This window comes from Sinohyriopsis cumingii, chromosome 1 (genome assembly GCF_028554795.1).
Source record: "Sinohyriopsis cumingii isolate HCF-2022 chromosome 1, ASM2855479v2, whole genome shotgun sequence".
NCBI classification, from domain to species: Eukaryota; Metazoa; Mollusca; class Bivalvia; order Unionida; family Unionidae; genus Sinohyriopsis; species Sinohyriopsis cumingii.
This window is the reverse complement of record NC_142961.1, coordinates 115,515,626-116,092,341: the sequence shown is the minus strand read 5'-3', so window position 1 is coordinate 116,092,341 and position 576,716 is coordinate 115,515,626. Positions and strand designations below refer to the sequence as shown.

The following is a 576,716-nucleotide window of genomic DNA, read 5'->3' as shown; positions in this document are numbered from 1 at the left end:
ATGAAAGACAACCAAAGTAAATTTTTAACAAATAGATCTGAGGATGGACAGTTTTTTCATACGAAAATTATGTGGCTTGTTTTGGGAGTTTCATTACCTGACGAAGATTGGTAGCAATGCAATTACACCGTATGGTGCAAACATAATCAAACAAAGACTATATATATATATATATATATATATATATATATATATATATATATATATATATATATATATATATATATATATATATATATATATATATAAAACGCACTTTCATTTGATTTTGCCACGATAAATGCTTGTGAATACTTGCTAGTAAAAGTTTCACATTTTCTATGCTATTGAAATTATTTCCCGGAAACAATGTATTATTGCCAATAAATTTACTTCGTTTTCGCCCTGATCCAGTTGCCAAGCAGTTAGATGTTTTCTGTGTTTAGTTGCATTTTGTTCGTTTCACACCATCGTATAACAGTCTTAACATCATGTTATAAATTTATTCAAGGGAATTGATTGTGTCACTGATGACATGTAAGGCTGTGTAATTCTCAAAACAGATTGGTTTCATTAGTTTTTATATGAAGCTGTAAATCATTAATGAAAAGCAGAAAGAGGTTAGGGACAGCAGTGGATCCTTGAGGGACTCCAGTTGTCACGTATTGTAAGGATGTCATTGAAAGGCAGTAGTGCCTTCCTGTAGGTAAGAATCAAACCAACCATGCGAATTATCTAAGATTTTGTACCCCTATTGTTTTTTAAATCAATATTTCATGATCTACTGAATCAAATGCTTTATAAAAATATAAATAAATTGTTCCAATTATTTTTCCATCACCTATAAGTTCTAGCGATGTATGAATCAACTTTGTGAGGGCAGTTTTAAGCATGGATGCTTTGAACTATTTTCTACTTCAGCTTGAAAACTTGCATGTATGTATGTATGTATGTATGTATGTATGCATGCATGCATGCATGCATGCATGTATGTATGTATGTATGTATGTATGTATGTATGTATGTATGTATGTATGTATGTATGTATGTATGTATGTATGTATATATGTATGTATGTGTGTGTGTATGTATGTATTGTATGTATGTATGTATGTATGTATGCATGTATGTGTGTATGTATTGTATGTATGTATGCATTGTATGTGTGTTATGTATGTATGTATTGTATGTATGTATGTATGTATGCATGCATGCATGCATGCATGCATGTATGTATGTATGTATGTATATATGTATGTATGTGTGTGTGTATGTATGTATTGTATGTATGTATTGTATGTATGTATGTATGTATGTATGTATGTATGTATGTATGCATGTATGTGTGTATGTATTGTATGTATGTATGCATTGTATGTGTGTTATGTATGTATGTATTGTATGTATGTATGTATGCATGCATGCATGCATGCATGTATTGTATGTATGTATGTATGCATGCATGTATGTATGTATGTATGTATGTATGTATGTATGTATGTATGTATATGCTTTGATACAAAATACGGTTGTACAGTAAGTTTTGCAAGTTGAAAAGGAAAGTGTGCACTTCGGAAATTGACATCGCGACAAAAGACAACATATCGAGGCACGGAATGGCTGTGCTTTCTGTTTGACCGAGCAGTGTTTACCCGAAAATCAGAGAATTACGGAAAGTGAGGACTGAAAATATATGGTTTTTGTTTGATCCCTGTGATAATGATGATGATGAGAAGGACGACAAACACGAGGATAGTAATGATAACGATGTTCACGATGACGGCCATGCGGCGACTGCGACGACGATGACGGCAACGAGGATTGTTTGATCCGCATATAGATGAACATCATGTGATACATTGGTAATTGCGAATATTATTTATGAGCAGCATTCTTTCGCTCATTTCTGGGTTCGGGATCGGGATATAAGTGTTCATCATAAGCCGTGGGGTTGGTGTGTGAGTAGTATAGAATGTATTTAGAACGTTTAGTTTTCTTGTTAAAATCACTTAATTTGACTGTAGAGATGATGTCAAAAGAAACAAAAAGTAATTTGTCATAACTAGTCTATATTTAACCATTTTATTTCAAATCTGGTTATGTTATGTTATGTTATGTTATGTTATATTATGTTATGTTATGTTATGTTATGTTTTGTTATGTTATGTTATATTTTGTTATGTTACTATGATAAAATTTTATTGAAGTAAATGTGTATGTGGGTAAATGGATTTTTTATTCTTACTTGCTCGTGAGAAGGGGGGGGAGGGTATGGAAATATCCGCTGTGTGCAGAAATGAACTGTTTTGTAATGAAGCTGCCCATAGTAATTTTCTTTCTCTTCTCATCTATATTGCTGGGGGTAGAGTAATTTTGGGAGACTCAACATTCAGTAGACTGGGGGTACAGAACCAATGTGCTCGAAGGTAACTATCTGTGCGAATATCACTGATGGCCAGTATAAAATTTACCGTACTTACCCGACTCTGAAAAAGTATTCTTCATGTCCTTATGAAAAATGTGGTTAGAATAAATTCTGCTAGCATACTAGATAAGATGTACCATAAATCACAAGATACGTCCATCGATAATTTGACGTTACCAGTCAATACATTTGGATGTACACTCTTTTGGTCCTAGGAATCTGCATCTCAAATGGTGTAGACTCTAGTAATAACGTTCCACAGACGCTTGTAACAAGAATATTTTTTCAGAGTATGCTAGTGTTCAGATTTCAAATTTTTAAAAAAATCTATTGTTTATTTAGAGCGATGTCTTGACATTTCAGATGACAGTCAAGTCTAAAAATAGTAACCGAAGGTCACGTAGGCGTTAAGTAGGACGGAAGTGATATCTCTTAGATGTCATCGACTGCCATACTAGAACACATCTAATAAACTACCACAATATTACACGTGATGTTTTGCAACTAAAAAAAAATTAGAATATTAGAAAAATATTTTGAAACATTCATTATCTTTTTTAATAGCAGAAAATATGTTTGTCATTGTTTATGGTTTGATTTTTCGATTTCTTACTAATATTCTTTTTAAAGATGGGCGACATTCCTTAGAATATTCTTGAACCAGTTGCTACCTGGTACTTTACACAAGTTTATTGATGGCTACTTTTATTTGAAATGAACCTTGATAGCCATTTTTACCACAAACAAACAATGTGTGACGCAATCGCAATATCGAAACAGAGGAAAGTTAGAGATATTCATTGAATTTGGTTTCAATTTTTTTATCGATATATACAGGCCTGCAGATAATATTCTTGGGTATTAAAATAATACTTTGACACCTGGATTCGCATTAAAGGGAGAAAGATAACAAATTATTTATGTTTTAGCATTCAGTTTTGCTGAAATCAGTGTTTATTATCCTTTCACAGATTGGGAGTGCATCATAGTAATGTATCCTTTCACAGATTGGGAGTGCATCATAGTTATGTATCTTTTCACAGATTGGGAGTGCATCATAGTAATGTATCCTTTCACAGATTGGGAGTGCATCATAGTAATGTATCCTTTCACAGATTGGGAGTGCATCATAGTTATGTATCCTTCACAGATTGGGAGTGCATCATAGTAATGTATCCTTTCACAGATTGGGAGTGCATCATCGTAATGTATCCTTTCACAGATTGGGAGTGCATCATAGTTATGTATCCTTTCACAGACTGGGAGTGCATCATAGTTATGTAAGAAATAAGTTGTCGTGTGAATATAGGGATAAAACATAGATTGCTGTGTGCACACGTTTGCTGGAGCACAGTTGCAAAAGGAAATAATCTGAGCCCAAGCGTTTAAGATTTTATGTACCAATTTTGATCATTGTAACATGTATTTAGGCCATGAGACTTCAAATGAGCACAACAGAAACTCTACCTAGAAAATTTAACTGGTAAGAACACTTTGGCTACATTTTTGTAATAACAATTAGGGAAGAATATTTAATAAACTGATTGGAACAAGTAATTTAATAACAGTATTTAATTTTTTTTTAAAACTTCATCCAAGAAATGAATAAAAGATTCATACTGAGTTTTGAATCCACTCCTTGAATGTGTAGTTACAAAACAGGGGTTACTCACCCATGAGTGACCGCTCATTCGGACTATCTCGGAGATTTATGCGATATTAAAATATGCATCAGATGTAATTTACAGAAAAATCATACATTTTGTTCGCACAAATTTCTTCGCAAAAGAAACCGAAATCTAATCCGACCATCTCGGCTATTTCTACGATTGGTTAAGATTGTTTGATAGACTGAGAAGTTGCGAATGACAAACATTGTTTGATGCATTCACAACTTACAGGTTAATGCTTGTTTTCTTATTAGCAGAGGTATTCCGAATGGCAGCTATCGGCATAAATTTGAGGTACGATCTGTCCGATTGTCCTCTAGCAAATATTGTTACTTATGTGTACTTTGTAATTACAATAATGTACTCTAGTTACTCCCATCAAGTTTAATTACTTACAATGTTTAGCTTCTGCCGTACTCTTTTGATGTCAAATGACCCAATACATAATGCAATGACTCATACGGGCACATACACCTCACGTTTTTCGGCCACAGAATACCGTAATACATATGAATACAGAATGTAATCAGAAATGGCTAACAACAAAATCCTTCCTGAATCTAGGTTCCAATTTCAGAAGTAGAGGCATACACAGCGAAAGCAATTATTATTGGTGATTCTTAAGATGTTTTTGTCAAACGTTGGGCAGTACTCTGAAAGTTTGTCATTGAACTGACCCGTATGAAGTAGTTACATTTCCCATGAGAATGGATGAAGTCAAACGGGCACAAATTATGTCAAATGCAGGAAGTGCACCGTATGTGCAAGCAGTGCATTTACAAGTGATAAAGAAAAGTACTAGTTTACCAGAATCTGATATTTTTACCTGTCAAAATCACAAAGAATCTGGTTATATATATATATATATATATATATATATATATATATATATATATATATATATATATATATATATATATATATATATAGTTTAATTCATATTTATTTTAATTTTATTGTTTGTTTGTGAGCTTTAAAAAATTATTTTTATTGTACATGTATTGTTATTTTTCGAGTAAAATGATTGGTTTTCGTCAGGGCCATGTTTTGAGTACGTGATGCAAACATGATCATGTGACCCTCATACAGGCGCCCATTCTGCGCCTCAAAATTACTGTATAACCATTGTTCCAGATGTCAAAGTGTTCTTTTGTTGTGTCACTTTAGCGTTATTTTAATGTTTATTCGAATTATTTGGACTCAAAAGGATTGATTCTATTTCCTGGAAATATATGAGTGCTCATACAGAATTCTTGGACTAAGATATTTCATTAAATGTTATTTGGAAATTCAAACACCGGATTATTGTTTGTGAATAACACAGAACTGTAGATCTTACAACACCACACAGGATACAGCATACGTCACCGCCTTCCATCTTGGATTCTTCGTCGGCATGGAACTTGAATTCATTAGAACATTTCATTATTAGGACTTCTAAAATTTTATTCGTGCTTTTTCTTGATTTTTTTTTTTGGATTTGATTCTTAAAACCGTAATTTCAATTTTTTAAAAAATGTTTACAGTATTTTTCCAGGGGAAAGAAACTATTTGTTAAATTTTTCAAGACTTGTTGTTTTCACTCTTTCTTGTGTTACTGTTTATTCGAGCCTAAACACGTTATATATATATATATATATATATATATATATATATATATATATATATATATATATATATATATATATATATATATATATATATATATAGAGAGAGAGAGAGAGAGAGAGAGAGAGAGAGAGAGAGATTATATATATATATATATATATATATATATATATATATATATATATATATATATATATATATATATATATACATACATACATACATACATACATACATACATACATACATACATACATAGAGAGAGAGAACCAGTTAATAGAGGGGCGTTGCTGGTTCGATACCCACCGAGGACAGTCAGAGTCAGCTGCCTCGGTGTATCATTAGAAAAGGCTCTTAGCTCCCATTTCTTCGGCATGATATAATCAAGCAGTTTTTTTTTATGCAGTTAAAACCGCGGCAGTTGTTAAAGAAACAGCAAGACATAAATAATGGGAATCGTATAGTGAAATTAGTATATTTGCAAGCACGTGACACTTTGAGATATTCTAAATAACAACTACATTACATATTTACTAAATTGTAAGGTAAGTAATTCATTGACTGAATTTGATTAATATTAATACATGATAAAACACGATGTAATTATGTACTGATTCTCTTTTTTTCCTACACATGTCACACTTTTAATCTCAAGGAAAAGTAATGGCTGATGCTAAAATATTGCTTTCATAAAGGGCATAGGTCTGAATGTTGAAAATCGGTTAACAATTAAAAATCGACGATCGCTAATCAAAACCGGTCAGCCATCGATTTTAATAGGCTGTAGATGTTTTCTATAGTTTCATTAGTTTCATGCTATATGTCATTTCTGAATACCTTGATACGTTTATTGTGTCCCTGAATTGGCAGCATTACCACTGTCACTAGGTTACATTCTGGATATCTCATACTGGTCATCCTCGGAAAATAAGAGCATTTGTCCCAAACGGTGTTTAATTGATCTAATAAAAACGTTAGGCTGAGATGCAGTGAAGATGTTAAAATTAAAGTGTTAGATAAGAAAAAGAAAAAAACATTGCAAAGAAGAAAAACTTTTAATCTTTTATTCTCGATTATTTTGATTAATTGTCTTACCATTACTACTATTGGATGAAATGATTGAGTGATTGATGTTTAACGGCACATCATGACATGACAGATTATATCGTACCTTTGCAACTGGAGTATAGTGTCTTGCCCAGAGAAATCCCTATGCGGCCGACTAGGTCTGGTCTGGGCAGGATTCAAATACGCTCTATCCGGGAGCAAACCAATCACTGAGTCACAGCGCCAATACATTCTGCGGAAGGCACTTTTATGAGGGAAGTTCTCTTATCCTATCCTAAGAGAGAGACTGTCGATATTTGATGAATGATGCATATTGGTCTGTTCCTCAGGACTGGTTTGGTTTTGTGGGCTAAACACCATTTTTTGGCACCGGATATAATATAAATGGCGGCCAGTATAATTGGTGGAGGAGGAACCCGAGAAAACCCCAGGAAGAAGTACCGACCCACGGGAAGCTACTGGCGAGCTTTCTCGCATACCCACTTATGTCGAGTTCAGACTCAAACCCAGACTGACAGAGGTGAGATGATCTGTAAAGGCGAGCGTCTTAGACCACTCGACCCCACCCACCCACCCCCGGGGTTCCTGCTAAGGACTGATTGATACAGTTATTTCTGTCTCAACACAGGCAAAAAAGAGGGTCATGATGACGTACTTTTCACGCTTCATTAATTACGTTCGTTGATTACGTAGGCCGGAGGTCGCGGATTAGAATCCCAACCGAGTCATACCATAGAAATGGTACTAACAGCTGCCTCGCTATTCGCTCAGCATTATGAGGTTAAAGTTAGGACTGGTTGGCCTGGTATCAGAATAATGTGGCTGTGTGGGACATCATGTTACATGTCTGAAGCATGTTGCCCCAGTGCTAGACATCAATATAAACTGCCACACTGCAGATATCGTAGCGATATACGGAAAAACTGTTAAAGCTATTAAAAATCCAAATCACATATACACAAACACATTCAGTTGCATGTACAGTTGCATGTACAATCTTTGAAACGTGACAATACATACATACTGGTGGTTATTACACGCCAAAAGACAACGTAGGTCACCGTGACCTATTTTTCGCACACAGCGATTACTTCAGGTTTTTCATTTAGTTCTGTCGGATACATTCATGAAATGTGATGGGTGTATTCATCTTGAAGGATACTACTCACCTTGGTTAAAAGTAGGTCGCATGGACCTTTTCGCGATCAGCCACTTTGCAAGGGTTTTGTTTTATTGATACCACGTCGGAGTGAAGAGACACAGCTCTCTTCTGTTTTTTCCATCAAAATCTTCTTTTTCATTGCATATCTATTAAAAAGTAATGGTGCATATGTGGAAATTTTTTTTTAGTTAGTATCGGACCCAGATGATTGAAATTACAAATGGCGGTGGTAATTAAAACGAAAAGAAAAATGTCTCAAGATATACATGGAAGTTATCTAATTTTCTCATTATCTAACCATGGAGAATTGGTTCTCTGCACCTGTAGTATGACCTCAATTGAGATAAGCATTGCAAAAGAAAAGAAAAAAGGAAACAAAACAAGCAAACAGAAGTTACGTCATTTCTCGCTTCAGATCAAAGTCGTCTGTTGTAAAAACAGCACGCGCATTAGTACAGGCGTGATATAAATTGATCAAACACATACATAGGCTACACACGTCACGGCAGTCCATGTAAGACTGCTTCAAATTACCCCAACCCACCATTGTTCTTTTGATTTAAACACTTCGTTAGGATTTGCTAAAATTATCCTTGTTTATCTTGAATTGAGATTTGTATGATGTAGGCACTTTTTTGAGCACATTGGTATACTGTGAACTTTAACACCGGGATCTAGGACTATCTTACCAAAGCATGTTGTAAACTTGAACGTTCAGAGAAAGGGCTCTTGTCTTTGCTCTTAAGCTATGTTGTGGAAAAAGGAAAAAAGGCTCGCCACTGTCGTCCTAAAACATGGTTTCAGTCTTGCCTATAGACATGAATTCGTATTAGGTCTAATCGATGAAGGGCATCGGCAGAGCAGACATTTCAGTTATATTCACGCATCTGTCCAGGTTATGGTTTTCTTGACGTGGGTGAAATATACTTTGTAGGTACATACTGTAGAGTGTTACTTTTAAAATATTATATGTAGATCAAAATAAAATTGATCAACTCAAGATGTTGTACTGAAGATAAAGTATAGAATTATATCGTATTTAAGTGCCATTTTAGCTGTTATACACTTTTCCAACGGGGAGTGGAGGGCGTTCTTCCCTCATATATAAATAAGTCATTTGCAAGGAAAGTTTCGTAAATGTGCTGTACATCGACACATGTTGCAGCTGATATGAATCGAATATATATATATATATATATATATATATATATATATATATATATATATATATATATATATATATATATATATATATATATATATATATATCCAAATCAAAACATACATACATACATACATACATACATACAAATTGATAACGGCGCAAATTCAGAATGGTTTCACAACGTTTTCGGCTAAGTAAGAACTTCATCAGGGGTAAAGAAAACAATATCTACGAATAATTCTAGAATTCTACATGTTGGAATTACTAGGGGCAATGTACAACAAGAGATAAAACAATACATTGTTGTGCAGGAATAATAGACGACCAGGTTATTGTGTTAATCAAACACACACACACACACACACACACACACACACACACACACATGACAAAACGTAGGTGATATTATTGGTATAAGAATTGATGTTAGCCCTAGGAAGACGACTACTCCACAAGATGGTAGAACATTCATAATTCTCAGGGGAGTCCAACCTTCCACAATCAGATATACTGTTACATCCTCAGATTTTTCAAGTTCTAGGTCGAGAGAGATAAGAAGACTGGCAAAATGTTTAGCCTAGGATTTTGCTTAATCTATTTTAGGAATTTCCAGCTGACTATCTTTGTTTCTCCCTAGGGGTAGTTTTACGTTCTCAAGAAAAACTACTCCTGCGTTGTTGTTTTTTTCTTTTCCTAATGAGCCCACATGTTTGAGAAGATATTGAACACATTTCCTTAACAGTAAAGACATAGTATCTATATATTGGTTTTGAATACACATATAAACGCGTAACGAATAAAACATATAAAATATCAAAACGAATCTTTGTATCACCGGTTTGATATGATCATTTAAAAAATGAAATGATAAGTTCCTTAATCAAAATTTACTGGGATGTACTTTATTTGATAGAAAAATGAAACTCTGAACGTATTGCTTTCAAATAGCATTTTTTAGCATTTAATTATAAATAATATCATGATTGCTATTGTTCACACTTACGGAATACTGGAATTATTTTTAAATTATTCGTTCAAGTATGACCCCCGGTAGGCAAAAATCGTTTAAGGTATTCGACAAAGTTTTTTTAAATTTTCAACCAACACGCATTAACAGGATAGAGAAAACTGACCTGAAGCTTTCGTCCTCACCAAAGTTTCTGAGGTAGTTGTAATGGATTCAAAAGCTGGTATATTTTCACATGGCACTAAATGTTGTCTACGGGGATGAAATATAACGTAATGGAATGGGTTCACTTAACTCTTTTCCAAAGTGGGCCACCATTGCACAACTATAATACAAATGGAATTTATATGAATTTTATGAGATAATATATATACATTTACACAAGTAAGCGAACTTTTTCCTGAAGTTCTGCCTGGTAGATGAATCATTAACATGCACGCACGCACGCACGCACAAACATGTGTATAGAATGAGACAGAAGCATATGAAGACTGCAATTTAAAAGGGAACATGAACTGGCTATATCATCTGATTCGACTAGTCGCGACTTAATTTATGATAAATACTAACCATATGTAGGATGTAGCAAGAAGGACTCATCTGCGAACAATTTTCGTGCCTCTTTTCGTATTGATTTCCATTTAATTTCGTATGCGCTTCAGAAATAACAATGTTAGCTTTGGAGAATACCACAGCGCAGCGGAATTTATTGATATTGGCTGTTGGTGGGATTGACTTCCATTATGCTTGGAATTGGCACTGAATCCCAGGAGAGATTGCTCGCTGGTTGAACACTGTCCCATGGAAGGTATTACAGAATACCATAATAGACTGCGTGTATGATATATTTACTTGATCGAATGCAAAATTGAAGAAATAAGCAGCGTTACTTTACGCATAAACCACAGGGATGACCCAGTGTCTTAAAATATATTTCTTTGATTATTAATGTTTGACTGTTACATAGAAAACTTCAACCTCCACCTCACAAAATAAAAAATAAAAAACACATAAATGGCAAGGGATGACACAAACTCTCATGGTATTGGTTTGGTTTTTGTGTGAATACCAGTTTTCAGTTCATGATATGCTATATATATATATGGCAGCCAGTGTATTTGGTGGAGAAAGAACCCAGGAAGAACTAACGACCCATAGGAAGCCACTGGCACGCTTTCTTGCGTACCCACTTTGGCCTCGTCGAGACTCGAACCCATGTGAGATGTGAGTGATCTATAAAGACCAGCGCCTTCGACCACTCGGCAACCCGGAGCTCTCTGTTGTGAAGGGAGGCTTGGTACAAATTCTACATGGACTCAGAGGAATGGCAAGCGTCCACGTAGTGGGATTTTACTTTTCCGAGCAAATGATCATTATAATGGCTCGAATGTTGAACAAAATGTATAATCAAGGACCAGTCCACATACTATTATTTTCATATGTATGCTGACTGGAACCCATTCTAGCTTATAGGCACGAAGCTTATGCAGAGAATTCCTGCACCGCATTGCAGTGTTTCTGTTCTCAAAGTAATGTTTTTTTTCACTTAAAAGATTGTAGGAAGGTTTCTTATATTTTTGTTTAAAGAAATTATTAAAATAAACAATTATTTGAAGCGAATAATTTCTTTGATATGCATTTGAGCAAATATGTGCCATCATTTATCCCAGTCTTTAATAATATCGTTCTTATCATCATCATCATCATCTTCTTCTTCTTCTTCTTTTTGTTCTTCTTCTTCTTCTATATTTGCTTGCTTCTACATGTAGTTTGGATACAGAAATCGTTACTTCCATTAAAGTAAAGTTAAACGTACAGTAAAAGTAACGACTGATAATCTTGTACAACCGTCTCTCTATTTGTATTACAACTACAATACTACAAAAAGTTATTCCACCTTCGATATACAAGTTTATTACACCGATGTAGCGTCCATGTTCTTGCACGAAGAAGTCATTTTGCCCTTGCTTTTGTCTGTTAGCTTCCTTGCTTCTTAAATTCTTTAAACTTGATTATCTTTACTTTTAATTTAATTGGTCAGTGGGCCAACTTGTTGAAGAAGGATATCAATTATCCAGATTACAGCGGCGTTCTGCTGTATACCGTATCATTACGAAGAAAAGCGCCATGCCTCAGCGAATATTCCCAAATATTGTTTTAACATTAAAGCTTTTTCGGAAGTTGAATGTTTCTGTTACGTTTTATGTTCCCAAATAATTTTTATGAAAAGGAAAGTTTTATTTTGAAGTTTAATTTGTCTGATAATTTTGTCGTAATCATATCAATGCATTTTGTTTATAATAACCCATTTACTGTTCAAATGAATCGGTTATTGACCATTTTTGGCGTTCAAATTTGGCAGAAGCAGTCACAGAAGCACACCATCGGCCACTAAACAGATATATAACTGTTGCTTAAAGACGGCCAATGACCTATCAAATTTAGACCTTTATTGACAATTTCCTGTACACACCAAGACTTTTTGCAACATAATAGCACACGGTGCTATTAAACTGTTTGTCCCGAATCGATCTCTGGTAAACCAAGAGATCTTTTGTATGGTGGCCTGGGAATCGTTGTGTTGTCAATATTGGTTATTTGGATGCACCTATCCATTACTCTCTGTGCAAGCGTGGGTGTGCATGCATGCGTGTTCTTTAATGTTATCTGCATCTATCACTTTGGTTTAGAATGATAATGACACTTGCCAATGAGACAGTAAGTACATGAACCAGTATTTGGAGAGGCCTGAATATGCTAAAATTTATTAAATTAATCAATTCCACTACAACTACTAGGGTTAGAAATCTGGAAAATTATATTCGTTTAGCACTAATTTAACATAATAATATGATTATTCCTACTTAAGTTACATTTTTATTTCATTGTTAAGACATATATGATTATTCCTATTTAAGTTACATTTTTATTTCATTGTTAAGACATATATGATTATTCCTACTTAAGTTACATTTTTATTTCATTGTTAAGACATATATGATTATTCCTACTTAAGTTACATTTTTATTTCATTGTTAAGACATATATGATTATTCCTACTTAAGTTACATTTTTATTTCATTGTTAAGACATCCATTGCAGTGTCATAATTCATGTATGATGTGTATGTTATACTGTTAAGTATTGAATGTTGAATACTGCTTATATATTGATGAAACATTTTGCGTCTTCTCCCCCGAAGGAGATTGCACGGAAGGTCACGCATGTGATTCAACCAGCACATTCTGGAGAATTTCACGGGTCAGAAATAACTTGAAATCATATCATACACCTTGTATGCGTGAATGCAGGTATGGATGTTCATGTGTGTGTGTGTGTGTGTGTGTGTGTGTGTGTGTTCTATCACATTATCTCAGTGTGTGTGTGTATATATATATATATATATATATATATATATATATATATATATATATATATATATATATATATATATATATATATATATATAGAGAGAGAGAGAGAGAGAGAGAGAGAGAGAGAGAGAGAGAGAGAGTCTGCTTGGGAATGTGTGTACTGAATGTTTGTAAATTCAGCAGGGTTATTGTTTGTAATTATGTATTAAATGTGTCATGACCAAGGTTTGTAACAAATGTATGTGTATATACTTGCTGAATGGAAATCGCAAAATGCAAATAAAGTTCATTCTATCTTGCTTAGATAAGCGTTTCTCATCTGGGATATATGAATGTTTTCAGATTGTCTGTCTTAATTGTCTCTAAAGCATGAAATATCCATCCAGTCGACATGAATGCGTGACATTTCCGACATATGTTGCAGCAGGCTTTCTATAACCATTTATACTCTGTGTGTGCGTGTGCGTACACGTGCTTGTGCGTGCGTGCACACACACACACACATTAATATAGCTGGAGAACCGTTCTATGGAATTAGTTGAATATTCGTGAGATTCTTAATGGTGATGCAACGAAGAGATGTTGTTTTTCAACAATAACTTCTGGAGTATATTGCCATCATGAATACTAATAATTGCTACGTACATTGTATATTAACTTCAATAGCTTGAGTAGCACTGATCTCTTCGGCTTTTATCGCTATCCCTTTGGCAAGGCTGTGTAAGTGCTCCCCCCCCAAAAAAATAAAAAATAACATCATATAATACCACTGCATACAGCAGAGAAAGTAATGAACTTTAGCGAATGGTTAGCGAGAACACCTGGTGTTGACATCAATAGACCTAGATAAACAGGGAGCCCTGCGTTTTTTTTTTATTTTATATAGTGTTAAACATCACTTTGAAATATCGTCGATGCTTGTATTTTTTGTGTTTACATGTTGTTGTTCCCCTTCAGTTTATAGCATTATTTCCGGTGTACACATTGTGGAATAAACCACTAAAAGTCGGGGGTTGGTGGTGGAGGTGGGGTTGAATCTACTCTGATGTCAGTTGTAATGATTACCGTAATATTCTTCATAAATGATTTGTTTATGGTGTGAATAATTCGAGCGCTAATGTGCTTCATAAACTAACACAGAATCCGACTAAATAACTAGTATCAAACAAAGAACGTGTATGCATAATGTATTTTGTGGACCTTGTTGTAACCTTAATTCAATTGCACGACGTCTTAAATATTATGTATATTTGATTTAATTATAGCTGAATTATTTGTTTGTAAGTTTAAAAATCTTTTTTAAATTTCATTATATGTCTAAATAATGTAGTTCTGTTTGTTAGGAACTTAATACTTTTTGTTGGAAAATAGTTTGATCGTGACTGTTCGTTTTGTAAACACCAGGTGTTGACCTCGATCCTGATCTTGATTCAAAATTAGTAGCAACCACGTAAATAAGTTACGTATGACCCTTATTGGTTTCCGTCAGGGTCATGCTAAGCGTACGTGATATAAACACGATCACGTGACACCCCCTTTCGATTTCACAAATTGGGGATTTTCGAAACTGCGTTTTAGAATACGATGTAACCTTTGTTTTGGAGAAATATTCTCAGTTGTGCTTTTTCCTTTAAACTGGAAGGTGTTGTGTCGTTTGGAGTTATTTCAAATTACTTGGATTCAAAAGGATTAATTATTTTTTTCCTGTAAAATACGTGTGCTTATATGAAATTCCTGAACAAAGAGAGCTCTTATAAAAATTTATTTGGATTTCCAAAACCGGAGTGATATTTCTTGTTTCTACAAGGAACTGTAGACTTCAACACTACAGGTTACAGCATACGTCATCATCTTTCATCTTGGATTCTTCGTCGGGAACTTGAAATCATTAGAACATTTCATTATTAGGAGATCTACAATTTTATTCGTGGATTATTCTTGGATTATTTTTGAATTTGATTCTTAAAACCTTAATTTCATATTTTTTAAAAAAATTTTTACAGAACTTTTCCAGGGAAATAAATTACTATATTTTTCAAAGCTTGTTGTTTTCACTCTTTCCTGTGTTACTGTTTATTCGAGCCTAAACACGTAACATAAGATAAACGTGTCAGATAGCCTGTGAGTTTTAGAATGACAACCTTCCCATATTTACTTCATCACGTCAATAATGTGCAAATGCAGAGAAACAATGACCATCTAAGTACTAATTCATACAATATAAAGTCTTTACGCAAGCATGTTATACTTAATTTGTGTTTTATTACTGATATATTCCGTGGTTTCATGGTGGTCATGGTAAAATGTTTGGATAGAAGGACTCAGTTCATATGTCTTCTTTGTTTTCTCTCTTGGTGGTTAGATTTGTCCAAACATTTATAAAAGAAACAGACACTGACTTATTTTTCATTCACTGTCGGATACATTTCAGCGTAATTTCGCTAAGTCTTCAGAAAGCTAGCAAAAGGTCTACGTCATGTTTTTGCTGATCCACTAACGGGCAAAAAGTGTTTGAATGTAACCATAACTATTTTGTTGGATAGTTGGATACGGTGCTGGCACTGATACATTTTCATGATCTTGACATGTGAATCAAAAAGCCATTATGTAAAGAGTATGCTATTTTTTAAAACGGCTGGTATGCATGGCGTAATGAACTAGTGCCACTAAAATGACCAATGGCTAGCATGCATGATGTATTAGTTGACCAATACTTAGCATGCATGAAGTAACGAACTAGTGCCAGTAATATGACCAATGCCTGGCACACATGATTTCATGATCTTGTGCCAGTAAAGTGACCAATAAATTTTTTTTTAGTGAAGCTGAGTCGCAGATTTTAAAATGTCACCATTTCTACCTGGTCGATCGTGTTCACTTTTATATACTATTGATTCAACTTTTAGTTGATAGACTTCCGGTTGTCACACTTTGGCATATAATTGGATATTTTGCTTCGAATGAACAGATTCCAGTTTTACTTGTTGTTTTATTCTTGCAGGCGGTATTTCATTCGTTCTGTCTTTCTTACATCATAAGATATAACAATACATATAGAGTATGTGCTATTTTATTTACGTCTCCGTTTATAACTTTGCTAGATTTTAGTGATCATTGGTTGATTATGTAGGTTCGGTGTAGTGAAGATATTCCTCAGCCAGTTTCTAGAAGCAGACATCATAATGTTCAGAATTTACGAGACTTTATGACAGCACGTATTAGTTTCGCAAAATGGACCCTCACTAATTTCATAATACTGAAAATTCTGTGTATACTTTTAGTCATACGTGTTTGTAACTTTAGATAGGAGTAATTGTTTGTATTGCGTGTTACGGTTGTGTTTTTGTTGCATGGTGTGGAATACTAATATTCGGCTTGGAAAATCTTACTAAAGAGTCATTCAAATGTAAAACAAGAAAACGTTGGCATGTGCGAAATAATCAAAGTTTCATGATGTGTGGTCATTATGTATTAATACAGTATTTACGCGTTTGAGAACCTTTCAGTTGATAATGATTGTTTTCTTGAGGTCCTTGGAAACAGGAATGAAAAGACTTCAAGACAACCTCACACAGTTGTTTGATTCGCTCGGTACCGAGACCCTCTGGCGTGTAGCAGTATAAATCAGAACTCGTTGTTGGTGTTCCCTAAGGATTTGTATAGTACCTCACTAGAACCCGTCTGGTACTTTGTATAAAATTACAACTCGAAATTGCTTCGAGATACACGGCAACAAAGAGGAAATCGCCAGGCAATGGGAGGGTCAGTCACACACTATATTACGCCAGGGACAATCGAACCATTATGAAATCTCCATAGACTTATTGGCACAAGTTTGATTTGTGAAATTTCGGATACTACGCCTCTAGGTATTTATTAAATTATTGGCGGGAAATGCCTGAGGTGTGCCAATTGAATTGGCGACGACCTGAAGTCGGTGACGGTTATATCTGCTGATAAATTATTATTCCAGTACCATTTCTGCGGCCCTCGCGAAATACCAAATATTCGGATGATTGGGACAAGATGAAAGCTAACATATGGTTTTCAACTGAGTGTTTTATTTCTGTATAGTAGAAAGTTTGCAGCTTTATCAGATTTGGAATTCATTAATGAAAACTTGGCTCCGTGAAATTACAAAACCGTTTATGAGTAGCAATGTCCACCGCTCAGTCATGGATACAACTGGCTGATAAGGCGATAAATTTGATCTCTGAAAGAACTGTGCACTCTTAAAAGATACTGAATATATACCTTGCGAAAATTGGCGGCAAGCAAAAGTGACCTAAGTTAATTCGTCTCAAGTTGTAAAAAAAATACTTAAAGTTTGTACTTCGAATACTTTAAGTCTGGAATTCATTCACTCAAATCGATAGTGATAAAGATATTCCCCGAGTTCTGCGTATGATCATTCAAAAATATACACCACACAGAACATGCTTGTTAATACTAACAGAAATTTCATAAATACAGATAAAAGACACTATCAGGCAGGTTTGAGAATTTAATTCGTACTCTACGAAGATTCGAACCCGGGTCCTTTTGCAATACCGTTATGTGAATTCTAGTATTAACAAGCTTTGATGGCTTCTGTTTCAAAGAAGCTGCTAAACCAAAATGGATTGAAGGATTTAGAGGATATACTAAGAATAACCGCGAAGAAATGATGATCCTTGTAGTGAAAGGAAGCTTTTTTGAACGCTTTGCACCCCATCCCCCAGGAAAAACATGCAATATGCATATATTCTACAGATGTATTAACCAGATTCTCAGGTAAAACTTTTACCAGTTCTTCTTTAGCTCCCTTCGACGTAAAGCTAGAAAAAGCTGTGGATGTAACAGTTTATATGGCTGTTGTGAATTCAGAGTTCTACAAAAATGTTCCAGTCACTCCAAGTGCATATTTTCAGTATTGTACCAGCAAATTGTTACTTATTTTTGTGATAAGACATATATTGTATAGAATTCATGGCTGCTAGTCGTTAAATTGTTTTTAAATTCCAGGTAATCATTCCATTTCCTAAACATCAAAAGTATCTTAACGGAGTTCACTGGCCAAGTTTCTAGTCGATGACTTTAGTCTTGTATGTATGTATGTATATGCATGTTATTTGTGTCTTGTGATTTGTGCGTGCGTGCATAAATAAGGGCGCGTGTGTGTGTATGCGTGTGTGTGGAACATATTTAAAATATTCAAACGATACCACATATGTTACTGTGTTTGATGAATATATGTATTTGAAATAAATTTCATTTGGTTTCATGCTGATATATCGTTTCAAGAATTTAAGTCCATCCCTATTGTTAAATGTAATAATGCCAATAATATGTTTCAAACAAATGGTAATCTATCTGATAATTTTTTAAAAAGATCGTCAAGAACTTTACTTGTAATTGGTATCATGTAGTCAATGTGGTGCAGATGTGCTATCTAGCGGTAAGGCATACATACATGCATGCATCCATCCATCGATCCATCCATACACACATACGCACGCACGCATACACACACGCATACACACACGCATACATACATACATACATACATACATACACACACGCATACACACACATACATACATACATACTTACATACACACACACGCACACATATACATACATACATACATACATACATACATACATACAAAAATGGTACTAACAGCTGCCTCGCTGGGCGTTCAGCATTAAGAGGTTAGTGTTAGGACTGGTCTGCCAGGTGTGGGGATTTATGTGGCTAGGTGGGACATGATGCTACATGTCTGCGGCATGATGCCCCAGCGCTAGACATCACTATAAACTGCCACATTGGCGACATCGTAGCGATATGACTGAAAAATTGTTAAAGCTACGTTAAAAACATCTAAATCCAAACATACATGCATGCATACATGCACACACACAAACACACATTCACACACATACATGCATACATACATACATACATACATACATACATACATACATACATACAGACAGACAGAAAGATAGATAGACAAACAGGCAGGCAGACGCTCGGACATCGATCAGAAGATATACAATCTATGTGTATTCGTTTCTACAAGATGCCTGGAATACCTTGAGGAGTCAAATTTTATTTATGGTTCTTAACAAAGTTTTCAGTACAATCTGCTACTTCTTTGTATATATAAAAAATACACTCGTACTCTCTTATGTCTTAGAGATTAATGAAAAATACACCCGTACTCTCTTATGTCGTGGAGATAAATACAAAATACACTCGTACTCTCTTATGTCGTGGAGATAAATGCAAAATACACTCGTACTCTCTTATGCGTAGAGATTGTTCAGTAGTGCTAAATATACCTTAAATACGAATTTGTAAAAAAACCCAACAACTTACAACTCATCTTTTAATTAAGTTTGTATGCCTGCAGGTAACAGTTAATTACATATTCATCTGCACTATGGGGTCAGATAGATAATTAATCATGTAGCTGGAACAACTAATAATCACTTGAACAGTTTACTTGAACGCGCGTGGCTCCTAGGTCATTATTTAACATTCAGTACCTACTGATGTGCAGAGGCTGTGTAGGTAGGAACGCCGTTAAAACCTTATTTGTTGTTCTTCGTCTATCTTAGCGAGCATCGTATTACAGCATAAAACAATGATTGCTCTTCGTGTTAGTTCAAACGCAGAAGATAAAAACATTTTGTAGTTGAGGTTATTTAGCTGTATGTACTGCTATATTTAGGTAAGGCGGGGGCTATAGCAACTAGGCCAGTTCATGGACACCTTAGCAGACTGGGCACATTTCATCCTTATGACAATTTACTCGAGCCTTACAGTTTTTTAACAATCAAAATAGATACTGTATTTATCAACCATTTTTCTTCAAGTTCCGAGTACTCTAACAAGAAAAAAATGGTTATGACCCCCTATCGTCCGTAGCATTTTATTTGCACCTACCATCGGTTTGTGTTCCGACTGAAGTTTTACTAACTTGTGCACGGAAATGGTACGTTCTGACCAGCGTGCTCATTAAAAAGCGGATGGAACTAGTGTATATTAAAACAACAACAAAAACAAAACAACAATGATAGTTTAATACATAAACCGTCTTTTTAGCTAGTTCGCAAACGATACAGAAATACAATCACGTTCATAGTCAAGGATTCAAAAGTCACTACAACACTGAATATTGCAAGGTCACGTGTCCAGCATGTATCACATCTTTACATACCGTATATATTCGCACATAAAAGACGTCCAACTGCAAACGGCATATACCCTAAATTTATCTGCTTCTATCATAGTCTTATTTATGCTATTATAAAACTTATATATATGCGTGTATGCATGATTATATATATATATATATATATATATATATATATATATATATATATATATATATATATATATATATATATATATGCGTGTGTGTGTGTGTTTTAATAGTATAAAGAAGAGTATGATGGAAGCAGAAGTAAAAGAAAAAAAGCCAATTACGAAAAGGAAAGATAACTATTACATACTTTGCCCTTGGAAGTGTATACATATTCCATAAGGAACACAGTGATAAAATAAATCTGAATGACCTTAACATATGTGCATTAGTATAACTAATAAAAGGAGGCGAAGATGAAATGTAAGTATGTTTATTGAAGGACTCACACAAGCATTTTTTTTCAGGGGAGGAGCGGTGCGGGGAGCAAACATGTAATTGTCAGCCATTAAGTTTTACGGATGTAGGCCAAAACATATGCAAAGATAAAATTGGGGTGGGGTTACCCCCTCCTTGCCCCTATGTGTAGGCGCCCATGTGCTAATTATATTTTTTAGAAAAACAATGTTTCTTGAGAGTAGAGCATGTTTTCTGAACTTCTGTCTTTCTTTCTGACATTGGAATTTCACATTTGTAGCATATTTCATTACTACATGAGTTGAGGTTGCTTAATGTTTAAAAGTCATCGTTCGTATAAATAAATATAATAGAACCAGAACCAAACATTTCTTTCAATAATGAAAATACTATTTCAGTAGCAGTACTAGCAAAGAAACGTGTAAAAATGCGTTATGATACTAACTTGGCAAATTATAATTTTATTTATTTGATAACTTGAAATAAGAAATATGTTGGACAATCACGTGATCAAATATCTAAACCCACGAACAAAGATACATTTGACAAAAATAACTGTAGGAATCCGTCTTAATAGCATGTCTCTACACATTTTAACGATGGCTTCCATAATTTACAAGATTTTTCATCGAGTATTAATTGGAAAATGAAACGTATATGAAAAGAAACATATTGGATTCACTGTCTGGATTATATCTATCCAACACGTTTAAATTCTAAGATTATATAGGATTCTGACTGATACAAATATTTGGTCACTTCTGTTGTACTTGGCGTGATTCGGAAACATGCTCAATAACTGGTTTGGTGGTGTAAAGCACGATTTGAAACTATTTTTTGCCAACAGTGTTTCAATGTTTCTGTTATTTTTGCTTCTGAACGGTAATCTATTCAAAGCAGCTGTGTTTCTTTCCTAAAGTGTATTGGAATAATTATATGATAAAAGATTTAAAATGCATCCAATGTATATCAAATTGGGATCCAAACACTGCGCATTAATAAACATATAATTATTGTTTCAACAGTAGGCTATTCTATACTCTCTAGAGACTCTAGATCAGTGATAAATTTCCTCAGAGTAAACTTTAGCGACGTATGAAAATAACGAGAAAAATATTAAAAATCACAATTTTCTAAATGAATTGAAAAATGGTACACAATTTTTATTGAACTCTTTCTCTCTCTCTCTCTCTCTCTCTCTCTCTCTCTCTCTCTCTCTCTCTCTCTCAGCCAGCCGCAAGAAGATACGAAATCCCTGGCGAAAAGTGCATAGCGAATTTTCGCCTGTGTCATGGGACGATGTCTCTTGACCTATGAATGAAATGTAAAACTCACAAAATTCACAACCAAACTGACCAAGGAAAAGAAGAAACAGAGAAACTGAGGACAGAAACAACTATTGTATTATCAACAACAAAGTTAATAAAAGCATATTAATGACGTAGATCAACTGTAAATAGTTTTGAATGTTTAAACGTTTCAATTACCTCTTGTTGGTTCCTCATTTCGCTTAGTTTATATTTCCCATTCGTTTCAACATACTCACTGGTACGTGAATGGCGCGCGATCAGTGTTCTAGAGGCTAAAAGTGTTGTGTTTGTAGGGCGCAACTTTCTTTACTTAAACCATCTATCGTGTTTAAAGAATATTTGAGTTTATATTTAGCTGATCAACACGAATGAAACTATAAGCTCAAGAAAAAAGCAAGAAGTTAACAACTTGCAAAGAGGACTGTGAATAGACACAAAAGGTAAAGAACTACTTTCAAAGAGGACTGTGAATAGACACAAAAGGTAAAGAACTACTTTTTGTAGCGGACACACTGGGCAGGGATATGAAGAGTTATTTCACACCGTCAATACACAGTTACTTCTAGTCGACCTTAACTCCACTGGAAATCAAGTTTTTGTATGCGTATGTGAGATAAATAGAATATTTGTGTAGTATGTATGCTTTTTTCTTGATATACTGCTCGTTGCGTAAGTTTTTCATTAAATATATATAGAGTATCCTATAACAATGAAAACGCAATTTTATAAGTGTATTTCGTATTTACAGAAAACTGACAAAATTATTGTTCAGTTTAAAATTGTACAGTCCTCTCTATCTTCTTTGTTTTAAAATATTTATTGATTAAAATAATAAAATATAATTTCTTATCTTTTAAAAATAATTTTAAAGTCTAATAATTTTGCAATATTAAAAGCTTTGTATAGTTATTTTACACAGGGGAATATGTTATCGTTCATTCTAAAATGAAAGGTCTATAAAAAGGAAACCTTATATTCACCGTTTGGATACTTGATACACGAAAACCTCATATTTTTCTCAAGTCAACGCCAGGTCATAACTTAATGGAATCGGGCCAGAAAGACACAAAGATATCGGTTACTTTTGTCACGCTAGGCTCCCCATGACTCGAAATTCAACGTACAAAATAATTTTCATGGCTGTAAACTATATCTCTAAAACATCAATTACCTAACCTTTGTCTCGAAAATCGATTTTAACGAGTATATCGATACCTTTAACCTCTAAAATGCCAATCTGGTATTGTTTTCATTGTCCAATCAAGTGACACCAGAAATCGATAGGGATCCATCGAATGCGCAGGATTTTTATGTCAAATGCAGGTACTCATAAACATTTTCTTTTCCAGGTCGTTCGGGTGGATATTTTGGGGTCGTTTTCTTTCAGTTCGTTCATGGATACAACAGTTAGGTTTAACCGATTATTGAATGTGAACGCTCGGTTTTCGAAGTCTGCACTTCCTTTTGCAAGAACGTTTTCCTTGATACTTAGGTGTAGCACTGGCTTGAACTGCTGTTCTTTATTATTTAATTTCCTTATTTAAAATATTATATGAAGACTACGAACTTAAAAATGTAACCGCGTTTCTAGTTACTATGGATGTTGTTCTTTTAGCAAAGAGTTTTCGTTAAAGCGTTGAAAAAGCGCATCCATCTAAAAAAAATTATACTTGCAAGTATGGCAGGAAGTAAACTATAATTTTACTAGCACGGAAATTCAAACTCAGCAAATTAGATTCTCCTGTTAAATTATGGCATAAAGAAGACAATCAGTTGAAGATACGTTCCCTTGCTACATGCGGGTAACGCGGTTTGATAGTCGTATTTCGTTAAGCGGGTATATCAAATGTGCACAAAGATGGCGATCTCCAGAACTATAGTCGGCATATTTCTGACACAATTCACACTTTAATCATTTCTGGTGTTCAAGATGATCTTTAAAGCCCATCGAGTCGATAAATGATAATGTTTCAATAGTTATGTCCATTTTTAGGACGGGTGCGGAAAAGATTTTTTTGTCATGGTCTCAGTAGCGTATGTCATGACCAGTAGGATCCTACACTGCCTAGGTCCACATACACCAAACACCGATCCAGCAGCTAAGTCTGACCTGTGAATTGAACATAAACAAAAAACAAACAACAACAACAACAAAAACAAAAACAGCAGAAAGAATTTACAAATGATATCAAACTGAGAAAAAAAATCAGACATCTAAATCCAGGCCCGGCCCTAGGATGTGCGGGGCCCAAGGAAGTATGCGGGGCTCAACGAAGCAAGCGATGAGCGCGGGGTCCCAATCGAAAAAAAATTGCATTGCGATTTATCGCGGGGCTCAAGGCGGTTGCCTCGTTCGCCTTTCCCATAGGATTGGGCCTGTCTAAATTCTGTATTGCTCATTTAATCATAATTTTAAAATGTGTTTAACTACAATAAATATAAGAAAGTTATGTATATAATTTTCTTGTTATGTATATTTAATTTAATTGTTTGTTTCTTAATTACAAAAAAAAATTCATTACACGCCATTGCATTGTAACATTGTATGCTGGACTTGACTTTGTCCGAAACTGAGTTAATTTCTGCTAGACCTGATTCTTTTGTTTATTTCATTTTGTGTAACACAGCTAAAACATAACTAAATTATTCTCTCTGTTTATGGGCTTAATATCATGATCAATATTAATAGAAGAGGTAAATATATTTATTTGGGTCAAAGTTTTGGAGAATCCTAAGTGAATTATACATAATCTAGGTTATTGTTTTGCAAAACTCGGGATAATACTAGAAGGTTATTTTCCATTAGGTAATGGATTTGTTTATTAGAAAATGCTAATTGTGACCTGAGGTCAAGACTAATTAAGGCTTATTTTTCAAGCACATAGGATTGTATTAATAATACATTAGGGTCTGCAGCCCAAAACGATCCGTTCTAGACGTCGACCACCGCAATTTTCAGGCACTGTAATAGTTAATATTGATGACCGCACATATTAAATGTAAGCTACATCAATCCATTACATAGAAGGACGGGTTAGTAGAGTAATTTGATCGTAATTTATGTGACTTAATTCCACGAAGTTTTGGATAGGTTACATAAAGCAACATTGATTCCTCTAATGCGTCATATGCAACACTATCTCTTCAGATAAAATGGACCGCTCAAGTGGCCTAGTGGTTAAAGCGTCGGTCTTGGATGCGAGAGGTCGCGGGTTCGAACCCCGGCCGAATCATACCAAAGACTTACAAAAATGGTACTAACATCTGTCTCGCTAGGCGCTCAGCATTAGGAGAATAGTGTTCGGATCGGTTGGCCTGGTGTCAGGATACTATGACTGGGTGGGACATGATGCTACATGTCTGCGGCATGATGCCCCAGTGTTAGACATCACTGTAAAATACCAAACTGCAAACATCGTAGCCATATGACTGAATTTTTTTTATAAAAAGCTGCGTTAAAATTCAAATCACACACACACACACACACACACACACACACACACACACACACACACAATGCGTTGATGATGCTAGGTTCACAAAGTCCTTATGCTATCACAGTTCATTCAATGATACAAAACATCACTATCCTACATTCACGTCAAGAAGTGGACCATCCTTCCACTTCAGATGATTTCACGAAAAATTCAGATCAGCAAATCAATTGCAAATTTTATCTTTCAAATTTACTTAAATTTAGATTATACTTTTTAACCTTATTTCATATGTCAAAGTAGACTCTGTCGTCTGAAACCTCTTCTTTATGGGGGGAAATCAGTTTTCATCCCGTGAAAGGACAAGAACGATTGAACCTGAAGAACACGTGCAAGATGTACGTGGATTTGATCTTTCATAGGCCGTTTAATGTCTGAGCAGCAGATAACGGTAATATGCCCAACTTGTTTGTTAATGTTTTAGTGTTGCTTCTGTGTGTCCACACGCGGTATTTATATACCTAAGTAAATTTTAACTTTGTTTATAATTACCCTATAACTTGATGTAGACCAGCCACTCGTCTCCCACCACCCACCGACCCGCCCTCATGGTAATGATATAAAAATGTTAGTCCATTATGAGAGATGTCTGCCACAAAGGGGTTCTATGGCTACCTCTGAAAAAATATCTACTTTCTAATAAAATACGTATTTTCATTTGCGTTTGGTTCATTCCCCTTTCGTGTGTGTTCCGGCCTATTATTAACTCACCTGGCCATAGTGGTATGATCATTCGTCCGTTGTACGTCATCTACTCCCAGTTCGTATTTAATAGGTCTTTTAAAAACACGCTGATTACTTTGCACAATGATTTTACAGGGAGGATTCCTGCATCAATGTCTTTACAATTTCTTCAATTATTTGATGGCATCCAAAAATGGCCACCTTTACAACAGATAGAAGACAAAAGACTTAAGCGACTATTTTTCAAAAACCGCTCAAAAGAATTTGAACGAATTTTGATAGAAAGAAATCTAGCTTTAAAATCTTTTAATTGTTAGAACGATGCCAATACGCCATAAAATTTAGCTGTCGTTACTAAAACTATCTCTCTCCATACATACATACATACATACATACATACATACATACTCCTTATCCTCAAATCCTCTCAACATAATTTGAACATATATGACAGATCGGTTCCTAACATGTAGCCGTTCAGACATATACCAGCTGTAATGTTTACTTCTCAAATATGGTCGCCGTTACTAAACATAGACAGGACAGAACAGTTCAACAAATTTAACACCACCCCCAACCACGCCCCCACACCCAAAAAAAAAAAACAAACGATCAGCAGAACTTGACCAACTTTGACAGAAATAATTCTGGCATAAAGGTCACTCAGTATTGAACCAATGATACTGATGTGCCAGTATATATGGCTGAAGATGCAATAACAGCTAAGTCTTTTTAAAAAAATTGGCCTGATAACAAATCAACGTCAACAGCACTTGTATCATTTTCTAAAGACAGCATCGTCTTGACCAAGATGATCTGACCATCTGCTCTTGCATTTTTTTGTATTAGTTGTTTGACAAGTCAGTAAGCGACCTCAGTGATGAATCTTCAGCAGAGATGGCATTCGACTTTGTAAAAAGTGTGGTTTATATATAAATAAAATTAAATTTTTAAAAATTGCTTTGCATTGTAAGGATTTTTTTCTTTGCTTTGCGTTCGGGGCTAGCTTCGCGGTGCTACAAATAATCGCCGTGATTCTGAGAAGTTTTAGCTATCACCTGATCTTAATATTCCTAAGCAGATCCATTAAAATGCTGTAAAGTATGTCAATAAAAACCTCATGCAGCGAGATCTGCTAACTCTAGTACCAAAATCACTCAAAGTTCCAACTCTAGTACCAAAATCACTCAAAGTTCCAACTCTACTGCCAAAATCACTCAAAGTTCCAACTCTAGAACCAAAATCACTCAAAGTTCCAACTCTAGTACCAAAATCACTCAACGTTCCAACTCTAGTACCAAAATCACTCAAAGTTCCAACTCTAGTATCAAAATCACTCAAAGTTCCAACTCTAGTACCAAAATCACTCAACGTTCCAACTCTAGTGCCAAAATCACTCAAAGTTCCAACTCTAGTACCAAAATCACTTAAAGTTCCAACTGCAAAGAGCTCTTCGGCGCTACCAACAAGTTGATGTCATTTGGATCCAATTATAGTTTTGAAAACTAATGGTGTCTTCTCTCCAGTCGAACTTCCAGACCTGTCTGCAAATTTCTGGGTGATAAATAGAAAACATTTAGAGACCAAATTGACAACACAATATCAATAGCGCTTTATCCTATCGATTTAAAATAATATTACTGCTCTGTTTCTAACCTCCCATTCATGTAAAATATCGCCTGAATTAAACAGTCTTTTCGTTAACTTTAAGCCAACATACCGATCGTACTTACAAGGCTGGAACTGCCATTCTGGGAGTAGTTAATTACATTTAGTCTTTATTGGATGCTGGCAAGATTTCAGTTCTCCCCCTACTCGACAATCTGTAACATTTTAAGCAATATTCCATGATACTGTAATACTTCTTTGCCTCTTATATTTACGTCTCCATTTATGGTTTTGTTTGATTTTAGCGATCATTCATTGATTATGATGAAACAATAAAGCGAAAGCGGTCACAAATTTTAGGAGCTGTTGTTGATAAATTTTGAATATTGTTTTTATTTGTTTAATATTTATTGTTTATTGGGAATCGGCATTGGGATGATATTTCCCAACCCGAGTCATTAGTCATTTTCTAGGAGCAGACGTCATTATGTACAGAATTCATGAGCTTTATGAACATATGGATTAGTTGCGCAAAATGCCCCCCCCCCCGTTTTTTTTTTTTAACACGTGATTTTCTTTGGATATTTTTGAAATACCTGTTTAGTAATTTTGTATAGGAATAATTAATTCTTCCTATTATATTTTTGGGTCGCGTTTTGAGTTGCATGGTTTTGACGTACTAGTTTTCGGTTTATAAAATTGTGCTGGCGAATCATACATATATGAAACTTACGACAAAAAAGAAAAAACCCACACACACAAACGAACCTAAGAAGCAAAACAAAAAAAATACGAAGAAAAAAAAAACAAAGTGTAAAATTGTTAGAGTTTGTTGATGTGTGGTTATGAGGTGGTTAGAAAAAAAATATTGAAATATTTGCGCCTTTAAGAACTCTTTAGTTGACACCGACTGATGTCTCGAGGTTTCTGGAAATAGAGAAATATCATGGGCCTGAAGCCAGGCTCACTGAGGCATCGTGATTTGCTTGGTAGTAAGACCACCTTGTGTGCAACAATATATTACTTTACCGTCTTCAACGTGTATTTGGTATTCGTGATACGCCCTTACTATTGTGTTTTTTAACAAAAATCATACTTAGCCGGAAGTACATAAATTATTTCCGTAAATGAAAAGCATTCCATTCCAGTTGGTCTTTGTTTTGGCATTCCACGATCTGTTCTCCGACCTCTTCTCTTAATTCTGTTCACTCAACCCCATATTAAGGATAATAAATCCGTCATCCGGTATCTCACCAACTGTATATTGAGGACACCCAAAATGACAAATCTAGTCACTCGATTGAAGTTGCTGCCATCATTTGAGGCGCTGAGAAGTACATTTCTGATGTGAAGTCGTGGATAACATAACAAGCTCCAGATGAATGGCTATAAAACTGAAGCAATGCTGGTCACCTCACAAAGACTTCCTCCTTCGTTTTCATTGTCTCAATCAATAAGTATCAGTAACACCAACATTAAATTCAGACAATAACGTAGGTGTTCCTATTGACTTGACAAATAAGTCTCTTTCAATGCACCAACACGTCATGCAAAATTGCATGTCGGGATCTAAGACGCATCGGCTTTATTCGCAACTTTATTTATGTTCATGCCACTAAAACAAGTGAGTTCCTTAGTACTTTCTAAACTTTAATTCTCTTCTATCTGGTTCGTCTAAAAAAAACCTAATACATGTACAGAAACTTCAAAAAGTTTAAAACACCGCTTTTCGTTGTTTTCCAACAGTCCGAAATATCTATCTGAACTCATCGTTGTCTACATGGCTTTTAGAAACTTACGCTCTTTTAAAACCAGTATTCTGGCTATTGCACCGTTAAAACCAAGTCCTAACTGCAACGTTCTTTTGCATATCATCATCGTCGTCGTCACAGGGATAATTGCCACCATCATCATTATTACTGTTAGTCGTAATATCATTATTATTATTATTATTATTACTATTGTTATTGTTTTGGCATATGAAACTCACTATTACGATCTCTTATTTATCATTAAAACACGTCATTTCCTATTTTGACTGTTCGAATGAAATTTCGATAAGTTTGGTGATGACTATCCTTCTCATTATTTGCAAGCCCTAGTGTAGACCCTGACCTGCCAGCTTTTCTTTCTGTTGTATAACCTGATATACGTTGTTCGCAGTTGGATGAGCCAAAAATACGAATATATACGGTATCCATATTTTTGAAAATGTCACGTATACTTGTGAAGTGATATGTTATCCTTCGAAACCATCAAATACTACACGAAGTTTTCAGAAGCAGAATTAATCAGTTTTTGTTTCATGGATTTCGTCGTGGAATCCAGTCAGGCCCCTATTTTCCCCCGATTATGCCCTGATAGCCTCACCCAATCACCCCACTTACTACACACACACACACACACACACACACACACACACACACACACACACACACCCCCCATTTCTTGAATTGACCTCGCTGTAGTCTGTCCATTTCTGAAAGTGTACATGCAACCTGTTTCTACGGCTTTGTGGTGATTTTATGGGTGGAACGGGTGTCAGGAAGCTGGGAGTCTGATAGTCCACTCAACAATCGACCTATAAAAAGGTTGCTTTTCAGGTGTGTTTTAATTGAAATTTTCATTGTCAGGTTTACTTTGTTTCTCAGATATTTAATCAGAAGCTTGTATTGTATGTGTGAAATTAATTTATATCGTCATCAGACTATCTACTCTATTAGCCGTATCTTAGCTTTTTAGAGGTGTTTTGAGGGGTTGGGGTTGGGAGTTGGGACGTGACATTGAGTGACGTGCACCGTTCTTGGTCTTGCTATGCTGCATTTCGTTTATTATACTCTATAGATAAAACCTTTTTACGTCTGTACGTTGCTCACTGTTATTTCAATACTAGTATAACAGAATGTACTATATACACTAGTCTCTTTCACGTTATTTTCATTCACGGTTTCAGAGCCACCATCTTAGGACACGACACTATCGCCATGGTGGTCCTATAGTACATGCCGTTTGAAGTTTGCATATATTTAACACATTTGGCAAAAATATAATTTGATAATAAGTGCCAAGTACCTCATACAGTATTATTTATAACACCGGAGAAGGTGAACAATTAAAATTTAAATAGCTCCGAGCCCCAAGTCAGCAAAACCGACAATCTAGGTGTATAAATTGTTATGTATATCTTTATTTTCTGTAACTTCTGGTATATTATTTTATTTAATTTTCATAATTTTTATTAATGGTCATACACTGTAAAGAATATTTCTTTAATAAATTGTATGCGTAATTCGGCCATGTTAAAAACACAAATCACGTAGGATCTATGTATAGTTGTTTGCCTACATGTTGACAATTAGTAATATAAATGGTAATAATAAGACTTAAAAAGGGTCTTTGGCGAAGTTTCTCAATGACTGATGGGATAAGGTAGTTTCGAGAAGAATTGTATGGCTTTCCCATTGGTTGAGTGAGGTCATGTGAATTAATCGTGACGTAGTACGTCGCAAAGCAATAGTGTATGTTGTCATATGGGGTCCGTTTCGAAATACAGTCGCAATTTACAGTGTATATAAGGAGAAAGTTAAGCATTGTCTCATTCCGTATCCTGGAGTCATTCACATTTTTAGATTTCCTGATTTAAATCTGCAGACGTATTTTATGCTTTACTTAGATATTTTTAGAGAGGAAAACATATGTTTGGACTGTTCAGTGGTGATAGAAAGTGCTCATTATTTGGACAGTAATATTATTCTCTAACTGTTATAAATTATTCGAAAGAATTCTGGACAACACCATCTTGACAACGTCACGGTTCTTGGAAGACCAGTAAATGTCCGGTATTCAAATTAAACTGGACATTTCATTCATTTACGACTTTCAAAAACTTTTGTATGGACACATTTGGATTCACTTCATTATACTTAAATTCCTCTCACATTTGTCATTTATCACTCTGATAATTAAATTGTTTGTTGAGTTTTGCAAACTTGTTGGTTTTGCTTCTTTTCTGTTACTTAAGTTTGTGACTTTAGAGTCGTAACAAAATAATTGAAGGTTAAATGTATAACAATTTAATAAAATATATCAAATGTGTTCAACTATTTCATCAACAAATTTCTCAGCCACAATTTCTTTGAAACAAATACAGACAATGACCTATTCACAGTTGCCAATTACTATTTTATCATATGAATTTAAGGTCTTAAATGAGAGTGTTTCCCTTTAGTGTTGTTTCCGTTACTTATCTGTCTGCATCTTGTTTCTCTTTTGGTACTTCCGGTACCCTTGACTACGTGATCCCCTGACACTTCCGGATCCGTCCCTCCGACATTTCCGGTACTCTCTTCCTCGTTTCCTTCCGGCACTGCGCTTCCACACAAACTGCTGGCGTCGCAATATACCTCCCACGTGCACTCAACGTGTCTTCCTTCTCTCCAATCCTCAGGTATCACCTCTCACACCCACCTGGAAAGCTTCCTGTTGAATTAGAAGGTACGTATATTCTTGTCTCCTCGCTTTAATTTCATGAGAATTAACCACACTCTCACAAACCTTTCATCAGAAAAATGGCGAATAAATTATCCGGTCAACTCACGCACTCACATCTAAATATTCCATACACGCTTTGTTCTATAATAATTGTGCTATTACAATAAAAATAGTATCAACGACTTCTAATACATACATACACATCCCTTATTGTTAACTTCTCGATATATTAATTATCATCATCAACAACAATCATATGCATTTCCTACCCGACGAATTATAAAAGACATACAAATACCTAATTATATGTGCACAAGTCCAACAATGACTAACTCTGCATAATTCACAATCTGTGTATTTATATACCAATAAAGCTAGTACAAGATCTAACACGATTCATTAATAAATTCACTTACCTCTTGCTCTCGAGTTTCCGGTCAGTAAAAGCCCGAACTTGCTCCAAGCTGGTCGCGACATCAAAACAGATAAGTCTCTACCTGGTGGTATAATTCCTTTGAATACGGGTCGTTGAGTAATGGTTAACAACAGATAGTCAGTTTCTTTGTCCAGAATCGTGTCCATGGTCGTAATCTTACATAATACGTATTGACATTATCCCAGGTGCTTTAAACTATGAAGTAACTAAAAGAAAATGTGTGTATACATGAAGCATAAAGCATTTGCAAATTTTCCCACAATGTGACTCTGAGATAAAAATTTGACTAATATTGAAAGGCTCTTTTGCTCTCCAACACTGCTCGGGATTTAGGATTAAGCTATTGGTATATTTTTGAAGCAAGGAGACTGATGTTTTCAGCGGAAGCGTTAGTGTTGACTACACATCGAAGTATGACTGGTAGTTTAGAATGATTTCAAAGACTCATTAAAATGTGGGTAACCTAGTCTATCTGCCAGGCATTTCTTTTGTCGATTCGACACTGAAATGTCTGTAGAAAAATATACTTGACTTGACTGTGTAAAGCTGAAAGACCTTTGATTATATTCTCAGATGTCATAGTGGGATAATTACTCCTCAAAGGTTAAGGTTGTGTTTATTACCATCTTGTCCTGTATTAACTGAATTCCCCAAATAAGCTGCACAATTATATGAAAAAGTTTAAACAACAGTATTATTCATGGTTCACAGCTTTCCTATATGATGTCAAGTTAATTTTATGTCTACCGATTCAAAAGAAAACAGGAAACTTTTTAAAAAGAGAATTATAAGAAAATAGATATTAGTCTACTGACTTGTAATTAATAAATCACACACACACACTACATGTCACCAACAGAAAAGCATACATTCACACACAAGTCACCAGTATGCACCATATATGCACACAGAGGTTACAGGTCAACAACACACACAGATTTATGCACACGCAGAGATTACAAATCCCCAACGGACTCGGACTACAGGCCAACAACAACACATAAACTAGATTATAAGTCACACACACATACACACGCACATACACACAGAGTTAACATATCAATAATGCAATATAGACTGGATAAGCGTGGTTAAATAATAAACTGTTGGTGAATCTATGTTTGGTTTTCTGTTGTGCGTGCTGTATCGGACAACCCACCAACTGGAAGGATTACGTATCATTTCGATTTAAATGTTACTAAGATTTGAGGTTTTAGTAAAGATGGGTCGTTATTATTCATAAGTTATCTCCACGCTATTGAAAACACTCCAAGGATATTGATCATCAATATTTCCGTCCGTCCACATGCCTCTCCGATAACACATCTCACGAACCACCGAGTGGAAATTTCACGAAACGTTGTAGTCGTGTTTCCCCTATGGTAACTATTTGCGAGACGGGTGTTTGCTTCACGTCCGTACGGATCATTGGGAAGGTGTTAAAGACTAGTCGTGCGTAGGTATTAGGACTTCATAGTTTGGGGGTGGGGTGGGCGGAGGGTTATGTAACGTGGAGATTTACGCTGCCTAGCCACTTCCTTTGCTCAAATGTATTACTTTCTATTTGACGGCTTCCTCCTTCGGCTTTCGTCGTATCTTGCATTTATTTATGCTTCCTGTCCTTTATTTTTATAATTCTCTTTCCAAATACTGTCATGTGAATAACACTACATCGATACACGTTATTCTGCCTACGATTCATTGACGACATAGATTGCTTTATTTCTGTTCAATTATTCAACTGCGGATACAAATTGGTATTTCATGGCTTCTTCTCTAGAAGATTATTTTGGGAATTCAACAATCGCGTGTAGTTAAGTTTACTGAACGAAAACTGCTCCATTGTGGCTACTGTCTTGTACGAGCAGGACGTAATTGATCGGTTTCATAATGGTTCTAAATTGCACTATATAGCGTAAGTATTTAGTTTTCATAGACGTACTAAGTTATACTATATAACCTAACAACCGTCTGTCAGATTTACTTTCCCAGACGGGTTTTGCTGAACCCACTTCTCTGCCTTTCTTATTTTGATATTTTAATCTTGTTTGCGTGATTCCCACATTCGTCTGTATACTAGTCAGCTGAATCCCTAAAAGACACTTCATGCACTGTAGCTTTTTTAAAATAAAATAATTGTAAACCAGTCCCAAACAATCCGAAATGTATATTTTGTTTTCCTTTCCACCGAGTTTAAAGACTCCAGTACTTAAATGTCTACAGCAGCATCTTTCAATCAAATAGTCAGGCAGTCTACCGGTATCTGTGTTTTCTTACGAATGCTATTTATTTTCATTTTGTATTATTTATTTTCAGATATGCGTTCAATCCAAATGACTATTGCTAGGGCTTGTGCATACTTTATGTATGTTCAACTTGTGAAAATCGATTTTTAAAGCCATTTGCACTTTAATATTACTTACATGCCTGTTCCTAATTAAACATGAATTAGGAATGTAAATCCAGTTATAAAAAGTATATCGATAATATCAAATAGTCATACTTTTGTCTACTTTGCCATTTTCTGAACTCGTTTTATTTTATAAGGTTGATTTTCGTGTTGGTACAAAATAATCCAAAATTAAGAATTTGCTTTGTATGTGTACGTACTGACATGAGGATACAATCTGAGACAAAACGAAGATCAACTCGTCTGGAAGAAGGGCAGTATTACCACATCTAGTCTGGTATCCTAGACTACTCTACGACATTTAAAACATTTATTGACGTACTTAATTAAAAAGACTTGTAATACCAGGAAGAAACCTTTAGAGCAAAACAATTTAATTATCAATTTGTTTTACGGATTTGGCTGAGCTGGATATAAAAGTCTATTCCGACCAGACCAATATTAAAGTTAGTTGTTAGTTGTTGAACGCCATTTTCAGCACGTGATAGATTATACATGGCGGTCCATTTAATTAGTGGAAGAAGAACCCCAAACTTCACAAGTTATATATATATATATATATATATATATATATATATATATATATATATATATATATATATATATATATATATATATATATATATATATTTTAACTCTTCACTTCTATTTAGGCGCTATGGGATTGCAAACAACAATGAACATGTACTCACCTCCGAAACTGAAGAGCTTTACTACCTGCACAAAACTACGCACCTCCGAAATTAAAGTTTTGACAACGAAAGTGCTCTAATAAGCAATGGAAATTTTAAGTTTGAAAACCCCCCAGCTATTAACATACTTCTTTTAAAAGAATTAAACTTAGTTTAAAATTACTGCCAAGAGGTGTATGAGAATGACTTCAATAAGTCATGAAAATTAATAAAGTAATGCGGCCACATGTTTGTAACTAATTTGCTTTTCATAACATACAGACGTCACTTCGGGGTAGGTCGGCGTAGGGATAATATCCAAAGCTAGATAGTAAATTACCAGATAGCATAGTCGCTTATTTAACCAGGGAAGAACCACTGATCCGCTGTAAGTTTTCTCATATCGACATTGACTGAACTCGAGATTCGAACCCGCGCATACAAAGGTGAGATATTAGTGATCTGTAAAGGTGAGCGCCTTAGACCACTAGGTAATCCGGGGTCCCGCAGTATTAAGGAAAACAAATGATAGGACTTGGTAATGCGACATTTATATTTTGCCCCTGTCCGTGCTTGCAATCAATTATCGAACATCGGAAGTTTCCAATCGTTGTGGTTGCAAATGGGCTTATAGAAAACCGAGAGTCCCAATTGACGTGCTTGCAATGAGATATATAACATCTAGAGTCCTCCTCTTTGTGGTTACATTTGGTTATATGATATCGAGAGTCCTCCTCTCCATGCTTGCAGTGGGTTATATAACATCTAGAGTCCCCCTCTTTGTGCTTGTAGTGGACTATAGGATATTGAGAGTCCTCCTCTCCATGCTTGCAATGGGCTGTATAACACCTAGAGTTCCCTCTCCGTGTTTACAGTGGGCTATATGACATCGAGAGTCCGTTGAGAGTAGTTTTGTTCTACTTTGCTTTGCCATATATGTTTTGCCACCCCAAATCACACGTATTGCATGCAATGACACAAATCTCGGAAAGCTGCGATGTCTCAGGATTGGCGTAACTGGAATTATACACATCACCCGGAATTCATTTTGAATTACTGTATGTTTATGCGTGTTTAAATCACATCCAACTGTAAACTGCACTGAAACAACTCTGGATCTATGCAGCTGGTCGGGATAATAAAACAGCTTGATTGGCCAGATAATTATGCAATGGCAGATCAGGGTCTATGCTGCTTCGAGATGGAACGGAGTTATACGCGAGTATATGCTATACTAGTGACATAATTGTTCAGTCCTGTCAGTGGCGTCACTAGGAGAATGCAGTGGGTGCGGACCGCACCGGGTGACACTTTCAGAAGGGGTGACATCAAAATGACCGTCTATAAAATAAATTAATTTTTGTGCAAGAAGGAGGTCCATGGGGTGACACCATGAGTTACCGCACTGGGTGATACCATCCCTAGTGACGCCACTGAGTCCTGTCAACCCCTTTTTCTTGGCAGTAATGATTTTTTTAAAACCATCTGTAATTTTTCTTCATATCTTTTAGTTATTTCATTATAAATTGCACCAGTAACACCGAAACCAGTTCATACAGAAAAATAGATGAAAGAAAGAGACACTTGAGAATGCACACTTTCTGGCACTATAATCTGATTAAAATCAATCTCCACTTTTCTACGTAAAGATCTGACAACGACTGCTTGGGGCTCATGTTCTGGTGACCTTTGAATTAGCCAATTGAATTGCAGCTTTCAAAACTGAAAGTGAATCAAATCATTCAGTACACATTGATGCTCTTCAGCCAGACTGCTCAGTCACCCAAAACGTGAAGATACGAGAGGTCGTCTGAAAATTAAGGATTATGGTAATAACATACATAGATCACTAGAATATGACCCCAAAGCGGTCGCTATCAGATCTTATTTAGGACAGCGAAGATATGATTTTAATTTGATTGTTGGCATTGTAAACATTAAATCGAATGTACGTTGTACGGAAATATACGAAAGCATTAATGCTCGAAGAGTTCTCATTAAAAGAGACACAAAATGTTACAAATCTGAATGACAGTAGTGTCATAAATCTGACCACTGTCCATTAATTAACATCTTTATATCTATGTTTGTTTTGATACAAAGGCCATCAAGCATGACATGTTGCTGTTGCAACCCAGCTGTACAGAAGAAGACAAAACGTCATCGATGCGCACCGATATCTTCTGCATTACAACTCGTTACAAATACACGGTCTTAACATAATCAACTACCACGGATAAGAAATTGAAAGAATAGTTTCATCATTACATTTTCCAACATCATATACTCGGATTTTTTAATATTTTTTTTAAAATTTATTTATTATCATTCACGCAATGGCACGATGTCGATAGCTTCGTTACTATTCTGATACCTGATTCGTTCAGAAAAGTTCATCCTCTAGGTATCATTTCCTGTAACATGCCTTGCTGCGACGCATCCGGAAAGGAATTTAATGCTGGAATGATTGATGCGTGCATGGAAAGTTTGTCATTACTTCCTGTCAGACATATTGTTTCGTGCGTAAGTTCAGTTGATAACACGGAATAAACCGCTCTCGAAAAAGCAGGGTATAATGTATCAACGAGCAGCGTTAGATCTATCACTTACGGTTTAAAATCCGCTTTCATTCATGGCAATAAAATAATGAATAACATTTGTGAGACCACGTGTAGCTATTTGAATCTTATTGGGGAAAAAAAACCGAATAAACTCAGCCATTGGCAATTTGCATGGAAAAGGGCAAAACAAAGATCGTTTACTGTTTAAAAAGACAAATTCAGTCTGTGAAGTAAATTGAGCTTAACAAAATGGCAGCGAAAGTTAAACACTGTAAGTATAAGTTACTTATCGGTAAATACCGAGTGACTATTAACTTTGTCCCTTATGTCTGCAGATCAATAAAAGTTGATTAGTTAGCCATTTTTTAATTAACACGTATTGATTTTTTTAGAAGAAATTATACAGCTGGTCAATCAGATTGCGCCTGGTTTATTTCGATACAGGTATTAACTTCTGCTTATCGGGGATGTGCGTCGAGATTTATGTGAATTTTTCATGAAGTTATGTATAGATCCAGTGATAAAGTGCTGTTCTGATATTGATTCAAAGAAATTAGTTTTGTTTGTTGAAAGAAAGCATTTGCTTGCAAGGGTCAATTAAACTCTATTAGCAAATAGCATAAGAACAATAACTGTAAAATCTGAACAGTTGTCATCTTGTTATCATTGACAATTTCTTTCACAAGAAAGTGTATTCCGAGCCCCAAATGTCAATCCAAAAACAGGTGACTTCAGAGCCTATTGTGTTCGCAGTCCTGTATTTCGTAACAAGGATCGATAGAACTGTGATTTGCAGAGATTGTTTACTTAATTATTAATTTTTATGTCAGGTAATTATTATGAATCACCTCACACTCATAGTGTCTGATATAAAGGGTGAGAGTGGGTGGGTGTCCATACCACTGTTGTCTCCGACGTCAAAACGATTGTTAATAGAGAGAAAACAGCGGTCAAAATGTCGGCGATCAGAGATCAAATAATAAGTGTACGAATGAGCTGGCAAGAAGACAAATAAATAAAAAACGACCTCTGTAAGTCATACATTTCCATAAATTCTTGGTCATGAAATATGGACCGGTAAGCGCCGCTCGGGATTTTGGTCGTCGAAGTGCGAAATTTAGGTGACTCTGACGTCGCGCGTCGGCGAACTGACGCCAGAGAATATGATCAAAATATTGTGATTTTTAAAACTGACAAATTGTAAGAAATTGATATTTTGGCAAATGGGCTGGTTCCATTGAACGGATGATATTGAAGTCAGAGAGTCAGCGTTGCCCATTCCAAATGTCACGAGCTATAAATAGGCATTCCGATTAGACCTTGTTTGTCCAATGGCATCATAGGTCGGTATTTTAGGTTTGCTAGAAAAATATATAAGAAATGTATAATCGAAAGCTTCCCAAGTATGATTCCATTTGAACAGGGCTAGAGATGATAATGCGAAAAAAGCGTATTTTTTTTGTATTTGATTATTCGTCCTTAATCAGCAGTTAATTATTTCTGTGAAATTTCATTTTCGATCCTAGTGTAATCGTTTCTGCTTTCCGTCATCGTTTAAGGGATCGACCATTTCATATTCTTTAAGGGATCGACCATTTCATATTCTTTAAGGGATCGACCATTTTATATTCTGGGATTTTCTATTCAACCAGGAGAATTTTCTTTCACGCCTGTATATATATCAACTTATACACACACACACACACACACACACACATATATATATATATATATATATATATATATATATATATATATATATATATATATATATATATATATATATATATATATATATATATATATATATGCAAGAATATCTTCTAGGTATCTAAAGGCATGTTTTCTTTCCAACCAGGAAATTTATTTCAACTCAGGATAAAACAATCAGCTAATATAATAGACATAGGTTGTTTTTTTTATATATACAAATAAAAGCAAGATAAGTTTTTAAAGATATCTGGGGTCATGATTTTTTTTCTTGCAAAACATTCCCAGCCCCCCACCCAAATCCTCGCGATAATTAAATTATCGGTTTTTAAGGGTTGGTGGTTCTCTGATCCAATGGGAATAAATTTCAGTCTTTCGCCATTAAAGTTGTTATCGTTCCCTTGATTCCATCGCAGCAAAAATGTCATTAAAAATTTAGTTATCTTCGTTTATCAATTTATAAAAATGATATGTTAAACGCTTGATGAATGTATTCTTTAGCACAAAAAAGGAGAATAATAAGGTTCAAGTCTGCCAGCTTGATTCCGGTCTGCTTCACTGACTGTAAAACACAATATGTTCTTGGGCTAAACGTGTCGGGTCCAAGTCCAGCTCTCATCTTCGTCGCTCAGGAGTCAGCAAATGGTTTTTATGTCCTGTCTTCTAATATGAGACATCTCACGTCATACTAATGTGTAACACGAGCTAAGGCTTGCATGAATTATTAAATCATTGACCGGGAAAATTACGAGGATTTTCGTAAACGTTAATCACTTGTTTTAAATTGTCTATCAATCAAGGAAAAATCTAAATTTTTCGTATCTGTAAGCCTCTTTGTGGTTTTCTTTGTATTAATTTTACAAAAGTTGATCTGTATACTTCTCTCACAATTATTTTTGAAAAATAAGACAAATAATTTAAATTTCGTAATATCCGGATGTACACGCGTTTTCCACTAAACGGCGATCATACATTATTAAAATAAATGCGTTTCAGGGACTGCGTTCTAAATATGCGAAATCACCTGAAAAATTCACCCTTGTTGGTGGACAGGACTAAGAAAATTGAGTATTGGCCATACATTGAAATACTGATATTTATTTCTCTTGAAAGATGTACAGGTACCGATGGAGATAAATAATACGCTTTTTAAATTGGTCTGTTAGCTTATTGCTCTTACGCAAATACCATTTTCATGGACTTCCACCTACAAACCTACAAAAGATGCTTGCTGCTCTCTCTTGATACAATTAGCCTCATTTACTACTTAATATGGGTTTTTTTTTTGTACGAGAAAGTTCACTTATAGAGAATGTACGAACTTTGTTCTATATTTTAAGTTTTATTTTAATGAATTTGACTGATTTCTTTGCAGATGCGGCAGTTTCGTTGAAACTCAAGCTTTGCAGCTTTCTTCAAGATTTCTTCACATGTGTACATGAAAAGACACCGATACGAGGCAAATTTCAGCGCAAGACACGGAAAAATTGTTATTTCAGTCAAACTCTTTAATGAACATCGTTTCACTGTCAGACGCAAGAAATTCCGTACCTCCATGTAGTCAAAGTTTGTAGAGACAAATACATTCAAATAACTAAAAGTACCTCTTATGGTGGTTTTTAACCAAAAATAATTATTAATTTATAGCGTTCTTGTGTTGGCGGCAATGAATTTCGTCTTATGTCGTTTGCTTTTCAGCCGTGAGTATCGGTATGGGATTGGTCTAGTTCCACATTTGTCCCTTTAACTCTCGTTTAGAATCTATATTCAAGTCCTCCATGTATACTTTGAATTAAGCTGGCTTTAAAGTTTGTAATAGCCACATTTCTGATAAAAGAGTTGGATGCAGTGCATAACCTTTAGGATGAGCAAATCGGTCGGTCGATCGATCTCGATCGATCGAGAGAGAGAGAGAGATAGACTGTACAATATATTCATCTCTGCTAGAAATGTTTGAATTTTAACAAAATATCCAGAATTTAATCAGAAGGGTACCTGCTACCTCTTTAAAGCTTTTATGACTGGTTTGTTGATTAAATTCGCGCTTTTATTAGCATAAAAATGACAAATAAATACCAGCTCAGAATGCTGTCTGATCAAAGTTCAGATCTACTTGGTGTTATTAGCCTATGCTTTTAAAATATGTTACAGAAAAGAGTGAAAGGCAACAATCTTTGTAAAATTAAACAAATAATCTATTTCCATAGAATAAAAAGTGAAAATGAGAAAAAAAAAGAACTTAGGGTATTGCGAATTCAGTCTAAAATAGCCCAAAAATTACAGACACAAATCCTAGTAATTTAAAATCCTGAGTAAAATTCAGTAGAAGTCCAGAATAAATCCAAAAACTTAAGGCAATAATGCGTCTGTAGTAGCTTATAGAGTGTTGATGTGTCAACCGTCTTTTGAATCACAGTAACATAATTCTATGTTTTAATTCACTATAAATTCCAGTGAATGTCTCTATCCAAGAATTTTATCAGAGCACTTTTGTATTTCTAGGGAAAATAATAACTTTAATAATTTGAAGAAATAAATTTTCCAGCCTAAATATGAAATACTGGACACAAAATATAATACAACTTAAAAGTGCTAGGTCTTAAAGCACAATTGAAAAAATTATCTCAGTTACAAGATTACATAGTTAACAACTTGACTTCAGGTCACAATTAGCATCTTGTATTTAAAAAAATACCTAATGAAAAATAACCTTCTAGAATGATCCCAATGTTTACAAAATAAAAGCCAAAATCTGCACTATGTAAAATTCCCTTTGGAAATTCCAAAACCTAGACCTAGACCCAAATAAACATATTTACTTCTATTTATAATAATACTGACTTTAATCCCATGCATATAGACGCTTATTTAGCTTTGTATTAGTTGTTTACACAGAATAAAATTAAAAAAGTCAATTCGGGTCAAGCAGATATTAAGTCAATTTTGGACAAGGCCAAGCCCAACATACAATGTTACATTACAATAGCACGTAATGAAATTTAAAAAAAAACAAACATTTTTTTTAAAAACCTATCTAACAAACAATGTAAACTAAATATACAAAACATTAGAAAATGTTGATCCGGTCGGCATTGATAAAGCTTTATGTTCTGCCGACGTTTCGGGTATCGTTATTTTCATTAACATGGGAGATAAGCTGATGCGTTTCGTGTTAGAGACAAACCGTTAGAAACGATATGTTCCGGATGACGTTTTTCAGTTTCATAAATACGAAAGCTTTAATTTAATTGGTGACTTGAAAGGTCAACAAATTTGTGACTTCCTGTAAGTGTTTATCAGGTTTCCGTCATGTCGAAAATCTCGATTTTGATCAGACTGTTTTAGGATGTCATATTTAAGGATACATTTACTTTACTTTATTTTGTTTCATTCTATTGAAATTCTGCAGCATATTGTAACTTAGTTTGGCGGGCCGTCAACTGTGTTCTCATTAATTCTCTCTGTTTCTTCTCAAACCAAAACATGTGTCTTGAGAGAATATTCTTAATACTTCCAATCAAATTTTTATTCGATTCCGTCGGTTGAATTTAACTGAGTTAACAAAAGTAATATATGGCATTCTCGTACATAAACCACAAGCCTTACTGAAAAACCTGCCCTCACGAACGCCATGCTTACCCATAGAAAATAAGCACTGACTTAGAATATGATTATTTCAAGCCTTCTTTCAATTCATATACAATTTATCTGCGTTTTCTGTTTAATGCGAACTATTTTGTACGACACGAACTGTAAAGAGACATTACTAAATACGTTCAGGCCTATATTTTCAATTCCATATGGACATGTGAGGGAATGCATATGGTTACATTGATTTGTCATTTATAACAAGACTGCTTCAGATATAAATCTAATTTATCATTGCTATCCTGAATACGGTCTCTGGATTTAATCAAGCTAAAATGTAATTACTGATGAGGCAATGACTTACAAGCCTAATGTGTTTTATCCGTCCTACAAGATGTTTTATCTATGTCCAAATTTGAAACAATTTCCTCCATCCTTTGCTACTTTCCTTTAATTTACGTCCAATATTATTTTCCTTTACTAATCGCCCCCAAAAATATGTTTGTCAGTTATCACCTTAATGTTAAGTCTGATTCAGACTTATTTCATTCAGTAGAGAAGTTGACATCTTCCTGTAGATTATGGCACGACCAACCCTAATACAAGTAGATGAAGAGTACTCATCACGATAAAAACTTAAGTTATGTATAGACAGGTATTTGAGATTTGCAAGTACTCAGCAATTTTTAAGTTAGTTTCTATACCGTATCAAATCGAAGATATTATAATAAAGGCAATTTATTATAAAAGTCGCCATTATTTTGCTCAATGGTAGATGACATTATTTTTTTCTCGAAGAGGGTTTATACTATATTTTGTCTTAAATCCTGGCAAGTTCATATATATCAAAAAGAAAATCTCCAAGACAATGCCACGTTGACAACGAGAGGATTTAAACACTGAATTATACTTTATTCACTCTTTGTATTTTAATAATGTAGTCCTGTCCTTTAGATGTCTGATTTTGAATTGTAACTTAGGATGTAAACTAAAATGTAAAGTCAGTGACCGAACATCATTCATATTTGTTAAGACACATCGACCTTAAAAGTGTGACTTTACGCAACGTTTTGTTTAAAGTCTTTCGTCAATGATGTTAGAAGCCCGTTAGTTGTTAATAGTACCGGTTTAAAATGACCTATATATTTTTCTTGGCCTTCATGAAATATTTCATTTATGTTAAATCATCGTGATCTGAGATCAAACCCATCTCAATTTTAATGGATGCAGAACCAGCACAGAGGTCATCTGTAAATTGAAAAACGTTTCTTCTGACTCGATATTATGATTTTCATTAATATATTGCTATTCTTACAAACTAGATCAAGAGAACCATATATTTACTACCATGTTCTCAACCTTTTGTTCAAATTCCAGACTGCTTCTGTGTCTGTTAAATTAAATTAATTTCCCAAGTGTGGCTATACGGAAGCGATTACGCATTTAATTATCCGAACAAAAAAAGAAACAACAATAAAAAAAATCCCCCAAGAATTCGAAACTCCTGATTCCGTAGAGATTTGCTTTGCCCTGCATTTCCATGTCAGACAGTTCACATGACCCCAAACTATATTAAGTATTATTGACTAAATTGGCCTCAGAAAGATGAAAATCTTGTACATGGAATTCAAAATTTGTCCAAATTGATCAGTATTTGGTATGAATTAGCCTCCAGCCATAATAATGACAATACTTCGTACTGGTTGACATTTATTTTTTTATCTCTTTTTCATTTCAGCTGAGCATGCTTCATCTGTTTCATTCAACATATAACAAAAGTTAAAGGAAAATTTTAAAAAAAACATTGAGCTACAAACACTCATGATGAACAGGAATTTTCCATTTAAAAATCGATAATCGTAAATTGCTACACGGTACCTTTTTAAATCTTCGCTGTGCTGGCAACATAAGGCAAACAATTTGAAATCGTAACTGGTTTCGTGAGTAGAAATCGCAAAATCGATGCTTCTCTATCGATGAGAACTTAGATGACAGACTCTGTTAATAAACGTTCTGGAATCACAATAGATAAATAATTTCACAAAGAATTATCCTTGGACACAATTGGCCGCATATAAATTATAAATATACATTAATTTTAATACCCAGTTTTGTCTCAGAACAAAATGAGACGAAATATAACAGTGTTGGTATAATGTTTAATATATATATATATATATATATATATATATATATATATATATATATATATATATATATATATATATATATATATATATATATATATATATATATATATATATATATATATATATATATATATATATATATATATAACAATATTAAAGAATCCTTTGCTTGTTTATATTGGTGTTCAGCCCACTGTGTCTATGTCATATCTAAGTAACGAGCGCCGAATGCCTTTCTCAAGGATATACCAAGGCAACCTACCTGGTCAAGCCTAGGTGAATATCTAACCCTGATTACGAGTGCGATGCTCTACCATCGCGGTTCCCCAAGAAAAGATGAACTTGGAACTAGACAAAACAAAATCTGGCAACAATGGCGTCGAGGTACCAAAGAATTTTTCTTAGAACTTTTGTGAATAAATATGAGTGAAGTTCAGTTTAATAAGTATTTTTAAATACTAAACGTTAACATATTTTATTTATCTGCTGGCTCAGTGTATTATCGTAATTTTTCTTGTTGGAAACGCCATGTAGTGCTGGTAATTTAAAGTCATTTAATGCAGTCATTACACCAGATTAAAGTAGCTGCGGTAGCTAACATGTTTGCATGCCGGACTAACGACTGAAAGGATGTGGGTTCGAAACCTACTGTCAAATCAACCTGTGTTAGCTCCCATTATGTGTCCTTAGGCAAGGCACCTAACTCAGATTGCCTCGGCACTATATAATTTACATGTCTTGCTGTGCCGTAAAGCATCAACTCAACCAAAACATCTGATTCAGGTCATCAACTGACAGAAGGTGGCTCACTCCCATTCCCTCTCGAAAGATGACCTTGTCACATAAACAGGAAGATTATTCCTTAGATAACCACGGCTCTGATGAGTATGTCAGTTAGATTTTTCGTATTTAGATCATGGAGTCGGGACACTAATGAAATTTTGCAGTTATTATTAACTTAGAAAAGTGTTTTTCAATTCAGCTTGATCTTAATGTATGACTGTATTATTTTGTGGAAAACAGTATGCAATACTAAAGTAGCCGACAATTCTTCACATGAATGTCGAAACCTCCCGGGAAAGTAAAATGACATCTAACTAAAGGTTTGCCTTTCATTTACCTGAAAAGTATCGTGTATTTTTTTCTATATTGAAATCTTGAGTTTTATAATCAACAAACAATGGTTGACTTACAAAGATTTAAGCAATCCTCGGCCATTTCGCCATTGAGAACTATATTCTGAACTACTTTCGTTCACATGGGACAATATGACGGTGGAAAGAGAAAACTTCACAATCTGGACATTTTAAGCATTTACTGTCTAACATATGTGGTGCACTCCGCCAGAGGCGATTCACCAAACGCATCAAATCTATGTGTATTCATACAGCTACTTCTGATTTTTATTTCACGACCTGCCGGAAACGGGGCAGCGATATTCCGATCGAGATCCAAGGTGTACAATCGATAGTTTGGCTTCTGGTCTATATTTTCCAAATCATTCTAAACTATTAATCTAGCAAGGACACTCTCCAAAAACCAACCGAACGACAGCTAATTTGGGTTAAAGGCGTACCACTTCGATCATTTGACACGTATGTTGTGGCCGTTCGTCTTTTAACACAAACGAAAAGAAAATGAAACACAACCTGATGCAAAAATGAAATAAAACAAATGAAGCTGACATAGACGATTGCTTTAAAGGTAATAATAAGACAAAACACCTGACATGCTTCAGTATCATGAAAGAAAATAAGTTGCACCCCTACCCTCCCAAAATATGCCTGAATTGGGATTGAATTCTTCCCTGCATACTTAAACAAATATCATTTGAAGTGGAAAGCTTTAACAGAACTGAAGAAGATAGAATGAGTATGTATTGTACCGAAAATAAAACCCCTAAATAGTCAGAATATCGAAATATGAAATTGTTGTTTTCTTTTAAGTAAAAGGTCTACTTTTCTAACATCACTAAGACAAAATTAAAAAAACTGGCCAACAGGCGATCCAGTCGTTTACAAATGGAAGACTTACAGGTAGAATATATGTAGGGCCTTACGAACAAAAAGTACCTCTGTAAGACAAACTAGATGACATTCACAACCTTGAAAAGTTCTTAAAGACCAAGAATACGAACGGATAAATGTACATAATTCTTAAACTGAACTTGCTTTATTAATAATTTAACAGCTGGGAACCGGATGAAACATTGTGTCATTTAAATAAGCCAAGAAGCACAATAAATAGATGTATTTAGAACCATGGAATCTTTTGGTTTTATTCAAAGAAAACGGGATTTTAGAAGATAACAAATGCCAAATGAAAGGTGTATTGGAATATAACTGATGTATGATATCTGAAATATGTATACTATGTGAATTTGTGTTGATAACGAACTCGGCGGTAGAAAAGAACGTATTTCCAAAAATATCATACGTAACAAGCTAAATGATAGATATTAAGACATGATAATGCGACTTCAGTCTATAAAAGGTCTTTGCAGGGCAGTGTCATTGAGGAAGAGAAGACACTGAAATAACCGAGCTAGATTCTCACTATATCTTAAAAAGTAGATACAGTATCAAAAACTAAAAGCTATGATATGATACTCCTCAACAAAATAATCGGTAATGAAGATGAAATTTTCTATGCAATCATGGCATATTTTAACATGCAACTATGCACTCAACGGTGCATATTTCTTGACAAAATGGTTATCATGTATAATTTGAACACATCCACAAATGTTACGCGGAGAACGAGGTACCAGAACATTAATCACAGTTAGATTATATGGGACGTGAAATCCAGCAAACCTTTCACAGTACGTAAATACACAGAATTTAGGGATGAAATTGTTCCTATGCAACTGCAAACACAATGCAAAGCAGACCATGCTGCGTACACCACATTCCTCACAGAACTGATATTTGACATTTAGTAATTGGAATAAGTAAGCTTAAAAAATAAACGGTACAATTAGTATTTGACTCATATTATTGTTGGAAGAAATACATACCACAGGTGCAGTCAGTTGTAAAAGGTTGCAAACAGACGCAGAGATTTGAAAACTGAAATTAAGAATAATCACAGATGTAAATCTTATGTATTATCAACGGGATCAGGGTTGTATTACCAGGGAAGCAATGAGAATAACAGAGCGAGTATTCATCAATAAATTTCTGAACCAACATAGCAAATGCATTTTACGATATAAAAATTTAGTAGTCTGAAACTCAATTTCTTCTTCCTCACACGGAAACCAGTAAATAAGATTGATAACCATTCTTTAAAATAAAGCCACAAGACTCTTTGAACAAATAAATGCCACAGTGTGATATCAGACAGCGTCAGAATGATTTGAACTATGTAACGTTGATGGGAACACCTGGTTGTGGGATTTCGTCATGCATTTAGTAGATAAAAGCCGTTGTACATTGCGTTGAAAATACCTTGCTTCAATTTTTTCAATTTCCAGACGCCAAAATGCTATCTAAATATGAAATAATCCAAAAACAATTGACTCAAACAATGACGTTTGATCTGCATCAAATTGAAAACTTTATCATGATCGAATGTGAAACGTCATGGGGTTTGAATTTTACACAAGGTTACAGATGATAATAGGTACTATGGGGAAAGCAAATAACGATTCATCACAGTTTAAACAAAATAATTTATAACTTGGAAAATAAATCGTGGCAATTGGTACTTGAAAACTAAATATCCATACGACTACTTTAATGAACAAAACAGACGCAGACCCACCTATTAGATGAACTTCCTTCTTTCTGCATGATAGCACCGGACTGACAGAAGACGAAATAGCAACATCGAATCAAAGTATCAAGAAATGACGTATTTGAGGATTACAGAGCCTATTTTCACACCCTCAACAAACTGCGAAAGAGTTCTTACAGAAAATGAAACTAGGTGAACAAAGTTCTGAGCCTGTCGATAAGATTATGGCAAGCTTTCAAAGTGTACATTTTGTACACATTAATTATATTGCTATGACAGTTCTAAATTTTTGAGTTTTTCCTATCATGCACTACTACTACTACTACTGCCACTACTACTACTATTATTACTACTACTACTACTAATAATAATAATAATAATAATAATATTTTTTAACGAGGATAACACATTTGGTCATAATTGACCCATCTGCTTTGTGTTCCTCAATTTTTGTAGTTGGTTATGTTTTAAAAAAATACAAAATCATAATGTTATGTATATTCTATTTAATTATGTCTGATTTAATAAATATTTATTTCAATTTGATTATTTGTCAGTTATAATTTTGTTATTTTTCATTACATGATATTGTAATGTAAATTTATTCCCTAGAGATGATACATTTCTTTTAGAAAATAGTTTGACCTTGGCTGTTAGTTTATAAACATCAAGTGTTGATCTAAATCCTGACCTTGTTTCAGAATTTGTTGCAACCTTCGTAAGCAAGTTATATTTTATTTTAAAATGATTAGTTGTTTCCAAGGTCATGATTGGACTTTGTCTTTAAGACACAAACTTTCTTTTTTATTTTTCAAATTACTTGGTTTGGATTATTTCCAATTACATGGATTCAAAAAGATTAATTTTGTCATTTTTCTGGAAAATACGTGTGCTCATGCAGTATTGTGGAACAAGGACAGTTTTTTAAAAAAAATATTCAGCTATCAGAAACTGGAGTGATAATTCTTGTTTCTACAAGGAATTGTAGACTTCAACACTAAATATTGCATCATACGTCATAGTCTACCATCTTGGATTCTTCGTCCGGATTCAAACGTGAAATCAGTAAAACATTTTGTTATTAGGACTTCTAAAATTGTATTCTTGGATTATTTTTGGATTTGAATATATAAAACCGTAAGTTGATATTTTTTTCATTTTTACAGAAATTTTCATGGGAAATAAATTATTGCATATCTTTCAAAGCTTGTTGTTTTCACTCTTTCTTGTGTTAAAGTTTATTCGAGCCTAAACAAGTGACATAAGAATACAAAAAATCAGGTAACGTCGCACACTTATTCATACATAGTTAATATTAATGAATATGTGTGACTATACTGGGAAATATATACACGTATGAACAATATTGTATACACAGGTACATACCTATCAGCATAACCTGAACAATATTGTATACACAGGTACATACCTATCAGCATAACCTACGTCTCAAGTATAACATATGGAGGATCTCAAATGGGTAACGATTTAATACTGAATTTATGAAACTCGTTGAATAATGTCCAGCTTTTGCGAGCCTTGGCTCGCAAAAGCTGGACATTATTTAAGGAGTTTCATAAATTTAATACTAAATCGTTATCCATTTATGATTCTTTTTATCAAATAGTTTTATTTCAGTAAAAATTATTTAGATAGAGAGAAGAGCGAATAAATTCGTTCATTCTGACCGACGCTGTACTTTTCATGTGTTGTGCGTAAAAAATAGTCCAAAACAAAGTTGAAATAATAAAGGTATATGATACATTTGTGAGAATTAAAATCAAAGAATAAGCGTCCATTCAAAATACACAGAACATTTTACAAAAGAGAAAACATTTGTCAACACAAACTGTCAAATGCGTGTGATGTCACATTGTTTGATACGGTGTACAGTAACAGTTTGAGTTGGCCTACACAACACAGTGCCAGTGTTTACGTTGAAATTTCACTTCACAACTAAACATTACATTGTTGCGATATTTTTGAGAAAAGAAGATTACTGGATGTGGAAATACACATATTTACTGTAACGCATTTGTGAGCGAGTATTTGCGGTATTTGATTTAGAACATTAGGTTGTACAGAAGACATACACATATGTCTTTTTTAGTCGGACTTACATCACACATTTAGCGCGTAAATATGCTGTGTTTGGATAAAGTTCATTTAGCTGGGGAGACCGGTTTATGTCTGTATTCTTCTGTAAACAAAGGTGAGTTTATTTACTTCAGTAAGTTCACATTTAAACCAGGCTTGTAAATAGGGAAGATTCCATGCTATAGATATACCGCCCATTCACCACCACCAACCCACTTGTTATTGTTCTTGTCGTGTGGGTTTCTCCATTTTTTGTGTTATGATATGTTATACATGACATAAAAAAAACCACTGTGGGGGGGTAAATTGACAATATTAAAAAAGAGACCATTTTCCCCATTCCCTTTCGCGTGTCGAATAATAAAAAAACTGGCTGCCAAAAATATTAAATGAAAACAAAAAATTCCAGAAGGCGGGGTTTAAAAAGTTTTCCCACGATCGCAGCCAATTATTAAAGAGAATACTGCACAATAATTTCATGCGTTTATTTGGGCCAATCATAATCAGATAAACTGATATGTTCATATGTATAATATCAAAAATATGAAACTGCACACACTGTAAGCAAAGAGTACCGACTATGTGACAAATATCTAATAAGATCTGGACATATTATTTATGGACACAATGACAAAGTTTTCCATTTAAAAGCTTTAATATGTCAAGAAAGAATTTATTTAATGATATTTTAAACGAAGCAAGGGAATTTGAATTACGTATGCTCTGGGGTAAGGAATTCCATACAGTAGGTGCTGATATAGTGAATAAGCCTTTGTAATGGTTGGTTTTCGACCACGGAATCTGGAGATCGTTGTTAGTCTCCGATCGACGATTACACCCAGTATTTGAAGATCTTGGTTCAGTTGGGTCAGAGATATTATCTGGAGAACAATCGTCTAAATACTTGTATGTCATGCTTCCTTTAAATTGTATGGGTAACCATCGCAGACTTGAAAACAAAACATTAGAGGGAGTCGTAATAGTTAGTTTCAGTATTATTCGGGCTATCATTTTCTGGAATTCAACAATTCTGGAGTTTTCATAATTAGATCTGTTTCTTAATATGGTACAGCCGTAGTCTCTCAGTGGTAGTATAGTCCTGAAAAATAAAGTTCAAGTGACTGGGGGAGGTAGAAATCTCGACAGCAATTTTAACAGAGCTATTATTTTGACTACCACTGCACATAGGTGATCGATAAATGCATTCCATCTGATATGTTGATCACTGCAGTTACCAAGAAAAGCTCAAAAGCAATTGCATCCCCTCATAAAAAATTAAATAGTCAATACCTTACAATAGAAAAATTTGCTATGTATGAGTTGATTGTTGCATAAGTAGCAATTTAAAAACTGCAACTAAAGTGGGATAATTCACCATTCACTATAGTTGACACCCTGTAAAAGACCTTGTGCTAAAATTACAGTACTTGCTAAAAATTCAGGCAACATATTTAGCAGATAAAAGAGTAAACATAAAACAAACTTACTCAACAAATGAGAAAAATTCAATGGACCAAAGAAATTACGTAACATCCAAACAATTGCTCTCTTGAATATGATGATGTGCAGTCCTACAAAGGTATACGTGTACTTTGCACAGTAACATATTACGCTAGTAAAAAGAACCGAATAATTTACTTTTTTTCCAGCTAAATTTCGTCAAAAGTTGAATTTGCCTTAATATCTTTCACAACATCGCATTTGGACACCATGTGACATGTTTAAAACAAGCGATTTTATATCTATACATGTAATTTTATTTGTAATATTTAAAATTGTTTTTTGCCAATTACAACTTTGTAACAAAAATGATTTATTTTGCCATGAACAGGCTGTTAATTAATTAAATTCGTTACTTACAGACGAAAACAACCAAAGTATATGTACCGTGAAAATGTACCGTGGTATATACCACCGGAAAAACATTCCGCGGTAAACCGGTGTCCTGGAAATAACGCGCCTCTCTAGTCACTATATTTTCGGTAACAACACATTTGAACTGGGCTGTATGAACCATAAATTAAAACGTTACTACCAGAGATAACTAATGCACTAATTAATGATAATGAAATTATACAGTTTGTGTTATGTGGAAAACAAGTTTATAATGTATTTAGACTTCCAGATACTAACAGATCGTTGCCAACTCTAACCCTGTGCTTTACCGCTTTATTGGAGATTGGCCATTACATTTGCTAAAGTGTCCGAAAAAATAGAAAATGGTAATTAGGATTTCAAACTGGAAAACAATTGTAAGGGCCAAACTAAAATACCTATAGATTAATTACATATTCGATAAATTACAAATACATCAATGAAAAAATATCTCTTGTATATTGATTTGAGATCAGATTATGGTGGAATATATCTCTTGTAGATTGCTTTGAGATCACACTATGGTGGAATATATCTCTTGCAGATTGCTTTGAAATCAGACTATGGTGGAATATATCTCTTGTAGATTGCTTTGAGATCAGATTATGGTGGAATATAGCTCTTGTATATTGATTTGAGATCAGACTATGGTGGAATATATATTTTGTAGAGTGCTTTGAAATCAGACTTTGATGGAATATCTCTTGTATATTGATTTGATGTAAATGCAGGGCTCTGATGGAATATATATTGCTGTTTTGAATATCCAGAATATTTTATTGTATTGATTATGTCCAATACAAATTTACACTGCACGGTTACAAGTATTTGCCTTTCACGCAATGCTGCTTTTGGAAGAACAATACGTACTATATGTACATTTTCTATGATACTGATGTTTCCAGTCTAAGCATTCAGGCTTCACACCATTGGAAGTATTTTCGTTGTGACATATCAGTTTGTGTTTTGATAATTTTTCTGGTGTATAAACTAATTCAAGTCTTTTATAAAGATATATTCATGTCCTTACAGTCTGTTTATCTGTCATGGTAGTATGCTAACAAAATGTTTATTTCAGCATCTTTGTTGTAAAGATTAGCACATTTGGAAAAATAATAGAATCATATTTAAATATGATTAACACGTCAACTTGCCTATCTTTTCAATATCTTATAACCAGTTTCATGAAATATGGTGTAACTTTTTCATGAACATTTGCAGATATATAACAATTCATTTTCAAATTTCGCAATGTTATATCATTAACCGGATATCTATCAAACCAATGACGGTATATGATTAAACTTTACATACATGATCACTAAATGCATTTAACGCTGAGTCCAATCAAAGAAATAAATATTATAATACTTTTCCTTTACGTTAATGCAAATGTATCTGTTCCTAATCCATTCTGACGAACGTCTGTATGAAATTCTACAGAGCGGTTGATAACTATATATCTGCGGTGTTACATTTTTAACACTTTCGAACAGACATCTTGTTTCGTCTCTATTTTGCCCAAATTTGATTTGTTAAATGTCGAATAAACTTTAACTACATCAGCCATTTCACCTCAGTTAAATATAAATTTAGAAGCCTTCTTCCGGACTAAATAATTTGTACTTTACATTACTTCCTGAGTTGTATTTGTGCTCCGCACTGGCTCTGACAACCATGGTCGTTTTATAAGTGTCATCATTAAGTCTACTTTCACGAAACGAAATTCAAGAATGTTTTAAATGATCATAGTGTTTTAAATATTGCCTAATTCATTGAAAAATCATAAATCGTAATTGCTGACACTGTATAACACTTATTTTCAATAAAAATATCAATCATTTTCCTATGAGTCTGTTTCAATTATATATGTTCGCACATCTTTTCTATTTAACGGCATTAATAAGGTGTTATATTTTTAAAATAATTTTTTCGATATTGCAAGTTTCAATGTATTCATTTTGATTTATTTACCTGAAGATATTTTAATATTTATTTAACGTTTTTATATGCGTCTGTGTACGGTCATTCATGTTTAACATCTAACCTGTATCTCATTTTTTCTGCAAAATACCAATCTCGTTGTATACTACCCTGAGTATAATTGAATATGAAGTGCATAATTCATCATCAATCGGACGAGGTCACTAGTTTGCATTACATTCTTTATGGCCATATTCGTGTTCCATCAATAATGAATTTTTCTTATTACTTTCTTTCTATTTTCATTGCTCTCGTCATAGTGTTCATTGGACATAAGTCCCTCATGAGACCAACTTCTGACATGTAAAGACGTTTATTTGCGTGCACATGACATTGTTTGGCTCATTTTCACCAGCTACACTTATTCCCCTTTCATTTACCAAAGCATTACTAATTTATCATGCAATAACGCAACACAAACCCGGCTTTATCCTGAACTCCTACTCATTTCCTCCAGGGTTTATCGCGATCACATAGCAACTTTACCAAATGTGCATGTGCTTTATACTCACATGTTTTATTAAAAAGATCAATTCGATCGCTTAGTCTAATTGATATGTTTTATATTACACAGTAGACTTTCTAGATAACGAGGTGGTTCTAATTTATATTAAACACATGTTCATCTCTCGTAAGAGTCAAACGGGAAACATTTCAATAAATTATGAAGGTTTGCCTAGAAGACGAAATTTTAGGGGATGTTCGCTGTGTAACGCTCAAGAGAAAGGTGTGTCCATAATTGTCTTAATCTGACTGGTCTAATGATTTTCTAATCTGAGGTCTAATACCCTTTGGTCAAGTAATTGTTTTAATTTGTGAATAGTCCCTACTTTTCTAAATATCGAAATCCCCCAATTAGTGATGATGAATCCAGTTTTAATTTGTCCGTATCACTGATACAATCATAAGAGAGTTACTTGGAACCATACTCCTTGCCGTTGATGACTATGAGAACATTAGCTAGTAAAGACATTTGCGTAGTTCTACATTCTATAAACATAATTAGCAAATGTTATCAGGATGACTGACATCGAGTTAACATTCCGAATGTTTTTCAATGTTATGGACCAGCACACTCAAGTCTAGTGATATAAAAAAAACGTAAATTAATAAGCGCTCTCTGGGACATTCTCAAAATTGCTCGCAATATGTTGATACTGGCGCATATGAGGCATGCAACATCAAATAATATAGACCTTAATCTGCTGTTGCATAATGCGCTGGTAGATCAGGACCAGGGTCTATGTTGTTTTGTTTTACCGATTACTCCTAACAAACAACACAGACTCAGATCTGTTAGCGCATTTTGAGTCGGCAGATCTAGGTATCCAGTTAGTACTTGGGTCCGATTTATACGCGGATATATACAGTAGCATAAAATACGTTGCTTTTTTGCGGGTATATACAGTAGCATAAAATCTATTGCTTTTTTTGAAGACTTAATATTTTGCCATTCCATCAAGGATCACTTTTAAAATCGTATTTCGAACCAGAGTGTATGCATCCAAAACTATCATGTTTTTCTCCCAATTTGAAGATAAATATAATCTGTTTTATTTATTTTGATAGTTCTAGTTCTAGTTATACTTGTTTAATCTAAAACACTGCAATACATCATCTTGCTTATGCATGAACTTCTATTTTAGTATTGTCTGACATTATGGATAGTTTCATTTATTTTTTTACTTCTTACACGCATGTATATTTTTCTCCACGTGCAATTATATAAAATAATCACTGAATCTAAAGCTTGATAAATATGTTCAGAAAAGTTTTAAATATATTTAAATATTATAATTGAAAAGCAGAGAACTCATAACAGTATATTCCACATTATGTGTAAACGTTATTCCCTAGATAATGTTTCATCTGACATGCAAATTTTACGTGTCAAACAGTATTTTCTGAAAGCCTGCTTACTTTGACCAGTCTGACTCGCCTTCTTTGACGTTTCTGACATAATTGATTTATGAGGTTTTTATTATTTTGGTGGATTCATTTTACGTTCAGAAAAATACATTCAGTGTGGGGTGAGGTGGGGTGGGGTGGGGTGGGTGTTTTTTTTTTTTTTTTTTGGGGGGGGTGATTATTTAAGTCTCTTTTTTCATAAAGCAATTTCAAACAAACCTTACATCATACAACGGTACAAACAAATGTCATACAAAAGTAGTTTAGCTCAATACTATTTAAACATTTAATTAATTTTCTTTTAACATTGTTTTCGTTTGGTATTTATTTTTGTCACTTGCAGATAAGACTGCCAGTACTTTGTGAAAGCTGAAACATAAGCTTTTCATCCAGCGCAAATTCGTTTCTCTCACTCCACAGATGTTTACGAATTTTGGCATTTGCTGATCACGAGAGAGTGAAAGAGATAGAAAGAACAGGTGAAAGCAGATGGGATTTCGAACGTGTTTGTTTCATTTAGACCATTATTCGGCGATGATTGTGGACATTGTATTCTCGTTATTGACATATTTGTTGTCAATGACTAATACCTGAAGCACTCGCGATTGGGAACCAGTCTAAAAATGGGTAAACATCAAATATAGTCTATGTATACGACTTTGGCTGGCCTGGATTGGTAGATAATGAAAAGAAGATTTTAGTAAAATGAATCTTTTGATAGCGTATCCTGGTTGTAATTTTACAATTTAAAAAAAAGAAGAGATTACGTTTTAATGGTGGAATTTCAGTCTTTTGGCACACCTGAGTTTGGAAAACTCATTATTGAAATTATCACACGACCTTTTGGTACAGAATTGAAAGTACAAACATATGTATATCCAGATACTGATGGCGCTCATATGGTCGTCACTACACACAAGATGACATCTAGGATGTGTCCGTACCGATACACATACAGGTTTTATCATGAGCATTCAGAAATTTAAAGTTATTGACTTTTTAACATAATTGTGTTACCATAGGTTAGCTATTGGAACAGAATTAGAAATACATGAGTCCTGAAAATTCATGACTGGATCTAGAGAGTAATCAAGAGATGGTAACGTTTTTAAACCGTAATTTATACGCCGTGGTTGAATCACTATTTGATATGCAGATGTGTTGCTATATCAAATTGCATGATACCGTTTTACGAAATCTAGTTTTCTTCGGTTTCTTATAACCATTAATGTGTTAAAGGTACCGTTAAAACTAACAAAAACAGAAACATCAAAGTGTATGGACTGGGTTTTTGTAGGAAATTTATATCTGAAACTGAAAGATTAGAAACTCCATCCTAATGCTCACTTGCTGTCACGCAAATTTGTTCCATTCGTATTGTAATTATTCAGTAAGTATTGTAATTATTGTAATTATTCAGTAAGTATTGTAATTATTCAGTAAGTATTGTAATTATTCAGTAAGTGTTGTAATTATTCAGTAAGTATTGTAATTATTCAGTAAGTGTTGTAATTATTCAGTAAGTGTTGTAATTATTCAATAAGTATTGTAATTATTCAGTAAGTATTGTAATTATTCAGTAAGTGTTGTAATTATTCAGTAAGTATTGTAATTATTCAGTAAGTGTTGTAATTATTCAGTAAGTGTTGTAATTATTCAGTAAGTATTGTAATTATTCAGTAAGTGTTGTAATTATTCAGTAAGTGTTGTAATTATTCAGTAAGTGTTATTCAGTAAGTGTTGTAATTATTCAGCAAGTGTTGTAATTATTCAGTAAGTGTTGTAATTATTCAGTAAGTGTTGTAATTATTCAGCAAGTGTTGTAATTATTCAGTAAGTGTTGTAATTATTCGGCAAGTGTTGTAATTATTCAGTAAGTATTGTAATTACTCAGCAAGTGTTGTAATTATTCAGTAAGTATTGTAATTATTCAGTAAGTGTTGTAAGTATTCAGTAAGATTTGTAATTATTCAGTAAGTATTGTAATTATTCAGTAAGTAGATCAAAACATTGTCTTCATGAGCTGCATTCTGGAAACCGTTTATATATATATATATATATATATATATATATATATATATATATATATATATATATATATATATATATATATATATATATATATATATATATATATATATATATATACCTAAATGGATTGGTATAGTGTCACATCTAAGAACAAGCCCAGCAACAATTCCTCTAGAACAAAATAAATTCAAATCATTTTAATTTTGGAGAAGTCATGCTGCGTGAAGATCGAGATCAAAATATGCAATAAAATTACTTGAATTGTTCTATTAAAAAAAAAAGCTCGCATTATGTATGTTGAATTATAGATGGAATTATAATTAATCAACATCTGTTTGAAATCATTTATCAGTAAACTATGAGACTTGACTGATTATAGTGAAATACCCATGAGTGACTATTTGATTCCCAGAGCATCAGATCTAATTTTGTTTTAATAAAATAATAATAAAATAAACTGAAAAAGAAATAACAGAGGAAATCGTTGAAACACATACAAATCATATACCTGTTTATTTAAAGAGTTTGTTGCATTATTTAAATACATGGGTGACAAAATAGATATGAGGCACATACGGTTGTGGTATTTTTTTCTCTCTTCATTTTGACGTTATTGATAGATACAAGGAAATATTTATCGAGTAATTTTAATTAACTCATTATCGCTTCAGGCTTTGTCACGATCAAATCTTTACAAGATGAAATGTTTCCATTTCAAGAGTAAAATATTTCCTTCTGTTCAAAGTTAATCGAATAAGCTCTGTATTGTAGATTTAAAAGGCAACACCTGTTGACTGGAATTCTGTAGTTTTATTCTCTACAGCGTGGTTAACGGTTAAATTGCCACAGCGTTCGTATAAGTTCACCAAATTTTATAATAATTTAAGAGTGGGACACTTACCAATTTATCTATTAAAATACCACAAATTATGTATTTTGTCATATTTGACTGTTTTCCTTCGGAAAAGGAAACAAGATTTATCTTCATTGGATCGTTTCTTGTCTGGAATGACGCACTGTCGAGATAGAGTTAGTATCGTGTAAAAGGCGGTCGGGTTTGTCAGCGTTTTCCACTAATTTCTACATTTAGCATTTAATAACGTGGCTTTGGCAATCTTGCAAGTTAATTCAATTAACATGCTCTGCACATTAATTTTGGGTCACTTAATTTAGGTTCGTTAATAACTCTCAACATCACCAGATTTCTCATTTGTTTCCAGACATAACTGTTATTAGTGTGCTGAGAATTCAAATCGTTAACATTATTATTATTATTATTATTATTATTATTATTATTCGACGAATGAGCACAAATATAAATAAATCATGTAATTTCAGTCAATGCCAATTTGTTTGAGCAATGTGGATAAACTCCTTTAAAGAAGCTAATGTTTGAAGTCTACCTGTTGTTGGTTAAAGCAGCATCAACCGTTTTATGACACCTCCTGATTGTTCACATAAGTGCACAGCTTCAGCATATTTTAATAACTTTTCATCCTAAGGAAGAGAGAATGGGGAAGAAGAACAAAAAAAGTAATTAAACCTAAATTTACACAAACAAGTTAAATAAGACAGATTGTTTTTTTCTTAAATGGGAAAACAAAGTAGTTCCAGAATTGTATTGCCATAGTGGCGTCACTTTTGCGATATCACGTTCTCTCACACTGAGACATTTCATTATTGCATTATGATATATCGATTACAGATGACCGGAAAAATATAGACGTGGATGGATTTTATTACGTCAATTAACTCCAAGAAATTAGCATACAGTAAAACTTCCAAAAGTATAAAAGCTTCAGGACCAAACGTTTAGTTCTAGTTTTTCTTAAAGTCAGACAAGAGAATGTATTACATGTGAAGCTATTGAGTAAACTGGAATCTTACTGGGTTTTTGGGTATGCTGAGTTTTACATTGCAAGTATATATTTGTCTTTAAACAACGAACATATCATGATATTTGCATTGACATAAGCCCATTTAAACTCTAAGCACCTGATGGTAAAATGATTATCTCCTGAATCGGAACTTCTCTTTTATTAAGGGATACAATAAAATCGTTCCAAATGTGTTTTGTTAAGGATAATATAGGTGACCTACCGAAAAAGTTAATTATATTTGCTTGTTTGAAAATGTATGCCGAACAAGCAGAGGGAACATATTATTTTTCGGGAAACTAACATATGAAAGTTAAAAATTATTGATGTTCTGGTCCCCAATTGTTTATACTTGACTGTTTTTTCTAATGTAAAGGAACAATAAATACCAAAAGTTGTTAAGAAATGTTACTTTATTTAATTTCTTTTTAAACCGGTCATTGTCTCTTTGTCAATAAGAAAACACATATACAACGAGAAGAATTTTTCTTGTTCTTTTCTTACGCAGTCTTAATTATTCTTGCTTGGTTAAATTCTATTGTTTGGATTTTTCACCTCACTTTTTTACATCATTTGCGCCCGTCCTTTTATTATTCTGTTCTGTTTTGTGGTTCCACTATTCAATAATTTTACCTCTCTTTGTCGTGTGATTGACAATCTTTGCAATCACCATTTGTTTCTTTCAGAGAAATTGTTAAATTAACAATTGACTGCTCAGTTAATATTTATCTATAATGGATTTCCTGCTTGAAATAGTGTTCATGGCAAACAGCGATGAGTCGACACAAACTTTTGGTTCCTTTCCTCTATGATATTCCTCGTCCATTTTGATCTGTGTTCCACGATGAATACGAAGCTAATTAATATTTGATTGATTTTGAGACGTGCCGATGATTTATTCAATTAAAAATTTTAACATGGACTGTTAACCTTTATTGTAAACAGTCGACCGTCCATACATCTGAAACATACATAACGGTGTCTTTTCCTTAGATCTGATCAGGTCAACCACACAACTGCTATACCGGTTTATTTAACTCTTGCATTACACAACCAGTTTACAAAGGCTTATGTGTTTCAGTGCACGAGGAGTATGGGCAAGTGTTTGGTATGCTCTCGACTTTGCGCTGGTTGCTGTCTATATATTTCTTTATGGTCGTAAAGAGTTGAATCCTCTTCAATACATAACCAGACCGGATATTCTACACCTAAGGACAATCGCAAAGTTATCATATTCTTCACGCATTCTTGCGTATTTTATTTGTGACGATGGTTCCTGACAATTCAAGTTTTGAGAATCACATTTTAACTTGTCAATTCTCTTGTAACTTTATTAGTTTCCTTCATTACGGTGGCATGATCCAAGGAACACACACGCACACATGAGATATATGAAAATTTTGTTTGAGTCTTGTGGTTTATCAGTGATCTGGTTCTCATATACCCTGTGGGTCAGTTCATCAGAATTAATTATATATTGCTTCTGACAACCAGCCCAGCAATCACTCGTCTGGAAACAATGTTCTCGGTCCATAAGGATTTGAGATCTTAACATTATGCATCAATGAGGTTTCATCATGCTATATCCTTGCTAATCTGACCATTAAAATGACCTCCGACGACCATAGTAATTTATGGACAGTCTATGAGGGAATCTGCTATTAATTCAGCCGATGCCAAATAGCCGGGAGGAATGCTTGCATGCATGGATCCATGAATCTTGATTAAATTCTCTTTAGTATGTTTCTAAATTAAACTTCTTTACTCTTTTTATAAATACATCAGTGCAAACTAATGGAAAGCACAAATATTGTCTCCGATAGCATTTGCAGGGTTTGTTGACATGAGATTTTAATTTAGAATCAATCGTGCATTTTTTTAACAAGAATTCTTTGCTAGAATTCCACGAGTACTAAAATCTTCGTATTGCCAACAGATATAGTCACGATGTTGCTGTCCAGGACCAATGAAGATTCAACCATCACTAAAAATTTCATTAAAAAAACTGACTTTTCCTTTTGTTTTAAACTCGAAAACGTAGACTACGAATGTCCTCTAATTTGGGAAAAGTGACTGAAAAATTAAATCTGAAAATATTCTCGAACTCTTCTCCTAACTTCTACATTTTAAATGTTTTCGTTTTGATTGTTTTATTCATTAAATCACGTTGGGCTTTCCTGTGTCTTTGGGGTGATTTCCACGGTTAAATTCTTAAAAACCTTTTCTCGTTGGCTGTTAGTGAAGTCTGGAGAGTATCATGTATGTGCTTTGCATCTGCTCATACGAACTGGCAGGTTCAAACAAATAGAAAGAACCAAGTATTTTATGTAGGCGAATTTGATATTTTAAAATGCTCACCACGTATGTGTTTGTGAAATTGATTTGCAAATTACATCATTTATGAAATGCCATCATTTATAACACTAAAGGAATTGAAAAGTCAAACTTCGTCGACTCCAATCCGTAGTTTTATTTTCTCTTCCATTATTGAATTTCTGTTTTGTGCCGGCATAGTATATTGAGTTGATTGGAAGGTACACATTTAATGGTTATGAGTCCAAACAAATGCTTCCAGTATTATCTACTTGATTAATGTCATGTAAATGGATTTTGAGAATAAGTCAGCATCGATTCATCAGGAAAACAAACAAAAAAGGGCTTTTAAGGAGTATATGAGACTAATGGAATTACGATTGCCGGAGAAATCGCAAAGCGACTACTATCGCAAGTTAACTGATTCAGAAATGAATTTCAATGGCAAATAATGCCTTACATACATTTTTTATATGGGGAACTGTAATCCTATCTAATAAGAGACATTGTTTTAGTTTAAACCAAAACGATAAAATATCTTTCAATGTATAATTAAGGATTCAAGTTGGAATGTTTACCTTACGTTGAACGGGATATATAATATAAAACTGCCGTGCGGGGGGGGGGGGGGGGGGAGGGAGGAGGGAGGGGGTAGGGTGAGCGGGGCAAGTCACCGTGTTATGATTATCGTAGAAATCGCGCCCATTTCGATGCATTTTTAAGCGTGACAATACTCAGCAGGTGTCATTTTCTTCAATTCTTTGTACATAATTAGATCATTAACTCGTATACATAGATCCACAATTCATTTTCTCGAATTTATCATCGCTCATTTATTATCTAATCACACATTGATGGAAAGACTGGAGACTATCCCAGCTCTCTTCAGTGCTTTGACATGGATAAGAGTCATTATTTTCGTCGAGTAGTCACCTAAAAATCAACAAATTATCAGTGCATGAGTTAGTACTGGAATTTAACATTATTATAACACACAGTGCTGAAGACTGGTATCTAAAATTCAAATTTTATGAGGTTAATGCCATTAAATGATGATAGGATTAGTCTATGTCCTGTCAGATTTGCTAAGTCAGTTAATATTCCTTTCCATTTTATAACGCGGGAGAATAGAGGGCATTATGTGAGATCTTTAATAGTCTACAGAGGGCTACAGCTTGGAATCTTTTGAATATTTATTAGAAAGCAACGAAGAAGACCTGAAAATTGATCCTATTTTAAACAGCGAAGAAAAAATTAAATTAAGCACGAAGTAATTCTTTAGCATTATGAGTTATCGTAAGTAAGGTCAATGTGCTACTTTGTCTTTGTAATCATTTGACGACTTGCCGCAAAATATGGAATCCATGTATATAACTTTGACATAATTAAAATTGTTTGTAATCATTCCAATATTGTTTAAAGTGATATTTCAATCTAAATTCTAGCGCTACATCTCGCCAATTTAGACTGCGAAAGATTTGATAATTGACATATTTGATAGAGTAATCTTATAAAGTGGTGCTATAGCCTAAAACCCTATTTTGAACTTGACGACAACATAATTCTCCCCCCTCCGTAGCCACTTCAAGTTAGTCTAAACAACTACAAAAAAAAAACTTTGTTGTGGCAACAACGTCTATTTCATAATCGTTTACCAACACGAGGACATGCCATCGTCAAACAAAATAAGGTTTGATCTAGAAACACCCACTATATAATTCAACTGGTACATTTCACAAAAAATTGCTAGCAATTTTTATATCTGACATTTCACACCAAATTGCTAGAGATTTGTCGAGATATTTTTAACGTCTCGGCTTTTGCAATAATATAACTCTCATCATCATGACAGAACAAGTACAGATTTATTTTACCGCTGACTGACTGACTATTTGAATTTAGGACGCTTGCGCCTATCAAGCCATGTGCGTTCATTTTACCGCTGATTAGATAATCCGGTTTTAATATTTTGGATAAAGTTTCCATGAGTAACCATTATCTTATTTTTTAGTTCATCATCTACTGTAATTTTGTGTATTTGTTTTGCGATATTTTAAATTATAAAGATTGTCAGTAGTTTTAACGCGCTCTTTTGTGATCACAGAAAGTTTATCAAAATATTCTGAATAATCATTACAACAAGAGACAACTTTATCTTGTTCTATTTTTGAAGTACGTGCTATACGTTTCGCTGTTAAGGATAATCGTCATATGCTTACCCTGGAAGAGAATTATCTTCATCGTTAGCATAATATTTTCCACCGTAATATATTCCATTATATTTCATATTTCACACAAAATGTTTACTATCCTCATTTTTTTAAAATGAAATCACTGGCGATTTACTGTAATAACCAATCTAAAAAAAATCCATCCTGCAAAAAATCAACACTATCAGACATTTTATAACCTAAGGCAAATGTATTAATTCCATCAGAGCAGTATATTTTATCATCCAAATTGCAAAAAACAGATTTTATTATAACATCCGTCTAAATTTTATGACAATTTGATTTTATTGGCATCATTTCATCATGACCACTAAAACCGTCTAACGCCGACTTATAAAAATCCTATTACCTTACCAACCACATTTCTTTGTATTCCCTTAGCTCGTTTCTATACCTTATTATCTGATAATTTTAAGCAAAACATTTCACTACGTACTCCAATAAATTCCGTTTTAATTTTCATAGAAACTTGATCTTGAAACTTTCCTTTTACCTTTTTATTGTCATCGCAGCAGTATTCGCTATTTGTTGGATGATCTGAAAGATCAAACAGATCCCGGTGTTCATAAAATTCTTTGTAAATATCATCAAATTCTATCTTGTACATCAGCGAGTCGGTATCTGTAAATAACAACTCTGCATCAGGCCACTCGACTTTAACAAAACTGTAATGAAAGTCGTACATTAACGTCTTTGATGTCTCGAGTACTGCCATACCAACATATACTAGTTTATTCAACTTTAAGTTTGGCTTTCTCTTATGTATAGCGATAAGATTTTCACTAAAAATTATCATGCTAACAAAATTAGCAGATGCTACACGTTTATTACGACGATCTCAATATTTACTCTCTTTCTGAGATTTTCCATGGTCTTTCCGAAGACACTGTTGTTCATGAACTTAAAGAAGTTGGATTTTTCTTCTTCAAATTCTGTTGCTGCAGCTGCTCTTCGTCTAGTATTATAGTCGATATAATCTTTCTTCCAACGTGACTGATTAAACTTTAACAAACGATGAACTTTTCTTAGTATTAGACAATGATCATGTATAATGTAAAATATATTTTCGTTTGTCTATAAGATTTGGTACAACATATTTACCACTGGTGCTCGCACTAAATGAGCAATTACGGTGTTGCTCGGATAACAAACTGAAACCGATCAATATTGACTCGGGACAAAATGGATAGTTGTTATGTGCGTCATGTAATTTCACAGGAAAGTCGAGGTCAACTTCAACAAAATAACCAATATTATCAGGTACAGTTTTATCCGTTTCCTTGAAACACTGATCTGGACTTATCCAATGAAATCCACCATACGGCATTGGCTCAGCCATTCCATAACCGTAGGTTACTGGTATCAAAATTAATGATGAAAAACGACGGCAGTGTCTTGTCATAGTTGCTCACATACATGTTATTAGCTTCAGCATATTGTTTTGTTATAATGCTTATTCTTCCTCTGATTCCACGTTCTAGGAAACAAAACATGTTAGGATCTGTTGACAACTCCAGTTTTATTTTGCTGTGCTTGAGTAATGAGTCCCAAGAAAATCCCGGTGCTGAGTAATGCCATGCTAGGTTAAGTCCGTAGTTATCAGCGCTGACATCACTAGAATATATTTCAGAGCAACAAAACATCTGTGATTAGATACAGGTCATGATAATCACCAAAGGTTTTGCAGTCGAAATCATTCCAAATTTGCTGAGTGTAAGCATAGTCGTCATCGCTGACACTTTCAAAATTTAATCGAGAATAAAAGTTTCCTGGTCAGGTAAACTTGTTTCATTAAATCTATCCCATTCGTCATGATATTCATATGTAAAGATACCTTTTCTTGTAAGTAAATTTGCTTTGTCACCGAAATGATCGGTCAAATTATCAAACATTCCACATCCTTTCACGAGCTCATCAAACGATACCACCATAAACTGGAGACTATCAATAAATCTCAACTTGCCGAGTGTTACTGATATATATTTTTCTGTGTTATTTGGGATACACTCTATTTTATCGTTGTTATTGATTCTCGAACGTTTAATTATATCTTTGTTGCCGAATGCTTCTACGATAATATAAGAATCATATCCACGATAATTATGAGTAACAACAGGAACAAAATCTGCTACGGTATATTTAAGATTGCATTTGTCATAAGCTGGACCACCATACTTACCCTGTAATATGACAGTCATCTTTTACTCGATCTAGAATTGTAAACTCCTGTTCACAAATGTGACATATTTTTTCAGAAGCAAATTCTGTTTCTTGTTTTACAGTAAGTGGTCTCATTTTCATTGCCTTACAGAGCAACATGATGATGGCATCAACCTCGCTAATGAGATTTTTCAACGACCACAGAGCAGGATTGGAACCACGATAAAGTTTAACAGGTTTTGATAAACTTTTAAAAAACACAATAAACAACTATATACGCCACCCTACAAGGAACATGTTCTTGTACCTTCCTTGTCGACGATTATCAGGATTATTTTCTACTCCTCGCACAGGAAGTAGTACTATATTATAAACGGAACTTTCATCTTGTGTCTGTAATTCGCGAACTGGAATATATTCTCATCTTTACCTGGCATATATATTCGTTGTACGTTAGAACAATATTCTATGTGACGATCTAATACCAGCTGAGACTTGCAGCATGCAAGCATCTAACGTAGAAATGTTTCTTTTCGTTGTGATTGTTATAATGCATACCGACTAACTCGTTAAAGTTTTTGATCCACACGTACTGGTTTTTATAGAACAGCAAGCTTATTATTGTTTGTTTGGATCTTGCAGTATCTGATGTGGCTCTATCGATGATATACATTGGGTAAATCTTTTGTGTATCTTCATCGACTCCAAACACATTAATACCAGCTGACAAATGTAAAATGTTTTATTTCTCAAATTTTGGAATTTGATGCACAGAAACAATTCCTTAAAAGTTTAGATTGTTAGAATAACAAATGTAATTTGATACTCTGTCGGTTGTTGTTGTTGTTATAGGGCTTAACGCCATTTTTCAGCACAAGATAGGCTATACATGGCGGTCAGTATTAATGGTGGAGGAAGAACCCGATACTCTGTCGGTGTACTTATCTGCTGAGAATAACCTTGATAATAACGCTCATTGAAAACATTTGTTATCGTTATTCTTCACATTGATACAACGTTTTGAGTTTTTAATTTTAGTTGGCAGATCGACATATGAGCTATATCATGGATTATACTTTATAGTATAAAACAAAATTCCTATTATTGTATCGACTCTCCAACCCGATCAGGTTGTTGTATATTCATCAGTATTTTTCTTTATCTCCTGAAATATATCGGCTGACAATGACACAAAATTTGTTCCAATCAAAACTCTAAAAGATAGCGATGTAATGTAAGGATCGGCAGTTCTTCGAACTGTTGTTATTGTTGTTTCTAAAATTTTGGAATTTGATACTCAGAAACGGGAAATACAATTCGGGAAAAGTTTAGATTGTCAGAATGACAAATGTAATTCGATACTCTGTTAGTGTGCTTATCTGCTGGGAATAACGCTGATTATAACCAACATTGAAAACATTTGTTATCGTTATTCTTCACATTGATAAATTTTGAGTTTTTAATTTTAGTTGGCAGATCGACATATGAGCTATATTATGGATTATATTTTTATAGTATAAAACAAAATTGCTATTATTGTATCGAATCTCAAACCCGATCCACATGTTGTATATTCATCAGTCTTTTTCTTAATCTCCTGAAATTTATCATCTGACAAATTTGTTCCAGTCAAAACTCAACGAGATAGCGATGAATATACGGATCGGCAAGTTCTTCGAATTGTTGTTGTTGTTGATCGACTAGCCAATCTGATGATATACTCAACTTTGAAAAACGAACTTAAAATTGCACAATCATTTTTAGACCCTTGTTGCAAGCTCAGATTTTAGAGTTGGTTGAAGTAAATGAATAAGATTTGTAGATGAGAAATTTGTTAGTAAAAGTTGATTATGAAATCTCCAGCTGTTGTCAAATCCGGAAAATGCTGTTGCAACATTTGGGGCTGATATTTTGTCACGAACAAACTTCATTTTGCGATATCTGCAAGTTTCAACATCATATAATATTGTGTTTTATAATTCTCAAATAGTACGATACGAGATTTTTAATTAGAGAAACAAAATTGTTCATATTATAAGATGGCAAATTTATACCAACGACCTATCGTCGTTAATTGTCTTGCAAGGTGGCAGGAGATATTCACGTGCCATCCAAAATATAACTTGTTTGCTGGCAATGAATTTGGTGTTGTTATAAATCTCAAAACAAGACATGCGATCGGAATATTAGCATCGGAGGATTACAGGATAACAGTAAAAGAGGAAGATGATAATGAATATACTAAAATGTTCTTACACGACTTTATCTGGACATTGTTCAATGACGATATTCCTGCAGGAAGTTTATTATATCAATGATCAAGTCACCGACAACAATATTTCCAATTTGTCTTTGAAAGAGCAGTTTAAACCATATCCGATATACAGTTTGTATGGTATTAATAGAGGAGGAGTTGTCAGTAACATTAGAACAAAAAAAAAACTATTTGATATGTTGGTAATATGGGGTATTAACAAGTGTCAGTACGAGGTATACAAACTAATCAAACATCGTTTTATTTATCGAGCATTTCATGGGCCTATTCGTGTTGGTTTTGCCATTGATCATATAAACGGAATAAAGACTGACAGCAGATTAAAAAATCTTGACATTGTTACTTCTAAAGAAAATAATATGAGCGGACGAGGACGATTCAATTTCAAATAGATCTGTTATGGCAATTAACTCTACAACAAGAGAAGCAACATTATTTCCGTCAATGATATCAGCTGGAAAATATTTTAATAGTCACTCACAATCTATCAAAGTTGTTGCTGATGGAACCACAAAATCTGCCTTCCCAAAAAACGAGCGGTGATAAAATCTTCTTTCGATATTCACTTACCGTTTAGTATAGCGGCAACAACGCTGTTCGTCAAACAGCAATTGACATATTTGTTTAAGGTTTCCCTGTATTTCAACATGCGATCGACTTTTAAGTTGTTACGCAAAAATAGGATTATGTTTTTCTCATTCTTCTTTGAAGTATGCCATTGCATTAACATCGCCACGAAACATATTTCTTATAGCCTCTTCCAGTTGATATGTGTTCACAATATTAGCTCGAGTAACAAACCGTTACGTGTTGCTCAATTATTTAATTTAAGATTAGAGTGTTTTGTACACTCCATTGATTAAAAATCAATCTTTAGAATATCCCTAAGACTTTTTTGGTCAAGCAGCAATGAGTACATTTCATGACAGTGTCCCTGTCATATCTGACAAAGATCTTTTAATCTTTTTTCGAGTTCTGATACCTCGAAATATGTTAACAGCACCTCAAAAGCCGAATAAGGATCATATCCAACGATCAGATTAACATTTTTGAGATCCGTTTTATCATTGCTCATGAAAACTTCAAACAACAGGTTCATATTCAATATTTTAGCTCTGACAATGCTCCTCATTTCGTCTGGCATTTTGTATTACTCTTTATTGGACAAACGTTTTATTTATAGTGTCGCTGATAAAATATGATATGTTTCAACGATTGTCTGATCTCATGCACTAGCGTCTCCATCGCAAGTTTACCAGGTACACCAATGCCAAGTTTACACTTTGCTCCAAAGATACATTGAAGAAGCTTTTTTCAACTCGTTCTCGCCTATTATCCTGTTTCATCTCTCATAGTTCGTCAAGTATAACCCGATCGCAACCTAGTTTGTCGTCGACGTGATCGCGATAACAAATATCATGAAGCATCGGAATTGCATCAATTTGATTGTAAGGTTCTTGTCCCGGTAACTGATTGTCATTTTCATCGAGTTGCTGAACAAGTGGATTCCATGGTCCGGTATATTTATGTCCTGGCAATGTCAAACTTCCCTTTGTTTTTGGTAATTCGCCTATAATATTATGTATATCTCATCCTGATCAGATGACAGTTCTGTGATTGCAACGCTGGCAATAGGCAACTATCTTATTTTGTTCCAGGCACATATATTTGTTCATATCCTCGCAATTATATTTCATTTATTTTTAAAAATAACCTTATCGTCGGACATTATTGCCGGTGTGCTATCCCTCTGGATTTGCATTGCACAACCACCAGTGATTGTATCACCAATGATTGTCTCACCGGATTTATCTTGTTTAAGGAACATATTCTTTCTCTCACCACAGAAATAACAGATATTTGTCATCATTTTTCGTATTAACGGTTGTTTTTGCTGTTTCATTGCTGTTATTGATTTTTGGTTCTACATTTGAGATAGTAGGTTGTCATGTTATACTTGATGTCAGACAAAAGTATGTTAAGATCGTTTACGATCATTGCTGATACTTGGAAACGGGTCAAATTGCAGAATAAACTTTAAGAAGTCGTTGTGTTTAGATCCGCTATCGGATCAAGATATTTGTTTCATAAAAGGATATTGCTTTCTTTGTCGCTCCTGATACTGCACCTGACGCTGCAGGTAATTCTAAAGTTCCAAGCCCATGTAATATATTTTGCAATAGTGTTCCTGCTAAAGTAGCTATCGTTGTTCCTATTGATCCACCAAGTATCACTTTCGATCTGGCAAATGTTGTCATTTGTGCCACTGACAGATCGAATATGAAAGGCTTACCTTTTAACATTTTGTTTATATCTCGCGTTGTGTTAGAATTAATGTTGTTAATATTCCTAGAATTATATTTTTAGTGAAACCGCTTTCGTTTACATAACACTCGTGCAAGCTTTTTATTTGTCCATGTGACAGGTTAAGCTCACGCAAAAGCGTAGTATATGGTATCTGGAGCAAGAGAAACTACTCAGAACGTCCATGTTATTTCGATGTCAGCTGTTGAGCCAACAGTTCGTTCGCTGTGCTTACTAACATCAAAATGAAATATCTATTGAACTTGCAGAGGTGGGCACACTTTCCAGTCCAAGTGCCGCATACACAAATTTAAACCTTGTCGCGGGCCGCATAGTTCATTAAGTAAAATAATTAATATTTCTAAATAACATCATAATTGATTTTCAGTTGTTAATATCTTGTTAATATTTGAAAACTTAAACTTAAATTTCAAAAGAAGCACATTTGTTTGATAAACAGAGTAACATAATCAGAGTCAGTGCGAATGATGACTTGTTCCTAGGCCGCATGAAAGCCCTTGGCGGCCCGCATGCGGCCCGCAGGCCATAGTTTGCCCACACCTGTGTTAAAGAGATCGAAACTCTTCGACAGATATTTGAGATCCAGTATCAATGTCCTGATATTTCTGTATCGCCTCTATCAGATACATATAAGCTCGAGATACGTTTTTATTAGCGCTATTTGCGAAGCTGCATTCATTCGCTCGTTCAGGATATTGCTTTGAGTTTATTCTGACAAATATGCATCTTACGTCAACGTTATAAAAATCGAGTTGTTTTGTAGTTGAGTATTATGTTTATTTTGTCGCTGAAACACGATAAATATAAGACGTGGTAATTGCTCGCTCGGCGATGTTGTTATCTGCCATGTGTTGCCAGTTGTGTTCGGTACAGCTATTTGATGAACTTTGTTCTGTTCAAAATATATTTCCCTGCTGTACGCGGCTAACATTGTCTATTAGTTTTGAGAAGGATATGACAACCCGTGGAACCCATAACGCCAATCTTTAAATCACAAACGGCAATCAGCAATATCATCAGTTTTTATCAGAAAGTCGTTATTATCAGCTTTGTCAAGTATTAAAGTGTGTTTTATACCACGAAAAAGTTTATTGTAGTCGGTAAAATTAAAGAGGTTTAATCATCGCTGGTCAAATCATAAAAATTTCAAATTCATCAATGTACGGTTCATGTTCTGACATAGCATTTTCGTATTTGTCATGTTGATATTTATTTAATTTTTCTTTAGAAAATCTAAGTAGTCCCTGGTATATTCTGGTTTAAACTTGCTGATAGCTTTTTCAATATGTCTTACCCTTAAGTGAAACTTTTCAGATCAACTAGTCTTTACATCCTGGAACGTTCTTAAATTTTCTTCAAGTTCAGTGTGTTTCCTTGCGATAAACTTAGTTTGTTTTAAATACCATTATTTGATTCTTGTGTTATCTTTTGTACGTTTTCAAGTTCTGAAGCAGTTTTTGCAATAATGTCCTCAGCAATTTTCTATTGTCCTTCTTCAAGTGGTCATTGCATGCTTTTTTCTTTTAGTTTTTCTAGATCTTCTGGTGATACTTTATCAACACAGAGTTGTTTGCCAATTACAGGCTCGGTGATAGGCTTAACGAGTCTTTCAGTTTCTTCTGCGGTTTGTTGTTGTCCAGCACGTTCTTGCTCAACCTTTTTCTTAAACGCAGTTCTTGTAGCAACATATTTCTTTAGTAGATTTATCTGCGCTTTGTCAATTATTCTGAATAACACATTAATTGTATACTTCTTTACAATCCAAGAACCTGTCAGTTCCGCATCGAAACATGTGTTTGGTATCTCTGGCAAGTTTATTGAATAAGAAAAACTGTGATTCCCATGAGCGGCCTCATGATACAGCTCAACAAATTTGTCTCTGGAAACGTCACTGCATCGCTCTCGTGATATGTTTTTCACGTCAATGTTGTCAAGTCCGTTAAACAGTATAAAACAACCCGTATACCTTCTGACAAAACGACCAACATTATAAAACCCAGGGCAAGATAAATTGCATTACATCATCGGTTTCTCGACAATGAAAAATAAGATTTGATCTTGTCCATTTCAGCATTTCTCAACGGGATGTAATCAAACACAATAATCTTATGTTCGTCCGAGTCGAGCTCGGCAACAGGAGCAAGATCTTCGTGTGTCCTAATAACAAATATATATTCACCAACACCAAGTTCATTCTTTAGTTTTTCTTTGTACTCGTTCAGAAACTCATATTTGTCGAGCTGGGAATTGATCGAATAAATATACACCCGATCGTAGTTAAATATGTCGTTGAGTAGCAAGTTCATTAGCAAGTTTGTTTTGCCAGATCCAGTACGACCTACTATCAGGTAATGACAGTCTGGTAACTTAAAATCGTGTTTATGTTTTATTACTCAATCGGTATCAAAGTTTTTTATGCTCATCATATAACAATTACACACCATTTTGTCAGCAGCGATTACAATAACAAGAGCTACTGCACACAATTTGGAACGTTAATCAGTAGTTCACCTGCTGGAACAATATCAATCACAGCTACAGATGTTGATCTGACCAATTATCTTAACCGATCCGGTGACACAATGACCGGCAACCTTATCATGTCAGCACAACGAGTGCTAGATCTAGAAACAACATAACCACCAATCAACCCAGATAACTCACAAGCAGCAAGCTTTGCACAGCTTCATGTTGTCAGTAATGGTAAGTCATCATTGTCGGGTGGAAAGATGATTTGTAGCTTAAGTATGTCAGGCCAGCGAGTGGTAGACCTTAAGACAACATATCGACGTAGATGACTCACATGCAGTACGTTTTGCCCAAGTTAATGCTATCAGCAATAGTAAGTTGTCAATAACTGGTGAAAATATGACCGGAAATATTAATATAAGTATTAAAAAAATTGTAAATCTTTAGACCGAATACCCCCAACATAAACAATTTACAGGCGGTGGTAGATAATTCTAAGTTGTCATTATCTGGTGAGACGATGACTGGCGTGTTAGATATGGGTGGGACAATAATATTTAATACCTAATTTGATAATATAACTTTGACCAATAACGATTCTTTAACCGATGTATAGTTTGTCAAATCCGGCGATACGATGACTGGCGCGTTAGTTATGGGATAACATAAGATAACAACGTCATATAACGCAACTGCTGGATATGATATTACAAATAGATCTTATGTTGACCTGAGATCAGTTACTGCAACAAACAGCGTTATTGATGTATCAGGTCGTGCTGCTGATGCACTTTATGTTAAGCAAGCCGGTGGTACAATTACATGTATGTTAAACATGGGCTCGAATAAAATAGCAACGACTTATAATCCGGTTGCCCCATTTGATCTAACAAATACATTTTATGTTGACGCTGAAGTAGGTGCAGCATCAGCATGTGCAATTTACTTCTGCAGATGCCAATTATCTTAAAAATCCTTCGGTGCCGTAACAGGTGCGATCCATATGGTTGATAATAAGATAACTTCTACGTACGTGCCTGTATCGATGTCCGATGTTACCAATAAATAGTACGTGGTTAGTGTTACACAATCACAAACGATTGGTGGTATTACAAAATTGTGTCGTCATATCCCACATCTTGTTGATCCTGTTAATAATAGTAATGGTATTGTTGTAACAGCATCAAGTTATTATTCGGATAATAATCCAAGTTATGCGTTTGCGTTTAACAGCCCTATATCTAGTGGGTCAGAGCAGATCACTTACGGAGAAATATTAAACTTTTGGATTAAAATATATTGTCCTGTGGCTGTAGCAATATGGAAATTTCAATTACGAGGTCAAACAAATGATAATACCGGATTCATTTATGATTGGCATTAGAATGATCAAATGATAATGCATTATGGTATGGTATATGCATAGGGGATTGGGTGATTTTGTTACTACTACTTCTAAGCAATTTACACTTCATCCTGGATTTACCACAAACAAGTACTCGTATTTCCGGATTTATGTTTACAAACCTGTAGGTCCTTACCCCGGTTTGTCTATGTTGCAGATATATACATTCGATGACCTAGTATATGTTTGGCGTATTATCACCATGTAATTTTAATGTCAATATAATATATCATGTCTATTGATCCTTCATCGATCAGGGTTGCAAAAGAGTTTTATAATTTTATAATAAAACCCGAAAACGGAGATCGAAATAGCTGGAGTTGATCAGCTAGACATATAAAACGTGGAAGAGGCAATATCAATAAATATAATTGCTCGAATGAAAAAATTAACTTTACGTTCCCCCAGTTCAACTGAGAACAGCAACACTTTTGCTAGTGTTTCAGGAATGAGAGGCCCTCAACTGAAATACGTTATCAGAAACTTTGATATAATTAGTAAATACTGTCATGTAAGCGACTGCGAGGAAAGACGATTAAAAGTTGAAAAATATTTGATAAATGCACTGCTCGAGCAAAATAAAGAAAATGTTTTGACCATTGATAAATCTAACCTTGTAAAAACAAAATCCCACGGTGGTACGAAACCAGAGCAAGAGCGACTAAAGAAGATTCACGACGAGCTTGGCAAACTAGCTGAAACAAGGAAACACAAGTTTGTTTTTTTTTTTTAAATAATGTAAGCTCAAGGACTTATTTGCTATTTACAGTATCAGAAATTGAGTCCAGGACTGAGTAATTGATGATGTGGAACGAGATATATTTTATCAAAAGCTTGATGATATTACAAATGTAAAACAAAATATTATTGATGAAGATAATGAAACACATAATAGTTCTAAACAAATTGCATTAAAAGCTAGTAGCGAAATACAAAAATATCAGAGAGGTGATTGCTGGGTACCTAAACCTACCCTCCATAGATATAGGGCAAGCTGATATTTTCGGTCTTTTGAGTTTTGCAACAGTTTATGTAATCCTCAGGTAACATCTAGTACTAAAAATTTTAAACTGGGTCACTTATGTTGTTAGTTATATCGACGAAACAGAAGATATTTATCGTGATAGAGTTAATGATATAACTGAAATACCAACACATTTTAACCCTCCATTTTCATCAACAGTTTTACCAGATATCCGTTATGATGATATCTCATTTGAAGTGTATGATAGGTACAGAGAGTTTCTTCCCGATCCTGTCAATAAAGATTTAGTGCTCTGATTCATAAGTTTTCTGCTGAAAATGTTTTTACTACGGCGATTGAAATAATTACAGAAAACAGTTTCATAATGACGCGAAAACAAATAATAGACTTCAGTCATATTTCATCTGGTCTCCAAGACAACGATAGAGACGAGCAGATCAAATATTATAAATATTATCATTTTTAAAAAAAAAATTTATTGTATCAGACGCACCAGAAAAATATTACATCAGATCAATAAGCGCATTGAACTATGTTCCAGTATTACTAACAACAGCTGGAATTGCTACAGCCGACGGAACCGCAAACCCATTATTGTTTATTGTGTCGGGGATATGTATTATTTTATCAACAATAAATAAAAAGATTGAGCAAAAATATGAGAATAAAAATACTTCATGTAAAATAGCAGTAGCGACTTATAATAAAATTCTTAATCATCTCCGAGCTTATCTCAGAGGTGAAAAGTTTATAATGTAAGATCTGATACAGGAACTGCGAGTCAAAGACGTTTTGCTCCTAGATATGATACTGAACAGAGTTGCGAAATACGAAAAACAGTACTCAGTAAATTTTGTGTGAAATATAAATCACAGTACGAGCCACCATAATGTAAAAAAATGGATATCTCTGATCTTGCGTAATTATTATGTTTATTTTTCCAATGTGAGTAAACATACCCCCTAGTGAATTGCTAAGTGCGAAACGAAATTTTAGATATTGGCTGTCCTGCATGATTTTCAATTTTGCAATCGTTGAACCTCTAAGCGCAGGAGTTTGTAATAAAATACACCCCCTAAGTGAACCCCGAGGGCTTTGAGGTTCGCAGGTGCCAGGCGAGTTGCACCTGGATTTTTGTGTGTGATAATTTTAGAATTACCCGTACAAGTATATCACGCCTCTTCAATGCATCGTAGGGGTTCTCCCAGTTATGACAGCTTCTGTCGCTGAACGCATTACAATATGTCTATCGCATTTTTCTGGACTCGAACAAATGAAGTATTTTCCACTAGTCGATCTAACGTTTGTCATTACGCCGTAACCACATGGTTACTGAGCTCTTACAGATATACAGATGAAATTTAGATATATAAATGTACGAAGCAGAAACTAATCTCCTTGGAGTTTCTGTGTAAATCGATTTTTTTAAAAAATTTCATGAATAGCGCATTCATTTTAAGTTTGACCTGCAAGACAAAGCTAGTTGTTAATAGCGGGCTAAAATTTTGTGTGAATGTTAGGTATAGCAATTTTGTGTGAAATATCAGATATAAAAATTGCTAGCAATTTTGTGTGAAATAAATATATCACTAGTAAACGATTATGAAATAGATGCTGTTGCCTCAACAAAGTTCTTTTCGTAGTTGTTTAGACTAATTTGAGGGGCTATGGAGTGGGTGAGAATTATGTTGTCGTCAAGTTCAAGATAGGGTTTTGGGCCTGAACACCCCTTTTGTAAAACTACTGAAAATCCACGCTAATTTTAAATATTCCTAAATTATAGTAACCATGGAGACCGGCACGCAATTTACGTAATTAACGATTGCCCTAGTTAGCACAGATTAACTCAGTCTTATCGATACCAGAAATCAATAAAACTGAAATCTGAGAACCGAACTGCCCACTGCGACAGAACTCGCTTTTCCCGCACGCATTCAATAGTGTTCGGTTGAATGTCAACAAAGTTCCGCATAAAAATCAAAATAGTATACTAAACTCTTTTTGTAATAATGTTATATTGCACAAACTTCATTTAATACATTGAATGTTTCTGTACATCTGTGGTTACGAGTAGTGTAAAAAAAAAAACCAGTATTTCCTGAAGAAGATAAAAACCTTCTTGTTGTCACCAACCAAATACATTTTGACAGAAAACACCTTACCACCCTCAAATATTTTAAAAGAACATCACCAAACCACCCCCACCAAGCACAAAAACTCCTTCTACAGAACCCCACCCTCCGTCAAAAATATTCCCCGCCATAAAGCTCTAAAGTCCATAGCTCTAATATCTGTGCAATTTTTGGGCAGATAATCCAGCGAAGAACAGTATAACTATTGCCATTAATAACACACTAGCGGCCACTTATAGCTTATCTTCAAGAAAAGAAATTTATTGACCGACTGGGACGAAGTAATACCCATGACTGCGTGAACAAAGCATATATATTTTTAACGATGGTTCATTGGTATGGTTATAAGAATGCGTTTGATGATGTAGCGCATAATGGTTTGCAATACGAGAATTGATGAAAATTTAAATTCAATGCGGATTGTCTCATTTCCTGTCCGATCATGGTTTTTCAGTCATGTCTAATTCAGAAAACATAGGTACGATACTAGAGTTACAAATTTAGGCAGACTACACTTTTCGTAGGAAAATTAAATTCATATCATTTGGACATGATTAGTTTTTAAATCGTGCTGTAATGTGACGATTAAATTGAACAAGTCCGAATAATAATTCTGTTTCCTTTACTAACTAACCAAACCGATAGTGTACTGACTGCTGAGGTACAACGCTAAGATGACAGCACGGGTCCCAGATTCTCTGACTGTTCAATTAGAATATTAAATTAATATCCTTCATATCGAGTCAGAGAGAAACTGACTCACCATGTTGTGTATACTTGATTTAATTTATATCTGATTTAATTGTTTGTAAGTTTTAAAATCTTTTAATTTTTGAAGTTCATTATATATCAAAATAATGTAGTTTTCTTTACTAGGAACTCGATACTTTTTCAGAAAATAGTTTGACCTTGACTGATTCATGTGTAAACGCATAAAGATGACCTAGTTCCAGATCTTAATTTAAAATTAGTAACAGTCACGTGAACAATGTCCTTTTTTTTAATTTATTTTTATTCTGGTAATAGCAAGAATGAGATAGAGGCTTACTGAATACGTAACCGTAGGCTTGTAAATAGTTTTATTGAAGTAAACAACATTTTTATTTTATTCTTAGAGTCAAATGATTGGTTTTCGTCAGGGCCATGTTTTGAGTACGTGATGTAAACATGTTCATATGACCCTCATGCCTGCGCCTCAAAATTACTGTATAACTATTGTTTTAGATATATAATCTCAGTCTGGGCTTATAACACTTGGTGTCAGTGTGTTCTTTTGTTGCATCAGTTTCGGAGTTATTTTAATGTCAATTCGAATTTTTTGGATTTAAAAGATTTAATTCTTTTTTCCCCTGGAAATATATGTGTGCTCATACAGAATTCTTGAACGAAGACATTTCTTAAAAATTTTATTCGGATTTCCAAAACCAGAGTGTTATTTTTTGTGTTTCTAAAATGAACTGTAGACATCCACACAATACAGGATACAACATATGTCATCGCCTTCGACTTTGGATTCTTCATAGGGACTCGAGCTTAAATTCATTAAAACATTTCATTATTAGGATTTATACAATTTTATTCGTGGATTATTCTTGGATTATTTTTGGATTTGATTCTTAAAACCGTAAGTTCTTATTTTATAATTTTTACCGTATTTTTCCAGGGAAATAAATAATTTGTTACATTTTTCAAGGCTTGTTGTTTTCACTCTTTCTTGTGTTACTGTTTATTCAAGCCTAAACACGTAACATAAGAACCAGTTAATATATTGCTCAAGCTAATTATTAGTCAGTTTGTTTATTCAATCGACTGTATAACTGTCTCTTAAATGAAAATCGTATATAGAGGTCAATTTTAGCACGCTCATGATGCAATATTAAATTCGTTCAACCAAATTCTCGCGGTGCTAAGTGAAGGTTTCGAATTGTGAATGTCTTCGGTAAAACTCTCTCTCTCATCGTTACGCCAGAGTCTGGATGAACGAGATTTCATATCTTGAAGCATGCAGATCACCGCAAAAAATCCTTGAAACCTTGACTAGATTTTACATGAGTAAAACAAATTTTATTCTATCATCTAATTCCCGCACAACAATGCAAACGAAAGCTGAGTTAATTCTAAATCTCATGTCGATTTCAATTGAACAACGATCAAACATGAAATATGCCTTGACAGTCCTATCTTAATTAACCTTGACCCGTGTTAATCTTATCAACTTGCTAACCTTGACCCATACAATCAGAGGAATGGTTAATTATAACGCAAATATGATCTTTTCGTTCAGAAAATTCAAGAACATTTTTCCTTCGGAACTCTCAGTTCTTCCCTGAAACTTTGAGCCACTATTTGTCTTTCTTCTATGATTCGTTCAAATCTGTGCAAGAAGTGACTACATTTCGATTAGAAAACAATGGTTTTCTAACTGGAAATGGCAATCGTATTAAATATATATTTGTTTAAAAAAAGGAATAAAAAATATTTGCAAGAATAATTATGTATGGCTATGGACTTTACTTTTCATTGTATAATTCGATTCCAGTGTTTGGTAGATAAATATTCTTTTATGTTTCGTGTAGAGTTATTTTACTCTACGACGTTTTGCACAACATTTCTTTAACAAATCGAAATATCCATTTCGTCCATATTGTCGGCCCGGAGTAACGACATGAATCCGCCATTAAATGTAAACGTAAGCTTCAAGATAAATCTTTTTTCTTTCTATAAATCGGAAACGTTTAACTCGATTTGCACGCGACCATATTAGTTTTACCATAAACTTCAAAGTAAACGGATAAAAAAAACTCAGTGTTTCATAAAATTGTCAAACTTCCACTCAAAATTTGTTTTGATAATTTTTAAAAGAATATCCTTTTGATCCTAGTTTGAAGCTTTTGCGACTCATCTGTCATTTTCCACGAACTAATTTCCTTCATTTACGTTCAGTTCCGAATACAATGGACAGTATTTTGTCCGAGACACACTCAGAAAGACTGCAGTATTCACAAACGTTTCCCTGCTTCAAAAAGGGCGTGTTACACAAAAAAGTTCAGTTTGTATTTCGAGTTCAGGACATTGTGAAAATAACCACCGATATGCGGATTTGCCATGCACCTTTGCGATGGACCAACTCAAGACCTTCCGCATGGATCATTAAACGTAATTTGTAATCGAAGTTTTGTTTTTTTGGTGACCAGCCATAGATCTACTAATTTGAAGAATAACAATTCTAGTTCGTTAACATTATTAGCAAGCAGCACTGGATATGATTTTATGTACCCATCGCCTCAAAAGGTTTTATGCATACGAATAGAATATTATTGGTTTCCTAGATTTATATGTAACTCACATCAACGCTAGTGTTATACCGATGTTATGCGTGTTCACCAATCAAATCCATCAAGGGCGTCCTCGGAGAATTGAATCGTATCTATTCATAATTCTTTCATGATTGGGCAGATTTTGGTTGTTTTGACGTGGGAGGTTTTCTGACTCCGAAGCATGAAATTTTAGTGTCTCGTGATTACCTTTCACGCTGTATTTTAACTCTTGCCGATTCTAGGGCAGTTCATCGCCAGTGGCAGACATCAAAACGCCACGTACAATGTAGCATTCATATTTGGACGAATGTGGATTAGTTGGTGATTCTGTCGTCAGAGGGGCAGTTATACTATGCGATAATTTAAGCAAGGCAAGAATACCTTTGCCTCGTTTGCATTCAACACACCGGGTTTACAGCAATGTCACTTGGACATGCGATATACGACTTAAGGGTCGTCCATTAATTATGTCAACAAAATGGGGGGGGGAGGGGTTTGAAGAAGTTTGACAATTGTTGACATGGGGGAGGGGGGAGTTCAAGATAAATTGACGTCAACAATATTATTTTTTACAATAAATTTAATAAATCAAAAAATAGGAAATTAGTCGGTGTGTTGGTATAGCACACACTCGCTAGCCCGTCAACAGCCCACCAGTTTAATGCTAAACCGGTTGAGCTCTTGCTGTGGATGGTGGACCGGATGAAAATCCGAGGTATCAAAAAGTTAATGATGTGGCAATTCATCATTTTGTGAAGCAGAACCTCGATGCGTTGTTCGTTGCAACGCATGCGCCTGGTAGGAGTGCATTCAGTCGAGTAGAAAGGCGAACGGTTCCTTTGAGTCGAGAACTGTCAGGCCTAATTTTACCATATGAGCATTTTGGAAGCCACCTTGACTCACAAGGTCGAACAATTGATGAAGAATTGGAAAAATCAAATTTCAAATATGCTGGCGAAACATTGTTAGAAGTATGGACGCAAGTAACTATAGATAATTTTCCAACAGTGGCAGAGTATATTGTGCCTGAAGTGTCTGAGCTTAAGGCAGAAAATCTGCTAACTAGGGATCAAGATTGGTGCAAAAGCCATGTAAGAACAAGTCAATACTTTTCACATATTGTAAAATACCATGATGTAAATTGTTGCCAACCGATTCGAAGCTCGTACTTTGAGATTATCGCCGATAGATTCATTCCCCCACCAATTCCAGTCTGCCAAACTATTGAAGGCCTTAAAGCACCAGATGCATCTGAGAGCGACTTGCACAGAGTTCCATCTCTTTTCTTCAATCAGTCTTTGAAAGTTGATAACATGCTACCACGATCGGCAAAGGCATTCAAAATTATTCCATATGATCTATATTGTCCTTCCATTCAGTTGTCGTTGCTTGAACGGATCTGCAAAATATGTCACCTCTCTGTTGCTTCACAAGTCATGTTGAAGAAGCATGTTCAACAGCACCGACAACGCTATCTTGGGCCTAGGCAATTACCACATGCTCCTCAACGGCAAAGAATTCGGCCAATACGAGTGGCTGCCAAAAGACAGAGAGAGCTGCTGGCAATTATTGCTCATGGAGAGATGTTAAGCGCAGAATTGTTAGATGAAGATGATGTTGACTTGTCGAGTGTATCGATTCCACAAGAAATTAATGAATCAGCCACTATGACCATTATAACAATTGAGGAACATTTGGCTTCCCCATGGGAAGATGATAGAAGCTAGAATATAAACTCTCGATTTTTCATGAATTCAAAGTGTTATAGTCAATTTGAAATCTGTTAGACAAGTAAAAAAATGTATTAAAATTTATTTGTAGACTTTTTAATTTCCATAATTCTATTTTTAGCATACCAGCCGTATAAAATATTGTTAATTTGTGGGGGTGGGGGGTAAAATTTTATTAGGGGGGTCACTGAAAGTTTGACAGTTGTTGACGGGGGGGGGGGGGGTAAAAAATTGCCTAAAAATTGTTGACATAATTAATGGACGTCCCCTTAGCACTCTGCAACATCGTCGCTAAGTAAGCGTTTCTGTTATATGTCGATTTCCTATACTATTTTTAGATGCTATCCCTACACCGTCCAGCTGGGCGGACCCGTACGTGTGTTAAGAGTGGAACGAAATAGTTCTAAACATTTGTGATGACTTCCCAAGGTCGATCCAATATATGTCCTGACTGAAATTTGATCTATGTAAAATTATTCGCCAAAATGTTTCAACGTTTTTTTTTAAAAAACGAAAAATTGACCATTCTCGTTGGAGCAGTTTCGGAGGTGCGTAATATTTGCTAGTTGTCAAGCTCTTAAATTTCGGAGGTACAAAAATGTTAAATGTACTACGCAAATCCAAAAATGCCAACATGGAAGTGATAGGTTCTGAAAAACAATGGAACTTCAAATTATTAAAAATGACTCTTAAGTATTACAACCGACATGATGGTGATAAAGAACAACCCATTTAAGTTTCTTTAACATCAAAATGATTTACTTATTTGAAATAAATTAATGGATATAATAGTTTATTTTTTCTTTCTCCTTTTTCTAGAAATCAGAGTAATACTATTTTGTTCAAATTATGTGAGATCTAGATTTTTTTCTATAAAAGAAATTGTTATATGCCCCTCCCCTAATTAAATAGTCGGTCACTAACAATTATGAGTGCTTCGATTCATGCAAATGTTTATCGCAGTGCTCAGGTTTTTACGTTTAACTACAGGTTATGCTTTAAAGTAAAACGTTTACCTTCATACTCCGGCACACAGCAAGTCGTATATAAACCATGTGATTTCAGATTCCTACGTGTGTGTGTGTGTGTGTGTGTGTGTGTGTACTTTTATTTCAGTGCAGAAAGTCGACTAATGATATTTATCAGTAACCAAACTGATCTGTTTCCCCACACGACCTTTTACTTCGATCATAAATCACACATACGGGGAAAAAAACTGAATGACTTCTGTTGCCACTTGAGCGTTCTTTCACAACCGGCGAGATGAACTTTTTTTTTGCAACGCATCTGCATCGTAAATCGTGCTGCCGTTATAGCTCGCGTCTCGCATACAAAAAGTTCTACACTGATCGACAGGGTCTCATATTCAGATTCTGTATCCCGGTTTCAAGTGGAAAGTTTTAATTGTTATTTGTTATTATTAAAACTTTGTCATTCATGATTATTAAGGAAAATAAAATAAATTCTAGATCAAAGCTGAATTCGTATCATTGTGCAATGTATATCCATTACATAAATGGGACCTTGTGTATTATCACTACCTCGATTGTCTCAACAACCTTCATTTGAACGCTGATGTGTATGTAAATTCGATATAAATTTTGAATGTAAACATAACTTTTTATATTCTGTTTTAAGGCAAGAAAACGTTAAATGGGTATTTTGCCGTTATATAGTTAATTGTGAGCTTTGCCGTCATAAAGTTGTATCAGTATTTACGATACACTATTTTGACGTTGAACCCAATTATTTTTCTTTACGACTCTCAGAAAAATATTTTTTCATTATACATTCCATCATCGGCGTCAGAATGTTAATGTCAGACAATTGCCACAGCCTTGTGTCTGACGTGAAATTCTGAACTTGAGATGAGATTTTCCTACCCTTCACAGACGCATATGAAGGATTCACACCAATGAGGTCATGCCTTACACATATAAATGAAACTGGTTTAAAACAGCTCAGAACCCTGCCAGAACTGTAGAATTGTCAGATATTCACGATTTTTCAAGATTAGTGAAAACTGACTCAACTTCAAGTAAAATAATACCAATCTTAAAGCCCCTGTTTATTTCGTTTATTTATGTGACTTTTTAAATTATGTATGATAACTGGGACATCTGATCACTGTCGACAGAGGAGAAAGAGAGCGTAAAGAAGGACTTTTGACTCAGTTAAGTCTCCCAAAGGCAAGCGTTGTCATGGTTTTTATAAATGCTCGTGCATCAACGCAAGACGGAGATTAAAACCTAGAAAATAGAACAGGAAATAGAATTAGAAAATGTTTCTGCAGAGCATTCAATGGTCCTGAAAGCAAATGTACATGTACAAATATGATATGTTGTGCCTGCCATTATCCATCTGCAGTTCCATATGTCTTCGATAGGCATAGACCTAATCGTCTGCTATGATCCCAGAAATACTGATTCACCAAAAAAAATACCCTATACTCATTTTGAGATTTGTATTTGTTATTCAAAATTAGAAAATAGGATTAATGTTAATAAATTTATACTGTAAATATGTCCACGAAATATAGCTAAAGCTTTCCTTTCAGTTCATAACATCCATTTTTTTAAATGGCTTTCTATATTTTATGTCGCCCTGTTTTAGTGCAAACTTACTGCTTCTACATGGGTTAAATTACTATAGACGTAGAGCGAAAATAAATGTTCAAGACAAATATTGGATTTATAATTTCTATGACGTAGAGATCTCCAAGGTGTCCATTCATTTTTGTTGTTCATAAAATTATCTTTGCATGTCAGTCTAGCTCTTTAAAAATAATTTACCATTTTCGAATGGTTCACTTATTGTGTATAATGAAACTTCAGAACAGAGGCACCTTGCTGTGCGCCAAAAATAAGTATCAGAGATATAAAATACTCATGTCATCAGTATTTTATTCGCAGTTCGATGATAAAGTCTATGGGTGCCTAATCTGTTCTGTAGCTCAATTAAAAATCACAAACTTTGAAATAACTAAAAGTGAAGCACGTAAAGACAAAGTTTGTCAATACCAATAATCTGCACTTATTAAAAATATGCCTTGAAGAACTACTTTGGTCTTGTTTAAAACTTCTGTGTGGGGACTTAATATTCAACAATTTTATATTTCCTCTTTTACACGAAGCACAGAGAGCTGAGTAGAAGATTGTGAAATCATCACACAATTTTTCATCCTCCTCTGCCAACTTTTTGTCTCGTTTTTTTTTTATTTTATAATTCTTTGTTGCAAAATTCTCGCAGAAAATTTAGATACAGATAAGTGGATACTCGATCAAATAAACCTGTTTCGTCTAATTATATTGATTGCGACACCAGGTCGCCAGTCGAGAATCTACACGTCTAGGGGAAATAGTATTTGCACACCGGACGTATCCAGAATATTGTATTGTCGTAACTTGCTGTATTAAACAGATTTGATTATGCTGCGCTTAGTCTAGTGATTCTGCCTTTGTCAAAAGCTGATAATCATGTGTGGGCAGTCATAAGGGAATTGGTCATTGCCATTTTGAATCAAATATTGTTTGTGTCAAAAACTGTTCACTGCCAGCACTTGTTGGCCTCTAGATAGACATGTTTGGGGATGGAGGTGTAAGTAAGGTAGGAAGACAATGTCGTAAATCAAATTAATATCTTGCTAATATAAACCAGAAAACAGCACAAAAATAAACTCTTCCAGCATGTTGACAAGCATTTAAACTTAACTATAAATAATAGCGTATGGTTCAGAATGGATGACTGGTTGAAAGTTCAAAAATAAAGGAATAAAAAGTTCATTGTTCTCAAGGAGAGTGTGAATAATTGTGCCTTACTGTCTCAGAAAAGGCAGTCAGAAAAAATAGCAAATATCGATTTAAGTGAGACGAAGGTCATATATGGCAAGTATCAAGGGATTAATTATTGATTCAGCACTCTTCATTACTGGCTTTCTCATCTGTATTCATAACCTTTCAGGTCCATTAGGGTTACTGTTGTCACAATGATCAATCCCTGGATGAATAAGCAATTGTTTTCGACTTTAAAAAAATGTATTGTCTACAATACAATACAATACAATACAATACAATACAATGCAATGCAATGCAATGCAATGAAGTGCAGTGCAATACAATACAATACAATACGATACAAAACAATATAATACAGTAGATTACAATACAATACAATGCAATGCAGTACAGTGCAGTGCAGTGCAGTGCAATGCAATGCAATGCAATACAATACGATACGATACGATACAATACAGTAGAGTACAATACAACGCAATACGAGACAATACGATGCGATAGAAAACAATACAGTAGAGTACAATACAATACAGTAGAGTACAATACAATAAATACAATACATTACATTACATTACAATATAATATAATACAAAATAATACAATACAATACAATGCAATGCAATGCAATACAATACAATACAATACAATACAATACAATACAATACAATACAATATAATACAATAAAACATACTATTATCATAATTCCGCTCAGTGATATTGCTGCCCTACTTTTACCAACGACAAAAAAGATATACATATCACCTTACTGTGGCAAATAAGGTGTTACAGACACCATACTTAAATCGTTATTCCAACATTATTCACTTTACAATAACAGCTTTAAACACCAAACCTAATTTTATTCATAGTTTCTATATTACTGACAGAATTCTCGTTTTTTTATTTTAACAGTTATGTAACACAAAATACAAGCATACCAAAGCTATGATATTATATATATGATGATTATAAAGATTTGGTTTTACATACACTTAATCATTTTATCATTTTATAAAATATTAAGCATACAAGCGGGATTAACCTTACACAACAATATATTATTAATTCAATTTGAACATGATACATCTTAACAATTTAGACCACATTAAAAGCTCAAAAACTTTAAATAAAAAGGAATCTTTAAAAAGTGCATCTGTGTGTGATTTGGATTTTTAACGTACCTTTAACAACTTTTCAGTCATATCGCTACGATGTCTGCAGTGTGGCAGTTAATAGTGATGTCTAGCACTGGGGCATCATGCCGCAGACGTGTAGCATGATGTCCCACAAAGTCACATTATCATGACATCATGCCGACCAGTCTAACACAAACATCCTAATGCTGAGGGCATAGCGAGGCAGCAGTTTAGTACTATTTTTATAACTCTTTGGTATAACACGCCCAGGGTTCGAACCCACGATCTAACCACTAGACCACCGGAGTGGTTCTTTAAAAAGTTACATTATTCGCCTTGTATTATATTTATTGTCCAAATTAAGTTTTCTTTCATTTTTCATCATCATTTAAATTATAGACGTTTTCGCCCATACGGGCATGTACGTCTGAGTAATGTCCATAAGCTAACTATTTAATTGATCCCGGGGGAAGGAATTATAACATCATCCCCCAGGCATTACTGTGCATAAAAGGCACTATTTAATTGAGCCGTCAGGTCTTGGGTCAAGATGACCCGCTTCATAGACCTTAGCGACCTGAATGTAAGGCTGTACTCGAGTGGGGATAGACCCAGCACACACTCGAGTTAAAGGTAGTCTGCATTAGCTGCGCTAAGTGTCAACCAAGCAGTATGTGACGCCAGTAGCGATTGGTCGCCACTATGACGTCACATTGGGACACCTAGGTTTTTATTCGCATGTGGAGGGTTAAATAATTGTTCATGGAGAGAGGAAAAGTGCTTCTCCCTTCACGTATTTAATATGTACTATGCACGTTTATTAATCTAATGTCCGGCGTAGGCGAGAAGGAAGGTTTGGTCAGGGAGGAGCCTGCTCACTAGGAAGGCACCTTGGTTTATCCAGGGTATAATATTTTTTTCACTCCCTTGCCAAAAGGTTAATGATTTTTGGAGATATATTCTGTTCCGTTTTTGTTAAAGATAGTACCGCACCAGTGACCCATTAGTGATAGTCTGTAGGGTTATTTAAACCTTATCTATTGAGTATGATTTGGGTGGGGTGGATCTTGGTTTGGGCTCACCCTTTTGTGTATGGTTAATTAAACTTTCCTAGGCTTAATGGTGCGCCGCTTTGTGCAGCTGGGCCTGATGGTCCTTGGGGTTTGGATCACTCATTTATTCTTAAGTTTAGAGTCCTAACTAATTTCGCTACGTATTTGGTTGCCGCATTGTGTATCCGGGCCTAGTGGTCCTTGGGGTTTGGACCACTTTTAAGGTATTAATTTTGGGTTTATGGTAAGTTTTCCTATCTTGATATACTTTGCCCCCTTGTGCAGCTGGGCCTGATGGTCTTGGGCTTTATAGATCTACCTTATATATTCTAGTTTTTGGGGTCTTATCTAGGTATTCTAATTGTTTTAGTGCCTCGAGGAGAGGTTGTGCCTTAGTGCAGTTGTGTTTGTTGTACTACAGATGATCTGCGGTCACCTTGCGGTAGGAAACGTTGTTAGCGTCCTTAATTTCATGTTGTAGGATTTTGGTGCCCGAGAAAAATAATTAATTAATTTTATTTAAAGAAAGAAAAAATACAAGAAAAGAAACTATATTTTTATTTAGATTAAGGGTTATTGCAGTATATTTGTTTCTATGTGTGTGGGTTTAGGGTTATGCTAAGTACTTGCTAATCTATCTTTATGTTTGATTTATTTTCCTAGCTTTTTGGATGAAGCTATTAGTATGTTGTTATTTTATTTTTAGGCTAAGTCTATTTGATTAAGACAAATATCTTTGCATAATACTCGGGTCGCTAAGACATGTCAAAGACATCTGGTCTTATTTATTCCTAATTTTAAGTTTATTAGCCTGTCTACTAGTTATGGTAGGTTTGGACTTATTTTGTTTTGATTATTATCCTAGCATGTGGATAGAGTAATGTATGTGATGTTATTTTCAGACTAAATCTATTTTGATAAGACAGATATTTTTGCCGAATGCTCGGGTCGCTAAGGCATATCAAAGACATAGGGTCTTATTGTTCCTTACATTTTAGTTTGTTATCTTGTCCCCTAGTTGTAATTAATTGAATTGTATTTATTTATTGTTGAGCTGGTCACACACATTTGCTTAAATTCCCCCTTTTACCCAATGTCGGTGAGGAATTTTATAATATTTGTTTAAGTAATGCACTTATTTAAGTTTTGTTCCTTGAGGAAATCTGGATAGGTCCGTGGGGTCCCTTTTTATGTTGTTTAGTTCTAAACCAAGTTCTTTCGTTCCATACTTATGAGAGCTGTTAAAAACATGTTCTAAATCTTCTTGGAGTGGACAGTGTGGGCATTTTACATTTGAGTTTATGTTGATTGTAAAATATTTCCCAAAGCTGCTGGGTAATTTAGTTTTGCTATTAGTATCCTATTGATAAGTTTTTGATCCTGACTCCTAACGAGTTGTGGTGGGTTAGTATGTCTTGCGACCTTATTTAGTATGGAGTATAGCTTGCGTCCCTTTTTTGCTGCTATCCCATTGTTGTTGCCAGTTATTGTCGATTTTAATTCTGATGATGCTATACAATTCTTGGATGTTGTAGTATAATGCTATGGAGTAAGGTTCATGGAGATATTGATTAGCTACTTGGTCTGCTTTATCGTTACCTGCTAGTCCCATATGGGAGGGCACCCACATGAACTCTGATATATGTTTGTTTTAGCAGTTGTTTAATTAAGTGGGTGTTTTCCTTCAGGACGTTGCTTCTTGTGATAGAGTGGTTTGATTTAATCGAGTTAAGACTCCTTCAGTTTTTGAAATACGGACCATCAAGTATGTAATGAAATGCATCACCTAAATCATTTTCGTTGCATAATGTACAGTCTTTGTTGTTTTGAATATGTGACTATTTACCTGCTTCAACTGGTAAGTTGCTGAGGTTTTTAATTTAAACTAAATAATGCAAACGCTTTCGGGGGAAGGAAACAATATGTGCTTCCTTTGCTTTGTTACTTTTGTTTGCGTTGAAAATCTGAAGATAGTTGTACGCCCATGGTTATAGTTAATCTGTTCCTGTTGACGAATCATCAAAAAGATTGTTGATGCCAACTGTATTCAAATCCAAGTTCTTTGAAAATCGATTTTACGTATTCTGACCATCGGTAAGCATTCTAGTGTGTTTTGATAGAGGTCAGGATAATATTATAAACGATTTTCGCCCAATTTTCCTGTTTTTTCCCCTCAGTTAGTCTACATTAGCATTTGACGGCATTCATTTTCATTTTTAAGCGTAAGTGGTTGTCTTCCAGTTTCTCCATAAAGCGTATATAACGGAAAAATCATTTTCTCTTTTTACACTTTAAAACCCAAATTAGAAAATCTACATGAATTTTCTCAATGATTTCGCGATGTAAAAAGCTCCGAATTTTCTACCTACACAGTGCAATAATAACAATGGTACTATTAAACAGTTTTAGCTGGCAATTTACAGGTAAGTTAGGAGTCACTGAAACTGTTGTTGATGACTGAAGTAAAAAGCGTTGCTAAGCATCAAAGTAATTTTATAGATCGGGAACTGCGTGGTTGCTTTGAGTCTCCTTTTTATATATTGGTTTTGTTTCCACATTGTCCATACATTTGGAGTTATTCTTGTTTTCCATATTAAATTGAAAAATGAAACATATTTTCATACAAGCAGATTCAGTGCTTACATCGTTAAGTATTCTTCAGTCGAAGGACTACTCTGTGGCATACAATGTCCTAGACAGTTATTGTCGGGAACATAAGTAGAAGTCAGTAATCACACATATGTCTAAATATGTATCCAATTTAGTCTACTAATTAAATCTGGCCTATCATATGTCTTTTGTACAGGAACTTAATATTTTGCTCTCTTTAGTAACGCCAAATGATTGTCCTGCAAGATATTTTGAGTATGTTGCTTATATGGCTATATATATTGATTGACAAATTATTTTCTTCATTTTGTTCTGTATGAGATCTTTCTCCTAAAAAAAAATGCTTCTTGTTGACATTTGAAATGCCAGCTAAGTCGCATGAGGCCTTCCCTTACTTTTTCCGTGTTGGCTCTTCGTCCATCCTATGGGATGGAAGATTGTTCCTTGCTTCTGCGATAATCATCCACTCTTATGATATTAAAAATGGTGTTTTAAAAAATATTATCATATTTAATATTTTTTATTCAAAACTGTTTCTCTACACTGTTTACACTTGATGTGGGCTAAACATTAATTTTAAATGTATAATTGAAAATATGAAACCTGGTCTCTGACACGTAAATACTATTTTACAAAATTATCAAGTAGTTTCGTCTACCTCTTTCACCTGGTCTTTATTTGTTCATTGTTACTTTATTCTTTTATTCACATAAACAATCGGATATTGAAATGATATATCATTGGCCTGGCACTCAGACTGATTATTCAATTATTCAACAAAAGTAATCATTTACGTACCGATTCCAACAAATAGCCTGGCATCTTCTCGCCTCAAAAAATGGATTGGCACATATGGTTTCTGCAGATAGCTTATCTGATTCCGATTTATCGGTTGAGTTCTTTTCTTGTGTACCAGAAAGAAAGAAATAAAACTTTTTCGAACAATGGAACGATCCTAAACATTAAAATCATACACTGATAAACTTTGAGAAAGTCATATTTATTCTATATTCATTTGAAAGGCATCAACAAGATATGTATCAGTTAATAGAAATTATTCTCACTCATACGCCGTCATTAAGTTAGAGTGTTTCTTTTAATTTCTTTCTACAGCCCGTAGATACGACAAATAATATGACATAGAACAGAAACAGATTCTGAGTAGCTGCTTATCAACTTTTTTAGTGTTGTTGTTGATGTTGTGGGGTTTAACGCCATTTTTCAGCACACGATAGGTTATACTTGGCGGCCAATATCAATGGTAGAGGAAGAACCCGTGGAAAGCCCGGGAAGAACCACCGACCCATGAGAAGCTACTGGCAAGCTTTCTCACATACCCACATTGGCCGAATCCTAGACTCGAACCCACCCAGACAGAGGTGAGATGGCAGTGATCCGTAACGGAGAGCGCTTTAGACCACTCGGCCACTCGGGGCCCCTAACTTTTTTAGTTAAACGGCAGTATATTGTGCAAGTCTTAAAACATCACGGTAATTTTGGTGTTCCGGGGACAAAAATATGTACGATGAACACTTGGAGAATGTCGGAAGTATATGTTTTCCAACTAAAGGTTGTATGTAATAAATTTCATCCTTTCCTATGTTCTTCTTGATTATTATGCACCCAGTGATAAGAAAAACAACTGAATGCTGTATTTGTGTCTGTGGTACACGGTCCATGACTTAGACCAAACAGTTTTCTTGACCAACGAACCATATTTAATAACACAAGTATTGCTTCATAAAAACAAGGAATAAACTATTCATTTGGACAAAAACAGTGTGGTGTCGCGAAATCTTTAGGAATTTGAAAATGCCTACCGCATTGAGATAAAACGAATTCAGACACCGGACTAAAAACTAAAAGTATCAGTCCAATTAAATTTGAAGCCTATTACATCTGTATATAATCGCACATGAATTTAACCAACATTTCGTTTTCTTTCTATACTTCTGAATGAAACACAATTATATATATATATATATATATATATATATATATATATATATATATATATATATATATATATATATATATATATATATATATATATATATATATATACATTTATTTATTTATTTATTTAATTATATATAACTAAGATGGTGGATACTATGAACTTCATGTTCATTATATGAAAGAGCTGTTTCACTCTAGAATTTATTTTTCATCATAGAGTGTACAGTAATCAAACCATGGAATATAAATTATCCAAAACATATTGATATCTTGAACACATTGACCGTGGATTTAACAAACGACTTCCTCATATTAACGTACACGCTCGCATTTATGTTGTCCATGAGAAAGCAATCAGACCATGGCTTTTGATTAGAGTGAGATGATGATTTCTTTATGAGAGTCCAGATGTCAATTCATTCCGATCTATGCCCTAAACAAAACATAAATTATTCAGTTATTAGCCCCCATTTTGATAAAACTTACCACGTAGGCCTACTAGCCACAAAAGTTGCCGAAAGCTGTCACGTTAAAATGCATCGTTTGGTATTCATTATAATAAGAGAGAAACAAGTACAACAACATTCAGGTTTAAATTTAGTTAATGGTCCAATTTAGTACTCCATCAGAGTTTGAAACTACCGCACTGTCACTGATTATAGCTTTAATAGTGTTAGGTCAATTAAACCACGTGACCATCGAAACACGTGACCACGTAATTAAGAAAAGGTATGCATCCGGACTTGTCAATATTTTACCTTGAATCCTATGTACACAATAGACAAGTTCAGTCAGATTTAAATGAAAAATTCAAATAAAGCTATCAATTTAATCCCGTATGTTTTGTTAGTTATACTTTATTTAAACACTCTTTTTATTGCAATCAAAATGGATATTTCTTTTAGATCATTACAAAGTTCATCAATGTCCGATTCTGCTAGCCATTATACACGAAGAAGGAAATGACATTTCAGACTTTTGTTCGTAAAAAGAAAGTTGAGTTGAATAACTTGTAAATGTTCTTTAATTTTCTTGCATGTAGATTGATTTTATCTCAGAACTCTGAGGTGACGCTAGTCCTCGTTATTGGATATGATTTTGTATATACGGATATTTAATGTCAGTTTCTGATTACGTTAGTAGTACTTCATGTTAGACTGTCTCTCTCAAATCCATGCAGGAAATGTTGGTTTTAATGGGAAAATGGTGCATCCGGATTAAGGCGTAAAAAGAACATTGTACCCAACAATCTCTCTCTCTCTCTCTCTCTCTCTCTCTCTCTCTCTCTCTCGTTCTGCATTAATCAAGAGAACGGTTGATTATTATATGAGAATGGTGTACCCGACCCAATAGTATGGCTTCTTTTCCCTGTACTGTGCAAGCATAGTTACGGCTTTGGTGTTGGAGAGTAGTTTAAAAACAGATTGCATGACCTAAAACGAAAAACAAGAACCAACAATAGCAAAATTAACATAAGTTGTATTTCTTCTTACACATCCTTCCTCAGGTAGACATGGGTTTTTACATTGCATGAACAGACACAACTGACACTATAGTTTAGGAAGACATTTTTACAGCATTAAACGATTCAGTGACTTTGTAAAAAAAAATCGAAAGAATTCCCAATTGTTTTTCAAGAGCCATGAGACACCGAGCAATACGATGAACTGACCAGCAATGGCTGGTTTGTGGTTTTGTGGCTTTAACGTCATTTTTAGCACATGACAGGGCTATACATTGAGGGCAGTATATTTGGTGGAGGTAGAACCCGGGAATGACCACCAACCCACGAAAGCTACTAGCAAGCTTTCTAACATACCCCCGATTTTCGAGTCGAGACTCGACGCCATGCGAACAGAGGTGAGGTGTCAAAACACGAGCGCCTCAGACCACTCTGCCACACGGGGCCCTGTTTATCAAAGGTGCAGAGAAATAATTTGACAGTCTCATGAGCAACGTTTCGTCAAGGAAGTATTCGGCAGGTCGATTCATAGTCAACATTTTAGTAAGCATCTTCGAGTGAATGTTACATATGAATGATGAAAAGGAGCAATAAGGACCAGACATGGTTGATAAATGACAACAACTTGGGCTAATAAAGAAAACATAATGCGATTTAATGCATGAAACATTTCACATTTTAGATCACTTGAAACATTTTTAATTAACATTTGAAATGTGTTTGACAATAAATAAATATGTGGGAGGTCTTGCGTTCGAACCCAAGCCAAGTCAGTCATGCAAAGACATACAAATGGTACCAGCAGTTACCTAGCTTGGCACTCAGCATAAGAGGTTAATGCTAAAACTGGTCAGGATAATGTGACGAAGATGATGATACATATATGCGGCATGATGCCCCAGCTTTAGATATCACACATAAAATACAATACTGCAGACATCTTAGCGATTTGACTGGAAAAGCTACGTTCAAAATCCAACACACACACAAACACACACACACACACGCGCGCGTCTATTTACCACGTCATGATAATCTTTCGTTTCTGTAAACAAGCAACTAAACAAAAATATGCCTTCTGATGTCACTTTCTGGTCTAAAGTGAAATTAAGATCTGATCCTCCTTGGTTAAAACCTTCTGTTTTCCGAATGTGAAAGAAAATTAATATCTTTGCTATCAGTTCCGACAACCACTAGAGTAATAACTCATCTTAGAAAAGCAATTGGGAATTAGGAATGAGCAGAAAGACCTTTATCGCCAGATTTAATTTACAAAAAAGTTTTCATCATGCCATGTCCTAATTATTCCTAGCGACGAAACGGTCCCAGATTATGAAAATACTCTATTGAGAACCTGAGATCTATCATTTGCTTTGAGTTCGTTTCGATTAAATATAATTCCTTCCCTCGTCAGCCAATTTTCGTCACCTCTTTAAGTCTTGGCAATTTGTAGATTTCTGTGACCGTTGCCTTGATTTTTGTAGTCGAATCCTTTATTTACACAAACACGACCCAAAAATGCAGAAGATTTGATTGTGGGCAAGCATTTCATTTTGAAGATTAATCGTGCATTTTGATAATGCCATGATTGATTGAACTTCTAGGCATGCTCTCAACGTTAGAGATAACAAGTAAAGCTATTGGCTTAGAGATAACATGCAAAGCTACTGGCTTACAGATAACATGCAAAGCTATTGGCTTACAGATAACATGCAAAGCTATTGGATTACAGATAACATACAAAGCTATTGGATTACAGATAACATGCAAAGCTATTGGCTTAGAGATAACATGCAAAACTTTTGGCTTAGAGATAACATGCAAAGATGAATAGAGAAATGACAGACAGATGGGGCACTTAGCGCAATGGCGTAGAGTGGTAAGTGTCAATGATATTAACAGACTTAGAAGCAGTGGTTTCGGGTTTGAAGCCCAGTTTCAGGATTGTTAGGGTCGGTGGCTCTACGCAGCAAAAAAGATGCTTTCATGAGCCCAAAATTACCGTATTTATTTAAATTAATAATTAAATTAAAGCACTTCGAGTCAAATGTTCAGAAAGAACTGGAAAATATAGAAATCAATATTAAAACTAATACAGACTTCCTGCCTAAAATCAGCAAAATCGTACTTTGAGAAACCATTGGACGTTTTTATGCATAGATTAAAAGTAAGGCAAAAACACAGATCAAATCATATGCGTGCTTATTACAATTTGACCTGATGAAAAAGATCCGACTAAGTTTGATCGTGTGTACCGCATGTGTGTCTCTGACGAGGAAATCAGGAAATTGTCGAGTGTTCATATGCAACAAGTGACCATAATGTTAACGAGGTCGATAATGAAATAAGATTTCTATTTTTTAATGTTTGGATTACCAAAGAGGTCAGTATGTCCAGATTTTGTTCGTTTTGTTCACACGTTTGATTTATGCGTTTTGTCTGCAAGAAAATGGCTGCAAAAGATAATTTTATTTGTGCTTAGCTGTCTTTTTCTAATCTTCAAGACACGGTTTCTTTTAAATAATTCTCTAAATGTGCTTAATAGTCTATAATTAATACTATAATAATGAAATATCCGGACTGTAAATTGCGCTTACATAAATTTACGTAAAACTACAGATGTCATTATGGCTTATCCATTTCTAGGTCAATACAAATATTTTCCAGCATCCACATCAAGTTGAAATAAACTAGCTGAAACATAAGAAATTTAAAGGTTTAATTAATGTAGAAAGAGCCATGTAAAATTTTGCAAAAACAACGGTTTTTGTGTCTTGTTTGTTTGTCTTTTCTATGTTTTGTATTTGCCTTTGAAAAAGACTCATTAAAAAGAGTCGAAAACGCTCAAGCTTGGTTAGATACTAGTTTTGCACTATTCGTTGTCAGGTTATTGCATTTATCTTAATCAATCCCTGACAAACGTGATCCCTTGCTGGATCTAGTGCACTTGAAAGGACTGTTTTTGGCCATATGATTCGTATTACACACGCACGCACACACACACACACACATCATATGTTTGTGTTTTTAGCCTTCTAAAAGTTGAACTTATCGCATATTTACACAATGTTTTCCTTGTGAACCATTTTTAAATCGTATTTCACATACTATAAGAATAATATGAAAATGTTCCGTTCAGAGAATCACAGGATGCCCCCATTTAAACTGGAAGGGGGAAACATCTTACAGAAAATATAAATTATGTGTCTGACAATATGTGGTGATAAATTTCGCTATTTTTGAAGTATTGAAATGGTGCTAAACAAAACTAGCGAATTTACAGAACATATATTTAAATTATTCTAATTACCACGCAAACTCATTACAATTATGCTTATCACCTTTTGGTCCCATTTTGTAATGTATATTCAAAATGCCTCAAATATATCTCTTTTATATCCTTTAATTTCTGCCTTCTTGATCTTATACTTCCACCACTAATGACTTTATTTGCACTTAATCTCATAATTCTATTGTGAGACGTGAGTCGGGAATAAAATTCCGTTCTATTCCGTGCCATTGATTTCTGATGCTGGTCCGAATTCCAGATTGCTTCCCGGACTATTCAGCCAGATTAATGTCGTTGATATCAATTCTAAAAGCCAATCGAGCACCAGTTCATTAGGAAGAGATGCAGCACGAGATCATGAAGTCCGTACAATGTAGGCAGATCCGCATGAATCACGCCAAAGACTAATTAGTCGAGACAATGCTACATCTAAAAGAAAAGTTTAAATCACATATCGACCAGCACCAAGAATTTTGTATGAACTCATTATCGATCCCAGTTTGTTAGGATTAACTACAATATTTTTTATGTCAGTCGTATTCAGAATGCTGAAGAACCACTTCTATTTTTAAAAGCTAACTCTAAGGATTAAAACAAAATTGAAAATATCATGACTACTGAACCATATCGTGTATTGTTCGGAAAACATTTTTTACTTTTTTTCAAATTTAGAAATGTCAAAAAATCAATTTCTCTCCCTCAGAAACACTGGTATGTTTGGGCACGTCAAAAACTGACAAATTTCAACTGTAGAATCATCCAAACTTAAAGAAGATTCATGCGATAAGAAAAAATATATTGATTCTGTGACAAGAAGTAACACTTTTTTATGCATACATTTCGTGTGCATCATAACGATCGAAACATGTTTAGTTATGTCGCATACAGAGTTCATTATTGTATGTGTTTTGTACGTACTTTTCTACGCTTATTGTCTTTGAGAACTTCTGAGTTTCTGTTGAATGATTTAATAATGTTCGTGAAAAACATAACCACTGTTGGATTTTTTTCTTTTTTTTTCTTTTTCTTTCTCATCTGGATTAAACTTTAAAAGCTATTTCTTTAAATTGTTATATAGACACTTGAAACCATTCCTGCTCCATAGCTATAGATAGCAGCCTATTGATGCCAGTGGAGTCGTCACGGTCCATCTCAACAATATCATATTCGGAACATCCGCATCTCATCATACTCGGATGCCATTCGACTGAATGACCTACATAAAATCAAATTCAATTCAATGCCGGAGGTATATCTAACTGCGCTGCCAATGGATCGTAAGTACACAACATACTTTAGTTCTATTGAAAAACGCTCCTTTTGATGAAAATGTACAAGAATCATTCTTAAAAAGTAAAATATAAACTACTGACCGAGACTTGGACGTTTCATCCCTGATCAGCCATTAACTACATTTCTTGACAGACTCCTGAGTAACTTTCATGATTGAGACATCAATTAAAGTTCTTCATCGTGTCACGTGTCAGTAGCTCCCAACTTCGCATACGATCGACATCCTATTTCACATTACGATTAATGGAGTGAACCGAGGAAGTTCCGACTACTTCTATCCATTACCGCCAAACCGAATATGTCGATACGTTGTCTAAAAATACTTTCTTCCTTTTCAAAGTGATTCAGCGTGTGAGAAATATTCTGGATTGGAAGTAAATTAGTTGAAGGTTCGTGGTAAATTCGTTTAGGCACGTGTTCAAAAGACATCCAAAGAAAAGTCTGAAACGAGCCTAGTGACGGGAATTCTGAAGCAGAAATGCAATGTTCTCACTGAAGGTGACACATAATTATTAAGTTCTTCATGATACATAAACATTTAGCTCTATATGATAAATACGTATCTACATCTAGATACACACGTAGCCACAATACACGTGTTTAATCTCAAAGAGGTATTTTACCTTACAAAAATTGGGGAAATTATGATAGTCCGAATGTTTATCTGTCAGATGATACTCCGAATATTTATCCGTCAGACGATATTCCGAATGTTTATCCGTCAGACGATATTCCAAATGTTTATCCGTTAGTCTACCCTTTACTCTGTCTTCATTCTTTTAATTCACAAAACCATGTTGTTTACTATGCCATAAGGTAATTTTTCCTACTCACCCCCCCCCCCCCGCACACACAAGCATATCACCACCACTACTATCACCAATATGTGCCTAGGGATAGGGGGATGGGGTGGAGGGAGTTTAAAGGTAAGATTTATTCTTCATTTTTCATATCTATTTCTCAATATTTTTGACAAAACTATTAACATTTAGTTATGGGAGGAAAACGCAAACCAGTCGCAAAATTAAAAATGTATGTCAGGTAACGACACCCGTATCGAGGTCATTGTTTGATAGGATCGCCGAATAGTGATTTGGGAGGATGGGGGAAGATGTGGTAGGAGAGGGGGCATTAGGAGGTACAAAATTGTGTTTCAGTTAGACAATATTTTAAAAATAGGGGACCATTTGTGATGCCAATCCATCGACATTGCTTTACAAATTTTAGCCAGTTCATAACTCTCAGTTCTTTGTTTTTATGATGTTTTGGTTTTGAGAATATAAAAAGCAGGGCGTCTTTTATGAACCCATGGACTGATCTGTATTTGTCGATGATAACGTACTTTTCCATCCAATGAAAACCATTAGACTTCTGAGGCACATGAATTCGATGGCTTGACTGCTTCTTAGACCATGCATGAACAAGCTATGGGCGGGTGACAAAGCGTTTATTCATCTCGCAAACCAAAATTCAGTAAAGGATCACAAAGTCGGTGGAGAGTTACAAACATTCCACCATAATATCTCGAAAAGGTTATTCATTTAACAGATTAATTAATTTTTTAAGTAATAGCGTAGGGGACAAGCACCGAGAGATATCAAATGAGTTACTAATGAGCTGATGATATAATTGTTCCTTACGGTGAACCCATCCGTAGCAAGCCGATCATTGCCGATGTATCCCCATACAAATAGTTGGTCTTACTGTACAAGGTAGAGGATATTATTTTATGGCACTCTTAAGCACCAGCATTGTTTTAGAAATCTGTCCTAGCGTCAGAGATAATTTCCGTGCAAAACATGTACATGTACATCAATTCCACGATTTTGTCAACAAAGGAAAACGTGAGATGAGGGAGTAAAATTGGCTATTTCGACTAATATGAACATTTCTCCCAGTATGTAACCTTCTTTCTTTACTCAAATAATCTGTCACACTTAGGTTTTACATTACAAAGATATTACAATCAACCCCTGTTTTATCAAGCAAGTTTACCTTGCAAACCAAAAGATTTATTCATAAAATCGTATTATTATTCGTTTCGATTATTTTTCGTGACGTATCTGCGGCTAGCGTGTTTGTTTTTGGTTCGATGAGTTTGTATACTAGGGTCGATCTACCTAACTCTATCAATTAATACAACTTTAACCAACCAATTCCATTTCATTACAAACTGAGAAATAATCAAATACACTTTCATAATTCTGCATTTTAATAACTGTTCCTCTTGTGTATTTCAGGTACAGATAATCCCAAATTTCTGTCATGCAATTTAACAATTACATTTCTAAATGAGTTCAAACGGTTGCATTTTCTTTGAAGAATTTCCCTCATATCGATATTCCAATGGACTTACATCAAGCATTATTTACAACTTTCCCTCTCACGAAGCTATTGCACTAATTCATTCATAGGAACGTGTTTTATATTGCGATTTGAATCGTATGAGCAGTGATAACACCGTTTGTGTCAACTAGCACAAAAAAATCAAATTAAAACCGCCAAATGAAGTCATTAACTTCATCCCCCATCCTCCCCGATGACTCCTGTTGATCGTGACGAGTGATTACATTTTTGTTCAAGAGAGACAGTGATTTCAAAGTATACCGGAAATTGTCCTCTGATTAAATTGAACTTTGAAACAACACTAAATTAAATTGTGCAAGCAAAAATAGCGACATAACGGGCGGCAGAGACAAAAGTTTCTCTCTATTCACAACCAAGGACATTTCTTACCTTGATCTATTCTAAAAATTGACTGCACCGGTTGCTACTCATTCCGTCATGCCGAGTCCCTCCATAGTGGCACAGAGTAGTCACGTGAATCTATGTTTCAAATCGAGCCTGTATTTTTAACATAATCTCATTCCAAACTTTAAAACTATAACATCAGGAGAACTTGGCCACATGTTTATGTAATTTTAGAGGCTTACAGGCAAAAATCATTTTTTTAAACATTTTTTTTTAAAACTTTGCCATTGGGTGGAAGCAAAACGAGTCTTTACCTGCAAGATTGTTTTGTCTTGGGGACCCGGATTACCGAGTGATCTAAATTACTGCCGTCTCACCTCTGACCGCCTGGGTTCGAGTCTCTGGTTCGCCATTGTGGTTATGTGAGAAAGCTTGCCAGTAGCTTCCCGTCGGTCGCTGGTTCGTACCATGCGGTTCCCGGGTTCTTCTTCCACAAGTTATACTGTCCGCCATGTATAACCTATCTTGTGCTGAAAAATGGCATTAAACCCCAAGAGTAACATTTTATCATTTTTGACGTCTCCACTCTTACGCCAAGATACCATATTCAATATAAGTTCCACTATCTGTTGGAAACAAGCAAAACTTTATTGTAAAATAAGTGCAGTAATATATTCTAAAAATTAGATTCAGCGATTTTCATGTAATGATATTGCGATTCCTCAACGTTGAACGTACAGAGCGATGTTTAAGATAAAGAAATATATAGCCATGGTAATCTAAAATGAGTTTTTGAGTTTTAGTGTAACCGGATGTAAAAATGATTAAAACGATATTTTTGGTCCATAGCGATAACAAGAGTAGTATCATATATCTGCAGTTTGATTCATCTGAGTGCTTTTCTCTGTCAAAGAAATATAACACCACTTACATGATTTTTTAGAAGAGCAGTCTAAGATAGGCTCTTTACTTCAAGTCCCAAGAAAGGAATTTTTTCGCAATATAAGCATATATGCGATAACCTGAGAAAACGAAAGAATACCATTGGAGAACATATGTCCCTGGTGTCTTATTACGTCAATTGCTTCACGTCCTTAGAGCAAAGGAAGTTTGAAATGAGCTATGACGACGGAATTCAGAATGAGAAATCCGAAGCTGCAGAGAGATTACGTAAGAATGCATCTTCTCTTTTTAGCTATTTCAACGTTATGAGGACCGATATTTTTATTTGGAGTTCCCATCTCATAAAATGATTTAAAATCTACATTACACGTTCGGGTAGTAGAGAGTTGTATCAAGATAACTACTTGACCTTTATTCGCATATTCAGGGTGTAGTGAGCCGTGTCTATGTTGGCTACTTGATTTTCTCTGAAACCATCGGGCTATAGTAAGTTGTAACAAGATGGCTGACAATGTATCCATCAGAACAAAGGAATTACCAGTGAACCCGAAAAGCACATTAAAAAGAAAAATAGCAGTTTAAACACTGCTTCCAGTGTTAGTGTTATATCACACCCTAGACAATCAACAAAAATGAGGCGATTTTGGGTGAGAAATCATTAGTTAGGGAAGCGACACATACAAACCGAATATCACTTGACAATGCTGATCATTGATGAACCGCCATTACGGCCTGTTCGGCAGTCCTATGCTGATGATGCGGAAGGTCATGTGCCATCTGGTATCCTGGTGAAAAATCACGCGGGATCTTCCATGATGGCAACTCCTTGTATGTATGAAAATACAGGGTACAAAGGGGGGATCAGAGCAGTAGATTTGACATTTCGGATGGATGGTAACAGCATATGATGTTACAACAACTGGCAATAGCTATGAAAGAAATAGACCATGGTATGGCTACAATAAAAGCTAAATGTAGACTCGGAATAGGAGAGCTGAACATGTGAGACGAAACGTGTTCGCTGTAGCGGGCAGACGTGGTGTCAGATATTTTCTCCGATGAAGATGACGATGGCGCTATTACCGTGAAATCCGACGATGCAGAGAGCAATGACAGCGATTCTGGACAATGTTTTAAGAATGGTTTAGCACAGTTTTGTTGGTAGCCTTTGGTGACAGTTTTCTGCAGTGAGATGCTCACCATATAGGAGTTTAAAATGTGATGGCTTCTCTCTCACTCTGATGGATAATTCAAAATATCCACACACTCACACAAATGGTGTCCGACCCAGTCAGTATATTGTCTTTCTCTCATCTATTTTATGTTCTGTTGGGTTGACAATGCGCATGATTCCAAAGAATGCGAATGCCATTTTGGAATTACGTTGAAAGAGTATGATCGGAGAATTCATTAGTATTTGTGAATACGCCCTTATCAATGGGAAATTTGTGGCCTGTGAACCAGGTCTTAAATATAACTCCTTTATACGCAGAGAATTAGAAAAAGAAAAAGAAATGACTTCTGAAATAACATCAAGTAACGCAGGTTCTGGATAAATAAATACAAAATTGCATACATATTTGAAAATTAAAGCAGGGCTTCTAACAGGTCAGTTAATGTACAAGTCACTCACAAACCTTTATGTTCCACTAATGGTAGATAATTCAGTAGCAGTCATATTTTGACCAAAAACAATGGAAGTTAAAAAGATTCTAAATAACTTGTCTTCTGGTTTTGATGCAATGTAATATCTGGCCTTGCGTCGGACACATTTCAGGACTATGCAATGTTGACATCCACGGACGATAGCTTACTTTTGTTTCATATTTAACAGATCATGAGACCTTTTCTCCTTACCTAGGAAAGAAAACTGGGCAAAATTTTCCTCTTTTTTTTTTTGTCTGATGGAAAATGTGCTTCGCAATCAAGAACACGGATGGGGAAAGCGTTGCTCTTAGCAACGGTCTTGACGACTCGACGTTGGTTCGCAGTTTCACATTAATATGTGCTGAATCCAAAATTCTTCACAAAACAATACTGGCATTGCCCCAGGATGTCGACAGACGTCACCGATTGGACATGGGCTTAGGAGACTTCATATTTCAGGGACTCACTCCGCAGTTCAGTCATATCAAGCGACATTTCCGAAATATCGTCATTATCTCGTCATGAAGAGACTCCACAAATAAACAGTATATGACGAATTTGCAGAAGTGACTTATTTTTTTTATAGACAACAGTTGGATTACAGTACATGCAAATGTTGTTTTCAAGTTACTTATTAAACCATTCTATAAAGGATTGATATTTAGTAATTGAACAATGCTCATTCAGCTATGTCTTCTTTTGTGATTTATGACAATGGATTTCTAGTGGGTACACGCCCTCTTGTGAAACGTTTCATCGTATTAGTTGTTCATTCTAAGCCTATTCGTCTCCGGAGAGTTCATGTCTCTTAAAGGCTTGACTATCATAGCAGTAATGAGATGTCATTATTAACTGGACAATGATGTCAAACTCTACTTTGCATGTCTATTGGAGATGGTTGTTTTACTGATAACAATGTTAAGATTAGAATAAGGGATTTACTCACACTAATGTGATAAAGACCCACGGGCTAAATTAGCCGTTCTATTTATACCTACAAGACAAATTTCATCATAAAATCGAGTGGAAACTTTTACTAGAAAGTACTTTCCACTAATATCGAAATCAAGAACTTCACCTTCCGCAGAAAAACAGAAATTACTTAAAACATTCAATTTCGTCTGGGAATTACACACCCCATAGCCAATCAGGAATAAATGTATCTAACCGCCGAAAATTAACCCACACCTATCTAGGTCTGAGTAATACCTCATATTTCGGGCTTTCTTATAACTTTTTTCCCTGGAAAATCTAATTCTATCGACTAATTTCCAATGGCACGAATTGTCTCTGGGTTATCTCCACTTTGTCGCTTTTCCGCTACACATACCAAAATTAACCTTGCCTCGTCTATCCGTCTCTAAACGTTCTCCCAATTAAAAATCAATCATGCCCTAGCAGGAATATTAAACATATCGCAGGCTAGTGATTTACTGAAGGCCTAGCCCATTCGTCAATATCAATTATTACGTGTGACCTTGACCGCGATGAGATTCACCCAGTTATGTGTTGCAATAACATCTTATAAAATGCACATTGCTCCATAGACCACCTGCAAAACTTTAATGACTGGATATTTGTATTCTAGAGATTATTAGATGCTAATGCTATAAAAATATTCAGAATAAATCAACTATGCACATTGTCAGATTTGATATTGGGTTCTTTTCATTTTTATTTCAGATCCTAATAACTTCCGTGTCTTCGTTTCAGATACGCTATTTCATGATGAGATGAGAGAGAAAACACAGTATTTAAAATAAGTTGACATAAAAATGACCTTAAATAATATAATAGTATGTATATTTTACTTATTGATTACAGCATTTTTATATTGTTGCAAGAGGCACAACTTTTATTGGATATTTTCAAAACAATGTTAAGACTAGTGTATCTTTATTGCGAAAACTATATCTTCTTATTTAAAATGTGTTAAATGATTTTATAAAAAGTCCATACATATAGGCTCTTACTGAATTTTATTTTCCTTGGTTTAATAGCCCTTTACCCTTCAGCACATTCCTAGATCAAGGGAGGGGAATAAAAAGAAATATGGGACTTGCTTATCTTTGCTGTAAACTGAGTATCAAAATATGAAGATAACAGTCTTACATTTTGATATATACTGGGTTGGAGATAAAGTTTGAACAGAAAGAGTCCAAAATTATTAAGATATACTGTTTTTATTAACTTAAGAAAGAAGCCAAATTTCAATTGTAATGTATTCTAGAGATAGCGCAGCATATATCTTTGAATTCATCTGAAAATGAAAGACACTATTTGTTTTCATGAACCACGCATTCTTAGGAATAAAACAAGATCTAATTTTTTTCTTTCTTCTGGCAAACTATAAAGTCCTAGGGGAACCAACTATTGGGATCGGGGTTTTCTGTGGTTCCTCCTGTTGCGAAAATAACTCACTACGATCCTTCATTCAGTGTCGACTAATCTTTTGCCTCTGAAAAATGTATCTGTGTGCGTGTGTGTGATTTGGAGTTTTAACGTAGCTTTAAAAAAATTCAGTCATATCGCTACGATGTCTGTAATGTGGCAGTTTATAGTGATGTCTAGCACTGGGACATCATGCCGCAGACATGTAGCATGATGTCCCATCCAGTCACATTATCCTGACACCAGGCCGTCCAGTCCTAACACGAACCTCAATACTGAGCGCTAAGCGAGGCAGCGGTTAATACCTTTTTATGTTTTTGGTATGACCCGTCCGGGGTCCGAACCCGCGACTTCTCGCATCCGAGTCGGACGCTCTAACCACTAGGCTGTCGAAAATATCTAATCCTGAGGGTACCAGTGAATAATGGAATTGCAAAATTAAAGACTTACCCATAAGCTGGTATTTGATTTCAATTATATTACACCATTATTAATGAGGGGTTGCTGGCACAACCAGATGAGTTGTCCATACATTCAAGCAAACTCTGAATTTACCCCTCACCCAGGTGATATCTTGGCGCGACGTCTGCATTTTCACTGACCATTCACGTGACCAACGTCATCTCCTATAATCCCTTAGCCTCAACACTGCAACGTAATTACAACCAATCATAAATTTACAGTTAAGTCTCGTTTAAATTTACAATTTTACTAAAAGAAGCTTCAAATCTGCGGGTCAATGGATTTGATTGCAAACACATACGATAGTGCTGAGGGCATCGATACCTAACGATAAGAGAAGGATTGAATGACGGCAAAGAATGCCGTATACACCCAGATATTTATGTGCTCTCTACCTATACATTTTAAAATCTCTAATATAATTCCAGATTAACTAGGATTCCGGGATTATGACAGGCAATTAGGCGCGGATCCATGTCCTATTTGATGGGGGTCGTCCATTAATTATGTGAACAAAATGGGGGTAGGGAGTTTGAAGAAGTTTGACAATTGTTGACATGGGGGAGGGGGGAGTTCAAGATAAATTGACGTCAACAATGTTATTTTTTACAATAAATTTAATAAATCAAAAAAATAGGAAATTAGTCGGTGCGTTGGTATGGCACACACTCACTCGCCCGTCAACAGCCCACCAGTTTAATCCTAAACCGGTTGAGCTCTTGCCAAAGAAGTCATAGTCTTGCATCATCATATTTTGTTTTTATTCAATGTAGATTGTAGACTGTAGACAGATTTTTAAGGGAAGCTGTTACTAAATTCAAAGACTGCACTGAGCCATAGACATCTAAATAGTATAGCTATCCATGGACTTCTATTAAATAGCATCTATGTTATATAGATATATATATATGTGTGTGTGTATATATATATATATATATATATATATATATATATATATATATATATATATATATATATATATATATATATATATATATATATATATATATATATATATATACATACATATACATATATATATACATATATATATATACATATACATATATATATACATATACATATATACATATATATATATATATATATATATATATATATATATATATATATATATATATATATATATATATATATATATATACACACACACATATATATATATATATATATATATATATATATATATATATATATATATATATATATATATATATATATATATATATATATATATATATATATATATATATATATATATATATATATATATATATATATATATATTGAAGTCCATGAGCTATCCCTCCAAGGATGGATAACTGAGCCTAGGAAACTTGAGAGCTTGACTATTATACAGTCATCTTTAACATAATACATAAAATAAATTATGTAGCATACACAAGCATACAACTTCTTCAACCAGATGCAGTAACCTTAATACCTTACAAATATTGTACACTTTGATAACAGACTCTTGTTCATTTCAGGCAAATGCCCCCCCCCCCCCATTTGCATGTGCTGTAAAATTGCTGTAGCCTATATACGAAAGCTAGAATATAAACTCTCGATTTTTTCATGAATTCAAAGTGTTATAGTCAATTTGAAATCTGTTAAACAAGTAAAAAAATGTATTAAAATTTATTTGTAGACCTTTTAATTTCCATAATTCTATTTTTAGCATAAAAGCCAGCCGTATAAAATAATGTTAGTTTGGGGGGGGGTTTAAACTTTTATTAGGGGGGTCACTGAAAGTTTGACAGTTGTTGACAAGGGGGGGGGGAGGTAAAAAATTGCCTAAAAATTGTTGACATAATTAATGGACGTCCCCATGTATAGCTTTCAAGCCGCACGTTGATCCCTCAAGAAAGCACGTATATTACACCGCCATAATAACCTTTTTGTAAATTATGGATCTTTTCCAAGATCCTAGGATTAATATTTAAGCGTGATGATCAGTAAAACATCTTGGTATGTCCACAAAAGTAATCGCGTTTTTAACCAAGTTGTAGTAACAGCATAAAATGAACAATACCAAATCAGAATCTACAGGATATTTGAAAATATTCCTTAATTGTGTAATCTATATCGACAGTGATTAGATCATAAAAGAAAAAAACAAAAGAAAGCAGCATTATTGTATATAGAATCAAATTCAAATTTTACCTCAACATTTCTCCTATCACCTGGAGTATTTGAATTTCTGGAGTATTTGTATTTCTGGAGTATTGTATTTCTGGAGCATTTGTATTTCTGGAGCATTGTATTTCTGGAGTATTTGTATTTCTGGAGTATTGTGTTTCTGCAGTATTTGTATTTCTGGAGTATTTGTATTTCTGGAGTGTTGTATTTCTGGAGTATTTGTATTTCTGGAGTATTGTATTTCTGGAGTATTTGATTTCTGGAGTATTTGTATTTCTGGAGTATTTGTTTTTCTTATGAAAAGAACGGTAAGTGCACTAATGTATCAGACTTTGTCAATCGACAGTAATTTAAAAGTTTATATCAATCATCATTTATGTATCATTCTTTGTCAATCGATGAATATGTATCAGTCTTTGTCAATCGACATGTATGTATCGGTCTTTGTCACTCGACTGTTATGCATCAATCTTTGTCAACCGACAGTTATGTATCAGCCTTTTCGAATCAACAATTATATATCAAGATACGTGCATATTGGCTCTTTATAAATTAACTACTAGTCCGAACGGACTGTGAGGATACATTCCTAAAGTCAAAACTAACTGTGGAGGATACATTCCAAATAAATGTAAGTGACGTATATCACAATGCAATAACATGTAAGGTTGATAGTGACAAAATTAATAAAATACATAGATATGAGAAACAAAATAAATTAAATGTCTTCGACTATTAAAAAGATAAGTGTCTATAATGTTTGCATTCATCATTATACTTGCAAAAAAGCGGGGAAAACCCATTATTCCAGTGTTACTTTAGTCTATGTTGGACAACTTATAAAAAAAAGTCAAAAGTACACCAATTTGCTATTTAAATACCGGATATATTTTCTAAATTCAAACATCTTTATAATGGAAATGTCTTAATTACATAATATTCGAAGAATGTCATTACTTACAAGCTCAGGAAATGAACACATCGTTGTTCTTTTAAAAAATTAAATTATCTATATATCTAATCCGCAAAACTTAATACAATTAACATTTAAGTATAAAATACTATTCATTTCAAAAGAGCTAAAAAGAAAATTAATTTACAAATCACAAATTTCACCTGTCTACCACCAGCTGTTAGTCAGTTGATTTTTATTCCCGATTCCATTGGGATGCTAGCCACTCTTATCCCGGGCGATGTGTTGACCATTGCGTAATTCTCTCTGTTGTCGTGTTCATACTGTGTGACAAAGTGGAAACTTTGCTGCCCAGTGGTTTGGTTTGTAACAGTTTATTAATTTTCAATATCAAAGCAAATATATGTCATTTACAAAGTGGTAACAGTTTCAAAAAAACAATTTGGTTTTAAAGTAGATGCTAATGAGATTGCGTTTTGATCTCGATTCTGGCAAACCCTCAATCTTCTTATAACAACTTGTCCACGTATCAGTTTCTAATTCAACAGGGGTATATGTTTATAGCGCTACACTACTTACTCTCTTTGTATATTCTCTTCATATTTCGACATTTTTAAAGTCATTCAGTGCATTAATTGTAAGTGCAGATGCACCAAGACCAACTTACTCATATTAAGAACTAATATGGACGTAACAGCTCCAAAACTCGGCCTACGATATGTTACATTTTTTGAAAATAATTTCAATTCATTGAAATGGATGCATTTTTAGTACAAGTGACCTTTCTGGAAACGGCCGAATCACACGTGTTTGCTTGAACATCCTATGCAACAACCTAGAAGATTAACTCAATAAACATGTTAGTTTCTGTTTAGGCTTACATTTTGCTTGTAACATTATTCACTGTATAGCAAATCTTCAGGAAGAACAGTGAGACTATTTTCGTAAGAGGCTAATTGAAAAAAAAGTCCACTTTAATCCCATAGTAATATTTAGTGGCATCCTAATGTTTAGTGCAAGTTGAAAGTCAAATATTTAGAAAGATAATACAGTTTGTATTATTTTAAGATAAAAGTTCGAGATTTTTACAAACAGCAGGGCCTGGATGTCTACAACTTACTTCACGTTTATTCTGGACATAAACACGTTTTGTAGGCAAAGGATTCAAAATGTTTTCCTTTAATCTGTTCATCTGAATCTCTTAAACTCGGCCTGTCCTGTTGAATATCTTAATTTTGAGTCTGGAGCTAGAAAAAGAAGCCCATCATGCATCACAGCGCATGAATATTCCAATCCTTGTTCGTTTTCACGCCCACCTACCCCTTTTCCCCTTTCCTACTTATTGACATTGGAGTTTATCCGAACTATCTCCATCCACGTCTGAAAAAGTGAACACTATGGTGGCGCTATACAGTTTCGCATTTTGCATAGGGTTAGGATTTTAAAGAAAAAGAATGTCCCCGGCTTTCCTCACTGGTTATACTGGCTATTTAAAAAAGACCTTGTATATCTTAGGTATAATGCAAAGAACCTTTAATTCCCTTTATTTTGCTGTATGATTGATGGGTGTACTATGGGTTATAGAGTATACAGCTTGGCCTTACTTCAAATGTGCACCTTTCAAAAAAGTGCTAGCTCTACTTGGTCATTTTCACTTCCTGGACTTCAGAGGTAAATTGTATAAAAAAGAGCCGATAACTTTTTTTACATTTTATATATCTGGTAATTCATTCATTGCACTTTCAGAAGCTGGTATTGTCTAGTCTGGCAAAATTCATTTTCCCTATTTTAATAGCTGCTATATATAGTGTACTTTAGACTAATTCAGACTGATTTTTTAACACAAGGGAGCAGTCATTTTAGTTAGCAGTGTGCTTAAATCATGTAAAATTTCCAAAAGTACAATATCCAAAAGAAATATCATCCACATTACATTAATGTAGCATAGAGGTATGCAAACATTCTTTCCACTGTGCATGTTTTAAATGTGAACTACTTCACCTTACCTACGTCACTCTCTCAAAAGTACATATTATCTGGTGAGCGCCACCTATATAACGGTTAAATTGATAATTCTAACTGTTGTTGCCGAAAACGGGAATTGTTCGAGATCTTTTTTTTATGTAATCAACAAATGTATACCCTGTTTTCGTGCGTATTTTTTGTTGTTGTTTTTTCTTCTTCAATTTTTGCAAGTTTTAGTCTTGTTTGTTTTGGTAGATGTTGGGTGTCTTGTCAGTCCATGCTCTCTGGAAGCAGAAATAACGATAAAGACTCATTATCAGCAATATCTACAATCCAACGCGCCAAGGGATGCATGATATGGCGGATGTAGATAGAACATCCAGATGGAAAAACCATTGCTGCAGACGACAATTTTAATCTCAATCCAAGCTGATAATTACAGAGGAACATAGCAGGATGCCACCTCTATCCAAAATGGGGCTCATCTCTACTCAAGTCCTCACTCTTGGCTTCTACTGATAACTGGTCTTCCTTTACAGATCTCGTGACTATAATCGTACTGCCAACCTGCAAAAATACAACCATAATGTTCATAAAATGGTCATTTCCTGTTCCGCTCAAACAACATCCGTTTAGGTCGTCTGAGATATAAAGATTCCAATATATTAAGTTTTAAAAAAAAAACAAACAAAACGAGCATTAATTTTAAAGTAAGGAACGTTGTCCGAAATAACATTAAATAGAAACAAGGGTTCTGATTCGAAAAAAAAAATTGCATAGAAACAGGGGTTATTATATTTGCAAGAAACACTGTGTAGAAACTGGTGTTCTAATTTGCAAGAAACTTAGTGTAGAAACAGGCTTCTTAAATATGCTTTCAAAAAATTGTATAGAACCAGTGGTTCTTATATTTGTAAGAAAGCATGGTATAGAAAAAGTGGTTCTTATATTTACAATCAAAAGAATGTGTATCATATTGATTAGGAGATAATTTTTTGGGACGATCCCATTTTTGGGACGATCCCATCTGTCGTATTTATTTTCTGCATAGTTTGCAAGATTTACTGGTGCATTAGCTCAAACAGTTTAGGCTGGCATGTCTGCCGTCTTCTGGTAGCTAAGTTTTGTATCAGGACCATCACCGAATAAAGAGCAAATAATAACTTTAGCATACAATGGTAAACATTGCTGAATCTCTACAATCTTTTTTACGTTACCTACGTTGTAGATGTATGTACTTACCATCATGCACATTACATCACTTGGTGATTTCCTCCACTAACTATAGTGTATACGATATGAAGTGATAGTAACAGTCATCGTCAGCATTATCTACAATCACAGAATGAGGGTAATGGTCTGATATCAGAACATTCTATCATCCGATACGCAGAGGAGCGTGTTAGACATGGCACCTCCAGACAGAATGTCTTGATAGTGATGTGATTGCTGTCCGACTATATCCTCATCTCTAACGCATTTTCAATATTGGCAAAGTTTGTTCCTTTAGAATAGAATCCATCTACTGTAAGTATTTAACACCGGTCTCGTTCTGAATGTTCTGCATTTGACTGGTTTGGGAGAGCAATTGTCACGGTTTCTGCCCATACAGCCATCTTGGTAATTCTCAACTGGCTTATTCATTAAATCAGTTCCAGGGGAGAAAATTCATTTGAGTTATCTACTAGATTTGCACCACCAAACGCAGCTAGCGATTTTCTTTAGTAATATAAAGGATGCATATAATGCAAATAGATCCTATTCTCAGTTAGTGTGATTGATGAAACGAATTTAGCGGAGAAGAAGCAATATACATGTAGTTGGGAGTGAATACCGCATGTACTCGCTTTTAAGTAAAGTCTGCTGCCAATAACAGAGACACTGATATCCGGTGGCATAATGTACAGGCATATTAGCGTCCATATTTGTGTTCTATTGATTACTACGTACGAACTGCAACGACCAAGATCTGCCGTCGCATAGTGCGATGGCATATCTGGATCTGTGTAGGTTGCAGTTAGACTAGACTTATTAGCGAGTACGTACTGAAAGCAGCGGCTTGCAGATCAAATTATCAAATCTTTGCTTACATACAAACAAATAATAAAAACAAAGTCATAAACAATAAATTGAAGCTTTACTTTCTGGAAAGCAAATATCATTAATACTAATAATAACAGTTTCTGCCATGAACATCACAAGAATAAGCAATTGACACGATAATTCATGTAGTTAAGATGATAATTATTCATGCAAGTAATACTGAGAGCAGGGCCGACGGGGGGGGGGGGGGGGGCGCAACCGGGGATATATCCTCTGTTCCCGGTTCCCGGTTCCCAGGCCGATCAACACTTTTTATTTTTATAAAAGTATTTTTTTTTTGTTTGAACAAGAACTAGAAGAGGCCCAGATGTTTCTTACACCGGGCACGTGATCGCTCTCCACGACCATGTCGGAGAGAGCTAAGTCAGGAAAAGATTATTCGAACTACTTTTGTACGACTGCAAGTTTCCAAGTGCCTGTACAGACGATAGGGTACATTTAATGCAGGGGGGTTGATTCAGGCAAATCGCTGGTGACTGCGTGGCGCAAGCAAGTACTGCACATGATGTGGACGAGTAGTTTCTTTTAAATTTAAAACATAATTATGCAAACAAATATAATATAAATGACAACAATAAAACAGTGATAATGTTAATAAATTCGTTTTAATGTTTGATGCTAATTTGACTTTTAAAATAAGAGAGACCCTTTTCTAGATGATTTTTTTTTTACAAGCTGATTTTCTTTAATGGACATGATAGTGGCCTTTCTGCCAAACGTTTCCTCGTCTAAGAACTCTCCCTGAATGTGTAAATGACGTAGAAACAGTTGAATGATTTCTACCTCATATATCCAAGAATGACTTCGACGACGTGTGAAAATTTTCTGTATCTTAATAATAGCATGTATAGATCATCCTTAGATGACCTATAATAATATTTACACGAGGCAAACATTTTTAAGACAGCGCGTTTGGAAAATAAACTTTTGTTATCCTGTCTTTATCTGAAATCAGTGAAACAAAATAATGGAACCAGTCTGGCAACAAATACAGAACCAGTCTGGCAAGAAATACAGAACTGCAACAGCCTTTATTACATACCCGTTTAACTCTACATGGCTGATTTGGCATTCGATACAAATGGTTAACTGCGATTCCGTATTGCGCACCTAAAATTTCCCTATTGTACACCCAGCTTCGAACTAGTTTACAACTTGACATATCCAATGCTAGTCCAGTTATCAAGAATGATTTATTGCTATACGTTTTAAATTATTCACAAACGTAGAGTCACTTTAGCAATTTTAGGAAATCCAGTTATTCTGGGTCAATGTGACCGTTTTTGCTGCTGCAGATAATGGGGGAGTACCGTAACTAGAGACAGATGTTTATTGGCTACCTCCGAGAAATTATAGCTAGTTAAGGTTGACAACACTATTTTGGAAAGAATGTTTGACATTGAGTTCTCAGATGAAGCTGGTATGCAAAATTACACCAAACATGAGAGAGAGAGAGAGAGAGAGAGAGAGAGAGAGAGAGAGAACTCTGCCGCTGAAATGTTGCATTGGAAGTCTAACAAATCCAGACAAAATAAGAAAGACCCAGTGAGTCATGACAACATAAATATATAACAAAGGGACAGTAAGTACAGCTACAGCATTATGAACCTGAAATGAATTGCTGAATTCCTGGACAAACGACCTTAAACAAAAAGGTCGAAGAAACCGAAGAAGAAAACAACTTCTGAACCCGTTGATATCCTGCTGTGCAACATCAATGGTAACAGAGAATAGAAGTTCAACAATGCAAACCATCTAAATATGCAAAGTTAAACAAATCCATTACAGATTAATTTCAAACATAATATTACCTAGGAATCGAATCTCTTTAGTAAATCTAACGATAACACCGTCAACTATTTGCAACATAGAGGCGCAGGCCAGGATCTAGGACAAGGTGAACGGGGCAACCGCCTTGGGCCCCGTGCATTCAAGAAATCAACTCCGCAATGCAATAGTTTTACTTGGGTCCCCACTCATCGTTTGCTGCCTTGGGCCCTGCATGCTGCCTTGGGCCCCACACATCCTTGGGCCGGGCCGGTAGATGTGACGTATCATAGAGAGCAGCATCCGTTTCGACTGATGCAAATTTAGTAGACTTACATCTTGTGACACTGTTGCTGAGACATTTTTTTATCACTGGAACATTGTCAGATAAGTGTATAACAGCTTACATTTTAAATTCTTGCAACTTTTCAAGCAGAAAACACAACGCTATTGTTTAGAATGTAATTGGAAAAATTATCCCAATGAATATCAAAAGTCAGGTCCGCATGTTTGAAAATTACCGAATCTTCGATTTATCCAAACATATGCTTAAATTATCACCTTTGACTGAAATACATCAATAATTTTTTTTGTATTAAATGAAAACAGAAACAGAGAGTTTGAAAGTGCTGTAAATGACTCGGATTTCTGTACCTATTTGAATGTATTTCATTACTGTTAGTCTTTGAAATTTGCAATATTTATTTGCTTGAAGTAGAGTGTGTGAATTCGGTTAGTAGGATGTAAGCAAATGGGTCACTTACTGGTCCAAAACCTATGTTCCATTTGAAAAGTAAGGAAACATATCCACTGGCCTCTGACTGCAGCATAAAACCCATTTAAATGTCCCATGCAACAGTTTAACAAAAACTCAAAGCTAAAGAGTAAATAACCATATCTGCAATGCAGACAGACCCAATTGCACAGTATCTATCTATAGATCAAGTCATATATGTAGGCATTAAACACCAGCTATTTCATTAATTTCTGTCGTTTTTTAGAACTTGATCCAAAAAATATCTTTAATTGGCAAGTATTCACTTCGTTTAGGTTCTTATGCATCCACATTTCTTTGGAAGGTAGTTATTTAGACACCCCAAGAAGTGCATAAGGCAAGATCAGTGTTAAATACGTTGACAGTTTTAGACAAAATGAACCTAAATGTGTGCTCTGGTACAATCCGGATTGAATGTCGCGCGCTGTGAAAGCTACCAATATTGATAAACAAATTCTTACTAACCTCGATTGTGACGATTCCACTTGACGCGCTCTTACTTTGACCGAAGCATAGTACATGGCCACCATTGTAAAAAGGCCACGAAGATCGATAATTTTCGTCTGGAAGTTTCTTGATGACAGTTGATAGTGTTTAGGCTCTCATATACAGTAACAAAGAAAAAGCGAAAAGAACAAGCTTTGTAAAATTCAACAAAAACATTATTTCTCTAGAAAGACAAGGTAAAAATGTAAAAAAGAACTTATTGTTAAATAATCCAAGAATAATCCAAGATTTAAAAAATTAGAAGTCCTAGTAATAAAATGTTCAAAGGAATTTGATTTCGAGCCCCGACGAATATTCAATATGGACGGTGATGACGTATACCGTAGCCTGTATAAGACTGATGTGTCTACAGTTCTTTGTTCTACCACAGAATATAATATTCCGGAGTTTAGAATTTCCGAAGAAAATTTCAATAAACGTGTTTGTCCAATAATTCTGTATGAGCACTTAAATATTCTCTAGAGAAACGAATTAATCTTCGAGAATTAAAATAATTTGAAATAATTTGAAGAAAATTTAAAATACAACTCAAACTGGTCACAACAAGACGAACACATTGACATCAAGTGTTGAAAAGCCAAAACTGACTAAATTCTCTATAGACAAAGGTTATACATTAACTTGAGAGGCAAAACAGATTCCCAGGTCAGGATCAACCCTCCAGTAAAACCAGAATTTCTAGAATATCGTAGAAGCTATTTACGACTAAAGTCATGTAGTCCCAGTCAGCCTCGATTCCACCCTATAAATCACACGTTAAGAATAATAAAAATGTAGTTGATTACTCGAACTGTTAGTAATTTTTAATCAAGGTCAGGAACTAGGTCAGCATTAGGTTTTTACGACTAAACGGTCAGGTCAAACTAATTTCTGGAAATTATCAAATTCCAGTAAACAAAATTACATTACTTTAACATGAAACGAAATTTTAAAAAATTAAAACTTACAAACAGCCAATTAAATTAAATCAAATATAAATTGAATCAAATATACATAACACAGTTAAGGTGCAGAGCATTTAAAAATCATGATTGAATAGACTTTGGTTAAAGAAAAGTAGTGTTAAATTGTTAAAAGAATAATTTATATTTAACATGACCCCTATGACTTTTACTCTAGGCCTGGGTCTGATTATGTATCCAGGGTACTTTCAGAGGTTTGTACACTATCTTCATAAAACACCAATAAAAGTTCACATTAAAATTTTTAAAAGGATATATGTGGGATATGTAATACAAAACCAGATAAGTAACTTATTCCGAGTCGGGGTAGGAACGCATGTCTCGTCTTGACAAACTTTAAATTTTTAAGCCATGTCCAACTCGTTCTTTCAGCCCACTCGGAACAATACGCATATGTAGTTTTGTCTATATACCCGATATCTGTGCAAACCCAATACGTCTGTTACGCAAGTATGTAAATGCCGCTCTGATTCGATACATGAAAATGCACCTTTAATTGTGACGTCATAATATTTTCCCTCACGTCTTACGTCGAGGTTTAGAAAGACAAGGAAAAACCTAGCAACAGACAACAATATGGCAACGTTAAATTTTAATTTTAAAGAAAATAAATTGAATCACATTAATCAAGATTCAAATAATTGAGAAGAACAAAATCATTTTAAATAAATAATAGAGTGTGAACGTTATTCCTCCTTTAGAAGAAGAGTGCCCAGGGGAGTACATCTTTCTGGAATATATGCATACGGAATTTTTATACAAATCCGTGAGCCCTTTGGTGTCAGTAACTGGTATTTCACGGATTTGCGTAACCAAGTGGAATAATGATCAGGGACTTTAGTGGCTGTCAGTTATACATCTTAATCATTCTTCCATCCAATACTGCCAGAATGACCAGTCAGTGATTTTTCTTAATCATTATTCCATCCAATACCACCATGATCATCTGTCAGAAAGCTGATTTTTTTTTAAAAGTTAGACCACCCAATAAATTCAGTTCCAGTGAATTATTAATGTAATATCCTCTTCTATTTTCCATTTGAAAAATCACAACACACGAATAAAAACAAAATTACAGAGAGCATTAAATACATTTAAAGCTTTTTCACGGCTAAACAATGTTGCTTGTTTGAAAAAATTAGTACAATATTTAAAGTTGGATAAATATATTTTAAGATTTCAATTATTTATTATTATTTTTTTTTTGCAATATATAATACATACTTAGGCCATTCTATCCTGTTAGCTTTACGCACCTCATAACATTAATCCGACCCTGCTGACATGCAGGAGTCCGACAAACGAAATAAACTATTGGGAAAGTTCCTGTCGTCTTCTGGTCAGATTGCTGAAGCTGATGAAAAGAAGAATTTTGAAACTAGTTTATGATGAACAGGTCTTCTAACAAATCCAGTACAGAAGAGTGACGTTATCCAAACTGCCTGGGGATCACCAGTTTAATTCATATGTGCGGATATTATCAGCCTTGTAGTTATTAAGGATAGGTAAAAGAAGATTTAATTGCAAGAACGTCTAGACAGATCTCATTTGTATATACAACATATATGGTAAAAATTAAATATTCTTAAATTGAAATAATCGGGAAACACGTATTTGGTTTGAACCTATATATATATATATATATATATATATATATATATACATACATACATACATTTTCTTTTTCTCTTCTCCTTCTTTCTAGGTTAAGATGTGTTTTGCATTAAATATCAATACACGGTTCATTGAATTAATGGTACTAAACGACAATAACAGGAACCAATCAGCTCAACTAAAATAGACCCGTTACTGTACAAGCTGAGTGACGACTGCAAAATGAATGGAAGTTTAGCAGTTCCTACGCAGTGGTGTCAGAGAGGTAAATTTTCTGCGTTATTTTGGTTGGCCCCCACGCATATTATCTTTTGGAAAGAAACAAAAGAACTATCCTGAAAGATTTGTCTGGAGCTAATGCCAACTTCAACAAGAATACGTACAATGCAGTATATTGTTTTAAGCTGTCCCAGAACATGCTCGAGTGTTTTATACGGTACATACGGTAACGCGGAATTATATCTAAAGCTTTTTGTTGTTGTTGTTGTTGTTGTAGGGTTTGACGCCATTTTTCAGCACACGATAGGCTATACATGGCGGCCAGTATTAATAGTGGAGGAAGAATCCAGGAAATCCCCGGAAAGAACCACCGACCCTCGAGAAGCTACTGGCAAGCTTTCTCACATACCCACATTGGCCGAATCTGAGACTCGAACCTACGCAGACAGAGGTGAGATGGCAGTGATCCGTAACGAAGAGCTACTCTGGGCCCCTAAATTAACATGTAATAGTTCGTCAGTTCCAATAAACAATTCACTCAAGCTGCACTCTAGACGAAATTGTACAATCGTCCTTTATAACTTGTAGGATTCGCTGCTTATGTATTGTTCTCTCATTGATATTACTAAATAATTAATTACTCCTAATGCCGGTAGTTTTCTTTATTTTTTCTTTACATCTTTCTTCCTTTTGTTCCTCGCCTAACTCTTCCAAAGAAAGAGCAAATACTGCTTACACATCCATTCCGCAAGATTACTTTTGAGGTGAATATTCTTGCTCAAGAGACCCTAATCCACTTAATATTCAATATACCCAGCGTTACTACGGATGTTCGGAATACTTTGCTTCTACTATCGGACCAACTGTGACCGCATACATCGCAGCATCTCTGGCCTTTATCTGAAGGGAAAAGTGAGCGCTCTACAGATATTATGAATTTCTGATTGAGTGACAAGTGTATGCATTTGCAACATGCACAGTGGAGATAATGTTGGCATACCTCTATGTTACTTTCATGTACTGTGGCTGAAATTTCTTTGGATATTCTACTTGTTGAAAATGTACATGATCTAAGCACACAGTCAACCAAAATGACGGCTCCATATGCTCGAAAAATCAGCCTGAGTTAGTCAAAATGTCACTATCTTTAGTGGTTATTAAAATAAGGAAAATTGATTTTGCCAGTCTAGACAATACTAGCTACTGAAAGTGCAATGAATGAATGAACAAATATATAAAATGAAAGATTAAAACAGTTATCGACTTTTGTTCTTACAACTACCTTTGAAGAGAAAATGACCAAGCAGAGCCAGCAGTTTTTTTATTGGTCCACATCTGAACTAAGGCCATGCTTTATGCTCTAAAACCACGCTACACCAATCAAACACCAAGATAAAGGGAACTAAAAATTCTTTAAACAATAAATAAGAAATACAAAGTCTCTAACAAACAGTCAGTATAACCAGTGATGAAAATCTAAGAAATTCTTTTCTTAAAACAAAATTCTAAACCCTATGCAAAATAAGAAACTGTAGAGGCCACAAAACCCATTTAAATGCAGTACGATGCATTAATACCTTCAAATTTTACCTATTCGCCGAAGTCCGGCTATTCACTCACTAAACCACATTTGTAAAATATAGGATCTTCCCACAACCAACGCGTTAGTTAGCTGACACCAGTAGTTCTTGTATAGAGATAAGCGTATAGCAAGGACCTTGATACACATTATAACCAAACCGTCATTTTACCCTCACTTATCCATTAGGACAACTAGTGTGTTCCATTTTATACAACTGAATCTGCTTTTCATTGTTGAAAAAGTTTTTCTATCAGTATAAATTACTCTGTGATTTTGTTTTAAATGGGTGATGTCTTTGCAAGGTGCTGTTACGGGTCAGTACGATTCTGCAACCTTTACCTGGTGTTGAAACATTTCGTAAACGGGCAGTGTTCTTTCTAATCTATCATATATCGAAATAGCATGTACCTACCTACCTACCCATCAATCCTCTCTCTCTCTCTCTCTCTCTCTCTCTCTCTCTCTCTCTCTCTCTCTCTCTCACGAGCTAACTAAATATCATTAATTTTTCCAAATTAAAGCACAAAAAATAACTTTGCAAATATTGATTTAAATTTTAAAATGATAGATAATACAGGAATTTTTTCTGAAGGAGCTCATTTCAAAACCATCATTCAAAATCTTAAATATAATATCAGAAGAAAACATTAAAAATAAAACTTCAATAGTAATAAATTCGACCATTGATATATTTGTACTATTTTTACATCCCGTATACGAAAACATTTAAAATGAAATAAAAATGACAAAATCAGCAAGAATTGATTGTTGTTGTTGTTGTTGCCTTTTAGTAATAGAAAACTACTAATACTCCAACATATTTGCCTATCAGCGTTTAAAATCAAAATCAGACAATTGCAGAACCATAGTGTTATGAGTCTGTGGTCTTGAATTTAGTAAACGAAAAGAGAGAAACCAGTACGTTTTGTACAATTCAACATAATTTTTTCTATGAAATGCTAAGTGAAAATTTAAAAAGAACGTATACTATTGTGAATTAAATCCACAATAATCCTAAAAATTCTATCACAAGCAAATGCATGAAGTTCAACTTGAATTCCAGCGGTGTTCGAAATAAATTCCAATATTGAATGTGCTGATATGCCCGTAGTCTCGAATGTGCTAATGTGTCAATGACCTGGAATGTGGCGATGGTTAACAGTCTTTTGATATATCACAAAAATATAATTCAAAATGCTTTTGACTGAATTCACTATAATTCAAAATTAATGATTTTAGTACCAAAAATGTTAATGAGCTACTAGTATTTCCAGTGAAAACTTTTAATAAACAAATCAACAGTTATTAAAAACTTAACACAACAATAAGGCTGATTCTACTTCGTACGTTAGGTTATGAATGGGTATTTATTCAAGTAAACAACATTGATATAAAAAGCTATGACGCAATAATAGAGCCAGGATGTAGGTCAGTGTCCTTTTTAAAACATCCAAAGTAGTCAGCAAGTTAAGGAATTTGAAAATGAAAAACAGAATGTCTCAGACTCAGATTATTAATAAACATATTTACATCCAGTAATAATGAGTTTGAATATTTAGTCTAAAAATCATAAAGAAATGTTAGCTATTATTATGTTGCTTACAAAAGAAATGTCACTAGTCAGATATGCCATTATCTTGACTTCGGACAAAGGTCAGTTACAAAATGCAGATACAACATAATGCAATAAACGCATGGTATATGCCATGTGTATTTACGTTTCTGTTTATAGCCTTCATATATTTTAGTAACTAGTTGTTTGATCATGGGAAGTCTGTGTTGGAGAAATATTTCTCAGCCCATGTAATTTGCCGATTTCGAGCAAAAGACGACATAATGTACATTATTCACGAGATTTTACGACAGCATGGATTAGTTTCGTAAAATGGCATATGTGCTGAGTAGCTTGAGAAGTTGTCAGAGCAGGATAGAATGTTTATGGTTGGCATGGTCCAAAATGTACCTATCTTAATTTAGAGGTATTATTTGGCTGTGCCTTTCACTTTGAAATATTCATGACAGTGACTCATGTTGTACCACAGAATAATTGTGAAGGAGCCATGCCTTTATTTCGAGACGTCTTTTATTGTGGTTATGAAAGCAGTGTGGTGGAGGGGCATATGTAGGGTGAGAATCAATAGCGGTTCGAGACTGCGTCTTCATTGACTCGAGAATGGAATCGGAAGTACTAATGTTGCGATACGAAAAGCTTAGTGGTGAACTATGCGACTGTTGAGCAGGGAGAATCCATGCAAATTTGAAACAAGGAGAAGCAATGCAAATATAAAGTTATAGTTGCGTTATTTGTGGCTATTGGTTGATTAGAAGCAATATTGTAATCTCTGCGCGATATAGAATCGTCTAACTGACGAAGACTTTTGTCTTGAGGTCCTCGGAATTAGGGAAAAGCAATGGACTTCTAGTCAAACTCACGCAGGTGTGTCTGATACCTTCGGTAGAGAGACCCCTTACGTGTCACAAAATAAAGCAACAAACAACAAAAATTATATATACATAATAATAGTGAAAATTAAAAAAATAAAATTTTAGATAAAAAAATACATCGATCAGTCTCGAGAAATTCAAATTCGAGTGATGCCATTTTTACACTACTCGAGCGTATCTCGAACCTGCTATCAAGATTTTTACAAAATCTTTACAAAAATAGAAGACCAACTTGGTACAAGTGCATAATCGTATTGAAGATACATTTACTACCACAATGCAAGAACCAACTCTTATAGGTAAATAACAACACGAAAGTAGAAATTGAATCAGTGAATCAATAATCGATGTCACTTAGGTTCGAGGATATAATTTTTCAGCATAAGATAGTAACTGTGCCACATAACCAGCTGCCACATATTTTAGAATCGTGGAGCTCAGTCATAATATAAGTCAAATTTAATTTGGGTCGAAGAAGCAAATTCTTGCAGTCTTGACGGATATGACTAATTTGGGTCGAAGAAGCAAATTCTTGCAGTCTTGACGGATATGACTAGAGTTTTTAATTTCAGAATTCATTAGCGAGAACATTTTTTACTGTAATAAATAATTAATAGTTTTTCCTAACTATGAGTCGATACGAACGGAATAATATACCATATCTCCTTAATTATATGTCAGTATATATGAATCTTAATTAATGTTTGATAGGGTGTGGTTGTAATTGAGGCACCTTTGTGTAGGTTTGTAGCGCGTGCTTTCAAGATCGAAAGGCATGGGGTTTGGTTTTTGCCAGAGGTGATAATTTTCCCATATTTTGAGAACCACCTACCTTTTCTGGAGCGGTCACTACATAATAAACGCATATCAAGTATAAAAGAAATATATAAAAAGTATACGACAAATTTGCAAAGTGCGTGACACAGTCCAAATGCATACGCAATTCTATCACTTGGAAGTTGCGTATAAACATAAAGAGCCTGTTAACAGCTAATAATAAGACAAAGTGAATTGTGCGATTTACGTACAAGCGTCTCGTGAAACAGTCACTATGTACTACACAACACTAACACTAAGAAGCACTAGTCAAAGGAGAGCCAAGAAAATTCTTAATTTCAATCAAATCGTGCTAACGGTCAGAGGTTAAATTTTAAAGACATGCATAAACGTTACACACACTGAGAGACAGACAGATATATACAGACAGGTACACACACACACACACACACACACACACACACACACACACACACACATATATATATATATATATATATATATATATATATATATATATATATATATATATATATATATATATATTATTTCTTTTAGTTTTTTTACTGGAGAATTCTTGATAATACTAGGTAGAGTATGAATCACTTTAAAATTCACACTGCGATATTTGAAATAAATGCGTTAGTATGGTATCATTTTGATGTTTATACTTGCCATTTATTATTTCTTCAGATTTATGCCACACACGTTTATACTTTTACGGATATCTCTATCATATATTATTTTATAATACACTTTCCATTTATGTCATTTGGGTTAACCGTATTTTTTTAAAATTCTTTAATTCAGTTGCTAACCTGTACTGTAGGAAGACTACATGTATGTACTTTCTCCATTGATAAATCAAAGTTATTTCCAAGTTCATATCAAAAACTAATTATGTCAAAGTAGGCCAACGAAATAGCTGAATTTAGGTCACGTTAACATCAGATGCTCATAGGAGGACATCTGTATTCTAGAGATGTCATGCACGCCTAGTAGCAGCAGAGAGGGCGAACCCACCACTTTTTAGAAGCGTCCGTTTGCAAAAAATAGGATTTACCAAAAACCGCATAAAAACCAGGAAGAAAAAAAGGCAAACTCACCTACACGAGGAGAGTTCGCACCCTTTGCTGCTATTCTTTAATCCAAATATTTGAGCAAGTCCTTTACGATATCGTAATATGGGGTGGTATGAGAAAAGTCAGGTTTTCGTGGACTATCGAATTAAGAGGGCGAATCCACCTCAATGGCGCCGGGCAAATCATTCTATTCGGCTTACTTTAGGGAAGGGAGGTCCCATTTTGAAAAATAAAGGTTTCAAGAAAGAAGGCTCGCTTTTGGAAAATTAAAGCTTTCTACGAGGGCAAACCCACCTTCAGGAGAAGAGTTCGCACCCCTTGCTGCTATAATTTTCAGTCTCATCCAAATATTGTATCAAGGCCTATATGATATCGTGATCATGGGTCGTGTAAAATTATTGTTATAAGTCCGTGTGGGGTTGACTGTACTCGTGAAAAGAAGTTTTTTAATTTAATTATATCCATATCACCGCTACACCAGGTCTGGTGAATATTTTGTAACGTATTGTGTATCAACTCCATTAAATACATCTAAAATATTACTCTTGTCTCTGATCACGTTTGTTATTTGTGTTATTTCGATTACGATATCTATAGCACTTTATAACATTTTTGGATAAAAGAATAGCAGCAAAGGGTGCGAACTCTCCTCGTGGAGTTTAGTTTGCGGTTTTTTTCTCCTGGTTTTTATGCGGTTTTTGGTAAATCCTATATTTTGCAAAGGGGCGTTTCTAAAAAGTGGTAGGCTCGCCCTCTCTGCTGCTCTAGCTGCTAATTGGCTCAATAGCAAAAATATGTCAGATCATGACTGTTAAGATATTTCTAAATACAAAATCATTTAAATGCCTGGAATCTTTTCTAGTGATTTACAATTGTTGATTTGAATCGCATATAATGATTAATAATGAGATTAAAGTGCATTATTTCATTCGTCATTTTTATTCAGTCTTCTCCGAGTATTATGAGAGGAATCGTGCTTTATTTAAAATTAGTTCCTGAAATTGCAGAGTGGAAAACCAATTATTCTATAACAGATGGTACCTTGGTGGACATTTAACAATTTAGTTCTATTACGTAAAACATTCAAAGACATTTGTGAGATTCACTTTCAGTGGATTTACCTTGAAGTAACACTTTTGAATAATACCACTGTGTTTCGTCAGTGGTGCCTGCATATAAGTACGTGATAACTTTCATTCGGAATACCTTTGGATCGTTTCCGGATTACAGTGAAATAACTAGTGCATTTAGAAAATAGTATAGGAATTCTTTCACGTTGTTTGAATTTATATTTTTATGGGAAATAAATTTATATTTGGATAATTGAATGCTTGTTGGGTTTTACCTTGTATTTTTACAAAGTTTAAGCCCCTAGGAAGTAAGAATACCATCTATTTATTATTTCCTCAGATTTATGCCACACACGTTTTTACCGGTTATTTATTATTTCGCCAGATTTGTGCCGCATATGTTTATACCTGATATTTATTACTTCCTCGGATACTTTACTCCCTGATGCGTATTTTACCGTAACTTTGCTAAGTGCCATTAAGTTCAGGCCATTCCGTTTACGTCAGTCTTCAGGTTTATCTCTTTTTATTATTTTTTTCTTCGTTAAAACCGAATGATTTTGAGCAACATGACTGGATATCCTCGTACTCTAAATTTGTTAAAAGAGTCAGCTTCTTTCAGTGAATATTGAAGAAGAAAAAAATCTTTTCGTTTCAGAAAATGTTTCTGAACGACTGTAATTTGTGGATATATCTTCGGTTAGGTCGGTCTTAGGTTTACACTGTTTCATTTTTTTTTTTTTTTATTTCCTTCAACAAGTAGAATTTCTTTCCGGAGGTAAACACCCCTGTATAATTTCGAATTAAAATTAATTTAATTGTTTTCAATTCGCATACGCTAATGGCTATCTCATGCGTTTGCTCCTCTATTTCTTTTAAAGGTTTCAAAACATTTAGCGAATTTTTCATTTGATCAGTGGTGGATACGTTTAGTAGCGTAAACGTTTCCTAAGACCCTCGAGCAGAACCTTGAGCCGTAAGTAAACCCGAATGTGTTAGCGTTGGCAATGTTAAGCTGGTCACTGTAATACTTTATTACTTCTTCAGCTTTTTTAAATATTTCTGCTATCATTTCATCTCATCTCTTGTCAAACTTTTTTCATTATTTTACTCGTTTTGTTTGCGTACGTTTTATTCTCTACAAGAGTCAAAATTAAAAATATTCGATGCGAAACAATTTGACTTCGGATTACATGCTTCGTTGTTATTGATTTCAACACTAGCATCGGCTATCTTAAAAGTAACACAAGAATTTTGAAAATGACATTGTTAGGGGGACTCGTAGTTTTCCATGATATCAAAACCAGTATATCCCCTTTGTGTAAAATCTCACCCTTTTTAATGACACCAGGACTAATAAGGTTTATTTTCGTTGTTCTCTTTTCTTTTGTTTCTCTTTACTTTTAGTTCCATGAGCTTGAACAGCCAATTGTAATTTGAACACGTCAGTATTTTCATATTTAATATATTTGACCTTAACGTCAGATTGTGAAACCATTATACATGTTTGTAAAGGCATTAATCATTCCCTAAAGTATAAACCTGTATTTTTCCTATTGTCAGGTCAACATAGCCTTCATTGTCGATTATATCACATCATACAACTCCTTGTAAATAATTATTACTTTTAAGAAAAAAATGTCAGAAACGTATACATTGGTAGCTTCCATACAGATGTCATATTTGTTCATGGCCACGTTCAGTACGTTACATAAAATATTTTGATACGCAAGATCTTTTAACATATACTAGAGTATGTTTTTACTATTCAAATTCACTTCTTTTGTCAGCTTTCTCTCGTTTTTTAAAATATTTTAGCTGTAAATTTCATTATATGCTAACTAAGTTACAATGTAGCCGGTGGTATTCCCATAACACCGGAAGAAGAATGTAAATTACAAAACCAATCACGTCAATTATACGTTCTGCATAGTAGTTAGAGTGATTTAGAAACATTGATCGTACCAGAAGGTCAAACTTATAATAAAAACAATCTGATGTTCCATGGAGAACCAAAACAGCCAAACACATTCCATCAGGATTGGTTTACACCTCATATAAATCCAAAGGAGACATAAATTGAAGGCTTAAACTGATGCAGATGATTTTTAATTATTTCACGATGCTTTGCATAAGACTGCAAAACAAGTATGTGGAAAATAAAAACAGAAACTTAGTGCGGTGAACGGTAAATTATACGACCGCAAGGAATAGAATAGTTCTTTATGCAAGCACTAATATAGTATAGTTGAATTAGGAAATTATTGAACAAGGAGTCTCAATGACGTGAACCTTTGGTCAAAATATGCGGCTTTGAACTAAAGGTGTGTGTATGATCCATTATTTCTTATCAGACTGGCGTGATGGTGACCTCTCCATTACAAGGTAGAACCTACAAGTTTCTGTATTACCTCAAATACAAAGTTTGATCAAGAAACATATTTTGGGAACTTTATCCTGGAATAAAAGTTATTATGTAAACCAATCTGTATTTGAGTCACAATGACCTTGATATTTGACCCCCAAAAAATAAAGAGGTCTCTTCCATACTTAAAGTACACACCTGTATATAGATTGGTCAAGATAATTAAGTTATTAATCAAAAAAGGGAATATTCTTCTTCCAAATTGACCATGACCTCAATGGAGTTCTTTGTCACCAATCCTATAAATAACCGACAAACTTGGCGAAAGGTCATGGCTGATAACTTAAATTTGTGAGTGGAGAAAAAATGTCTTCTTCGGTCATAATGACTATGACTTTTGATCTTTTCATCCCAAAATTCAGACATTGTTCGCTACTTCAGATGTATGCCATCGACAGGTCAAGGTTCGTGATGCAAAACTAAAACCATTGTACTAAAAATAGTTTTATTTTTTTAGTCTTAAGTTTCAATTTCGAAATCAGAAAGATTGTATTTCTTGATCCATGTGCAATTTTGTTAATTCTAGTAGGTGGTATGGAACGTGAATAGTTGTGCGGAAATCATTTTTCCTTCTTTCAGTCACAGTGACCTTTGACCTTTCGACCCCATAATCGATATGATTCTTCCTTTCTCCAGGTGCAAGCCATCCTCATAGTATGGTGAATATAAAGTGGGGACAACTCAAGCCATAGTGCGGAAACGAAATTGGTAACAAGCAGACAGATGGAGAATATAACACGCTTCGCCTTATGATAGGCCATAAAGATACAAAGATGATGTGCTCACAAAGGAGAATGAAAGACATTTTCTCAACAAACATATGGAAATAAAATCAACAATGAGGTGAAAACAAATTTAAGACTGAAGGCAACGAATGATTCTACGATAGAGTTTTTTTTTAAGAAAGGTATTAACAACCAATGATTGAACGCATGCTGGAGAATTTGAAGAAAGGTACAAATTTCAAAGAAGCTCAGATGAAAATAAATTGTTGTAACTGTGAGAAAGATGTGGTGAGAGTACCTATGATTTATACGGTTGATAATGAGACTATGTGTGACTTACACAGTTCCATTACGTATTTGTGTTGAATTTACTCAGATCTTATAGCAATAGGAAGCATAACATAAGAAATATATTAGATTACGGATCTGTAAACGTTTTGAAAATGAAAAATAAGTTATCAACGCATTGAACGTTTATTTCTTTTGCTTTGTTTAAGCTTCTCTACAATCCATTTGTTTTATCTGTGACGAGATTATTTTCAGTGAAGATATTTTCCATTGCTTGTTTGTGCATGCTGTAAAATATGTCAACAAAAAGATTCATTTTCGCCTAAATCGTTAATTACAGAGTAATTTTGCACATGAACCACTCAAATAATTCAAATTGACCACTGTCAAAAGTTCATTTGATTTGATTAGTTTCTATTTTTTTTTTACATCATCTCGATTCCAACAGTGATCGATCGTAAACAAAAGTGATCAGTTACATTGATAACTTGCCAGTAATTCTAACCACTTGTCACATTTATAATGGTCGCATTCTCATCCTTGTGCAACCACTTCTGTTTTAAGTTTTGTTGATAAGAAACGTTTGAGAAGGTATGGTGATGTAGCCAAACAAATTATTTTGTTTTATATATTTCAGATTTCGTGGAAAATTAGTATTTCCTCAATTAGTAACTCAACAGAATACGCTTATATGCATTTCTTGTAAACATAGATGATTTAAGCTAAACATCTTTTATATTATTTACATGAAAGTCAGACAAAAATGAAGTATCTACATTTTCTCTTCTTCTATCAAAACGTCATAGGTTGCGTAAAGTACGTGTTCCAGGACAACTGTGGCACAAGGAAAGAAAATTTAGAATTAATAGACGTACTGAAACGTATCGCCAGTGTAGTGAATATGTATTCATATTCTAGTGTATCGTTAGACAGGTAGTAGAAATTATTCAATTTGACCGTTTCGAACTTAGACAATCAAAAGGATAATGTAAATCATGTCTACCATATGCACTATGAATATATACATTTAAATATGGATATCATGTAGCCCTTGTCAACAACCCTTGTTCTCTCAATCTTTGATTGAATTTGTTCGACTGTCGTTCTTCTATCCTTATTAAGCTCTGCGGTTTTGCTCTTCAGATCTTCAATTCTCTTGTTAAATTCTCGTTTTGTTCAGCCCAATCTGGATTCCATAACTTAAACGGGTAGTTAGTTATTGCATGTCCAAAGAATGCGCCATCTGCAGTCATGGCTTCGCTATTTTGTTGTATTTACTATTAACTGCTCAAGCTCAGTGTGTCACATGTTGTACAATTAAGGAAGTGAAACTGCTTTTATTATTCATATTTTCACTCGAACCTGCAATAGATAAATAGTCTGTTTTAATAGTGTTAACTTTATTTCTGTTTCCCTTAATTAGTTTGACTTTTAGTTTTAGTTAAATATTTCTTCCTCTGAATCTTTACCATGGTATAAACCTTGCTAATTAGCATGTTAAGCCAGCAATGTTTAAATTAAAACGAGTCAATACCTTGTCTGATTTTTTAAAGTTGTGTTGATTTAAATATTAAGATCTCTGTGTTTCTGTTAGAGCTAAGATTCCAGAGATCTTTTATCACTTTTCTCCATGTCTCTTTCTAAGGTTTCTATTGTTGCTGTTTATGGCCATGCTATATTGCTTGTAAATCATGTTCAATGCTTCTTGTTTCCCTCATTTACTCTTTCTGTTTGCAATGGTAAGATAGCATTTGACAATTATTGAATATTTATTCATACAGGCCTTAAGCATTTTTTTTAAAATTATGTTCTTGTATTGTGTGATTTTATGATCCCTCTCAGCGTCACTTTTTTCAGTGCTGACTTTACTGCCAACTTCTTCGTTCCCTGTTTTATATCTTTCACATTATTATCAAGCACACTTTTTCCGCCTTTTGAGTATCAATACATCTTTGAAGAAAGCTGCTAATATGTACATCGGCTAATTAATTAAGATCACAAAAATCTGCATCACGATTATTGTTCTGGATGAATTCACTGTTAATCATCGGATCTAGTGTTGGACATCGGCCATTCTTCGACGACTTTACCACTTTTCTTCTCTGCTTTTGTCTCACTGGTTTAATGATTAAAAGAACTCAGTGACATCACAATTTCTGTCATTTATCTAGCAATAAAGTCTGTCATCCAAAGCGCACGCCATGTTTGTATGCTTCGCTCAATGTGTAAATATATACTTTACATGTGCCCTGAATGTCTGTGACGTTTAACTTTTCATCCTTTATCCTGATATTCAATTCCTCAATTGCACTTCTCTATAATCTATAGTTGCTTGTATTAACCATGAATTGTGTGATACTAAGTTATCGCGAAAAACATCTTTTTCAGTCAAAGACTCTACCAAATTTGAATACTTTAGTTATGCTGAGAGAGTGCCGTTACCTTTGAACTAGTTCTCTGAGTTATTGATCTGAGGAAAATAAACCTTTTGGGATTCAAAAATCCTCAAACTGGATCCGATTCATTTGATACCTGTATAGTTCTCTCGTCATTGGATAATAACAATTTAGCATTATTGTTGGTAATATTAATGTATAATTATTACATATGATAATGATTTTAACTGTTTTGCTGGGTTTAAAACATTCAACGTCAGTATTTTAAAATTTGTCATCATATGAAATCATCCCCTCTTTGACTTTATTCAAGGACATCTCAAGGTTATAAAACCACCAGGTATAATAACAGCCTTTGTTTCATTATAATAAAAGATAATGTTTTGCGTTGATGGGAAATACTGTAGTATCAAGCGCCAACATTTATTCTTTGGAATTAAATGGATAATTTACCATTACTGTTGTCAAATGAATTATTGAGATATTTTCTTTCTCGGAGAGAGCCTCAGACTTTGCGTTTTGTTGTGTATTGTAATATCACTCGCCATGGGGGAAGAGGGCGAAACCAATAGGTCAGGGTTATGTGGGACGGAACACCAAGTGGAGGTCCAGGTGCAAAAATCCCAAATGACCTTGCATCGTAAACGTGACCAGGGCATACTTTTAACCTTTTTAACGTGCAGAAAACGTACTCATTAAAACTCGCTCCGGTTTACTCGGGTTAATTTGTTGTTTTCGGGGTGGGGGGGGGGTACTTAGCTTTGCTTACCCCTCCAAAATCACATCCCTCTCCCTGAGATGTGCCCCTGCAAGAGGCCAAAATAGAAAAGAGTAACAGAATTCAGGGACAAACAACAGAAACGTAACTTCATGCAATTTTATTTACAAGGGAAACATGAATAACTCGGTTAAAGTAAACATGAATGTAATTAGGTGAGTGAGATGAATAGATTGAGGTAAAAAGAAAATGGCCATTTATTCTTACTCTCGATTGTCTCTGAGTACAGCTATGACAAGATGTAATTGTTTTCATACAGAATTCCAAAGATAATCAAGTATATTTAAAGATTCATACTGGTCTGATCAAATTAGTTATGTAGTTTAAGCCGACGTAATTAACTGACAATCAACAATCAATAATTACTAAATGGGTGAAGAACTTAATCACCTACAGACATATGGGGGAACATGATCTATGTCGTAGAGCTGCCTTGATCCAATCCCCTTGACGCTTGTTCACATTTCTTTACTAAACAAATTTCATCTAGACGACCAATTATCACAATGAAATGCATATCCCCCGAAGGGTTCCAATAATTGGCGCTTTGCGGTTACAGCAATGAAGTTAGTTTGAAGTAGTCGTGTATTGGCACTAACTGAAATGAAGGTACTCACTATATGTGTCAGCCAATTTTTCCTGCTCTTATCGTTCGCTCACAAATATTTTCCCTTGAGACAAAGCATCCGGGCATTATGGAGTTTGCAACATCTAATAATAAAAGGGGGCTAACAAGCTTTGTCAATCGCTATACGAAAATGACCACTGACAAAGAGGACAATCTTATCATATGCGAGGATTTTATCGCCCATAACGTAAGATGGTGAGGAATAACGCAAAACCTAAGGGGAAAATGGACAACCGAATCCAGTCTAGTTATCTTTAACAATGGAGTAGGAACAAGATTAAACCCCATCAAAGGTGCACTCTCAGCAATCGACCTCACCATAGTCACTCCTAAATTAACCCAAATCTCATATTGGGGAGTTGATCAAGGCAGCACCCTTGGAGGCGATCACTTCCCTATCCTACACATCCTCAATATATGACACAAACATACTCAACTAACAACATACCAAGGTGGAGGTGTGACAAAGCCGATTGGGATAAATTTAAAATCGCCCTCTCTGCAATAACTCTAGCAGATCTTTATAATGATAACATCGATCAATACAATCTAAATGTAATGAATTCACTAACCGAGTCAGCTAAAATAAGTATACCCAGAACAGGAGGACAACAACTTAAACCCACTGTCCCGTGGTGGAACGAATAATGTAAAGTGGCTCAAAAAACTATTAAAAAGGGCCTTAATCGATTTAAACACACGGGGAACTCTAATGACTTTAGGATTTACAAAAATAGGGAAAACGAAATGAAAACATTAATCCAAAATGCAAAAGAAAAATACTGGCAAGCTCTCTGCTCTAACATAAACTTCAAAACCAACGTAAAACATGTATGGGACAAGATAAAAGCAATAAAGGGGAAAAGCAGGCAATCAACTCGTAAATTGACAGGAATTCTAACCAGCAAAGAAAAGGCAAACTGCTTAGCATCACACTTTGCAAGCATGAGTAGCAACTCCAACTATACCCAAAAATTCCAAGAGCACCGCCAAAATGTAGAACAAAAGTATCAGAACCTCTTTTCCGACCTAGGATCCAAACAGTCTTAATTAAAAGAAGACTTCACAATAGCGGAATGGATAGGTGCACTTGCTAAGAAAAAGGCAACCTCACCCGGAGAAGACCGACTTGGCTACGAAATATACAAACACATCCCGGAAAACATAACCGAAATCACACTAGATCTACTTAAAAATAGCTGGCGGAAGGACCAACTACCCAAAAGTTGGATAAACGCTATCGTCATTCCAATACCCAAACCTGGAAAAACCCCAGATGACATCAATGCATATAGACCCATATATCTAACTGATAACATATGCAAAATAATGGAAGCAATGATTAATGACAGACTAAAATACCATCTAGAAAGCAACAACTACTTTGCAGAAAAACAAAGCGGCTTTCGCAGCAAAAGATCCACCCTAGACCAATTGTTCAGACTCGAAGCAAGCATCAAGCTAGCATTTAATGCAAAATGTAAATGCAATAGACATCTAATCGCAGTATTTCTCGATCTAGAAGAAAAAAATATTCGATTTGGTCTGGACAAAAGGTCTTATTGCGAAACTTAATCTATACGAAATAATTGGCCGCATACATAACTGGATAGCAGACTTCCTAACAGATCGTAAGATATTGACAAAAGTAGGGGATCAATATTTAGATATATAGCGTGCTTAGCCCCAGTTTATTCACCATCATGGTAAACGACCTTGACACTATAATTACCGAAAATAAGGTAGATCTATCCCAATTTGTTGACGATAGTGGGATTTAGAAAGCAGGCAATCCAAACAGCAAAACAGTCATATGGCAAATACAAGATAGTCTTAACCAAATAGGTCGGTGGGCAGATAAATGGGGTTTAAAAATATCCAACACTAAAACAGAAGCCATTATGTTCTCGCCACACAATAGAAATACCACAGAATACCCTAAACTGCACATACAAGGAAAAATAATAAAATTTGTCAAAATAGTCAAATTCCTACGAATGTTCCTTGACGAAAACCTAACATGGAAACATCACTTTAAAGAGCTCACCCAAAAATGTAAAGCTGATTTAAGTCTAATACGAAACCTCAAGGGAACTACATGGGGGGGGGGGGGCAAATCAAGAAACGTTTTTAACAATATATAAAGCACTTATAAGAGCAAAAATAGATTACGAATGCCAAGTCTATGCACCAGCTTACCAAACATCACTTAGTAAACTAGACGCCATACAACATAAGGCACTAACCATTTGCACTGGAGCACTAAACTCAACCTCCCTTGAAGAGCTCCAAATACTGACAGAAGAACTACCAGTGCAACTAAGAAGAAACGAAGGCATATTAAAATATGCCGCAAGAGTTTCGATCCACAAAACAAGCCACCCCACCAGGAAAATTATCCAACAAGGTAATATCCCTTTCATTAAAAAAAAAACTGAAACCACAAACAACCGGTACAAAAGACAAATTCACGAACTAACTAAAGATTTTATCCTACCCACTCTACAAGCTGAACAATGCAGTTATCCCGACCCAACACCATAGACGGGAGGTAACCCTTATTGTAACACAATAACCCTTACTTATGGCAACAAACAAGACCAAATACATGATATGAGGACAAAAATATTAGCCGAGCTAGAAGAAAAATACATAGGGTACACCAAGATATACACCGATGGCTCAAAAATTACAAAACCGTAGAAAACTGCTGCGGCAATAGCAATCCCTGAAACCGACACAGAATTCGGAACTAGATTACCCGACACCTGTTCCATTTACACAGCCGAATTCTGGGCCATTATTGAAGGTCTAAAATAGATCCAACTAACAAACACTAGACAAGCAGTTATCATTATCGACTCCCTTAGCGTCATCAACTCGATTAAATCAAACCACTCTATCACAAGAAGCAACTTCCTGAAGGAAACCAACCACTTAAACAACTGCTAAATAACAAACATATAATAGAGTTCATGTGGATGCCCTCCCATATCGGACTAGCAGGTAACGATAAAGCAGACCAAGTAGCTAAACAATATCTCCATGAACCTGACTCCATAACATTATACTACAGCGTCCAAGAATTGTATAGCATTAGAATTAAAATCGACAATAAGAATAAACTACAATGGGATAGCAACAAAAAGGGACGCACGCTATACTACATACTAAATAAGGTGGCAACACATACCAACCCACCACAACTCGTTAGTAGTCAGGATCAAAAACTTATCAATAGGATGCTAATAGGCAAAATTAAATTGGCCATCAGCTTTGGGAAATATTTGACAATCAACATAAAGTCAAATGGCAAATACCCACACTGTCCACTCCAAGCAGATTTAGCATATGTTTTAAACACCTGTCATAAGAATGGAACCCAAAGAACATGGTTTAGGACTAAACAACATACAATAAGATCCCACCGACCTATTCAAATTTCCTCAAAGAACAAAGCTTAAATAAGGATGTTAGTTACAAAAATAGTATAAACTTCCTCATCAACATTGGGAAAAAGGGGGGGGGGGTTTAAACAAAAGTGTATGACCCTCTAAACAATAAAAAGATACCATTCAATTAATTACAACTAGGGGACATGCTAACAAACTAAATGTAAGGAACAACAAGACCAGATGTATTTGACATGTCTTAGCGACCCGAGTATTCGGCAAAGATATCGATCTTATTGAAATCGATTTAGCCTGAAAATAACATCACATAAATAACTATATCAACATGCTAGGATAATAATCAAAACAAAAGAAGTCCAAGCCTACCAAAACTAGTAGACATGCTAGCAAACTTAAAATTAGGGAATAAATAAGAACAGATGTCTTTGACAAGTCTTAGCGACCCGAATATTCGGCAAAGATATCTGTCTTATCCAAATCGATTTAGCCTGAAAATAAAATAACATCACATAAATAAAACAAAATAGGAATAATTATCATAACTAGTAGATAGGCTAATAAACTTAAAATTAGGGAATAAATAAGATCAGATGTCTTTGACCTGTCTTAGCAACCCGAGTATTCGGCAAAGATATGTCTTAATCAAATAGACTTAGCCTGAAAATAAAGTAACAATATACTAATAGCTTCATCCAAAAAACTAGGAAAATAAATCAAACATAAAGATAGATCAGCAAGTACTTAGCCCAACCCTAAACCCGCACATATTAGAACAAATAAACTGCAATAACCTTAAATCTAAATTTTTAAAAAAAATCTTTTCTTGTATTGTTTTCTTTCTTTAAAAAAATTAATTAATTATTTTTCTAGGGCACCACAATCCTACAACATGAAATTAAAGACACTAACGTCTTTTCCTACCGCAAGGTGACTGCAGATTATATGTAGTACAACAAACGCAGCTGCGCTACAGCACAGTCTCTCCTCGAGGCACTAAAAACAATTAGAACACCTAGATAAGACCCCAAAACTAGAATATATAAGGTGGTATAAAAGCCGAAGACCATCAGGCCCCGCTGCACAAGGCGGTAAAGTCTATCAACATAGGAAAACTTACTATAATCCAAACATTAATACATATAAGGTGGTCCAAACCCCAAGGACAATCAGGCCCGGCTGCACAATGCGGCAACCAAATACCAAGCGAAACTAGCTAGGACCCTAAACTGAAGTATCTATGAGGTGATCCAAAACCCCAAGGACCATCAGGCCCAGCTGCACAAAGTAGCGCACCATTAAACCTAGGAAAGTTTAAATAACCATGCACAAAAGGGTGAACCCAAACCAATAACCACCCCACCCAACTCAGACTCAATAGAAAAAGTTTAAATAACCCTACAAACTAACACTAAGCGGTCGCTGGTGCGGTACTATCTTTAAAAAAAAATAAACACGGCACTGAATATATCTCCAAAATTCCGACAATTCAATAACCTTTTGGCAAGGGAGTCAAAAAAGTTATACCCTGGATAAAAAATGTGTCTTCCTAGTGAGCAGGCTCCTCCATGACCGAACCTTTCTCCTCGCTACCGCCGGATATTAAATTAATAAACGTGCATATCACATATTAAATACATGAAGGGAGAGGCACTTTTTCCTCTCTTCATGAGCAATTAATTAACCCTCCACATGAGAATAAAAACCTAGGTGTCTTGATGTGACGTTATAGTGTCGACCAATCTCTAATGGCGTCACATACTGCTTGGTTGACACCTAGCAAGGCTAATGCACACTGAATTTCTACCTTTAACTCGAATGTGTGCTGGGTCTATCCCCACTCGAGTATAGCCTTACATTCAGGTCGCTAGGGTCTATGAAGCCAGCCATATTGACCCAAGATCTGACGGCTCAATTAAATAGTGCCATTTATGCACAGTAATGCCTGGGGAATGAGGCTGTAATTCCTTCCCCCGGGATCAATTAAATAGTCCGCTTATAGACATTAACCAGACGTACGTGCCCGTATGGGCGAAAACATTTATAATTTAAATAATGATGATTTGTCAGTGGTCTTTTCCTTTTGTTTGCTAGAGGTAGTAATATTTTCATCCATAAGAAGGTACTTGTTCAAAACACACGGTTTCGTCTTGCTACTGATACAAAAGGTCGATGTGAAAGGTAATGAATGGACGACTTTTGACTAGGGAAGATGGTTCCACATTAATATTATGTCATATATTCGTGGTATGTATGCATGGTATGCAATACCCACCAGCATCAAAATGATATGGGTTAATTCTCACCGTTTCAACAAAAAATAAAGATAGTTGGAATCCAAATCACAAATTCCATCGCACAAAGAAATATGCTTTAACCATCCTAAAACACGCGTCATGCAGAAGGAAAGATCACGTTTGTTTTAAGAGCGTTCCGACATTCCCAATACGAAGTTTTGGACGTAAGAAACCCAGGCTTACTTTAAAGCCAATTTCTGCTAAATTTGTTTTCCTTGCGAACCTCGACTGAATATATAAACCTCTCGTTTACATCATAACCCTGCGCTGCAAGTCAACCCTTCAGACATCTCAGGTTTTTCCTCGTTAACTTTGGTCGATCTTGATACGTAAAATCTATCAATACACATACGTTAAGAAACAGATAAACAATAGGGATGATCTTGACTGGATACATTTTATCTTGGCATGATGCTATCCACGTCTGTTCCTCGAAACAATTTTTGATGGTACTTCAATACGTGAATTTACGAAGGGATAATGTTGTTTTTTTTAAGTCACTTTTAGTTCAGTCTTTAAATACGTGATTTGGACGAAAATTGTTACCAATGAAAAATTGTCAGTCGTATAGTTTATAGCCAGACGAAACTTGATACTAACTGCTAGCGTATTACCGCTCTTAGAGTATTGGGATATAGGGATAGCTGATAAAAATTAAAATTAAATGACTTCCTCAGAGAAAATGAAGTTAATTTCATATATATATATATATATATATATATATATATATATATATATATATATATATATATATATATATATATATATATGCCAATGTTTTAATTTTTAGTTTTCTTTCTTGTATTTGTGTCTATAATTGTTCGTCTGTATGTGTGTGGACGTGTGTGTTGACACTGTGTGAAGAACTTGAATTTGTAGATAAAACTCTCACAGGTTACATTATTATTATTATTAGTAGTAGTAGTAGTAGTAGTAGTAGTAGTAGTTGAAACTAATCAGGCTACTGTTTGTTGCTGACAATATTGCACTGCAATGCTGTATTAAAATTGGTAATGGACAATGTGTAAGCAAATCCAAGTACAGAATAGACTTGATCGAAATTTCTGTTCAAATAATAGTAACTAAGACAAGTTAATCGTTAAGGAAAGCCAACAAAAGATAATAGAATTGCATTTCAAGCGTAAAATACTGGACATATGTACAGTCGAAACTACTAGCAAAACTTTAAGTGGGAAAAAGATTACATGTCCAAAACACGGCGAGCTTTCACGGAACTTTGTAAAAAAAAAAGTTGCAAAGTTTTCAAAGAAATTGTCGATACTAAGGGCACATTCCTAAACGATGTGTGTCACCACAGAAACACACGTAACTGAAAAAATAAAAATAAATAATAAAAATCTATTATCTGAAGATGTTCTAGGTAACATTTGTGCAAATCACATTATTTTTGTAATTCTGAATGTCGAGGGCGCACCAAGATAAGATTCCTCGTGAAACTCCCTCAGATAAAAATCACATTAATAATGCGGGAAAGTTTTAAACCCCTGCCTGTTTCTATATCTGCGGAGGTCGTTGTACGTGCAGCTACTTCGGTGAAAACTGGTCTTGCCAATCGTTTCTGCGCTAAATATTCGCCCACGTAATGAAGTCTAAAATTCGCCAATATTGGCTCAGCGCTTCAAATGTTTATATTTAATACTGAGTAAATATTTGGTTTTCTGGGGTTTGAGTATGTATTATCGTTAATTTGTTTCCCTCTGGTCGTCGGGGCACGGCTTCTCTAACTCACCAGCCTTGCGGGCCCTGAGTTAGTTTTTCGTATTTTAAAGGAATCACGAGCTTCCTTTGTCATAGGCAGATCGTGTTGACTGATTCGTTTTTAATAATGAATGAGTGAAATGTTACACGATCCTCGTCCAGACACTATTATGGTTTTATATGAGTTTATGTAGGAAATTTTAGAACTGTGTTAGACAACTTTGAGCATCGTTTTTCATTATAGAACGATAGATGTTGATGCTGAACAAGCTTTAAGATTAATTGGAAACAATTGACCCTTTTTAGTTCCAAGGCATCTTGTGATCAGAATGTTTTAAAATACTATCAAACTATGTTCTGACCATATGTTTCTAAGATGCATGCTAATCAAAAGTACTCAATGCCTAATTAAAGTTTTCTAAAGCCCGGAAAGATCTTGTTAATTTGCACATTTATATAACGTACGTTTGATTATATTTATAATTTATCCTGAGTATAGATATACCGAAACGGATAAAATTTCAAATTGGTGAATAAAACAATAAGGAGTATTTTATCTTTACTTAAAGGTAAAATAGAAAAAATTCCTAAAGCTTGTGACGCCAACAGCTCCATATTCTATTTTCCCTCTGATTTAACATATGACTTTATAAAGTAACATCTTCTCTGGGCTGAAAAGGTTTTCACTATTGTGCTTACGTTCGTAAGTGTAATGATGTTTTTATGGTAGCAGAGATTGTTTAATATCTTGCAGTATAGCAAAAAAACTGACGTTGATAATTATTTTTTGTCACTTTCAGCCATGTTTGTTCCGGTAGAGGATGAAGATTTCTCGTTTAACGATGCTGTCTGGAAGAAGAAATGGATGTAATGGCCAGTTATCAGTAATACCTAAAATCTTCCTACACGCCACGGGATGCACGGTGAACATGGGGCCTGAAGATGAAATATCCAGATGTAGAAAAAAAAAATGCTATAAGCATATGACTATTTCCGTTCTATCCATGCTGGATATTCAGCTGGAATCTGGCAGCATACCTTTTATAAGATACAACATAAATTATTTGTCTTATTTTACAGATTAAAATTTTTGGTCATATTTGTTCCTGCCTTGACCATTATTAATTATTAGTATGTTATGTGGTGTTTTCCTGTTCAGTGCTAATCCGCCTTTGTTGAACTCTCCAGGGGATGTAAACTGCTAAGCTTATAGCAGGAAGGAAATTCAAAATACGGTGCTTACAAAATAATCGGTAGCGCTTATGTTTGCAGTCGAAATCATACCGTTGTATCAGAGATCTAAGGCAATCCAGCTGTATCTGTCAATCATATTTGTTAATCGCAACACATAACTAAGTTGAAATTGACATCCTACTAAATTTGGTTTCCACGATGACCATCATCTTGTTTTGGGATGAGGATATGCAACATTATAAAATCTTACCACGCAAGAGCACTATATACATTGTCCATTTAATATTTATGTTTATTCAATCTTTCGTGTTACATAGGTGGATGGAATACCTCCACAACTATCGTAGATATAAAACTGAAGAAATGTTCCATTATCAGTAATATCCTAAACCAGACACGCTACGAGGTCGGTGCAGATAGAACATTCCGCCAGCGAAGTGATTGAAGCAGACGACTCTTATCGTCGTCATCTCTCATTGTGCGGTAGATTCCGTATGAGCTGATCATCAAGCTACGCTGATGCAACAAAGAAGTAATCTTAAACTTTCACCTGATTACTAATTTAAAAGAAATTTCATGTCACAAATTTCAAGACTTCATTCATCGCATTGCGTACCCATGAAATCATTTTGGTAATTAATTCCTGCTTCATCTTTTCCAATGGCAGCCGAGAAGTTTTCTTATGGGTTTAATGTTACCCTACCCCACCACAGATCTGCCACTAATCCTTATTGAATTAATTTATATATTATCCAGATGACAATTTATCCTGATATCAAGACCAGGACGATAGCTAAAAAGAAAGTTTTTTGGTGTTTGTAATCACGATCACGAAGCTTAGATCAAAACAGTAACATTTAAACAATAACTTTTTTTTTTGTTACTGTCTCGATGCCACAAAATTGATCTCTGATATTGTAAACGTTGGCCAGTTTGCACTTTTACTGAACATGTGATGATAAACAGTAACAGTTGCTTCGTTTTATGGGTTACGAAACAACAGTGCTGGTGCTTGTACGAGATCTTAAAATACAACAGGGTTTGACTGGAGTGACAATTAATATTTTGTCGTTTGTGTGCCTCCTTCCTGATAGCTTCTGTCAAAGTAAATCTTCTTTTATAGTGTGTCTCTGGAAGATGATACGAAAGCTGTTGCCAATATGTACATCCTGATACACTACAGACTAAATGCTAACCACTGTAAACTGATTATCAAGATGGCGAAGTGATAATTACAAGCGGAAATCATCATTTGTATCTATGCTAATGACTGTCATAGATTAGGGAAATAGACCTCATCATGAATTAAAGTTACTTATTTCAGAAATGTTCACCTCTGTAAAGAAAACTACCGACGGGTCCAAGAAGAAGTAAAGTGTACATAAGTTTTCTTAGGCGCAGTCAAGATGTGAAAAGCGATCATTACTCCATGTCTAGATCAACGCAACCGATTTCTGCATTTTTGCCTTGAGATTAATGTGGGTTTTTTTTAGTGGGGTTGGGTGGCGTGCGTGTGAGTTATGCCATGTCGATAAATACAATCTATATTTAACAAGACACCATTCGAATGAGATAGTTTAGGTTGTAAACATTCATTTCTTAAATTTTTCAAGAATGCCACGACAATTTTGCTATATGGATAATCACCTAAGCTGCCTTGAGAAGTGTTTTATCTCTGACTAATGTCTTTTGACAGATGTAAATGGTACTCACTCCTTTTTTACTAAAGTTATCGACAGATTTCATGCACGCGTTCTTAGTGTTAGTTATAGTGTAGCGAGCATGTTGTCAAGTTTTCTGATAGCATGGCACTGGTGCACAATTCAAATCTTTACATGAGTTAAAATCAGTCTTTAATGGAAGTAGACGGATCGTACTAAGAAAGTTTTGAGTCAATCATAAAAGCACGAGGACACGGGCCCTGGGCCGCACAAAATAACTATATTGTGCATATTCCGAACACCGTATTGTGGTTGGACCCGCGGACACAGTATTCAAGGAAGGAACGACAACAATCTGAACATTGCATCCTCTCAACGCGAGAAAGCTTGGGCCTAACACAAAGACCCGTGGCGTGCTTTTTAATGCCGTTGCTAACTTTATAGAACTCTATAACCACACTACAGTAGAAAATAGTTAGCTGATTCGGCTAAAAATTACACGAGCCTGGCCAATAACGTAAGAAAAAAGATTGGTCAAACGATACAAGTTTTCATTTGATAGCTGAAAGAATAACGTGAACAGCACTTACAAACTGCCAGCGTTAACAAACTCTGCAGTGTATCTCTATAACCTTGATTCTCACGGTGTTGGGATTCATTATGAACGTCACTGTGCTCGCTATCACAGGCGGAGTCGGTACAAAGACACCTCCAGTGTCGACGCATAAACCCGACTCGTGGCATCCCACAAACGCAAAAGAATGAATCAAACAACTCCTATCGCAACTTGCCAGCATGCATAAAACATTGGTAGAAAAAGCAGTGGCGTTGATCCTCGGAGTAAACGAAGCCATCGTGTCGTTCTTGCTACGTACTTCGGCTAATACCATCGGCTGGAGGGCCAGGAATCTGTTATGGTCGTCATCGCAATTGGGGTCGCGTTGGTTTCCATTCTACAGTCTTACGTTGGCAAATGGAGTCGGAGCGAATTCAAGGACAGTGTGCTGCTTCAACGGAGAGACCAGATGATTGAAAGATACACAGTGATATCGCATACTACTAGTGTCGTTTTATCGGCATCGTTTTCTTTTGCTTCTTGCAACGCCTACTCTTTCTGCATGGTGTTGGTTTGAGCCACTGTTGCGCTTGTCTCAGGCGGTCGAAACCCACCGCTTTATGTTTCGTAGGAACCAGCCGCTGTGCAGGTGCTGCAGGCACTCGTTTGGGCACGTATATGTGCATCCCTTGTCGCCTTAACGTCAACATTGGTTTCATTCATTGCAGCGGCGGAAGTGGCACCCATAAACTAGTTTCAGCCGTCATGTGTGCCGACATGTCGCTTCATGTCGTATCGAACCCGGTAACGACTGCCTCCGAAGGCGTAGTCATGTTTGCTTCTCGCGCATCAGAGCAGCTCTTAAACATAAACGTTGAGGTTGATTAACAGATATGGGATCTGCACTCTCTTCGCATCACTCTAGCTAAATTTATACAAGCGAAAGATAGGCCATATAAAACCATGGTGTAGCGACCAGAAGAAAAAGGTACTCGAATCACTGGTCTCCTGCAGATACAGAGATCCAAAATGGAACACTGGCGAACCTCGCAAAACAAGTTGACATCAGCAAGGAATACAAACCACTGGTGCAAGAATATATTTGCCAGCTTGGAATTGACACTTGCCGGTTCAGATTGTGGCTAACGCCTTTCGGATCTGTTAAACATTCATATAATGCGCCTTAAAGAGGAATTATTATTAATGACGATATTCCCAAAGCTCCAAGACCAACACAACTTTCGCCTGAAAAAGATCGACGAACTTCAAAACCTCTCTACAGGTAGAGGCGAAACAGCCGCATGTTCTATATAAAATGTTCAAACAGGAAGTAAGTGTAATATATTGGGTTGACGCCAAACTTACGGCTATTGGCACATGTGTGTGCGTGGGTCTGTGGGGTGCTTGCAGTATTATTATGACCAGGAAAACCTTATTTTTAATTTCTTCAGTTGTATCTGCCAACTGCTTGACCTCTTCCATCGCCCCCACCCCCATCTTACCCTTCCTGCAAAGTAGGCAATGCCTCTTCCAGTTTCTCCAGTAGTCAAATTTCTTAAAGGTGTATAATTTCTATAAATAATGAAAAACTAACTTTGTAAAAATAATATTTTGGGCTCCTGCCACCTATACAAGCAGACTAGCTCTGTCTCCACATACAGTCTGCGATGGGCGCGATGGATGCAACCTTACACACACTTGACTACTTCCTTTCTGCCGTATCATCTATGAAGTAAACTGCGTTCGAGAGGGCAGGTAAGAAACGACCCCTGACGCCAGAAGCCTGTGTGTACAAAACAGCAAGAAGGATCATCCGATATTACGCGTAGTTAATCATCCGGCTGACGTGATCGTGTGTAAGTTGTTGTTGTTGTTGTAGGGTTTAATGCCATTTTTCAGCACACGATAGGCTATACATGGCGGCCAGTATTAATGATGGAGGAAGAACCCGGAAAACCCGCGGAAAGAACCACCGACCCACGAGAAGCTACTGGCAAGCTTTCTCACATACCACATTGGCCGAATCCGAGACTCGAACCCACGCAGACAGAGGTGAGATGGCAGTGATCCGTAACGGAGAGCGCTTTAGACCACTCGGCCACTCGGGGCCCCGATCGTGTGTAAGATAACATAACTTTGTGCATGGATTTTGGACACAAAGTACCTTGCTTCAGATGGCTAGGACTTAAAGCTTGCATGAAATAGCCTTTTTCATCTACTTAAACAGTAGACCAACATGTAGTTCTCTGCCTTTTTTCCCCTAACATTAGATACCAACGGGGCTTGGCATTATTTGTGCTGAAGTTTTCAGCCTTTGGCTCTCGAGGACTATAGGTCCGGTCGCTTTCAGGTTAATAACAGATGGATACACACATTTTCAGTTCGGACAAGAATTAATACTGAAAAAGCGAGTATTTTGAAGACTTTAATGCCATGGGTTAATGTGTCAAAATAGAGGGGGTTTACGTACCATCCGCATACACAGGTCAGTCGAAATAAATGTATTAATTGAGAGCGAGCGGCTGAAAGTCAGTAAAGTCAGACAAAAGGTGGAGAACTACGTGTTGGTCTGCTTAAGCAGCTGAACACCATACATTTTTCTCAGACCCAATACATCGTCAAAGCAATCGCATCATGTTCTTCAATATTCTACCATGCAAAAGATTTCCCAACCGATTCTTCCAAAATCAAAAAATATCAATCCGACAATGTGTATGCAACTATAATCTTAGAAAGTTATGCTCCCGGAAGAAATCTGTTTTCAAATCATTTTCACTGTCCGACTCCAAGATAACAACTGATTTTCTTTTTCTCGAAGGTACATTGACCTCTCATCATACAATGTCCTGATTACGTCTGACCATAATCAGGCTACTAATCATTTCTTTCGACATACGAATCACGTGATATTACAATCACTTATAGAAGAAAAAAAATCAATTTCGTTGCCTTAGCTGCATCAGCATGGCTTTACATTTCCTTATGGACTTAATGTATTTTGTTGGTTCACCTTAAATGAGACTGTAAAAAACGTCCAATCAATTTGCCGGAATCTTGACAAGTTTTGTTCCAGGCTCCAGTTCTGTGGTGAAAGTCTTTGCCAGTAAATGTAATGACACTTCCAGAGTGTTGATTTATTTTAGTCTGCATTCAAAATTTTGTATAAGCTTTCATGAGAAGTCAAACACAATCATGCTTGTTTTATCAAGGATATATAATGGATACCACATTTCAACTAGACCAGAGGTATATAATCAATTGTTCACGTGGATCTAGTGTGAAATCAGAAGAAATCCGGCTCTTAAAATTGCTTCTTTTTTGTGGCTAGAGAACGTTAGCCACACAATAACCCTTTATATTAGGCTTTTGTTTTTGCAAATTAATCAAAGCAATGTAAAATGTGTCTTATTTTGTCTCGATTCTACGAATTCTAGAGCTGAGAAACTCTATAGCAGCTTAGCGAGACTTCGTGCCATATCTTCAGGGATAAAATATACGTAAGTGAGATTGCTGTTTTATGAGATAATGGGCCTCTTCGTCTAGTGTCGATATGCACGGTGTACTTAGTAAGGTTCATTACTTCGAAAATATTCTCCATCATTACTTTAAACTTTGACTTGTATACGGTTTATGTTGGGCTGGTTGTTGTTGTATTTTTTTGTGTGTGTGTTTATGTATATAACGACTTTACGCAGCTGTTAGTGTATTTCTGTCTGACATATTTGGACCAGTTGTTGACAGTAGGAGTTAGGCACTCCATATTCCAACTGTTCAAACGGTAACTGAATTTCTCTTCTAACCATTCTGATACCTCAACCAGTTTTTGACAAATTAACAAAGACAAGCCAGAACCAGTTTACGTTTGACAAATTCGCACCTAGTTTTAATTCTTTGGTGTTTTTACTGTGTAAAATTAGAGGATTAATAAAGGATATAAATTTCCTTAGAAATCCCCTGGGTTAAATGCCTAGAATTGTGTGCAACTTCTTTCGCTGCGTGTTTTGCTTGACTCGTATAAGGCTTTCAACGTTTGTGTCAAGTAAGCATGCATGCATGTATGTATGTATGTATGTAGTGTTTTACAGTATCTCACTGCAACCAAAGGCAAAGTTTGAAAAATGTGAAAATGAATTGCAGTAAATGTAGGAAGATGATCCCTTCGTAATAAATGTAAACTTTCAGTACAAGATAAATCAACTTCGCTAGCAAAGGTTCCGATAATCCTATCTACACCTTGACGGATTGAACAGCTATAATGGTGCTTTGTCCTAGCGACATCTATTGGATTTCATGTGTTGCCTCTCTTAGTATATAATGCCAATTAACCAATAGCGTGGTACATTTTACATTCGCCGAAAACGGTGTTTGCAATTGACCTAAAAAGGATATTTTGTAAGTTTAACATCGAAAGTATGACTATGTACCAGAGAGAAGCCATTACATGTGTATCTGAGGGAAAAGTATTTGTGCAAACACATACCGACACTGGAAAATTGCTTATTTAAAAGTCTAGTAAAGTTGTGTGCTCCCCTTGTCTCGATCACGTAGGAACAGTGTTCAAATCTGAACAACAAAATTTTGATTCGATGCGGTGGCTTTGAATTTCACAGACCCGAAGCTCAGAAATATCTGCTCTATATGCCAAGGTGTAGATAGGGTTATCGGAACCTTGGCTAGCGAAAATAAAGATAAATATACAATATATAATACATTAAAAATTACATGGCTTTTAAAGCGATGGTATAAAGCAATTCGATATTTTACAATACTGTTGGTTATCAAGTTATGATCCACTCATAGCGCATTAATACGCATATATAAATATTGTTTTAACAGTGGGTTCTCGCTTCTATAATATACAGATCAGTGATGAATCGTATGTAAGAAAAAAACGAGAATAAATGTTAATAATCCCCGTTCTCTAAATGAAGTATCCTTTAGTATCCTTTCTGCTCCGCTGGAACATTACATTTTAATTGCTACACTGTCACTCTGATTATCAGAGTTGTCTACCTCGTTCTAGGTTTGAATGACTGCTAGCAAGGGTTATGGTGGCGTCAAGACTCAGTTTAGTTTACATTTTTGCCATGTGATGTCGGCATAGGTAAAGAGAGCATTTTTGGCAGCTTTCTTCTCCTCTTAAGCTACCCTGGCGTAGGTTTTGCAGGCAGTGCTAAGTAGACATATGACTTCTAAAAAATTTCAGGCCTCGGGATACCTCACGCCTTTTTCCTGCTTCATGTGTTGGATGTCCTTCTATTTCTGCTTAGGGCAGTTACTCGAGTATGAGTACGGTTAACATATTTTAACATTCAAAATAGAGGACACTCGAGAGGGTGGGGGTGTCTGTATCATTATCTGTGCAGAGATGTAAGGGCCGACATGGAGGACTAGCCCGGGAATAAGAGCACCTATGGCAGCCCTAGGTGTGAGAAATGTTCTACCTGGCAATTTACACTAATTATCATGATTCCAAGGAAAATCCCTCTTCACGCCCCTTTCGAAATTGGTACACAAGATCAGAGTTGCAAAGTTGCAAAAGGCCTGGTGAGACCTGTGCCACACCAGTTATGTTGCATACACGTATATAATGCTTAAAAGTATATGCCCGTACTGGAAGAATATTTTGTTGCAAGCACCATTTTAACGGGGAGCCGCGGTGGCTCAGTGGTTAACGTGCCCGACTCGTGTCTGAAAGGGGGAGGGTTCGTAACCCTACCATCAAATCAGCTACCGTGTTGTGTCCCTGGGCAAGGCACTTCTCTTCAATTGTCTCGACAATAAATAACTAACTTGTGTTGATGTGCCGTAAAGCACCAAACCATTTGTAAATAGTTGGTAAATTTCTAAACCCACGTCATTAAAACCTCAAAAGAAGTTATTGAAAGCACGTGATCACAGTTATAGTGATGTTTTGTTTTGTTTGTTCTTGTTGTGTTCGTTGATGTATCTTCGCGTTTTGTTTTGGGGTTTTGGGAGAATTTGTTTTTTTTTTGGGGTGGGGTGGGGTGGAGGTGGAGGTTTTTATTTTGCATTTTCGTCAAAGAAATTTTCAGGCTTTATAATGAAATGAATTCATTTACCAACTAAATGAGTCAATTATTCATACCAGTTTTATACATCATTGAATCATAATTATGCATAATTATAGACAGGACACAATGCATAGTAATATACAGGACACAATGCATAGTAATAGACAGTACACAATGCATAATTATAGACAGGACACAATGCATAATTATAGACAGGACACAATGCATAGTAATAGACATGACACAATACATAGTAATAGACAGGACACAATGCATAGTAATAGACATGACACAGTGCATAGTAATAGACATGACACAATACATAGTAAAAGACAGGACACAATGCATAGTAATAGACAGGACACAATGTATAGTAATAGACAGGACACAATGCATAGTAATAGACATGACACAATACATAGTAATAGACAGGACACAATGTATAGTAATAGACAGGACACAATGAATAGTAATAGACAGTACACAATGCATAGTAAAAGACAGGACACAATGCATAATTATAGACAGGACACAATGCATAGTAATAGACAGTACACAATGCATAGTAAAAGACAGGACACAATGCATAATTATAGACAGGACACAATACATAGTAATAGACAGGACACAATGTATAGTAATAGACAGGACACAATGCATAGTAATAGACAGGACACAATGCATAGTTATAAAAAGGACAGAATGTATAGTTAAAGACAGGACAAAATGTCATTGGAAATTAGAAGAGAATAAAATTAGTCCACAGTACAATGTAAACATAACCAAAGAATATTAAGGACATGATTGTGAGGGTTGTTATGGTTGTGGTGGGGTGCAACCATTATTTTATTTAAACTATTATTGAAGTCCCACCCAGGCTCGATTAGGGTTGGAAGTTAAATTAGGGAAAGATAGATGAAAAGACCCGAGCCCCCAGTTAGCAATTCCGACGGTTAGATGGTTAAATATACAAAATAGTTGAAGTTCAATTAATAGAAATTTAATAACAATTCAATAATCAAATGATTCAGATTCCCAATTACACTCATTCCGCTCGACCCTTTAATAGCCTATTGCATCACTTGATTAGCAGTGTGAGAGCAATTTCCATCTGTCCTTGTATTCTCCTCATCTGTGGTATTATTCTCTCTCCTATTTCTCCAGATTCCTTCTCCTCTTTTTCCACGACTTTCTCCAAATTCCTTCTGCTCCTGCTCGACTTCTCCATACTCATTCTCCTTCACTTTTTCCTCCAGACTCCTTTTCCTCCTCCTCCACCTTCTCTCCATCGACTAGGGTTCCGTCGACTTCGACTGTTTTAGCTAGTCTCACTTCCGTCTCCAACTCTTGAAGACTTGGGACTCAATCGAACCCGAGGTTATGTGCCCCCTGAAAAGCTTCCTGTGAAAACACAAGGACGATACAATATTTTTTCTTAGCCATCTCATCTCACACTACACAGCCTATCATCAGATAACGGCTATTAAATTGCTTCGGTCAGGCATTCATTCACACCAAGATATCCATACATTATTGTATGGTAAAACAGACGGCATAATACAGCACGGTATCAATTACTTCTTATACACACATCAATAAATTATGTCACATTAAACATATTCCTAATCCTATTATACTAAACAATATCACAATAATCAGATGCATTTCTTTAAATTACAACTCATACAAAGTACACAAACATTCAAATATCCATGCTCTGATATATGCATAGCAGCTTATCTAACACACTTCAACCATTTTCCAAATTCACAAATCAAGTATGTGTAAATTCTAACATAACACATTAATAAATGCACCAGTTTACTACGAAGTAACCTATTAGTGAATTACAAAATTAACTGTGACCACAAGCTAACAATTTGTTTTAATCCCTACGTAAAACTCAAGCTCATTTCTCAAATACGCATGTAAATGAAACACTACAAAGGTAATTCTACATACTAAACGATGCCAGTAATTAAGTGTACATGCTACAAATAATTATAATTAAGATGCCGTAATATTCTGTCTGCTAAAGTCGAGGAATTAACTTTCTGACCCTTTCGAAGGTTTTTTTCTCCCTGAGAATATACCTTCAAGTTTTAACGCCAAATTACAAGTGGCTCTCTCAGAGTAACTCTATATTGCTCGGCAATCTTCCAAGGCGAGACTAAATGTTCGCTTGCTAGTTAGAAGGTATAATTCGCGTCGAATTGTAATCACGCCCTCTATTTCAATTTTTGATTGGACATCGCTGTGGACCGATCCAATCAACTTTAGCGGACAATGTCCACCTCGCTGTCTGCCAACGGGGTACGGATAAGAACAAGCCTCATTCACCCCGTGGGCTTCCCTATGATATTAGGACTGAGCTGTAACACATATGTGTGGTAACTACAAGCCTTTGTCAAATGATGTGGACGGTCGCCTTCGTCAACTCAAGTTTCCGGTGTTCTGGCTGGTTATGGTAACATTACGTAAGAGATTAACATTAGCATGCAGCAATCGTTAGACATCAAACACATGGCCGCAGGAATATTTCCAAGACAATAGATTATGGCTTATACATGTCTTTATAGCTAGGCTTAGCAAACGTGACAATGATATACATCTTTCCATTTGTCGCATGTTTTTATAATGAAAATCAGTTGCTGCAGTTTCAGAAGCTAATCGAAGATTATTCTCTATTACATACAGGGGCGTAGCTACCATATGCAAGTGTAAGCAAAGCATAGGAGGTCATGAATTATAGATTAGGCAGGTGCCCGTCGGTAAGCTTTGCATATTTGACCGAATCTCCTATATACGGTGATGATTACATGCGGAAGAAAGAAAAGTAACATTAATAATTTGTGCTTTACTTAGGAATGAAATTGTGATGAAAAAAAGTTCTACCGCCTTGTGTAAAACGATTCCATATTAACTCTTTTGCAAACTAGGTAACATTGTCTTCGGAAAGCGCAGTAGCAACCGCCCAAGTAACTGGGAAGTGGGTCATAGTCGGCGTTTCCACCCCTTTAAATGTGCTCCAAAAAAACCCCGCAACGATTCCTAGTTTATATTTTCTTCACAGATGGTTAAAAGTATGCCTTGCAAACGCCTAAAATGTAGGAGCTTCTAAGGGCTTCACCCCTTGGGTCCCCACCAGGGATTCCATCCAACAGATCCTTTGTTGAAATTCCTCGATCCGTTCGAGATTCGAGATATTTGCCTGAATGTATCGAAACAAATAATATACTGTTGCGATTCTCTGATGGAGTGAAATAATTCTGAAAATATTTTTTTAAAAGACCGATTCCAGAAAAGTTAAATTTTGCAGATTTTGGATCTTGAGCGCATAATTTACCAACGCCATTCATAGCTTCCACGTCGTTGTTATCCATAGTGATGGCGCTGTTACGTCAGCCGTTTCGATCATGGATTCCTTGATTAAGTAACTCTGTCGAAGAGGCAATGCATTTCTTGCACGTTATGCAAGGTTATTGCATGTACGTATATGAATTGGGTTTCACAGCATATCACCACAATCGTGGTTATTTAGTGTGCAGTGAAACTTAGTAAAGGTAAGAATTAATCTTTAGGGAAAGAAAACTTCTGAATAAAGAAGTGTACAGATGCATTTAAATGAACATGAAATGATAAATACAAAAAGACTCAATGTAATTAATAAGATCATTATAAAAAAGGATAGTCATTCATCGTAATGCTCGACCGAATTTTTAAAATTAAATGTTTAAAAGAAGATTGTCTATTATTTGCTGCATTATTCGCTTTGCTCATGAAACTTTCATCCAAAAAATAATTCCATGTTCAATTGCCTATTGTCCTTAGAATGAAACCATTGAAATGAATTGATTTTGTCCATAAAATATATCGTTATTAATAGCATGCTGCAGTGTTGAATAAACAAAACAAAAACTTAAGTTGCTCTTCAATGTGGAATGAATTTCTCCCTTCACCTGCCAGCAAAACCGTTAATGAATCCGAGGAAAACGAACATAATTTCTCAACAAGCTAGAAAAGATATATCACGTGACTGTCTTAGAAGTAACAAAATAAAAATATTTTGTTTTTCTAAACGATTGTAAAAAATATAGAATCAGTTTAATTTTGAGGTTTACATTTTCAGCAGTTTGCTAATTGAATGTGAATATTGAACAAACATGGTGAATTTAACACTAAATTTTGAGCAGGATAATATTTGTGCTCAGAAAGATGCGCTAAGGTTTTAGAATTTATTTATCATAACAATTTGTGAACAGTTCCTTGCAAAGGATTTTAAAGTGATAATTGGAACAGGACTCCCATTTATTTGATTTTACTTAAGTTTTCTCTTTTTTTGTTGTTGTTTGTTTTGTTTCATTTTGTTTCTTTGTTTTTGGATACATTTCGTTTTGTTGGGGTTAGGTATGGATGGGGAGGGGTGCGTACGACTAGAGCCTGCGTTTAATTACTAAAATGTTCAGTTTTCAATTGTATTGTGTAAATATACTTTCAATATAGTGTATGATGCAGTCATTATTTTTGAGTTTACTTCTCGCCAAAAAGAAAACAAATACTAACAAGGATAATTACAAATGTTGTTCTTGTTGTTGTTGTTGTTGTTGCTATAGGGTTTAAAGCCATTTTCAGCACATGATAGGCTATATATGACGGACAGTATAAAGGATGGAGGAAGAACCAGAGAAATCCCCAGAAAGAACTACCAACACACGAGAAGCTACTGGCAAGCTTTCTAACATACCCACATTGAAACAATAAATTTAAATTTCTTACAAACACAAGATTTTAGTATTATTCACAGTTTAGTACAATCGAGTTCTCGTAAAGTGTCCAGACTGACGTCACATTCTTCATATTTGCCTTCATGAGTTTGCTTCTGGCAAAACAAAAAGACATGAACCTAATGTAAAATGTCTACAGTGGAGGCGACAAAGAATATCCTCTTCTTTCACCTTACATTATAAATGTCGGTGACCTATTGGTCTAGAGTAACTCTCTAATTCCGATGACACTGCATTAGATCACATAGATATAAAGCTTTTTCCAAAGCCTTATTTGAAATCGAGTTCTGAGATCATCGTCAAAAGCGACATCAACGACAACAATTACAACATCAGCGACGATTTCAACATCAACCTAGCCCTTCCCTTGGCTATCAAAGACATGATGCCGCATACAAAAGATTTGCGCGAATTCCGGCACGTTAAAGGCAACTTGTTATGGCCATATTCAACATTTGATGTAAGAGAATCGATGACATAATTGATGAAAATTATTAAACATAAATACCATTCTTAATGTCTGAGCTGCCTCCCGCGAGGAAACTTGAAAATGCAAAGTAATATCAAATGGGATTCAAGTTCTGCAAATAATGCTGTAATTGATCAGTACGGTTTAAAGCTCAGTGGAAGAAACAATAATAGTTTTATATTGATTTGGGGGAAGGAAAATAAAAATATGCAATTTAGTACAAAGAACAACAAAATCAATCTGCAAAGAAGAGAAAGGACGGTAGATTAACTGCAAACCAGTTGTTCAGGTTGTGTAAATGCATCGTCAGAAACGAACAAGAAAAGACTAGTGGTTATATAAATCATATAAATTCGATTCATTAATTTTCTCATTGCTCAAGACCTTGCACCTGAAATTCAATGTTTGAAAGTGAGAAATATTGTTTTACATTGCTATTCCCATGAAATTTCTATACCGTATATATTCTATGTGTAGTTTATTATTTCTAAAATTAGTTTAATAATATTAATTACTATTGCGTTCTCAATGTATCCATCATCAACCTTCATCGTCGTTTGACAGAAATTTTGGTTTGAAGGTTGGCTAACGTTTTTCTCTCTGTTTTTGAATGACACATCCTTCGAGTGATTGATATCACATTTTCCCTGAAGAATCACATATAAAGTAAAAAAATGAAAAAACGCATCATTGATCTACTTCTAATGCTACGTCAGTTTATTTCAAAGCATTCTATGCTTTCATTTTCGTTCAAATTTTATATAATCGGCAATAGTCATGTATCTTAATAAAGGATGATTTGTACTTTGATTGCATTGTTATCAAACTCTTTCCATAGATTTACAGGAAATCACTATAGATCTATGGATAGCAAGCGGATCGCAGGTATGGTTGTTTTTTCCCCCGCAATATACGGAAGTTTTAAATCAAAGTTACGGGTATACGGACGAATAATCCATATGAGCAGACTATAATTTTCGAAGTTATATTGGCAATCGTATCAATTCTCATACATTTCAACAACCATCCCCACCCCCACCCCCAATAGTATAGGTAAGTCAGTTTGCTGCGTACTGGAAGCTGATTTAACAAAAAATGCTATACACATATCTTAGTATTATAATTTGTATGCAATATTAACGACTTCCATAATACCGTACTATAAATTCGGATAGTTTTGTTTACTTGGGCATAAACATAAGGGACCGCTCCGGTGGCCTTGTGGTTAGAGCTTCTGTCTCGGATGCGGGATGCTGCGTGTTCGATCCCCAGCCAAATCATATCAAAGACTTATAAAAATGATACAAGCAGGTGCCTTGCTTGGCGCTCAGCATTAAGAGGCTAGTGCTTGGACTGGTCGGCCCGGTTTCAGGATAACGTGACTGGGTGGGACATGATGCTACATGTCTGCGCATGATGCCCCAATGCAAGACATCACTATAAGCTGCCACACTTAGCGATATGACTGAATTTTTATATATATAGATATCCAAATCCAAATCCATGAAAATAAGGACTTTCTACAAAATATATGAGATCACTCGGTAGTGGTGTGCTGGACTTCCAATCATTGGTTTGTATCCAGCATATACTAGCTTGAATAAGCCGCTGTGTTGTCTCAGGGAAAGCCACTTTAAACAGACTATATCGAGACTAACTTGTCTTTCATGTGCTGATGTGTCTTTAAACACAAATTAGCTACATACATACATACATACATACATACATACATACATACATACATGCATGCATACATAAATACGTTCTTTGTCCCTTGAGTTGATATCACTAACTGGATTAGTTTCCCTGTGCCCGTGGGTGGCTGATCTGACTAATTTGTGCTCTGAACTTAATGTGGCACAGTGCACAACAGATGCGGCTTGGGGTTGCGTTTTTGACAGAGGAGATTCTGCGGTGCAATTTTTACTACTACCGCTTCTGCACTGTCTCTGTAATTCTTTATAGTTCCATTATTGATGAAACTTCGTAGCTGGAACAATTCTGTGTGAGATCTTTCCAAGACTCAGGGTCAGTGTTGATGTATTTCAAGAATGACTTCAGTGAGTCTTTTATGCTTTTCTCCCGACCTCTCTGATATCACATTCCTTCCCTACCTCACATACATACATACATACAGGAAAGGTGTCTGCACACGATGTACGAAACAGAATCTTTTGCATGTTGGAAAATCTATTTAATAAAGATGTCAAGAGCAACCAACGTGTCCCGGTTTTCACTACTAAAAAGAATACTTTTTGTGTTGTTTGCCATGATGTTTATGTTTGTGTCTGTCTTCTAGCACCTGTAATTTTAAAAACAGATACTGGCACGTTTAACTACAAGTTATATATATATATATATATATATATATATATATATATATATATATATATATATATATATATATATATATATATATATATATATATATATATATATATATATATATATATGTATATATATATATATATGAGTGTGTGTGTGTGTGTGTGTGTGTGTGTGTGTGTGTGTGTATGTGTAATGATGCCAAAAATAATCAAACAAATATGTCAGTGGCCCTCCGTTAATCTCCTTGACAGAATACATTAAACTGAGAATATAACATGTTTCTCTGATGTTTGGCTGATTCTTTTCTTGTGCACTGTGAAGATGTTGCTTTAAAAATGTGGAAAGAATGTATCCTCATTTGTGGGCTGAGTCAGTTATACTTTTGACTGCGACAAAATGAAGTTATAGTGTTGAGTCAACAGCGACCACCCAAAAATTAACAAACAAAATTATATCATCACAATTCACCAAGAGTTCTGTGCACTTGTCTGAAGAAATTTACCTTACTTCAATTTCCTTTACCATCATATATGGTCTTGCATTAACTACCCACAGACGCAGTTAAAGGACTCCGTCGTTTTCTCGGCCATAACCGCTAACGCCTCGCAGCTTTCTTGAAGGTAAAAGAAACCCCACGAGTTAAGGGGGAAAGAAATCAGGTAGCGTGTTTTATTAAAAGAAACAATATTTTCGCACGAGGAATTGAAATGGAAATGAGCCCTTATTTTAATAAGACAAAGAAACTTTGCTCTATTTGCTTACGCACACAGCGCGCCCAGTTGCATGATTGGTTCATCCTAAACTGCCATTTTGGTTATAAGCAGCGTTTTCTCGATCTTGTGCCTTTGATCCTATTTTTTTCACAGTAAAATGCAAAAGAGCGCAAGTTAACATCGGCAACACGTCGTAAGAGGCGCACAAAAATTGATGTCTATATCATATGCAATTATGCACTCTTTACCCCGGCTATTCGGCAAGAACTCAACTAAATTCATATTCTTTATGGGACATAACATGTTCACATTTCAAGCGACATATTCATACAGTCAGGACGCACGATCCTATCACTCGGGCGAAGCGGCAAGCTTCTCATTGGTCAAGATTATATATCGATTTGATTCAGCTCATAGCGAGAAAATCGTAAATATTTTTTTAAAGAAATGCCTTACATCAAATGTAGTTAGAGATCATTGGAAACAACTGAATTTAAATTAAAAACAATTATAAGTATCCCTTTCACTCAACACGTCCGTAATATGGTTATTTGTCTAGTTCACAGGGCCTCCTATCGTTGCTTACAATTTACCTGTCATACATGTACTATATAATAACTACAAGGGAAGACACTTCTCTCCGTTCTCGCGCAACCTATTGAAGAATAAACGCTGATATTTCAAGCTATATTTCGCGTAGCGTAACAAATTTGGTTCCGATGTTTAGCTCAGGCATTCGACTTTGTATGCGTATCCAGTTTGGCTTGCTATCGTACCTTTAAGGAATGCCAGACCATTTTCACGCGCTACTGCTTGATATGACCATGATCGCGCCCGCTTTATATGCAAGAACAACGCGCTGAATGGAAATATGCCTTCTCATTGGCCAACTGAAAATAAGTTATAAAAAATGCATGACTTTAGTTTCTTTTATCCAGTTTGGCTTGCTATCGTACCTTTAAGGAATGCCAGACATTTTCACGCGCTACTGCTTGATATGACCATGATCGCGCCGCTTTATATGCAAGAACAACGCGCTGAATGGAAATATGCCTTCTCATTGGCCAACTGAAAATAAGTTATAAAAAATGCATGACTTTAGTTTCTTTTAACCAATGATAGGACATTATTCCACTCAGCGGGATTTCTCTTGCATATTAAGCGGGCGCGATCATGGCCATGTTAAGCGATGTGTGGGAAAATGGTCTGGGATTCCTTACAGATATGATGGCAAGCCAAACTTTGGATACGCGTACAGAGTTGAATGCCTGAGCTAAACATCGGTACGAAATTTAGTACGCTGCGCGAAATGTAGCTTGAAATATCAGCGTTTATTCTTAAATAGGTCGCGCGAGAAAGGAGAGAAGTGTCCTCATTTGTATTTAGAATTACACATTCTTATTGCAATGCCTGAGATATAAGGGGAATTACAAATTATTTTAACAATGCCTAAGATATGCCGCGTCTATTGTTTACAAATAACAACGATAAGCAGCGAAACAAATCCGGATGAATTCTTTTACTTTACAAATCAGTCTTTGTGCAAAGAACGAAATTGTAGAGAGGAACCTAAGTCTATCAAAGTCGGGGAAACATTCAGATTCTCTGACTGATTGAAATATTGCCAAAACATTCTTGATTGATGGGTTGATGAAAGATACGTAAAAAGTTGCTCACGTTTTGAATTACTGAGCATAATTCATCGCCCCTTTCACAGTTCCTGAGCGTTTTACAGATGCTTCTGCTTTTGGCGTCTTCTTTGGAGGTCTATGAAGTTATCTAGGTCAATCGTAAACTAGGTCAATCGTAAACTAGGTCAATCGTAAAACCCTAATAGGGGCTTTGACTGTCATCGGATACCAGTCACAGAACTTAAAGTAAATGTTTTATATGATAACCGTACAGATACACAGAAGAACACCCCTATCATTCTAGTGCATCAAACGAAAAGAAAACACCCTGACAGAGCCGCAATGTTACTGAAATTTACTTGTATATGTACTGTATAAATTACTGCATCGAAAAAGAACATTATTATAAATGAACAATAATTTAACAGCAAAGAAAAGTACAAGCATGCAGTCACCACAGTAATTTAAAGAAATTTCATGTAAATGTTCATAAATGTTTGTATAAAGCATTCAAGTAATAAGAAAATAATCAGGGGCGCCCGCACAATATAGATTAGGACTAAGTCATTCAACGACACTGCAATTTTCATTGACACAGGCTGCCTTTTACTGTATCACGGCGATTTTTCCCTGAATAAACACACAGTCATCACTTTCACTTGTAAAACTTTCAGACACATCGTTAGAAACTAGCTTACTTCTCACACTTGCTGTCTACCTCCTTGACAGGTACAATTAATCAGCGTATGGCATGTACTTATTTATATATTGCCAATTTCCATACAAAAATTATGGTCCGTCTTAACTTGGAAACATATTCAGCACTAGTTAAATTGTTTGGACAAGTGTGCAACTGGGATGTCATTTCAACATTTTTTCAGGGGGAGGGACAAAACTTGATGGGGGGGGGGACTTGACGGGTTTGTTAATTTTCGTATATAGGCTATAGCAATTTTACAGCACATGCAAATTCGGGGGAGGGGGGGCAAATGCCCCCTCCCCCCCCCCCCCATTACGTCCCTGGTTTACAATTACTAGTTTCTCATTGTGCAGTGGCGTTGTTTCTGAATCCAAAATCTTTATGACAATTTTAATATACGTGTAATATGTTTCTCACTTTATTTCGTTTATTTATTTGTTGCTATACAGTCAATGTATCTTTGTAATGCTGTACAGTAAATATATCTTTGTACTGCTGTGTAGTAAATGTATGTGTTGCTATGCAGCAAAGGTATCCTTGTGTTGTATGCAGTAAATGCATCTTTGCACTGCTATGCTGTAAATGTATCTTTGTGTTGTTATGCAGTAAATGTATCTTTGTGTTGCTATGCAGTAAGTGCATCTTTGCACTGCTATGCAGTAAATGTATCTTTGTGTTGTTATGCAGTAAATGTATTTTGTGTTGCTGTACAGTATATGCATCTTTGCACTGCTATGCAGTAAATGTATCTTTGCACTGCTATGCAGCAAAGGTATCTTTGTGTTGATGCAGTAAATGCATCCTTGCACTGCTATACTGTAAATGTAACTTTGCATTGCTACGCAGTAAATGTAGCTTTATGTTGATATGCATTAAATGTCTCTTTGTGTTGCTATGCAGTGGTGTATCTTTTTGTTGCTATGCAGTAAATGTGTCTTTGTCTTGCTATGCAGTAAATGCATCTCTGCACTGATATGCAGTAAATGTATCTTTGCATTGCTATGAAGTAAATGTATCTTTTTGTTGTTATGCAGTAAATGTATCTTTGTGTTGCTATGCGGTAAATTCTTCTTTGCATTGCTATGCAGTAAATGTATCTTTGTACTGCTATACCGCAAATATATCTTTGTATTACTATATCGTAAACTATTTGTACACTTGGACCGACAGCGTTTTTATTTATATATTTATTTATTTTGCCTTCTTTCCATTTTGGCTTCTGCATATTTACTTATATCTTGGACTCTCTGAATACTGCAGCTAGGAAAATCTGCGGATAACTTTGGTTAAGAAATGCATCTCAAAAGTGCCTTGTTCGGGTTTGAATTTCTTCCTCACTAGAAGCTTGAACATTCGGTATATTACCGACATAACTTAACTTCGCAAACTAAATCTGTTATCTCACCACAACAAATGGGATCTTAACGTTTAATCACTCATTAATATCTTTTAGGTAATTAACCTAAGAGAGAATCAACTTATCAGTAATAGACTTTGCCCCCCCCCCCCCCGTTTTGATCCCCTGCTGCTTGTTTGCGTTTTCAATAAAATCTGTTAAATTCTTTTTACCTCATCTTAGACCTCATCAGCAAAGTCATCTGTAACAGTCATATTCAGCAAAGTCATCTGTAACAGTCATCTTCAGCATAGTCATCTTTAACATTCATCTTCAGCAAAGTCATCTGTAACAGTCATCTTCAGCATATTCATCTGTAACATTCATCATCAGCAAAGTCATCTGTAACAGTCATCTTCAACACTGCAGTCTTTAGCAGAACATTTGCCGCATCTTTTAAACTTGTCGTTCTAGGCATGATGTCATTATTGACACTCTTCATTTATTTTTCGCTCAGCACGTAAAAAGGACTCGTCGTCGTATCTAAGTGTTGTTGTTGTTGTTGTAGGGTTTAACGCTGTTTTTCATCACACGATAGGCTACAAGGCGGCCAGTATTAATGGTAGAGGAAGAACCCGAGAAAAACACGCAAAGAACCACCGACCCACAAGAAGCTACTGGCAAGCTTTCTCACATACCCACATTGGCTGAATTCGAGACTCGAACCCACGCAGGCAGAGGTGAGATGGCAGTGATCCGTAACGGAGAGCGCTTTAGACCACTCGGCCACTCGGGGCCCCCGTATCTAACTGTCATGTCAACTATGTTCGAAATTTATTGTGTGCACTCCAGGGAAGGAAATTAATAGCATTGCCTGATTTGCAACACTGGACCCTTTTTCCAAAGGAAAATCCGTTATGCATGCAATTAACACAGAGTAACTTTATTATACTTTCTCTTATGTATTCTCATTTGCGTGTACATTCATATATTTCGTAATTCTCCAATATGTCTCTTATCTTACACACTCGTTTGTTCGCTCATTTATTCGTATTCTTACTCTCACGCTTCTAGACTTTTTAATATGAACGTAAAATCAATTAAATCATTAATGCCAATCGAAGTTAAATTCAGACAATCTCTCTCTCTCTCTCTCTCCAAAATAAACAACTAATCGTGTACATTTTGCCAGTGATAATAGACAAAGAAGATTGTCTCATTTTGTTTCTATTCCACTAAATGAGAATGATTTTCAACACTAAAGATTTCTAGCAAAGAATGATACATTTTAATGAGGTATTTTAGATCGTTTAGACGGATATAAAATGACTTAACAAATTCATGTATGCACTGTTTAAAACTAGTAACATAACAATTTTGTGGCTCTTTATGAAGATTAACATTTTGTGTACAGTTTATAGTTACTTTCTTGAAAATCTCTTACCTCTAAGTATAAAATATCCTTTAAAATTTAATCAAATATTGGTATGATCACAACGTTACAGCTTCGATCTCTGATTTCTTTCTAGGTTCTTACACCTTTGTGTGTGTGTCTCTTATTTGACCGGGTAGCTGCAGTAGCATAATTGGTTGAGAGTCGGACTCTTAATCCAAGATTTTCTGGTTCAATCCCAGGAAGGACCAACTCGGGTCAGCTGCTTCAATGTGTCTTTATGAAAGGCACGTAGCTGTCGTTTCCTTGGAATGAACACAACAATGATGTCTTATAATGTCTTAAAAGTGTCGTTAAAATCAATATAAACAAAAAAAGAAACAAGAAGAAAAAGAAAACTCATTTGTTGATTGGAACAATTCAGTGCTTCGATCAGTGAAGATGTTGACTAACGTTAGGTCTCACTGGACAATTTACCTGGTGAATTTTCATCCGACAATGACCTATTGCAGAAAAATGAATATAATTTTACACTGAAGATACAAAATAAAAACAAACTAATGATTTTTGTATAAAAAAGCATGCGAGTGACATTTTAACTGCGGCAATCAGGTTAATTCCTTATACAACTGGTGGCTTTTATACTGAACCAACACTGCCACCAACCCCTCATTTTTACATTCATTTTTGACAGAAAAGAGCTATTTTGAATATTTTCCTGTGACAAGGCAGCTAAAAGAATCAGTATATGCCTTATGCATAAATAAAATTCACTAGTATTATAACAAATTAGCATACTTTTCATCATCCGTCAGCCATCTCGATACCAAGTCGGCTGTTTATTTGCAGCCCAAGTTACGCATTTGATCTCGAGTGCTAGTCTAACTGTGACAGGCAGTCACCATACAAGCCAACCCGTTTTCAAGCCTAACTCAAAGTAAATCTAAACAACATTACAGATATAGCTTCTGTGTGAATTTTTAAATTATAGGCTTATCATACTTAGGTTCATGTAGGTGTCAGAATACGAAACTATCCAGTGAGACCTTATAGCAATAACAGATTGCCTTTTGGCGCTTATGATGTTGTACATGTAAACTCCCAATTCAGCCTTGAGTAAATTACTGTGTCAAAAAAGGGTTTTATCAGCTCTATTGTTCCTAAAAGGATACCATGTAATGAAGAAGAAACAATATTTACAGCTCAAAGAGTTCATATACTATCTAATTTCACTGAATATAACCTTTAAATTAACGGTACAACTTTAGTAGAACAGAATATCCGAATAAACTCCAGAAAGAAAGTCTTAAGTCCTGCGTTCATCAATGACAATCCTAACGACTAAGATCACTTATCTTACATAATGAAAGAAACAGTACAAACTAGTAAATCGAAACGACACTGTCAACAGAGCAATAAAACACCTGCACACCAATCATTGACAATGCTGATTTGACATGTACATCAAGTTTCTAAAATTCGGTTTGATTATATTTGATATAAAAAGGAGTTTATATAATTTACGGCGAGAACTTCAGATCGCCAAATAGACGTAATTTGGCACTACGACTTTGCAAGAAGAACAGAACAATAACTTTGAAGGCAACGATATTTCCTAAAAAGAATTACAAGAAAAAGATTCGGAAGACCTACTATAAAAGTGCAGGATAGAGCCTTGGAACAGCCATCAGAGTGTTATATTATACGCCTGTACAGGTAATTCTATATTAGCCGTATTTTTAATAATTGCTCTATTTGCTCTTACACGTGTTAATTTTTTTTTTATTTATGCATGGCCGATCTACTGTTTATTATCATGCGTGCTGTTTGCAGTCACGCCAAGTGACACAGATACATTTGTAATAACGAAAAGCTTACATCACGATTTGAAGTCAAAAAGTATACCTGAGCAGGTGTAAATACTGGCAACGGTATTGGCCGTCAAAACCTAATCGACTTGAGAGAGAAAAAAAACCGCATCCTTCATACAAACCTGCTTCAAGTAGAGTAAATTATGTCCATGTACACAAGTCTGCTACAAAGGGAAGGTTTTATTTTCTGGGTTTAAAACCATTTTTCAGCACATAATAAGCAACTCACGGGGCCAATATATTTGGTCGAGGAAGAACCCGGGAAAACCCTGAAAAGAACAACCGACCCACCAGAAGCTCCTGGCAAGCTTTCTCACATACCCACGTCGGCCGAGCCCACCTGGATAGAGGTGAGACGTCAGTGGTATTTAAAAACGGGCGCCTCAGACTAGGTCACCCGGGGTACCATAAAGGTAAGGACAAATTCGTCCCTTAATAGAAATTAAAGAACCAGGAATTGGACTATCCGACACCAGAAACGCATACTTGCAAGTTTAATTTTTAACTTTATTAATTATTATGTCGCCTAGTCGTAGTTAACTTTTAACTTTATTAATTATTATGTCGCCTAGTCGTAGTTCTAAAAGTTTTCCTGCATAATTAGATAGATTGGATATGGTTGGTAGTTAAATGAACCATTAGACTCCAATAAAAGAATGTTAATTTTGCTTTTATCAATTATGATTGAAAAAAACCCACCAATATTCTCTAGTGAGTACATAAATGTAAAGGACGCTATAAATAGAAAACCCGAAAAGCTTGGACTCCTAATACCGTATTAAACGGGCTCGCATTAAGTATTACCGTTGCCTTTCTTGTCTGTCACGTGCAGCCATATATTTCTGAATTCTCATGTTTTGTCTCCTTTCCTACATATTGCATTAATCGCTGTTTTTTTTATTCATTCATTCTTACTCTTTCTCTCGTTCTGCTCCAACCTATGTTATAACGACTGAGAAAAATTTAAACTGTACATCCTTTGGTCTGAAAAAGAAAGGTTTGCAACTTATCAATATCAATGTAAGACACATCTTACCAAAGATCGATGAACTAAGACTAACGATACAAAATGAATCCAACATTGCAGTAATTGGACTATGCGAAACGTTTCTAGGTTGTAATGTACCTGACAGTGCTATCTCTATTAGCAACTTTTCTTTCGAAAGACGAGATCGACCACAAGGCATAGGAGGAGGGATAGTCATGTACGTTTCAAATAACTTAACATACAAGAGAAGAACAGATTTTGAAAATTCTACTATAGAATCAATATGGATCGAGTTAAGTTTCCTCAATAGCAAATCACTCTATATCTGCTCAGCATACCGACCCCCAAACTCCCTCTCCTCATGGACTGATCAATTTGAACACGAGTTAGAGGCTGCTTTATCTTCCAACAATGAAGTAATTATCATGGGAGACTTTAATATTGACCTCATCTCTGATACTAACACTAAATGGCTACATATGATACAACTGCACGTCCTTACACAGGTAATATATGCTCCAACAAGAGTAACAGCCTGTACTTCTACTCTGATCGACCACATCTATACTACCCATCCAACCAATCTCTACGAGATAAACGTACCATGTTTCCCTATTAGTGATCACTATCCTATATGTGCAACTCGTAAGCAACAGAGCGCAAAGAAAAACAACTTACACTCCTACACGCAGTACAGATGTTTCAAAAACTTTTCTGAAAATGAATTTCTCTCCGAACTATCACAAAACATTAACGCAATATATTTCTCTAACATAGACCCAGATTATGACTTGTCTAACTGGAATCACTGTTTTCTGACTATCCTAAATAAACACGCCCCCATACGCATCAAGAGAATTAAACAATCAAAACAACCAGAATGGTATACTAATGAAATCGCAGAGGCACAACGCAAACGAAACTACTACCATAAACATAAAGATTTCACATACTATCGTTTATGGCGAAACAAAGTCAAACCAATCATTGTAAAACACAAACGCTCCTTTTTCAAAGAAGCCATCACATCAAAGTCCGATAACAGATCCATCTGGAATCACTTACGAAATCTAACTTCAACGAAACCTGCGCCTCTAGCTCCATGTGAAATTATAGTCGATGGCACTAAATATACTGAAGAGCTCAATATTGCAAACCAGCTGAACCATTTTTTTACTAATATCTCCCAAACGCTTGACAGGTCTAAGAATACAGAGCCTAATTGAGACAAACTTACTAAATTCGTGAATGAAAGGGTACCCGATCATGTTAGTTTCAACATTCCCTTAATAACAATAAATGACACTTTTGATATTATAAATAAACTTGACACAAACAAATCAGCTGGTCTAGATGGAATTCACCCCAAAACTCTGAAAATGTCGGCTTTATCAATCTCAGAGTCGTTGAAAAAAATAATTAACTGTAGTATCATTTCCAATAAATTCCCGGAGTCATTGAAGTTAGCAAAAGTATTCGCAATTTATAAGGGAAATGAAAAGAATGACCCATCCAACTATCGACCCATATCTATTCTATCCGTACTTTCAAAAATTATGGAAAAACCTGTCAGCAAGCATATTTTCAGATATCTTGACAAGTACCAACTTCTCCATAGATCACAAGCAGGTTTTCGACAGAATCATTCATGTCAGACTGCAATGACAAAACTTATAGACCAATGGCTACTAGCAGTAGACTCAGGTGAACTTACTGGTGCAATCTTCATTGATTTTAAAAAAAACATTCGATTTGGTTGACCATTCGGTGCTCATTAAAAAACTTTCAGCCTACAAGTTTTCTTCAAACTCAGTTGCCTGGTTCACGTCGTATCTCACAAACAGACACCAGGTTGTTTGCAAGGGTAAACTTATATCCGAACCATGTCATATCTTAAGTGGTGTTCCTCAAGGATCTATATTAGGGCCTCTTCTTTTCCTACTATTTATCAATGACTTAGCCTTGTATCCAGCGCACGCTAACACAGATCTTTTCGCTGACGATTCGACATTGCATTTATCTGATAAATCTCTGGACTCCATTAAAAATAAACTTCAAACCGACCTCAACAATATATCAGTTTGGTGTCATCAAAACAAAATGCATATTAACATCTCTAAAACGAAATGTATGACAATTGGAACAAGGCAGCGTCTATCTACTAACATGGATTTACTTCTAACTCAAAATGGCTTAGACGTATCTATTGTCAAAAATCAAAAACTTCTTGGTATCTACATTGATCAACACCTCAGCTGGAATGCGCATATCGATCACGTATGTGCAGTGGTAGTCAAAAGAATAACTCTATTAAAATTGCTTTCAAAACTTCTACCTCCACAATCGCTTGAAATTTATTTTTCGGGTTATATACTACCACTGATAGATTACGGCTGTACCATATGGGGAAACACATCAAATTATAATCTGTCCAGAATTGATAGACTCCAGAAAAGGGCAGCCCGAATAATACTGAAACTTCCTGTTATGACTCCCTCAAATGTTTTGTTTTCACGTCTGAAATGGCTACCTATACAAAAACGTATTCTTTATTTTAAAGGAATCATGACATACAAGTCTTAAAACGGTCTTTCTCCAGATTATATCTCTAACATAATTGAACTAAGATCATCACATACTGAGCGTAATCTCCGATCGACGACAAACAACGATCTCCAGATTCCTTGGTCGAAAACCAATCATTACAAAAGCTCATTTTCTGTATCAGCACCTACTGTACGGAATTCCTTACCAATGAGGATACGTAATTCAACATCCCTTGCTTCTTTTAAGTTATCATTAAAGAAATTCTTTCTAGACCAGCTGGAATGATATATTAAAAGCTCTGAATAGAAACCTTTTAAATTATATCCATAATTGATATATATTTGTATGTTTCCCAGTATAGTCACACATACTCATTCATGTCAAATATGTACGAATGAGTGTGCGACGATACATGGTTATGTGCATGAACTTCTATTTTTATTATTTTATTACAAAAACTGAGGACCACATGGCAGATGGGTCAGCCATGACCAAATGTGTTATCCTCGTTAAAGATAGTTTATTATTATTATTATTATTATTATGTTCGTTCAGTTGTTTGTAGATTAATTTGAAGAAGCGTAGTAATTTAAAAGATTAATGTTGAAACCGCAGATATAATTTTAGATCAATTAAAATAATTCTGAGAAAATTGGATATAATTCATTATTAATTAATTCCCTGTCTCTACACAATAATGCTTTTCCCCCCTCAACAAACATGCCTTATTTGCTACTGAGAAACGACTTAGAAGACTGTCTCATTTGTTTCTTTTTCACTAAATTAGAACCTTTTTTCACAACTAACGATTTCAAGCAAAGAATGTTAATATATTGATGAGGTAGAGAAGTTTTAGAAGGCCACAAATCGACTTGTCAAATTCATTCATTATTTCAAAGCGATTAATATATGAACTATTATGCTCTATATGTCTATTATGAAGATTAATGTTCTGTTAAATTTACAGTCGCTTTAGTGAAAATTAATCTATATAAAAGAAAGGATAAAATATAATGCTTAGAAACAATCATTTTGAAAACAAAATGTCGCTGTTTCAAAGCTTCTCTTCAAATGTGTATACCTTAATGTCTCTCTCTCTTAGTTCTTGTTTACAAGAAGTTGAGTAGAGACGGACACGCTGACGCTTGTTATAGCAATAAATATGTCGCCATAAAATAGTGCCTTTTTGAAGAAATGACTTTCCACACGTTTGTCATTCGCTATTAAAAAGACTCCCGATTCAGTCGTGTGTAAAGCACTCTTACAAAAACGTGCATTAACGACTCTGTCGTTCGATGAATGACACAACATCATGAAAAATCAAATATTTACAGTTCGTGGAGCACGTAAAATGTGTGTTGTGTATACAGAGAATTTGACCTCCTTTAAGTGATCTTGCTGGTGCAATATTTAGCGGTTCTACTCCGTGACGATGGAGCAGGATGAATATATATGTGCCATATATTTTTCATATTTTGTCTGACCGTAATAGAACCATTTTTGTTTGGTATATAGTATTGTTCGTTGACAATCAAATAACATGTATTTTTGAAGGTTTTAACGGCCCTTTTCGCACATTAGCGTCTGTATTATGCTGGCGAAATGGGAGCTAAGTGCCTTTCCCAAGCACACGAGATAACCGACCTAGGATGGACCAGTTGGGTACTGAGTCTAACGCTCATCCAGCTGAGCTACCGTCGTTCCACAATCAAATAAAGCAGAATGCAGCTTTCCTAAAATGGTATTTGAAGTGAGATAATACTAGCTTCCGGATCAATGCTCCTCCGTTGATGTCCAGTAGTTTTAACACACTGCTGAATTTCTTGCGTTTTTTGCCAAAGAACAAAGAGATGCAAAAGTTTGATCCATCTTTTAAAATGAAAATACAAAATAAGATTCGTTGTTGAACTTGCAAAAAATGTATATTTGGAGGATGGGTGTGACGGAGTAAAACTATTTTATGTATGTAATACTTACATTTCACTGTTGTGTAGCTTACCCTTTCCACAATGGTAAAACTAATGTCCGTTCCAAATGCATCATCCTCTTGTTCTATGAAGTTCTTCATATATATATTTCTTGAATTCGTTGGTTATTGACGATCTCTGTTGAAACAATATTCCTCACGTTAAGGAGAATGGTCCATTCTATTAAATAGCACCAGTTTGGATCACTGTTTTTGCCACAACTATTGGATCCTGAGAAACGTTCACCAGCTCTGGTCTGATAAGGTCTGAAATTAGGAGGAGATAAAGTGCAATCTCCAAAAAGCAGCCTTCAGAATGTCATCCGAGGACGAACGATTGAGATAGGCCCAATTAGTATCGATAACTCTTACTTTGTCGGCTTTAATTCTCGTGAACTGAACGTATCTCAGTGAGGGACCGATAAGGTCTCTCGATAGTGAGCGAAATCTATTTGGAGATGGTGGGTGTTGAAATGTAGGCTGAACCCTAAAAGAAAAGAAAGCCAATTCCTACCATTCGCTTTAATACAACCCAAGTGCCCTGACTAGGAAAAGGAGTCTATCATGATCGTTCCTAGCACAGGTGCAACTGAGACTGGGGATCTCTATCAGGGAAGAAAGTACTGAAGGAAGTAGCTTTTCTGCCAGAAAAAAACAACCTGGTAATAGGAATTGTTATTACAACCAAACCGTAACAATCCCTCATCTATAGAGAGAGCATATTGTCCGCTTGTTCTCTGCGCTAAAGCTACAACCGAAACAAAGTTGGTTTTGAGAACGAGATTTTCAAACGAAGTTTACCTCTTAGGTTCATAATGGGCAGGGCCGGCGCTACCATATAGGCAAACAAGGCAGCCGCCTAGGGCGCTGATTTCAGGGGGCGAATTTTTTTTAATTTTGTTTTTTATTGTTTATAAATTTTGAAATTGATATTTTCTTGGGTGGCGGGGGGCGCCAGAATCTAACCTTGCCTAGGGCGCCAGATAGTCTATCCGGGTCTGGCGCCGGCCCTGATAATGGGGTTATAACAAGGCTCATTTAACACCTAAAAGAATCCATCTCTGCATCAACGAGTGACACAATGGTCTCTGCAGCTCGAAAAACGTAAGATCCGCTAAGCGATAATCTAACTCTTGGAGAATTTAAGTGTCTCTAAAATGTCTACCCTATAAACTTTGATTGCGGAGGAAAAACATAGTCTCTCCTCAAAGAGGAAGAGTTGAAAATCTGCCACTGCAGAAACAGAGGATCAGCTAGGATTAACGCATTTCCTAGTTTATCAATCGCAAAAGAGTTTTCACTTTACATCATAGACGTTAAGAGGCAAATCGTTTCCGGGCCTGTATAATGCAGTTGTCAATCTTGCTCGAAAAATTCGCCTGGCAGATAGATTACTTGGGTTGAACGTGGAAAATATGAAGGCTGTTGTGGACAATAGTTTCAAGTGTTGCTACAGTTGATTCTTACACTGAGGTATAATCCTTGTTTGGTCGATCAACAGATCGATGAGGTCGTTGAACCAAGACCAAACATGATGATGTTTAATAACAGCAAAGGTTGCGTAATCCGCGTTATCACCCGTGAATAAAAACATCAAAGTCATGTACTAACCGAGGCGTAAACACAGAAAAAGAAACATCATCTATGAATAAACGTATGCCACAAGCACTACATAGTGACTACAGGAACGTGCAGCCTCTCCTAATGTGACTACGATATTTTAATTAGGTGTTAATAACACACATTGCATAAAAAAACCCACCAATGACACACGAACCGACATACAAAATGTCAACACTTGAATTGAAAACTTATGTGCGGATAATATTCAAGTCAATTTTGACGACTCGGCAAGAAATTTTAATTTTACTACAGGGTAGTTCCCGTGCCTACGAAGGCAAACTAGGATAGGCGGTATGATGTAACCAAAACATTGAAAATTATCACTCTGGACTATCCAAAGAACTTTCTGATAAGTAACGGACTCAGGAATGATGCTCTCTAATCAAGAGGAATATTTAGTTGGGGGGGGGGGGAGGTTAGTATGGGAGTGCCAAAATGCTGATTTTATGTTATCTTTTAGAAAGGATTGATTAAAGTAGGCACATGAGGTAGCAACGGTTCGTATCTCGTGGACTCAAAGTTACAAGAAGGCGAGTTCTGGATCGGTGACGAACTAGTAGGCTCTTTTGATTGTCGTGACAACTCACAGGGAGACAATGTCAACCAAAATGTCTACGGAGTCCTTGTTAGGGAGAAAGAGAATTTTCCTACCCTTTCGTGTTGCTTTTGAGGCATTAAGATAGAATCGGAGAGCACGTACAAGCACAAGAGTCTATCTTCTTCATCCTGCGTAGATTTTACTGACACTGGGAATCTTTATGGATAAGGGGGCTACCAATGGTAACTGATTCTTTTGCGAGAAAACCCGGTTGGCAGAGAAGGGAAACAGCCACAATTCCCATTAAACCAGAGACAGCCAGAGTCTATGGACAAGGCATAAATTTAGCTTCTTAGTCTTGGTAACCAGGAAGATTCGGGAGTAGAAATGGGAGACTGATCGTTTAAGACCCTCTCGACTGCAAAAATGCGTGTACCTCTTCCCTTAATTTCACCTGATTGGATTGGACTGGGAAAGAAAATGGGTGTCCGTGATAGTGGGGGCTATTCCCGAAACTGAAGCCGATGACTATCGTTTACCTTTAATCAGGGGCTTGATCAAGCATCACGAACGATGGTTGCATCGTTCGTGATGCTTGACCAAGCCCCTGAGAAAAGGTCTAGGCGAGCACCTATTTGAACGTTCGAGAATGGGATGCACGGCAGGAGATGAAAAAATTTGCTTGGATTTCCCTCCCCCCATTCCTGCGATAGGAGAGGAAGGAGGGTTAGAGAACTTCCTCTTATATCTGAGACGACCTGCACGCCGTAGACCCAATGAGGCAAGAGGTGGTTTGGCAAGAGTTTGGGGATAGGATTGGGGTTGCGCCTTTTTGAAAAATTTGTCAGCTGGCCGCTGAGAGATGTGCATGACCACGTTTCCTGGTCGATTGTGATGGACCAGAAGTGGAGGTGAAACATCGATGTTGGTGATACAGCAAGTCCCGAGAAACTACGGTAGCAATGGGATTTTCAAAGAGGGTTTCGCTTCTAGAGGAGCAGCCCTTAGAAGGTCTTTACTGTGGCCTATAATGTCATGAGAACAGATAGCGCATGCCTAGACGTCCTGGCCACAGCTTCAAGCACACGTTGTAATGCGGCTGGATTTAAAGAAGTTTCTTTCAGTATGCTAAAAAAGGTAGCTGACAAATGGTCATCTTGTGAAGCTATATAACTGGGATTTCTACTCCATGGTATCAATTGTTTTGATGGAAAGGCGTGCCGAGGTTCCCGAAGAAATATATACGTTGTCTGCATCAGCGTCCTATGGAGGAGGTTTGTTAGGCCATTTCGAGGAATGTACCCTATAGCTGCAAGAAGGGATAAGGGGTCTCAACGTTGAGGGACGAACAGACCTCTACGTTGTCGATTTATATTTTAGCCTTGTGAAAACCTCTGTGATATTTCCTCAATGGTGGATGAATGTGGGATAATTAAGAGGTCTAGTTGAGTTGGTACCCCGGAGATCCTTTCCAAACTTTAATGGATCTTTTTGGTCTGTGTGCCTGACGGTTTGGGGCACAAGTCTGGGGGTAACAAACGGTAAACCTCGTTTACCGCCTTATCAAAGGACCAGACCTCTTCCTCATCCATCGGAAATCAAGGTGTGGACCTAAGGTGTCATTGCCACAGCTTCTGTCTCACTCGTTGTAGTAAAGAAGGATGGAAAGTGCATCGTCATCATCATAGTGAAGGATGCTCAGAGTTGGAGAGTAGTTTGTCGTCACTATGTTCCTTGATGGAGGGAGAATAGTAGCATTCTACACCACAGTCCATGCTTAATCGTGTGGTGCAGCGGAGAGACAAGAACATGTATACCCTAGATAATGTAACACTTTTAGCCTTCCGAGAGGAAACCACCTGGTGATGTAGCCTCGGAATTCCCGCAAAGAACGAAGTTCTAAGGGGGAAGAAAAGGGCTACAATACGGTTCTTTTAGAACGAACGAACAGTTGTAAATTCAAGAATATTAACACCGTAGAAAGAGACTGCTAATTTGCTGCTATTTTAGGTGTCCACAGGCATAATTTCTCTGGTGACTCGGCAAACGTTTGCACAGCATGCGTCCCTGAAACAAGGGCACATAGGTATATCTAACTTTTGCATATAACCATGCGACAGAGTGGCGTTAAAAATGTCATACTGGCATTTCGATATTCTGGGATGATGAATTTACATCAAACGGACAGGGTTTTTTTTCGGCATGAAAATAGATTAGCTAAGCAATAGCGACAGGATAAGTAATTCTGCTATTACACTGGATATTAGGAACTGACCAGCAATAAACCATCGATGAAATGAATTTCTTTCCTCAAGCTAGAATTTTCCACTGCCGACAAGATGTCTAGAAAAGAATTGTGAGGGACTATTGCGCATGGGCCTTTGACTTGGAGTCAGGCTGTGTCGAAGTACATGTTCTCGAACTTCCTAGAACACGAGGATGGTTTATTTGGCAAAGACGAAGATTTTCCATTGCGGAAAGGGTAAACTATATAATAGTCACAGGTAAGCGTATTACTAATATTAAATGATTTTCTTATTAAGATAATCGGGTGTATTTTGAGGGCAGTAATTTGCATAGTAATAAGGTCATGATGCATCTCCGATCCACATCTCATCAGGAAAACACTAGTACGTGCCATATCTAGTACATGGATCCCATTCGATGTTAGTGTACTATACGATCAATATTTGCTTCCTCACCAACTTTTACATTAACTGTAGGAAACTTAATGCTTTGTTGAATTTACTGTTACATTTCTCAGGATCGAATGGACCCCACCCCCACCTCAGTGTCATCTTACCCAGATTTAGAATGTATGAAAAAAATTAAAGTAATATAGTCTTGGACTTTTACTCAAAACTCGATTGTTCGAAATCATTACTGTATCCAAGTAAAACAGAAGGATAAAAAGAAGCACTATTTTATGTGAACAAAGTAGCCAGAGATGAGTAAATTATCATTCTAAACCTTTAAAGCTGTATTGAATTTACAACAATCTATCTGCTGTGTCCATGGGCGTCCGCACATACTGGCAAGGTGGGGGTGACCCCCCCCCCCATTTCACCTCTAAACATGTTGTGACCTACATCCGTAAAACTTAAATGATGACCACTACATGTTTGTCACCCCCAACCCTGAAAATAATTCTGCAGGCGCCCCATGCCGGGTCGTAAATCTACCATTAACCCAACAACTGGTAGTCTGGTGTCATCTGCAAATGGTCTGATTTTGGTGTTAAATTGCAGCTACGGTTATTGCAACAAAAAAAAAAAACAAAATACAAACAAACGAAACAACAAGCGCCAAGTTTTCAACCAAAGAAAAAAAAATCTGATATTTCCGTTTTATACGTCCCCCTTCCTAAGGAAAAGAAGAAAAGAAAAACCAACCATATTATTCTCGTCCAATCCGAAGACTCCGGTATTTTTGGTTTGAAGAAGAAGAAGATAAGAAGAAAATGAAAAACTCTCTTTTCAGGCTTCGTGTTGGAACCTAATACGAGAACGCGAACATCATCGTCTTTGAATGAATAAACAGTAACATCGATTATCTGAGATCATTGCAAGTAATCATGACTTCATATTGAAAATGGAAAAGCAAATAATTAATTTATTAGTGGTTATTGGCAAACCTGTACCTAAAATGTCGGACCAATCGGAGGAAAGTGAATAAACAAAGAAAACGACAGTAGACCCATGCCTGCTCTAGGAGTGTGCACTTGTGTAAGTTGGGTTTTAATGGTACTTTCAACACTTTATTTGACGTAATGATGACGAGGAATGGGAACTAAATGCTTTTCCTAAGCATACAAAGAGACAGCCAAAAACGACTAGCCTAAACTGGAATAGAATTTACGACACGACCCTTGGATTACCTTCCCGATGCTCCTCCATCCAAGCTACTCCGGCTCCTCTCTGGGAAGTGAGTCTTGTCTTATGAACTTTTCACAACTGTCCGCCAATCTGTTTTGTGACTCACTTTTGTCTCAAAAGCTTTACATGGGTACAGCCAGGGGCGAATTAAGGCTCACTGGTCCCCTAAGCACTGACAAATCTTGGTGCCCCCCTCCTTTCCACGTACACCTGGGAAGATAACCCTAGGGTGCACCATGATCAAGAAACAGAACATTATGATCAATTTGCACTAGTTTTATAAAAAAATTTTATACAAATCTTCATTCGTTTTTTATTCTTTTCACCCTTTTCTCGACTTTGTGGTGCCCCCTTTGACTCTGGTGCCCTAAGCACGTGCTTAGTCTGCTTAATGGTTAATACGCCCCTGGGTACAGCAAATTATTCTAGCACAAAAGTCACATTTTCTTTATTGATGTTGAATTGCATGAATTTCCATTTAAGGACTCACAATGCTAATTCAGTTCCCATAGTAAACCTATGCAAACACCATGATATTAAAAATTCTATAACTTAACATGTTTGAGTGCTCATGATCAAACCTATTTATTTATCAGTATAGATGAAACCTGGATGTCAGCTTCTGTGTAGAGGAAAAGATGAGCCGCGGTATTTTCTGGACATTCATGTATTTGAAACATGTGCTTTCAATTCCGCACCAAAGAGTCAGGTGCTAATCTTAGTAATGAATGTCCCAAACTCAAGACTGTTAAAGGACTGAAATTCCATCAATAAAACAATGTCTCTATTTTTCCCCACATACAAATAGGATAAGCTCTGAAAAGATTCTTTTTCCTAAAACATAACTTACATTATTAACCAATCCTGGTCAGCCAAACCCATATATACTCTATTTTATCTTCACCCATTTCCAGACCGGTTGCCATTTTTTAATATCATTAGTACAGATTGTCCTTTAAAAAAAGGGGCAAAATTTACAGTTATAGACAGATGAGAGAAATGTTATGCTCTTGGCCATAAATTCTTACTGAGAATACAACATACCATGACGTCATGATTGTGAGTCTCGGTAAATTAGTTTGTAGAAAGTAATCCACGGGCTGCGTGTATGATAAAGATCATCCAAAGTAATCCATGGGCTGTGTGTATGATAAAGTTTATTGAGAATAATCCACAAGTTGCGTGTACGATATCCGCCCAGGTATGTTTCTTTGGTGTTCCATTGGGAAGGGCTTTAGCTTCCATTTCCTCAATATGATCTTGCCAACATGGTGTTACAATTGCTGTTAAAAACAACAAAAATAGCACAATTGTTTCGTTCCCTATATGCACTAATTTCAGAATGCCAATTCTTTATGGACAGAACTCTCAAGTTTGCTGTGACCTTGACTTCTGGGGCAGTGATGATGTACATGCCCGATAATATGCCAACTATTGTTGTTGAAATATTCTTGGGTTGACACAAATATAACGAAAGCTGTTTATCACCTAACAATTACCCTATACTACAATCTGAGAGGGAACACACACACACCCTGCCCATAAAATTCACACCTCAAAATAACGTTGGAATCTGATCAAGCACTTGTATATGGTCTGCAACAAAATAAATACTTCAACTGATCAAAATGTCAGAGAAGATATACAAATATTTTTTTTGTAACCTTGTCATTAAGCTCTAGATGATTTTGAAAATGAAAAGTCCAGAGCTGCATTTCCTGAAAAACTGATGACAGCCCCATCTATACCAATCATAAGACCTGACTCTGACAACCAAGGATCCTGGGCCAGAAACTGTAGGTCTTGAAAGCTGGGACTCCTGTCACACAGAACTCTGTAACAAGACCTGTAATCATTGGCCTGCATCAAGTTTGCATGGTACCACTTGCAATGTTATTTATCTGGACAATTTTTTTTTAATGTCACCATTAATTGAGAAATTAAAACGACACAACCTATGTTATTATTGTCAACTATTACAAATTTATCAATAATGCCTGAAAATGCATTTGCAAAACTTCATCATCTCCTTTTTAGTTTCATACATGTGACTTGATTTAAGCATGAAAAAGTAACAAAATGCAAGGTTTTCTTTATGATTTTTATTAAATATGTTCACATGTAAAAGTACAAATACAGCATACAACAGAACTAGTTCAGTAACAACAATAACAGCCAGCTGTTTGTTTTCCTACAAGGTGTTAAGCTGGATTGTAACATGGACCAGGCTGCTAAGATCTGTGTATTATTACCAAGACTGAGCAAAAGAATGGAAAATGTGTATTCTCCCTGCATACAATTAAATTACTCTAGAATTTGTCTCATTAAAGTTGATATCGGAAAGACCATTCAGCAAGGCAATGACAGTCCCTATGAACGTGCCCCAGAACACTAAGTATATCCATGATATCCCTTCACTATTAAAAAAATAAGACCCATCAAAACATGTTTACTACTCTCTGAGAGTGTAATGGATCTGAAGAATATAGTCAGCACAATATAAATCAAAGGCAAAAGTCAATGCAACATACTAGCACTTTCTGAAGAAAATAGGACGTTAAATTTCTCTCGTTACCATTATGGATTCACTTTTGAAAGTCAAATGTTAAAACTGGCACAAGTATAATTGTGAAACTGACTGCTGTCAATATTTCGCTACTTTTAACTTTATCCAGAAGCATTAAATTGGCATGGAGATGTTCCATACAGTTTATTTGAGAGGCCACGACAAGAATAGCAAGTTTCTAAGCAACCATACTGACAGAAATGGTACTGTTGCATAGCAAAGAAAGAAAAGTCTAATGCCAGCCAGCACAAGCCTCATCTAGAAACAAGGCACATGCCAGATGAAACAAATTATTCCATTTCTTCTTTGATGAAATAAGGAATAAACAGCTCAAGTCAGCCTTAAACTGTGTGAGTAGCAGAGTCAATACTTTGGCTTAACAGAGTTATGACAACAACGATTCCAGCAGGATCATGAAATACATTATTTGAAAAGAGCATCATATAATTTGGAACAGACTTCAGTTAATCCTTGGAACTCTACATTAAATTGTTAATTGCAAACAGAAGCATCATCTCTGAATGCAGTCTACAATCGTGTAACCATCACACATTTTCACTCGTGAAAACCTAAAACTCACTAAGTTATTTTTTGTATGCTCTTATGAAATTATGTTTGTTAATCATATATTGTTTCCTATCCCAGGTTTCAAGCATGCTTACTCCGAGGTTTGACTAAATCCCACTTAAGCAATTAAGACCTTATGGTGCATACAGACTGGAGATTTTATCATATTGGTATGTATGATTGGAATCACCTTCTAGAAAGGATAGAGTGCTCCTTATAACACGTCAGTCAAGGGATAGGGTAAAAACTGTCTCAATCTGAGTAAAAAATTACAGGAATCTCTCTTCTTTTTAATGCAAACAATTATACCAGTCAAGTGAATACAATTTTTTTTTAAACTGATGGGATATGTGGATATGACTGTATTATGTGGTAATTTTATTAAGTCAAAGAATCAGGATTATATATATATATATATATATATGCACACATACAAACACACACACACACATACACACCTACCTGGTAACAGCCATATTTAATTTAAAATCTTGCTTACATGAACAAGCTGACTATAGTCATTTCTGTCAAAACAACAAACTTCTGGTACATTTCAAATGAGAATGGTCATGTTATTTTCAAGACAGCCCAGTAAAAGACATCTATTTAGAAATAAACTCCAACAAGTAAACACAGCTTTCCAGTCTACCTTTGCAACAAGTAAACACAGCTTTCCAGTCTCCCTTTGCTTCTATAGTATGTTGTCTTGGTTATACCAGTTCTTAACAGCCCAGAATTATGGCATCTCGAGATTTCAGTGTTTATTGGATTTTTAAGTAGATCATCAACATAGGACACTGGCTACCTTCACAAACAGCAAAGCAAATATCAAAAGCATACAGAAGCAAGCTACAAAAAAGAGCGATAATATAATGAAAACTTTTGGTGGTAATAATTATTCCTTGTAAAAATCAATCATAAAGGATGCGTCCCTCTGCATCAAAGATAATCTTTTGTACATTAAAAGTTTTCTGACAGACAATACAAACTCTTTAATTACATAGGTATCATCAGACTGTGGCATCTTGTGTAAACCTTTATCAAAATGGCATATCATAACAAACACTCAACTGCAAGATGTGAAGACTAGGTTGTCCTTGTACCCGGGGATGAAACTCGATATAGTTTACTTCAACCAGACCTATCGCTTTGCTCTGCGAGATCTTGATCATATGATGGTCCTGACAAATGCTTCATTGCTTGCCATTACTAATAGATGGCGCTATGACAAAACTTTGTTGACAAGAATCCTATCATAAACTTAATGGGATATTCAGCATCACTGTAAAAAGATGCTAAAGCAGATGGAACTCTATCACTGAAACTATCCAGGTTTACAAGAAACATTACATCCTGCTGTCATCACAATAACATGTTATGTCACCACATCCCCTCGACCAATCAGATCATTATTCCAAATCTTGAGAAAAAGCCTTGCTCTGGCATCAGAAGGAAAGCTATTTTTTTTGGAAAAGCAGATCTATGTATTACCAAAATTGCATGAAGCCAAATGACAGGTCTGGCTGAACAAAACTACAGCAGAGTGTGTATACCCCAATATGCCAGTACAGCATGCAGCCAAATGACAGGTCTGGCTGAACAAAACTACAGCAGAGTGTGTATACCCCAATATGCCAGTACAGCATGCAGCCAAATGATAGGTCTGGCTGAACAAAACTACAGCAGTGTATACCCATATATGCCAGTACAGCATGCATCAATAACAATAAATATATATCTATGCTGTTTGCATGTGTTGTGACTGCATCAAAATGGTGTTAGTATAAACTATTAAGCTAGCAAGTGAAACAGTGGAGTATTTATCTTGTTTAAAAATATCTATTTTTATATAGCTAAGGTCCAAGCAATCCAAAATCATAAAACAAAAATGTATAGATTGGGATGCATTTTTTTAACTACACTTTGCTGCATACTAACCCCCAACAAAGGATCACCAAAAAGAAATGTATGGGGCCAAGTATCCGGTCACTAATTTTTGATTAAATAATTGCACACAAGAATACTGCTATCTCTGATATAACTTGGATATGACCACTAGTCCCTCATACTAATTACATTTTATTTGTCAAATTGTTAATTTCACTTAATGTAATAGTTCTTGGCCCATTATGCTCCATTATCCTGCAAGTCCATACAAAACATACCTGATCATGATGTAGTTTTGTAAATAAAACAGCCATTAATTAATTACATATATTTATAATGTACTCAGTATCAGGTGACCTTGTCTATATACAGAATATTTCTATGGCTCCTTTGGAAAGTTACAGCGACCACTGTACATCTGCAATGAATTAGTCTGAATCACCTGTGAATAAATGAGACCGGTCTGCCTTTCATTTAACTAGAACTGAGCTTATTCTACGATGTGGATAAGCAGATGGATGGATGGACAGACAGACACATGGATGCCAGTGAACTTCCACCAAGGCAGACAACATAAAAAAAAAAAACTCAAAACAATTCAACCAATCTTCATTTCTCCACCGTCTTAGAAGGGTCTACTTGCCTACAATCAGGTTTACCACCAAAAGTTTATCAAAAAATGGAATGAATCAAGAAATAATGAATGAAATTTCCAAGGGAAAAACTGACCAAACATGAAACAGGAACAAGAAATTCTAATGTAAGAAATTTATAAAAGTATTAACTTCAAGAAAAAAGTCAAAATTCAGTAAATTCAGAACCATTCTAATAACTCACCAATTAATGGTAGGAAATACTGCTCATCGATACAATTTTTTTTTGCCATGAGACAACAAGATCATATCTAGAAAGAAAGACTTCAAACAATCATAACTTTTGTTGTCAATGTTACTTAGAAATTCATCTGTAATATTGCTTGTCATTGTTTGGGAGTATCTTTTATAAGGTATCTCTTTAACAACAGCAAGTGAATAAAAATGACAAAACCCACACAATCTAAACTGCTTTTCAGTTTCATCAAATGACCAGAAAAATATTTATAATCTAGATAATACATGATGCTTGTCAATGTGTATTCTAAAAAGAAGAAAAAAATCTGAAATGCTTGATAATAGATCCAAGATCAGTACTTTTGTTTTGAAGCTGATATCAGCTATAAAATGCAAGTGAATGGAGTGAAAGGGACTTGCAAATACACTAAAAGTATGTATTTCTGGCACTGATGGGGTCCCTGAACAAGATGAAGATTTACCTTACTAATACTGCTCCTATGTAAAAATTTCATTCATTAGCACACAATTACATTTGCTACTAAAAACTGATCAAGGGAATGGACATTACAAACTGGTAACAAGTCAAAGAATGATTGGGTTGTCATAGAAACTATTACATTTACAGTGGGGAATTGTAAAAATTTGCATAACACCTGTATATCATAAACATGATGGAACATTTAAAAAATCTGAAATCTGATTGTTATAAATTTGGTATAAAGAATACATGACGATGTCAATTTGATTTGCAAAATAGATTATAAACTTTTCAACAGTTTATAATTCAACAATATTAGCCAAAATGTTGTAAAAGATGTGGCAGTACAAATCTATTATAAAGCTACAATAGATTTCCAAATGTATAAAAATTTATAAACCTGGAATAAGGAGACTATTGTAATTCATTATAATTGTTCCCTCCAAAGATTGACATTGGCCCTCAGAAAAGTATATGTACATATACAAGAGCCTACTTCTAAGTATAAAAAATGTAGGATGCACTCAAGTTTGTGTGTTGGCATTTTTACAAAATTGGGTAGGAATTAACTTTGGCCATTAGGAATGTTTATAGAATCACCAATCTAATTTTATCACTTTGTGATAAAATCCATGCCGTACACTGGTTTCAACCTTCCAAAATTCAACCTCCTTGAAATTTTGGATAACAAACATACACAGACATTTTTAAGTGACCTTACAAATGCATATAAAAGGTTCTCTCAAAGACAACTGTCAACAACAATATATTTATATCTAAAAAAGACATGGAAGAACAATTTGCAATATATCAGCTGCATTAATTTCAAGCGAAACTGCTCATATTGCGGACTGACTAGAGTCCATCTGCATCAGCAGATTTTCTATTCTTGGTTCTATGTCCTAAGGTCATAACCCCCCTCCCTCAAAGAGGGCTATTATTGCTTCTGTGGCTGAGTATATTAAAAACATTTATAAGCACTGTCAGACCAAATGTCAGGCTCAAAACTGTGCATGAATTTGAGGGCAAATCTCAAAGAATTAATCTGGAAATGTAAAATCTAACAGTTCAACAAAACATCTTTACTACAGATTCCTTTGCGATATAAAATCAAAGAAATTAAAAATCAAACGTGCATAAATATATACACCATTTGAATATATGTTAAGTGAAGAAGATATAATTTCTCAGACATGAAATTTGAGTTGTACTGCCAAAATTCCAAGTGCTCCATGCTTTCAAAAGAACAAAGCAGCATGATTTATTCATTTACCATTTCACATTATCTGTGACCAATTACAGGAACAATCTACACCCCCCCCCAATGCATTGCAAAGGGGTTCTATTTCCCCAGAAGCAATCTGGTATTTTCATGGAATGCTTTGTAGAAGTAGTAAGATAATTTTTTTTGTTCTTTTCAAAAATATAAACCTAAAATTTCACAAGTCTGAGGAACAGAAGAAACAGAATAATCTAACAAATCAAGTTTCTCTGTTTTTGATAAGGCTAGCTTTACCATCTTTAAAACCATTAGTTCTTGTTGTATGAACCATAAAACGTTCCATATAATTACCTGAATTTATAATCTAACAGTACTCCAAGATCTAACTTAACCTTGCGACACGTGTTCTACAACAATCAAATTTAATATAATTGACTTCCTTACATATGGTTGACTGGATCTCTTTCTTAATCATATGGTGCCAAATATATGGTCAATTACAGAACTTCATGTCTAGCTTAAAAGGTTTAAAAGAAAGACTAAAGGAAACCCAATCAAAGACTAATGGAGAACACTTTCCATGATCAGAAATGTTTGTGTGTAATCTATAGTTTAACCATCTGAAAACTGGCAATAACGCTAAATAATATGCAAAATACAATAAATAAAATTGAAAGAAAAAGAAGACTGAAACGAAATACTCCCAATAAACTAAAGACAAACAAAAGTTATGAATGATTGAAAACATTAATGATTTTTGTTATATACCTTGAAAAAAAAATTAATGAAATTAAGAAATCAGAAATAAATACAAAGTGATGATACAGAAATACTGACAAGAACATAAACTGCCTGACTGAAATAAACACAAAAATGACACAAAATATGAATCAATGCTAAATAAAGCAATGCAACACAAATATAATATAAAATGAAAACTAAAACCAATACAATTCAATTGAGCACTCAAGTACTGATCAATCCAGTCTCCCAATTGGTGTATAATTTATAATGTAAATAAACCTTTTGCTCTAGTAGATAATTTCATCCTGGATCTAAACACTATGTATACATGTAAGTACAAAAAAAAATCGACTGTGTGCAAAAAAAAACTTGAGGATTTCATGATCCAATAAATCACAGACAAAAAAAGAAACAATACTTAAATATGACCCTGAAGTGTTGGTCACTGTGAAAACATGAAGCCAAAACATAAATTTAAAATAAAAAAAACAAACAAACAAAATTAGTACAGTAATCGTTCAAAATGGATGCTGTTAAAAATTAAAGAAATATTAAATAAGAATTAAAATCTCGTTTAAAATTTCAATGACTTTGGAGGGCTCACAAAACTGTCCATGGAAGCCTCTTGAAAAAGTGAAATTAATTTCTCATATGGCACTATACACAATTACTGTACCCAATTTGGAAATCAGATTAAAATGTCGTCCTTGTTTCTTTCCGAGAAATCTTTGTCTTTCTGGAAGAATTGAGTTTTTGTAAAATGAGAATACACAAGGCGAAATTACTTACTAGAGTTAATAAAAATCATATTGATGCCAGGAGATCATACAAAGGGTGTTTTCAATGGCATACTAAAGCTAAACACATGGACAAAATACATGACAAATAAATAGACTGAAAACTCACTGTGTAAAGGGAAAAATTCACAACTCCAAAACTAAGATCTACCCTAAAATATTTAACAATAGACAAAAACTTGAAAAAAGTGTAATTAAACAAGAACAGATCAATATGTACCTAGAATGGTAATAAATAAATGACAATTGTTCATTATTGACAAAGAAAAGTAAGGAAAATTATGAAGACTAAAAAGATAATTTGGTACAAGTTGGCAGTTATGGTGTTGTTCTTGTGAATGAGATAACCCTCCGTTAACACTATTCTGTATTAGTACTTAATTTCCTCACAATCTTAGCCTGGCTTAATGTCAAGGTTTGAACTATAAATAGCAAATGGCATCAAGACAAACCACATATTAATTATAACTGACATAATTGCTCAGACTGTACTATAATTGTCAACTGAATACAACTGAGACAGCTTGTACTTGGAGTAAAAATATTTTTGTTTTACAGAATTTAATTTGTATCTGAATTGGTCAATGTGACAGAAAGAAGGAATTCAATTTTAAAGTTTCTCTGACTAGATCACATCTCTGGCTCTCTGAGACTGGTTTAAAAAGGAAATTCTGCAAAGGTGACATTTGCAGTGCAGAAAACACAGAATTTTTATGCTTTCATCTTGTTGGTTTTGAAAGAAACCTGCAGGACACGATTCCCGAGAGCAAATCCATTCAAACTCTGAATGGCCATCAAAGCCTCATCATAGTTGGTCATGGTCACAAACCCAAAACCTTTGCATTTCTGTGTTTGGAAGTCTCTGATAACTTTCACACTTTGAACGGCTCCAAATGGCCCAAACAACTGCCACATCACGTTTTCCTCTGTTTCTGGTGCCAAATTGTACACAAATATACACCAGCCAGCCCCGGTTAAAGCATTTCCTGTCGCAGTGGCAGTTGTAGCTGCTGTAGGAATCAATGCACTGGTTCCCAATATACTGGTTTCCAATGGAGAGTACCTGCAAAAATACACTCTCTGTATTTTGAATGAACAAAAATCATTTAAGGCACAGGGAAAGAAGATTTTTGATCTTTTTGGGGGGACAAGAGTGGAGTGACAGCAGGTTTTCTTCGGGGTTTTTTTTGGTACTTCCTTATGAAAAAGTTTCTGAAGAATGGTAGGCTGACTAGTTGCTATCATTATCTTTAAAGACATATGTCTTATAATAAATTCATTGGTACTCTTCAAACAGAGCTTTTTTCAATATATTTTTAAGCATCAATAGAAGCCCAGTCAGAATGAATACTAACAGAGTCCCTTGCTCTGATTAACAAGAGGTCAGTACAAGTGTTTGTAGCAATGAATGTATTGTAAAGGGCTCCCATTCTCTAAAATTTGCTCAGCATAACTCAGCTGGAAAACCAAAGTTTGGAGATGGACAACAAGAGGTCATAACATTTCGAATGATGACATTGAGCATTAGAAATTAAACTCCTTCAATGTCTCTTAAACTTTGGCTGAAATGCAATATTTCTTGGTAAAGTTATGCCATGTAAAGTTAGAAGAAAATGCAATTAGGGTCTGTAACTCTTCTAAATGATGTAAAACACCTGAATTTAACTCCAAGTCTCATCAATATAAAATTGCATGGCAAATTTTACCGAAATGCAACAATGCTTGGTAACGATATGCTGCCAGGAGGATGACAACTGGGCTTATTAACTACTGTTTGGCCTAGAAAGCAATAATGTGTTCTGGCTTCATGCTAAAAAAACAAAACAATGGGATGGTCAGAATAACTGTTTTCTTTCCTCATTCCCCCCCCCCCATCTTTAATGCCAGGTAACCATGGTTGAAAGACCAAATCATATTTTTTCAGTAAAGATCTCATTAGTACTTAGCAACATGGTACATAATAAGGACTCTCTATATAACAGTCAAATAATTTGCATGTCTGATATTAACTCCCAATAAATTTGATGCTAAACACAATTAGTGAACAGCATGCAACGATAGTCATTATGGGATCATGCTTGGCAATCCATGTTCAGTAGGTACTTGAAAATATTAGGAGTAACAGCATATGTTTTAATAAACATAGTCTCTAATAAAGTTACGTACAAATGTAATGAAATCTGGACTGATCACACTATTTCAGAAAATCTGGAATTAATTTTTTTAAAAATTCATTATGGTTGGAAAAGTTACTTGGGTCAGCAGGCAAAAAACACAGCCGGTAAGGACGCCAAAATAAAAGCTACTCTTTTGTAAACTGAAAATGATGATGTCGAATGATGTAATTTCAAACTCAATCAGGGTCTCATCAATCCGAATACATGTGAAAAACCTGGTTCAAACCCAACAAATCTGAATCATCTTATAGACAATAAAATCAACAGAACATTCATCAGACTTTAAACTGTCTAAATGAGAATTGATCCATACAAGGCATGTGCAAGTTAATGAAATAATTTTCAAACCAGAATATGTTGACTGGTTCTTGAGCTATGCTAGTTACAAGCAACAGCTCAAGCAAGAAGATACAGGTAAATACCATGGGCCATAAATCTATCTGAATTGCTGTTCAAAACACAATACTAAGACAATATCTGAAGATGTCACTAACTGTCAACGGCCATAACTCTTTCAGATATAGAGTTGATTTTTAGACAAAAGAGATAAAGAGCACACCTAGGTCTATGCACATCTAGGTCTATGAAAGTACATAACAGATTGCATTGAAATTTGTTATATGGTTTCTAAGCTATAAGGATATTCAAAGGTGATTGCTACAGGGCACTTGCTTCTTGATGAAGGGCTCTAATCAAGTGTTTAGTGTAATCAGGTGTTCAGCATGATGAGTTTAAATATTTCATCACATTACATCATTCATATGGTCTTTCATACTTTTCCACGTTAAAAATCAACAAATGATGTGACATAGTATTAAAGTAATGCACCTGACGGCCTTTCACACACACACACACAGACACACACACACAAACATGCAGCTTTACTTAAGAAAATGACTAATATCATGCATTACAAAGAATTTTACATTTATACTCATTTCAAACTAAATTTATTGAATTTGTTAAACTCTGGTTTCCAAGGGTCTGCAAATAGCAGAAATTAAATGAATTTACAAAAAAAAGCAATTGATTAAGATCCTGTAGAACCAACTGCAGGTGCTCACAGTATGAAGAAACTGGAACTATCTTGGTTCATTCAAGTGAGGGACATCTTGCAGTTTTAGAAAACCATGTTATTTTTGCAATAGATACTGTATTTATTGGCTTAACTGCAGGTACAATTTTGGTTGGAAGTGCCTGTACATGGTATGCCAGTAAATACCTCATTTTGCCACTGGAGGTTTATAATTAAGTTTTATTTCATCAATTGTTCATAATGTATAACACAGGATATGCCTGGAATAATAATAAAAACAAAAATCCCTTAAAGGAATTGATGCTCTGCTGACTGAAACAAATTTCCAGCAAGTCAAGATAAAACAATTGAGTACTGAAACCATATCTGATATTTTTGAGTTAAAACAAGATTTTCATTTTTATCAATGTTAATACAGTTATCCAATCCATCCTAACTTTCACTCTCCTCCATGCCACAATGAAAAAGTTGAATTCAGCCATGAAAATCTAATGAAATTATAGTTTAAGGGCCTTGAGTAAATTGTTTGAGGAATTAAAATGAAAAGCATGTGGGTGTAGTTGATGCTATTTTCCCTGTTTATCTTCAAACTCAGTACAACCATAAACATTCCTTTGGTGCTGAAGACGGATGGTACAAAACAGCTAAAACTCGATCACTCGTTCAGTTAAATGTGGAGACTATATCTCACATTTCTCTAGGATGAGATTTGTTGACAATCAAAATTGTATGGACACAAGGCCCTTATAATAAAATTAAATTAGGATGCACTGCATGTATGTCTCTAGAACAGGGATTGGCAACCTACTTTATAAAGCAAGCCACTTTTTTCCGGATTAATTACAAAATGAACAAGTGTGTGCAAACCAGTAAGAGAGTAACAGTTAAAGTCAAGATTTTTGGCTGCCCTTCGCATGCCACAAAAAACCTCTTTCCACCTTGTGGCACGTTGTGTCATAGGTTGCTGACCACTGCCTCCACATAGTTTGGAAGCATACCATTTGGCCTGATGGGTAAAAAGAGGGATTCCCAACAAATAGTTGTCATTTTGAAAATGAAGTCATTGGAATGAAAAAATGAAATAATCCCCACATAAAATGACAAGACATGTTGATAACCCTAAATTTTACATAACTACATAACCAAAACAGAGTAGCAAGATTTATTGTTATAGCAACCATTTTGGAAAAGCATCATATAATTTAAGCAATATGACAATTCCATAGCTGTTTAATTACTTCAAAATTGGGATAAAAAATTATGTGTAGAAATATATTTGAGTTAATTTTTGAGGTAAGATGGACTACAACTGCTTCTGACAGAATGCACACCTGATAACAGCAAATGAACTTTCAACTCTGGTTGACTGATAAGTTAGGACTTTGTTGATACATGTATTATAATTGCCTCACAAGTTGGACTCTGAATATCAGGTTATTCAAATGGTTTTAAGTTGATCCTTTGAACACTAATCCAACATTGCCAAGTTTAAATTTTGTCTTGTTTCTTTTACAGAATGGTGCCAAAACATGCAAGGTAAATAAACAAATATTTTACTACCAATTGTTTGTTAGAATATTTGCAAAAAGTGTCCAGATTCGAAGGTTTGGTTTTTTTTCTTCTTCACCTCTTTACTGGCTAAAGACAATTATAAAATTATGTATTATACACATTGCATTGTTGTCTTAGACTTGTGCCTAGGATGATGATTCTGGGAGTACTAATTAGACAGTATTAATGTTGCTGACACTGCCAAGGTAATGATCACCTAGAAAATATTGTAAAACACAGTATTTCCACAAGCAGCCTTCTCGTTTCAACTTATTTTATCTGGTTTTAACTTGAAATAAGGTTCAACACATGTAACCGCAAAATGATCTTTCAAGCAACAGAAAAAAAAGATGACCCAAGTGTACAAGTAGATGGTACTGATGGAGTGTTGATCTTCAGACAGCGGCACATGCACGAAACTGCTGCTAATTCAGCTAGGAAACTTGAATTACAAAAATATTATGCATGGGACAGTCTTTGCTGCAACACAGAATATATATTCATTCAATGTATAACATATATAATCTCTTAATAGAGGAGTCCAACTGCATAGTGCACAGATCTCGATCTGCCATCACATAAAGCGCTTGAAGATCCGAATCTTTGTTATTTGCAGTTTGACTCAACATATAAGCAAGTGTATGCTGTGTACATTTTATATGCTGAATGAACTCAATTCATAAAAATTCACTGATGCTAAAATACAATCCTAATGTATAAGCACATACCCAGTCAATTTGCTTTCTAATTAGTATTCATTTTTATACTTCATCCTAATCCGATTTGACCCACAACTGAAAACTGTGAACTGAATACTGTTTCAAAACTTTCATCAAATCTGATTGTGAATTTGATACTCCCAAACACAAAGTATTTGGGGGGAAAGTTTATTACATAATATTGTAACTGATATTTTTAGAATTGTGTTCACAACCACATTATTCCACTCAACTGAAAATATTCCCTCTAGTTAACCTGATGTATTTTACATAAAGATTACCAGTAAATAGACCTCTGGTGGAATTTTTTAGACTTCACTTAAATCATTTAAATTTCAGTTTTACTAGTTGCTAAAATATATGAATAACTACAAAAAAAGTAAAGCACCATCAGCCATATATTTGTATTTCAAAAATCACAACAAAATAATTGTGATGAAGGGAGAAAAAAAATTTAGTAAACATTTTCAAACAATCTTTAATCACACATTTGACATGAAACTAATGAGTAAAAAACTTGGATTTTTCTGAGATTTCTTTTCCATCTGTTCTGTTTATTTGTATTGTGTTTATTTCTTGACTTCAGGTTCACTCTAAATATAATGCATGACATCAAAAAAGTGTTTTACAGTGTTTCATACCAATCAGGATCACATGGAGTCCCTGGCAGGCGTTAGGACATAAAACAGGACCAAGGCAGCCCCCTTGCATGTTACACAAGGCCACCGCAGTAACCTGTTTGCTGTAGAATGGTTCCTGTGATGATGTTTCATTGCAAGTCTGGGTCTTTTTAAAACTGAAGTTCGTACAGAAAAATGCTGACCTTGTTTTAGAAGGATTTCAGGTTTTTTTGGTGCCTGAATGTTTGTTCCATGTCCCTTTTAGGGGATGTTTTTTATTTTTAACTTGAGGGGTTTGTCAAGCTCTTATCGTTACCTTTTCAGCTACCTAGTTTTTGCTAAACACTACTATGGATAGCTGTTCAACCCTTAAACATCTATACATCCATACATACATCAACCTATCTGCTTTGTATGTTTTGGATTTTTCATAACCATTACACCTCTAGAAGTTAAGAATATTGAATCCAGAAATACTCGTAGGGCTGGTACCTGAATCTTCCAGTAGTTGGGTGATGGATTGGTCCAAGAAAGCGTCTTGTTGGAGACAGATATGGTGCTAACGCCAAGGTTGGTAGCGCATTCTTACTAGAGCTAGGCGAGTTTGCAAACTTCACTGTTATTGGTTCTGAAGCCCCATCGGGGATGGTTCCATTTAATTTCTGAATGGCTCGTTCAGCTTCCACACGCTGATCAAATCGAATGAATCCTACTCCCTTAGATAGACCTGAAAATGCAAAGAATGACAAATTAGTGATTTCCTTTTGTTCAAGTCATCCTAAACTTTGAATACCTGTCATAAAATTTTAACTTTAAATTTGTTACGCTTCTTTCTTAGAAGGGAAACTTTATTTTTATCTTCAGAAGTTTTTTTAAATTTATATTTCTATACCCAAAAACAACACAATCTGCAAACAAAAACAGTTCAAATATTTTGTACACTTTACAAAATAGTAGATAGATATATAGTGCCTGTAACTAACACTATCCTATATTTATTGTGTTCAATAATTATATGTATAAATAAGACTTGAATAAACTGAATAAATATTTCAATTTAAGTTTAATATTATAAATTCATTTTATCACATATATACCAAATAGAGATGAATTCTCTTGAAATGAATATCTTTTATTAACTAAAACAACAACAAAAAAAAACTCCCATGTAATAAAGATATAAAGTTTTAAAAAAGTAAATAAGCAACAGTTTTATGGTCACAGTAAAGCAATCACTTGAAAAGGTAAAACAATACTACTGATAACACTTGGAGTTTCAGATAAAATTAAATTTTTTAACAAAATATTACCCAATATTATATCCAGTATTAAATGAAGTGAGTGCAGGCGTACAACAGCTACTATGTGTTGAATAGATGAAAGTTGCCCTTACAGTTTCTGTCATTCATATTGGAAAGTTTCTGCAATTTTCAATAACAATTTCAACCAATCAAGGGAATTATTAGTACGAGCAGTTAAAGGTTAACACCATGCTCTCAAAGGTACTTATTGGTCATCCTTTACTTCAGCTAAAAACTTGTTGGGTTAATCAAATGTAAATTTTAGTGTTTTATAAAACTCACAGCTTAAATCCATGTTTGCTCTTCGGTTTGTACAATATGTCATTAATTACTACATCTTTCTTTTCTTTTTAGAGTTAAATGTACATGATATATAGTTATAACTTCCCTGGGAAACTGTGGATATTGTTTTCTCAGTGACAAGTAAAAGTTTTACTGGGAAAGAGTAGGGGGGAGGTCAAAAGAACCACTCAAGACCCCCATTAAATCCATTAATACTATATTTGATCAAAGAGGTAGAATTTCTGTAAACCTAAAGCAGCATAACTGGAAGTCAGTTACTGTGAATTCATTTTTTTACTTGGTTGTTGTGAAAAATGACATTTTTGCTGGTACTTTTATGTTGGTCCTGTAATATCTATAGAAACATGGTTGATAGGGTCCTAAAATTGATGGTTTGAAGCAACCCTGAAAATGGGCACTCCATTAAGAAAATAGAATTCACTATACCACAAGTACAGCATCAGCTACAGAGTATACAATTCTAAATATAATACTACAACTACTAACAATAATAATAATGACTTTATTTAAAGACGCTCATTTTGGTCAACTGACCGATCTTTTATGAGGCCTTAAAAGTTTAAGATCTCTTGTTGAGGAGGTTACATAAATATTCTCAAGTATCAGACCCTGACCCTGGTGTCAAATTGGTCAGTCATCGGGCATTAAGCTGGAGTCTGATTAGTCAGCATCCAAGTATCAGCTTGGAAATCATTCAACTCAGAGATGAAGTTTCCCCCATCAGCCAATCAGAAATGAGCTTTCAAAAGAAGCATTATTAGGTGATTGGCTCAAACAAAATCTCTAGTTTTCAAACTCAGGTTTGAGAGTTTTATTATTTCCAGGCCAGGGACTATATTCACAACACTTGTTGATCATGGAACTAAAACTTGACTGTTTTATTAGCCCCAGGCCATTACTTGTATTCTTCCACTGATAGCTGCTTGCAGACTGCTGCCATTTATATGACAAACATGTATCAACTGAAGTGTACTACTGTCGAGGATTATGGTAAATATGCTACTTTATATTGGTGCTCTGTATTGTGGTGAAAATAAAACAGATGTGAGCTGGGGTGTGGGCTATCTCAAATCCATACAATTTTGCTGATCAATATTTATTGCTGGTAACACTGTTGCACCATCGAACATTGCATTGTGATGCCAATATATAACAGCATCACTACTGCACTGGAATATCTCAAGTATCGCCGAGTTTGCAGTTTTGAGCCTGAGCTTGAGTGTCTTTCTCGGAAAGTTTTAAGAAATGGAAGCAGAGATCAAAATTTTGAATCAAGTCTTGAGTTAAAGCATGAAAATATTTATGTAATCTCCTAATGTACAAGTCACATGGGTCATGTAAGAACGTTTAGTGATACAAGTTTGAAAAATAATTTTATTTTTAAAATTTAATAATAATGTAGTTATAACAAAGTTTATTCAATCGTGATTTTTGAGTGATATACACATTGTCTAAGAAAAAAATTCCAAACAAAATGTATAGATTGCTATATGGCAGTTTAGCATTACACTGGGTCAAAAAAGTTGATACTGGATTGTATTATTGCAAGTGCAAGGGGAATCAAATGTACGATTGTGTGAACAATAAGTCATGTGCATCTTCAATCATCTCCTGTGTGGATGTTCAACTATGGATGATTTAAAGGTAACATACAAAAGTTTTATTCTAAGCATATACAGGACATCCTTTAAAATGATAATTTAGCATGATGTAAAATTTAACTAATTAAATCTGAACTGATAGCTGTCTTTCAAGTTTTTTATGTATATGAAAGCATATACATCTATGGAAAAAATAGGTATCATGTACGAATTGAAATAAAAGCTATGACATACCATACAGAAGATTTAAATGAAGTTACATAAGTGCCTCCAATTTATTGGACTTGTGCTAATATTTTCCTCCTGGTGTTTCCCCAGGATCTGTATATATAAATGACTTTGTTGCGTCTGATTTTGTTTGTAGTACAACTTTTTCCCTACCGCAGGCGCATTCCCTCTTACACCATAGCGCAGAGCAAAACCAGTTTAAACAAGATCACCCTGCTTGCTTGACTATGCCAAAAAAATGCTTAAGTACATTATCACTGAATTTGCCGTTCAACATTTTCGAGGAATTTATACAATAATCGTGAATGGAATTTTGATGGACAAGGTGTGAAACAGAGTGAATAATTGCCATTTAAAGGTATGTGCAATCAAATTCTCCAAAATGACACCTGAAGCTGCAAAAAGTGACTTAGGCCGTGTACACGAGTTATGTGCCTTGTATTATAGCCAAGGTTTGCATGTTTTTAGAAACAAACGTAATGAGAGCAAGTAGTGGAGTGTGCACTACGATGGGTCCCACTATATAGTTAGCATGGTTGGGCCCTAAGCAGTAGAATTTCAGTTGAAAAACTAAGTATCAAGATGGTGGGCATTCAAGCGGCAAAACTCTTATAAACAACTCTATCAATATAAAAGTGAATAACGGTCTTAAATATTCACTGGAAATTCAAATGATAATGAAAATTAAGCTCACTCAAGACCTCATCAATCTGGGGCAATCCCAAAATTTTTGTGAGGATGTCTCGAGTAAACCATCATCAGGGGGCCACCTTGTAATCTGGGAGATACAACTCTTCTGAACAAGACTAAACCATGATCAGTACATACAAGTCGATGAGACAAGGTTCATACCAGATTCCATCAGAATAGGCTGAATGGTTCTTGATCTATGCCAGCTATGAGTTAACACCTCATATACAGCACAAGTTAAATTGTAAAGGACCATAACTCTATCAAAAACAGACTCGAGACAAAACAAATAAACAGCACATCTATGTCTGGAGATTATCTACACACCAAACTCCATCAAAATATGTTAAATGGTTTTCGAGCTATTCTGGTTACATTACTTAGGATATGTTGCATTGCAAGTTTAATATCAGTGCAAAAATGGCAATAACTCAAAACTATACCTGAAGAAAAAGAAACCTTTAAAAGGCACATCCATATGTAAAAAGGCAAATTACATAACAGTGCTTCGATTTATGTGTAAGGGTTGCAGAGCTATGCTAGTTGCAATGAACAATCCCACAAGAAGATATGAAGCCAAGTGTTAAGGAGCAAAATTGATTTCCAAATAGAGTTGACAAGACAAAATCCATAAAATGCACATCTAGGGCTATAAGAAAATGTATACACCAAATGTTAAGCGGTTCCCATGCGAGAATGATTACAAGGATCCGTTGTAGTGTGGATAATATTGATCGAAAATGGGCAATAACTACCTCAAATTTAGATCTGAAATTATGAAACGTTTAACTGGCATATCTCCATGTGACAGGCAATTCATCTACGAACAGCATCCATTTAGGCAATGCATCTACGAACAGCATCCAATTAGGCAATTCACCAACCATCTGCATCCAATTATGTACAAGAGCTGCAGAACTGTTACAACTGAGAACCAATGGACACATGGATAAACAGAGAGAGAATGAGAGAGATATTTCTATACAAATCCTGCATCTTAATTCTGGGCCCTAACAAAGAGGCCAAAATCTTATGTACTCGCTTGCAAGTCGAGTCTAACTGCAAACAAATATCCTCATCTGCTGTACCATATTGCACCTGCAGATCAGGATCATTTTTGCTCTACTGATTACTCCGAACTTCAGAGACCCAGATCTGCAGTCACATAATGCACCAGCACATCTGGGTCTGTGCAGTTTGCAGTAGGATACGACATATGAGAGTATACATGATACAACATACTTAGTACATTACCAGCTGAATCATGGTATAGGAGGCCATGGGTCTGGTTTTCTTATAATTATAATCACAACAATTGTGATGAGTGTAATCAATAGTCTTTAGGGCAATTCTTGTCAGACAAAAATGGCATGTCCTACAGCAATACTGGAAAATGTAAAGAGGCTCAAAGATCAAATTACCCTTTACTTCAACCAATTTAGCATTTAAATGATTCGAGCTGGGCAGACAAGTGCTGTAGTTTCTATTCAATAAATGTATGTAAAGTAATGGAATTCACCCTATGCAATCTTAATAGGAAACAGAATTTGGATGGGCCGGTTGAGGCTGGTAATGGATGGGTAACCAAGGTGATATTGATGGTTGGGATAACTGGTTTCATCCGCTGCAAAAGAGAAATCAATAGGAAAGAGTTCTCAACATGCCCAGTGGTGCTTACAGAGGGCAGCCATTCACACCTAATTGATGTTTTAGAAATTGGCAAAACATCTCATATTGCACCTGGGTCTGACAGCAGCTGGTTGAATATACATGTACTGGTAGATAACATGAATTATCAGGTCTTGTCAAGGTTTAGATTCAGATACTGGGATTTACTTCTCTCTTAGGGAATAGGATTTATAAATAATGCAGAATGATGAGATGCATTTTTTCTTCTTCTTGAAGCAAGCTGAATAAACCAGATATCTTATTGATCTTAAATAGCACACTGATCCACAGATAAGTGTACTTGCTATTTGTCCACTTTAAAAACTCGCAAGTTTAAGAAAATACTGTTGATTCCCCCAAGCCCATATTGCACATGACCCCAAACTTTGAAATGTGATAGAATGAAAATAAATTTTTATAATATCCAAGTGCAGACAGACTCCATAGAAATTCAAGACATGTCACCTTACAAGGAGCTATGAAAAGCGTCGTTGAAAAATTCTGATATTTTGGTACAATTTATGAAGTATATCATAAATATATCCACATGTAATTCACAGTCTAGTGTTTGTCTGCATGTTTAATTGCTGATTACTCAAACTGATTTGGCAACCAAACTGTTATCATCAGGGCAAAGAAACCTATATTTGCAAATCTGATGTGAGTAACTATGCAATACATTCTGATTTAGTAATGACTATCTAAAAGAGCACACACAACGATCAGACATTACTTCCAGTATTTCAGATCAGCAATGACTAATTGATCTGTGTCTAATGACACATCAACACATCACATGCAAGTTCATATTGTTCCCAGCCAACTATCGTAAATTGTCTTGCCCTGAATGATACCACAGTGATCTACCCATCCTGCTCTGGCCAGGATTCAAACATGTGCTCTTCTGTTGCTAGTCACATGAAAAATCACCACGCCATGGCAGCTCACAAAGGCAAGTGAGCAATGTAAGTTTTAATAAAAAATATTTCAGCAGTTTTCTTTAATTCTCTCTGCAGCTTATGCTCCTATGTATAACTATCTAAGCACAATACTACTAAATACTGTAGGAAAATGATTCAGTTCTTTTAAGTATTTTAAATTTTAAACTAACCTTCTGTATCTCAATGTTAAGACCACTGAATCCATTTCCACTCAAAGTGCAGACTTTCGTAATGCTAATCCCATGCCACTCCTGAGGAACCCAAAATAAATGCTGGGGTACTGGATGATTATGCTGGGGTGCTGGATGACTATGTTTAAGAAGTGGGTGAAACCTATTGGACAGATCTTCATACAATTTCGAGTCTCTATCATCAACAAATGCCAGGTCACAAGGATTTAAATGGCATGAGATTAACATTGCTAAAGCCTATCACTGCAAGTTGAAATAGTTAATGACAGTTTTGGTAAACAGATATATTGTAGTTTAACAATTTTACCATGTCATAATGTACCTGCATCAGTCTACCTCGTTTTTTAAAAAAACATTACAAGAGAACAACATAGACCCTGATTCAATCATGTTGCACTGTGATAGCTGATCGGGGTCTAAGCTACACTTCATATATTGTAAGTATTGGTGTCTATATGAGAAGTATCTATATGGTACATCTCAAATTATCTCCACAAAGTAGAACAAGGAACTGGTTGTGGGTATTTATCCCAGTAAAGAAATTATGCTGTTGATTTCGAGTTGGTGTTTTATGGTATGTGTACACAGGTTAGTTGCTCAGTTGTTGTTGTAGTTGTAGGATTTAATGACATTTTTCAGCACAAGATAGGCTATATATGGTGGCCAGTATAAATGCTGGAGGAAGAACCCATGTAAACCCCAGAAAAAAACACCGACCCAGACCTGCCCACCCTGACAAGTCTGTCTCAGTAATGTAGTTGATTTTTTGCTATAAGATTTAAAAGTTTTCAGTAAGGTGCATAAAGCTGGAAAACATAATTTAAAGTTCAATGCATCAACGATAAACATGATCAACTGAAAAGTTTGTAAAGTATGCGTAGACTTTATTTACAGCTAGTACAGTTGCACCAACTTTAGTTCCAAACCCTATGCAACTCAATGGCTCGCTGATATCTGTCAACTTGACATAATTCTTGGAAATTCTTTTCCATTTCACATGATGACATCAATCATATCTCCCGCCATGAGACATACTCAAATTGGCATGTGATGTCCAATAAACGTAATTTTGTCCTTTCCAGCTTTTATTCACAAGAATCTGAATACTCCTTTTTATTCTTCTTTGCTAATTATTAACACTTTTCTATAAGCTTTTTCCTTTTGTTTTAAACATGCATTGCTTTTTGGACGCCATTTTTAAAAATTATATAATCAACAGTTTGATCATGCAGATGCTTCGCATGAACAAATAGGTGCAGTTTAAAGCATCTGGGTTGCTGCTCTAAAGTTAGTCTGGTTCCCTGACTAATTTCACTAATTTTAAGATGAAGCCCAGATCCCAATAAAATAGGGATGAACCAATTATCCAGAATTTTCAGGCAATGATCATTTTTCCATAGTTTTTGCTTGTATGCCCCAAGTTCATATTTTAAGGGTAATTTTCGTAAGACTTAGGGCAAAATCGTAAGAGTTGGCAGGTCTGCCGACCCACGAGAAGCTACTGGCAAGCTTTCTCACCTACCCACATTGGCTAAACCTGAGACTAAAACCCACGCAGAAAAAAGGTGAGATGGCAGTGGTTTGTAACAATGAGTGCTTTAGACCACTTGGCCACTCGGGGCCCCTTGGTTACTTAGTGCAAATGTAATTGGTTCCTTACCCAAAGATGCACCAGAATAGTTGACCCAGGATGTTCTTAAAGTAGGATTCGAACCCACGCCCTTTTGGTTGCAAATCCAGCATGCTACCAATTAACCACCATGCCTCACCACGAAGAAATATATTAAAAGTCTTCATATTGACAAGATTCAAAATTATTACTTCTGTATTTGATATAGTCTCACCATCCTATAGCACGGCATTTAAATTGCTTATTCTTTAATTCTTTAGCTTTAATTCTCAACGGTTTGAAACAAATGGTAAAAGTGTCTGAAATAAATTAGTCCCTAAGACAAGAAATTCTGACAAGATAAATAGCTTATTTGTTGTTTGATACACACACGATTTTCACAAAACATTACTTATATCAAATCTGGGAGTAAAAATTTACTTTGAACAAAGTGTGTTTGAAGATTGCTGCATAGATTCAAATCAAGTTTTAGCCCATGATTTATTACAAACAAGGTCGTGCTACATCAAGTTCACTGAGACAGTTAAGTGGTAGCTATTTATTGAGCTCGTGTTCTGATCTGATCCGATTTTTTCAAACATTTTGACCAACTGTCTAACACATTAGCCACTACCAAACTGATCAAAATCTATTCCACACCCTTGTGATGCTGACTGTGTTATGTGTAGTGTGTGAGTGACAATTTTGTCAGTACTATGAATCATCAATTTTCATGTAGTTTCCGTAAATTAAATCTGCATTTTTTGGTGCAATGTATCCATTGGCTTCCATGACAGGATTTAGGATGCAGAATAGGTCTATAAGGCAACTAATGAAGGAAGCCTTTTGCTCTGAAATGCATCCAGCAATGATTTTCCTGCTGAGTGAGAAAACTGTCAATATTCTTGAACAGAACAATTTTTAAAAAATACGGTATTTTACCCCTTTTTTTGCCTTCATCACTGTTCTAATAACTTTTTGGGATACCTAAACTTACTAGTCACTATAGCCATGCATGTGCTGACGTGTTGTTACATATCATACTGGATCCCGTTAATGTAGCCAAGTTTTACTCCTTATTCCCATTTTTATTATTCCTTATAATTCCTTGTTATTTCTTTTAGTTCATAGTTCATGAGAACCAATTATGCAATACACACACCTAAATATACCATGTATATTCGCTTATAACTCAAGTCCGATTGTAGACAACACAGACTGCCGTCAGATAATGCACTGAAAGATCAGGATCTATCAAGAACATTGTTTTTTTTGTTATTTTTTAAAAAAAAGAAACAATGCAAGATTTTCATCTTGCATGAGCCACTTAAAAATTTTTCAAAATTACTGTATACTATTGAGCTGGAAATGATAAGATTGCTACACAAAAGCATCATCAATATGAAATAACTTGTTACCAAAGGGGTATATGTGAGCCGGGACATAAAATGACATGGTTGCAACATATGTCTCTTATTAAATAATGCTGCCCCACCCAATAGTTTTATTTAACTGTCAACTGAAAGAAAATGACCAAGTTAACAAAAAGTACACGAGACCAACAGGGATTTATATATTTTTGACCTGCTGTAAATCAACACTGCAGGTTTTCTGTTGTGGAAACTGATGTGATCTCAATGATTAAATCATATGCAAAAATCCACTATTCAATATATACTTTTTTTTGTGTATTTGATAAAAAGAATCTACGATATTCAACCTGTACAAATTTGTTCAGTTTCAAATTTAGCGGGGTATCTATTTATGAATAATCAGTAACAGGTTACATTTCCCCAAAGCCATTTATTTGGGGTTATTACAACAAATATTCTCCAACTTCTTCAAAACTACTGGCAAATTTTCCCCGACCATATATGTCACATGACAGACACACACGTGTTTTCCACTTCAAACATATGCAACAAATGAATTTACCATATTTCTCCAATGATATGTCCATACATGATTACAAAACACAACCTTAATAATGTTACCAAATTCTTATGTTAGGAAGCAATATTCCATGATACACCATGATACACCTATAACCCAATATTTCAACAAATGTATGTACCTACTGCCTGGGATTGTCGTGGGAGGTATACAGCTGGGCTCAGCTAATAAATCAGTACAAATATTCTGTACCAGTCTCTGTCTGTGACATAGCAGTAAATTCTGCTCACCCCACCCCCCATTCAAGGCACATTCCTAACAGTACCAAAAAAAATTTGTACTTAGTGAAAATGTTGCCCCTCCCCCATTGCAGGGGTTGCTTGGGCAGTTACTATGCCACTGGTCATCATTAAACATAGTGCAGCAAATAGCACTTAGCTCAGTTTCTTATGAAAAGCTAACTTGGAATTTTTGTTCATATTAAAATTTCAATGAGCGAGGGTACAAACTTCCAGAACATGAAAACTAAGATATGGGTATACATGTATTAATATAAATAAAACAGTGGTCACTGGATAAAATATAATAGACTATTTTTGAATATTCCAAAAAGTGAGGATTCTCTGACTTTTCCCCTGCCCTCTCTTAGGGTCAATATTTAACAAATGGGTATGCAAGAAAATGCACACCCACCAACCCACCCATTCATTTTTCAGTTATTCTGGACAGCGCTAACCTTAGCTACGTATAAATATCAATTGTTCCTATGTCAAACAGTCTAATACTTTGCAAGAGATTGTCTTTAAAGTGCAGGTTGTTAAACCTCACCCCTACCTTAAGGAAAGACCATGTTGTATTTGTTTGTTTAAAAATTGGACCATACGCAGAGTGCAAAAATTTGCTGTTGCATATTGTGTCAGCATATCTGAGTCCATGTAGTATATTAGGAGTAATCAGTCAAACATAGACCCTGATCTGCTGAAGCACCCAGGTCAATGTTTCCTTGCAAGTGGACCTAACTTACTGCAAATATTACACGAAAAAATGAAAATCTTCCAAAGACCAAAATGTCATACATGCTGCATTTCAATTTCTGGTCATTTTTATTATTTCTAAAAGTTTGCAAGAAACCAAGTGATTGTGTGAAAAATTAAGGGACAATAAATTACTTGGAAAGTAAAAGTTATGCAGAAATCAAATGACAGTCATAACTCTCATTTCAATTTTTGTTCCACAACTACTTAAATAAAGCCAGTTTTGAGTATCACATGTAAAAAGTACACAAGAATTTTGTAGTTATGAGTTCATTCATCAATATTTGTTGAATTCTATGGGGCAGCAAAGAAGTAAAACAAAAATATACATTCATGTAAGTGTAATAGATTCTACTTTCATTTCCCACTTTAATTTCACCAGATGGCAATATCAAAATTATAACCAAATTATGTATTTTAAATTAAAATTTTATATTGGAAGGCGTACATGATGGAAATAAATGTATAATTTGTACTATCCCCCCCCCCCCCAGCACCAAACGAGTGAACTAATTTACCAATAAAAATTTTACCATTTGGATAAATTGATCATAATAATTGAAAATCTATTTAACAAATATTCGATATTAGAAATATAACAAATAAAATAAACATTGTAAACAGTTCTTGAGCACTAATTGTGACCTGGTTATGCCTGCATGAATTTGGATACAGGACTGGCAGTGGCTGCTGTTAATAAGGTCATGAATGGCTTCACATTGCACCAAATATACCTTCTCACTGCATTTTAAATTTTTGACCATGAAAGCCCTTCAAAATAAATAGATTACTGGTAGACAAAAGTGGATAATGTCCAAGTGTGCAACAAAACCATTCAGACTGGTGCCATTAGTTCATATTAAATGCCAATGGTAAATTAGATTTATTAATGTGATCAAAGTTACTCGTCTGCACAATATTACTCAACCCTTTTTTAGGAATCATGTTTTGTTTGGGGTTTAACCACAAAGCAACATATTCAGGTTACTAAGTCCTTAGGCAATGGGAAGAATAAAGTGTATTGCCAAAGGACACACCACAAAAAGCTGTGATCTAGGTTGATCTCATAATAGGAATGCAAAGTTCCCCACCCCACCCCACCCCTATTTATCAGAGTAGAGCATGGTAACCAATGAGCTACTTTGGCTCCTGCTTACATCAATTGCCTCTTATGATATACAGGAACATGCAACAGGCCCTTTCTACATTTCCAAACCCACACAGGGTTATAAAAACATTATATAAAAATATATTTAACAATTAATTTCGTGGATGATGTTCTTTTTCCCCACAATTGATGTAACTGTCATAAATAAATTCATCTGGTTGTCAATTCATGCCAGAATATTGATTTTCACTTTACATCACTCACTGAAAAGTAATCAGCTTCAGCCTGGGGTAAATATGATAGCCTATGTGGGACTTATTCCAACATAGCAGTCTGTATCCACAGTTTCCCTGGAGTAAAGGCAAGCAATACATGCACATAAAGCTGTGTGAATGATGTTAGAAATGTTAATCATGTACTAAACAAATAAACACTGATGAAAGCCAAATAAGTTTTGCAAAATCAACACAAAATTAAAAAGAAGATAAAAACAAAATTAAAGATATAATCAGCCCTGCATTTAGAAACAATTTAAATGTTAGAATCAAATGTAAACATACTCAAAGCATGCATGTGTTATATAAAACTGGCTTCAATGAAAGAGGAAGCCAGTGTGAAACAATGAATGGTCAGGCTCTTAATACTGGACACTGAACTTCATTGGCTAACCTGTATTGTTATCGTACAGAATTCTAGAGGTAATAATCCGTCCGCACGTGGAGAAATACCTCTCTAAATCTTGCTGGGTCATAGACTTGGGTAACCCACAAATATACAAGTTAGCGCCTTTAATACCCTCACTACTGGGTCTTGCATAAGACACCTAGAAAATATGGTACAGGGCATTGATAATCACAAATATCTGGGCAATGATGCTGGAAGCATGGCTATTATTGTATTAGGGCTATATTAAGATCATGTACCCTCTGCAGCAGGAGAAAATAGGCATCTTCAAATTTTTTGGTGTACTTTACTTGAATTGCCAAAATGAAATGCCTTTTCACTGCCTTGCTGGATTGCCTGAGAAGCGTTGGGATTGGGTGGGTGGGTGGAATTGAGAATTACCTGCTAGACTTGTGATTTTTTTTTCAAAAGAAAAAAGGACAGCCTGGTCAAATTCCCAGTTCAGTTCTTAAAAAATAATGTCAATCATGCAGAGTTCCACAAATAATCCAATAATTTATTCTGCAATTTTGGTTAATAACTGTTGCATCTCACACTGAAAACAGTTGGCATAGGGTCCACTCTACAGAACTCTCGACAAATTTCTGCAATAGGCTTTAGAAATTGGGCATAAGATGCAAGACATTGGCAGGTTGCTGAAGAAATCATCCACAGTAAATTGAAAAAGATGGCAACTTTCCCTGGCTAGAGAGGGTTTGAAGATCTATGGTACAGTTATTATTATTTTGTATATACCTGTAATTTGGTCATAAAGAATTCTTGATGTAATGATTGTTCCACACTGGGAAAATATTTTTTCCAAGTCCAATTGTGTCAAAGACTTTGGCAAACCACTTATGTACAAATTAGCCCCTTTAATGTTTTCACAGCTAGGTCGGGCCAGGGAAACCTGAAATTAACAAACAGTATGCATCTATACAAAAAAAAAACAAGAAATAAAAAAGAACTAAACAAAACTGGTTACCAATGGAACCTACTTCTGAAAAATGAACAGATCTTTAATTAACAAGCTTGAACAAAGTAAACCAGAGTGTTAACTGAATAAAGTATACTTGTGATCAAGGGGAGGAAAACAGCCAAAAATAAATAAAATTAACTTCAGTTAGTTTGATGCAGTCCTAATAGTGCCTAATCATATATATATTTTTACAATATTTTTAAAATGCCTATGAAAGACATTCATGCACCGTGAGTGTACACTTTTTAATACAGAGTAAACCCAAACCATGTCAATTTAAATTTTTTGCTTTCCATATGTTCTCAGGAAAAGCCAGGATTCACTAAAAATCTTCAATCAATTGTTCTTTTTCTGTTAGGTATTTATAAACAAAAGATCAGTGGCATTCAGCTTGGTTTACATGAGGCTTCTATATAAAGAATACCTTCCATTAAGGACACCCATGCCCCATGAAAATGGCTATAATTCTTATATAAAGGAAGCCTAACACGGACAAAGGACACACATTAGTCAAAAATATATATTCCAATGAATATAAAGGACATTACTGAATAACAAGGTCAAGACTGAACTTTTTCACAGATTTTAAGTGCACCTCTCCATTGATAACACGTGCACAACAGGGTCCACAAACATAGACTGCACTATAAATGAGGGCACAAGTTAGGGATGTCCTAAACTGAAAAAATTCGCAAGTGCAAGTTCAAGAATTATCTGAAACTCGCTTGCCCACAATGGACCGTATCTGTCAAACCAAGCTCTTTCTTTTACCAAACATTCATTTCGCTTGGCTGCCTTACTACCTTTTATTACAGTTACCAACGAGTCAGTTAATTTAAGGTAGTTTATGTTACATACAAAATAACACTTATAACAGTGTTTGAGTGATCAAATAAAGTGAGTTCACCTGACATATGACCGGGACCACTAGATTTTAAGTTTGTAGGATTTTCATGCCTTCTAACATTTCTTTTATATCTACTCCTTTATTTGATTAAAGACATCATTAATGTGCTAATACAAAATTGGCCAGCTTTTAATTCAGTGCAACAATACAACAAATACTTCTGCAATTCAATTATCAAAACACAGTCAGCACATAATGAGGTAATCAAACAAACGCTAGCAGACATAGCTGTTACTGTATATTGACAAATTTTACATTTAATTACAACAGGACATATTGGATTTATGATGATTACGCTTAAAACTAAAAGATAGAAGTAGAACACATATTTCAGCCAATTTTTAAAAAAAATAAATTTCTATTTATTTATTAAAGTACTGCCTCCACTCAGCCTAAGTGATATTTTCATTAATCAAAATTTCCTTACATATGGTTAATTGCTGTGTACTAGGAATGACGTCTGGAGAAGAAAATAAACGTAAAAAATTACTTAAGTATGACTTATTTTTAAATTTATTATTTCATAATGATGACCACAATTTCCAGGCTCTATCTACCGTTTTTTTTTACGATAAAACGAGAGATATATCAAAGTTTCTGTTACTAAATTTGATCGCAATTTTCTTCAAGTTCAACAAAAATAAGGATCAATTTTTGGAGGTATGTTCTAGTTTTAAAAAATGGGATCCATGCTTGACCCGTGTTATAAGCAGGTTCGTGAGTTATCGGCACGAGTTATCGAGGGAGTGGAGTATGCACATATTCTCTTGCTAGATTTGCCTGCTTTTAATTTTATCAGAATGTTAAATCACCAAATGTGATTGTACAAAAATGCATGCATTAAAAATACTGATGAAAAATGCATCATGGGAAGTCCTAAATTTGAATGAGTCTTGCCTATGAAAAAGAAAACAACCCTGTCTTATACACTTGTTTCACTGTATCTTCTTTCCAAATGATGTTCATTTTGGTTCAAATTCCAGTCCTTTTGCCACACATTCAAAATACTTGCCAAAACATGACTCAAATTTTAAGCTGAATGACACAGTAAGAGGGTGTGTGGTAGAACTAATAATGAAGAATTGATTATCTCATGCAGAACAAATATAAGAGTTTAAGCAAATAACTGTTTTAAATAATAACACTTTTACTAAAATGGCATGTAAAGCCTACATCTGTATCAGTATGACAAACAGTAGTTGTAAAAAAAAAAATCAATCCTTTAGTTTGTTTTTAAAGAGAAAAAAAAGAGAAAATTATTAGTCTGGTTTAAAAAAAAAAAAAGAAAAGCCAAGTGCAAAGAAGTCTTGATAAAACAAAGTAATTAAGAAAGTCTGAACATGTTAAAGAACTTGAGCTAGTAGCAATAGGTACATCACAAAGTGTCCCTCATACTACAATTTGCTCAAAGGGGCCTTAAATGGGCGAACTTCTGCTGGTACACCAGTCTGGCCTGAACAATCAGAGGCCACAACTCTTTAAAATGATGGCATGTAATGAAAGAAATACAATTAATTTAATGCCTTTCCCGCAAAAAGGTGCACATTAACTATAGCTGAAATGTAATATTCCTTAGCATAGTTATTCAGCATACAGCAAAGTTTGGAGAAAGGGCAGTATGGGTCCATAACTCCTCTAAATGATAATGTGGAATACTTGATATTAAACTCATTCAAGACTTCAACTTTATGAAGCTACATGCCAAATTTGACTGAAATGCAAAATAACTGCTGTAACTTGCAATTAATCCACCAAATGACGTTCAGTTATATCCAAGGGTTGCAGATTTGTGCTGATTACATGACACATTGCATTTCAAACTGCGAGGTCAACTATCAAGGGAAATAATCCTATCAAAATGGACCTGAGACAAAAATCCATGAAAGGTAAATCTAGGGTTATGTGACAATATATGCATACATTTTTGCATCAGAGTATTAACAGTTTCTGAGTTATGCTGGTTATAAGGACCTGTTCCAGTGGAAATGTAATAGAAAAGGGGCATTGACTCTATCCAAACAGGACCTGAAAAGGTGAAATCTTTAAAAGGCACAACAAGTAACAGGCAATTCAAATATCAAAATGGCATCTAATTTAAGAGAAAATGTATACATCAAATTGCATCAGAATACATATGGTTCCCGAGATATGCTGGTTGACATTGATCGAAGAGGGCAATAACCATGTACAAACTTGACCTGAAGATATGAAACCTTTAAAAAGCGTGTTTAGATTACAGCAATAACCACACTACACTAGCAAATGGCAAAGGTATGCTAGTTACAAGAAGTGTGAATGGATGGACAGTAATTGCATCCTATGCTTTTTTTCATGGAGCTAGGTTGTTTTCCAGGGACAGCCATTTTGAATTTCATTCTTAAAAATGAACGTATCATGTGATGAATTATTACATAATGGCATGTATGAAAACTAAAGTACTGATTCATTAAAAAAAAGAGACCAGAGCATTTGCTTTGTTGTGCAAGAACTGTGTAATTGGTTTAACCATCAACCCACCTCACCCCCAAAAGGTGGTAATCAATCTACATTGTACACTGAAGATCAAAGTGGTTTTTTTTTTCTTTTCTCACTTGATGGAAAAGACATGTTGCCAAGCCAGAGATAAATGGATAGATAAGGAAATTACTCTAGGGCTCTTGCTCTTAAATTGAAAATACTAATGAACTGTGAAATATGATGGTTAATATCATTATATGGAAAGATAACATTACAAAGGAGAAGCAATTTTCTTCAAACTACTGGGTTCTTTAAAAGTTTTCTTGAATAAAAACACAAACCTGTACCTTTCTATTGTTAAATCCAGCATTGCTAACCCTGGAGCCACTGTGGCTCCCTGTATCAAGTACACTGCAAAATCTGCGAGGTAATAAAGTTCTATGAAATTTCAGATTTTTTCAATCAGTGCTGCCTTTAAAATACAGTAGTACTAATAGCGTTTAAGCCTTAAAATTTATTCAGACTAATCTGATAAATAACAGCAGGCTTCTCCTACTCTGGGGAATCAAATGTTTTTTCACGCTGAGGAATTAAGTTTTAAGCACAAAGCTAGTGAATTATAACCCATTTTTTTCAACATGGGTTGGGAATTTAACATGTTTTATCTTTAATAACTTCTCTTACACTGTCTGATGAAACCTATGTAATCTGGAAATGTTATTCCCACTATGTTTGACCAGATTAAAACAGAATCAGAATCAACTCATTTGTGCTTATAATAGAGGAATTTGGTTCTAATGATTTTTATTCAAATCTTGAAGTTGTTGGGTTAATGTAGTTTAAAACTTAAGCCTAGATAAAATTTCCAGCTGATATGGGAACAGATATTTTTTATTCTTGATTAAATGCTATTTTTGTATTTCCCTGTACTTTGGAAGAAAAGGAACATTATACAACTTCTTGGTACAAACCATCAAGTTGGGGTCTCCCTACCACCATCATTAGGGGGTTCTTGGGCTCCCTCAATATTAAGGACACTGAATTACAGTGTATATTGGAGACTGGAGATGGGAAAATACACCTCACTGTTAAAATTTATATGAGGGAACAAACAGAGGTTAGCAAATCTGTTCATTTTTAGCATCTCTTGATACAATTCGACTGACATATGACATTTCTTTAATGGAACCAGTTTTTAAATTCAAAACATTTACCTATCTTTGAAAGAATGCTGATGATGATAAGAACTGAACAATGAAGGAAAAAAAATAATATTAAAAAATCAAAGTTAAAATCTAATAATGTAGCCCATAAACCTGGAGAAAAATCACTCTGAAATAAAAATGGAATCAATGCACAAATGAAATCAATTAATTCACTGCTTACATTTACATTCTAGAATTTGACAAGAATATCAAAATACCCATAATCCCAAACATAGAAGGCCAGTTAAACAAGCTTCAAATAATATGTTCAATGCAAGTTGCTCTATAAAATAATCTTAACGTGAACATTCAAGAAACAAACTAAGATGGTAAAAGAAATTAAGAAATTGATCTGAGCAAAATGAATTTAAGGAATGGAATTAGTATTGATTAAGATTATGTACACGTACATCTAATGGAAGCATAACAAGGTACAGTGGGTACATACCTTAATGGTTTTATTCTGTAACCGTAGACCATTAAGTGTAGCGATGGCCTTGTCGGCATCATGTGGATGCTTGTAGTTGACAAAGCCATAGCCAAGGCTTTGACCTGAAATTGTCGAGGCAGATACTGTAAATTACAAAATTGAAAAAAATTTACAACAAAATTTATTCATGCAGTGGTATCAGTAATTTAATATGCATATTGCAATTGAGCCAACTTAGTGTTACACATATGCTACATTTATTGAACTCACCAAAATTCACTAAAGCATTTTTTTTTAATGCTGTGAAAAGTAATAACAGAATATTAATAGGAATAATAAGTTATTATCATGTTTAATTATTAATTGTTACTACCAGTGCTCAACATAGAACTTTCTCACAGAAGGGTAGTGCAAGAGAGGCAAGTCAACAAATAGTCAATAATGGTTCCTTTATCAGTTTTGATCAGAAGTAAAAATATTGGGTATTTTACTCTCTAGTAATAAGAAATTGGGTTTTAAAAAAAAGGTATATGGGGTATTTTGTGAACTCCACAAAATGAACTCTGAGATGGAGCCCAATTCATAAAGAAATGTTTATCTTGCCTTCATGAATGTATTGAACAACTTGGTGACCATGGTTCAGGGTGTCTCATAGTACGGCTCTGTCTGAGTACACGTTCTCTCATGTATTAATATTGCTGCTGTGGGCTTAATGCCATTTTTCAACACTAGATAGACTATACATGGCAGCCAGAATAACTGGTTGAGGAACAACCCATACAATGTCTTGAAGAACCACCCATCAAAAGAAAGTTACTGGCAATCTTTCTCACATACCCCTGACTCAAATCCACATGCACAGAGGCAAGAAGGCAGTGATCAGTAAAGGCGAGAGCTTAAGGCCATCAGCTACCTGGGGTATCTCTCAAATAGTACAACTCCAAACAAATCATATGCACATGGTCTTGTTTCTGCATTGATTTTGCTGGTATTAATTATTGGATATATTATGCCCATAAAATAGGAGCTAAGTGACTTTTCCATGGACACACCAAGGCAACTGACTTTAGTAGATATCTAACCCACAACCCTTGGATTACAAAATATGCCCATAAAATAGGAGCTAAGTGACTTTTCCATGGACACACCAAGGCAACTGACTTTAGTAGATATCTAACCCACAACCCTTGGATTACAAAACAGATGCTCTACCAACTAAGCTAATACATTATGCCTTGCAAATGACTAAATTTGAAAACTGAGAACATCCGGATTAATTTTAAAAACTACTCGACTAGTTCCTTGTTCACCTATAGGAGTACCTTTCTTTCTTTTGTATATGTTAGGGATGTGGCTATTTAACTGAAAGGGTGGCAAAACCAAGAGTTTTTCTGCAAATAGTATTTTTCCCTCTTTTATCGCAATATTTTCAGTTCTTTTTGCATTATATGTAAAAGCACAAGCATAAATTTTAAAGTTATTTGGGGGCTAGATTAAGGTCATTGTACACACTAGGCACTTCCATTTCCTAGGCCTTTTCGTGGATGCATTTCTGAAATGACTTTTACCTCTTTGTGTATATACTTTTCAGTAATATGACCATTAACATAAAGAGATCTTTGCTACAGTTTACATCATACAAAGGCAATTAAAAGAATTCTTAAAACAAATTTGCATGGGCCCTAGGCACAGTGCCTACTGGATATTACAGTCCTGTGGCCCCACCCCTTGGAAAATAAATGGTTGGATCCTTGTATGGAAATCAACTAGTCAAGTCTGGGAGTGTTTGGTAATTTTGTAGTTAAAAATCAGTGTCTTAGCCATTCATGTACCTTTACTAGACACAATGTAACAGATGTCCCCTGCCAATCATCTGCCAAGACAGAAATCTACACGAGACACTGAGTTGGCACTTCTAAATTTAGTTACATTTCAAGGAGAAACTACCCTACAACTTGAGGTCAAGAAGTGCAGGGTGTCATCTGGGGTAACAGGTGTTATAATTTGTTGCAAATACTTTGTTCAACTTTTTTTTTAGCCAAACTGTAGAGGATAAACTTGGAGGAGCATGAGGTTTAAACAGCTGAAAGAAAAGTGAAATTTTGGAGCCATGATGTCTTTGATTCAGTGATACCATGCAAAGAAAAAATAAACTATTAACTAAAGTTTTGAAGAAAAAAAAAGATGTAATATCAGAAAAGGTCTCGTGTAAAACATAAATATAACATTATCAGTGATTTTTTTTTTTAAATGGGAGTGGGTCTGGGTTCATTATTTTGGAGAAAGTCTTAACTGGAAGAAATTTCATGAATAAACTGTTGAATTAGGAAGTCAGCATACTTTTAAAATATTTTAAATTGTAGTCAACACCCATTTACAATGGCACTGGGGTCTATTTTCAGTCACAGAGGACCGCTTGAAAAATTCGTAATCAACTTACCTGTTGGCTTATCCCTAATGAGTTTGCAGCTTTCTACCTCTCCTATACTAGCAAACAATGCTTTAATCTCATCCTGTGTCATGGTTTGTGGAAGGTAGTTGACAATGAGATTGGTTTTACTGGTTTCCACATCAGTCTGCGATGCAGTAGATGATGGTGATGTGGTACCCCCATTTTGCAGCTGCAGTACCGACGGATCCATAGGGGTCAACTCTATGGGTTGTGTGATCTGAAACAAGAGTGCTAGACCCATTATAATGCTAATGTAAGTCCCCACAGGGACAGAGGTTTGAAGAAGTAGCAAGATTCCAACAGGGATTGAAGTCTGAGGAAGTAACAAGATCCCAACAGGGACTTGGGTTTGAGGATGCAGCAAGTCCCAGCAATGACATGTTTAAGTAAGTAGAAAGATCCCAACAGGGACTGAGATTTGAGGAAGTAGCAAGATCCCAACAGGGCTGAAGTTTGGTGAAGTAGAGACAATTGCATTCTAGATACACAAGGATTATGATTTACTGCGGGTTTTTTTTAAATATAAAAAAAATGTATTCAAAACAAAAACTTAGCATGAAAAGAAGAAAAAAGCCAACCTAAAAAGTGCTTATAAAATGAGCACATGAGAGCTCTATCTGCCCCCCTCCCATGTCCACAAACATTTCTTTGTGAAAAGTCTTGTACAGATTCACGTTATAACAGCAACTTCCTTTTACACCAGCTATATGCTCCTCAATTTTCATCTGTCTATTAGAAAGTCCCAACTTCAGTTTAAACATGTCTTCAAAAACAATGTATAGTATCTCACCCCACCTACCTTCTTCAGAAGCAGCTGGCCACTAAGTTTGCATTTTAAGTTTTCAGTACCGATGCAAATATTTGCAATTTACTTGATGCACCTCAACCTAGCTGCTCTCCATTATGAGTAATGCATGCTGATAAAACACTGAGGTTACGTTGGTTTCGCTATTTTCACTCCAACTCTGTCCTCTATACTTCCATTACCTGTAGAATTTATCAGTACTTTATAATATTTCAGGCAAAAACAGTCAACTTTCAACCAACAAAAAGGTGCATGATTGTTGTTTTCTGGGGAATACAAGACATCCTGTACAGTTTTAACTTTTACTGATGTCAATGGGAAGTTGTATAAGAACCATGATCATTTAATAACCAAGAGCTATTATTGATGGGTACATTGCAAGTGTCCCACTTATCATAGTTAAGAAAAGATGGGCATTCAGGGATCATGATTCCCCCAAGGAGGAGGAATGCATGAAATGCAACACCTTCAAGGTCTTGTTGAGTCAAGCATCATTGATGAAGCTGATTGGCAAGAGCCGACAAGACACAGGTCTATGAATTAATGTTCATGTTAAGCTGCATGGACTACAAGTACTAATTATATCATGAACATTTGAAACTGACAGACAAGGGCAATAACCCTGTCAAATTTGATCAGAATATGCCAAATGGTTCTTGATTCAGGCTGTAAAGGCAAATCATGTCCAATATGGTACATAATGGTTCTTGATTCAGGCTGTAAAGGCAAATCATGTCCAATACGGTGCATAATGGTTCTTGATTCAGGCTGTAAAGGCAAATCATGTCCAATACGGTGCATAATGGTTCTTGATTCAGGCTGTAAAGGCAAATCATGTCCGATACGGTACATAATGGTTCTTGATTCAGGCTGTAAAGGCAAATCATGTCCAATATGGTACATAATGGTTCTTGATTCAGGCTGTAAAGGCAAATCATGTCCAATATGGTACATAATGGTTCTTGATTCAGGCTGTAAAGGCAAATCATGTCCAATACGGTGCATAATGCTGCCAAAAAAGAGGTGGATTAAACTCAACCCTTTAAAGACATGTTATTGTATAAAACAGTTTTCATACCATACTGCATCAAAATATCTTGAGCAACTCTTGATCTATGCCAGTTACAAGCAACATCTAATACAAAAATTCAAAGTTAATTGACAAGGGTCATAACTCTATCCAAAATGAAGATGACAAGATAAGACCCATAAATGGCACATCTAGTTCTCTGAGACAATGTTCAAACCAAACTGTATCATGTTGATTGGCTCTTGCTGGTTACAAGCAACAATGCATGTAAATTTATTAAGTTAACCACTTAGGATTGAACTCTGTCCAAAATGGTGAGGACGAGACAAAACTCATAAAAAATACATATAGGACTATGAGACAATGTTTAAACCAAATTCCATCTGAATGGCATGGACAAGATGAAAACCCATAAATGCCTCTATGAAACAATATTCAAAAGAATTCCATCATATTATGTTCAAAGATTTTTAGATGTGCCAGTTTCAAGTAACATTCTATGTAAAATGTCAACTGTCAAGGGCCATAGCTCTATCCGAAAATAGAGCTATTAGGCTACATCTATAACAGGCACATAAAGGTTTACGAAAAAATGTACAAATCAAATTACATCAAAACATGTCTTAAGTTTCCTGAGCTATGTAGGCTACAAGGTTCTGATGGTCATTTTATAGAATTCAAGCCAATATTTTAAATCGATCATGACCACTCCCAGTGGCCTTGTGGTTAGAGCTTCCACGTCAGATGAGGAGGTTGCAGGTTCGAACCCAGGCAGAATCATAACAAAATCTTTTAAAAATGGTACTAACAGCTGCCTTGCTAGGCACTCAGCATTAAAAGGTTAGAATAAGGGCTGGTCAACCTGATGTCAGGATATGACTGGGTAGAACATCATGCTATATGTCTGCGGCATGATGCCTCAGTGCTAGATATCACATTGAACATGCCCAAAATATTACCTGAATCCACGAAAACTGCATTGTCCTTTCAAGCCCTATTCTCTTTCTTCAGACAATTTTTCACACTTTGTAAAGAGTGTGTTGGTTTTAACAGCACATTTAACACATGAGCTATGTCACGCTGAGGAAATGGGAGTTTTAAGTGCCTTTTGCACAGACACATAAAAGGAGCTGACCAATGGGTGGCCTTGGTGCATAATTGACCTGTGACCCTTGGATTTTGAGGCAGATGCTCTACCAATTGAGCTAACACAGCTCCCAAAATGATGCAGAGAATCGCCCTCCCATTTTCAATTCTAGAAATGATGTTAAATTGATTGAAAAAGGGCAATAACTCCTTCAAAACTGGACCACAGATGATGAAGCCTTTTTAATAGGCACAACTAAGTGTCATAGGCATTTCACATGCCATATCACAGTATTCATTCAAACCCTAATGCTAGCATCTCAAACACAAACCACCCCGAGGGCCACACCACCTATGTTATCTCTTATGATGCCAATCATTTTGTGGGCTACAAGATACAGCCACGTGTTTGAGAGCCCTGCCCTAATGCATGCATACCATTGATAATGTGCAAGCAGATACGAGTGTATGCAGATTGTTATTGTACAAATCCGACAGGTCATACAAGAGTTCTGTACCGATTTGCTTAGAATTTGATTACACATATTTGTAAATTGTGATTATTCACTTTATTTCAATCCTCATACAACCATATTCTTTGGGAGGTCATTACATACATGCCCCAATGTAATATAGATGGCAAAGTCAATGTTAAAGTACTTGACATTTCAGGATAAGGTCAACCTAAAGATGTAAATGATGTTCACTGACATCACAATACAAGCTGCACTGTTGGGGAAAAGCCTTTATTTATTAGGATTTTCTTGACCCAGTTTAATACCTGACCATCATTCTAAAAGTCCACAGTGATCAATAAATTTCATCTGGAATATTTTTTCCAACAGTTCAAGTGCAGAGCATCCAATAACCACTTTCAACAGACTTAAGCATGAAACTTCTGAACAAAAATTATTATTTGAGTAAATGCACCTACAGGTACATGACAATGCTGATATACACCCTTGGGAGCAATAAGTAGATCAAACAACGCAGACCCTGATCTGCTGGTGCATTATTCAACAGTAGATCGAGATATACATTGTCTGTGGTTGGATCTGACCTGTGAGTATATACCATACATTTATACCAAACAGAAGAAGTAAAACACTTGATGGACACAACATGCTTTGAACAAATTTATTTTGATGATTATGAATTTTTGTGTAGATCTGCAAAAGATGACATTTTTTAATGCATTTTTTCAAACTGAAAAATGATTCATTTTATGAAGCATAAATCTTCTAGCAAGAAAGGACCAATTAGATCGAAGACTAACTAATCATGTAGCACAAATCAGCCTAATGATAAAATACAATATACTTTGGCCATGAAATCTGGGTCAAGGGGATGCTTTATATAGTCATCCATATTTTTAACATATCATTATCTCTGTTTAATATTAAAGACCGCTACTCGTCGCTGCCTCACATGTATAAATTTGAGAGGCCCTCAAGCTAGAACGTTATTAGTAAAATCTCAGCAAAATCTGTCGTTTTTGTGGGTGAGGGGAATGGGTATAAATTATTCACATCTTTTCCATCTTTACTAACAGTAGTCATATTAGATGATGGACTGGCATCATTTGAATAAAAAAGCCCTTCATGTCAGTATGATTTCTGCAAAACTGTCAGTTTCTGAAAAGTAGTTTTTGAAAACACACACACACACACACATATATATATATATATATATATATATATAGATAGATAGATCAATAGCAAAAAGCAAGTGAAACATTGGCCCAATTGGATCCATACATGTGATTCTGCCAGCAGTAAGACAAAATACTATTTTCAAGGCGTCTTCCAGTGCTTTATAGCTGAAATGTATTGTTTTGAAAACTGAAGTTTATTTTATTTTAAAGTTTTGGCTTACTTTTCACATTACTAAATCACAACCAGTCTAACAAACTATTCCACTAGTGCAATGACACTTGCCAACTAACTGATTAAGACTGACATGTGAACAAGAAGATGTAAATTGATTACTTTATTGTTGTAATTTGGGTAGTACAAGGTCATTATAAGTAATAAAGATATCAACAATGGCCCCTGATGGCTTGTGAGTCTTTGATGAAAAATCTGCTGGCCTTTGGTGGAAGTGAGATACAAAGATGTGAGTGACCAAAAATGATTTAGGCAAAAACACTTTAACATGTTCATGTTTTGTCTAGTTTAACTGTGTTTTTTCATGACATTTTAAAAAGTATATTTAAGGGCAGCTCTTGTGTTTAAAAAAAATCAATTCATGTCAAAATGCCAAATTTATGCCTCCTCCCAATTCTAAACTATTCCCACCAATATATAATTTCTAACCTGATTTTCACCAGGAGGTCCTTAACACCGTCAACTTATCTGTGTTTCAAAGTAAATGTAAACCCTCAATGTAATAAGCAGATGGACTGCTCACTGTCTTTTTCTGGTTTCTATAATAGTCTATATCAGCAAAAACTGTCATCTACACCCAATATTTGCAATGTCTAGTTTTAATATCTCTAAAGAAATTGAACAAATAAAAAGGAAAAGCTCTTGTACACATTCACAGAAACGTAACTTCAAAATGTACAGAATTATGGAGATGAATAAAGACAGTGCACTACATCACATCTTTAGCTTGAAAATAAAGACCCGTCCATGCAAATATGACCATATTACAAAAGAAACGCATTTGAAACGTCAACAAGCCAACAGTGTTTGGGAACCCACAGCAACAATCAAGTTAGAAATTATAAATTGATAAATGAAATGATCAAAGTTTGTGCATTTTTTATATCTTTGAAGCCATATGCTTCCAAAATTTGTAGGGGTTTACAAACAATAATGGGAAATTATGTGAGTATTGTAAGAAACATTTAATAAAAATTGCTTTCAGAGTTCAAGTGGATGCAGAGGTCCAGAGTTGATATCATGTGGTTTCATGCAAAGTGGCTACATCGGAAAAGAAATTATATCATCAGGCAACAGCGTAGGAACAATGATTCTTCTGTAACAAACGCACCCACTTTGAAAGTCTTGTGTGACACTGAATCAAAAGTACTGTCATTGCCACATTCTAATGCTGACAGAATCGGGATATTCTTTTTTCTTTGATAAATAGTGATTCATGTCAAAATCCTGATAGACAACCACCTAGAGCCTGCTAAGTGTGCAACTTAATAATTACAATCATTGTCATCTGTGGTCACCTGCGTGAATTTGTGAAGGAAACAAAAAATGCTTGTGGATTTCATTTACAAAATCTTAGGAGTGAACTATCAGGTCTAGAACTCTTTCTTTTAATTCAACTGGCAATACCCTGACTCCGATGAATTAATTATCGTAACATTTGCCATCAGAATCTGCTTTATCTTTAAAGCTAACACTTTTGCTGCAATACTGAAGATAATACATTTTATGGCAAAAGAGACGCTTGTTTTGTTTGCACTCTCCCAACTGATAAAATATGTCGGTAAAAAATCCCACTTACTCAGAAGCTAGTCTACTGATTTCAACAGACATGATGTCCTGGTCCTGTCACATGTATGAAAATCTGACCAAGTTCCTTTACAAATGGTGAATATGATTGGCCTCATATCTCTAAATCTGATCTTGTCACTTTATAAAATGTGACGGGGGCCATTGGCCCCATGTTGCTAAATCCTGTTAGGAGTCCTGCTGGATGATGATAAACTGATACATTCTGAACAAAACTGAACCCCTTGGATGCCAGATACTTCCCTGTAAAATGTTAAACCATGCGTAAATTGGTCAAACAGTTTTTATTAAATAGTTGCAAATAATAACAATGAATGGGAGACACATGGGACAAGTCACTACCTGACTATTATTGGGTTCTTTATAAAAAAACCAGAACATTTCCTTTAATATTCTATTTTCTGGCACTGAATATTAAATATCTCTTTAATATCTCTACAAGTACTATGATATTTTTGTTAAAGAACCTCATTTGAAATATGCTTTCAGTAAGTTATGCTCTTATCTTTTTAGCTACGATGCTGCTTTTTGAATACAAAATATGAAGCATAACAATATGAAATTCAAGATCAGTCTTTATTTGATATGCAGTCCACTTAAAATAGGGCAGTTCATGTTCAGCCTGAATTTTTCACATTCCAAATGATTTACACCAGGATAAGGAAAAACCTGCATCAAGTGTGTATCACCATGGTAACCAAGTGATAATTGGTAGATGAAAACTAATAGCTAGAAGTAATGATTGTGTGATGAATTCTTAATGCACTTAGCAGTAACAGAAACTGCCAGCATTGTATATGCAGGGGGTATGATTAATAACGGAGGGGGTGTTTAGCTTGTCTGACTTGCATGTAGAATAATAAAATGTATGAAATCTCTCTGGAAAACCTTTCAATTTGTTACTACATGTACTTGCAAACTGGAATTTATACCATATTCATTATACTGTGATTTCAAATGAGCCCAGAATTTATACCACATTCATTATACTGTGATTTCAAATGTGCACTGAATTTATACCACATTCATTATACCATGATTTCAAATGAGCACAGAATTTATATCACATTCATTATACCATGATTTCAAATGAGCACAGAATTTATATCACATTCATTATACTGTGATTTCAAATGAGCACAGAATTTATACCACATTCATTATACCACGATTTCAAATGAGCACAGAATTTATATCACATTCATCATACTGTGATTTCAAATAAGCACAGAATTTATATCACATTCATTATACCATGATTTCAAATGAGCACATAATTTATACCACATTCATTATACTGTGATTTCAAATGAGCACAGCAGATCATGTGCACTACATTCTAACAGTCTGACCATTACATTTTGAGGTGGGGCAATGAAATGATTCTTGTTCTGATTGCTAGAGGGTGGAATCTATTATATCCATGATATTAATTGAAACAAATGTTCTGAGGTAAAAGAAACAAATATCCGAGCTTGAGAGAAAATGTTCGGCTGCCTTCCCCCAATTAAATGGTCAGTCGATAGCTGCTGGTAGTACATAGATTACTTTAAAATGGATGCTATCATATACAAATATTTAAGTCCAAAATAATGTTATTTTGAAGAAAAAAAACTATAAATATATCATAAAGCACCTGCACTAACATCTTCCCAGAGTGGGAATGGTCATCAATTTGATCATGGTAGTCACTGCTGTTATGGGTAAGTTCAACTGTACAAGATGCCTGTCTAAGGAGTCAATTCCAAAGTGAGTTTGAATGCTTTGGACTTGGTCCATTTGAGATTGTTTGTTCTATATTTTTTTAAATTAAATAAGTTTATTTGTTAAAAAAAATTTTAAAAAAAATATAACATAATCAAGGTACTCTCAACAGCTGAAATTCATTGTAATGTAGTTTTTCCTTAGCTCATTAGAAGACAAATAACTAAAAGGCACGGTGCAATGACCAAAATGGTATGATGCATTTTAAACGCCAGACTGCATTTTTCTTCAGCAAATTCATTTATTGTTAATTCCAAAACTGACTGATGAAATACTGTTTCCAGCAATCCAGGAAATTAATTTTGATCAAGTCATGAAAATCATTACATAAAACTGGAAGATCTGGGTTTATTCTAGTTTACTTAAAGTTTCATACCAATGAAGACAGTGATCTGTCAGAACATTATAGGATTACAAATCTGGGTATACTCTTCTCAGCGGGATGTAATAATACAACAGGTCATTAGTCTAAGTACATTAAATGCCATATGTACTCGTGTCAGATCCTACTGCAAATATCATAAACCCAGGACCTATGGCTGCATTATGCAAATGGCTCATTGTTGTTTGTTATGAGTAACCTGCAGGTCCAGCAACAAAGACATGATCTGTCAGTGCAGTGTTTGATGGCAGATCATCATCTATGTTATCTGAGGTATACTTGACTTGAACACAGGTGTGTATATATATATATATATATATATATATATATATATATATATATATATATATGTACACACACACACACATACACATACAGCATTTAATCCATAACTACAACACAATAGGAAAAATAAGACATAATTATCAAAACATGGTGCTGACAATTTCTTTTTCCTTTACTCCAAGGCTATATAACTGAAACAGTGCTATCAAAAGAGTAGACAATTGCTACTGCAGTACAATGTAGTATCCATGTTGGTCATTACTGAGTAATTAATCTTTAAATTGTTTGTTCAATGGAACCTGAATAAACTGGCCAAGACTGAGTTAAGGGACCATGAAGTTGTTTTGAAATTAAACCTGGTTATCACTTTCCAGTAGCCAAACAGAAAAGAATAAATGATACACACACAAAGAGGTCATTGTGGGCAGCAAGGCCAGTAATGTCAGGGAGCAGATTTTGAAGACAGACAAACGAAGTTGAAACTCTCCCTCCTTAACAACACTCATTAATCAGGTTTGACACAATTATAGTGTTCATTAAATAAATGGTGCTGAAAAAGTGACTGTCAACCAGAGAATCTTAACATTTTGCTGGCAAGCAGTACTTTGTATGTGACCTGCACACAATTGTGAATGAGCACCAAAAAAAAAAGGAGTCTCAAATCTTGTGCAATTTTACAATTTTAATATTTTAAGTCAATCAAACATTTTTTGATTTTTCCAGCGTTTAAATATTGATCATACTACAAAGTTTACGCATTAAAATTTAAAATAATTTAAGAAATGGTGGATATAAGAGATCTGGACTTAAAAACATGGAGTAACAAGAAGAAAAAATCTTTGGCTCTGATGTGCAGTGTACATGAATACAAAAGCGAATCATGCATGACAAACCAGAGTCGGTTATACACAGCACCATCTGGAGTGGTGGGAACAAAAGGGGAGCCAGAAAATGATATTACATCGCCTCGATCGATACTGGGATAATGTAGACACACAAATCAATAATGTAAATGAGAATTTGACGAACACAGAATTAGAGAACAACGCGTACATTAACAGTTCCAACCAATATTAAGATCGATAGTTTTTCCTTCAAATATTTCAGCTACATTAAGGCTGGTCTTTGTCATAATTTCAGTTTTCCTTTGTTGAGTTTATTTATATATAAAAAAGAACTATCTTAAAAAAAAAACGAAGCTCCCTTAAGTGGACTCGTCGGCACAAAACATGTTTTATTGGAACAGCTGGCGTTAAACTCCAGTCATCTGCAGCTATCAAGAATGCGAGGAGCGTCAAAAAGCTTTGTTCAGATCATCTATTAGTCTTTGTGTGGAGTTGATACAAAAAAAAGGTCCATACTACATTGTTGGTTTTACGTGAAATTATAGGTCATCTTGAAAGTGAATAGAAGAAATTTTGTTCAAAATACAATTAACTAGAGTAACAAAACTGTATCTGAGACCAAACTAATGGTTCAGTCCTTGCTCCTTTAAATCCCTCACAAAAATCAAATTATAGCACATCAGATTTTACGGTAGCTATTTTCACCAATACGCGTTATCACAAAATTAATGGAGAAAAAAACACAAAATCGATGAAAGCCTCAAGAAGAAAAAAAAATATAAAAATCCATACAAACCTGCATGTGTGCAAATGGGTTCTGGTAGACAAACGGTATATTGCTCAAGGGAAGAATTTTGACCGTTTTGTCACTACCGTCTACAAGATTTACACAATTTATCAACATCCAAACTAATATCGTGGCCTCCGTCTACAAGAGATCCAGTTTCCAGCACAGCCTGAGTACTGCACAGCAGCCGAGTCGAGAAATGTACACGGAATGAATGAGTGACGAAACTCCCCATATGACCTTACAACTCCGATATTTCAATGAGAGGGAGCTTCCAATTGATTCCAGCTGCTAAAGCCGACCAATCAAATTGTTCCGACTGCGGCACGTGCCGGTGATTGACACCACGCAGAAGTAAGACAACTGCCTTGGGCTGTTGAGAATAAAAGTGTGCCTTAACAAAGCGTTCAAATATCACAAATAACGTGTGGAACAGTTCACACAAAAACACAAAATAAAACACAAAGAAAGAAAGAACGAATCGTTTAAAGTAAACGAGTTTGCTTTTGACACAAATACTAAATATCCAGTTATATCGATCCCAGTTATAGTACCGTTGGCCGATCAATGGTCAGAGTGAATCAATACCAATATTCCAGAACAATGCCCGAGAGTGTAAAGCTTGTTATTTCTTTATGTAGATCACACAACGGGAACGAGATGTGTACAGTTCTGTAACAAAACCTCGTGCGGGACTAATATTTTTTAGATACAATAACATTACACTGAAACAGATGGTTGACTGCCATATTTCACAAACAACATTCGAGATTGCTTTTTTCAAATTTATCAAACAACTGTCCTCAAATTACTATTTATAACTATCTAAGCAAGAAAGCTGTGCGACATTCACAACATGTCGAGTCATATGGCTTTATTTCAAATATGGTCACAAAAAACAACAAACAAATAAAATGTTCACAATACATATCATGACGGAATAGAATAACCACCATTTAATAATGAAATCTTGTATTATAATATATGCTAAAAAAAAAAACATCCAACATTTGAATGAAGGATGATGGAATCTTACGCACACATACTCACTCACACGTGTACCTTACATATAGGTACAAACAAGTTAATACTCTAACGTCAGTTTTGTATGTACCGTCTCGTATACTTTGTGATGATACGTTCTTAAATACCCACTGTATTAAGCGCGATACAAAGTACTGAAAATGTAGGTCACTGGCTAAGCAATAATTAAGCAATATGGAGGACAAAAATGCAGACTTCATTTACAAGAAACTGTCTCAGAACACAGACTGATCTCTAATCCAACCAGCAGTATGATATTTTGCTCAGTTAAAGGTTAGACTTTGACATCTGTCATACACAAAAAAAAGAAGAAAAAAAACCAAGGATGCTATTGCCGAATTAAACCGTACATATTAATGATGCATACAACCGTGCCTTACAATCTGATAGTTATATTCAATAATGACAAGCAAATTTAGGAGATAATAGGAAAATTCCTCCTCCTCCAATGGAGATTAAACTCGATGGAATCGTGTCATATCCAGATAAATGACGCGTACTCGATCGTTTCAATCCACTGATACTGGGTTAAGCTTTGATCGTGTTAAACATTTGCAGACCGGACATGAGAAACTTAAACATGAAAAATATTCAGAAACATAAAACTTTCAAAATGACTGAATGGATAACCGAGTGAATGTGCAGTAACAATTTAGTGGCTTAATAGCACTGTGGTAGAAGAATGGTCAGACTCTTTTGAGTTTTTTTTTTTTTTTTGTACATATACGTATCATGAAACCCAATCATATTAAAATACAACTTCATATTGCTCCATAGATTCGAATAATAATCACTGATTTTATTTCTGACAAGTTTTAAAAATCTTCATTTATCACGATTCCATTACTACACATTCCAAATCTAAATTGTCGCTTCCAAAGTTTTTCGTTGGTGTTTTGGGGTGTGCGTGTGTGTGCTGCAAACTGGAAATAAAATTTAAATATTTAGTAAATAAAGAAATAAAAGAAGCATTTTTCCTTCCCGCGAATGACTATTAATCAACGTGCCAAAGAAACGCGCACAGAATGTCCAGGTGAAAATTAAACAGTTGGTCCAAAAGGGGGCTGTCCATTTAGTACTTACACATGGGGGGGGGGGGAAAACCCAAATGTATACGCTTGCGGGGGGGGGGGGATGTGATAATGTACGTACGCATAGGAAACGGGGTGGTGGTGGTGGTGGTGAAACCTCGATAATAATTTGTCTAATACGTAACCTGTTCGACTTGGTTCAGTGGGCGTTTGACTTTTAGCGGACACAAGACAAACTGATTCATTTATCGGTCGATAAAAAGCGATGTTTCGACCGCTCCGGTGGCGTAGTGGTTAGAGCGTCCGCCTTGGATGCGGGAGGTCGTGGGTTCGAACCACGGCCGAGTCATATGAAAGACTTACAAAAATGGTACTAACAGATGCCTCGCAAGGCGTTCAGCATTAATAGGTTAGTGTTAGGACTGGTCGGCCTGGTGTCAGGATAATGTGACTGGGTGGGACATCATGCTTTATGTCTGCGGCATGATGCCCCAGTGCTAGACATCACTGTAAACTGCCACACTGCAGACATCGTAGCAACATGACTGAAAAATTGTGTGAGCTACGTTAAAAATGCCTAATCACAAAGGCGAAGTTTCATTGATGCATTGGAGGTTGTTACATTGTGTGTTGATGACGTAAGCACAGGCAAGCCAAACATGATTATGGGGAATACGCCGATTATCGCCCGTGGTTTGCGACGATGGGGTAATGTTGGCCTCAATCGAAGTCCATTTAATTCAGACATCGAACTCGCACTACACCAGGTAGAAATTATCGGCTCTTACTTTGACAGCAGCTTCTGTAACAATTTCTTTGTTTTATACTGTTTTCTTATAATATTCGCCAGGAATATTCTGCATTGTTGATATACCACCAAAAAGTTGCGCATCCCCCCCCCCCCCCAATCTGGCTTAGTCAGTTTGCATGGAAAAAGAATACTGGTAACGGCTGCAGAGTTTTACCAAAGTTTATTGAAGTATTCTCATCCCACCTTACCAATATTAAAAACATAAGGCATCAAGGGTATAAAAAAAAGAAAATGCACCAAGCTTCCTCATTTCATTCATTGATTTAAATTTCTAACCTGATCGTCGCCAGGGGGCCTAAACACTACAACCTGTTTGCGTTTCGAATTAAACGGGAGTTTCTTTAGCAACACGGTCGCCATATTTGCTTGGGCTAGTCTCTGTTTTCATGCAACACGAGAAGCAGTTCACCGTCTTTGAAAACCTCAGTAATTCCGCACAGGTTGGATTTACATCTCTTCCTCTTATTTCTTTGTGCAATTTGTTTTCAAAATATTAAAACTAGACATTACCAAATTCGGACGCAGACGACATGGTTTTTAACTGAAAAAAGACTATTCTATAAACCAGAAATGGGCAGCGAGCAATCCTTCTGCCTGTTTACATCGGGAGCTTCTGTTTGTGTTGAATCACCAATAATTCGACAGTTTTGGGGACCCCTTGCCTATAATCAGGTTAGAAATAATAAATCAATGCAAGAAATGACAAAGTTTTGTCCATTCTAAATATCATTTATGCTTTTCGTTTTTAAAATCTTTACGGTGGCGTGGGGTTACAAACAAACAGAGGGGGCCCCGAGTGGCCGAGTGGTCTAAAGCGTTCTTCGTTACGGATCACTGCCATCTCACCGCTGTCTGCGTGGGTTCGAGTCTCGGATTCGGCTAATGTGGGTATGTGAGAAAGCTTGCCAGTAGCTTCTCGTGGGTCGGTGGTTCTTTCCCAGGTTTTCCCGGGTTCTTCCTCCACCATTATTACTGGCCGCCATGTATAGCCAATCGCGTGCTGAAAAATGGCGTTAAACCCAACAACAAAACAACAACAAACAAACAGAAGGGTGCGCTAACACTAATGTACGTATGATCCTTATAGAGCAGGCGAGTCGGGTAAGCAGTTTTTTGTTTCTGGAAAAACCTTCTATCGTATAGAAAAAAATCCTGTGATATATAAATAATATGGTATCTTAAGGGCTAAAGGTATAGTTTTACTGGAATAATAGGAGGAAATTAATTGGCTGGTGCTAATAACACCCCAACCCACAAGGAAATTCCAGATAAAATGCATCTGGGTATTTGAGAGACTGACAGTGCTTTTACCGCATATCAGCACTCGAGAGGTTATACTGGGTTGATGCAGCTGGAGTACGCATTTTGCCATCAGACATTAAAGTCCAACGCAATCGGCCTGTTTATGCGATGATTATAACCCGAACCATTTTGGTCGCGTTTTCGGTGCGTTTAACCTTTGAGCCACTGCGACTTTTAATATAAAATAAAAAAATACTGGAACTGAAACACACTACAGTTAAGCATTCATTCTGGAAGAGTGCTGAAGGGGTTCTACTTGGACAAAGTGTACATCCACAAGGAAGAGATTTTTGTTCTGGCAAGAATGTCCCGTAGTTCTACAAATGGGTTTGTTTAATTTAATTTTCTTGGTTCTGAAGACTTATTTTTTGCGTCTCTGTGATTCTGTTAGCGATTGATGAAACTGAATCTGAAATTTGTTGTGAATTTACTATCGCTGGTATGTACATAGGCTCTGATGAGATGACAAATCTCATGGAAGCACCGATTGTAATATTCTTGTAAACACCGACATTTGGAAAACATGCAAAGAAGCCTTGCTAGAATAAACATAATCATTGATTACATCCTTTGTGCGGTTAAAAATAGGTTTTCCATCAAAACATTTTCTGAATGTAAAAATCCAACTCTTAAACGTCATCTGTTCATGTATGCGAACGCCTGAAGGTTATTGAACATTCAAACGCTTCTTTTCAAGAAAAGATTTCCGTGGTATATTTATCTCGATGTATCCATATTTCTGAAGACTCGATACGAATATAGATATGGACGTTAAAGTAACTATACATGTAATTGCGTCTTGAATATATCACGCCAAGGAAATGGGTGCTAAGCGTCCTTTCCAAGGATGCACACAGGCCGCAGATATTGCATACACTATAAATACTATTTCACAAAATTATATATTTTTTTTTACTCTAAAATGCAATTTTTTTTTTCAAAATCATCAAAATTGTCACCGATAAATGATAGTAACAAATGTGTTGCTAATGCCACTATTAAAAAATAATTCCTTTATCGATATATATGGAATCGTTGGTTGTATTAAGTTCAATATAATTTCTGAAATGTTGAAAAGGCTCTCATTTTAACATGAACTGAAGAAGAGTTTCTACGAGCATTTATCACATTACTGACATCATAGCTACGTCACTGATCTCCAAGCATTTATTTGCCTTTGGGGTAATCAAGTTTATTGCAATTTTGTCATTAAAAAAAAGGAAAGCAAGCATGATCCACACAGAAAGAGAGAGAGAGAGACAGACAGAGAGAGAGAGAGAGAATGAGAAAATACTTCTTACTTTTGCGTTTTTTTTAAAGACGAGCTGAGAACAAATGAAAAAATATTTTTGTGACATCAGTTTAGTTTTAAGTTATATTAACACAAATAAAGACTTTCCAACTTTAGTTGATAAATATGTATGCACAGAAAACGTATAAATAGCTTAGAACTGTCCTCAGCTGTTTCAACTGAGAGAGAATGGCAATGAGAAAATACTACTTATTGTTGCTTTTTTTAAAAAAAAAAAAGAACAGAAAAATATTTTTCTGACATCAACACCACTCTAGTTTTAAGTTATATTAACACAAAGAATTTCAAACTTTAGCTGATAAATCTGGATGTACAGAAAACAATAGGTTAGAACTGCCCTCAGTTCTGTTTTTGCAAGAGAGAGAGAGAGAGAGAGAGAGAGAGAGAACAGCAGCTGTTGCAGTGCCTGTGTTCCACTGAATTCATTTACCTAATATCCACATATCCATTCTTCTCCACTGTACAAAACCCTTTACCTCGCCCAGACTATTGCCTAGTAGTTTTCGTTACACCTGACTGCATTTTCTGATCGCTGAAAATTTGGCACATGCTATATCTATGCTACGATTTTACCTTCGCTTATTTTAAAGTTAGATGTTTTTGAGAAGAAACAAAAACATAATCAGATATCTTAAATAAACTTTCTTTGCAATTAGCAGTGTTAAAATAAACATAATCATCAAGCATTGGGTTCATGTAGGTCTATGGTTTTTCGGTTGACTAGGTCCTAAATCAGCGCGTGCCAGGCACGCTTTGTTCACTACAGATCCGGCCGTCTGTCACCACACTACCCGCATTTATCCTCCAACTTTTCAGCCATAACAATGGAAAGATTCAGAGAATGGCAGATGTTTGTATGTATGGTAAACCTGTATGCCCTGTTTTCGTAGTGTCAAGACGTTTACCGTAATATGAACGTAGCCATATGCCTGCAGCATGTATGGTGTAGTGCGAGTCTGGCATTGAAGACAGGCTAATAATAGCATCGCTTTGACCGAGAAATAACAGTTTGGCATGCAGTAATTTGTCAAGTACAGCAACGTATATAAAAAAGGCACTTACCTTTGAAAAACGCGTATGCCACTTCTTGCTCTCCAGCCTGAATATTCAAGGTGTTCCAAAATAAAATTTTACAAACAAAATCGAAGCAACCAAGGAAAAGATGGCGCACTGAATCCGATGAATAAAAGAGACCAGACTCAAAATAATTTTGTTGAAAATTAATTCCAGGTTCGCAGAAGTCCTATAAATATGAAACTTACATAAGTAGAAACTAGTAAAAAGAATAACAGAAAGGAAATAAGGCTTGTATATAATCGAGCTACTACAAACTCAAACTGGACTGATCGGCAATCGGAACCAAAATAACTGAATATTCATAAGAAGGGTTGAAAACGTCATATGTCTTTCAGAAATTATTATAATTATCTTTGTCTGATAACATGTTGTTGTTTTTAACTTAAAGTATACAACACATATTTTATATAACAAAGAACATATTATTCCATTTTTCAAATCGAACATTCGAGACAGAATACAGTAACAACGAACAGAACTATATAATATTGCGTAATGAATAATGGCAAAACGGTCGAATGAAATGTGGCGGGAAATCGTTTAACTGAACTGGGTTTTTTTGCAGATTCATGAATGTAAGATATGATGTTTATTAAACTTTTATGTTATGTGAGATAAATACAAGTAAGATAAGGTAAATCAGTCGAAACATATGCGCATATATTGTATTACCGACTACATTTATCGGCTAAAAACGCACTTAAAACGACAGGTCACACGTGTAGACTGGTTTACAAATGAAAAAAAAAGAAATCCAATTCAATGCAGAAGTTCGTGAACTTGAAGGCAAAATACCGTAGATACAATAAGCGTTCTGTGTAGACATAGAAAATTTCATTTAAAGCCATGTTAAAAAAATTACAAGGGCTGTAAATGGTGTCACAATATATAGCAACATTAGGGATCATTTAAATATATGAATACAGAATACATAAAATATGCTATATTTATTGTCGAAAATTTAACTTTAATATATCTATATATGTCTCCTTATTCCTATGTCCTTGGTTATACCATGCCTCACCAAAATCATAACTCATTATTAATTCTTAATGAGTCCAGTTGTAGAGGTACTATTTGTGCCCTCAAGCCAAGAGAGCTGCATTTATACTACAATTTTGGTAATCAATTATCTGACGTTTCAAATAGCTTAAACCTATATATTGAGTGGGCTGGCAATATATGCAGAGTTAAGAGGCTTACAACCTTATGGTCAGAATTGTTGTGTCAAAATTTTAAATATAATATTTACAAAATTTCAAATGTGAACAATATAAATTTTCAGATTATGTATTTCCCTAGAGATCTAGATGCGTCGCATCAAATGGCTCGGGCACGTAATGAGGATGCTCCAAGAATGGATACCCAAGATAGCTCTCAGTTGGACACCAGCTGGTAAGCACGACGACCAAAGATAACATGGTGAAGGATAGTGATCACCAACCTGGAAGAGATGGGACTTTCCTGGGGCGAGGCACAAGCCATTCCTCAAGACCAGTTTAGATGGCGGAAGATAGCTGCAGCCTTATGTCCAGATGGGACGAAAAAAACTAACTAACTAACCTATTCCTCTGTAATTATTCCAGTAATTTTGGTTACCTTTATTAAGAAGGGGAACAATTGTTAATATATACCAGTTTTGGGGAAAGTATGAGACATTAAACATTTTCATGAAACAAATAACTGGATAATGGTAGAGCGTAAATTTTAAACTCTTTCAAAATATCACAACCATCACATCCTGTAGCTTTCCCTGATATCGTATCATTTATTTCTTTCCTTATATTATTTTCAGTAATATATGCAACAAGATCGTCCTATGTTGTATTATTCGAGGAGTACGATACATCAAATGATAGGATTAAATTTACCCTGAAAATGCTCAGATCAATTAGCTGCGAAATCTGTTGTAATCCGTGCATGATCTCTATCGAAGTAAATTCGAAAATGCTAAAGAATCCCTACTTTTAAGAGCAAAGACCAGCCTAGTTTGTAGTTGCTGTTGTTCTAGGGTTTACCGCCATTTTTCAGCACAAAATAGGCTGGGTCGGTGGTTCTTCCCTGGGTTTTCCCGGGTTCTTCCTCCACCATTAATACTGGCCACCATGTATAGCCTATCGTGTGCTGAAAAATGGCGTTAAACCCTACAACAACAACAACAACACTGACATTGGCACTTGAGAAGGACATTTCTTGACCACTCTTTTCATACCAGATCTAGCTGCAGTTGGTTTGTCCTAAAGATTATATTGTCCTATCAACGATCTTATTATGAAGATTTCAAAATATGGATCATGTGGGAGAATTAAAATGATCATGTAAGTATGACCCCCACCCCACCCCATCATATGGGAGAATTAAATAGATCATGTAAGTATGACCCCCACCCCACCCCGAGTTTTATGCTCCCGTAAGCACGTAAATTCGCATTCTTCTGACTTACTACCATCCTCCTTACTTTTTTCCAGTGAACTACACTTGACATCAAGAATCAGAGTAACCTTTAAAGGCATATGTATTGACTCTAACCTTGATATGACACAATTCGTTTGATTACCTCAATCAACTGACTGTTTGCCAGAAAATAATCAACGCAACATATAGAATTATTACACTGACATGCATAGGATCCAACGTTTTTGTCCATTAACCTTTCTAAGTTCCGTGGAGTTCGAGAAGAGCATACTCATGATGGCTATTCCTTAGCATCCATATTTTATCTCCTTGGGGGTACACTGTCTGTAGCACAGTCAATATTATTAATAGGAAATATTTAATTTTTGTATTTTTATCCAGTCTATGTTGTCATTTCCTGGCTGTATAAGAACTGAAATCTCATCCTAACAAGAAATGAATATCTGGTTCCAAGGGTTTAAAACTTGCAATGTCATTTTCAACTTTCGAAAAAGTCTCTTCATCCAAGTGAACAATTTTTTCCTTCTGGTATAGAGAATATTAAACCTTGTATGACATTGTCATGTATACCAATATATACATTGTTAAGCTTTAGTCTGAAACATTATTAGACTCACAATATAAAGCTTCACCTTTTAGTTAGTCTGCTACCAAATTATTTAATAATACACACAATTCCCTCCGGGTTACTAATATCATTAATCATTGTCTTACACGTGCAAATGTTTTGTATCACACTATATTAAACTGATCAGCACTTTCTGCCCAGGTCTAATAATGTAAATCTTGGACAAGGGAATATATATATATTTTTTTTTTGCTGTTGTCCAAGATTTACATTCATTCGTGTGAAGTATTTACATTTGTTTCTGTATTTGAACGCATGTTGAGAAAGGAAAACTGTTATGAAAATGCAAGTACTTCTACTTGCTTTATTTTTACTTTTTTTTATAGGTACCTCGTCTATTTGTTTGTTTTATATGTACGTATGTAATTTGGACCAGTGCCATGTATTACTGAATAAAGTACTCTATTCATTTCAACAACTTGAAAACCACTATTAATCAATTTCTAACCGATATGGTAAATAAACATGAAAAATAGTGCGATGAAACACTCTACTTGACGTACGCCACTTACAAAAAAGAATGATTCGTCCGACAAAGTATTATAGAATCTCTCTCTGTTTTTGACCTTTTCATGCAACGATTATATTATTTTAAATATTATGCCTCTTATTCATAATTTAAGTATTTTAAACCATACAATATTCCCTACAACAAAACCAAATGCTTTAGCAACAAAAAACAAAACAAACTAAAGCACACACCCACACCCACACTCACACCTTTTTACACCTCAAATAATTGCCGAGCGATGTTCCGATCCCCAATTGATGTGTGATTTGTGGAAATAGCTTTAAAGTCGCGAATGAATTTTTCTGTCAAACTTCACAAGTTCCTGTGTTTTTCAACACCGGTCACTTCTAGTTAGGTATTATGGGACTGCCGACTAGATGCAATATTTACTTTTTTTTTACAAACGCACACATTACACCCTGTTACGAAGAAATTGACATGCTTCAATTTAAAGTCTAAATATATGTCAGCATGAGTTTAGTAAATCATCATAGCAATGAAAAAATTAACACGGTAAACTGAGTGCTACTATTTTGAAGAACTCCTAACATACATATGCATCCGCCAGGTTGTTCGGCGTAGGGATAATTGTCAATCGCCAGATAGTAGTCGCTTATTCAGCGGCTATGGCAGAGAGTGATTTTTCTGGAAATTACTGCGCTGACATACATCAGAGGAATATGATTCATTTATCTCAGAATCTCAGAGAAGCAGCCAAGTAAGTTCCAAACGTGCAGTGTAGGAATATATGACATCAATCATCTAGGTTAGGACATTGCTTTTTCTTTCTGTTTTTCATTTTGCCGCTCCGGTGGCCTTTGTGGTGAGAGCGTCCGCCTCGGATGCGGGAGATAGTGGGATCGAACCCCGGTTGAGTCATACCAAAGCCTCATAAAAATGGTGCTAACAGCTGCCTCGCTTGACGTTTAGCATTAAGATGTTAGTGTTAGGACTAGTCGGCCTGGTGTCAGGATAATGTGACTTGGTTTGACATGATGTTACCTATCTGCAGCATGATGCCCAAGACATAACTGTAAACCGCCACAGTGCAGACATCTTTGCGTTATGAATTAAACTGTTAAAGCTACCTGAAAAATCCAAATGACACACACTATTTCTCAGTTTATTTGAAATCAATAAATAGATCGACCCTTTTAATTTACGAGCACATTGTTCACGATAGTGTTGCTACGTAATTCGTTTCAGTGTTGATTCGTTTATTAAAAAACTCGCTGCTTATTTATCTGTGTATCTATTAATGTTTATTCCTATCTCATTTTTCATTTCTAATGCAGTCTAGAATCAGATACCAACACTAATTTTGAAATTAGCTATAAATGAAATATTGTACTTGTTGAAATTGCAGTTTTCGTCTTTGATCAACACCAGTAGTTAAGATATTATCTTGTTGTGAGTACGCCTATAACATTTAACAGTCCCGATGTAATCCCCGCGTATATACCGACTCGTATCTACCTCAAAATTTGAATAAATACGTCGACTTTAAATTGTTGGTGGGGAATCTTTTTGAGAAGACTCAGATTATGATCAATAATGCTAGAAAATTCAACAAAATAAATATATTCAGAGATAAGTAAACCCCATCCCCAAATGAAGAAAAAAAAAACGGATCTCTCTCTCTCTCTCTCTCTCTCTCTCTCTCAAACATAATGAACGAGATAATCGATTTTCGGGATCGCAATTTAAAGTTCTTTAGAGCCAATAAACAGATTGATAGAAAAATAAAATTAAAGTGCTGAAAGTTTAGCCTGATGATTGTGCAAAAGATCGAACTGTATAACTACTAATGTAGTATGATAAACACTATAAAAGGCAAACGATATCATGCTTTGGTCTAAAAATGTGCCCATTCTTTTCATAAAACCTATTTTGAAGAACGTTTCCTAAAGCAAAAGAAGGCGATATCTTGACTTTTGTCTAAAAATGTGCCCATTCTTTTCATAAAACCTATTTTGAAGAACGTTTCCTAAAGCAAAAGAAGGCGATATTTTGACTTTTGTCTAAAATGTGACCATTCTTTTCATAAAACCTACTTTGAAGAACGTTTTCTAAAGCAAAAGAAGACGATATCTTGACTTTGGCGGTCATTTTGAAGTTGACCCTAAGCCAGAAACTCAATGTATAATTTGATTAATATAAACTATAGAACACTAGACCCTTATCAGTGGTGTCACTAGCGGGTGCGGGGGGTGCGACGGGTGTGGATCCCACCGGGAGACATCATCAGATTGGGGCGGGGGGGGGGGAGAGAAACCAAAATGACTATAAGATTTTTGAATTTTTGTGCAGGAAGGAGGTCATGGGGGGGGGGGCACCATGAGTTACCGCACTGGCTCCAACCCTAGTGACGTCATTGACCATATGTACAAAAAATTATTAATTTCAACATCGCAAAAATGTAAGAATCGATTGATGTTTCTGTGACGTACATTTTGCAGTTTTCATTTACTTATTCAGTTTGATCATGCAATGTTTACAACATACACAGAATGACAAAACAAACACACAGGCTTTGCCGTGTGATGGAAGATAATGGTCACTCCAGTTGTCTGGTTAGCGGAGACTAGAGTTTAGATTTGCGAGTTCAACGGCGGTCGGCGAAAAAATAATATTGCTTTGTTTAATAGAGTGCTAACCTTTCTTCCTTATAAACAGTCGTTGTTCTTTAATGCTAGATGAGAAAAAATATTTCCCATGATAGTAGTATAATAATTAAAATTATTGCAAAGTCAAGAAAAAGATGATGATGAGGAAGATGAAAAGAAACGTAAAAGATGAGAAAATTTTGTTTTGTTTTTCTTATTAAACATATTTTGCGAAACATATACCCATTCTCATAGTTCTGTTCATTATTGGCCATTCACTAGTGCTTTTTAATCCTTTTAATTTGTATGTTCGTTCGTACACTGATTTATTTATTCGTTCAACAGGTCATTTACTCGTGTTTTCGTGCACTCGTTTATTCGTTCGTTCAACTGGTTAATACATATAAAGAGACATTTAATTTTTTTGTAACATACTTGTTTTTTTTTATTATCTATCTTTCATCCGTGTGTTCCTTCGTTCAACTTGGTAGGCCGAATGATGAAATCTCCTGCATTTTTTGAAGTTCAATACACATTCCAGTGAATTGTCCCAATCAGTTACCACACAAGTCACCATATCAACTTCGATAATACACCATTTTGTGAAAATGTCGGCTTTAAATATGACTGGATCATTATTCACAAGAATGTTGACAGTTTAATTTAGGAGCCGCTGTAGATCATTTGGATGAGCGGCGAACATGTTATCCAAAGATCGCAAGTTCAGTATTGGTCCAGGCCAGCTTGCGTCGGCTGCCTATGCGTGTCTTTGGGAAGAGCAGTAAATTACCATTTATTTGGCATGATCTAGCCAATAATGTGATAATAGTGTAAGTAAACAAGAACCGAAACCAGTCTAATTTGACATATCTTGATGAACATGATCAGTTTTGAAAATGAGCTTGGTGGACGTCAAGATTGCAAACTTATTAACGTTCACCAAAGTAATGAGGATAAATGGGATGACAAGTCTTCGTATTTAGTTTCGTACACATCGTAAGTCGCAGACAGTTTCTTCTTCATTTCATCGAGAAATGATAAACTATCGACATGGTTAATATGTTTCAGGTGAAAAACATCTTCTTTAAGGCCCACTCCTCGTTTATTTTTCATCTTCGTGAGGAGCAGCAGAAGCTAGTTGGTACAACGTTGGCCTCGTAATCCAAACGTTGCACGTCTGATTCCCGCTCCAGCAAGCCCTGGTTCGCTTCTCTTTGTGTCCATGGAAAAGACATGGCTCCGATTTCATCGGAATGATACGGCCGCTAATTTGTTAAAAGTGCCGATAAAACCAACATAAATAGGGTTAAAAAAACGAAACCAACAAACAAACAAATACAGACAAACAAACATGACCCCCCCCCAAAAAAAACAAGCCCCCCCCCCCCAGCAAAATAAATCAAACAGACACCCCACCCCCCAACAAAAAGAACAACAACATTTTGGGTAGTCGCAATGGCCCAGTTCATAGAGCTTCGGACACGAATATTATATCCGCCATTGCTCGGCAGCCAAGGCAGTACCACTGTAAAGGTCTATGGCTTCCATTTCTTTGACAATAGCCAGCTGTATCCTCAAAGTGGCATTGAAAACCAACCAGTAGGTAACGACATCTGTTCGTCTTCACGCGTAATTTTGTTATCCAGACAGCATATCATCTACTCGTCTTCACGCGTAGTTTTGTTATCCAGACAGCATATCATCTACTCGTCTTCACGCGTAATTTTGTTATCCAGACAGCAGATCATCTACTTGTCTTCACACGTAATTTTATTATCCAGATAGCAAATTCCTTGATTTATTATTTCATTACAATTTATTCGTTCTTAAATCGGAAGAATTACACGAATTTTCCATTTATAAAAAAGGTCGTCAATATTCAGCACTGTTTCAAAGTTAGTTAAGAGGAGAATTCATATCCTAAGGTATTGATATCCACTGAAATGTTAACATCATTATACTTTTATGGATTGAGACAACAACAGCAACAGTAATAACAATAACCACATGTTAATCCTCGAGATACAGAGCTGCATTAACTTCCGAAAACGCATCCAGAGTATGACCCTGTAAAGATAAACTTTATTTATTTATTTATTTATTTATATATTTATTCGTAAATTATTTTTTTTTACAGAGTACATCCACAGATCCGAGTCAGTGCATTAATAGGTCACAAGTAAATTGACCAGTAGCGTCCACAGAATGGATGTTTATTCAACAATTATAGAAAATCCAAAATTTGTTTTTCAGATTAAGAAACTTTAGAACGATTAAAAAATAATTATTTAATCGAAAATAGCATGCTTCAATTATAAATAGGATAAATAGGATGAATAAGGCATATACATGACCAACACACACACACACACACACACACACACACATATATATATATATATATAACATATATATATATATATATATTAAAGAAGCTGCGAAATTGGGAAACGGTTCAGCGAAAAGAACGAAATTTCAAAACGTTTCGACCTAAACAAAGGTCTTCACTCAATGGTCAATGCGATATATACTCAGAGACAAACGCACACTTATGGCAGTATACATGTGTTTCATCCACATTCATGATGAGGTAAGGTACACACCCGAGTTTTGTGCGAGTATTCATTTAAGTAGTTGGTACAATTGTAAACCAGTCTCGCTACCTGCCGGGAAAACAAAATGGCCGACAAGAAGGGAGAATCAGGTTTGTTTACGGTTGCTTGGATGCGTGTTGCGTCCAGCGGTCACATCAGTGCCTGTCACGGTGCAATATAAATTGTGACAATTTCATCTTACTATTATTTAACGTATAGTGCAATAATTGTAGTGCACCATTAGTCCTAAATATTCGTTTTTTTTCCACTCCTAATAATAAACGATTTTTTAGTTGTTAAAATACAAAATGATTGTAACTCTCACTCTCAGTACAGTATACGGTTAACTCGGAAAAAAGATCTTCAGTTAACCCAGAGGCATTTCAACTGCATCTATACTATCTGGTTGTAGCTTTTCGATCCCAATGCCTTGATTATAATGTATTTAAAGGTATTATTTGGAAATTTAAAATGAATTTGCTTTTCAACGTAGATTAAGACCAGTGTACAGTATTGGACAGCTTAGAATTGTATTGGCGAATAGAAGCAATAAATTGTTAGCATACAAGTCATACAGGTCATTTTGTCATGTACTACTTCAGGTACATATGTCATTTTGAAAATTTGATCACACTACATTTAAATGTCATTGAATGAATTAATTCACTTGTTCATCAATCAATATTCCTCGCAAAGTCATTGTATATCACCCAAGGAAACATACACTGCTGTTGGGCATTTCTGCGCACCTAAGGTTTTCGTTTCCAATATTGAAGCAAAACGCATACTGAATTCGAATGATTGAAAAAAATAAAATACAGCAATGATTACCACTTGAAAATATGCAAATGTCACCAGAATATTCTGTTCAAAATAATATTAATTTTGGAGACGGGGGATACCACACCCCTGTTTTTCTGACTCGCGATATATTGGCCTATTCTGCACATAGCTTTGAAAAGATGTAATATTTATCCATCTTGCTATAGAAATGAAATATATTACTTTGGACTGTTTTTGTCAGCAGTTCAGTTGAGTAATTAGGTCAAGTTTATAGCTAGTTTTACAAAATTCAACGTAAGAATGCCAATAAATGGCAAGAGATATTAAGCAAACTACACTGATTTTGTAAAAAAGTTAGTAAAGTTCAACATTTTATGAAAAATAAGCTATTACGTGGAAGAGAATCAACAATGAATAGGATGTAATGTGTTTACAGCATCTTGTTGATGGGGAAAAATTACTACAGAATTCAGAAACAGACTATATGCTGGGGAATTTGTTGAGAATTTATGTTCTAGCGACAAGTAGACACGTTGGGTAGCAGACAATTTTGTACGTGTGGAACAACTTCTTGCAAAATCGGAAACTTGGATTAAAATACAGTTTTGTTTTAAGGTACACATTTCCATCTTTTATATAATGTATTTATTTGTATAATTCTAAAAGATGCATAGTAAATCGAATTTTTGGGTTACAGGTTCAAGAAGGTCATGGAGTGGGTCTTCACATTGTCATTTAGAAGTCACATTTTTATGTGCATTTTGAGTCTAAATGTGGGATATTTTTGTACACTTTATGAATATCACTTATCTTAATTAATGTACGATTCTTCTTTCTGGATACAAAATGGATTTTGACCCAAGATAGCACGTGATCAAATGTTTACAGAAATGACATATTGTTGCGTGGAATTACCCGATGCGCAGAATAGGCTGACATGGCGTTATGTGACAAAATCCGTGTGAAAGTATGTTAATATGCTTAGATGAGGCCAAAGAAGAGATGTGATGAAGTGTAAACCAGACTGTCATGCAGTATGATGTTACAATGAATGTGTTGCACTGGTTAGGATTCATCTTTGCAAGCCAATATGATAACCCTATATACACCTTGGCGTATCTAGCAGGTATTTATTTCAGATGCTTCCTTTCTGTGAATTTCATTAAATGCAGTGGCACACCACTGCATTCGAATCAAAATTAAGTTGTCAAAATTTGAATACTATTCCTACATGATCAAGACAATGGGAGCACACAACTTGAATGGATTGATAAATAAGTGATTTTCCACTGCCAATCCTTGTTATCACAAATACCTTTCTCTCAAAAATACCTGTAATGGCTTCCCTCTGGTACATAGTCATGTTTGATGTTAAACTTCCAAAGTATCCTTTTTATGTCAATTGCCTCCCTCATTTTCGGCCAATGTACAGTGCACCATGCTATTGGTTAGTTGGCATTACATGCTAAAGGAGGCAACTCATGAAATCTAATAGATGTTGCTTGGACAAAGCACCAGTATATGTTTGATCTGCCAAGGTATAGATAAAGTTATCATATTGGAACCTTGGCTAGCGAAGGTGATTAGGATTAGACTCAACATCCTTTTTTCTTTACCCATTTGAGTATCTGGACAACATTGCAAAAGTCCATAGTGATTGCTTATTTTCATCAGGAAGCCTTTTTTGATGATAGATAAGGTGCAAATCATGCAACAATAAGCAATGATAGACTTGATAAAACTAAAACTAAAATTAGTAGTAAAGTTTTAGAACAAAAATTATTATCTTATTTAAGATCAATAAAGGCACCAAGATGACAACAATGGGTACAACAATGTTATCAAAATGAAAATTTGAAAGCATTGGCATACCTTTTACACCATCGAAGGGCAATTCAAATGTGTCATTTTATTTTAGTCATTCTCAGTGTAAGATGTCAACCCTAATAGTTACCTTGGTTTAACATATTACTGCCTTAATACACCATGTCCCATCACTCTTTGGGAATTGGAGAAAAATTTTCACAAATATCTCACATAATTGGTAGCCCGTATTGGCCAGGGACTGGTTCTTTGAACAATTTATATATCTTTTTCAAATTACACTCAAATAATGTTACTCATGCAAAAGGTAACTTAGCAAGGAAAACTGTGGCAGTGTTTTCGACATATTGATTGCTGAACTAAATCAGTAACATTTGAATTATGGTAAATATTTCACCAGTGCTTGGCTTATGAGTTAGAGAACCACAGTACCAGTTCTCACTGTAATTAGAGTCTCACTGTGTAGAATAAAATGATACATTTTAAATTTCACAATTGGTGACAGAGTTAACAAGTTTATGACATAGCATCTTCATTGTCATCATCAAAATACTTGAGTATTGATCTTTATTTGTGGTTTATTGGTGAAGTCCAACCTGTGGACTGTATTCACATGAGGCTGTCCTAAACACAAGATGCACCTGGGAGAGATAATTTTCCTAAGTAGAAAAAGATCGTTAGTGTTGGTCACCATTATACATATAGTACACGAAATGTATTATTATGTGTATATAAAAAAGACTTTGTAAACATAACAACACATTTGAACGTGAAGGAGAGCAATTGTAGGTAAAGCAATCACCTGTTACTATATGATGGCATAACTGACGCCGTGAAATAGGTGCTTTTGTTTTCAAATGAGCAATGGTGTTGAAAACTGGAGAATTATACTTGTTGAGAATAGTTTATTTTTGTTAATACTGACTTTTGAAGTGGAAAAAATTAAAATTAAGAATGTTCTAGAACACTTAGGACAGCTTTTTTTAATTTGTGCAAGAAATATTTGATTTTCCAGCAGTATACACATTGAATTAGTTGTTACTGAATCATACTGTTACATGGTTTGTAAAATCTCCATGTCAGGTAAAAGTTACGATGACCCGAACAGTCAACATGGTTATTTTAGTGGATAAGGAATTTGTAGAAAACTGCATAGTAATTTGACTCCTGAGTAACTAATTTAAATTATGTATTATTGTAAATGTGAATATTTATTGTATAAATTAATAAATCCACGTGTGTGTGATAATGATGTGTGTCTGAATTTCTAAATAAACAAGGTACAGGTATTTGTTATCCATAAAAATTTTTGGCAAATGACCTCTACCTTTTGACCTCATAGAGGTCATTGGGTCCACTTTTTTATTGCTGTAATGATTGCTGTGCTGGTAATTGATTTTAATTTTGTTCATCTACTACATAAAGAAGAAATTATGATGTCAGTTTGAAGATTGCTGTCATCATTATCAGCTATTTAAGCATTTGACTCATAAAACTTTACCATATATGTGCTTATAACTCAAGTCCAACTGCAAACTACAGAGACCCAGCCTTGCTGTTGCATGATGTGCTGGTAGATCTGGGTCTGTACAGTTTGTTAGGAGTAATCAGAAGAACAAACAACATAGACCCTGATTTGCAGGTGCATGATAATATGGTGGATCAGGATATTTGTTGTTTGTAGTTTGCCTAAACTTATGAGTACATATAGTAGTAGTATTAGTACCAGCAGTAGTGGTTAAGAGAATAGTTTAAAATGGTATTCTGAAAGCCTGGTCAAATAAAAAATATAAAATTCACATTCAGGAGGTAGAACAGTTATATTTGTAAATCTTTTAGCATGAAGAAATTCAGCTTAGATGTGTAATTTGTGTTTTGATTTTACATTTATAAAAAAATATTAAACTACTGTATATACATGATTATAAATAGAATCCAACTGCAAACTTCACAGACCTAGATCTGCCATCACATAATGTGAAGTCAGATCTGGGTTTATGCAGTTTGTTAGGAATAATCCATATAACAAAGAACATAGACTATGGTCTGATGGTGCATTATGTGATGGCAGATCAGAGTCAATGCTGGTTGCAGTTGGACTCTATTTTCATGTAAATTTATATGGTAAAGAAAAAGAAAACAATGAAATGGGTAATATCAGTTATATTGTAAACAAAGACAAAGATAATATTAGATCGCTCTGGTGGTCTAGTGATTAGAGCATCCGCCTCAGATGTGGGAGGTCGCAGGTTCGAACACTGGCCAAGTCACACCAAAGACACATACAGATGGTACTAACAGCTACCTCGCTAGGCACTCAGTATTAAGAGGTTAGTGTTGGGACTGGTCATCCTGGTTTCAGGATAATGTGACTGGGTGGGACAACATGCTACAAATCTGCAGCATGATGCCCCAGTGCTAGACATCCTTATAAACTGCCGCACTGATGACATTGTAGTGTTATGACTGATTTTTATTTATTTTATACATAAAATATCCAAATGACACACATACACACAAACACATTGTAAACATAATGATTGGCATGTCTACTTTACTTGAAAGCTTTTAACACATGTATTCGTATTATTTTCATCAACAAAATGTTGTAATTAAAATGTATCCATCGAAAGCTCAGTGGCATTGTGATATCCTGACATTTACGTTTCAGTAAATGCAAACAGTGGTGAACTTGCAATTTCTTTCCTTAATTTGAAGTCTCTGACTTAAAGTTAAATTAATGTTCAACATTAAAGTTAAATTAATATTCATCCAGAAGAACTTAGCAAAGCAGATATCGGAGAAATGTGTAAGTTGATGTATAAAATTCCTCGTTGTGTCTGTCTGATAGTAAAATAGTAAGTTGTCAAGAATACATAATGTGTAACGTCATGTCATTTCCATAAAAATCTTAGATTGAATATTTGCTGAATTTAGCTTTATATCTGCAGTACAATCTAGGTCACTGTGATGTTTTTTTTAAGTAAGTAATGGTATTACGTGTAGATTTATATCATTACATAAGCACAAGGATGAGGTTTGTTATGTAGCATTCATATATCAGTATACTGTCTTCAGGGCCACATTTTTATTTTCAGAATTTAATTTTGTCTTGGTCTATGGGTTCTAAATAATTTTTTATTGCAAATTAGGTAGATTTTCTGTAATGAATTTAGGCCATATATCTTTTGGAGATGAGTACTTATATTTGTACAAAATTTAATAAATTCATTTTCAGTACATTATTGATTCTACATGTATTTTGCCATTCAGTGGACTTTAAAGATAGCAGCTTGATGTATGTTTTATTTAATATCAGTTTGGTTGTGATAACTGATGTATTGTATATCGTTTATATTTGACATTGCTAAGTCTACTAACTCTGTCTTTCTTTCTAAAAGTGAATTAAATGCTTTTAAAAAAACTAAACAGACAAGATAATTGGTTTTAATTACACAATAATTTTATATGGGCTTATATGAAAAGATAGCTTATTCTAAATTGGATCGCATTGCTTTTTTGGTACCATTCACTGACTCACTTCAAAGCACAATTTTTGAGTCTCAAAACTTCTCCAAAACACTGTCTGGGAATATGGCAAATATGGTCTTACAGGAAAAGAAAGTTCACAGCTTTTTCTGGGGACAAAAATAATTTGATAACTATAAGAAGTAAATTGAGTGCCCATACATTCATTGCAGTCTCTGTTGCAATCAAGCACATGTAAATTACTGACAGCTGCATTATATGTGCTGTAGTGTTGGCTGTGGTCCATCATGTAGAAAATCCGATTCCATGTAAAAATTCATGACGGTCTGCAGAATTGTGACAAGTGAAAACTTTAGGTGAAAAGTGAAAGTCTGTACTCAGCTGACAGATTTAACCTAGATTGATTGATATGCAAAGAATTGATGCCACATGAAGTATCAGTAATTTGTGACCATGCAGGCTTAATCATTACTATTGTGCCATGATAGTCATCATGTCATGTTATTCATATGCAAGTTAATTATTTTTTAATTCGTTGCTGAGAGAGAAACCATTATAAAAACATTGAGAAACCACAACTTTTGTCCACAAGGGATTGGTGGACTAGTTCATATTAATCTCAGGTTAAATATATGTATTGTGCAATATAATTTAGACACATTCTATTCACAATTCCACTGTGTGTAAGCTGAGAGATTGTGTTTAATATAACGTTTTTTGGTGAAGAATAGTTTGTCATTTGGGACAACTGGTCCTTAACACAAACGTATGGTATGGCTTATTGTGTGTAATCAGGAACCCGTCTGGAGCTCATCAGTCATTATTTTCAGCTTCTTAAAAAGCTCATTAGACCAGTTCCTACCAAACTTGGCACATAGCATGTTGTATTTAAATTTTGTACATTGATGGCATTCTGCTGTTAAATATGGCCACCATTACCAAAATTGGAAAAAACCCGTCATTTGTCTGCCACCAATACCTATTTACAACTCCTTCACAAAAGCCTTCTAATCAGTTATGGCATAGATCATACTGGCATAAAAGCCTTTCAAGTTTGTGCAAATGATGCCATTAAGTATGACTGTCTTTACTACAAAATTCTTTATATGACTTCTCCCAAACCATATAATTTCATCAGTTTCAAGGAATTTATCCTGCCGTGAAGACCTTTCATGTTCGTAAAATCAATGTGCAGATCCCTCATTAAATATGGCCATAGCTAATAAAAAAGGAAAAACTTTATAAACAACTTCTCTAAAACTGCTAATAAATGTTTATTAATCTTGACAAAAGCTGTCTTGGCACGAAGACCTTTTAAATTTTCATAAATGATGTTTGTTTGCCTTTAAATATTGCTTCCATTACCGAAAATATAAAACCTATTTCCTCCAAAACTGCACAATAGAATTTATTCAAATTTGACAGAAAACATTTAAGCTTGAAGATTTTTAAATTTTTACAAATTATACTAATCCACTATCAGACACAGCTTGCATTATTAAAAAAAAAAGCAAAAATCTTGTTACAAGTTATTTTTTTCTCCAGAACTGCAGAACAGAATTTGATGAAAGTTTTCAGTAGACCTTTCTAACAGATAATAATAATAATAATAATAATAATAATAATAATAATAATGATAATAATGATAATAATAATGACTTTATTTAAACAGGGTAACACAATTAGCTAAGAACTAATCTACCTTGAGGCCCTCATACAAAGGAATTTATTTATTTTAGCTGCATCTCTGAAGCCACTGGATATATCGGCTTTGGAAGAAGGAAATAGAGTGGGCATTTCTAATCTCAACTGGAATACTATTCCAGAGCAAAGTTCCAGAGTATTGGAAACTTTAAAAAAAAATTCCTTATTTGGTTTGGGAATTTTATACTGTTTGGTAGACATGGATTGCAGGTGGGGAGTATCGCCAGGTAGCCTATACTGGAATGGTGATTGTAGATATTCAGGAGCACTATTAATGGATATTCTGTACATTAATTTGGCTTTTCTCAGACACATTTGGTCTTTAATAGGTAATATTTTTAACTTAACCAGCTCAATTTTCCTTGCTTTCTTTATGGATTGATATTAGCCCAAATGCTCTTATTTGAAGATGTGCCAGCTTTGCTATGTTTTTATTATTTGAATTACCCTATACTGTATTCCAGTAGTCTAAATAGGGTTGTATATAACTTATAAAATAGTTTTCTGTGCCTTTCAGAGAGAAAGTATCCCATCCTACTGAGAAGCCATAAACTTGAATTGACTTTATTACTGATATGTTTGATATGTTCAGTCCATGATAACTTATTATCTACCAAAACACCAAGTAGTCTATCATGACAGACCATTTGCAAATTTTTATCCTTCCATGTCAGACATAGTTCATCAGCATCAAGATTTGTTTTGCCATGTTAAGTAATATTTAAGTTTTACCAGTATTTACTACCATGACATTTCATGTGCACCAGTTGTCCAGTTTGTTTATGGCATTCTGTAAAGAAATTTCGAGTTTATGATTTGTTTTGGATGTCTGACAATGTTGTGTCATCTTCACAGAGATCTGTAGATGATACTGAGTCCCTTAGTAAATAAAATAAATAGTAATGGATCTAGAATTGAGCCTTGTGGTACTCCATATCTAATTGTTCCAGATTCAGACAGAACATTATTTGTATAAACATGTTAAAATCAGTTTGGAACATAAACTAATATGCAGACCTTTCTGACAGATAAAATCAGGTTGGAACAAAAACTGACACATTTGATTAGTTGAATCAAGAGACCTCTTTCATTCCAGCTTTTCTTTTATAGTTTACCTCCAAATAGTTACGGTAAGCTATTTTACTACCACCAGCATTGGTATATCTGCATCAACACTGATAAATGCATACCATCAATTTGTCCCATTCTTTCTTCATAGGTGCTAGGCAATAGTTTGGGGTGGGTTTTATGCACTTCCCTCTAATCCACCCCTCCTTTCACGCGGAAGGGGCTGTCGGGACTAAATTGCACATGCATGTACATTAGTTGTAAATTCTAGGTTAAGTTTTTGCATTTATCTCATTTGTTTTGCACACTGGAAATATACTGTTATACTTGGAATCATGAAACTTTGTGAGAGGATCCATCGTGATGAGTGTGTGTGTGTGTGTGTGTGTGTGTGCATGTGTGTGTGTGTGCATGTGTGTGTGTGTGTGCATGTACATGTACATGTGCGTGTGTTTGGATTTTTAGCATAGCTTTAACAATTTGACTCTATTTTGCTATGATGTATGCACTGTGGCAGTTTATAATGATATCTAGCACTGGGGCATCATGCTGCAGGCATGTGACAACATGATCCACCCAGCCACATTATCCTGACACCAGGACAATCAGTTCTAACACTAACCTCTTAATGCTGAGTGCCTAGCGAGGCAGCTGCTAATACCATTTTTATGTCTTTGCTATGACCGGGCTGGGTTTCAAACCAGTGACCCCCTGCATCTGATTTGGATGCTCTAATCACTTTCGGCATCCAAGGCAGATACTCTACATCAATGTGACCTATATTTTGGATATCACTAACTTTTGATAAATTTGGTTTAAGTTTATTTTTCAAGGTTCGTTCAAGATAAAATCATCAGACTGGATGATTATAGGCATTTCTATTTAGTACCAGGCACATAAGCCACAATAGCAGGTTATTATGACCTACATTTCACATTTGACTGGCTTAAATTAAGTTTTTGCATTTAGTTTATGACCAAACAGATTCATGAAAGTTTTGACAGTGATTTTTAGAACATTTTTCATTTACCACCTGGTAGGCAGATGGTGATGCTGGACTGTCTCATTTATTATCAGTGTTGATTGACATTATTCATCAAAACATTCCAGGTACCATGACCTGACAAAAGGAACAACTGTAGGTGATCATACTGGACTGTCTCATTTATCATAAGTGTTTATTTTCATTATTTATCAGAACATTTAAGGTACCATGACCTGACCAAAGGTACAGCTGTAGGTGATCATACTGGACTGTCTCATTTTATCATCAGTGTTTATTGACATTATTTATCAGAACATGTAAGGTACCATGACCTGGCCAAAGGTACAGCTGTAGGCGATCATACTGGAATGTCTCATTTATCATCACTGTTTATTGGCATTATTTGTCAGAATATTTAAGGTACCATGACCTGACCAAAGGTACAGCTGTAGGTGATCATACTGGACTGTCTCATTTTATCATCAGTGTTTATTGACATTATTTATCAGAACATGTAAGGTACCATGACCTGGCCAAAGGTACAGCTGTAGGCAATCATACTGGACTGTCTCATTTATCATCACTGTTTATTGGCATTATTTGTCAGAATATTTAAGGTACCATGACCTGACCAAAGATACAGCTGTAAGTGATCATACTGGACTGTCTCATTTTATCATAAGTGTTTATTGACATTATTTATCAGAACATTTAAGGTACAATGACCTGACCAAAGGTACAGCTGTAGGTGATCATACTGGACTGTCTCATTTATCATCACTGTTTATTGGCATTATTTATCAGAATATTTAAGGTACCATGACCTGACCAAAGATACAGCTGTCAGTGATCATACTGGACTGTCTCATTTTATCATAAGTGTTTATTGACATTATTTCTCAGAACATTTAAGGTACAATGACCTGACCAAAGATACAGCTGTAGGTGATCATACTGGACTGTCATTTTATCATCACTGTTTATTGACATTATTTATCAGAACGTTTAAGGTACAATGACCTGACCAAAGGTACAGCTGTATGTGATCATACTGGACTGTCTCATTGATCATCACTGTTTATTGACATTATTTATCAGAATATTTAAGGTACCATGACCTGACCAAAGATACAGTTGTAAGTGATCATACTGGACTGTCTCATTTTATCATAACTGTTTATTGACATTATTTCTCAGAACATTTAAGGTACAATGACCTGACCAAAGGTACAGCTGTAGGTGATCATACTGGACTGTCTCATTTTATCATCAGTGTTTATTGACATTATTTATCAGAACATGTAAGGTACCATGACCTGGCCAAAGGTACAGCTGTAGGCAATCATACTTGACTGTCTCAGTTATTATCACTGTTTATTGACATTATTTATCAGAACATTTAAGGTACCATGACCTGAGAAAAGGAACAGCTGTTGGTGATCATACTGGACTGTCACATTTTATCATCGGTGTTTATTGACATTATTTATCAGAACATGTAAGGTACCATGATCTGACCAAAGGTACAGCTGTAGGTAATCATGCTGGACTGTCTCATTTTATCATCAGTGTTTATTGATATTGACATTATTTATCAGAACATGTAAGGTACCATGACCAGAGAAAAGGAACAGCTGTTGGTGATCATGCAGGACTGTCTCATTTTATCATCACTGTTTATTGACATTATTTATCAGAACATTGTAAGGTACCATGATCTGACCAAAGGTACAGCTGTAGGTAATCATGCTGGACTGTCTCATTTTATCATCGGTGTTTATTGATATTGACATTATTTATCAGAACATGTAAGGTACCATGACCTGACAAAAGGAACAGCTGTTGGTGATCATGCAGGACTGTCTCATTTTATCATCACTGTTTATTGACATTATTTATCAGAACATTGTAAGGTATCATGACCTGACCAAAGGTACAGCTGTAGGTGATCATGCTGGATTGTCTCATTTTATGATCACTGTTTATTGATATTGACATTATTTATCAGAACATGTAAGGTACCATGACCTGACCAAAGGTACAGCTGTAGGTGATCATGCTGGATTGTCTCATTTTATCATCACTGTTTATTGACATTATTTTTCAGAACATGTAAGGTACCATGACCTGACAAAAGGAACAGCTGTAGGTGATCATGCTGGACTGTCTCATTTTATCATCACTGTTTATTGACATTATTTATCAGAACATGTAAGGTATCATGACCTGACCAAAGGTACAGCTGTAGGTGATCATGCTGGACTGTCTCATTTTATGATCACTGTTTATTGATATTGACATTATTTATCAGAACATGTAAGGTACCATGACCCGAGAAAAGGAGCAGCTGTAGGTGATCATACTGGACTGTCTCATTTTATCATCAGTGTTTATTGACATTATTTATCAGAACATGTAAGGTACCATGACCTGACCAAAGGTACAGCTGTAGATGATCATGCTGGACTGTCTCATTTTATCATCAGTGTTTATTGATATTGACATTATTTATCAGAACATGTAAGGTACCATGACCTGACCAAAGGAGCTGTAGATGATCATGCTGGACTGTCTCATTTTATCATCACTGTTTATTGATATGGACATTATTTATCAGAACATGTAAGGTAGGTGATCATGCTGGACTGTCTCATTTTATCATCAGTGTTTATTGACATTATTTATCAGAACATTTAAGGTACCATGACCTGACTAAAGATACAGCTGTAGGTGATCATGCTGGACTGTCACATTTTATCATCGGTGTTTACTGATATTGACATTATTTATCAGAACATGTAAGGTATCATGACCTGACCAAAGCTACAGCTGTAGGTGATCATGCTGGACTGTCTCATTTTATCATCAGTGTTTATTGATATTGACATTATTTATCAGAACATGTAAGGTACCATGATCTGACCAAAGATACAGCTGTAGGTGATCATGCTGGACTGTCTCATTTATCATCACTGTTTATTGACATTATTTATCAGAACATTTAAGGTACCATGACCTGACCAAAGGTACAGCTGTATGTGATCATGCTGGACTGTCTCATTTATCATCACTGTTTATTTACATTATTTATGAGAACATTTAAGGTACCATGACCTGACCAAAGGTACAGCTGTAGGTGATCATGCTGGACTGTCTCATTGAAACTGTGTTTGGCAGATTAAATCAGAACATTCCACTTACCATGAAGAAATATTGGTAGTTTATGATGGACTGTCTCATTTATCATAACGTACAGTGTATATCTGAACTTTCAATTTACCATGGGGGAAGGGAGGTAGTCTTGCAAATTAGAGTATAGTTTGGGCCACCATCGCATTTTACATTGGGGAAAGTTGATTGATAGATGATATCAGAAATTTCTGCACCTGCTATTTATTGTAGTGTGATTTAAGATTTGGAAATCCTACTCACAAAAAAAATTATTTTCATCAGGGGTGTTTTTTGTTTGTGTGACCAGAAAAATGAATGATCTTCACTTTTTTCTTCTTCTGGTTTGTTGGTAACCTTGATGTGTTGAAAAGAAAGAGATTCATTTATTTCTCAGTGTCACTGGAAACATCTGATTGGTTGTCATTGAAAGCATTTGATTGGTTGTCATTAAAAACATCTGATTTGTTGTATAGGGTGTGCTCTATTTCCAGTCTGAAGAGGAAAGCCACTTTGTAATGATGGTCTTCTTGAAACCCCAGTATTCACCCCCAGTGAGCACTGAAACCCATGATCTTGCAGTTATACAAGTGCGAGCACATGCAGTCCTTGTGTGCTGAATGGTGTCAATTGATGCAACATTGACGCCATCAGATGTATTAACTGGAGAGGCCATGGCTTTTCCTGGAGACAAAAATAATTTGATAAGTATGAGAAATAAATTGAATATATAATACATTGCATTACAGTGTTATAATTGTTCCAGTCAAGCACTAGACGATTGCTGACAACTGAATTACAGTGATGCTGGTTGCGGATCTAAGAATTCCAACTCTAGGTGAAAAATTTATGTTCTTTAATGGATTGTCTGACAATTAAAAACTTACGTGATCAGTAAAACTAGATCTATATACGACATATTCCATAAATATTTATTGATATGCAAAGAATTAATGTCTTAAGAAGTAACAGTACTGCTTTTTATGCAGCGTACTTAGAAAACATTAACACTGTCCCATGAAAGTTAACATGTCAGCATATCGATATACAAGCTAAATGTGTTCGAAAGTGGTGCTGATATAGAAACAACTATTATTTAAACATTGAGAACCACCCCTTATATCCACTGATACTGGTAGACTGAAGTTAAGCTTAAGTTAAATAAGTTTCATAGTCAATAGAGTTTTGAGACAGTATTTTTTAAAATCTAATTTTGGCAAACGTTCAGAAAAGTGGGAGGGGGCTTTGTGGATTTGATGTGAGAGATCTTCCACATTCCTTAAGGTTTTTGGTTATCTTTATCTAGGAGATGATCGACCACTTTTTTATTGCCCAGAACGAGTAAACAATAAAATAAAAAGAAGTTAAGGGATGGAATAAAGAAGATTGAGCAAATATATAGAATAGAATAGCATGAACCTCCCATATGTAAAATACAGTTTAATAAATTACATAAACAAAAATCAGATGTGAATGATTCATGTGAATGATTTGCTTTCTCTCAGAACTGAGTTACAAAATTATGTGAAATTCATTTAGCCATTCTGTTACAGATGTTAAGAGTTTAGTAAAAAATAACAAGAAAAGAGGGAAGACAACGAACTTTGTAAAATTTATCAAATAACTTATTTTGCTAGAAAAACAAGGTAAAAATGAGAAAAAGAACTTACAGTTATATGAATCAAATCCAAAATTGATCCAAGAATTAAAAAATATGTCCTATTACTTAAAAGTCCTAAATTAATCTAAGTTTGAGCCCCGCTGAAATCCAAAATGGAAGACAATGAGATCTGTTGCAACCTTCAAAGTGCTGTTGTGTCAACAGTTCCTTGTTGAATCACAGAAAAAAATAATCCAGTTTTGAATTCTGAATAAATTTAAATGAATGTCTTTGTCCAAGAATTCTGTATGAGCACTTATATATTTCCATAAAATAAAATTTCAACTCAAACTGGTCACAAAAAAAACATCATTAAGTGGCAATGCTTTAGACCCTGAATGCCCAAATTCTGTTTAGAAAACAGTTATACACTAATTTAAGACGCAAAATAGGTTCTTGTTTGAGGCTCACATGGTCACACTTCCAGAACAAAATATAATTTTTTTTACTTTGCTAACATCACATGCTCCCAGTATGGTTTTAACTGAAATCAATGGTTCTTACTTTGGGAAAGAATTTTTTAAAAAATTAAAGAAAGTTCTTTACTAGAACTCCCACTGTTTCTGAATCAAGGTCAGGAATTAGGTCAGCATTAGATATAATGTCTCTATTTATTAGCTGTTTACATCAGAAATAAAAAACAAATCAGTCAGAACTGAACTTTGTTCTGGACAATATCAAATCCAGTAAATAAAGTTACATTACAATAGCATGTAATGGAAATAAAAGAATCTAAAACTAACAAACAAACAAATTAAATCAAATATAAATTAAATATAAATAACACTGATTGAACAAATTTCATGATATAATCGAGTGACATCAAACTCAGATTGCTGGCATGTCAATATCACCTGGTGCTTCTGGTCCTTTCCCAATCACTGCTTGTGATTGGTCAGTGTTTCCGTATATTTTCTTTTATTAGTCTCTCTCCTTAGCCTCTTTGGGTCATCAAATATTAATTAGCAGTTCCTTGACACAGATTCTCAGACATAGAAAAATCAAACATCAGCATAAATTATATGAATTATTTAAGACAGATAATTTACATATTCACCCAGTTTTCTTCAGAAGAAATACATGAAATATTATAATACCTGATTCCTATTGGATACCAGACCTCTAAATCTGAAGTCATTCACATAAAGAAATATTGTATGACATTCTACAAACATGAAATCATAAACATGCACTTATTATTTCTGACTTCAAGGAGAACTAATGTATAAATTTAAAATGAATAAATTGAACAATATTTACAAAATTACATCAATGAACCATCATATGAACCAAGATTAGCATTGTGCTTTATCCAAGATTCGCACCTCCTTATGAAGTTGGATCTCTCCCTTTTTTTATGTACCTCACTTCCCGACCTGCGTCCTTTAGGACAATCAAAGGAGAAATCATTTTTTTCCCAGTGTAAAGACTCCCTCTTCGGCAGAAAAACTTGGGCTGATTATTTGACAAGGTGAGCTGTTCTACAATCCCTAAATTCCATCTGGGAACACACCCCCTTGTTTAGTTTAGCCACCAACCAGGATTACTACTTTATCCACCAGAATTCTTATCAGTCCCATAGAAGTCAGAAAAATCTTTCTAGAGGCTGCCTTTTTGAATAATTGATAATTAATAATTATTCCAGAAATTATCAATAATTAATTAATAATATTAATTAATTAATAATTAATAATTATTCCAGAAATTATCATTTTATGACACCAGTTTCAAATGGACAAGTTCTAAAATATTCATTTCTGGTGCTTGTCACTTGGACACATTACCATTATGACCTGACATTAAAATATGCCCCTGCCTGCTCTGTCAAAAAAACAGGTTGTAATTAAATCTCAATACATGCCACAAAAAGAACAGATTCTATCCCTTGCAGGAATAGCCAATACATCAATCTTAATGTTAACATATCACACTGCACTTTGACCCATACAGAATGCACTACTAAAGAGAGTACTGTGACATTTTTACTAGACAGATTACACTGCTCCTGTAGCTTAGTTGTTAGAGCATTGGCCTCTGATGTGGGAGGTCATGGGTTTGAACCCCCGGTGAGTCATACCAGAGGTTTATAAAAATGGTACTAGCAGCTGCCTTGCTTGGCGCACAGCATTAACAGGTCGGTTAGAGCATCTGCCATGGATGCAAGAGGTCGTGGGTTCGATCCTCGGCCAAATCATACCAAAGACTTACCAAAATGGTACTAATAGCTGCCTCGCTTGGTGCTCAGCATTAAGTTGTTAGTGTTAGGTCTGGTCATCCTGGTGTCAGGATAATTTGACTGGGTGGGACGTGATGTTATATGTCTGTGGCATGATGCCCCAGTGCTAGACATCACTATAAACTCCCATACTGCATACTGTGGACATCATTGTGATATGACTAAAAAATTGTTAAAGCTATGTACAAAATCAAAATCACACACTTGCACACACATGCACATGCACACTCTCTCTCTCTCTCTCTCACACACACACACACACACACACACACACAAAGAGCTTGTGTTAGAATAAATAGTTCTATTTAAGATGGTTTTTCACATTAAATTTCTGAACAAGGTATTCAATAAAACTGATTATTTTCATTTGCAAACTATTTATTTGGACAGTGCAAAGAGTGATTATTTTGTAATGTCATAATATATGAAACCAAACTCATTTTTCAAGATAGTGACATCCAATTTGAAAGCAAGTTTCTTATTTTGTAGTTTCTGGATATATGATACCTTAAATCAGACTCATTCTTCAAGATAGTGATGTCCAAATTTGAAGCAAGTTTGTTTGGTTACAGGCCGCACTGAGTGATGGACAGATAAATGCATGAATTTATCTACACATGGTGCAGACTGGCAGACATGGTCAATCACATTATATCTACAAAGCTGTAGATGTAATGAAAAGAATGTCCAAGTGCTTCTTGAAATTCACTCAAATCACCAGTCATATTCCTTGGTACAATGACAGCTTGGATTTGCTTTTATTTGTCTGTCGTTTTCAACATTTATTGATTTATTAATCTTTCTGGAAGAAAGAGGCTATGCCTCTGAACCAGCCATTTTTATATCATTTTTATATCATTTTTATATCATGGTCCCATGTATGCAGCATCAAACATTGATACAAGCTACTGAGAAAATTCAAGTTTGGTAACTTAAAGCTTCTAATCAATCAAGCTGATTCACATCGGTGCTTTAAGCTCTAGCTGTTATAGGTTCCATATATACATAACACAATTTTGAGTTCTAGTATCTAAGTGTGCACATTAATCTGCAACAAGACCAGATACAGTCTATACTTGCTTCTGAGTTGGATAAAACTGGGAACTGCATTGACCTGGAACAGCCATTGCATAATGTACTGGCAGGTCTGGGTCTATGCAGTTTGTTAGGCGTAATCATTTTGAACAAACAATGGGTTCTGATATGCTGGTGCATTATGTGATGGCAGATCAGGGACTGTATTGTTTGTAGTTGGGCTTATTTTATATTTGAACATATACAGCATGCCCAGATCTCTCAACTTACATCTGATACTGCAGATTGTATTATAAGCCTTTATGAGTTTTAAAAAAAAAATTAGCGATGGTTGTATGTACTTGTTGTGACCCTGTTGCTGGAACTATATGGTAATCATGTCCATCAATCAGTCCATCTGTCTGTCTGTCTGTCAGCTGTTTGCTTTCCACATGATAAACGTGATTGTGAATTATTGGATTTTAACCAATTTCTTATGTAGCTATGCATTGATGAGGTCAATTATAACCCTGTATGTCATTATTTTGAGGGATCATATCCCCGGAGTGCCTGACTGCCCAACTTAATCTCAACAACTCAGCTTTTTCAAGGATTGTTGGATTGCAGTTTGGCATGCTGGTTGGTATTGATGAAATCTTGAATTAATGCTGTTTGCAAAATTCCTTGACATCTACTAAAATTTTGCACTTGATATCTGACTTAAGTTTCCACAGCATGACGTTACCAGTTTTTCTTGGATTTCGACCATAATTTACAAGTGTTGTCTGATTGTCAGTCCCCCTGAGTTTGGGTTTTACAGCATTACTTTGCTAGAGATTGGTATGTTTCAGCTTCATGTTGATAAGCCATGTATTTAAAGGATTTTCTATTTTGTATCTTTATATTTTTTTCTTCATGAAAATGATTTTAACATTTTAAACTTTAATCTTGCAGTACTTCATGTTCACATGTATTTGTAAAGGTTTATCTCCCAGAATGTTTTGATCAAATTCTTCAGTTTGTACATCTTCAAAACTTTTCTTTTGGGCACCTGTAGTTGTTATGGTGCTGATGTGCACATGCATGCATTAGTGTATACATGCCTACCTATCTATCTACTACCTGGTTACCTACCTACCTACTTAACTGCCTTTTTTTTAGGCATACAAATGTTGGTAATAAAATTATTTATTATTTTCTTATGTCTCTAAAATTTGCACAGCTTTCTTTATGTTGTGAATTTTATTCACTGTACCAAATACCAGAAGAAAAACATAATTATTATTATTAAGGATTGATGGATTATGACAAATCAGAGGGTTTGAGTGCCTTGCGAGACAACTGTTAATACCATTTTATAAGTGTTTGGTATGCTTCGGCTGATGTTTGAACCTGCAACCTCCCACATCCAAGGTGGACACTCTAGCCACTCAGACCACAGGAGTGGTCGTACATATAGTTAATATAGATTTGTTTTGTTGTATGAGGATCGGCATAGTTTCCTAGGTACGACCCAGTGACAAAGTTCCTCTGAGGAAAAAATAGTTTCGTTTGGAGTTTTACAGCACAGCAACACAAGTAGGTTATTTATTATCAAGGTCTTTGGAGTGAGGTGCTTCTCCAAGGATACACAACAATAGACAACATGGGCTGATCCAGTGGTATGATTTGAACTTGCACCCTTTTGTTTGCAAGTCATGCACATTAACCAATTAGCAATCACAGATCCAGTCTAATGAAGAACAGCCTTTCGGCTCAGTAACATGTTATGACCCAGTGCCAAGTTTCTCTGGGGAAAAATTCATCCTGTCATTCCCAGTAAGTGTATCTGTGGTGTTAGGGTGAAAGTCTCCATTATTGCAACCCTGGCGCTAATCCTGTGTCCCTGTGTATGACCCTGGGGTCACATTCAGAATTCCATCTTATATGTGTTCAGACTTATCTCAATGATCACACAATGTATTTATCAGACATTAAAGACATACTCAGGAGTTTAATTTGATTTCAAACCATCTGCATCCCTAGCAGCACGCAGGGGGATGGGTCAGAATTCTATAACCAATGTGCAGTCTACAGTAAACCAGAGATCATATCCAAAGGTTTGAGTTCTATATGAAACAAAACTAAAAATTCCTGGACAGTTTATACCAGGGGTCTCAAACACATAGGGCCCACCTAGCTGTTACCTGTGGGCTGCAAAATGATTGGCATCACAAGGTGTCATGAGAACAAAGTTGGTGTGGCCCTAAGGCCATTACAAATGCCCTTATGCAGCCCTCAGGGTGGTTTGAGTTTGATTTATACTGTTGAATTCTGTTGATGCAAAAAGACTCTACCCTCAGGGAATGAATTTATATTTCAAAACCATTTTGCACATGATACAGACCACTTCATGTGATATCCCAAGGTTTGAAGTCTCCATCTCAAACTCTGGTACTTATTGCAGGACAAAACTCTCATTACATTATTACAGTATTACATGTACTTACAATGCTTCAGTTGGTTAGTATATACCATCTGCACTTACTTATAAGACAAGTCCAGTTGCAAATTGCACAGACCCAGATCTGTTAATGTTTGTGCAGATCTGGGTTTGTGCAGTTGTTTGGAGTAATCAGTAGAACAAACAACATGGACTCTGATCTACAGGTTCACTATGCTAAGGCAGATCAGGATGTTTATTGTTTTCAGTTTGACTTGACTTATAAGCGAGTATATATGGAAGCTTGACAGCAAAGATTTTGGTGTACAGGTAGTAGTTGCCTGACGGAGTTCTAAATAGTTCCTAAGACTTTACAAGTTATTTCCCCTTGTCATGTGAAATAAGCTTATATAGAGGATGGAGCTATTGATTTCTATGAAACGACCTAGGGACATTTAAATCTTTCAGACTATATTAAATGTAGCCATTGGTCTCCCCCTTGTGGAAGGGAATTTGTGGTGAAGAAAGACCTACTCCACATTCCATCTCCCTCAGTATCAAAGTATAAAAGTTCATCAAATTGTTTACAGCTGTGGGCATGCAAATAAACAATACTTTAAAGTTGATAGTGCCACTGTATACTTTAATATTAAGTTGACAGTACCACTGCAGACTTTAACATTAAAGTTGATGATGACATTGCACACTTTAATAATAAGTTGATGGTGCCACTGCATAATTTAATATTAAGTTGATGGTACCAATGCAGACTTTAACATTAAAGTTGATGTTGACATTGCACACTTTAATATTAAGTTGATGGTGCCACTGCATAATTTAATATTAAGTTGAAGGTGCCAATGCAGACTTTAATAATAAGTTGATGGTGCCACTGCAGACTTTAACATTAAGTTGCTGGTGCCACTGCAGACTTTAATATTACGTTGATGGTGCCACTGCTTAATTTAATATTAAATTGATGGTGCCACTGCATAATTTAATATTAAATTGATGGTGCCACTGCATAATTTAATATTAAATTGATGGTGCCACTGCATAATTTAATATTAAATTGATGGTGCCACTGCATAATTTAATATTAAATTGATGGTGCCACTGCATAATTTAATATTAAATTGATGGTGCCACTGCAGACTTTAATATCATGTTGATGGTGCCTCTGCAGACTTTAATATCATGTTGATGGTGCCTCTGCAGACTTTAATATCATGTTGATGGTGCCTCTGCAGACTTTAATATTAAGTTGATGGTGCACTGCAGACTTAAATACTAAGTTGATGGTGCCACTGCAGACTTACATATTACATTGATGGTGCCACTCCATAATTTAATATTAAATTGATGGTGCCACTGCAGACTTTAATATTATGTTGATATTGCCACTACAAACATTAGCATTGCAATATCTCAGATTTTCTCTGAGTTATCTTTTTCATATTTCAGGCAGTGAATCGGATAGTACAGAGGAGCCAGTGGTTGGCAATGTCAATAAATTTGCAGTTGTTTCCCCAGGCTACACTGGACGTCCAAAGAAAGGACATCTCATTTTTGATGCCTGTTTTGAATGTGGTGAGTTATCAAACTAGTATGTTTTCCTATGTGAGAAATATATCTGATCTGTTTGTAATGAAAGTCCCTGCCTTTAGTGCCTTCTTTGTCATGGATGTTTAGTTTTCATAATTTGGTCTACTGTTTCCCATCCCTTGAACTTTCAGCTTTGGGGAAATTATGGACCTGTACTTTCATTTTCTAAATTTCATAGAACACTGTCAATTTATTTACTCTAAAACTGTATGAGCGTAAACAATTTCTGTAATAATGCATATATTTTTCAGATTAGTTCTATGCAGTTATAACTAATATCCTTTAACAATCCTGTGCACTCTTTTGCATAAACAGCATGATATTTCCATTAGGAGTGCACAATTTTCAAGTCTTGCCAACTAAAAATAGTGCACCTTTCCTGTACTTATGTACTTTATTTTGTTCAGTGTCATACCAGGCAAGACATAAGCTGTATTTTGATAGTAGTGATTTCCAAGCAGTAATATATGTCAGTTATTCTTTTATTTCTTGATAATTTCTCATATTTGTATATTTTTCTTCATGTCAGATATTTACTCCTCTACAAGTTGTATTAAATTTTATTACTTTAGGCAATCTAGGTCGGGTAGACTACATCACAGACTTTGAATACGATCTGTTTATTCGGCCTGACACTTGCAACCCAAGGTTTAGGGTCTGGTTCAACTTCACGGTGGAAAATGTGAAAGCAGACCAGGTAGATAGAACTTTCTTTTAAACTGTGTATAAATGTCAGAAAGTAACTCAGGTTCTCATTAATTTAAGATCTATATGTAGACATCTCAGACAGGCTCTGATGTCACGAAGACCACATCAATTGTGCAGAAAATTCTTTACCGTCTTCATTAATTGAGGAAGACGATTCACATTTAAATAATAATAATAATAATAATAATAATAATAATAATATTATTATTATTATTATATCAATAATGAAATCAGCAGTAAGAATAGAACAGATAGTTGAAGTTCCTATAAGTTTAAATGTATTTTGTTTTAACTGAGCTGGAACCCTTCATATTTTCAACTACCAGAGGTGCTGTGAAAAAATAATACATGGTAGGTGCAGAAATTGGAATTAAATTGCAAGTTTATTGGGGCAGTTTTGATAATGGGAAACAATGTCTGTACTTTTGGCATGATCCATTAATATATCTAAAGATGGGATGAAAATTCCATATTATGCAGAAATCTCTGCATAATGGTCTGCTTTTAGTCCAGCAATTATAATTGTAACTTAGGATTTATGTCCCTGATTAATTACAACTAGAAGGTTCAGTATGAGATATTTTGGACATATGTATGAACATCCTTGGGTACCTGTATTATGGTTGTTTTCACAGACGTCACGATTGAGTACGCAAATACCCACAATGCAACGCGCGCGCACCTTGCGTCACCATCTTGAGTCCCTAACAAACCTTTGTCAACATTAGTCATCATGTATATTCAAGATAATAATCTGATTTAACTGTCGATAAGGACATTTACTTAATTGAAATGATACATAGATTATACTTAAAATTAAGTGCCCTATAGCACGAAAATAAAAATAAAGCTGGAAGTTCCCTTGCTTATATCGAAAGACAGAATAGTGAAGCTGAACTGAGATGGTGTATATTGCTATGAAATAGAAATGCAGTTATTTTTGTTTACAAACAGACAATATTTACATTTTTAAAGTGTTTCATATCATATCCCTAAACTTGTCATCTGGAAGAGTATTTCGGGATACAATATCAGTTACGAATTAAAATGTAATAGCATATGTTTCATGCCAAAACTTTTATGTACAAATACTTTTTGCGTCAACAGGTGTTTGTGCCAGAGACAGTTGACAAACCAATTTAAATAGTATGGTCAGATACTGTATTTGTGGTGGAGATGATTGACGTAGGATGATAATGAATGAAAGCAATAACCATTCAAAGAAGTTTCATCTTCAGTGTGTCTTCGAACGAAACACGAGCCTAACAGAACATGACTTTGTGTCAAATGTCAAAACGAAGTATTCCTCAAATACTTTTAGAAATATGAAATTATATATTAACAATTAGCTTTTTAACTTGAATGATAGGCAAATGATTGATTTCAGCCCATGAAAATTGAAAATCATTACATGTTTCTACTTGTTTGTGTATCCATTTGTGTATGCGTTTGTTTATTGATCGATCTATTTGTTTCTGAAAGAATAACAAAGACGGTTGAAATTGAAATGTTTTACTTGAGGAAAACAAGCAGAAAAGTCACGCATTTGGTCTCGCATGGTTGACATGCACAACAGAATGTAATGTATTATTATATTATTACGCACTAAACGAGACGTGCCTTTGTAATTATGCAGGAAGAACAATGTTATTAGGTGCCTGTTTGTGAGGCTAGGGACTCAAAATGGCGGATATGAAAGTGCACACGTTTTGTAACGTCACGTGAAAACAACGGATATTTTCTATAATCCAAACGATTGCAAAAACCAGATTTGTAATAGCGAGGGGACTGGTATATTCACTGCTCTAAAAACTGGATGGCCTCTGTTCCCAAGGCCTGTCAAAATCCCATGCAGGCCTCATCTTCCTCTGAGAACTTATTGTTCAAGAGCCTTTTGATTTGTTTTTAGATAGTGCAAAGAAAGCTCATCAGGCAAGTTGAATTTTACATAGGGCAAGTGATATTGCAAATGCCATTTTCAAAATTGTTTCTGGATCAATGATATTGTCTGAAGGTTAAGCATAATTACATTCTTGCATTAGGAGCAAGGTTAAGGATAATTACATTCTTGCATTAGGAGCAAACTTAAGAATAATTGCATTCTTGTATTACAAGCAAGGTTAAGAATAATTACATTCTTGCATTAGGAGCAAGGTTAAGAAAAATTACATTCTTGCAATAGGACCAAGGTTAAGAATAATTATATTTCTGCATTAGGAGCAAGGTCAAGCATAATTACATTATTGCAATAGGAACAATGTTAGGCATAATTACATTCTTTTTTTGGGGCATGGTTAAGCATAACTGCATTCTTGCATTAAGCATACTTACATTCTTGCATTAGGGGCAAGGTTAAGAATAATTACATTATTGTATTACAATCAAGGTTAAGAATAATTACATTCTTGCAATAGGAGCAAGGTTAAGAATAATTACATTTTTGCATTATGAGCAAGGTTAAGAATAATTACATTTGTGTATTACAAGCAAGGTTAAGAATAATTACATTTGTGTATTACAAGCAAGGTTAAGAATAATTACACTTGTGTATTACAAGCAAGGTTAAGAATAATTACATTTGTGTATTACAAGCAAGGTTAAGAATAATTACATTTGTGTATTACAAGCAAGGTTAAGAATAATTACATTTGTGTATTACAAGCAAGGTTAAGAATAATTACATTCTTGCATTACAAGCAAGGTTAAGAAAATTTGCATTCTTGCAAAAGCAGCAAGGTTAAGAATAATTACATTTTTGTATTACAAGCAAGGTTAAGAATAATTACATTTTTGTATTACAAGCAAGGTTAAGAATAATTACATTCTTGCAATAGGAGCAAGGTTAAGAATAATTACATTATTGCATTAGGAACAAGGTTAAGAATAATTACATTCTTTCATTATGAGCAAGGTTAAGAAAAATTACATTGCAATAGGAGCAAGGTTAAAAATAATTACATTCATGTATTACAAGTAAGGTTAAGAATAATTGCACTCTTGTATTACAAGCAAGGTTAAGGATAATTACATTCTTGCATTAGAAGCAAGGTTAAGAATAATTACATTATTGCATTAGGAGCAAGGTTAAAAATAGTTACATTGCAATTGGAGCAAGGTTAAAAATAATTACATTTATGTATTACAGCAAGGTTAAGAATAATTACATTCTTGCATTAGGAGCAAGGTTAAGAATAATTAAATTCTTGCATTAGGAGCAAGGTTAAGAATAATTACATTCTTGCATTAGGATCAAGATTAAGCATAATTACATTCTTGCATTAGGAGCAAGGTTAAGAATAATTACATTATTGCATTAGGAGCAAGGTTAAGAATAATTACATTCTTGCATTAGGAGCAAGGTTAAGAATAATTACATTCTTGCATTAGGAGCAAGGTTAAGAATAATTACATTCTTGCATTAGGATCAAGGTTAAGAATAATTACATTCTTGCATTAGGAGCAAGGTTAAGAATAATTACATTCTTGCATTAGGAGCAAGGTTAAGCATAATTACATTCTTGCATTAGGAGCAAGGTGAAGCATAATTACATTCTTACAATATGATCAAGGTTAAAAATAATTACATTCTTGCATTAGGATCAAGGTTAGGAATAATTACATTCTTGCAATAGGATCAAGGTTAAGAATAATTACATTCTTGCATTAGGAACAACATATATATAAAGTAACTTTTAGAGCTAATACTGTTTGCAAACTGTACATTCTCAAATCTGGAGACTTTTATAAATAACCATTTGCACACTACATGATTTATTTTCAAAAGTAACAACTGGTATTTATTTGTCTCATCTGTGATGGCATGGTGAGACACAGGTGCCATATATACTCACTTATAAGTCAGGTCCATCTGCAAACAACATAGGGACTGATCTATTGGTGCATTATGCACTGGCAGATAAGAGTCTGTGCAGTTTCTTCTACTTCAGATAAACTGCATAGACCAAGATCTGCTGGCACATTATGAGATATCAGATCTAGGTCTTTGCAGTTTGCAGCTGTATCTGACTTATATTTGAATATATACTGTTTTATATATGAATGTATACTGTTTTATATGTAAATATATACTGTTTTATATGTGAATATATACTGTTTTATATATGAATGTATACTGTTTTATATGTGAATATATACTGTTTTATATGTCATTATTTACTGTATAATATGCAAATATATACTGTTTTTTGTTTGTCAGTAAAAGTGCTATGGTCACCAGTATTAAAATTTTGTGGTAAAAATTTCATGTTGCAAATCATATAATTGGATGTACATAATGGCGTGGCATTGGAAGGGGAGACACTGTATTCAATGAATTCCTTGTTTCTGTTGTTGTCTTGTATCGCGACACAGATATGCTGTTACTTTGTCTGCATTACAATATCTGCTTAAATTTAACTTGAGCTTGCTTCATTTGATGTCCCTGGACTTTTCTGTGAAAAGTAGGAGACATCATATTAATTGTTTCCATCTGTTCCATCCATATATCTACAGCATGTCTTTTTCTGCTTTATTGCTTTAATATCATTTCAGGTTAAAAATGGACATGTGGTATACTTAAGTCATCATTAGAAAATGTGTTACATTTATTATCCTGTCTTGAAATTCAAGGTTACTGCTTAATATCATTTCAGGTTAAAAATGGGGTATACTTAAGTCATCATTAGAAAATGTGTTACATTTATTATCCTGTCTTCAAGGTCAAGGTCACTGCTCAGTGTTTTGAACTTTGGCTTCTTCTTCCATTCATCCATCAGTCACACGTTCATTTTCAGTCAACAACAGATCTTTAAAAGGTATGTTGCATACCACATTTAAGTTGCTGTTTTTGAGGTCAAGGTCACAGGTCCATGTTTTAAGTTTTTTATTACACTTTCATTTCTGTTCCATAACTTTCATGCCATTTGAGACTATGAGATGAAATATTATACATCTTCATTAGAAGGTGTATCACTTGCTATATTGGGAGGGGATCCTATATTCAAAGTCAGGGTTATGGGTTGATATTTTAAGTTTTATATCACTTTCCATTCCTCTCTGTAACTTCTGAGCCATTTTTGATTTTGGAATGAAACTTGTCCTGTTTACACCTCATCATGCAAACCACAGTGGGAGTCTTAACACATTAACCCCTGGAGGTTTTTGTAATTTTTGGTAGAATTTCGAGTAGGAAACACATTTTGAAAGCTATTTTTGAATACATCCTAATACATCAACTTCCAGGTGATTTTCCAATAACCTAATGCCTAGTTGTGTTACAAATATAATTTTTCATTGGCTATTTAGCTCGCACTTGAGCAGAAGGGTAAAAGTTGGAGTTCATTTTTTTTTTTTTTTAACAGACCTATTATTTTCGTATCGAGACCACTCTTTATTCCAAATGCCCATCTTATCCTACTTTTTGCAAAAGTTCATCTGTCTGTTTGCAATTCATACCAGTCTGCCTTTGATCTGAGACCAAAAAGTCTAAAATCCAGACACAAAATCAGATTCCGACCACTGGGCGAATTTTGGGTGGAAAAAAATCAGGTCCAAAAAATGAGGCTTTTCCCTCTGTATTTTGTAGTGCAACTAGAACTTCCAGATTATTTGGTATCATTGTAGAGCTACATCTGTCTACCTTTCTATAATACCACCCACTTTAGTGTCTCATACATAACCTTGATACTACAGAGCTCGGCAGTAGGCTACCTCCTGCCATGTAAATTCATCGCCAGGGGTTAATGTGTTAAGTGCAAGGTCATGGTAATTTTAAATATTTCAAATTTTCAGTCACTCTTTACATTCTGCTCACTTGCAAGCCATTTGGGATTAGTATATAAAACATGGTATACTGATAAATTATCATCAGTATGTTTGTCACATACCATGTTAGAATGAATATCATGAGTTAATATTTTATGTGTAGTCATCAAACATTTTTTCCCACTTTGTAACTTTAAAGCAGTTTGAGATTAAAGTATCTATGGCAGATATGTTGCAAACCAGACTGGGATCCTGTCCTTAAGTTTAAGATCATAGTTTACTGTTATAATTTAAGCAAACATTTTCCTGTCCAGTCTAACTTCAAAGCTATGTAATGTTATGGACTGAAACTTCGTATTCTTGCCAGTATACATTCCAGTATATATTAACTTGAATGTGAGTAACACAACCAGATTGGATGTTCTTTCTTCAGGGTTAAAGGTCACATGTCCATTTTTTAGGTTTCAGTCATTTGTTCTCTTCTGCGTATAGCTTAAGAAACGGAAACTTTTGTATACTTATATACTGTCATTACATGTTTTGTATTCCACATTTGAAATCCTGTTGTCATGGTTAGGGTCATCAATCAGTATTTAAGGTTTCTTTTTGTTCTGGTTTATATTTTAAAAGTTGTTTGAGCCAAAGGAATGAGAAATGGTACTCTTGTTTTTCTAATGTTATATGATCTTAAATATCACACTCAAGGATGTACATGTTAGGTCACTGTTTGAGTTTGACCCCCATCTTCATTTTTTACTCTAATGCCCTTTGGATAACAATAGAGTCTCGAAGCTTGGTTGCTTTCCTTATCTTCCCAGCAACTATTTAGTTCTGTCAAGCTGATCACAGATTTCAGCACTTTTACCTGTGCTTATCTCGCCACCATTGATGGGTGACAAAAATTCACTGAATTTGCACATTTTTCTTTTTGCAGCGAGTCATATTCAACCTTGTCAACTTTAGCAAGACAAAATCATTGTATAGAGAAGGAATGTCGCCCATGGTCAAGTCTCTTACTAGGCCTCGATGGTAAGTGATTTTAAAATTTAACTTCGTATTTTACTGGATTCACAAAAGTATTGATACTTGAAAAGTTATTGCATACTCTGCAGGTATGGTCATAGCAAAGCAGAGGTCATTTGTGTTTAGTGTATAATTGATTTTCAAGCTTCATAACTCCATGAGTCCTGTGCAATATAAAGTTCAATTCTTAAAATTATAAATAGTTATAAAAATAATTATGATCTCAAGAAATAAATAACAAAACTCTATGTAAACCATTGTTTATGCAGTGACTCTGTATTTAGTCAACCTGACTCTGGACCAAAAGGGGGTGGGTTCAAATCCTAACACTGCACTGGCTCGGGTCAGCTACCATGATGTGTCCTTGAGTAAAGCAATTTACTCCAATTGCCTAGGCACTAAATAACCCACTTTTGTTGTTGTATTTTAAGGCACCAAACCAAAACTGATAGTGTCAGAGTACACAAGAAGGGCATATGAATACATAAGTGATTCCTTTCTGGTATAAAGAACTACTAACTTCTAGTTTTCTACATCACATGATGTGAAATCTTAATGTTTGTTATATATATATAGAGAGAGAGAGAGAGAGAGAGAGAGAGAGAGAGAGCTTAATGTAATAGAAGATCAGAAAAATATCCATGCATAATAAATATTTTTCTGATCTTCTGTTAAATTAATTTTTCTGTGCATTATCAGCACATGGACATTCATTTTTTCACACACACACACACACACACATTTGTATTTGCATCACTCTGTTCTGAAGCTGAAGCTTCTTAATTCCAATTCCATCTGATTTTTTTGAATTGTAATTCTCTTCATTTTTCCTGTCTGAACCAGATACAGACTAAATAATCAAGTGCAAAGCACTTTTATTAATAACACCCTTTTCCAACAGATAGTGAACCAAAGTATTCTTTATTTCTTGCTTTATTAAAGAAGCCTTCACCTCAGAGAGATCATAATGTCTAGCAAGCTCAATGCAACTTGTCCTTTTTGAAGGACTCAAACCTTTCCTGGGTCAGATCTAAAATAAAGGTCTCCACTTTAGATGATATGGTGAAAGCTTGTTGGTTTCACTAAAGATTTCTCAATAACCATGAAATTACAATACTAAAATATTTCCAAACCAAATTGAATTCAAAAATTTAAAAAGTAATTGTAATTTCTCTGAAGTATTTTTAAAGAAATTTGTATCCTGGACGAGTTCCCTAATTGGTCTCCAACTTAGCAATGGAAAAAGCAAGATCCAACATGTTTTGTAAAATTCAATAAATAATTTATTTCGCTAGAATAGAAAGTGCAAAATTAAAAATAGCTTACAGTACAGTGAATGAAATCCTAAAATGTCCTAAGAGTTCTATCACAATTCCAAAAGTATTGATTATTCCAAATGAGTTTCAGTAGTGTTCCAAATGAAGTTCAGTCTGTTGTTTTGGTGTGCCAGTAGTCTGGAATAGTTTGATTTACAAACATTATTGATTATTATACAATCAAAAAGGTCTTTAAATAAATTTACAGTAATTCTAAAATGATTAGTCTGAATGTTTATGAGCACCCTGTAATTCCAATGAAGAATTGAAATAAATAAATCCTCACAAATTATAACTGAACACAAGTGAAGCTGATTCTTGTAAGACTGATGTTTTGAAAATGAATAAATAATTATGTTACTCAGTACCTTATATAAAAAACTAAGACACAATTTCATAACCAGGATGAGGGTCATAAGTTTATTTCCAAATCATTCTAATTTGTCAACAAGGTCAGGTTCTTTTAGTAGCCAACAAATATGAGATCAAGTGACCTGGTTTTCCAGAGGGGAAACATATCAAATTCATTAAAAAGATCTAAAGGTCACATAAACATGTTCACTAAACAAAATGATCTTATCTTATAATACAAACCTACAATGGACAAAATTAGGTATTTAATTTTGTTTTTTTATATACTAAATAACCCTTACAATGTATAATCATAAAAGTTGGCACACATATTATAGATATGCATAACATGTTGGCATCATACGAACACATCCAATTGCAATCACAAATTTGCTCAGGCAGATCAATGTTTACATGAAACAGCCAACATAGACCATGGTCTGTCCACAAATTATCTGTCAACAGGTCTCAGTCTCGTGTTTATAGTTGGGTCACAATATGCATGAATGCACTGTACTGTGTTTGTTTTACAGGGTTAGAGTGCCAGCCAAAAATGTATACTATTACCGTTGTCCAGATCACCGGAAGAACTATGTGATGTCCTTTGCATTCTGTTTTGATAAGGAAGATGATGTGTACCAGTTCTCTTACTGTTACCCATATTCCTACTCACGTCTACAGAACTACCTGGATACTCTGGAAAAACGAAATATGGACTTCTTTACTCGTGAACTGCTTTGTTTGACAGTGGTAAGATACTTTTACATTGTCATTCTGTACCGCTCCTGTGGTCTAGTGGTTAGAGCATCTGCCTTGGATGCAAGAGATCGTGGGTTACCAAAATGGCACTAATAGCTGCCTCGCTTGGCGCTCAGCATTAAGTTGTTAGTGTTAGGTCTGGTCGGCCTGGTGTCAGGATAATGTGACTGGGTGGGACATCATGCTACATGTATGTGGTATGATGCCCCAGTGCTAGACATCACTATAAACTGTCACACTGCAGACATCATAGCGATATGACTGAACAACTGTTAAAGCTACAGTAAGAAATTTTAATGAGATATTTATAAAACATTGTACTGTTAAGAGTGGGGCATCAGTAAGAAATTTTAATGAGACATTTATGAAACATTTTAACAGTTACGAGTGGGGCATCTATAATACATTTTAATGAGACATTTATAAAACATCCATACAGTTAAGAGTGGGGTAGCAATCATACATTTTAATGAGACGTTTATAACACGTTGCACAGTTAAGAATGGGGCATCAGTAAAAAAAATTAATGAGACATTTATAAAACAATTTACAGTTAAGAGTGGGGTATCTATAATACATTTTAATGAGACATTTATAAGTCATTGTACAGTACATTGTACAGAGTGTGGCATCAGTAATATATTTTAATGAGAAATTTGTAAAATATTTTACAGTTACCACTGGGGCTTCAATAATAATATTTTAATGAGACATTTATTTAACATTTGGCAATTACCATTGAGGCATCAATAATACATTGTAATGAGACATTTATAACTCATTTTACACTTACCATTGGGGCATCAGTAATACATTGTAATGAGACATTTATAACACATTTTACACTTACCTCTGGGGCATCAATAATACATTATAATGAGACATTTATAACACACTTTACACTTACCATTGGGGTATCAGTAATACATTGTAATGCGACATTTATAACACATTTTACACTTACCATTGGGGCATCAGTAATACATTGTAATGAGACATTTGTAACACATTTTACACTTACCATTGGGGCATCAATAATACATTTTAATGACACATTTATAACACATTTTACACTTACCATTGGGGCATCAATAATACATTGTAATGCGACATTTATAACACATTTTACACTTACCATTGGGGCATCAGTAATACATTGTAATGAGACATTTATAACACATTTTACACTTACCTTTGGGGCATCAATAATACATTATAATGAGACATTTATAACACATTTTATACTTACCATTGGGACATCAATAATACATTTTTATGAGACATTTATAAAACATTTTACACTTACCATTGGGGTATCAGTAATACATTTTAATGAGACATTTGTAACTCATTTTACACTTACCATTGGGACATCAATAATACATTTTTATGAGACATTTATAAAACATTTTACACTTACCATTGGGGCATCAATAATACATTGTAATGAGACATTTATAACACATTTTACACTTACCATTGGGGCATCAATAATACATTGTAATGAGACATTTATAATACATTGTACACTTACCATTGGGGCATCAATAATACATTTTATGAGACATTTATAACACATTTTACACTTACCGTTGGGGCATCAATAATACATTTTATGAGACATTTATAACACATTTTACACTTACCTTTGGGGCATCAATAATACACTGTAATGAGACATTTATGACACATTTTACACTTACCATTGGGGGCATCAATAATACATTGTCATGAGACATGTATAACACATTTTACACTTACTATTGGGGCATCAATAATACATTGTAATGAGACATTTATAACACATTTTACACTTACCATTGGGGCATCAATAATACATTGTAATGAGACATTTATAACACATTTTACACTTACCATTGGGGCATCAATAATACATTGTAATGCGACATTTATAGCACATTTTACACTTACCATTGGGGCATCAATAATACATTGTAATGCGACATTTATAACACATTTTACACTTACCATTGGGGCATCAATAATACATTGTAATGAGACATTTATAACACATTTTACACTTACCATTGGGGCATCAATAATACATTATAATGAGACATTTATAACACATTTTACACTTACGATTGGGGCATCAATAATACATTGTAATGAGACATTTATAACACATTTTACACTTACCATTGGGGCATCAATAATACATTGTAATGCGACATTTATAACACATTTTACACTTACCATTCGGGCATCAATAATACATTGTAATGCGACATTTATAACACAATTTACAATTACCATTGGGGCATCACTAATACATTTTAATGAGACATTTATTTAACATTTGGCAATTACCATTGGGGCATCAATAATACATTTTAATGACACATTTATAACACATTTTACACTTACCATTGAGGCATCAATAATACATTGTAATGCGACATTTATAACTCATTTTAAACTTACCATTGGGGCATCAGTAATACATTGTAATGAGACATTTATAACACATTTTACACTTACCTCTGGGGCATCAATAATACATTAAAATGAGACATTTATAACACATTTTACACTTACCATTAGGGCATCAGTAATACATTGTAATGCGACATTTATAACACATTTTACACTTACCATTGGGGCATCAGTAATACATTGTAATGAGACATTTATAACACATTTTACACTTACCATTGGGGCATCAATAATACATTGAAATGACACATTTATAACACATTTTACACTTATGATTAGGGCATCAATAATACATTGTAATGCGACATTTCTAACACATTTTACACTTACCATTGAGGCATCAATAATACATTGTAATGAGACATTTATAACACATTTTACACTTACCATTGGGGCATCAATAATACATTGAAATGACACATTTATAACACATTTTACACTTACCATTAGGGCATCAATAATACATTTTAATGACACATTTATAACACATTTTACACTTATGATTAGGGCATCAATAATACATTGTAATGCGACATTTATAACACATTTTACACTTACCATTAGGGCATCAATAATACATTTTAATGACACATTTATAACACATTTTACACTTACCATTGAGGCATCAATAATACATTGTAATGCGACATTTATAACACATTTTACACTTACCATTGGGGCATCAGTAATACATTGTAATGAGACATTTATAACACATTTTACACTTACCATTGGGGCATCAATAATACATTGAAATGACACATTTATAACACATTTTACACTTACCATTGAGGCATCAATAATACATTGTAATGTGACATTTATAACACATTTTACACTTACCATTGGGGCATCAGTAATACATTGTAATGAGACATTTATAACACATTTTACACTTTCCTTTGGGGCATCAATAATACATTATAATGCAACATTTCTAACACATTTTACACTTACCATTGGGGCATCAGTAATGCATTTTAATGACACATTTATAACACATTTTACACTTACCATTAGGGCATCAATAATACATTTTTATGAGATATTTATAACACATTTTACACTTACCAATGGGGCATCAAAAATACATTTTTATGAGACATTTAAAACACATTTTACACTTACCATTGGGACATCAATAATAAATTTTAATGACACATTTTGCACTTACCATTAGGGAAACAATAATACATTGTAATGAGTCATTTATAACACATTTTACACTTACCATTGGGGTATCAGTAATACATTTTAATGAGACATTTGTAACTCATTTTACACTTACCATTGGGACATCAATAATACATTTTTATGAGACATTTATAAAACATTTTACACTTACCATTGGGGCATCAATAATACATTGTAATGAGACATTTATAACACATTTTACACTTACCATTGGGGCATCAATAATACATTGTAATGAGACATTTATAACACATTTTACACTTACCTTTGGGGCATCAATAATACATTGTAATGAGACATTTATAACACATTTTACACTTACCATTGGGGCATCAGTAATACATTTTTATGACACATTTATAACACATTTTACACTTACCATTAGGGCATCAATAATACATTTTAATGAGACATTTATAACACATTTTACACGTACCATTGGGCATCAATAATACATTGTAATGAGACATTTATAACACATTTTACACTTACCATTGGGCATCAATAATACATTGTAATGAGACATTATAACACATTTTACACTTACCATTGGGGCATCAATAATACATTGTAATGAGACATTTCTAACACATTTTACAATTACCATTGGGGCATCAATAATACATTTTTATGACACATTTATAACACATTTTCCACTTACCATTGAGGCATCAATAATACATTTTAATGAGACATTTATAACACATTTTACACGTACCATTGGGCATCAATAATACATTGTAATGAGACATTTATAACACATTTTACACTTACCATTGGGCATCAATAATACATTTTAATGAGACATTTATAACACATTTTACACGTACCATTGGGCATCAATAATACATTGTAATGAGACATTATAACACATTTTACACTTACCATTGGGGCATCAATAATACATTGAATGAGACATTTCTAACACATTTTACAATTACCATTGGGGCATCAATAATACATTTTTATGAGACATTTGTAACTCATTTTACACTTACCATTAGGGTATCAATAATACATTGTAATGAGACATTTATAACACATTTTACACTTACCATTGGGGCATCAATAATACATTGTAATGAGACATTTATAACACATTTTACACCTACCATTGGGGCATCAATAATACATTGTAATGCGACATTTATAACACATTTTACACTTACCTTTGGGGCATCAATAATACATTTTTATGAGACATTTGTAACTCATTGTACACTTACCATTAGGGCATCAATAATGCATTGTAATGAGACATTTATAACACATTTTACACTTACCATTGGGGCATCAATAATACATTGTAATGAGACATTTATAACACATTTTACACTTACCATTGGGGCATCAATAATACATTGTAATGAGACATGTATAACACATTTTACACTTACCATTGGGGCATCAATAATACATTGTAATGAGACATTTATAACACATTTTATACTTACCATTGGGGCATCAATAATACATTTTAATGAGACATTTATAACACATTTTACACTTACCATTGGGACATGAGCAATACATTGTAATGAGACATTATAACACATTTTACACTTACCATTGAGGCATCCATAATACATTGTAATGAGACATTTCTAACACATTTTACAATTACCATTGGGGCATCAATAATACATTTTTATGAGACATTTATAACACATTTTACACTTACCATTGGGGCATAAATAATATATTTTTATGAGACATTTGTAACTCATTTTACACTTACCATTGGGACATGAGTAATACATTGTAATGAGACATTATAACACATTTTACACTTACCATTGAGGCATCAATAATACATTGTAATGAGACATTTCTAACACATTTTACACTTACCATTAGGCATCAATACTACATTGTAATGAGACATTTATAACACATTTTACACTTACCATTAGGGCATCAATAATACATTTTTATGAGACATTTGTAACTCATTGTACACTTACCATTAGGGCATCAATAATACATTGTAATGAGACATTTATAACACATTTTACACTTACCTTTGGGGCATCAATAATACATTGTAATGCGACATTTATAACACATTTTACACTTACCATTGGGGCATCAATAATACATTTTTATGAGACATTTGTAACTCATTTTACACTTACCATTGAGGCATCAATAATACATTTTTATGAGACATTTATAAAACATTTTACACTTACCATTGGGGCATCAATAATACATTGTAATGAGACATTTATAACACATTTTACACTTACCATTGGGGCATCAATAATACATTGTAATGAGACATTTATAACACATTTTACACTTACCATTGTGGCATCAATACTACATTGTAATGAGACATTTATAACACATTTTACACTTACCATTGGGGCATCAATAATACATTTTTATGAGACATTTGTAACTCATTGTACACTTACCATTGAGGCATCATTAATACATTTTTATGAGACATTTATAAAACATTTTACACTTACCATTGGGGCATCAGTAATACATTGTAATGAGACATTTATAACACATTTTACACTTACCATTGGGGCATCAATAATACATTGTAATGAGACATTTATAACACATTTTACACTTGCCTTTGGGGCATCAATAATACATTGTAATGAGACATTTATAACACATTTTACACTTACCATTGGGACATCAATAATACATTGTAATGAGACATTTATAACACATTTTACACTTACCATTAGGGCATCAATAATACATTTTAATGACACATTTATAACACATTTTACACTTATGATTAGGGCATCAATAATACATTGTAATGCGACATTCATAACACATTTTACACTTACCATTAGGGCATCAATAATACATTTTAATGACACATTTATAACACATTTTACACTTACCATTGAGGCATCAATAATACATTGTAATGCGACATTTATAACACATTTTACACTTACCATTGGGGCATCAGTAATACATTGTAATGAGACATTTATAACACATTTTACACTTACCATTGGGGCATCAATAATACATTGAAATGACACATTTATAACACATTTTACACTTACCATTGAGGCATCAATAATACATTGTAATGTGACATTTATAACACATTTTACACTTACCATTGGGGCATCAGTAATACATTGTAATGAGACATTTATAACACATTTTACACTTTCCTTTGGGGCATCAATAATACATTATAATGCAACATTTCTAACACATTTTACACTTACCATTGGGGCATCAGTAATGCATTTTAATGACACATTTATAACACATTTTACACTTACCATTAGGGCATCAATAATACATTTTTATGAGATATTTATAACACATTTAACACTTACCAATGGGGCATCAAAAATACATTTTTATGAGACATTTAAAACACATTTTACACTTACCATTGGGACATCAATAATAAATTTTAATGACACATTTTGCACTTACCATTAGGGAAACAATAATACATTGTAATGAGTCATTTATAACACATTTTACACTTACCATTGGGGTATCAGTAATACATTTTAATGAGACATTTGTAACTCATTTTACACTTACCATTGGGACATCAATAATACATTTTTATGAGACATTTATAAAACATTTTACACTTACCATTGGGGCATCAATAATACATTGTAATGAGACATTTATAACACATTTTACACTTACCATTGGGGCATCAATAATACATTGTAATGAGACATTTATAACACATTTTACACTTACCTTTGGGGCATCAATAATACATTGTAATGAGACATTTATAACACATTTTACACTTACCATTGGGGCATCAGTAATACATTTTTATGACACATTTATAACACATTTTACACTTACCATTAGGGCATCAATAATACATTTTAATGAGACATTTATAACACATTTTACACGTACCATTGGGCATCAATAATACATTGTAATGAGACATTTATAACACATTTTACACTTACCATTGGGCATCAATAATACATTGTAATGAGACATTATAACACATTTTACACTTACCATTGGGGCATCAATAATACATTGTAATGAGACATTTCTAACACATTTTACAATTACCATTGGGGCATCAATAATACATTTTTATGACACATTTATAACACATTTTCCACTTACCATTGAGGCATCAATAATACATTTTAATGAGACATTTATAACACATTTTACACGTACCATTGGGCATCAATAATACATTGTAATGAGACATTTATAACACATTTTACACTTACCATTGGGCATCAATAATACATTTTAATGAGACATTTATAACACATTTTACACGTACCATTGGGCATCAATAATACATTGTAATGAGACATTATAACACATTTTACACTTACCATTGGGGCATCAATAATACATTGTAATGAGACATTTCTAACACATTTTACAATTACCATTGGGGCATCAATAATACATTTTTATGAGACATTTGTAACTCATTTTACACTTACCATTAGGGTATCAATAATACATTGTAATGAGACATTTATAACACATTTTACACTTACCATTGGGACATCAATAATACATTGTAATGAGACATTTATAACACATTTTACACCTACCATTGGGGCATCAATAATACATTGTAATGCGACATTTATAACACATTTTACACTTACCTTTGGGGCATCAATAATACATTTTTATGAGACATTTGTAACTCATTGTACACTTACCATTAGGGCATCAATAATGCATTGTAATGAGACATTTATAACACATTTTACACTTACCATTGGGGCATCAATAATACATTGTAATGAGACATTTATAACACATTTTACACTTACCATTGGGGCATCAATAATACATTGTAATGAGACATGTATAACACATTTTACACTTACCATTGGGGCATCAATAATACATTGTAATGAGACATTTATAACACATTTTATACTTACCATTGGGGCATCAATAATACATTTTAATGAGACATTTATAACACATTTTACACTTACCATTGGGACATGAGCAATACATTGTAATGAGACATTATAACACATTTTACACTTACCATTGAGGCATCCATAATACATTGTAATGAGACATTTCTAACACATTTTACAATTACCATTGGGGCATCAATAATACATTTTTATGAGACATTTATAACACATTTTACACTTACCATTGGGGCATCAATAATATATTTTTATGAGACATTTGTAACTCATTTTACACTTACCATTGGGACATGAGTAATACATTGTAATGAGACATTATAACACATTTTACACTTACCATTGAGGCATCAATAATACATTGTAATGAGACATTTCTAACACATTTTACACTTACCATTAGGCATCAATACTACATTGTAATGAGACATTTATAACACATTTTACACTTACCATTAGGGCATCAATAATACATTTTTATGAGACATTTGTAACTCATTGTACACTTACCATTAGGGCATCAATAATACATTGTAATGAGACATTTATAACACATTTTACACTTACCTTTGGGGCATCAATAATACATTGTAATGCGACATTTATAACACATTTTACACTTACCATTGGGGCATCAATAATACATTTTTATGAGACATTTGTAACTCATTTTACACTTACCATTGAGGCATCAATAATACATTTTTATGAGACATTTATAAAACATTTTACACTTACCATTGGGGCATCAATAATACATTGTAATGAGACATTTATAACACATTTTACACTTACCATTGGGGCATCAATAATACATTGTAATGAGACATTTATAACACATTTTACACTTACCATTGTGGCATCAATACTACATTGTAATGAGACATTTATAACACATTTTACACTTACCATTGGGGCATCAATAATACATTTTTATGAGACATTTGTAACTCATTGTACACTTACCATTGAGGCATCATTAATACATTTTTATGAGACATTTATAAAACATTTTACACTTACCATTGGGGCATCAGTAATACATTGTAATGAGACATTTATAACACATTTTACACTTACCATTGGGGCATCAATAATACATTGTAATGAGACATTTATAACACATTTTACACTTGCCTTTGGGGCATCAATAATACATTGTAATGAGACATTTATAACACATTTTACACTTACCATTGGGACATCAATAATACATTGTAATGAGACATTTATAACACATTTTACACTTACCATTGGGGCATCAGTAATACATTTTTATGACACATTTAGAACACATTTTACACTTACCATTGGGGCATCAATAATACATTTTAATGAGACATTTATAACACATTTTACACTTACCATTGGGGCATCAATAATATATTTTTATGAGACATTTGTAACTCATTTTACACTTACCATTGGGACATGAGTAATACATTGTAATGAGACATTATAACACATTTTACACTTACCATTGAGGCATCAATAATACATTGTAATGAGACATTTCTAACGCATTTTACAATTACCATTGGGGCATTAATAATACATTTTTATGAGACATTTGTAACTCATTTTACACTTACCATTAGGCATCAATACTACATTGTAATGAGACATTTGTAACACATTTTACACCTACCATTGGGGCATCAATAATACATTGTAATGAGACATTTATAACACATTTTACACTTACCTTTGGGGCATCAATAATACATTTTTATGAGACATTTGTAACTCATTGTACACTTACCATTAGGGCATCAATAATGCATTGTAATGAGACATTTATAACACATTTTACACTTACCATTGGGGCATCAATAATACATTTTAATGAGACATTTATAACACATTTTACACTTACCATTGGGGCATCAGTAATACATTGTAATGAGACATTTATAACACATTTTATACTTACCATTGGGGCATCAATAATACATTGTAATGAGACATTTATAACACATTTTACACTTACCATTGAGGCATCAATAATACATTGTAATGAGACATTTCTAACACATTTTACAATTACCATTGGGGCATCAATAATACATTTTTATGAGACATTTGTAACTCATTTTACACTTATCATTGGGACATGAGTAATACATTGTAATGAGACATTATAACACATTTTACACTTACCATTGAGGCATCAATAATACATTGTAATGAGACATGTATAACACATTTTACACTTACTATTGGGGCATCAGTAATATATTTTTATGAGACATTTGTAACTCATTTTACGCTTACCATTAGGCATCAATAATACATTGTAATGAGACATTTGTAACACATTTTACACCTACCATTGGGGCATCAATAATACATTTTAATGAGACATTTATAACACATTTTACACTTACCATTGAGGCATCAATAATACATTGTAATGAGACATTTCTAACACATTTTACAATTACCATTGGGGCATCAATAATACATTTTTATGAGACATTTATAACACATTTTACACTTACCATTGGGGCATCAATAATATATTTTTATGAGACATTTGTAACTCATTTTACACTTACCATTGGGACATGAGTAATACATTGTAATGAGACATTATAACACATTTTACACTTACCATTGGGGCATCAATAATACATTGTAATGAGACATTATAACACATTTTACACTTACCATTGGGGCATCAATAATACATTGTAATGAGACATTATAACACATTTTACACTTACCATTGAGGCATCAATAATACATTGTAATGAGACATTTATAACGCATTTTACAATTACCATTGGGGCATCAATAATACATTTTTATGAGACATTTGTAACTCATTTTACACTTACCATTAGGCATCAATACTACATTGTAATGAGACATTTGTAACACATTTTACACCTACCATTGGGGCATCAATAATACATTGTAATGAGACATTTATAACACATTTTACACTTACCTTTGGGGCATCAATAATACATTTTTATGAGACATTTGTAACTCATTGTACACTTACCATTAGGGCATCAATAATGCATTGTAATGAGACATTTATAACACATTTTACACTTACCATTGGGGCATCAATAATACATTTTAATGAGACATTTATAACACATTTTACACTTACCATTGGGGCATCAATAATACATTGTAATGAGACATGTATAACACATTTTACACTTACCATTGGGGCATCAGTAATACATTGTAATGAGACATTTATAACACATTTTATACTTACCATTGGGGCATCAGTAATACATTTTAATGAGACATTTATAACACATTTTACACTTACCATTGAGGCATCAATAATACATTGTAATGAGACATTTCTAACACATTTTACAATTACCATTGGGGCATCAATAATACATTTTTATGAGACATTTATAACACATTTTACACTTACCATTGGGGCATCAATAATATATTTTTATGAGACATTTGTAACTCATTTTACACTTACCATTGGGACATGAGTAATACATTGTAATGAGACATTATAACACATTTTCCACTTACCATTGAGGCATCAATAATACATTGTAATGAGACATGTATAACACATTTTACACTTACCATTGGGGCATCAGTAATACATTGTAATGAGACATTTATAACACATTTTATACTTACCATTGGGGCATCAATAATACATTTTAATGAGACATTTATTACACATTTTACACTTACCATTGAGGCATCAATAATACATTGTAATGAGACATTTCTAACACATTTTACAATTACCATTGGGGCATCAATAATACATTTTTATGAGACATTTATAACACATTTTACACTTACCATTGGGGCATCAATAATATATTTTTATGAGACATTTGTAACTCATTTTACACTTACCATTGGGACATGAGTAATACATTGTAATGAGACATTATAACACATTTTCCACTTACCATTGAGGCATCAATAATACATTGTAATGAGACATTATAACACATTTTACACTTACCATTAGGGTATCAATAATACATTGTAATGAGACATTTATAACACATTTTACACTTACCATTAGGCATCAATAATACATTGTAATGAGACATTTATAACACATTTTACACCTACCATTGGGGCATCAATAATACATTGTAATGCGACATTTATAACACATTTTACACTTACCATTGGGGCATCAATAATACATTTTTATGAGACATTTGTAACTCATTGTCCACTTACCATTAGGGCATCAATAATGCATTGTAATGAGATATTTATAACACATTTTACACTTACCATTGGGGCATCAATAATACATTTTAATGAGACATTTATAACACATTTTACACTTACCATTGTGGCATCAATAATACATTTTAATGAGACATTTATAACACATTTTACACTTACCATTGGGGCATCAATAATACATTGTAATGAGACATTTTTAACACATTTTACACTTACCATTGGGGCATCAATAATACATTGTAATGGGACATTTATAACACATTTTACACTTACCATTAAGGCATCAATAATACATTTTATGAGACATTTATAACACATTTTACACTTACCATTAGGGCATCAATAATACATTTTTATGAGACATTTATAAAACATTTTACACTTACCATTGGGGCATCAATAATACATTGTAATGAGACATTTATAACACATTTTACACTTACCATTGGGGCATCAATAATACATTGTAATGAGAGATTTATAACACATTTTACACTTACCATTGTGGCATCAATACTACATTGTAATGAGACATTTATAACACATTTTACACTTACCATTGGGGCATCAATAATACATTTTTATGAGACATTTGTAACTCATTGTACACTTACCATTGAGGCATCATTAATACATTTTTATGAGACATTTATAAAACATTTTACACTTACCATTGGGGCATCAGTAATACATTGTAATGAGACATTTATAACACATTTTACACTTACCATTGGGGCATCAATAATACATTGTAATGAGACATTTATAACACATTTTACACTTGCCTTTGGGGCATCAATAATACATTGTAATGAGACATTTATAACACATTTTACACTTACCATTGGGACATCAATAATACATTGTAATGAGACATTTATAACACATTTTACACTTACCATTGGGGCATCAGTAATACATTTTTATGACACATTTATAACACATTTTACACTTACCATTGGGGCATCAATAATACATTTTAATGAGACATTTATAACACATTTTACACTTACCATTGGGGCATCAATAATATATTTTTATGAGACATTTGTAACTCATTTTACACTTACCATTGGGACATGAGTAATACATTGTAATGAGACATTATAACACATTTTACACTTACCATTGAGGCATCAATAATACATTGTAATGAGACATTTCTAACGCATTTTACAATTACCATTGGGGCATCAATAATACATTTTTATGAGACATTTGTAACTCATTTTACACTTACCATTAGGCATCAATACTACATTGTAATGAGACATTTGTAACACATTTTACACCTACCATTGGGGCATCAATAATACATTGTAATGAGACATTTATAACACATTTTACACTTACCTTTGGGGCATCAATAATACATTTTTATGAGACATTTGTAACTCATTGTACACTTACCATTAGGGCATCAATAATGCATTGTAATGAGACATTTATAACACATTTTACACTTACCATTGGGGCATCAATAATACATTTTAATGAGACATTTATAACACATTTTACACTTACCATTGGGGCATCAATAATACATTGTAATGAGACATGTATAACACATTTTACACTTACCATTGGGGCATCAGTAATACATTGTAATGAGACATTTATAACACATTTTATACTTACCATTGTGGCATCAATAATACATTTTAATGAGACATTTATAACACATTTTACACTTACCATTGAGGCATCAATAATACATTGTAATGAGACATTTCTAACACATTTTACAATTACCATTGGGGCATCAATAATACATTTTTATGAGACATTTATAACACATTTTACACTTACCATTGGGGCATCAATAATATATTTTTATGAGACATTTGGAACTCATTTTACACTTACCATTGGGACATGAGTAATACATTGTAATGAGACATTATAACACATTTTACACTTACCATTGAGGCATCAATAATACATTGTAATGAGACATGTATAACACATTTTACACTTACTATTGGGGCATCAGTAATATATTTTTATGAGACATTTGTAACTCATTTTACGCTTACCATTAGGCATCAATAATACATTGTAATGAGACATTTGTAACACATTTTACACCTACCCTTGGGGCATCAATAATACATTTTAATGAGACATTTATAACACATTTTACACTTACCATTGAGGCATCAATAATACATTGTAATGAGACATTTCTAACACATTTTACAATTACCATTGGGGCATCAATAATACATTTTTATGAGACATTTATAACACATTTTACACTTACCATTGGGGCATCAATAATATATTTTTATGAGACATTTGTAACTCATTTTACACTTACCATTGGGACATGAGTAATACATTGTAATGAGACATTATAACACATTTTACACTTACCATTGGGGCATCAATAATACATTGTAATGAGACATTATAGCACATTTTACACTTACCATTGGGGCATCAATAATACATTGTAATGAGACATTATAACACATTTTACACTTACCATTGAGGCATCAATAATACATTGTAATGAGACATTTATAACGCATTTTACAATTACCATTGGGGCATCAATAATACATTTTTATGAGACATTTGTAACTCATTTTACACTTACCATTAGGCATCAAGACTACATTGTAATGAGACATTTGTAACACATTTTACACCTACCATTGGGGCATCAATAATACATTGTAATGAGACATTTATAACACATTTTACACTTACCTTTGGGGCATCAATAATACATTTTTATGAGACATTTGTAACTCATTGTACACTTACCATTAGGGCATCAATAATGCATTGTAATGAGACATTTATAACACATTTTACACTTACCATTGGGGCATCAATAATACATTTTAATGAGACATTTATAACACATTTTACACTTACCATTGGGGCATCAATAATACATTGTAATGAGACATGTATAACACATTTTACACTTACCATTGGGGCATCAGTAATACATTGTAATGAGACATTTATAACACATTTTATACTTACCATTGGGGCATCAGTAATACATTTTAATGAGACATTTATAACACATTTTACACTTACCATTGAGGCATCAATAATACATTGTAATGAGACATTTCTAACACATTTTACAATTACCATTGGGGCATCAATAATACATTTTTATGAGACATTTATAACACATTTTACACTTACCATTGGGGCATCAATAATATATTTTTATGAGACATTTGTAACTCATTTTACACTTACCATTGGGACATGAGTAATACATTGTAATGAGACATTATAACACATTTTCCACTTACCATTGAGGCATCAATAATACATTGTAATGAGACATGTATAACACATTTTACACTTACCATTGGGGCATCAGTAATACATTGTAATGAGACATTTATAACACATTTTATACTTACCATTGGGGCATCAATAATACATTTTAATGAGACATTTATAACACATTTTACACTTACCATTGAGGCATCAATAATACATTGTAATGAGACATTTCTAACACATTTTACAATTACCATTGGGGCATCAATAATACATTTTTATGAGACATTTATAACACATTTTACACTTACCATTGGGGCATCAATAATACATTTTTATGAGACATTTGTAACTCATTTTACACTTACCATTGGGGCATCAGTAATGCATTGTAATGAGACATTTAGAACACATTTTACACTTACCATTGGGGCATCAATAATGCATTGTAATGAGACATTTAGAACACATTTTACACTTACCATTGGGGCCTCAATAATATATTGTAATGCGACATTTATAACACATTTTACACTTACCATTGGGGCATCAGTAATGCATTGTAATGAGACATTTAGAACACATTTTACACTTACCATTGGGGCATCAATAATACATTGTAATGCGACATTTATAACACATTTTACACTTACCTTTGAGGCATCACTTATACATTTTAATGAGACATTTATAACACATTTTACACTTACCATTGGGGCATCAATAATACATTGTAATGAGACATTTTTAACACATTTTACACTTACCATTGGGGCATCAATAATACATTGTAATGAGACATTTATAACACATTTTACACTTACCATTAAGGCATCAATAATACATTTTATGAGACATTTATAACACATTTTACACTTACCATTAGGGCATCAATAATACATTTTTATGAGACATTTATAACACATTTTACACTTACCATTGGGGCATCAATAATGCATTGTAATGAGACATTTAGAACACATTTTACACTTACCATTGGGGCATCAATAATGCATTGTAATGAGACATTTAGAACACATTTTACACTTACCATTGGGGCATCAATAATATATTGTAATGCGACATTTATAACACATTTTACACTTACCATTGGGGCATCAATAATATATTGTAATGAGATGTTTATAACACATTTTATACTTACCATTGGGGATCAATAATACATTGTAATGAGACATTTATAACACATTTTACACTTACCATTAGGGCATCAGTATTACATTGTAATGAGACATTTATAACACATTTTACACTTACCATTGGGGCATCAATAATACATTGTAATGCGACATTTATAACACATTTTACACTTACGACTGGGGCATCAATAATACATTGTAATGCGACATTTATAACACATTTTACACTTACCATTGGGGCATCAATAATACATTATAATGAGACATTTATAACACATTTTACACTTACCATTAGGGCATCAATAATACATTGTAATGAGACATTTTTAATACATTTTACACTTACCATTGGGGCATCAATAATGCATTTCATGAGACATTTATAACACATTTTACACTTACCATTGGGGCATCAATAATACATTTTATGAGACATTTATAACACATTTTACACTTACCTTTGGGGCATCAATAATACATTGTAATGAGACATTTTTAACACATTTTACACTTACCATTGGGGGCATCAATAATACATTGTCATGAGACATGTATAACACATTTTACACTTACTATTGGGGCATCAATAATACATTGTAATGAGACATTTCTAACACATTTTACAATTACCATTGGGGCATCAATAATACATTTTTATGAGACATTTATAACACATTTTACACTTACCATTGGGGCATCAATAATATATTTTTATGAGACATTTGGAACTCATTTTACACTTACCATTGGGACATGAGTAATACATTGTAATGAGACATTATAACACATTTTACACTTACCATTGAGGCATCAATAATACATTGTAATGAGACATGTATAACACATTTTACACTTACTATTGGGGCATCAGTAATATATTTTTATGAGACATTTGTAACTCATTTTACGCTTACCATTAGGCATCAATAATACATTGTAATGAGACATTTGTAACACATTTTACACCTACCATTGGGGCATCAATAATACATTTTAATGAGACATTTATAACACATTTTACACTTACCATTGAGGCATCAATAATACATTGTAATGAGACATTTCTAACACATTTTACAATTACCATTGGGGCATCAATAATACATTTTTATGAGACATTTATAACACATTTTACACTTACCATTGGGGCATCAATAATATATTTTTATGAGACATTTGTAACTCATTTTACACTTACCATTGGGACATGAGTAATACATTGTAATGAGACATTATAACACATTTTACACTTACCATTGGGGCATCAATAATACATTGTAATGAGACATTATAGCACATTTTACACTTACCATTGGGGCATCAATAATACATTGTAATGAGACATTATAACACATTTTACACTTACCATTGAGGCATCAATAATACATTGTAATGAGACATTTATAACGCATTTTACACTTACCATTAGGCATCAATACTACATTGTAATGAGACATTTGTAACACATTTTACACCTACCATTGGGGCATCAATAATACATTGTAATGAGACATTTATAACACATTTTACACTTACCTTTGGGGCATCAATAATACATTTTTATGAGACATTTGTAACTCATTGTACACTTACCATTAGGGCATCAATAATGCATTGTAATGAGACATTTATAACACATTTTACACTTACCATTGGGGCATCAATAATACATTTTAATGAGACATTTATAACACATTTTACACTTACCATTGGGGCATCAATAATACATTTTAATGAGACATTTATAACACATTTTACACTTACCATTGGGGCATCAATAATACATTGTAATGAGACATGTATAACACATTTTACACTTACCATTGGGGCATCAGTAATACATTGTAATGAGACATTTATAACACATTTTATACTTACCATTGGGGCATCAGTAATACATTTTAATGAGACATTTATAACACATTTTACACTTACCATTGAGGCATCAATAATACATTGTAATGAGACATTTCTAACACATTTTACAATTACCATTGGGGCATCAATAATACATTTTTATGAGACATTTATAACACATTTTACACTTACCATTGGGGCATCAATAATATATTTTTATGAGACATTTGTAACTCATTTTACACTTACCATTGGGACATGAGTAATACATTGTAATGAGACATTATAACACATTTTCCACTTACCATTGAGGCATCAATAATACATTGTAATGAGACATGTATAACACATTTTACACTTACCATTGGGGCATCAGTAATACATTGTAATGAGACATTTATTACACATTTTATACTTACCATTGGGGCATCAATAATACATTTTAATGAGACATTTATAACACATTTTACACTTACCATTGAGGCATCAATAATACATTGTAATGAGACATTTCTAACACATTTTACAATTACCATTGGGGCATCAATAATACATTTTTATGAGACATTTATAACACATTTTACACTTACCATTGGGGCATCAATAATATATTTTTATGAGACATTTGTAACTCATTTTACACTTACCATTGGGACATGAGTAATACATTGTAATGAGACATTATAACACATTTTCCACTTACCATTGAGGCATCAATAATACATTGTAATGAGACATTATAACACATTTTATACTTACCATTAGGGTATCAATAATACATTGTAATGAGACATTTATAACACATTTTACACTTACCATTAGGCATCAATAATACATTGTAATGAGACATTTATAACACATTTTACACCTACCATTGGGGCATCAATAATACATTGTAATGCGACATTTATAACACATTTTACACTTACCATTGGGGCATCAATAATACATTTTTATGAGACATTTGTAACTCATTGTACACTTACCATTAGGGCATCAATAATGCATTGTAATGAGATATTTATAACACATTTTACACTTACCATTGGGGCATCAATAATACATTTTAATGAGACATTTATAACACATTTTACACTTACCATTGTGGCATCAATAATACATTTTAATGAGACATTTATAACACATTTTACACTTACCATTGGGGCATCAAGAATACATTGTAATGAGACATTTTTAACACATTTTACACTTACCATTGGGGCATCAATAATACATTGTAATGGGACATTTATAACACATTTTACACTTACCATTAAGGCATCAATAATACATTTTATGAGACATTTATAACACATTTTACACTTACCATTAGGGCATCAATAATACATTTTTATGAGACATTTGTAACTCATTTTACACTTACCATTGGGGCATCAGTAATGCATTGTAATGAGACATTTAGAACACATTTTACACTTACCATTGGGGCATCAATAATGCATTGTAATGAGACATTTAGAACACATTTTACACTTACCATTGGGGCATCAATAATATATTGTAATGCGACATTTATAACACATTTTACACTTACCATTGGGGCATCAGTAATGCATTGTAATGAGACATTTAGAACACATTTTACACTTACCATTGGGGCATCAATAATACATTGTAATGCGACATTTATAACACATTTTACACTTACCTTTGAGGCATCACTTATACATTTTAATGAGACATTTATAACACATTTTACACTTACCATTGGGGCATCAATAATACATTGTAATGAGACATTTTTAACACATTTTACACTTACCATTGGGGCATCAATAATACATTGTAATGAGACATTTATAACACATTTTACACTTACCATTAAGGCATCAATAATACATTTTATGAGACATTTATAACACATTTTACACTTACCATTAGGGCATCAATAATACATTTTTATGAGACATTTATAACACATTTTACACTTACCATTGGGGCATCAATAATGCATTGTAATGAGACATTTAGAACACATTTTACACTTACCATTGGGGCATCAATAATGCATTGTAATGAGACATTTAGAACACATTTTACACTTACCATTGGGGCATCAATAATATATTGTAATGCGACATTTATAACACATTTTACACTTACCATTGGGGCATCAATAATATATTGTAATGAGATGTTTATAACACATTTTATACTTACCATTGGGGCATCAATAATACATTGTAATGAGACATTTATAACACATTTTACACTTACCATTAGGGCATCAGTATTACATTGTAATGAGACATTTATAACACATTTTACACTTACCATTGGGGCATCAATAATACATTGTAATGCGACATTTATAACACATTTTACACTTACGACTGGGGCATCAATAATACATTGTAATGCGACATTTATAACACATTTTACACTTACCATTGGGGCATCAATAATACATTATAATGAGACATTTATAACACATTTTACACTTACCATTAGGGCATCAATAATACATTGTAATGAGACATTTTTAATACATTTTACACTTACCATTGGGGCATCAATAATGCATTTTATGAGACATTTATAACACATTTTACACTTACCATTGGGGCATCAATAATACATTTTATGAGACATTTATAACACATTTTACACTTACCTTTGGGGCATCAATAATACATTGTAATGAGACATTTTTAACACATTTTACACTTACCATTGGGGGCATCAATAATACATTGTCATGAGACATGTATAACACATTTTACACTTACTATTGGGGCATCAATAATACATTGTAATGAGACATTTATAACACATTTTACACTTACCATTGGGGCATCAGTAATACATTGTAATGAGACATTTATAACACATTTTACACTTACCATTGGGGCATCAATAATACATTGTAATGCGACATTTATAACACATTTTACACTTACCATTGGGGCATCAATAATACATTGTAATGCGACATTTATAACACATTTTACACTTACCATTGGGGCATCAATAATACATTGTAATGAGACATTTATAACACATTTTGCACTTACCATTAGGGCATCAATAATACATTGTAATGAGACATTTATAACACATTTTACACTTACCATTGGGGCATCAATAATACATTATAATGAGACATTTATAACACATTTTACACTTACCATTGGGGCATCAATAATACATTGTAATGAGACATTTATAACACATTTTACACTTACCATTGGGGCATCAATAATACATTGTAATGCGACATTTATAACACATTTTACACTTACCATTGGGGCATCAATAATACATTGTAATGCGACATTTATAACACATTTTACACTTACCATTGGGGCATCAATAATACATTGTAATGCGACATTTATAACACATTTTACACTTACCTTTGAGGCATCACATATACATTTTTATGAGACATTTATAACACATTTTACACTTACCATTGTGGCATCAGTAATGCATTGTAATGAGACATTTATAACACATTTTACACTTACCATTGGGGCATCAATAATACATTTTAATGAGACATTTATAACACATTTTACACTTACCATTGGGGCATCAATAATACATTGTAATGAGACATGTATAACATATTTTACACTTACCATTGGGGCATCAGTAATACATTGTAATGAGACATTTATAACACATTTTATACTTACCATTGGGGCATCAGTAATACATTTTAATGAGACATTTATAACACATTTTACACTTACCATTGAGGCATCAATAATACATTGTAATGAGACATTTCTAACACATTTTACAATTACCATTGGGGCATCAATAATACATTTGTATGAGACATTTATAACACATTTTACACTTACCATTGGGGCATCAATAATATATTTTTATGAGACATTTGTAACTCATTTTACACTTACCATTGGGACATGAGTAATACATTGTAATGAGACATTATAACACATTTTCCACTTACCATTGAGGCATCAATAATACATTGTAATGAGACATGTATAACACATTTTACACTTACCATTGGGGCATCAGTAATACATTGTAATGAGACATTTATAACACATTTTATACTTACCATTGGGGCATCAATAATACATTTTAATGAGACATTTATAACACATTTTACACTTACCATTGAGGCATCAATAATACATTGTAATGAGACATTTCTAACACATTTTACAATTACCATTGGGGCATCAATAATACATTTTTATGAGACATTTATAACACATTTTACACTTACCATTGGGGCATCAATAATATATTTTTATGAGACATTTGTAACTCATTTTATACTTACCATTGGGACATGAGTAATACATTGTAATGAGACATTATAACACATTTTACACTTACCATTGAGGCATCAATAATACATTGTAATGAGACATTATAACACATTTTACACTTACCATTAGGGTATCAATAATACATTGTAATGAGACATTTATAACACATTTTACACTTACCATTAGGCATCAATAATACATTGTAATGAGACATTTATAACACATTTTACACCTACCATTGGGGCATCAATAATACATTGTAATGCGACATTTATAACACATTTTACACTTACCATTGGGGCATCAATAATACATTTTTATGAGACATTTGTAACTCATTGTACACTTACCATTAGGGCATCAATAATGCATTGTAATGAGATATTTATAACACATTTTACACTTACCATTGGGGCATCAATAATACATTTTAATGAGACATTTATAACACATTTTACACTTACCATTGTGGCATCAATAATACATTTTAATGAGACATTTATAACACATTTTACACTTACCATTGGGGCATCAATAATACATTGTAATGAGACATTTTTAACACATTTTACACTTACCATTGGGGCATCAATAATACATTGTAATGGGACATTTATAACACATTTTACACTTACCATTAAGGCATCAATAATACATTTTATGAGACATTTATAACACATTTTACACTTACCATTAGGGCATCAATAATACATTTTTATGAGACATTTGTAACTCATTTTACACTTACCATTGGGGCATCAGTAATGCATTGTAATGAGACATTTAGAACACATTTTACACTTACCATTGGGGCATCAATAATGCATTGTAATGAGACATTTAGAACACATTTTACACTTACCATTGGGGCATCAATAATATATTGTAATGCGACATTTATAACACATTTTACACTTACCATTGGGGCATCAGTAATGCATTGTAATGAGACATTTAGAACACATTTTACACTTACCATTGGGGCATCAATAATACATTGTAATGCGACATTTATAACACATTTTACACTTACCTTTGAGGCATCACTTATACATTTTAATGAGACATTTATAACACATTTTACACTTACCATTGGGGCATCAATAATACATTGTAATGAGACATTTTTAACACATTTTACACTTACCATTGGGGCATCAATAATACATTGTAATGAGACATTTATAACACATTTTACACTTACCATTAAGGCATCAATAATACATTTTATGAGACATTTATAACACATTTTACACTTACCATTAGGGCATCAATAATACATTTTTATGAGACATTTATAACACATTTTACACTTACCATTGGGGCATCAATAATGCATTGTAATGAGACATTTAGAACACATTTTACACTTACCATTGGGGCATCAATAATGCATTGTAATGAGACATTTAGAACACATTTTACACTTACCATTGGGGCATCAATAATATATTGTAATGCGACATTTATAACACATTTTACACTTACCATTGGGGCATCAATAATATATTGTAATGAGATGTTTATAACACATTTTATACTTACCATTGGGGCATCAATAATACATTGTAATGAGACATTTATAACACATTTTACACTTACCATTAGGGCATCAGTATTACATTGTAATGAGACATTTATAACACATTTTACACTTACCATTGGGGCATCAATAATACATTGTAATGCGACATTTATAACACATTTTACACTTACGACTGGGGCATCAATAATACATTGTAATGCGACATTTATAACACATTTTACACTTACCATTGGGGCATCAATAATACATTATAATGAGACATTTATAACACATTTTACACTTACCATTAGGGCATCAATAATACATTGTAATGAGACATTTTTAGTACATTTTACACTTACCATTGGGGCATCAATAATGCATTTTATGAGACATTTATAACACATTTTACACTTACCATTGGGGCATCAATAATACATTTTATGAGACATTTATAACACATTTTACACTTACCTTTGGGGCATCAATAATACATTGTAATGAGACATTTTTAACACATTTTACACTTACCATTGGGGGCATCAATAATACATTGTCATGAGACATGTATAACACATTTTACACTTACTATTGGGGCATCAATAATACATTGTAATGAGACATTTATAACACATTTTACACTTACCATTGGGGCATCAGTAATACATTGTAATGAGACATTTATAACACATTTTACACTTACCATTGGGGCATCAATAATACATTGTAATGCGACATTTATAACACATTTTACACTTACCATTGGGGCATCAATAATACATTGTAATGCGACATTTATAACACATTTTACACTTACCATTGGGGCATCAATAATACATTGTAATGAGACATTTATAACACATTTTGCACTTACCATTAGGGCATCAATAATACATTGTAATGAGACATTTATAACACATTTTACACTTACCATTGGGGCATCAATAATACATTATAATGAGACATTTATAACACATTTTACACTTACCATTGGGGCATCAATAATACATTGTAATGAGACATTTATAACACATTTTACACTTACCATTGGGGCATCAATAATACATTGTAATGCGACATTTATAACACATTTTACACTTACCATTGGGGCATCAATAATACATTGTAATGCGACATTTATAACACATTTTACACTTACCATTGGGGCATCAATAATACATTGTAATGCGACATTTATAACACATTTTACACTTACCTTTGAGGCATCACATATACATTTTTATGAGACATTTATAACACATTTTACACTTACCATTGTGGCATCAGTAATGCATTGTAATGAGACATTTATAACACATTTTACACTTACCATTGGGGCATCAATAATACATTTTAATGAGACATTTATAACACATTTTACACTTACCATTGGGGCATCAATAATACATTGTAATGAGACATGTATAACACATTTTACACTTACCATTGGGGCATCAGTAATACATTGTAATGAGACATTTATAACACATTTTATACTTACCATTGGGGCATCAGTAATACATTTTAATGAGACATTTATAACACATTTTACACTTACCATTGAGGCATCAATAATACATTGTAATGAGACATTTCTAACACATTTTACAATTACCATTGGGGCATCAATAATACATTTGTATGAGACATTTATAACACATTTTACACTTACCATTGGGGCATCAATAATATATTTTTATGAGACATTTGTAACTCATTTTACACTTACCATTGGGACATGAGTAATACATTGTAATGAGACATTATAACACATTTTCCACTTACCATTGAGGCATCAATAATACATTGTAATGAGACATGTATAACACATTTTACACTTACCATTGGGGCATCAGTAATACATTGTAATGAGACATTTATAACACATTTTATACTTACCATTGGGGCATCAATAATACATTTTAATGAGACATTTATAACACATTTTACACTTACCATTGAGGCATCAATAATACATTGTAATGAGACATTTCTAACACATTTTACAATTACCATTGGGGCATCAATAATACATTTTTATGAGACATTTATAACACATTTTACACTTACCATTGGGGCATCAATAATATATTTTTATGAGACATTTGTAACTCATTTTACACTTACCATTGGGACATGAGTAATACATTGTAATGAGACATTATAACACATTTTCCACTTACCATTGAGGCATCAATAATACATTGTAATGAGACATTATAACACATTTTACACTTACCATTAGGGTATCAATAATACATTGTAATGAGACATTTATAACACATTTTACACTTACCATTAGGCATCAATAATACATTGTAATGAGACATTTATAACACATTTTACACCTACCATTGGGGCATCAATAATACATTGTAATGCGACATTTATAACACATTTTACACTTACCATTGGGGCATCAATAATACATTTTTATGAGACATTTATAACACATTTTACACTTACCATTGTGGCATCAATAATACATTTTAATGAGACATTTATAACACATTTTACACTTACCATTGGGGCATCAATAATACATTGTAATGAGACATTTTTAACACATTTTACACTTACCATTGGGGCATCAATAATACATTGTAATGGGACATTTATAACACATTTTACACTTACCATTAAGGCATCAATAATACATTTTATGAGACATTTATAACACATTTTACACTTACCATTAGGGCATCAATAATACATTTTTATGAGACATTTGTAACTCATTTTACACTTACCATTGGGGCATCAGTAATGCATTGTAATGAGACATTTAGAACACATTTTACACTTACCATTGGGGCATCAATAATGCATTGTAATGAGACATTTAGAACACATTTTACACTTACCATTGGGGCATCAATAATATATTGTAATGCGACATTTATAACACATTTTACACTTACCATTGGGGCATCAATAATATATTGTAATGCGACATTTATAACACATTTTACACTTACCATTGGGGCATCAATAATATATTGTAATGAGATGTTTATAACACATTTTATACTTACCATTGGGGCATCAATAATACATTGTAATGAGACATTTATAACACATTTTACACTTACCATTAGGGCATCAGTATTACATTGTAATGAGACATTTATAACACATTTTACACTTACCATTGGGGCATCAATAATACATTGTAATGCGACATTTATAACACATTTTACACTTACGACTGGGGCATCAATAATACATTGTAATGCGACATTTATAACACATTTTACACTTACCATTGGGGCATCAATAATACATTATAATGAGACATTTATAACACATTTTACACTTACCATTAGGGCATCAATAATACATTGTAATGAGACATTTTTAATACATTTTACACTTACCATTGGGGCATCAATAATGCATTTTATGAGACATTTATAACACATTTTACACTTACCATTGGGGCATCAATAATACATTTTATGAGACATTTATAACACATTTTACACTTACCTTTGGGGCATCAATAATACATTGTAATGAGACATTTTTAACACATTTTACACTTACCATTGGGGGCATCAATAATACATTGTCATGAGACATGTATAACACATTTTACACTTACTATTGGGGCATCAATAATACATTGTAATGAGACATTTATAACACATTTTACACTTACCATTGGGGCATCAGTAATACATTGTAATGAGACATTTATAACACATTTTACACTTACCATTGGGGCATCAATAATACATTGTAATGCGACATTTATAACACATTTTACACTTACCATTGGGGCATCAATAATACATTGTAATGCGACATTTATAACACATTTTACACTTACCATTGGGGCATCAATAATACATTGTAATGAGACATTTATAACACATTTTGCACTTACCATTAGGGCATCAATAATACATTGTAATGAGACATTTATAACACATTTTACACTTACCATTGGGGCATCAATAATACATTATAATGAGACATTTATAACACATTTTACACTTACCATTGGGGCATCAATAATACATTGTAATGAGACATTTATAACACATTTTACACTTACCATTGGGGCATCAATAATACATTGTAATGCGACATTTATAACACATTTTACACTTACCATTGGGGCATCAATAATACATTGTAATGCGACATTTATAACACATTTTACACTTACCATTGGGGCATCAATAATACATTGTAATGCGACATTTATAACACATTTTACACTTACCTTTGAGGCATCACATATACATTTTTATGAGACATTTATAACACATTTTACACTTACCATTGTGGCATCAGTAATGCATTGTAATGAGACATTTATAACACATTTTACACTTACCATTGGGGCATCAATAATACATTTTAATGAGACATTTATAACACATTTTACACTTACCATTGGGGCATCAATAATACATTGTAATGAGACATGTATAACATATTTTACACTTACCATTGGGGCATCAGTAATACATTGTAATGAGACATTTATAACACATTTTATACTTACCATTGGGGCATCAGTAATACATTTTAATGAGACATTTATAACACATTTTACACTTACCATTGAGGCATCAATAATACATTGTAATGAGACATTTCTAACACATTTTACAATTACCATTGGGGCATCAATAATACATTTGTATGAGACATTTATAACACATTTTACACTTACCATTGGGGCATCAATAATATATTTTTATGAGACATTTGTAACTCATTTTACACTTACCATTGGGACATGAGTAATACATTGTAATGAGACATTATAACACATTTTCCACTTACCATTGAGGCATCAATAATACATTGTAATGAGACATGTATAACACATTTTACACTTACCATTGGGGCATCAGTAATACATTGTAATGAGACATTTATAACACATTTTATACTTACCATTGGGGCATCAATAATACATTTTAATGAGACATTTATAACACATTTTACACTTACCATTGAGGCATCAATAATACATTGTAATGAGACATTTCTAACACATTTTACAATTACCATTGGGGCATCAATAATACATTTTTATGAGACATTTATAACACATTTTACACTTACCATTGGGGCATCAATAATATATTTTTATGAGACATTTGTAACTCATTTTATACTTACCATTGGGACATGAGTAATACATTGTAATGAGACATTATAACACATTTTACACTTACCATTGAGGCATCAATAATACATTGTAATGAGACATTATAACACATTTTACACTTACCATTAGGGTATCAATAATACATTGTAATGAGACATTTATAACACATTTTACACTTACCATTAGGCATCAATAATACATTGTAATGAGACATTTATAACACATTTTACACCTACCATTGGGGCATCAATAATACATTGTAATGCGACATTTATAACACATTTTACACTTACCATTGGGGCATCAATAATACATTTTTATGAGACATTTGTAACTCATTGTACACTTACCATTAGGGCATCAATAATGCATTGTAATGAGATATTTATAACACATTTTACACTTACCATTGGGGCATCAATAATACATTTTAATGAGACATTTATAACACATTTTACACTTACCATTGTGGCATCAATAATACATTTTAATGAGACATTTATAACACATTTTACACTTACCATTGGGGCATCAATAATACATTGTAATGAGACATTTTTAACACATTTTACACTTACCATTGGGGCATCAATAATACATTGTAATGGGACATTTATAACACATTTTACACTTACCATTAAGGCATCAATAATACATTTTATGAGACATTTATAACACATTTTACACTTACCATTAGGGCATCAATAATACATTTTTATGAGACATTTGTAACTCATTTTACACTTACCATTGGGGCATCAGTAATGCATTGTAATGAGACATTTAGAACACATTTTACACTTACCATTGGGGCATCAATAATGCATTGTAATGAGACATTTAGAACACATTTTACACTTACCATTGGGGCATCAATAATATATTGTAATGCGACATTTATAACACATTTTACACTTACCATTGGGGCATCAGTAATGCATTGTAATGAGACATTTAGAACACATTTTACACTTACCATTGGGGCATCAATAATACATTGTAATGCGACATTTATAACACATTTTACACTTACCTTTGAGGCATCACTTATACATTTTAATGAGACATTTATAACACATTTTACACTTACCATTGGGGCATCAATAATACATTGTAATGAGACATTTTTAACACATTTTACACTTACCATTGGGGCATCAATAATACATTGTAATGAGACATTTATAACACATTTTACACTTACCATTAAGGCATCAATAATACATTTTATGAGACATTTATAACACATTTTACACTTACCATTAGGGCATCAATAATACATTTTTATGAGACATTTATAACACATTTTACACTTACCATTGGGGCATCAATAATGCATTGTAATGAGACATTTAGAACACATTTTACACTTACCATTGGGGCATCAATAATGCATTGTAATGAGACATTTAGAACACATTTTACACTTACCATTGGGGCATCAATAATATATTGTAATGCGACATTTATAACACATTTTACACTTACCATTGGGGCATCAATAATATATTGTAATGAGATGTTTATAACACATTTTATACTTACCATTGGGGCATCAATAATACATTGTAATGAGACATTTATAACACATTTTACACTTACCATTAGGGCATCAGTATTACATTGTAATGAGACATTTATAACACATTTTACACTTACCATTGGGGCATCAATAATACATTGTAATGCGACATTTATAACACATTTTACACTTACGACTGGGGCATCAATAATACATTGTAATGCGACATTTATAACACATTTTACACTTACCATTGGGGCATCAATAATACATTATAATGAGACATTTATAACACATTTTACACTTACCATTAGGGCATCAATAATACATTGTAATGAGACATTTTTAGTACATTTTACACTTACCATTGGGGCATCAATAATGCATTTTATGAGACATTTATAACACATTTTACACTTACCATTGGGGCATCAATAATACATTTTATGAGACATTTATAACACATTTTACACTTACCTTTGGGGCATCAATAATACATTGTAATGAGACATTTTTAACACATTTTACACTTACCATTGGGGGCATCAATAATACATTGTCATGAGACATGTATAACACATTTTACACTTACTATTGGGGCATCAATAATACATTGTAATGAGACATTTATAACACATTTTACACTTACCATTGGGGCATCAGTAATACATTGTAATGAGACATTTATAACACATTTTACACTTACCATTGGGGCATCAATAATACATTGTAATGCGACATTTATAACACATTTTACACTTACCATTGGGGCATCAATAATACATTGTAATGCGACATTTATAACACATTTTACACTTACCATTGGGGCATCAATAATACATTGTAATGAGACATTTATAACACATTTTGCACTTACCATTAGGGCATCAATAATACATTGTAATGAGACATTTATAACACATTTTACACTTACCATTGGGGCATCAATAATACATTATAATGAGACATTTATAACACATTTTACACTTACCATTGGGGCATCAATAATACATTGTAATGAGACATTTATAACACATTTTACACTTACCATTGGGGCATCAATAATACATTGTAATGCGACATTTATAACACATTTTACACTTACCATTGGGGCATCAATAATACATTGTAATGCGACATTTATAACACATTTTACACTTACCATTGGGGCATCAATAATACATTGTAATGCGACATTTATAACACATTTTACACTTACCTTTGAGGCATCACATATACATTTTTATGAGACATTTATAACACATTTTACACTTACCATTGTGGCATCAGTAATGCATTGTAATGAGACATTTATAACACATTTTACACTTACCATTGGGGCATCAATAATACATTTTAATGAGACATTTATAACACATTTTACACTTACCATTGGGGCATCAATAATACATTGTAATGAGACATGTATAACACATTTTACACTTACCATTGGGGCATCAGTAATACATTGTAATGAGACATTTATAACACATTTTATACTTACCATTGGGGCATCAGTAATACATTTTAATGAGACATTTATAACACATTTTACACTTACCATTGAGGCATCAATAATACATTGTAATGAGACATTTCTAACACATTTTACAATTACCATTGGGGCATCAATAATACATTTGTATGAGACATTTATAACACATTTTACACTTACCATTGGGGCATCAATAATATATTTTTATGAGACATTTGTAACTCATTTTACACTTACCATTGGGACATGAGTAATACATTGTAATGAGACATTATAACACATTTTCCACTTACCATTGAGGCATCAATAATACATTGTAATGAGACATGTATAACACATTTTACACTTACCATTGGGGCATCAGTAATACATTGTAATGAGACATTTATAACACATTTTATACTTACCATTGGGGCATCAATAATACATTTTAATGAGACATTTATAACACATTTTACACTTACCATTGAGGCATCAATAATACATTGTAATGAGACATTTCTAACACATTTTACAATTACCATTGGGGCATCAATAATACATTTTTATGAGACATTTATAACACATTTTACACTTACCATTGGGGCATCAATAATATATTTTTATGAGACATTTGTAACTCATTTTACACTTACCATTGGGACATGAGTAATACATTGTAATGAGACATTATAACACATTTTCCACTTACCATTGAGGCATCAATAATACATTGTAATGAGACATTATAACACATTTTACACTTACCATTAGGGTATCAATAATACATTGTAATGAGACATTTATAACACATTTTACACTTACCATTAGGCATCAATAATACATTGTAATGAGACATTTATAACACATTTTACACCTACCATTGGGGCATCAATAATACATTGTAATGCGACATTTATAACACATTTTACACTTACCATTGGGGCATCAATAATACATTTTTATGAGACATTTATAACACATTTTACACTTACCATTGTGGCATCAATAATACATTTTAATGAGACATTTATAACACATTTTACACTTACCATTGGGGCATCAATAATACATTGTAATGAGACATTTTTAACACATTTTACACTTACCATTGGGGCATCAATAATACATTGTAATGGGACATTTATAACACATTTTACACTTACCATTAAGGCATCAATAATACATTTTATGAGACATTTATAACACATTTTACACTTACCATTAGGGCATCAATAATACATTTTTATGAGACATTTGTAACTCATTTTACACTTACCATTGGGGCATCAGTAATGCATTGTAATGAGACATTTAGAACACATTTTACACTTACCATTGGGGCATCAATAATGCATTGTAATGAGACATTTAGAACACATTTTACACTTACCATTGGGGCATCAATAATATATTGTAATGCGACATTTATAACACATTTTACACTTACCATTGGGGCATCAGTAATGCATTGTAATGAGACATTTAGAACACATTTTACACTTACCATTGGGGCATCAATAATACATTGTAATGCGACATTTATAACACATTTTACACTTACCTTTGAGGCATCACTTATACATTTTAATGAGACATTTATAACACATTTTACACTTACCATTGGGGCATCAATAATACATTGTAATGAGACATTTTTAACACATTTTACACTTACCATTGGGGCATCAATAATACATTGTAATGAGACATTTATAACACATTTTACACTTACCATTAAGGCATCAATAATACATTTTATGAGACATTTATAACACATTTTACACTTACCATTAGGGCATCAATAATACATTTTTATGAGACATTTATAACACATTTTACACTTACCATTGGGGCATCAATAATGCATTGTAATGAGACATTTAGAACACATTTTACACTTACCATTGGGGCATCAATAATGCATTGTAATGAGACATTTAGAACACATTTTACACTTACCATTGGGGCATCAATAATATATTGTAATGCGACATTTATAACACATTTTACACTTACCATTGGGGCATCAATAATATATTGTAATGAGATGTTTATAACACATTTTATACTTACCATTGGGGCATCAATAATACATTGTAATGAGACATTTATAACACATTTTACACTTACCATTAGGGCATCAGTATTACATTGTAATGAGACATTTATAACACATTTTACACTTACCATTGGGGCATCAATAATACATTGTAATGCGACATTTATAACACATTTTACACTTACGACTGGGGCATCAATAATACATTGTAATGCGACATTTATAACACATTTTACACTTACCATTGGGGCATCAATAATACATTATAATGAGACATTTATAACACATTTTACACTTACCATTAGGGCATCAATAATACATTGTAATGAGACATTTTTAATACATTTTACACTTACCATTGGGGCATCAATAATGCATTTTATGAGACATTTATAACACATTTTACACTTACCATTGGGGCATCAATAATACATTTTATGAGACATTTATAACACATTTTACACTTACCTTTGGGGCATCAATAATACATTGTAATGAGACATTTTTAACACATTTTACACTTACCATTGGGGGCATCAATAATACATTGTCATGAGACATGTATAACACATTTTACACTTACTATTGGGGCATCAATAATACATTGTAATGAGACATTTATAACACATTTTACACTTACCATTGGGGCATCAGTAATACATTGTAATGAGACATTTATAACACATTTTACACTTACCATTGGGGCATCAATAATACATTGTAATGCGACATTTATAACACATTTTACACTTACCATTGGGGCATCAATAATACATTGTAATGCGACATTTATAACACATTTTACACTTACCATTGGGGCATCAATAATACATTGTAATGAGACATTTATAACACATTTTGCACTTACCATTAGGGCATCAATAATACATTGTAATGAGACATTTATAACACATTTTACACTTACCATTGGGGCATCAATAATACATTATAATGAGACATTTATAACACATTTTACACTTATCATTGGGGCATCAATAATACATTGTAATGAGACATTTATAACACATTTTACACTTACCATTGGGGCATCAATAATACATTGTAATGCGACATTTATAACACATTTTACACTTACCATTGGGGCATCAATAATACATTGTAATGCGACATTTATAACACATTTTACACTTACCATTGGGGCATCAATAATACATTGTAATGCGACATTTATAACACATTTTACACTTACCTTTGAGGCATCACATATACATTTTTATGAGACATTTATAACACATTTTACACTTACCATTGTGGCATCAGTAATGCATTGTAATGAGACATTTAGAACACATTTTACACTTACCATTGAGGCATCAATAATACATTGTAATGAGACATTTCTAACACATTTTACACTTACCATTAGGCATCAATAATACATTGTAATGAGACATTTATAACGCATTTTACACTTACCATTGGGGCATCAATAATACATTGTAATGCGACATTTATAACACATTTTACACTTACCATTGGGGCATCAATAATACATTGTAATGCGACATTTATAACACATTTTACACTTACCATTAGGGCATCAATAATACATTTTATGAGACATTTATAACACATTTTACACTTACCTTTGAGGCATCACATATACATTTTTATGAGACATTTATAACACATTTTACACTTACCATTGTGGCATCAGTAATGCATTGTAATGAGACATTTAGAACACATTTTACACTTACCATTGAGGCATCAATAATACATTTTTATGAGACATTTATAACACATTTTACACTTACCATTGGGGCATCAATTATACATTGTAATGCAACATTTATAACACATTTTACACTTACCATTGGGGCATCAATAATGCATTGTAATGCGACATTTATAACACATTTTACACTTACCATTGAGGCATCAATAATACATTTTTATGAGACATTTATAACACATTTTACACTTACCAATGGGCATCAATAACACATTTTAATGAGACATTTATAACACATTTTACACTTACCATCGGGGCATCAATAATACATTGTAAGGAGACATTTATGAAACATTTTACAGTTAGGATTGGGCATCAGTTTACAGTTAGGATTGGGCATCACTTTACAGTTAGGATTGGGCATCAGTTTACAGTTTTGCATTGTGATGAATAGCGATGCAGTTACTTAGGAGGGATTTCAATCATTTTCAATATTTGCCTAAATGGTATTTAGAATTAAAGTTATGCAAGTTTTATCTTCTCCTTCAAACAAAATCGCTGTACTTTTTCATTGGGGAAACAGTTAATTGGAATTTCTTAAGGAAATTTGATATGAACCTCTAATTCGTCATATGTATTGATTGATGTTAGCTTGAAAAATGATAGCTATTTATAATGTAAAACATAAGAAATCTTGATTTTCAGATATTTTTGTGCAAGATATTATTTTACATACAACTTTCTATTTCTTAATGACAACTGTCACTGACCTTATTTCATGTGTCGAAAGCATAGAATACATTTTTTTAGACAAAAACTTTGGTCATTTAAAATTGCTTACAGAAGAAAGTGTGTCCAAAAATTTCAAGGGCTGTTCCAGTAAAACATTCCTGGGACCCAGGGAAGGCACTTTTATTGTAAGGTACTCACCCTTAGATGTAATTGAGAATTTTATTATTATTTTAATATGATTTCTGTGAAATCAAAGTACCCTGGGATATATTTTTTAAAAACAGCCTTCCCTGGGTACCATGTATGTTTAAATGGTTCAGCCTTAACAGATTTTATAATTTGCTTCCATTTAGACATAAATACACATAGCATATCAAATTTAATTGAATGACAATTGTACATGAAACCTACATTTGTTTTGGAAGTCATATTGCAGTACAAGTATTGCAGGTCCTGATTCTGTTTATCTGAAATTCAAGTTTATTTCCCTTCATTCCCCATTGGGATTTTTCATGGCCAGGGTAATTAAACTGGATAGTTGAAACTTAAAGTAGATTTCAGTGTATTTAAATGAATCCAGGGTGCAGAAAATGTTGCATCATGTGACTGTACCTGCGTTAATATGGTAATCATGGCCTAAGTCTTTAGACTGCCTGCCTTGGATGCAGGAGGTTGTGGGTTTGAACCCAAGCCGAATTATACCAGAGACTCATAACAGTGGTACTAGAAGCTGCTTCACTTAATGCTCAGTATTAAGAGTGTTAGGACTGGCCAGCCTGGTGTCAGGATAATGTGACTGGGTGGGACATCATGCTACATGTCTGTGGCAATGCCCCAGTGATAGACATCACTACAAACTGCTAAACTGCAGACATCGTAGCAATATGATTGTAAAATTATTATAGCTACGTTAAAATACAAATCACACTTAATATGGTAATTGTATTTAATTGTGGTCCTGTAAATGAAAATGGGTTGTTGGGACTGCATTTACTGGGTCGCAGTTCATTACCGTGTCATTCTTTGTGAAATTGTTTAACAAAACCCATCATCAGGAGACACTAGAGATGATTTGTTTGTGTGATTTGGATTTTAGACAGGTTGGACTGGTATTTCTTTAGATTTAGAATGATAATTAATACTAATTAAAGTAGAAATTGTCATCCTTTTAATTAATCCAGCAGCATCAAAAACATGATAAAATTTGAATGTGTAAAGGACCAACAACAAACTACAGATAGTATACCAGTCCAGTCCATCTACAGTTGTTATTAAAACAGATGATACCAGTCCAACCCATCGACAGTTAAATTAAAACAGACAATATTAGTTCAAACTGTCTATAGTTCTTATTAAAATAGATGATACCAGTCCAGCCCACCTGCAGTTATTATTAAAACAGATAATACCAGTCCAACCTATCTACTATTATTAGTAAAAAAGATAATACCACTCCACCTCTTCTACAGTTATTATTAAAACAGACAATATCATCATAACCCATCTTCAGTTATTATAAAACAGATAATACCAGTCCAACATATCTACTATTGTTATTAAAACAGATAATACCAGTCCAACATGTTTACAGTTATTATTAAAACAGACAGTACCAGTCCAAACCATCTGCAGTTATTATTAAAACAGACAATATCATCATAACCCATCTTCAGTTATTATAAAACAGATAATACCAGTCAAACCTATCTACTAAGGTTGTTAAAACAGACAATACCAGTCCATCCTGTCTACTATTATTATTAAAACAGATAATGCCAGTCCAACCCACCTATAGTCATTATTAAAACAGAAAATACCAGTCCAAACTGCCTACAGTTATTATCAAAATAGACAATACCAATCCAGACTGTCTATAGTTAGTATTAAAGTAGATTATATCAGTCTAACCTGGGTACAGTTACTTTTAAAGCATCATAAATACCAGTCAGATCTATTTACAATTACTGTTAAAACTGAATAGCAGTCCAGCCTGACTACAGTACTATTCAGACAGAAAATACTATTCCATCCTGTCTACATTTTCGTTTTTCATTTCTCCTGTAACTTGGCTGTTTGTAGGGACACTATCGAAGAGACTTTGCAACAGTCTGTCTCCATTTTGCCCAGTTCTCACCACTGCTGTTCAGGAAAGTTCATACCTGTCCACTCTTTGATGTTATTTTCCCATCTCTTCTTCTTTCTGCCTCATTTTCTCTTTCCTCTGACTGTGCCCTGAAGAATTGTATTTGACAGGCCAGATGAGCATACTGAGATGTGACTAAGCCATCTTAGTTTGCTTTTCATTACAGTGCTAAGCAGATCGTCACATGGTCCAGTTGCACCTTGGACTCTAATGCACTCCCTCATTACAGGTATGGTCTAAGTATGCGATTTCAGGATTCTTTGATAAAAACTCATCTTGAACAAATGGATTCTTCACTCTAGTTTTGCTGTCAGGATCCATGCATGCATACAGGAATATGGACATGACGAGGGAGCGCATAAGCTTGATCTTGGATCCAAGCATTATTAAATGTTGCTGTCCTTCCAGATAGGCTTCGGCCTAGCCAGTGCAGAGGTTATCTGCACAATCCTGGAAAAAACCCAAGGTTTTGAGCCTTTATTAGAGGTTATAGCACCTGGATACTTGAAGTTTGAAACAGTGCCTTGTATATCCACATGATGGTGCACAAAACTGCATGCCATACCTTGTTAAAAGCCTTCTTGAAGTCAATGAAGACATGATACAGATCCTGTTGATGCTACAGGTAATTTTCACAGATGATTTTAAGGCTGAAGATCTCTTCTATAGTGCTATGTCCTGCTCTTAATGTTCTTCAGAAATGATGTTCTCTGTGCTTGGGAACTGTATTCTGTTGAGGAAGATATTAAGCATAACCTTGCTTGGATGACTGATGAGGCTGATTGTAATTTGGTTGTTTTGGCATAGCTACAGATTCCCTTTCTTAGGAAGAGTGATGATTAGAGACTGGGTCCATGGGGTGGGCAATTCTCCTGCTTGCCAGACTTTGTTACAGACCTTTGTGAGAACATCTATCATTGAGGTTGTTCCTGCTTGAATTGTTCAGATGGTATATTGTCTGCCCCAGCTGACTTCTCTTTCTTTAGTGCCTTTAATACAGCCTCTACTTCTTCCCTGTGATCAGGTGGTCAGCCTATGTTGTGGTTAGTGGGAAGTTTAGTACAGCTTAATTGGTCTCCAGAAGGGTTGTAAAGCTCTGAACAGTATTCTGTCCACCTGTTAAGAATCTCTTGATCTTCTCTGAGACTCTTAAAGGCTGTTTCCTGGATTGTAGTAGATCTTCCCTGTTTCTCTTTTGTGAGATCTTCACCAACTGGTATACCTTCTCAGTATTACTTCATACAGTTGCTATTAAAACAGACAATACCCGTCCAGCCTGTCTTTAGTTACTGTTAATACAGACAATATACCAGTCCAACCATTCTACAATTCTTATTAAAACATACAAGTCCATCCAGTTGCCAGTGGGATTTTGGATGCTTAGTTTGTAGAGCTGGAAAAAATCTGATTGCCTGACAGCAGGTGCCCCACTGAACCAAGGTCAAGCCCCACATATTCAAAGTGAGTCACCCATTAGGTCTGCCTCAAATAAAGTGTTATCTAATTCATGTGAAAGAAACTTTGATCTTGGAGATAAATGCGGCATTTTCATTTTTAAAGTTCATGAAAGGTTTCTCTGCCATATGAAGATTGTCTGTTTTATTGCATTGAAAGCTATAAACTTTGTGCGTACAAAGCAAAGAACATGACCAATGATTGGAAAAAGTATTGTTTCTGTTCTCAGTATTTCATTTTTTACCTACACTCACTTGTACAGCATGAAGAATAAAAGCCGACACTTACTGGCAGTGGCTTGGAAATGTATCACTGGTTAAGTATATTCAGCAGTGCCTACCGGTACATTATGTTTGAATCCATTTAGTTTAAAGAGCTCGTAACCTCCTTATTCATATGAAGTGAGTGTTTTCTGTAATTGGGACACATTCACTATCACAGGAACTAAATATAAAATGTGATTGATAAAAAAAAATACCAGTGCCTCTTCGACTGAATTTCTGTTTTCAACTTTGATTACTGCTCCATGGTCTTGAAATACTCATCCCTCCAGATCGTGATGAAATGCACAGACCGAATTTACCTTACGTAAAGCTGAAGGCATTCTTCCAGAATCACAAGAGCGGAGGCATATTTCAAAATTATTCAGAATTCCACACCTGGGTATGCAGAAATTATGCAATTGTTGGAAATCCCGTTACATGAGAGCCACTCGCTTACGCAGAATGTGGTTGAGGGTTCAGACTAATGAACAGTATCAGAAGTATAAGGGACCCACCATTTAATAAAATAGTAAAGAATACCTTGTTGGGCAAGTGGATTTTAAGTCAGAGCAAGTTATTTTTGTAAAGCCACTTGCCCTGAGCCTGCATCTGAAAAAGAAATTTCTTTTATTACTGGTTAGAGTACTATGTTCATTGATGTGGCACTTGGACATAAGCTATAATATTAGAAATGAACATATATGCATCATAGAATCAAATCCATTGTTTCAGCCTTTGTTTTTTCATCGGGGTGGCTTGAGTCCGATTTATTTATACTGTGGTTCAAGATGGAGGCAGTAAACATGATTCACCTTGTCTGTCCATCTGATTTGTACATGTTCACTTGTACAACATATTGTACATATTCACTTGTACAATCTATTATTTATGTTAACTTGTACAACATGTGTTGCACACTAAGCAGGATCACTGTAACCTAATTTTAAGATTTATTTAAAAAGGTTGGTTTCTAAAAGTCATGTTTTGGGCAATCAATTCAATATATTTTCACCTTTTGTTGCCAAACTTTCTCTGAGGTTGCATCTTAGTGACAGACATGTCATGCACCAAAACTGGGTCACTGATGCCTACTTTACAGGATTAATGTTGAAACCTGTAAAAATTAAAAAAAATTATGCCATATTTAAATATGGAAGATTATTTTGACAGTTTTATTTATTTCTTTTTTATTGACTCATTACGTATGCAGTAATGGAACATGTATTTACATGTATTTGGGATCTAACCAGTAGTAATAAAATAATTTCCCATTTTTTATTCAGAGTTTTCAAGAAATTTGGCGATCATGGGTTTTTAAAAAATTTAGTGATCTGAATGCAGTCATTTCCAGTAAAACAAAAAGGTTTAAACGCAAAGGTTATTAAGAAAGAGCAATTTCAGACACTGAAGTAGTGAAAAAAATAATTCAGTTTCAACAGCCTTCTTGTCAGTGCTGTAACTTTCACACTACTACAACTCTTACCATGAAACATACTTTGTGGCTACATTATATTTGTATTTGTAATGCATACAAGCATGTACCTGTCTTCTGCTTTTCTGGATTTATTGAAGATTTGTTAAAAATCTTGCCACTAAACATGCATGAGGGTGCATGTCAGGATAAATGCATTTCACACCTCAAGAATATGTCCCTGTGACCTTTTTCCAAGATTTTAAGTATTTCCAAAGTACATTGTAGATGCATCTTCAGAGTAAATTGCATCACACTCCAAAACTGGGTTGTTGTGATCTACATTCCATGGTTTATTGAAGGAGGTATCTCATCTGCTTTAAACCAGATTTGAGTTAGACCCGAAGTTAGCTTTAAATTTTCTGTTGATCAAAAAAGAATGATACAAACATGGACTATAACTGTAAATGAATTGATCTAATTACAGCAACAGAGACGGCTAGATATGATTACCATCACCCATCCCGATAATCTGCTACCTGGGGAGGTGAAGAGAATCGTCTTTATCACAGCTCGTGTTCATCCTGGAGAAACGCCTGCCTCGTTTGTGTGCCAGGGTAAGGAACACTCGATATGGCCTTGTCTGATGGCAATGGCAATGCAAGTTTAGAGGATGCAGATATGTTCATGAATCGATGAGCTCTGGAAGCCCTTTCCCGTCTTACTCTCAGGAATGCTTCCATACCTAATAAAAACAGTGTCAAATTTTTATAATTTAATTTTGTTATGCCTCAACATGATGGGTACCTTTGTCCATCTGTCTGTAATCACACCTTGGTTAAGGTTTCTGTTTGGGTCATTTCAGGCATTGCTGGGGCATGCATGTCCACAAACATGTTTCTTGTTTATTGTGTATTTATTTATCATTCAAAAGTAAATGTGTTTTGTATCATAGATCATTGTCCCAAAAAATTTGTATCATCAGCAAATCTGACAATGCAAGAATAAAATTCTCCTTAATTGTGCTAAATGCACATAGCTGTCACATATTACACTTTAATAGAACTGATGTTAAGGAACCAGTCTATCTTTTTTTTAAAATCTTGCCTTGTGTTGATGTGACCATGTCCATCCATCTTGTCTGTCCTTTCATCTATTAGTATTTCCATTAACTAAGTTTTGTAGCACTTGCCTTCATCAAACATTGCATGTAAGTTGTTCTTGTTGAAAGCAAGGAGCCTTTTGAATTTGGAGTCAGAAGGTCAAGATTCCAGGTCATTGTGACTGAAAGGAGAAAATTAGCATGGTTTCAGCAGAATAGCATTATATCTTCATCACAGACCTGGACTAAACTTTTTGGATGGATTCCACTTTTGATAGATATAAAGGATATTTATTTTTTTTACATGAAAGAAAGGACATTTGGCTGTCAGGCTTGAAAGGCCAAAGGTCAAGGTCATAGGGGCAGAAAGAAGGAAAAATGATTCCACACAATAGCTAGGCTTATATACAAAATACCCTAACCAAACTTTATAAATGGCTTGTGTTTGAGATATTAGAAAGATACCTATTGTTTTGGGGATCAAATGTCGTGGTCACAGTGATTCTAAAAAAAAAGAAAAATTGTTTCTGAATGATAGGTTGAGTTCTAATCATTTACTGTAACCAAACTTTGTAAATGGCATGCATGTGAGATAAAGAAACGTCTATTAATTTTGGGCTTAAAAGGTCAGGATGATGGGGTCAGAAAAAAATTTCCACAAGTTTTGTACTATATGCCATGAATAAACTTTGTAGATGGAAGACACCTATTGATTTTGTCCTTTAAAAGTCAAAGATCAAGGTTAGAGAGATAACAAGAAGGAAAAATTTTCCACAAAAATATTGAAAGTTTTATGCCACGAACCATGACCTTAGCTTGTGGAGGTTTTGCAGTAATGGGGTCAATAGATGAAAGATCAAGATGACGGAGACTGAGAGTAGAAAATGGTTTCCACAACATAACTTTGGGGCCAAGTGTTCTAAGCTCTCATCATTATGGATCATTGCCATCTCACCTCTGGCTGCATGGGTTCGAGTCTTGCCCAATGTGGGTGCATAAGAAAGCTTGCCAGTAGCTTCTTGTGGGTAGGTGGTTCTTTCTGGGGTTGTCCTGGGTTCTTCCTCCACCATTTATATTGGCTGCCATGTATAGCCTATCTTGTGCTGAAAAATGACATTAAACCCTACAACAACAATAAAAACAACAACAATGAAATAGCTTCGTCTATGTCTTTTACCTGGATCAGATTTTGTGGCTGTCTTGCATTTGAGACAAGGAAAGAGCGTGCAGTATTGCTTGGTAGGTAGATTCCTTAGTGACAGTGACATAGCACACAAATTACACAAGTAAGGTCTTTTAGTATCTGACTGTCATGCCATTGAAAGAAGGTGTATAATGGATGCTTTATGGTTGTTTTACTATGTTTGAAATTTACCAGGAATAACCTTGCGGAATTTGCCTGATTTTATGCCTATCTCTTGTTACAGGATTAATTGATTTCTTGATCAGCAATCATCCAGTAGCAAAGACACTGAGAGAACATGTTGTCTTCAAAATTGTACCGATGTTGAATCCAGATGGTGTCTTCCTAGGAAACTACAGGTATAAACTATTCCATACTTGAGGGCCACATATTTTGACGGATAGATATAAAGTTCTTGATTTTTGGCATTTGGGTTGGTTACAGTACCTTTTCTTTTCTGCCAACGACACTTGAAATGTTATACCACGCCAAGGCTGTTGGAATACCTTGTGTCTTGCCCAAAAGGGGCACACACATTTATGGCAGCAGGCCCAGACTGGTCTGGCAGGGTTTGATTTAAATTTGCATACATATAGATTATCATATCCCATTATACAAGTTTGGCCATTTTTGGAAATGTGGACAGTTCACAGCTGTGTCAGAAATTTATGATGTGCATAAGCATGCATGTGCTCATTCATGGGCAATATCACAGACAGGAAAGATCACAAAATCGAGGATTTTTTATTTAAAGAAGAGCATGGGAACAATAGTCAACCCATTTTATTGCTCCTTTCTCACCATTTTCCTGAATACCTAAGATCCAAGTCAAGATGTTTTTGTAAATTTGCAAAATCGTTCTGCATTTTGACTGAACATGTTGTTCGAACCAGGGAAGATCAGAAGGAGGTGGAATTAAGTAATGTGCTTTGCTGCATATTTCCTGTAGGGATTGTATACTTGATTTTATTTGTAATTTTCTGCTTATGAAAGCATAATTTCATATGAACTTATGTTCATCTTAGCATCAATAGGGCATAATGGAGTTTAGTATATTTCTTTTTCTTTCTTTTTAAATATCAGAAATTAAGAAATTTTATCCCTGCTAATCCAATTGCAGAAGAGCTTATGCAACGGTCCTGCATTCTGTTGTAATTTATCTGTTGTATGTTGTCCATTAACATTGTTTGTTAACACTGCTGCTTCTAAACTAATAGAGGAAAGTTATGAAGCTTGGCATTCAGTTTTACCCATTGGTCTCATTTGTCCTAAATGAAAATGGTTCCACTTGGACTTTCAGTATGTCTACTGTTGTGGCTATCTGAGATATTTTTATTGCTGCTCTTTGGATGTATAGCAAACACTGGATTTTCACTTGAGCAAATAATATATGGATGGTCTTGAACAAACACAGCGCCAGTCTGATGTCCAACATGGCCTATGGCCACCATGGTCATCTTGAAAATATTGTTATCACTACCCCTGTTGATTGAATGGGCATGGCCATATTCAGGTTGTCTAGTTGATTCTAAATAAATATGGTTCTGATCTGGCCAACGATATGTCTGCCACGGCAGTCGTCTTGAAAAAAAATCTTGTTCTTGTTACTTAAACGGATGGTTGAATCAACATATGGTTTTCACTAAAACACTTATTGCTATGTATAGTTGGTAGTATTTGAAAATGGTTTCAGTATAATTTAACAAAATGGCCTTGTTATTGCTACTCCTCCTTAATGACTGATTGTAGTGAGAGTGCACCGAAGTATTTATTTTGCATCTTACTTAGTCTGATGGTGCCTACCCCATAAAGGCATTCACACTGTGAAACACTTCTAAATATCAGTGTCCTCATTCCTACTAAATGCAGTATGTATAAATAAAGGCAAGATGAGAAGCAAACAACACCAGGAACAGTAGCTGTTGTCTTTCATAGTGATTCTCCTCAAAAGTACTGGTAAATATTACCTATAGAGATGTTCGCAGGTTTAAACCCTGGCTGAGTCATACCGAAGACTTATACAAATATTACTAACAACTGTCTTGCTAGGCACTCAGCATTAAGAGGTTAGTATTAGGACTGGTCGACCTGGTGTCAAGACAGTGTGACTGGGTGGGGCATCGTGCTACATGTCTGCAGCACGATGCCTCGGTGCTAGACATCACTAAAAACTGCCACACTGCAGACATCGTAGCAATATGACTGAAAAATTGTTCAAGTTAGGTTAAAAATCCAAATCACATCCACACACCCACACATCCCTATAGAGATGTAAATAAAATCTTCTCTCTCAACCCATAATGCTTTTGAGACCTGTACAGACACAATAGGTGTACAGATTAGAGCCAAAGATACATTCCTTATTTTGGAGGCAAAAATGCAATCCACAGTTGCAATTGAATTGGTCAATAAAATCAAATAAACTGCCTAAATGAGTTCCAGCTGTTTAATTAATTAAAGTTTTATTGGATTAAACTTAATTCAGTTTTAATTTTAATTTTGGTCATTAAGTCTACATGAAAGAATAATGGATTGCATTAATATGTCCATATATCATTGTGACATCTGTGATTTGGTTTTATTTTTACCATTGCATACAGACAGTGTTTTCTGGTTTTTTCTTGAGACTAGAAAAGTGCCTTTTGAGATCTCCAAAGGGGTTGATGTGCGTGATGGAAAAAAAGCGACATCCAAATGATAATAAACTTTCTTTTCATGTAAGTCCATAGAAAATAATGATAAATTCAAGTTTGAATAAAAGAAAATTAACTTATCTTCTGAGCATTTAATACACTTACAAAGAAAAAATAGCAGGTAGACTGGCATTATCAGATATTGTCACCATTCACATACACATATATGTGCAAACACTCAATAATCACAACCATACTGGCATTAATTTAAAAAATACACCAAGTTTCAGTCTGTAGAACCAGTTGGATGGCAAATTATTCATTTAAGTAGATGCAGTCTTTGCACAAAGTAAAACTCATCAACCAGGAGTTCTGTAATTTATTTTTGTTGGGCTTTGCTTGATTTGCTGATAGGTAGTTGCATCCCCAATCGCCTTCAGAAATGAATCACACTTTAACAATGCTTTTTGTTTTATATATGAAATAAAATCGCACTTCAGAGAAACATTGCCACTGTTTACAGATTTGCCAATAATCTGTAATACAGAGGGCTTAAGCATTCTCATTCAAGGTAGTGACGTGTAATACCATTTGCTCTTCTACATGTGTCTAGCATATCTTTGATTTACCCTATAACTTAAAATGAATTGTGTTGTTCCACTTTGTGAACTTTACCTACATAAATTAGCACAGTGTGCTCCACCATAGCAGTCTTCAAAGGATTTAACTCATCACCCTAGCTGTTGTCAGACAAATTAAACACAATGTGAAATGGTGGTTGTTTGTATCTGACCTCTTTGCCTTCTAATTGCCTGTATGACAGTTAGCTGTATAAATTGACCCAAGTTAGTTTTACATAAGCTCTAATCAGGGCTGTTTACCATTTGTACATGCTTGCATGTTACAGATATTACTTCTCTACTAGACCTAGGTTGCAAATATCATATATATTATGTTGTTTACAAAATAAATGTCACTAGTCAGGTACACTATTACCTTGATTTTGGACAAAGGTCAGGTACAAAATACAGATTTACATAACATTTAATCATAGAGAAAGGCCAAAAATAATACAAATTAAATATAGATAACACTATTCATTCATCATGTCTGAACATATTTTTGTAATATATTGACAGGAAATGTTAATTTACACATTGGTTCATTATACTTAGGTTCATATTTTTTAAATCTGTGTTGGATAACCTTTGGTGGAAGTCATCATCAAAAGCAATGACTACTGGTGCCTAACTCTTGGTGTGGCCTGGGCCATGCACCTTATGCCAGTTGAATTTACACCACAAACAGCTTTCACATGCATCTGTCCTGCTAAAACCCAATGAATTAGGTAATCAGAGAAAACAGGAAAACCTAGAGAAACCGCATGAATCAGACTTTGCATTTGCCAGAACAGGAGATGGAATCCAGGATTGCAGAAGTGCAGCTATGATGTAAATCATGGCACTAATCAGGCTTTGGTTTATGATTTATTGGTGGCTGAAATGGGCTTTTTTCTGTTGCAGATGCTCTTTGATGGGATTTGATCTAAATCGGCACTGGCAGGAGCCCTCCCCCTGGGCCCATCCCACGCTGTATGCTACAAAAAACTATGTCGTGGAGCAAGACAGAGACGAGGTATTGTTAGAGTCTTTTATTATCCAAGTGAGAGAGCAGGAAGTAACATATACTAGCATCTTTAGTTTGTTTGCCAAACTTCTTTGTTCACTTTAGTCTACTATCAGCCTTGTGTCAGACTTTTTAATGACTTTTTTCAGGACGTTATCTACTATATGGGTACTTGATAGAACAGTTATGTTTTCAACATGGCTGTTAGACTTTACTACACTTTTCATGCAAAATGATGATGATATCGTATACAGAGGAGCACATCAAATGATGTGCATCAATGTTCCATGGAAATTAAGTGTTGTGTTCTCTTTATGTTCTATAGTGTGAACATAGATATGTAAGAGGAAGAAGTTCATTGCCTCGTTTCCATTTATATTTATCAAACCTGATGTATTTCTTATTAGTTACATTATTTTGAAAGTTTCTCCAGTGTGGTGAACATTTTCTTATCCATTATCAGGCATCTGTTATCAGGCATACATCATCAGGTATCTATTATTTAGGCTCGGCTAACGTTGGTACGTGAGAAAGCCTGCCAGTAGCTTCTCGTGGGTCGGTGGCTCTTCCCTGGGTTTTCCAGGGTTCTTCCTCCACCAGTTATACTGGCCGCCATATATAGTCCATCTTGTGCTGAAAAATGGCGTTAAACCCTACAACATCAACAACAACAACATCAGGCATCTATTATGATGCATCCTCCATTATCAGGCATCTATTATCAGGCATCCTTCATTATCAGGCGTCTATTATCAGGCATCCTCCATTATCCGGCATCCATTATCAGTCCACCATCATCAGGCATACATGGAAGTAAATATAGGAAGGCCACCTGATTGCATTACACATCAATATATTAACATTAGTTTTTGTTGGAGATAAAAAAAAACATCCGCTTTGGCACACACATACACACATATTTGCTGTTTCATTTTAGATAGTATTAATACAACAGAATAATGTTGCTTCTTGATTTCTTGAATCATATACATGGCTAGCTGCTATTTCTTATGTTTGAGCTTGGCTTAGCGACTTGATGGGATATATATATAATTTGTTTATATAGGTAGGTAGGTATTTAAGCTGGTATGCTCCTGATGCTAAAAATAATGAAAAATGTTTGAAGAAGACACAACCTGTAAAAAAAATTATGAGAGAAATAGACTGTTGTTTAGATTGGTGAATGAACACAATTGTAGCGGACATGGTAGACACAAAGTGGAACAGATAACATGGGCATAGATCAGTAGATGTAAACATGAATGAAGAAATAAATGAAGGGATGAACAGGAATGGATGAACCGGCAAAGAGTGAATGGATGGAGGGGAAGTTGGTGTACAGCTGGAGGAAAGAAATGATGAAGAGACAAACTTACAGAAGAATAAAAGATGGAAGGATGTAAAACAAATGTGTGAACAGATATATTCATCAGTGCATACATTAAAAAGTTACAGATGGCTAGAGTTAAAAAGAAAACACACAGAAAAAATGCATAGATGAGTGAATGGAACTTTTAACAGAATAATTCAATGGAAATACAAGTGAACTTTAATTTGATAGTATTTGTTCAAGCAAGAGAGTGATTAAAACGTCTATTAGACAAAAAACACTTAAATTAGATGGACGAGTATGCAACTAATTTTGAACCTATTTGTTTGTGCTGGATTAGGGGAAACCTAATGATGCCCATCAAATAAATTTTATAATGTTAGTTTATGAACACATTATATCAGAAACAGGTTATGTTGGTGTAGTATTTCCACCTTTATAATCATTTAGTTGCCTCTTTCATTTAAATGCCCATTTCTCTGCTTAGCTCCTCCCACTCAGCCCCTCTCCCAAGTCATCTCGTGTTAACTTGGACTAGTTTTGCAGTATCAATAGAGTCAATACAAACATTGCCTTTTTCTCAAAGCATTCATTACAGGCAGAACTTGCTTCGTCATAATTGGCATCATTATTATCAAGGTTTCAGCTGTGTAGGGTAAATAATGTCTTCCAATTTAGTGTTCTTTATGTCATAATGTTTGGCATCATTATTATCAAGGTTTCAGCTGTGCAGGATAAATAATGTCTTCCAATTTACTGTTCTTTATGTCATAATGTTTGGCATCATTATTATCAAGGTTTCAGCTGTGCAGGATAAATAACGTCTTCCAATTTACTGTTCTTTATGTCATAATGTTTGGCATCATTATTATCAAGGTTACAGCTATGCAGGGTAAATAATGTCTTCCAATTTAGTGTTCTTTATGTCATAATGTTTGGCATCATTATTATCAAGGTTACAGCTGTGCAGGGTAAATATTGCCTTCCAGTTTAGTTTCTATATGTCATAATGTTTGGCATCATTATTATCAAGGTTACAGACACGCAGGATAAATGTTGCCTTCCAGTTTAATGTTTTATATGTCATAATGTTTGGCATCATTATTATCAAGGTTACAGCCACGCAGGGTAAATATTGCCTTCCAATTTAGTGTTGTAATGTATAAGCAAATCAAATGATATCGAGGATATCCTTTGACTGATGTGCTAGTCAAAATCTTTGAACGAATGGTCGTATCCAGCAAATATGGGGATTTAAGGAATCTTGCTTGAGACGCAACTTAAAATATGATACATTATTGATACACATATCAACTTTAAGGTCTTGTCGTCTTTAGAAGGATTGTCAGTGGTAGGGTGCTGCTGTTTCGGATGTGTTGACATCCTGGTAATGTTTTTAGTATGCACATCACCAACAGACCTACCAGTATTCGTATCATCTGTTCTTATGCCATTCTTATCCTTGACATGATACTTCCAAGGAGATTTCTGGCTAATTGTCAGTTATTCTAATTGGACATTTTCAGGCTCTTCCATTTAAGCTGGACTCATCTTTTACACTGCATGAATGCTTTAAAAACATTTTATTACCAATTTCATGTCTTCACTTAATTTGAAAGACATTATTGTGGTGGCTTAAAAACAAAAGAAATAGTGTGATTTCCTCGTGCAGCAAAATCTTATGTAGAAGACTGGTCTGGCGGGGGGAGTGGAGTTGACTAATAACCTAACCCCTCACACTGTGCATCCTATAAATACAAAAGAACTGCTTTGACAACAGTTAGTGGCAAAAGAAAAATACTGAAAATACCTTTTTATCCCATCATAAATGAGACATTCTGAACTTTCACATGTACGATTTAATTACTCTTCTGATTGTTTAATTGCGACTTTTATGTGAAGTTTCTCTGTTGCTTGTATCTACTTGTATTGAGTTTGGATGCCTTCACTTCTGGTGTGTCATGTAGTAAATAAGCTACAATGATTGGTGGTTATTGTTTGCTCTGGACTGAAGCAAAGAATAATTGCCAATCAGAATAGGGTGGGTTATAAATTAGCAGATCTAACGCAAAGCATAGTGACTTAGAGCTAAAAATAGCCTACATGGATAGTATCTTAAACCCTATGGACAAACTATGTACATGGTTCCCATGCTACCGGGAAATCAGGAAAAAGTCTAGAGAAATTATAATTTTTTTCCCCACCGTGAAAAGTCCTGGAATTTCACAAATAATGTTGAAAGTTGGGAAAACCTGTGAATTTTCCGCCACCACTTGACGCCCAAAACAATCACGTAATTGAGTCGTAACTAAACTGATTGTGAGTTAAATTTATTGAGTTCTAACCAGAATATTTGGAGGATGCAGTATGGATTATTTGGGTGCTTGCAGTAAACATATATGCTGAGTCAATCCAAACACCCAGTGGATTAAATTCATCTAGTAGACATTTATTTTCAAAGTCAGCTCAATATCCGTATCTTTCCTTACATGGAAGGTATGAAAACCAGTCTAGCATTACAAGAGGCCAACATGGTGGCGGCAAAGCATAGCTGCTTTCCAGATGGCCTAGCAAACTTTAAACGTTGATAGATCGAGTGATTCGTGCATGAAATCGATATGAAAATTACTTATTTTCTCAGAAATTGTGAGTATTAAAATCATTATGTCTTTAATCTGCTGAAAGACAAGATAAAACCACATCATTGATGAAATGTGACCTGGTGCTCACGATTTGCATTGCTAGTCGCATGAGTATTGTACACAAATCTAACAACCCACTTTTTCAAATGTTGTATAGAAAAAAATATTAAATGAAAGTCATATACTGGTTGTAATAAGAATACAAAAACGATAGAACACAAAATTATCCATATTTATATATTCTGAGAACAACTTTTGGAGTATTGATGTATCATGTGATTACCACGTTGACATGTGATCTCTGCTTGATAAATCAGACTGGCCAGATTGCTGGTTTTAACAAAAAGTATCTGACTTTCATTTAATATGATTGAATTTCTGTACAACTACATTATAAAGGAGTTTGTTGTTGATATAACGTGACTATTGTACTTTCGATGTCCTTATTGAGATTTGTGAAGTCATGTGACTAGTAATGCAAATGGCAAGTTTTGGGTCAGGTTTCATCAACGCTGTAGTTTCGTCTTGTTTGACTGCGGATTAATGACATAACGATTATAATACTTGCCATTTCTGAGAAAATAAATAATTTTCCTATTGATTTCATGCAGGCATGAGTCGATATAATGTAAGTTTTAATTTTCTAGGCCCATTGGTAAGCAACTACGGTGGCGGCAAATTCCAAATTTTCAATATGCATTTGCAGTGACCCCACACCCCAACCTAAAGGTCCAAATATGATTAATAAGGTGGAAGTATTCGGAGGAAACTCGGATTGAAAAAAGGACTGCTAATCGTTTTAAGCCAAATTTGTAGTCCAAATTGTTGAATCTCAGAGCTGAAATGAGAAATTGTCGTCCCTTGTTTCACCACCATGTCGGCCAATTCTGCCCGTCGGGTAATTTTGTGCACCAATGCGTCATTTCTGCAAACAATGGATCACGTGTTATTTGTTGTAAAAAATTCATTTTGTATAAAGAAAGAAAGATTGTACTTTAATTAAGAAACTTTATATTGATAAAGTCTACAAAAATATCCTACACTTCGACTCGAAATGCATATGAAAATGTGATTTCTAAAGGTCATCATGAAGACCCACTTCATAACGTTCTTGAACCTGTAACCCAGAAAATCCTATTTACTATGTATCTGTTAGAGTCATACAAATAAATACATTTTATAAAAGATGGAAATGTATACCTTAAAAAAATCATGCATCTTAATCCAAGTTTCCAATTTTGCAAGAAGTTGTCCCACACGTACAAAATCGTCTGCTGCCCAACATGTCAGCTTGCCACTAGAAAGGGATTCTCACAAAATATCCCAGACTAAAGTCCGATTCTAAATTCTTGAGTCATTTTTCCTCATAAACAAGACGTAAACACATTACACCCTATTCATTGTTGTTTCTCTTCCACATAATAGCTTACATTTTTTATTATAAAATATTTAATTTTACTAATTTTTTTGCAAGATTGGTCTAGTTGGCTTAGTATCACTTGCATTTATTGACAATGTTACATTGAATTTTGTAAAACTAGCTATAAACCTGATCAAATTACTTGATTGAACTGCTGACAGATATAGTCCAAAGTAATGTATTTCATTTCTATAGTCCGATGGATAAACATTACATCTTTTCAAAGCTGTTCACAGAATTGGCAGACATATTGCAAGACATGAATACATGGTGGTAGTATCACGTGTGTCCAAAATTAATATTATTTTGAACCGAATATTGTAGTGACAATTGCCTCTTTTCAAATGATAAGCATTGCAGTATTTTATTTTTGTCAATCATTCGAATTCGGTATGCATTTTGCTTCAGTATTGGAGATGGAAACCTGAGGTGCGCATAAATGCCCAACAGCATTGTATATATTAAAAAATGATACGAGCTCCTGTTGATATTTCAGGACTGGTTTAACGAATTACAAGAAGACAAGTTGATTTTACAGAAAATTAAGTCCTTGTTTATACAACAGTATATAATTTTGAAGGTCTTTTGTCAAAATTTAAATCAACTCTTTTGAAAAAGTTTTTAAATGATGGATTTTTAACCAGATCGTCTTAAGGAGCTTAGGTTGTTTGAAAAATCTTGTTTGGGATTTTATTAGCACAGATAAATTTCATTGTTAAGCTCTCTTCTTTACAAGACAAGATTATAATTATTTGCGGTTATTGTTTTTTATATACTGTAATAGGAAATGTTACTTTCTATAAGATGCAAATATATATTGCTATAGAATTCTTTCGAATCAAAGGTTTGAAAGGAAACAAAACGTGATTTATATTCATTACATTTTTCTCACTTAGCAACATAACGCAGCAAAATAAAGTTAGAATTTTTATTCAGTACATTGAAAAGACTTTACATGCCAATTTATAGGAATATAATCAAACTTGTTACATAATCATTTTTTCTGACATGGGTATTTTTGGAGTGTCTTGAAAGAGAAACATCTTTAGATTTAGAAAATGCATGTTTTATAATCTAAGATGTCCTTTAATTCCATTCAGTAATGGTCATATGTGAACCTTGAAAAAAGTAATTTCACCCTGAAAAACCCTGGAAATGACCTGGAAATTTATCTTTAGAAAAGCATGGGAACCATGAATGTAACTTGGTGCCTAAGTTTCAGTATGCATATATAATTGAAAATGATATCCGGGGGATGAAACTACCTTAAGGCCGAATAGAAAGTCACCTTATTATACAACTGAAAGGGTCGTTACAATGTGATATATCTACTAATGGAAAAAGCAAAAGTAAATTTAATTTCTTTATTTCAATAATTTAGGCTACCTACCAATAATAGTTACAAAAAGGTCACTATATTTGAATGTAATGCACTTCTTATAGTATAACTGTCACATGTGAAGCATAGTTATTATACAGTTTATAAACTGTGGAGAGAATTTGTCAAAATATGGATAAGCACACCAGTGTTTATCTTAACATTTTGTTTCTCTGATATCTTGATAAATGTTAAAATATGCTTAGTGTTTGCCATGAACTCATTTATTTCTGGAGCCAAATTTACCAAAATACTCTTGGAAGAAATGTCACCTCATATCTGCTCATCTCGATACTAAGTTTATGGCCAGAACGTCTAAATATAGAAATGTCTAAAAGGAATGTGTGGTAATTCTACGTATAGATATTTCTCAACATTCCTTAACGACCTGTATTCTTTATAATCGATATAACTTGTTGACTGATTTACTTTTCCATGCCAATTTTTGGACATAGAATCTTTGCAGTGCCTGATAAAGTTAATATAAGAAACGTTTTTAATTACGCATATTTATTCACTAGAAAAAATCTCAACCTTAAGGAATTCCTCAACCATGGCCATATGAATTTAGTTTTAATTATTTGCCTTCAGATTTTTTTCTGAAGAATTTTTCCTTTTAAATAATTGAATGCTCCAGTGTCCTAAGTGATAATAGTGTCTTCCTCGGATGTGGGAGGTCACAGGTTCAAATCCCGACCTACAAAATCTAAAGAATAAAAAGCAAACTGGCTAATAATTATTCACTACTGAAGATTAAAGTAACTAATAATTATTCACTACTGAAGATTAAAGTAATTTGTGTAGGGAAAATTTAATTTATTATTGGTTCTTAACTGCATGTATTGATATGTGTATTGGTATATCGCAATTATCGATACATTGATGCATCAGTAAATCATTTCATGTAATCAGTCTGTGTCACTCAAGTATATATCATTGTTCTCTCTTGATAGATTACTCTCTACTGTGAGTACATCACTATTTCATTGTTTTTAAATTCTTTACCAGAATTTAACAATGTATTTCCAACAAGTTGATATCTTCATAAATTTTACGTCATTTCGATTTTATTAATTAGTTTGCAAAGAGTACATAAATGTATATCGTACATCCATGCACAAGCAGATATGTATGAAATATACTGTGACCACAACTGTAGAAGATGAGGCTTCACCAACCTGCTTCCATGCTTAAATCCACAGAAATAATTTAACCCAGATATTTATTGATTTGCTTATTTATTTATTCAACAGAATCAAATTTTTTCGCATAATTTAAGTAAAAGTACTTTCAAAAGTTTGATTTTGAACTTTGTAAATCTCCATTCATATAGTTTATGAATAAAATAGCAAAAACATATATAATCGGATTTATTAATATTTCCTAACCTAATCATGACTAAATACTGTTTTTTTTCTTCCAATTTTATTTTAGAAACTGAGAAATTTGTATTGTTTTTGTGAATCTTGAACAATTTTCTGAAGAGCAATGAGAAACAAATATCTTGATTGTTAATATAAAGCGCATTTATGGAATGAATCATAGTGAATGTTAGTATGGTCATGTAGGCACATTTTCTCATTCTAAATTAAATATTAACTATTGTTCTGAAATTTAGTACTAATATAGTTTAATCAAAGTCCATTCAGTCCTCATTATTGTAATCTTGGCACCTGAAGTGTCATGAAGAAACTTCCATAAGGACAGTGTGGACTTTTACAATGGCAGGCAGGTATTAAACTGGGTTAAAAAAGTAACACATTCGGTCAGATCGTCACAGAATATGCTAGTATGAATTTGTATTCAACATTTTTAGCTTTCATTGTGATATCTGATCACATGACAATCAGTCCAAATTTGTACTGGATCACACCTGTAGGTTGAGCTCGTCCAAAAATGTCCACATATTTTAACATTGAGTTTTACTCTGTGTTTTTTGTGGGCATTTAAAAAATGTCCATCCAAATGAATATGAATGTTTGAGGATCCAATTAAAGGGAATAATTGCCATTTAAAGATATGTACAATCAACTTCTAAAACTTTTTACTGAAATAGTTTCTATTGAATGCATACATGATCGATATGAATTTCACAGCAGTGTAATCTCTAATCTAAAAGGGTATATTTCTAGGTAAAATTGCATTTTTCAATGTTTAACTGACATTTATTCACATAATATCTTGATGTTAACAAGTGCCTATGATGTCATTGAGGTGCCAGTTTATCAGTACTGTAACATTTTATGATAGTTACAAGTCTATCAGTGAAATGGGTTTTTTAAAACAAATTTTAGGGTTATTAAGAAGGTGAAAGATGGTTGAAAGAGGGTGAAGCGAACATCTTTCTTTCTAAACCTTTTTCATTATTTATTGATTTCTAAAACTTTTTTTTTAGCTAAGAACATTCTAATAGAGATACATAGATACATAGATTAAGTTTAAAGTATTGCGAGTAAAAATAGAATTTAAATAAATACTAAGTGTTGAGGCAGATTTCTTCAGAAAGACAAGCCAGAAATATTCTATACTGGATAGTTGCGGGGGTCCTGTGTAAGTGCACATTGCTGCAGAGAATGGTTCTTAGTGAAAGTTAATGTCATGATTTATTGTTTATGTATTACACATGAATGCATGGTTACACCTTATGTGGCAAATCATGCAAACTATAGAGTGAAACTGCTTCTTTTTTTTTTTGCTTCCTTGAGACTTGTGTGTGCTTAAAGCCAGTTTTATAGTTTATCTGATTGCTGCTGAGCCCGTTTTTAGTGGTGCATGTTGTCTGGAGAGTAATTAATTGTTTTTCTTTGATGCTAGGCAAGGAGTTTTCCATGTCAGTAATGCTTTATGCAACCTTTGTTTTTGGTACTGTATGTGCTTTGACATATGCTCAGTTTCTTCTTAGAACATTTCCCACCAAACAGTAAAGACGTTCCTGTGTGATCAAGTTCAAGGAACATTTCTTAGCCATGTTTAGTCAGTAGAACTGCCAATAGAACTTGACACAACTTAGACATGATGTCTGTTTTGTCATTCACTAAATTCATCATAAGTGTCACTAAGCTGGTAGATAATGTAAAACTATATTGATCCAAAAGAGAAATTGTGGAGTCTGATTATTGTTTGACATGTAATCTGACCTTTGATTATTTTTCTCTCAACCGTACTAAATGTTTAGGGTTTTTATGTCCCATGATGACAGTGGTAAGGAACGTAGTTTTCTTCATGTCTCTCCAGCCAATAATATATTTCATCCATCCCAGTTTGTGTTATAGATTGACTAAATATCCTACTGGAATTGAGATTTTAGAAGTTATCTGCAATGCATGATGTCTGTGGGACAATATATGAGAATATTTTATTAAATTTTTTAGAAATTTAGCTCTATGCATGTATGTGTATGTGTGTATGTATGTGTGTGTTTTCATATCTATTATAAAACTATTAAAAATCAATCAATTACTGATAGAACTAGAAATCTGAAGTGCATGATGGAAGTAGGACACTATATGAGAATTTTTAATTAAACAATTTAGAAATTTATCTCTGTGCATGTGTGTGTGTATGTATATTCATACCTGTCATAAAACTATTAAAAAGCAATAAATTACTGATAGAATTAGACCTACAAGCAGTACTAAGATTGGTGGGCCAGGCTTTCAGCCTCCATTAAACTGCCAAAACATTTTACGCTGCAACGTAATTGTAGAAAAGGGGTTACATGATAAATAAAACTTAATGCTGTTTTTTTTTTCTTCCACAGAATGCAGTAATTGACTTCTACATCGACATCCATGCCCACTCCACCCTTATGAATGGTTTCATGTATGGTAACACATACGATGACCTGGAGAGATATGAACGCCAGTCTGTTTTCCCAAAACTACTTTGTGCTAATGCAGAGGATTTCTCAATGGCTAATACAAACTTCAACAAAGATGCAGTCAAAGCTGGCACTGGAAGACGGTACACGTTTCTTTGTTTTATATTCATCTTGGCTGTCTTAGCTTTCCTAGATTTGATCCCAGCAACAGTATGTGCAAGGGTACAGTGATAGCCCATCTAAATCTGGTGGTATGCGTTGTTCTTCAGCCATCGAATAAGGCAGTGTGCAGTTTCCCAATGAGAGCTTTTAATGTGGAATGAAACCATTTTCAAGTGCAAAACTACTTAATGGTTGGACAGTAATTTCAACACAGTACAGTTTGCTATTTGATTTTACACGCTTTTTTTTGCCATATAATCCATAAATTCCATCCATTTTTCAAGCAGAAATGCATGATGTGGTAATTCATTTAATGAAATGTTAATTTGTTGAAAGAAAATGAACTTGAGGATTTGGGATAAACTAACATAATGGCAATGTCTATACTGAGGCAACAGTGTGTCATTAATGTGGTAACAGTGTGTCGTTATTGTGGTAGCAGTGTGTCATTAATGAGGCGACAGTGCCATTAATGAGGCAAACATTGTGTCATTAATGAGGCAACAGTGTCATTAATGAGGTAACACTTTGCAAAGCTCTTCAACAGTATCAACCACTGGATTTGTTATCTTCTGACAGACAATACACTATCAACCACTGCAGTTATCTTTTGACAGATAATACAGTATCAGCCACTGCAGTTGTTATCATTTGACAGAAAAAAAAAGTATGAACCACTGCTATTATAAACTAACAGACAATACAGTATCAACCACAGTTGTTATCTTCTGTCAGACAATACAGTATCAACCACAGCAGTTATCTTCTGATAGACAATGCAGTATCAAGCACTGCAGTTGTTATCTTCTGACAGACAATACAGTATCAACTACTGCAGTTGTTATCTTCTGACAGTCAATAAATACAGTATCAACCACAGCAGTTGTTATCATTTGACAGAAAATACAGTATCAACCACTGCTATTATAAACTGACAGACAATACAGTATCAACCACTGCAGTTGTTATCTTCTGACAACACAGTATCAGTCACTGCAGTTGTTATCTTCCGACAGACAATACAGTATCAACCACTGCAGTTGTTATCATTTGACAGAAAATACAGTATCAACAACTGCTATTATAAACTGACAGACAATACAGTATCAACCACAGCAGTTGTTATTTTCTGACAGACAATACAGTATCAACCACAGCAGTTATCTTCTGATAGACAATGCAGTATCAAGCACTGCAGTTGTTATCATTTGACAGAAAATACAGTATCAACCACTGCTATTATAAACTGACAGACAATACAGTATCAACCACAGCAGTTGTTATCTCCTGACAGACAATACACTATCAACCACTGAAGTTATATTTTGACAGATAATACAGTATCAACCACTGCAGTTGTTATCATTTGACAGAAAATACAGTATCAACCACTGCTATTATAAACTGACAGACAATACAGTATCAACCACAGCAGTTGTTATCTTCTGACAGACAATACAGTATCAACCAATGGATTTGTTATTGTCTGACAGACAATACACTATCAACCACTGAAGTTATCATTTGACAGAAAATACAGTATCAACCACTGCTATTATAAACTGACAGACAATACAGTATCAACCACAGCAGTTATCTTTTGACAGACAATACAGTATCAACCACTGGATTTTGTTATTTTCTGACAGACACTACAGCATCAGCCATTACAGATATCTTCTTGAATACATCTTCCGTAAGATATTTTTAGCAAACCAGATGCACATAATTCAGACCACACTTTATGAATTCCTTGGCCTTTACCATCACCACCACCACCATGTACCACTGCCACCACAACCACCAACTACCTCTGCCACAATTACCACCATTCAGTACCACCACCCACCAGTGGAACTACCACAACCACACGACTGCTACGATTACAACTTTTCACAAACACCACTCCTGTCCGCCCACCCACCCGAACATTGCATTGTTATTGCCTTGATCAATTATCAGTACACTTTCTTGTTGATGTCGGCAGCCCTAGCGAGATGACTCACATTCCAGGAGGAAGCAGTGATTGGCACCACATCCTCTGCAGTCTTTGTATAACCTGTATGATTTCAGAGGCAATTGTTGTTGTGTAAAAAAAATTGTCTGATCAGGGAGTGAAATTTCTTGAATTTTTGTATTGGCCAATGCCGAATGAGTCAATTCACTGGATGATTAGTGTTGATTGAATAGCCTTACTTTAAGAGTGACTCATTTCAACATAGAGGAAGGAAGGCTAGGATTATAGTTGTCATGTATTTCAGGCTTTATATTGCAGAACATAAAATATTGGAATGAATCATCAATGACATCAATGGTCAGATGCACTTTATCTACATTCCCATATTCTCAAAAAAAAAATGAATACAAAATTCAAGCTTAAGTGTTAATCCCAGATATCTTGGATCATAAATGAGTGCTCATTTCAAATAAAATTTATAAAACAAGTTGAATAATTCCTGTATTTTGCAAGTCTTGGGAAGTATAAGGTTGAAATTATTGGACGAGTTTTATAAATTTCATTTGAAATGAGCAGATTCTATTTCTTACATTACAAAAAGTACTGATTTTAGTAGTATAATGAAATGATTTTTGAAATACATTTGGATGCCACACAATCTCTACATGTTTTGGTTTCTGTTGAAACCTGATCACTTCAATTGAAGAGCTTTGCAAAGTGCAAAACTATGCACCTCCAAAAATGAAGATTTGACAAAAAAAGTGCTCCAGTAAGTATTGGCAATTTTACACTTTGCAGAAACACATGTTAACACACATTTTTTGGAAAGAATTTTGTTTAGTTTAAAATTACTTCCTTGAGATGTATTAGGCTGACCTAAGTAGGACATGAAAATTGGCAAAGTAATGAGACCACATGTATGGAACTAATTTGTTGCTCTTACTATACAGCCTTGACCTCAGAGTTGGTCAACGTACAGATAACATCCAAAACTGGAGAGCAAATCACCAGATAGCAGATTTGTTTATTTAGCGCCTATGGCACAGAGTGAATGCCACAGCCATTATGCCTTTCCTTTGCATATGAAAATATGTTTGGAGTCATGAGGCATTAAACGTGTTATGTACATTAAAATAATGATATGGGTGTACAGTATTAACATAAATAACATAGTAGTCATGTGATAAAATCAGACACAGTACTGCAATTCATCCATCTCATTCAAATTTATCAGTTAAAGATAGGTCCCAAATGAAGAAAATATTGAAGGTTTTGCAAAATTAACTTCATTGTAATTAAAATTATGGCTCATCCAAACTTTCAGACTGTGAGCATGGATACAGAGTTGTAAGGATATGGTCAGGAATTGTATTGCATGACATCCACTGATTGAAAAAAAACAATGTTATTGAAAGAAGTTTTGATTTTCAATTGCAATCAGATGCAGACCGATTTCCGCTTTGTAAATTAGTGTTATTGATTTGTATTAAACTTGGAGTTGTAGACTTACTTTTAGAAGAAAAGAATAGTTCTAAACATGTATGACATCTTTTGTTTCCTGGAATCATGGTAGCTCTGTTGGTAGAGCACCAGGCTGATAATCTAAGAGTCTCGGGTTCAGTATCTGCCTGGGTAGGCTGCCTTGTTGTGTTCTTGGTAAAGACACTTAAGTCCCATTCCCATAGCTGATGTAGCCAGTATTCTCACGGTGCCATTTAAACAAGCCACAAAAGCACTTTTTTTCCCTCACAAGTTAAAATTAACATTTTTACGTTCTGAGAGAGAGAGAGAGACAGAGACAGAGAGAAAGAGACAAATAGAGAGACAGACAGAGACAGAAAGACAGACACAGAGAGAAAGAGAGAGAGAGAGAGAGAGAGGGACAGAGAAAGAGAGAGGAAGACAGAGAGAGAGAACTGGATTGGCACTCTGCAATGCATCTAATTTCATTTTATTCAGAGTTTCTTATTTATGTTTCCATGGTAAATATAAATATGTAGTAAAAGATCAATAGCCTGCTCAAGCATGCTGAAATGCTTTGACAAATTGGGGTTTCACACTGTACTTCAAAGCGCAAAACTTCATGTATTGGAGGAATATAAACTGTAAATCAAATGATCAGACAGTTGTGTTAGCATTTGGTATATATATAAAACGATCTAAAAATACAGTAATTGACAGTTTTGAGTGGGCAGGGTGTCTTTCATCTTTGAACCAAACATTAGCATGTAGAGAATACATGTACTTGCATTTCTTTTCTAATGGTAACAGATGTATGTTAAAACTCAGGGCATGCCAGAATAACATGCACAGTGTATTCTTATTGTTCAACTTTAATTGAAAATGTTGCAGTGTTACATGTTTGCAGTATGAAATCTGCACTTTGAATTTTTAGAAACAATGATAAATAGCTAGTAAATTTATATTTCTTTGTTATAATATATTTTCATTCTTCCATGTACCATACATACTCGCTTATAAGATGAGTATAACTGCAAACAACAAAGATTCTAATCTGCTGTCGCACAATGTGCCTGCAGATCAGGGTCTATATTGTTTGCTCTACTGATTAAAACCTTACAAGCCGCATGGACCTAGATCTGCTGGCACATGTGATAGCAGATTTGGGTCTGTGCAGTTTGCAGCTGGACTTTTCTTATAAACGAGTATGTACTATACCCACCCTGATATTTGAAACTCTTGGTTACAGTAAGTCTTTATGGGTAGGATATGGCCCTGGGGCACAAGTGCCAGTTGCATATATTCAATACTTGACCCTTCAAGATTCAGTTGCCCTTGCCCTGCCTCCATTTTTTGTAGTACCATCATTGACCCATTGACCTAGTCACTAGCTTTAATGTGTTCATTGACATTACAGATGGTTATACATTGATAAATGGACTTTATTATAAAATATTCACAGGGAGATTTACTGTAACAACATTACACCTAGTTATACATGGATGAATGAACTTTATAACAATGTTCACAGGGATAATTACTATAACTTGCATGATGTGACATTACACGTGTTTGTGTTCATCCATGGATGAAATGACTTTATAACTATAGTTATAGGGATAATTACTGTAACTTGTATAGCTTGTAAGATAATGAAAACTTGGACAGGATGTTTCTCTCTGTCTTTGAAGAACCTAAAGCTGTAGCATGGCGAATGAAACTTGGTTGGTGAAATTATGTGTAACATTTAAGGTGGATGCAAAACATTTAGCTGATATTCTTTACAAAAATTGATTATTCTGCAAATGCTAAACTTGTAGAAATTAAAATTAAAATAAACTTACATTTTGCTATACAGTAAATGATAAATACTCTGTCATTACCTTGCTGTGCAAGGGGGTCTTAGTATACCACTTTTGAGTAAGAGTGCCTTATAATGAACTGGTTGATACAGTACTCACTCAGTATAATGCTGCACATGAGAGTCAAAGAGTAGACTGCTTACTAGTGAGATTGTCCTATAATGAAGTGCTTGATAGAGTATTCCCTCAGTATAATGCTGCACATGAGAGTCAAAGAGTAGACTGCTTACTAGTAAGATTGTTCTGTAATCAAGTGCTTGATACAGTACTTCTAATGTTGTAAATGGCATTCATAGAGTATACATCTTTTAGGAATCATGAAGTAAACCTCTTTATTATGAGACTATCTATTGATAAAGTACTTGATACAGAACTCCATCATTATAATGCTGCACACATGAGTCAAAGAGTAGACTGCCTTATAATGAAGTACATGGTGTATTATACCTCATTATAGTGCTGTCAGTTTGAGTCATAAAGAATTCTGCCTTATAGTGAGACTGCCTTATAATAAAATACATGGTACATTATGCCCTTGTTACAGTGCTGCCCGTGGGAGCCATAAAGTAGACTGTCTAATAGTGGGACTGCCTTATAATGAAGTATGTGGTACAGTATACCCTCATTATAATGCTGCCCATGGGAGTCATAAAGTAGACTGTCTAATAGTGGGACTGCCTTATAATGAAGTATGTGGTACAGTATACCCTCATTATAATGCTGAACATGGGAGTCATACAGTATACTGTCTAATAGTGGGACTGTCTTATAATAAAGTATGTGATACATTATACCCTCATTATAATGCTGAACATGGGAGTCTTAATGAAAACTATCTAATAGTGGGAGTGCCTTATAATGAAGTATGTGGTACAGTATACCCTCATTACAATGCCGCCCATGGGAGCCATAAAGTAGACTGTCTAATAGTGGGACTGCCTTATAATGAAGTATGTGGTACGTTATACCCTCATTATAATGCTGAACATGGGAGCCATAAAGCATATTGCTTTATAGTGAGACCACCTTATTATGAAGTACATGATACATATAATGTTACTACCATTGAAAGAAATGGGAAACATGACAACACTCGCTTTATAACAGGAGCTTTATTATAATGGAGGCCAGATAATAATGTTGTATTTGGATAATTTTACTTCAGCATGCCAATGCATATAGTTTTTAGACCCTGTTGCAGACCATTCCAATACACAAACATTGTCATTCAGAACTAGTTGGGCAGTATGGGTTCCAACACAGTTGTCATCTACAGCCATTAATCAATTCCTTTCTTCATCCCAATGCAGCAGCAGCAGCATCAGTAACAGAAACAGGCTTGTCAAGATATGATATGGTTACATCCCAGTTTCTTGAATCACTCTGGTGCCCTGGGTTGCAAAATCAATATCTAATAAAGGAATGGGTCAGAATTTGCAACGTAATTGGTTTGCAAGCCAAGTATTTGTTGCACAAACAAAAACCACCTTGCCTGAAATTAAATGGGACCATTGATTTTTGAATATTCTATTGATTGTATTCAGTATGGTGTATTTAGAAACTGGTAATTTGGTACATTGAGCTGTGTAGCCATGATTTGTCTGTATTATTGACACCACTGGGAATCAAATTTCTTTGTTTCGATGAGAGTGGAAAAAAAGTTTGTAGGTGAATCACTTTGATCCCTGAACAAGGATACCCTCCGCCTTATAGCTGCATGAGAGAATGGAAAATATGGATGAAAATGAAAACACATTTTAACAGTTTAATTTTTTTTTTATTGAGAAAATTTGGTACAGGTTTTAAAATTGATTTGAAAAAATTTGAAAAAATTTCACCTCATGGAAATTTAGTTAAATCATTCTTGACTCCACATGCTGAAAATTGGAAAACATAAACACATCGAATGTTATAAAATATGTAAATTAAAAAACCGCAACATTTGCATGCATTTTCCCATGTACCCTATGTACTCGCTTATAAGTTGAGTCTAACTGCAAACTGCACAGATCCAGATGTGCCATCACATAATGTGCTAACAGATTTGGATTTGTTTTGTTAGGAGTAATCAGTAGAACAAATAACATATGCCCTGGTCTGCAGGCACATTATGCTATGGCAGATCAGGATGATTGTTGTTTGCAGTTTGACTTGACTTATAAGCGAGTATATATGGTACAGTATCAGAACTATGAGGACTTTTTGGTCAGGCTTACAGACTTGTAACCGGAAGGGTGCAGGTTTGAAGCCTACAATAAAATCAGCCTTTATTGGCTGCTGATGTGTATTCTTAGCAAGACATTTTAGTCCTTTGACATTAAATAACCAACATGTCACAATATATCAAACCAAAATCTAGCCATTTATGGTATCACTTGTAGTAGTGTTTGTTTTTAGAATATTAAACATCCCGGAAAAAATGCATGTTGCATTAGATGATTACAGTACTTGTATGTTTTTCTGTTTCCATAATGGAAATAATAGGATGCCTTAAACACGACAGCTGTTTGTTGTGAAATAGACAACTTTGATGTTACCTGTAATTTCCTTAGACTTAAAACTAATTGGTATTTCCAGAGATCTTCATGTTTTAGTCAGGGGATACGATGAAACCATGTCTGTCTGTCTGTAATCATATCTCCCTCCAAATTGTTGAATGGAAAATTACACAACATTGTAGTTATATTGTCTTTGGGTTAACCATCTGAACTGATGGGGGGGGGGGCAGGTAGGGATATTCTTGGTTTCCAACTCTGTTTTGGTCAGATTAAGGGGTCAGAGATCAGATGTACAAAAATTGCTGGGGCATATTAAAATATTTTCTTATCAAGATTTATCATTGATCATAGCATAAGACAGGTATGTGAAGGATTATGGATTAAGACCCCCCAGGTCACTGTTTTGGAAGTGGAGTGAATATGTAGTTGGGTTGGGGTGGGTGGAGTGGTATCGAGAGGTGGTGGAATATGTAATAAAGAGGGTAGGGTTTGAGATGGTGAGCTATTGCAGTTACTCTGTTTTACTTTTTTCTGATGACCTGAAATTCTTTTTTGGCAAAATGTATAAACTTTTACTGGTAATTTGTTCATATATAACAAAATGTGATGCTTTGCTAAAATGCACCACACCTTACATTGCAAAAAGGCAAAATCTGCAGAAAGAGGTGACCTTGCATCAGAAGTTATACTCAACTGAAAGGGGCACCTTTGGAGGGTGTATTTGTCCCAAACATTTGTCCCTAACATTAAAGAGGGCCTTGTGTGGCCACATGGTCTAAGATACTTGGCCTTTCAGATCACTCGCATCTTGCCTTAGTCCATGCAGGTTCCAGTCTTGGCTTGGCTGGTGTGGGTATGAGAGAAAGCTTGCCAGTAGCTTTCCATGGGTTGGTGGTTTTTTCTAAGGTCTTCCTAGGTTCTTCCTCCACCAAAGCTAATGGCCGCCATGTATAGCCTATCATGTGCTGAAAAATGGCACTAAAAAGACAAAACCACAAATGAACAGACTCGAACATTAAAGATTGTATTTCCAGGATTCATGGTTAGAGTTACTTGTTTGAAGACCTACGTACTGATATAAAAAGTAATATCTTTATGAATAAAACATTTCTGGTTTCGTGTGTTGTGTGAATGCATTCACACTGGTAGATAGTTTTTATACATTTTTAGATGTATTGGTATATGGATGTCAGAGGGTTCCTTCCAACAATTATTATTGTTCAACACAAGAGTATTAACGAGAAAACAGCAAAGTGAATATATACATTAATTACTTGTAATGTTAGGTCTTTCAGATATTAACAGTTACCATTAGCCCTGGAAATACAGTGTTTTATTGTCGTGAATAAAATATTCCTGGCTCCATGCAAGTTGGGCAGACATCTCTTATATAATCATTTTATGGCATATCATATACTTCAATCTTCCCTTCCAGATTCATTTGCATAATCCATAAATGGCTTGCATGTCTTCCCTAGCATTAGGGTTGGGTTATCTTTAATTAAATTCTGTCAGCCATTACCATCGGCAATGGAGTAGTTGGTGCTGCAGGCTGAGCAGACATGGTTGACACCATGCAAATGGCATGGATTTCACCAGCATTTCCTGAACTAATTCATATAAAACCTAAAATTTCATCCATTAGGTTCTCTGAAAATGCTTGATTGTATTTTTTGTTCTTCAACAAACAATGTGGTAAAAGTCAAGACACAACTCTCACAATGTCTGTCTGGTGTAAATGTTTTGCCTGATTTTTGTTTGATTTTTTCTTTGGCCAATATTCCCAGTTTGCATCAGATTTTGCCTTTTATTTCATGGGTGGGGGGAGCAGGGGGCAAGAAGCATGCCCGGGGGTGTTGGGGTATAGTAACCATGTCAGCTAAAATGGCTAGATGTCAGGATCACAAAGGGCAATTGTTAATAGGTTGGAGTGATCAATGGTTCAAGCTTTCTTTTTGGTGTGCATCTCTTATTTTTCAAGAAAAATAACAAACTTTCATTAGACATAAAATTTTGTTCATATAGACATGTTTTCTTGGTACAAAATTCTCTCTTGTAGATTTTATTTTGATGTACTGAATCACAAGATTGATCTAGGTCATTATATAATGTCTTTTTTAGTATCAGTAAGATGGGATGTGCTTATTAAAATATTACATCAACCAAAATCGTCAAGATCAGGGTTGATTGAGATTGCATTTCAGGTGGCCATCTTGAATTTGTTTTTACTTCTGCTGCTTTTGAAGGGGTAGTCATAGGGTTTTCATTGAAAGACGTTTTGGGACCTGACTAAAATTAGTGTCTCTTGGACATCCAATATGAGCACTAAGGTAGTCAGTTGCTATTCCTGAGTGGAAGGTCATATTAACATGTGATTTTACTAAAAGGCATCTTATGATGTCTAGTTGGTTCAAGATGAAAATGGTGCTACTTACACATCTAATATGGCTGCCACAGTGGCTATCATGAAAATCTTATTATCTCTATTCCTATTGAATGAATATTTATATCAACATGTGATTTTACTAAAAGGCTTCTTTTGGTGTGCAGTTGGTCCTAAATGAAAATGGTGCCATTTGGTATTCCAATATGGAAACCACAATGGCTGTGTGGAAAATCTTGTTATCATTACTTTTCTTGAAGGAATGGTCACATGAGAATGAATATTTCACTGAAACTTTTTTAATGTCCACTTGGTCCTAAATGGAAGTGGTGCCAATTTGATATCCAGTATAGCCATCTTGGAAATCTTATCATTACCAGGAGATTTATTATACTGTCTTATTGGTCCTGAATGAAAACTGGGCCATGCAATTTAATATTGAATATGTTCACTACAGCAGCTAATGTTAAAATCTTGTTTTTGTTTAAGATTATCAGAGAAGGTTTTAAGACTCATGAGTTCAACAGAAGAAATGGTCATATCTTTAATTACAGGAAATTCTTTTTGGTCAGTAGAGCATCGGTCCCTTTGAGGGGGTCTTGTTTTGTTTTGCATCTAGAGGTGGTTGTTTTATGTTATGGCATCTGTCTGTCCATCTGTCCATACATCCATTAACATTGCTTGTTGGGGGCATAACTTTGTTACAGTTTGTGAGATTTTCATGAAAGTTTACCAAAGTATACATCTTGACTAGATGGTGCATCCTTGACCAAAGACATAACCTCTGCCTCAAAGATCAAGATTACAGCAAGGCAAAATATAATGCTGTCACTTATATCCATACCTGGAATATAACACTGAAGAGATTTTAATGGAACTTTGCCCAAATTTATATCATCTAGAGATGGTGTGTCACATACCATATCGTCTGCCTCAATATGAATGTCACAGTAAGGAAAGATGTTACTTTGACTCGTGTTCTTGTTCGGAGAATAACTTTTGATATACTTTAAATATTTCAGTGAAAACAGTTATAATCAATGACAATATATATTACATACTATGCCACCTGCCTCAAGGTAAAGGTCACATCAAGGGAATATATGCATCACTGACCTATGTCTTTGTATGGGTAAAAGTTTCCAACCAGTGAAGATAATTTAATAAATGTTTTGCGTGTTATATATCTGGACTTGGCCTTGTCTCACATATTCAGTCACTCCCCCTGCCTCAGATTAAAGTTTACAGCAAGGAATAATGCAGACCAGTGGCCAGTTTTCATATCCACGCCTTCACTTTTGACTCCTACTTATATTCTGATGAAATGTTACCCAGTTCCACACTGCATCATACAGCAATCAGTCAATAGTTCAAAGGTCAATGTCATTTATAGGGAAAAGGTCATAAGATGGGTGTATGTATCATATGCCATTTGCATTACTCTTGTTATAGCTTATGTACAACAAAATGAAGTTTCAGGATTAAATATAATGTAACATCTCTTAATCATAAACTGAAGCTTAAGAAACTCCATTAATTACTGTCAACTTAATGAATTTTGGTCAATCCCATTTGTTTTGTTTTTTTCCTGTCTGATCAGTGGTCTGCCATGGGAGGTTTGAGGTTGGCTTTTTATGCGTAATGAATTGTATGTAAACGTATTTAAAAGTTTGTAATCATAAAGTATACAATTGGATATAATGGGTCTACGGACCATAAGGGATCAATTTTCAGCATTTCCTTAAGAACCTTCTTGTAGATAATGAAATCGGTCAATAAACAATAATCAAAATGCCACAAAATATTGTCCTCTACGGTGGACAGATGCTCTTGATGTGGAGAAAAAATATGTAATCAAAATATATAACATGGGCTTTTAGTTCTATAACACTTACATAAATGTATTTAAGGGAGGTTCCCATATGCTGTATACACTCAGTTATGAGTCCTTTCCAACTACAAACAGCATAGACCATGATCTGCTATTGCATAATGTGCCAGCAGATTAGGGTCATTGCTGTTGGATCTACTAATTATTCCTGACAAGCAGCACTGATCAAGATCAGCTGGAGCATGATGTGATGGCAGATCTGGATCTGTGCAGTTTGCAGTTGGATTACGCTTATAAGTGAGTATATACGGTATTCTGAATTGGCTGATTTAAAGGGCACACACCTGTAACTTTTAAAAGCTGACAGAAACAGACATGTTGTGGGAAACAAAAGGAAAAGAACAGTATTGGGTTGAAAGTGGCAGATGGGTATGGCAACACTGTGTTGTAACAGGAACAACGAAAAAGGTCCATTTGTAACCATTTCAGACAAAAACAGGAAACTGTGTTAGTAAAGAAACATTTAATGGTTGGTGCAAAATGGGTACTCATACCCATTGAAGCAACATATGGTCAAATCTTCCATAGGAGATAACTCATGGGAGTTCGAAAAGGTTGCCTTTGATGACAGGTGGTTCCTTAATACTGATCATTTCTTTAATATGTTGGTTTGCAATGGTTGTTTAAGACTGATAACTACAAGATATAATTCAAGTGACCTTAAAGGGGTCTTGAACTACAAATTATAGAGACCTTAAGTGATATATTTATATTTTGAAGATATTCAGTATGGTAGAAACAATAAACTGATATTGGTTGTCCCAGAAGGCATTGATTCTGTTGGTCTCTGGAGGCTTACTGGCATGTTTCTTTCTATTGTCATTTAATGGACTCTGAAAGCGCCGTGTTAGCCATCATTGATTATAGCATAGATGTCAAATGAATATTTTATGAAAGCTTTACAATTATACTTGCTTATTGTTTACATTAGATCGCTCTGTTGAATTGGAAAATGGAAATCCATTCACACATTTCTCTAAATACAAAGAGATCAATACGTTTTAGAAGAATAAAATACTCATTATCTATGGCATTTGTAACCATAATAAGGGTACAGGATTTCCTTTTATTGCTATATAAGTGCTGTGGCACAGTTAATTAAGGTGTAAATCAAGTCTTGAAAAATGTAAGCTTTTACCTAACCTGGACATTAGCCAGATGCGTTTATGGGATAGAGCTGTGTCTGTCTTCCATCCATCCATCCATCCTTCTAGGAATCCGTCCATCCATCCATCCGTCCATCAACATTTGATTGTTACCACTCTGGAGGCCATGTTTTGGGATCTGATTTTGATCAGACATTGAATATATGCATATATCATTAAGTTCTCAGAAATGTTTAATCGTTAGTGAGGTCAGTGCATATTAATTAATGATGTTTATCTTGTATCTAATTGCCTGAGCTTGTTTCCATCTGGGGACAATATTTCTATTCAGTTTTAGATCAAACTTGTTTTATATGCTTATATCATCAAGATCTTGGGTTTAAAAAAAAAAATTATAAGCGAGAGCCATTAATATCGATGAGGTGATTTTTGTATTTGATTGACTAGACTTGTAACTGCTATGGAGTCAATATTTCGTATCCAGTGTTGAATATTTACTTACAGTGTATATCTTCAAGACCACTGATGATATACAAGTTTGATAGTGCGATATGCATATTAATGAGGTGATTTTTGTATTTGATTGACTAGACTTGTTACTGCTGTGGAGTCAATATTTCTTATCCATTGTTGAATATTTACTTATATCTTCAAGACCTCTGACGATATACGAGTTTGATAGTGAGACGTGCATATTAATGAGGTGATTTTAATCAGACCAGTTTTAATCCTGTCAGCTTGGAATTATGGGCTTGTATCATCAAGTTGTCTTGTTCGATAATTAGTAGCATACTAGTGAGGTGATCATGCACATGATTGGCTGGGCTTGTTACCACTTTGGAAGCGATATTTTGGATGAGATTTTTATCGAACTTCTTTTATAGTTGGAATATAGGCTTACACGATCAAGGTCTCACATGAATTGAATAATGAGCGAGATCCTTGCAACGTTAATGAGGTAATCATGCATGGGATTTGACTGAGTTTGTTACCAGGCAAGAGACTATATTTTGGGTCCGATTTTGAGAAAGCTTGGCAAGCTGAGTTCAATAATAAAATATAGAAATGCAAGGAAAATAACCCATATTAACTGTTGAGACTCATAGATTTGATTACAGGGTTCTTTCCCTTGCAGCAATGATATAAACCAGATTACAGAAATAAATTTTAGAATACATGTAAACTTCAATAGGGCTATTTAAAAAAGTCTTAAAAAAATAACACATTATGGGTTAAAACAAATTATCATTTATGACTTGAGAAAAAAGGTATATAAATTAAACATCATTAGAGAAAATGTACGATTGCATGGCTAGCATAAATGAAAGTTTGGTGTTGTAATTAATGATCATAGTTCTTTAGACACTTATGGATATTTGTTTGCAAGTAATTATGTTTTTCTAATACTGATCTTCCCCAGTAAGAACTTATTTCATACAGAAACCATGTCCTAACTTTATTGTAGAAACTTTGCCACATTTGAAATTCTTAAGTATTTGGAAGCAAGTTTTGGTGTAACGAAATTTGTTCCCAGTATTGTCAATTAAAGTCACTAAAATGCTTGCCATTTTTTAAATCACATATACTGTGCATTCTTTTATGATATTTCATACATTCAGTGTCATTTCTCAAAATCATTTTTACAAATTCATATTTTGTATTTTAAACTTTAGGTTTAAAACAAATATCCCAGTGTGCTTTTACTGTACTTTCAATTTGGGTCAAAGTCATGTGCTGTATAAGCCACAGACTTAAAGCAGCGTCTGTAAACTTAATTTATAAAGATCTTAGATGACTTTGATTATGAGCAAAAGATTTTGCATACTAATTATCTTTATCTTTGGAAACACATTTTATTAAACTATTTCAAAGTAGGTAAAGTAAAAATAATATAAAGTTGGAAGTAAGTTTACTTAGATTGTGTTCCTACATTACTGCACAAGCCTGCAAGTTAAAATGGTCATCTGTTCAGTTCTGTAAGTGAGGCAAGCAATATTGGACCCACGTGGGCCTTTTGTTTTCCCAATAGAGTTTCAGACTCCATCAGAAGTAAAAGATAAAGAAGAAAAAGTTATGTTTGTTTATAGACCTTCAGTTGAAGCTACAGGTAACAACTTTATCCGTACAAGTAGCTTTGAATGCAGAGAGATGATTTTTGTTTGTTGTTTGTTTTAACTGCGCTTTTTACACATTATTGGCTATGTCATGCTGAGGAAATGGGAACTCAGTGCCTTTCCCTGAGGACACACCAAGGCAGCTGACCTGGGTGGGTATTGAAACCGCAACTGGTGATTTAACAACTTTTTCTGATATAGCTGTGGTGAGTGATGGAAAACTAGAATCTAGAGGTACTGGAGGCTTGGATAGTCCACACAGAGAACAACTTGTATATCACTACATTTAGCTGAACTATTTAAAAATTAAAAATGCCAAAAAAATCATCAGCATCAAAATCATTGTAGTCATCATCATCATCATCATCATCATCATCATCATCATCATCATTGTCATCACATTTTACAGATCCTTCACTTTTTCATCATGCCAGCTTGTTTTGTAAAAATTCCTATGTATAATGAGCTGCAGGTGGTATACTTATATCATGAGTGATACATGTATCTATTCACTTTGATAATGCCATTAACCTGTTATTCTGCCATTTCTCACACCTGCTTGATTAGAATCTTTCATGATGTTTGGCGTAATCAGCAATAATGGGCTAGAAGAGGTATTTTTAGTACAGGCTTGAAAAGAAAGGGATAATTTTATATTGATACTAGCAGTTCCTTATTAGTACAAAGCACTCACATACATGCTATAAAACTGATAAACCAGTGGCAAACATTGTTAAAGTTTTATTTGGGAAAAAGTTACTTTTCACACTTGTGATAAAATGATTCAAAATGATTGAAATGGTCTAATTATACAGTACCAAAATCATTTCTATTTTTTTTAATGTTACATTACATACACAAGGTTACTTTTGAAACAGTTATAATGGTTTGCATATTTTGACTTACGGGGATCCCTTGCAATGATTAATCTGCATGTAACTAATTAACTCGGGTTAATGTACGTCATGTAACTGAACCTTTAAAAATCTTATATTTTCATTAATTTTGAAAATTAAGACTACCCTAGAACTCTTCAGTTAAGGATATCATTGGGCTAAACATGAAATGAGCATTTTTAACCCAAGTACAATGTTCTTGATTCGTCTGTCCCAAAATGCCAAGAACCTTGTTTGAGGACCATCAAGAACCTTGTTTGAGGACCATCAGGAACCTTGTTTGAGGACCTTCAAGAACCTTGTTTGAGGACCTTCAAGAACCTTGTTTGAGGACCATCAAGAATCTTGTTTGAGGACCATCAAGAACCTTGTTTGAGGACCATCAGGAACCTTGTTTGAGGACCTTCAAGAACCTTGTTTGAGGACCTTCAAGAACCTTGTTTGAGGACCTTCAAGAACCTTGTTTGAGGACCATCAAGAACCTTGTTTGAGGACCTTCAAGAACCTTGTTTGAGGACCATCAAGAACCTTGTTTGAGGACCTTCAAGAACCTTGTTTGAGGACCATCAAGAACCTTGTTTGAGGACCATCAAGAACCTTGTTTGAGGACCTTCAAGAACCTTGTTTGAGGACCATCAAGAACCTTGTTTGAGGACCATCAAGAACCTTGTTAGAGGACCTTCAAGAACCTTGTTTGAGGACCTTCAAGAACCTTGTTTGAGGACCATCAAGAACCTTGTTTGAGGACCTTCAAGAACCTTGTTTGAGGACCATCAGGAACCTTGTTTGAGGACCATCAGAAACCTTGTTTGAGGACCATCAAAAACCTTGTTTGAGGACCATCAAGAACCTTGCTTGAGGACCATCAAGAACCTTGTTTTCAGGTTGAGAACCCACACCACGTATGAGTCGACTAGAACAAAGATGGTGGAACACGTGGAACATTGCTCTACCATGGTTATATCAGCTTGGGTTGTTAAAGAAAACACACTTATGAACAGTTATGAAGCAATAAGAATGTGTTCTTGGTGTTTGGTTAAAATCTTTCAAATGGCTTCCCAAAGACTGTGTAAGTTGACCTAGAAAGTAAGCAAACCTTGAAAATACACTGTTCTATTCATAAAGTTTTACTCTTGAAAAACATGCCACCTTCATTAATAAGCAGCTCTGTTTATTTAATCCGTATATTGAAAGTTGCCATTTTAGCATGTGGAGAAACAAACATTTCTTTGTAAAAGAAACAAATAGGGGCCAGCCCAGTAATTGTTTATGCAGTAAAACCTGTCTTGAAAGATCACTGCTATGTGAAACCACCTGTCTTGAGAGACCACATTCTCAATGCACAAGTTTATTGATTATATAGGATTGTGACCTGTTATGAGAGACCACCTGTCTTGAGAGACCTACTTTTTTGGCAAAAGAGGTAGTCTTTCAAGACAGGTTCTGCTGTACTAAGTTGTGGTCTTACAATTTTTCAAAACTATCTTGGCAAATATTTGCCAGATTTTGGTAAAAGATGGGGTTGGTTATCATTATGGTTTTTGTAAAGTGTACCACCAATTATGAACAACCATAATTTATTTTTTTCCTTGTTTTTAAAACTTTGCAGAAAATTACCAAGTCTAAAACATTTCAAAGTTAATTTGAAACAGTTCCTATTAAAGGACAGGGGAGGACATGCACAGATGTCTTTACACCATAGAGGTCATGTATTTACACCATAGAGGTCATGCATTTACACTATAGAGGTCATGTATTTACATCATAGAGGTCATGCATTTACACCTTAGTGGTCATGTATTTATGTTATAGTGGTGACTGACTGACTTGCTGAATTATAGTCGTGTTCATCCTTTCGGACATGTACGACTGTTTAGTGCATACACAGTATGCTTCTTAATTACTCCTGGGGGAAGGAATGAGAGCCACGTCCCCCAGGCTTTTATGTGTTCACAGAAAACTTGTTAATTCTAGCCACAGACTGTAGGACTATTAGAGTCCCTAACAACCTGAATGTAAGGCTGTTACATGGGGGGGAATAGTGCCACGCACACCCTCATTACTCTTTCAGTCACTATGTTTGGTAAGTGTATGGGAGTGGGATTGGACCCAGCACGCACTCATATAATTATTCTGCTGTTTAATGCGTGCACTGCACGTATGGTGTTTGGATGTCTGGCCGTGGCAAGGGAGAAACGGGTGGTCGAGCGGGAGGTGCGATTTCACGTCACAGGTTGGTACTCCTTGACTCCAGGGTATTGGTTGTCCTACATGATTTGGATATAACTCTGTGCTGTTTTGAGTTGGTTATAGGAAAGTACCTAGGATGACAGCTATAGGTTTAGATGTTGCCACCCTGTGTGGCAGGCTCTGATGATCTTGGGTTGTTGAGACCACCTTATGTTAGTATGAATTTTGGGTTCTTAATGGTCTAATAAGTCTTTTGTTTGCAGCCTTGTGCTGCTGGACCTGATGGTGTTTGGAGTTTAGACCACCTTATATGTGATAATTTGGGGTCTTAATGCCTAGAGTGTTTTAAGTTAGCCACTTTGTGTGACGGGTCCTGATGGTCTGGGTTTGGGACCAACTTATATGTTCTAATTTGGGGTCTTATAGAATATTTCTTAGCCTATGTATGGTTTGAGCCACTTTGTGTGGTGGGTTCTGATGGTCTTGGTTTGGGACCACCTTATATGTTCTGTTTGGGGTCTTATAAGCAAACCTGTAGTAATTGCATGGCTATCACCTAGGTTGAGAACTGGTGTTCATAGAGGTGTTAATATGGATGCCTGATGTTATTTAGCTAAATAGAGGAAGGATGGTATTATAAGATTTTTCTTTTATTAATTGTTTTTTTTAAATAATTATTTTTGTTTTTTAATGGCTTTTTTTGTTTTGTTCTGTTTTTATTTATTTTTTAATTTAAATTAAATTTCATTTTTAAAAAAATAATTGTGTAATCCAATATATGTCCTAATTTGAGTTATGGTGTGGTTTTTATTGAGTTGTGTTTATTCAGTATTCATCCTAGTTTTTATTTTTTCCTAATTATATTGTTCAAAAGTGAAGGGGCCCCAAGTGGCCAAGTGGTCTAAAGCGCTCACTGTTACGGATCACTGCCATCTCACCTCTGTCTGTGTGAGTTCAAGTCTCAGCTTTGGCTAACGTTGGTACGTGAGAAAGCCTGCCAGTAGCTTCTCGTGGGTTGGTGGTTCTTCTCGGGGTTTTCCAGGGTTCGTCCTCCACCAGTTATACTGGCCGCCATGTATAGCCTATCTTGAGCTGAAAAATGGCATTAAACCCGACAATAATAACAAGAACAAAAAATCAAAAGTGAATGTTTGGAATTAGGAGAGTTGTACGTTTTAGTTATCCTGGGTGACAAGGATGGGTCATAGGTGCAGGTTTGATGCCAGCCTGTGCTCAGGCAGAACTCACCGGTAGTCATCCCCGCCCCCACTTCCCTACCCAGTCACGCTAGATGGGAGTGGTCACTGATATTAATGAATAACCTCAGCTTTGCAAGTCATGTTTAAGGAGTCATTTAATAAATGATTCTCAGCATTTTGGACTTTGTCAGTTGTTATTGCAGTTGGGAACTACTCAGAAAATTTAATTGTTTACTTTAGTTGCAGTTGATGAAGTATTTTTCCTCATTTTAATTACATGTACAATAATATAGTCTAAGTTCTCCTATCAATCAATTACAATGTATAATTTCTGCTGTGCTGATATGAAGTCAAATGACCAAAAGGCATGTTTTAAAGACTATATTATGAATACTAATAGTGCTAATACTAATAGTACTAATACTTGAGGAACCGATGTAAAATCACTTAAAATAATGACATGAATGAGAGGTATATATTTACTCATACAAACAACTTACGACATATTAGTGAGATATGACATGAACCAAGTACCTTAGTTTGAAGAAAACTTGTGGCCTGATAGTTTCATAACAAGTACAGAATGATTGACCGAATCGAATGCTTTTCTAAAATTAGTAAAGATTGCACCATTATGGGTTCATTTTTGCTAGTGGCCACTGGTCAGTAAGTTTCATCACTGCAGTATGATGTGCTTTTGTTGGATTGTGATTTATGGTTTGTACTTGTTAAGATATTCCTAAAGATGTTTACGGTCATGTTTTTTCAATAATATTTGAAAGTACAGATAGAACAGAAGTGGGTCCGTAAGTTAGATGGGTCTTTCTTTTCATTTTACTTAGCAAATTTTAATTGCTATGGAAATTTGCAGGAAGTGATACTTTGGTTAATTATTTCCGTCAGTGACCCAGAGATTGACAAAGCCAACATTTTCTGAATTTTGGGGTGAATTCCATCTAGACCCTCTGAGTTGTTAGTGGTGATATCAATAATATCACTTAATGTAATTAGGGGGCAATTAATTAAAACTAACCTGATTATGTACCCTTTCATTCATGGAAGCAGTAAGTTTATCTGTGCTAGGATTGTCATTGAATAAATATAATATATGTGAAAATCTAACTGTAAAATCATGTATTAATGAAACTAACATATTATTTATCAATATTTTTTTAAAAGTATGAATTAAAAAAATTCTTTTACATTCAACGTATAGACAAAGACCTTGCAAATGCACAACAATCATTGTACTATTTGTCTGCCAATATTTAAAAGAAAAATATGCTTCAGTGTCGGCCAGCCCTGGAACAGATATGAATGAAAAGTAATTATGACTAGCGTAAATTTTAGCTTAAATTTGAATTTGTCAGGTATTTAGTTCCCAAAAGGAATGCCAATTTTCACTCCAAATTCAGTGTTTATGCATACAAGAATAAAATGTGTTCAGATCACTGTGATTTTCAACTTAGAAAAATATACAATAAAATCTGAAAAGTTATATTACTTAAAGTAATAATTTTTGTAGTTGTTCCAGTTTTTATAAATCATTCTTTCTGAATAATTTTGGTATTCGAATATTTCATTTGTTGGAATCCACCACAACAAAATTGAAGAAATTCTTGAAAATCCTAACATATCGACACAAGTGAACAAATTTTAAATAACTTGACAAGTTGTGATGATTTATGTTCTTGTACAGCTATACTCAACTATTTTCCAAAGAATCATTCAATAGCACACTGTGGAACTATGGCAGTGATCCAAGTAATTAATCACTATAAAAATTAATAATCACAAGTGAAATTAAATTGAAGTGATGCAAGTATTCTGTTGGGAATTATTTATCATGGATTTTCATATTGGTACTACATGTAAGTTGGGTCCTACAGCAGGCAGCATGGATCTTATTTGTCATCAGATAATTTGCCAGCAGATCAAGGTCTTTGTTGTCTGTTCTACTGATTATGCCAAGCAAGCTGCATAGACCGAGATCTGTTGGCACATTATGCAATGGCAGATCTGGGTCTGTACAGTTGGCTCTGACTTGCATACAGTACATACAGTACTGTTATTACAAAACTAAAATGAACTTGTTGCCAGAGATATCCAAACCTTCCCAGTAGCATAGAGACGTGATGTAAAACACTCTTTGTTGTTGTTGTAGGGTTTCACTCCATTTGTCAGCACAAAATAGGCAGGCTATACATGGCGGCCAGTATAAATGGTGGAAGAAGAACCAGGGAAAACCCCAGAAATGACCACCGACCCATGAGAAGCTACTGGCAAGCTTTCTCATGTACCCACATTGGCCAAGCCTGAGACTCGAACCCACGCAGACAGAGGTGAGATGGCAGTGATCCGTAACAGTGAGCACTTTAGACCACATGGCCACTCAGGGCCCCAAAACACTCTTTCACCGGTTGTTGGAGGATCATACATGAAAGCATTGTCTTTATTATAAAATGAATTTACAATAGAATGCATACTAACTTGTATATTGGTCAGTGACTTAACATGTGTACCCGCTTGTGTATTGGTCAGTGCCTTAACATGTATAATAGGTTGTGTTTTGGTCAGAAGTCCATCTAAATTTATTGTATGATAATGTCTAACTGACAGATATGCAGTCATGTGTGTAGTATATGTTATGAATGCAGAGTTCATTTTTGCTTCTAGTGCAAGGTAGATAACTCTTACATCCTTGAATGTTTAGCATTGTCTAAAATACACTATCTAATTCTATCCTTACCATCACAAAAAAAAAGTCGGTTGATAAAATTTGAAGAAAAGTTGTAAAAGATTACTGTATGGGAGGATGGAAAGTGATTTGTAGAAACATTCAAGATACCTTAGATTAAATTTATATTGGGGCCCCGAGTGGCCGAGTGGTCTAAAGCGCTCTCCATTATGGATCACTGGCATCTCATCTCTGTCTGCATGAGTTCAAGTCTCGGATTCGGCCAATGTGGGTATGTGAGAAAGCTTGCCAGTAGCTTCTCGAGAGTCGGTGGTTCTTCCCGGGGATTTCCCAGGTTCTTCCTCCACCATTAATACTGGCCGCCATGTGTAGCCTATCGTGTGCTGAAAAATGGCATTAAACAAAACAACAACAACAACAGATTTATATTACATGGCTTACATCAGCAAAATGGAAACATATTTAAGAGGCATCTTGCCAAAATATCACTATTTTCCACTTCTGGTACCTTAAGAAAAAAATTACATTACTTAATGCTTTTTGGAGATATTTATTTTGTGCAATGGTCAATTTTTAAAATACTTTTGCAGTTGATACTTCTGCTGAGTTTTTAGAAAGTCCCATAGGGCACAATCACAATATTAGGGTAGGTGGTAAATCCATTTTTATAAGAATTGGTTTGAACATAGAATTAGAAGAATTAACGACTTAGTGGATGTCTGTGGACAGTGGTTTAGTATGAAAGACTTTCAGCTTTTCTTTAAATTCAACCAAATAGCCTCATCTATTAGGGCTTAAAAAGAGTGTGATTTGTCTGAGTTGGATATTTAACATAGCTTTAAAAAAAATTCAGTCATATCGCTACGATGTCTGCATTGTGGCAGTTTATAGTGTTGTCTAGCACTTGGGCATCATGCCACAGACATGTAGCATTATATCCCACCCTGTCACATTATCCTGACACCAGGCCGACTAGTCCTAACAATAACCTCTTTATGCTGAGTGCCAAGCTTGGCAGCTGTTAGTACCATTTTTATAAGTCTTTGGTATGATGACCTGGGTTCGAACCCGTAACCACCCACATCCAAGGCAGGTGCTCTAATCACTAGGCCACTGGAATGGAGGGCTTAAAAAGAACAATAACTGAATATCAGAAAAAAAGTTGGAACTAGACATACAGAAAAATCTGTGTATCAACTTTAAACTTCTTTATGTTGTAGTGGACAAAAATGGTTGCAAAATTATTTGCAAGACACATTTTAAAAAATGGGGAATTCCTACCTCATGAGGCAAGTGAAAGAGGTCGTGGTGATCCATATCTCATGCTCAGTGACTTTCTTCAGATTTTGAGTTCAAATTTAATATATTAGATGTTGTTTATATTCCAGTCATGAACACCTGATAATTGGATGCATATCTGTTACTATTATACCCTTAAAACCAAAGATGGTCACTGTGACCTACATTTTACATTGATTCATACTTTATAAAAATATATATATATATATATATATATATATATATATATATATATATATAGAGGGGCCCCGAGTGGCCGATTGGTCTAAAGCGCTCACCGTTCCGGATCACTGCCATCTCACCTCTGTCTACGCGTGTTCGAGTCCAAGGCTCGGCTAGCGTGGGTACGTGGGAAAGCCTGCCAGTAGCTTCTCGTAGGTAGGTGGTTCTTCCCTGGGTTTTCCAGGGTTCTTCCTCCACCAGTTATACTGGCCACCATGTATAGCCTATCTTGTGCTGAAAATTGGCGTTAAACCCTACAACAACAACAACATATATATATATATATATATATATATATATATATATATATATATATATATATATATATATATATATATATATATATATATATATCCTAGCCTGCTCAGAAGGCCCTTGCTGACCAATGCAGTTGCAGGTAGGGATAAAAATGTTTATTCATTGTCAGGTCCCATATTAATGACTCAGTTGTACATATATATAGCACATAATTATATATATATATATTTTTTGCCCTTAGCTGGTTATCTGTTTATTGTACATTGAATGTAGGGATTATGTGAGTGGACTACATGCTGCATGCTTTCCATGTGAGGCCTCACTTGTAATGGTTAATCAGGGTAATTATTGATGCATGAACTACCATTTCTAATATTACTCAAAGTCTTTGCGTTCAAATCTGGCTTCAGGGGACTGACAGTGATAATAGCTTTTCAGTGAAGTTGTAAGAGCAATAATTTAAAGAAATTAATAAAATAAAACAACAAATGTTTCTTCTGAACTTGTGTCCTCTATGCTGATATGATAGAAAGGAAGGTTCATGGTGTTATATTATGTGCTTTATGCTCTTCAGTAGGCAGGTGGGTGGGTTGGTAGGTAGGTGCTGTGGCATTGTTTTTGTGGCTGTATGGGCCCACTGCGAAATCTAATTTCTATATCACTGAAAACATTCTGTGAAATATTAATAGAAAAATACAGGTTTATTTTCAAAATAAAATTTAAAAAAAAATAATCTGCTTTAATTATAATCTGTTCTAAACAAACTCCAAAATGTTCAGGTCCCCATAGCTTGCGGGCACAGTGCAATCGTAACTTTGCACCTTGCTACAATGGCTGCAGGAGACTAGCAATGCAGTGTTGTGTTATGTAATCATTGATTACACTCTCGTTAAATTAATTTCACTTGTCTAGCTTAAGATTGACATTGTTCATTGGACACGCTTTGATTTTACATGTTTATTTTAACTGTAAAATGTTCATTGTTGATTGATGATCTCATCCTAATAACCTTATGATTTATATTATTTATGACTGCTCCAGTGGCCTAGTTGTTAGAGCATCTACCTCAGATGCTGGAGGTCATGGGTTTGAACCCTGGCTGAGTCATGCCAAAGACTTATAAAAATGGTACCAGCAGCTGCCTTGCTAGCCACTCAGCATTAAGAGGTTTGTGTTAGGACTGGATGACCTGGTGTCAGGATAATGTAACTGAGTGGGACATGATGTTAAATGTCTGTGGTATGATACCCCAGTGCTAGACATCTCTATAAACTGTCACACTGCAGACATTGTAGTGTTATAACTGAAAAGTTGTTAAAGCTACGTTAAAAATCGAATTACATATAAAAATCCAAATCACATTTTTGTGGGTATCAATTTTTTTTTTTTTTAAAAAGATGTTGCTGTTGGTACATGTATTTAAATTTGTGCATCAGGGCAGAATTCCAGGAAGGATCATTATTTTTGGGTCTTTAAATTCAATGTTTTGTAGTTACCATGAAATTCTTTGAAAGTTGGTACTACCCAGAAAACCCCAAAAGACCACCCACATGAATGATTTTTTTTCTTCATTTGACCGTAAACTACTTTTAAACACATTATCCCCTGGTGATGAGTTTATGTGGCAGGAGGTAGTAGCCTACTGCTGAGCTCTGTAGCGTCAAGGTCATGCATGATACACTAAAGTGGGTGGTATTATCAAAAGGTAGACAGGTGTAGCTCTACAAATAATACCAAATAATCTGGAAGTTCTAGTTGCACTACAAAATACAGATGGGAAAAACCTTATTTTTTGGACGCAATTTTTTTCCACCCAAAATTCGCCCATGGTCGGAATCTGATTTTGTGTCTGGATTTTAGACTTTTTGGTCGCAGATCAAAGGCAGACTGGTATGAATTGCAAACAGACAGATGAACTTTTGCAAAAAGTAGGATAAGATGGGCATTTGGAATAAAGAGTGGTCTCGATACAAAAATAATAGGTCTGTTAAGAAGAAAAAAAAAAGAACTCCAACTTTTACCCTTCTGCTCAAGTGCGAGCTAAATAGCCAATGAAAAATTATTTTTCTAACACAACTAGGCATTAGGTTATTGGAAAATCACCTGGAAGTTGATGTATTAGGATGTATTCAAAAATAGCTTTCAAAATGTGTTTCCTACTCGAAATTCTACCAAAAATTACAAAAACCTCCAGGGGTTAATGTGTTATGACTCCCACTGTGGTTTGCATGATGAGGTGTAAATAGGACAAGTTTCATTCCAAAATCAAAAATGGCTCAGAAGTTACAGAGAGGAATGGAAAGTGATATAAAACTTAAAATATCAACCCATGACCCTGACTTTGAATATAGGAACCTCTCCCAATATAGCAAGTGATACACCTTCTAATGAAGATGTATAATATTTCATCTCATAGTCTCAAATGGCATGAAAGTTATGGAACAGAAATGAAAGTGTAATGAAAAACTTAAAACATGGACCTGTGACCTTGACCTCAAAAACAGCAACTTAAATGTGGTATGCAACATACCTTTTAAAGATCTGTTGTTGACTGAAAATGAATGTGTGACTGATGGATGAATGGAAGAAGAAGCCAAAGTTCAAAACACTGAGCAGTAACCTTGACCTTGAAGACAGCATAGTAAATGTAACACATTTTCTAATGATGACTTAAGTATACCCCATTTTTAACCTGAAATGATATTAAGCAGTAACCTTGAATTTGAAGACAGCATAATAAATGTAACACATTTTCTAATGATGACTTAAGTATACCACATGTCCATTTTTAACCTGAAATGATATTAAAGCAATAAAGCAGAAAAAGACATGTTGCAGATATATGGATGGAACAGATGGAAACAATTAATATGATGTCTCCTACTTTTCACAGAAAAGTCCAGGGACATCAAATGAAGCAAGCTCAAGTTAAATTTAATCAGATTTTGTGTCCGGATTTAAGGCAGACTGGTATGAACTGCAAACAGACAGATGAACCTTTGCAAAAAGTAGGATAAGATGGGCATTTGGAATAAAGAGTGGTCTCAATACAAAAATAATGGGTTCGTTAAGCAAAAAACAAAAAGAATCCAACTTTTACCATTCTGCTCATGTGCGAGCCAAATAGTTAATGAAAAACGATGTTTCTAAAACAACTAGGCATTATGTTATTGAAAAATCACCTGGAAGTTGATTTATTAGGATTTATTCAGAAATAGCTTTCAAAACGTGTTTCCTTCTTGAATTTCAGGCAAAAACGACAAAAACCTCCGGGGGTTAATGTGTTAAAATTTCTTATACATTACAGTTTCTCTTTGAAAAAGGCAAGATGGATGGAAATTATTGGCAAATAAAAACACATGTATGTACTTTCAGTTAACTTTTTTCTTCAAATGAAAAGCAATTAATTTTTATTAGGTACTGTATAATCTGCTCGCTTGTTCTCTTTTGATTTTGAGTTTGTGAAATCATGATCACTGTTTATGTATTATTGCAGGACTCTTGGTTGTGTATTGGATGACACAGCTCACAGCTACACATTGGAGGTCTCCTTCTTCAGCTATCAGACCAGTTCCACTGGCCAGGCCATGCCTTACACTGAGGAAGGGTGTATCCTTGTGGAACATAATTGATTTTAACTATCAAATATATATACTCACTTATATGTTGAGAACAACTGCAAATTGCACACACTCAGATCGGCTGTCACATAATGCACTGGCAGATCTGGATTTGTGCAGTTTTTTTTTTAGGAGTAATCAGTAGAGTGAACAACATAGACCCTGATCTGCTGGCACATTCTGCTACGGCAGATCAGGATCTTTGTGTCGTTGTTTGAATTGACTTATAAGTGAGTTTAGATGGTATATAAGATTCTATTCATTGCTATGGCTAATATGCCTTTGTTTTATCGTGAGTTTTTTTAAAAGTTCAGCCATATGGCTTGATTTTCATTAGTATGTTTTTCATTGTATGTTGATATGACATTGGTAAAATTCAGATAATAGGTACTCCCTCATTATTGCACTTTGTTATAAACAATTTCAGATGTAGCAATTTACCTCCATGAACCCCATAAACAAAATGAAACTATTGTACTTGAATTGATTTATCATATTTTTGACAATATCAGTTGAAAGAAAACACAATGAAGCTTATATTACATCTTTATTTCCTTTCTAAAACATAATTATTTGATCAAATTTGACCATTTTGATAATACTGCAGTTTGTTACATATGTGGTTCTTGCATACTGTGCCAGCAAATTTGGGTCTATGCAGTTTGTTAGGACTAATGAATAAAGCAAACAACACAGACCCTGATCTAGCAGTGCATTATGTGATGGCATATCTCAGTCTTTGTTGTTTGCATTTCGATCCAATTTATACATGAGTATGTAATACACAGTTATCTGAAAAAAATCATTGGTTAAGAAGCATATATGATTGATTTCTGGACTTCTTTTTTTTTAAGAGATAAAGAGCAGGACTTTTTAATTCTACCCCGCTGTCTGTGGGTGTGGGTATGCTTTTGGTAATTTTGCATACCTTTTACTATGTTAGAGATGGACTGCTCTGGCGGCCTAGTAGTTCGAGCATCCACCTTGGATGCAGGAGGTCACAGTATCAAACCCTGACTGAGTCATACCAAAGACTTACAAAACTGATACTAGCAGCTGTTTCACTTGGTGCTCAGCGTTAAGAGGTTAGTGTTAGGACTAGTCAGCCTGGTATCAGGATATTGCGACTGGGTTGGACATCATGCTACATGTCTGTGGCATGATGCTCCAGTGCTAGACGTCATTATAAACTGTCACACTGCAGACATCATAGCAATATGACTGAAAAATTGTTAAAGCTACATTGAAAGTTCAAAAAACACACGTTGTTAGAGATGCAGATTAGAAACCACAGGAGATGATTGGAATGTGTTGTTGTTGTTGTTGTTGTGGGGTTTAACGCCATTTTTCAGCACACGATTGGAATGTGACTGTAGACAAGGAGTACTGATTCATTAGAACAGGGGCATTAAGCTTTTTTTGGTTGGGGGCCAAAACAGATAAAATGCTTAGGTTACAGGCCACATGAACAAGAACAGTTTCTTATAATTATTTATGCATAATAACTAAAATGCATATTTTTAAAAGGTCAGCTTACATGGCCGCAGGCCACACAATGTGAAGGACATGGCCACGGGTTGGAAAAGCCACCATTAGAAGGAAGGCTTGCACTATATATAAAAGTCATTCTCCATTAAAAGTTATCATTCCAATCTAATGTTTCAAATTTATTTGATGGTAAAAAAATAATATGCAGTTTAATCAGTTACAAATTATACTTGAAGAGCAACATTTAGTCATCTTAGGGTAAGATATATGCATGCAGGAAAAATAAAGGTTCTCACTCAAAAAAGAAAAGACAGATTTCCTTGATGCCATGACAGACATGAAGCTTGGACGTAACTTAGCAAGGACCTTCCTGGATTACTACAAAATGGTGGGTGTCATAAGTGCAAAGCCAAGCAGCAGTATTGTACCCAAACCAGGAGCATACCGAATCCGAGAGCGTCCCCATGAACGGTCCAACTCCGAATCCAAATACGATGATGAAAAGTAAGTATGTGGGAGGAATATGGCATGAACATAAATTATTTAAATAATGGTACCCAGTCGCAATCATTTTTAAGTAATGTGGATTTTGTTACAGATGTTTTGACACTTGAATTAGGAAACAAGATCAAGTGCTGAATTCTTTATCACAATAAATGAAGATACTTCTATTTGTACCACATGTTGCTATGGTTATTGCAGCAAGAAATGATATAGATGTATGCCTTCTTCCTTGTTATTGTCTGTGAGAATGATTTACATGTATTAGTCCCCAACTAAAAATTTGATATCCTTAAGAAGTGAAAAGTTTCACATGAAGCTTTCCTTTTCCTGTTGTTTATATGATTCCTATTCTTTTAATTGATAAATTCATCTCTTAAATTGTTTGTTTTGAGTTCTGTCTGCTCTTAAGTTGGTTAGAAAAAAGAGGCATGGCTACATTTTTAGGACATTTTCAGCATAATTGCATTAAACATATTGTTGAAAATATTGCCTTTAAGCAAGTTTATGCCTGGAGTGAAACTTGTAATGAAAATGAAGGTAATTTGTTAATTTCCGGCTGGGTTACTTTGCAGGCGTCATCTTTGAAAAAGAAGTACATTTAGTTAAATTGTGGAAGCCCAGTAAAACGTACAATTTACAGATAGTTTCTAAAGTGCATATAATTTTTTTCTCTTTTTTTTTGAGGGATATTTTGCCCGTATTAAGGTATGTTATAATTGTGCATACTTAGGTGAAACTAGTAGGATCACTGATGCACAACATTTTTTGAAGTTGTAATGTTAACAATTAATTCCTGCATGCATTTCGTATTGTATCTCAATTTAATACAGCTGTATAATTCAAGAGATGAAACTAATATTTTCTAGTGAGCTTTTTTTTGATAAAAATGACACACCATTCCTTTAGTACATTTAGAAATCCAAAATCTAAGTTGCAGTCTTTTCATGTTATTCCACTTCACAATATGTAGATAATGTATCAGGACTGAAATTGATAATCTCTGATATAGATAATAATTTATATGGTTTGGTTAAATGCTACAATTGGAGGTAACCTTGTCGAGTCCATGTTCGTAGAAAAAAATATGAGACATTCAGTGGCTGCTATATTCTGATGGCAGTGGTTTTGTGTTAATGGTTATTGTCGACAGTTTTGTAAAGATTTTGGTCAAAATGTTTCATTTAAGCATGCATTGACATTCAGGGGAATCAATAGATAATCCCTTTTTAAGTATATGCTCTAATTTGCCTATTTCTACTTGCCTTGTAGTAAATGCCACTCAATCTAAAAAGTACATCTCATTATTCTTCTCATGTCACATTCGGCTTACTGTCATACAGTGCAAAAGTTAAAAACAAGGGTACCTCACTATAAAACCACTCACTATGCTCGTTCCCTTCTCCAAACATGGGCTTAGTCAAGGATTCCGTTTACTTAACATTTTATAATTATTAATTTTTTAATTTCAGTTTTTGGCTAATAAAAAAAAAATTGTTATTTCACATCATTAAGTGTTCTATTTTTGTTTTTGATTTGTTAATGCACTGCTATGATTATTGTCAAATTTAAATGTAAAAAATTATTGCAAAGGCTGTTTTAGCTGAATGATTTTTTTTTCCATATGCACAGATTGTGAAATTGTGGCTGAAAGGTTTGACAGATTGCTTGTGGAAGATGAAATGTAACAATACATGCCATGCATAAAAATCAGTAAAACTTCACATTTTCAATCCCATTTTGATCTGTACTAAAATGAAATAGCGGAAATGACAATAGTAAAGGTTTATTTCTCAAAGATGTTAGAAGTCAGTAGAAAAGTGAACCATGAAGAAACTGTTTTTCCATAAAATTGCTTACTTTGAAATCACCAAGCATGTCATCAGGCAGAGTTAGTCCTAGTTAGGCAGCCATCCATGACAAACGACCATCACCTTGAACTAAATTTCATCCCAAATGGAATAAAGTTTATTTCTGTGTAGACTGATGCTCCACAAAGCGAACCATAAGCGGACATAAATTTTTTACATCTTTCCTAATAATTATGTAGTTACTGTGGAATAGCTTATCTGTACCAGACCTCCAGTATTAAAAATTTACAACATGACAAGTCATGCAACAATGTTTAGTGTTATCATGATATTATTTTGAATTATTTATCTTATAATAACACCATTTTTATTTACAAAAGTTATTTCCCATTACTAAAACAGATACACAGTATGTCATTATTACAGAACATCTTGAAACGATTTGTTGACCAACACTTTTGTGTGTACATTATAAAAAAATTCTAACTGGTAGATAATACAATCTTCAGATTTGTTTCTTGTATCCCTGTCTTAAATGACCTACCATAGCCAAGCTCCCTATCTCAAGTTTAAGGTCACAGCAAGGGAAAATAGAACTCTGTGATCTCTGTCTAGGTATTTATGGGTAAAACTTTTGAACCAATGAAGCTATTTTAATGAATAGTTAGCCGTATATATATCTTGACTATACAGTCCCTCTTGTGTTCGGTCATACTTCCAGCTTCAAGGCCAAGGTCATGACAGTGAATAAGTAATCAAGTCCCATGCTCAAAGATCATGGTCATTTGTAAGGAAAAAAGGTCACAAGACAGGTGTATTGTGTGCCATTTTGTGGTACTCTTGTTGTGCTTTTTTATACGGTAAAGTTTAACAACAGTAAAATTTTATAATTGAAACTTAACAGAATCCACTAAGTTCTTGAAGTTTGAGCTGCAAAGTGTCTATTAAACTAGTTTCATGGAAGAAAAAGAGAAGATGATAATATAATGTGTGGATGAGCAGTGACATAATTAATGATTTAAAAATACTATGGTATCACAAGACTAAGGAAATTCCAGTTTTTTAAAAACTTTTATACTTTGTATACATGACATGATACAAATAATTATCCATCTTGTACATGTTCTCACAAGGCCCTTCACATTACAATGATATCATATGGTGACCTTATGATGTCAGCTGACCACTGAAACAAAACATGAGCCAGTTCATTTGCCACAAAATGCCATTTGTCAAAAATCTCAAATTTTGCCATATTAATGCATTTTCAAAGACCTCAAAAAAGTACCAGCACAATCAAGAACCTGTTTTATTTTTTGACAGAAGACACTTTTTTTGAAACCATGTGCAGATTTCATACATGTTCTCATATGCACCTCTCTTTAAAACAAAAGAAAACTGTGTTCTTAGGCAAACTGTGTTCTTAGCTTACCACTCATATCCATCGCCATATGGGCCTAAAATTCGAACTTAATAGTATCACAAAAATGCCATTTTGTGCCCCTTTTCTTTAAATTTAACTGACATTGAAATGTCAACTGTCATTTGTATTATTTTGATCTTTTTTTCTGATTGCATTTTGTGACATTCTTTAGCATGAATCTCGATCTCAATATTGGGATTAGGGTAGTTAAATATAGAAGAGGTGTGCAAAGGTAGTCAACTCATAAGAACAACAACAACAAAAGGTAGTTTTTAAGTTTATTATTTTACAAACAGGTTCTGAATGATCAGGAATGATAACGAAAATAATACATAATAAAATATTTTATGAAATTAGAATAATGCTGGCAAGTGTTGTGGTCAGACTTTGAATTTAAAAAGGGGAGAAAAAAATGGATTCATCTCATGTACTGTGTCTGTCAAGGCTAGCAAGAGCTGGCTGTATTGATGTGTCCTCGGAGCAAGACATGTGGCTTCCATTTCCTCAGCATGGTATAGCCAGTAAAGTGCTGAAAATGCTATTAAAGCCCAACCAACTTCCATGTTGTGTCCTAAAAGTTCGTATTGTACGATGGTTTTGCTACGAATATCGAACGGTGATACAAAATGCAGGGCTTAGCTGTTAAATTCCAACCAACTTCCTCTTTGCATCCTAGAAATTCAAATCAAAGTTTGTGATGAATAGCATTTGTAGGTTTTAAGAAATTCGCATGGAAAATGCAGAGATTTGCCAAGTTACGCCATCACAGTTACTCTAGTATTGAATTATACTGATTTTTTAAAATAGTATACACATTTATTAATAGCTGTTGGGATTTGAAGGTTACTTTTAATGGTTTTTCTGGGTATATTGTTATTATGTTGTCTATTTTCCTCTTTCGTTAAGTGACAGGCAAAGAATTTCATTCATATATATTACCATCATGATTCCTCCATCCAACTTTAGCCTGTCCTTTTTTCATTTTTACTAGACATTTTAAATATGCATTGCATCTTATCTCATTCTGGTTGATTAAAAGTCACCTTTTTTTCTAAAGAATACCTAATGAAAGCATGTTTGCTTGCGTGTTTTATAACTCATTTGAAATTCCTTCATGTGAGAGAAGTTTCAGGATGGAAAATTAGAAATTACATGTGTGGCACTGTTTGGATATTAGCAAGTTGAAAATTAAGGCTATGATCTTTGAGCCTGATGTTGGCTCACTTGGCTGGGAATTGTTTTATTTCAATAGATTTAAGTGACTGATAGTGCTGTAATCACCATAGATAGGCTGCCAATCCAGAGCCTCCAGTCCAAAGCAGGTTAACTCTGGCTGCCAGTCCAAAGCAGGTTAACTGAAGCCTCCAATCTAAAGCAGGTTAAGTCAGGTTGCCAGTCCAAAACAGGTTAACTCAGGTTGCCAGTTCAAAGCAGGTTAACCAGCATCTGTTAAATGTTGTATAGAAAGATTCTTGGTCTGGGATGCCACAAGTTGAAGTTAGGTAGCCATAACTGTCTGTTTCATTATTTACTATTATCATATCTTGTTTTACATTATTTCAAAGCTTAACCATAATTGTTAATAGCAATGAGAAATCAAACCCTTAAAACTTGCATCTTTTTTTTGTATTAAAGTGAACTTTTCCTAGCTAGCAAATTCCAGCTGGACTCCCAGATTTGTTTTGTTTCTTGGTTACCCACCAAGATAATATCTGATTTCAGCAATGGTTGGACTCTGTGGCTCTCAGTTGATGCTAGTGCCTATTTACAGCTGGACACACTGGAGTTATTAAAGTCTACCTCATGCAATTGCACAAAAGCCAGCGAGACTTGAACATTTGACAAAAGTTGAGATGCCAGTCACTAGATTACTTCGATTTTTTTCTTTCCTCATTATTCACTTACTGACTTATCACATCTATTACTTCATTATGTCTAAATATATATCACTCCCACCTTTAATGGCACATATTGCACTTTCATTACCTGATGATGATCGGTTGGACATGAGCCAATTGCATCACCAGTAATGCACTGACCTCACATTAATATAGATATTTGTATGAAGATAAGAACGATGATAGGTCATTGTTATCATTTTCATTAATGCACATTTAACTGAAATTATTTTTCACAGGTCTAAAAAAATCATTTAGATTATGAAGCCAAGGTAAAGTATTGTTTCGATTGTAAATCACGTTTCAGTTTTTTCACCTAGAATCAGAGCTTCCCTTCCCCCTTCCTGTTTTCACTTAAAGTTAATCCCATTTTATTGCATTTCCTTATACTAAATCAACAGCTGTTGTTAGCATATGGCAATATACATTTATTAGTATATGGCAATATACATTTATTAGTATATGGCAATATACAATTATTTGTATATCGCAATATACAGTTTTTAGATATATGGCAATATAGTTATTAGTATATGGCAATAATTACATATACCAGTATTAGCATATGGCAATATACAGTTATTAGTATATGACAATATACAATTATTAGTATATGGCAATATACAGTTATTAGTATATGGCAGTATGCAATTATTAGTAGATGGCAATATACAGTTTTTAGTATATGGCAATATAGTTATTAGTATATGGCAATATAGAGGTATTAGCATATGGCAATATACAGTTCTTAGCATATGACAATTTACAGTTATTAGTGTATGGCTATATACAATTATTAGCATATGCAATATAGTCATTATTAGCATATGGCAAAATACAGTTATTAGCATATGGGAATATACAGTTCTTATTAGTATATGGCAATGTACAGTTTTTATTAGTATTTGGCAATATAGTTTTTATTAATATGTGGCAATATACATTTATTATTAGTATATGGCAATATAGTTATTATTAGTATATGGTAATATACAGTTATTGATAGTATATGGCAATATCCAGTTGTTATTAGAATATGGCAATATACAGCTCCAGTGCACTTAAGTATATATGTAATTATTTCAACTTGTTTTGGTTTTATTTATTTTTTTTGCAAGCAAGGCTATCAGATTCACAAAGATTTATTAGTGATTATTTAAAATCAAATTATATAAATATGAGAGAAAATATTGTCAAATGCAATACCAAATATATTGCCAAAATATATATTGGAGATGCTTTCCTTGATCCTATTACCAAGTATCACATTTTTTTCACCCGAACATAGACACTGAAGAACAAAATGCTGTTAATTTTGTGAACAGCAACTATTTTTTTTTTTGTGATTTTCTTTATTCTGGTAAATCATCATTATACTAATTTTGCTTTTATTAATCATGAATTAACAGTTATAACCTGACATAAACCATTAAACTTGTGTAGAAGTTTTGCTTTCTGTCTTCAGGTATTGATACAAAATATGCAATCGCTCCTGCTGTTACCTAGGGATAAAATTTTGTTTTATGAATGTCAGTATCAGTTAAAGCAGAGACTTGTAAAACAACTGATATTGTATCTAGGAAAGATAATAGTCATTGGGGTTCTTATTTCAAATTGGTACTGTCTAGACACCCAATTCCACACTTCACATACAAATAGTATAAACCATTCATATTTTTTCATTCAGAATTCTGATTGACTGAACTTGTCAGAAATGTTTATTAGCAACACAACTTGCTGGTTTCCTGACAGTGATTTCAGCTCAGCAAAACTGTATTCTGCTTGCGTGGAGATATTTTTAGATCATGGCATACAAACAGTTATGCAATTATGGGCGTTTTTTTTAAACTCACATATTGTTTTAATGAGCTATGAAATACAGATATTATACTTCATCATAATACTACCATTTTGGAGCCATATAGTAAAACATATTTTCGTGAGATGACCATTTAATGAGCTACATGACACATATGGGATCCAAAACCTTACTTTTCATGTAACAGACTGGATCTGTACTATAATCAATGGCCTTACAGTGAGGTAATACAGTATTGGTCTCCACATTGGCCAATATCATATATTATAGCTCAATAAAACAATGACTCAAGAAAAACCAATAATTGTATATCATTGTCTGTTTAGTGAGGACGAGATGTATATTCTATCATGCATAATGGATGTCAAGCTAGTAACAGCAGAGAACCAGATCTCACTGAATTGTGTACCAGCGGATAATGGCCTTTGTTGTATGATTTACTTTGGATACATTTCATTGGCTGACTGTTGACATATAACTCCATTTATTGTTTGTGATGAGAGTAAGAACTGTACCTTAAAACTGTGTATTGATTTTGTCACAGTGACATCAGCTTTGCAAAACAATTAATGCATTGTGCTTGTATGTGGATATTACTAGATCATGGTATGAAAACAGTAAAACAAATGTGGGATTTTTTTTTGCTTAATCATTGTTTAATAGTGGTAATACAGTTCATTTTGCTGTTGGATTACTTTTCTTTTCTGGGATTTGTAGTTCCCCATACAACCTAATAAATCTATCCTTCAGTTAACATTAGAAGTGGGAGCAGAATTAAAAAACATGATTCCAGTCAGACTCTTAGTCCCAGCCAGCATATGGAATGACACATTTCCTATATTGCTCATAAAAATTTACTAATATTCAAATGTATTTTTGGGAGTTGGGTTGTATTTGCCTGACTAGGGTTGGGGATCAGATTGGCATCCTTCCTCTTTCTGGTCCTATTGGTATGGGGTCCTCTTTCCAGGAAGTGAGTGTTCCTTCTCCTCCTCCTCCTCCCCCCAATGTCATTACAGTAGGGTAGATATGGTGGGCTGTGGACCTGCTCTGTGCAGTCCTCATGAAATGATTTCTACACTTTATCTTTTGAGTACCTTATCAGATGGTCTGGGTAACGGACATTTTCAGTCAAAAGTGGGTTTGTCTGTCTGCCTGCATCTTCTCACCTTTTGTAATGATCCCACATTTGATCCACCAGGTCAGGATTTCCACTACTTGGTTCATCCCCTATTGGCCCCCCATTTGCCCCAATTGTCATGGTTCAGCAACCTACTTAACCTGTTTTTAGATGAGTCCAGGATATTTACACAGAGAGGGGTTATCTCCTCTACTAGTTTTCAAGTTAAAGGTTACCACCTACATCATCCCATCTGAAGCAATTACACATACCTCCAAGATTTACAATGCAGAGTGGAGAATCTTCTGTGATTCATGCAGTAGGAAACATGTTTATCCTAACTATCCCCATTTGTGTGTGCAGTTACACATGTTCTTCTCTTTCTTTTTGGCACAGGCTTCATTTATGCTACCAGTACTAGTGCAATCATGAACATTTGATACTAAATGACCTTGAAATTCTTATTTCTGAAGAAAACCAAATATTATCTACGAATGCAAAATGGCATGTTCACTGAAGAATAATTTCCATTGGGAAATGTCCATCATTTTTAAGACAAAATATTTTCAAAGACTCCATCAATTCAGTTTTTTTAAAATTTAATATATTCCTTTACACTTTGTTACACATATATTATACACAGATGATAAGAAGTTGTAATGGGAAATTAATAACTGCCCTGCACAATAAATTAGCTTAGATGGTAGTGGTATTTCTCTCTCTTTTAGTGACATAAGTTATCTTTTCCTTATGACATAGTTATCTTTTCCTTATTACTCAGATATTTAACTCTGATTTATTTATAGTACAACTTCATAAATCTCAATTACACAACATGTCATGTGCTTACATATTTTCCCTTACTACCAGATTATTAACACACTTTTTAATAAGTTTCCTGTGTAGTAATCTTGCACTGGTTTATTATATCTTAGAAAAAAGATTAAAATGTACTGATTATCTAAGTAACTGGGTCTTGTTAGTTTTCATTTCTATACAATAAGGCATAAATCGTAACTAAAAAAACCAACACACTTCTCTATTGGAACATTTTTGTCGGTAAAAATGGTCTCACAGTGTTCTCTTGCTGCATTTTTAACTGACTGCATGAGATTTCAGTATTCTCAATGCATGGTTATCATCATCCTGTTAAAGCATGTATTTCATTTTGTTACCAAGAATTTGCATGAAAATATCAGTATTTGACATATAGAAAGGGAGATAACTTTCAAACAGCATGTGGAAAGAGATCTAGTTCTCTACCTTGAGTTGTATGAGGTTACATTTTTATCACATCATTACTATCACAAATATATATATTTTAATAATTTAATCTTTGTGCACACAGGGTGCATTTAAAATTCATACAGCATGTTTGGCAGTATCATTATATAATAGTAGCATGTCTTGTGTATCTTTTCTTGCATGTTATGCAATAAATACTTGCACACAAGTCACATCCCAACTACAAACTGAATAGAAGCAGATATGTCATTGCTATAATGCACCTGCAGATTTGGGTGTATGTAGTTTGCTCTACTTGCTGGTCTTAACAAAACTACATTGACACAGATCTACAGGTGCGTTATGGGATGGCAGAGCTGAATCTATGCAGTTGGATCCTCAGCCAATGTGGTTATGTGAGAAAGCTTGCTGGTAGCTTCTTGTGGGACAGTGATTCTTTCTGGGGGTTTCCAGGGTTCTGCCCCCACCGTTAATAATGGCCCCCATATATAGCCTATCGTGTGCTGAAAAATGGCATTAAACCCTATAACAACAACAACAACAACAAAAGTTGAATCCAACTTGTATGTGAATATACATTATTGTCAGACAAAAACCTTTCATGTCTGGTTCCACAAACAACCAGAATCAGGAGAGAGTAAGAACATTAAAATTTGATAAATGAGACGCAGTTGGAACCACAAAATTTGTCCATTTTATTGAGGTGGCCAGTCTAAGCAGGTTTTATTAATATTATTATAATGGCCTTACTTTGACCAGTGTATGTAGTCAAGGATTAGGAAGGTTTTACTGTACTGTACATTTGCTCTCATTTCAGTTTCCCACATTCAGGCTTGCACAATTCATACTGTATATTTTTCATTTTTCTTTTATGCTCCCTTGTGATGAAGTCATATTGGTATTCCTGTCCTGAATCCATTTAACACAGAAGTATTTAACCATGATTAGACTTTCAGGCCATTAAAGTAATTCATATTGGCATATGACTTGGTCATGTCTGTCCATCCATAGTTCTGGAATGTTTAACAAACAGATATATCTGTTTTTGTTTTTTGGTTCAGGAGTTTGGACATCTGGCCCCCCTTTCGGAAAAAGGTTAATATGAAATATCTTTAAGTTGCTTAAATTAACCAAACTATTTTGACAGGAAAACTAAAATACAGACCTTAAAAATCGGAGGTTTTCTATATTACACTCCAAACCAATTTCCTTTTTATTCATGTTGTTCGATTTTTCCTTTCCTTATGCTAACTACCAGCATAAGAGAATGATGTTAATTATCAAAGGTTGGGTGGGTGTAGTTGGGGGAAGACATTTTTACATGCAAAAACAGATCCTTTCTAGTTTTATTAAAATGTAGATGACCTGATTGAATTTTCAAAACAATGCAATATGTTGTTAATTTATTATGTTATTTTTAACTTACTGGATCGGGACTTTTGTTTTTACTAAAAACCTTGCTACCATGATGGAACAAAACTAACTCAAGGTAGAAAAATAAATTTAGTAGGCATAATTTTATTCGTATGTAAATAACCATGATTAGATTTTCTGGCCATTAAAATAATTGATTTAATTTGAATTTCTGGAACCTACCTGATAGACTTTTTTAAAAAAATTATGAAAACTTTCTTTGCAGAATAAGGCAGAAACCACTTTAGGTAGACAAAATGAAATTTGGTTGGCATTTTTTTTTCTCTTTTAGTTTACCTGATTAGATTTTCAGGCCATTATAATAGTTACATATATTTTTTAATATTTCTTAAGTTTTTCATGCTTAGATGTACCATGTGCACTCGCTGACAAGTCGACTCAAACTACAATGATTGTAAACCCTGATCTGCCAGGGTTGTTGTTGTTGTTGTGGGGTTTAACGCCATTTTTCAGCACACGATAGGCTATACATGGCGGCCAGTACTAATGGTGGAGGAAGAACCCAGGAAAACACCGGAAAGAACCACCAACCCACGAGAAGCTACTGGCAAGCTTTCTCACATACCCACATTGGCTGAATCCTAGACTCGAACCGCCACAGACAGAGGTGAGATGGCAGTGATCCGTAATGAAGAGCGCTTTAGACCACTCGGCCACTCGGGGGCCCCCGATCTGCCAGGGTATTATGCATTGGCAAATCAGGCACTATGTAGTTTGTTTTACAGATTAGCTCTAACCAACAGCAAAGACCCAGATCAGTTGGCACTTCATGAGATGGCAGACCTGGGTCTTTACAGTTGGGCTTGACTTCGAGATGAGCATATTTGGTATTTGGTCAGCACAGCAATATACGTGTACTAACATAATTTCATATATTTTCCAAATGCAATGTATAGTTGTTGTAATTTTTTTTCTCATTTCATGCTATATATTTTTGCATTGATATATTTTACAAGACAGTATTTCATTTTTAAAATCATATGCATTGGATAGTTTTCGATGTCAAAAAAGGAACACTTCCAGCATTGACACCATTTCAAATTATACTTGTCGGTCATCTAATATTTCCTCATTTTAACATCCATTTACTAACAGTGTGCCACCTTTTTCAGTAAAACAGCCGATGACAATTAGACTTTCCTACTGTAGGTTGTCAAAATTGGTACCGACTTTATAGGGTGAGACAGAAGCATTTGTCAGTGTTAATACTTCAACGTAAAATTTTTAGTGAATTGTTTATGGATACATGTACCCATGATACAGGGTACAAAAGGAATATGGCTCTGAAAGTGGTATTTTCAAGTTTTAAATAAAATTTGTACTTAAATTATTCAGAGGTAGACTACCAGTACTGTCTATACTCAGTTATAAGACCAGCTGCAAACTACACAAATCCCGATCTTCTGTCACTTAATGCACTGGCAGATCTGTGTCTATGCTGTTTATTGTGAGTAGTAGGTGGAACAAATAACATAGCCCTGATCATCTGGCACATTATTACAACAGCAGATCAGGGTCTGTGAGGTATGCACGTACTTTTTGCCAAGTACTTTTCAACGTCTAATAACGTCTTTTAGTGGATGGGCTAGCAAAGCTAAATGTTGTTAAATTGAGTTATGCCTGCATAAAATCGATATGAAAATTATTTATTTTCTCAGAAATTGTGTGGGTAATAAAATCATAATGTATATAATTGCTGAAAGACGATAAAACTAATGCATTGATGAAATTTGAGCTGGTACTAGCGATTTCAATAGCATGTCACACAAGCACACAGAATGTCACAACCGTCATTATCAAATATTGTAGAAAAAAATATTAAATGAAAGCCGTATACTGGTTTTATTAAAAATACAAAAATGAAAGAGCACAAAATTCTCTATATTTCTTCCAAGACAAACTTCGGAGTTTTGCTGTATCACGTGACTTCCATGTTGACATGTACTGTCACACGTAGGGAGTATACGAAGCAGGTAACCAGACTACTTTGCTTGATGAATCAGACTGGCCAAGTTTCTTGTAGTTGTTCTCGAAATAAATATGTTGAGAATTAGATGTTCTTTCTATTTTTTTACAAAAGGTATCAGACTTTCATTTAATTGAAATTTTGTACAACAACATTAAAAATGAGTTTGTTGTTCATATCACATGACTCTTGGACTTCTGATGTCGCTGTTTGAGATTTGTGAAGTAATGTGACTATTAATGCTGAGTTTCGTCCAGTCTGTCAGCAGATTAAAGACATAACAATTATAATACTTGCCATTTTTGAGAAAATAAATAATTTTCCTATCGATTTCATGCAGGTATAAGTCAATATAACCTAGCTTAAATTTGCTAGGCCTGCTGGTAAGATATCTTACAGTGGCGGCAGATTCCAAATTTGATATGTAATTGCTCTGAACACACGCTTCATCCAAAATGTCCAAATGTGAAAAATGGGGTTGGAATTTTCTGCAGAAACCAGGATTAGAAAATTTTTGAATCTCTGAGCTGAACTTTGGTGTGAAACTATTACAGTGACATGTAGCTTGAAGCATTGGATTCAGATCTTAAATGGAACGCAGGAGAAATTGGAAATTGTCGTCCCTTTTATTATATATTAAGAAACTATAAGAGCCCATTTATCAATACAGGATTGGGGACTGGTTTATTGAACTACAAGAAGACAAGTTGATTTTACAGAAAATTTAGTGTTTGTTTATACAACAATATATAACTTTGAAAGTCTTTTGTCAAAATTTAAATCATCCCTTTTGTAAATGTCTTTAAATGATGGAGTTTTTAACCAAATTGTCTTAAGGAGTTTAGGTTGGTTGAAAAATCTCGTTTGAGATTTTTTTGGCACTCATAATTTCAGGGTTAAATCTTTTTCTTAACAAGATAAGATTCTAAAACTTTGCATTTATTGGAGTTTTTTCATACTGTGATAGGAAATGTTTACTTTGTATAACATGCACACATATTGCTTTAGAATTCTTTGGAATTAAAGGTTTGAAAGGAAACAAAATAATGTATGCTCATTATGTTGTTTCCACTTAGCAACATAATGCAGGTCAGCAAAGTAAAGTTAGAATTTGTATTCTGTACATTGAAATGGCTTTAAATGCCAATGTATGGGAATATAGTCAAATTTGTTTCATGTGACTCATTTTCTGGTTTTGTACATGATCATTTTTTCTGACATATATGTTTTGTTGAGTCTTGAAAGAGAAACATCTTCAGATTTGGAAAATGCATATTTTATAATCCAAAATGTTCTTTAATTCCATTCAGTAATGGTCATATGTTGACATTGAAAAAATTAATTTCATCCTGGAAAAGACCTGGAAATTTATATTTAGAAAGTGTGGGAACCATGTCTGTGGTATAACAAAGAACTGTGGGCACATAAGTCTTATAAAGGCTACAAATATACGACATTGCATTCCATTTTGGATTTTTCGTCAGGACGCGAACTTGACTTCATTAGAACATTTATTAATATGACTTCTAATTTTCAATTCTGGAATTATGTTTGGATTATTTTTTAGATTTGATAACTAAAACCGTAAGTTTTTCTAGGGAAATAAATTATTTGGTAAATTTTACAAAGCTTGCTGTTGTAACTTTTTCTTTGTTACTGTTTATGAGATCCTAAACACGTAACATAAGACTCGGCTTATGAATAGATGGTATCTGCTCAGGACCCTGCATTACTGAATTACTCAGAATTCTTGTAGAAATGAGAGTTTACATAATCTTGGTTAATGCACTTCAGACAATTCATATATTAAGGTTGTTATCGTTGGTATAGATTTGTAGCAATGGGAAATAACTCTAAAGTTTTCAAATTGTATACATCAAAGTTATCCTAGAACAGAGTTGGGGAAATTCCTTGAAGTTTAGGATATGTGCAAAAATACTCCTTTAACATGAATGCAAGGTCTTATGGATTGATTTCAATTCTTGATGTTATGTGAATATTTCTGTAAAAAAAACTTTATTGTCACCAATCAAGCAGTAACAAAGATGTAAGGAAAATTTGAGATGCTTAGCAAAACTGGGGACAGTATTCTCAATCAAGAAATCCTGAGGGTATTTAAATTTCAGTAGTTTCAAGCTCAACTCTGATGAAAAGATATCAGATGTCTATAAATGTTGATTTTTATAAAATATATTTTGGAAATAATTTATGTCTGTGATCATAGCTGTATGGAGAATTGAAGTAGATTTTTGTTTGAAGGTGCAGAACACGCATATGTTGCAATAAGAATGAACTTATTTTCCCAATTCTTTTTCATATTCCTTTTTTGAGCTCCAGATGGCTGACTAAATTTCAGATGATTTTTTTCTTCTTATTATGATATAATATAGTTCAAGTATGGGATGTTGTTGTCAAGCTAATGTATAAACAGACAGCAAGAGATTTTATCAATTTTCCATTAGTAGTGAGTCTTTGTGTTGAGTCTTTGCAATTCAGATGGAGGAGGTGGAAGGAGGGCACATTATAAATGGTTTGCTGGATCAACGATGCATACCACAGAATCACTGTACTGTGATTTCTTTTCATGCACATCAGTTTTCATGGTTTTGCAAAAATGATCTATTCATTGATATTTAAATTTGTGAATTGAAGAGGAGAGTCTTGTTGTTTCTACAGAAAGATAACTGTTTATTGGGTCTTTAAGATTCATCATTCGTATAAACCCCCAATGAATACACCAGAAAAATAATAAATTGAGTCAGCACCAACTGCAAACTGCATAGACTCAGATCTGCCATCTCATAATGTGCCGATACTTATGGATCATTGCAGTCCTCTTCACAAACTGCATAGACCCAGATCTGCCATCTTATATTGTGCCAATACATATGGATCATTACAGTCCTCTTCACAAACTGCATAGACCCAGATCTGCCATCTTATATTGTGCCAATACATATGGATCACTGCAGTCCTCTACATAAATAGTAAGTTGAACATGACCATAGGGTTTATGTTGTTTGCAGCTGGACTTATATAGACACACACACATACATGTGATCTTATGATTTTCCAGGGGGGAGGAGGGGATGAATTGCAAAGACTCAACACAAAGATCTGTGTCTATGCTGTTTGTTGTGAGTAGTAGGTGTAACAAATAACATAGCCCTGATCATCTGGCACATTATTACAACAGCAGATCAGGGTCTGTGAGGTATACAAGTACTTTTTGCCAAGTACTTTTCAACGTCTAATAATGCCTCTTAGCGGATGGGCTAGCAAACCTAAATGTTGTTAAATCGAGTTATGCCTGCATAAAATCGATATGAAAATTATATATTTTCTCAGAAATTGTGTGGGTAATATAATAAAATCATAATGTATATAATTGCTGAAAGACAATAAAACTAATGCGTTGATGAAATTTGAGCTGGTACTAGCAATTTCAATAGCATATCACACAAGCACACAGAATGTCACAGCCGTCATTATCAAATATTGTAGAAAAAAATATTAAATGAAAGCCGTATACTGGTTTTATTAAAAATACAAAAAACGAAAGAGAACAAAATTCTCTATATTTCTTCCAAGACCAACTTCGGAGTTTTGCTGTATCACGTGACTTCCATGTTGACATGTACTCTCATACGTAGGGAGTATATGAAGCAGGTAACCAGACTACTTTGCTTGATGAATCAGACTGGCCAAGTTTCTTGTAGTTGTTCTCGAAATAAATATGTTGAGAATTATATGTTCTTTCTATTTTTTTACAAAAGGTATCAGACTTTCATTTAATATAATTGAAATTTTGTTCAACAACATTAAAAATGAGCTTATTGTTAATATTACATGATTCTTGGACTTCTGATGTCGCTGTTTGAGATTTGTGAAGTAATGTGACTATTAATGCTGAGTTTCGTCTAGTCTGTCAGCAGATTAAAGACATAACAATTATAATACTTGCCATTTTTGAGAAAATAAATAATTTTCCTATCGATTTCATGCAGGTATAAGTCAATATAACCTAGCTTAAATTTGCTAGGCCTGCTGGTAATATATCTTACGGTGGCGGCAGATTCCAAATTTGATATGCAATTGCTCTGAACACACGCTCCATCCAAAATGTCCAAATGTGAAAAATGGGGTTGGAATTTTCTGCAGAAACCAGGATTAGAAAATTTTTGAATCTCTGAGCTGAACTTTGGTGTGAAACTATTACACAGTGACATGTAGCTTGAAGCATTGGATTCAGATCTTAAATGGAACGCAGGAGAAATTGGAAATTGTCGTCCCTTTTATTATATATTAAGAAACTATAAGAGCCCATTTATCAATACAGGATTGGGGACTGGTTTATTGAACTACAAGAAGACAAGTTGATTTTACAGAAAATTTAGACCTTGTTTATACAATATATAATTTTGAAAGTCTCTTGTCAAAATTTAAATCATCCCTTTTGTAAATGTCTTTAAATGATGGATTTTTAACCAAATCGTCTTAAGGAGTTTAGGTTGGTTGAAAAATCTCGTTTGATATTTTTTTGGCACTCATAATTTCAGGGTTAAATCTTTTTCTTAACAAGATTCTGAAACTTTGCATTTATTGGAGTTTTTTCATACTGTGATAGGAAATGTTTACTTTGTATAACATGCACACATATTGCTCTAGAATTCTTTGGAATTAAAGGTTTGAAAGGAAACAGAATGTATGCTCATTATGTTGTTTCCATGTAGCAGCATAATCCAGGTCAGCAAAGTTAGAATTTGTATTCTGTACATTGAAATGGCTTTAAATGCCAATGTATGGGAATATAGTCAAATTTGTTTTGTGTGACTCATTTTCTGGTTTTGTACATGATCATTTTTTCTGACATATATATTCTGGAGAGTCTTGAAGGAGAAACATCTTCAGATTTGGAAAATGCATGTTTTGTAATCCAAAACGTTCTTTAATTCCATTCAGTAATGGTCATATGTTAACCTTGAAAAAATTAATTTCGTCCTGGAAAAGACCTGGAAATTTATATTTAGAAAAGTGTGGGAACCACGACTGTGGTATAACAAAGAACTGTGGACACATCAGTCTTATAAAGGCTACAAATATACGACATTGCCTTCCATTTTGGATTTTTTGTCAGGACTCTAACTTGAATTCATTAGAACATTTATTAATATGACTTCTAATTTTCAATTCTGGAATTATGTTTGGATTATTTTTTAGATTTGATTCCTAAAACCGTAAGTTTTTCTAGGGAAATAAATTATTTGGTAAATTTTACAAAGCTTGCTGTTGTAACTTTTTTTTGTTACTGTTTATGAGATCCTAAACATGTAACATAAGACTCGACTTACGTATAGATGGTATCTGCTCAGGACCCTGCATTACTGAATTACTCAGAATTCTTGTAGAAATGAGAGTTTACATAATCTTGGTTAATGCACTTCAGACAATTCATATATTAAGGTTGTTATCGTTGGTATAGATTTGTAGCAATGGGAAATAACTCTAAAGTTTTCAAATTGTATACATCAAAGTTATCCTAGAACAGAGTTGGGAAATTCCTTGAAGTTTAGGATATGTGCAAAAAATACTCCTTTAACATGAATGCAAGGTCTTATGGATTGATTTCAATTCTTGATGTTATGTGAATATTTCTGTAAAAAATACTTTATTGTCACCAATCAAGCAGTAACAAAGATGTAAGGAAAATTTGAGATGCTTAGCGAAACTGGGGACAGTATCCTTAATCAAGAAATCCTGAGGGTATTTAAATTTCAGTAGTTTCAAGCTCAACTCTGATGAAAAGATATCAGATGTCTATAAATGTTGATTTTTATAAAATATATTTTGGAAATAATTTATGTCTGTGATCATAGCTGTATGGAGAATTGAAGTAGATTTTTGTTTGAAGGTGCAGAACACGCATATGTTGCAATAAGAATGAACTTATTTTCCCAATTCTTTTTCATATTCCTTTTTTGAGCTCCAAATGGCTGACTAAATTTCAGATGATTTTTTTCTTCTTATTATGATATAATATAGTTCAAGTATGGGGATGTTGTTGTCAAGCTAATGTATAAACAGACAGCAAGAGATTTTATCAATTTTCCATTAGTAGCGAGTCTTTGTGTTGAGTCTTTGCAATTCAGATGGAGGAGGTGGAAGGAGGGCACATTATAAAATGGTTTGCTGGATCAACGGTGCATACCACAGAATCACTGTACTGTGATTTCTTTTCATGCACATCAGTTTTCATGGTTTTGCAAAAATGATCTATTCATTGATATTTAAATTTGTGAATTGAAGAGGAGAGTCTTGCTGTTTCTACAGAAAGATAACTGTTTATTGGGTCTTTAAGATTCATCATTCGTATAAGCCCCCCAATGAATACACCCAAAAAATAATAAATTGAGTCAGCACCAACTGCAAACTGCATAGACTCAGATATGCCATCTCATAATGTGCCAGTACTTATGGATCATTACAGTCCTCTTCACAAACTGCATAGACCCAGATCTGCCATCATATATTGTGCCAATACATATGGATCATTACAGTCCTCTTCACAAACTGCATAGACCCAGATCTGCCATCTTATATTGTGCCAATACATATGGATCATTGCAGTCCTCTACATAAATAGTAAGTTGAACATGACCATAGAGTTTATGTTGTTTGCAGCAGGACTTATATAGACACACACACATACACACACTCAAGGGGTCTATATGTAATATGGGATAAAAATTCATCAATGACCACACTAGACTATAGCATTTTATATTGATAATTAAACTTCAGGAGGCATATATTCATTATGTATCATCTTTTATAGGCAAAAAGAGGAACGTTTTGGTGGAACACGACGGCTATTCTCCCGACCTTCAGAATATTCTATCAACAGTTCCAGTACATTTAATGATGTCCCCACCTCGATTAGACTACAGCTCAGAGAAAGAGATCGAGATAAGAGATTCTAACATGATTTTAGGAACTGCTGATCTGCTGTGATTCATTTGAACTATGTTGTCCTTGAGAAATATATTAGTCAGCCATCTTGATGATGCTTTATAGATGCCTTTCTGCTGAGTTAGCAAAAAAATGTCATGCATGCCCAACCTAATTTTTGAAACCCACTGTGATGTCACATTTGAAGCTGCATTTCTTCAAAAAAAACTTTATATTGGTAAATAGAAAACTTTGAAAACAATATAGTTATATCATAATTGTTTCATCAAAATTTGTATAAACTTGTAAAAAAAAAGTCCATACAGCAAAACTTGAATAACTGAAAAATCAACCGCTCAGATGTGTGGCATGACTCTGTTGGCACGTTTGATTCTGACCCTCTTTGATTGGCATGTTTGATTCTGACATGTTTTGCCTGTGACTACCAAAACTCAAAATGATTAAGAAAAAATATGAATTAAAAATTAGGGACTTCATCGCTTTAAGATATCAGAGTTATACTGTATTTAAGGAATAAACTGAACACCAGACAAGCGGTGTAGTTGAGTGAGACATGAAAACAAAGCTCTTGTATTTCTTGCCCTGACATCAGAAATCTTGTTCATATATCAGTTACAAGCACTGCCTCAAAAAATGGGAGCGGACAAAAAGAGAGAGGGCAAAACATCTAGAGTGTTGATGTGCCAGATTTTTGTTTTGCGATCAGTTTGAGTTGTCATTGTAAGCAGTCAGAAACATCCAGTGTTTCATAAGAATGAATTATATATGTGTAACATCAACACCCATTTGTAATTAGGTACTGATCTGTCAGATAGCTGATTTTGAAAATATGGACCTAGAATCCTTGAACCTGTTGCAACAATGTGATTGTACAAATCACCAAGTTGCAGTTACCGAAACTGATGTAGTTGTTCATTGTTACTAAAATTATACCTGTGATTTCAGTTGTAAGAGGCTACCAAGAGTGACAAATGAATTTAACTTTGCCTTGGCATATAAACAAGTATATAAGCTGCATTTTGATTGGCTAATTGCCTGGACTGGAAATGTGTTAGGTGGCACTCTACAGTTTCATATTTTGCATAGGGATTCCTTACTGGTTAATCTGGCTATTTTAAAAAGACCTTGTATAACTTAGGTATTGTTCAAAGAAGCTTTAATTCCCTTTATTTTGGTGTGTGATTGATGGGTGTAGTATGGGTTATAGAGTATGCAGCTTAGCCTTACTTCAGATGTGCACCTTTCAAAAACTGCTAGCTCTGTTTGGTCATTTTCATTTCCTGGACGCAGAGGTAAATTGTATAAAAAGAAAGAGCTGATTACATTTTTTTACATTTTTTATATTAGTAATTCATCCATTGCCCTTTTAGAAGCTGGTATTGTCTAGTTGGGCAAAATTCATATTCCCTATTTTAATAGGTGCAAATGATAGTGTACTTTAGACTAATTCAGGCTGACTCTTTATAGTATAAGGGAGCATTCATATGTCACTCTCTCAAAAGTACATAATAACTGGTGAGCACCCTCTTAACTGCATTATAACTCTGGAAATATAACTCTAGGTCATGAGATTTCAGGTAATCAGAGACCAAATATAGACCAATAGAGCTACTGAAACTCATTGCTATAGCGATAGACTGTCACTTGTTTAGATTAGTAGAATCCTGGATATGTGTGGCAAAAGATATAAAAATAAAATGCAACCAAAACTGCAGTCCATATTAAAATGTCATAGTTATGATGGCTGGCTTTTGCCAATCTATCTAGCACATATAAAACTGTGAAACTTAATTTTCTTACAAATCACAACTAATATACTTTCAACATATAGCTTTGTATAGCGAACATATGTTCTTTTTGTATTCATACATGTGTACGCATACATACATACATATAGGTATCCGGGTTTTCAAGGAAATGCAGCTTTAAACCCAAGTCTGAGAGAAATAACAGCCTTGATTATGGTTAATCATTAATTGCAGCAAGCTATTCGCTGCTGGATGTTTACTTGGATAGTTTAAATTTTAATTTTCAAGTCAATTTATAGTTCAGGATGTTTCAGGAATGTTTTTGTATGCCCCCCCCCCCCCATGGCAGTAATTGCAATGTCTAGTGTTACCCTTACTCATCTGTCCACTACATCTTGGTTAATTTTCACACTTGGGTGATTTCATACACTGTGGTGGGGCATCTGTGTCCCATGAACACACTTTTGGTTTGTTTCAATAACGTTTTAATTCTCATACTCTTTTGTAATGGGGCAAGTTTCACTTTAAACAGGTATAAAGTTTTGCCATATGTCTCATTTTTTTTATCAAATCCATTCATATTTTGTGGACAAAGGTTGATGTATTTATATAGGGCAGTTTTTGTTGTTTGTTTTTTTTTTTTCCTTCTTTTTGCTAACAGGTGATATGATTTCCTGGGCACAGTTTAGATTGTAAAGTTAAATTCTGAAGTTGGATTTTAGTATGTTTCATATACCTTTGATGCCAATCAAAGTTAGAACGAAAGAAATGTGGAAAAGCTTGCAGTTCATTTAGACATTTCATTCTCATCACAAATTGTTGAAAACTGCTCAGATTCAGGCCTCTCTTCACTTCTTCATAAAAATCAAAAGTTTTTCAATATCCCTATACAGTTTTTACTCACTTTAAAGGTCCCCAGCATAACATGGACCCTGATATAACACAGGCATGGTTGTAGATCCCATTATACTGATTAAATTTTACTTGCCCACATTATATACATCAGTGTGGGCTTTTGAGGAAAATATGGCTCTGACGTTACAATTTTACATCTGGGTCTCCGCCAGAGGTACATTTTGGTTAGTCTCGCTAGAGAAGATGCACTTACCCATGACAATATGCACAATGGTGAATATATTTTTGGAATAGGAGCATATCTTTAATAAAAATACAAATAGTTGAAGGGTGATCAGTTTTTAATAACAAGTATATCTTTGATGAAGAGTAAAAAAAAAATGTAGCAAAGGAAGCTCTTATTTACATGTGTCGTCATGTCATTGGTTAATTTGCATGATGTTGTGACCTGCAGCTTACATTCTGAGAATGGAGATTAAATAAATTTCCAAACAATTATTTGGAAATTGGCAATGAAATCTTGTGGCCACATTTCAGTTCAACTCTGAGATTTATTGTTCGGTTCCAGCTTTATTTTATGAGTGAAAATGAATCTCCTCAAACTCCTGCCTCAACCCTTAAACTGTTTATTTAGTCAACAGATATCAAATTGCCAAATAACTTAAAATGAAACTTACAACTCTTAATACAAAACTTTTTAAATCACCAGCCAAACTGTTAAGTTGAAAAGAATGTATATTTATATTGTTTCTATATAATTTCCAAATAGTATTCACCTCCTTCAAAGAATACTTGTATCCCAAATTTGACCAAGTACAGAGAGTTAGTGACCAACTATGTAATGATCAGAGAAAGATGTTTTTCCTTTACCTCGAGACAAAAAAATTCCAACACAATATTGCAGATTTAGATTTTTTACAAATCAGAGCAAGAGTACTTTTTCGCAAGCTGAGGGTCACATTTTTCCTCAGATACAAAGCTCTTGGAAAAGTACAAGTGACCTCAGCTACTTCACGGTGCACTTTATGGCAGGTCTGGACAGCATTATAATGAGAGACTGCTATGCTAGGTACAGCTTACCCCAGTAAAAGGCGACCTTGCCCGTGTTACTGCATGCTGGACAGCATTACAGTAAGAGACCAGTGGACAGTGTATATATAATGTGACCTTGCTTATATCATGCTTTACATTAAGACTGTTCTGAACAGCATTATTGTAAGAGACCACTGCACTATGTATATCATACATAAAGTATAAGCTGACCTTGCCTAAAGCATGTCTCCTCCTCTGCCCGGCTGACTGTACAATTAAACTTGACACATTGAGAGAGCTTTTTGTTTTCATTTTTGTAGTATTATTGGAACTAATTTTTTTATTTGAAGTGCAAGTTTTTCCTCATTTATATATGTTCAATAACATTAATATAACTTGTGCAGTATTAATGCCAACTATTTTTCTTTATTGATACAGAACAAATTTTTTGCACACATTTTGAGCCAGGAACACTTATTATGTATGCTTGTTTACAAGTTGAATCCAACTGCAAGCTCCAATGACCCAGATCTGCCGTTTTATAATACACCATCAGAGCAGAATCTGTGCATTGTTTTTGGGAGTAATTAGAACTGCAGAGACCCTGATCTTCGAGCATTCTGGCAGATCAGGGTCTGTTTGTTTTTCATTGGACCTCTACTTGTGGGTGTATATACAAGTGCATCATTTCTCACAAAAGTTGTAAAATTGTGTATATATCGGTAGATTGTTTGCTCCCCTCTCATTCCATTCAAAAATTTTTCTCACAAAGAAGCATTAAAAAATAGCAGGACTGCCAATTGTTTATCTGACATTTCCCAATATTTTTAATGTTTACATTTGTCTTCATCTGTGATAAGGTCCATACTGTATGTGATATGATTTTATTTTTCCATCTCAGAAGAAGAAATCTTGTAATTATTATAATATATTCTGAACTTTTGTATTCTAGATCTTAAATGAAATTTGTATGACGAAACTGGAACGCGTGTACCATATGTGCTTGCTTATAAGTCGAATCCAACTGCACAGATGCAGAGATGTCAGAATTCCCCGGCAAATCAGCATCTGTGTTGTTAGCAGTTGAACTTGTGATAATGAACAGCATGTTCATAATTACCCAATTACTTGTGTACCAGCCTTTTTGCATTAATGATGTGTGGGTTAATGTGATCTTATGATTTTCTAGGGGGAGGAGGGGATGCCTGATCAGTTTTCAGCTTCCCTCGTCACAGGTTGCAACGCACCATATGTACTAGCTTAAAGGATGAATTTCATTGCAAAGCATATAGCACCAGCATACCAGTGTCGGTTTGTTTTACACAATACTCTCAGCACACTATACCAACCAGCTGTATTGGATTGTATAGTTTGACTCAACTTGTAAGCAAGTATATACAGTACACTGATGGTTTATCTTGTGATGAAGGTGTTGCAGACCAGATTTGTTAGGGCTAGTTGCATCAGAAATGATTATATTCGAAAACCTCAACTAAATGAGATAAAACAAGGACATGTTACCGTTTTTCCGTTACAACTCATTCTGAATGCATACTTTTGAACATCCAAGTGATAAGAGCTATTTCCTCATTCATTTCTTTATGTACTTTATTATTAAACTTTTTATGTTAATATCTTTTGCAAAAGTAATTTTCAGTTCTTGCCAATATTGTCTGAGATGCCTCGGACTCTGTAATACCCCAAATTAAGTCATTTTCTTTGTCATGTGTACAGTATATTGTAATTTTCATACCTGCATTCAGTCCTTTCAACCAGGATACAAGAATCTTCGGTGAAATGATAATCCAGTAAATTCTTGCTTTACCATTTTTTAAAATATAATTTTCATTGAGTAATGAAAATTGATCATTTTCAATACAAATCATGAAATTGACATGTATTTGGACTGTCACCTTCACTGCATTCGTTATCACGTAATTATAGAAAGGAGAGAAAAACTGGAAATTAAACGATGTGTCAAATAAGTCCCGTTACCTAGTATGGGCTCGTTTTTGTTTGTTTTTTGTGGTAACTACAAAAATAGTTTCTTTTGCAGCAGAAAATGCTAAGTGCTGTTCCATTTAAACATGCATGGTGCCCAAGGAAAGCACTTTAAAAAAAACATGCCAGGGTAATCATCTATTATTTCAGAAACTACCCCACATCAAAGGAGCTTCCCTTGGTCCCATATATATGTTACAAACAACATCAATTTTAAACTTTTTCTTTGCCATTATTTAAGAGACTTTTATTTATTCTATAAAGAATATAATCAGTTTTAAGTCAAGTTCAACACATCCTGATCTGCCTTGGCATATTGCCCTACTAGACCTAATAAACTGCATTGGCCCAGATTTGCTGGCAGATCCAAGTATACTGCCTTCAAATGGAATATATATATCATACAAATTTTACATTTATCTCCTGGAGTCTTTTCAGAAGATTTGTTAACCATATTCAGCAATAAATGTGTATAGCCTTAAAAAAAAAAAAAAACAAATTCCATTTGAATGTTTCCAGTTCATTTATACAGCTGGAAATATTTTTCAACATCTTTAGAATGAATATTGAATCTATTTTAAAAGATTTTCAGACTGTCATGAATTTTCAGTAAGCTTCTGCTACTTCAGGGGCCATTTTCTGCTCATTTGTCAGAAATCAAATATAACTTGTGATGCTATTCATTGTAAACAATTTGTACCTTAGGTGAAAATTCCTTTCAAACATTTTAACAAGTACATGAAATAAAACGTTATTTATGTAGTTTCCTTGTATTCATTTCAGAAATAGCTCCATGTCCCTGGTCTACATGAACTGACGGCATGACATTGTTCACTGCCCCAATCTTGTCTAACAAACGTCATGTCCCTCTTCTGGTTCAGCAGCATCATCTTACTTCATTGTACAAAGTGCTCATTAAAATTCACATTGCCCAACACTGACAAATTTGTAGAGAATGAATGACTTTATTCATGACTGGAATAAGAAGAATGTAAAACAAAAAAAAGTAAAGACAACTGAAAAGTGAATTGTAAATTATGTTTCAGGTGTGAATTTTATCTAAATAACTGATAGCCCACTTCCAAAAATGACAAAAGTTCATTACTTTCAACCAGAGTCAAAGTCACAAAATTTCTAAATAAGGAGGATGCAAAGTTTACCAAAAATTTAAGTGTACACAATTTATAATTTTCAAAATGGTGCTATTTAAATGAAACGATTACAGATGCAAAATTTCCACACGTCTATCAATTAATTTTACTGACAGCTATTATAATATGCATACTGTACCTCATTCAACTTGCTGTACATCTTTTACCGCTTCTTATGAGAAAAAAATGACAACGGACACAAAATAACTAAACAACTATGCAATTGGTTGTAATGTGAAATGTGATTGCTTTAAAATTAATTATTTATCAAAGGTTCTGCTAACAAACATGGTTTTTAATGGTAAATGCTGTAGACTGAAGATATTGTCAGCATAATCAACCTGATGCAGTGTTAAAAGTGCACTATAAACATTCTTGACAAAGTCTGTTTTCTAGAAAACATTAATGTGAAAATCATAGACATAACTTTACAGAAAATTAACAGAAACTCCTACTAAACAATCCTCTTAAAGGGAAATATGCAATTTTCTTTAAACGGGTAGTTTTGATTCAATTACAGACACATGCATATTTGCTGACTGGTAGTAAGTAAGCTATGTCGTTTACATGTGTAAACATTGCAGTCATAGATGTAATACTGGAAAAATTTAAAGTAGTGTTCTAATTTATGAAAATGTGTATATACCATATTTCATTTGACTGAAGTTTATTTTGCTTAAACTTGGTAACAAAGTCCCACTCCCCATTTTTTTTTAATTGCTGAAATTGCCAAAAATCAAATGTACATGTACCATATTTTGGTGTGTATAACATGCAGCTTTTATACCAACATTTTCCTATTTTCAGCAAAACATGCATGTTTTACAATAGAATTTCCCTTTGATAAATCCGAGGGAATCCTGTCAGGACTGTTCCATTTAAACATGAATGGTACCCATGGAAGGCAGCTTTTTAAAAGTATATGCCAGGGTACTTCGAGTTCATATTAAAATGATAAGAGAATTCTAAATTGCATCTATGGGCGAGTACCCCACTTTAAATGTCTCGTGTATGTTTTAATGGAACAGCCGTCAGTGAAGCTCACATCTGATACTTAGTTCATTGCTTCATAACTAAATTGTTTTTAGCTTTGTTGTTGTTGGGTTTAACGGCATTTTTCAGCACACGATAGGCTATACATGGCAGCCAGTATTAATGGTGGAGGAAGAACCCGGGAAAACCTCGCAAAGAAGCTAATGGCAAGCTTTCTCATGGCTGAATCCGAGACTCGAACCCACGCAGAAAGAGGTGAGATGGCAGTGGTCCATAACATAGAGCGCTTTAGGCCACTCGGCCACCCGTTATTAGCTATGTGAAGTAACTAAAGCTTGCAAACCTCAACTGTCCTGTTCTTTGATTGTTAATTAACTTCATTTCATAAATGTTTTTGTTCTGAGGCACAACTAGAAATGCACACTGATACATATTGCAAAAACAAATGTAGTTAATGGATCAAATTTTAAATTTATCAACCTGGTTCATTTTAATCCAAAATCACAGTATTTAATACTTTTTGACTACACAGTGGTTAATACTTCAGTGACTATACTGTTTCAAGGTAACTGGCACTGGCAAATGATTTTATGTGCTAAGTACAACAACAATTTGCAATTTACTTGCTTTTCTTTGTAAATTAAATTTGGCACTTTGCTGTATTCCTCATCTTACTTTACAGTATTAGATACTTTTTTTGTGATTATACTGTTAGCAATGCTTCAATGATTTGTAATGTGCCATAACAAAAGCCTTCACGTGCCCAAAAAATAATTACAAGGCACTGTCAGAGTAAATTTTAGCTAAGATACCAAGATATATTTCAGAGGTGTCAAGCTAATCCAAGTAAGTATAAATATCTAACCTGATCTTTGACATAGCATCATGTGTTCAATCTAGAAGCTAAAGGAATGTCAGACATAAGGTAAACATGTGTCACATAAGAAACCAATATATTGGGAGACATGAAAACTCGGTGCACATTATATGTGCAAAAATACGGTAATGTAAATATGTATACAAATTTCCATTAGATTATCTTGAGGTTTTGCTTAACAATGCAAAGTTTTTTTTCCCATAAAAATAGTCCATGTTAAAAAAAAGTTCAAAAATGTGTGAAAACAGTGTTGGTAGTCTAAAATGTAATAAGGTCATCTACAAATGAATACAAATACACCCATCAAATTTCAGTAGTCTACCTCAAGGGAATCTTACTGTGATAACAGGTTTTTTTCTTTCTTCTTAAAAAAAAAGAAATGCTTACATTGAGAACATATAAAATGTTTAAAATAACTAAAATATTGCTGCAATGGCCCTACGTTCTAATCAGGTATGCTACAAGTGAATCACTACAATATTTAATTCCTCTTCTTCTAATGACTTTTGCCTAGTAATGATACAAGCAAAAAAAAATTGCCTAAGTTTGAAAAATAAAAATAGAAAACTATGTTTATCTCCCTTTCAAATATTGTGTAATGACCTGAAAATTGAATCAGGTCATCTACATATGTATGCAAATATGCCAGCGAAATTTAATTGTGTACACTGAGTGGCTTTTTTGCAATGAAAAGACCGGACCAAATAAAGATGCCCTGTTGCATAATTAGAAAACATGCTGATTCAGCTCTAATGATTTCCTGTCCAATTAAGCAATATAGGTTTTTTCCTCTATTGAATAACTGACCCTGTTATAATCTTTAAACCAGTTAGTGAAATGTATCTACAACTTGCAGCTTTTTATACAGGAAACTTCTAGCATTCATCTTTTAAAAGAATTATTTTTACAGTAAAATGTACTTTGTAACCTCCATAAGGAAATGAATACTTCAGTATGAATCAGGAACATGATCAACTTTTAAAAAAAACCATTCCTTCTACAACTCTAAACATTAATCCTCGACTTGTTAAACGTCGTCATACATCATGCATGTATTGTAAATCACAAATTTTAGTGTGCACACAAATATTGCAAATTTAGCTTTTAATAGATATGAATGTACTTACTATGACTGGCTATTTGAACAGTTGTAAATAAAAATGGTATTAGCTAGTTTCACAGGTCCCAACTTTGGACATGTGAATGTTGCTCAAAAGAAATGCTGGAGAGATATTTTGTCAATAATCATATTTTAACATCAATGTTGGCAGAGATTTGCATTATGTGGTTAAATAATAATTTGTGTTGAAATAAAATCACACTTAATTTTGTCTGTGCTGACATAGTGTAGCATGCAAGCACAGATCCATTTTAATTAGTTTAAAACAACCACCACCAGAAATGTGCGTGTTTGTCCATCAGTAACTGTATGTTGCTAATACATGCATGATAAAACCAGATCTATCATTGAGACTGCTTGCAATATATCCCCCCTCCAACATTCTTGTATGTGAGAAACTACTGTCATGCCAAAAATGTACCAAGCTTTATGAAGACATCTCAACAGTTTGGAAGACATTAACCATCAAGAATATGACAGAATCAGACAGAAACATGTCTGAAATGGGGACACGCCTTAAAATGGTAGTCAGATAAAGCCCATTCATTTACAAGGCATGATGTCTTTTTTTGTGGTACAAGAGCATACCAAGTTGAATGAATATGCCTAAAACAGTTAAGATGTGTAAAGGTTGAACGTCACAGAATGAATTGCAGTACAATAAGAATCTATCAAGCAGTTTAGAAAATGTGTGCAAATGAGAGCTGCAATAGTGAAAAAGTGACTGCTATGTCATTCCTCCCACTAACATGGGCATGATGAAATATAGTTTTAAAATGCTGACAGAACTAACTCCAAATTTTTCATATATACATGAAATGAGATCTTGACATGATATAGAAAATCATACAAGTTTCATGAAGATATCTCAAAAGGTTGTTGAGAGATTAAGTAACAAAACAGTGATATATGGACAAACTTATTCTAGGGAAGGAACAAATAAAATGTGCAAAATTTAATGTTGTTTAAATCTGTGATCTACAATATATGCTCAATCATATTTGTGCATTATGTTCATGGCAACAAGATTGTCAGTAGCAAAACTAGCACAACATAACCCAGCATTTCATGTCCCTACAATCAGTATTGCCCTTTGTATCCATGTTTATTTTTTATTCTGTGCCAACATGTTTCCTTGTGCTGGGGGTGGCACAGGTTTTGGTGGTTGTTGCATATGAGCTGCCATAGCAACATTTTGTTGCTGGGGAACAGTTTGACCAAATGTTTGTTGTTGATACATCATAGAAGTCTGTGGAATCCCCATTAAACCTGGCATGTTCTGTACCGAGGACAATCCCATCATCTGAGGAAGAAACTGATTGGTAGAAACCTGTGGCATGACCTGACCTGCTGCTGATATCTGTTGTATGATCTGTTGGAGATTCATCTGCTGTTGTCCAGAAGCCCCCTACAAAAATGACAACATTTTCTCAGTACTGCAACATCTGGTAAAATTTATTAATCACAATGTATTCAAAGTACTTCTGATTTCATTCCTAATTTGTGTGTGAAACCTCTGTCTCTTGTTTACTAGCACACTCAATCATCCTGCTTAATTAGCATAATGCAAAATAATGTTATGTAAAGATGCTATTGCAGTTTTGCACACTTAAACAATTGCATCAACTATCTCTTGGAAGAGGGTATCTGGCCTGTGGACAGTGTTATGATTCTCTTTTCAGAGACATGACAGGAACTCCAAGCATATGATGGTACAAACATCGGACATACAATATTATTCTGCCCAAGCTGCAGGTCAATGCATGCATGTTTGTATGAGTTGGATTTTTAATGTAGCATTAAGTGTTTTCTAGTCATACAGCTATGATGTCTGCCAGTGTGGCAGTTTATAGTGATGTCTAGCACTGAGGCATCATGCTGCAGACATTTAGCATCATGTCCTACCCAGTCACATTATCCTGACACCAGGCCGACCAGTCCTAACATTAACCTCTTCATGCTGAGCACCAAGCAAGGCGGCTGCTAGTACCATTTTTATAAGTCTTTGGTATGACTTGGCTGGGGTTGAAACCTGTGACTGCTCACATCCAAGGCAGATGCTCTAACCAGTTTGGCCACTGGAACAGTCGCATGCCAATGCAACTGATGATGTAGAAGATATGTAACATTAACGCCGCACCTTACTGAAGATGTGATGTGATTTTGATTTTTTAACATAGCTTTAACGATTTTTCATTCATATCGCTACGATGTCTACAATGTGGCAGTTTAAAGTGAACTGAAGTTAACACTTTTGATGTCAATGATGCTGTCCATTGCAAAAATATCCCACTATTCATAAGCAAGACAACAGGACACATTACATGTTGACTAGAGGACTGGGCAGCAACTTGCTCATGTACATATATTCCAACTCTCCCATATCCTAGTCACAAGAAAGTGAGGAACTTTTATGAAAATAGTGCAAGTAAAATGATTTGTTAACATAACTTTTGATGATGACCATAATGTTTCACTGCAATCCTCTATAAACAGCAAGAGTAGTTTCACTGACAAAATTGGTCATAAATTGCATCCAGCTATCACTCAAAAAGGGCAATAACTCTTACAAAATGCATGGAAGCACAAAGATTTGTCAATTTGTAGTCCAAATCTAAAAAGCTTTTTCCTCAATTTTGAAGTTTACTTTTCACAAATTGTTCCCTTGGAGAGATTTATCAGTTCCAATGAAATAATGACAATGAATTATTTTTACAGTTGAATCACATGAAAGATCTTTAATGTATGATTGCTGAAGAAGTATGTGCTCTTCTCAGACCAATTTCCAGAAAATCAGTACAGTGTAATATTGGTTAAAACTACATTTATTTCCATAAATCACATGCCCTTACTAAACGGTTTCCAAGGTGTCCAAACCAAGTGAAGTTTAAAAATCTAATAAACAACAAATCTGTCATATACATATACATACAAGCATGCCAAATTTCATTCATCAGCATCAGGTGATTTTCACACTGCTGATGTGATTTTCATTAACTCTGTTGTAATTGCCCAAAAATCTAATCAAGTTATCCACATATACATGCAAACTACTATAATTAATTTGTCTATCTCAAGCAAATTTTCCTTAATTGTAACAGAAAGGTTTTCCTCAAACAAACAAAATCCATTCCAAATAGGTCCAAAATTGCATTTTAAAAAATTAAAAATTGCTTTAATGGTTTGAAAATCTAATAAGGTAATCAACATATACCACCAAAATGCCTATTAAAATTCTAACCCAAGTGGTTTCTGCACAACAAGTTTCTTGGAACAGACTGATGGACGGAAAACTGAATGTACAGATGTAAAAAATGTAGACATACTAAATCAAATTAAAAAATCTCTTGCCTCAAGCAGTGGGGATATAAAAGCAACAAAAAAGTTACACAAAATAGAAAAGGTTTCAACAGTATGACAAGTGGTCTTTATAAAGTTATGAAGTACCATGTTTCCAGCCCCCTTCAGACGATACTGCACCAAGGCCTGTGTCAACCTCTGTGAGAGATCCAACATTGCCGCTGCATCCTGTTCACTGTTAATCTGGGTGGCTGACTGTCAAATAAATAAATAAATCTTAACCATATTGATAAAATAATGCTACGGCATACATACTAAATACTTAAATGTTAATGTAGTTGTTTTTTTTTAAAAATGCCCATATCTATGAAGGATATGGCGATATTTTTTGCATGATCATCTGTTACAGTGATGAGAAATTCATTCAACTTTTGAAGTTATATTGCCATTTGGATAACCATCTGCAAGGTGTCTGTGTTTGTCACCCTTGGCAAGATAAAAAGTATTATGTATCTGTGTCACTGACATTAGCCCCAGAATCCTTCCTATTTTCAAAGGGGACTTAACCCCTGGGTCATAGCCTGAAAACAACATAAACATACTCATCCAATTACCATGTACAGGTATTAACAATCCTTGGCAACTGATGAACAGATATGCAAGAGTAATGATGAGCAGCACATTATATGTGTGCACTATTACTTTATACAGATAATTGAAATTTTATTCAGAAAACATTTGTCTTCTGTTCACTTAGTGGCCTTGACCTTTGGACTCCATAATAGGCTTCTTCTCTAACTAAAATACAAGCCATTCACAAAGTCTGGTCCCTGTCTGTGATGCAAAACTAATGGTTTAATGTGGAAACCATTTTTCTTCTTTTACTGGCCTTGATCTTTGACCTTTTGACCCTAACATCAATAGGCATCTTCAAGCCATCTACTAAATCTGGTAAAGGTATGTGATGTAGAACTAATGTTATTTTGAGGAAACCATGGTTATTCTTTCAGTCACAGTAAACTTGACCTTCCTTTCAGATATCAAATTCAAACAGGTTCTTCCTTAACCCAAGTACAAGTCATCCACAAAGTTTGGCAACCACTGGTGATGGAGAATTAAAGTTACTGGTATTATGCAGAAACCATTTTTTCCCCAAAGTGACCTTGACATGGGACCTTTCGAGCCTGAAGTCTGTAGGGTTTTTCCTTATTCCAACTGCAAGATATATAAAGTTCATTACTCGTGATTTTTGTGCATAAACTATTTTTCTTCTCTCAGTCAGCAACCCTGGCCTTTGAACTTTTGATCAAACATTGAGGTTTTCCTTACCCAAGTTATCCAAAACGTTTTGTAACTGTACATGGTGGAGAAATCAAGTTATTGTGTGGAAACCCATTTTTCTTTCATTCACTGAAACTGATCTCTGAAGTTTCAATTTGAAATCTGCAGATTCTTCCTTACCCCAAGTGAAAGCCATCCACAAAGTTTGGTAACCGTAGATGGTCAATAAGTTAAGTTACTGTGCAAAAATAACTTATAATAGTAATGTATAAATGTATTTATGCGTGTGGCAGCATTTAATGGCATCTCACCACAATAGTGGATTTATGGTGCCAACTAAAATTTAAGTTTAAAAATTGTAAACATAAGTTGTTGTTGTTGTTGTAGGATTTAACGCCATTTTTCAGCACAAGATAGGCTATACATGGCGGCCAGTATAACTGGTGGAGGAAGAACCCTGGAAAACCCAGGGAAGAACCACCGACCCACGAGAAGCTACCGACAGGCTTTCCCACGTACCAACGTTAGCCGAGCCTTGGACTCGAACCCACGCAGACAGAGGTGAGATGGCAGTGATCCGTAACGGAGAGCGCTTTAGACCACTCGGCCACTCGGGGCCCCTGTAAACATAAGAACTGCATACAAAGCATTAGGGAGATAAAATACTTGTAAGATCAAGTACAAGAAGTAAAAATCTAAAGACAAAGATCCTAACATACTATATATATATATAAAATATAAAAAAATAAAATGACATGTAATTATCGTTAAACATATTTTGCTATGGCATTTTGCAGCTTATAAAACTTCAAGACCAGTGTACCAAATAATTTGGACATTGTTTGAAAACAATTCCATCCTGAATTGTTAACAAAAAGAACACAGTTTACATGAATACATTAATGTGCACTCTAAAGCAAAATTTGTTCCTTTGAAATACACCATGTACATCTGCTTGCAAGTCAAGTCCAACTGCACAGATCCTACTATACCATCATATAAAGTTTGTTAGGGAGTAATCAGTAGAACAAGCAAAATAGACCCCAATCTGCTAGCGCAAAACGCTCCAACAGATCTGGGTCTAGGAACTTAGACGCAAGTAAATATGATACACTGATATCTTACCAGTTTAGTCAGCATGTCATTGACATTGGTTGGCATTATCTGTGGCTGTTGAGCCTAAAACAGAATAACAGCACAACATAATTTCTGTATGGCCCAACTTACAAGTCTAGTCAAACAGCAAAAACACAAACCCTGACTTGGCATTGCATAATGCACCAGGCAGATAATGTCTATATTGTTTATTCTACTAATCACTCCCAAAAAAATGCACAGACCTAGATCTGCCAGGACATTATGCAGTGGTAGATCTTTCAGGACATTATGCAATGGTAGATCTTGTTAATGCAAACTGCAGTTGGAACTGACTTGAAAGTAAATGGTAAAGTAAATAGATTTTCTCAATTTAGTGAATCCAATTTATGAAATTACACACCTGCAAATTAAGTTTTTTCTTTAGAAATCAGCTTAAGTGTAAACTTTGATGTCACAAATAGTTTACCAACATCAAATTTAAATAGCTATGAATAAAAGTGGTTTAAAGTAGAGAAAGATAGATAAAATTCACAGTTCAACATGTATTTAAAACAATGAACAGACCTATATGCAAAATATAACACAGCTGCATTCTCTACCAAAACAATTTAAATGGATATTCCTATGTGTATGGTCTTTACACCAAAAAAATACAACATTGGCAAGTCTGATACATTTTGTTGAATTTTTGTGTGGAAATTCCTGGTTTTGCAGAGAAAAACTGAAACCAAGGTTCATTTTCTTGTACAAGTATCAGATCAAAAATCATATTGTTCTCAAAATATTTGGGGAATCTAGGGCATGTGTCTGTTTAATAAATTCTTCAATGAACAGGTTACTCACATTGGCCTGCATCAGCTGTGGCACCATTTGTTGTTGCTGAGCCTGAAACAGAGTAAGAACTTGGTTATAAATACATCACAAATACATTTTATCATGCTCAATCCTCAACAATGACCATGATCTTTTCAATGTAAAACATCTTATCCAATATGGTTTAATACTCCAAAAACTTTACAAGTTTTTTGAGCAGAAATGAATTTAATGTAGGGACAGGATAGGACTAGACAGGATAGAAGAACATTGGAAACACTATATGACCTCTCCATAGGTATGGTGGGGACATAAAAAGCTACAATGCAGATGAGAAGCAAAACTTTTGCTGGTACTTCAGTACGAGTAACCAGACCTGCCAACCCTGACGAGTCCGTTTCAGTAAGGCAGTTGATTTTTTTATAATCAACAGTTTAATCATGCAGATGCTTTGCATGAACAAATAGGTGCAGTTTAAAGCGTCTGAGGTGCTGCTGTAAAGTTAGTCTGGTTCTCTAATTCTAATACGAAATCCAGATCCAAATCAAACATGGATGTACATATTTTCCAGATTTTTCAGCAATGATCATTTTTCTGTAGTTTTTGCTTTTATGCAGTAAGTCCATATTTAAGGGTAATTTTCGTATGACTTAGGGAAAAATCATATGGGTTGGCAGGTTTGTGAGTATGCCACTCAAGTTTATTTCTCATAAAACAAAGAAGAAATCCTTCAAAAGAACACTGAATTAACAAACAGTATGTAAAATATTTACATAAAATATCTACAATCTTAAACTGCCTGCTTTAAATCCTCAATTCTTCCTTAACTGCATTGATGTGCATTTTGTGCCAGGGGTTACACTTTTAAGTAACTCTGCTACAATTGCCATGCTACCTTTTTCCAGGTCACTAGTCCCATGACAGGCTTAATATTCCCAGGTCCTGAATAAAATATTAACATGATCCTAGTTGGATTCCTTAGTCATTTCCAACATATGAAACCTGCTCCTCTTTCGACCTGTACAGAGATGAAAGACTAAAGTACATCAGGGTGGGGTGGGAAGAGGGAATTTTTAATCAGTAGCAGTAAGCACTATATAATTCACATTAGTTTTATCCACCCACCCTCACCTCATTTTAATAGCAGAAATACATTAACCAATACTACTGTTATCAGACTGATATGAAGCCGATGGTCCAAGCTGAGAGATCAAGTGAATTTACCACTCTGATCAGAAGGATGTTCTACTGCATCTTTTTGGAATGACAACTAATCGATACAAGATGACGAGAAATGAAATGAGAGTGGCAAGATGTGACTTTCATGACTCTAAAAGGCCCAAAGGAGCAGCAATGATCATGACCTCATGGGCTTTGATTTTTGTGAAAGAGGGATGTCTCTCAAGATTGAAAAAATATTCTAATAGTCCCAATAATCAACCTTGAGATGGTGGCTACAGAACTAACAGAAGTAGCTTTTAAAGGAAGAAGACAGTTATGTCCCATAAAAGCGCTAACCTGGCAAATCAATCTGTCTGGATCATCCACATCACAGATATGACTGTGATGGGATTTCAAAGAACCTACCAAAGGTATCCTATTCTTGACCAGAATGCCTCACTGGCAATGATGACAGACCATATCAAAGCTAACACTGAACGTAAACCCTTTTCCACTGACAAGGCATAAATTTCGCTCCACCTTCTTGATACCAAGGACAGGAGGAAGACTATTTTAAGATTCTTGAAGGAAGCTTCGCCATAAGGTTTATAAAGGGTATTTAGAGCAATGAAAGAATACGCATGGTTTCACCTTGGTTTTACTGAATGAAAGACTCATCCCTGAAACTAAAAGTACCAGATAAGTTCTGAAGAGGTGGGTCCGACCTAGGAGAACTCATAGAGCTTATGGATGAAAGACTGTGTTGCAACATTAGATTCCTCCTCAGTGCAAATTCCCTGGGATTAATGACCAATAAGTTGAACCATGATTTCTTAGGTCACAGGGGACCCATATGGATAAACAGAGATCTGGAAATCTGAAAGGTGAGATTGCACAATTGTACAATCAATCCCGCTGCTGACTGATGGCATCCACTACCCATTTCTTCTGGGTTTACACTAGAGATATATGAAGGGTTTGCCTGTTGTTCAGCTTTACTGCAAACATATCTAACATTGGCCCTCCCCTTCAACAGATTAGGGATAGTTTCTGGGCTTGTTTGCATGGGTCTGGAGCTGCAGCCTTGTACTGTTGTCATCAGTCCCTCAGATCTTTTGCTGCCATTGACAGCATCTCTGGCTTGAGTGGGGCCAACATCACAAGAATTATGCTGTAATTCAAGCCTCCAAAACCGCATCTCTACACAGGTGGAAAATCATCACAGAAAATGGTATGGACATCAAAATAGCATACCACAACATCTTCCAACAATCTCTGTACAGCAGCTGCGATCAAAGATGCCTCTAAGAAACTGAATGAGGCCGCTAGAACCTGATCAGAATGAAAGGAATGGCACCAGGATTCTAATCTTAAGTTTCAAAGCCTCTGAAATTTAAATGAGATGAGTCAGATCTAAAAAAAATATCCCTACCTGCAAACCACTTGAGTCTATGGCAAGGGACTTATAGGGTCAAGCAAATTAATGGGACCTATAACTAGATGGGGATGCATAAAAGAGGGCACCAACTACTCCTCTGCTGTCTGGCTTCCTCTTGGCCTCAAGAAAACATCTGAGTAAGCTACCTAACCATTACTGAATGCAAGAGCAAATGAAGGTCAGATCTAGAACATGTCTCAGAAAAAAACCTCAATACCCAAATAGAATCTTGGTGTTTGCAGCTTCTGAAGACTTGACATGGGTCTGTGAGAAGGAGGCAGTTATTGCCTATTCAAAATTACTTATTTAAAATGACCCAAAAGCTACTATGAAGTGGACCCTGAAAAGGAGAGAAAGTCCCAATGTTCCAGTTTCTTCTGTAAATTAAAAAAACTGAGAGACATCCTCATCCTGACTTAGCTCTCAAGTTGAAAAAGAACTATCCCCTGTGATATTCATCTTTGCAGAGGTTAAAATGGCAGGTTGGTTACCCCATCCCAATGTTTCAGCCCAGTTTGACAAAAATGGAGAGACCTGGAACCTTCCTTTGAAAAGGTGGGCCAATCATGTGATCATAATAGGCCAACCTTGCAAGGTAACAAATCAGGCAGCCATCCATTATGTACACAGAAAAAGCAAAACACTATGAATAGGAACCAAAATGGGATAGAATATACTTACCTGACACCATTTACAAAGACAAAGGATACATTTACTGAAGAAACATTTTGCTAAGCAAGGTGCAAAAACCCTTCACAAAGAATGAAAAGGGACACAGATACACAAAAACAATTAAAACCACACTAAAACAAAGATGTCTTTGGTTAATAACAAGCCAAAAGACAGCAACAAAAATCATTGACCATCCAGACTAACATCTATGTGTACTACAATCCATGGGAAAAAAGGAAGCAATGATGTCACGGCAAGCAAAATACTGCTATTAAAAGAATTTTTTCCCCAGACACCTCTTTTGCATATACAGCAATAATGAAATTCCAAAGATCAAGTTCTTGTGTCGATGAATGAGACAGCAAACTCGAAAGTCTTGGATGCTGTCCTATGTTCTGAAATAGAAGCTTGAACTGAGGAAGTAGCTCAGATATTTGTTTCCAAATGCATATTTTAAAAAAACAATAAAACTATGCTTTATGCTATGTTCTAACCACAAGTCACCCAAAGATTTCCAGGAATCCTTGACAAAATCATTTTTCGTTTCAACAGAAGGGATGTTGAACCCTTTGATATTCCTGAACAATAACAAGATTTTCAAGATGAGTTATAGACTGTTCTTAATGACATCCTCATGAATATTAATGTATCATGAAAATTAGGCTAAGCTAGGCAGATCGAGAAAAAATATGGTGTCCTACTGTACACTTAGTAACAATCTGAGCTGTTTGCCAGATATTTCTTTTGCATTCATTGAGAATTTCATCACGGGTGTCTCCAGTAGTTCAGGTAATGCACAGATGACAAAAAAGATTAAAGTATTACAGTGAAGGATATGTCCATTCTCTTAAATATAAGTCGATTTACGTTTTATCTTAAGTGTCCTTTTTCTCGACAGCACACAAAATACAAGTTAACAATAGCGAAAAGAAACCACTGAATGCCTGAATTTTGTTTCTGATTAGGTGAGGTTCAAATGTATAGCTATGTATACTTACACACATCAATATGTTTTATCAAGAGTTTTATTAATTCATATCCAGCCACGTTCTCTCTCTCATAATTTCATTCAAGTTGTCCTGGTGCTATCTCTTTTCTCTATCGTGGTAATTTTTGTTCTTCTGTTTCTATTTATTTTTACAACGAGATAATAAAGTTCACTTTTTTTTGAAGTTACTACTCGTACTTTTCTTTATTAATCTTTTATATAAATATGCTGTGTGGAGGAACGCACAGTGCAAATAAAACATTCTTACACTCATTTGCTTCATCCACAGAACCTATTTTGCATCTGGATTTCTCTTGATTACATCATTCAGTTGCAAGAAAATACAAACACACCAACAATCATCCAGTTTCTTACCTTAAAATTCGGCCCCTCATCATGGAATATAGAGGAAGCTTAAATCTATGTGAATTCTAGCATTGCCACTGCACAACAAACACAATATTTGTCACAATTTTTTCCCTTGCCAGTATCAACTGTAGCAGTCATAGTTGCAAGGTAAAATGAAGCTGGTGCCTAGCTTAGCCTTGTTTTGTATTCATTGACCCAGGGTCACATGAATACATAAATACATTCTGAGAATGGCCTATACTGTATGTAATTTAGGTATTATTTTCAGTTAAGGACCAACTAGATATCATAAGATGTCTTTTGGTGAAAAAAACATGTCAATTTGAGCATCCATTCAGGACTAATAATACAATTTTTCAAGATGGCTGCAATGATAGCATCATTGGATCCAAGATAAGCTACATTTTTATTTGGTACCAAGTAGACATCACAATATTATTCTATACTGGTCATACTAGAAATCAGATTGGTGCCATTTTCATTTAGGACCAACTGTACATAGTAAGAAGTCTTCTGGTTAAAACCAAGGCCTTCCATTAAAGTTGGAGGGTGAGTTACCAAGGAAGGCAGGGGTTTAGGGGATGTCCCATTCGGGAATATTTTTTTAAAAAAGTTGCCAGATATAAAGTAAAAGTGGCTAGGTATATCACCCTGCTCCCAGGTGACAAGGAAAGAAGTGATTAAAACCCTATGTTGATATGTTTATGAAGAGTAGCAATGATGAGATTTTTAAGGTGGCTGACACACTCTGACGTAAGACTGGCACCATTTTCATTCTGGACCAATAAAACATTATTCGATGTCTTTCATTGAAATCATGCTCATGTGACTGTTCAAGATTTTCTAGTTGGCCACAAGTGGCACTGTTTTCATTTAGGACCAACAAGACCTATACTTTTGCAGCAATTGTTCCAGCCATTCAGGAGAAGTTGCAGGAACAAATTTGTGCTAACATGTGGATGGAAAATGGACAAAATGCCACCCCATAACCTCTTCAGGTGCACTAAAGCTAAAAACCACAACAGCCATAGGCAGAAGGATTCAAGATTTTCACACCTGACAATTTTGTAGAGGTAGACATACAAATGCAGTTTACATGTACCAGTACTCACCATCATTACAGCAGGGTTGAGGTCTCTTACATTTCCCTGGCCTTGCTCAATTAGTTGACCAAACAGCTCTCTTTGTTGCCCTTCAAGCAGGAATCTTTCCCTTGCCAACTCCTCATGTGGAAAGCCAGGGCCTTTCCATAGCCCCTCACGCTGATCCTCTGGTCCACCAAAGTCATCTCTTGGTGGCTGTAGATCATGTGGAGGTCGGGGACTGTGCCAGGGTTCATTAAAATGTCTAGGGGATTCTCCACCAACACGTGGTCCTACATCATATCTTGGGCCGCCAGCAGGAGATCTGTGAAAGTAAGTTCAAAAGTTTGAAGTCATTCAGAATAACTTATTATTGCATTATCTATTAATATCACCTGTAAGATGTTTGTACACAGACATGATAATGAACAATGATTACTAATACACTCTTATCAAAACACATGTATTTATGCAGTATGCAGCATTGCATTTCACAACCATTCTTACAATGTAGTAAACTAGTCATTTTGTCTGTGTAATATCTGTAACAATCACAAATTTAAAATCATTTTATGACATAACATAAAATTATACATTTTCTACTGAACAGTGACCTATAGGCTAAATGACCCGATTACTTTTACATATACAGTCATCTCCGCTTGTTTGCATAGCCTTGGGACCGGACCCAAGCTATGCATATAAAAGGAGTATGCATTTAAGCGGAATTAATTTATATTTACAATATAGAATGGGACCATACTTTCGCTATGCACTTAAGCGATCCATGCATATAAGCAACATGCATTTATGTGGAGCCGACTGTACATAATGTTATTGATGGTTTGTTACCCTGTACGTATCACTATAATAAAATATTTACTTAAAATGCTGCTGGACAATTTTAAACAATAGTGAAATTAATTTCTTCTATTATTTTGTATGATAAACCGTATAAATCAATATAGGTGAAATGCCACAAAAAATGTGGGTAAAGGAACCAGATTAAATGTGACAACTCGTATACACTGCACTGTGATGTTAGTATATTAACTCAACTCACATGCAACTGTATGTCATCTGCATTGTGTTACATCAGTGAAAGAAAATAATATTTTTGCATGGTATACAAAATCTTCAGATTCTGTACCCAAGACACACAGGTGCGTGTGATTTGGATTTTTAACATAGTTCTAACAATTGTTCAGTCTTATTGCTACAAAGTCTGGATCTACAACATCGTGCTACAGACATGTGGCACCATTTCCAACTCAGTCACATTATCTCAACACCAGGCCAACTAGTCCTAACTCTAACCTCTTAATGCTGTGTGCCAGACTTCCTGGCAATTGCCTAAATAGTTTTGGACAAGAAGTGGTAATAAACGTGTGTTAATCGATGGACAGAAAATAATGAACAGGCCATCTTATACACTCTTTGGGGGCAAAAAGAGTACAGCTAACAAATTTATGATAGACTCTCTAAGCATACATACCTAGATCTATTTCTGTTCCAGTCATCTGATCTTCCTGGTGACACACTTTGTCTCCTTTGCCTATCTGAAGTGCGTCTTCTCCTAGCAACAGGGGAATATCCCCTTCTTCTAAATGGGGACCTTTCCCGCTGTCCATCTGGTGAGCGTCCTCGGTTGAAATCTGGTGACAGTTCTCTTCTATCTGGTGAGAATTCTCGTCTGTGATTTGGGGAGAATCTAATCCTAGTATCTGGCGAATGTCCTCCCCTTGCACCTGGCCCTGGTGATAACATTCTCTGATCAGGTGGAAACATTCTCTCCAGACCTGGTGAGAATCCTCTTCTAAGTTCAGGAGAATATACCCTCCCAAGTTCAGGGGAAAATGGTCTCATTGGTTCTGGAGAGTATACCCTCCTGTCTGGTGAAAGCCCTCTCTCAAGTTCCAAACTAAATCTTCTCTCATGACCAGGAGAGAATGGTCTTCCAGGTTCAGGAAAGAATTCCCTTCCAAGACCAGGTGATAATTCTCTGCCAGGACTCCAATTACCAGGACCTGCAGATAGAATGCAAATTTTCTACAACAGGGATGATACAAATACACAGTGTAATATGTAAACAAATGTCCTCAATTGCCTGACAGAAAACTATAAGCCTGAGAATAAAAAGTCTTTCCCTAGTGCTCTGGCAAATGTATGCACTTAAGGAAACCTTGCATGACTGTTAGTCTTGTACCTTGAATCATATTACTCATTTCTGAATTAAACACAAAATAAGTTTAATCAAAACTGAATTTTAAAAAAACCTATTCAATTCTCAGGTGCAATTCTGATGTCACAAAATCAGTATCTCAAACCAGGCACCCTGATCATTTTATGAACTTTTTAAAACAAATATTCTGCATATTACCAAATCAATATATTACGTATATCATCAGGTAGATACCGCAAGAGGTCAACTCAAATACAAATCCCCTCAATGACAGAAGCACATATAGAGTCTGCTATTGGTATGGAAAAAAATACAGTAGTTGAACTGGCACAAAAATACTGGTCAGATATTAGGCAAACAGACACAGTCCTATAATGATTTCAAAACTTACAAGAATGACATAACATAGAGATATAGCTATATTTATGGAGTTAACTTTAGTGGCAAGATGAATGGGGGGCATGTGATGTGTGTGGCAATGACTAAAACCATTCCAAACAAATATCTGACAAGAATCAGTGAATTTTCCAGACCAATGCAGTATTTTTGTGCATAAAATACCTCAATCGACTTTACAGGCAATATACATACGGCATAGTTTATTCTTTACCAAATAAACATTGATTTATCACATGACCACTGGCTGACACGAGACTGTCTTTTGATTAATGATTGCTAACAGTCTTAACAACCATATGCTGTAGATTAATGTCACAGATTTGCAATTACTTTTTAGGTAGGTAAAACTAATTTACTGATTTGGGTGATAAAATTATTTCAATAATGGCAGTTAGGGTGTGGATGCTGGTGGGCTAACCAGGTACTGGTGACAGATTATTTGATTATTCGCCTTGGACTGAACAATAATTGAAACAAACCAGTACAAGATGAGACTATAGTCCAAGATAAATTATATTAAGACTCATTGACATAACAAATCAAACTCAATTATTCTGGTAATAAACTCATTACAAATTAATAAATCAGACACACGGGATTCGCCATTCAATACAACTTAAAGGAATCCTAAATTATTGTTTTAAACTGAAATACAACATTAAAATTAAGCAGGAATGAGAAATATTTAGCAAAATTCATGAAAGAAGAGCAAGTCTATAGAACAGGAAATATGATAAATGCACTGGAAAATAAACTTGTGTAAGCCTGTCAGCCTAAAATGTGTGCATCTGTAACACAGTGTATGAAAACTTACTTCTTCCGTCATCCCATTCCCCTCTCAATTTTTTAAATGGTGGCTCTGAAAAACATTTTGGAAATGTATTTGATATTGGTAACAAAACAGCTTACCAATAAGACTTAAAAATCAAGTCCAACTACAAACCGCACAGACACAGATCTGCTATGGCATAATCCACTGGCATATCTGGGTCTACGCAGTTTGTTAAGAGTAATTAGTAGGACAAACAACACGTGACAGCAGAGCAGGGGATATGTTGTTTGCTGTTTATAAGTATGTTCAGGAAGATTTTTATTCAGAAATGAAATCTGTGTTTGAAAGCCAGGATTTTACAAGACAGAAGTCGACAGATTATCAATCAAATAATGTAATTGTTGCTTTGATAAAAATTACATAGATTTATATGAATGGAGTTTGCATAAAAAAAGGGTCCAACTCTCAGCTACTACTATAAATAAAGCATTTAAACTACAAGTATATTGAAATGTGAAGGAAATATGGTACATTAACCTGAATAAAAGTAATGACTGTACATCACAAGATATTTGACAATTCTGTTACATTTTATGATCATAGATAAATACCAATATAATTTTTAAAATATAAAGCTGAATTTTTTATGCAATGTCTTTCTTCTCTTCATCTCTTAACAGAGAAATGATTAAAACATTCACAAAACATCCTGAAAAAATACTGAAGCAATTACCATTTATGAGCATTTTCTCTTAAAATTATTCTGTCTGAAGCACTACATGGAAGTTGTCTAACTATATCAAGGGAGGTAATCATTGCTTATAATCAGTTACTTGGTTGTTGTTGTTGTTGTGCGGTTTAATGCCATTTTTCAGCACACGATAGGCTATGCATGGCGGCCAGTATTAATGGTGGAAGAAGAACCCGGGAAGAGCCACTGACCCATGTGAAGCTACTGAAAAGCTTTCTCACATACCCACACTGGTCGAATCCTAGACTCGAACCCATGCAGACAGAGGTGAGATGGCAGTGATCCGTAATGGAGAGTGCTTTAGACCACTCGGCCATGCGGGGCCCCTCAGTTACTTTGATTAAAATAGTTGCATCCTTTTACATTGCTTAACTTGTTAACCAGTGGAGACTCTTGTCATTTTCACCTGAAATGGTATTAGGAAACATTTCAGGGATACTTTTGAATACAACTAAATACATCTGTTTCCAAGAGATATGCATTTAGCCAAATGTCTAGTTCTGCTGAAGAGACAGTTTCAGATTGGTTGTTTTGCTCGTGCTGGTGCACACGGGTTAAAATTGGACTTTTTTCATTTTGAATCCATCATTTTAATGACCTGGCCACATCACTCCAAATCTCAAACTTATCCTACTCTTTGCAAAGGTTTACCTGTGTGCAGTTCAGACTGGTATGCTTTAGACCTCAGGCCAAAAAGTATAAAATCCGGACACAAAACTCCAGTAATTTTGGGCATAAATAATCAGGTCTCAAACATTAAGTTTTCCCCCTATATTTTGTAGCAGAAATAGAAAGTCTATATTATTTGGTATCATTGTGGGGCTACATTTGTCTACTTTTCTGTAATACCACCCAATGGTGCATCATAAATGATGTTGATGGTACAGAAAACAGAAGACAGAGAGAACAGAAGTAGGGTACAATCTTATGATGAGTTAACATAGCATGTGGGGTTAACAAGTTAATACAGTAATATGCCAATTATTAAAAATACAAAATATTCTAAGTAACAGAAAGTGGGTAGCATGCCATAAAACCTCTCAGCCCAAAAAGGTACTGTCTTTTACACACTTGTACAGTACCCAAGACAATATTATTATTACACAATTCGACTTTTCTTAAATCTGATTGTTTGGTTGATTCAAAAGAACGGCAATTGTACTGCACCACCTAATTTATCATATCAATCCTATATTTTTCCATAGAAAATAGATTTAAAATTAATAAGTTATCTGTACAGTATGTACACTTCATCAGAAATCAAGCGTTACAGATAAACCTGGAATATTGCTATAGCTACAAAACTGTTGGCAATATTTTTGCCAAAATTCTTTGTAGTCTTCTAGTACCCAAATAAGTTTACTCAAATGAGAAAGGAATGACGGGAATACAAGATAATCAGTACAGTACCCATACTAAATTGGTCAAGCAATGCTTTTGCATCCAAATTTGAATCCCACAAGACTATAATTGTATTCAACACTTGGGTATAGTCTGGTAACTTGATAGTTTATTTCAAACCAAACAAGGTACAAGTGAAATAACAGTATTCTAGAGATGAAATATGCCCCAATTTCCCCAGCTAATGTAAAGATCAATACTGAAAGTATCCTATGGTCCAGGTATCTTACTTTTATACTCCTTATACCATAGCGCCAAATACTCTCAATATATGTACTACTTGTGATTAAGCACTGCCAATTTTATACTGTTACAACTTGTTCGCATCGTAACAAAAATAAATACAGAACGTTATGTATCAAAAGGCATCTCTACACAAGTTGCCTGATAAGTGAACCAAATTTAGCTGAATAACTGGAATAGTTTATAAGCAATGGTCCAGAGATGAAATCAGAGATATAGCGATATTAGTCCGAAAGATGGACATTGTGATAGCTATATTCCACCCATATTACATACTGAAATATACTCATTTCTTTTCGTGGGCATCAACTTTTATGATTTTGAGAAAATTACACTTTATCATGCTCATAAATGTGATCTTTTACTGTCTTCATAGTCTAGGAAAAAAAAAAAAAATTGGCTTTTAAATCTGTGGTTTGGAGCAACCACGAAATCCACAAAAAGTAGTAACCTACAAAACAATAATGAATTCACAGTAGTTCTGACAATGCTGGAACCAATTAGATTAAATGTACAGTGCAATCAACTGCTGTTAAAAGTGTGTGATCTGCCTTTTGTTTCCTATATAAGAAAATTAAATAATAAACGTAAATGTCAATTGACAACAACCCAATTCCTGTCTGCCATTAAAACTATATTATCTTCTGTGATATTCTCTCATTTTTAAAATATGCAGAATATCTGAGATATCAATAAACAGGATGCTCTATGGGACTGTCACTCTACTGGCTAAAGAGAGTTTCTAACAAACCCAGATAAGACCATTTCATCTTTTTATTGGACAGTTGTTGAAACCATCTCTGATATTAATTACTGATAACAAGATTTTCAGGATAGCCACTGTGGATGTCATATTGGATACAAGATCAGATGAAACAAGATAAGAAATCTTCTGGTGAAAAGCAAAAGTGGCCATGACAAGATTTTCAAAATGGCCATCATGGTGATGCATACTGCATGAAAAATTGATATCATAATTTATGACCAACTGGATATCACAAGTCTTTTGGTGTGGAGCAGTGACAATAAAACACCTTTAAGATGGCCACCATGGCAGCAATATTGGAAGGAAGATATCATCAGCACTGTTTTCATTTAGGACCAACAAAACACCACATTAACTCATCTGGTAAAAACAAAATATGTTGATAAGCCTTTTTATAACAGAAGTGATAACAATATTTTCAAGAATGCAGCCGTCTTACTATGTCGGATCAAGCTGAGGTTACAAGACTTTAGGTTATTACACCATGCTGATACAACAGTCTGTTCAAGAGGAGTGGTGTTAACAAGATTTTCAAGATAGCTGCTAAGATGGCCAAACTGGACCTCAGATTGGTACCATTTTCATATATAACCAACCAGACATCAAAAAATCTATGTGAAAAGCTGATACAACGTTCTGTTCAGGATTGATGTTAACAAGATATCCAAGATGGATGCTTTAGTGGCTTACACTGGATGTCAAAGCAGACTCATTTTCATTTAGAAACAACTCCATCTCAGAATGAATGAATGCATATGCAAAGATTCAAAGCAATCCTCAATGTAGTTTAGACATAGTATGGAAAACAAACTTGTGCTAATGGGCAGACCAAGAGATGACAGCTCATAAAACTCTTTGGGTTAATAACCAAAAGAACTAAAAATTATTGGGTTAGGAAATTCATATAGAGGTTTATCTACCTTAACAAACAAATTTACTACCTACTATACAATCCTGCAAACCTGGTTTGAAGAGTACAATGAACTCTCATATTTACACTTGGAACCAACTAAAAATTCTCATATCTGGTTAGCTTATGTACAAGTAGAAATGCCAAGCCCACAATGGAAGGGTTCTGCAAAACATGTGACCTAGAACCAAATCCAATAAGTCTAGACATCATGTCACAGAATGGACTTAGTTTCTTAACAATTCATTAATTCAGTCCGGGGTGGGTGGGGGGTGGGGTGGAGGTTTGGAATTACAATTTCTGACTGATCAGGTTCCTGGGAAAATGTGTTGATCTATTTATCATTTTAACTGGGCTGATATTTACAATGACTAAATTCAGTGGCTATTCCTCGCAGAATGTCTGCATCACTTTTGCTCTCTTTGTACACTCATTGGAAATAAAAATGTATTTTTAAAAATTTGTCAGCATTATTAAAAATCGGGATTTTGGGCAAATAAATCAGTATTTTTTTTATTTCTAAACAAAAATTTGAGATAATCCTGAATAAATTGGGATAAGTGGCAGGTCTGCTAATGTGCAGTCTGCAAAAAATAATTGAACAATCAGATGTCAGAATGTCTAATTCAGTGTGAATGTGAGAATTTTATGTAGGTCAGATGTCTGAAAGTCAATCAGCTTGAAATTTCAAATAATAAGTAATCATCTTTATTATACACACCATCCATCATTTGTTTTTCCATGACCAGTTTGACTTCAAGTTCCTGAATTTTAGCTAGAAGTGCATTTCTTGTTGCTACAATCTCCTCCACATTCTCTGATTCTATGCCAACTTGTGCTGGGTCACTTGGAGGAGCCAGCATCATTCCTTCCATTCCCATGGCATTCCCAATCATAACTGGATGAGGGGGTGCTAAATTTTGGGCATGAGTGAACTCTGGTGGCAATGTACCGTACATCATCATGGGGTTAACAGTTTCAACTGGATGCTGGGTCCCCAACATTTGGGCCTGACTCAGTGCCCCTTCTGCAGTGAACATCATCATGGGCTTCATAGTTTCTGCTGAAATTGGCATCATGAAGTTTTGGATTTGTCCTAAATCAGGCCTGTTCATGGGAATAGCAGATTCCTGTGGAATTAGGTTGCTATACTGCTTGGTTTCCATTTCTCCATGAGCCATTCTAAGCTGTGACTGCTTGGTCTCCATTTCTCCATGAGCCATTCTAAGCTGTGACTGCTTGGTCTCCATTTCTCCATGAGCCATTCTAAGCTGTGACCAATCTGGAGAGTATTTTCCACCACCATCTTCTGCAGCATGACCTTAAATAAAAAAATATTTTACCTCAATTTAAGTTTTTCAATTAAAACAAGGCTTCACACTTTATCATACCTATGCATCTTTTGTAAAAATGTCACTAAAAAAAAAAGAGACCAGCTGGATGCTATACTCTCATCCCCCCATATCAAAAGGACTCCAAAGAAATTTTTTTCTTCTTTTTATTTCTTTTACAGCTATATATTCTAACCATAATACATTCTTATAAAAAAAAAAATATACACCATAGTTCTGACATTTTTCTTACTATGTCTAAGCCAATATATTCATAACCACAGCAGGGTTTATGTCTAGACCTATGATCTTGAACTTGATGGCATTGATATTATGAATAATAAACTCGCATTGCTGGTGATGTGAATATATTCCTACATGCTACTCATTGGTTAAACTGACCATTACAGTTTGTTTCATGACCATTACAGTTTGTTTCAACTGTTGTATTCGAAAGCCATTACAAGTTGATACCTAAAATATGGCAATCAAATTGTTTGTTGAAAGGCAACTGAATATAAAGTGTGGTAAACATCCAACAGAATATGCATTCCAGATCTGCTCTATATAATTTTCCCTTTGAAATTCTTTTTATGTTGTGTATGCCAAAATTCTTTCAAATATTTTATTCTTAGAAAATAATTCTAAATTATTTGGAGGGAACAAGGCCCAGGTGAAGACAGCTGTTGAAGTGCTGGAGGCTTGGGGGTTGTGGTCATCTCTCTCATCTATATCAGTTTGGGAGTTAGCAGTCTTACTTTGATTCCTCTTTTTCAACTTTTTTGTTTGAGCAAAATAATGTTCTAAATTCATCCCTACTGTCATTTTGTTGTGCTTTTCACTCTTGCCTCAATAGGTAAAGCATCTCCAGACATTACTCCAATGTCAATTTCATTCTGACACATGATACAGCTTTGTATACCACTTGATTTCCAAACTGTATTTAAAAATATGCTTCCCATCACAGAGTGCAGGATTGACATTTTGCATCAACTATAACGTTCAAATTAATGCAGCATCCATTTATCTAAACATCATTAATTAGACAAAAATGAGGTACAGTGCAAAGAAGCAAGTTTTTAACCTTTTTAACCTTTCATACTCTCAAACAACATCCTTTATGAACCAATCTGCCATATACCAATTGCAGCAGCTCTTTCAAGTTTCTGCATCAATCATGCCAAATCATGATCATAAAAGTACTTGCATGCAAACATTATGACCACCTAAATACAGATCAATCAAGACCATAGACAAAAAATAGTACAAGTTTTTTGGTAAGAACTTGCTCATTAGGTAAAACAAATAGGTACCACAGGTTATTTGCAAACCAGTCCTTCTTAGGTTTTAAAGTTATACGACTCAAGATTGTTTCTGTAAGAATCCTGTGATAGGACAGTATCTGTGTAGATGTGATAAATATGTAATACTGCTCATACAAATATTTCACAATATTTTAAGAATCCTGTGATAGGACAGTATCTGTGTAGGCCTAGATGTGATAAATATGTAATACCGCTCATATCACCTACAAATATTTCACAACTATAGGTAAATATGCGTGCTGCAACATAAGAAATAATTTCCCTTCAGAAAATGTCAAAATTGGGTAAATGTGGAAAAGTGACAGTATATGAAGGAAGTTCTACCATCATAATGTTGCTGTATCATACATTCAAAGTACTTTATTTCTGTTAATATTCAGTGTTGCATGAATTAACTACAGCATCCTCTGGATGGTTTATTTTTTATGCACAATATATCAAAATGTAGATTCTCTTGTCACAACACTTGTGTATCATGTCATACCTTTACTGTTGCTATCAACGAGAGCCTTATCAGAAAACCTGAAAATTAGGTTACGTCCCTTCCACAAAGATGTATTCATATGCTCAATACACACTCTGGCAGTTCGTTCATCTTCAAATTCTGCAAAGGCATACCTGTGAAAATGAATATAGGTAACATGTGAACACAAAGGCATATTTGAATAGATAAAGGAAGTTTTATTTCCCTTTAAATATGTATACTTTAATATGTATTATGAATTGATAAATAATTAGGATTATAAATAATCCTAGAATTTGATTTTTTTAGATATAAATAATCCTAAAGGTTGAACTTTTTAGATGTGTCATCCATTCTCCAAATGGTCAATCAAATATGTAAATATATGCTCTATATAATACATTCCATTTCAGCATTCATGTTAATTGTGTCACTTTGAAATATTACTGTACAGTTTTAATTATTGTAATAATTCATACAATTAAATATAAAATAACAAATAACATCACTGAAATATTGTTAATAATATAACAAAAATGAATACAGTAAGTAATATAAATGTTTAAACTGTACAATACTGTTGTATTTATATTACATTATCAGTTTTATGCAGACAATAAAATTATAGAAGTTCACTTCCAGGTTAGGCAATTTTCATCACATATAAAGCGCTATGGAAGTAAGAAATTAGTGAATATTATGAATAATGAATTTCATATATAACCTAAGAATTTAGACCTTTTGGATAGACAGTATTCACATGGTGACTCCAACATTACTTCTAACCAGTGTTCCATATCCGTATTTACAATATATACTGGAACATGAAAATCTACATTTTGAAAGCTAAAGTGTGTGGAAATGCAAGACCAAATAAGACGGATCTATAAATTTATTTATGACAAATCTATGTTCATGCAATTCAATACTTGCTGATACGTTTTTGTTGAACATATTGCATGTCAATTTTTTTTAATGTTATCATATAAATAATATTAGATGTTCACAGTTAGTGTCATATCTAAAATACTTCTTTATTATTGCTGCTACTGAACCCTTCATAAATGATTTTTTTTTATCAATTTAGAACTAGCAAGGAAACCATGAGACTTGTATTTTTTTATAAGTGTAGTCCTGCTTTTGTGAAGGGATTTAATACAAGAAAACTGCAAAATAAACCAATATTTGTTACTTATTTTACATTTTAGTAAATCAAGCAGTAAAAGGGATGAAACCCTTTCGAAAAGCGCATTTATCTCAACTGGGTAATTTCTGTTTAAACAATGCCGATTTATTTCTATCAAAGATGTTTTAAAGACATTATCATCAGAAATAATTTGTCTATATCTTTTTACCTGACTGTAAGGTATAATTCATCACATATGCAAAACATCCCTACTCCCAAGAGGTACAAGTGCAATTATTGCTAATATAAGTGGCAAGAAAGCGTAATAGGGGCATAAAAAGTGTAATCTATATATTACATGCCATAATTACAGCACACTGTAAGACAAATATTCTTATTTTTGCTTCTAGCCTGGCTCTGCAGCTTGTCAAATATTTTGTCACAAAGGGCAAAATCCACGCGGATTAGAACCAGAATACAAGCACAATATGTACAATTTATATTTTGTACTCACTTCAACTAATCTGCATGTGTAACTTACACTGCAATGAAGCATGATGTACGCAATCCGCGTGCTGTATTACATTAGTTCCATATTCATTTAAAAGTTTATAAAGTGGTGTTTATTCTTAAAAAAATTCTGCTGACGTTTTTTTTTGTTGAAGTTTTAAAAGATCCATCTACTCAAACATTTTCAGTCATATAACATCCACAAGTCACAAAGTAGAGCCCGTCTTGTTTAACATAGAGCACTATTTTGTTTAGAAGTATAGATGGGTCTGTTACCTAACTACCTTATCAATATAATAATTCTGCGAGGCACATTTTCAGATCGAAGAAACCAGTGTTTTCTTGGAAATGTGTTATATACATTTGCTATAAATAGAAAATAAGGAAATATCTACATCTTGTACTATTATGCTATTCTTACACATTTTTAAATAATATTCTCAAATTTATATCAAACGATTAAAGAGATGATAATAAAAATGACAATTTTTTTTATTGCTTTATATTTTATTTTGTTGATGTACCAAAAAACATAATCCATATACAGGCTAGTGTAAGGCATAATTTGGTGGAAAAAAACAATGGTTATGCCAAAAGCGTAATGGTTGGCATGTATGTTTATAAAGCAATTGTTTCTAGAGATTTCATAAATACACCAATTTATTTTAATTTCTCAAAAAGTGTTATCAGAAAATTTTGTATAATATACATTATAGTTTAATTTTCTTTCTATCTCTTTAAAGTAATCCTCCTATTACATTATTACAGTGCTAACCTTGTCAGCATTTTTAATAATAATCCCTTCTTCTTGTGACATTGTTCTTTCAATTTTAATCTTTGTTTATATCTAATACAATATCATCTTTTTCCCTTTTTGAACCTTTTTTTTCTGTTCTTTCTTCTACTTTCTCATTATGTTTTTGTTTTGTATCGGAATGCATTGCCTTTTCCTTTTTCAGTTTGTGATTTAGGTAAAAGTTCCGACAGGCTCCTCTGTGCTGTGTTTAGATCTTTGCTGGATTAACGTGCATCTTGCTTTGCTCCATTTCTGTGGTTTTAGCACACAAATTTTCTTTGTGCCTGATGCTGTGAAGTAATTTAATTTATTGGTTTGGAAATGTATTTGATGGTTTTTGTTTTCTTGGTGGAAATAGTTAATTGATGATGTTTTGATGTGTATGGAGACAGATTGCTATTCGATGTTATTATTTTGTTGGTTGATCATTGTGTGAAATTCATATTTCACTTATATTTATTCCTATTGTTCTTGAATGTTCTGTGAAATGGTTTTTGATATCAGCCTGCTGTTGAATATTCCAGTTAGGTTTTTGATTATATTATTTATTCTTGTAATGAAGAATTAGATTTCTCATTTTGTTAATAAGTTTTTTTATTTTCCAAGGAGAGGAGGTCAGATGAAGCCAGAAAGTGAAACTGGTAATAGATTTTACATGTTGGTGTTGCTTATGTTTAATAATCATTAAAGCTTAAAATAAAACCTTTGATAAAAATTATCATATACAAGATTCTAAAGTGTTGAAGGTTTTAAATTATGAATGTTCACAAACTATGGATTTTAAAAAAAACAACAGCACTGATCATTTAATATAAAAATATCTTAAAAATAATGCAGTGCTGCAGTATGGTATTTACTTGCTTATAAAACTGACTATATAATAGATTTAAAATAAATATAAACAAAAGTTTGCTTGACACACAACAAATCTGAGAAATCTATTGGTAATAGGCAAACGATACTGTCAATTCAAACATTTTAAGTTTCCATGCCACTACTCTGATCCAGAAACACATATGGCATGAACTTGTTTCATCCATTTCATGATGGCATTCATTATAAAATACTTGCATCTGCATTTTAGTTTGAATAATTTGAACATAATAAATATTGCCCACTGCAAAGTGAAGTTTCCATTAATGTTGTGTACTGTGGGTTTCAACTATTAAGTATAGGGCTGCAAAAAGCAAATTTCTCTTTGACTCTTCTATAATTCTGAAAATAGTTTGCAAGTCTTCGACGTCTTTAAAGGGTGACATTATCAGCAAGTGGAATTTGCACTTTGGGAAAACAAAACAAGCCAAACTGAACAGATGGGGAAAAATTCAAAGCTAGCATAAAATAGAGTTACATGTATATATATAGCATATTCCCAAAACTGTCAACGAAAAAACTGAAACTTGTGGAAATTTCCTCAAACACAGTATGAGGATAAAGCTAATTATGCATGCCATAAAATAACAGCATGTTTACTAAATTTCATTGGCTTTAGTCAAGTAATTCCTGCAATGATCTTTCACTTGGAAAAATTACAAGAAAGAAAACCTTGTTCTAAAAAAATGTTAAATGACTTACTTTCTTTTGTCATCTTTTTTTATTATCATGACATTTTTAGGCTTAAAGGAAGTCAAGAGTTGTTCCAAATCCTCCTGAAAAACATGTACAAAAAAACCTTTACACATTTAATTTTCATGCAGGAAAATCAAAATTATGTAATGAATACCATTAACTTGTAAGTACCAAAGTGTTATATAATGAAAAAGCTGTGTGTAAAATGCATATGCTAACTAGCGTGGCCCCAAAATTTTATGTCCAGTATATATATATATATATATATATATATATATATATATATATATATATATATATATATATAAACAAACAACAAGAATACTTACTGCACAACTCATTATTAAATGAGAAATTCTGAGAAATTATGTCTCACCAACTCCCATTTCTAATACATGTACCTTATGTTTTCGCTTTCATATGACCTTGAACTTATCTAGGGGTCTTAGGGATGGTAGAACTGCATGAATATTTTTGGCCATTGCTTGGTGATTCTACAGTCAAATTATAATAGCTATTCGTTCCAGGTTTGGAACTTGTCATCATGCACAAAAACTGAACCAAAACTTTACACAAGAAATGATCTGATTGAGCTTGACATTTACTTAGTGTCATTGCAAGGTTTTCAGTGTACCGGTATTAAAGGTCAAAGCTATCTAATTCTGTAGTCCAATCGCAATAACTATAGCGCATTTTCTTCATGCAGGGAATATTTTATCTAAATTGTGGTCAGGTGCAGAAGTGGAAATGATTAATCACCAAATACCTCACACAATACTTCAAGCACGACCGCTCTGGTGACCTAGTGGTTAAAGAGTTGCCATCGATGCGGGAGATCGTGGGTTCAAACAGAATAATTAGAGTCCGAAAGTATCAGTTTAATGGTCCTAAGTGATTTTTTTTGTTAATTTATACATTCAATGTTTTTATTATTTTTTACATTTAAAAAAATAGATTGTAATATTTACCACTGTAGATTTTGTTTGTTTGACAATCAATCATCAACAATTTAATTTTGTGGGAATGTGTGTGATTTGGATTTTTAATGTAGCTTTCAAAATTTGTCAGTCATAATGAGACAATGTTTGCAGTGTGGCAATTTATTGATGTCTAGCACTGGGGCATCATGCTGCACACATGTAGCCACCTAGTCACACTACCCTGACACCATGCTGACCAGTCCTAACATAAACCTCTTAATGCTGTGCACCTAGTGAGACAGCTGCATGTACAAATTTTACAAGTCATGGGTATGGCTCGGCTGGAGTTCAAACTCATGACCTCTTGCATCTGAGGCAGATGCTCTAACCACTTAGGCAATCTGTGGGAATAAGCTTGGAACAAAATGAAGGATGAAAAACCTTTATCTGGTATCATGAATAAGTACACAAGTTGAGCCCATCTGCAAACAAACACAGATCTGTCATTGCATAAAGTACCATCAGCTCAGGATGTTTTTCTCTACTGATTACTCATAACAATCTCAACAGATGGTACATTGTGCAATGGCAATCTAGGTTTGTGAAATCTGAGGATTCAATTTAGAAGCAACTACATATGGTATTCTGCACTGGAGATACAAGATTTTATTAAATAAAATTGAAATGCAGAATGAAAAGCTATAACTGACTGCTATAATTGCATTTTATACTACTTGCCTAGTGCTTCTGACCACATTACAGAAACGTAACATTTTCCATTCCCTTACAAGTCTGAATTTTCGTTACTTACCTTTGTAGCTTCTGTTGGAACATTTCCTATGTACACTTGATTCCTTGATTCTAAAATGATACAGAACATTTAAATCAATTGTAAATTTATTATTTTAAAAAATCCAAATTGTTTCTTGCCCCACCAATGTACAAAAAATTAAAAGGAGATTTACTAAATAATATCAGCAGTTGGTCGATTGACTTGTATTTTGAAGACGGCCACCACTGTGGTCATTACTGAGGGTTCACTAAACAGGTTTCATTTACGACGAATGAGACATAAAAACGCTTTTCAAAACAACCATCATTTAAACATGGCGATAACATGATTTTCAAGACAGCCACCACGGCAGTCATATAGAGTGTCAGATCAGTTTAAGACCAACCCAACATTATGTTCTCAATAAGATTTTTAAGATGGCTGTATTGGATATTAGATGTGCACCCTTTCAGAAGAAGTCTTCTGGTGAAAGTACAATGTTAATATGAACAGACATCTCGTAGAAGAGGTAACAAGATATTCCAGCTAGCCCTTGTTGTGACCATATTAGACTGGCACCATTTTCGTTTACAAGAAATACTGTCTTTAAATGAAAACCCCATGCTGATGCAATCATTCATTCAAGAGGCGTGACAAGATTTTCAAATGACCAATGTGGTTGCTATATTGGATGTCTGAGTGGCACCATATTGATTTGGACATTTTTTTATTATTATTAAAAGCCCCATGCTGATATGACTATCCATCTTGGAGGAATAGCAATGAAATAATTCTCAGGATGGCAACAGTGGCAAGAATACTGAAAGTTTAAAATGCAATATTTTCTGCTAAAAACTCCATAGCAATTTAACTTTCGGCTCAGGGTGAGCAGCAACACAACTTCAAGATGGCTGTAAAGGTGGCCAAACACATCACCACGATTTTCATTCAGCCCCAACTAGACATCATGTGTAGTCTTTTAGTGGAAATCCCATGCTGAAATGACCATCCATTCTGGAATAGTTTTGTTAAGATTATCAAGATGGCTACTGTGGTGGTGATAATGGATGTCAGAGTGGCACCATTTTCATTTAGGACCAACAAGATCAACGGATAAATATTTGTTTCAAGTTTCAGTAGTTTGGGTGGAGTACTGATATAAACTTATGCCAATGACAGACGAATGATGAACAAAAAAAAAAAAAAAAGACATCCCATAAACTCTTCTAGTCCCTGACCATTGGTGCTAACAAAAAACCATGAACAAAAATAATAATACATTTAACCAGCCAAGTACCAAATATGACTTCAATGTCTACAATTGATGTCTGGTCTTAGACAATTACCTTTCTTAGCTGCTGATCCATCTGGTTTCTTTCCTTCTTTGTGGCTTGCATCCTTATCCTTGCTTTCATCAGCTACACGAACTTTAAGTGCCTTTTTAAACAGTTTGAGTGCTTGAAGAGCCGAAGCCTTATTCTTGAATCGCACAAATGTATACCTGCATTGAGAATGTACTGATTATATAATAAATAATTGGTAATTAAACATTTTTATTGGCAGTGTGATGGAATAGCATATTTCCTAATCAAAGAACATGTAGATTAGAAAAATATTTATTTTTGTAGGTGTTGGCATTTAAACAAAGAAACAGCAAAAGCCACATAGATTCTATTCATCATCCTTAATGTCTGAGAATCCTATGGATATATATATATATATATATATATATATATATATATATATATATATCACAGAATTGTGCCATTGTATCACAGATTCATTTTAACCAGCAGAGTAGATGTGAGCTTGAAGACTTGTTACGACTCGATACAAAAGTGGCATGTTTACTACATGGGATACAATATACAGTAGAGTGCAACGAAATAAATATTCTTTTAGACTACATATTCGAGGAAGATAATGAAACAGGTTAATAATGAATACAATATATTCCTTAGTTTTCTAACACTGATCCCATATAGGCATCCTATACTAGTGTATAAATACAATATAGATTATTCTGCTATGCTATTTAATCTATATGAACTGAATGACAAGCGATAATACATTATACATGAACTTCTACATTGGAAGTGTATTAAAATGGCAGCAACATTACTATGCTAATCAATAAATATATACTGTACGGAGCAGTTATTATATTATTCTTACAGGAACATTCATCAGGTGTTTATTTCCAGTGAGTTTTATTTGCAATAAGAAGAAATATATATTCTAAAATCTGGATTTAAGTATTTGTTATTTTTTGAATATAAGAAAGTGGAATATGCAACTTTATTTCTGACACTTAATATTTCTTGTCTTCCTGGATTTTATATTGCCTTATATAAATACATTTGGCAACACAACTGAGTGGAATCATATTTTCATGTGTTCTACAATTCATCTCTGTTTGCTTTCTTTCTTGAGAAATAAATTAATCATATTTTCAGTTTTCTTTTTATGCACATTCTTAACATTCCACATTAATCAACATGTGTCATTTTTAAGTAAGATTACATGAACTACATCAATTTATTTGGACCCATTTCACAACAAAATAATTTAGACTGGAAAGTCCATTAATTTAATTCTCCAATCATTCTTACACAGACACATTATATCCTTATTATTAATATTGTATATTAAAATGCTGAAACTTGAATAGTTTTAATGCTTTGTGACTGAAATCCTAATTTATCATGTAGTCAAAACTGGCCTTCTGCTGAAGAAAAGCTCGAAATGTGTGTGTGTGATGGATTTTTAACGTAGCTTTAACAATTGTTCAGTCATATCACTATGATGTCTGCAGTGTGGCAGTTTAATGGGGCATCATGCCGCAGATATGTAGCATGATGTCCCACCCAGTCACATTATCCTGACACCAGGCCGACCAGTCCTAACACTAACCTCTTAATGCTGAGAGCCAAGCATGGCAGCTGTTAGTACCATTTTGGTAAGCTGTTGGTATGACTCGGCTGGGGATCGAACCCACGATCCCGCATCCGAGGCGGATACTCTAACCACACTCGAAATGTGACATGATTTTCAAGATGCCTACCATGATAGCCATATTGAATGCCAGATCAGTCTATTTGTCTCGAGGACAATCTAATGATAATCTAACTAGACTGTTGTATCAATGTGTATAAATTTCACGACAATCCTCCAAGTAATTTAGGAGAGTGAGGACAAGGACACTGAATAACAGGTGATCCTGAGATATATTGTGAAATACGATCAGTCGAGTGGAAAATCTTATGGCCAGCTGTTCAGGAATAGTGATTAGATTTACATCCTAAATATCTGAGCAGCACCATATTCAATCAGGACTGAACAGACCTTGTGATGAATATGCATTTTGTGAAGACGTTGATAAGGAGAAGTGACAACAAATCTGTGCCAGAAGATGGAAGATGGACAATAGGTCATCCATATATGCTCTTTTAGTCTATGAACTGCAGAGCTCACAAGAGTCCCTCCAAGAGGTTGATGCTCTACTTTCTGAACTGGATTTATGATCAGTACCATCTTCAGCATGGCCAAACTAGATACCATTGGAAGACTAGAGAAAAACCCATGTTGATATGTCCATCCATTCTGACGAATTAGCAACAAAATGTTCAATATGTTCATTGTGGAAGCTATATTCGAGGTCAGATCAGCACAAGTTTCATTCAATAACACTGGTTATCGCTATTATTGAGGCAAAAATCTAAAGTTTTGAATTTTGCAGGAGTAGCAATATTTTCAAGATGGCTGCTATGGGAGCCATACCGGATATCAAATCAACACCAATTTAATTCCAATGACGACCTCAAAAAAATTCTTCTGGAGAAAACTCCATGCTGGTTTGACTTTATATTCATAATGAGTAGCATCAAGAAGATTTTCAAGATGGCTGCTAAGGTGGCCATATTTTATCTCAGATCTGCACCATTTTCATTTATGACCATGTAGACATCACACTGAAATTTTAAAAAAGTGAAAACCTGATGTTGATATGACCATCCACATTCAGGTACAGTAGTGGTAACTAGATACAAGATGGTTGTCATGGTGTCCCCATGGACTCTAATTTAGGCTGTGGCACACTCAATGAGCAAGCACAGCTTCTGCCTCCATTAGGTGCCTTTTAAACATAAAGGAAAGTACAACACGTTTGTGGTGAGGCATTAAAGAAGACATTTTTTAATCTTTACTTACGCTTTGATGAATTTGACCTCTGCAACCTCTCCTGCCAATGAGAACTTCTTTTTCACAAGCTGAAAAGTGATATAAATTTTTTTTTAAACCCCAAAGAATGACAATATTTTACCAATCCAAATGTGTACCCAACTGTATACCTAAAGCTGCTGCCACATAATGGAAATGCAGATTAAGGTCTACAATGTTTATATGAATATCTATTTCCATAATAATGTTTTTTTTTTTATGTAAAAAAAATTTAATTTTACAAAACAAAATTTACAGTAGTCCATAATTCATGGACATGGGAAAAGGGACTTGATGGACTGTAATTTGGGTCTTTTAATTCATGCACTTGGGAAGAGCGACCCAATGGCTGGCAAATTGTTTAGGTCTTACAATTCATGAACTTAAGAGGAACTTGGTGGACTGTAATTCATTTGTGTCTTTTAATTCATGGTTTGTATCAACCAAACAAATCCAAGAAAACTGGTACACAAGGGATCAAATTTGTGCAAATTATGTATAAATGGGAACTACTGCATTAGATCTTTAAACTCTGAGGTTCCAAACCCATCAGACACTAGGAAGGAGTAAACTGGAAAGTCACTATAACGGGGATAAAACGGTCAGTCACTTGAAAGAGATAAACCAGTCAGTCACTGGAATGGGGTAAAAAGAATTTGTCATGGATGGTTACCAGACGAGTAAGCTGAAATCAGTTACCTAACCATGTCAGACAAGGTGTCATTAACAATGCATCTGTTTGTCCCTCTTATGGGGCCCCCGAGTGGCCGAGTGGTCTAAAGCGCTCACCATTACGTATCACTGCCATCTCAACTCTGTCTGCACGAGTCTGAGTCTCAGGCTCGGCCAGCATGGGTATGTGAGAAAGCCTGCCAGTAGCTTCTCATGGGTCGGTGGTTCTTCCTGGGGTTTTCCCCGGGTTCTTCCTCCACCAATTATACTGGCTGCCATGTACAGCCTATCTTGTGCTAAAAATGGCATTAAACCATACAACAACAACTACATTGTCCCTCTTATAAAAATAGGAAATTTAGACTACATCTACAATTAATAAACAAAAACATGTGAAGCTTCACCTGTCAATAACTATACCAGGCAGCTTGTAATGCCTAACAGCCAATAAGACCTCACAAAGCAGCAACCTCACTTTATTAAAGTTAAATTCCGACTGAAGAAAATGGTAACCTATTGCCTTTTATTGTTGAGCCACAGCCTTTAAACAGAAATGGTTGCTATATGAAAGATACATGAACTTAAGATTCGTTGTATTTTTCATATGAACAATAAAATCATCAAAAGTTGCATAGTGACCTACTATTCATGTTGCAATAACTTCTGTTAAAAATACACATCTTCATTTCATTAATGAATTACCACTTGCATCTTTGAATATTATTCTTATGAAACTTCAATTATCTTTTTTAAACAATGGAACTGGCTCAAATCATAAGTCAAAGATAATGATGAAAAATAGAACACAAGATGCATATATATAAACACAATTCACAAACAGTTAACACTACACCAACCACTAATCTTTTACACATACCTCCTCTGTATTAAGCTTGTTTTGGGATGCTTTTGGGAAACACAAGGTATATAAACCATGAGCACTTGGCCAAATTTCTTCCAACTCGTTCTGACCACCCTGATCTGAAAAATGAATTTGAAGCAAATAGCAATTTTGATTGACATCTTGCCGAACAGCTATCCTAAGAAAAAGCAGATGGATCTGGAATATTCAAAAGCTATAACATGTTTTTAATTTAGCTTGTCTTAAACAGGAGAGGTTGAAATTTCAAACCAAGCATTCATGCAAATATCTGCATAACCGAGGGCCACTGAAAAATTAGTCCAATAAAAATAACCGTGTTCTTTATTTATTGTTACAATTATCATTGCTGCTCCGGTGGCCTAGTGGTTAGAGCGTCCACTTCGGATGAGGGAGGTTGTGGGTTCGATCCTCAGTCAAGTCATATCAAAGACTTACAAAAATGGTACTAACAGCTGCCTCGCTTGGTGCTCAGCATTAAGAGGTTAGTGTTAGGACTGGTCGGCCTGGTGTCAGAATAATGTGACTGGATGGGACATCATGCTACATGTCTGCGGCATGATGCCCCAGTGCTAGACATCACTATAAAGTGTCACACTGCAGACATCATTGCGATAGGACTGAAAAATTGTTAAAGCTACGTTAAAAATCCAGATCACACACACACACAATTATTATTATTAATATTTCTTGCTGCACAAGTCCATTTTGGTCATTACTATCTACTTCCCTAGTCCTTCCTACTAAGAATATGGTAATCAAAAGTCTAACAAGGTAATTGAAATACACATTTTGTGTTACCATTGTGACATCATTAGCCAGTATATCCATCAAACATTACAGGCAAAATATATATATATATACATACATATAGTGTGACCCCACTATAGCGCGCTCTGTTATAACGCGAATTTGGATATATAACGCGGCCATGGCATGACTCCTGAAATTTCACATACATGTATTTTTCTTGTGTACAAAAAAAAAAAGCTTAAAAAGTACAAAAAAAACCATAAAAAGTTGTTTATCATTTTGGGGAAGAGATCGCGTATGAATAATACAAGATGATCGTGGCGTGGCTCCTAAAATTTTATATGCATTTTTCTTGTACACGAAAAAGTATTTTTTTCTTCTTAAAAGTAAGAAAAAAAAAAAAAAAAACCGCATGAAAAGTTTATTCTGGGATCGCATAGGTCTTCGCCAATGTCGCAAACTTGGATTGTTTTTCCTTATTGGCTGCAAAGGAAGAGGGGTAACAACCAACTGATATAATTTAACTGTACATAGGATTCCAAAGTGCCCACTAAGTCTTCTTCTCAAATGCGAGCAAACAGAAATGTTCATAAAGGAGAAAAATGATATCACAGGTGATATCCAAGAGGTAGTCTTGCTTGCTTAGCTTTTTTTTAATGAATCAGTATGTTTTCATATGCAATCATGTAACCAGTAATGTAATTCAATATGAAATTACATTTGATCTTAGTTTTTTGTAGATACATAAATATTGGGCTTGGTTTACTAACAGATTGTCTGCAAATATTTCAGGCAAAAATGTTATCTGAAATGAAATCTTTTACATTTTACATTTCATCAAGACGGGACATTTTTGGGGGTTGCGGATGACATCCTGAAATTTGTTGCTGGGATTGTTCCGTAATGTCATAAAAAAGGCAAGTTACTGCTAAAATAAACCCATGCAAAATGTAATTTTGTCATAACTTACCTTAAAATCAAAATGTGATAATTAAATGAGCCCGATGTGCTGGAACATTCCCAACTGAACACGATAACGCTGGCTAAGGGGTAACAGACATAATGTACCAATTAACATATTCTCTGTTGAGTGTGTGTGATCTGGATTATTAATGTAGCTTTAACAATTTGAGTCATATTGCTAATATGTCTGCAGTGTGGCAGATGATTAAAACAACAAAGCGGTCTATCGTCGGATGAGCTAAAAGTTTTGTTCCTTTGCAATTTGACCGATCTTGGGGTAAATATCATCAAAGTTAAAACTGCTTTATTATCTTTATGGTGCTTGTCTGAATACATCATTAATATTGTGAACGCTCAAAATATGCAAAAATTTGGTCTAGTATCATGTGATACCTATAAATAACACTTATGATTCTGCTTTCTTTCGTTGTTGTTGTTGTTGTAGGGTTTAACGCCATTTTCAGCACAAGATAGGCTATACATGGCGGCCAGTATAATTGGTGGAGGAAGAACCCTGGAAAACCCAGGGAAGAACCACCGACCCACGAGAAGCTACTGGCAGGCTTTCTCACGTACCAACGTTAGCCGAGGCTGGACTCGAACTCACGCAGACAGAGGTGAGATGGCAGTGATCTGTAACGGCGAGCGCTTTAGACCACTCGGCCACTCGGGGCCCCGCTTTCTTTCGTTGCACAATCACCAGATTAATAAAGGCAATTTTATCCTAATATTTTTCTGATATTGGAAACTCTTCAATGTGCAAAGAATAACTGAACCTTTTTTAAAATGCAAGTCAAGTGTTAATTCATGCAGAGCAGCCAACCTTCCAGACTCGCAATTAGTAAAAAGAGGGATAAAAATTTGTGAATTTTGAACAAAGTGAAAAATTACACCATAACAATAGCTCTGTCCAATTTGATGGTCAGTACTGCATTATATGAAAATCACGCAATAAAACTAAAACATACTATTTACACTGATTACAAGTACAAATTTATTTGCAGTCAAATTACTAATATACACAAATTTCGCCCTATTTGTCATGATATGATGCAGTGGTAGACGTCCTCAATTGGGCTATGGTAAATTTGTTTTCAAACAGTTCAGGCTTTTTGCCTTCTGTTTAATCTTGGTGACTAAAATTGTTGCAAATTTTCAGCACCTAAGGATGCTTTAAAGTTTGTCTTATTTTTCCTTACAATGGGACATACACTTTCATTGTCCCTGTTACTGACCTCCAACTGAGAAAGGCAAGTTATGTTCAACAAGAAAATTCACAAACAATGCTTCAGCATTTGCAGCTTGCTGAACTTGAGTAGGTGGCTTAAAGTACTCCAAAGCTGAAATGTGCCGAGTGCGCTTCATTTTTCTAATATCTGTTGTTTTTTGCAAGTGTTGTGTTTTTTCACATGGTTCTGCCACATGCCACAGGGGCTTGTATCGTTGCTCACAATTTATCTGTGATACATGCAGTATATAATAATAATATTATAAAGTACAGGTATGACAGGTAAATTGTAAGTAACTATATAAGCCTCTGTGCACATTCTCAAATTCTAAAATTCACAGCATACTACTGAACAAAAAGCATAATGTACATCGATGTTTGATGGCCAATTTTTTTTGTACTCCAATATACATTTCACTTTTTGTGGAATACATAACTTTTTCCATGCAGATGAAAACATTTTAACTGTTCTGTAGCTTAATTATGAAATTGTATTAATCTGTAAGATGAAACATCCAACAATTAACAATTAGAGGTGTTGGCGCATGCATGAAAAAATATGAGCTCATTAGGATACATGTTAATCTTTCAATATCAGAAACATTCCTACACTCGAAAAAGCTGTCTTCATTTGGTGTTTATTTTTAAAAAATTGTTGCTACGAGTAGGTACATTGCCAATTTATTTATTTGTAAAACTTCTGTTCTAAATATAGATTATACACTTTACAATGCTTGCTACAGAGCAAACTGTAACTGAATCTATTCTACCTAACACCACAACTAGCAATATAGGACTGTTATGGGTACGAGTGACCACTGCTGCTATTCTGACTCGCACTTAACGGGATAAAAATAATTTTATTCATGATTTTTTTCTTCATGCGGCATAAATCCGTAAATTGCTATCTTGATTTGTGAAATTCATGCCAAAATAGTGAGGGTTGGTAGGTCTGATTTATGTTTATCATTAAAAAATTATATCTTATGAATCATTTAAGTTCACTTTCATAACAATCATTCCATTCTGACTTTTACCTTCGTTAGCTCTCTGGCCAGCATTCTTAGGCTTCTTGCTCTCGGTTGCAACTTGTACATCCAGATCGTTTTTAAACATCTGGAGCGCTCTGAGAGCTGAAGCCTTCTCCCTGAACCTTACAAATACATACCTACAATAAAAAAAAAATTCAAATTGTGTATTCCAGCCAAGAAACATAGTTTGGTTTGGAAGAAAGTGCAAAGCAGTTTTGTTCCTTAGGCAAAATATATGCAGAATATTTCACTCCTTTCTCGTTTGATAAAACAAGTATTGTGTTTAATAGGCACTAACGAGTTTCAAAATCTAACTTTAGCAGGACTGATCAAGAGATCATTTGAAAAGCTTATAGTTTATGAAAACAATTTTTTAAAAAAAAAGTACTGCAAACAGTGCAGCTGTTTTACTTTTGAATCAGAGAGCCTTTTATCATGAACTTGTGGATTCCATAAATATGGTTTCTTTGTATGATCAAAGGCAACCCTCTTGTAAAAATCAGTGAGTCATGGTGATCCGGACTTATACCATCCCAAAATTCAACAGCCTTCTTTGATTTCTAAATTGCAACCTCTAGCAAAGTCAGATGAAAATGTTCGCAACCAAAGTCCAGTTAAAACACAGAGAAAATGTTGCTTTGGTGAGTCACTGTGACCTTGACCTTTGGATTTAAGCCCTTAAATTATTAGTCCTTTTTCTATTTTACAGGGCAACCTACCTACATAGTTTATCATTGAACTAAAGTTATCATACAAAATTGATGTGAAAATAATGGCCAAGAAATACAATATTCATCAAAATCAAGTATAAAGAAAAGGGAGAGAAACAAAATTTGGTTTTAACTTACGATGCAATCATTTTCACCTCTACTACCTCGCCTGCCCATGAAAACTTCTTTTTCACCTGCTGATATGATAAAAAAAATTGCTTTGATCAATAGGCTAATGTACATATTCATACTGTAAATACATCAGTACATATTAGTAAAACTTCTTGATAACGAATTTCATGGTTCTAATGCAAAAACAAGGATCCCACAGAACAGGGTGTCTCCCAACAGAATCATGCTATAATGTAACACCACTGTATCTGACATGCAAAAACTTCGATGGAGAACTTAACACAATCTTAATGCTGAAATCCCTATAGCAACCAGAAAAACACATCCCAACCCAATCTGATCTCCAATCATATGTGGAGATCAGACAGGTACCAATAATGTTCATGTCTTGGTAACTTTTGGAATTCTTTGTCCACTTAATCTTAGTGGCCCAGCAGATAAAGCATTGCAAACTTGTGTGTGTGTGTGTGGGGGGGAGTATCGTTGGTAACAATATGTTCTGAATTACGCGTCACCTTCAAAAATGTGACAGTTGTGATTTGACTGATGAACTACATGGTCAACAGAACATAATCTCTTACTGTTCATCAGATTACTACATAGCACAGTGGAGATGTGATTTTTATTTTGATTGTATCCCAACCTCCATTATAAAAAATACAATGTAAGCTGCATTATGCTAGGTGGAATAGCATTGGACTCGTAATCCACTGCCAGTTCACTACCTGCTCAGGCCAGCCCATGTGATCTGAGACAGGGTGTCTTTAGGAAAGGTATACAGGTCTCATTTCCTTGACATGGTAAACCCCATGAATGTTAAAAGAATACATTAAACTAACCAACCAACAAAAATACGGCATGACAAATATGTACCTCAGATTTCAAAACACTGACCATATCAAGACATATTATAAGGAGACGGCTAAGAATAAGAGTACATTTTTAATATGATCTCATCTTCATTTGATTATTCAACTCCAGTATACGGATGTGAAAATGCAATGAACATATGAAGCAAAATTTTTAATTCAACCAAGGTGATATTCTCAACAAAATGTGGTTGTAAACAAAATGTGGGTTATATAGACAGATTAAAATGGATTATGTAGCACTAATCGTTGAGTATCAGTTCTTGCTGCATATCATCTGTGGTCACTGCAAAACTGATGCAAATTTTAATTTTTTATGCATAACTCTGAAAGAGTCTCACAAAATCATTCAAAGGATTGCATATTAAGGACAAATTTGCTTCCGTTCACAAGATTTAGCAACATATTAGTTTTAAGGTGACAACTGGTACACACAAGAACTGGTCTTTGACCAGTAGATTTCTTTTAAATATTTCTGCATACCTCTTCTGTATTGAGTTTATTAGTAGGTCTATTTGTAAACATGACACAAAACAAGCCCTTGGAGTTTGGCCACAATTCTTGTTCTGACACACTCCTCTGACTGCCCTGGTCTGAAAATGAATGAAAATGAATGATTAAAAATATAAAAAATTATTTAATATGAAAAATAACTGCTGAAAATGACTGAAAAAGAAAAAAATAAGGCAAATTACTTCACCCAAGTCTGTAAATTTGTACAGAAATAAATATATAAATAAAACTGAACTCAAGACAATACATTTTCAAAAGTCATGAGACAAATTCTCAAACTAACTTTTTAACTACAAAAACAAGTTTGTAAAACATGATGCCATTATGCCACTAAAGTGAAACTAAGTTTCAGTTATAAAAACTTGTGAACTGTGGTAAAGACAAGATTGTTCAGACTGCATTCTAATGGCACTTATACTTAAATCTACCTTGTACTAAAAATAGACCATAACATCACTGTGTCTGGCTACTGCCATATTATTTTTGGACAAAGTGCCAAGAGACGCTTAGTAACACGTAGTAATTCGTGACATATAAGCAAAAATAAAGTTGTTTTTATTTGCACTTCCCTCAATATGTAATGTTTTCATATATTACACTATAATATATGCATGTGTACGGTAATAATTTTATACATTTCTTTGTCATCCGTTTGTATTGTTTTCCAAATTTCGTATAGTAAAACTCTCCTAGGTTCATACTAAAGGAATGTGTGTGTATGTGCCCCAAATGAATGTGTTGAAACCAAAAATACTTATTTATGTCTACTTTGTTTCCTTTTCAGTTAGTGTTTGTGTGTAAAATGTGTAGCATTTTAAGGGTGGCTGTCATCATTAGGGATAGCAGTTTTTGTGCTGTTGTTTCCATCAATACATGCATAAAATTGTACCTCCTGACAAACTGTAATTGTATATATCTTTTAATTAAGGAAATGTATTATTCACATAGTATAAATATAATCAACCTGTACTACTCTTTTCAATATCATAACTCTAACGAACATAATGCATTCTTATATGTTCTAAACTGTCATTTGTTTGTAAAACAGACATTGAAATAAGCACAAATTTTCTCTCCTCTTTTCTTAATTTTGTTACCGATTAACACATTTAAAGCAGAAAAGGTTAATAAAATTACTAATGCATAATACCAACAAAACAAACAAATAAAACCCCAAAACAAACATTGATGCATTGTTTTTAAATATATGAAATATCTATATAACATTTCTAGATTATACATGCATATCACACAAAATAAGCAGTGTAATTTTATGCACTAAACAAAATATAAGAAACAGTCATTTAACTACATACACCCCATCTCTATGTAAAATGTTAACCACATCTAAGATTACTTCATCAACATTATTTAATGGGGGTGGGTGGGCTGGAAGTTCCCTTGGAAGTTTCATTTTAAAATATTCAGGGTATATCAATTGGTGATAAAATGCAAGCAATTTGTGTATTATACTGTTCTAGAAAGATTCATCAAAAACTGATTATATGTTTTATACAGTCTGCAGGCTTAACCCTCACAGTAACTAAATATTGGAATGCACATCCATATTCTGATTAATAAATTTAATGCCTGGTACATGGTTTTCAGTAAGAACAATCACAAGAACAACAACACGGAAAAGAACAATGAAACCATTACAACGGTTCACCTTGTCTGAAAGGCTATTTATAGAAACTGATATCACTGCCTGTGACATTTCACAGAGGTAAAAAGTACAAGCGCCATATAAAGGGCTCTTTAGAAATAGTCTCAGAATGAGAAATTAGCACATTAATAAACTATAGATATTACACCTGCGAACTGTTTGTCCAAATCCCATATCTGCCTGTACCTAGCATGCACCTAACAATTAACAGCATACACAACTATATGCCATCACATAATGCACTAGCTATCAGGGTTACACAGCTTAATTAATCTGTAAAGTTCAACTTTGCCCCAATTCGTTGGAGCATACATAAGAGCATTTTATTATGTCTAGCTTTTTCAAATGCGAGTGTATTTTAACTTTGAACACATTTAGTATAATCTGAAGCAGTTGGTGACCCCCTCCTAAATTATAATTTGGTTAAATACCCTTCTTGGAAGATGTTACTCCGTCATCTGCTTTCGGAACAGCTCTATGATAATCCTCTACAGGTTTTTTACTACTCTCAACTGCAACTTGAACGTATAGTTCATTTCTGAACATCTGAAGTGCTTTGAGAGCTGAATCCCTGTCCTGGAATCTCACAAATACAAACCTGTAATTGGAGAAAAATATTCATATACAGTGTGGCATCTGTGAAATCTGGTCATGAATGAGCAGGGAGTTTTAAATTTTGTGAAATAATCTCTTTTAAATCAGTTCAGCCTGCTGCTCTGATACTGGTAGTGTTCTGTAATGGTTGAAAAAATACGAAGTAGCTGTCCATGTGACAACTCCTAATGTATACCTGATAACGCCTTAAGAGTGTGTGCGTGTGTGTGTCATTTGGATTTTTAATGTAGCTTTAACAATGTTTCAGTCATATCACTATGATGACTGCAATGTGACAGTTTATAGTGATGTCTAGCACTGGGGCATCATGCCACAGACATGTAGCATCATGTCCCACCCAGTCACATTATCCTAACACCAGGCCGACCAGTCCTAACACTAACTTCTTAATGCTGAGTGCCAAGCGAGGCAGCTGTTAGTACTATTTTTGCAAGTCTTTGGTATGACTCGACCTGAGATCAAACCCATGACCTCCAGCATCAGAGGCACACGCTTTAACCACTAGGCCACCGAAGGGGTCCATGCAAAACTGTTGTCCAAATGGACAAGTAACCTGAGCAAATGAAGAGTAATCTACATTAAACATGTTAAAAATCCTATGATATTAAAGAAAATGAAACATTTTTTAAAAATTCCACCACCTAAATCATCAGCTAGTCCAAGCTTTTGAAATAGTTTGTTTGGTTATGTTGATTTAAAGCTATTTTTCAGCACATGACAGGTTATACATGGCAGCCAGTATATCTGGAGGAGGAAAAACTCAAGAACCCCTTATTAACCACTGACCCACAGGAAGCTACTGGCAAGCTTTTGCATACCTAAGCTGGCCAAGTTGCAACTCAAGCCCACATGGAGAGGCGAGATGGTGATGGTCTGTAGCAAAGGCAAGTGCCTTAGAACACTTGGCCAACCAGGGCCCCTGTAATAAATGAACACAAAGTGGATTGGTGCCATTTATAGGAACATTATGTGTGTGTGTGATTTGGATTTTTAACATAGCTTTAACAATTTTTCAGTTATATTGCTATGACGTCTGCAGTGTGACAGTTTATAGTTATGTCTAGCACTGGGGCATCATGCCGGTAGCATGATGTCCCACCCAGTCACATTATTTTGACACTAGGCCGACTAGTCCAAACACTAACCTCATAATGCTGAGCGCCAAGCGAGGCAGCTGTTAGTACCATTTTTGTAAGTCTTTGGCATGACTCAGCTGGGGATCGAACCCATGACCTCCTGCATCCGAGGTGGACTCTCTAACCACTAGGCCACTGGAGCGGTTTATAGGAACATTGAATATTTTGTATAATTTTTTTATATTTGTTCCTCTGGTCTATTCTTTATCTCACTTTTTCATTTAGGAACGACTAGATATCAGGAGAAAATATGAAATGCCCTGTCAATATGACCATCCATTTGTGAGTGACTGTGAGATAAATGTGCTGGTAATGTTTGTTGGTAATCCTTTCGTTAGTTTAGGGCTAGTTGTAACAAAACTGCACAAACAGATGATACAGTGGATGAAAAAGCCATCTGTTATGTATATTTGATTTAATTATATCTGATCTAATATATATTTCAATTGTTTGTTTGTCAATTTTACATTTTTTAAATATTTTTCATTACATGCTATTGTAATGTAAATTTATTCACTTAAGATGATACTTTTTCCAGAAAAAAGTTTGACCTTGACTATTCATTTTGTAAATATCAGGTGTTGATCTAGATCCTGACCCTGATTCAAATTAGTAGCAAGCACGTAAATAAGTTCTATTTTTATTTTTAAATGATTGGTTGATGTCGAGGTCATGATGGGACTACATGTTTAAAATGTAAACAATATTTTTATTTTTTATTTCTTAAGAGTAAAATAATTGTTTTTCATCAGGGCCGCACTGGGTGTGCGTGATCTTTAACGAGTACATAATTCCAACGAGGTTCTGGAACATGATCACGTGACTCCCTTTTTGCATTTTAGAATACAATATAACCCTTGTTTTGGAGAGATATTCTCAGTATTAGTCGGGCTCTTACAATGGAAGTTATTTCAAATTACTTGGATTCAAAAGGTTTCTTTTTTCCCTGGAAAATATGTGTGCTCATGTGAAATTCCTGAACTAAGACAATTTTCATAAAAATTTATTCTGATTTCCAAAATAGTTGTGATATTTCTTGTTTCTACAAAGAACTGTAGACTTCAACACTACAGATTACAGCATACATCATTGTCTTCCATCTTGGATTTTCATCGGGACTCGAACTTGAAATCATCAGAACATTTTGTTATTAGGACTTTAAAAAATTGTGTTCGTGGATTATTCTTGGATTATTTTTGGATTTGATTCTTAAAACTGTAAGTTCATATTTTTTCATTTTTACAGAATTTTCCAGGGAATTAAATTCTTATATTTTTCAAACCTTGTTATTTTCACTCCTCCTTGTGTTACTGTTTATTCGAGCCTAAACACATAACATAAGACATCACATAAACTCTGGTGGATTTTAACCAGTAGAATCAAAAGCTTCAGTTGTAAGAAATGTAATTATGATTTGGTCTTTACTTACTTTGGGATTATTTTAACTTCAGCTACCACTCCTGCCCATGAGAACTTCTTTTTCACCAGCTGCAAATTAGGTACATTGATTTTTTTAAAATATACTTAAGATCACAGAATGATGCTCTATGTTATTGGTTCCCAGATAATGAGGACCCCTTCTTAACTTTTAAAAACTTTGCACAGACCCCCCCCCCCCCACATGCTAAGATTTGTATTTTTAGGCTCCCTTGGAATAATCCCATGGCTCAATGCCCTACATACTTTTTCAAAGAAAATAAATTCTAAAGGACTTCATAATTATGACTTGTACAGTTCTAGAACAAAAAAAACAAAAAAAAACCAAGCGTTCCACAGAACGTGGTCTCTTCATACAAATCTGAAGAGTTAAGTTCTACATCAAAGTTCCCATCTCAATTTGTAGCAGGTTTAATAGCATATTAGAAGAATCCTAGTTATATACCATGATGTCAATTTACTGTGGTCAATTTAAAAAACTTTTAATATAAAACCTCCACAAAGAATATTAACATTAATGCTGCTACAGCCACAATTTTTTTAAGATGTGTCACAATGTGATTGTACAGGCAAGACTAAAACTCAAGGACTGTATGGCAGTACTTAATATGAACGTGAACTTGTTTTATTTGTAGTATATATTTATATATGGATTGAAAAAGCACTATCTACTGTTAGACAATGTTCTACTATAAATGTATGAATTAATTTAAGAGCAATTATAGTGTACGAATGAAATATTAGTTGTTCCTCATGAAGTGCTCTGAAAACCTTATAAAGTGCTACTGCTTTCTTTGCACTTTAAGTGGCAGCAAGTCATATTCAAATCTGGTCAACACAGAGAGGATCGATGACGTTTAGAGAGAACTACAACAGTAAATTTTACTTCAAATTTCCTGCTCTGTGACCAAAAATATTTATGGCTCAATTTAAATCTGCCATCACTGACTTTGCTTGAACATTTAATCCCTTCTTATAAATAGCTTCATGATTTGAGTATGATCTTAAATAACACTGAAAAACCTAACTGCAATCTCAATTACAGCAGAAGAATTAAGCTTGTTTGCTTGTACACAATTGCAAAAGAATGTCACCTACTTCTTGGATGTCAACTACTTCTTGGATTCTAATCATCACATTTATGTGCATGTTAGCAATGAAAAGCTTGCCTAATCAACCTAACTGGAATTAAGCCCGTTTGTTCACAAATGCATGCTGGTACATGTTTTAAAAGGAATATAAGCATCATCATGAAGGTATTTTTTCTCATTCCCCAAAGCACATATGTGTGGTATTTGTGTCAACAAATTTGAATTTTTCAAGCAAACCACAAAATATGAAACCCATAAATTTAGCGATTCACACTTTTTCATGCACAGACTCATGGCACAAAGTTTCATAACCAGAAGTCTGCATTGTAGCAGCATGTCTATATTTGATTCCTTGATTTCTAACTGAACAGTACGACCTCAACCATATAAAGAAAACCATATGCAATCACAATTAACAGAAATGGCCTTAGAGGGCTAGTTACAGGGTCCTACTTAACAAACATACAATTCAAAAACATGTAAGAAGTTCTGTAAGGTGATGTCTGAGAATCTTGAGGAGTTACATAGCTACAGAATAATATCAATAATGCAGCATATGCAGCAAAACTGAATTTCAACAAAGACTGAATTCTAATGATGTAATGGACAAAAACAAATTATGGGATGTAGACTTCTACACTGTCAGAGGTAACACAAAATTCCCATAGATCGTTTCAACATACCTCTTCTGTATTGAGCTTATTATCAGGTCTATTAGGGAAACAGAGACAATACAAGCCTCGGCTGTTTGGCCATATTTCTTCTTCAAACCTACTTCGTCTCTGACGGCCTGCATCTGAAATTTAAAATGTAAATTACCAACATACATGTTCCATGCCAGAGACAGGACATTTTTTTAAAGCAGTAAATTAGTTTCTCTCAGAATATTAACTTTGCAACATTTAAGGAAATAAACTTGGATACCTCCTGAATCCAGTGCTACCCAGAAAGATCAAAACAAAGTTCTCTCTATCTCGGTATGTGTATGTATGTATGTATATGTGTGTGTGTGTCTATCTATCTATATATATATATCAAGAGCTTTTACCGATTACCTCCCCTTGTCTAGGCATCCTTATCCTAAATGTTCACCAATTGAAGTTTGTGCAAAACCAATAAGAGAATGCTCACATTTGGAATACAAAGTGGGAGGGATTGATGTGATCAGGTTGTTGTTGTTGTTGTGGGGTTTAACGCCATTTTTCAGCACACGATAGGCTATACATGGCGGCCAGTATTAATGGTGGAGGAAGAACCCGGGAAAACCCCGGAAAGAACCACCGACCCACGAGAAGCTACTGGCAAGCTTTCTCACATACCCACATTGGCTGAATCCTAGACTCGAACCGCCGCAGACAGAGGTGAGATGGCAGTGATCCATAACGAAGAGCGCTTTAGACCACTCGGCCACTCGGGGGCCCATGTGATCAGGTAAGTGGATGACTAAGCAGTACCATTTTAATTTACAATCAACAAAAACATGATATGAATGAGTCTATAAATTCCATATCAATCCTCACGTAGCAATAACAGCAATTTTCAAGATTGCCACTATAATGGCCATACTGGCTCTCTAAGCAGCATCATTTTCATTTGAGACCCAATCAGACCATAATATGAATGCATGTATAAATTTCATGGCAATCCTGAAGCAGTTGCCAAGGAATAGTGATGACCAACTTGTTTAAATGGATGGACAACAAAAAGGCCATTCTAAAAGCCCTTCTGAATAATGAGACCAGAACCATATAACCATCTATTGAGTAGCAGCAAGATTTTCAAGATTACCCCATATCCTGGCTGTCATAGGGACACCAATTTTATTTAGAACCAAACCGACCCTGTGATAAACGTGTGCATCAAGTTTCAACAGTAATTCTCTGTCTCAGTAGTTTAGTGTATAGTGTGTGTGATAAGGATTTTTAACGTTGCTTTAACAATTTTTCAGTCATATCACTGTGTGACTACAGTGTGGCAGTTTATAGTGATGTCTAGCAGTAGTTTAGTAGTAGTGATAAATTAATAGACAGGTCACTGCATAACCTATTCTGGTCTTCGATGAATTAAAAAGAAGAATTTCAAATCATACAATTTTATATCAACAAAACTAATTTTGTACAAAACCACAAAAACTTATATCTGCAAATAAAAATGATTTTTAGTGTCTTAAAATCTGAGCTGTGTTAACTGGCTTTAAATGATTTTCCAAGAAAATACTAGATATTACTAACTGTAAGGTTAAAAAAAAACCCAATATATTCTGAGGACACTCTTTATGCCCTGCAATAAGTTATAAGTAATACGAGGTAAAAATGTTATGCCCAGTACAGAAGAGCATATGCCCTGCCCCCCGCCACAATGTTTACACCATCCCTAATGTTTGCCCACGAACTGCACCCATCTTTCATTTTCTGTGTGCAAGACTGTCTATCTTCTTTTGCACAGAACGTACCCTTTCTAAATCGGCATATCCTCTCAATAGAATGTTACTCACAGTGAACAATAACAAGATCATCACACTAGCTGCTACTGTACACATACTGGATGGCAACCTGAAACCATTTTCATTTAGGCCAAATTAACATCATTAAAAGTGTTCTGGTGAAAACCCCATTCATAATGGTCTTCATCCATTCCTGGGGAGTACTGACATTTTTAAGACAGTAAGCACGATAGCCATATTGGAAGCATGACTGGCACCATTATCATTTAGGACTCCATCATAATGATCACCCATTCAACTGGAGTAATGAAAAGACTTCTACAACAGACATTGTGATAGCCATATTGGATATCTAACTGGCACCATGTTCATTTAGGACCAACTAGGTATCATAATAAGTTTGTTGGTGAAAACTCCCATGTTTACATGACCATCTACTTTGGAGGAGTAGCCATAAGAAGTTTATAATGATGGCCACCATGGTGGCAATACTGGATGCCATTTTTTTCAGCACCAACAAGGCATCAAAAGAAATCTTTAAGTGAAAAGCCCATGTTTATATGACCATCCATTTAGAAGTAGGAGCCACAACAGGATTTTCAATTTAGCTACCACATTAGTCTTGGGAACAGCACCCTTTTCTTTTAGGACCAAGCAGACATCATAGGAAATGAAGTGGAAACCCCATATTAAAATGACCATCCGAAGGATTAGTGATAACAAGATTTTCAAGATGGCCATGGTGGCAGCCTTACTGGACATCAAATTGGCAAAAGTTTCATTTAGCATCAACTACACACCATAAAAAGTATTTTAGTAAAAATCCTTTGATGTTATATTGATCCATTCAGGAGAAGTAGCAGAACATACAAAAATCTTTCAGCAAAAACACCATATTGATAATGACCATCCTTTCTGGAGGAGCAGCAATAGAAATGTCAGAAATGCCAAGTCAGATCAACATTGTTTTCTTTAGGACCAACTAGACATTATAGGAAGTGAAAACTCCACATCCTTTTGACCATCCAATGATTAGCAGTAGGGACAAGATTTTCAAGATGGTCATTGTGACAGTCATACTGGATGACACAGCAGCACCATTCTGATTTTGGACCAAGTGAACATTGCAAGTCTTTAAGTGAAAACCCAATCATTATGACCAACCCCTTTGAAGCAGCAACAATATTTTCTACATTGTCAGCGTCAGCCATACTGGTAGTCAAATCAGCATCATTTTCATTTGCAGTGATTAGACATAAGAATCCTTTCTGTGAAAACCCAATGTTGATGTGACCATCAATTCAAGTGGAGTACATTTTCATGATGGTTGTCATGGCAACAACACTGTGTCAGATCGGCCCCATTTTAACTCCCATGTTGATATGACCATCCACTGAGGAGTAGCTACAAGATTTTTAAGATGGCCACTGTGACAGCCATATTTTATATATGAGCACACCATTCTCATTTAGGACCAACCAGACCAGTACATCTAAAATGAATGTGGTATTTCAAGTTAGAAAAATCACATGATAATAAATGGTGCATTTGGGTTCAGAATTGTTTACACACAAGTGGTAGCAGATGAGATCAGCAATCAACTAGTTTAGTGCAAATCACAAAATAGCAGGAGACTTAATTTTGAAACATCTACATAGACGGTTCAATCTGAACTCGAGATATTTTAAATGTGTCCCTTTTTAAAAAAAAATACTTATATCAGAGCACTTTTCAAGACTTGGGGCTTATTCGATGTCTCAAGGGAATGTAAAAAGTTGCGCAAAACATTCAAAAATTAAATCCTGTTGCAAAGTTTGCCAACAATCTTAAATTCTGTTTTATTCCACTGTGTAATCACAAAAATTGCTTCTAAATGAAGACCAATTTATCCAAAATGACCTCTGACCCTGGAAACTCTTCAATACATATAGAAGTATTAGGCCAGGTTTAACAGCTTTTACAAGTGCTGACAGATGTATATTGAACATAAACTTCTCTTAAGACAGTAAAGATAAATTTAAAAGATTCACATAAAAAAAGACAGATCTATTTTTGTATTCTGACTTTTACCTTCCTTTTGTGGTGATAATTTATCATCTGCTTTTTGAACAGCTCTGTGGCTGTCCTCCCTAGCCTTTCTGCTCTCATCTGCAACTTGAACAGCCAGCTCATTTTTAAACAACTGGAGAGCTCTGACAGCTGAAACCTTGTCCATGAACCTCACAAATATAAATCTACAAAGGAAAATAATTTTATAAACAGTGAAACCTGTATAATCCAGCCATGAACATAATAAAAATGTATTGTCTGGAGGAAATGACAAAGAATGGAATTAAAAAAATGCATTGTCTGAAGGAAATGACAAATTAAATACCCATCCACCCCCGACTAAAAACCATGCAGACAGGTGAGATTTTAGTGATCTGTAAAGGAAAGCACCTTAGACCACTTATAAGCCAGGGCCTCTGCACACATAGAAATGGAATAGTTGAACAATAGCATTCATGTACTGGCCTACACTGACTGGTAAAAAAAGGAATTGTTTTACCCCCAAATGCTTGAAATTCTTACTTCTCTTTAAGTATGCAATGATTAAGGACGAGGGGACGAAACGATTAATCAATACTTTTTCCCAACTGATACCCACATTGATACAGGAGGCGAAGAACAGATAAAGGATGAAAATTACCGTAAACAAATTACTCTAATCTTCAGAATCTCCCCCTCACAAACTCCATGCTAATCATTTTATCCTGTCAACATGCTCAGCCAGAAAACGCACATTAACATAAAGAAGACAATTTCCGATTTTTCCCCCCAAAGTATGATTTAAAGACTTTACTGATTATTTACCAACCACTTTATGCAAATGTTCACTGTTGTTTCACGTTTTATCGACTTGTAGCAAATATAAAATGTACATTTCTGGTGTGTCACACAGTGAAATATTGTTGCATTCAATTCTGACTGATGGTTATTGCTGCTGAAATCCAGAGAAAAACAATAACTAGTAACATGAACTAACTGAAACTTATTCACTGCCTGACACTACAAAAGAATTGGCATCTAAACTTGATCTAAATAGATACAAAGCATCATACGAACTTTGGGCAAAAGAATATATATATATATATATATATATATATATATATATATATATATATATATATATATATATATATATATATATATATTTAGTACTTAAAACATACAGAGGGGACAAGTATGAAGTGTTTCATTTTACAATGAGATCTGTAATTAGTACTGACAGGAATACAAAAAAATCAGCCCGGAAGGTGGGGGGGGGGGGGAGGGCAGAGTCCAGACTGCAAGAGTTTTCGTCACCTTGTTAATCTGTAGAAGGGGAGGTGTTGTCAATGATTTTTTTTCTCACTCAGTGTCTGTGATTGTAAGCAGACATTTTGCATCTGCTAGTAGTACAATGTGAAGGATTTGATTGTAGATAAGATTTTCATTGCAACATCCTAAACAGCTCAATAAAAATCAATAATACCTAATAAGCAATCTATTTGGAAGTATTTTAAAACCTTGTCAAGGATGAGAATAGCATCATAACAGATGAAAAGGGTATATCCGTCTGTAATCTACAAGCTAGAAATAAAACCAATGTGTCAACACATTTAAAATGGCACCATTCTATCATTGACAGACCTCCTAAGGATTACAAGACCCTCAAGCTGATATGTGCATCGATAATGTATTGTGCCACAGGCAGTGTATCACGAATCTTACTGAGTTACAGCTGGTGTATAATTTCACCACTAGTACTGAGCCTGTCCATTTTTGCTTAACATTATAGATGCAATGCACTTAAAATGAAGAAAGTAAAAAAGAAAAAATTGCTTTCACCTTGGTATACTGTTATTGTTAACTAATATTCTGTCATTACTTACTTCTGGATTATTTTCACCTCTGCTACCTCCCCTGCCCATGAGAACTTCCTTTTCACTAGCTGAAAAGAGTGATAAAGAGAAGTCATTGCTCTGAACATTCAACAGAAAATTGTGATTTGAAAGAAAGTTTTCTGTCCAACTGAGACCATGAATCCATAAATAGGTGTATGGTTTCACAGCATGTCAGTACAATTTGTTTTATGCAGTACCAATTAAATCTTTGTGAAAACAAGAGGCCCAGTGGGTCTGAGACCATTCACCATGCCCATATTGAACAGCCTTATGCAATGGCTGTGAGCCAAGACATCAGACAGTCAAAAGGAAGTTTTCTTCAGAAATTCTTCCAGTGTGTTTGATTGTGTATGTTATGAAAATGGTTGGCATTTTCATCCATATTTGAAGCATATCAACATAATCTGTTTGACACTTTCAAAACTGATCCAATTCTGTTTAGCGGAGTTTGAGACTTGTTTCTTTATTTCCATCTTTAGTGAGTTTGACCATATTTGATGGCTATTCAGCATAATCTTGACAAACATGAAATCCATTTATGTCATAATGCAGTCAAATTTTAGCAAATTCTGTAGAGATGGCAACACTTACAGATGTGAAAATGGAATGACAGCTTGACAAATATGAAAGCCATTTATGTCATAATGCAGTCAAATTTTAGCAAATTATGTAGAGACAGCAACACCTACAGATGTGAAAATGGAATGATGGCTTTAAAAACTTGGAATCTAAGCCTCCAAAATAAGAATACTTCAAAATTTGCATCCAACAAATTATTTGAAGCGTTACATCTTACTGTTTTGAGTGAAACACATTTCTTATAATCATCTTTCCCACCACATGACAAGCGCAAGTCCATTGAAAAAAGATTGTAAAGGGATGGTATTCACCTAATTCGGATGCCTTGCATTTTCCATTTACATTATCTACAGCATATTTTTTAGTCCATAATAACAACCTAATCACCTAATTTCACTTTAACAAATTTATTGAACTTTCTCAGTTGACTGTGTGCTAAGCTGATTTTCTGAGTGGTCAGCATTTCATTGCTATTTGTCAAACAAGTGATACTTTAAAAAAAAAATTTACAATAAGTATTACAAGTATCTCGTTGCTCAAGATGACTCGATGAACAAGGTGCAGTTTGCCCACATAAAATAATATGAAACTGAAAATAAAAATCATGCAGAAGTGGTCATAATGGTGAAAATAGAAAGAATTCTGCCCCAAATCAGAATGGTTCACATCACTGCCTCTCTTGAGCAGTTTCAGAGAAGTCTAAATAATTAAATGATTTAAGATGATCAATATCATTTGTATAAAACTGAAAGGTGATCATGCCATAATACTTGGTCAGATTTTGGTAAAATTCTAGAGACCAGTTTTTAAGTAGTGATTTCAAGTTTTCTTTTAATTTTAAAAATTAATATTTTCCTATTTTTAGCAAAACAATATATGTACAACAAATATTCAGCATCATCTGAACTAAACTGAGCATCTTTGATGACAAAATATTTTCGGTCAAATCTGGTGAAATTTTGTTCCGCCATTTCTGAGAAGTTGTATAAAGATATTTTTCTATTTTTAGCAACAGTGACCATATTTGATAGCATCATGTACACAAACTTGAGTACCAGTATTCATGCCAGGATGCATACTATCCGATTTAATCAAATTCTGTTGAGACATCACAGAAGTCATGGAAATGCTTATAAATTTTCTGTAACTACAGTAATATTTGACGGCAGATTGAAATCAATGGAATTCACATTAAAGGCCAGCACATGATGATGCTGTCTGCCAAGTCTGGTTTAATCAGTTTGGTGGTTGTTGACAAGTTAAAATCAGCAGCTGAAATAGGCATGATACATAACAGGTTGCAATTGGTAGGCATAGCCATACCAAAATTAGTCTTGTCCTTTCCAACTGGCGAGCCAAAAAATGTAAAAGTGAAAATTGGAAAAACTTCAGTAAAAAATATCTTTCCATACATGGTATTGATAAGCACAAAGATACTGATGATGTAAATGGTTCTCAAACTGATAGCCAAGAATTTTGTTTAACAAGTCGCATCTTATTTCAGTTATGTAGCTAAAAATATAAGATCAATACTATAAGCATTTAAAGCCAAACTGGTTTTCAACAATGTATTTTAATGATGTAATGGAAATGGACAGATAATGGACAGAGTCCTGCACTCAAATATAACACTGTACTGCTCGTAACTCTTTCCAACATACCTCTTCTGTATTGAGCTTATTATCAGGTCTGTTTGGGAAACAGACACTGTATAAACCTCTTGAGTTCGGAAACAGCTCTTCCTCAGACACACTTTGTTTCTGACCACCTTGATCTGAAATTCATCAAAAACTTGTATATATACACACACACACATATATACACATAGAAAAACAACCAAAAAAAACCAACTATGCAACTGGTCAGGTGGTATATCTGTTTTGTTCTCTAGAAAAACAAAGAGGCCACAGCTGGACTGAGATTGCTCTCCAGTTGACAGCTACTTAAAAGCAAAATGCTTGACTGGTGGCTCAGAAACAATGGTTAGTAGGTACTCTCAGACCTTTTTAGGTCCTCCTTTTTTGAGGGTGGATGGGGTAATGGCAGCCAAACTATGACAGATCAGCATAATTTGTTTAAACCTGAAGCCTTTTGTCACATAGCTTTCTATGAGAATTGTGATTTTGACAACTAGTTATTTCTGAAGGACTTGTTTAAAGGCTTTTTATGTGTTAGTAATATAAGGCCAAAGTGACTGAAACCTTTATGCAAGAAAGCGGGCCATTATGCCACGATGCTTTTGTGTCTAATTTGGTCCAGTTCTGTTTAGCAGTTTTTCCAGAAGTTATAGTTTTGAAATGGCAGTCAAATCTGATAACAGATTGGCATCATTTGTATTAACATGAAAGGTTTTCTTGCATGGCTATTTATCATAAAGTTTGGTTTAAGTCTGTTTACCAGTTTTTGAGTAGAAGCAATTTAATTTTTTTGTATTGTCAGTAATGGTGGATACATTTGATAGCAGATCTACATCATTTGTAAAAATTTAAACACCATGACAGACTAAATATCTGGCTATGGCCACAATGTTTGTATCATTAAAATTTTATCATCCACTAATTTCCTCCTAGTTTATCAAAAAACAAGTACAGACACTATAGCTTTTGTCACTTTTAAACATCGTAGTATCTATGAAAGTACATCAAGCTGTCAGTTATTGTTATAATTCGTCCGAACAAAAACGTGGAGCTCACACTTCCTCCAGTTCAAAACCTTCAAAGTCCTCTTTATCATCAATGATACCCACAAGTGGATTATATAGCCTCCCCAAATGTTTTATCTCATTTTCAGTGAACTACAAAAATACTCTGATAATTCATAAAATGGCAATTTACTCTCATCTTGCTTCAAACTCCACCATTTTGATTAAAAATTCACCATTCGGAAAACATTTAAAATTGCCTTCTTTCTTCAATATTTCTGTTCGTATTCAAGCTGAACTTGATCCAAAATATAATATGCACATTCCAAGAATGTTATTATTAACTGATTATGTAGTCGGGTAATATGACTCTGGGGAAGAACACTACCCCAGACTGGTAAAGCGGTCCATAGGTTTGACAGACTTATTTCCCCATACCTGGAAACACCTGTCCAAAGTGATGAAAGGGTTGAAAAATTTGTTTGGACTAATGCAGATTAAATACATTAATACCCACTGTCAAATTTTGATCTTGCACTGTCAGTTTTGTTCACATATGTTGAATTTGACAGATAATAATTTCCTGATGTCAGGATATAAAAAAAAAATTTACAATGTGGAAATTAGAAATTAAATTTATCAGTCAAAAATTCATGAAGTTTTACCAGTCTGTTTACTGTTTTAAGAAAACTGGTCTAGCATGTTGAATGTATTTGAAAAAAAAACAATAACAAAATAACAATAAAAAATATTAATGAACAGTTATTAAAATCACTTTTTTGTTTTGCTACAATCTGTATTGTAAAATCCACTTCAGCATTTTTTGCTCTTTGTGCACGTGTCATCATTCAAACTACATCTAAAAGACTTGTGCTCTACTTTCAAATGTCATTTTCTGGAATTCGTGATTGAACCATTTCTTTTAAACTGCTTAATTGTAAAACTGTCTCTGACATTCTTAAGTGACAAGATTTTCAAATTAACCGCTGTGGCAGCCATATGAGATTGGCATCATTTTCCTTTAGCACAACAAGATACCATTAACAGACATTTTGTTAAATCCCATGATGTTATGACAATCCATTCTCAAAAATTAGTGACAAGACTCAAAACGTTCCCGGGGCCCCGAGTGGCCGAGTGGTCTAAAGCGCTCTTCGTTACGGATCACTGCCATCTCACCTCTGTCTGCGGCGGTTCGAGTCTAAGATTCAGCCAATGTGGGCATGTGAGAAAGCTTGCCAGTAGCTTCTCGTGGGTCGGTGGTTCTTTCCGGGGTTTTCCGGGTTCTTCCTCCACCATTAATACTGGCCGCCATGTATAGCCCATCGTGCTGAAAAATGGCGTTAAACCCCACAACAACAACAACAAAACGTTCCCCATGGCAGCCAAAAATTGATTGTCTGCAGAGCTCCATTATTATTTAGGTCTAGAGTGAAACAAGACACCTGTGCCATGTATCAACATTACACACCCTAGGATTATCAATACACTAGCTTGATTTATGACACTGAAGGACACAAAATAAATTAACTTCAAAACAGAAATAAATGTGATGATGAGATACCAATGATGACCATGGAGTAGAGCATGCAACCTTTACTTTGAACAAGCTGAAGAAAGAAAAAAAGAACATACCTGGTCTATTCTGGTTTCCACCACCAAGCTTGACTGTTAAATTCTGGATCTGATTCAGTATTGCCGTTCTAGCTGCCAACAGCTCATCTGTTTTTTCATTTTTCGGCCACTCTTGTATCTGATCGCCACTAGGCCTCTTCACCGCACTCTTTTTCTGCGGCGATGACCTATCTTCCATTTTTGGTGTTCTATCCATCTGCATCTGCTTATTTTCCTGCTTATTACTCCATCTATCCTTTGGATCACTTTCCATACGTTGTTCAGTTTGGTCAGAAAAGCGAGACTTTCTTGACCGTTTCAAACTAGGTGGCTCCTCTTCAATCTCAATTACTTCCTCTTCTTCTTGGTTCAAGTATTCAGCTTCATCCTCATCATCCAAACTGTAGTCCTTGACCTTGACCTCTGCCCTTCCATCAGTCTGCTCAACCTCTTTACAAATCTGCTCCAGGGTATCATGATCAATTTGAGTCGTGTCGTGCCTCAATTCTTTCTCTATCATCATGTCATGGATGTCTGGATGCATTATCTTCTGCAATCAGACGACATTAACACGTCAACGTAGGACCATAGTAAACCAAAACATTTTCACAAATATTCAACAAAATGTTATGTGTTCCTCCTCTGCTGTGGTATGATCAAAAGTCCCAAGTGGGCCTGATACTGTTCACCTTGGCTTACGTAAGGAGTCATGGAACCTCGCTGATCAAGTGTCAGACTTGCAATTTAATGGTCAGATTAAAACCAACAAAAAGATATCACCTGGCTTACATAACTTAACAGCTAACCATTTCAATGAGCAGTCTTATATAGTACTATAAGAACACAAGCTATTCATTGTTAAAATGGAAAATCACATTCACATATTTGCATAAAAATGGAATACACCAGGAGAGCTCAAATACTGCCTAGCCACTAGAGCCAAAATATTACAAGGCACAGCGACTTTACCAATAGGGAACTGAGGTGATTAATAATCTGTATATTAGTACAGTAAACTCAGATTTATGCTTGTATTGCGTTCCTACAAGTTGAATCCATCCATCAATGGGGGTGGGGGGATGAATCTTCATCCCTGTAGAACAGATAAAAAAACCCAGCAGTTCCTGTTTTATTAAACATGCTGCACGTTGTGTCTATATACGTGAATGTTGTGTGTCTTGGGGTGCATTTGTCTGTTTGTGTATTAATATTAATTTGTGTAAACACAAGACACTGGCATGTCAAATACACATAAATTGGAAGTTTATTGTACACCCGTGAAATTTCATGACTACACACAACAGTGTTCAAGAAAATTAAATGCAAAATCTTAATGTAATCAATAATGTTAAAATGTCCCTCTGACATCCTTTTGCCATTGAGTAGTACCCTCGATGATTAATAATCCATACTGTTTCATGATAAAACCGTAACCTAACTTGCCCATGGCATGTACTGCCTTCCAAGAAGGATATACCAATCAAATTTCACTGCTGTAATTATCACTGATCAGAGTAACCAAGGTAAATGTAAAAAAAACAACTGTGGTATCTTAAAAGTGGATTACAGTGACCCACTTTTGCCCAGATAGTTCCCCGCAAGATCAACATACATGTCAAATAAATTAAACTAATGTAATCAATGGTGTGAAAAGTGGGTCAAAATGACCTACTTTGCCTGTAGTGTGAAGTACCAAGATCAATGATTCAGTTAAGATTCATGACTGTATATACAAGGGTGAAAAAGAAACTGAACCAAATGTAACAAGCTCAGACTATAAAATGTCAGGTATCTCGTTAATATGCACAGATCTCACTTATTATAGAACCTGTCAATCATGATGGTAATACAAGCTCATTAGTATGCACAGATCTCACTCATTATAGAACCTGTCTATCATGATGGTAATACAAGCTCATTAATATGCACAGATCTCACTTATTATAGAACCTGTCTATCATGATGGTAATATAAGCTCATTAATATGCACAGATCTCACTTAATAGAACCTGTCTATCATGATGGTAATATAAGCTCATTAATATGCACAGATCTCACTTAATAGAACCTGTCTATCATGATGGTAATATAAGCTCATTAGTATGCACAGATCTCACTTATAGAACCTGTCGTCATAAGCTCATTAATATGCACAGATCTCACTTATTATAGAACCTGTCTATCATGATGGTAATATAAGCTCATTAATATACTCTGATCTTGCTCATAATAAAATACATTACATGTCTTGCTATAGCCAATATTTCAAGACTGATCAAAATATCTGAAATAATCACTTAGGAGTTGGCAAGCTCAGCCAGTCTGACACAAAATCACTTTATTAATGACATGCCTAGTTTTTGCTTATTACTATGTTCATCCAGGACCTTGATCAGAAATAGTCTAAAAAGTGGTGCATGTAACTGTACTCATCCAGGACCTTGATCAGAAATAGTCTAAAGAGTGGTGCATGTAACTGTACTCATCCAGGACCTTGATCAGAAATAGTCTAAAAGAGTGGTACATGTAACTGTACTCATCCAGGACCTTGATCAGAAATAGTCTAAAAAGTGGTGCTTGTAACTGTACTCATCCAGGACCTTGATCAGAAATAGTCTAAAGAGTGGTGCATGTAACTGTACTCATCCAGGACCTTGATCAGAAATAGTCTAAAGAGTGGTGCATGTAACTGTACTCATCCAGGACCTTGATCAGAAATAGTCTAAAGAGTGGTGCATGTAACTGTACTCATCCAGGACCTTGATAAGAAATAGTCTAAAGAGTGGTGCATGTAACTGTACTCATCCAGGACCTTGATAAGAAATAGTCTAAAAAGTGGTGCTTGTAACTGTACTCATCCAAGACCTTGATCAGAATATTTTCTAGACTGGTAACAAGCCTAGCCAATCAACTGCAAGATCACCTCATTACTATGCATGAAGCTGGCTCATCTATACATGACAACCTTGAGAGAGGTATAAGCTTAATTTTTGTTAAGTAGCAAAAAAGTGTAAAATGAATATATAAAGTGTAATCTATATATTACTAGTACTAATATTAGAACACTTACTTTGTTGAGACTATGACATTGTAGCTACTATGGTACACGCCATTATTACAATACACTGAATGAAAAATATATATTTATTTTACTACTAACTTGGATCTGCAGGTCAAAATACTTTGCAAAAATAGGCAGAATCTATGAAGATTATAGCCAGAATGCAAACACAAAAAATAGTGAAAAATTATTTGTATTCAACATGAACTTTAACTAGTCTACATGTGTAATTTTGCAGAATGATCATAAACTCCACAAAATTCTGCAATGCCAATGGGCACAATGAAGTGCTCAATATGAGTGTTGTATTTCATCACTCCAATATTCCTCTTTACAAATCTGAAAAGCAGCACCGATTTGTTCTTTTCATTATCAGACATGTTTTGAACTGTAGTAAGACCCATCTGCTCTAAAGAAGTTTCATAAGTGAAACTGTACAAACCCTTTTTGCTTAATATTGGGCACCATTTTCTTTCAAATCACAAACTGGTCTAATAATTTACTTGACTATGAATATAGCAAATGTTTAAATTAAAGACACACGTCTGTTCTCTTGGAAACGAGTAATATACAGTTGCTATAATAGAAAATTAGGAAATTACATGCAGGTCTATGATGGATAAATTAGCTCTTATGCTTTTCTTATGCAGCTGTCTTTTTTAACTGCTTTATTTTTAAAAATTTGTAATGTATCAGAAAAGCTTCATTTACACAAAGGTGAGTGTACACCACAATTAATTGAAAAAAGTGTTAAGTGCAAAAAGCACTTGTCTGGAGATCTTGATCATGTAAGCTTATATTCAAATTTTGATGACAATCAGACAAGCAACCGATTGGATATAAAAAAACTTAATATGCATAAATCCTGAGCATTCTCAACCAATCAGCAACAAAACACCTCATTACTATTTACAGATCCCAAGTATTCTCAAACTTGTTCAAGATGCTGAAGATACAAGGCCATATTCCATGTGTGATCAATACTGGATCAGAATGTGTGGCTTCCAACATCACCTCATTAATGTGGATGCATCTTGCTCATTATCAAACTTGTGAAAGATCTTGATGACATACACCAATATTTCAGGTTTCATCAAGATAGGATCAGTCATACAACCTCCAGTGAGGTAACAAACTCAGCCAATCAGATGGCAGAGCACCTGATTATTAAGCATAGGTCTGAATTATTATCAAATTTGTCCAAGGACCTTGATCATATAAGTTTGTATTCCATGTTGGACAAAATCAGAAATATGGACTCCACAGTGGTTATTACCAATTGGTGAAAGATGAATGATGGATGATGGACACAACCATAAGCTCATAACTCTGCTCTCTATACAATGAGGGATGCCACTTGACAATGATTGGTGTGTTGTCCCAAAGCTTGTTTGTAGAATTTTTATTTCACATATTTCCCAATATAAACAGAACATGATTTATATTATATTTGCAGTCAGTAAATGTTATCTTCCATATGAAAAGAGGTGACTGTAGGGTAGATTTGACTGGATTATCTTCCCTTGCATTGCTCTTAATACCAACATATTTGTCCCATTCACAGCCTCCCAGATTTAATCCTTTTATTGCTAATTACACCACACACTATACCTTTTCCAGGGTAGTTGTGTTTTCATGAGATCTTCTACTTTGATAATTTTGCAAGGTATGCATTAGGCTTGCAGTACGCTAAATTTCTCTCATGAGGTCATCGAGGTTCAACAACAAAAATAATGTATGGACATGCATCGAGATGCCAAATTGATCACTATGTGGGGTTTTGAAACAGACAGGCTCAACAAAAACTAGTAAGAACAAGGGTTGTCAGCTCCAGTTGGAAGACCTTGATTACAAATAAAGAAAAACAAAATGAATAAATATGTGCATATGATCCAATACTTACTAAGTACTGTACAAGGTGTTGTCGTCCTAGTAAGTGAGTCATTATGACTTTTCCCCTTACACATACAACACAAAGGTTACAAACGTAATTGGGTTCATCTTCAGATCTGCTGTCCTTGAACTCTGTAACATACTGCAATCCTGTCCAAAAAATAGAAAACCTTCCTTTACCATTTTCATTTGCTGGTGAACAATGTCCACTGAAATGTGAATTTTAACCAGGATATGGTGCTTGTTCTTCATTTCATATGATATATATGCAGCAGAGATCTTGGTTTTATTCGCCAAACTTGGCTCATTATTATCAGTAAGAAATGTTATTCCAAATGGAGTACGTAGTAAATTAAAATTAGTTTTACTCCTTCAAAAAGCTACATTTTAATGTCAGTAATAACTTTCCTGTCACTATTATTAGACTAATTCTATCAGTAACAAGGGTGAATGATGGTCTACAAGGAGTACAATGTGGAACAATTACTCCAGTTGTGGCCCACTGACCCAACGGCTGTTTATGCAGCAATAGTCTAGGTCACTGTATATCAACTACTGGACTATATGAAAAAATACCACGGCTCTGGTTTTCAAAGGAAAAAAGAAACAGTTGCATGTGAGTGAGTGACAAAATGATGCCTTCATAATAGCATCCAAAGATTTGTGACTTAAATATGGAGAGGAAGAAGAATAGCACTGATTTCATGGGCTTTTATCATCATGAACGACAAGTCTGAGAGACAAATAAGCTCTCCTGATGGGGAGTTAAATCCATCTTGAGATAGTGGATGCTGAAATATTAGCCAAGGTCTTTAATTTGCTAAGAATCATCTAAGTGCCCTAACTGGGCAAAGAAGTCTTTTGGGTAAGGAAACCTGGATGCCATAACATGAAAATTTAATCATAATATCCAATAAAGCATGAACATCCCTTCTTAATTGATAAACATATAGTTTGATTCATTTCCTAGATGGGTCAGTCCCAAATGTCATCCGACCAATAGACAACAAATGGGTTATCTGTCCATTTGTGTTCATTGTGTGCATGATATACGATTGTCATATGGGCCTTTCCTATGCCCAAACTTACCATTCAAGACATCTGTAATTAATGTTCTAACATGAAAGATTCTACACTGAAAAAATAACTACTGAATTATGATAACAATAGTTTCATCTGACCCATGTCAGATTTACTACTGATCTGCATTGAAAAAACAAGAATGTCAGAGTTTATTAATTTAATTCCAATTACAAATTAAAAACATCGTTGTCAGGTTATAACAGGGGTCTCAAACTCAAACCACATTGAGGGTCACATGAAGGCACTTTTATCTTTCACGATCCCTGGGAAAAATTTATAAAAACACTACTGAATACATCTAGAGTGCCTGGGAGTCTCTACTAATAACCAACTGTCATGACAGTCTGCATTATGAGTCATGGCATTAACAACAATCACTATAATATTGAGCCCCCACCCACATCAGTTGTAAACAGTTGTTTCAACCGAGTATTTTTTTGGGAGAACTAATATTAATGAACACATATTCCTATTACAATGTCCCGCACCCTTACACTGGATGAGTAAGGGTAAGTTGCTCAATCCGCAAAAAAAACCACCAACTTATTGATGTTATCATGTCAACACCCCACCCGAATATTTTTTATAGATACAGAGGACAATTCCACTGCAACAATTAGAAAAACATCACTTGTAGAAATTTTTTCTCTTAACAGTATTTCGTTACAAATGCTGACTCAATGGTTATCCAAAGAAGAATAAGGACACATATCAGTGTATGCGCTAAGGATGTAGATCTGACTGAATGCATGTGTTCTACGAGATCTCAAGAAAAAAAGAATTGCTCCAACAAGCACAGACTTGGTATTTCCATTGCACATATGTAAAAATAATAATGGCAGGTAAGTCATTACTGACATTAAAATACGATTTTCAGAATGGTTATGCTTGTGAGTACATACAAGATAAAATCACTTTACGTAGCAAGATGAATAGACTTAGCCTAATCTTGTGCAAAAGAGGTGTCGTGTTTCTGAAATGTTTTAATTTTTATCCATGTAGGTTTTTATGTACTTACCAAGAAGAGGTCTCTCTGAATATTCTTTTGAATAATACTCAAAGTTCAAGAGATTCCTTATCTGACTTGTATTCCTAGGAACCTTTTCTGTAACAAAAAAAACCCCAAGAGTAATCCAAGCTGTTCATTTATTCCACTGAGATTATTAAAATGATGATATGTTCATACAACAATACTCATCCAATGCCAGAAAATGACCAAAATGTTACAAATAATGGGACAGACATGCTAACAGACAAGGATAACAGAATATTACCTTGCTAGATTTATGATGTGGCATAACAAAACTTTTCCAACAATATTTTACAATAATCCTGTTTAGAAATCTTTCAGTGCACAGATAATGCAATACATTTACCGGAACAATTTCGTTAAAATATACCTCCACATCTGACTCTACACACATCCGAGTAGTCCTCAATATATCTGCCATGAAACAATTTATATCAAAGAACCTAAGAGGTTTACACCGACAATCTGGCACCTACTTATCCCAATTGTTTTCCTTGCACGTCCCACAAAAACTGCAATTCCTTATATAATTAAAATTAATCGTTTGGGCAACCAATTTTCCAGATTTTTTAAATACTGTTTATCTCCTGATGGATTCGGATAATGGGTACTTTACTTTACAAAACTTCAAGGCTGATAATTTATGCTTGACGATGCAGTAGTTCTCCCGTGACGAGACCTGGGATATAGCCTAATATTTTCATTAGGTGTATTATTAGACAAAGATATCCTTTGTAAATATTTTACCAAATTTTGTACCAACCGGTCAAGTAAATAATTGTCTGTTTTAATACTATTCTACAAATTCTGAAATTGTATACCATCCGCTGTTAAGATCATGGAAGAAAGAAAAGATGGCATATTGTAGTTTTGACTAGTGCATATGAGAGAGAGAGAGAGAGAAAGAGTGGAGGGGAAGAGAATGAATATATCAATATTAGCACACTCATTCAAACATTTGGTTGTACCAATTCAGATTTTTGTACTAATCAAGTCTTCAGTGTTCTCATTATCACACATACAAGGAGCACATGGCTTTATGTGCAGAAAATGACTGTACTGGGCTTTGATTTGTTCATAAACATTCGTATATTAAACAGCTAAAATCAAAAGTCATGTATGCTCTTTTGGTGATGTAGCCATCATACTAACCTTTCCATGGCAGACCATTAAACTATTCTCTCACACAATAAAATTTCTGTTCTTTGGATTTTTTTCTCTCACCAGATTGACTCTAACCCAGATACATCTTTGTCCTGGAATGTGCTGTAGACTTTTGATCAGTGGCATCTATTCTGATCAGGAAGCAATAAACAGATAATTTTCTTGAGGTAAATTAAGAAATTGAAATGGCAAATTCCTATCCACTATCTCGCTTTACTTTATATACTAAGATTCTTTTCTGTCAAACAATGGGTAACCCTAAGTTACACATGATGTGATTCTATCACAACCAATGCCGTCAAAATCTTTTAACAATGTTCCGAATAAAAGTTGCACACACAAGTATTGGGGGGGGGTCTTTGTTTTAAGCATTATTCCCTTTTACAACCAGGCTGGAAATGTTAACTGCCAGCATGGTTTTAACTCTTTTACACAAGTCAACTCAACATAATATAACTATCAAAATATGACATTTTGACTGATGCAAGTTTTGCATTATCAAAAATCTTCACTCTTCGATATCCTGAAAAGAACTACAAGGGGATTTGACATCAGTAAAATGCCAGATTATTTTCTGCTCAAGTGATCTGACTTGCAGGTCAAATTGTTCCTAAGCACCGTATTCACAATCCTATGTTCTAGCCACAACAAGATGCCAGGGAAATCATTTCATCAAGCATCAGAAGCTCACTACTGAAGGTTACCAATTACAGCTTAAATTAATCTATGAAGTGGGACACAATTAAATAAAACTGTTCCCCCACTAGCAGACAGGTCAATCAGGTTACACTGCCAGAACCTGAAGCAATTGTGCAAATGATTCCTTCTCGATGTGGAAACTATGGCAGTTCAGTTTGTCAAGAGTTCGATTCGCAATCCTGTGGTCACAAGTTTGATACAAGCCCAGGAAAGCCAAAGTCATATGTTCCATGTGTTCTTGGCAAGCACATAGCTCTAATTTCCTTGGCATGACAGCCAATAATGTGCTTGAAATGCCATTAAAAACAACCAATCTATTACCACCCATCTGGACATGACTCTAGTGCAAAACAGGCTAAGCCTGAGCAGATGACGATATGCTTAAAAACTGGCTCAACTGGAACCACCTAGGCTAAGTGATCTGCCCAAATGCACGAAAGCAGTGACCCAAATGCACGGAAGCAGTGACTATGTTGGGACTTGGCCAACAAGCCACATAACCTCTTGTTTTTGGCAAATGCATCTGGTTTTATAAAGTGTCCAGAGGACATCCTTGGTGCACAGCAAAAGTAACAGGCTTAAAATATGTGATGGCTGTGTATGTTCACCAACGTTCCTCAGAGCAGGTTATCCATATGAAAAGGTATAAAGGCCGAGGTTACTTGACTGATGTGATAAATTGTTGCCGATCACCTCTTGCACTGATGCAAACATTGCCTTTCGCTAGCATGAAGAATGATACACTTCTATCAATATAAGGTGGCTCCTATGTGCTAACAATCGTGCTTTAAAAGATTTTCTACATCTTACTGCCCTTCTTCTGGATCTGTATCCCAGGGTATATACCGTTATTTGAAAACTTCAGTGCCACCAGCTTACCACTGAAATCATAACTGGGGGCATCAACAGGAAACTGGTATTCTTGGCTGAGGAATTGGTGGATAGATGAAGCACATTTGGCTGAATTTAAGAACAGTTGAAAGAGTGTATGACAAGAAACATCCAAGATCATCTACAATAAGAATTATGCAGTCAAATTGAAGATCAACTCCGGGACCTCCCTAACTTGATCAAGTTCTGTATTCTTTAAAATTATCTGAGCCAACATCTGCAGCTAGACCGGCAATATTTTTCCAGGTTTATGGGATGTCCACATATTTCCATCCACACCATGATCACCAATGACAAACTGAAAATGAATGCTTGCTCCAATTACTACCACCAAATCTCATGTGGAAGAATACCGCACAGCCAGAGAGAGGCTTTGGCATGGGACTTCCCTAGCTCATGGTTGGGGAGAATACTGCAGGGCAAGACCTAGGCTTCACCATGGGATTTCTCAAGCTCTATCTGTCCTTGAGCAGTCCAAGTCAATGTCACTAGTAAGCAACTATAACTGCTACCTGCCTGCTCCAATTGCTGCCACCTAATGTCATGGGGAAGAATATTACACAGCCAAATAAAAAATAAAATGCGGACTTCCTGGGCTCTATATGATACATCTATTCCTGGGACAACTATGCACATGTCAGTCTGTGACTATAAAACAGTCACTGCTATTATATCAAGCATCCCATGTAGATAAACATGGTTATGTTGATCACATAATCTGACACAAAACTAGACTCAGCTTGGACTTTATTCCATGCAAACTGGAGTCTGGCTCAAAGCAGGTGGGAGTAGCAGTGCCAGTGATATAAACTGCACTGGGACACAAGCGGAACACTGTATGTCCTTCTGTTTTGTCAACCCTTCAAAGCATGAAAACCTAAGCTGGCATAATGTATTTTCTGCCAAATTCTCTTCTTTTCAACTGCGGTTGTAATGATGCATTGATGTATTGTTGATAGTCTTTTGCAGTTTTATACTTCCTATATCCTAGATTTCATCTCCTGTTTCAAGAGTCCAGATTTATATATCTATTCCTGTCATCTGTAAGAATTTTAAGTCTGTGAAATGTTTGCAAAGGTCATAAATATATTTATTGGTATAGAACTTTGTGATCAGAACTCAAGTGTACCACTTTATGTGCAGAGCCATCTGCCCATCGGATATAAAGCCCTACTGCAATTTGTTGTCCGAATTCCATCAAAATCTCTTTTTATGCTGTGGAACCTCGCTATAATCAGTTTTCTTCAGCCAAGAGCTAGTATCAATATCAATAATAGAACTGAATTACGCCAATCAATAATGGTTTTGCAGCAAGTGACCAGGATACAATGCATCGAAAGGATCGACCAATCATTTTCAAATTTAGCTGATGTTTCATGCCTTTGTACATATTTGCTGTTTCTGTGATTTACAGCATAAACAGCATTTACAATTCCAAGCTAGTTTTCCATGTACTGTTACAACTTCCTGCAAATGACGACCCAGAATCTCAGAGCAAGTCTAGACTTAAGATTTTTGATTGGTCAATTTTTTAAGCCAGACTTGCATTTAGCCAACACCATTGCTGAATTCCAGACTTGTGTTCTGCTGCATAACAATTCTGCAGGCTTGAGATGTAGAACAGGCTTGATGTGCCATTCTGCATTTCATAAAATATGACCAATGGAGGCAGGAACCAAGGTGGATCAGTGGTTATCATGCCCGACTTGTGACTTAAAGAATCCCCGTCTGAAAATCCCGCCTTTAAATCAGCCCCTGTCAGCTACCATGGTGTTTCCTGTGGTAAGGAACTTTACTTCAATTTCCTCAGCACTAAATAACCAACTTGTGCTGTTGTTCCATAAAATACTAACCCAAAAAGAAACCAAAATCCTGGACCCATTTTTATAAAAATATCAATTTACTGTTGCCAAAATAACGGTAATCTTATCCTACATGTTTTGCAGTGTTAAATGTAGGTGGACGACTGGTTATTTTATATAACTTAAATAAAAGTACTCGAGTTGAGGTCACGAAGTAAATCGGAAATAGGACCTAACAATATGCACAATTTACTACACTTTGAACTTAAACAATGTAGCACTAAATCCTGAAAATAGTCATTTTTAAGGGCAACAGAGATGGTTTAAAATTTTTGGCCAAGACTTTTCTTTAAATTTGCTTACACCCATATTCAAAAATATGGATCCAGAAAACATGTACATAACAAATTTTACAGAAAGTTAGTAGTAACCATAATACATTTTGGATGTCCAATTTTTCAAATATATGTCTTTTATAATTTACAACGGTTGCATTATGAGCATAAAGCTAAAAATGTGCTCAAGTCAAAATGTGGATATCATGCCCTTAGATACGGATGAAATTTACTAGCTATTTTATAGAGACTGTGCACAGAATTAAAAAAAAAGAATCAAGCTTGCCTCAAATTTGGATGGTCATAGTTTCAGCTCCGAAAACACTTTCCAAATGATCAGCAAAGTTTTCAAGTAAATTCTCAGTCTCAACCTTTTAAATTTTTTCAATCTATGACCAATGCAAAGACAGAAATTAAACTGACAATGCACAGATTTATCAGGAATAGTAAGCCATCATTCTGTGGTGTAAAATCAATTTAAGAGTCAATTATTCAATCCATTGTTATCAATTTACCCAATTCATATGAACATTTATTAACCCTATTTATTAATCTTATGGGTACGTATTACCTCAGTACAACATTAAGTAATCCATGAAGCAATATACATGTTAATTTTCAGAATTTATAGTGCAATATGACTTAATGTGCATTCTGTTCTTTCATCTTCAAAGGAAGAACAAAACTTATCCTAGCCTGCTACTTCATATCATTTCCAATTAATCAAGCCTGAATATTCTCTTTTCTTTTGTTACTAAAACTTTTGGCTCAATCCAAACTTTATTATTTTATAAAATCCCAGTCTTGAGCTGTAGCATCCTCAAAACATGTTTGAAACCAAACTCAGCAAATGTTAGATAATAAATTCCATATGCAATGAAATGGGGCAAAAGGTCAACAAAGCATGTGATGAAAGATTATCACATGTTGGGAAACGAGAAGCAAAACTAATATATTGAAGAAAAACAAAACTGGCACTCAATGCCAGTCAATATCATTAACTAGTGTAGTTCAAGAAAAGATGAGTTGCATTTGTTGATCATGAAAACTCATGACAACTCTGTTCTGTTGACCCGCAACTGTCAGCAGCAACTTACCACCTTGAGATGCTTTCTTAATGTTCTGAAAGTGAAACAGAAGTTTTTATAAGTATAATAAACAATAAGATTACATCTATAAATAATGAAAACTCATGAAATAAATGTACTCAAAAGGAACCTTGGTAAGGAACATCTACACTTATTGTTAAAGGCATCAAAATAGGTTTAAGGGTTGCAAAATTTGTTTACCAACAACTTAAAATGGGTGGAAGGACCGACAAAATATTTTGTCGAAAAAGAAGATGGACAATTTTAACAAATTTAAATATACAAGGGTTCAGGGCCTTGAAAAGATCAGGGGAGCCAATATAACATGTAACGATTTGCTGTATATACTGAAAAGCCAAACAAATAGTGATTTCAAGAATGATCACAAATTCAAATAAATATGTGTTCATGTAATAGAGTCTGCATGTACAAAAGGGCAGTCAACACAGTCGACCACATTATATACCAAACTATGGTTTAGAAAAAAACGTGAAGAAAATATTTTTGAATAATTGTATGCATGTTGGGAAAGGGTGAGCGGAAAGAATTAACAAAGTCAGTCACTTGTACACTAATGATTCTTGGTTATAAAAATAAATCATTTTTCAAATATCATGTCTACATAGCTGCCAACCTTCCAGGCTCACAATTAGTGAAAATAGGGATAAAAAGTCGTGAATTTGGACACGAATTTGTGAATACAATGACAATAACTCCGTCCACTCTGACTACTCCGACCGTCAATACTACACTATATCAAGTTCGCAAAATAAAAATAAAACACTGCAGAAATATATCAAGACATGATACTGTGGCAGACTTGAACTTCCTCAACTGCTTGATCATAAATTTGTTTTCTAAACAGTTCCAACTTCTTGCCTGCTGGTTGATCTTGGGGACTAAAATTGCTGACAAATTTTCTGCAGCTAAGGAGGCCTTAAAGTCTGTCTTATTTTCCTCACTAAAGAAAATACTCTTTCGCTGTCACTGTTGCTGTGAGGAATGCACAGGAGCTGCAGCATTTTTGGTTCTTCCACAGGAAAATTTGGAAGCGATTTTCGAGTCCGGGAACATATGTCAGAACAAATGTTTAGCATGGTCTCCAGCTGATAAAGGTAGATTGTGTTCGACACAAGAAAACTCACAAATAATGCTTAAACATTGGTAGCCTGCGGGTCTTCCACCAATGGTTTAAAATATTGCAGAGCTGAAATCTGCGAATTCTTAATTTTCCCAACTTCTACGTGTTTTCTGCAACCGACATTCTTCCTCACATCGTCTCTGCAATGGCACACTGAGTGCAAAAAGCATGAATGAATATCAATGTTTAATGGCAGAATGCACGGCCAATTTTTGATATATTCCAATTAAACTTCACTTTTTGAGTAATACAGTTCTTTTTCCTTGGTGGTGAAGAGATTTTCAAAATCTTACATGCGATGCTGAATGGTAACTCAAATCGGTGTTTTGACGCATGCGCGGAGCAAATTTCCGGTTAGGCCCCAGTTTCTCTCAAAAGCATTTGTAAAACTACTCTTATACATATAGATTAAAATAGGCTAAAATGCTTGCGACTGGGCCAACTGTACTAATCGGCTGTAGATCTACTAATATCGTGGCCAGCGGTACCGGACCGTTTCGGCAACTGCGAATATCATGACAAGCGCTTAACGGGAAATCGGTTATTTTATTAAAGATTTAAAATAATTGAGGATCGGAAAATTCGTGAATTTTTGTCTTACGGCGTGAATTCGTGAATCGCTGAAAAAGTCGTGAAATTCACACCAAATTCGTGAGGGTTGGCAGCTATGTGTCTACATTCAATGGTGTCAAAAATTATATTTATAGGAAGAAAACAGATACAATAAAAAACTTCATGCTGTTTTAACAAATTATGTTATAACAGATACACCAATTCAAATACATTGCTTTTCAGGTAAAAATTTTAGGTGATGGATCTTTATACATTCTAAATATTTACATTTTTTCTAATTTTTACAATTTTGACCATAGGGATATAGCAGTACTATGATATACCCAGAACTGTGCTATAATCAAGTGTGACAGAATGATGGAAAATAGACATAATGCTCCCATGTCCTTAAGCAAGGTCTACTCATCATAAGGTTAGAAATACAAGATTGCTGTCTTTCTGGAGTAAAAAAAAAGTGTTGTTTCAATACAAAATAATGGAAGTTCCACCAACTGATCTCACACGGAGAACTAAATTTATTAGTTTAAAACGCTAACAATGAGACCAGACTCGAACACTGCATGCCAACAGATTCCCTGCATGATGATAGGATTTGTCCAGGCATTTATTTAATGCCGAAAAAAGAAGCTATTAAAGGAGCTTACTGCTGAATTATTCAAAGGGAGTCCATGACCAATCTCAAACAGTAAAAAGGAATCCAGTAGTAGAAAAGTTAACACAAAAATCGGGGGGAAAAGTGCTCAGTGACTGAAACTGAAGGGAGCATTAGCAGGAACTCCTAAACTCCTAGACATAAAAAGTTCAATTTTCATTGTGTCATAACATTATTGCTGGGACAGGATTGGAAAAACATGATCACCCATTGCTAGGGACTAGACTGATTTCTGTGTCAAACAAGTGTCAGTTGGTCAGTTGGCATGAATTATCATACCTGGGATATTTTAAAGAACAAAAAGTCAATATTTCTTAGATAAGGTGTGTACTGAATTTTTCCGGATCCAGATCAACATGTTCTACCATGTTATTATCAGCACAATCTGGATATGACTTTTAGTATGTGCCATCACATTTACTGCCGCTATCATTACAACACAGTTCTGGGTTCATCATAGTACTCCTATAAACTGCATCAAGCATGACTTTATTTTAAATAAACTGGCTGAAGGCATGGAAAATGGCTGTAATAATTATTCAGAATGGAAAAACATATATGGATTTTCAGAGCACAGAAATGCCAGCCATTAATTACTGATGTGATTTAAGATTTACTTTTCTTGTCTGTTTCTATTTATGACAAATTCTGAACAAACTATGAAAACAAATGTAGGGAAGTGTCACCTTTCCCCATGACATGGGAATGAGGACAACAAAAAAACAACCTGTGAAACCAGGATAATAAGTGCATATGTGAAAACAGAGCATATAGAGAAAATAAGTACACAATGGACCTCTGGTATGTTTGCAGTGAACTTAAGAGCAAATCTGTGTGTAAATGGCAAGTGAAGTATACAACACAGAAATGCACTTTTAAAGGACATAATATAATATTGTAATTTCCCTTTCCCAATGTTAGTTTTTGGACCAAGGTGAACTGCCTTCTCCAGTTTGCAATTGGATGCTGAGAAGTTGTTGTTGTTGTGGGGTTTAATTTTCCCAGTCCCAATCTGAAGCACTTGTATACAGAAAGGCTTTGGGGCATGTACTGCATTTCCAGCCTGAAACCTAAAAAGTTCAAGTAAGGTGAGGTCTAAAGTTTGCTAGTAGAAGAAACTGGACAGGCCCCATGTTAAGACTTCCTAAAGGACCTACATCTACTGCTGATTTAGAGTAACCAAGACAATGAGGCTGAACTTGGCCACCAATGATGTCTTCTTGAACACTCTTGTTTTCAGAAGCAGTGTACGTGTGATCATGTCAGAAGGACAGTGCTTTGAATTATGAGGAAATTCATCACCATGCAAGTGAAATTAAGAACAGGGGTCAGATCTGACCTGTCCTGGTTGGGTATTATCTCCAGACAAGTCAACATCCCCAACAGTGACAGGTCTCTCTGTAAGGCACATCTAAGAACGTGTTGTTGAAACATGGGAGGATGGGAATTCGTAACAATTTTAAGCAACCAACCTTTATTCCCATCATCCTTGTAAATAAAGTCTCTGTGAGAGGAAGTTAGGTGAAAAGAACCCAAAATTAAAAAACCTCCCTGTCCAGACAGAAAGCTGGGAATGTGTAAGTCAGTGTCAAGGTCTATGGAAACAAGTGTCTGAACTGATCTTAAACAAGGTGATGTCTCCGTCTTGAAGCACTCTTCGAGGGACACTGGAAAGAGGACTTGGCAGAGAGGGAGCTATCAAGAGCAAATAGTTCTAAAGGCGGTCTGGTGATTCTGTTGGAAACCCTGCTTAAATTGGTTTGGCAGGGAAGATATAATCCACTTGAGATGGCAGTCCCAGTTGGTTTAGCTGGGACTTGGATCATGGTCAATGGCCAGTTTTGTAGAGTCTGGTGGGACAATGTTTGTATTAACCATCTGAATAATGACTCAATGTTATGCAGAGAGATCTCAAACTGATACTTGCTGTGTTCCTGTAATACCTTCGAGGCAACTAACACTGCATTCCTAAAAAAGTGACATCAATGTTAAATTGGTGTCTTGCTCTATGAAGTTTCTGTGAACCTGCCAATGAAAGAAACTCCTCCCTCAAGCAGCCACTGTAAAGATATCAGTATGTTCGAGCATCAAGTTCAACAAGCTTCAAGAGATTTTACAAAGATGCAGATTCAGGTCCCCATCAATATCCCCACTTGAGATGCTCTTGAATCCAGTGCACAAGTCTTCAGTGGACAAGCAAGCAAATGCATCTTGTAGCTAGATGCTGAAACAAGAGGCTGCAAGGTGGAAGCGGGGACTGTTAAAATCCTCAGCTGTCTGGCCACCTCTTGACCTCATGTAAACTTCTGCGCTATGCCTTTCACCTTTGCTAAGTTGGGAAGCTGCAGAATATATTTATTTCAAGTCCTATAAAACCTCCCCAAACAAATAGGGATCCTAGTGTCCGAAGATCCTGAAAGCTTTGGACAAAGATTTGGTGGAAGGAATAGGTAAACTTCGTTTTCAAATACACATGACCAGTAGGATGGGATAAAGATCGAGACACTGGAGGAGGACAAGCAATGATGTAATCTGGGCCTTCTCAAACTTATTCATGTCCACTAGTATAAGCCCATCTTCCTGTCGTAGCTGACTAGGCAAGAAATACAGGAGAATCCATTTCATTCTCTCTACTCAGAGAACAAATTTGATTGGTAATCCTACTGATAATGAAGCTGGAGGTGGATAGGGAGGGCCAACATCCAATGGTACCATGAGGAGAAAATGATACATTGCAGACCTCTCAGCAAGCCTAGCTGGGACTTAATGGACAAGTGGGGTTATTGACCAAGCGTCTTTTCTTTGAAAGGGCAGGTTCCTTTTTTGTCTCTGTCAGGAAATAAAGTTGATGAAGACGTTCACTAGGTCTCAATGAAACTAGTGAATTGTCCAACTATGGAGCTACAGCTTTCACTAATGCCTGTTGACTGGTGGCAGCACAGCACAGGAATGTTCAGTTGGGCAAAGTACTGAACCTTGATGACCAGAGATTGGAATATTAGGTCCAGTGCAGTGCCTTGCAACCAGTACAAAATGATGGTGATCAAAACCCTTTGCGAGGTCAGGTAACTGATGACCAGTATTGGCAGCTCTACTTCAGCCAGATTTGAGTCACGTGACTGGTGACAAGATGTCCATGACAGGTATTTTTCACACACCCTGGTGACTGGTATAACGTTCCTATCTTGGGTTCTCAAACCATCTGACAATGCAGACACCAATTACTTTGGCGTGGCTCTACCTAAGGAAGCTGAAGATGACTGCACTTGCACTGCACCAGAAAGACAGGACCTACTCAGCCACTGATACCTTCCAGGATTGGATGAAGTCAGCAGGATATGGGGAGGTGCCAGCTCCCTTCTTCTTGCCACTACAGGAGCAACGAATCACTGCCAGACCCATACCTTGCACATGCCATTCTGGTGGGGCAAGTATCATAAGAAACCTTCTTATACCCACATTTGCCAACTTCTTGTGGCATAATGAAGTTAAAAAAATAACTGGAAATTTGTTCCTGTGAATACCAATGTTCATTCGATAAAACAAGGGGTTGTTAAAATTATAAAATTAAGTGCACACAACCTTTTCCATGAATTTGAAAAATAAGCATATAAGCTTATTTTCCAGAAATCCATAATCCTTGTGCACAGTTGCTAATGATGGCACTTACTAAGAGACTTTTGAAAATATTTAGCAGGTATGTACGTAAAGCGTTTAACAGCATGCCAAAATAATAGTGGCTAGATGATGGTGCATAATAAAAGTTAAGTTTGAAAAATGTAAAGATAAACAACTGCCACAAGAAAAACTTTACGATGAGAAAAACCTTCCAAATAAATGTAAAAAATGATGACTACAAGATTAAAGGTAAAGATGTTAAAATTCTATAAATGGTATATAATATAAAAGATAAAGGTACAAGCACAAAATTATAAAATATGAGGTCTAAATCAGTTGTGTAAACCAGGATTCTGTCTTGCAGGATGGAAGTCAATATACTCAAGAAGAATATGCTCCAATGTCAGTGAACACTGTCACGATGCCACTCTCAGATGAGGGGTGTGATGGTCCAAAGCCTTGTGGAATTTTCATTCCACATACTTTGACAAGTATACAGAAGATGCTGATGATGCACATGATATTTTAAGCAAATACATGGAATCTTCCAGTTGAAAATGGATGATTGTAAGGCAGCATGGCCATTTTATTTGCCCATTCATTACACTTCGTACTGATGTGACAAGGCAGTCAATAGTATTAAATACTTTGTCCAGGCTGTATGAGCAAATTAGGTTTCAGTAATATTTAGGATATAAACAGGTTGTCATAACAAAGGTTTTGCAAGGCTTTCAGTGGAATGGGAATCTGAAATTAGCTTTGTTAGTGGTTTCAATGTACTTCATAGAATATAAAATGGTTACAATATATGTTGTAAAAATGTAGGTTTTATCTAGTAAACCAGCTCCTGGAGATGGTGTAACGGGGTGTTGCAACAGCAATTCTAGTCTTGTCTACATCTTTCAAGTCATCTGTATACAAGTAGAGCCACAAGAGAAGAAACAGCATTTAATTAACTTTAAAAAAAACACAAGATATGTTATGGGCTTTTTGATTTCATAACGATTAAGTATCATGGGGGGATGGGGGTTGACAATGAACTAGGTGATTCATTAATCAAGACTGCAGTATTTGCAAAACTGGCATCCAGATGTGGATAAATTTGTGTGCCAGAAGGTGGAATGAAATTTTAACTTCTGCACATACAAGATTTTGATATTTCAGCCTAAAGACATATGTATAGTGTAGAAAAGAAACATGTTCAAGCAATACAAATGCAATACCAGAGACTGAATCAAAGTATTGATAGTACTAATGTCATGGCATTTTGAAGCAATACTAATTTTCACAAGGCCAAAGGAACTGATGTGCTACTAGGCAAAAAGAATTTCCAGGAATTCAAGACAAGACCATTTATTCCTTTTAAAAACTCAGCAATAACAAGATTTTTTAAGTAGCTGCTGTTGTACACATTGGATGTCAGCTTGGCACCATTTGGATTTAGGACAAAGTAGACATCAAGTCTTTTGGTGAAAACCTCCTGTCATAACGACATCAAGATTACAATAGACATTGTGGCAGCCATACTGGATGCGAAACAGGCACCATTTTCATTTAGTACCAACTAAATATCATACGTCTATTGGTGCAAACCCATAGGGTGATACTGCCTTCCATATGGAGAGGAGTAAAGGTAACAATGTTATCAAAATGAGACTTTTGGTTGGGAGTAGCAACAACAAGATTTTCAAAATGGCTTCTGTGTTTACCATATTGGACGTCAGATAGGTAACATTTTAATTTAGGACCAAGTAGACATCATGAGAAGTCTTTTAGTGAAAACATTATGTTGATACAACTATTCATTCTGGAATAGTAGTAATAGCAAGATTTAAAAGATGGCCACCATAGTAGCAATAGCAAGATTTAAAAGATGGCCACCACAGTAGCAATAGCAAGATTTAAAAGATGGCCACCACACAGTGGCCATATTGGAGTATAAAAAGTCTTTCAATGAAAAACCCATGTTGATATAACCTATTTATGGGAGGAGTAGACAAAAGATTTTCAAGATAGCCACTGTGGTGGCCATATCGGATTTGCAAGCAGGATCATTTGTATCATGTATCAACTAGACTATGGGATGAACGTTTGTGTAAAGTTGCAGGACAATCCTCTTAGTAGTTTTAGGAGGGGTACAAAATAACTTGGACAGAAAGATGATGGATAACAGACCATCCCATCAGCTCTTCTCATCTATAACCAGTAGAGCTAAAGGTGTGGTTCTAGTTATCCACCTACCCCATTTTAATATGGCTCAACGCTATCAATACTGTATGAAAGAAAAACAGATTCAGTATCAACCATGCCCATGAATGACCCCAAAACAAGAGAAGGCTAACAAGGTTAACACCATATGCATCTGCCACATTTGTGCTGGAGCATAAGAGAGTAAAATGAGAGCAGAAAGGATACACAAAAAAAAGTTAGAAAACAAAATTGACTTGTACTCTCTGAAATGCATAAGAAACTACCAAGTAAGGCACTATATTATTGAACAGTATCTTTTACTAGTGATATATGAGTAACTGTACCCACCTTTCTATGAGCTTTGCTGTTCAAGTGTGTTTTGAATGCATTTGCATCAATAAATCTTCTTTCGCACAACTGTGAAAATAAATATTAAAATTAGATGAAATTGGAAGGGTTCTGAATTAGGTCAGAATAAATGGGCATATTGCCAAGAAAAGTGAATTCGACATGTTATAGAAATAAAATAAAAAGAAAAATTAGCTCCAGTCATGTATCATACCAGAAATTTAGACTAACCTCACATGTAAGAATCTGCTGTTTCTTGTATGTATATGTATACAAAATAATAAAAATATAAAAAGAAAAACTGTTTTGACCCCTCCATACGTCTCATCAGATGACAGCAGCAAACCACAAGAATATCCCTATGATTTGCTATGGATCAGTGTTAGTTCCATATTTTTGAAAAGGGGAGAGAATCAAAATCATGATGTTTCCACATTGGCAGTATGGTAAATCACTAACTTCATTTGTTCATGCAAAAGCATTCTTTTTGTTTTGCTGATACAGATGCTTAATTCCTGACTGCTGGCATTGGATTAAAGTCCTTTATATCAACAAGATTTATTCTCATACATTCGTCAAGATGCGGATGCCCCAAACGCACTGCAACTTTATCATGTCAGATAATAGAATAATGAAACATATTGCAATAGACACACAATACATATCTTCAAGGGAGACGCAAGAACTATATTCCTTGCAGACAGAGATTTCAGCTAGCACAGCAGAAATAATATCACTGACGAGAAGCAACTGCCCAACAGGCTGCTGTCTATACAGGAAATGTCTGGATTTGCATCAGACACTGCAGCTGTATTATTAGGAAAGAACAATGAGTCTTGAAGAGACTTAAAGACGTGAATGGGGAACTAATTGTTTATCAATGTAACCACCACAGATTAGCACTGGCAAGCTGGGATCCTTCTGCAGGAGTGCTGGCAATGAAGAAGCTATACAGCTTCCTATTACAAGCACAGTAACATGAAAACAACCAGACTGAAAGCCATACAAACAGCTTTTAATGAGGTCCATCAAAAAAGCAAAACATCATCGATGGTTGTCATTTTTGTAGATATGTGGTGATAGGTGTCATCACAGTCCTGGAATTTTGTACTGTTGGAAGCAATCCTCTTGGCAATGGATCAGTGACGCATACTCCTTCTTGCAGATGTGCTACCACATTTAGCAGCACTATCTTTGTCCTTCCAAAGGAGAGATATACTCTCGGGTCTCATGATGAGGACAAGACAAAACTCTAATGATGCTGGAAAAGTGAAAAACATGCTGGACTGCCGACCATGAAAGTGAGCTAAGATTGGCACAAAAGTTGCAGCGTGATTTTGATAATAGAGTTAGAAATCATTTCCTTGCCAAATCTTCTATCCATTACTGAATGCAGATTTCCTGGAATGAGTATCTGCCAACACTCCATGGGCTGACAGACATTGAGGCCTTAGCTCATCCCTTCAAACTAGACTTGGATCAGCTACCTGTCCATTGATAAACTATCTGCAGTTGCTGAAAGAATATTTTCACAAATAAAACTGATGATGACTGGACACTGGAAGAATCTCAAACATTATCAAATCTGTTGAACTGATCAGAGATTAAATTTGAGAATTTGACTGCAAGGGTAAGCTGCAAGGTTTTGCTGGAAATAACAGAAGGATAACCAGTGTCCTAATGAAGGAAAACTAAAAGGAAATTTGGCCTATTATACAAATTGCTAAGCAACACAAAAATCAGCAGTTAATTAATGAACAATATCATGTTTGATGAGATTCTGATAAAATAACGCTTTGCATGGCCTTTTATACAGTTCCCAATGCTTGTTTGTTTGAATTTAATTGCCTGGATCAGGTTAAATCAATTTGTGAATTCACAGTTTAAACTGCTGTTTTTCAATACTTTGTTCTCTTGTCAATACTGACCGATGTGGTGTTAGTTAACCACTTGATTTTTTTTTTTGGGTAGTATATTAGTTATTCATTGTCAACATGATATACATGTTGTATGTTTTAATTTATATTTGGTAATGGAGAAGAACACTAGTGTTTGGTTACATTCTTGCTGAAATAGTGAAAAGTTTGAGCAATAAATGACAGTAAAAGTTACTTAATGGTATCTCTTTGGTAATGACTGCTAGATTATATCCTTTTGCACATAAAATGCCCTGATCTTGCCCTGGGATGTCAGATCAAAACCGAAAACTGCTTGATCACACTCAATGTGCCCTGGTAGGCACCCAACATTTGAAATCCTAGCTGGAACACTGTTACTTCACCTATTACTCTCGTGTTTGAAGTAGTTCATCCAAGTTTCATCAATGTGATAATCTTGTGCAAGAAATGACAGACTTCAGGTTTGTACCTGCATAATAATACCCTACTGACCTTTACCCATAATCCATTTGTCAATCAAGTCATCTGGGCACCCTATGGGCACAAACCCCCTGCATTCCGAATTCCCTGGTCAAAATTAGTGACAAAATTAGCTCCATTTTCTTTAAGACCAACAAGCTATATCTAAATACTCTTAAATAAATAATCTTCTAGTGAAAACCCTGTGTTGATATGACCTTCCATTTAAGAGCAGCAATAAAACATTTCAAGATGGCTGCCACTGTGGCTTGCCTGGTGTCAGATTGGCACCATTTTATTTAGAACCAACAAGATCTCATAACAAGACACATCGTTTCATCTGGGAGTAGCTGCAATATAATTTTTAAGACAATAGCTATGACAGCCCTACTATATGTCCCATTTTCATTTATGACCAACCAGACATCACAAGTCTTAAGTGAAAATATGTTGATATGACCCTCCATTCAGAAGTAGTGACAAGATTTTCAAGATGGCAACTGAGGTAGCCATATTAGTAGATTGGCACCATCTTCATTTAGGTCCAACTAGACATCATAGTCTTTTAGTGAAAATACCATGTTGAGGAAGAGTAGTGACGGCAAGATTTTCAAGATGGTTGCCATTCTGAGCATAGTTTTATCTGACTGGAACCAGACCTTGTGATGAAAGTCAATATAAAGTTTCATGGCAACTTCTCAGTAGTTTAGGAAGAACATTAGAAACCAACTTTTGCTACTGGATGACAGATGACAGGTCTTTTGCTCTATGACCAGTACAACTACAAATGATGTATAACAAATTCATACTTTGCAGTCTATTAAGTCTGGACACTGTCCACTGTTAAAATCACTTGGGGTGAAATCTCGCTCTTCAATTGGCACAGCCAGAAGGTGCTGCTTCTCGTTTTCATTCAATCTGGTCCACTTCCCCTTAAGCACATTCTGTTTCTCCTGATGGGCTGTATTAAGGAAATGAGAAGTGTTACTTTAAAGCTAAGAAATTTATTTTCATTTCCTTGTCTTTATGAAGTTACATGCAAATGATCACTTGTTCTGCAGATCTTTAAACATGCCAAGAAAATGAATCATTTATAACAGATTAAAAAATAAAATCCATTTGTAATGAATACCATATACACTCTTATAGGTCGAGTCCAGCTGTAGCCTGCGTAAACCCAGATCTGCCATCATACAGTGTGCTGGCCGATCTAGTTCTATGCAGTTTGTTAGAGTAACCAGTAGAATAAAAACAGACCCAAATCTGCTGACACATTATGTGATGACTGATCACGGTCTGTGTTGTTTGCAGTTGGACTCAACTTTTGAGTATATTTGCTTTTAAAGTGCACACTTTATTATAAAACTCCAATATTGGGCATTTTTGAAACCTATGTACCAAGTTTCCTACCATAAATACAGAAAGGTTTACTTCTGAAAATGATGTTCACTCATTATACTGTACAGCATATATAAAACTGATATACAATTCTGCCAAATAGCTGGCTAAGCATTGGGCTTGTTATCCTAGAGTTGTGGGTTTGAGACCCACCCAGGCCAGTCCATATTGGTTGTTTATCTTTAGGAAAAGCGCTTAGCTTCCAGTCCCTAAGCATGATACGGTCAATAAGGTGTTGAAAGTCCAATTAAAAAGTAACTTAACTACTGTATAAGCAGCAATTTGTATTGATGATTCAATTAAAAGCTTGATGCTAAAGTTATTCATGTGATGAAGCTGTTGACAAATGTCCATTAATCACTTCTATAATACAATGTATATGAATTACATAATGATTTATCTTCCAAGATAATTTTATTCACATACGCACATAGTAAAGAGTCAGCAAAACATTCAATTTTACATAATCTAAAAATTCTTCATCTTTTCTTTTAAATTTACAAATTCTATTATAGTAAAATCACTCAATTTCTGGATCTTCAAGCTTTTTCAGAAAAGAAACTATACTGACAAAACCAACCTCGCTGTTTGTTCTGGGTTCTTTCAGCCTTTTCAGGATTATGTGGTGTCCTAAAAGGCAAGTCCAGCAAGGATGGAATAGATGCTTGGATCTTCTCTGGTTCTGAAATTGCAAAAAGACTTGATCCATTTCTATGAGAACATTAAGAAACATTAGTGGTAGCTCACATCTCAACTGCATTAAAAGAGAAGACTACACGTCAGACAACCATACAGTAAGTTTCCAAATTTCCCATTTCTTTTACTAATGTAAATTGCAAGTCTCCTTGGAACTGTAATTTTCTTTTCATTACTTATAACCCCAACAATTCCATAAACTGCAGTACTGCAAATGGCACATTACAAACCTATGTCAAGTTTAACAATCTTATATGTGAATTTCTGTACAGAAACAAGTATTCTTCTTTCATCATTTCTTGACCTTTAACCTTGCAACTACAAAATCAATAGGCTTCTTCCTTACCCAACCTTTCCACAATGTCTCATGTTACTGTATAGAAACAATTTTTATTCTTTCAGTCAGTGACTTTGATCTGGATCCTGATGGCCATCCTAGATGTGTAAGAAACGCCAGTTTCATTTAGGAATCTGGTGAAATCCCCATGGCAATAGTACTTTTCATTCAGAAGGAACAGTGATAACAAGATTTTTTAACATAGCCACTGTGACAGCTATATTAGCAAATTTTCATTTAGGACAAACCAGATATCACAAGTAAAAGCCCCATGTTGATATGACCAACCATTTAGGAGTAGTGATAACAGGATTTTATGGCTGTGGTGGCCATACTGAATATTTGATCATCATCATTTTCATTTATTATCAACCTTGTATATTACAAAAAAGACTCCTGGTGAAAACACCATGTCAATATGACCTTCTATTCAGAAGTAGCAATAAATATGGCTGCTGTGGTGGCCATATTGGACATCAGATTGTCACTATTTTTGTTTAGGCCCAACTCGACATAAGAAGTCTTATAGAGAAAGCCAAACGTTGATGTGAATATCCGTTCTGGGGATTGAAAAACCTTCAATCTCCACCAGCTCAGCTGGTCAAGGGTTAGTCCTACAATGTAAGACATAGCACGTTATTTTTGTTTTAGTGCTATGTCTTACTACCCAAATAACGGGCTTTTATAGTGTGTTTCGATGTTGATTGACATCAAAACGAGTAATCAAAGTTTCAGGAATATCTCACACACTTGGCAGCCCATATCAAAACTCTTCCACAAATTGGTATGCGATTAATATACTTACTGTGCTGTTTTTATCCTAGTGGAATCAAAATATGACACTAGCAAATGGATGCATTTTCATGTTCCATTGACATACATTTGAATTTGCTGAAATACAACAGTAGTCAAGGTATGCCAAAGTATGTTCATGTGGGGGAATATGTTTCTTAAATAAAATGAAATGCTGCTTACAGTTACAATAGGCATAATATATTTTTTATTCGTTTCATCAAAGAATAATATTTCAACTTAACCTGATTTCAGCATTCCTGGCTTTCAAGCCAACTGAAATGTAAGCCAACAAAACTTGAAAACAGGTCCATTTCTTTTGTGAGAATTTGAATTTATTTGAGAAAAGACAGCAGAGTGTGAGTAAAACATTTGTAGAAAAGCGTCATTACTTTAGTTGCTAGCTGTGTGTGATATTCCTGAAAATTTTACTTTCGTTATGATGTCAGCCGACATCAAAACATTCTACACAGCACCATTAGTTAGGCAGTAAGACCCCGATACCCAGCACATAAATAGCAAAATAGCAGCATCAAGGTCTTACATGTAGGACTAGTCAAGGGTAAATGTATTTTTTTAATGTGGAAAACTAAATATCTGTGAAAGATTTATAGGTGTACATCTGTATGGCCTAATGAAGTTCCACAAAGTTTGCAAAATTTTCTCTTTTGTCAACATTCATCAAGAACTTCTTTGCTCTTTTCCCCAACACTCCTTTTCACTCTGCTTACTTTCTCATGCTGCAATCCTGTAGCTATTAGCAATGTGTGCTCAGAACAATTTGCTCTGTAAGGTCATAAAAAAAGGAACAAGTGTTGAATAACCAATGTCTGGTGAAAAAGCAATATGATAAAACAACTCCAGATAATGATGTGGAAGCCTGATAATTCAACCAATTCAAGGTCTTGTCAATGTGGTGGTAAATATGTGCTCTGAATTCCATTATTTGCACAGGGTTTAATTTTAAAGTTACCCCACCCCCATTTAAAAACCACCTTCTAAGTCTTAGGTAATGTTAAAAGAACTTTTAATTCCCTTTAATTTGGTGTATGATTGATGGGTGTAATTTTAATTATTGAGTACATTGCTCTGGGCCATCCATCAGCTTTAAAGTTGGAGGGTTATTTGCGAAAGTAAGTGGGGGGGTGGGGGACATCCGCAATGGGAATAATTTTATTTTAAAGTAGCCTGGTGGAAAGTAAAATTAGCTTGGTAAATCACCCAGCTCCCAAGAAAAGCCCTGACAACTTGACCTTGCTTCAGATGTGCACCTATCAAAAAACTGATATCCCTGCTTGGTCATTTTTGCTTCCTGGACTTCAATGGTAAATTGTGAAAAGATGAGCTAATAACTTGTTTTTATCATATATATATATATATATATATATATATATATATATATATGGCAAAATTCATTTTCCCTTATTCTAATAACTGCTAAACTTAGTTTACTTTGAACTACGTCAAGCAGATTTTTCAAGCATGCAGGAGTAACAATTTTGATTAGATGTGTGCTTAGACTATGCATGATTTGACAACTACAACAGGTAAAGAAATTTCAACAGTACAAGAAAGTAACACAGGTTTGCCAACATTCTCTCCAGTAACAATGTTGCGGATGCATGTAATTCCACCTGATTTGGTTTCACATAAAAAAAATCTTTTGGCTGATGCTGGATACTTCAACCGAAAATACACAGTCCTTTATCATGGTAATGCTTTTAGTACAGTAAATGACCTCACATTTGTTTTCTCTGCTCTGTAGAACTGAACCAATACTAACAATCAGCTTTTTGACAAGACTGCAAGCCTTCAACTAAACATTCCACGTTTGACATTTTAGTTTCTCTTACAACAGTGATAAAAGTCCACCTCTTCAAAGACCACAATTATGGGTACTCGCAATTATCTCAAAGTTTCACTATTGTACGATGCAAACAAATAAACATGATATGAGTATCAAATTTTAACCAACTTACCAGGACCCTTTTTCTGCTGCATTAGCATTTGTTGGTACTCCTGCATATTCTCCTTGTGATGCTGTGATCCGGCATGCCTATAGTATTCCTTTAAAGATAAAAAACAGTAAAAACTATAATCACTGCTGAATAGCAAATGCTTCAGGGTCTGAAAATTTTTAACAAGTCCAATCGGTTTCATGTGGATGCAGATTCCATGTGTGAATACACCCACATTTGAAGTTCAGAAGAAAGCTTAATGTATCAGGGACAGATATCATGTAACCAGTGATTATTTCTAGGAATGCAGTGCTAAACAAGAGGAATATAGAACAATTTATTCGTGTAAATATACCCCTAACCCTTCCAAATCGGAATACTTTCTCCCTTGGCCTTTCTGGTCCTCTTGGCTTACAAACAATGAACAAGAGAGTGGTTTAAATTGTTGCTGCTTTGGAGACTACTGAGGCTATGTCTGCTTCAAACATCTGGGTAATGGGTTAAAGAGGTGGTCAGTGTGAGTGTACTTTCTTGGCACGTTTCAACTAGCCAGGAATATCAAGGGACCAGTGATGTCAATCCCTCAAATCCTGAAATGCCATGAAGGGGATGAGGCCTCCAAAAAGGATCTCAGTAGGTTCATGCTATAATCCTTCAAGACCTTGGAAGTCTCCAAGGCAACATCCTTGTGCAGGTGGAGCAGCTCTGCAGACAGCATACTTGTCAGTGACAATGGAGGCTTCAATGTCATCTACACCATCCAGTAAGCACTGAAGTGCCAGGGGGCCCAGAGTGGCAAAGTGGTCTAAAGCGCTCTCTGTTACGGATCACTGCCATCTCACCTCTGTCTGCATGGGTTATAGTCTAGGATTCGGTCAATGTGGGTATGTGAGAAAGCTTGCCAGTATCTTCGCGTGGGTTGGTGGTACTTCCTACACCATCAATACTGGAAAACATGCATAGCCTATCGTGTGCTGAAAAATGGCGTTAAACCCCACAACAACAAATGAAGTGCCACTGGAACAGAGTTTCGTCTTCAAAAGACTAAAGACAAAAATTTAAGTGAAACTGATGCAATAGTGACTGGAGTTTATGCCTTGTGCTCCAATGCCTTCAAATATTTTAACTGGCAGGTAAGCACAATGGACCTTACAGATGGAAGCCAGCAGTTGTAGCACATAATCAGATACTGACCACCTCTTCTGACTCCTGGTAAACTTATGTATCTAAGAAACCTTTTGTGCAAGATCTCAAACCATCATGGAATGCAGGTGCAAAAGGTCTTGACGAGAAGTTGCCCCAGAGAGTCTGGAGAGAACCTTACTATCTTCGACATCCAAAGGCTGCAAATACAGGTCGAGGTAAAGTAAGTTCTGAATTTTTCCCCATCCAACACCTGACAAGTGGGAGGCTAGAAAACCAAAGAGACGGGGAGGGAACCTTCAACACCACAAACTCGCTAAGTTAACGAGCATGCAAAGAACATCATCCTGCACTTACTTCTTACAAGACAGATAGTCTAGACAGTGAAGGGACAAAGTATCTCTCTCGTTTTTGCTTTTTCTGGCGGGTGAAAAAAAAAAAGTACAGACCAATGCAGGGCTATCCAAAGAGCCATGAAGGAGAGTGAGGATCCACTTCCTGGAAAGAAGAATCCCAAAATCCAGAAAAAATTGAAACTGGGAGGATGAAAAAATTCCGATCCTTTTTCCTACCTAGCTGTACGTTTACAGGTCAATTCCCTATCCCAACCAGGGTGGGGTATGAACCTGACCACTGCACCAATACCAATGACTGGTGACCAATCATCAAAGACTAGTCCAGTAACAATGATCTGATGTGCGAGTTCACACCAGAACTATCTGAAGTGCTGTATTACTGTCCATGGGAAGGCATGATTCACTTGTCACCTTAACCAGAACACTGCTTTTAAGGGTGATGCACCTCCCCAATGCCTATCTGATGGGGGGAAAGATGCATAGCTCAATTTCTGTAAAGTTTCCTTCCTTGGGAAATACCCTGGATCAAACCCTCACCGCCACTGACAACAATGGATTGAGCATCAGGGATCTTTGGATTTCCTAAGCAAGGAAATCTCATTTTTTATGATTATTATTAATATTAGCAGTAGTAGTATCTGGCAGGTCCTACACTTCAAAACTGCCAAGACAGCAGATTAGGCAAACATCCATGCACAATCTTATTCCCCAACCTTTACACATGCCTTGAGACACGATATGCTTAAAACGAATATTTATATAGATACATTCTCAAAATGTATATTTATGTAAACTGATAATATCCAGAAATAAAAAAAGAGCTAGTACACTCACTAGCAACAAAGAGTGAAGACATTGGAACAATCACTAGCAACAAAGAGTGAAGACATTGGAACAATGAGAAAACAATTTATTAAAGCGCTGCTTGTTGAGCAAGATACAGAAAAATGCCTAAAATTTACCAAGATAGCCCAATTAACAAGCAAATGTAGCAAGTGCATGTAATTTGCACTTTATATAAATTGTAAGTGCAATGCCAAAATACCTTTTGTAAATAAAGAAATAAAAATTATCACCAAGCAAATTTTCACATTCAAATCTCCAAGGAAAAGGGTAATCCATATAGGCTTTTGATGTTGTAGTCAGGCTGTGTTCCATTTGTTCTAGTGTTCCATAATAATCCATACTAATTGGAGGATGGAATTTTTTCCATATGGGCTTATGATATTGTAATCAGACTGTGTTCCATTTGTTCTAGTGTTCCATAATAATCCATACGAATTGGAGGATGGAATTTTTTCCATATGGGCTTATGATATTGTCATCAGACTGTGTTCCGTTTGTTCTGGTGTTCCAGAACAATCCATACTAATTGGAGGATGGAATGTTTTAGTTGGATGTTGGGCTTGCTTCCAAGAAAAGGTAAGTAATGTAATAATAATACATAATGTATTACTGCTATTAAATATGACCATCCTCCCAGGAACAGTAGCATTCAGGACCATCTAGACATGATAAGAATTATGACATCACCATCTGTTCAGGAGTAGTGAAAACATGATTCTCAAGATGGCAACCACAAAAGCTATATCTGATGTCAGATCAGAAACCAGTTTCATTTGGGACAAACTAGACATCTTAACAGGTCTTTTAGTGAAAATCAGATATAAATACAACCATCCATTTCACTCAAGAACAGAAAAGCATTCTCAAACAGACAACCAGTCTAGAATCACACAGTACATTATGCTAACTAGTGACAAATGAGATTCAAAGTTAATTTCACTACAATAGATGTCCAAGTCAATCTTAAACAAGAACTTTTTGACAGTTTTGCCTTACCCTTCGGTCTCTGAATTCCATATTGCAGTAAGTACAGAAACCTTGCTGCCCTGAACTGTTGTTATCCTGCCTGTCCATACTGTTGCCATCTGATGAGTTGCTCTGCGGCTCATTCATCCATGAAGTGTCATCAACTGTGACGAGAATATATATGGTAAGAAAGAATCGATTCCCTAGACCAATAAAACATAAAACTGAAACATCCATGTGAGTTATGACAACTGATATTCTCATTTAGAAAAGAAATAATATTATTAGGGTCTACACTGTACTAACAAGTTGTCGGGAAAATGAATGATGTCTTTGCAAAATAGAGTTCAAAAATGTTTAAAGCAGTTGAATTCAATAGCTGTTTTATTGAATCTTTTGGTAAAACAATATAATAACAAAAGAAATTTCAGTCAGATTAAACAAAATTGTTGTACGACTTTGTTACTGTTAAGTGTGTGTGCTTGACATGGATTTTTTAACGTAGCTTTAACAATTTTTCAGTCATATCAATTCGATGTCTGCAGTGTGGCAATTTATAGTAATGTCTAGCACTGGGGCATCATGCCGCAGACATGTAGCATGATGTCCCACCCGGTCACATTATCCTGACACTGGACCGACCAGTCCTAACACTAACCCCTTAATGCTGAGCACCAAGCAAGGCAGCTGTTAGTACCACTTTGTAAGTCTTTGGTATGACTTGGCCAGGGAAAGAAACGACCTCCCGCATCTGAGGCAGATGCTGTAACCACTAAAAATGACACATTAAAAACCCATCTTGAAAGTCCTGCCTGATGCATTAAAAATTCCTGGCCTATGTTGAGTTCCAGGTTACAGAAAAGGTAGAATTTTCTCTAACAGCAGCACCTCTTGTCATCAAAATGTATGGTTCCTGATTTCATATTCATTCTGCTTTGTGCTCCACTACAGGTATACAGAGATCTCTGAAATGCTTTGTCACGCACACTTGGGATGCAATTTTTTTATCTGCAACTCAGAAAAATCACTTACATGGGAGTCCTCCATAGGCAACCTATTTTTTAAAACACTACATCAACATTTACATTTGAATACATGATTATGCACATGGCTTTCTGACTGCTAAAATTACACTGTTATTCAGATAAGCCAATCAGAATTGAGGTCATGCTCATTAATTATGCATTGTGTTCATTTCCGAGTGAGGCCAGATAAGTAGTGCATGTGACATCAAATCCAAGGATTCAAATTAATGGGAAAATACACCCTACTAAAAAGAAAACATTTTACTTCAGCATCCGTAGGACAATTAAATATAAATTTTAAAGCAAGAAACTTAATTTTTCTCATGGTAGCAATGACAGGACTGCAGTAACTATTCCAACAGTTGAAAGTTGTTTTCATTCAAACATAAGGTGAACAAGCAGGCATTGTTTTGCTATTTTCCCTGTCATACAGTACAACAAATACAGACATCAAAAAATGAAATCATTATTACTCCTGCCATGGTGAAGGCAGTACACAAATCTGAAAGGCAAAATGAGAGTGGGAGATGCAGGGAAGAAAAGATCCTTACCATCTTCATAATCCACAATTTTTCTAGGTGGCAATGGTGGGGGCTTCCATGTGGAAGTCTGTGCCTTCTGGTTCCAATTTCCCTCACCCATGGAGGCTTGGTCTTTCTGACTTTGAGTGGCTGTATTCCTCTGACGTGTCTGCCCAACTGATCCCCATGACTGGCTGTTGTCTTGCTTCATCCCTTGGGACAAATTCTTACGGTTACCTTGGGCCCCTCCACTCATACTCTGACCCTGACCCTCACCCTGACCTTTATTTTTCATAATCCCAGCAAATCTTTGATTTTTTCCAGCAGTGTTTCCACCTGTGCCTGAAAAAACAAAATTTATTTTGTACCCAAGGTCATTTTACTGGAAATCTTCTCACTATTAAGTTTCGTAATTTCGCTTGCTTAATTTACTAATGAAAACAATCACTGGTCACATGATATCTGTCCCTGCTACATTAAGCTTTGTTCTGAACTTCAAATGCGGGATGTATTCACACATGGAATCTGGATCCATATGGCATAGAAAAGCTTTATGAACCAAGTAAATTTCAATAAGGTGTCAATGGTGCCACATCAATAGAGTTAGCAAATACTGGTGTCAAAATTAGATGTATTTAAAAAAACGGTTTTAAATAAACATTCAATTTTACATTTCATTATGCTGCAGGCTGCTTGCTGCAATTGGCATATTATGACCATGCTGTGCAACACTGCAAAGTATTATGCCAGAGTGTCACAAATGATTTTTTATGACATGCTGTCATAACACCAACAATGGTGACAGTTATGTGATAACTTGCTAAAAGTTCTTTATGTTATTTACTATAATAATGAACAGAATAGCTGAAACATCTGAGCTTCAACCAAGACAATGTGTTATTTATACCCTCACTAATCTGATATTAGCTTGTCAGAAACAAATGTGCAAGTCAGCATTGCACCATTCCTCATGTACTGTTAATCTAATTGACAAAAATTGAGTTACTCTGGTACAAAAGATAACTTACATGAATGAACAACAGGTACTCCCCTAAGATAAGCATACTGTCAGGTACTTCCAATATGACACCTATCGCAATACACAACTTTCTAAATGGAATATGTACAGACAACACACATTTTGTGCTATTCAAGCACACGGAGCTGTAAATCGTTGTTATATTTGCCTACCTTTTTGGCACAGTATACAGAAAAGTTCCATTTAAAAGCAACATGGGAACACACCATGTGGCATCATTAAAGTTATGCAGAGAAATGTGAAACCAAGTTTTAAAGATGTAGCCCAAAACAGTCCATTTTGTTTACTTCCTGCTTTGTGATTAATTCATATAAAGAAATAATTTCTCATCAAATCACAAAATATCAAGACATTCCCAGTGACATTTTGCAATTGAATGAGATTTTAATTTTATTATTCTAGTCTTATAAGTTTAAAATGACTTTGCAAGACTGTACAATAGCAGACATGTACGATATTGTATCAAATAATAGTATCTTGCACAGTACATGCGTTCTAAAGTATAAGATGCAGAGTGTTGTCACCTAAATATAAAGAATGATGAACACTAACATTGCTTTTATCTTCCTTCTCTAAAAGATACTACCACAAACGCATTTGGTAAAGCATAAAACTGGAGAGATACTGTACATGAATAATTACACAAAAATGGCATCCACCATCACACAACCGTATAACCCAAACACAAAACCAATAGATTACGAAAAAGCAAGAGCAGGAATTCACGTGTGAAAATCCTGCAAAATTCACTGATATTGCAATGAATGCAAATTATGTAAATCTGTAATAATATTACTCTGCCAGTAAACCAATCATGCCTGCTTGGGTTAAGCTATCCACACAGAGACTGTCACTAGAAAATCATATGCAGTATCTAAATTATACAAAAAGAAACCTTTAATTTTAGATTAAAAATTACCATAAAACAGCAACTAATCAAGTAGATGCATCAAGTTTATGTACACAATGCAGGAAAAGTCACTGAATAATGGCAACAAAAAGACCTACTAACCACGTGCTTGCACAAATGATTGCTGCATAGGCTGGATCCCCAATCCAAGTCTTTCCATTTCATTTTCATGTTCCATCCTAGCCTTGTTAGAACGATGAAGCAATCCTTTCTCATGAACTTCTAAAGCCTGCAGAAAACAGAAAATAATTAAGTGTAATTTGCTCTCACTTGGCCAAGATAAGTTACCAATTGTCACATTTTTTTCTTTTTCATTTCAACAAAAATAATTCTCAAGAGTGGGTGAAAAGTAAAATTTGAACTCCTAACAGGGACCCCAAGTGGCTTAAAGCGCTCTCCGTTACAGATCACTGTCGTCTCACCTCTGTCTGCATGGGTTTGAGTCTTGGATTTGGCCAATGTTGTTATGTGAAAAAGCTTGCCAGTAGCTTCTCGTGGGTCAGTGGTTCTTTCCGGGTTCTTCCTGCACCATTAATACTGGCCACCATGGATAGCCTATCGTGTGCTGAAAAATGGCGTTAAACCCCACAACAACAACCGCCCTGGTGGCCTAGTGGTTAGAGCATCCACCTTGGATGCGGGATGTCATGGGTTCTATCCCCGGCCAAGTCATATAAAAAACTAACAAAAATGATACTAACAGCTGCCTCGCTTGGCGCTCAGCATTAAGATGTTAGTGTTAGGACTGATCAGCCTGGTGTCAGGATAATATGACTGGATGGAACATCATGCTACATGTCTGCGGCATGATGCTCCAGTGTTAGACATCACTATAAGCTACCACACTGCAGACATCGTAGTGATATGACTGAAAAATTGTTAGAGCTACGTTAAAATCCAAATCACACACACAAATATGAAAATAAAATAAAAACAAAAATATGTATGCATAAAATGATAGCAAAAAGTAATTCTTGTGACAAATGCATATATTCATTGATTTTAAGAAAAGTGACCTGGTCAGCTAGAGCAGCTTGGAATACCTAATATTAGATTATCTGTAACCAGTGCCACACTTCACTGTTCTTGGTGCAGGCATGGGCAACTTCCTCCAGTGTGTTTGCTGGATGTGATTTGTAAGGCCACCTCTATGAAGTAAATTGATGGATAAAACCAGGTCATAGGCTGAATCCTGCCCCTGGGCTGTATTTTGCTCATCCATGTCTAGCACAGTGGTTCCCAACCTTTTCTGGCGATAACCATACAAAATTTTTTTTTTCTGAGATCGTGAAAAGTTTTGCCACCTTCAAAATAAAATAAATCCTGGCAACGCTCCAGAACGTCCTTGCGACCCTGATTTGGATCTTGACCTTGGGTGTGGAACCACTGGTCTAGTACCTGTATATGTCGAAGCACATATTCTGTTATTAACATTTTATTGAGGAACTGCCTGCAATTCAGTCTCCTTAAATATTTGTTATAAGTTCACCACGTTATGTATACAGATTGCCTCTGTAGTATCCATCTGCATCATTGTTATAGTTTCTGGGCCTCTCCATGGTTCCAGATGTTAAACACACATAATTTGTGATAACAGTGTTGTGTTCATTTTGTTTTAACCAAATTTTATGTATGTATTTATAGGAGAATATGTAAATTTAGTACAGCTTAAAATGTTCCATTTCTCCATGTGTCTTTTCTGTGGTGAAGGGGTAAATATCTATGGATCATCTCTGTGACTTTGCTTTGGAGAAGGCTGATCATCATGAATACCCAATGCTTGAAGGACAACATGGGAGAGATAGGGATGTCAGAGTGATTTATAGCAACATAACATTTAAAGAATCAATCATTTTTCTGTAGACTAGCCCCCCCCCCCCTTATGAAAACATGTATACCTTTCAATTCTACACATAAAAAAGAGTTCCAGTCAGATGTCATGGATCGTAGTGTTGTTCTGATTATTGATCATCGATTGTTTGAGCAAACAAGTAAGATTTCGACTGTGAAATTACATAATGGATTGTGTGTAAAGGGGGACTACTTTTCAGTTGCATGCAATACATAAAGGTTGGTAAAACTCCTGTGTAAATGGTAAGCTAAACAGAGCATCCAATCCACTAAATTTGATCTGAATTACTTATTCCCTTCACAACTTATAAATATAAAACCACACCATATTATGTACATACCCACACTGGCTGAATTCGAGACTCGAACCGACACAGACAGGTGAGATGGCATTGATCCGTAATGGAGAGCACTTTAGACCACTCTGGGCCCCAGTCAGTATTTTAATATTTAAAAAAATGTTTGTTTGAGGTCAGTAAAGGGCATAATTTGTACAACTTACAGACATGCATACAAATACTCCAAAATCAAGAATTATTATTAACAAAGAATTGAATAAAGACTAACAGTCTCCTATTAAAGTGCCTTCTATAGACTTGCAAAAAATAAGCCAGGCAACTGGGTTCATTTCCAAATAAACAGTGCAATTACCATCCAATTTTGAAATCCACTGATCCTTGTGCTCAAAAGCAACTCCATTTCCATGTTTTATTAACCTAAAACTAATTCATCAATACATCCTGATAGTACAGTGATCACTAATAAAACAGCACTTGGGTCAGATGTGAAATCTTTGTATGTATGCTGCAGATAGAATTAAATGTTATAGTTACCTCTGCTGAAGGGAAGGAAACTATGCACAGGTCACAAAAGAACCTTTTCCCTGGTCCTCCACCTGCATTTTGGTTATCTGTTCAAAAAGACAGCCGATGCATTAGCAAATCATAACTCAAAATAAGGGCAATTGATAAACAACAAAATTAATATCTACTGGAAAAGCATGTCACCACAACTCTCTATATTTAAGTTGAACATACATTTGGATGCTTTTGCTCCATACACAGGATTCACACTTTTCTAAATATAAATTTCCAGGTCTTTTCCAGGATGAAATAAATTTTGTCAAGGTTAACATATGACCATTACTGAATGGAATTAAAGAACATTTTGGATTATAAAACATGCATTTTCCAAATCTGAAGATGTTTTTCTTTCAAGACGCTTGAAAATATATGTCAGAAAAGATGATTACGTACAAAACCACAAAATAAGTCACAAGAAAAAAATCTGACTATATTCCTATAAATTGGCATTCAAAGCCATTTCATTGTACAGAATACAAATCCTAACTTTACTTTGCTGACCTGCATTATGTTGCTAAGTGGAAACAAAATGAGCATACATTATTTTGTTTCCTTTCAAACCTTTAATTCTAAAGAATTCTAGAGCAATATACGTGCATGTTATACAAAGTAAACATTTTCTTTCACAGCATAAAAAACCCCAATAAATGCAAAGTATTTGAATCTTACCTTGTAACGAAAAAAAGTTTAACCCTGAATTTATGTGTGCCAATAACATCTCAAACAAGATTTTTCAACCAGACTAAATGTCTAAGATGATTTGGTTCAAAATTCCATAATTTAAAGACATTTACAAAAGGGTTGAATTAAATTTTGACAAAGACCTTCAAAATTATATATTGTTGTACAAACAAGGACTGAATTTTCTGTAAAATCAACTTGTCTTCTTGTAGTTCAATAAACCAGTCACAAAACCTGTATTGATACATGCGCTCTTATAGTTTCTTAATATATAATAAAAGGAACGACAATTTCCCAATTCTTCTGCATTCTATTAAAGATCTGAAACCAATACTTCAAGCTACATGTCACTGCGTAATAGTTCCACATACAAAGTTCAGCTCAGAGATTCAATATTTTTCTAATCGGGTTTCCACTGAATATTCCAACCCCATTTTTTTCACATTTGGACATTTAGGATGGACAGTGTTTCCCTTTACGCACATTTGTGCATCAGGGACACACGCCGGAGAAAACCGACTCACACATTTTGTTACCGTGCGTTTTTTCGACGTAAAGGATTTTCATAATATGATCATGATTTATTTAATACCCAATGCACTGGACGATGGATGGTATCGTATATACTTCACGTATAGGCATTGACTTGGTCCCTGCTTTGTTTGCTCCCTGCCTTGCGCTCATCTATTAGTATAGCAAAGTGCAACGCAGGGAACATATAAAACAATGAACCAGACTAGCATAGGCAATGTTATGACGGAGTAGGTTCCTCTAATCTCACGAGCTTCTCGCGATTTCCATCGAGCTCAGCAAGCTGTTCTAGATATTTAACATCAAGCCTCGTTGCACTAGAAAGTGATCGCCAGATTAAAACGTCATGCACTAAAAACATTAGCGAAGAAAGTGAAAGAAGCAAACACAAAAGAGCAACTGTGGATGTAACTTTAATGAAAAATGGAGAAAATTATTCCCTTGACTGGAATATTCATTATGATTACCGGTGTGACTTCTGATCCCATGATTGCAAAGACCGCAAAAGTGAATAATCCTTTCATGACAGGATTTTAAAATTTTTAAAAATAGGCCCTCGTTTGCCATAATATATCTGAAGAACACATTATAACCTAAGACATTATTTCACAACATAGAAATCAGTAAACTTGCAGAGACAAATGCGTTATTTGGATTACAAAGTCAGTGGGTCATTGCAGATTTTGTTGGTTTTTAACTTTTACTGCAATAAAAGAAAGATCTTAAAGTTCAAGTGCAACTTGATAGAAAGAAGATGAATCAGTATCCTCCTTGTTATTTGGATAAATGTGTTCTAGGACGAAGTACGATGAAACCTATGATAGTACACATTTGATGAAAGGCAGTAAATTAACTCCCATTTGGTTAAAAAGATTTATTTGGCTTTTTGTATTGGCTTATATGTAATGTGTTGGGCTATAATATTGTTGAGGAGACTGTTAAAAGTATGACTTTAAAAGAAAAATGAACTAATAAAATTATTCTTTGAATGGACAATGCATTTGTTTGTTAATTGTGCATGTTGGTGTATTTGTATGTTTAGAGAGAGAAAGAGAGAGAGAGAGAGAGGGAGTATGTTGTGCAAGTTGCAATATCCTATTTCAAGCTGAAAAAGTACGAGTCCTATGAAAATGTCTACATTTTTGACCCCCACATTTTTTATTTGACCCCCCGTTTGGACACCATGGGTTTTTTGGTACCCTCAATTTTAATTTAGAAAACAGCACTGCACTGCTTTCTTGTGTAGCAAATGGAAGGATTGTTTTCAATGTTAAATATGATCAACCAGTCTTGAGCAACCCTGTCATTTATTTATGATCATAATCATAATGCACAAGCCGAATGTCGTGGGTGACCACCTCCTGAATGTGGCCATTGACTATGATGTCTTTGCAAAATATGTCTATCAACACTGCTATGAAAGACTGCATCATAAAAACAGAGATAAACACCACTGAAGTGGCTTTAAACCTTTGTAACTATGACTGCTTAGTACAATGGGTCCTAGTCCTACATGTAAGACCTCAACGCTGATATTTATGTTTTGGGCATCAAGGTCTTACTGCATAAATAATGGCACTGTGTAGCATGTTTTGATGTCACCTAACATTGTAATGATGTAAAATTTTCAGGAATATCTCACACAACTGGCAGCCAATAACAACGCTTTTCTACAAAGTAAAGTGATAATGCTTTAGTCATACTTTAATTTGACGTCTTTTCTCCTATAAATTCAAATTCTCACAAAAGAAATGGACCTGTTTTCAAGTTTCGCTGGCCTACATATCAGTTGGCTGTAATACGATGGAAACTGGGTATGCAGAATCAGGTTAAGATGAAGTATACTATAATATTGAAGAAAGTGCTTCGTTTCATTCAAGATTCGTATCATCCTTTTAACTGATTTCAGTATTCTTGGTTTCCATCGCATTCCAGCCAACTGAAGTGTAGGCCAGTGGAACTTGAAAACATGTCCATTTACTTGTGTGGGAATTTGAATTTAGTAGCAAAATGATATCAGAGTTAAGTAAAGTCTGACTAAAACATTATAACTTTAATTTGCAGAAAAGCGACAATATGAGCTTCCAAGTGTGTGAAACATTCCTGAATTTTACTTATTGTTCCAATGTTAAATGACATCGGAGCATGCTATACAGCGCCATTATTTGGGCAGTAAGACCTACATGCCCAAAATATAAATATCAACATCAAGGTCTTATATATAGGACTACAGTACAAGTCACATGGGTTATGTAAGCATTAAACACCAACTATTTCAGTAATGGGTGTCATTCTTAGGAATTTGGTTCAACATACCTTTAAATGGCAAGTATTCACTTCATTTGGATTCGTATACATGTATATTACACTGGAAAGTCATTTTTTAGACACCTCGAGAGGTGCTTACAGCAAAATCAATGTTAAAGTACATAGACCTTTGTGGACAAAATGAACCTAAAGGTATGATAAAGTGAATCTGGAAAGAATGTTGCACTGTGATGTCACAATGAAAGCTATGCATAGTGATAAATTCATACTACCCTACCAGGGATCATCCTGGGCTTCGCCAATGTCGCAAATTGCGATTTTTTTTCCTTATTGGCGACAAAAATATCCCATCTGGCGATTTTTTTGGTGACAGACTTTTTGGTTTTTTAATTTGTACATACAATCATGGATTTGGACTGGATAAATTAAAAGGGAGAATGAAAGGAAGCCACAAACTTGACTAAGCAATGCATTGGAATCAATCTGTTTCACAAACGATCCTTTGTTCGTATTGACAACACCATCTTTACAGTGCATTGTTACATCATAATCTGCTTATGCTGACATCTGGGCTGAGTACTGTATGCTGTGTTACAGTCAATCATGCTACCGAACTATACCTACAACTGACCGACTTCTGAAGACGCGAATAGAACAGATACAATTAATTGAATGGCTAATCCTTGTTATTTTTTTTTTTTTTTACATATACCAATACAATAGTTTTGTTGAACCTTCATAGAAAACTGATAACCTTTGAAGTACCGACTACTACGTATAAATACAAAGCAAATGGAAAAAATCTCAATCACAATTATATCTGTCACCAGTGCAGCATTTTACTCACTGATCTTTTCCTTTTGCCATCAATCCCGTGTTACGGCTGCAGAGACTTAAACTCCGCAACAAAAAATAGCAAAAAAAACAACAGTTTTGCATAATTAATAATAATTATTTATTTCTTAAAATACAGGAGTGAAAGAATACCTAAACTGGGTGTGAATTTATGCTTATATATACGGTCCAATATTGCCAGGTGTTGACTCATGTAAGTTTCATTCGTGGGAATGGAGATCCTATTTTGTTTGTCGAGAAAATTTATACAGCATTCAGTGATCATTCTTGGGATTTAGGAAGCAATTCACTACAAGCTTTGTGAAGTTAGCCATGGGGGGGGGGGGGGGGCTGCTGAGAGACTACTGGTGTCGTGTCACCTGTCAGCACTGTAGACTGTGAATGTGGATTCAGTAAGATGAACCCCATAAAAACTGACATCAGAAATAAACTCTGCATCTCATCTCTCGAGAATTTAATGAGAATCAGCATGTACAGATGTGAAAAATTCGACTTTGAAACTGCATTCAACAAGTGGGCAGCCCTAAAATCGCGACGGATCTTCATGTAACACTTTGTAACATTTTGTTAATGCTTGTTGTAATTAGAGTATTAACTAACCCATCTTTTGTAATTTTCATTGCCTGTTACATTAATAGACTAAATTAACACTTGAAAAAATGTACACTACTTGTTCTGGCGACACTTTTTGAAAATTGGCGACAAAACATTGAGGTTGGCGATTTTTTTGGCGACAGCTTTTTAAAAGCCAGGACCATCCCTGTCTACACTGTGATGATTCCACTCAATGCGCTCTTATTTTGACCCAAGTTTAATATATGGCCACCACTGTAAAACTCCATAGCGATAGATAATTTTCATCTGGAAGTTTCTTTGGGATAGTTAAGGTGCAGAGCATCCAATAATCAGGAATTAAATGACTTTGGTTAAAGCAAATTAGTGTTAAATTTTAAAAGAACAATTAATATTTAATTTAAAATGAGTAAATGTGAATACATGACCCATGTAACTTGTACTATAGATGGTTCCCAACCCTCCAGGAAGCAACCCAAATCAGTTTTTCAATCTTCTTGCTGTTGCAAGGAAAGATGCACACGAAAGTTGAATAGTGAGGAGAGGTGGGGTCTCGCTTGCACTCCTTATGTTTAGTTTTATAATATTTACGGTTATTTGTGCTTTTAAAAAAATACAAACTTTCATTTTTGGGGGTGGAGATTATAATGTCAGACTAGACCTAAAATGTAAGATATAGCACGTTTTTGTTTTAGTGCTGTCTAACTATCCAAATAGAGATTGATATCGGAATGAGTAATCAAAGTTTCAGGTACATCTAACACACTTGGCAGCCTATATCGACACTCTTCCACTAATTTATGTGTAATTAATATACTTACTGTGCTGTGTTTATCCTGGAGGAATGAAAATATGATGCTAGCAAATGGACGCATTTTCACGTTCCGTTGATAGGGACGGCAATGGTTTTTGAACTGTTTGTTATAAGCAGCTTGAAAACAGATGTTATGGTAATAGCATCTTTAAGATGAATAATAAAGTTTATTTGAAAAGGATATCTGTAAAATTGAGTTATGTCTTTTTTTTATACCGGTACCCTCCGACATTTTTACGCACTCAAATTACAGAAAAACGTCAGAAGGACACTATTTTAAAAAAATTTTGTATACATTATAAATTTAAACTGGTCGTCTTACTGATATGTTTAAACTATGAACTGATGAGTATAGCCCATTTAAATGTTGTTTTCCCGTTCCTATAGATCATATCAGTGTGGCGTTTTTACGTACAAAATGACGTAAATATAATTTTTGAAGTGCATAAAGGAAAAGATAACTTGCTTCTTACAATATGAGTAAAAGACTAAAAAATATACAATTGCTTTCATTGCAAACTACTAAAAATAAGTGTAAAAAACATTTATTCATCCTTACTTACAACATGTATTCATCCTTACATAAAAATGTCAGTCGACATCAAAACACGCTACACAGCGGCGTTAGTTAGGCTGTAAGACCTTGACGCCCACAACATAAATATAAGCGTCGGGGTCCTACATTTAGGACTAAACATCCGACTCGACTTGTACCAAGAGCCTCCATAACAGGTCGAGGTGTATTATAATAATTCGGGAATGGACGCGAATTTCTACTTATTATGCATATTTTTTAAAGTACCTAAGTTCTAAACGTATGCACAATAAGTAAAAATTTCCGTCCGTTCGCAGCGTGGCTTTGGCGATTACAGTCACTCACACAGTACGGCCATTTTGTTTCAACGGGGTGGCGTGTGTGGACAACATACCCTGACTAGACCTATTTCCTTTATCAAATGCAGTGCCAGCACGCTGGGATGGCATCTGAGATCCCTGTCCTTTGTACATTTGGCCCGCATAGTTCTGGTTACCACTGTATCCACCACCACCGCCGTAATAACTCATTATTATCCAGATGGAAATTCTAGCACATCTACGACTTTTATTCAAACGAAGACTGGTTCTTCTGTTTGTTTTAAATCAGGAACAAACCATTTAATTTCCTATGGACAATGTATGTATTTCTTACGAGCCTGAATTTTAGTTACATATTTTACCTCAAGAAAAATGAACAATTTCACTTGTATAGTCCTAATCGTTATATAAATAAGAGCAAGAATATATTTTTTCAAAGCTAGTGGTGTGGCGGAAGGCTCTTCCAATATCTTAATATATCCCCGAAATTAAAATGGTCGCGCCTTTGATCCCTCTGTTGGCAAACCAGTCTAGTTCCCAGTTACATGATCCTTTTAATAATAATAATAATAATAATATAAATGAGGACTTTGTATAGCGCCTAATCTTTAGAAGCTCTAAGCGCTTTACAACATTAGACAACACCTATAAGATAAAAAAATAGAATAATATTATTACAAAAACAAACATGAAATTAGAAAAACATTAAAAAAATAATAAAAAACATGCTGAGAATATTTCAGGTAGGAAACATTATTAGGTCTTTAATTTTGTTCTTGCAGTCGAAATAAGTGAGTTTTGAGAACCCTCTTGAATGTGCTCACTGTGTTTTTGTGTCAGTGGGCAATTCGTTCCACGTTGCTGGGCCCAGGTATGCAAAAGAACGCTGTTCATATGACTTTGTTTTCATAGTGGGAATACTGAGTATACGATTGTCAGAAGCGGAACGTAAGTATCTTGCTGGTGTGTACACATGGGTGAGATCGGATAGGTATGTTGGACTAGAGTCCGACAGTGAAACGTAGCACAGAGAACAAATTTTGTGTTTGATTCTGGATCGAATGGATATCCAGTGTAGGGTACAGAGCAGCGGGGAGGTGTGCTCTGATCGTGGTACTCTAAGTATGATCCGAGCAGCTGTGTTTTGAAGTTTCTGGAGTAGATATTGAGATGAACCAGACAGAATTGAGTTACAATAGTCCAGTCTTGAAAGTACTAATGAAAACACAAGTATTTTAGTGGCATCAACTGAAAGATATTTGCGAATTGAGCTGATGCGTCTCAGCTCAAGATATGCAGCCTTGCATATGTTCATGACATGTTGGTGCAATATGAGAGTACTGTCCAGAGTAACACATATGTTTCGTACTGATTGTGTGAATTTAATGTTGGTGTTGCTGATATTTATTGTTTGGGGTAAAGGATGTGAATGAGAAAATCTTTGTGTTGTGATCAGAATGGCCTCAGTTTTATCATCTGCAGCTTGTTACATGTCATCCATGATTTCACATCAGTAATGCACCTCTCAACACCTTGGATGGTAGCATCAACTTCAGTTGGGTGGCTAGATTTGTATATTTGGGTGTCATCAGCGTACAATTGGTGAGACACTGGATGATGATCTATGACACTTGAGAGCGACTGAGTGTACAGAATGAAGAGAACAGGTCCAAAAACAGACCCCTGTGCAACACCACAGCATAGATCAAATGGACTGGAGTGTATTCCATTTGCAGATACAACTTGTGCCCTGTTGACCAAGTAGGACTTGAACCACAGTAAGGCTATATCATGAATGCCAAATACATGCTGGAGACGGTGAAGTAATATATCATGGTTTAAACGAACTAAATGTTCATCCCCTTAGATTTTTTTTTTTACATTTTATCTGATGCCAATAGTGGATGATCACCAATCATGTCAGAAAAAAAAAGGTGGAGAACAACTTGATGGTTTACATCAACGTATGGACGACTTCAAGAAGTGATACGTGATATATTGAAACAATACAACGCATACCATTCCTTTCCAATCTATCATTAAAATTAGACTAAAACATCCCCAAAGTTTTCTGTTAGCTGATATCGATATAAAAAGTAATCGTTATAGATTTGGCGAAATTCAGAGACATTTTATCAACAAAACGATATATTTCTAGGCCTTAACCAAAACCAAGATTGATTTTTCTTTCCTCGACGCTGTTTAATTTATTCAACTAGGCCTAGCGGCTGTCTTATGTTCCTGAAAGAGCCTACCGCACAGAAGTGTAGCAAGGTATCTTTGCTGACTTAGTAAATAGTTCCCGAAGTTAGCCCGTTAAGTGAAAGAGATTACACAAGGTCAGTGTTTGTCTAACTGCGTCATAAAACGGAGAAACGATCTAATAAGGACAGAGGCTGGCTGGTGCGTGTTATTTAGGGAAGGATATTGTTATAGGCTTAAGAAGCAAGGTTAATGACCTTGTGATCTTGGAATAGATTGTAACATGTCACTGTCAGGAAAACGTACAGGGAGGAGAGAAAAATCTGAGAAAATCTAGACGTTAGGTCAGTATAAGAGAGTCCTTTGTAAGACCTAGACCGGGTTCCATGTTACAGAATGGTTGTAGTCTTGTTTTGTTCCGTCAGACATACCATTCAGAGGAAGGATGAAATTTGAACCGGAGGACATTGAAAAATGTGTAGCCAGCAGCTACAACCCATAAAACATAATATTCATCCATTTATGACAATTTCATGCTGCTAGGAGACCTAAGTTTTTATTGTTTTGACCAAAACAAATGTCAGCCCCTTATCAATATTTTAGATATTTTTAACATGATAAATACATGTGATACACTAACCTTTTTCAAAAGCCATGAATAACCCTCATATGTAGTGTAAATATAGGCTCAAAACTCATATAGCAGCAGAGAGGGCAAACATACTCTAATTGGTTCGCTGATAAGTTTTTCTAATCGCGATACATCGAATGTAAATATGCGATTGTGTCGATGCCAATTTGGAGGCAGCACCCTCTCTGCTGCTATACTTTAAATCATCATTATATCAATAATGGCAAATATCGGAGAAGCACATTCCGCTAGATTAGCTAGAGAGCGACTAGAGGCAATCAAAAAATTTCTTCCTGTTCGTGATTCTGTAAGACAAAAACTTCAAGAACGTCAAGAAGCACAAGTTGAATTTGCTACGGGTACCGAACAGTTATTTAAACCCATTACAGCGGTTACTGAAAAAGCTATATGGGGAGATATTAAGGATGAGGAGGAGAGGAAGAAGGGTATTCTTCCAGTATTAAAACAAACCGCTGAGCAGACTGACAAAATAGCAGCGGGAACTGAAAAAATAGCAGCGAGAACTAAAAATATAAAAAAGATCCTCCAACTGATATAGCTGCAGCTCAACCTCCACCCGTCGATGAAAAAATACTTGAAGGCATCAGCAAAATTCGTACTGACGTCGCCGACTTGAAAAGGGAGGAGCCTGCGCCTGAACCCAAACCAGTAAAGGAAGAAAATGTTGAACTGGTTGCAAAATTTAACGAAGGTGTTATTTAGCAACATAAAAAAATAAAAGAAGAGGACTTACCCTCTAAAACATTACTGAGTATGACTAAAAAAAACCAGGGTTTTAAAACCAAAATATGCTACCGTAAACGATAACAATTTTATAAAATGGGTATATCGCGTGTATTACGACAAAAAACAAGCCATAAATCATAATCCAAATTTTGTGAGATTTGTGAACCAAATACAAAGACTTTATAAAGAATGCACATCATAACCTAAACGGCCACCACCGCCTCCCTATTCGCCGCCTGAGCAAGAGTATTATCGACTTCCTCCACCTCTGCAACAAATAGAACGACAAAATCTCAACCTAAGTCTTCCAAATTACCAGCACAACCTGCAGTGATATTTACCGATGAAGCTCTTAATACTTTTGCTGACGAGGATAAATTAATCAATATTGCTGTGTATGGGTATAATTCTAGAGATAAAATATCTGAAATCTGAATATGTTAAAAAACAGTAGAACCTAAAATTGGCTTTCTGTATTATATTTTGCTTCTAAAAATTCGCGTGTTAATTCAGAAGATTCAGGGTATCTAAAATTTAGACAAGATGTAAAGGAAGCAAAGCAACAACAATCTCCAGAAGAAGAGCTTTTTGATTCGCTTGGTGCTACTGGTAGTGGTTTGGGAAGTGGTCTTATTGCCTGTCATAACAATATCCTCGAAGATGTGCAACGGTTAGAAGTTCTCATAGGAGGAAAACGAGCTGGAAATAACTCACCAGAAATAATTATTGAAGCAGCTGATATCTGTCGACGATTATTTCAAGGCTGTATTATGGACATTAATGTTTATCGGGGGCTCATTGTTGAAGGCGTTGATGACTATCATAGTGACTAGTTGTTAGATAAATAAATAACAAATAAGATGATTATATATAATGCTCACCGTGGGCCTATAGCGGTTAGGGTGATAAACTCGCGATTACCAACCTATAAGGCAACTTACGAAGATGGACTCGGTGATGTTGTTCAGGGTTTATTCAGAAGGATAGCTCCAAAAGCAGTACCGATCGCAAAATAATTATCAATGAAAGCTATTGACGTTATTCGTGATAAAGCTCCTGGTGCTATTGGTAACTTTGCCAGTAAAGCGTTCTTGGTAATCAAGGACAGACTAGCACGATTAATACGCAGACCGCCACAGCCAGTCAAATTACCAAGCACCGATGTGATGCCTGCAAATGTCAGTAAAGTAATAAATCAAGCCGCAAATCAAAAACTAGCAGCGCTGATAAATCAAGGGGCTGAACAAATAAATACAAGTCTGACATCAGGAAGTGGTCTTCGTTTTAGAAGATAACAAATTATAATAAAATGTTTAAACGTACATCTGACCCAGCGTTTGACATGGATGCACCAGTTCTCAAGGATGAGTCCGTGCGTGATTGTCAATATTATTCTTATGAAGCAGTATTGCCAAATCAACGTGGACGAATTGAATTACGAGTTCAGGATACAAGTAGGTATTTCTTTCCCGCTGAAGCATTTATTGAAGTCACAGGTGAATTTGTAACAAACGTCGTCGCTAATACACCATACGGAGCTAATGTCAGAGTTGGATTTGTTAATAATGGCATCATGGCGTTATTCAAAAGTGCTATATATATATATATGATTGATGGAAACGAAACTGAGACAATCCAAGATAATGTTGACGTTGCTACAAAGAATATAGGCCTAGCAAGATATTCAGATGATTATACTAGATCAGCTGGTCCGACTATGATGTTAGCTAAGGATAATTCTGACCATCATGATTCCAACCAATTTCGTCTTGTACAAGTGGAGCGTGATGCTTCGACTAACCCACTACCTGCTGGAGCGACAGATAGACCAGCTGGTGCATTTCTGATGCTACAAAGTCAGAACCCTAATTCTAATTTTGGCTTTGCTACACGTAAATTAATGTTAAAGGGTGATCGTAGAAGATTTTCATGTGCAATCCCACTGTCTCACATCTTTGGACTTTGCAGAAATTCCCGAAAGGTCATTTTTGGAGCTAAACACACAGTTGTTCTTCATCGAAAAAGAAGATAATGATGCTATCTGGCGAGAAATTGGCGCTGCTGATGGTAAAGTAATATTATTTAAACTCTCACTGTGGATGCCGGTAATGACTCCCTCACTCGCTGAAGAACAGCGGCTACTTTCTTTTATGGATCAAGGCGGTAAATCAATATTATCGTGGTTAACAACAACTACCGATAGTAATCAAAATCGCGTCGATGGTGCATTTACTTGGCATATATCATCACAGCAGGGTGTTTCTGCACCAAGACATATCTTTGTTGCTCTTCAAAACGTTGCACGATTAAACAATCAAGAAGGAATACCAATGGTATTTGACAAACTTGGTGTCTCTGGGGTATCCTTAAGAATAAACGGACATCAAGAACCATCCAAGGATATATTATTAGATTTTGACGAAAATTATGTCACGTGCATATCATCGTTTGATGACATTTATGGGACGTGATCAAAATATTGATACTGGTTTACAAATATCGCAGTTAGATTTTAGCTGATAGCTGCTGATGCACAAGCTGTCGCATAAACAGATGCGTTAGGAGCTGTTGGAACCGCTGTTGAATTGGCATTAAAGAAAGCAACTGGAAAAGAAATTTTACACAAGGAAAGCTTTTTAAAAAAATCACGGACACAAAAACCAACAAGGCGTCCAAAAAAATCAAATATGCCTCAGCCGGGTCTTCTAAGATTACCAGTGGAACAATATGGGGCGGGTCTAAGACTTCCAGGAACTCCACCCTCATGGTACCCAAAACGGTTTTGAAAACCAGTGGTTTAACACCGATGTCAAATTTTGATTTACTCGATGCTGCTTAACAATTAAATATACAAAATTTCAGAGGCGTCTTTATGCGAGATCAGTTACCGAGCCAATCGAATAATCCAGAAACTGGAATTATTAATCTTGATAACAGCGATGGTCCAGGAACTCGTTGGGTTGCTTACGCGATACATCCACGTGGAATTGTTTATTTCGATTCGTATGGGTTAGCACCACCAGTTGAATTTTTAAAATACGTACACAAAGTGCAAAGCACTTCCGCTCCCATTCCTGTTTGGTACTCAACACTACCAACGCAAACACTAACTGATCCTCCGATATGTGGCCGTGAAGTAATTAATGTACTTGACGCGTTATCAAAATCAACCAAACCACCTCACAATGTCGTGCACGAGTATACCGCGGAACGGTTTAACATTTTAAACAATCCCTAAAGAATAATGGTTACTATTTACGGAAGATCTCTCAGCACGAGTAAAAGTAAAAACCGCGACGACGTAGATTTCTCAAAATATGCGTCTAAGAATGAAATCGATAATCTTTTAACCCTCTCCGGAATAGGCCCAGATGAGGTTGTTATTTTTCAGAACCGACATGGCAAGCTAAAAACCAGCGATATCAAATGGTATGACATAGTTCGCAGGGTTCTTGGAGCTACCCCGGGTAACATCCCTGTGTTCACTGACAGCGGAAAAATCGGAGGCTCAAGTATGTCAATTGTCGGCATCAAAGATGAAATTGCAAAAAATGTTGCTAATCGCTTAAAAGATACCAGTGACTCAATGACAGGTGAACTCAGCATGAATGGAAACAAATTAATGGTTTTAAGAGATCCAACATCCGACGAAGATGCCGCAAAAAAAAGTATGTTGACGTTAACTACAGCACCGTTGACGATAAATTATCCACGTTGCGGGCCGAGTATGACGTTCACGTAAACGCGTTTACAAATCTCCATAGAAACTTTAGAAAAAGTAATGAAACCACAGAGGAATTCTTTCGTATCCCATTGACCGTTGACGCAAAACTCTCTGATATCAAAACTAACATTAACACGATCAAGAAAACGCTCGAAGATGTCGTAAGTGGAATTCCTGAGATTTTTAACAAAATAAGTCTGATTAAAATCCCACCTGGAGTTACTCCCGGGCATATTAACAACATAGTATACACAGTATCATCTGGATTCGCAACATGGTCAAAGCAAAATAATACTATCAAATATACCGCAACAGTTATTGGTCTGTGTTCAGTGCTACAAAATTTGAGACATTTACAACGTAATCCTGGCGACATTCCACCGACAGGTTTTCCGGGGTTGTGTCTATCATATTAAATAGCGGAAACGAAGAAACGTTTATAATGGAAGCAGCCGATAAGAAATTAACCGCAACATCTTACTGGTGGTATTTGGAATTTGTAGCTGAAACACCTCAGTTGGTTACTGCGTAAAATAATAAATGAATTGACAAAAACGGAGTCAACGACAACATTAAATGTCCAGCAATATAGATACGATCAAGTACGCGAATGGCAATCAGAGTTAAAATCCATCATCGATAAATACACAACAAAAGTAGAAAAATATAAGCGACGAGCAGTCGTTCTTGACGTTGCAGTATACTCGGTTTCCGCGGTAGCTGCGTCCACTGGGATAGTATTATCAGCGCTGACACCAGTAACAACTGCAATCGCAGTAACAGTGTGCGTTTCATCATCAGCGGCACTTGCAGGTGTTTTTGATCTAATCGCGAAAAAGATATCAACGTGCACGAGCACAAAATACCATGACGCGGTTACACGATTAAACACAACCACAGAGTTGTATTCGAAAAATTATCGTCACTGATATCATCATTCCTCTACGATGAAAAACATCAGATTCCGAATTCGCGTCAATGGTTAAGACATACGATGAAGTTCACCATATGAAAACAACGAAAATGAATAATGACATAATTAAATCAGCAGATAACCGCAAATACAACTTCAGCAAGGACCACAATGATAACAGTAATCTCAACCAAGCCTGAATTCAGTATTAATTTTCCAACTGCGATTTCGGTGAGCGAGGTCGCGTTAGGACAGTTGCGAGTATATCACAGTTGGCCGAATATCAGATCAAACTCATTTAGCGGATTACCAGCAAATAATTGAATAAAAAATATAACGGGAAAAGAATCCAAAATATCAATAACAGTCCATGAACCAGCGCTGTCTTCCGCGATCGAGATAAACTATCCGGACTACGCCGTGGATATATATCAGAGTTCGATCAGAACAGTGTTAGGATGGCCTGAAATTGCTCTGGAGGCATTACCGCCAATACCAGAACCCCAAACGCCTGACAAACAATCATACCACGATGTTACCTTGTCATACAAACAACAATTACTTGAGATAAAAAATGCAACTTTGTGTACTAATTTTAACTTCTATAGTAAAGATAATATGTAGTGGGGGTTTATTTATGAACACCCAGATCTATTGTTGTTCCCCTACGTCAAATTATTGAATATTTTCAAATCATTAATCAAGAACATAAAACAGAACTACAGCGACTACAGCAAAGTTTCCAAGAACATCTTTTTGATATAATAAGTTCACGCAGCGAAATCATCATGCGAATAGAAATATTAAATCAACTCGTATCCCACAAGGAATATGTTCACCAGTGAGTAATCCAGGCAACAATTGATTACAATGACAATATTTATAATCGCTATAAAGAAAGTTTTTTTTTTTTTTACTGCATATTCGATAAAGTAAGCTGATCTACCAAATTGTAAATTTCCCGGGTATAACGCAGACGAACTAAAAAAAATTCCACCACCAAAATCATCGATGAGTTTTTTCCTGATATACTTACACAGTACAAAGAAACACTACCACCGGCAACTATTCTCCGGCACAATAATGATCCACAAGAACAAGGACAACATGTATCTCCGGACATCGTAAATATAATCCAAGTGGTCGCGGTCAATCTTGTGTGTGATGTAATCGATGGAAGTTACAACACGGACACAAGAATGTCAAATCAAGCGCAGAAAGGATTTATTCTTTATTCATTCACACCAAAAGAACCACCTGGATATCTGATTGTACAAGAGCCGATCAATCCGGTCTATTTACGATGCCATAATCCACTGTTACCAAGAATAAATTTCAAACTAACGGACCAATTAGGCCCCTTTCTTGATTTGAGAAAAGAGACGGTAAATATTAATTTACTTGTGAAGTTGTGAAAATTTTCAATTTTTCATCATCGATTTTCAGGGTTTCAAGAAAACAGTAAAAGAAAGAATAATTCTCCTGACAATCAAGGTGGATAATTTTTCTTACTGACTGACTAGACCCAAGCTGTCGCTCAAAATTACAAAAATATTATAAGAAATTTATTTTTTACTGAAAATCTGTCAAAATCGCGCAAATCGTCGGATTTGTTAATTCTGAAGGGCTAAGAGGTAGTCAAAATCGTGTAAATCGACTGATTTCACAAGCAAGTATAATAATTTTATTTTTGCGCACGGGCAACAGTAAAAATATTTTATTTATATATATTTTGCGCACATCGACTGATTTGTTAATTCTGATAGAGTATTTACTAGTAAAAATAATGGAAATCGCTAATTCTGGTAGGGTATTTAGGTAGTAAAAAATCATGGAAATCAAACATTTTAGTGAAAAACAAAAACAAAAATAATAATATTGAAATCTGTCAGTGGTGAAGGAAAAAATAATAATTCTCCTAACAGTCATGGACATACTTTCATTTTCATTTCCACGTACTTGATGGAAATCAACGAGTCTAACTTTCGTTTTCATGATCTGACATAATTTTTCTTAGTTGCCTCACACGAGAATTAAGTATCTTCTTTGCTTCATATTCGTGAGATATTTCTGACCTAATTTTTTCGATTGCACGAGAGAGAGCGGGAGAGGCAGTGACACATTCTTTTATCCGCGTTTCTTCTACTGTGGCTAGTGATTGACACAAAGCCGTCTGAATTTTCTTTACAAATCTTTATTGAGAGGATAATATATTCCTTCGTGTTTAACCTGTAGTGTTTCAAAATCAGAAATAATTTTTTCAGGATTTAGTTCATCAGATATATTTATGCCGTCATGTTCTAATGTTTTTAATAGCAGAAATTACATCATTGATATTTTCGTAATTCATTATATTATATTTCATTATATTATATTATATTATATTATGTTATATTATATTATATTCTATTATATATACCAAATATTATATATTTAAAAGATAAAAACCAAAAATAAACAGTAGCTATGATGAGCGGTTATCATTCATTCACTGGCCTGTGTGTTTTTCATGGGAGATATTTGTCTTTGTTTGAGACCTTTCTTGCATCCCATGACCGTTTCTGTTTGGCCACATTCTTTCTAAATGTTATTTTTGTGGGCACCCATGTGACTTAGAGCTTATACATCTATGCTACTGTTTATTTTGGGAGCGAAATACATTCGTGTACACCCCCACCCCGCGATCAAATCCCGGGGTAGTGCAAAAAACGCACTCACCACGTATTTGACGTGATGAGGGATGTACACGGGATTGCTGGCGCACCAACTATATAGAAAAATCCTATTAATCGGTACCGTCGACAATATGCCTGTTACGAGATTCAAACCACTGACCCCAGAACGAGAATCAACCGCGTTACCACTGCGCCATGGCGCTAATCTACTGGTATATGATTTAAAAATTGATAATGTAGTTACCCCATGGGAAGTGTAATACAGACAGTGCTGATCAAAATTACTAATTTCTGCACTGATAAAATAACATTAGTCCATACCTCCGACTGTTTCATCAAATAACCGAAAAAATACGATGTATATTTCTGCAACGGATCTAAAAATAACCGAAAAAATACACTGTATATTTCTGAAAAGGATAAAAAAATTCACTGTTGTGCAATGTGTAACCGTAGTTATTTTTTCTGTTTGTAAGTTAGAAACCATAAATATCATTAATTACGACGTAGATAGTTAATTAATTAATTACGACGTAGATAGTTAATTAATTAATTACGACGTAGATAGTTAATTACGACTACAACTACGGAGAAAGCTACGTTACAGAAGTGTCTCCCTTGTTTCAGGTCGAAAAAGAAGTAGCATGTAAATAGGAATTCCTGACCAAAAATAAATTAAGTAAATATAATAAAGTAACTACATCTTAGCTTTCTCTTAATGATATTTGAATATATTTTTTGGTTATATTTCTTTGAGAATGCGGATTTATATATATTTTCTGCGACTTTTCGTACTGAGGGTATGCAAATTCCAGAATATTTGCCAGCTGAATTCATTGATTGAAATATTCTCTCTTCGCCAGTCTCTAAATTTATGGATACAACTGCTTTGGCGCTCTTATCATTATAGCCAGTTTTACCAGACTTACAATTCTGGCTTTGCGTGACAGCTCTCAGATTGAATAAAGAATTATTTTTTATTTCTTTCTTGGAGTAAGAATTATTAAGTTGAGTCAAGGTCATACCTGGATGGCATGATAATTATCATGCAACAAACTTCTATTCCTTCTGGAAGGAGGAACTCATGACACCCATCCGGAAATCTGTTTTGCGTTTTAGTTAGTCTTATAACTGATGTTATGATATGAATTCAGTCAGTTGTGCCGTAACACTTGAAAGGTCAAGTTGTTTAATGTTGTGTCCAGTTTGGGCTAATTATTTTATTTTCTTCAAATTAATTGAATTTTAAGTGATTCTTTTCCTTGGAAATATATAAGTGCTCCTACGAAATTCTTGGACAAAGACATTCACTAAATTCTATACGGAATTCCAAACTGGAATAATATTTTCTGTGATTCAAGAAGAAACTGTTGACATAACAGTTCTTCGCAGGTTACAAGAGATGTCATCGTCTTCCATTTTGGATTTCATCGGGATTCGAACAAAGTTTCATTCAGCACTGTTTATTACTAGGACTTCAATTTTTTAATTCTTGGGTTATTTTTGTATCTGATTCATAAAACAATAAGTTCTTTTTTCTCATTTTTCACTTGATATTCTTTGGAAACATATTACTTGTTAAATTTTACAACGCTTGTTGTCTACACTCTTTTCTGTTACTTTTTATAAGTGCCTAGACTCGTAACGATACTCTTCTCTATATTATTGAAGTTCATTTTATTACAATGGTAAATCACTTTCACTTTAGTCTTGTAAACAGACTTTTAAACATCATTGCAAGCTAACAGAGCCACATTTCATCCACCATATTTTATTTACCCATCTATATATGAAATGTTCTCAGAAGAACGATTAGCATTAAATGATTTGCTAATTATTCTCAAAACCCATCGGTAATGACAGTTACCACCCATAACAATCAATAAATCGCTTTTGTGATGCAACTCAACCGTAACCACCCTTATCAATCAACAAATCGCTCGTATGACAGTCCATTTCAAAAAGGGTTTGTACTTTTCCTAACCTATGTTATTTAACCAACATTTTGTTATTGCCTGTTTTGCTCTGCATTGCATCTAAACAATTCGTTTGGGAACATCACTGGCATTTAACAGATGTGTGTGTGTGTGTGTGCTGTGAATTTTAAATTATCCCATACACCAAAAATATTTCTCTAATTAATTGGACGTTGAATTCATACAAAATATATACATACCATTGATGCCCATGCACATTTGTTGAGTTCTGCCTGTTTCAATAATGCTTGGCAAATATGTAATTACTTGTTATGTTCATGTCTGAGCGAAGGAACGCATGTCAAATATGAGGCATATTGTATATTTCGTTAAATATCATGTGATACTTTGAAGTGTAAAAAATGGAGAGCTTGCCCTTGTCCATTTGATGTCAAATGTATAGTTCAGTCATTGGGATTACATCTAACTCATTGGAAAACGGTGCCTAAAAATGCCCCCTAAGACTGTACAGCCTAAAAATGGCCCCTAAGACTGTACAGCCTAAAAATGCCCCCTAAGACTGTACAGCATGTTAAAAAGTATGCGTATGCAGAAGAATAATATGCAAACAAATTTTATTAGCGATTGAGATTAACTCTGTAAGCATCACGCTTTTGCTTACCGTATGCGTTTAATAATGTAACTGTCAACGGAGCTCCATACCGTAAAGTGAATAATATAACAGTGCCACAAATAAAGCACCATCGCAGGTATTGATGCTTTAGTGCATATAAATTTTAAGTTATGTCTTGTTCTTGTTCTTGGGTTTAATGCCATTTTTCAGCACAAGATAGGCTATACATGGCGGCCAGTATAACTGGTGGAGGAAGAACCCTGGAAAACCCAGGGAAGAACCACTGACCCACGAGAAGCTACTGGCAGGCTATCCCACGTACCCACGCTAGCCGAGCCTTGGACTCGAACCCATGCAGACAGAGGTGAGATGGCAGTGATCCGGAACGGTGAGCACTTTAGACCACTCGGGGCCCCCAAGTTATGTCTTGTATTAGAAATATAAATATTAGAGAAATTATTTTGGCAGATCTTATACCAAAGATTTCTTGACAGACACGAACAAAAAAACTGTTGGTAATTTTCATACCCGACGTGCAGAAACCAATTTTGCTGCAAACACGGAATAGACGTTTAAAAGACACTGTCAAAGTTTATTCAAGGAAGACCACTAAATTTGGTAATTTCTATAATGACATTAAACAAGCAACGCATCTTTATTCTCAACTGTTACTGATGTTATTTATCGCCAGACTTGCAACGTGTGTTTATGATTTTGAGCATCGTTGGCAATAAATGAATTAAACAAGGCTCGCTGATGGACGACAACTACATATTTATCATTATGTTTGGCTTAAATTTTCTTCATATACATTTATTGTACAAGTGAGTAATCTGGATCTGTATCAGACACTGCCTTGTTTGATGCTCAAAATTATCACACTTTTCTCATTTGATCCATATATCTCTTGCCGTTACCCGATATGCCAGTTTGGGTTTTTATTATCCATAAAGTATCTAAAATGTAGGTCTGATCTCTAAACTGAAAAGTCATGTGATCCATATCTCTCTCTTGCCGTTACCTGATATGGCAATTTGGGTTTTTATTATCCATAAAGTATCTAAAATGTCGGTCTGTTCTCTAAACCAGAAAGTCATTTGATCCATATCTCGCTCTTGCCATTACCCGATATGCCAGTTTGGGTTTTTATTATCCATAAAGTATCAGTAGTGAATGGGGACACTCTACGGACAAGGGGAATTAACATGGGAATAAATCGTGGGACACTCTACGGACAAGGGGAATTAACATGGGAATAAATCGTGGGACAATCTACGGACAAGGGGAATTTAACATGGGAATAAATCGTGGGTCACTTTACGTACAAGGGAAATTTAACATGGGGAATAGATCGTGGGACTGTCTAGGGACAATGGGAAATTTAACATTACGGAAACCCCTGGGGGGTATAGCCTCAAGGGAATTTAACATATGGAAATTGAACATGGTGGATCTGTATAGCGTCAAGGGGAATTGAACATGGTGGGACTATCTAGGGACAATGATGGTAGAGGGTCAAACACAACAGAGACAGAAACATACATACACTAGTACAAGCGTGGGATTTATATATAAAGCATTACCAAGACCTGAAATCTTGCTGGGGTGTTCAAAAATTTGCATAATTGTAATGATGCTATAAATAGCTATAATCAAGGAAATGCTCAACGACAAAATGGATGTGACTAAAAGTAACGTTAAAATGACGAAATCGTCCCAGAATTTAAAGGAAAATAAACATATCCCCGAAAATTAAGTTACAATGGTTTAGACTAAAATGGATAAAATTAGTAACTACTTACAATATCAACTTCTGTGATGATCGTGGATAAATACCTATGTATCTATAATCAGCTGAAATTCCTATGAAATCCCACTATCTATTTATAGCTCCAACTTGTGGGTTTTTCCTTTGGAAAATCCCACTATCTTTTTATAGCCTCAGCTTGAGTGACGTTCCTGTTTATGAATTCTAGTATATATGTATAGCTACAAAATGTGGAAATCCCCAAGTCGATATTTATAGTCTCAAAATTTCCAAAAAATGTGGAAATCCCCAAGTCGATATTTATAGTCTCAAAATTTCCAGCGTCAGTGACGTCACTGTACTGAACACTAGGGGCTAAATGGCAACAGTGTTGCAAGTGGCTGACCTGAATACGCGCTACTGTAGGTAGGTAGGTAGAGTGTATCTGATAGGGATAAAGTGAGTTTTATAGGGACAAACAGAGACCAATACACACACGCACACACACACACACACAACATACGCGCAGACACACTCACACACACACACACGCGCACACACACACACACACACACAACATACGCGCAGACACACTCACACACACACACACACACACACACACACACAGAGGGAAGAGGAAAAAACAAACCCCAAATATACTATCCACACTCGGGAGGAAGAAAAAAAACAACCAAATATACGATCTACACAACGTACGCTAACACACACACACACACACACACACACACACACACACACACACACACGCGCGCACGCGCACACACCACAGAGGAAAGAAGAAGAAAACCATTATACACTATCCACACGGAGTGAAGAAATAACCCTTTATATATACTATCAACAGAGAGTGAAGAAAATAACCCATTATATTCCATCAACACAGAGTGAAGAAGAAAAAGTTTTTTGAAAGCACCTAAGCCCTCACCTGCAATGACCAACTCTGCCAAACACCTACACCCCACCCCACCCCCACTCCCAACACTACAAAACCCATTTAACCCGTTATTTTATAGCATCAGTGTGTGCTTTAGGAAACATCAAGACACAAAAATGATGGAGGAATAGACTGACTATTGTTTACGGACTTGCATGCCTAAAGAGCGTGCGTGAAGGAAAACATCCTTCCATTTCAATTCTAACTAAAACATGATCCAGAGGGATAGAGAGAGGTGAAAGAGCACAATTTCATAAAGTGTGAGTAAAAACAAAACACGCCATCCTTATTATACAATGTCAAGACCAAGAGACACTTACGTTTTCTTTCTAGTCTATTCTCTTTTAGAAGGTAGTATGAAATTTCACATCAGGGCCAACGCATCGGCTCACATTGTCAATTTTTCCATTTCCATGTCTTTACTGGTACAAGTTCTTCATCATCTTCAATTTCTTCTTCTTCTTCTGAATCCCTCTTCTCTGTTTCGTCTTGTATTTTGTTTATTCTCTTTTCTCGTAGGGCACTCTGAATTCCAGTGTCCTTTCTCCTGACAACGATATTAGGTATCTTGACTTTTGTCTCTCTTTCTTAGACGAAGCAGGTATTTTGGAGACAAATACCCATTTACCTTTGCAGATATAGCAAACTTCATTAGCACTTACACACTTTCGTATGACTCTCATCAAATCAACGACCAAAAGAGTAAGTTTTGTTGCCACTTTCGCATGTGAATTATGCTTTCGTATGACTTTTAGCAAATATTTGACCAGCAGGTCGATCTATGCTGACTCTTCCATCTTTGATCGTTTGAGAGCGGAATGAATACTCTGATGCTAAGACACTCTCCTTATATACAGAGACCTGCTGCGTATCAAACCTAGTCAAATGTAATTTTGCAATAAGATGAAACGATTTCATTGAGGAAGTAAAAGGCAATGATGTACCGTATCGCCTCACACAAAACCTGAAGTGTTAGTTCAAATCCGTGTCAGCGATTTCGAAGACGACATAACTGGGCTTTAATCAATGCTCTCCATTTCTGCCACAAAACCACGAGTCCTGATTCATGCCAAAAGAAATTTCGTTCGGTCCATACAAAATAATATCACATCTGATAAACGCAAAAACGAACTTCCAGAAAACTGAGAACGACGGCTTACACCTACAACGTAAATGTATGAGTTCAAGTAGTGCGTAAAACTTAGTCAAATTAAATTTTTATAGTCAAGACGAAACGATCTCTTTTCGAAGAAGAAAGTAGACACCAAACGACAATGGCGATCCGTGTCACACAACACTTTTCAAAATGTGTATTATCAGAGGTTTGTTTAGCGATCTGCACGGTTAAATTAAATGTTGATGTATTTTGCAATAAGACGGACACAATTTCCATGGGATCGCCCATGGTACGATTGTCCGTGCATTAGTTTAATTTTTAAAAATATTTTTTTATATAAATCGCCTATAGGATAGACCCAGTAAAGCATGGCCATTCTCGTCACTGTGTGAATAGCTACTCAAGTCAATTCGAAGCGAACGCGGTAAGAAAATAAGTATAGCCAATGAAATGGCTTACAACGGGTGATGCATTGTTTTGTTCTAGGACTGTGTGGCATAATAATCCCTATGTTCTTGCGTTGTTACCATTACAGTGCAGACAGACTGAAATGTGAACTTACAAGCCCTCTTTGTGTGTGTGTGTTGTACCATTTCTTCTTACCACATCAAAAGACTGAGCGTCACAGTATTGGTTCGCGTTTTCAAGCTGACCATTTTTTTAAATCTCACTTAAACATTTTAACATAAACACTCACACTCACATCGGTAGAGTCAGAACAGACGTGTTACAGTACTGAGGGGCATGTTATCTTTTTTTTCAAACTAATAAATTTGGGGTTTGTATGAAGTAAAGAACCGAAAGTACAGTGAAACTCAAGGATGATGACCCAACCTGTCTGTCTATTGATGCGTGTATTTACTTAAGAAGAAATATGACCTCTAAAACACAAAGAGATACGGCAAGCATGATTAGAATGACCATAACGATGTTTTCCTTCACGTCCGTGTAATTTAGAGTTTCAATCCTCTTTGAAAACAAACTTGGTCTCCTTTTGTAGGGCTTGAAATAATAAAAAACCTGAAAAAATCTTAAGCACTTTGCTATAGATAATTTCATCAACAGACTAAACAACATAAATGCCGTTACAACACTAGAAAGCCTTAAATCTTCTATCAAAAAGAAATGCATGAAAAAAATTAAAGATTAACGATAACTAACCAATGAAACCGAATTTAACAAAGGCAATGACATGTGAAGAAATGCCTCTCACTTTGGAAAGGTAGGCGAATGTACTCTGTCATGCACCATCAACTTGAAAAAAATTATAAACAGAGAGAAACCTGAATTCAAAATTCAGTTGTTTTTTTTTTTTCTTCAAAATTATTTCGTTTCTTTTTTCTTTTTGTTTTGGAACAAATCTAAGCACTAATATAGAGTGGAAAAGGGAAAATGCACATACAAGCTTTGATATTTCTGAAAAAATGAGGGGATATTCCTAATGTTCATAACCACCTATATATGCTTGGACTTGTCTGTGACTTATCCACAAAACAAGATGTACATATTTCTGGTCAAGCTGCAAGTGTGTGCGTGTTTTTGAAAATGGTAAAAAACTTGGATATACAATTTTCTCGTGACACTTATAAAGTGAAGAGTCTGTGCAAGTGTCAAAAGCCAAAGTCATATAAGTTTTGTATTTTGTACGGCTTGTAAAGATTTCCACTTTAGGAAATGTGAAGTATCACAAGTTATTATCACAAACAGAAGTGGAACATAGGGGCTTGCAAGAAAGAAAATAACCCAGACAGTTGGTGTCATCAAGAGTGCTAGAGACGGTACCCGAACTTGCTTGCTTGCTTACTTGAATTAAAGTGATTTTCGCTCTAATGGAGCATGTATCACTGGTTCAATAACGCACCGCGTGATTTTTAATTACTCCTGGGGAAGGAAAGAGAGCCTCATCCCCCAGGCTTTTATGTACTCACAGACTATTTTTAAATTTAGCCACTCAGGTGTAGGACTAACTAGTCCTTAACAACCTGACTGAAAGGCTTTACACATGAGTGGGAATTGTCTCAGCACACACTCATATTTCTGTCCGAGCGTGGTAAAGGAGGAAAAAGGTGCTCAAAAAGACAGCCATGGGTGTTAAGTACTCAACAAAACGCTAGCCCGTACTTATTTCAAATCAAGTCGTGTCACCAAAAAAGACGACGTGTACGACATCAAAGGCATTGTCAAACGCAGAATGCCTCATTGCTAACTGGCTAGGTCTGCATTTCTTGCTCCCGCTGCTGTTGCGTATGTTTCTTCCCTCCACACCGAGTTCTGGGCCTAATTCTTTTAATTTCGTTGTACCCGAACTTACATTATCCATATTATCACCAACAAAAAAAAAACAAAACAAAAACGCACAGACCTAAAAGAAACACTCACTCACTTTTTTACAGAACATTACTATTTTTAAAATTTTGATAAGCGACGGAAACGAACAACTTAGAGTCACACTTTCTAACCAAGATAAAGAAATCATGTGCTGATAGACTCACTTCTGTATTTTTTCTTCTAACTGACTAACATATCATAGGCAATGCAATGTTATTTCTTTTCGAGAGTATGGGGTAGCCCTGAAATGTTTTTGGGAACTTGAAGCTATGGCGATCGCTTAGGTTATAAGATGGCGGCCTCCTCTGACGACAGGCTTTCTCACAGGATAAGATCTGCTTCTTCGGAAAAGAGAAGAAGAACTCTTTGGTGTCGATACGACAATCGACAAAGCCTTTGTCAGGTTCATGCTGCTGCTGTTGCTGCTCTCTCTCTGCCGTTTATGAAGTCTGTACTTCTCCATCCATTCTTCTTTCTCCTTCTTGAATTCCTCCTTGAAGAGCTCTTCTTTCAGGTCTTCAGTGACTTTCAACATTATGATATTGTCTATCTCTTCAGGTCTCGGTATCAGACTTGTCATGACCCTATGCAAATTCACATAGGCTTCGTTCAACTTGGCTAATCTTGAGCACATCTACGTAGGAAGATAAGTTAACAATGGATGGGCAGACTGGAGACTTCCCCGTTTTTATTGTCAAAGCGCGGACGTGAAGGAAAATATTGCTACACGGTTTTCGAGCCGGAACGTTCAAATAGTGTTATGGGAGGGATAGAAAGAAGTCAAAGAGCATGAATCAAGATTCCTATAGCCAAACAAACCACAAAGGCATTTTTTTCTTCAAAACACAACATTTTTTTATTCATACTAACAAACAACTCTAACATTTTTTTTAACAATAATCTAACACTATAACATCAAACATTTTTTTCAAATACCAAACATTTTTTTCAATTCACACTCTACTTTAAACAGGGCTGACAACGTTGTGAATGAAAATGTGATTTCCACTGTTGGAAGTCATCAGGCCATTGATTGACACTAGGTTTCCTAGCTTGAGACAAAAGATAAGCATAATGGTCACAAAACCATTGATCTACTTTCACATCATTTCTAGAAGAAGAACGAGGATCAAAATGAGTCACTAAATGTTCTAAGGAATAGCCCAGGCTGCGATGATGCAGAAAATACACACAATATTGTCCACACACCAAGGAATCTGTGCCTTGTAATTTCACATTATTGAATCGGGTGGTTTGAGCATTTCTTCTCATAAAGTCGATGATATCGTCTTCCAAAGGGGGCAATCCGTACGAATCGAAATATTCCACACATCCTTCTTGAGGAAAGTAAACGGCTACCCAGTGGGTTCCTGGGAGATGACTGTCGTCCGTGTTGATCACGTAAGCTAGATGGTCTTGAGGTTTGCGATGAGGGAGTTCATCTTTAGCACAGACGACGGGATTCCAAGAAGACGTATACGAACTGTGGTTCAAAAGGTAATAAAGTTCCCAGGTATCCATGTTTTGTGCGCTTTTTTCTTCTTCTTCACAGGTAATAATAAGTCATCAATTCGATCCTGACTTTTTGCTTGAAAATGTCTGACAAATAACAGTTTCTTCGTTTCGTTTCCTCACTCTGATTCAGGAGAGCTTCGATACGATCGATCTCTTGAGTGTTTAATGGTGGACAAGAATGTTCACGCAAGTCTTTATACCACTGATGCAACACGACTTCGTCCGAGATGAGACTCCAAGCTTCGTCCAGATATTCGTCCAATTTTTCTTCTTGACTCAGCATTAGGCATTTATCGTGTTGAATTTGACTGGGATGATCGTTATGACATCCATAGCAATCTTTCTTGATCAATTCCTTAATTTTTTTTCTGTCAAGACTATAGCATAACAGGAAACTATATGTGATTCTTGTTCTGGCCATCTAGACTTCATCATGATGACTTCTTCGTCTTTGTCTTGGGGTTCTCCTTCCTCAGGATCTTCACATTCCATGTCCAAAGAATCCCTACTATACAAACATTGATAAAAGTCTTCCATGACTTCTAATAGTGTAGAATGACTTCTCTCAAACTGTTGGTTTATATCGTATTGTCCAATTCAACATACAGGAGGACGTTCACCGTATTATCTGCGCGTAGATTTTCTGCAAACTGAAATTCCACACGCATCTGGCCGGATTTTATAGGGTGAAAATGTCCCTCTTCGCTGTCTTGACTTACAATTCGTTAGAGAACCGTTTTCGAAAATGGAGTTTCACTGTAACTTTCCCTTTGGAGAAGGGAATATTTTGTCCCAGATCTCCTTTTATAGCAATGTTGACAGTGTCTAAATACGACTTACTGACGGGTAAATAGTGAGGATGTACAAATTCACGGTGTACGTGATAGGTGTTTGCACCTTCCTGGTCATTGTTTGTGGTACTATCCACTTTGAAAGGAATGACACGCAGTAACGGAACAGAGGTGTGTCCCACCACGTTGTACTCCACCACATCGGAATACACAAAGATCAAATTAAGCCCTTGGTTCAGTTCTACCGGGTTTCCAAAAGCTCTGTAAAAATCCATATTACTTTTGATCTTGGGGCTCATATTGTTTGCGACCATTTCTGCATGTCCACCCAAAATTTCAAACAAACTACCATTGAACCTGAGGGACAATGTGTCCGTATCTTGAAATTTGATCACGAGACAATGAGCCACTTTATTGTACTCAATCTTCACACTTTTTTTGGCTCTGTTCAGTGCTTTGCCAAAGGCTAAGTTGAACCTGTCCGCAATAGTGTCCACCAAATGTTCACCACTAAAATAATAACCTGAAGGAATTTTCAAGGTGTAGATAATGAAGGCTGGATTGCTGGCTGGTCTTGTGTCCCCTAAAAACCCTATTTTGTTGATTTCTTCCTCCAATTGGGCATTCAGGATTTCCACCTCGAAAGTGTCTTGCTTTTCGGTGATGTTTTTGATTTGTGTTGGGTGAATGATTTCCACTAAAGCCACTTCCCAATGGGCTTCGTGATCTAACTGGATGGTCTGAGGTAATTTGACCGTGTAACAGCATAACGTGTTCTTGGGAAACACCTCCATGGAACTGTCACTGGGTAAGGTTAAGTAAAATTGGTTCTTATTGCTCATAATTCCAGAGTTTTGTGGCTCTCCGAGGCGATACTGGAAGTTAGAGGAGTGTCTCCGCCCAAAATGGGGTTGTTGTTGGAGTGGTGACTGGCACTGACACTGGACACAAGGTTCCCGTGGTTCCCGTTCGAGGAGAATTTCAGGGAGGGATTAGGAAGCAGGTAACCGATGTAACTGCTCAATACAATGGTCCACAAGTGTTTGTCTCCTTGTTGCAAACTCAAATTGGCAATGGCTGCACCGATGACACAATACACCACGAAGGTTTGGCAGAAAAAGACGATTTGCGTTTTAGGCACACGTTTTCCATACCACACCCACAAGGGTTGTGTTTGTAAATCTTGCAGAGAAGAATTCGGTGAAGGAGTGATCGCAGTAGCTGAATCTGTGTGAAAGGGCATGATGGTCACTTCTTTTTATAGTGCGAAGCGTCGATGCAAGAATGAAAACTGGGTGGATATCCTTTCCAACGTACTTTGACTTCTTTGACACGTCGTTTGCCCACTTTACGGTTTCTGCGTTTGACAATGCCTTTGATGTCGTACACGTCGTCTTTTTTGGTGACACGACTTGATTTGAAATAAGTACGGGCTAGAGTTTTGTTGAGTACTTAACACCCATGGCTGTCTTTTTGAGCACCTTTTTCCTCCTTTACCACGCTCGGACAGAAATATGAGTGTGTGCTGAGACAATTCCCACTCATGTGTAAAGCCTTTCAGTCAGGTTGTTAAGGACTAGTTAGTCCTACACCTGAGTGGCTAAATTTAAAAATAGTCTGTGAGTACATAAAAGCCTGGGGGATGAGGCTCTCTTTCCTTCCCCAGGAGTAATTAAAAATCACGCGGTGCGTTATTGAACCAGTGATACATGCTCCATTAGAGCGAAAATCACTTTAATTCAAGTAAGCAAGCAAGCAAGTTCGGGTACCGTCTCTAGCACTCTTGATGACACCAACTGTCTGGGTTATTTTCTTTCTTGCAAGCCCCTATGTTCCACTTCTGTTTGTGATAATAACTTGTGATACTTCACATTTCCTAAAGTGGAAATCTTTACAAGCCGTACAAAATACAAAACTTATATGACTTTGGCTTTTGACACTTGCACAGACTCTTCACTTTATAAGTGTCACGAGAAAATTGTATATCCAAGTTTTTTACCATTTTCAAAAACACGCACACACTTGCAGCTTGACCAGAAATATGTACATCTTGTTTTGTGGATAAGTCACAGACAAGTCCAAGCATATATAGGTGGTTATGAACATTAGGAATATCCCCTCATTTTTTCAGAAATATCAAAGCTTGTATGTGCATTTTCCCTTTTCCACTCTATATTAGTGCTTAGATTTGTTCCAAAACAAAAAGAAAAAAGAAACGAAATAATTTTGAAGAAAAAAAAAAAACAACTGAATTTTGAATTCAGGTTTCTCTCTGTTTATAATTTTTTTCAAGTTGATGGTGCATGACAGAGTACATTCGCCTACCTTTCCAAAGTGAGAGGCATTTCTTCACATGTCATTGCCTTTGTTAAATTCGGTTTCATTGGTTAGTTATCGTTAATCTTTAATTTTTTTCATGCATTTCTTTTTGATAGAAGATTTAAGGCTTTCTAGTGTTGTAACGGCATTTATGTTGTTTAGTCTGTTGATGAAATTATCTATAGCAAAGTGCTTAAGATTTTTTCAGGTTTTTTATTATTTCAAGCCCTACAAAAGGAGACCAAGTTTGTTTTCAAAGAGGATTGAAACTCTAAATTACACGGACGTGAAGGAAAACATCGTTATGGTCATTCTAATCATGCTTGCCGTATCTCTTTGTGTTTTAGAGGTCATATTTCTTCTTAAGTAAATACACGCATCAATAGACAGACAGGTTGGGTCATCATCCTTGAGTTTCACTGTACTTTCGGTTCTTTACTTCATACAAACCCCAAATTTATTAGTTTGAAAAAAAAGATAACATGCCCCTCAGTACTGTAACACGTCTGTTCTGACTCTACCGATGTGAGTGTGAGTGTTTATGTTAAAATGTTTAAGTGAGATTTAAAAAAATGGTCAGCTTGAAAACGCGAACCAATACTGTGACGCTCAGTCTTTTGATGTGGTAAGAAGAAATGGTACAACACACACACACAAAGAGGGCTTGTAAGTTCACATTTCAGTCTGTCTGCACTGTAATGGTAACAACGCAAGAACATAGGGATTATTATGCCACACAGTCCTAGAACAAAACAATGCATCACCCGTTGTAAGCCATTTCATTGGCTATACTTATTTTCTTACCGCGTTCGCTTCGAATTGACTTGAGTAGCTATTCACACAGTGACGAGAATGGCCATGCTTTACTGGGTCTATCCTATAGGCGATTTATATAAAAAAATATTTTTAAAAATTAAACTAATGCACGGACAATCGTACCATGGGCGATCCCATGGAAATTGTGTCCGTCTTATTGCAAAATACATCAACATTTAATTTAACCGTGCAGATCGCTAAACAAACCTCTGATAATACACATTTTGAAAAGTGTTGTGTGACACGGATCGCCATTGTCGTTTGGTGTCTACTTTCTTCTTCGAAAAGAGATCGTTTCGTCTTGACTATAAAAATTTAATTTGACTAAGTTTTACGCACTACTTGAACTCATACATTTACGTTGTAGGTGTAAGCCGTCGTTCTCAGTTTTCTGGAAGTTCGTTTTTGCGTTTATCAGATGTGATATTATTTTGTATGGACCGAACGAAATTTCTTTTGGCATGAATCAGGACTCGTGGTTTTGTGGCAGAAATGGAGAGCATTGATTAAAGCCCAGTTATGTCGTCTTCGAAATCGCTGACACGGATTTGAACTAACACTTCAGGTTTTGTGTGAGGCGATACGGTACATCATTGCCTTTTACTTCCTCAATGAAATCGTTTCATCTTATTGCAAAATTACATTTGACTAGGTTTGATACGCAGCAGGTCTCTGTATATAAGGAGAGTGTCTTAGCATCAGAGTATTCATTCCGCTCTCAAACGATCAAAGATGGAAGAGTCAGCATAGATCGACCTGCTGGTCAAATATTTGCTAAAAGTCATACGAAAGCATAATTCACATGCGAAAGTGGCAACAAAACTTACTCTTTTGGTCGTTGATTTGATGAGAGTCATACGAAAGTGTGTAAGTGCTAATGAAGTTTGCTATATCTGCAAAGGTAAATGGGTATTTGTCTCCAAAATACCTGCTTCGTCTAAGAAAGAGAGACAAAAGTCAAGATACCTAATATCGTTGTCAGGAGAAAGGACACTGGAATTCAGAGTGCCCTACGAGAAAAGAGAATAAACAAAATACAAGACGAAACAGAGAAGAGGGATTCAGAAGAAGAAGAAGAAATTGAAGATGATGAAGAACTTGTACCAGTAAAGACATGGAAATGGAAAAATTGACAATGTGAGCCGATGCGTTGGCCCTGATGTGAAATTTCATACTACCTTCTAAAAGAGAATAGACTAGAAAGAAAACGTAAGTGTCTCTTGGTCTTGACATTGTATAATAAGGATGGCGTGTTTTGTTTTTACTCACACTTTATGAAATTGTGCTCTTTCACCTCTCTCTATCCCTCTGGATCATGTTTTAGTTAGAATTGAAATGGAAGGATGTTTTCCTTCACGCACGCTCTTTAGGCATGCAAGTCCGTAAACAATAGTCAGTCTATTCCTCCATCATTTTTGTGTCTTGATGTTTCCTAAAGCACACACTGATGCTATAAAATAACGGGTTAAATGGGTTTTGTAGTGTTGGGAGTGGGGGTGGGGTGGGGTGTAGGTGTTTGGCAGAGTTGGTCATTGCAGGTGAGGGCTTAGGTGCTTTCAAAAAACTTTTTCTTCTTCACTCTGTGTTGATGGAATATAATGGGTTATTTTCTTCACTCTCTGTTGATAGTATATATAAAGGGTTATTTCTTCACTCCGTGTGGATAGTGTATAATGGTTTTCTTCTTCTTCCCTCTGTGGTGTGTGCGCGTGCGCGCGCGCGTGTGTGTGTGTGTGTGTGTGTGTGTGTGTGTTAGCGTACGTTGTGTAGATCGTATATTTGGTTGTTTTTTTTCTTCCTCCCGAGTGTGGATAGTATATTTGGGGTTTGTTTTTTCCTCTTCCCTCTGTGTGTGTGTGTGTGTGTGTGTGTGTGAGTGTGTCTGCGCGTATGTTGTGTGTGTGTGTGTGTGTGTGCGCGTGTGTGTGTGTGTGAGTGTGTCTGCGCGTATGTTGTGTGTGTGTGTGTGTGTATTGGTCTCTGTTTGTCCCTATAAAACTCACTTTATCCCTATCAGATACACTCTACCTACCTACCTACAGTAGCGCGTATTCAGGTCAGCCACTTGCAACACTGTTGCCATTTAGCCCCTAGTGTTCAGTACAGTGACGTCACTGACGCTGGAAATTTTGAGACTATAAATATCGACTTGGGGATTTCCACATTTTTTGGAAATTTTGAGACTATAAATATCGACTTGGGGATTTCCACATTTTGTAGCTATACATATATACTAGAATTCATAAACAGGAACGTCACTCAAGCTGAGGCTATAAAAAGATAGTGGGATTTTCCAAAGGAAAAACCCACAAGTTGGAGCTATAAATAGATAGTGGGATTTCATAGGAATTTCAGCTGATTATAGATACATAGGTATTTATCCACGATCATCACAGAAGTTGATATTGTAAGTAGTTACTAATTTTATCCATTTTAGTCTAAACCACTGTAACTTAATTTTCGGGGATATGTTTATTTTCCTTTAAATTCTGGGACAATTTCGTCATTTTAACGTTACTTTTAGTCACATCCATTTTGTCGTTGAGCATTTCCTTGATTATAGCTATTTATAGCATCATTACAATTATGCAAATTTTTGAACACCCCAGCAAGATTTCAGGTCTTGGTAATGCTTTATATATAAATCCCACGCTTGTACTAGTGTATGTATGTTTCTGTCTCTGTTGTGTTTGACCCTCTACCATCATTGTCCCTAGATAGTCCCACCATGTTCAATTCCCCTTGACGCTATACAGATCCACCATGTTCAATTTCCATATGTTAAATTCCCTTGAGGCTATATCCCCCAGGGGTTTCCGTAATGTTAAATTTCCCATTGTCCCTAGACAGTCCCACGATCTATTCCCCATGTTAAATTTCCCTTGTACGTAAAGTGACCCACGATTTATTCCCATGTTAAATTCCCCTTGTCCGTAGATTGTCCCACGATTTATTCCCATGTTAATTCCCCTTGTCCGTAGAGTGCCCCACGATTTATTCCCATGTTAATTCCCTTTGTCCGTAGAGTGTCCCACGATTTTTCGCCATGTTAAATTTCCATTGTCCGTAGAGTGTCCCAAGGGGTTCTGTAATGCTAATTCCCATTGTCCATAGGGTATCCCCATTCACTACTAGTATCTAAAATATACGTCTGATCTCTAAACCGGAAAATCATTTGATCCGTATCTCTCTCTTGCCGTTACCCGATATGCCAGTTTGGGTTTTTATTATCCATAAAGTATCTAAAATGTAGGTCTGATCTCTAAACCGGAAAGTCTCCAGGCTACTCTTCTTCTGGAATTTGTATAATTTTGTTGACTAACATTTACTGGGCGTGGATAATTTATAGTATCGGCTCTTATAAAAACTAAAGTCGGCACCATAGTATTTAGAATAGGTTTTTTCAATCATCTACATCCTGAATTTCCTCAAAATGTACGTTCTTAGTTATACAAATCCGAATTACATGAGCCATGTCACGAGTTCTCAAGCTTGATTACACATTTCAAAATTGTACTGTAATTTCAACTATATTCCAAGTGCAATTACATCCTCCTTACTGCACTAAAAATGAAATAAATATTAAATTCAATAGTGTCATTTTTATAATTGCAATTGAAAGACTTCATATTTTTCCCACATTATGATTTCAATGTATGTCATGTACAATTTTCACAGATGAATCCAGTTCATAATCACGAAATTTCATAGAATCAACAAAAATGATCAAAATCTATTCATTCCAGATCCAATGGAAAACTTGTTGCAAAGTACATTCATTCACAATATGACTCTAAATTTCAATTTTAAGTAGACAAAAATGCCATTTTCTTTTGAAACTTATGTCTAGCGCACGACAAATTCAAATTTATCTGGGCGGAGTTATGTGCACATTAATAATGTTGTTGTTGTGTAATGATGAATCTGCGCTTGTGCATTTAGTTTGGAATACGGAATATTCATTTACTTTGTTTCTTGTAGTGTATTTTTTTTATATAATTAAGCCTTAGGTAGAATAAGAAAATGAGCATATAATAATTATAGGTTACTGCATTTGTATGGGAAAATACAAACTCGTTTTGTCGGATGGATATACGTATTCCATCCGAAAACTCATATTTTCCCATACAAATGCAGTAACCTATAAGTATACACCTTTATAGAAAGACCTGAGTAAAACATTTCCATACTTTGCAGAAATGATCGGAAATAATAGTCACCTCCTTACCACTAGATCGCAGTTTTAAAACCATGTTATTCTAGAAATCAATTCATAACTATGCATCCAGTTAGAAGGAAGTTCTACTTTGATGTGACAGATTTCTACAGTATGAGGGTCACACGGCACAGTTGTCAATCTTCCAAAATGTTTCATTGGATTTAACTTTATAGCAACCGTAAATGAATACATAGCCACCTAAACTATTATTTCTGGTATGAATGTTTGAACTGATCCGAAATATATTGTTTATAAAGCATATTAAGATTATTAATATTACAATTAAAATGTCAAATGGTGCAAATAATATTAAAAGACACTATAGGGTACCTGTTTGGCCCTGAATTTGATACGAGTCTGTAGCAAAAACTATTTGGGCTTATCTCACTCAGACATTATAATTTTGGTTATCAGCAAACACCATCTTCGTAGACAAGGCTGAATGGCAAGTTTGAGGTCCCAGTACAAAAAACTCTAAAGGATTAACAAACACAATGCAATTTTTTCACCACAAATTTTAAGACAATAGTGAAAGTCCACTAAAACGATTTGCTCACGTTAAACTGGGACAGAACAGCTCTTCCATATCTTGATCTTAATTGTCCACTTTACCTTTAGAATAAAAAATATGTCTATTGCTAAAATCATCTCGAATAGGGATATTTTTCCAGTTCGCTGTCCCATCTTTTATCTTTTTTATTCTCTAGCTTTCTGCCTTTTCTTACTTCTTTCTTTCTCTCCTTCTTTATTTCATTCTCTTTCTCTTCCTTCCTTTCTTTCTTTCTTTATCTATTTCTTTGATTTTTCCTTTTATAATTTCTTCCTCATTGTTTTCGTTTAATTTACTTCAGTAAGTCCTAATTCCGTAGTATGCCTTACACAAGTTTCAAATAGTTAAATGGAACTTTATTTTAAGCAGGTACATCCTTACTACAGAACATTACAACACGGCATAATGAACTTATAAGCTGACGCCAAATAGTTAAGTTTCATGTTTAGCATGAGAGGGCAACTGTTATTTTGCTCCTAATTTTGAAAATTTTGCTCCTAATTTTGAAAATTTTGCTCCTAATTTTGAAAATTATTTTATACCTCAGTATAATCTCGCTACAAAAATCAAGTTATTTTCCAGTCATGTTATCATTGTAATGAATACATTCTTGTCTACATGATAATTTTTGTTTATACGAGTTATTATTCTTTTAATATTTTTTATAAAACCAGCATGAACACAATGAAAGAACGAAATAACTGCAGATGTCATATCATTATTTTTAAAACATCATATATACTGTTATACAGCTGAAACTAATTGTGGTCTGGAAAGAGAATTTAACTTACTAGTTTCTGACATTTTTGTACAAAAGTTCGCAGAAGTTGAAATGTAAATTGAAGCTATTAAGTTTAGTTGTCCAGGATGCATGAGGCAGCTAAAACACACTAAAGAAGGCAAAAGCAAACAATGGAAAAATAAATCGATCAAGAGAGTATATGAGTAGGAAATCACTAAACATCAACTACTTTTTCATGGTTAGAACCATTTATAGCCCCATCATATTCTAAATTAAAACAATTAACTTCATGTGATAATAATAATAATAATAATAATAATAAAGCTAAAAAGGCAAGCATACTATTGATCTGCAAGTGAATACTAAAGTAACTGTCGAAAAAGAAAACGTAAATATATGACTTAAGAGCAACACTCACCCCTTTTTACTTGTTTTTCCTTACTTTATACAAAGACAACAAAATCCGGATGATATATACCTAATACAAAATGCATGTTTGGAAAGAATCAGTAAGCAAAAGTATGTTGAAGTTGCTCAAAATTTTGGAACAACGAGTCTAACATGACACAGCATAAGATAAATACATACATCATGCGAATACACAGTCACACAGACACGTGTGTGTCTGTGTGAATTAAGATAATAGTATTTTACTGCTTCCATTTTCATCCAATAATTTTACAACTATCTGGAAATACACTAACCAAATGAAATATCAACAAACACAATATAAACATATAAAGACCATTCAAGAGCACCAACTTAAAGCCCTACAAATGATTTCAGTTTCTTATATCAGGAGCTAAACATAACTGGTGATGGATTTAAGATACACACATTTGGGGTCAATCTTAGCTGCCCAGCCTAAATAATGGCTTGACTTATTCTCCACTATATACAGGCAAAATTTTCCTTTATATGTCCTTGCAGAGTTGTTTCTTTATTTACCCTGATGCTCCAGTGTTAAGCGAAAAATTCATCAAAGAGCGTGTAACCTGGCAACCCTTTTCAGTTGGGTGCGACAGAAGATTGATTCACATTCTTTGCACTCCAATATGAAATTTTAGAAATTTGTATAAGTTTATTCACAAATCCCATAGATTTGTTTGAATTGGTTAAGAACTAAAATAATATTTTTCTTAAGATAGAAAACATGGACAATAACGGTTGTCTTTCTTTTCTGTCTTCTAACCTGCAGATTCAATAGTTAATACTCCAAACTGTGTGTTCTATGTGTGTCCACCTCAGATTGGAGTCAATTGGTAATTTCTCGAGGGATGCGACTGAATGTCCATTCAAGCTGTAGTGGCTGGCAATTTTTGATCTGATTTTGTTGTGAATGTGGTTTTTGTGATCATTCATTTGCTTTCTGAAATCAATGCTTTTGCAGATATATTGAATGGCACAGATCTTGCACATCAGAAGATAGACTGCAATACTGGCTCAACATCCGAACATCTGACTGATCGCGTAATTAACTCTTGTTTTTGAACTTCTGAAAGATTCGGTCTTGGCCATATATCTACAAATTAGAATGTCTTTGCAATAGTACATGCCTGAACCTGTGTTCTTCTTTAAAAATCAAATGTATGATTTTCACTGTAAGCCTTTTTAAAATAGCTAACACATGACTATTCTACAATGTAGATAATTTGATATATGTTATGGTAGAAGTGGGTTTATTTGTAAAATTTGAAAGCAACAGAAAACTATTAAAAGTAATCAAAGTTATTTAAAGTGATTTTTAAAGTAAACGAGAATGTAAAACATGCAACAACAAAATCGGAGATGCCTAGTACAATCTTGACACAGAAGATGCATGCCAGAGGAACGATCAAGGATAATAAAGAGAGTCAAGCACCTTAAATCAATCCAAAAGTGATACAAAGCAATCAAGCACATATACAGTTTAATTATATAATATTATGATGCATTAAGTAAGATTAAAATATGGGGCAAATAAACGAAGCTATAAAACGTAAAACCTGTTTTTTGTTGTTTTTATTTTTAAAGGAAATATGTTTAATTCAGTTAACATATACATGAGAGACAGAAAGAAAAAAAAAGATGAGAATAATGTATGAGATGGCATATGGTACATAACTGTAACTATTTAATGACAGGTACATAACTGTAACTATTTAATGATAGGTACATATAAAAGTTCTGAACATAAACACTTAAAGCTTTAAAAACCAAAGCATAAATAATGGATCATTTATATCTTGTCAGGTTCAGATAACTATATGCAGACACATGTGAAAAGTTATCCTCAAGAAGAGATACAAATCATATTGAAAAATGATGAGAAATATATGTCCATCAGAATTGTGTTGTTGATAGTTTCATGAAAGGAAATAAACCAATATTTAAAAAGTAAGTGGAGATCTTTAGAATCGATGGATATTCTACTGAACTGCTGATTCAAACTTAAAGTAATTGAACATTTATGGAGACACATGAATCTTTATCTGCAACAAATTTGAACAATTTACTGAAGGAAGCCAAAGAAACAATATGCAGAGTTTGCTCCCCTTAAGGATTGAAACATATCAACTGATGATGATCAGTAAGTCAGACATTTGATGAACAAATGTGACCTTTAAACACCAGGAAATCTAAATGACTAATATGGAATGAAGTCTATGTTGATGATATGTGACATTTGTGTGTACATTTAAGTAGATCTGTATTAAATCAGGAGTGATAAAATTTTCAATATTAGATGTCCATGTGCCACCATTTTCATTTAGGACCAACTAGATCATGGGATGAATGTGTGTGTAAGGTTTTGTAGCAATCCTCCAAGTAGTTACAAGGAGTAGCAATAACAAACTTGTGGTGATGGATGGATGGAAGGATGGATGACTGACAACAGATCACCATATAAACTTTTCTGATCCAAGTAGTTACAAGGAGTAGCAATAACAAACTTGTGATGGATGGACGGATGGATGATGGACAACACATCACCACATAACTTTTCTGATCTTTTACCAGTACAACCTAAAAACCCCAAGTTACTCCCAAAAGTGGTTGTATTTTGAGGTTACATGATTACAATCAGATAAGATGATGAACAAAATGAAAATCTCACTGATTCCTGTAATCCAAATGATAAAGGTAAAAAAATATAAAAAACTTTTGAAACATAGCCCTAATGTATGTCAGACCCCTAACAAGGGGTTGCAGAGGGAGACCGAAACTATAGTCTTGTATTCCTACACCCCTAAAGATGAACTATGTACCAACTAGCTACCATCCACAAACTTCAGTCCAGGTATGTTACTGTGCAGAAACAATTTGGATCCTTCAGTCAGCAACCTTCAACTCTGACATTTTGAACCTAAAATCAAAAAGTTTCTTCCATACCTCAAACCAAAGCCATTCAAAACATTCAGTAACTGCAGATGATGAAGAACTAATTTATTTTACAGAAACCATTTTTCTTCTTACAGTCATAGTGACCTTGACCTTTTGACCTGGTTCTTCTGTACTCCAAGTGCAAGTCATCCAAAAACGGGCAAATGTAGATGGTGGATGATGAGAGTTGTGACTATATATGAAACTGGTAACAGATGATTGGATACTGGATGGGTGGACACGCATAACACAATATAGTTCAACTTATGGCATTTATCCCACCCCATCAAATTCTGAGCATAACTGAGAATAAATAACTTCTGGGAGGAAAAAAAAATGAGTCATGTGTCTTGCCAAAATACTGCAAAACACAGTCCCCATAATCATCTGAAATTTAAAATGTATACATTTGTGAGATTTACAGAAAAATGGTTAAAACCCTTGGACTGAACTGTTTCCTGACTGTTGTCCTATGGGAGAAAAAGAATTCCAGCCCCATTTTTGCATTAAGGAGTAAAACCAGGGAAAGAAAGAAAATAATCTGTACCATACAGACTGTGGGCTAGGAGTGGTCAGGCGATGAAAGATTCTGCTTCAGTAAGCAATCTGATTAAACTGATCACTGGTGTGGCTTCTATACCTGTCCTGACCAGTGGGCTCTATACACCTCCTGCACAAGCCACTCTGGAAACAGCTTATAAAACATAAGGGACTAAGCATTTGAATATATGTCAAGCATCCAACATGGAGAACACTGAATCATAAATCAACGAAGTCCAGCAAACAGTTTTAAAATGTAGACTTTATAAGTGAAGTTATAAACATGAATGCAAGAAAAACATGCCAAAGTTTTAGTACCATATATACCTGCTTTTAAGTCCAGTCCAACTGCAAACAAGATAGACTCTTATCTGCCATTGCATAATGTGCCAGCAAATCAGGGTCTAATGTTGTCTGCATTACTGATTACTCCTAACAAACTGCACAGACCCGGATTTGCTGGATCTATGCAGTCCACAGTTGAATCAAACTTTTAAGTGAATATATATGGCACATAGTTTGTGTGATGTTTAACTTTTAAGTGAAAATATATGGTTTATTGTTTGTGCAATGTGTGATGTTTAATTTTACAGGTACATGACAGTCAATAACAGGGTTATGCACAAATGTTCACCCTGCCATTTTACATTATCTCTCTTACATACATATAAACATACATACAAATGAACATACATACAAACGAACATACATACATATAAACATACATACAAATGAACATGTAAAACTCATTCTTTCTCTCTTACATACATATAAACATACATACAAATGAACATGTAAAACTCATTCTTTCTCTCTTGTATTGCATATTCCTCATTCCTCCTTTCACTCTTTCTCACATCCAAGCACACAAGGAGGAAGAATATCTCCTATCCTGAAGAACAATTTTCCAAGAACCCTCAGCGTCAGATTTAAAAGATCTAATTATAAATTTACTTGAGAACATAAAGATCTTATCCATCATGATGCTTAAAATTGTCCAGTTTCATGTATTTGAATTTCTTTGGATTAATACCATATGCTTTTAACCTTTCGTCCGATAGTATCTGATTATGTTTCTTAAACATTTTATGCTTTTTCTTCCTTTGTGACATGTTTGAGTTCTGGGAAACTTCTTTATTGGTAGACGTCTTCACAGATTCGTCATTTTCACCAGTGTCAAAATTTGCAACAAATTTTTTCTTGTTCTTCTTTTTCTTCTTTTTACCACCGATTACATCATGTAAATTATTCACCTGAAATTCTTTTTTGTTTTTTGCATCGTCAGCATTCCTGACTGACGTGTCATCTGAAGTATTGTCCAGCTTTTGTTTCTTCTGGAGATCCTCTGGCTGTTTATTTTTCTTCTTCCTCTTCCTTTCTTTGACTGGAGATGAAGACAAATCTGAATTTGCAGATGTTTCCTCCCTGAAATATATTATAATTATTAATTACTTACAAAACCTGACAGACTTATGCAAGTACATCAATTAGAAAATATTTAACACAAAAATTGATAGTGTTGCAAGAACAAGAATTCCACAGAATGCTAGGTCTCGCCTAATCAATTGATTCTTGCTTCAATGAGTCTGCCCATCATCTGATTAAAAAAAAAGATCAAGTACCCCCTCTTTATTAACCTTATACTGAGAAACGTTCCAAAAAGTTTGTCATAATGGTGGATTAACAGTGAGTAATTTATGAGGTGAAATCATTTAATAATTGGTTATCATGAACCAAGAACTAAAAATATGTAAATAAATTCAACAACAATGATAAATTTAATGGGATCCAAATGCACAGCATGTGTGTCATTTAGATTTTTAACATAGCTTTAACAATTTTTCAGTTTATAGTGATGTCTGGCACTGGGGCATCATACTGCAGACATGTAATATCATGCCCCACCCAGTCACATTATCCTGACGTCAGGATGAGTCCTAACACTAACCTCTTAATGCTGAGCGCCTAGAGAGGCAGCTGTTAGTACCATTTTTTAAGTCTTTGGTATGGCTCGGCCAGGGTTTTAACCCATGACCTTCGGCATCTGAGGTGGGTGCTCTAACCACTAAGCCACCGGACTGGAGTGGTGCACATTGTGGGTGTAACTGCAGTAAACAACAATAAAACTAAAGGAAAGAATAAACCTGGAGTGGACAAACATTTAGGACAAAGGAGGAAAAGGGAGTTAATTATATAAAAATTAGAAAGAAAGCAGGTCATAAAATAAATCAGTTAGAAAAACTGTGTCATGCCAGGAACAAAGAAAGATAACTCTGGCACTTTAATTAAAGTGATTTTAATTTTGTTCGTCATTCCAACCTACAATATATCTGGTATCCCACTTATGCATATAAAGACAAAACTACATATGGGATTTGTGCCAACCGGGCAGAAAGACCATGTCTGATAGGGTGGAGGAATGTTGAGGCCATCAGTATCAAACACCAGATAAGCCCTGCATGAGTAAACAGGAATGTAATAATATCTATTACCTAATTATGTACATGTATGAGCAAACAGGTATGTAATAATACCTATTACCTAATTCTGTACATAAAAGATTAAATAGGTGTGTAATAATACCTATTATCTAATTCTGTACATGTATGAGTAAACAGGTATGTAGTAATACCTATTACCTAATTCTGTACATGTATGATTAAAGGGGTATGTAATAATACCTATTACCTAATTCTGTACATGTATGATTAAAGGGGTATGTAATAATACCTATTACCTAATTCTGTACATGTATGATTAAAGAGGTATGTAATAATACCTATTATCTAATTCTGTACATGTATGAGTAAACAGGTATGTAATAATACCTATTACTTAATTCTGTACATGTATGATTAAAGGGGTATGTAATAATACCTATTACATAATTCTGTACATGTATGATTAAACAGGTATGTAATAATACCTATTACTTAATTCTGTACATGTATGATTAAAGGGGTATGTAATAATACCTATTACCTAATTCTGTACATGTATGACTAAAGAGGTATGTAATAATACCTATTATCTAATTCTGTACATGTATGAGTAAACAGGTATGTAATAATACTTATTACCTAATTCTGTACATGTATGATTAAAGGGGTATGTAATAATACTTCACAAAATGAATATGCCTAAGAGCAGGGATCTCAAACATGAGGCCTGCCAAGCCATACCTTGTGGCCAGCAAAATGATTGGCATTACAAGGTGTCATGAGAGATAACAAAGGTGGTGCGGTCCTTGGGCCATCGAAAATGCCTTCATGCAGCCCTCAGGGTGGTTTGAGCTTGAGACCCTTGCCTAAGAACTTTCAGGATTGCTTACAAGTTATATTTGGTGACTTTGAAATGCATCAGACACTGAGTAAAAGTACTTACTTCTTGTTCTCTCTAAGGCTAGTGAGAATATTCAGTTTTTTCCTCAGATTTTTACTCTTGGATTTGTAAACCCTCACATCCCTTTGCTCCTCTTCCTCTGTCCTGCAAGGATAAATGAAGCGTATCCATAAATTTGAATTTTATTTTCTATTGTCATTTATTGACACTAGAATTTGCATGGTCTATGAGGTGCAGCAAATGGGGGGAACTTGAAACATGAGTCCTTTAAAGGGACTGACACAAAACCACAAAAAAAATGCCCAGATTTTTCAAATTAGCGGCCTTCAGACTACAACTTTTATAACTTTATTACAGCCACACTGTATGCAAATTAGGCACCCTTTTCATTTAGCACAAACAAGACCCCATTATAAGACTTTTGATGCAAACTCCATGTTGATATGACCATTCCATTCAAAAGAATTAGTGACAAGATGTTTAATGTTTATTGTATTCATTACGTAACTATCATTAAGGTCAAAAATTGGTGCCATTTTCATTCAGAACCAACTAGACACCATAATTAGTCATCTGGTGGAAACCCATGTTAGTATGACTTTCCATTCAAGATGTCTACCATGGTAGCCATGCTGGATGTCAGACTGACTGGAACTATTTTCACATAATACCATCTATTACATCATAAGAAGTCTTCTGGTAAGAATGTTGATCTGACTTTCCATCAAAGAGGAGTAGTGATAAAATTTTAAAGATGGCCACTGTGGCAGCCATATTGGATGTACCAGTAAAAGTTGTATTTACAACCAATTAGATGCCGCCATGAAAATCCTATAATAATATGCCTTTCTGTTTAAAAAACAACAAGATTTATAAAATGGCTACTGTGGTGGTCATATTGGATGTCAGGTAGACATAATTTTTATTTATATCCAACCAGACATCATAAAATGTCCTTCTGTGAAAACATCATGCTGACTTGACCATCAGGTGGAGTAGCAATAACAAGTTTTACATGCTGCCTGTCGTGACGTTGGACATATTTGATTTCATTTAGGACCAACCAGACATAAGGGGTATTCAGGTGAAATTTCCATCCCAAAATATAAATTTCTAATTAGGAGAGGCAATAAAAAGACCATCAAGATGTTTGCTGTGGAGATAATATCAATTGTTAGATCAGAACAATTTTCATTTTGGACCAAGAAGACATCGTAAGAAGACCTTTATTAAACACCCAATGTTGATATGACTATTCACTAAAGAGGAGCATCTGTAACAAGATTATCAAGATGGCTGCTGGGTTGGCCATATTGGATGTCTGAGCAGAACCATTTATATTTAGGACCAGCTAGACTTTGGGATGAATGTGTACAGGACCAACTAGACTTTGGGATGAATGTGTACAGGACCAACTAGACTTTGGGATGAATGTGTGTGTAAAGTTTCATGGCAATCGTCCAAGTAGTGTAGAAGCAGTGGTGATAACAAATTTGTGTTACCAAACAGACATCTGATAACGGACAACAGCCCATCGAATAAGCTCTTCTGCTCTACGACTGGCACAGTAAAAATGATGACCATAGAGGGATGAATCTTATCTATACAAATTTCTTCTGGCCACCTTACTGTATCCCAAATAACCTCCAAACATGGATGAATATTTGTGTTACGCTCTTTTATCTTAGTCTGCAACCAATTAAAACTCCAAATCTTTCACTTGAGGTAGGTCCAATAAAATATAAGATTCTTTGTGGTAATGGCAAAAGAAGACCATTCTGCAATAGCTTGAACAATGACTGGTAGTCTACAGTATCAGCTTGCAACTTGACTTTGATTGATTGATTGGTATGCCATGGATAAGTCTTTCGTATAAAGCATGCAGAACCCAGTGAAGCCAATTTATTTGTGCATTACAACCCATGACAGGGGATCTATAAGTTGCCATGGGCATCAGTTTAGATATAGATGTGTCTTTGATGCACTAGATGTTGACTGAGATATTTTGGTATGTTTAAACATGAGATGAACTACCATGCTGCCAGCACTTCCCCCACTGCATGACAGATCAAGCTGGCCAATATTGCTGTTAATCTTTTACTTCTTCCTATCACACAATTGAACTACAGAAAAATATTTCCACATTTCAGAATGTCTTGAAGTATTGCTCATAGTTGTTGGACATGAATGCAGCTTCTCACATGGCCTATATATGTGGGTAGTTTCTATGTCCCTAACAGCCACATGCATAGGTAATAAATGAAACCAAGCCATTTCTATATCTAAACATTTCAGCCTTAATGCTGCTAAGTTTCTTTGAAATCTGTGATAAGTTCAGTCACTGTCCATATATGCAATGGTGAAATCAATTTTTACTAACAATGCCCATCATGTACTTGAAGCCAACAATTCCCAGATCTTACAGGATGTTTCTTGGAAACAGGATTGTAATACATCATGGCCCTTCCTCACCAATCTGTGTACAAACTTCAGAAACATTTAAAGAACAGTAAATCATATGAAGAAACTACAAAGATTTTGTTTCATTTTAGATCCCCTGTCTGATTTTTGCAACCCTTGCTTTTCTCAGATTTAGCACCCCTCTGAAAAATGGCTCCCTGTGCAAGCACAATGCTCGCATATAGCTAGTGCTGATCCTGTAATAAATAAACCAAGTTTTGTTGAAATTGGTTGAACTGTATTTTGGTTCTGGTGCAGAATGAAATACAAGGGAAAAACAATTTTTAAAAACAGCAACCTTGACCAGGATGGTTTATGCCTCAAATCAACAAGTTTCTTTTTTGGGCTTATGGGAACAGAGATCTGTACTAATAAGTTGCACTGTGCTGAAAGTTGTTCCAGGAAAAGCAATATATTATCACGAGTGTCCTTCACTATCATACTACTGGCCTAAAAATCAAAAGGGTTTATCAATACTGAATACAGGCCCTTAGGTAAACTTTCACAAAAGAATGATTGACATTTTAAGTGTTTCAGTAATCTAGATATACAAGTGTTTATGTGGTTCAAGATACATAAACTTTATCCAACCTGAAAATTGGAATCTGGCATAAGTAACTGTAATGGTGTAATTTGAGTTTTCTAGTGGCAACAGTCTTCGCAGCTTGGATGCCCACATATATTTTATGAATATTTAATTAAAGGTCAACAGATATTCTTGAAGTAAGAATTTAGCCCAGTTCTGTAAATTTCTACATTCCATGGTATGATTTAAAAGTAATTTGTAAAATGTGTTAAGAAAAGGGAAAGAATCAAAGCTGATTATGAAACTATGGTTATTATAAAAAAGTTGTACACTTTACATAGTGTTTATGCTTTATTATTTTTTATATGTCAACAAGTAAACATATCCCTTTTTGTCATTCTCACTGGTCCAATAAGCCCCTGAAATTCTTTTATGACTATGGGAGTTTTCATTGCCCCATCTTCTGGAACCTTTATTTAAAAAAATATTACAATTAACAATATGGTGGCTGTCTTTCTAATCAGAAGCTGAATGGACATTTGGGAAAATGGGCAACTATCACAAAAACAAAGCAGCTGATACATATGTGCCAATTTACCATTCACAGAATATGCCAATTTAATATACACAGAGTATGCCAATTTACCATACACAGAGTATGCCAATTTACCATACACAGGATATGCCAATTTATCATTCACAGAATATGCCAATTTACCATACACAGAGTATGAAAATATACCAGACACAGAGTATGCCAATTTACCATACACAGAATATGCCAATTTACCATACACAGGATAAGCCAATTTACCATACACAGAATATGCCAATTTACCATACACAGAGTATGCAAATTTACCATTCACAGAGTATGCCAATTTACCATAAACAGAATTCTCCAAAACGCAAAACAAACACCAGAGCATGAGTAAACTGCTGGACTTTCAGTTAGTTAAATCAAAAATGTGGGAGAACCTAGAAAATCCATAATGATATCCAACACTGACCATACCAAGTCTATGCAGAAAAAAATCTATTAGCTTGTTGTAATGCAAACAGTCTCTTTTACAATGCTGATACTACATGATGTGGACCTTGTACATCACCCCCTGGACAGGCATGGTTTAAATGTCAACCTATAGCCTGCCAGAATAAATGAACTCACCTCTCTAATGAAAAGAATGTCAACAAATACTGGTTTCTCAACTGAGAACAAAGTTTTCCAACCACAGCATGCTTCTAAATTAAATAACCTATCACAAAAAAATTAATTCCTAGACTAATTACAGAGCCATATGAATACAAACCGGCAGCGGCATAAAACCTTTAGATTTAGTACTATTTCTACAACAGTAATCATCCCTTCACACAAATATCAATGGTTGTGAATAAATGCTCTTTACAGTGCAAATGTTGTAATCAGTCTCATCATAATGCATGTACATAGCATCTTAACAACTCCAGCTGACCAAGCAAACAGAGGGACAATGTATACATACATGATGGGCAGACTGGTAGAGGAACAATGCATGCATACATGATGGGCAGACTGGTATAGGGACAATGCATGCATACATATATGGATAGACTGGTATAGGAACAATGCATGCATACATAGATGAACAGGCTGGTAAAAGGAACAATGCATGTGTTTATGTGTGTGTGTGTAATTTGGATTTTTCATGTAGCTTTAACAATTTTCCAGTCATATCGCTACGATATCTGCAGTGTGGCAGTTAAGAGAGATGTCTAGCATTGGGGACATCATGCTGCAGACAAGTAACATCATGTCCCACCCAATTACATTATCCTGATACCATGCCAACCAGTCTTAGCACTAACCTCTTAAAGCTGAGTGCCAAGTGAGGCTGCTGCAAGTACCATTTATGTAAATCTTTGGTGTAGCTCAGCATTGGGTTCCAACCCGCGACCTACCACATCCACAGCAGACGTTCTAGCCACTTAGGCCACTGTTGTGGTCATAGGAACAATACATGCATACATGTATGGACAGGCTGATACAGGGACAACACATGCATACATGTACAGGCTGATACAGGGACAACACATGCATACATGTATAGGCTGATATAGGGACAACACACGCATACATATATGGACAGGCTGATACAGGGACAATACATGCATACATATATGGACAGGCTGATACAGGGACAATACATGCATACATGTATGGACAGGTTGATATAGGGACAATGCATGCATACATGTACGGACAGGCTGATATAGGGACAATGCATGCATACATATATGGACAGGCTGATACAGGGACAATACATGCATACATATATGGACAGGCTGATACAGGGACAATACATGCATACATGTATGGACAGGCTGATATAGGGACAATGCATGCATACATGTACGGACAGGCTGATATAGGGACAATGCATGCATACATATATGGACAGGCTGATATAGGGACAATGCATGCATACATGGACAGGCTGATACAGGGACAATACATGCATACAAGTATGGACAGGATGATATAGGGACAATGTATGCATAAATGTATGGACAGGCTGATACAGGGACAATACATGCATACAAGTATGGACAGGTTGATAAAGGGACAATGCATGCATAAATGTATGGACAGGCTGATACAGGGACAATGCATGCATACATATATGGACAGGCTGATACGGGACAATGCATGCATACATATATGGACAGGCTGATACAGGGACAATACATGCATACAAGTATGGACAGGCTGATACAGGGACAATACATGCATACAAGTATAGACAGGATGATATAGGGACAATGTATGCATAAATGTATGGACAGGCTGATACAGGGACAATACATGCATACAAGTATGGACAGGTTGATATAGGGACAATGTATGCATAAATGTATGGACAGGCTGATACAGGGACAATGCACGCATACATGTATGGACAGGATGATATAGGGACAATGTATGCATACAAGTATGGACAGGATGATATAGGGACAATGCATGCATAAATGTATGGACAGGCTGATACAGGGACAATGCATGCATACATGTATGGACAGGATGATATAGGGACAATGTATGCATACAAGTATGGACAGGCTGATACTGGGACAATGCATGCATACATGTACAGACAGGCTGATATAGGGACAATGCATGCATACATGTGTGGACAGGCTGATACAGGGACAATGTATGCATACAAGTATGGACAGGCTGATACTGGGAAAATGCATGCATACATGTACGGACAGGCTGATATAGGGACAATGCATGCATACATGTATGGACAGGCTGATACAGGGACAATACATGCATACATGTATGGACAGTCTGATATAGGAACAATACATGCATACACGTATGGACAGGCTGATACAGGGACAATGTATGCATACATGTATGGACAGGCTGATACAGGGACAATACATGCATACACGTATGGACATAGGAACAATACATGTATACATGTATGGACAGGCTGATACAGGGACAATGTATGCATACATGTATGGACAGTCTGATACAGGGACAATACATGCATACACGTATGGACAGGCTGATATAGGAACAATACACATATACATATATGGACAGGCTGATACAGGGACAATGTATGCATACATGTACGGACAGGCTGATATAGGGACAATGCATGCATACATATATGGACAGGCTGATACAGGGACAATGTATGCATACATGTATGGACAGGCTGATACAGGGACAATACATGCATACATGTATGGACAGTCTGATATAGGAACAATACATGCATACACGTATGGACAGGCTGATACAGGGACAATGTATGCATACATGTATGGACAGGCTGATACAGGGACAATACATGCATACACGTATGGACATAGGAACAATACATGTATATATGTATGGACAGGCTGATACAGGGACAATGTATGCATACATGTATGGACAGTCTGATACAGGGACAATACATGCATACACGTATGGACAGGCTGATATAGGAACAATACACATATACATATATGGACAGGCTGATACAGGGACAATGTATGCATACATGTATGGACAGTCTGATACAGGGACAATACATGCATACACATATGGACAGGCTGATATAGGAACAATACATGTATACATATATGGACAGGCTGATACAGGGACAATGTATGCATATATGTATGGACAGTCTGATACAGGGAGAATACATGCATACACGTATGGACAGGCTGATATAGGAACAATACATGCATACATGTATGGACAGGCTGATATAGGACATAACTGCCTGTGCTTAATGTATTCCCTTAAGTTTCTTAGCAACATAAAAAAATGCACAAACCTGTATTGACATGCTTTCTTTAGAGATACCCAGGCATTCAGCTCTTTGTCTCGACACTTAAAAATCTGTATAAAAAAGAAAATAACTGAGAATACAAATACTGATGCTAAACAAGAAATATACGAATACTCCTGTGAAATCTACAAACAAAACGTATCAGCTTGCACATCATATCAGTCTGAGTAAACTAAAATGAACACTTCACAGGCCTTTAATAAAAACTAAATTTGTGACTAAACCTATATGCAGGAAAAAATAAGCAACACCTTAAACAGGAATATATGTCTACTTTTTCCACACTTTTTGTTTCTTCATCTTGCAATGCTTTTTGAAATCTGAAGGCAAAGTTCCAAATATAAAATCTCTTAAATGAACAATGTAAGGGTATTGGATTTTTTCCATCATAAAATCTCTGCTTCCCCGGCAATTTTTGGACCAGAATAATTCAAAATTAATGTGTACTAATATTCTTTGGCAAAGAATATTTTGAAGACATAAGCACTTTTGCAACAACAATTAACCGTAGCAAAATATGACCTTTAATCTATAATCTCTTTAAGTGAATATAACTTCATGTAAATCACAAATACCATTTTTCATTATTACCAACTTTATCTGTCCAATAATTTGTACACATCACATGACAAAGGTAATAAAATATCTCCACAGTGGTAATCACTGATCATACAGCTTGCATCAATTGAACAATCTTCATCAGGTTTTATAAACAAAATCTGTCATGCAGAAAATAAATTAGGCTTGAGTTATCTTGAGCTTTGGGACCATAAAAAATAAAAATAACCATAACAAAGTTAAACCTCCTGTGATGTGAGTCAATCTACAGTTTTCTAAGTGTACACATAGTGATAGTGACAATGACACCAGGGGTAGTAAAGTGACCCCTCTCTATAAAGTCCCTCAGTAAACCATAGCCCCTTTAGAATGTGGAGCTGGTCTTGGATCATATTAAATTGTTTTAGCTTTTTTTCGTGATTGTTACTCAAAATATTCCACCTAATTTTTGTTTGCGGAGAATGACAACCAAATATAGTGTAATTACATGTAACTAAATATGACACAAAGCTCCCTGTTATTAATGCAGGTCACTTGTTGTTGTTGTTGTTGTGGGGTTTAACACCATTTTTCAGCACATGATAGACTATGCATGGTGGCCAGTATTAATGGTGGAGGAAGAACATGGGAAAACCCCGGGAAGAACCACCGACCCTCGAGAAGCTACTGGCAAGCTTTTTCACATACCCACATTGGCCGAATCCTTGACTCGAACCCACGCAGACAGAGGTGAGATGGCAGTGATCCGTAACGGAGAGCGCTTCAGACCACTCAGCCACTCAGGGCTCCCCACATTATAATATTATAAAGCAGGATCACTTTACAACAGCTCACATTTATTATAAACAAGAAAAACAAATCCTCGGAAGGAACTAATGCTCTAGTGCCCTAAACAGATTTCCAGAAATTCAAGACCATTTCTTCTTTTTACTTGCTGAGTGCTAAAATCGTTTCTAATATTCATGAGCAAAAAGTGTGGTGGCCACACTGACTGCAAGACTGGCATAATTTTCACCGAGGAGAAACAAGACATCATTAGAAGACTTTTGGTTAAACTCTATGCCAACATGACAATCCATTCAGGTGGATAGTAGAAATACAAGGTAATATATAAAATTGTACCATTTGCATTTAGGACCAACTAGATATCATGTGAAGTCTCTTGGTGAAAGTGATATACTGATACTGATATTATCAACAGTTTTGGAGTTGTGATAACAAGATTTTCAAAATGGCCACCATGGTGTTCCTACTGGATGTCAGATCAGCATCATTTACATTCAGAAACAACTTGACATCACAAGAAGTTTTCTGGTGAAAATCACATAATAATGGAGACTTACATGTTTTGCTGACTGCACATGTAAGTCTCCATTATTATCACATCAGTCTCCAGTTACATGTGTAAGTCTTCATGATTATTACATCCAAGTCACAAGTTGCATGTGCAAGTCTTCATTATTATTACATCAGTCTCCAGTTACATGTGCAAGTCTTCATGATTATTATATCTGAGTCACAAGTTGCATGTGCAAGTCTTCATTATTATTACAACTGAGTCTCCAGCTACATGTGCAAGTCTTCATGATTATTATATCCGAGTCACAAGTTGCATGTGTAAGTCTTCATTATTATTACATCCAAGTCACAAGCTGCATGTGCAAGTCTTCATTATTATTACATCAGTCTCCAGTTACATGTGCAAGTCTTCATGATTATTATATCCGAGTCACAAGTTGCATGTGTAAGTCTTCATTATTATTACAACAGAGTCTCCATTTGTCTTTCGAATGCATTTTATTCACTTTACCATATTCACTTTGCAAAAATCCATGTTCAAAATCATTTGGGTCATCCATGGTCAAGGTATTTGTAACATCAGCTTAGTCTGAGTTTACAGCTCTGTGATATCTATACAAAAATGTTCAATTGTATCCTCTGTGATTGCATGACCCAGAAATTGGAAACCAAAGTAGAGTCTTTTTAGTGTCTCCATACCAGTACCTTACATGGAAATCCATTTGCATCTTTTTGTTTAAAAGTCTCATCAAACAATACAACAAAATATCGCATTTTTGAGCTGACAACTTCCACTGGCACTGAATTATATAATTTTTATCATAATGAAGAAATTTTCAAAGGTTTGTGATTCCAAAGATTTCACAAGTGTTTTTGCTTCTTACTTTTCAAATGTAATTTTTGTTCACTTTGACACATTTTCCCAACATCTACATTTTTATGACAACATGCACAGTATGCCTTGTACCTATTGCCCTTAACTTCTCTCACTCAACTGCAGTGAGACAAACACTTCCTTGAAAACAAACACTTTCCAGGCATGACAAAGCAAAAACAATTCTTAATCATGCATGTTGGCCGTTTGTATTATTAAGTGGCCTGACCTTTTCCATTAGTTCAGAATTTTTACAAATTTTCTTCTACCGATCTGAACATTCATATTGTTAATCAGAAAACTGCTTGGTCTTTTCCATCAGGTCAGAATTTTTATCTTTATTTCCTAAACTAATTGGACAGAGTTCATACACCTTTGGTGTGACAAAATTCAAGGACTTGATTTAATTTTTCCAAGGACCCCAATGCCCAGTGTACTTTAGGTATATTTATCAAAGGCCATTTGAAGGATTAGTGAGAATGTTGTAATTTCTGACAAGGGGCATCCTAATACTTGTGCAAAAGGCTTGAGACTTTATAATATAGAATTAAAAAAAACAAAATCTTAGGAGAATAACCACTTTATTTCTAAGAAAAACAAATGAACTCCTGAATAATACAGTAACAATTAGAGTTTACAGAAATTGCTGGAGCACACTGTCTCTCTCCGACACATTTCATGCAAACACATCGACTGACCTTGTATATAGTGATTTGCATAATTTATGTGTACCTGAAGTTGTCCAAAGCAGAAAATATCGATTTCTGGAATAACTTTGATGCATGATATGATGTATTCACGTGGCATCTTAAAATTGTCTGCTGCGAAATATGCAGCATGTTGCTGCTTCATATTTTTTATATCTGCTGTCACGTGATCGCTCATCAAAATTTTACAGGTAAATTTACACATAGATCTAAGTACATTGTGTAGAAAGCAGCCTTTCTGATAACAGACATGGCTGTAGTTTACACGTAAAAGGTTGGTCACGACACTGAAAAAGTCAATAATGGACTTCCAGTAGTCTTCCAAATTTTAGACCATATGCTGAAAATCAGAAGTTTGGATATACAACATGATTAAATTTGGCCATTTTTATGCATATATTCCATTATCTTTTATTTCAAGAGTTTGAACAGCTGATTCACCATGATTTAAAGTACAAAGATGTACTGCTGCTACAGAAAATAAATAGATGACAAAGAATGATCATTGGAAAAGATTTGTGCACTTTTTAATGTCCTCTATAATCAGGTCCACTCACAATTATAAATATCTGATTGGTCACATGTTGTAAACCACCCAATAGCAACAGTTTTATTTCAATTACATGGCATTATGGCATGAAAAGAAACTTTTGTACATTTGTTTGTTGATTAACTTTATATTTTTCAAGGACTTATTTGCAAGTACTTTTCAAGGTAAAAATAATTTCAAGTACTTTTCAAGGATGAGTCGAAATTCAAGTACTTTTCAAGGTAGCGTGCGAACCCTGTTGGAACATCACTCGACTGCCTACAAAAAGTGAGAGTGACTGGATATGTATGAGATCCAAAAGTGCAGATATAGTGGTAACCATGCGAATGCATTCTAGTACTTGGCACATTTCAACAACAGGTGTACATTATTCTTTATTCAGACCAAACATTTTAAACTCCTCCAAGCATGATCTTTATGCACAGCGAAGTTCGCATCAAGGTCTTTTAAAGGCCATTTGTACAATTCAAAGAGTTTTCAAGTACAGATTAAATCTGAGGACTGTTAAAGGCTACCAGTGAAATTCAAGGGAAGGCTGTGTGAACCATGGTAAAAAAGTTTTGTGGCAATCTTCCAAGCACTTTAGGAGGATTCTACATTCTTCAAGTCTATAACTAGCAGAACTAAAAATACAAGCATATAAGTACTAGGCAATACATGCATATCCAAAATGCACATGAGCATTCTGTACTGTACCTCATCTACAGAAAGACCAAAGTCATTTGGTTGGACTTTCCTGTACTTGAATCTGCAAGGAATGTCTCCAATGATGTCCTCATAATCCAGCTTGTAGTATTCATCAAAGTACTCCTCGAAGGTCTTCTCATCTACAAGAGATTGCAGCAATATATCTTACCATGTATATAAAATAAATCCTGCTTCAAATAATACTGACCCAGATACACTGTAGCGTGTATATATATATATATATATATATATATATATATATATATATATTCTAATATAAGATGATTGTTCTATGGCGTCTACAATTTCAAATACTTTTCATTCATAAAATTTAAAAAAATGCAACATTTAATCCAAAATGAAAATCAAAAGCAGAAGTGGTTATACTGGGGCCAAAATATATCATCCATATATAAAAGTACTGTAAACTTATTTTAATTTGGTCACTTCTAAATTCTGCAGTTTCCTGATGTCAAATAAGAACACTTCTTTTAGATAAAATTCCTTGAAAATATGTGATTTGCACCGGATAAGTCTGCAAAGCAGCCATAAAGCAAACTCCATCATGAAAAGAAATACTAATAATCTGGGTTACAATTTCCACTCTCTCTATTTACTGGGATCAAACACTGGCTTGCTTGCTTCAACTGCCTCAGCAAACTTTGACTTTTTCCGTTTCTTCTTCTCAGGGACCTTTGTGGGATCATAATCAGCATCCATCTGTCAAGAAGAATAAAATATACAATATGTCTGAATTATATATACACGTGTGTATATATATGTGTGTGTGTGTGAGTTGGATTTTTAACGTAGCTTTAACAATTTTTCGGACATATCGCTATGATGTATGCAGTGTAACAGTTTATAGTGATGTCTAGCACAGAGGCATCATACCACAGACCTGTAGCATGATGCCCCAACCAGTCATATTATCCTAACACTAACCTCTTAATGCTGAGTGTTAAGTAAGGCAGCTGTTAGTAGTATTTTTGTAAGTCTTTGGGATGACTTGACCGGGGATCGAACCCACGACCTCCTGCTGTGTGTGTGTATGTATATATATATATATGTATATATAATGTGTTGTTCTTCTTGTTGAGGGTTTAATGCAATTTTTCAGCATATGATAATCTAAACATGTTGGTCAGAATATCTGGTTAAGGAAGAGCCCTTGACACCGTCGGGAAGAACTAACCACTCATGAAAAGCTACTGTCAAGCTTTCTCACATATCCATCTTGGTCAAGTCAAGACTTGAACCAATGCAGTCAGAGGTGAGCTGTATGAGTACCTTAGACAACTCGGCGACCCAGGACCCCTGCTGAATGTGTGAGTAATATACAGTATGTGTGAATTATATATATATATATATATATATATATATATATATATATATATATATATATATATATATATATATATATATAAACTGTGAATATTTATATTTGCTTTCATTTGTGTGATTTTGCAATATGATCCTGACTTAACAAAATATTATCTGGTTTACAATTAATATGAACATACATAATCAATGATTACTCTATTAAAAAATAGAGACCCTTGAAAGGGACTGATGCTGTACTGTCCCAAAAAAATCCCAGGAATTCAAGATAAGATAATTTCCTCTTTAAAACTGAGTGTTGAAACCATATCTGATATTCTTGTGTAATAACAATTTAAAATTAGCCATTACTGCAGCCTTACTGGATGCAAGGTCAGCATCATTTTCATTTTAGACAAACTAGACACTATTTAAGAATTCTGGTGACAACCCTATGCCAATACGATTCTCCATTCAGGAAGAGTGGAAATAACAGGACTTTCAAGATGGCTGCTGTGGTAGCAGATCAACACTGTCTTCATTTAGGAGCAAGCAGACATCATCGTAAGTATTTTAGTGAAAATCCCATGCTGATACGACTATCCATTCTGGAGGAGTAGTGATAACAAGATTTCAAGACGGCAGCCATTTTGGATGTTTGATCTGCATCATTTTTATTTCCGACCAACTAGATCATGGGATGAATGTGTGTAGAAATATTAAGAGCTATTCTCCAAGTAGTTCAGGAGGAGTAGCAATAAGAAACTTGTGCTAACAGAAACATTATAATAATAGGTTACTCAGACCTACTTTTAAAGATAACAGAAAGACAACAGATACAGACTATCCCATAAACTCTTCTGTTCTATGACCAGTAGAGCTAAAAAATTATAATAATAGGTTACTCAGACCTACTTTTAAAGATAAAAATATTAGTCATGGAAATAATGTACTTATCAACTATTATTACTGTACAAGTAACAGCTCAAAACTGACAGGTCACTGCGACACACTTTTGAAAGCCAGGTGCAGCGAAATGAAATAAAATACACTAAACATTAGTACTTGTGGGAACACCAAAACACAGCAGTGCAGTCATGAAAGAGATATCTATGTACTGGTAAGCCTGGAAGGCTAGAAAAAAAATCCAAAAATAAAATAGGACCAAAATGGGAAACGTCAAAGGTGACCATGGACAATGCTAATGTGCCTCTGAAAAGTGATGCAACTTTACTTGTGCCAGTCAACTCACCTGTAATCAGGTATCACCATCAGTTCACATATTACTGTCAGTATCCAGTCCAGGTGAAACTGAGCACATGCAGTTCTTCTGCTTTGTTCTGTATATATTTGTAGTAAGTCACCATTACGGTTGGGTACACTTAAGCTTTCCTTTATTAATATATCATTGATTTTCCAAGTAAGTATGTAACAAGGCAATGTACTACTAAATAAATACCATGTAGGTGAACTTACAATGAAGTCAGGGTCATCAATATGTGGTTCTGTGTCCCCTTCCTCCCAATCTCCTCTCTTTTCTTCACTGTTGTCTACTTCATCCGCCAGCCCTTGCCAGTTGTCCCAATTTTCTTCATGAAAACAAACATGCAGGTGAAAAAGTAGGTTATGGGGTCAGATATAGAGTTGTGAGATTTGTATCGATAAGATACAACTGTTAATGACTGTGTTCAAACAAATTCTAGCAATAACTGTCAAATAACAAAATAACACTTTCAAGACTTTCACATGTGGTTATTTATGCATTTTAGAAATTACAGAAAAGCTAAAAGTAATAAATTTACTAAATACTTTTTAAAAATTTCTCTGCCTCAGTCATAACCAAACATGTTTTTTTTAAAAAGTCTGACAGTCACAGAAATGAGACTGAACTGAGTGGGTGAAATTACATGCTTTTCTAATCAATCATCAAAACAAAAGAAGACCCACTAAAGCAAATCCTCTCACTTTTTACCACATATTCCAAGCCAAAATGCCCCTCCACCCCCTCTGTACCCACCTACATCCCCCCACACAGTGTGTCCCAAGGGTAGTTACAAAATTTCTTGCATACATAATGAATATTCCTGATATGAATGCAGATAACAATGAATGCCGATATCAAATACTGTCAGACAACAGTTGCAAATGGCATTGTAACTGAAAATACTGTACATCTGACCTCTGATCCCCTTACAATGACTACAACACAAGAGCTAAAAATGGCAGCCCTCTTATACACAATTATCATGGGGCAGCATAACTGCAATGTATCACATTTTCATCTGACGGTTTAGGAAATGTGGTAAATGATAGCTGAATGGATGGACTGATGGAGGATATTATAGTATTCAAGATATCTTGATAAGAATTTAATAATTGGATCTTTTAGTCCCTGGTTTTTACTAACTTAGGTATTTAAATTTAATGAACAATACAAAAAACAAACGTGTTACCAAACTAAGTTTTAATGAAGATATTAATTACACCAACTAGAATTGTGAAAAAATGGCTAAATGACCAATATTACCATAAATATTCACTTATAAGTCCAACTGCAAACTGAAGAGGCCTAGATCTGTCATTGCATACAATAATGGCTTGTTTGTGTCTCCACAGTTTGCTAGGAGGAATCAGTAGAACAAACAACACAGATCTTAATCATCCAGCATATTATGGGAAGGGAGATCATAGCATATGGTGTTTGCATGGTTGGACTTGACTTATAAGTTATTCTGGGTGTGTTCAATAACCTGGCTATGTCACATGACTGGAGCAATATGGTGTGAACTTTGGACTAAATACTTCAAATAAAAAGCACTCTGCAAAACCTGATTGCATTAAAGAAATTCTGTATGCATTATTTGTCAATGTGCATAAAAAAAGCAAATACTTGCTTATCTTGACCAGATCTCCAAGCCTGATTGTAAAGCAATGGGACAGCTGATTCAGTCTGCGACATTATGTAAAGAAGCATATAGAACACTGAATCAAATATGTTCATAACCACAATCTCTGATATCCTCAAACTTTATTGTGAAAAAAACCCCGGAATCATCAATACGAAGTATACTGAATCACATACCTATCTGCAAAACGTCATCTTCATCATCCCCTACTTCTGGTTTAACTTCTTCAGCTCCCACCTCGTAATAGTCTTCGTTGAAGTACCTCTGACAGGGTAAGAAAAAGGCCATTATAAGAAGCTATGGTAATGGTTCAAAAGCCCGGAGAGTGATAACTTACATGTAATGTTCCATCTTTCAATATTCATTCAGACTTCCTTACAAGTGGCTAAATATCAAAGCACTTAGAGTTTCAAAACCATTCTTCTCTTCTTGAATAGCAAACACAACAGCCATTGAATACATCCCGTGAGACAGTCCAAGTCATTGTCGTATTTCAAGAAGCCAGAAGATTAAGAACCAAGCTCTAATTTTATAAACGTCTCATCTCTAGGAAAATACAGTGTATGTAATTAAAACAAGGTTACATATAAGTAACATGAGATTATAACATAACTATTCCAATAAAACATAATACGTACTGTATAAAGACACTTAAAAGATGGTCTGCTGCCACATAATGCATGGTGTTGGCAGGGTCTATGTTGTTAGTCCTAATGTTTCTTCCTAACAAACTGCATAGACTGAGATCTGCTGGCACATTATGTGAGGCCAGATCTGATGTAGTATGACTTGACTTACAAGCAGATATATACAGTAGGGTATAATTCATATAAATTGTCATTTCCTGAAAAGATATTGTGTTCTCTAACTTCCTCTTTTGTTGAGTTGATGCAGATAAATCAGGAAAATCTAACTTGGTATACCTTGAATTGGAAGTATACTAAATAGCTTTTCGTTAGCTTTGAATATGATGCATCAGATAATCAGCAAGGCTGATTGACACACAGGGTATGCCAATATACAAGGTATGCCAATATACAGCTTTAAGTATGACACAAAATCCTTCATCAACAGCACAATGAATGGAAAGTTCAACCTTTACTGCCATGGGTGTTATGAGGGTATAATGAATCAATTTCTGAGAATATGTACAAAAGTCACGAAAGCAGAAACTGGGTCAGAATAGCCTACTTATTGTACTTTTTAATTACTTTCATTCACATGCAGTTAGATACCATTTGTCATGACTGAATGTAAAATATTAACGTTTATGGGTGTAATGAATGAACAGCTGAAAATACAAAAGTTACATCTGAACACTGGTTCACGTTGACCTAGTTTTGTATTTTTTATTACTTCTGTTGAGATGTACTTAGATACCATTTTACATTCTGTGTCTTAATTAGGGTTTATGATATAGAGGGTGTAATGATCTGAAAATACAAGTCATTACATGTGATAACTGAGTCACACTGACCTAGTTTTTGTATGTTTGAATTACATTTTATCAAGACATATCCACATACTTGTTTTCACATGTGCTGGTGAAATATGGTATATTATATTCAGGTTGTAATGAATGAACAGCTGAAATACAAAAGCCACCCAAGAGTAGACATTTTGCCATGGCCGAGTCACTCTCCCCAAGATATTGACGACATAACAATGAAATGAATGGAAAAGCAAATACACAAAAGAATAAAACAAAGGAATAAATGGATGAAACTATATCCACACCAAACGTCATTGGCAAAGGGGAAAAAACAGCATTTATAAAATTGTATAAATCTGTGTAATAATGTAGACAGAGGATCTGAAAGCATTAACATGAACAAAACTGATTGTACGTTTACCAGTAAAATTTGATTTGTGACACAATGCCACTATTCTGATGCAATCCATGGTAGCCACTGATCTAAAGGATGAGATTTGTGCACTTAGCTATTTTCAAATATTGCATAAGCCATGTAATAATGCTGTTGTTGTTATAGTTTTTGGGTTTAATGCCATTTCTCAGCACAATATAAGCTATACAGCATGGTGACCTGCATAACTGGTGGAGAAAGAACCCATGAAAAACCCACCTAAGAAAAAAAAACTCACGGGAAGCTATTGGAAGCTTTCTCATATACTCATACTGATCGAGCCCACAAGGACAGAGGTGAGATGGTAGTGATCGGTAAAGGCGAATACTTTAGATCACTCAACCACCTGGGGCCCCATGCCATGTCATAACAATTATTTTTCTTGTGGTCATTTAAAGCTGTGTCACACAAACTGCAGACATGACTTTGGTCCTCCATAAAAAAAGCGAAAAAATGTTAGGGTGGGTGGGTTGTGGGTCCTCCCCCAATGGAGTCTCGAGGGGCAGCACCCTCAATCTGGGGGTCTAGGGGGATGAAGGCCCCTGTCCAAAAATGCATTTTACACTCATAAAAAACTGCTCCTGGCACAACTTACGATCATAAAATAAACAAAAATGATCATTTGAAAAACTAAAAAAAATGCCAAAAATGTTCAACTTAGAGTTCAATAATTTCACAATATTTATAGTAACATGAACTTGTTCTCCAAAACTACTGATGCTGAAGTTATTTCATGTGCATGTCAGTGTTCATGACGTAATTTCTCAATTTTTGGAGCAACTATATTATATTTCTCTCTTTTCATAACAAATCTGTAAAATAAACACCCATGTATATCAACTATATACAAATAATCCCATACATTCACTTGTCTTTTTCTCCAATGGACACAACCTGTTGATATTGCAGTCGAGCTTTTTTTGCAGCTTTGGCAATGATCTCTTTAGCCTTCCTTTTTGTCACCACTGACTTTCATGGCTCAATGTGCAATCGTTTCTTTTCCTTCTCAATGAGAGCCTTTTTCCTTTCAAGCTGGTGCTTGGCAACATGCAGTACGCATATTCTGGCAGAGGACTACATTCTGTTCTCTCATGCAAGAAATCTTTCTTCTTAGAGTAATTAATTGCACTTTTTCCAGATGCCTTCTGAGCCTCAATTTTTTCCGTATGCAGCTTATTTTGTAGGTGCTGAGCCAAACTCTTCCAACTGTGATTACCGTAATTCAGATCTTTACTGCAGAGGTCACAAAATGCCAGTCTTCTAGCATTCAGTTTTCTTATAAACTGACCAACAAAATTTCTGTTAACTTTTCGCTCCAAACATTCCCATTTCCATATGTTTTTTAAAGCATTATCTAAACTTTTCGTGTCATGGTCTCTCTCAACAACTTGGGACACTATGTTTTGCAAGCATGCTTCTTCTTTCCACTGCCATCATTTTCCATTATACAAAGATTCATTGGATGAATTTAAACCTTTCACCAATCAGAATATTCTTTACAAGAGTTGCATGCTAACTAATATATGGAACAATTAATTTACAAGAGTTGTTGCAGAATGGGAGCGGACAGACGGCTTTTAAAAAACTGGATCGGAGACGATAAAAAAAATGGACTATATCAAGAAAAATCTGACTCAAGTCAGGAGAAAAGCAGAATTCCACTTTAAAGTGGAGAAAAATCATGTCTGCAACTGGGCAAACATCAAAGCAAGACAGGCTTTAGTTGCATTTGTTTAATACAATTAAAGTAGTGAAAAGTAAATTCATAAAACTTTAAAGAAAAATCTACTCTAGGGATTTATATTGCAAGAATACACAGTCTAGGAAGATCGAGGGTCTTTTAAGTTAAGATTTTAAGAAAAATCTACTCCAGGGATTTATATTGCAAGAATACACAGTCTGGGAAGATGGAGGGTCTTTTAAGTTAAGATTTTAAGAAAAATCTACTCCAGAGATTTATATTGCAAGAATACACACAGTCAGTCTAGGAAGATGGAGAGTCTTTTAAGTTAAGATTTTAAGAAAAATCTACTCCAGGGATTTATATTGCAAGAATACACAGTCTGGGAAGATGGAGGGTCTTTTAAGTTAAGCTTTCAAGAAAAATCTACTCCAGGGATTTATATTACAAGAATACACAGTCTGGGAAGATGGAGGGTCTTTTAAGTTAAGATTTTAAGAAAAATCTACTCCAGGGATTTATATTGCAAGAATACACATTCTGGGAAGATGGAGGGTCTTTTAAGTTAAGATTTAAAGAAAAATCTACTCCAGGGATTTATATTGCAAGAATACACAGTCTGGGAAGATGGAGGGTCTTCTAAGTTAAGCTTTTAAGAAAAAATCTACTCCTGGGATTTATATTGCAAGAATACACACTGTCAGTCTGGGAAGATGGAGGGTCTTTTAATTTAATTAATGAGGTGACTTATCATGGAGGAATGCTGATCATGAACACCTGATAAAGATTTTGAATCCACACGTTTTGTTTTGGATAGAATATTTGATCATCGCCAGTCATTAATATACTTCCTTGCCATTTCAGCACTGAAATTTCTGCTATAAAAAACATTCATTTGTTAAAACGGTCATCTGACCTTAATCTGAATACCAATTGATGAAAGAGACCATACACTTTAACATTTTTGTCTTATTTTTGTTTTCATGGAACACAGTGCATCAGAACTGGACCTAAATGGAAAGCTTAATCTGATAGATGATTGGATGGATAAGGTTAATAAAATATGCCCGTACCTCTTTTTCGTAGGGCATAAAGTTCCTGAACTTTTTATTTTATCTTGAGATAATCAAACGTAATCATCACAAATTCTTTGTCCCACCGAAATAATAAAAAAGTCCCTACCTTCATCATTTCATCGTGTTTCTTGGGATCAAAATCATCTTCCAGATCATCTTCATTAAATCCAATGGTCTGGTTTCCTGTAATTTCCTTCAGCTTCTCAATCTTTGCAATGATCTCTTGTCGCTTCAGATTCTTCAGCTGTTTCAGTTCCTCTTTTTTCTGCTCCTTTTCCTAAATGTGTCCATTAAGTCAGCTTTTAACATGCTGGTTTTTATATATGTGTTCATTTTGTATTAAATAAAAACAAAATGGATACAAATATATAATCAAACATAATACATTCTCCCTTCAAATTATTTGAAAATGGCATATCAAAAGTACAGGGATTTTTTAATAATATGTATACTATGAACATTAGACCTACAACTGTGTGAATCTGTGACAAGATATCAATTTCTGGAATAAAATATGTTTCTTTCATATGCTTACCCAATCATGATTTGTTCAGATCCTTCCACTACCTGACAAAACCAGTTATCTCAAGCACAAAGGGAGGTTAACTTGTTTAAACTGGTGAATCTCGCATCGGACCAACATCTTACGGCTTGAATAATAATACAGGTCAGCATTTTTTTGCTCAACTGTTAGGCATATCGTGATTACCACAATCACATTATCTGATATGCTGATAACACAACCCAGGAAGAAAAATAAAACTGTATGGAAAAAAGTAAAATCTCCCTTTTCTTTCCCTCAGTGCATTTCAAAGATCAATTCAATGCCCTGACATGGTTCTGTCACCAACAGTGCATTTCACATACCGTATCATATAATGTGATCTAACTGGTACCCACTGCATGTATTGCAAGTTAGGTGATTCTTTCCTTAGATAAAACATATCTTGCAAGCTCCACATCTAATCATGCCTACTGCTGCCCATCATCCAAGAGAACACAGTGATGGCATATAAACAAAATCAGTCAAACATTGTGTTTGGCATTTCATTACGATTTTCCTTAATCAATACAAAACTATAATAGCTTCCTTTTAACTGTTTGAATTTCTGAGACAAAATCATCCAGTAAAAGTAAAATATGTGAATAAGACCTTAAAGTTGAGAATGCCTTATACTGTTTTATTCACCTAAAACACCAAATACATGGCAAATGACAAATTTGCAGGTGAACATATCCCACTGTATAGGGTGATGTAGGGGCTTCATGTAAAATCCTGACAAATTATGTTAAATTTAAAAAAATGTATATATATAATTCCACTTTAGAGAATACAAGCAAATATTACCAAGAACTATGAATATATTTACTTCTGCTGTTTCAATTATTTTTGTGTTTAAAATGACATTTTCATTGCTACTTGTATTCATGGACTGGAAGTGGTTCATTTGTTTCCACAGATGGATCACTGTTGCTTGGTTTTTCAGTATGTGGTTCATAGTGACAGTGAAATACACAAGAAATGATAACCCACAAAAATAGTGAGATCACAATACATCAAAATGACATCGTTCCTTAGAACAAAAAAAAAATAAATGAAAGAAAATATATCTTGCAAATTAAAACTGATGACCATTTGGTTACTATGAATCAATCACTAATCTGTAAATTTCAACCAACTGCACACATTACACAGTGTTCTGACAAGTTTTCCTTAATAAAATCTCATCATCTTGAATCTGTTTCATTAAAACGTTTCTTGTGTCAAAAGATGCTAGTAATAAAATCTGATCCAGTCATATTACCATCTTTTTCCTGTCTTTAGTTTCTTGTCTCTTGTGTGCCCTCTTTGTGTCTTTCTGGCGTACTGAATCCTCCACTTTGCGGGGAAAGCTTTTTATCTGCAGGAAAAAAATAAAGGATAAAAAATATGTTTATGAAAACTGAATGTGCACATTAAGATGCTACAACACTTTAAGCATGTCAGCAAGTGTCAATTTAACGAATCAAAACACAGCAAACTTCAAGGTAATATGTTAACATGCATCGGTGATCATGTGATTATCCTATATCCAATCAAAGCACAGCAAACTTCAAAGTCATATGTTAATTAGTAATCACATGATGGTATTATATTCAGCCTATCTTTGCCATCTGTCTACAATATGAAACAAGTCTGTACTTTTGTTCCAGCAAATAGGTTCTGTCTTGTCAAATCTGCTATAGCAGTTACCTGTTTATATAGATCATTCACAATAAGCGTAAATTATTTTTATCTCACTGTAACATACACACTTATGGTTGCAAGAGACAGGTTTAAGAGCTGCCACTGACAGGTATGAGGGCTGCCATAGACAGGTTTGAGGGCTGCCATTGACAGGTTTGAGGGCTGCCATAGACAGGTTTGAGAACTAAGTATGTGGTCTAAAAGGCATATCACTGATTTAATGCCCTGTCAAATTATTTCAAATTTAAACTTCATCTATTATATTAATTATACACATTTTTAGAACTTTTATCAAGCCTTCTTATTGGCATAGTCTCTTGTGACCCATTTCACATCATCCTTACTACAGCTGTAGCTTTTAATCTGGAATCTTTGCCAGGATAAAGCTGTGTCAAGTTATATATTAACCTGACAAGCTATGTGAGTGAGGTGGCAGTAACACAATTGTCAAGATGGCAACCTTGGCAGCCATATCAAATATCAGAGTAACAATAGGATCAATTACATGCCATTAGGAATGCTTCAATATAAGCTACAGCTGATGAGGTGTGGCAATCACATTTCAAGATGGTGACCAAGGTAGAACGTCAGAAAGACACCATTTTCACTTAGGACCGGCAAAACCAAAGGATGAAAATACACATGTATCAGGCTTCATAAAAATCTTTTGCCAAGATACCTAGACTGGGAGGAAAGCCTATAACAAAATTATCAATTTGGCAACTATTGTGGTCTACTAGGATACTGAGTAAGTAAAGCCAGAATGAAAATAAAAACCTAACTCAAGAAATGTCAGGAAAAAATATTTTGCTGAATATCACAATAAAGGTTACAAGATTTCAAGATGAATATCTATACCAAGTTTCTGCAGATTTTAGCAGCCCCAAATTTCATTTAAACTGAAACAATCTTAGTTCCATGATAAATGTAGAGTTTAATTCTGGAAATACTTCACAAAACATACCACATCTGCATCAGGTTCTTCAAATCTGAAATTGTATTTCCTCTCAAACTTCTCTTGTTTTTCCAGAATATCTTCTTCCTCAGAAAACCCCTCTCCATCATCCACTACTTCCTCGTATGTTGGCACCCTGTGAAAAAGATTTTACTCCACATATTAATTATGATTAAAACATTCCAAATTTAGTACAGTAGGCCAGAAGCAAGCAACTGAGTGATATGACAATGATATATAATATATTACAGTGAAGCCCGAGCTGAAAGATCAATGCTTTAGGAGATGGTCATCAACAGCAGTTAAAGATTCTGATGCACTGCCTCTAGATGAGTTATTATGAATCTGGATCAGTGTCTTGTCCCAGTCAGTGTCCATCCTAAGCTGAATTTAATAACATTGAATAAATTTGACATATGATATAAATATTTTTATTTTCATTACTTTCTGGGTGTCATTATATAAAAAATCTTACTAAAGGCTGATGTGTATTCGATATGTATTAACTATTAAGTCATTTATACCATTTTGTCTTATGTTATTAAATGTATGACCAGTAGCATTTTCAGGGTATTGGTCTGGTGGGCTTGCAGGATTTTGTGCCACGTTTCATGCACTACCTATACCTCTCCTACTTCCTGTGGTGCTCCAAAACCCTGGAGCAGAATCTAACTTAGAAACTACTGAGATAATAATGATAATAATGAGGAATCTGTATAGTGCCTAATCTTTAGAAGCTCTAAGCGCTTTATAACATTAGACAACACCTATAACATAAAAAAACCCATATATAATGATATGAATACAACAAAAAAAACTACATAAAATTAGAAAACATCCGCAGCCTGTATAACTACATAGACACTTACTGCACATGAAAAAAAAACAAAGCAAATTTTATATTATGTTTCTCAAAGAATACTTATCTTATTACATTAACATTTGTGATACAAACCTGCTGCCTCCCAAATCCAGTGCTAGTAAAATATGAAAATTCCTCCTTTTTACTCTATATCATATACACAAAGGGCATTAACTCCCCTTGCTACCACAAGGTATTGCCAGTTTTCAAGCCAAGCAAACTATCATACCAAAAAGGAAGTTCGCATGGTGGTGGTGGGGTTTGGAATGGTTTTTAAGTAATGTGATCAGGTAAGTATTCTCAAAGTAACACAATTTACTTAAAAATTAGCTTTCTCCTTCAAATACATTCTCCGATCACATTAACATTAGGAGAAAAGGTAATAGAAGGAGGGATTATTGGCAAAAGCCTTGAATAATGTTGATATATAAACAGTCTTTCTTGATGTATCACAATGACATAATCCAAAATGTCTTTATATAAATTCACAGTACTTCCAAAATAGTTACTTTGTTCTATAGTTTCTGAGCACCTTGTAATTCCAATGTATGATGCAAATAAATAAATCCTATCAAAAACTTAAATACAACTAAATGACTGTTTCCACTACAGATGTTTGAAATACGAATAATACTTTTGTTATTCATTATCTTATATAAAAAACTAAAACAATTTCAGAACCAGGATGAGGGCCAAAAGTTCATTACTGGATCATTCTAACTTGTAAATAAGGTCAGGTCCTTTAACAGCCAACCAATCAAAAATCAGGTAAGCAAATCCAATTAAATTTGTCAACAAGATTACTCCTATATCTTTCAAGGCCACAGAAACATATTTACTCAAATGAAATTACCTCAATCTGATTAAAACTCAAATCTTCACTGTCCTACATGAAGATCTGCCAGCAACCACATAAGGATTAAGTTTTGGTGACCTCTGAATTAGCCAAGTGAAATGCAGCTTTCAAAAATCTGAAAGCGAATCAAATTGCTATGCTCTCAAACCACACTGCTTGGTTTCCAAATGCAATGATATAAGACTTCATCTGATTAGCTGATAAAATTAGTAATTATGGTAATAGCATAGGTCACCAGAACATGACCCTAAGCATCTGCTGTCAAATTTTCATGTAGGACAGTGGAGGTCTGATTTTAATCAGACTGAAAATGACCCCATCCCAAAGTGCAAACCAACAATGGACAAACTTAGCTATTTAAGATGTTGTCATCTAAATGACCCATTCTACAATCATGAATAAAATATGAATCACATATATTATATATACAAAACAGATGTTTCAAATTGAAACATTGTGATCAATTGCAAAGCTAGCAGATACTGCTTTAATTTCATGAGCTGAAATACTTATGAAGTGATCTTTTGAAATATCAGCAGCGTACACAGAGTGCATAAACTGCTAAAGCCAAGATGACAGGGATTAAAAGGTGGTATCCTGCTGTCTTGCCTCTGTAGGGAGAAATATTCATCTGCTCTTGCCATTACTTGTCGCTGTGTGTGCTTCAAGTAGTGCTTGCTGGCGAAGCCAGAATTTTGCATGGCTGCTGTTCTTAACTTATCTAATAAATGAGAGGGAGTATGTGACGATTCTCTGCGGGTCTTGGCTACAAACCATACAATCTGAGGTGAAGATAGCTTAGGTCAACTGAAAGGGTAATTAACTTGCTCACTCTGCATGCTGAAGCTAAAACTATCAGTAAACAAGTTTTGTATGATAATAGCTCCTGTGAGGTTGGAGCTAATGGCTTGACTTTCTCCGAGTTTGGCTATGTTAGGACCCAGGACAGATTCCATTTTGGAAACTGATTGAGAGATTTTGGTCATTTCAAATCAAAATCAGCTAGTTAGGTATGATAGATTTTTATTATGACTGATGTATCAGATATCATGGAGCAGTAGTCTTTGATGGTAAATGGTGCCATCTTTTTCTTGTCATAGAGTTGGAGAAATAAGTATTTGGATGAATTCACAGTATGTCTGTACTAGTCTTGTGTGATTTCCCTGTCTGCACTTTGTCTTTTGCTGACTATTGCAGTACTGCAAATGAAGTTTCCAGAGTTACTGCCCTTTGTTTACAGGATAAAGACAAAAGACACATTTTCATTTTTTAGTAAGGATGGATTTCCAAATGTTGACACGATCATGGAACGTATTACAAAAATTCAGACATATAGCTAACATTAGCTCCAAGTCTAATTTCTTTCCTCAGGCATAGATTTTGGGTGAGGGTGGCACAAAGTTGTGCAGCAAAGGGTTATGTGCTTTACAATATCTCTATAGTTTATGTCTGAAACATTGAAGGAAAATCTTCCTTGTATTTATTAATGACATTAAAGAAAATATTTGCAAAAATAAGTTCTGGAATATTTTGAAATCTGAGGTCTATACATCACTGATAATAACATAAGTTGATGATCACTCAATGAAATATTAAATATAAGTATTGGTTAAAATTTCATCATGTGACATAGAAAACTGCCCAAATTATTAGTTACAATACTAGAAATGAACTATGTAATAATAAGTGTTCATGTGCCCATCTTATCTTTTTTGACAATATGTAACATTGGAGTTAAGATATAGTTCTGTTATATATTTCATCACATTTGTAACTTTTTGTAATTATAAGATTTGAACTTCAAATTGTGCAAGAACATTGAAGTCATGAAGCCTGAAAAAAGATTACACTCAAAGTCATAACAGCCTTTGCTTCGTAATGGTTGTTCATGCAGTCTGTAATTAATTTTAAGTTTCATGGCTTCATGAATCGTGTAAATTATGTAGCTCAATCGTTGACAATTTGAAAAGATAAAACATTTTCTTCCACTACAGAAATTTTAAAAAATCCTGATATCCTGTACTTGTGTAAGTAAATTCTTAAATGAAGGTAAAAGCAAGGGAAATAACTCACTTATATCAGAAAAACAAAAACATAAATAGACAAACCTGTCTTTTTCCTTATCTAGGTATCCCTTATTGAAGATGTAGTCACTGATAAATTTTTCTCCTTCATCTAGCTTTGGATTCTGCCAATAATCTTGCAGACCATCCTTGAACCAAAAAAAGGTTTAAACTGGTTAACAAGCATTCCACAAAATATTTCCCCCAACAGTCAATGACTTCAACATACAATATAAACATTGTTGATCCTGCCACTGAAAAGTGGTACCTATGTCTAGACACTAATCACTCCATTACGAATATTACTGGACTTTCTCTTACAGACTATTCAGTCTTTAACAAGCTTTTGACAATGCATCTGCCTGAAAATGATTGTGACATCCTTATTTATTATCTGAGATAAATTTTCCACAAATATCAGTTCAAATCTTTACATCGTTTTCAAGCCACTGAATAAAATCAAAGTTTGACCACCATAATTTCATAGTGCTTTAAAACCTAGCGGAATCATGTCATTTCAAAGAAAAATCATACTACCATACTATTCTTGATACTGTCACTTGACACTGTCAAAACTACAACATAGATTCTTACGATTTATTATGACAATCATGTCATCACTAGTAACTTTAGAAATGTGTTGCCTGTGTCTCACACTTTTCTTGCAGATGAGAATGAATTTTTATTTTAACAGTGTCTGGGCATTACAAATACTTACTTTTAAAACTACACTACAAAGTTGTTTTGTAAAACTCATGGTTTAGTATTAAACTGTATTTACTAAAGAATACTGATTTACTAATGTGGAATAAAGTATGCATCGGAAGAGTAAAAACAACTATTATATAATAACTACATAAAAGAAACGTAAGAGTGAGACAATAGGCTGAGTTACACAGACAGTCAAAGACAGAGACATTGACTCACTATTTCAATTCCAGCTAGTGGTCCTTTGCTTTTCTTTCGTCCTTTCTGCCATTCTAAATAGTCTGTCTCTTCCTTCTCCTGCAATTTTTCATTATATTTAAAAGTAATCATATCTGACAAAAGTTGACTTATTATGTAAAAGATACAATTACAATTTTAATTTCTTGGACCTTGACCTTTGACCTCCAGGGCTGTGACTCAATAGGGACATGCCTATGCCATTCTGTAGACTATCTATGAAGCTTGATGAATACCAGATAGAAGATGCTTGAAGTATATAGAACAGAAATCAAACAAATTAGCTTTCTTGATCTTTACCTTTCACCGTAAAATCTCAAAATCAGTTGGAAGCTGCCCTTTTCAACTGTAGTGTTTTTTTAACGTTTAACAAAAATGACTAAACTTATCGTGTCGAAAAGAATTTGCTATTTTAGCTCCAGTGACCTTGACCTTGGATCTTGCAGCTCCAAAAATAATAAATCAACAGGTTTCTACCACTACCCATAAGGCCCATTTGTGGTTTGAGAAGAAATAAAGTTATGTTCAGAAACCACACTGCCTCTAAGGATGAATAGGTAGACATGTTTACGGACAGACTATCACTCTTACTCGTCATCCCTCTGGTACTGGTACTAACAAAGTCCCATTTATACAGCCCATTTTAACAAAATAGAAGTAAACAAAATAAATACTTACCATGTCCTAGTGTAGCAGTGATTCTGCACCTGTTCTTGTTCAAATACTGTTGAAACTCTGAGTGCAACAACCTACATATTTTTGCTCTACAGAAATGTCAACATCTAAACATCTAAAATAAAGCAAATTATATTGAAATACCCACCCATTAAAAATTAAACCTTACTTTTATTGTCTGACTTGTACCCTTTCAAAATGGCGGGCTAAATTCTGATTTTGTATTGTGCTGAGGAGACTTTGACCATCTCTCTTGTTATGAAGGTGCCAGTTTCCTAGGAATTAAACATTATTTCCATGGCACAAAAACAACAAGGAGATAGTCTAAACAACATGGAGATGGTTTTTCAAGCAGCATTCATTTACGAAATGAAAGGTAAGTCACTCTTGCTTCTATTCCACTTTATCCATGAAGAACACAACATGATTGGTACTATACTCAGTCCAATACTTTGAAATGTTTTTAGTTTGTAATCAGACACAAAATTATGTACAAGAAAACCTGACTGTACAGTTTTAATTTCTACAACATTGTTGAAATGTCTGATATTATTATATGACAAGGGAAAACAAATTATGCTCTGTTAACAAGATGAGACCCTTTTGTGAAGTTGATGGCTGTCATCTGAACAAATTGTGTCACAGATGTTTAACTGTATGATTATACAAAAAGTGTGATTACCAAAAAAGAAAGTAAAAAATGTATATGGATGGAGTTTAGGATCAATGAATTGATGTGTATTAAAGTGAAGGCAGAACTGGCCGTAACTGAATTAGAAGTCAAAGACTAGTAGGAATATCATGCATATAATTTTTCAGTCCTATCTTTTTTCTTCATTAAATCTTTCCTGTCTTCAGACAAATAGACCCCCTTTTTAAATGGAGGGGGAAATTTCTCTGGTCCTTAAATATTAGTGTTAGAATAGACTCGGCTAAAATGGCAAAAATATTGCTTGATTCGCTGCTGCCTTTATCAATGCCACAGTAGTGCCAGTTGAGCAAATATTTACGTTGTATTTTATTCTGACCTTTTCATTCACTGTTTTCTTCCTCTCTACCAAAATATCTTCATCATCAGAGCTGTCAGTTTCCAGTGTAGCTTTGAAGCTGAAATATTTACAAAGCATAACAATAATTTCATGGTTATATTTCCCTTTCTATTTGTGTTGCATTCTTCAGCATATAGCGTGTCACCTGCGAATGGTATTGCTACAATGTAGCTTTCGGCTTAAGCAGGTGAGACAGGAACTTATTGCTTTTAATAGATGGACTCAAATTTCAGACTCACAATAAAATATTACAAAAGTTTTGGTTGATTTCAGGATGGTAACCTTACAAATTTGGACAAAGCATTTGGATAACTTATGCCACCACCACTGCCACTGGAAAAATGATACCTATATTTGTAAAAGTGATACTTACAATTGACCAATCGCAAGGTGACACAAATTTAGCAGTGATGACAGAGCTACTGATTTTTATCTAAAAACACAAGTATTAGATTTCCCAATCAAAACAAAAACATAACTCTCTGATTCAAATACAAAACAGAAACATGCCAAACACATTGAAAGATCAAGTGAAACGAAAACTCAAGAGTAATGTGCTTCTCCAATTCATGTCAAGCCTCTCATCTACTTAACATTTCATTTTCACCATGCTAACATGAAGACAAAAAGTTAAATACACTCTAATCCATCTTCAATTAAGGTTACACTAATTCCTGTTTCAGCATAACCAACTCATGCATCTCAGGGTAAAAGAAGCAATCCTTTGATGCTAAAAGGTTATGCATATAATGATAACTGCGGCATGGTTGTAAAAGTCACATTTTCAAAAATACTGGCAAGTAATGAGAAACCAATAGTTGGAGTAAACTATTTTTGGGGTAATACTTTTGTATGAATGGTCTGAGAGGTAAAAGCTTTAGGAAGCCATCTGTTATATCTCACTGATTCTGAATGCTGTAGTAAAAGTCACTAGAATGCAGTTCTTATGCAAAAAGCAAGGCCTTAGGTCTACAACTGATAGGGTGAAGGCCAGGGGCTTCGTGTTCTGCTTTGAGGGAAAGGGTCACTAAACCAGATATAGATGCCCTTTTAGGGGAGTTGCAAGACCCATGGATCATTATGGCAGTCAGGGATCGTCCTGGGCTTCGCCAATGTCGCAAATTGCGATTTTTTTTCCTTATTGGCGACAAAAATATCCCATCTGGCGATTTTTTTGGCGACATACTTTTTGGTTATTTAATTTGTACATACAATCATGGATTTGGACTGGATAAATTAAAAGGCAGAACGAAAGGAAGCCACAAACTTGACTAAGCAATGCATTGGAATCAATCTGTTACACAAACGATCCTTTGTTCTTATTGACAACCCCATCTTTACAGTGCATTGTTACATCATAATCTGCTTATGCTGACATCTGGGCTGAGGACTGTATGCTGCGATACAGTCAATCATGCTACCGCACTATACCTACAACTGACCGACTTCTGAAGACGCGAATAGAACAGATACAATTAATTGTATGGCTAATCCTTCTGTTTTTTTTTATACATATACCAATACAATAGTTTTGCTGAACCTTCATAGAAAACTGATAACCTTTGAAGTACCGACTACTGTGTATAAATACAAAGCAAATGGAAAAAATATCAATCACAATTGCATCTGTCGCCAGTGCAGCATTTTACTCATTGATCTTTTCCTTTTGCCATCAGTCCCGTGTTACGGCTGCAGAGACTTAAACTCCGCAACAAGAAATAGCAAAAAAAAAAAAAAAAAAACAGTTTTGCATAATTAATAATAATTATTTATTTCTCAAAATACAGGAGTGAAAGAATCCCTAAATTGGGTGTGAATTTATGCTTATATATACGGTCCAGTATTGCCAGGTATTGACTCGTGTACGTTTCATTCGTGGGAATGGAGATCCTATTTTTCTTGTCGAGAAAATTTATACAGCATTCAGTGATCATTCTTGGGAGTTAGGAAGCAATTCGCTACAAGCTTTGTGAAGCTAGCCATGGGGGGTGGGGTGGGTGGGGGGCTGCTGAGAGGCTACTGGTGTCACCTGTCAGCACTGTAGACTGTGAACGTGGATTCCGTATGATGAACCTCATAAAAACTGACATCAGAAATAAGCTCTGCATCTCATCTCTTGAGAATTTAATGAGAATCAGCATGTACAGATGTGAAATATTAGACTTTGAAACTGCATTCAACAAGTGGGCAGCCCTAAAATCGCGACGGATCTTCATGTAACACTTTGTAACATTTTGTTAATGCTTGTTGTAATTAAAGTATTAACTAACCCATCTTTTGTAATTTTCATTGCCTGTTACATTAATAGACTAAATTAACACTTGGAAAAATGTACACTACTTGTTTTGGCGACACTTTTTGAAAATTGGCGACAAAATATTGAGGTTGGCGATTTTTTTTGCGACAGCTTTTTAAAAGCCAGGACCATCCCTGGCAGTTTTCCCCTTTCTGTAGCAAAGTATGCTTTCCTCAGCGATATGACAGCAAAAATCCTCAGCAAACATGGTGACAATTTGTTAAGGATGGTGAACAAGGCTGTGAGTCCATCCATGTTTTGGCATGGTGATCTACAGGAATTTACTATGCTTGTCATGAAAGGTCCAAAACAGGTACCAGGTGTTTGGAAAAGAGGAGTTACCAGATTCAGTACTTGGGTGCAAAATAGTGATGACAGGTAATCAACATGACTCTGTCGAGTTCCAGCAATCGATAGCGTTGGACAGTTCACAGAATCCATACCAGTTATGTTAGCAGTCCAGCTCCAGTAGTAGGCATTGCTGGGGCTGGAGTAGATGGCTGACGCTTGGTGGCAAAGCCTAGTATTGGCTATCCTGAGAAAGATTACTGTTGCCATGGTGATGAAATGTTTAGGACTGGTCCAGATGGGTCATTATATCATACTGGTATTGACCTAGGAGCCTTGTGAGCTTTGGCTGTGGCACTTTTGGCTGTAACTGTGTCAGAAACCAGCGATGGTAGAGATTGATACATCTTTTTCTGAACAGCGTCCATATCTTTGTGTGTACATTTCTTGGCTATCTTATTTGCTGGGATTAACTGCTTGGCCATGTGGGTAACACATCTTTCCTCAAACCAGTGGATAAATAAACACTGCAAGTTTGATTAAACTGCACCCTATATATTAAATATGGGTTTGATACTTATCTTCAGCTGATATGAAGCCCACATTTAATCCAATGTATTGTCATTGATAAACGCAACCTGAGAAAGCAAAACAATGGCACACACAGGTGAAGTCAGTCAAGCATCACAAAGGGGTTACTGTGAAGTCTACATTATGAATTACAGTAAATGCCAGAGAAAATTAATCCCTTGCCATCACCATGAGTCACCAGGCTTTAAGCTCCATTTCTGTACAACAACATTATTATATGAGACACATCCCATGAATCCAAAGATAGCACATGACAGATAATTAAGATGGCACTAATAAGCTTATCATACAACAAAGTTACACAAATGAAGTGAACAATATTGAACATGTTAAAAAGAGATGGAGCTCAAGACAGAATACAGAAGTATACCTTTCTCAGTGAAGAAAACACCAAACTCAAATTGATGAAAAGACACAACGTGGACACTATTTATTTATAAGCCTCTTGTCAGTGCATGCTGACAGACATGAAGAATGGAATTAGTTTTGAAAAAATAACAAAATTCTAACCCCAAAAAATAATGGACAAAAATTATTATTTCCTTGAATGGACTGTGACTGAAAAATTAGAGGCTGTTATTAAAAATAGACAAAAAATACAATAGTTCATGGGAGTCAATAAAAGACTAAGTTTGACAATAATCAGAGAATCAGTCTACATAGCAAGTGCCATTAATAACAATGGGATTTTTAAAAAAATGTCCTGTCTTATCAATGATAAACATTCTGGTCGATATTAAAATTTTATTTGGAATGACTGAACTTGTTAATCTGCTTCAGTGAGTCCATTCATATCATTCAGAACCTTTCATGTCTAGAAAAACTGGCACTACACAAATGCAGTAGTTTTTTTTAAAGCCTTGTCATGTTACAATATATATAAATGTTTCCCTTTGTCCGATCTTTATGTTATAATAAATATACAAGCTTACCTTTGTCTGATCTTCTCTTGTTCCTCATAGTAGTTTGGTTTTTTGTCAGCTTCATTTTTCATCTGCCTCTCCTCCTCTTTCTCCTCCTCATCACTATCATTCAGTACGCTACAAGAAAAAGATGACTTTACAAAAAAAAAATCGTTTACAAAACAAATATTTTTCATTCAACACTAAGTTGATAATAACTTAATGTATCACTGATTGGTGTCTGACAGATGAAGTGTTTTGCATCAATTATATTTTATGGCTCAAAATATTACTGATTTATATCTGGCAATCAGAATAAAATAAACAAATGAAATTATCTGATCTAAATAAGAAAAGCTCTGACTCGAGTTAACAAAACCCATAACTATAGTGAATGAATTTTTTTCAGGAAGCATCAACTTTGTGCAATTTCTTTTCTTGTAATAAACCAAGAAATCTAAGATCCAAGGAGCAATGATCCTTTTATTATACAACCTGATAAATCAGGTCCAATTGCAAACAGAGACCATGATCTGCCACTGCATAATATACAGGCAGATCAAGGTTGATACTGTTCTACTGATTCCTCTTAACAAAATGCATATACCAAGTTGAATGAAGCACCAGCAGATCTGGGTCTATAGTTAATAGGTGAATCAGACTTATAAGTGTTGTTGTTGTTGTAGGGTTTAACGCCATTTTTCAGCACACAATAGGCTATACATGGCGGCAAGTATTAATGGTGGAGGAAGAACCCGGGAAAACCCCGGAAAGAACCACCGACCCTCGAGAAGCTACTGGCAAGCTTTCTCACATATCCACATTGGCTGAATCCAAGACTCGAACCTACGCAGACAGAGGTGAGATAGCAGTGATCCGTAACGGAGAGCGCTTTAGACCACTCGGCCACTCGGGGCCCCGACTTATAAGTGAGAAGTATAGTTTTGTTCCAATAACAGTTGATATCTATGAAAAGAAGTGAATTTACACATGATGCTTTGGATATATCTGAGCTGAAATTTAGTAATCGAGAACAACTTCAGATTTCATCAAGAAAGTGTGAAAGGATTTATGATTCAAATTTTATGATACACCGTTATAAATGTTTCAAATATTTTAATTTCAAAGCCAGATCTCAAGCTGTGCATTAAATGAGATTAAGTAAGTTACACATTTTTACAACACTTACGTTAAAGTAAGAATGTCAGTGGTTTGAAGTTATTTTTATTTTCCTGTGAACAGCCTCATCCCTTTCGAAGCCTCAGCAAGGTAACAGTTTTCTCATGCTGATCAAAATTTAGGCCAATATTATTTAAGTACACGTATGTGTAGAAGTGTATTACAAAAAAAAAGTATTTTATTTTGTTAGTGTTGATTTTAACTAGTAGCAGCATGTAAATGACCAAAATTGTGTGTGCTTTTCTTGATCATCAGATGTTCCTTTAAACTGGTATGCCAGTTTTTACCGATAAAATTTGTCTCTGTACTGGAATAAAAGATGAGGCTGTCAGTATTCATGTACAAACAAACTGAAAAATGTGTTCAAAGCCTTTAAAGTTAACTGCCTCGACATCAAATTCTGTAAGAAACCGACTTATTCTATTCATACAGTCATCAGTATCCGTCAACAAAAACAAAAAGCATCAGAAGGAGAGTTGACATATCACTTTGATCGATTGCTGGACTCTGACATTCGATTCAAGATAAAATAATACAAATGAAAGCACACGTCTTTCTGTTTCGTAGATGTTACTCATATCAGTCACTTTCTGCTTCATTCCGTTTGACTTATAGAATCTGCAGACTAACCCCACCACCTGACCACAAGTGCCCATAAATGCCAGGACACTTTCTGTCACAATTTGTCAGAATTCTGTAAAAAGTTTTTTTTTATATAAAAAAAAGGATAAAATCATATATTTTTATATGTTTAGTAATGACCATCATATGGTTGATCTGCATCTTTTGAACAAATATGAAAGACTTTTGGGCTATGATGCTTTAAATCAGATTTCGTCAAATTCTGTTAAAAGGCTTTCTAGAAAGAGTTCATCAGCATGTGTACCTCGATTAATTTAACACTAAAAAGATTACTGCTGTTTTTTTTAGAAGTTATTCCGAGTTTTATATTTGCAGTAGGAGCAACATTTAATGATGGACCTGTATAAACTTAAAAGCCCTTCATGACAATGCTTTTTGTAAAGGCTGGTTAAATTCATTAAGTAGTGCTGAGAAATCATTCAAAACGATTTTTTAATTTTTAATAAGGGCTACTCCATTTAAACATACATGAACTCAGGGAAGGCACTTTAAAAAAATAAATGCCAGGGTACTCAGATGACCCATAGAGTTCATACGAAAACTATACAAAATTCTAAATTGCATCTGTGGGTGACTATTCACATTAAAAATGCCTTCCCAGGGTCCCATGTATATTTTACTGGAACAGCTGTGTAAGGATGGCCATATTTAAATCACAAATCACCATAAACGACTTTCTTGCCATGATGCTTTTTTTTTATCATATCTGGTCAATTAATGATGTGCAGTTTCTAAGGAGAAGCCTTTTAAAGTTTATTTTTCATTTCAGTAGCAGTGGCCATATTTGATAGTGGATTTTCAACATTTGTACAAAACTAAAAGACTTTATGATAGGATGTTTTCTGTCAAATTTGCTCAAATTCTGTTGAGTAACTTTTGCGAAGTCATTTAAAGATTTTTCATTTATAGTAATGGTGGCCATATCTGATAGTACATCAGCATCATTTGCATGAATCTGAAAGCCACTGATGCTGGGATGCATTCTGTCAAATTTTGGTCAAAATCTGTTGAGCAGTTTTTCAAAAGAATTCATTTAATGATTATATCTTTTGTAGTTACTGTGGCCATATTTCATTGTAGATCATCTTCTGAACAAAAATATTCAAGACCATGATATCAGGATGACTATGTCATATATAGTCAAATTCTCTACCAAGGTTTCAGATAAGAAGTCATTATTATTTTTCAGTTGTTGTTGCTGTTGTAGGGTTTAACGCCATTTTTCAGCACAAGATAGGCTATACATGGCGGCCAGTATTAATGGTGGAGGAAGAACCCAGGGAAAACCCCCGGAAAGAACCACCGACCCACGAGAAGCTACTGGCAAGCTTTCTCACATACCCACATTGGCTGAATCTGAGACTCAAACTCACACAGACAGAGGTGAGATGGCACTGATGCGTAACGGAGAGCACTTTAGAATACTCGGCCACTCGGGCCCCTTATTATTTCAGTAATGGTCGTCATAATTTGATGGCAGACTGGCATCATCTGTATAAAACTGGAAGCCATCCTTGCTAAAATGCTTTCTTTTAGACAAATTCTGTTGCACAGTTTTAGACCAAGATTTTTTATACTTTCAGCAGCACTGGGCATTTCTGATGGAGGACTGACATCATTTGCAAAAATCTTAAAGAATTTCATGTCAAAATACTTTCTGTTAGTAACTCTCATGATAAAACTCGTACAGCCAATAAAAAATAAAAAGTAAGCACATTTTCTGGCCTTACTAAGGTTTAATAAAAGTAAGCATATTTTCTGGCCTTACTAAAGTTTAATAAAAGTAAGCACTTTTTCTGTCCTTACTAAGGTTTAATAAAAAGTAAGCATATTTCCAATTTGTAAAGACTGGTCTGAACCATGGCACAGATGACTGCTGGATCAGGATGTAGGTATCACTAATCACATATTATACAAATAACTATCTAAATACTGATTTTTATTACTGGAATAAGTATTTTGATTCAAATGCCAAGTTATTTTAGTTCTAATGTATTCTGGTCAAATTCTGACGATCCATTCTTGAGAAGTTACAAATAACAACTGTGAACAGATGATGGATGACTGATGATGGGAGGTGAGCTGAAAAATTAAGTTTCATATATTAAAGGAAAATGACCATAAAATAAATTGCTTATAAAAATAAATTCACAAAACTCTTTGTATAATATATTGTTATTATTATTCTGATGTTCCATTTCATACCGAAAGACAAATTTCTGTGAAAAACAAATATTTTTATGCCTACAATAATTTTAATTTCTTACCCTCCCTTTTCTAGCAGCACCTTTCTTTCATAGTCCTTGAGATACAATGGCTTTTCTTTCTTCTGTTTCTTTTTCTTTCTATCAGAATCTGAAGAGTCCTCATCTAACAGAAAAAAAGGACTAACATTAATGAAGTCCGTCTGCATATTATTTTATCCGCTGGATTGAGTGAATTGAATAATCAGAAGTAAATGAATACACAACATACAAAGCAACTTCTCTTTAGCAGCCAAGGTATCCTTTTTGGCCTTTACCAGTCACGAACTGATGCATCACTTTTGGCCTTTACCAGTCACAATTCAATAGAATGGATCATTTTTGGCCTTTAACAGTCACAAATTGATGTATCATTTTTGGCTTTTACCAGCCAACAACAGATTTTTTTTGCCTTTACCAGCCATTAATAGAATGGATCATTTTTGGCCTTTACCAGTCACCAATAGAATAGCTCATTTTTGGCCTTTACCAGCCAACAATTGAATGGATTATTCTTTTACCTTTACCAGCCATCAATAAAATGGACTGGTTTTGGCCTTTACCAGCCACCAAAAAGAATGATCATTTTGGCCTTTACCAACCACCAAAAGAATGTATCATTTTTGGCCTTTAGCAGCCAGCAAAAGAATAGCTAATTTTTTGGCCTTTACCAGCCACCAAAAGAATGTTTCATTTTTTGGCCTTTACCAGCCACCAAAAGAATGGATCATTTCTGGGCCTTTACCAGTCACCAAAAGAATGGATCAATTTTGGCCTGTACCAGTCACCAACAGAATGGATTTTTTTGCCTTTACCAGCCACCAAAAAGAATGACCATTTTGGCCTTTACCAACCACCAAAAGAATGTATCATTTTTGGCCTTTAGCAGCCACCAAAAGAATGTTTCATTTTTTTGCCTTTACCAGCCACCAAAAGAATGGATCAATTTTGGCCTGTACCAGTCACCAACAGAATGGACTTTTTTGCCTTTAGCAGCCACCAAAAAGAATGATCATTTTGGCCTTTAGCAGCCGCCAAAAGAATAGCTAATTTTTTTTGCCTTTACCAGCCACCAAAAGAATGGATCATTTTTTGGCCTTTACCAGCCACCAAAAGAATGGATCATTTTTTTGCCTTTACCAGCCACCAAAAGAATGGATCATTTTTTGGCCTTTACCAGCCACCAAAAGAATGGATCATTTTTTGGCCTTTACCAGCCACCAAAAGAATGGATCATTTTTTGGCCTTTACCAGTCACCAACAGAATAGATCATTTTTGGCCTTTACCAGCCAACAACAGAATGGATTATATATTACCTTTACCAGCCACCATTAGAATGGTTCATTTTTGCCCATGAAGGGAGGTTGGTGATGAGGTAGGAAAAATACAGTAGAACTTCACAAAACTGAACAGTGACAATTAAAATGTTGGCCACTATAAAGGTACCCAGTACAGTATATATAGGTTCAATTATTGCTAAAATGGCCATATTTGCAAAGTTTTGTTGAATATGAAAATTTCCATATCAGAAACTAAAGTGTTCACAGAAGACAAAATGGTATGGTCTATTTAATGTTCTTAATAGACAGACTTATGTAACTTACACTTCATTATGTTTAATTATCTGAACGGATTCTGAAAGGTTCATACTCATGAAGGATTACTGTATGTATCTGAAGTCAGGTTAGAATTACTTTCCTAATAATAATTAGGTCATATGTTGCATATTTATTGCAAATATATGGTAACACAGTGAAGAATTATTGACTAAAAAAAATATTTAAAAAAATGTTTAGGTCAGAAGTTGAATACTGTATTTGATCCAACCGGTGTGCATGAACAAAATTATTTTTGGAAGTTTTCATGAATTCAGCTCATCATAATGTGTGAACCCTAATGATATTATAATGGCTGTTCCATTTAAACATGCATGGTATCCAGGGAAGGCATTTTTTTAAAAAATGATATGCCAGGGTACTTTGTTGTTAAAGAGTTCATACTAAAGTGATAAGAAAATTCCAAATTGCATCTATGGGTGGATACCCCACATTCAAAGTGCCTTCTCTGGGTCCCAGGTATGTTTTACTGGAAAATCCTAAGTAATGACCCACTCATGTACATTCTATAATAATTATCTCCCTTTACCTATATTGGGAACTCTCCATTTTGGAAGTTCACTATACCTTCTAATATTTTCTTACTGAATAAAGCATAAGCAAGATTTGTTTTTGATATCACTTTAACCCATTAATTGCCAATGCAGATGCACTGTAGAAAGTTTTACGGAACTCATGATATTTTCTGTGAGGTTTAGCTGTTACTTCTCTTCCATAAAGCATGTGTAGGTTGAGATATGTGCACTCAGTTGAACACAGTAATAAAAAATGCAGAAATGAGTCAACTGGATAAATTTAATGTCATTGATTTAGCAAAATAAATTGGTTACAGTGACTGACTTTGCCAGTGATGAATTTTACTTAAAATGAACATATAGATCAAAAAATTATGGATAACAGAACTAATTGCAAAGATGACATTGGTATCTTCAAGAACAATAACTGTGGGAAAAGTAACAATTATTTTGACGATTCTTTGAAGGTAAGAGTAAATATACATGGTCCATTCCTACGGGCAATTTGGTCAAAATAGTTGCCACAGTGCTTTTCATTTCACCCACGAATGAAGAGACGAAGAGTTGAATTTGCTTTTCTAGAGTTAAACCTTCAATATCAACTATTCTTTTGCATTCAAATGTAAAACGTTTCCAACATGCTGTTTTCATGCATCGTGCTTCTAATCAACAGTGAAGTCTGAATCTACAAGATACCTGTCACAATGTACATATCAAGCTTAAAGATGTGAAATTTCATGCATCTAAAGCCTAACCAGGAGAAAATTATCAGCCTTTGGAAGTTTATAGGCTGATTGATTGTAAAAAGAAGAAAATATTTATTTCATATTTTGTCCTTTTAAAGTAGGAAGAAACAACATCGCCTGTTTTTGATCATAACCAACTCTAGAGGTTGGCATCTTTTGCAAAACAAAGTCATTCAACAAAATTTACAGAAAAAGTTAATCTTTTTCATAAAACTGAATGGATATTTATTTTGTTTTATACTACTGGCTCAATGGTTTGATAAAAAGCCTTTTTTTAAGCAACAGTTTTAAACACCTAAAATTTTGACCACCGGTCCATTTTTTCTGCAACTACACCCCATTGTGGAGGGAGAGGTAAGTAAATATGAATCTAGCATGATCTATGCAAAATGAATGTGTATTAATTGTCATTAAAATTATTAGACTTCATTATTCAAAGACTTATTGTTTATTACTCTACACCCTGCAAAGGTTTAAGTGTCAGGTATGTCTGTCAAATACTG

The 576,716-nt window shown here is 35.0% G+C and overlaps 5 protein-coding genes and 1 long non-coding RNA gene across 14 annotated transcripts in view; 2 read left to right on the top strand and 4 right to left on the bottom strand.

Annotated features, from left to right (window-relative positions):
• LOC149807710 (uncharacterized) overlaps positions 1 to 4,918 on the top strand; it is a 19,303-nt gene extending 14,385 nt beyond the window's left edge. The window contains exon 2 of the mRNA XM_089969624.1: positions 3,376 to 4,918. The gene's annotated coding sequence lies outside the window, so the exon portion shown is untranslated. The remainder of the gene's footprint in view (positions 1 to 3,375) is intronic.
• A 107,275-nt stretch (positions 4,919 to 112,193) lies between these two features.
• Positions 112,194 to 116,424, bottom strand: LOC149807709 (uncharacterized). The gene is made up of 2 exons (XR_016416551.1): positions 115,969 to 116,424; positions 112,194 to 115,293 (listed from the first exon to the last, which is right to left on the bottom strand). It is a non-coding gene; the product is annotated as an uncharacterized LOC149807709 (long non-coding RNA).
• Positions 116,425 to 182,590: 66,166 nt separating this feature from the next.
• On the bottom strand, positions 182,591 to 234,679 carry LOC149807708 (ELAV-like protein 3). 5 transcript variants are annotated; one of them, XM_089969611.1, is made up of 6 exons: positions 234,380 to 234,679; positions 217,349 to 217,577; positions 214,927 to 215,051; positions 209,687 to 209,840; positions 196,193 to 196,427; positions 182,591 to 190,660 (listed from the first exon to the last, which is right to left on the bottom strand). In XM_089969611.1, the coding sequence occupies exons 2-6, from the start codon at positions 217,548 to 217,550 to the stop codon at positions 190,309 to 190,311; spliced, it is 1,068 nt and encodes a 355-aa protein (XP_089825737.1). In that variant the 5' UTR covers positions 217,551 to 217,577; positions 234,380 to 234,679; the 3' UTR covers positions 182,591 to 190,308. The 5 variants fall into 5 exon arrangements, with proteins under 5 accessions (XP_089825737.1, XP_089825715.1, XP_089825727.1 ...); XM_089969589.1 differs by lacking the exons at positions 209,687 to 209,840; positions 234,380 to 234,679 and adding exons at positions 208,937 to 209,090; positions 227,827 to 228,145; XM_089969601.1 differs by lacking the exons at positions 209,687 to 209,840; positions 234,380 to 234,679 and adding exons at positions 208,937 to 209,090; positions 227,827 to 228,140 and having other exon boundaries at positions 214,927 to 215,030.
• Positions 234,680 to 243,225: 8,546 nt separating this feature from the next.
• LOC149807707 (cytosolic carboxypeptidase 6-like) lies at positions 243,226 to 390,790 on the top strand. 3 transcript variants are annotated; one of them, XM_089969574.1, is made up of 13 exons: positions 256,723 to 256,877; positions 264,966 to 265,091; positions 265,679 to 265,803; positions 272,512 to 272,606; positions 274,801 to 275,017; positions 318,256 to 318,385; positions 320,298 to 320,412; positions 324,210 to 324,321; positions 334,843 to 335,045; positions 362,595 to 362,707; positions 364,542 to 364,710; positions 370,079 to 370,111; positions 384,259 to 384,396. In XM_089969574.1, the coding sequence occupies exons 1-12, from the start codon at positions 256,790 to 256,792 to the stop codon at positions 370,095 to 370,097; spliced, it is 1,512 nt and encodes a 503-aa protein (XP_089825700.1). In that variant the 5' UTR covers positions 256,723 to 256,789; the 3' UTR covers positions 370,098 to 370,111; positions 384,259 to 384,396. The 3 variants fall into 3 exon arrangements, with proteins under 3 accessions (XP_089825695.1, XP_089825700.1, XP_089825688.1); XM_089969569.1 differs by lacking the exons at positions 256,723 to 256,877; positions 370,079 to 370,111 and adding an exon at positions 243,226 to 243,258 and having other exon boundaries at positions 384,259 to 390,790; XM_089969562.1 differs by lacking the exon at positions 370,079 to 370,111 and having other exon boundaries at positions 384,259 to 390,790.
• A 183-nt stretch (positions 390,791 to 390,973) lies between these two features.
• On the bottom strand, positions 390,974 to 497,184 carry LOC149807706 (uncharacterized). 3 transcript variants are annotated; one of them, XM_089969554.1, is made up of 37 exons: positions 497,002 to 497,184; positions 490,321 to 490,397; positions 487,739 to 487,865; positions 485,718 to 486,029; positions 484,172 to 484,305; positions 480,852 to 480,939; positions 477,628 to 477,729; positions 476,459 to 476,610; positions 473,293 to 473,361; positions 464,780 to 464,804; positions 458,780 to 458,866; positions 456,689 to 456,828; positions 451,746 to 452,274; positions 449,131 to 449,243; positions 446,879 to 446,937; positions 445,035 to 445,198; positions 441,205 to 441,317; positions 439,423 to 439,481; positions 436,674 to 436,840; positions 434,547 to 434,656; positions 433,201 to 433,259; positions 432,359 to 432,489; positions 428,375 to 428,478; positions 426,817 to 426,875; positions 423,954 to 424,108; positions 422,647 to 422,696; positions 420,922 to 420,995; positions 416,936 to 417,069; positions 415,040 to 415,116; positions 414,517 to 414,955; positions 409,767 to 409,811; positions 407,867 to 408,398; positions 406,402 to 406,696; positions 400,692 to 400,733; positions 399,876 to 399,929; positions 397,617 to 397,724; positions 390,974 to 395,577 (listed from the first exon to the last, which is right to left on the bottom strand). In XM_089969554.1, the coding sequence occupies exons 1-37, from the start codon at positions 497,135 to 497,137 to the stop codon at positions 395,275 to 395,277; spliced, it is 5,424 nt and encodes a 1,807-aa protein (XP_089825680.1). In that variant the 5' UTR covers positions 497,138 to 497,184; the 3' UTR covers positions 390,974 to 395,274. The 3 variants fall into 3 exon arrangements, with proteins under 3 accessions (XP_089825680.1, XP_089825670.1, XP_089825676.1); XM_089969544.1 differs by having other exon boundaries at positions 414,517 to 415,116; XM_089969550.1 differs by lacking the exon at positions 399,876 to 399,929 and having other exon boundaries at positions 414,517 to 415,116.
• Positions 497,185 to 529,451: 32,267 nt separating this feature from the next.
• The window catches only part of LOC149807705 (protein KRI1 homolog), a 54,395-nt gene continuing 7,130 nt past the window's right edge, over positions 529,452 to 576,716 (bottom strand). The window contains exons 4-18 of the mRNA XM_089969539.1: positions 573,360 to 573,462; positions 569,302 to 569,409; positions 565,174 to 565,252; positions 563,453 to 563,530; positions 562,571 to 562,674; positions 558,754 to 558,880; positions 557,368 to 557,463; positions 555,669 to 555,839; positions 551,117 to 551,204; positions 549,511 to 549,623; positions 547,332 to 547,434; positions 546,724 to 546,854; positions 542,025 to 542,089; positions 534,756 to 534,857; positions 529,452 to 532,796 (exon numbers count right to left, since the gene is read on the bottom strand). Of these exons, the coding sequence (XP_089825665.1) occupies positions 532,343 to 532,796; positions 534,756 to 534,857; positions 542,025 to 542,089; positions 546,724 to 546,854; positions 547,332 to 547,434; positions 549,511 to 549,623; positions 551,117 to 551,204; positions 555,669 to 555,839; positions 557,368 to 557,463; positions 558,754 to 558,880; positions 562,571 to 562,674; positions 563,453 to 563,530; positions 565,174 to 565,252; positions 569,302 to 569,409; positions 573,360 to 573,462 (1,922 nt within the window). The 3' untranslated portion in view covers positions 529,452 to 532,342. The remainder of the gene's footprint in view (positions 532,797 to 534,755; positions 534,858 to 542,024; positions 542,090 to 546,723; positions 546,855 to 547,331; positions 547,435 to 549,510; positions 549,624 to 551,116; positions 551,205 to 555,668; positions 555,840 to 557,367; positions 557,464 to 558,753; positions 558,881 to 562,570; positions 562,675 to 563,452; positions 563,531 to 565,173; positions 565,253 to 569,301; positions 569,410 to 573,359; positions 573,463 to 576,716) is intronic.

Bases quoted from the DNA above. Each gene is read 5' to 3' on its own strand.
- LOC149807708 (XM_089969589.1), bottom strand. From the start codon at position 227,934: ATGTTGATAAATTGTGTAAATCTTGTAGACGGTAGTGACAAAACGGTC. The intron at 215,052-217,348 runs GTAAGTTGATTA...TGTAATTTACAG, and splicing joins CATTAGGGATAAGCCAACAG to TATCTGCCTCGACAATTTCA. The intron at 196,428-208,936 runs GTTAGCCAATGA...TTGCATTTTCAG, and splicing joins TCTGTACGATAACAATACAG to GTCTATCTAAGGGAGTAGGA.
- LOC149807707 (XM_089969562.1), top strand. From the start codon at position 256,790: ATGGTGTCAATTGATGCAACATTGACGCCATCAGATGTATTAACTGGA. The intron at 256,878-264,965 runs GTATGAGAAATA...TTCATATTTCAG, and splicing joins AGACAAAAATAATTTGATAA to GCAGTGAATCGGATAGTACA. The intron at 272,607-274,800 runs GTAAGTGATTTT...TTTGTTTTACAG, and splicing joins TCTCTTACTAGGCCTCGATG to GGTTAGAGTGCCAGCCAAAA.
- LOC149807706 (XM_089969544.1), bottom strand. From the start codon at position 497,137: ATGAGTTATTACGGCGGTGGTGGTGGATACAGTGGTAACCAGAACTAT. The intron at 406,697-407,866 runs GTATGTATGCTT...TTACTTTCACAG, and splicing joins TGGAACAGAAATAGATCTAG to ATCTCCTGCTGGCGGCCCAA. The intron at 400,734-406,401 runs GTGAGTACTGGT...ACTCTGTTTCAG, and splicing joins TCAACCCTGCTGTAATGATG to GCTCAGCAACAACAAATGGT.